Source organism: Drosophila grimshawi, unplaced genomic scaffold (assembly GCF_018153295.1).
Source record: "Drosophila grimshawi isolate 15287-2541.00 unplaced genomic scaffold, ASM1815329v1 contig_44, whole genome shotgun sequence".
Classification (NCBI taxonomy): domain Eukaryota; kingdom Metazoa; phylum Arthropoda; class Insecta; order Diptera; family Drosophilidae; genus Drosophila; species Drosophila grimshawi.
This window is the reverse complement of record NW_025063240.1, coordinates 18,885,282-19,365,907: the sequence shown is the minus strand read 5'-3', so window position 1 is coordinate 19,365,907 and position 480,626 is coordinate 18,885,282. Positions and strand designations below refer to the sequence as shown.

At 40.6% G+C, this 480,626-nt stretch overlaps 60 protein-coding genes, 1 long non-coding RNA gene and 5 other non-coding genes across 135 annotated transcripts; 37 read left to right on the top strand and 29 right to left on the bottom strand.

Moving 5' to 3' along the window:
* Window positions 1–16,176: 16,176 nt before the first annotated feature.
* LOC6556795 (5'-nucleotidase domain-containing protein 1) lies at window positions 16,177–18,068 on the top strand. Its single transcript, XM_001983618.3, has one exon. The coding sequence runs from the start codon at window positions 16,264–16,266 to the stop codon at window positions 17,803–17,805; it is 1,542 nt and encodes a 513-aa protein (XP_001983654.2). The 5' UTR covers window positions 16,177–16,263; the 3' UTR covers window positions 17,806–18,068.
* An 875-nt stretch (window positions 18,069–18,943) lies between these two features.
* Window positions 18,944–21,396, bottom strand: LOC6556883 (acetyl-CoA acetyltransferase). The gene is made up of 5 exons (XM_001983619.2): window positions 21,186–21,396; window positions 20,987–21,108; window positions 20,267–20,379; window positions 19,592–20,207; window positions 18,944–19,526 (listed from the first exon to the last, which is right to left on the bottom strand). Exons 1-5 carry the CDS (start codon window positions 21,226–21,228, stop codon window positions 19,242–19,244), a joined length of 1,179 nt encoding a protein of 392 aa, XP_001983655.1. The 5' UTR covers window positions 21,229–21,396; the 3' UTR covers window positions 18,944–19,241.
* Window positions 21,397–21,864: 468 nt separating this feature from the next.
* On the top strand, window positions 21,865–22,902 carry LOC6556711 (ras-related protein Rac1). The gene has a single exon (XM_001983620.3). The coding sequence runs from the start codon at window positions 22,129–22,131 to the stop codon at window positions 22,705–22,707; it is 579 nt and encodes a 192-aa protein (XP_001983656.1). The 5' UTR covers window positions 21,865–22,128; the 3' UTR covers window positions 22,708–22,902.
* Window positions 22,903–25,384: 2,482 nt separating this feature from the next.
* On the bottom strand, window positions 25,385–26,703 carry LOC6556785 (calumenin). Its single transcript, XM_001983621.3, has 2 exons — window positions 26,126–26,703; window positions 25,385–26,064 (listed from the first exon to the last, which is right to left on the bottom strand). Exons 1-2 carry the CDS (start codon window positions 26,595–26,597, stop codon window positions 25,550–25,552), a joined length of 987 nt encoding a protein of 328 aa, XP_001983657.1. The 5' UTR covers window positions 26,598–26,703; the 3' UTR covers window positions 25,385–25,549.
* A 193-nt stretch (window positions 26,704–26,896) lies between these two features.
* LOC6556856 (rab5 GDP/GTP exchange factor) lies at window positions 26,897–29,476 on the bottom strand. Its single transcript, XM_001983622.3, has 3 exons — window positions 29,180–29,476; window positions 28,554–29,103; window positions 26,897–28,493 (listed from the first exon to the last, which is right to left on the bottom strand). The coding sequence occupies exons 1-3, from the start codon at window positions 29,319–29,321 to the stop codon at window positions 27,047–27,049; spliced, it is 2,139 nt and encodes a 712-aa protein (XP_001983658.1). The 5' UTR covers window positions 29,322–29,476; the 3' UTR covers window positions 26,897–27,046.
* A 124-nt stretch (window positions 29,477–29,600) lies between these two features.
* LOC6556670 lies at window positions 29,601–54,557 on the bottom strand. 2 transcript variants are annotated; one of them, XM_043215464.1, is made up of 12 exons: window positions 54,218–54,557; window positions 45,265–45,453; window positions 43,685–44,052; window positions 38,256–38,502; window positions 36,281–36,310; window positions 35,764–36,091; window positions 34,351–35,446; window positions 32,008–33,898; window positions 31,709–31,920; window positions 31,410–31,650; window positions 31,228–31,354; window positions 29,601–31,070 (listed from the first exon to the last, which is right to left on the bottom strand). In XM_043215464.1, exons 2-12 carry the CDS (start codon window positions 45,339–45,341, stop codon window positions 31,005–31,007), a joined length of 4,683 nt encoding a protein of 1,560 aa, XP_043071399.1. In that variant the 5' UTR covers window positions 45,342–45,453; window positions 54,218–54,557; the 3' UTR covers window positions 29,601–31,004. The 2 variants fall into 2 exon arrangements, with proteins under 2 accessions (XP_043071399.1, XP_001983659.1); XM_001983623.3 differs by lacking the exon at window positions 36,281–36,310 and having other exon boundaries at window positions 54,218–54,556.
* Window positions 54,558–56,318: 1,761 nt separating this feature from the next.
* On the bottom strand, window positions 56,319–77,790 carry LOC6556837 (C-type lectin 37Db). Of its 2 annotated transcripts, XM_001983625.3 has the most exons (5): window positions 76,810–77,790; window positions 70,674–71,180; window positions 62,733–62,836; window positions 57,056–57,164; window positions 56,319–56,684 (listed from the first exon to the last, which is right to left on the bottom strand). In XM_001983625.3, the coding sequence occupies exons 1-5, from the start codon at window positions 77,066–77,068 to the stop codon at window positions 56,434–56,436; spliced, it is 1,230 nt and encodes a 409-aa protein (XP_001983661.2). In that variant the 5' UTR covers window positions 77,069–77,790; the 3' UTR covers window positions 56,319–56,433. The 2 variants fall into 2 exon arrangements, with proteins under 2 accessions (XP_001983661.2, XP_032598932.1); XM_032743041.2 differs by lacking the exons at window positions 70,674–71,180; window positions 76,810–77,790 and adding an exon at window positions 65,998–66,494.
* A 787-nt stretch (window positions 77,791–78,577) lies between these two features.
* LOC6556941 lies at window positions 78,578–79,246 on the top strand. The gene has a single exon (XM_001983626.1). It carries the CDS (start codon window positions 78,578–78,580, stop codon window positions 79,244–79,246), a length of 669 nt encoding a protein of 222 aa, XP_001983662.1.
* Window positions 79,247–79,747: 501 nt separating this feature from the next.
* Window positions 79,748–81,828, top strand: LOC6556725. The gene is made up of 4 exons (XM_001983627.2): window positions 79,748–79,898; window positions 80,032–80,235; window positions 80,295–80,980; window positions 81,349–81,828. The coding sequence occupies exons 2-4, from the start codon at window positions 80,133–80,135 to the stop codon at window positions 81,613–81,615; spliced, it is 1,056 nt and encodes a 351-aa protein (XP_001983663.1). The 5' UTR covers window positions 79,748–79,898; window positions 80,032–80,132; the 3' UTR covers window positions 81,616–81,828.
* Window positions 81,829–81,999: 171 nt separating this feature from the next.
* On the bottom strand, window positions 82,000–84,039 carry LOC6556788. Its single transcript, XM_001983628.2, has 4 exons — window positions 82,929–84,039; window positions 82,543–82,869; window positions 82,356–82,488; window positions 82,000–82,284 (listed from the first exon to the last, which is right to left on the bottom strand). The coding sequence occupies exons 1-3, from the start codon at window positions 83,920–83,922 to the stop codon at window positions 82,427–82,429; spliced, it is 1,383 nt and encodes a 460-aa protein (XP_001983664.2). The 5' UTR covers window positions 83,923–84,039; the 3' UTR covers window positions 82,000–82,284; window positions 82,356–82,426.
* Window positions 84,040–84,620: 581 nt separating this feature from the next.
* On the bottom strand, window positions 84,621–85,494 carry LOC6556652. Of its 2 annotated transcripts, none has more exons than XM_001983629.3 (3): window positions 85,206–85,494; window positions 84,812–85,162; window positions 84,621–84,754 (listed from the first exon to the last, which is right to left on the bottom strand). In XM_001983629.3, exons 1-3 carry the CDS (start codon window positions 85,381–85,383, stop codon window positions 84,699–84,701), a joined length of 585 nt encoding a protein of 194 aa, XP_001983665.2. In that variant the 5' UTR covers window positions 85,384–85,494; the 3' UTR covers window positions 84,621–84,698. The 2 variants fall into 2 exon arrangements, with proteins under 2 accessions (XP_001983665.2, XP_032595776.1); XM_032739885.2 differs by having other exon boundaries at window positions 84,812–85,139; window positions 85,206–85,267.
* A 350-nt stretch (window positions 85,495–85,844) lies between these two features.
* Window positions 85,845–88,473, bottom strand: LOC6556679 (phosphatidylinositol-3-phosphatase SAC1). 2 transcript variants are annotated; one of them, XM_032737018.1, is made up of 2 exons: window positions 88,310–88,473; window positions 85,845–88,079 (listed from the first exon to the last, which is right to left on the bottom strand). In XM_032737018.1, the coding sequence occupies exon 2, from the start codon at window positions 88,064–88,066 to the stop codon at window positions 86,288–86,290; it is 1,779 nt and encodes a 592-aa protein (XP_032592909.1). In that variant the 5' UTR covers window positions 88,067–88,079; window positions 88,310–88,473; the 3' UTR covers window positions 85,845–86,287. The 2 variants fall into 2 exon arrangements, with proteins under 2 accessions (XP_032592909.1, XP_001983666.1); XM_001983630.2 differs by having other exon boundaries at window positions 88,159–88,472.
* A 319-nt stretch (window positions 88,474–88,792) lies between these two features.
* On the top strand, window positions 88,793–93,073 carry LOC6556987 (kinesin-like protein Klp61F). Of its 2 annotated transcripts, none has more exons than XM_032734299.2 (6): window positions 88,793–89,094; window positions 89,170–89,470; window positions 89,913–91,245; window positions 91,307–92,505; window positions 92,568–92,852; window positions 92,926–93,073. In XM_032734299.2, exons 1-6 carry the CDS (start codon window positions 89,003–89,005, stop codon window positions 92,950–92,952), a joined length of 3,237 nt encoding a protein of 1,078 aa, XP_032590190.1. In that variant the 5' UTR covers window positions 88,793–89,002; the 3' UTR covers window positions 92,953–93,073. The 2 variants fall into 2 exon arrangements, with proteins under 2 accessions (XP_032590190.1, XP_032590194.1); XM_032734303.2 differs by having other exon boundaries at window positions 88,794–89,094; window positions 92,929–93,073.
* Window positions 93,074–93,492: 419 nt separating this feature from the next.
* On the bottom strand, window positions 93,493–100,035 carry LOC6556672 (serine/arginine repetitive matrix protein 1). Its single transcript, XM_001983632.3, has 5 exons — window positions 99,829–100,035; window positions 99,525–99,771; window positions 95,466–95,592; window positions 93,882–95,398; window positions 93,493–93,815 (listed from the first exon to the last, which is right to left on the bottom strand). The coding sequence occupies exons 1-5, from the start codon at window positions 100,033–100,035 to the stop codon at window positions 93,613–93,615; spliced, it is 2,301 nt and encodes a 766-aa protein (XP_001983668.1). The 3' UTR covers window positions 93,493–93,612.
* Window positions 98,354–99,474, top strand: LOC6556860 (glycine-rich protein DOT1). Its single transcript, XM_001983633.2, has one exon. It carries the CDS (start codon window positions 98,432–98,434, stop codon window positions 99,398–99,400), a length of 969 nt encoding a protein of 322 aa, XP_001983669.1. The 5' UTR covers window positions 98,354–98,431; the 3' UTR covers window positions 99,401–99,474.
* Window positions 100,036–101,864: 1,829 nt separating the features above from the next.
* LOC6556823 (alpha-tocopherol transfer protein) lies at window positions 101,865–102,947 on the bottom strand. The gene is made up of 3 exons (XM_001983634.3): window positions 102,619–102,947; window positions 102,183–102,555; window positions 101,865–102,122 (listed from the first exon to the last, which is right to left on the bottom strand). Exons 1-3 carry the CDS (start codon window positions 102,918–102,920, stop codon window positions 101,865–101,867), a joined length of 933 nt encoding a protein of 310 aa, XP_001983670.2. The 5' UTR covers window positions 102,921–102,947.
* A 128-nt stretch (window positions 102,948–103,075) lies between these two features.
* On the bottom strand, window positions 103,076–104,214 carry LOC6556889 (alpha-tocopherol transfer protein). The gene is made up of 3 exons (XM_001983635.2): window positions 103,869–104,214; window positions 103,441–103,813; window positions 103,076–103,390 (listed from the first exon to the last, which is right to left on the bottom strand). The coding sequence occupies exons 1-3, from the start codon at window positions 104,189–104,191 to the stop codon at window positions 103,130–103,132; spliced, it is 957 nt and encodes a 318-aa protein (XP_001983671.1). The 5' UTR covers window positions 104,192–104,214; the 3' UTR covers window positions 103,076–103,129.
* Window positions 104,215–104,799: 585 nt separating this feature from the next.
* Window positions 104,800–107,189, top strand: LOC6556854 (protein phosphatase inhibitor 2). Its single transcript, XM_001983636.3, has 5 exons — window positions 104,800–105,125; window positions 105,560–105,660; window positions 105,746–105,910; window positions 105,984–106,078; window positions 106,136–107,189. Exons 2-5 carry the CDS (start codon window positions 105,581–105,583, stop codon window positions 106,417–106,419), a joined length of 624 nt encoding a protein of 207 aa, XP_001983672.1. The 5' UTR covers window positions 104,800–105,125; window positions 105,560–105,580; the 3' UTR covers window positions 106,420–107,189.
* A 20-nt stretch (window positions 107,190–107,209) lies between these two features.
* LOC6556919 (mediator of RNA polymerase II transcription subunit 15) lies at window positions 107,210–133,368 on the bottom strand. Of its 24 annotated transcripts, none has more exons than XM_032734313.1 (9): window positions 130,550–131,094; window positions 125,761–126,244; window positions 120,689–120,783; window positions 116,779–120,450; window positions 112,465–112,643; window positions 111,541–112,128; window positions 109,331–109,769; window positions 109,143–109,270; window positions 107,210–108,773 (listed from the first exon to the last, which is right to left on the bottom strand). In XM_032734313.1, exons 2-9 carry the CDS (start codon window positions 125,877–125,879, stop codon window positions 108,684–108,686), a joined length of 5,310 nt encoding a protein of 1,769 aa, XP_032590204.1. In that variant the 5' UTR covers window positions 125,880–126,244; window positions 130,550–131,094; the 3' UTR covers window positions 107,210–108,683. The 24 variants fall into 24 exon arrangements, with proteins under 24 accessions (XP_032590204.1, XP_032590215.1, XP_032590229.1 ...); XM_032734324.1 differs by having other exon boundaries at window positions 111,541–111,900; XM_032734338.1 differs by lacking the exon at window positions 111,541–112,128.
* Trnar-ucg lies at window positions 121,582–121,654 on the top strand. The gene has a single exon. It is a non-coding gene; the product is annotated as a tRNA-Arg (tRNA).
* On the top strand, window positions 121,861–122,536 carry LOC6557001 (probable insulin-like peptide 5). The gene is made up of 2 exons (XM_001983639.3): window positions 121,861–122,202; window positions 122,268–122,536. The coding sequence occupies exons 1-2, from the start codon at window positions 122,007–122,009 to the stop codon at window positions 122,456–122,458; spliced, it is 387 nt and encodes a 128-aa protein (XP_001983675.2). The 5' UTR covers window positions 121,861–122,006; the 3' UTR covers window positions 122,459–122,536.
* A 4,615-nt stretch (window positions 133,369–137,983) lies between the features above and the next one.
* LOC6557056 (acid sphingomyelinase-like phosphodiesterase 3b) lies at window positions 137,984–159,028 on the bottom strand. Of its 3 annotated transcripts, none has more exons than XM_043215364.1 (6): window positions 158,730–159,028; window positions 147,135–147,473; window positions 139,385–140,085; window positions 138,885–139,080; window positions 138,532–138,823; window positions 137,984–138,459 (listed from the first exon to the last, which is right to left on the bottom strand). In XM_043215364.1, exons 2-6 carry the CDS (start codon window positions 147,232–147,234, stop codon window positions 138,189–138,191), a joined length of 1,560 nt encoding a protein of 519 aa, XP_043071299.1. In that variant the 5' UTR covers window positions 147,235–147,473; window positions 158,730–159,028; the 3' UTR covers window positions 137,984–138,188. The 3 variants fall into 3 exon arrangements, with proteins under 3 accessions (XP_043071299.1, XP_032590580.1, XP_043071300.1); XM_032734689.1 differs by lacking the exon at window positions 158,730–159,028 and adding an exon at window positions 158,681–158,728; XM_043215365.1 differs by lacking the exon at window positions 158,730–159,028 and adding an exon at window positions 156,217–156,555.
* Window positions 140,492–141,070, top strand: LOC6556940 (probable insulin-like peptide 4). The gene is given in 2 exon segments (XM_032734704.1): window positions 140,492–140,764; window positions 140,817–141,070. Coding segments are annotated over 2 exon segments (375 nt in total). The 3' UTR covers window positions 140,919–141,070.
* LOC6556947 (probable insulin-like peptide 3) lies at window positions 142,131–142,935 on the top strand. The gene is made up of 2 exons (XM_001983643.2): window positions 142,131–142,368; window positions 142,427–142,935. The coding sequence occupies exons 1-2, from the start codon at window positions 142,212–142,214 to the stop codon at window positions 142,651–142,653; spliced, it is 384 nt and encodes a 127-aa protein (XP_001983679.1). The 5' UTR covers window positions 142,131–142,211; the 3' UTR covers window positions 142,654–142,935.
* LOC6556893 (probable insulin-like peptide 2) lies at window positions 143,105–143,735 on the bottom strand. The gene is made up of 2 exons (XM_001983644.2): window positions 143,562–143,735; window positions 143,105–143,499 (listed from the first exon to the last, which is right to left on the bottom strand). The coding sequence occupies exons 1-2, from the start codon at window positions 143,728–143,730 to the stop codon at window positions 143,267–143,269; spliced, it is 402 nt and encodes a 133-aa protein (XP_001983680.1). The 5' UTR covers window positions 143,731–143,735; the 3' UTR covers window positions 143,105–143,266.
* Window positions 145,374–145,966, bottom strand: LOC6556922 (probable insulin-like peptide 2). The gene is made up of 2 exons (XM_001983645.2): window positions 145,788–145,966; window positions 145,374–145,725 (listed from the first exon to the last, which is right to left on the bottom strand). Exons 1-2 carry the CDS (start codon window positions 145,954–145,956, stop codon window positions 145,493–145,495), a joined length of 402 nt encoding a protein of 133 aa, XP_001983681.1. The 5' UTR covers window positions 145,957–145,966; the 3' UTR covers window positions 145,374–145,492.
* Window positions 147,481–148,308, bottom strand: LOC6556876 (probable insulin-like peptide 1). Its single transcript, XM_001983646.3, has one exon. The coding sequence runs from the start codon at window positions 148,091–148,093 to the stop codon at window positions 147,623–147,625; it is 471 nt and encodes a 156-aa protein (XP_001983682.1). The 5' UTR covers window positions 148,094–148,308; the 3' UTR covers window positions 147,481–147,622.
* On the top strand, window positions 148,618–158,013 carry LOC6556918 (inner centromere protein A). 8 transcript variants are annotated; one of them, XM_001983647.3, is made up of 8 exons: window positions 148,636–148,868; window positions 150,700–150,851; window positions 150,932–151,417; window positions 151,540–151,774; window positions 151,869–152,457; window positions 152,582–152,793; window positions 155,256–155,473; window positions 157,806–158,013. In XM_001983647.3, the coding sequence occupies exons 1-8, from the start codon at window positions 148,770–148,772 to the stop codon at window positions 157,972–157,974; spliced, it is 2,160 nt and encodes a 719-aa protein (XP_001983683.1). In that variant the 5' UTR covers window positions 148,636–148,769; the 3' UTR covers window positions 157,975–158,013. The 8 variants fall into 8 exon arrangements, with proteins under 8 accessions (XP_032590575.1, XP_001983683.1, XP_032590553.1 ...); XM_032734662.2 differs by having other exon boundaries at window positions 148,664–148,868; window positions 151,525–151,774; XM_032734657.2 differs by having other exon boundaries at window positions 148,679–148,868; window positions 151,525–151,774; window positions 151,869–152,469.
* Window positions 159,029–160,224: 1,196 nt separating the features above from the next.
* On the bottom strand, window positions 160,225–190,010 carry LOC6556946 (anion exchange protein 3). 12 transcript variants are annotated; one of them, XM_032743460.2, is made up of 16 exons: window positions 187,906–190,010; window positions 180,179–180,472; window positions 169,123–169,267; window positions 168,251–168,521; window positions 168,041–168,170; window positions 167,855–167,881; window positions 167,561–167,722; window positions 167,251–167,493; window positions 167,023–167,163; window positions 166,643–166,660; window positions 165,660–165,881; window positions 164,105–164,299; window positions 162,315–164,041; window positions 162,062–162,256; window positions 161,752–161,980; window positions 160,225–161,690 (listed from the first exon to the last, which is right to left on the bottom strand). In XM_032743460.2, exons 2-16 carry the CDS (start codon window positions 180,254–180,256, stop codon window positions 161,616–161,618), a joined length of 3,858 nt encoding a protein of 1,285 aa, XP_032599351.1. In that variant the 5' UTR covers window positions 180,257–180,472; window positions 187,906–190,010; the 3' UTR covers window positions 160,225–161,615. The 12 variants fall into 12 exon arrangements, with proteins under 12 accessions (XP_032599351.1, XP_032599352.1, XP_032599350.1 ...); XM_032743461.2 differs by having other exon boundaries at window positions 180,179–180,469; XM_032743459.2 differs by lacking the exon at window positions 187,906–190,010 and adding an exon at window positions 181,506–181,740.
* A 12,602-nt stretch (window positions 190,011–202,612) lies between these two features.
* On the top strand, window positions 202,613–226,227 carry LOC6556913 (serine-rich adhesin for platelets). Of its 13 annotated transcripts, none has more exons than XM_032737492.2 (13): window positions 202,613–203,465; window positions 206,235–206,463; window positions 206,657–206,944; window positions 207,716–207,965; window positions 208,605–209,554; window positions 210,220–211,204; window positions 220,622–221,012; window positions 221,810–221,977; window positions 222,941–223,093; window positions 223,193–223,230; window positions 223,839–223,860; window positions 224,157–224,165; window positions 224,748–224,778. In XM_032737492.2, exons 1-13 carry the CDS (start codon window positions 202,812–202,814, stop codon window positions 224,751–224,753), a joined length of 4,143 nt encoding a protein of 1,380 aa, XP_032593383.2. In that variant the 5' UTR covers window positions 202,613–202,811; the 3' UTR covers window positions 224,754–224,778. The 13 variants fall into 13 exon arrangements, 12 of the variants coding, with proteins under 12 accessions (XP_032593383.2, XP_032593489.2, XP_032593436.2 ...); XR_006246703.1 differs by lacking the exon at window positions 202,613–203,465 and adding exons at window positions 204,466–204,705; window positions 204,819–205,300 and having other exon boundaries at window positions 221,810–221,962; window positions 223,839–224,165; window positions 224,748–224,773; XM_032737598.2 differs by lacking the exon at window positions 224,157–224,165 and having other exon boundaries at window positions 224,751–224,792.
* A 1,040-nt stretch (window positions 226,228–227,267) lies between these two features.
* Window positions 227,268–230,228, top strand: LOC6556992 (insulin-like growth factor-binding protein complex acid labile subunit). Its single transcript, XM_001983651.3, has 3 exons — window positions 227,268–227,514; window positions 227,572–227,978; window positions 229,063–230,228. The coding sequence occupies exons 1-3, from the start codon at window positions 227,283–227,285 to the stop codon at window positions 230,089–230,091; spliced, it is 1,668 nt and encodes a 555-aa protein (XP_001983687.2). The 5' UTR covers window positions 227,268–227,282; the 3' UTR covers window positions 230,092–230,228.
* Window positions 230,202–231,503, bottom strand: LOC6556989 (ATP synthase subunit b, mitochondrial). The gene is made up of 3 exons (XM_001983652.3): window positions 231,378–231,503; window positions 230,792–231,129; window positions 230,202–230,731 (listed from the first exon to the last, which is right to left on the bottom strand). Exons 1-3 carry the CDS (start codon window positions 231,403–231,405, stop codon window positions 230,357–230,359), a joined length of 741 nt encoding a protein of 246 aa, XP_001983688.1. The 5' UTR covers window positions 231,406–231,503; the 3' UTR covers window positions 230,202–230,356.
* Window positions 231,504–232,108: 605 nt separating this feature from the next.
* LOC6556871 (N-alpha-acetyltransferase 60) lies at window positions 232,109–234,485 on the bottom strand. 2 transcript variants are annotated; one of them, XM_001983653.3, is made up of 6 exons: window positions 234,118–234,485; window positions 233,438–233,567; window positions 233,202–233,366; window positions 232,918–233,138; window positions 232,702–232,812; window positions 232,109–232,606 (listed from the first exon to the last, which is right to left on the bottom strand). In XM_001983653.3, the coding sequence occupies exons 1-6, from the start codon at window positions 234,132–234,134 to the stop codon at window positions 232,474–232,476; spliced, it is 777 nt and encodes a 258-aa protein (XP_001983689.1). In that variant the 5' UTR covers window positions 234,135–234,485; the 3' UTR covers window positions 232,109–232,473. The 2 variants fall into 2 exon arrangements, with proteins under 2 accessions (XP_001983689.1, XP_032598766.1); XM_032742875.2 differs by having other exon boundaries at window positions 232,918–233,366.
* Window positions 234,486–234,714: 229 nt separating this feature from the next.
* Window positions 234,715–238,015, bottom strand: LOC6556911 (integrator complex subunit 7). Its single transcript, XM_001983654.3, has 2 exons — window positions 236,406–238,015; window positions 234,715–236,344 (listed from the first exon to the last, which is right to left on the bottom strand). The coding sequence occupies exons 1-2, from the start codon at window positions 237,864–237,866 to the stop codon at window positions 234,809–234,811; spliced, it is 2,997 nt and encodes a 998-aa protein (XP_001983690.3). The 5' UTR covers window positions 237,867–238,015; the 3' UTR covers window positions 234,715–234,808.
* A 192-nt stretch (window positions 238,016–238,207) lies between these two features.
* LOC6556923 (nibrin) lies at window positions 238,208–241,077 on the top strand. Its single transcript, XM_001983655.2, has 4 exons — window positions 238,208–238,303; window positions 238,363–239,172; window positions 239,240–240,849; window positions 240,915–241,077. Exons 1-4 carry the CDS (start codon window positions 238,276–238,278, stop codon window positions 240,993–240,995), a joined length of 2,529 nt encoding a protein of 842 aa, XP_001983691.1. The 5' UTR covers window positions 238,208–238,275; the 3' UTR covers window positions 240,996–241,077.
* LOC6556924 lies at window positions 241,016–242,157 on the bottom strand. Its single transcript, XM_001983656.2, has 2 exons — window positions 242,057–242,157; window positions 241,016–241,996 (listed from the first exon to the last, which is right to left on the bottom strand). Exons 1-2 carry the CDS (start codon window positions 242,136–242,138, stop codon window positions 241,038–241,040), a joined length of 1,041 nt encoding a protein of 346 aa, XP_001983692.1. The 5' UTR covers window positions 242,139–242,157; the 3' UTR covers window positions 241,016–241,037.
* Window positions 242,158–242,513: 356 nt separating this feature from the next.
* Window positions 242,514–243,651, top strand: LOC6556927 (adrenodoxin-like protein 2, mitochondrial). Its single transcript, XM_001983657.3, has 2 exons — window positions 242,514–242,892; window positions 242,954–243,651. The coding sequence occupies exons 1-2, from the start codon at window positions 242,741–242,743 to the stop codon at window positions 243,291–243,293; spliced, it is 492 nt and encodes a 163-aa protein (XP_001983693.1). The 5' UTR covers window positions 242,514–242,740; the 3' UTR covers window positions 243,294–243,651.
* Window positions 243,652–244,220: 569 nt separating this feature from the next.
* Window positions 244,221–259,369, bottom strand: LOC6556878. 2 transcript variants are annotated; one of them, XM_043215566.1, is made up of 3 exons: window positions 259,351–259,369; window positions 249,030–249,263; window positions 244,221–246,345 (listed from the first exon to the last, which is right to left on the bottom strand). In XM_043215566.1, the coding sequence occupies exons 2-3, from the start codon at window positions 249,093–249,095 to the stop codon at window positions 244,576–244,578; spliced, it is 1,836 nt and encodes a 611-aa protein (XP_043071501.1). In that variant the 5' UTR covers window positions 249,096–249,263; window positions 259,351–259,369; the 3' UTR covers window positions 244,221–244,575. The 2 variants fall into 2 exon arrangements, with proteins under 2 accessions (XP_043071501.1, XP_001983694.1); XM_001983658.2 differs by lacking the exon at window positions 259,351–259,369 and adding an exon at window positions 249,929–250,004.
* A 5,281-nt stretch (window positions 259,370–264,650) lies between these two features.
* LOC6556920 (claspin) lies at window positions 264,651–268,818 on the top strand. Its single transcript, XM_001983659.3, has 7 exons — window positions 264,651–265,420; window positions 265,495–265,745; window positions 265,797–266,342; window positions 266,399–267,676; window positions 267,727–267,988; window positions 268,043–268,390; window positions 268,453–268,818. Exons 1-7 carry the CDS (start codon window positions 264,674–264,676, stop codon window positions 268,570–268,572), a joined length of 3,552 nt encoding a protein of 1,183 aa, XP_001983695.1. The 5' UTR covers window positions 264,651–264,673; the 3' UTR covers window positions 268,573–268,818.
* Window positions 268,819–269,032: 214 nt separating this feature from the next.
* Window positions 269,033–270,861, top strand: LOC6556943 (peroxisomal membrane protein PMP34). The gene is made up of 3 exons (XM_001983660.2): window positions 269,033–269,401; window positions 269,464–269,524; window positions 269,878–270,861. The coding sequence occupies exons 1-3, from the start codon at window positions 269,330–269,332 to the stop codon at window positions 270,699–270,701; spliced, it is 957 nt and encodes a 318-aa protein (XP_001983696.1). The 5' UTR covers window positions 269,033–269,329; the 3' UTR covers window positions 270,702–270,861.
* LOC6556908 (THUMP domain-containing protein 1 homolog) lies at window positions 270,857–271,792 on the bottom strand. Its single transcript, XM_001983661.2, has one exon. It carries the CDS (start codon window positions 271,736–271,738, stop codon window positions 270,878–270,880), a length of 861 nt encoding a protein of 286 aa, XP_001983697.1. The 5' UTR covers window positions 271,739–271,792; the 3' UTR covers window positions 270,857–270,877.
* A 97-nt stretch (window positions 271,793–271,889) lies between these two features.
* LOC6556951 (lysine-specific demethylase 8) lies at window positions 271,890–273,530 on the top strand. Of its 3 annotated transcripts, XM_032736571.2 has the most exons (3): window positions 271,890–272,185; window positions 272,247–272,640; window positions 272,705–273,015. In XM_032736571.2, exons 1-3 carry the CDS (start codon window positions 271,904–271,906, stop codon window positions 272,956–272,958), a joined length of 930 nt encoding a protein of 309 aa, XP_032592462.1. In that variant the 5' UTR covers window positions 271,890–271,903; the 3' UTR covers window positions 272,959–273,015. The 3 variants fall into 3 exon arrangements, with proteins under 3 accessions (XP_032592462.1, XP_001983698.1, XP_043071228.1); XM_001983662.3 differs by having other exon boundaries at window positions 272,247–273,530; XM_043215293.1 differs by having other exon boundaries at window positions 272,132–272,185; window positions 272,244–273,530.
* On the bottom strand, window positions 273,519–275,126 carry LOC6556939 (B-cell receptor-associated protein 31). Of its 2 annotated transcripts, XM_032736774.1 has the most exons (3): window positions 275,045–275,126; window positions 274,359–274,945; window positions 273,519–273,950 (listed from the first exon to the last, which is right to left on the bottom strand). In XM_032736774.1, exons 2-3 carry the CDS (start codon window positions 274,857–274,859, stop codon window positions 273,762–273,764), a joined length of 690 nt encoding a protein of 229 aa, XP_032592665.1. In that variant the 5' UTR covers window positions 274,860–274,945; window positions 275,045–275,126; the 3' UTR covers window positions 273,519–273,761. The 2 variants fall into 2 exon arrangements, with proteins under 2 accessions (XP_032592665.1, XP_001983699.1); XM_001983663.3 differs by having other exon boundaries at window positions 274,359–275,069.
* Window positions 275,127–275,244: 118 nt separating this feature from the next.
* LOC6556964 (protein DPCD) lies at window positions 275,245–276,033 on the top strand. Its single transcript, XM_001983664.3, has one exon. It carries the CDS (start codon window positions 275,312–275,314, stop codon window positions 275,987–275,989), a length of 678 nt encoding a protein of 225 aa, XP_001983700.1. The 5' UTR covers window positions 275,245–275,311; the 3' UTR covers window positions 275,990–276,033.
* Window positions 276,034–276,036: 3 nt separating this feature from the next.
* On the bottom strand, window positions 276,037–276,784 carry LOC6556967. The gene is made up of 2 exons (XM_001983665.3): window positions 276,727–276,784; window positions 276,037–276,662 (listed from the first exon to the last, which is right to left on the bottom strand). The coding sequence occupies exons 1-2, from the start codon at window positions 276,748–276,750 to the stop codon at window positions 276,063–276,065; spliced, it is 624 nt and encodes a 207-aa protein (XP_001983701.1). The 5' UTR covers window positions 276,751–276,784; the 3' UTR covers window positions 276,037–276,062.
* A 122-nt stretch (window positions 276,785–276,906) lies between these two features.
* LOC116805640 lies at window positions 276,907–278,199 on the top strand. Its single transcript, XM_032738850.2, has 2 exons — window positions 276,907–277,765; window positions 277,862–278,199. Exons 1-2 carry the CDS (start codon window positions 276,943–276,945, stop codon window positions 278,197–278,199), a joined length of 1,161 nt encoding a protein of 386 aa, XP_032594741.1. The 5' UTR covers window positions 276,907–276,942.
* Window positions 278,130–279,556, bottom strand: LOC6556969 (UPF0415 protein C7orf25 homolog). Its single transcript, XM_001983666.2, has 4 exons — window positions 279,394–279,556; window positions 279,005–279,331; window positions 278,396–278,947; window positions 278,130–278,333 (listed from the first exon to the last, which is right to left on the bottom strand). The coding sequence occupies exons 1-4, from the start codon at window positions 279,535–279,537 to the stop codon at window positions 278,256–278,258; spliced, it is 1,101 nt and encodes a 366-aa protein (XP_001983702.1). The 5' UTR covers window positions 279,538–279,556; the 3' UTR covers window positions 278,130–278,255.
* Window positions 279,557–279,722: 166 nt separating this feature from the next.
* On the top strand, window positions 279,723–286,580 carry LOC6556963 (splicing factor 3B subunit 3). 3 transcript variants are annotated; one of them, XM_001983667.3, is made up of 11 exons: window positions 279,723–279,847; window positions 280,132–280,394; window positions 280,670–281,035; window positions 281,292–281,766; window positions 281,832–282,166; window positions 282,983–283,290; window positions 283,581–285,561; window positions 285,754–285,809; window positions 285,990–286,054; window positions 286,238–286,292; window positions 286,361–286,580. In XM_001983667.3, exons 2-7 carry the CDS (start codon window positions 280,169–280,171, stop codon window positions 285,555–285,557), a joined length of 3,687 nt encoding a protein of 1,228 aa, XP_001983703.1. In that variant the 5' UTR covers window positions 279,723–279,847; window positions 280,132–280,168; the 3' UTR covers window positions 285,558–285,561; window positions 285,754–285,809; window positions 285,990–286,054; window positions 286,238–286,292; window positions 286,361–286,580. The 3 variants fall into 3 exon arrangements, with proteins under 3 accessions (XP_001983703.1, XP_032598632.1, XP_032598618.1); XM_032742727.2 differs by having other exon boundaries at window positions 279,753–279,847; window positions 280,129–280,394; XM_032742741.2 differs by lacking the exons at window positions 283,581–285,561; window positions 285,754–285,809; window positions 285,990–286,054; window positions 286,238–286,292; window positions 286,361–286,580 and adding an exon at window positions 282,585–282,716 and having other exon boundaries at window positions 279,749–279,847; window positions 280,129–280,394; window positions 282,983–283,049.
* LOC6556985 lies at window positions 285,603–285,685 on the top strand. Its single transcript, XR_047011.2, has one exon. It is a non-coding gene; the product is annotated as a small nucleolar RNA Me28S-Gm3113 (small nucleolar RNA).
* On the top strand, window positions 285,840–285,925 carry LOC6557024. The gene has a single exon (XR_047012.2). It is a non-coding gene; the product is annotated as a small nucleolar RNA Me28S-Gm3113 (small nucleolar RNA).
* On the top strand, window positions 286,091–286,164 carry LOC116806546. Its single transcript, XR_004365682.1, has one exon. It is a non-coding gene; the product is annotated as a small nucleolar RNA Me28S-Cm788 (small nucleolar RNA).
* A 14,982-nt stretch (window positions 286,581–301,562) lies between the features above and the next one.
* LOC6557051 lies at window positions 301,563–310,003 on the top strand. The gene is made up of 2 exons (XM_001983669.3): window positions 301,563–302,416; window positions 309,371–310,003. Exons 1-2 carry the CDS (start codon window positions 302,125–302,127, stop codon window positions 309,952–309,954), a joined length of 876 nt encoding a protein of 291 aa, XP_001983705.2. The 5' UTR covers window positions 301,563–302,124; the 3' UTR covers window positions 309,955–310,003.
* A 45,659-nt stretch (window positions 310,004–355,662) lies between these two features.
* Trnai-uau lies at window positions 355,663–355,758 on the bottom strand. The gene is made up of 2 exons: window positions 355,721–355,758; window positions 355,663–355,698 (listed from the first exon to the last, which is right to left on the bottom strand). It is a non-coding gene; the product is annotated as a tRNA-Ile (tRNA).
* A 20,567-nt stretch (window positions 355,759–376,325) lies between these two features.
* Window positions 376,326–380,050, bottom strand: LOC6557011 (protein extra-macrochaetae). Its single transcript, XM_001983670.2, has 2 exons — window positions 379,296–380,050; window positions 376,326–377,156 (listed from the first exon to the last, which is right to left on the bottom strand). Exons 1-2 carry the CDS (start codon window positions 379,917–379,919, stop codon window positions 377,121–377,123), a joined length of 660 nt encoding a protein of 219 aa, XP_001983706.1. The 5' UTR covers window positions 379,920–380,050; the 3' UTR covers window positions 376,326–377,120.
* Window positions 380,051–393,739: 13,689 nt separating this feature from the next.
* LOC6556983 (mediator of RNA polymerase II transcription subunit 15) lies at window positions 393,740–395,232 on the top strand. The gene is made up of 2 exons (XM_001983672.3): window positions 393,740–393,901; window positions 394,014–395,232. Exons 1-2 carry the CDS (start codon window positions 393,769–393,771, stop codon window positions 394,907–394,909), a joined length of 1,029 nt encoding a protein of 342 aa, XP_001983708.1. The 5' UTR covers window positions 393,740–393,768; the 3' UTR covers window positions 394,910–395,232.
* An 18,484-nt stretch (window positions 395,233–413,716) lies between these two features.
* Window positions 413,717–414,179, top strand: LOC116806215. The gene is made up of 2 exons (XR_004365639.2): window positions 413,717–413,977; window positions 414,084–414,179. It is a non-coding gene; the product is annotated as an uncharacterized LOC116806215 (long non-coding RNA).
* An 11,407-nt stretch (window positions 414,180–425,586) lies between these two features.
* On the top strand, window positions 425,587–426,801 carry LOC6557020. Its single transcript, XM_032738433.2, has 4 exons — window positions 425,587–425,942; window positions 426,007–426,075; window positions 426,132–426,176; window positions 426,241–426,801. The coding sequence occupies exons 1-4, from the start codon at window positions 425,670–425,672 to the stop codon at window positions 426,670–426,672; spliced, it is 819 nt and encodes a 272-aa protein (XP_032594324.1). The 5' UTR covers window positions 425,587–425,669; the 3' UTR covers window positions 426,673–426,801.
* Window positions 426,802–427,174: 373 nt separating this feature from the next.
* On the top strand, window positions 427,175–434,036 carry LOC6557383 (probable histone-lysine N-methyltransferase CG1716). The gene is made up of 5 exons (XM_001983674.2): window positions 427,175–427,215; window positions 427,277–432,316; window positions 432,387–433,306; window positions 433,384–433,525; window positions 433,588–434,036. The coding sequence occupies exons 2-5, from the start codon at window positions 427,361–427,363 to the stop codon at window positions 433,747–433,749; spliced, it is 6,180 nt and encodes a 2,059-aa protein (XP_001983710.1). The 5' UTR covers window positions 427,175–427,215; window positions 427,277–427,360; the 3' UTR covers window positions 433,750–434,036.
* A 624-nt stretch (window positions 434,037–434,660) lies between these two features.
* Window positions 434,661–437,864, top strand: LOC6556898 (probable myosin light chain kinase DDB_G0279831). The gene is made up of 4 exons (XM_001983675.2): window positions 434,661–434,783; window positions 434,886–435,050; window positions 435,610–436,014; window positions 436,280–437,864. Exons 2-4 carry the CDS (start codon window positions 435,042–435,044, stop codon window positions 437,519–437,521), a joined length of 1,656 nt encoding a protein of 551 aa, XP_001983711.1. The 5' UTR covers window positions 434,661–434,783; window positions 434,886–435,041; the 3' UTR covers window positions 437,522–437,864.
* Window positions 437,865–450,823: 12,959 nt separating this feature from the next.
* On the top strand, window positions 450,824–452,767 carry LOC6556914 (TPR-containing protein DDB_G0280363). The gene has a single exon (XM_001983676.3). It carries the CDS (start codon window positions 450,926–450,928, stop codon window positions 452,579–452,581), a length of 1,656 nt encoding a protein of 551 aa, XP_001983712.2. The 5' UTR covers window positions 450,824–450,925; the 3' UTR covers window positions 452,582–452,767.
* Window positions 452,768–453,296: 529 nt separating this feature from the next.
* On the top strand, window positions 453,297–454,582 carry LOC6556784 (vesicle transport through interaction with t-SNAREs homolog 1A). The gene is made up of 3 exons (XM_001983677.3): window positions 453,297–453,478; window positions 453,544–453,930; window positions 453,989–454,582. Exons 1-3 carry the CDS (start codon window positions 453,391–453,393, stop codon window positions 454,204–454,206), a joined length of 693 nt encoding a protein of 230 aa, XP_001983713.1. The 5' UTR covers window positions 453,297–453,390; the 3' UTR covers window positions 454,207–454,582.
* Window positions 454,583–454,814: 232 nt separating this feature from the next.
* LOC6556965 (ras-related protein YPTC6) lies at window positions 454,815–455,892 on the bottom strand. Its single transcript, XM_001983678.3, has 2 exons — window positions 455,612–455,892; window positions 454,815–455,546 (listed from the first exon to the last, which is right to left on the bottom strand). Exons 1-2 carry the CDS (start codon window positions 455,789–455,791, stop codon window positions 455,091–455,093), a joined length of 636 nt encoding a protein of 211 aa, XP_001983714.1. The 5' UTR covers window positions 455,792–455,892; the 3' UTR covers window positions 454,815–455,090.
* Window positions 455,893–456,498: 606 nt separating this feature from the next.
* Window positions 456,499–458,094, top strand: LOC6556888 (retinoid-inducible serine carboxypeptidase). Its single transcript, XM_001983679.3, has 4 exons — window positions 456,499–456,583; window positions 456,642–457,427; window positions 457,488–457,673; window positions 457,739–458,094. The coding sequence occupies exons 1-4, from the start codon at window positions 456,523–456,525 to the stop codon at window positions 458,032–458,034; spliced, it is 1,329 nt and encodes a 442-aa protein (XP_001983715.1). The 5' UTR covers window positions 456,499–456,522; the 3' UTR covers window positions 458,035–458,094.
* Window positions 458,095–458,332: 238 nt separating this feature from the next.
* LOC6556847 (retinoid-inducible serine carboxypeptidase) lies at window positions 458,333–460,790 on the top strand. Its single transcript, XM_001983680.2, has 4 exons — window positions 458,333–458,492; window positions 459,290–460,078; window positions 460,137–460,322; window positions 460,441–460,790. Exons 1-4 carry the CDS (start codon window positions 458,423–458,425, stop codon window positions 460,734–460,736), a joined length of 1,341 nt encoding a protein of 446 aa, XP_001983716.1. The 5' UTR covers window positions 458,333–458,422; the 3' UTR covers window positions 460,737–460,790.
* A 458-nt stretch (window positions 460,791–461,248) lies between these two features.
* On the top strand, window positions 461,249–463,791 carry LOC6557010. 2 transcript variants are annotated; one of them, XM_001983681.2, is made up of 3 exons: window positions 461,249–461,611; window positions 461,684–461,798; window positions 461,870–463,791. In XM_001983681.2, the coding sequence occupies exons 2-3, from the start codon at window positions 461,730–461,732 to the stop codon at window positions 463,613–463,615; spliced, it is 1,815 nt and encodes a 604-aa protein (XP_001983717.1). In that variant the 5' UTR covers window positions 461,249–461,611; window positions 461,684–461,729; the 3' UTR covers window positions 463,616–463,791. The 2 variants fall into 2 exon arrangements, with proteins under 2 accessions (XP_001983717.1, XP_032597793.1); XM_032741902.1 differs by having other exon boundaries at window positions 461,675–461,798.
* A 937-nt stretch (window positions 463,792–464,728) lies between these two features.
* On the top strand, window positions 464,729–466,124 carry LOC6557032. Of its 2 annotated transcripts, none has more exons than XM_032738159.2 (3): window positions 464,729–464,930; window positions 465,000–465,498; window positions 465,566–466,124. In XM_032738159.2, the coding sequence occupies exons 2-3, from the start codon at window positions 465,076–465,078 to the stop codon at window positions 466,061–466,063; spliced, it is 921 nt and encodes a 306-aa protein (XP_032594050.1). In that variant the 5' UTR covers window positions 464,729–464,930; window positions 465,000–465,075; the 3' UTR covers window positions 466,064–466,124. The 2 variants fall into 2 exon arrangements, with proteins under 2 accessions (XP_032594050.1, XP_001983718.1); XM_001983682.3 differs by having other exon boundaries at window positions 464,730–464,930; window positions 465,560–466,124.
* Window positions 466,125–480,626: the final 14,502 nt, after the last annotated feature.

Below are 480,626 nucleotides of genomic sequence, written 5' to 3'. Positions count from 1 at the left end.
CAGTGGCTCCAATTGTAAATATATTTAAGTGATCGATGTTAAATTGTTTAACTGTTTTGTCAGTATACATACACAACATATACATAGCATAGCCGAGAACATGAAAACTCATTAAAACATGCTGTAGATAAGCGCAAAAAAACAACAAAAAACGAAACAACTTAAACACAAAACAGCAACAAGCCATAACAACAAACAGGCAATAAGACTTGGCTATAATTCAGTTGCCAGCAACAGCCACTCACAAATACACTCAAAGCCTGACACAGTCAACAATTTATTGACACTTTACAAACAAAAACACTTGGCCAATTTGTATACTCTACTGCTAAAAAGGGGTTAAGTGAGTATATATTTAATTTACACGATGCAAATAAAAAATACTTATTAAACTTTGCCACTTACAATAATCAATCTTTTAAAGCTCTCTAAAAATAAAAGTCGGCTGTATATCTGATTAATTGAGGCAGATATCTATCAGATATGTCAAAATAACATTCGATTGACTCATTCAGTTTAAAAATAAATTAAAGTAGCATATATCTATTACCTGTAGTTGTCAAACTATAATATATATTGTACTTGTACTTGTCAGCAATATGATCAAATCGTTAATCTTAGAAATTGTATGGAAAATTAATTAAGGTGCTTCTGCCAAAGAACTGAATTTAGTGAGCCTATCTTATCAGTGGAAACGATATAATTTATTTACTTTGAGTAACACACAGTACTTTGATAATGTTTAGTATAGAATATATATCTTTCAACATATTGAATTATTCATGGCATGAATTCATTTCTATTTCTACAGTTCAAGCAAGGGTAAGCAAGTTGCTGCATACTTTTTTTTTGTCAAGTTGTTTTCGCCTTTTTGCGACTGCTTTTAGCTTGTGGCAAGCGGTCGACACGTTCTCAAAAGTCGGCTGACGGATTGATGTGGCTTCGCGAGGCTTACGACAGCAACACTTTATGAGACCATGTGTGAACGGCAAATGGCAAATGTTCTGCGAAAGTGAGTCACCACCAATGTTTGTCACTTATCAGCGACGCACACACCCCGCTTCCGCCTGCCGCCCCACCCCCTCTTACCAGCTGCAGCCAGTCCAACCCCTGCCACCATCGCTGATGACCAATACGCGCTCAATGGCCGAATGAGCACAAAATTGAGCCGCATGCAACACGCAGCGAAACTGAAACCAAAAACAGAACAAAAAAAGCAGCAACTGCAATTGTAAGAGTACTTAAGCAAATAGTGACCGACTATCAGATACCCTAACAGCTCTCTTTCATTGTGAAGTGACACGAGAAGTTAACTTGAATCGATATTTTACTATTTAAGTTGACAAAAGAATTAACTAATTAATATCATTCCATTGCTCAATTTTATCAATAATAGTTTACAGGGTATCTAAAAGCAGTTCCCCATACGAGAGCAGATCAGCGCAGAGGTGGCAAAAAAAATAAAACCACGAAGACTGACAGACTGACAGAGAAGCTTTGTCGTCCCTGAAACAATATCGATTTCGCTGTTGGACTTTGGCTGCCTGCTGCTGACTTCTGTCTCTTCTTCTTCTTGTTTTTCTTCTTGATTGTTGTTGTTGTTGCTGTGCTTGTTCCGATTGCCACTTTGAGCGCTAAGAAGGCATTCACCTCATTTCCTGGACATGCGATAAAGTGGACAGGCAGGCAGCTGCTGTTGCTGCTGCTGCTGCTGCTGACCAGACTCACTCTTCTCCATACTGCCCATACACATTTCCAATTCCAATTCCAATAGCCGGCCTCACCTAACTGCAGATAGCCCGAGGGCGTTGCCAGACCACAGCGAGAAGAGTGTAGAGTAATAGCGTGTGTGTGCGAGAGAGAGAGAGAGAGAGAGAGAGAGAGAGAGAGAGAGAGAGACAGTCAGTCAGTCAGTCAGCTGCGGTTACAGATCATTGCATAATCAAGCGTCATTGTGCGGCGACTGCAATGCTTATCTTAATATCAATCTGACTGATGACTGATGATGCTAGGATGCCTTTTTACTTTCCTTCTTTGCACACTTTTTCACGAAGCGAATCTTTTCAATTGATCACTCGCCATCGTCATCGTCGTCGGGAGTGTGGAGTGGGTAGCGGGTAGCGTGAAGATTGATCTCATTACATGCGATTCATGATAAATGAAAGTTCCTTCATGGCGAAATATAATTATCAATTTCAGTAAGGAATTTAAAAGGAGTATATTACGCTGCTAGGATCATTAATATTTAACTATTTTTTTATGGCTTAGCATCAGAGATTTAAGTATCGAAATAAAACGATTAAAATAAACCATAAATCAACTGACTAGTATAATAATCTTCGCTTTAGAATGCTGTTATGAATTGGAAACTCTACTCAATTTAGCTGACATCATATTCGACTCAGGTCGCAGAAAAAACTTGCACAGCTAAAACTCAGAACTTCTGGAAGTGATTTAAGTACTCTTTTCTTTCTACTGTATTATTTTGAAAATGCATTATTCAAGCACAGCTTATATAAATCACTTAAGATTGTTGATCTTCACTTGTAATTGAAGATTAAAAGAGGGATTGCCTGAGAAAAAGAAGCTACAAATTACTAAACATCCTTCATCAACACTAAATGAAGAATGATTAAGGGTTTGCACAAAATTGCTAATTATTTGCTAAATATATCAATATTTAAGTATATATCATAAATTTAACTAAAAACTAAAGTGTTCTACAGAACTATAAATTACTAAAGATCATTAATCAACACTTTATAAACAATTATTCATTGATTGCTTGCCCTAAATATGCCACACTATATCATTATTTACATGTACTTCATTTTAGCAACCTTTTCTAACTAAACTCACTTATTACGAGTCTTAAAACTATGAATTACTTAAGATCGTTAATCAAGAATTTAACATTAGTCATCTTTCATAGATTGCTTGTGCCAGATTTGCTGAACTTTCAGCATATCATTATTGAGCAACATTTTCTAACTAATTTCACCAATTGTGAATCTAGAAACTAAACTTCTGCTCAAGTGGGAACCATTTTATTTTAATTTATGCGCAACTCTCGCACATTTCAAAGATTCTGCTACCGCCTTTTACTTGTTAAGAAAAAAATGGAAAAATGAACCCACCTTTCTTTTCTCTTCTCATTCCTGATAAGTGTCTATAATCAACTTGTCTATAGCTAGCCTTATCGACGATCTAATCCCCCAATGCCACTCAATTATGTGTGTGTGTGTGTGTGTGTAACAGATGTGGCCAGGCCAACAGGATAATCAAAATCAGTTAACACATAATAACTGCAAAGTGCTCAAACTTAAGCAAGCAACTGAAGACTCATCCTCCGGGGGCATGATGTCGATGATGATTAGCGGCATCATAAATTGTGCGCTTTATCTATGCGGCATAATCACAAGTCGCAGTCAGTAGACAGCAGTCATTGTTGTTGTCGTAGAAGTCTTTGCTTGTTTTCAATGGCAACATAAAAATTTGTTGCGTAACGGTTCTTAAGCCACCCAGTGAAGAGTTTTTCCCATTTTTCAGCCAGTTTGGTCGTAAATGGAGAGCGCTAATTGCTTTGCTCAGCAGCTCCTTTGGCTGTAGTTTTTCTCCTTTTTTTTGTGCTTTTCATGCTGCACTTGGCCACATTTTATTTTATGGCAAAAAGCGCTGGCCAAATGCAAATATCAAGTCTTTGGAATATGCGATAATTCCAGTGATTCCTGTTTACCCCACAGCGTGAAGAGGGATGGGCAATCGCCGATTTATCGATTGCTTCGATTGCTGGCTCGTTAAATGACCTGGGCAGGCCCTGCGCCTGCGGCCAACACTTTTCTGTTGATTTTTTTTGGAAAGTCAGTGGGGGATTGCATAAGTAGGACACAAAACGAGGCATGCAACCTGCCTTCCTTTTGAATTGGGTTACACTTTCTCGCGCTGCTCCTCAGCACATAATTTAGGCTAAAGAACTTTTGATTTTTAGTTCACAATTCTGTTGTTGACCCAATTTACACGCTTCATTGGCACCCCATAAGACAGTGGGCGGTGTTTCTTCCCCTCTTAAGTCAAAAATGTTCACTTTAAATGTCAGAAAATGTCACACGAATCCAAGTTAACGGCTGTTTTATGTGTCCCCTTTGCCCCACCTGGGTGCATATGCACCTCCATCTCCCCCCACCCTTTTGCTGCAACTTGGCTTGATTTAGTGCTGGCCAAAAATGTGTGAACAAATGTGTCGAGTTGCTTTTTTGGAGCTGCTAAAAGCAACACGTTGAAAAAATGTCATGAAATTCTTTTGACTTGGTGTTCGATTTTTTGGGTGTGGTGTTCTTATTTTTTCATTGCTATTGAGACATTATTAAGCTCTTGAAATTGAATTTGAAAATAAAGTGCTGAGTAATTGCAAATGTTGCGCATAGGGCAAGAGGTCAGACAGCATTAGCAATTCGAGTGTTGATGTGCTAACAAATAATTAGGAAACACATAAAAACTGATTTCAATGCCATTTGTAGGCAGTTGTGTAATATAATAATGAGATCATAGACATTATAGACGCCATTAGATGACGTCATTGAAAATGGGTACAAGGACTATAATGAAGTTGTGCAAATGTGTGCAACTGGCAAGAGGAAACATCTCCGATCTGAGCAATCATATATACTCTTGATCAGCATCAACAGTCGAGTCGTTAAAACTAGCAACTTCAAATGTGGAATACAGTTTATGGCACCTTATCGATAAGTTCCTTTTTCTCAATTAACTCTTAACTCAATTTTTGAGTGATCAGTTAACTGCTAGCTTTATATATATATTTATATATACCATATGTAATCTGAGATATCTCCTTAAAAACTTTACACACTTTGCCAACATTATACCAAACCCCGCCAGGCTTCAGCTGTATTTTCGCCCAGATTTATGACTTTGCCATTAAGCTTTCCATATTTGCATATCAGAATTAAAAGTGCAATTTTTATCCTTGTTTTTCCATGTCTGAACCAGTTGCAATCTATTTTGAAGAGCCAAAGTTTGGTCACGATGATTGAATGCCTCATTTAGATGATTTATGGGCTGTGAATGGTGGGTGAAAATTGTTATTTTGTTTGGTGCTCTGGACAAACCATGGTTAAAAGGATAATCACCGTATAAAAAATGAATGTTAAACCCTCGCAGCGGACACACACACTCACACACATTGTCTACACCTGTACCCCTGCCACATTTGTGCAATTTGTGGCATGACATGCTAACTTTCACATGCCGCGCACAGCCAAATTAACAGGCAACATAAAGAGCTCCAAAAAAACAAAACACCCACTAACAAAATATATATATATATAGTTATATGCAACGTAATAATATATGGATAAATGTTGGCCTCTAAACGAAAGTGAAGTGAAGAATTGATGGACACCGTCGTGTGGCAAATGCGATCAGCGACAGTTTTAGTTTCAGTTCGCAGAGCTTGCAGCTTGCAGCTCAAAACGGTAGTTGCACTTAGGAGGAGGCGTGTTGCACGCTCACATGCCACACGAGCGGCAGGCATACAAATGCGGCGCGCTTTTAATTTATGTTTCTCTCAGCTGCCGAAGGAGCTCCAAATGCGAATCGCCCCGAAAATCGATGATTACAATGCTTGCTCCAGCGATAACCAGCCAAGCGTAACGCCCTGTTGCAAAAAAAACAACAAACGCCAAGGCATATTCTCCAGAGACAGCCCCCTGTCCTGCCCCCTGTACGATAACTCGATAAGGAGCATAGCTAGACATGAGTTTATTTATTTTGTTTTACTTTTTGGCTAGGATCTGGCGTTCATTTGTTATCGCTTTGGTGGCGTCTCTCGTCGTCGACGTCGTCTGATTTGCTTAATTGCATAAATTTTTATTTGCTCCGATGGCCGATGGTGCATGCGATATGCAAATGACTCCAAAGCTTGCACAGCCCACGGGCAGCTGCCGAAAAAAAACGACAAAAAAATGGGAAAAAAAAGAGCGAAACCCAAACTAGCGAAAAGTCGCGCATTAAATCACACACAGAAACTGTAGCAGCAGCAGCAGCAGACTCCTTGGCCAGGTCCAAACCCAGAGCAAGACCAAGACCAAAACCCAGACGTCGTCTATGAGTCGTTGCCAAACTAGCGACTTTCGCTGCCTTTGAAATGCCAGCAAAACTACAACAATAACAACAACGAAAATGTAGGAGTATAAGCTAGAAAATAGTTTAGGCTAACAAAACTATGAGCGATAATACACTAGAAAATCGATAAAAACAGGCTCGATTTGTAGGATATTGTTATGACCCTAGAAAATTGTTTAAAAAAACCACTCGATTTATTGAAAATAGTCTAAGACTCTAGAAATATTGGGATATATATTAGGTAGACAATTGTGGATAGAGAACAAAGTTGCTATTGCGTTTCCTGTTTCAGTTTGATGCCATCAAACTCTACAAAACTTGCACTCTCAATTCATTTAAAGCAATCTTAAAATACCTAGAAAATAACATCTGCCGCATGTTGCATAAGTGTTAACCACTTGTTTATATTACCCACAAAGACAGTGTATGAAAAACTGTGCAAAATTATGGCGAAATGGAAATCTGAACCAGGCACACAAAGAAATTCTTCATAGCTGCTGCGGCTGCGTGTGAATAGCAACAACAATTGTCTTGTTAGCCCGGCTAACTTACGCTTTGCTTTTGTTAACAAAATTTGACATTCAACATTTTGGATATTCGAGTTGCATCCAATGCCAAGCAAACAAAACAAAAGCATTTCTGGTTGCAAGTTGGACACGGGTCAGTGGCAATATTAAGATTCACATTCGCATTCATAAACGTCTCTCTGCCTCTGTTTTCAAAACCTCGCAAAGGTCATTTTGGCGGCGACTTTTACTTTTTTTTATTTTTTTGGGCTATCCATTTTGGCGAGGATTTCATTTTGTGGCCAACACTTGAGTCCGCGTTATGTAAAAGAAATGGAAAGTTATTGTTTGCCGCAGCAGCAATTTGTGCAAATTGCTAAATTATAAATTTTACTTGATTATCCCTTAATGTGTGTAAACCATTTCAATATTCGCAGATTCCTTGCGTTATCTGCTTGGTAAATGAGGAAAGGTTTTGAATCATGGTTTGACCTGCAGAATAATCCTGCATTTAAAATTGGCAAGTTGATAAAAATGATTCCCCAAAAAATGCCATTTTAAGATGGATGTAAACTTCTCACAGCCATAACTCTGTCAAAAGTGAGCCGATTTTGAAAAACTAGAGTTTCCTAGTCATGAGTTGGGACATAGAATAATACTGCATTCAAAGTTGGAAACGAGATTCCGACTCGAAATTCTATCGCATAACTTTATCAAAAATTCAATTCTATTCTATCTGTGTTTTTCTTTCCCCTTTAAAGATTTGATCACTTTCTTATCCACTTATAACAAACTCACACTTAAAGCGTCATAAGTAATGAAAACTTGTTTAATTAGTTGGCTCATAGCAAAGAATTCTCTACAGAAATATTCTCAACTTTTTTTTGTTAATGTCATTGACGGGGTCGGTTGCCCTGTGAATAAATTCCGAGCCCGTCCGCTATGCATTTTATCTTGAGGAATGCGCCGTAAATCAAAAATGAGGCAAAAGACTTGACTCGCTGACTTTACGAAAAAAAATATTGTGGGGAGATCTCTCCCCCCCCCCCCCACTCCACACTCAATGTAAACCTAAATATTATGCTCATCTTTATCTGCAATTTTCTGTGGCGCACTCGAACTATTTTTAAAACACCCAAGTGGAAGAAGAACAAGAATAAGAATAATAGGCGGCAACTTTATATAAAAGATTTCAAGTTGAGTTGTAGAAGAAATAAACGAAAAAAAGAAAGCTGCCTCAGGCCTTATCGCTTGTGGTTGCAGCAGAGAAACAGAGAGCAAAGAGCAGGCAGCAATTAAAAAGGCGCGCGGATAAAGATGAGGCCAAGAACAAGAATAAAAAATTTCTCGACGATTATGAACGAGAAGAAGAAGCAGATGCAGCAGCGAACTAGGCGCATAAAATGAGCAACGGCGAGTTGATAATAAAAATGGAACACTCCATGCTGGCCCCCCCAACAACCCCCTTTTCACTACACACCATTACTATTACACTTGGAGAAATTATATATGTGCTAGAATTGAAAAATGAGTTAGGAAGCTCTAATCCAGCATATACATTCTAGACTCTCTGATTTTAGTTGAATTGTTCAATATGAAAAAAGGTTTTTGGTTAAAAGCTGTGTTTCTTGATAAATAATGTGTCTGAGTATGTTATACAGCAAATTGAACGCTACATCTTTACAAGTGCGTACTTTGTTGCAATCGGTAATCGATTTGTATCGAGCAGTTATCGATAAACTGAGCTAAACTTGATATTCACGTGATATGTGACAACTATATCACAGCATTGATATATACTAAATAAAATATCTTTTGGAAATATGCATTAGGAAAGCTGCACATTTTCTCCGAGTGTAGTTGTTGCTGCAACTACTGCTGGCTGTTTGCTGATGGAAGGGCTTTTGGTTTATTTTTAGACCAACATGCGCTGCAGTTTGCTTCGAAATGTATCCACAAGATGCAGCAAGCCTTCAGCTAGGTTAGCTAGCCAAATAATGCCAGGCCCAGACCCAGCAGCAGCAACGGGAGCCGCAGCAACAGCAGCAAAAGCAATGTGACAGCGTGCCTAATTCAGAAACAAATACAGACAGACAAATGCATACACACAGCACTTAAAGAGATGTATGTTATATCCCAGCTAGACATTCCCAGATAGAAGATAGAAGACACACCAAAAATAGTTGCACATTCTAAAGATAAGCAATGAAAAATGCAAGTGTCGCCATTGGCTTGGCTCATTTCCAGCCACATTCAAGTGGATGTGGATGTGGATGCCACGCGAGTATCTCACAGATGCACAAACACACACACACACACTGCAAATGTATCTGATATATACACACAAAAATACTCGCAGCTGCTATTTGGAATTTTATTAATGATGCCGATTAATGTTTCGAATACTCCGCAAAAAGTTAAGGACTTGTTTTCAATGCTTCTCCTCCTCCCCAGGGGAAGGCTACATTTTTTTTGGGGACACAACTGCAAACATTTCAGACACTAATTGCAACTATTTTTATACAAAAAGTCTCTTTATTTTTTATGGCAACAACAAATTCGCGTGTCCCAAATAGTTTTGCTTGCATTTCACAATGGATAAGTTTGTGTGTTGCTTGGGTTTATATAAATTCCCGACCTCAATATGCAGTGTTGGTAAACTTCTAGAGTTGGGGTTATTTCTGCCATATTGTTATATTAATAGGAGGCAGATTAGAAAAATGAATTTTGAATATATTAAATTATGAAATAAATTATATATGATATATAGCGATTTTAATCTAAATCAACCTCGAATAAAGGCCTTACAAAATCTTCAGAAACTTAGTTCAAATTAGTCAACTAATTTGGGTATTAAATATTCAGCTTACTTCATTTCGCAAAAAATCAAATCTAAATCTTTTATAAATGTTTCATTTTGCAGAAGAGGAAAAAAAAACAAACACGTATCAAATGTTTAGCTTATAAAAGATATTTCATTTATAAAAACAAAATTATAATAATTCTAAAGCCGCTTATTGAATAAACCATTCAGAAATGAAAACAAATTGAGCCGCTCCCCTCCCCACAACACTTAAGAATGCGTCGCCAACTTTTTGTATAAAATTATGCGAAACTATTCGAACAACAACAGAAAAGCAAGCAAAACGTGGTTAAAAAGAGACGGAAAAGTATTTGTTAACCGGTTTGAAATTAATTTGAGTTTTATACATTTCAAGGTTAATTTTGTATGCACAACAAAAGGCTGGCAGCAAACAACAAACGTTGACAGCAGCATTATAAATAGGGTCTATTTCGACTCAACTCCATTTGATTCAATTCAATTCGATTCGAACCACATTCAAGATGAGCTCAATTAATTCCAGCTGCTGGTTGACTTTAGCAGCCGGCAGCATTCATTCAATATATATTGGCTTAAAGATCGTTTAGCGAAGTGCTTTGCAACATTTGACACAATTTGTAGGCGTGCTTGTTTGTTGCACCCCCTTCACTGTGCCCCTCCCTCAACAACACCAACTGTGCAAACACGCAAGCGGTGAAATTTACAAGAAAAGTCACAAGTGCAGCAGTGAGAAAAAAGTGCAACTATGCAAAGCCAACACCTGATTGCTCTTTGGAGAGAAAAATGTAAATCTTCTTTGGGGATTTATTTACTTATTTATGCTGACGGAGAGACTGATTTTTAAGAGTTTAAAACGTAAACATAGAAAGCTACAAAATGTATAATAATCTCTAATAAATTTGATATATAAGTTCTCAAAACTACCACAAAGAAACTAAAGTTTGTAAAGTCCCATGAGGAACACAGACATTCTAAACTAAACTAAAACGAATTTTCATTTGAACCAACTATTACTCACTCACTCGACTAACTCATTTTACCTAGTTATTAGTCGAAAAATGTGTAGTTAAAACTTCAAGAAAAATACTTAAACCAATCAATCAACTCCAGCTGAGGATGCTTAGTATGCACAACACGTGATTCCAAATGCATGACAAATCAAATGCAACTGGCCACAAAAACAAGGGTATTCCCAACACAACAACCATAACAACAACAACAATAACAAGAAACAGTTGCATGTGCGTGCAAGGCAAAGCATAAGAAAAACGAAAAGAAAAACCGATACGGAAATGCAGATAAAAATACAAAATAAAACCTTTGGGAAATTAATGAGCTGCAAACAATGCGGACATTATTAGGCGAGATGAGGATGCGGACAGGGAGATGCAGGGCGGGAGCTGGGCGGGTTCAATATTTTGACACAAAATGCCAAAGGAGCAGAAGCAATTCCAATAATAAAAACGAAAATATACGCAAAAATGCAATAATAAAAAAAATCCCTCAAGTAAAATAATGTCGACAAACAGGCAAATAAAAGTAAAAGTGAAGACCACAAAATTCATTTGGGTAATGAAGATAATACAAATAATTTTTTGATGGTAATTATCATGATGGGAAAATGATAATGATATAGCAGACATCGATCAAACCCAAAAGCCAAACGCATTACAAGTATAATCAAAACAAAACGGAAAATGTGTGAAAAAATACGAGTGAGATAAAACAAAGAGAGTGAAAGAGAGGAGGAGGGTTAGAGGGAGTCTAAGACTGGTTCACAGTTTCTAGTCAAAAGCTGGGTCAAATATTGCGCCACAAAACAAAGCAGCAGCAGCAGCAGCAACAACAACAGAAACGGCAGCTAAACGGTTCGCTATTCATTTTACACCTTCCACGAAATCAACTACACCAGCACCCCCTCTTAATCCCCTCCCGTTTTCCAACGAAACGTTGTAAACAAATCAAAAGGAGGTCAAACAATAATCGCACACAACAAATCGGGACTGCAGTCAAAGCAAAGAGCAAAAACAACAATAACAACAAATATCAAGTACAGTTTGAATCTGCGCAACGGGGGAGCTGCCAACTTGTCGATAATTGCAAACAATTCTTAAGTGCTGCCATTTGCCAAAGGAAGGGAAGAGAGGAAAGCACTTAACAAAAATGTACTCAAACTGATTTTTCGTTTGATGCTTTCAAATGTAAACAAAATGTTATTTTTAACGCAATTGCAAGAAGCAAACAAATATGGGGGGAAGAGTGAGAAGGGAGCGAGAAGGGGGGCTGCTGATTGCTGAGTTTATGCTTATGCAAAGTAAATGTTGCGGAATTGATTGCTGGACTTAAACAGTTAAGCGAATGTGTAAATTATCAAGAATTGCCCAAGCACAATTCTTAATGAGTCATGCATCGCTAAGATCGCCAGCCAGCCATCCAAGCAATATATAAAAGAAATCTCAAATCAAGAATAGTAGAAATGAAGGGTTAAGTGTGAATATAGTTGAAGTTTTATAGGCACTATGAGATTCAGCAAAAAGAAGCTTTAAAAAAGATTTTTGATTATAAAGAGGGTCAATTCAAAATGAAGATTTAAGTAACTGTGGTGTAGCTACGGACCTGTATACAGATTGTGTAAGAATCTTTACTATAGATACAAATTTAGATATTGTGTAGATATATATAGTTATAGATATGAAAAGGATTTTATTCCCCTAAGAAATCGATTGATTGCATAGATATATATATATATATAGATTTAGTAAACAAATGGAATTTAGGTATTAATATACATAGACATAGAGATAGTTTAGATTCTATTTGTCTAGATTGCAAGTTTATTTAGATATAGTAAACACCTACTCTATACATATATATTTTATTATACATATACTGTAAATATAAATACATTACAGATTGCATTCCCCTAAGAAATCAATTCATTGCATGCTCACCTACATTTATTATATACATTACTCTATATAGTAAACTTTCATTCATTTAACCCGCACACATTTTCGATTGAAATCCACTTGTAATGCTTATCTGGAGATACTTTGACCCACATTAATACGTCTCAGCTTGTTTTCGTCGAGTGTTTTTGTTTTTCTTTTTCAAACTCATCGATTTATGGATTAAAGTCTTTCAAATTCTCACGCATCATCTTTTCTCCACACACATAATTATAGATATAAGAGATATACCAAAAATATGTATCTTAAACCCATTTCAGTTGCAATTAGTTGCCACTTCCTGTTGCCGCAAGAAACTCTCTCCAAAAATTCAATTGATGAACAAAATCGATTAACAGCTGATGAGAAATTCGATTATTCCTCTTATTTTTGTTGGTCAAAGGGTTAAAACAGGTGTCTCCGCCTACGCCCAAAAAAGTTAAGAGGTTGCCGCCGCAAAAGCTAAGAAAAAAACTCGTTAATTTCTTAGCAATTTTGTGTAATTGCCTTTTCAGCTCAACATAACGTGCCAGCAACTAATAAGCCATTAACACGTTTATCCGGCCCAAAGGCACAGCCAAGATTGTGGGAGGGGAGTGGGGGAGGGGTGAGTTCAGGCAGTTCAGCACTGAAATTTGGCCACGCACATCGAAAATATTATTGTGCATTTTATTTTTTTTTTTTCATTTTGGGTCAGTGGGAAAAAACTATGAATTTCCTCAATTAGAGTATTGCTGCAAGGCACGACGACCTCGACGAAGATAAGGAAATGCAAATAAGAAATGAAAATAAATAAAATTGCTAAAAAAAAAATAGCCAATAACAGCTAATAAAAATAAAAAACAAGAAAACTTCGTAATCTTTATTAAGCACAACAGCGAAAAAAACATGTATTTTTAACAACCAAATTTCTGGCTAATAAACATGCCGGTAAATAGCTATTAAATAGCTAAAAATTGCAACTCTGATTGCAGTCTGCAAAAGGTATTCCAGTCGCGCTCTCTCTCACTCTCCCTCGTACTCTTGCGCTTATGGTATTGTTGCAATCGCCACAAACGCTAAACGAATCTCTTGTCTGCTGGGTCAGCAGGTCAAAAGCGAGGCGCCCAAAGCGACCAACAACAACAACACACATTCAAAATACAAAGCAATAAACCATGCATTAAAAACCGTTAAAAAAAAGCGCATAACAAATTCATCTCTTTGAGATTCTTTTGGAAAGTGACTCGACACTGGAAGTGCTCTCATGCTCCCATTAGAATAGGGCCAAGAGAACAACAAGTGTTAGAAGAGTGCAGCTCACTTGCGTTGCTCAAGTGTCGCTCTCTAGCGTCTGCTGCTTAAGGCATCAATATATGTAAATATATTATGCAAAAACATAAACAAACAAAAAACTGAAGCGACGCAGCTGGAAAAACAAATAGATAGGAAATATCACAGCAGGATTGTTTATGAAGTGAAGAGATAAGTGTGAAATGATGTGGGTGAACAGAGCAGAGTGTGTGTGTGAAGAGAGCACTTAATAGTTCAATTATAACGGCATATGGTAAAACAGATAATAAATTTGAATTTTATTTACTTGTAGTGAAAATGCTTTAAATCAATTATATAAAAAAATGCATAATGTCCTTGAAACTATTGTCACATAAATAATGTAAATATTATCGTGCTGCTTCTCTTTCACTTTCTTCGATTTTTTCATGAATATTTTATTACATTAACATTTACATCAATCGCTTGCTTCAATTGCTTTGTGGCCCACGCAGTGTTTGCAGCTGATATCAATCGATAGACACACACACAACACATGCACAGATAAATAAAGCGCAGCCCACGCATAACAACAACTGCCGTTGCACAGTTATGCGCAAACATACACATACAGACACACATATAAATGCAAGTGTATGTCTGAAAGAGAGCAAGCGAATAATATTATCGCAGTCGGCGGTCGGCGGACAAATTCAAAGTTATTACGAAATCGCAATCGAACATAACGGTAGATAGCAAACGCAATACACACACATATACACACTTGCAAAGATAGACAAAACGAAATAGAAGAAAACGGCTGCGTTCAGCAGACCAAATCTGTTTGATTTGTGTGGAAAATCAACAAAAACTTCACAAAAATATAATAACTAAATATTACAGTTTAAGTAATCGCGTTATTTTTTGTGATTTTGCTGGTTGTAAAAAAATAAACAGAGTACATTTTGCCAGCTGAATGCATCCAAATATGGATTAAAATTCAATGCAATTGCACCAGAAGAAGCAGAAGCAGCAGAAGAAGCAGCAGCAAAGCGACTGCCCAAGCGAATGCTAAGACAATGGCGTAAAACACAAAACAAGCGAATAAGCGTAACTGGCAAAGTAGTCAGAACAAAAAAAGAAGAAAAAAAGAGTTGCCCGCAAGCAGCGAAATAGAAAAGAAAAGCCAAAGAACCAAATGCCAGAGAAGAGTAGCAAGCAAACTAAACATACACACACACACACACCACATATGGAGTCATTTTTTTTGCCACTGCAGTTGCTATTTATGGGAAGTGAATTATATTTGCTGTTCTCTTTTCGCAAAAAGTTCTTTTTTTAGCAAGTGTTTCAGTTTTGCTTACCTTATTTATTGCAGCAGCTGCTTCGTTGAATTACTTAATAATTTCGGCTACAAGCAACACGAGACTTTTTTTTTTCAATGCGGCGACGCATGCGCAACCAGCAAAAACACAAAACCAAATTCAAATTGGAATTTGAACCCCGCAAAATCAAATGCAAAAATAAAGCAAAGCAAAGCAAACTTCTTCTGTGCCTCTTCCTCTTCTCACTCACTCACACACACAGACACAAGCACAGAGCGAATTTGTCGCACTCACACACACGATTACACGCACTGCATTTGCAGTCGGTTTTTTTTTCGAAGTATGTGTGTGTGTTTGTGTATTTTCGATACTTTTGCTTTGGTTGTGTTGTGGATTTATGCTTTTATATTCAGCTTAATGCACACTATTTATTTAAACACAAAACACAATTTGCACAGATTTTCACATTTGTTTTACGCTTGTCGCTTGCGGCACTTTATTTCCTTCCGTGCACATGCACTTTGTCGACACTAATACACTCATAGAAACGATAACTTCAAGAGACACACGCACACACACATATATATACATATGCTTATGCAAAAGCAAAACGGCTTTTTGCATTTACTGGGATTTTAAATTCAAAATCAAGGATTTATCAAGAATTAAAATCTATACGTTGTCGAACATTTTTGCATTTAAAAAAACATTTAACACGCGTCGGCGGCCATTTGTTTGAATAGAAGACAACAACACATTTCACGCGAATTACCGTCCGCAACCGCGTCCAACCCGTTTGATGTTGTTTTTGTTTATGGTAAAAACTAGGGATGTTAACAGCGCAAGCACATCGATAACTATGCCAAGTGCATGAACTGTAAGTAAACTATCGATAGCAGCACGATCGAGACTAACTCAAGCTAAAAGCGTGTATAATGAAGTGTAAACAAAGTGAGCGACAATGTAAAGACTATAACATATTTACTCACTAAAACTAAACAGCAATAATCAATTTTTTTGTTTACCATTATTCAGTGCGATAGTCGTTAAATTGGTCAAATGTGTGACACTGAACCGTAACACAGCGTTGCTTCTGACTATCGATAATACCAACGATTGTTTTGATGTTCTTGCATTGCTTATGAACAACACACACGAAAAAGAATAATGTAGAAACATAATTAAAATTAAATAAAGTACAACGACGGACATGTTTTAAGCCACATTGTAAAGAAAACAAAACGAGAATAATGCATGGGTGCGTCTGGCGAACGGGTGTAAGTCAGCTAACATCCAGCATGCGTGCAGCTGCAGTAGCAACAACAGCACAGCGCCAAAAAGATGTTCTATCGAAATTACATAAAGCGCTCGAAGGAACACAATCGCGGCGAATTAATCAGCTGTTCGCACACACACATACGCAAAGACATTCACGTTTTTCTGCAAGCACAATTATGAATTCTTTGCGCAAGGAGTTGGATTTGATGGTCTACGATATAATTGGCTTCGATCTGGATGGGACACTGTTGCGCTACGATCTGTTTGAGATGTCAATGCTGATTTACGATGCGCTCAAACAGTATCTGGTGGAGAACAAGAACTATCCGCCGGAACTGTTGGAGCAGAAGCTGGACATGGATTTCCTGCAGAAGGGTCTGATGTTGGATGGGTCACGTGGCAACATACTCAAATTGAGCAACGAGGCGTCTATTTTGCGTGCGTCGCACGGCACTCGGCGGCTCAGCGACGAAGAAATCGTGGCCATCTATGGCAACGAGAGACGCTGGGATGTTGCCACCGCCTTCTGCAATGATCCGCTGTCGACGTGGAATGGTCCCGCTTCTAATCAGATGCGCACCCTGCTCGACTATTTTGATATGCCGTCTGCCATGGTCTTCGCCCAGGCCGTGGATATTGTGGACAAGGATGAGGGAGGCGGTGGACGCAGGGATTATAAGGTGTGGCCTGATCTGCTGGATGCCCTCATGCACAACTACACTCGGGATAACTTTGCCAATGATCAGAGCTTGTATTTCAAGGCGATGCGTGCCGAGCCGCAACGCTATGTGCTGCCCAGCAGTGGCAAGTTGCTCGAGTGGCTGCAACAGTTGCGTGCCATGGGCAAGAAGACCTTCCTCTTGACCGGCTCCAACATTGATTTTGCCAATTTGACAGCGACACATGCACTGGGCCCAGACTGGCAACATCAGTTCGACTTCATTGGGACGTACGCCAAGAAACCGGGTTTCTTTACACAGCAGCGTCCATTTCTACGCGTCGACGAGGAGGCCAAGCAGGAGTTGCCGGGCAGCGAGATCAGTCTGCAGACGGATCTGCAAGCGGGCCACATTTACTCCCAGGGCAATTGGCATCAGTTGCATCAGACGATGGCCAAACTGTTGGGCAAGGATGCCAGCAATGCTCGAGCACTCTATTTTGGTGACAATATCATCCAGGATATTTATACGCCGGTCAAGCATCGCGATTTCGATACGGTTGCCATCGCTGAGGAGTTGTTTCTGCTCGAGCAATCGGATTATCAGTTTCGCTCTGTGTTGAACTCCAAGTTCTGGGATTCGTATTTCATCAGTGGCAACACTCCAACGATTTGGTCCGGTTTCATTGCCAACTATGCCCAGCTCTGTGTCAGTTCCATGGATCAAATCGCCCAAAAGTCGCCGCAGGAACGCTTCATTTGCACCAACGTCAATGGCTTCTATCCGGCTCCGCCAGAGCAACTGGAGTACAGCAATCTCACCAGCAGCTGGCATGGCGGCAATGTCGGAGCTTAATCCAAACAACAACTACAAAAAACATTCTCAACAAAAGAAAATCTCAAAATTTGACACACAACTTTCAAAAGTACAATAATACAAAAATTAACAGTTCGAAATTCTATATATATATACATATATATAAGACCATATAGATATCTAAAACTGTATTCGATTCGAAAATCTCAGAAAACACTCTACAAAAGATGCAAATATTTAGAAAATTGTCAGTTTTCCAAATAAGACAGCAAAATTTTAAAAGTGCAATAAGCAAAAGATTCTAAATTGTTTATATATATGTATATATATATATATATATATATATATATATATGACTATACATATGTCTAAGATTGTAAATGATATCCAAAGAAAACACAACCAAAGAAAAACACAATTTAAGTTTTTCAAAATGGGATATGCAAATTTAAAAAAGATTTTCAATTTATATAAAGTATAAAGTAAACATAAATTCCAGTTGTGGTATTACTAATATTAACTAATTAACTAAACAAGCCAAAAATAAATGCGGACAAATACATTTGTAAAAATCGCTTGTTTTTCCATTTGTTGAAACTAACTCGTTAAACTAAAACCAAATTGTTAATAAGTGAAATGCATTTCAATAAACAAATAAATGCGAAACAAAACTTGTAGCTTCAACGTTTATACAATAAACAACAAATGTTTCTAATATGAGTTATTTATTCATTCTAATTGCCAAAGTCGAAACCATTTATAAACTTCACTTTAAATTTATAAATTCGATTTAATATTTTAATCAGATGCTGATCATTTATTGTTATCCATCAAGATAGCTTTAAAACTGAGAGACCAGCTTAAAGAGAAAAACAGATAGAAAGATAGACTAGTAGACCTGATCACGAATATATATATAATATATGATTATAGACATCTCGAACAGTGTCTTATAAAATTAACGACAAAATTATTATATCCTCTGCAAGTGTATTAAAAACAAATCTACTTCGAATTTAATTTAAATGACAAAAAATATTGCACAAAATAAGAATTTTTCGATTAAAAATTGCAGTTACTGCTCGACGAGTGATCACTGTACTTGAACGCACTAAACACAGTGCTAACAAGTGTAAATTAAACCAGTTCCAGTTCAAATCAAATTCATATTTTCATATAAATTTATAATACACATAAAAATTGATTTATTCATTCACATTTTAATAACCAACACCGTTTTTTACATATTTAGAAGTTGGAAAACTTTTAGATAAACTATAAAGCTGTTCATGGCGTATTATTGTCGTATATAGATGCTATTCGCTACTGAATTTGAGACATTTACAAAGAGTATAAATTAAATTAATATTTGTGACAGAGAATAATACAAGAAAGAAACCCGAATACCAAATGGAAACTTTACATCAAAGACTACGGATATATATAGAGTTATAGCTCGATGATCTTTGACTGGTTTAGAGGATGCGCTCCACGGCCAGGGCTATGCCCATGCCGCCACCAATGCAGAGGGAGGCGATGCCACGTCGTCCGCCGGTGCGCTCCAGCGCGTAGAGCAGGGTGACCAGAACACGGGCACCCGACGCACCAATGGGATGACCCAAGGCGATGGCGCCACCATTAATGTTCACCTTGTTGGCATCCAGCTGGAGGCACTGCACCACGGCCAGCGATTGAGCGGCAAATGCCTCGTTCAGCTCGTACAGATCCACATCGTCGCGTGTCCAGCCAATCTTGGTGAGCTGAGGACAAGAAAAGGTTACAGGTTAGAAGATGTTATGACTCCTCAACCTTCTACTACGCATACCAATGCCTCCACAGCGCTAACCGGACCCAGGCCCATCAAGTTGGGTTCGAGGCCCGTTTGTGTCCAGCCCACAATTTTGGCCAGCGGCTGCAGATTGCGTTGCTTGAGCTGCTCGCCGGACATGAGGAGCACGGCCGCGGCGGCATCATTAACGCCGGATGCATTGCCGGGAGTAACGGTGCCGCCATCCTTAAAAGCGGAACGCAACTTTTGCAATTGCTCGATGCTGCAGTTGGTCTTGATGTACTCGTCCTTGGCAAAGAGTTCCGTGCCCGATCGATCCCTGATCTCGACGGCGACAATCTCCCGCTCAAAGTGGCCAGCCAGCTGGGCCTGTGTCGCACGCTGTTGCGAATCCAATGCGCTGGCATCCTGCCTCGTTCGGGAGATGTCATACTTCTCGGCCAGATTCTCGGCAGTGATGCCCATGTGTATCTGCTCCATGGCATCCGTTAGGCCATCGTTGAGCATGGAATCGACCAGTGTGCCGGGACCCATCTTGACGCCCTGACGCAAATGCATCACGTGCGGCGCCAGCGACATATTCTCCTGTCCGCCAGCAATCACAATCTGTGCATCTCCAGCACGTATCGCCTGATAACCCAACACAACAGTTCTGCAACGGAGTATTTATTAATTTCCATTTCAATTAGCTGCATAGCTGGGTGTACCCACTTGAGTCCGGAGCCGCAGAGCATGTTGATGCCGTAGGCGGGCACGTCTATGGGCAGGCCAGCTTTCAGAGATGCTTGTCGCGCGGGATTCTGACCTTGCCCAGCAATCAAGGTCTGGCATAGAAAATAATAGATAAATTTATAATTTAGCTATGCAAATAATATGCAAGCGAGCGATGCGCAATAAGATCTGCCCCAATCGAACGAAGAGAACGGACAGGATACCCTGTAAATATGCATTTGCCTAGTAACAAATTTTGTGAAGGCTCAACTTTCTCATCGAAATTTATTGATAACGATAAATAATCACAAATTATACGGCATTATATGTCTATCTCAGATAATATAATGAAATGTATGCTTATAATGCTCAAATCCCGATCTAATCGATATTTATCGATAACGAAAAACTAGTGAATTGATGGAAATTAATTATTCCTAGGCGAAGTTTAAACGGAAAATAGACACTTAAAGTATATAAAGCCTCTAGCTCATTTACATATCGCCAAAAAAACAAGAAATCGATATTTATCGATTTTGAACATAACAAGAACGGGGCAATTTGTTCGATTACTCATTACTCAACTGAATAGTCATTATTCTACTCACTTCCCACACTGTCAATATACCCCATGCCACATAAGTGGCAGGGTATTAAGATACTTGACAGACAAGCGGAAAGCAACAATTGAAACTTATTGTGATAACTTTATTTGCTTACCTGGCCCATGATGACTTCGTTGACTTGTTGAGCCTCGACCTTGGCCCGTTGGAGCACCTCTTTGATGACGACGCTGCCCAGATCGGATGCCTTTAGTTTGGAAAGCGATCCATTGAAACTGCCTGCAAAGAGAAAGTTTTTAGAGCATTGTTAGATAAAATGATTACATCAGCTTTTCAATTGCTTAGCAAGTGTTTACCAATTGGAGTACGGGCCGCAGATACAATATACACGTCAGACATGGCGAAGCAATCAATTTTTCAAGCAAATGTTTATGTTTTAAGTGATAAATAAGCAATAAATATAGCGCAGCCGAAACTATGCCGTTGTTGCCTCGCTCAGCGCGCTGAAACAACTGCATTCGCCGATGCGGCGAGCATGCTGCTCACAATGATATTCGCCGCAACGATAGGTAAATACGGTGCAGCAATCACAGTGGAACATATCGATTAAATCGATTAGAAGTAATAATAGTATTTAAATTCAATGTTGTTTTAAGTTAAAGTAGAGCAGCCAGAGAAGTCTAGGGCAGCCGTAATTTTAAATATTTCAATATTTTCATATTGGATTATTGTTAGTATAATATGTTTAAGACTTTTCTTTGTGCAATATGTAATTGAAAACCGTTGCGTACTCCCATTGCTTGTTATTATTTAAAAATGGGAATACCATAGATACCAAAAACATATGTTTTCACATTTCTTTTGATTATTTAAAAATGGGAATACCACCAAGCAGTTTAAATAAACCCATATCGATGCTAGTAAATGCACACCCAACGAAATCGATACTATCGCTAAGTGGCAATGATTAATTCGCTGAAGGTATCGTTGGGTTATCGATACGATATCAGAGTACACAGAAAATTATTTTTTGCCTGACAAAAAACCAACAAAAAAACGCACAAAACGCGCTTCGCAAACGCAATAAGAACAAACGCGCGACGCCTGGGACAAATAACCAGAAGCAATAATTAGCACAAGATTAACGTTGTTTGTACAAAGGAGCCGACAGTGCAGCATCAGCAGCTCAGCAGCAGCAGCAACAGCCCTCGCCCAACAACAACAGCAACGACAACAACAACAACGCCAACACCACCACCCTAATTTACAAAAACAAGAAGCAAAGCAAACGCAACAAATATGCAGGCGATTAAATGTGTTGTTGTTGGCGACGGTGCAGTGGGTAAAACCTGCCTGCTCATCAGCTATACGACAAATGCATTTCCCGGCGAATATATACCGACCGTATTCGATAATTATTCGGCAAATGTGATGGTCGATGCGAAACCGATTAATTTGGGTCTGTGGGATACGGCCGGACAGGAGGATTATGATCGTTTGCGTCCATTGTCGTATCCACAGACGGATGTCTTCCTCATCTGCTTCTCGCTGGTGAATCCGGCCTCGTTTGAGAATGTGCGCGCCAAATGGTATCCGGAGGTGCGTCATCATTGTCCGAGCACACCGATCATCCTTGTTGGCACCAAGTTGGATTTGCGTGACGATAAGAACACGATTGAGAAGCTGCGCGACAAGAAGCTGGCACCCATCACCTATCCCCAGGGTCTGGCCATGGCCAAGGAGATCGGTGCTGTCAAATATTTGGAGTGCTCGGCACTGACGCAAAAGGGTCTGAAGACCGTTTTCGATGAGGCTATCAGATCGGTTTTGTGTCCCGTTCTGCAGCCCAAATCCAAGCGTAAATGCACATTGCTCTAATTTTAAGAAGCACACGCACAGCACACACACACCACACACATACACAGCACACACACACACACCAAACACACACACACAACACACCCACGAAGCATTGTATTTGTATTTGTCGTCAAGTCTATTTAATAACGTAATATTATTAACTAAATAACAATTATGTAACTTAAGCCAGCAGCCAGCAGGCTGAGAGAGATCGAGAGATAGAAAGAGAGAGAAAGAAAAAGAAGGAGAAGGAGAGAGGAGTCCAGTTGTATTTTTTGCTTTGTTAAAAAACTTGCCCAACTCGAAGAAAAACCCGAATTTTCGAACTCAAACATTTCTCTAGTTCTTCTGTTAAATTGTCATTAACTTTTTGATTGATTGTCGTGTTTGTCTTTTGTTCGTTACGTGTGTTTATTGTTTATCAATAATATTAATAATAATAATAATACATATTTTTGCAAACATGCTTTTCCCCCATACTAATTTCAACCATGTGCATTAATTTGAACTAAAAGTTAATTAAAAATTAATGTTGTAAAACCAAAAAAAAGAACTTGAAAAGAACTTACAGTGGTTGCTCGAAGTGGAGAACTCTATGTTCCACATGAAATTATAAAAAGTTCTCTTTCACCTTGTTTGTTATCATATATCATAATTTGAATTAAGGGATTTCCACTTTGAGAAAATGTTTAATTGTTATAATATGTATTTTTGTGTAAAAATTGGTCGATTTTCGAATTTGACAAAGTTTAAATAACTCAACACATTTTTGAGTTGAGCCAATCAACGAATCCATTTAGCGAGCGATCACTGTAATTGAATGAAAATTGTATATGTAAGGAGCCGATAAGTCGCAACTGCATAAATACACAATGTAGAGATGATTGTGGCAAGAGGAAGTCGCAAGCAACTCGAAGCAGCCAGTAAAAACGTTCCATTGCACTTACAACAAAACCAAACCGAAAGAAAAACACAGAAAAACTCAACAAAAAACAAAAAAACTTTTGTATTTAGATGTTGAATTGAATCGAAGGATGGCAAAGATTAGGTATGAATTGCAGCTAAATAAAATGAAGCAGAAGTAAACAAATACACAAACACACACACATATATATATATATAAATATATATATATTTGGCAATTTGATGTATGACATGATGCTACATTTCCTAAAAGGCATCCAAAAAACCAAAATAATTCCAATAAGAACAAAAAATACTTGCGGAACGAAAAGAACTTTTTAAAATTGCTAGTTTCAGCAGGTGCATACATACATACAAAAATACATACATACATACATATACATACATATATAAGATAAAGTCCTTCGTATACTATGTACATGTACTGATTTAAAATACACAAAGAGAAAAGAAAAATGAAAAACAAAATACAAACAACTGAAACTTTGAATACTTTTTAAATATTCAAAAACGGGCAAAACAAATTAATAACAAACATATACATAAATGTGTCAATGGAAGTCAAAATAAAGCATAAAACAATATATAATAAGTCTTTACATGTTGAGTGTTGAGTACCCCTATCAAGCAAGCTATATATATATATATATATATATAATAATTATATGTAAATTCATACTATATATATATGTATATATATATAGACATGTGCGATTTTCAGCGACCTCAACAGGTCTACGTTTTTTTCTGTATTTTTAGATGCGCTTGCTGAGAGTCTTTGAATTTTTGAATTAAAGAAAACATCGCTCGAGTAAAAATAATTTAAAATATGTATAATAATTATTATTATATATATATTAATATGAAATAATTTAATATATATATATATTTTTTTTTTTGTTTAGCGTTAATAGCTGAATTGATAAGGAGATAAGGCATATCCGACTATTCAGCTAACTATGTGAACTCAGCCACTATGCAAGATATCTTCTTGAAACTTGAAACACATACGTCTTCTACTTTTAAGTAGTACATATGTGAAAATCAGTCAAATCGGAGCACTAATTCATATAGCTGCTACAACTATCGTTCGAGAAATGAGTTCTTGTGTGAGAAACTTTATTGTTTTCATTGATATCACAAACAAACTCATTTATAATGCCTGCGACAATTAGCAAGACATCGGAAGACTACAAAAATAATTGAAAACTTTCTTTATTTTCAAAGTTAAAACTCGTATAATGCTTGGATAAATACATTATTTATTGGGTAAGTAAATGAAGCATATTTATAAAGAGTATCCGAAGTTCGTCTTGCTTTGGTTGGGTTGAATTTCTCATGTTGGTTTTCAATTTCAGCTTGGGGCTATCATTGAACAAAAATGCTTATCACAGCAAAAAAGAATTGAATACCAAAATGGAAGAGGCAGCAAATCAGTTCAGCTGCTGCTGCTGCTGCTTCTTAATGATGGAATGTTCTCGCAGCTGGAAATTAATCGGGCACACAGCCGAACCAACAACAACAACAACAACAACTTAAAGCATTTCTATGTTTATGTTCCGCCAGTCCGAACATGTGTGTAATGTATGCAAGCAAGTCTGTGTGTGTGTGTGCGAGTGTGTGTGTGGGTCGTCTACTCAGATGACGTGTCCGTTGAAGAGAACGACCCCGCATGGACCAATCATTAAAGAGTCTGCCTGTCTCTCATCTGGCGGCTGACGTGGTTGTTTTCCTACGCACATCAATTGAAATGAAATTAATACGAATTCCGTTTTAAGTTAAGTCTGTGTTTATAATGCACTTTGCTGTTGGTTTGAGTTAAGTTGAGTTGTTTGTCTGTGACTTAAATGGCTAAGAAGTATTACAATTTATTTGGCATTCGAGTTGCGATTTTGTTAACTATAGCTTAGAAAAAAGATTGGTTCGCTTTTTTTGTTTAGAACTCATCGTGGCGAGCGAGTGCCTCGCCAAAGTCCGTCACCTGGGAGCCGACGAAGACATCGTATTTGTCGAGTATTTCCTCTTTGGTTAGCTGCTCATCGTGGTCCACATCCGCCTCAAAGATCAGATGTTTGGCCTCGCTCTCCGCATGATCGAAATCATTGGGCGATATCCATTGACGGATCTCGTTCTCGGTCAGGTAGCCATCGTTGTCCAGGTCGCGATGCTTGGAGAATGACTCGCGTTCGCTGAGCACCCATTCGGGTTCCTCCTCATCGGGTTCGGAGGGACGATACATGTCTCCGATGTATTCATCCACAGAGATTTTGCCATCCTTATCCTTGTCGAGATCATCGGTGGTCTCCTGCAGCACCACATCACGCATGGTGGGATGGTCCTCGGGATGCAAAAACGCAGTGAACTCCTCGATAGTCAAACTATCATCCAGATCCCGATCGGCGACAGCCCAGCGACGACGATCGCGGGCCAACATGCTCTTGTACGAAATGCCTGGCGAGAATTCTGATTTGTTAATCGATCAATTCTATGAGAAGATGCTGCAGCTGCTTACCCTGCTCCTCGTGCTCCAATTCCTCCTTGCTTAGCGTATCCATGAAGCCGTAGATGCTCTTGCGATAGACATCCCAGCTGATGGTTTTATTGTTATCCGGATTGTGTTGACGCCAAATGCGACTCACATCCTCGTCGATGTAGCGACGTTGTGTGTACTGAATCCACGCCTTCAGCTCAGCTAGTGTTATGAATACATTCTTATCTGCATCGATACGATCCACAATCAGACCCAAGCGTCGCTTGCTCTCCTCCGGCGTCAGTTCGTCAAACTTTTTGGCTTCATCGGCGCCCAGAAATGATTCGTGATCGTATTGCGAATTGTGTTCACCGGCATCAAAATGCTTTCCATGCAGCGAATCGTGCTCCAGCGGATTATGTGGCAATTCTCCATTACTATCCGGTATGCTTGAGGCAGCAACCAGACTGATTATCGCTGCGGCAGCAACAAGTACAAATGTTCCAGTTGTCATTTTTGTGCCGGCTCAGACTTCAAGTCTATTGCCGTCCGAACGCTTTGAGTATTTGAACAAGAGTAATTTGAGCTAGAACAAAACTCATGCAATGAAGCCTCAGAGTATCGATAGCTTTTGAGTGCATTGTCCAAGAGTGCTTATATCGATACGATGTATCGATGCCATTTTAGATTTATCGAGAGATAAGCAAAATAACGTATCTTTATTTTGAATAGTGAAAAGCATTTGAAATAAATGTTTATTAGTATTATAATATTATTTATAATTGCGTAATAAGATTTATTATTTTTCATCTCTATTATTTCATATCTTCTGGCTTCGTGTGTCAACTTGTTTATTTCATTTGGATAAAATACTTAAAAGTAATTATTTTTATAATACAAATAAATATGTGCAATTAAATTCAAGCGTTATTTACAATTTGTTCTTAGGTGCAGGAAGGACATTTACTTATTATTTGTTGGCTGTCCGGGATCATTGACATCCTGATTGAGTGAACTAAAGTCACCCGTATTGCACGAGATGCTTGGAATATCGAAATTGGAGAATCCCCGATAATTGGCCACCTCCGGCTTTAAGGGGGATGGCAAAAGTACACCCGTGGCGGGCACATCGCTGTCTATCAAGCTATCCAACGTGGTATCCAGCACACTGGTCTCAGCTACAACGGGTGCTTTTGGAATTCCGCGCTGCGCAAGTGGATCAAATTCATCCAAATTCAGTTTTGGATCATCGGCAACGCTATTATCGCCACTCTGATCGGACAAATCGAAATCGTAGTTGATGTTCGTCAATCCACCTTGGAATTCGTGGCCCAGCATCAGGACATCAGCATGCTCCGAGGATTCCTCCAGCAGCGATACAGCATCGAAGGGCGTATAATTGTTGAAGAGGGGCGAGGCGAACAACTGATCCGTTTGGGCCAACTGATGATGCAGCGGCGACAGACGACCCACAGAGCTGACACTCGTATCCTTCAGCGAGAGCGTATGCGACGCCTCCAACTGGGCTTCCTCGACAGGTTTCTCCTTCTCCTTGCCCTTAGCGGCTATCAGCGAGTGCTGATTGTGTGCGCCACTCAGCAGATTGGACGAATAATGGCCAACGGCTGCCTCAACGCCATCCTGTGCCAAATGAGCACGCGCCTGGGCAATCAGATGAGGCGGCGTCTTAATGGGCAGCAGTGTTAGTGGCGCCTTGGCCATCACAGTGTCCACCTTCTCCGTCACCTCACGCTGAAACTCAAGCAATTCGCGCTCAAAGTCCTTGATCCCGTTGCTAATCGCCGTATTTCGTTTCTGCAACTGTTCCATGCACTTCATATTCTCCGAGATGAGATGCAGACTCTCGCAGGCGAGCAACGCACTCTCCCAAGGCGTGCTAAAGGCCTGGGCGCCCGACATTAAAGACTCAAACTCATCGGCACCAATGCTCAAGCTCTCATTGTTTAGATTCTCAATGAAGGCAATGGCCGAGCAGAGATTGGTGAAATAATAGCCACCCTCGCCGCTCATCACTCGCGACGCAATCGTGAAGCGATTCACAAAATTCAAATTGCTGTGCAGGCGCACCGGATTCGCTTTGAGCACCACAAAGATTAGCGCTGGCAGGAAATCATCAGCACTTGCAGGTCCGCCCTTGGAGCTCTTGAGCAGCTCGAAAATGTGGCGACAACAGCGAACGGTGCACAACAGTTTCTCCTGCGGCGAATAATACGAATCGATGCCCACCAGCTCCGAGATGGCATTGTAGACCAAATCCCTCGCCTCCGCGTTCACCTCATCAATGCTGCAATCGAGATGCTTCGATGTTATCCAGCTCAGTTGTCGTATGCGCTTCTGCACCTTAATATCGCTCTCCTCATCAGTGGTAAAATATGGACTGAAGAGCAAGCTGCAAGAGAAGAGATATCAGTTTGTCTGCAAGTTTGAGCAGAGAACTTTTGGAACTCACTTGTGATTCTGTGTCATGACGACCTTCTCAAAGAAATCGATGGCACTCTCGCGATCCTCGTTCGTTGCGATCTCGAAGCGTGCATCATTATGCACAATGTCCGCGAAGCGTGTGTAAGCATTCTGGACAAGATCGGACAGTTCATCGACATTCTTGCTGCTGTGATTGTTCATGTATTTGCGTATCTCGTGATCCAAACGCTGTATCTCGCTCTTCAGCTTGCGCTTGGCATCGTCCGGCAGACGCAATTGACGCAGCTGCAACATAAACTGCGATTCGGTGGCACTCGGAATGCGAGGCTGATGTTGTTGTTGTTGTGCAACAGCAGCAGGAAATGTATTTTTTAGTGTCTTCTGGAGCACAGCCGGCACGGTGAACTTCTTTCGGGGCATGGTGCTAGCTGTGGCAACTGGCGAGGAATCGGATTCGTGCTGCTGTTGCTGCTGCTGCTTCTTTTTGACACGGTCCAGCGAGAGCGAATGCTGCGGCGACCTGCGCTCGATCGATCCACCAGCGGAATTGGCAGCTTCATGATACTCGCTAGCTCTCTCTAAGGATAGAAAGGGGAAGCACGAGAGTGTGACTAATTGTCGTGTCTAGAGATAAATCGAGTGATCCACGCTTACGCTTTTTCCGCTGCTTATCGTTGCGTTCACGGAAACACTTCGAGCAGAGTCCATCGAACTGTGTGTTTCCATAGTAACCGCAGCCCTGGCGGCATTTCAGATCTTGCTGACCGATTCGCAGCATCGGCGCACGGTTCGCCATGATTACAATTTACAATTTACTTTTTACTTGAATTTTGTACGAATCGGATTTATTGCGAATTCTTATTTGGGGTCCAGGCTGATAGTCGATTGATGATAAACAGCTGATAGCAGCGTTATCTCAACGATGTATCGATGTCTTGCAGCTCAATGGGGCGATAGTTCGATTTACTACTCACTTCATCTTTGCAGTAGTATCGATACCTTGGCTTTTGAAAAACTGTTATAATTGATTTGAATTTGAATTTTGTTTGCGAAATAAATAAACTACACATTGTCTTCTACTAAAATTGTATTTTAGTATATTTTATTGAAATGAGAAAACATTCAAATTCGCAACTAAGAGTTATTAGACATTTTGAATACATTTTGTAAAATCGAAGTGCTTTAGGAAAAACAGCTCACATATATCTTAAATCGTATTTTAAAATCAAACATTTGCAAGCTGATATACATATAGTTTATTATAACTTTCTTTTGTTTTGATTTAGGACGGTTATACACGTAGAATGCAACTTCTGGTATGTATAGGCAAAATTGGGTAGATTTTTAAAAAGGGGTATACAAAGAATGTTGAAATTTTGTAAGCTAAATATGATTCACAACAACAATTGGAAAAAGCTCAAAGAAACATTTAAATGTTTGTATCGCTACGAATAGACTACAATTTTTCAAGTTTGACCTAACTGCTCTCCTTCTCTCTTTTCTTTTCTGTCTGTCTTTCGTCGATTCATTGTTGCTAACATTTTTTTTGTTGTTCCCATTAACAGATTCGGTTTTTTTTGCAGTCGCAAAAGAAATACCCTTCATATTCTAACCAGCTTAATTGACGCACTCCGCAAATGCATATTACATACACTATTCGAATCTCTACAAAACTTCTCTATTAACGCTAATCTATTTCATTCTAACATAGTCGCTTTATTTTTGTTTGTTTTTTGTTTTTTTAGCAGTACAAAGATTTGGAAAAACCACTTGTTCTTGTGTTTTTTTTTTATTTAATTAGTCTCACAATTGCTAATACATATTTATCGAAATGCAACCTTGTATTCGTGTGCTCAGCTACCGTTAGTTACGTATACTTCTCAGTTTTCCTACATTTTCCAATTCAACCGTTTCAATAAAGTCTCGTGAATAGTTTGTGTTTTGTTTTTGGTTTTTTTTTTTAGCTTAGTTTCTAGGCTACTTATGATGGATGTCTTTGGCTTCCGTTTTGAACTCTTATTAGCTATAAAAAGTGTAATTTATCGATAACACGTTTTCAACAGTTATTCCAATTTGGTTATAAGTTTTTGATTAAACGTTCTTTTTTTTGCTTTTGATTAAATGTTGTTGGATTGGTTGTGATTTTTCTAGTTTCAATTCGCTACAAAAGATTTGCATTTGGTAAAAAATTCAAGTCTAACAATTTGCTTCAATAAATTCCTTATTCCTTATCGGAATCTGTTGGCCTGAAGAAACTGGTTCTTGCTTGGATTTCAGTGTACCCTGTGTTTTTTTGTTTTAGTTTGTTTTTCTTCCTTTCGAACTGAATAGTTTGTGTTACACATTAAATAACATTAAAATAAACACACAAATTAGAACTTAGAAGAGCTCAACACCTCATGGAGCACTATATGAAAGGCTGTTAAAAAAGTCAGCAAAATCAGTTTTAAAAATCCTTTCCGGCTTTTTGGTTGGCTTGTTAACTGAAATATTTCAGGCCCGCAATCAACATAAACTTCTCTATGAATAGCTCAGAGTCCAGCACCTGAGGAATTAAAAATAAGCAAAACATTTATATTAATAAATGGTAAAAGAACTTGGTCCAAAGTGTGAAACAGGCAGAAGATTTTCGGCTTTGATTCTCGGATACACATTTTGAAACACAGGGTATCTACTAGTTTAGTTTTCTCTATTTCAATTACCGCAATGTGAGCTGCTCTGCCAATCAAAGTGTTGGCCGTATGGGGCAGCGCATGATGCACATCAAAGCGGGCCAAAGTCAGCTCGGGTCTGGCCAAAATCGGTGCAATCACATTGTGCACCATTTCCCTGTAAATTGTCGCTAATTAGTGGTGTAGATTAACAGATTAATCCCTAAGCCAACCTGTAGATTGTGCCCAATGAGGAGCCATCCCGCATGGCAGCCTTGCACAGCTCCAGGCGCGCCGAATGGGCGGGCACATAGCGATCCTGACTGGAACCACAGAGCAGAATATTGCTGAAATGATGCAGAGTACTCCGCTGGCTCAGCCGGTAGAGAAAGCTGTTCCTCATGTCCGTGGTGTCCCGCATGCAAAGCTGCAACAGCGAGCCAGACTTTTTCCACTTCTGCATGAACCACATGCCTAGCAGAGAAGAGACTTGAGCAAGTAATCTTTAACAACATAGGCAACTGTTACTTACCCATGTTGACCAAGCCGCTGGTGTTGTAGAGCGTGCCCAGATGTGGTCCCGAGAGCGAGAGAAACGTGTGCAGACGTGGCAGCAGTGGGCGCATCTGTGGACGCGCCAAGGCGCTGCGCACAATGATTGTGCCCAGGGAATGTGCCACAAAGGAAATGCGTGCCGGGTTCAAGCCACAGCTGTCAATGTGGTAAAGGATCTCGGCAACGAGCCTGCGAGAGTTAATGATTGATAGGGTTATAGATCAAAGGCGAATAATTTATATAATTTATATCTACTTCCAATTTGAATTCACTCACCGATCAGTCATTGTATCAAAGTCGGAGAAGGTATCGCCCTGATTGCGCTCGGACATGAGAAACTCGAGATTGACCCCGGGCAGACCCAGTTCCAGATAGGTGCGCACCAGACGCAAATCAGCCGAGTTGCCATCGAGTCCATGGACACAAATAACCAGATGCATGCCATTCGGCGAGAAGGCGCGATACTCGTCACTGATATAGAAATAGGGCAGCTCCGATGCCAGCTGCACATAGTCCGAGTAGATGCTTCCCTGGTATTTGATTTGTTTGCGAAACTCCTCGCGACACTTTTCGAATTCCAGTAGTGAAATGCTCGGAGATGCCTCCGGTGCGCTCAAAGCCTGTTGATTCTTGCGCTTGGTGTGCTTGGTCGTCGAGCCATTTGATTGCTTGCCACGTCCGAGAATTTGACCATTGGCATTCTCTTTGTTCTCATCCTGTTCCGTGGCGAGTATATTCTCCTTGCATTGGTGCTGCGATGGACGCTTCAGTTCGGCCAGACTGTGAGATTTGAGTACGGGCTTATTGCTAAAGATGGCCGGTGTGGACATGGGACGCAGTGACTCGTAGATGTGATAAACGGGATTGTCTATGGCGCCAATGGGTTGGCGTTCCTTTAGGGGCGGTGCTGTTGCATGCACCACATGGCAGGGCAAGGATTTAGACTTGGCTTTCGGAGCAACAGCAGCTGGAGTTGGTGCAGCTGCAGCTACAGCGGCGGGAGTTGGTGCTGGTGTCGCAACTGGTGCTGGTGCTGGTGCTGGTGCTGGTTCTGGTTCCGGTGGTGGTGGATCGCGAAACTCATCGGGTGGCGGCGGTGCCACCACAGCGGACACTTCCTGTTCCTGTTCCTGATCTTGGAACTGCTGTGGCGGCGGCAAACAGACTGCATCCAGCGGTTGCATATCCTTCAGACTGGTTATGTCAAAGTCGGACTTCGATTTGCTGGCGGAGGCGCCACCGCCACCCTTGTGTCGACTGCGACGCGGCGGCGGACGCTCCAAATCCTCCACCTCGGTGGATTCGCCGTTGGGCAGGTGACGCAAACGATCCAGCTGGTAGCGCGAGCGCTCCTTCTTGATGGTCAGCGTCACCGATGAGATCTTCTTGTGCAGCTCCTGCTGCTGCTGCTGCTCCTGCTGCTGTTTCGCCGGCGTTCGACTCTGACTCGAACCAGCCGATTGTCGCTTCCTGCTGGGCTTGTGTGGCAACTGCTGCTGCTGCTGCTGTTGCTCCAGCAACTTCTGGAGTCGCAGACGCAGCTGCTCGCCATTTAGACGCGTCTCCAGGCCCATGCCCATGCCCAGATTGAGTTGGGTGTGCCGCTGCTGCTGCTGCTTCGAGTGCGGACCACTGATGCTTGTTATCGTATCCGGACTGGAGATGGCCAGCGAGCTGCGACGACTGCTCACCCAGCCGCTCTCCTCGCTCAACGACGACGTCGAATTGCTGCGTTGTCGGCGCGAATCCGAATCGAACTCTGGTGGCGGTGCCAGATTGGGCAGCGATTCACTGAAACCACTTGTATTGGGATCACTGCTATTCGTATTGTTCTGACTATTCGCTGTCGTTGTGGTCGTCGCATCCAGCCGGAAGGGCACACTGCTCGAGCTGAGCATCTGCAGCTTTTGCATCATGTCGCTCTCCGAGCTGCTCGACTCTTTGCGCAGCGCGCCCGATGCCCCCTGACTGCCGTGACCCGCCTGACCGGGCTGACTTTGACCCTGTCGCAGCATCTCCTTGATGTCGGAGACGCGCACCCTTGCAATCTCCACGGCTCGTGGTATTTGGGAGCTGCTGCTTCTGGGCATCGTTGTGTATTGGCTGGGCGGTGGCGGCGGATAGGAGTTTCTTGGCGGCACCATGCTCTTGGGCAGCGAGTTGTACACTGTCAAAAAAAGATGAGGAAAGTGTTTAAGGAATTGTTGGAAAGAGGTGAACGTTTGCCCAACCAGATTTGGCCTGAGACGAAGTGAGAATGTTGCCAACAGAACAGATACGAACAAATTCTTTTTAATCGATACTTGAAGACGGTTATCGGTTTGATGGTAATTTACTTCATAGCTGTAAATATTTTCGATTTTGAATAGGCGGAGGTGGGCGTGGTCGCTGCTGATCTTTTAAGGATACCTCCAACCACCTAACTACCAAATTTGGTGCCTCTATCTTGACAATTGTGAGAGATATGCGGTTTTATCGATTGCTGCCTATCGATTTTTATCGATTTTCTAGCAGTTCACAATTGTACAGAAAGACAGAGAGCATGAGAAACCAATATACACCTCAACCTTCTCTAACAGAGTATAAAAATATGACTTTACTTAAAAATTTAAGACTTACATGTTATTTGTTTAGTTCTCTCAGTGTAGCCAGACTGCTGCTGCTGCTGCTGCTGCTGCTGTTGCTTGGGTGGATTCAGCAGCTTGATCTCGTGCAGATAATCAAATTTGCTGGCATTGCCATAGCGCTGACGGAACTCGCAGATGTTGCGCATCAGATCATCGGCTTGGAGGCGTGCCAGGCCAGCTGGCAACGTGTTGTAGCTCACCTGCCGCGGATTGCAGTTGGCCGCCAGCTGGGGAGGCGTCTCTGCCGTTGTCTGGCAACCGTCCAGCTGATCCAAAGATTTGCTGTGACGCGTTGGCAGCGTCATTGTCTCAGTGCCATCCACATCGAGATCTTCGAGAAGGCCCGTCACCGAATGCCTGGAGAGATTGTGACGCAGGACGAGCGAAGGAACTGCTGCATCCTTGATGTTGCCGTTGCTGCTGGGCGTTATGGTGAGACTGGCCTGGAGCACTTCGCCTCCCAGAGCGAAACGGGGCGTAACCACGCACTTGGCATGCGGATGAGCCGGACCAGTGCCATTGCCCTGCGGATAGTCGTAGTCAAAGTGACAGGCGAGGCAATCTTTGGTGCCATTCAAACTGCTGCTCGAGTGCGTCTTATCCGCTGGCAGCGACTTCTTCCTGCCCCCCGTTCCCGTAGTGGACGTCTCCTCCAGTTGTGGATCACTGCCCGATCGTCGTCTCGCATAGCTGGCACCTGGCACCACATACCGATCCTCAAAGATCAGCGGCAGCGATGCCGCATCGCCATCGATGGGTGTACAATGCACAGGCAGTGGTGGCAGCGATTGCAAGTAGCGACTCCTGCGCGCCAACTCTGCAATTCCCGCATAGCCCTGACAATGACCTGGACTGCTGTTCGCCTCCTGGCACCCAGCGGCTGCGTGTCTCGGCTGCTCCAGCACAAAGAAGCCCTCGGCAAAGCGACGCACGCGCAGAATGTGATGCTTGCGGGCGAGGAGCGTGTGCACCGCCGTCGAGGATCGGGAGGCGAGCAGCACGCGACGCCACCAGAAGATGCTCTCGGCGCACAGCTGCGCAATGTCCGAGTTGGCCAGCGTCGCAAAGTCATCCTCAGCCTCGAGTAGCTATGAAAGTATGGTGGATGGGTGTAATCAGTAAGCGTGGCTTGGTTTTAGTCTAGCGATCAAACCGAGTTCAAAAAGCCTCGTTGAGTTTTGAAATTGGAAAGATTCGACTCAGACTCTGGAGTCATTTTTGGGAACTAGAATTTGTATATGACTATTGAGTCCGAATCTTATTTCAAGCTTTGAGTGTAGCATTATTCTAGAGATCAAACCAGGATTTGACTTTGAAAAAGTTATGGAAAGTTTAACTTTGGCTTTCCTTCTTTATTCATGAGTGAATGAAATGGATCTTACAACCCAATTTAAGCTCAGCTTACCTTGGCCTGTTCCATCAGTTGCTGCAGCCGCTCTCCCATATCGTTTTCTCTGAGTGGCGGCGAGCCAATCTGCGAGTTGATGCTGGGTGGCAGCACTGTGCTGAACTCGTTGAGGGTCGCCTTCAGTTGCTCGATGGCGCCGAGCAGCAGGCAGCAGATATCCCGATGAATTTGCCGGGATTGCAGTAGTCGGCCATTGGGGCCACCGCTGCATTTGGTGGTGCCACCGATCTGTGGGCCAAAGAAGACCGCCTCGAGTGGACCCGGTGAGGTGTTGCCACGACAGCTCAACTTGCTGGCGCTCCACGGCTTCGAGCTGCGCGGTGCACTGGAATAGAGATCGAATGGGATCAGAGATTGAGTGAGTCAAGAGTCCTCAGCTAAACACACACAGACAGAGACACACACACACACACACAGACACAAACACGCACAGAAAGCGCTGCTAAAGTGGCGACTACAACCAACTACAACGAGTGGAATGATAAACAGACACCGAAACGGATGTTAATCTTACCATAACTTGATAAATGAGAACATGCTTTTCCTGCAATCGGGTTATTGGTGTCGATGTTGGTTTTCCATTCGAAACGATTCAATTGATTATTGTTTGATATATGGGTTTAAATTGATTAAAATGAGATTAAAATGTAATGAAATTGATTTAAGGCAAATTAAGGTTATGCTTAAATATGTTTGAATGATTTTTAAAAGGTTAACTATTATTGTTGTGGGAATAAACTAAATAAAATTGTTGTGGAAATGAGTAGGAAAAATCTTTAAAATACTCTTGCTTTTAAACTGCTTAGAAAGGGTATAGTTTAAAGAAAGAGTAAATGAAAATAACATTGAAACTAATTATTATTAATATCAAAATCTGTTGATTAAGGGCAAATTACAGATTTATTTTAATGGTCAACAAGTAATTAATAAGTCAAATTGTTTATAAAGTGAGTTCAAAGTGTGGTAATTGAGATTTCTTTGAAGAAGAAGTTAAGGTAAATAAGTAAATTCTTAGAAAGGGTAAATTAATATGGCTTAAGAAAACAATTCAAACAAATTACTCTTTAAATGAAAATCGTATAACATTCTAAACATATTTGAAACTTAAAGTTAAATCAAATAACTACATAACTACATCTAATTTAAAGTTAATATATATGCTGAAAGCAACTTGCAAGCCAAAAGCAGAGCTCATTGAATCCCTGCTCCACACTCAGTGATTCTATTTCAGTTTTTGGGGGCATGAGGCGAGATAATCAGGCAATTTACAGTTGCCTCCAGCTGATGAGGCAGAGAAATGTAATCAACATCAAAATTCGGAGACGACAAAGGGCCAAGGTCAGCAAGGAATTTCAATTCCAATGGGCCAATCTATTATTCATTTGGAGAATGTGGAAATCTTTGGCAATGAAATCCACCCACGCAATTCCGGAGTCAACTTAATATTAAGTAAGTTCTGCCCCAATATATAAATTGTTTAATATGTGTGGGGCATTTAGCGACAAGTTTTAGCGTCATAAAACAGATTAAAGAATTACAACAACCACGTTTCCTAAAGTGATTGAAGAAGGGGCAATGGTTGCGGGGGTTGGGAGGCATATACAAACTTTTGCTGATTCAAATGGCGTAAAAATTGACTGCGACATGGCTGAAGAAAGTTGTGAGTAGTTGCTGGATGTAGCAAACCAGATGCCACGCCCCCGCCCTCAATGCCGCCCAAATGTTGCAGTCTGTTGCAGTTAAAGTTGCAGTTGTGTCGCCAAAGTAAACGCGGTGCGAAGAGGAAGACAATTGAAATACGAGAGTCATTAAAATGTATGCACACACAAGAGCTACACTCAGCGAAAAAATGGGCAACTACAATTGAAGTGCCAATTTAATGAAATTCTTTATAATTTCTGGATCAAGCTGTTTAAGTTTTGTTTGAAGACGATTGGGAAATCTATTGAAAAAGTTGTGTTTTAATAACAAAAAATAAAGAGAATAATCGAAAATAAATTATAACAAAATAAACAAAATAATACTTTCCCGACAGTGCACTTGATTTAAGTACAAAATTCTCTCTCTCTTATATATATATGTATATTTCTTCAAGTGTATCGCCTGGGAAAAAAGGCCAGTTGCCGTGGCCAGAAGAGATGGGTGGGTGGCTTTTGTATAATAGAGACGGGAAGGGAGCAAGGGGATTTGTTGTCTGTGTGCAATTTTAATGAGTTGGAAATGATTTGTGCGGGTAATACTGGCCCCTAGAAACGGGAGAAACAGGAGAAGCAGGACAAGCAGGAGTGGGAGCTGGAGGAGCAGTAGCTGGAACCGGAGCTCCCAGTTCAGCACAGCAGGACAGTGACTGCAAAAAAAATATATATGACTATCAACGTTGACATTAGAGATCATGTTGTCAACTCTGCTTTGCATAATACATTTGCAACCCGAGCACCACCCAACACCACCCAACACCACCAGCAGCACCAGCAGCACAACGCACTCACTTGATGTACGGCTGATGGAGGGCCACAAGACTGGCATGAATGCCCACACTGATGGCCGCCAAGTGAAAATAGTCGAACAGCACCGGCAGATGATAGTGCAGACCACGTCCTGGATGAAAATTGAGCTGAAGATTGCGGCTGGAGGCCAACGACAAGTTGCTGGTGCCATTCTGTTCGCCAAACCACAATTCCAATTGCAATGAGAACTCGGCTCGCTCTATGGACTCCTTCAGGTGACGGCTGTCAACTGCACATGGAAAGAAAAAGAGAGAAAAACAGAGAGAGAGAGAGAGAGAGTGTGTGAGAGAGAGAGAGATACGAATGGGGTTTAGTTATAAGTTTATTCAAGCCAGTTCATGTTAGTCATACAGTCACAGTATGTTCAACTCTCGAGCGACAAATCCCCAAATACGAAAACACGTTCTCAGTTTGAGGCACTCGCAAATCTTGCGTGCAAACATATTTCAAGTGTTTTGCTTGTGTGTTGTTCATTCGTTTTTGTCCTGCGAGGACACTAGTGGTTGTTGTTGACCTTGTAGTTGTAGTTATAGGCAGTTTGCCGACTCCAACCACATTGATTATTGGTTTTCGCTTAGGCTTGATTTGTTGATGGCGGGATAAAACCATGTCGAGTCAATTCATTTAATATTGTGATAGCTAAACTTTTGTATATATTAATATTGCTTGTACACAAACAGGGTGTCAAACCAAAGCGTATTTTGGTTCCGGTTCCGGTAAAGGTCATCAAATGGTTACACATTATTTTACTGTTGTGCTGTTGAGACTGAACTGTCGGTTCATGTAGATAATGGGGTTCTTGGACAATAAAGTCGACTCACTTAGGCTATTAGACTGAGACCGATAAAGTAATATGAATAGAGAAGATAATACTTGAAGCAACAAAAATGTGCTCAAAATAACTATTCTTATTTCAGGACTTATCCTAATTTCTGTTAGTACTTCTTAACTAGTGACTACTGTACTACACCCCTATCTATTTGAGCAGTGTTGTTTATTGGTCTTGGCTTGGCAGCCAGCTCTGAAATGGGTTAACAAAGTTAGTGTTGTGACCGGCAAGGTGAGCTAATCAATATATTTCGGATAAATTCATTAGCAAATTAAGAGGAACAGAAACAAATGCTTAATCTCATTACAAATACAATTTCCTTATGTGGCATGTTGACCACCATTCACTTGCCACATATCCTTGCCTTGTCATCTGCCTGCCACCATCATTTAATCAAATTCAATTCACTTCACACGTCGATGCGCCCTGATGGCTACCCAGTCAATACACCGAAGTGTCTTGGCTGCGACTCCCCTTCTCCCCTGCTCCTCTCTCCCACTCTACTCTCTCTGCCCCCCTCTTTTCTCCCCTACCTGCTGTGCCACATAAAATTCATTTGTTTTCATAAAACGGGGATTTGCGGCGGCTAAAGCCTCGGCTGACTTTACTCTGTGGCAATCAAATAAAAAGGAACAGAACTTATCCTGCCACCAAAAAGTCTCAGATCTGCGCTGGCCCTCCTTGGGCATTACTCATACGCCTCGTGTGGCAGTTGCTTGACGGGTTTTTCTATCTCTCCTTTGTCTTGCCTTTACGATTTTTATTTTATTTCTAGTTGAATATATTTTAAATGCTGGGTCTTTTTGCGTCGCGTGCATGGCAATTCGAGTCCCTCGACATCTGCCAGAGCTCTTAGGTCTCAGCTCTCAGATCTCTCGGCTTTTCCAGTGACAATTTGCAAGACGTATCTACAACACGGTGGCAACAGCAACAGCAACAGCCACAGCAACTTCAACCTTTGAGTTTTACATGTGTAAGAAAGACAAATTGTAACCAAATAAGGTGCTGACAACAGCTATTTTGCAGCAAACAGAGTAATGTGCAAGTGCCAAAGGAATTGTCTGACAATTGAATAGAATTGGGTTATTCATGGTGTTCATTCATCAATACAGTTGCCTTGACAAAAAGTGTAACAACGTGTTGCATAGCCCGATTGGCTTAGTTAAATGAGCAGCTGGCCAAATATTAACAATTAGTTGCAGCTTCCAGAAGAGATTAAAGCTCTTGTTGATCTGCAGTAATTAAAAAGTTTTCCAAACACGATCTAATCCTTCATCTGTTGACAGTTATTCGATCTGATCGGATCGCCTGCCTTCAGTAAAAAATGGATCTAAGCCTCGTTTGGCCAAGGGAGATGGCTATATTGACTTGGCTAGTGGTACTTACATATATATATATACTTAGCGAGGTTTTGAGACATCTCCATCAAGACAATGGTTTAATAAGCTTCTCGGCATGGATATTAAAAAGGAAAAAGTTGCCTCACTCAAACGCCTCGAGTGACAGTTGCTTGACAGCGTTTTCTTTGTCTTTAGCGATTTTTATTTTATTTCTAGTTGAATATATTTTAAATGCTGCCTCGTTTTGCGTCGAGTGTGTGGCGAGTCCCTCGCCAGTTGTCAGCTCTCAGCTCTCAGCTTTGCCTAGGACAATTTGCAACACGCAGCGTTGTTGCAACAATATCAACTCACACCTTTGAGTTTGCACACGTGTAAAAGAGATAAATTGCTTAGCTACTCAAAGTAACTACTAGATAGAGGGCTGGCGGCATGGGTGAGGAGGGTGGTTGCACTTTATGGGCACCCTCGAAACATCAACAACAGCTGCACAAAAAAAGCTGTCAAGTAAAAGAAACTTTTTGTTTTGCTGCGGATTTGTGTTGCCACTTTACATGTTTGAGGTTGTTGTTGTTCTTCTGTGTGTGTGTGTGTGTGTGTAGAAGTCGAAGGACTCTCACTCACAGGCCCTGGCAAAACTTGTCCAAATGAATTAATCACTTTACCCAACAGCCAAGTGGATGATGTTGTTTTCATTGTTGTTGCTGCTGTTGTTCTTGTTGTTGTTGTTGTTGTTGCCTCTGCTGCTGTTATTGACTTGTTGTTGCGCCCCAACAACAACAGCAACAACAATGTGTCGTTGAACATGAACGGAATAACCAAACACATCGAAAAGACAGCAGCAGCTCGGATTTCTGATGAAGACTGGCAAGTGCTCATCAGCAGCAGGCTATACTTATATGTTGTAGTTCAAGGAGGGGGTTGGGGGGATTGGAGGAGGATTGGAACTAAGTCAGACAATAAGATTGAAATATAGAGTAATCACTCAGCCGCACCTTGTTAATGCGTACAGATTGCTGTGCACCAACAACAACCAGCTTATGAAAATAGTAGTTATAATGCTGAGTGTTTAATTATAACCAGACGAATTTGTTTTATATTTGTGTGTGTGTCTTGTAGTATGTAGATATGATTGCATATGCTTTGAGCATATGAGACATGCTTTACACTAAACTCACAAACAGTTGCTTCAATTCACATTGAGGTTAACTAGGTTTGGTTAGGGAATGCTCTCTAATAAAGTCTGAGAATTTGTCGGCAGGGTAAGGAAGCAGAGCATTATGATTTTTGGCTCATTGTTCTACTGCACAGAATTTGTGTCCCTTTGGCAATTTTACTCTTGCAGTAACAAAGCATCACTAATTTGAGGCCATGCCGTAGTTTGAATGAACATGGCCAGATGATTGGATACCGGATAGGTTTGTTATGTCTGCAAGGAAGTGAGAAGCCCATATTTTGATTCATTTCCTACAGTAATAAGGAAAATGATGAATCAATTCGACTGTCGAGCACTGGACAAGTGATAAAGAAATCGATGAATCGATTCTGCTGCTTCTGCTTCTGCTTCTGCCAGTTTTCAGTGATAAATGTTGTCACTGCAGTGTTTGCTTGGTGCTCGACTTTTGGTGCATGGACATTTTCCCATGCTCCTCTCTTTCCTGAATGACAGATGAGATGGTGTTTTGCAGAGTTTATTTAAGGCAGAGCCAAGTGATTTTACGGCAGGTTGATTTTTTCGTTTAAAACTAACTACATTAAAATCTATATGTCAAATTCAGCTGTTTGGCTTCCCCAGTTGACCTTGACTGAATACATAAATGCTTTTCCTTGAGAGTAAAATAATAATAAAATAATAACAACAAAGAATTTGTTTCGAAATGTGCCTAAAAGCTTTTCCAACTAAATTTCAATCAAATGCCAAGTATTTTATATTAAAATCCCACAGGTCGTATTTATTTATTACTGTTTTCAATATTCAACAAATTTAGCTATTGCTATTTTTATGCTTAATAAATTTGAATGCTAAACAAAATATTTATATTAATATATAGAACTTTGGCTATGCCAAGTTCAAATTTAGGTTTCATTTTATTACACAATAAATAGAAAAATGTGTGTATATATATATAAATAAATAAATACATATATATTTGGCGCGTGGAAATTTTTTATCTTTTCTTGTGACGATTGCAAACAAAATATTTTGCCAACATTTCGCTTTTTTTTATTTTTTTATTATTGTCATGCTCCCATTTAGATGCGCCTAAGGGCACGCCCCGTCGCCCCTTTGCCCGCACCGAACCCTGAAAATTGACTTTCAATTTGTTTTGCATTTTTGCGCCTGGTTAACTTTTTATGCCATTTTCATATTGTCTGTTTTTTTTCTGCTTTTATTTCTCATTGAGCTGAGCTGTTTTTCCTACTTCTTCTTCTGCTTTTATCTCTTTGAAGTAGTAACAATTGTTGTTGGGCGGAAGATGCCTTCAAATAGGGTCATTGCAACTGCTTTCTGTCCTTATTCGTAAATTGAATTTTGAGGCAAGAAATGGGCAAAAGGCGAAGGGGAAACTATTTTCAAAAGAGCTGCCAAGTTGGCTAACTAATTGCCTTTGTCTGTGTGTGTGAGTGTCTTCAAAAAAATGGGCGTGGCTATGTAGTAAATGCAATTAGCGCAATCGAAGCCAAATTGAAGTTGCCTCTATATACTTGTGGCATCTATATATATCTATATCTATATCTATATCTATATCTATATCTACAGATTGCTACTCTGACAACGGTCAACAACATTTTGAACACTTTGGACAGTCGCATTTCCCAAATGCCCCAAGCTCAGTAAAACTTTTGCGCCTGTTGACACGCGACCAAAGCCATAAAGTTCGTGCAGCGTCAGGCTTTTGATTTATATATATCCAATTGAGGACCAAACTTTATCTTTGTGTTCGCACAAAACTTTGACGCCCACTGAAACTCTTTTGGCTACTGTCAGCAATGCGACAGTTGATGCGGCAGCACTGCAAAAAATCTCTACATACATACTGAAAACAACAAAAGTCATTCGTTTTTGTAATTTTTTAAAAAGTTCGCTTGCCCATCCATGAAGATAGTATAATAATAATAAACAATTTGGTTTGCTCTTCCAAAAGCATATTTTTAAAATGCGCACATTTTAGAGACAGAAAATGTAAATTGAATTATAATATTTATATTGAAAAATATATATATTTTCGTAATATTTTACTCACCCAGCAGATGACTGCGAAAGTGGATGACATCGCGCAGTGGCACCTCCTCGTTCCGGTAGAGTATCTGAAATATGCGTGAGGCGCCACTGCCATTTATAATGGATGCGGATGTACAACTGCCGCTGCCCAGCGTTACATGCACATCATCCGGCGAGCCCAGCTCTCGTTCCCGTTCCCGTTCACGTTCACGTTCACGTTCGCTATCGCTGGCCGTGTCGATTCCGGCACCAATTCCGACTCCGATTCCGACTCCGACTCCGATGCCGTGTCCGTTGCCAATCGGTTTGCCATTGGCCTCGGGTATGCTGGTCTCCACCTGGACGGGCAGGCGGGGCGACACACGCAGTCCGCAGCGCACCTGGTAGAGTCTGCCCAAGGGGGAGACAAAAAAGATGGTGGCAAATTAATCATCCATTCATAAATAACGCATACGCAGCGTGATGCGCATAATAAATATTATGTGTTGATTGGAAAAGTTCATGAAAAGTTTCATTTGAAAAACGTTGTGTTTCATGAAATGTTTGTACAAAGTATTTAAAATCTATTTTATTGCTATGATAAATTTCCCAATTTGCTTGGCAATTGCGCTTGCCAAAAATATTGAAATATATTTGCAAAGATCAAATGTGATTTTCTTTTTTTCCCACACAAAAAACAATTGTTTTCATTTTCAGTGTTTTTTTTTGTTGCTTTTTATTTCGTACTTTTTGTCTTGGTCTCTGTAGGATTGTGTTGTTTATATTTGTGCACAATTTTCATGCGAGTTTCTTTTGTTGCTTTTTTGTTGTTGTTGTTGTTTCATGTATTTTTAACACACGAGCTGTCCGGCAACCACTGCAGCCCCCACTCCGCCCCTCTGCTAGGCCTCTTTGCGTATTGCGTCGACTGTCGAAATAAAAAAAAAAAACGACTGTTTGAAATTGAAATCCAATAAACGCTTGGCTGACAATTAGTGAGTTCTACGGTTACTGTATGAAATGCCACGCCCCCTCGCTTGATTGCCCCCTGCACACACACATACACAGAGTCTGTGTGTGTGTCTGTGTTGCTTTATTGCATTTCGTTTCCGTTTGTTTGCCCAACACTTGCACGGCTCGCACAATGCCTTTAAATATTTCAACAAAAGCTAACAAATTTTCCGTACAGGTGTGGAATAAATTTCATATGGCGTTGGCGTATTGAGCAAGTGCCAGGCACTTGAAAGTTCACTCAAGTGAAATGGTTAATAGATATCAAAGTTTTGACCCAGTTTCTCGGTATTTAACATTTTTGCCAACATGTGTGAAACATGTGTAATAAGCATATTGCAAAAGCATTTGCATTTGTATTAGCTATTTTAAAACGTTTACAACGAAACGTGTTGCATGCTACACATGTTGCATGAGTTTATGATCAATTGCCATGAACAACCCGAGGCACACAATATGAGCAGAGATAAAAACAAAAGTTAATTGACTGCTTTGAAGTCGCTTATTAAATTTGAGGTATATAAACCATAGAAAGCTTTTTATTGCCATCCGTTTATATTAAGGTTTGATATTTATAAACATAATTTTCTTGAATTGAGTTGCTTAACTTACCCGCGCTGAAAGAGATCCACATTAAAGAATTTGTGCAGCTCAACGGAAAACTCAATGGTTGCCTGTAGGTCGCCCATGGCAACTGTCGCAGTTTCGCCTGCTCTGCTCCTGCTTCCTGGCTCCTGGCTCCTGGACAACGGCTGCTCAAGCTGTCATTCAGAGTCACTTGGCTGTTGCGGGGCTGTGCGGCTGCAAGAGAGAGAGAGAGAGAGAGAGGATGATGGAGACAGCTATGAGAATGAGAGAGTGGCTCGGTGGGTTGGTAAGTAGCAAATGTTTAAATATGTGGCGCACAAAGTTGGCACTGGACTTGTGGGCCACTTGAGAGCCAAGTTCGATTAGTTTTGAGCACAAACCGCGCTCTCAATATTTATTGCACACTATTGGCAGCTTTGGGGCCAATTGATTGCTTCGTAATTGTGCAGAAACTGTGCCAAGTGGGACTTGGTCGGAAGGGTTTGCTGCAATGGGGACAGTTGTGGGATTTTTGGGGGTGGTTAGCTAACTGCAAGTCAGCAAGCGACTGAGGTTAGCAGGTCAGCCGCGAATGAGGCCAACAGCGAGGGTAGACAATGACAACAGCAGAAAAAGAAGAAAAAAGAAAAAACTGTCCACCTCGATGGATACAACTTTTAATCGCCCCCAAACAACAAAAGCATCTTTCCCTGTTGTTGTTCTTGTTCTTGTTGTTGTTCTTGTTAATGTTGTTGTTTTGCTTGTTGTTGCCAGTCAAGCGTTAAACCCACGCAGCGACGCCCACAATAACATTAATGTGCTGCAGTTAATGCCACAGTCAGCTCTTGTTCTTCTTCTACCCCTCCACTCTGCTTGCCCCGTAGCAGCAGTGGGTCACAGGCTGCCCTCGCTCGTTGACACAATGGTAACGGCAAAAGTAAAAGACGTTGATGAAAGAGGCGCCGTGTCTCACTCTCTGCCACTCTCCCTCTCTATCTACCTCTCTCCAGCTGTGGTTGGGTTTGTGCCAGCTCCATTGTCAATGTGGGTTAACCAGACTGCGCCATTTTCAAAACAAGCAAAAGAGTGCTCTAGTCGAGAGTGCTCGACTAGGCGTTGCCGTGTAAGCAGCTATGATTGAGAATAAGTTGAGTTAATCGCGATTTTTGCACTTCAATTTCGTGTTGAAATCAGGTTTTCAACTTAAAATGTGGTGTTATTTTAGAGATCAAACGGATCACTATTGATGAAGTTATGGCTCTGTTCAATTTTGACCCATCTCCATCACTTTTGACAAAGTAATCGCATTGGAAAGTTTAGACCTGTCTTTGGGGTATAATTATAACATGAAAATTAAGTCGGAATCACGTTGCCAACTTTAAATGTAATAATATTCTAGAGGCCAAAGCATGGTGAAGAAGCCCTGGGCTAAGGCGCATTGCTTTTGAAAATCAATTGAGTTTTAAGAAAATTGTAGCATTAAAAAGTTAAAACCCTTCCCTGCATGCACTTTTCTAGGGTAGAACTTAACATGACTTCGGATGTGTCTTCCTCAGCATGTTACATGCATTAACACAGCCTCGTGATGAGCTTCAAACCCCTTCTAATGGTTACAGGGTATAATGAAGTACATTAAAAACAGAGTAAGAAGAAGGAGAAGCAACTGTGGCAGTGGCACCTGCCTGAGTGAAAGTGATGACAGCATTTGTTAGCAGATCCTTAGACACAATTGCACCCCTAGTTGCCACATGTTTTTGGTTTGGGCTGCCATTAAGTGAGAGCCGCCTTCATCTTTGTACCCCTTTTCACATACAAATGAGTACTGCGTACATATTTGTTCAGCATGAATTTGAAATTTTGATGTGACGAATGTGAAATTTTGTGGAATTTCGCAGTGTTGCCATATTAAAAGCAAATTTGTTGCAAGTTAAAAGTTGTGCAAATCGTTGAAACTTGCCTTGCACTTGCGAAAATGACGCTTTTAACTCTTGCAACGAGCACAAAGCAAACATTACCCATACGCAGTGTTGTCTGCTGTCGGATGTGAAATGTGCATAAAGTTTGTAACTGGGTCAACTAAAGTTACCAGATTGAAATGAGTATAAAAAATAAAAAATAAAATAGAAGAAAGGAAAACAGGGAAAAGCATAACAAAGGCCAAGCCGAAATAAACTTTTTAAAAGCATATCCTGCTTTTTGTAATGGGCAGCGCCAGTTTTCGAGTTGAGTGGGGCCCTTTTTTTCTTTTCTTTTCTTTTTTTTTTTGGGGCAACAATTGAATACTTTTTTGAGGCTTATTATGGTGGATTTTGTGGGGTAAATAAGTAGGTAATCCCTCGAAAGCCTATAATGTTGATAGTTTCAAGTGATTTACGCAAACTTTTTAATTGCTCATTGAGTTTAAAGCTTAGAAAGCAGATAAAAATTGTCATCTTTTTTGGGGGTTGCTATATTTGAAGAGTGATTGAAGAAAACTCTTTATTTGTAATGAAATTTGATTGAGATCGGTTATTTGGATAACAACTTCAATGGGATTTTCATTGACTACATAAATCTTAGCTACCTTTTAAAATCGTTAAACTACCTTCATTTTTATCTTCAATCATATTAAAGGACTCTAAAGCATTTTGGCTATCCGATTACCTAAAAACTCGCTAATTGCAAGTATTTTAATGGTTTCTGCAGCCCAAACACTTAGTGCAGAAAAAGGCAACTTGTGTCAACGAAAGGAAACAAAACAAAACACTTGCCACAACAGAGGCAACAGATACAAGAACAACAACAACAACAACTGAAATCAAATGGGACACAAAAGCGTCAGCACTCGATGGCAATGAACAATGATAATGATTAAGATAAGGATAATGGCTAACGGTAATGATGTTGCTAATCATGACAAAGACATTGACTTCAATAAGGATAAGATAAAAATGAACCTCTCCAAAGGTTTCTCAAAAAGTCCTGTGCCGTCCTGTCCTGTCCTGTCGATGACAACGAACCCATAAACGGCAGAAATCAAACCGTTCGTGCTTATCATCATAATGATAATGATGCCTAAAATGGCCATGGCCCATCATCATCATTATCATCATCTTCAGGATGCTACCCACCCATTCAGTCACTGTCTCGACTTTCATTCCAAGCTCTCCTTCTCCAGCCCCGTTTCCTCAATCGTTTCACGTTTCGTACACCCCAAATTATCGCCCTTTTCTTTCTTCATTCTTCGTTGTTCTTTTGTTTTTGTTTTTGTTTTCGTTTTTTATTTTTATTTTTGCCGTCTGGCAGCCGTTTTGAGTGAGAGTCTTACGTGGGTGATTTGGGCGCTGAGATATTTGTCTACGTATGTCCCCCGTCAATGGCAGAGGCTCTCGCATGTCTGCCCCTAGATGCCGATAACTTGTGTCCTGCTCCGCTGCCCTGTTTTTTGGTGTGGCACGTTTATTTGCTTTATTTCTCGGCCATGTTGTATTTTTGATAAATAGTGTCGTGAAGCAACCTTAATGCCTACACTTGCAGAAAATTTGCTGAAAATGTCCTTGAATGAAGCAATTTAGGTATGCTTTTCACTTGATTTGTGTATAAAAAGTGTTTTTCTCTTTTTCCGAGTGCACCTCAAACACACACACCCACACACACACACACATATAGCGATCTGTAGGGACAATGTGTGAATGTGTTAATGTCTAAGGTCATCGTCATCATCGTCCTTGCTGATGATGGGCTCTTGATAAATGGAAAAAGCTTTTATGTTCATATTTTCAATTGAATTCGGTGTGTCGGCTCAACTGTCCTAACAGGATTCAGCAGCAGGCTTTTCCATTTCAGCTGACCAAAAAGCATGGGGCTATAAATTCAATTAAATTTCCACTTTTTACATTTTTATTGTGAATTTTAATTAAAATTTTGGCCATAGCTGGTGCATCAAAATCTAATCAATTTGATGGAAAATTGTTTGGATTGCACGAAGATCGGCCACATGAGAGGTAGACCTATCAATAAAAGAGTCAAATTGTTGCCTATGAGGTAGTATTCAATTTCACAGGCTGCTGATTTGGGCCACGTTAAGTTCCTAGAATTTCGTTAGATTCGTGGTTGTCTTTGTCAAGGCAACATTCAAATGACTTTTATTTTTATTGTGTCTTTTGATGTAATTTGAAACACGTTTGTTAACATTTGCTTATTTTTTTTTTTTTTCTTTTTTTTCTTTTGAAAAGAAGCCCTCTTTTTTCGATTGCCCCGCAGCGTTTGTTATGACAACGGTCGCAAGCCAGACAAAACAGGAAATTGACAATTTGTGTATGGAAAGCGGCGACAAACATTTAAAACGGGGCACATCTCCAATAAGCAGATATGGCTTTTATGGCTGTAGCCAAAACGATCAAACTGGATTCATTTTAAATAATTTAAAAAGCCAAAAAGTTTTGTGCATTTTTCTGTTTCCCAGGCATGTCATAAAGAATGCCCTCAAGTGCTCGCCCGTCCGTGAGCATGAAAATAATTTCCTCTTTTAGCCACTTCAACAACCCCGATACTCCCCCAACCACGCCCCACAAAACAGCACAATGAAAATTGCCAACAGTTGCAGCTGTCGGCGGCGGCGGCGGCGGCAAAAAAGGGTTGCTGGCGTCTTGGCCAAGTGCATCGCGTGCTTCTAGCCATGCCAAAGGGCGCAAAGCTCACGTGCCAGCTAGCCAAAGAGGCCAAAGCCAGCAAGAACAACAAAACAGCAATCAACTCAAGTGTGGCGGCAGAAAAAACAACAAAACAGCTGAAGGAAACAAGAGAGCTGAATGCAATTTGGTACGAGAACGTATCAGAGCAGAATTGCAGACGTGGATTGGGCCAAAAAACTTTTGACGGCTGTGTCGCATTACATGGTGAGAAAATGTTTACTCTGGTCACGTGGTCAGGAGCGGCTGGCAGTAGAACTGGAGCTGGAGGGCTGGAAGCGCAGTTTACGAGCTTAATACGAGACGGAAATAGTTACTTATTTATGAAATGAATGCCCAAGTATATATTACACAGCAAACGGAGCTCTTTTAGGCCAGTCGTAGACTAAATAAAAGTTGCTCGATACTTGTAGTCTGGTCTCACAAGTACCGACATATTCAATTTGTGTCTGCTTAAGCTAAAAGCAAAAAATCGTGGCTTGGTGAATTTCAAATCAACAAGAGATCTGATAGAAAATTTATAAGATTTAGAAATTGGTTGAGTTGTTTGTCCTTCAAGAAGCGTATAGAAAATATGAAGAGAATGATCCAATTAACAACTCTTCTAAATAATCTCCACCTTCTTTTTGAAGAGTTCTTTAATGCAACTAATTTATTTTATTAATAACAATGGGAGTAATCCACAACTGACCTATCATTATCATAGTATTATTATTATTTTTACTACTACTTTTATTATTAACTCATCAACTCAGTCCATTCCTGCCTATTCTACTTTATACAGCCCTATCGTGTGCAGGACTGCAATGATTATTCCCTGAACACATTTCGCTCATATCTTTAGCGTTGTGCTTGCAATTGAATCATGGTAAGTAATAAAATACGTTTAAAACGACCTTACCCAAGGGGAAGCTCTGCGCAAGCAGCTTTATCCATTAAATGTGTAAAAATTGCGACATGGCATGGATTTAATTATACTTAGACATCGCAGAGCTTAAAGGGTTGCAGCTACTTACTCAGTGACACTGCAGTCAGCCAGTCAGCAGCTACTCTTTAAGCCCATCAGGACTCGAGTGTAACAATGCAAGACATCTTGGCATTGTGCGGGGCATGCACCTGAGCTGACGCTGAAGCTGAAGTTGATGTGAGGTGGGTGCAACTTGAATTGGCAGCAGACCGAAAGAGCGGAACGGGACACAAAATTGAATTGCGACTTTTTATGCTAGCTGACATCTACATGTTAGAGTAACAGGCGGAAGCAGGGATGGGAGATGCGGCATGGGGCATGGGGCACGAGGGAAAGGCTCATAATGGCAACGGGATATTTCATTACATTTGTGCATGCATGACTGCTGAGTGCTGCTGCCTGCCTGCCTGCATGCCTCGTTAGGTAAGGGAAGGGGGGTGGTTTGGAACACGCCCATAAGCACACACACACACACACACACACATACACATACATATACTTATGCAAAAAAAAAGGCAACATTGTTGAAATGTGCAAATATTGGCTCAAGTGGCGGCAATAAAAGAGTCCTGACTACTGCTCCTGCTCCCGTGTCTGACTGTGTGTCTGTGTGTGTGTCTGTGTGTGTCTATGCGCGTCTGTGTGTGTGTCTGTGTGTGTGTCTGTGTGTGTACGTTTGCTCGTGTTCTTGTTTCTATTATGTGATGCCCTCCAGTCTAATTGAGCTACACTTGGAGAAAGGCATGCCCTATATCACTTGTAATTTTGAATACATTTTTCTGAATTTTTAGAAATTATTTTTGAATTTGGGAAAAACATCCTGAAAATGGGATAATTGCGGTTTTTAGAGGCTATAAGATCTAGAGACTTCCAATATGGAATATTAAGCTACTGAAAAAATTGCATTAAGATCGGAAACTTTTTACTTAACAGCTGTTTTTAGGGTATCTTCTAGTCGAGTTCTCTCTACTCTTGCGCATGCCAACATATTTTTTTTGTATCCAAGTGTACCTCGGAGGACTCTTCAGTTTCAATAGCAAGGACAGTTGGCTTTTGAGGTGCTCACAATTTAACATTAAATTAATCATGAATGCCGCCGCAGCAAATTTCCATTGATTGACAGTTGAATTCGGGGACTCGAACTTGGGTAACCTTTTTGACTGTCACGCCCACAACGCCCATTTTCGGGGTACGCCTCCCTTTTGCATAATTGCATGCTGGCAAATATGTCGATGCCATATCTCACTGGACTGTCATGGATTTTGAATGGATGCGCATAAAAATACAACATAATATATACCCTGCTTAACCCATGTCTGCGGCCCCAAACATGTTTTGCTGCGTTGCGCTTGAGGGGGTGGTTGTGGGTTGTGGGTTGGTGTGTTTGTTGGGTTGTTCTTGTGGTTTCGTGTGGCAGTTAACTTTGCCGTGACATGTGGCAAGCATAAAAGAACCGTAGAACGTCATGTTTGCTGTGGGCCGAACATGACGTCGAGTGGACAACGAAACTCAACGATGATGATGATGATGACGATGACGATGACGACGACGACGACGACAACGCCGACGATGGCGGCTATGACAGCTACATGTGACTCACGCGGTTGGCTGTGGCAGCATAGCCAGCAGGAGCAGGAGCAGGAGCAATGGCAGGCGGACAGATGGACAGGCAGTGTGGGAGGTGCCTGTGTCAACACATTGGTAAGCTACACTATGCAACATGGATTCGAGCTGTGACTTCGTTTTGAGTTGGGCAAGGTTAGGCTGGGGTGTGGCTCCTTTGCCTTGCGTCTTGACTGCTAAACGAAGGGCTTTCACTTTTCCTTTTGACTGATAAGCTTAAATTTCCCTTTAGGCTGTTTGAGAGCTGACAGCAGACAAACGAGATAACAGCTATTAGACAGCTATTAAAAGGCTTTCAAAATATGAAATATAAGAGTGAACTAAATTGTGGGTTTCCAAGCGAATATAATAATATATATAATATAATAATATTTTTTTGATTCCGGTTGGGGTTCGTAAAACTTAAGGGTTTCTGTAAGCTTCATAAACTGATTTCAAATTATTTCCGATCAGTTCCTGCATCAAGCTCTATAACAAAAGATTTCTATGGTTAAAATAGTGTTTCCGGTTCCTGTTCTTGGTTTGCCTATTTCAATTAGTTTATAATATAAATAATTGTCTCAAAGCAAGCCACGTTTCATGCAACATTAAACATTAAAATCTTCCATTTTGCTGTTTAGTGTTTTCATTGTTTGGGGTGGGCTTAACAGCTTGACCGGCAACAAATTTTGCTAATGACGGTCAGTTTGACAGTTCGGTTGACCTTTAAGTAATATGCTCAACTGTTTCACCATTAAATTTGCCAACTTTTAATTAAAAGTTTACGATTCGTTTTTTAATCTGAGAAACGCACTTCACCAACACATTTCACATAACGTCACATTTTTCATTAATTTTTGTGCATTTACATTTTCACTCAGCATGTTCGCATTTACAATTTGGTTTTCTTTTCTTTTCATTTATTTTATTTTATTTTTTTTTTTGAATTGCGTCCCTACGTATTTTATTTGCGACGATGCTTTTGCTTTGGCAATGAAAAGTGTGGAAAATGTATTTTTAAAATGTCACAAAAGCAACAGCAACAGCAACAGCAACAGCAAGAGCAACAAACACTGCCCGGATTATCTGTTTCTGCTTTCTTCTCGGTCCACTCATTTTGAGCTTGCTGCGTACTTTAAATTTAATATTCTATTAAATTTTCGGTGTATATTTGGTATGCGTCGATTTAAAAATAATTGTAGCTGCCGCACACATTTTTAATGATTTATTTGTGTGCTGTTGATAAATGTAATTTAATGTTGTATTTAAATTTGGCACGCGTAGCTGCTGCTGCTGTTGCTGCTGTTGCTGCTGATGTTTTTTTTATTGTGAGCGGGCTACTCGAGTACTCGACTGAATTAATTAGGCTGTGTTGAGGAGGATACTTTAAGCGCGGGCGTATCACACACTCACACACACACACACACACACACACACACACACACACACATACACACACACACTAACCTTACACACTCAGACTAACACACGTCCTCTCGCAACGATTGACTCGCTGCTGCAGAAGTATTTTGCCCTAATTTTACTTTCTGCGATGTTATCAGGACACGCCACACAGACACAGAAACAGACACACACACAGACACAGAGACACAGGCGACAAAATCCCACACAAAAGCGCACGAGCAACGAAGCGATTTCCTTTTCCTTTTCCATTTTTTGTTATTTTTTTTTTTGAAATATTCCCTTTGCTTCCCTCACCCAATCAGCGACCCAAAAAACCATGTCATAATTTACGCACTTTTTTCATTTATTTGGTCGTTGCTAAAATGCGAGCCATGGTTAACATTTTGTTTGCTGGCCGCGTCCTGTTTTGCGGTCGCCCTAATGAAATTCGAGTGCCAACCTCAACCGAATTTTGTGGCCAGTGTCCAAAAAAGAAGAACCGAAAAACTCCGTTCACCGACTCGACTCGACTCGATTCGATTCGACTATTCTCAAAACGGCTGCCTTTTGGGAGCGCGCGTCCGTGCCGGGAAAATGTCTACAATGAACTGATGACAGCGTCGCTGCTCGGCTAATGGCCAACGGACTAACGGGCTGCCTGCCTTGCGCCGGACACGGAGCACGTCGAGCACGGAGCACGCAACACGCAGCACGGAATGCGTTGTCGTCTTCATCGTCGTCGTTGTCGTCGTCGTTGGTGAGTTCATTCGGGTGCCGTGCGTTGCTGTCTCTATCGATGGCTGTGGCTATGTTTTGGTTAGCTCGCTGCCTCTTACAAATTGTTATGGCCAAAGAGATCCAAGTGTAGCAGAGAGAGAGAGAGAGAAGGTTGAGGGTTCTCTTTGGAATTGCACAGTGGGCTGTAGACTAACTATTTTGCACACTTTTTCTCTTTACATAGTTATGAGTTAGTTTAGTAAAACTTGAAATGTTATCTTTTTCCAAGAGATTACAAGAGTATGAAATATTCTCAATAAATCAGTCGCACGAGGCTTGTTTCTTAAAATCGCAGCAATTGTTCAAAGGATATGACTATATCGAATCATCTAGAATCTATATACTTCAAGGAGTCGGAAATCTCTCCTTTAATGCATTGCATTGCTGTCAGTACTTAAAAATATCTGTGGATAAAATATCTTAAACATTACCTTCTTCAATCAAATGCCATTCAAAATTCAGAGTAGGTCTGCTTATAAAATTTAGTTGTCCTTCTTAGGATAATTCATATTTCCTTCTCCTCTACTTAAATAACTTTTACCTGTCTAAATTTTGGAAGCGTTTAACTTTCGACATCTGCCATTTAATTTCTCTTAGCTTTACTCTTTGGCCAGCGCATGCGTTGCTCTCTCTTCTCTCTTCTCTCTCTCTCCCTCGCTCTCTCTCTTTCTGGCTGCCTTGTTGTCTCTGGCTTTTTTGAGCGCATAAACAACAAACAGTCTGAACACTTTTTTTAAAGGCACGTTTTGCCATTTATCTGTCTGTTTGTCCCAAAGGGGGTGGGTTCGTGGGACTAGCCCTTGCCGGCGGCGGCAACGGCGGCAACGGGCAGGTGGGCAGCAGCTCAACAGCTGGACAAATGGAGAGATAAACAGACCGTTGCACGACTGCCTGCTCTCTCTCTATCCCTCTCTCTCTCCCTCGCTCTCTCTCTCTCCTCTCTTTTAATCATTCTCTCTGCCTACCTCTGCTTCCGTGTGCAGCTTGACATATATTAAAACTTGGCGGATTGTCAAGTTAGCCTCAGTTGATTATTACTTTTAGCGGCATTGGTTTATTTATTTTCTGTTAGTTTCGCTGACAAACGACAGGTGGCTGCAATCTTAGCAGGATTAAGAAAAGGCGATGAAGCGAGTGGCAGGCAGTGCATGAGAGTCTCCACTTGCCAGAGAGTGCCCAAAAAGAGAGTGCCACCGCACTTGTAGGGGGAGAGGAGAGGAGGGAGTGGCCAGCTTAAAAGTTTGTCGACAGGCACTTTCAATTTTATTTGCGCGCATTATGGCCCAATATGATTATTGAGCGCATTGCTCATACGCATCGTTACCTCATCTTTGCAGTCAAGTAAATAAACCATCTGAAAATGGCCAACGATTTAAGTTTATAACGTTTTTTGCGTTTGAATTTTGTAATGATTTATTTTATTTTTACATGAGTAAATACAAATGCCTACGATTTATAATTTAATTTGTTTCCCTAAGCTAAGCATTCAACATGAACTTAATCAGATTTTGTTGTTTAATTTTTTTCTTCTCGCAATTTTGGATTCGTATGAAACTTGAATTTAAAAAAAAACACAAACATACGAAACACAGCAAGGCAAAATGTAATTGCCATTTTCACACACATACTTTTATCACCTTAGTCAACTAAACACATTAAAAACTAAATTTATTTCATGCAATGCTAAACTACTATTTTTTCTTTGTGTGTGTGCCGCAATGTCGCATATGCCTGATATATATCCTATATCTCGAATATATCTACATATTTAATGGGGGGGCGGGTTTAACTTCTTCAGACGGGCTGCACCTCGCAGACAAAGTATGTCTCGAAGCTGCAGGGTGAATCGTTCCATTTGAGTCCTTTGCCATCGCGATTCCACAGCTCCAGACAGTTCTCCTCCTCACCGTTCTCGTAGCGGAAATTGTTGGGCTCGCCAGCATTCCAGTTGGTGAACGTGATTGGTCGTCCGGTGGCCATCCAAAAGTAATTTCCCTCATCGGCCAAATCTGTGCCCGAAATCCAGAAATGCTCGTGGCCCAGGCCTGTTAATGTATGAATGAATGATAATCAGTGGGTGTGAGGGTTATAAATGCATATTTCAAACAGCTTAGGGCATTGTGGGCGTGGCAAGGCAGTCCAACTGCCCTCTTGCATTCATCGCACATTCACTTTTTGTTGCGGCTGCCGCTGCGGCTGCGGCTGCTGCTGTGGGAAAGTGCATCGAAATTGAATGCTTGGCCGCAATTCAAGTCGACCGTTGGCCAACAAAAGCCGTTGCCAACTAGTCCCCCCCTTTGTCTTTTGTTAGTTTTGGGTTACCAACAACTTCCGCGTATTATGCACGACTCGCAAGTCAAAGCTGCCCCCCAACTCGGGGCAACTGCTTATCGAGTTCAATCGTACATTCACTTACCAAAGTCGCGTATGTGTTTCTCCAGTCTATCGTTCTCTTCCTGTGATGAAATGCTAGCCAAGTGCATACCATGGTAGCGACAATATTGCGTGGCTTTGAACCAATTCGCCTGTAAAGTTGAAGAACAAATACAAAAAATATATGAGTAAAGTGGCAAGTTTTCAAAGCTAAAAAGTAAACTTTAAATAGCTATGCAACGAAGTACAAGTGCTCTTCGTAATTTGTTTATTTGATTTAATAGATATATAGTATATAGATATGTACTACAAAGTAATTAGGGTAATAGTGAAGGTTCTATAAATAATTTACATGTTTATAATGCAGATAAAAATATTAAAAATCTTTTGATTATTATTTAAAATGTATAAGCAGCTATGTGACAAATTTTTATTACAGAGGTGTTTTTCTCTAAGCAGTTGAAAAATAAAGAAAACTTTACTTTAGAGAATCATAATTATGCAATTTAAATTCTTCAACCCACATCAATGGTTCAAAAATATCTAACTAACAAGTTCCATTTGAGTTTCTTTATATCTGTGTAAGTCAAACCACACAAAGCCAAGCCGCAGTAAGATTTTATGGAGCATCTAAGTTCATAAAAGTTTTTGGCCAAGCACAAAAGAATTTGGCTATATCTTGGCATGTTTGCATGAAATGCACGACAGGTAAACATGAACCGTAAGCATGTCGCTTGCCATTAAGGCTGGCCCCCAGACCTTGGGATGGGGAATGGAGAATGGAGAGCGGTACTTTTCTTACATCATGTATGGCAAACTAATTGACTTCTTGGCGTCAGTGGTGCGTCCTTTTACAGCCCAATAAACACTTTCAGTGAGCGTGCCACAAACACAATCAAAACAACAATAGCAATAAGAAAAGCAGCAGGAGCTCGCATTAAACACTTTCTCCACGTCATTGGGATGCCGCAGACAGGATGCCCGGATAGCCAGCCAGCTAGCATGGATGCTATCGGCAGGATGCTGCGTCAGTTTGCGCTTTATTCGCGCACAATTACGGCTAATACAATTAAAGCAAAGTTAATGACGATGCCGATGCTGTTGAGTTGGGCGGCAGACCGCAGAGCCAAAAGCATGACGAGAGCTCCACGAACAGACAAAGTATGTGGAACAGGAGTCGGAGAAAAGGTAGCATCGGCTGAGAGGAGTTGCGCCATATGTTACACTAAAAAAAAATCTAGTTTCTTTTGAATATATAATTGTTTATAAATTTGCAATTAATTTCTTGAAAGTAGCAAATCAAATTCCAATTTTTATTTCTTTTCTGTTTTCGCTGCAAAGTCTCTGCGTTTCTTTCTCTAAGTGTAATTGCGTAATCGATTTAGATGCGCATCACCTGCTAGTTGAAAAGCACTCACATGGCAGCGAGGACTGCCAGAAATTGTGGTAAAGATACAAAAAATATTTCTACAGCCACATGATAGAGAATCAACAGGCAGACAACGGGCTTGTAGCCCGGGGAAATTCAATGGTTTGGCTAATTACATACAGGTTGATGCATGGGCTTAGCTGGTGTTAACCAGAAGCCATTAGTGCTAATTGAATATCAAATTACACTTATTGATAAACCGATAAATAGACCAAATTTTGAAAAGTGTTGACAAACTAAATTCAGCAAATGGTCGGCTGCGATTGGCATCATTAAAAGGTTTTTGGCCAACTTCAGGCATTCGCTAATTGGCAATCATCAAAATGAGAAATTCCAATTGCGTCGCTAAGGACACTGGCACACTCAACTATGCCACCAACCAAGCAACACCCACTCTCAACTGCTGAATAATTCAAAATAAAATATAAAATGCTGTCGACTTTTATTGACATTTCTCACAGATTTTTTACAGCCAGCTAGGTAAAAGATTGAGAGGGAGACGGGGAATAGAGAGAGAGAGAGGGGGCAGGGTAGGGCACACATATGAATGTGGCAGCTGTGACATGCCGTTTAAGATCTGGATCAGTAATGCACTCGAACTGTGGATTGTCGAGTTGAGTCGAGTGCAACATCGTGACATGTATGCCACATGTGGGCAGCAACAACAGAAGTAGCAGCAGCAGCAGCAGTCGATGTAAGGATTGGCGCAGAATGAGATTGAGTTGGGAGAGTTCGATGGATATTACACAATTATTATGTATTACGTAAGAGAAAGAGCGAGAGTGTGTGTAAATATAAAATGGTTTAACTTCAGGCTTTAAAATGAATTAAAGATGAGGAAAACTAGGCAGAAAAATGTTCAAGAAATGTTTAAGAAATTATGCGCATACAAATTATAGAAATGGGAAGCAAAATGTGTGATTTTTACAGTCTGGACTTAATATAAATATATATATACACTTTGACAAAATATTGTAGTAATTTAAATTCGTTCAAATTATTTTTTTATTCACTTAATTGAAATCCAGTTTGTAGTGTCAATATATATTTGGACAGAGTAGGCTAAAAGCAGCTACTGATTAACGACCAACAGCTCAATATTCTTGTTTCCACAAATGTCATGCAAATAGAATTTATAGCAACTCAATTAGGGGGGGACAACATAATATTTGACAATTTTGTAAGTGTTATTAACACAACGAATACTACTATGAACATAATATATACATATATATGTATATATATGAATCGAATGAGTTGCTCAATCGTTAGCCTCTCCTCGCATAATCAACAGCAATTAGTGTCGCATTAAAAACAACATCGACAGAGTCCACATCAATTTGGCTGACTGGCCAAGTAAACTGCCTGCCCGCCTGCCTGCCAGTCTACTGCCTACTGTATGATTTTTCTCTGGTTATTCGTGCCGCTGGCAATTTAAGTTAAGAGGGTAATTTTCAGATACCCTTGAAGAGACAATTATATATTTAGTCGATGAACTCGTAACGCATAAGATATTTACCAGCTGAATTGATATAGCCAGGTGTCTTCAGCTTTGAAGCTATCTTGATAATGCTAAGTATATCTTCGATTTTTTGCTGCAGGCAGTATATGAAGTCAGCCGGATCGGTTCTCTATACCATATAGCTGCTTTAGATCTTTTGAAGATGTGTTCTTGTTTGGAACAAGATGAACAAGCTATCCAATTAAAACTCTCCTCATATTTGGTACAAAACTCATCCAGATTCAATTACGAATGATCAGTCGAGAACTGAGTTCTTGTGTAAAATCTCCTTTCTTTTTTTTAAGCTATCTTAATCAAACATTCTCAATAAGTATATTTTAATGAGCATTACATTTGTACATCAAATCACTTAGCAGCAATTCGGTCTGCCAGGGTATCTAGTATTCGTAGTACCCAAGATGGCAGTTCTTTCCAGGTCGTTTTTATTTTGAATTTGGCCAACCGCATTTGCATTTTGCCACACGACTGCAACGCGATTGTTTACAGTCAAGATTTCGCAATGCGTAAAACACGAAACACAAACTTTAAGTTGATGCTTATTTATTCATGGATTCTTGCAGTGATTCTTAATTTTGCGGAGGAGGAGAATTTGGGGAGGGTCTTAAATAAATAAATAAAATGGCAAATTTCTAAAGAAGTGACCAAAAGTTATGAATTTCTATTATACAAAAAGACAGATGTTCAAAAATGTATTCATGAACTGAAATGTCAACGTTCGACTTGGATGGCTACAGAGATGGCTACAGAGTTGTTTTTACCGTTATGTTCTCTTTTTTGGTTAACATGTTTTTTTTTTTTTGTTTTTTGGTTTTTTTGATATCATCGCAAATTGTTTACTAATCAGTTGTGGCTGCCGCTCTTTAATTAATGTTCTAATAATGAATTCAATTCACAATATCAAGCTGTCGGCATGCTCACAATAGAATTGTTTTATGTACCACATGTGTGTGTGTGTGCCACCGACTACCCCTGCCACTAGCCCAACCCTCTTGACTCAACACTGGCACTGTGTGTACATAAAACAATAAAACATGTAATTACTTTTTTCGTTAGCTTTGTTGTTTGTTGGGCATTATTTGGAATTGGGGGTTACAAATACCACATAAGTCAAGCATCGATTTAACGAGCAACGTTAAAACTTTTGAAGTTTATAATCGATGGGCACACTGATTACTGCAAACAGATTAAAGAGTTGCTGTCAATTTGCATGGCTAACTTGTTCAAAAGACATCAAAATACGTTTCCAACTAATTGAAATTTCGGGCTTAGCTCATTCTAATCACTTTCCATAGCTTACACTAAACTATTCGGCATTCAAATGAGTAATTAATCGCTTAGCAGTTAATTTGCTAATTGAAACATCAAGCTAACCGCATCACTTTTCACTTTCCACAGCTAATATTGAGTATGCTGCACTTAAGCGAGCAATTTATCGTTTAGTATTTCAATTCACTCGTTTTGCTTTATCTAAGCACCTGTTGCTGAAATTAATTGACAGCCCTTTGCAGTGATAAATCTTTTGCAGCACATGAGAAATAAGTTGCAGCTGAATTGGCTATAAATCTTTTCACCCTCTCGACATGTCAAAATTTTAATTTAAATTGTAACTTCAAATACATGAAATTAAAAACAAAACAACTTCCTCTACAAGCTCACTTATGTTGCTCCGTTTCGAATTCAATGAATATTTGTTTCACTCATTTACATCGATTAGTTTTCAGTGGCTGTCCGTTAAATTGTTTTTTATTAAATGAGCTTTTGGCGTGGTTTTAAAATTCAAGGAGAATGCTAAACACGGCATCGCAGAAATTTATAGATATTATTATGTGAATACAGCAAACCGTTGTAAAACATTTGCATACTCGTCTCTCAGCGAATCGCTTTGGCGCCGCATCGTAGTCGCTAGCGTTTTGGGCGCGTTTTTTGTGGGTTTTCTTCACTAATATGATTTTAATATGAATGAATAGCTGCATAAATTATGAAAAATCTCGACAAATAACAATGCCGCAACGTCACCATATTAACCAAATGTTCGATGCGTGTCCAAGCACGTTGCCCGCTGCCATTATTCAACTTTGCTACAATTTTGGCATTGATATCAATTCTGAGGCTAAAGATATTAAATAATTAATGATATCAAGAAGGTTGATGGTATCGCAGGTGTGTCTAACTTAAAAGAAATAGAGTTTATGAATCGAATTCTTTACATTTTGTTATTTGTTTATTATAATTTTAAATGTCGATACTTGGAATTTAGCAGGTTGTTGGACTTTGTTGCAGATGTTTGCAGTTTTTTGGTTAAATTGTTGCCAAAGTAGAAATCTTGCATTGCATTAAAAGTAATTGCATTGTCTATTGTCGGCCATTAATTTTTATTTATACTTATACTATATAACTAAAATTTTAAATTTTTATAGTTGCAATTTATTTAATAACTCCATAAGACGATTTTTATTGGTGGTGGTTGGTTTTTGAGAATTTTAACTATACATTATATGAAATCCGGCTTAGCATCTTGGTTAAGTTTGTGCTAAAGTACACATCTTGCATATTAACGCCATATTTATTATATTGTCTTAAATGTTGTCGGCATTTAAGTATCATATATGGTTGCATATGTGCAATCTGCCGTTCAATTTAATGGCAAGTAACCGAACCGGACTTGCAGAGGGACGGACTTGGAGGGGCGGACGAGACAATTGAACCGTTGAGCGGCTTAAATGTATTTTTTCTTCTTCTTTTTTTTATGGTTGGCAGAATGCCGCTTACCTTGAAGAAGATGCCGAGGTAGTAGCGCTTCTCGCCCAGCTTCAGCAGCGGCATCGTCCACTTATTCGGCGTGTACTGTGACTCGTCCACGCAGTTGGGGCAGTCTAAAAATAAAAAATAAAATCAAAAAATACATATCAATAATTATACTTATCTCCCGCAGAAAGGTAAACAACACAATAAAATACTTAAGTCCATTATTGCAGAAATTTAAACAGGGCAACAAAAATACCAAGGTCGATTTTTGAAATTTGCATATAAAAAAACAGCTAATAAAAAAACCGATCTTAAAATATACAGTTTGTATTTAAAAACTCGCATCCCGTTATGAAAGCTATACTTAAAAAATCCATAAAGTTTAATTTTCACAGAATTATAAAAACGCGTAAGTTGAATTTTGAACAACTGCTCTTTGCTGGATTCTCAGCTTATTATGTGCCTTAATTGATTAATTATCCATTGCGAATATCGACCATAAAAACCATATTTAAATTAAATAAATTGGTATTTGAATTGAATTATGAGTGTTCATCTCTATAGTCTGGGAATTCCAAATAAAGTGAATTGGATTGTCTACAAAACAAGTTCAACCAGTCGATGGACTAGAATTGTTGACAATAGTTTTATGATAAAACCATGGTGGGGGAATTTACAAATGATAAAAATAACCAAATCAAGGTCAATGCCTTTTATGCTAACTTGTTCAGACAATGGGTTCTGAGTGTGTGAAGGTTCCTTACAACATCTTAACAAACATACGTGTGTTGGCCAAGTTAACGGCGATTTCTATTGTTATATAAGTCACAACGAACAAACACAAAAGGCAATAAAAGCGACACCCAAACAAATATATGGCAAATATTTCACGAATGCTGTTAATTAATCATCCCAAATGGACGTCATTATGGCAGACCCAAGGTCTGCAGAAGGCGGCACTAATAGTAATTATGAATGTTGCTTTTTTTAAGGTTAGCATTGTTTCTTATGACGGTTTTTTTTTTTTTTTTGGTTTATTGCGTCTTCAGTGCTGGCGTTGAAGCGAGCCATTCAAGTAGTATTTACATGAGTTAACACTGAAAAGCTGGTAAACATTTTGACTGCATCATAAAACGTGTAATTTATTAAGAAATAATGCGAAATGCCGCCATTTGTGTAATGAAATGAATGCCCTGAATTGGCCACACAAAATGTCAAGATTTACATAAAAGAGATATATATATATGCGAAAATACAATATACAAGAGAATCAGATCTTTCCTTCTAAATATAAAAATAAAAATTATAGATAGCTGAAGAGTTAGATAAATAGATGGACAGACAGATAAATAGATAAATAGATGGATAGATAGATAGATATATAAATAGATAGATATATATTCATATACATAGATATATAATTAGATATGTATATGTGGATAAAAAGATAGAATCGTTGCTATGTCAGATATATGACAAAGTGTTCATCTCAGAAATATGTACTGCCTGCAGCAAGAAGACCGATAAATGCGAAGTTTCAAAAAAATAGCAGCAAAGTTGACCGACTAGTTTGCATAGAAACAGATAGACCAGCTCAGCTGGTGATGCAAATTAAAAAAAAAATATATATATATATATATATATATATGTATATATATACTTTATGGGGCTGTGGATGTTACGGCATTTTTCACAGTTTTCTATGCAATGCACCATACGAATTAAGCACGCATTGTTAATTTCTTAACTTATCTATATATATATTGCCAGCCAGTCGACTGACAAATTAAATGTGCAAATTGATTAATTTGCAGCTAAGTTTATTCATTTAGCTATAGTTTCGGTCTGTTTATTAAACAAAAGTTTGCCACAAACAATAACTGCTATTTATTAATAAATAAAGTCAATTTGAATGAACGACTTCTTTTCGCTTTAATATTTATTACTTGTTTATAGTTCAGTTTTTTTTTTTTTCTGGCAGTCAATTAATCAGCAGCAAAGTAAACCAGTTTGAATTTAAGTTTTCAGCTTACAAAAGCGGGCGGGGCAGTCTCAAAGTCAATGTCAATGCTTGAAAATTTCTTGGGATAAGTGACTCCAATTAAAAGTTGAATTGTGCAAGGCTAGCAGCGATTTTTACGTGACCTTCTGTAGGAGTTGAGAGATATTTTTTGCCAAGAGGTGCTGACAGCTGACAGCGTTCATTATCATTTTCTTAACATTGAAATAAACTGGCAGCCAGCAACAAGTCGTTTAGAAACTCAACTCCGAAAGCATATTTGCAGACTTTATGCGACAAGTTTCCTGTGCAATAAAAAATAGTTCTGAATTTAAATTTTAGCCAGAACACGTATTCGTTTCTAACAAAAGAATCGTTTGAGATATAAATGTGAATGACGTTACTTTTTTTTTTTATTACTTCAACCAGTTTAAACGTCTTTTATGTTTGGCAACATTTATTTATTTGCTAATACTTTAACCTTTATTTTGACGTTCGTTTAGAATAATGTTTTGGTGCTAAGCATTTTATTCAAGTTTATTGGCTTTAGTTTTGTGTTTAGCGTGAAGAAAGTAATTCATTTAAATTTAAAAAAATTCCATTTGCTTCATAAAAGAAACCACATTTGATAGCCTGTTTGCAAGTCAACATTGATTATTACGCATACGCCATGTTGTTGAATTTGCTTGTGACTTTTGCTTAACCATGTTGTGTAGCTGATTTTATTGCACACCACTTGCCCTACTTGCTCATCCATAAACTTTAAATCTTCCACAGATTTTTTTTATTATTATTGATATTATATGAACAAATTGACCCCGGCCTTCAATTCTATTTTATTTGAAAATTTATGCGCTTCTTTTAAGTGATTTGTGTGCTTTTTGTTGTAGATCCAATTTGCTTATGTTACAAATCTATAAACAGACAAAAACCAGAAGAAAAAAGAGCAACAACATCTGTACACACAAATTGGAGCGAGGTACGCTAATCAAAGAGTGATAAATCAATTCGATAGCTGGCCAACTTATGGCATCATATGTAAACAACTCCTTAATTAAATGCTAAAAGTAAATATCAATACCAGATACCAAAGAGAAAAAACTAAATTGTATAAATTTGAACTCTTTTTCGTTGTTGGCGCTGCGCTGCTGCCTTATTTGGAAAGTGAAAGTGAATTTTTGATAAGTTGCCCACTGTCCGGAAGGATGCGCCGTGAAGTGTTGCGTAATGGCCTGGCTGCCAGCTGGCTCAAAAAGTGGGCTAAATTTAATTGGGTTAACATCAACATACCAGCTATGGGTCCAGCTGTTTTACTCGGTGTCGCCAGTGTCCTATCCACGCTGCACAACAGCTGCACGGCAATTATCACAGACAAAACTATATATTTTTCCATGTTGTGGCTGTTGTTGGTTGTTTTTGTTTCAAATTTAGTTTATCTCTTTGTTATGATGATTTTGGAATATTTTATGTATATTTATTTTGTGTTGGAATTTTTTATTTTACAGTTATGCAAATTGGCACTTCCGTAAAGCTAGCAAACAAAACAACGCATTTTTTTGTCGATTACAAATTTATGATATTCCGCCGAGATGCACAGATATGATAAATTATAAATGCCGCGTTCCGCTTTTTGTATTGTAATCGTACGTTGTCGTTTAGCGAGATCTTGAAACGAAATCGAAAGTTGGCGAAAAAAAAACAAGACTCAACTGATTTGGAGAGTCGACTAACAATATTAATATGAATACCTCAAATCTCGAATACGTCGTGCGCATGCGCGCCCAAACTGACCGTCGGTTGTCGAAGAACTAACAATTTTGGTCCGCTTGAGCACCAACTAATGCTGAATCCCCTGCAGAGAGAAAACACAGCTGCCAGAGAGTTGCAGCAACTGCGAGAGAGAGGGCGACTCAGGAGATAGAGAGAGAGAGAGAGACTGAGCCGGTCGAACTGGTTGCAACCAACTTGTTTGGTCGGCGAGTTTTTTATCTACGAATTTTTTTTTTTTTTGTATATTTGGTGTGAAACGCTCTGCAAGATTAGCATCCGTTGAGATGCGACTGATGAGGAGCGAGGGGTACCGTGTGCAGCTGACTGACGGCTGGCTTGTCAAACACTTGCCGCAGCCTTTGGCAGCTGGCAAATGCTGACCAAGGTAACATCAGTGAAGCGTGTGTTGATTTGCAGACATGCCCACCGCAAAACAAGCCGAAATCGAGCTCAAACTCGAGCCTGAGTGAAACAAACACCCCAAAGTCGGGCATTTCAAAATTCTGGTTTCGCATTGCAAGTTCTAAGATTTTGCAATTTCACAAAAAAGAACAAGAAAAAAATTTATAACGAAACCGAATTCATAGCTTACTCATTGAATGCTGATGCTTTTGACTTCTATTCAAATTGCTTCACAGCTGTTGCTAGCTGACATTTGCAGCTGACCTTGAACAGGTGATACACTGCGTATACGTTATATGTTTATGAAGTTATCATTTGTTACGTTAACAGAGCCAGCAAAACAGACTGCAGTCAACGAATGTTCATAACTTTAGCAGATTTTCTCAAAGTGTACTCAAAGCTATTGAAAAATACTTCAGCACTCGCACATTCTGATCATATCTAGCAACTATACTCAATTCATTCATCTGCTGTCAACATTTTTACTAGGCAGTCATTAAAATTCGTTGCCCAAAACTTGTCATAAAACAAGCTTACTATAAAATAAAGAACTTGTACAGCAAAAAGCCGCCTTCAAAATGGATGCACAACCATCACGACTTTTGGACTCTGAAATCCGCACAATAAATGAAGTGAAAAAGTGGACACCTTTTATGGAGCTACTTGGAATTGCTGTACTCATATGTAGTATATTTCGCATAATCTTTGGAGTCATAGATGAGAGACACATAGATTGTAATGCGTATCAAAATCGTAGACTTTGAGCAGATCTCATTGATACTCTTGAGACTTCAAAATAAAAACTAAAATGTCAGCCGACGGACTAAACAAGTTGGAAGTTGTACTACGCTTTGAATTTTGTGCTGCGATTAGCATTTGCCATTGGAGTCGCTTCTAAACAAATACAGATCGAGCATAATAGCCGATACGTGAGTTCATTGCTACTTGGCCAGGGCTATGTTTTATTCAGTGTAATAAAACAGTCAAGTTTCGTGCATAACTTTAGGGCTAGCTCAACCGTTGTAGTTGCCGCTAGCCTAATCTTGATTTATAATTGGGCACTTCAAACGGTCCCAGTTGAACTAATTTCTTACAATTGATCAAATCATTACACAAATATTCTACAAGTTCTACAAGTTATTTATTGATTAGTTATCTATAAATTATTAATGGGCAGTTATAAGACAATATTTTACGATTGCCATAGGGCAATATTTATACTTAAGAATTTTAATTGTTTTCTTTGTACAAACGTGTTTTTGAATTGAATTTTGAAATGCATAAGTAAAAGAGTGGGCAGTTTCGCAAACGTGTCGCAATCGTTAAAAAATGTTTGCTGAATTTATTGATGGACTACAGCTAATGGATCAGACAAAGATACCATAAACAGCTGGTTCGACGGCTAAATGCCAAGTTGTGTTAATTTGATAGTTTGTTAATATGTTGTTGTTATGTTTCTTATTTAAATCATTCGATTTTTCTTCTACTTGGTAAATTTCGGGGATTTTTTTTAAAGTGCCCTTGATGAAGATTATTTTTTTTATAAATGTTTCGGTTCTTCCCCCGATGAATTTATGGATTTGCCTTTGAAAGATGGTCTAGAGCAAATGGATCAGACAAAACTACCTTAAACAGCTACTATTATTTTTGAATGCAAATTGGCGAATAATTGGCGGGTTTGGCTAATTTTATAGTTTATTAATTTGTTGCTATGCTATTTTTTTATTTCAAAAATTAGATTTTTTTCTACACGGCAAACATTTTGTGCTTTGATTGGCTTTGCCCTTGATGAAGATTATTAGTTTCGGTATTTTAATAATTCGGTTCTTCCCCCGAAGAATCATAAATTTTGTCGATGGTTAAGATTTCTCAGAAAAATATTATCTAGCAATTTCAATTTGTACTTAGTGCAGATTTTAATTATTTTGATTATTTTAATTGATTAAATAATGTCAATTAACTTGGCTTTTATATGCAAATGGCTTTTAAGATTTAACAATAAAATATTCATAAAATATTTATTAGTCTACATTATATCAATATTAAGGTAAATTTGCAAACGATTTAATAAAATCAAATCGAACGATTTATGGCAGAAACGTGTGAATTCAAAGTTGCAAATCTTTCGACTGAAAAGTACCCATCATTGAAAAGTTATTTCAGCAATTTTCTGTTTCTGTTGACTATTTAAATAAGATATAAGATAGAGATCAATCAAAAGTTAAATGTTAAATATTGATTGTACAATTATAATTCATGGCCCTGCAAATACAGTTGGCGAATAAAGCTTAAATTGCGTAAATGGGCTGAAATAGCAACGCATAAATTAAGTAAAATACACACAACTTTGGATGCTGGAAATGACGTTGAAATAAAAAAACTTCCATCCATCATACGCCTCGTGGGCCATGAACCGAATCGGCGTGAAAATGACATTTACTACAACAGACCCCCCAAGCAAATAATGGCCCAAACTTTGGTGGCAGATAATAACAAGAATAAACAGGTGGAGATATAATACCCTCTCTTTATCTGTGTCTAATGTGCGGGCTGATGTTCAACTAGGTAGCTGCATCATCAGCCAAAACTACTTAAAAGCAAGACCTGTAATATGAATAATACGCTTATGGGAGAATTATCTTTGGACTCCAAAAAAATCAAGTTTACAGCGCATCAAAGTCGCATGTTGTGAGCATGTATCGCTTTTTTACTGATTCCCCTCAGACTTCAAAATAAAATCGAAAATCTCGCCAGTAAACAAGCCGGAAGCTATTCAACTTTACTTTGCATCCAGCATTTGCCATTGAAAGTAGATCAGAGACGCTTCTAATCAAATTCACATCGAACTAATTGCTCAGGGCTATTCTTTATTCATTGTAATAAGAAACAAATAAATTCCGTGCGTTACTAACTCAAAAAAAAAAAATAAATAAATAAATAAAAATGCAGTAGGAAGCAGCTATTTGTGAAATGAAAAATTATTATTATTTTTTGATTATTATTATGATTGATGGAGATTACAATCTTTATATTTTAAAATTGCGGTTCTTCCCCAGACTAATCATATTTGTTCTTTGTCAGATTTCTTAGAAATCTTCTATCTAGCAATTTATTTAATTGTGTACTTATAGCTGATTTTAAATATTTAATTCGTTTAATTAGTTGAATAATGTTCTAACATGCAAATTGTTTTGTTTTTTTGCTATTTCCAAAATCAATTCCTTACTGCTGACTCGTCTATTTGTTGACGTTATCCCAGGCGATTGTCAAAAGTCATAAATTAAATAAAGACATTCGCTGATGCTGCAAATGATGTTGAAAAAAATACTCTCATCCATCATACGCCTCGTGGGCCATAAACCGAAACGGCGTGCAAATTACATTTACTACAACAGACCCTAAAATGTGGCATTTGCATGCAAATAAATGGCTCAAAAACAAGTGGAAAATAGCAAGAATAAACAGGGCGGAATTTAATAGCCTTACGGGGTATACAAATGTTACCATCAATACCCTCTCTCTCTCTCTCTCTGTGTGTGTGGGATGCTGTTAAACTAATAGCGATAGCATCAGCTGAAACTACTTAAAAGCAAGGTCATTAGCTGTAATATTGATGATAGTCTTATGGGAGCTGCAGCTACTTCAAATTTGTAGTTTGATTGATGGACAAGCTTCATTAAATAGAGCTGCCCCAAGCAGCAATTTCCGTGATCCATTAAATTGTACGCTTGATAACTTTATCGCTCTATGATTTGAAGACTTAATTAATAGTTTCTTTTTTCCCCCAAACTTACCGCTATCGATTTCGTTCTCACTGGGATCACGATGAAATATGTTGCCATAGTATTGATCGTGTTGCTCGGATTCAACACTCTGCAGCGACTCTTGCACATCCTCATCGAATTCATCCTGTGGATTACTGTTTGCCTGCAACTGCTGATCCGTCAGATCATCATCCTCCTGCTCATCCTCATAGCGAACACGCGCCCGATCCGAGCTCGTCGCCGTTGTTCGCTTTGCAGCTGCAGCTGCCAAACGATTCCGTTGCGCTCCGCCGCCGCTCCTCTTGAAGCCATCGCTGCTGGCGGAGAAGCCCCGGGGATGTGGACGACGACCCGTGGCGGGCTTTGGCTTGGGCAATATATCAGCGATGGTGGGTGCCTTCTGGCTGACGGTGCGATTGGGAAACAAGCGACGCTCCAGAAAATTGGCAAATATCTGTTGCGTTATCTGATTCTGGCGCGCCAACTCGCTTTGATCCAATTGAAAGTGATTGTTTGCACTGTTGTTGTTGTTGGTGCCTGCAATTACAATTGGGATGAAAATTGGATGCACGATTAATCACTGTAATCACATGTGGGCCGTCGCTCAATTGTGAAATCCCAACACACAGGTGGCTGCCACTTTGGGGCAATTACATAAACGCTGCCGTGCTGCGGCCCACACTCAACTCGATTTGGAGCCACATGATGAGGTGCAAAAAGAGCATCAGCAGAAGTAATTAAAAAACGTGTACAACCTGTACAGGCTGACGAGTTTTTAATGCTTCTACTCAGGGACAGAGTATTTATTGAGGGTCAAGTGTTTATCAAGTTTTCTTTTTAAGCTTAATTAAAATGCTTGAAATTATTGCGATTAAAATGATTAAATTAAACTGACAGCCCATCTACAAACTGGCACTTTTGGACAGTCGCAGAAGGATTCGATTTCATAGTGTAATTCCTCATTTTGTAAATGATTCTAAAAATAAGTTCAATGGCATTTTAAATGAGATTAATTGGAGAATCACTTTTAATATGAATTTAATGTTTAAAACGAGCTCCTGACTTGAAATTGATCTAAGAAGTGATTTCTCAAATAATCTCATGTAGGAATGGGGGTAAACCTTACACATCCATAACTTTGTCAGAAGCGATCACATTTCTAAACTCAAGGGCTATTTGATCATTGCTTGACCTTTAGATTAATATAACATTTAAAGTTTAAAATACGACTTCGCTTCGGAATTCATGTAAATATGAAACACAGAGCTTTGTCGAAACTAAACCGATTTTCAACAATCAAGTCTGGTCAATCATAGTTTGACCTCTAGAATAATACAATACTTAAAGTCTGACTCGAAAATCATGTTGAAATGATACCACAAAAAAGTGTTAGTAATGATTGGATTTTCAAAAGCCAGTGCTTATTAATAATGGTTTAACCTCTAGAAATTGTATACAAAAACTGCATTCCAAAAAAGGTCTAGATTTGCAACTATAAATGAGAAACTAAAAAACTGGCAATTCTATCTGAAACACACCTCTTTAATTACATTCTGTCTTGGCATTATTTTGGATTGACATCTGTCATCATACTGGCTGGCTTCTCAAATGACACACATCAATCAAATCTGTGACCCACAAAGACTGACTCACTGAGAGCGAGAGAGAGAGAGTATACCGTCTGCGTGTGTCTAGCCTCAGGGTCGCATTTCTGCGAAGCACTCAAGATCATTAGCTGGAGCTCCAGCGGGTTACGTTTATTTTTTGTTCAAAATTTGCATATTTTTCGTTTTTTTGTGACTCTTCCCGCTTCTTGTGCTTCATTTTTAATGAGAGATTAATCGATTGCCATTTGGCTAAAGTTGGAACCCCCTGCTTCAACTGCAACTGTGTCAAGGTTGTATAAAAGCATTTTACTGCTTAACATTAAAGCACATTCCAGTTTGCGTTACAGTTCCCGTTCCAATTGCCATCTTCCCCTTCCCCGCATCCCTCATTCCAGTTAATGAGTTGAAATTGCCAAATAATTGATATAAATGCTGCTGTAAAATGCGCAAACAAAACGACATTAAAGATTTTACTGCTCTTAAACAGCTCGCTAGATGTATTAAGGAAAGGTACACACACAAAATGTAATAAAACCTAAAGACAAAAAAGAAGCAAACCAAAAAAACAAAACCACAAAAGATGTCGCACACCCACCAAAAATTGTTGATTACCCCGTCGTTTTGGGGTTTGTTTCGCATTTTGAGTGCGTGTTTTTGCAACGCCTTTACAAATATGTTTTTTACCTTCATCAGTGTCCGTAAATTGAATTAAAATTGATTACACAATTTCGAATTATGCCAGCGGCAATTATATATTTTTAAAATTATTTTTGAAATGTTGGCTCATTATGGTTCAAGAGACATCATTTTTGTTTTCTAGGGCATCCCCCTTGACATTTGTGTGTGCGCTGAAGCAAATCCAATTTCAGTTATGGACACTCAAAGTGGGATACATTTAAAATTGGGTGTGTTCAGTGCGCTATAAATCATTGCACTGCTAAATTTGTACAATTTAAAGTCAGTGCAAAGTTTACTTTGTCCAAAAGAGTCATGATTTGATTAAAATTACATTAAAATTAACTCGTAATAAAACGATTATTGCCTTGTGTTAGTTAAACAAGATTCGTTACAAAGCTTTCCTCAGCCATAACTAAAAATCAGTTAGTTCTGAAAAGTGAAAGGGAAAGTATATTTTTCATTTTGATACAAACAAACAATGTTTTTTTTTCAACTAAAATAAATTTACAGAGTCTGCAGCATTTTAACACACAATCTCTAAGTGCAATCTAAGTGCAGCACTCAAAAACTAATTGAGAGCTGAATTTTTTTCGAGTCATTCATATTTATATTTTGACTTATTTCCGTGGCATTAATTATCGATTTCAAACCCAATTGCCGGGCATCCTTCAGTGAATTGTTGTGGTTTTTGGTCTGCTGAGGTCAGCCAGTTGCTACCATTAAACCGACAAAGAAATACAATGGGCTCTAATAGCCGTCACATTATTGGGCCCCTATTGTTAACAGGCCTAATTGTTCTCAACGAGCCAACAAATTCAAAACTAAATAATCCTTGAGATACTATTATGACCATTTGTCGCTCATTATGAGCCACATTTCAATTGCTGTTCGCCCAATTTACATGCCATTGTTGGTCGAATTGTTGTCCAATTGACCATTTGAAAGTCGGGCCAGCCTGTCGTGATGGCCCCAAAAGGCACAATCTATAATCTAGTTGCCCGATCACCGATCGATTTACACGCACCGTTTTTGTCGTATTGGATTTGAAGTTTATTAATTTCACGAGCGTGCAACGTTCAACGTGCAACCATGCAACGTAACCCAGTTCTGTCTCAAAATGTGATGTGTATCTCTCTATCCAGCAGTTACTACAACGGCATGACCACATTGGCTAATTGTCGTCTTGGCTGGCAGTTACATAAATCATGTAGACTCGACGAGGATGTCGACTGCAAGCTGCCTTGAACGACAACAACTGCAAATAACAACAAATAGTAAATCATTTTGACTTGCATCTGTTGCAGATAGCCGCCAGTTTCAACTACAACGCTTAATGTATTTGGATCTGTATCTGTATCTGTATCTGTAATTGTGGCTCAAAAAAAAAAAAAAAAACTTGCAGCAACTTCTGCAAAGAATTGAGGGCCGCTTAATTGCCGCTTGGCTGGAAAGAGGTCAATTAGCTCAGCACAGCATCTGCAAGTAGACTCCGCAACCTACTCTTACTCCTTCCCTCCCCCCTTACATCTCTCTCAACACTGCCCCAGTACTTACCCAATACAAGCGTTTGTTTTTGCAGCGTTGCGCAAACAGAAAAAACAAACGCGATGTGCGAAAAATATGTATCCAAAAATGTTTGCGATTTCAGCTTGAAACAAGACCAGATTTCGCACATTTCCTAAATAAATTAGAGTCTTAAAACTAAAATGTGCATTTATTTGGCACACAAAAAGTTTTTAATTCGTTTTTTAATTTTACAATTGTGCAATCAATGCGCTCGTAATTAAACCACAAAACGTTTGTCATACTTGGCGTATGCGCAATGCAATCGTAAAGCGCATACGACCCGTTGGACGTTTAGAAACTGCGCTTGTTTTTTATGCCCTGGCAATGGGTAAAAATGTGTATCATAAAGTTGTGCAAAAGTATGTAAAAGGCGGAAGATAGCCATAAGGCATATATATTCCTAATCAGGACTAATCGAAGTTTCGATCTAACCAAGTCTATCTGTGTGTTGGTCTGTTTGAACAAGTCTATCTCAGAGACTTCCAATTTGGAATGAGAGTTATCGCTTACCTCACACAAATCAAGTCTGATTCTTTATCGATATCGAAAACTTTCTATGTTTCGAGAATACCAATTATCGATCGCAATGAAATCTTCAATTTTAAATATACATCAAGATTGTAAATACCTTCATATTATATTGATTATCTGTAATAATTTCACTAAGATCGGTTGGGAAATCTATAGGTAAATATATGGATTTTAGAGTATCTTCTAGTTGAGCTCTCTCGCCAGAGTATTCTTATTTAGTTTTTACAGTTTGATTGACGTTTGGCAATTTGTAATATTTGGCAGATAACACGCATGTTGCAAATGTCTTTTAATGTCAAACGAGATTTTATACGAAAATCAAACAGCTTATTAATGATTTTTAATTGTTGATTAAGCTCTGTCGATTATTAACATCTTAATTATGCCATCGTTTTATTCTAGACTTTGCATATAAAGTGCGTAGTTTCTGTGACTATAAATTATTAATCAACATTTACATAATGTGCTGTAAATTTTCAGCCTAAGAACTGTCATTTAAAAAGTTTTAGCTATAGTTTTTGAGCCTATAAATTATTGATTATATTATATAAGAACTGGTATTTAAATGCTATTTTTAATTTGATAAATTTGCATCTATTATCGATGATTACATAAGAGGTGCTTGAACTTGTGAGGAAAAGAAAAATATATTAAGTATTTAAATAAATGCCATCATCATCTTAAGCCATTCAAGTTAGTGGCCATTAATCTTTAAGCCGACTTTGGAAATTTGTTTCATGCACGCGCTAAATATTTGCTTTGTATTCGATTCAAAAAATCAAAAAAAAATGTAGCAAAACGAGCAAAAGCAGAAATCAACTTTAAAGTAGCTATAAAAGGTGCTGGGACAAGTTTCACAACGCATTCAATTAGAATTTGTGCATATCTGTTAATTGTTAATTAGTTTAACGGTAATTTGTGAGCTCATCCACCATTCCAGAATTACCTAAATAAAAAATCAACTGTGTCTATATGCTGCTGTTGAATATTTAATTAGCTTGCCTATAAAGATGCCAATGACATTTAGAACAAGAAATTTGCTAGCTTTGCTCCTTAAACAATGGCCTCAAATGGGATAAAAACCCAGTTTTCGATTATGGATATTGATCTTAATACGATATATTTCGAAGAAAAACAAAGTGATCAAAATATTTGTTTTAATTTGTGCACTTAACTTTTGCGTTTTGTATATAGTCACTAATTAGATGAAGTCTGCTTGAGATGAAGATCTTATGCAATCAACTAATCAAAAGTTGGAGTACTGGATATGATTAGCATAAGCACTTAAAAAATAATATTCTGATATTAAGAGATCAGCAAAAAGTGATCAAAAACGGAATATTTAATAAGACTGTCTCAACTAACACCGTTATGCATAAACAAATAAAAGTCACCAGATCTGGTTTTTACATAAACAATTTAGCATTGTTTGACTGCCATCGCAAATTCATTAAAATGTTATGCATAGGTTAACCTTAAGGTCAGTTTGATTAAATGCTACTTTGACGCCTCAACAGCTCAATAGTTTGCCAAAGCATTTCCCATTGATGCATAATGAATAAAAACTATATAACGAATCTCGCTCTAAGTGCAATCTTAAATATTTGCACAACTATTGACGCGCAGCAGCCTCATTAACGTATATATCGATGGGATGACTACGATGCCGGCGACCTTGGCATGGATTTAGGTATTCAATTGCCACTCGAGCTATCACTTGTGGCTGGTTGTCTGGCGGGGGAGGTGGTGGGGTTAAAGAGAGCTCAAGAGCTTCAAGTACTAACCTCTTTTATCGCGGCCATTTGTGGCAGCTGCCTCCTTCTGTTGCTCAGCTGTGGCTGCAACTGGAACATTTCCTCGTCTGATGACTGTGCTGCTGCTGCTGCCGCTGCTGCCAATGCTGCTGTTCAAACTTCGTGGCACATTGCGAACGGTGACGATGTGTGGCACGTGCACATTTTGTGGCGTATTGTTACCGGAATCGACACTAGCCAAAAACGTAACGAGCACGGTGAATAATAGCGTTAAACGTAGCATTTTCATTGCGCGGAATTTGGTTTGTTAAGCTTCAAGTGGCAGCTGAAACTGAAACTATAGCCGAAGTTCACGACAGCGACACAGACACACGACTGAGCCGGAGACACGCCTCAGAGAAAGCCAGATGCAGGCTGCAATCCCCAACTCCCCCAAAATGTTGATATCGTTGACGCTGATGTTGATGATGGTGTTTTGTTTAGATATAGCAATAGTAGCTGCAAATTGTTTGTCACAATCCGGCCCAGGCAATGTTATGCAGTTCGGGGCGCTTTCTAAATTAGCAATGCGACAGATCTACATAAATGTTATGGAATATGAAAAGAGTTCACAATGGGTCGATCGAAATGTTGTTGTTGCTTTCTTGTTTTTGGTTTTTGGTTTTTATATCAGTGCTTCGGTTTTCTCCTCCTCGATGTTGGAATAGAGAGCGCCTGGCCATTAATCTGTGCCTCCGACATTCGATTAGATAATCGCACGAACTCGTCTTGTTTACTTTCTTTCCTCGATTCGGCAGCAACTGCTGCTGCTGCTGCTTCGAGAGAGAACTCGTATCAATTTACTCTCACTTTTTTGTGTGGTTGCTGGCACTCGTGAGCTGACCGACCTCAGAAGTGGTTCGCATTTATCGCTGGACTGTCGCAGCGTCCAGAGCCTCGGCTGGTTGCTCCGTGAACGTGTTTTTAATGTTTTTGCTGCAGTTGCGTTAGCTTTCGGCTTGCTTACTTACAGACTAAAGCGTTTGAACGCAACTAAAACACGTTGAGCGCTCGATTCCTCTCTGGAGCCGACGATCGGTCTTTGGATATTGACTCGGTCAGCTGCTTGCGCTTACCGCTTCTCTCTCTCTCTCTCTCTCTCTCTCTGTCCCGCTCTCAATCTCTTGGTCAGGTACTTCCCAGTTTTTCTCCACTCTCGCTCTTGGTATTCCAATCTCTCGCAACTTGTTTCGATTGACCAAGCCAAGCCTAAGCCAGTCTCGGTTGCATCGATATCTTCTCCTTCTTCGTTAACTGGCGTGAAAATAACCTTTTGCATCGAAGTCATCTTCTTTGAGCATGTGCAAGAAGCGGTTTCTAATTACATCTCTGATCAGGTGTGTGTTGGGTGCGGCTGTTAAGCGGCTGCTGGTTTTTAGTTGTCATCTGATTTAACCAGCTTGTGAGGCCAACAAGCGTTGATCGTTTGCCCTTTGCCAGGGTTGCTGTTGGGCCATAAATAAGTGGATTATCCAACCGATGTGTGCTGATTGAGTTAGCATATTCATATTTATGGTTTAATTATAGATTATGCACATTCCTTTCATTTTGTTATCGAGACTGCATAGAAAGCGATGTGCGGAATGGCATTAATATATATATATTAATGTCTCATATTTTGTGACAAATTTATAAATACTATTTACTACGACATCTCATTCATAGCCCCAAAATTAAATTCAACACAACAAAACAAATCAAAACTAAATTTCCAGTTTCCGGATTTTAATTTAAATTTGGCTAGAAAACATTTTAGATAATGGCTCGTGCTGCGAATTTTTTATACATGTTTCATTTTGCTGTGGATGATCTGGTTATCACACGCATCAATCGATGTGCACCGGTTGAGTATGCGACCTGTGTGGAGATCACGTTCCGCAACAGCGTCTATGTGGAGATTTGCACGCCACAGCCACAGTGTGGCAAGTGTTGCATCTTCGCACTAGAGTCCCCAGTGACACCGGATGATCGCCTGCAGATACATGTCTATAAGAAACGTTCCAATAAATGCAAATTTCTGCTTGGCTTAAGTGAACTGGAAATATATTCACGATTTGAGAAGGTTAATAGAGACTTTGATATAGAAAATGCGAACTGGTCGCTTAACCTACAGATGAATAAGTTGGAAATTCCCACATTGAAGGATTCCAATCATGGTGTGTTGGACAGATGCGATTGCTTCAATTCAAGATATCCACGCTTCGAGCAGCTGTCTCCCACATCGACAATGTTCAAAACAATGTTGCCATTGTTCAATCTCTGCAGGCAACAGACCGGAAATCTGGTGTTAATAACCCGTCTAGTCGCCCAAGGACCCACCATAGTATCCAGTTTCTGTAAACTTGGAAACAAGTATGTGCCTTCCGAAAGTTCTCCAGATCAGAATACCTGTTTCATAAGGTCGAATGATGTTCACAACCAAAAGTGATATTGCTGCTTTGCCTGCCTTGCGGCTAAGTTGAGTTACTGTACACATTTGCGAGGACACAGATACATAGATGAGTTCATTACAGATACATAGATTGTCCCACTGTGCCGTGTAAATAATATTTTAGCTTGAGCATGTGTATTCTTCCGGGTTCTCTGGTGATCTTTTCCTATTCCCCAAAATAGGAATAGGAAGTAGATTGTACTCAAATTTTATTGTGAAATATTGCTCGATATTCTACTACAGAAATCCAATAGAACTGTTTACCTTAACAAATATAAAAATAAATGATGTATTTATAAATTCTGATTAACTTTTGTATAATGGGAATGAAGGGCTTTCTATGAGCCCTAAAATTAACCTTAAACCATTTGGTAGTTGCTGAAAACGAAATAAGTCGTCTTCAATTTGAATATATTTTCTAAATGTCCGATTTTAGCAATCGTTGAACATTATGTTTAATTTGGAGTACATCAAAATTGGATCAACGCTTCAAAAGTCAAAGCAAAATTATTAAGGTTAACAAATTTCATTTTAGTTTCAACTACCGATTCGGCATTTTCTATTTTGTCTAAAAAGGAGAAAAATTCAATCGTAATTTTTTTTTGTACATATATATAGCCTTAATATATACTTGAATTGGATACAAAAGGTAATCTTATTAATTGCACTTTAAGCGGACTCGCTTCTCTAAAAGACGGATGCAAATAGCAATTCTTTTGTTTGTCCGCAATTTATATTCTATAGACTATTTTATATATTTTGAGCATGTTATTTAATTTTAGCGTACAGAAGAACTGTTGGGGGAAATTTGCGCCATTTACTGGTCAAGTGCAATATCCAAATTGAGTCATTAAATCTATTCATCTAAATTTAGCTAAGCGACATGGCCAAAAAGGGGAAGAAGGGCAAGAAGGGCAAAAAGGGTAAGAAGGTCAGCTGTCCAATCAAGATCACCGATCAAATGATAAAACCATCAATGCCGCGACGTAAGTACTACTTGTTAACAACTTTTGATTGATCAATCATCAATCATCGTGAACGACAGCGATTTGCGATGAGTGCTGTGATGATTGTTGTCAATGCCAATACGATTGCGATTGCAGTCCAGAGATCCAGCCATGCTTTATACAACCCACACGTCCGGATGCGGGTCCCGAGGCCTATGATGAGTTCGAGGCCTGTTTGAATGGAAGTGGTCTGACTATACGTGTCCTCAAGAATACGCACAAGGTGCAAAGTGTGAATGATGGCGCCGCTTCGAATTTGGGTGCCGACGATGATCCCTGCTACAGGCAGGACATTGATGATTGTCCCTCGAACGAGTGCCTCAACGATATACTGCAACGCAGCAATTTTGCCCGGAAGCACATACAGCGTCGCACCTGCGGACGGATCGTCAATCATCCCAGCATACCAAAAGTGCGTGCAAATATCAAATACTCTGGCAACGATACCTGCGAGACGGACAACTTTTATGTGCCCTTCTCCAAGATCAAGGAGGCGTGCGAGCAGGAGGAGGCCAAGGTCGACTGTTATCGATCGCGTGTCTGCGATAAGCACGAAGCCAAACTCGATTGCTATCGTCGACGCTTGTGCGGTGGCGGAGTTCCTTGCATTCCTGCCATACCGCCAAATAGGAATCAACGCAGCTGCTCCATGCAGGTTCAGGCCAAGGATATCAAGGACACCATGAAGGGCGTCAATCTGGATACACGCAAAAAGGGCATTGAGGTAAGCAAAAACAGCAGCAACAACCACAACAGCAACAGAAGTAGCAGAAGCAGCGTAAGCAGCAGCAGCAGCAGATAATAGCGCCTGGTTGCATGCCACATTCGGAACGTGTTGCAATGCGGAATTGTAAGCACCGCAAATCATGTCGAATGCTTCAATTGTTCCGTGACTTGCTCTGGCTAAACGCTTATAACAGCTGCAAGCTGCACATGCTGCAGCATGTGTATCTGTTGCATAACCACAAACTAACTGCTCCAAATATGTGGCAACCACAGTTTGAATTCGAATTTGATGTGGCTGTAAATCTGTCAGTAGTCGCTTTCTAAATAACCAATTTTTGTTTTGTTGTTTTCCCACTTCTTATTTAGGTCTGTTACAAAACGTGCGAGGAGACCGATAGCGATGTGTTCCTCGTCAAGCTGGGCAGCAAGTCCAAGTCGCAGCACAAGAAGAGCACCATCGAGATCGAGTTACGCACGCCCAAACAGCCAGTCACATTGCCCGTGAGCAAGGTGACCACCGAAACGTATGTGACGGAAGCATTGCTCGATGCCACCAAGGGCAAGAAGGGCAAAAAGGGTAAGAAAGGCAAAAAGGGTAAGAAGGGCAAGGGGAAGAAGAAGAAGGGAAAATAGTTGGCCAATATCGAAGGATATGAGAGATACCAGCGCCAGAGACAGCCTGCCGCCCATCGATAAATCCTGGCAAAAGAAATCTGCTTAACCCACTGCTGCCATTGCCTCTCCATTACCCTGACACACACTGAGCAAAAATATCAAAACAAATCTCTGTATCTCAGTGGGTTGATAAATCAAATTATAAAATATTACATTTTGGCGAAACCTTAATTGCCTATTAATTGACATTATATACTAAGTAACATATATTGTAGTTGGGTACCTTTTTCCTCCTTGTTGCATACCTTCAGCATATCTAATTGATGCTAGTTCATTCTGAAATAGGTAATCGTATAGAATATATTGAATAAAGAACCCTTTGATTATTAAAAACAAGTCAAATCGCGAAAAAGTTTCGAAAATCATTTAATGGACCAAGCTGCTGTGCTGCAGCATGTCAGGAATGAACTTATTGAAATCACAAGATCAGTTCGACGGCAGCCTTGATGCACACCTTTCAAAACTTCACAGTTTGCTGTTCCTTGTTGAAACCGGCACATTCGGTTGGCTATCATTACGGATGGATCTTTTGGGCAAGCTCTTTGGAGACGAGTCGCACAGCTTTGGCTTTGTTAAACACGAATTGTATTCGCTTTGGCATTGACAACACTCTTTACACTTGACTTGCTAAAAATAAAACCGTAGCGGATTTACGGAAAGATATAAAATAATTAATGCCAAAGTAAAGTCGAATTTACCTTAAGGTTTAAATATTTGATTTGATTGTACGATCGGCCTTCCTTGATGACTTTCAAAATGTTTTGACCTACTAAACCTGGATGTTGTATTTGACCAACAAGTGTCGCAATTGTCTTATTGCTCGATTGCGCGCTGTAAGCCAAATTGTGGTTATTATTTTATTGTCAAGTATAAGTTTAAACTCACCCAAGTCACAGCAACTTGTATAATCCGAACAGCAGTGGCCGCAAGGATCATTGGATCCGGCGCCATGAGCTGGTACCGAATTGCCACCAAAGATATCTTTCCCGTTTGGCAGCCAATCGTCATCGCAACCACCGGTCTGGCGACCCTTGCTCTTCTTCTTTTCCTTGTCCTGCGTCTGCTTGTCCTTGCGCACAGTCTCCATGTCCTTCTGTTTTTGCACCTGTATGTAACGAGGATGGGCAGGAACGCCGCTGCATGGACCACAAGGCTCCAAACGCTGCTCAATCTCCGACTTGCAACGACGCTTAGACGGCACAGTGGGACATTCTATGAATACACGAGAAATGAGATGGACAGCTGGACATACATGGATCAGTCAAGCTTACCGCGATCGAACTCATCCTCACAGTATTCGCAGGGACACATTTTGTCCAAATTGCAGGCAAAATAGCGCAGACATTTCTGCTTCATGGATGCTGGCGAGGGTAAGTAGCAAGGATCGGGCTGCACGCACTGTGGCGGTGGGCAGGGCGGACACCTGCCCTTACAGCACTTCTTGCTGGTGTCCATGGGACCACCGGTTGCATTAGTGTTACCAGTGGCATTGCAGCAGGGATCGCATGGATCTTCGGGACAGCATGGCGGGGGATCGCAACACACCTTTATCTTGCCACATGATGGACACGATGGAGTTGGACACGGTTTCGGTGGACATGGCTCACAGCATGGCGGCGGACATACGGGATTCCTTGAGCAGATCGAATGATTCAATGAAAACTGAGACACGATTACTGGACCATTGCACAGGAGCCGCATGATCAGCACCATGTTGCCCGTCTGCTGCTTGCAGAGATTAAAGAGTGGCAACAGTCGCTTCGTTAGCTCCGATGTGGGACAGAGTTGTTCGCGTCGCTCATAACCGGTATCATAGCAGGAGCAATTATCCAACGCATCCTTGTTGGGACCCTTCATTTTGGGCAAATCCTGCAGCTGTTCCACCCAATTCTTGTCCCAGTTAATGTTCTCCGCATCAAAGGATTCCTTTACACGATCGAATATTGGCTTCATCGGCAACTCAGTCAATCCGATGAGGAACTTGCAGCGATTCGTTTTCTTCTTATACACATGTATCAGCAGGCGATCCTTGTCGGTGATCGGCGAATCGAGCGCAAAGATTACACACTTGCCGCACTTGCACTGCTTGGGATTCACACAGGTTCCAAACTCGCGATCGCAGATGCTGAGGAAGACATTCGAACGGAACGTGATCTCCACACAAGTGGGATACTCCTCGGGCGCGCACAGATTCTGTTTCGTTATCAGCAGATCATCAATCACAAATTCAAACATATAAATCAAGCTGCGCGGCAAGGCCATCATGCGAAATGTGTTTCCCAATTAGATGATTTGCGATTTTGACTGATTTGGGGAAAAATTTTTCCAAAATTTTGTAACTAAAAAATATTGATGTTGTAATTTGGGCCGAGGCAAGAAACTGAACTGTTTCAGTTGAGCTTTCACAACAAATGCCTGCTGAGATGAGGCGACTGCTACAAATTATTAATTTGTGTCAAATTTTTGTATGTGTAAAAATTTATCCAATAGAAGATGATGATAATATCGGCAGATGCATATATATGCAACTTTTGTTTAGCACAAGATAATAAATGCAGCATTTATTAAGCTGATTATTTGTTTAAGAAATTAGTCACTCTAACGCTAATAATTCTAATTACTTTAATCAAGTGAAATACTGCTGCTTACTTCATCATTTTTGGATGCATGGCTTTAAAAATTACCAACTTAGTTTATATTTTTATCTATATCCCTTGACAGAATAGGAAGCAAGACAGGCTATCCCTTGACAGAATAGGAAGCAAGACAGGCTAAGTCATTTGTGAAGTACACCAGTAAAATTAGCCAGAAGAATTCATGTCCAATAATCCGCATTTCTTATTCCATTTATTTTTTTATTATTAAACCTTTAATAAATTGTTCAAACTTGTTCTACAAACTTTGATTGAGATACTTGTAATTTTAATTTTAATTATAATATGCCGTCGGTTAAGCTTAAGGTTTAAATATTTGATTTAATTATGCGATCAGCTTGCTGTGATTTGATATTTTTGAGCTGACTTTAAAAGTGCTTTGATCCACTAAACTTCAATGTTGTATTTGGCCAACAGGAATCGCAATTGTCTTATAGCTCGCGCTGTTAGGCAAAACAGTTGTAATAATTCATATATTGTGAAATATAGTTAAAGCTCACTCAAGTCACAGCAACTGGCAGATTCGGCACAGCTGTGGCTGCAAGGATCATCAGATGCTCCGTCATCAGATGGTAGCGAAATGTCACCAAAGAGATCTTGCCCGGTTATCAGGCGTTCGTCTTCGCAACCGATGCCTCCACCCCTCCGGCGACCCTTCTTCTTCTTCTTCTTCTTTTTCTTCTTCTTTTTCTTACCCTTTCCCTTCTTGTCTTTTGGCGCCACCTCCACGATCTCCTGCTTCTTCTGTACGTAACAAGGATGGGCTGGATCGCTGCCGCAGCATCTACACGGCTCCAAACGCCGCTCAATCCACGACTTGCTACAACGCTTACAGGGCACAGGAGGACATTCTATGAATTAGAATTAGATGGCTCAACTGATATCCAAACTTACCGCTATCGGACTCATCCTCACGGCATTCGCAGGGGCACATTTTGTCCAGATTGCAGGAGAAATAGCGCAGACATTTGATGGTCGGGGATGAATGGGGTACATAGCACGGATCTGGTTGCACGCACCGTGGCAGGCAGGGCAGACATCTGCCCTTGCAGCACCTCTTGCACTTGGACATGGTGCCACCGGTGGCACTAGTGGCACCAATGTGTATCCCAATTAACTATTTGCGATTTTGGTTGAATTATGGAATAAAATTCCAAAATTTTGTAACTAACAAACATTGATGTTGTTATTTGGGCCGAGGCAACAAACTGAACTGTTTTAGTTGAGCTGAGACGAGGCGACTGCTCGAAATTTTTCATTTTTGTCAAATATTTGTTGTATGCTGTGAAAATTGGTATGTACAAAGTCAGTAGAAAATGTTTACAATTGAAGATAATGTTGATGTCTGAAGATGGTCATATCTATACATATTTTGTTTAAACTATTTTCATAAGCATAAAATAATAAACAAAGAAAATACAATTCAAGTCAAGTCACCATTGGTTAACAGTTAACATCTTGGGCTTCCTCAGACAGAACCCCCATTATCTTAACCACAAAATTCGCATATCGTCTTCCACATTAAAAAACACGTTTTAGGTTTTTTGGAGGGTTTCTTCTTTGTTCTAGTAATGCATAAAACGCTTTATTCAATTTTTCGAAATTGTACTACAAACTTTGATTGAGCTACTCGTAATTGTAATTTTAATTAATTGTAATATGCCTCCTTGTTGCCCCCTTACAAATCTGCGCTGCAGCGGGAAGCTTATGCATTAAAAACGATGTCAACTATAAATAAAATATGATGTCCTGGAAGGGGAAAGGAGGTAGGGCTTGGGAAGGAAGAAGGTCTAAAAGATCACGTGTTGAACACAAAAATACACAATTGAGGGGAGTTGGGAGCATTGTAAACAGGAATTTTGTTAAGTATTTATTTATGACTGCGTGCACGATGATGTCTTTAAATATTGGCCAAGCATGATGAAGACTTTGAGGCTATCCATGGTAATCCTTGTGATTATTAGACGACACTAACGTCAGGCGGAATGAAACGACATGAGCGGAAAAAGCCGTGGCCATTGAACGAACTCCACGCCGTAATGCATAATGCCCGTGGCGCTAACCGCAATCATTGCGCCCCAGAAGAGCATAAAGAGCAGATTCTCTGTGCTAAACTCCGCCGGATATGTCATGGTGATAACGAACATGGCCACAGCAACGAGCAGCACCGAGGGGAAGGCGAAATAGCGCCAGCCATGTGGCGCCATCAGTGGCGATGGCAATACACTGCCCTCGTTCTCATTGATCAGATAGTGGCCCAGGAAGAGATCGATGCCATCCTGACGTATGCCATCAGCAAAATTGTTCAAATAATAACGGACTAACGAGTTCTTGCCATCCTGCATGGCGCCCGATTTTGTTCGTTTGCCAGTGCGGGTAAAGTCCGTTTTGAGGGCACCCGTTCCACTGTATTGCAGCGAGACCAGATCCGCATTGTCCGCCCAGACGCCCTTGAACAGCTTCTCAAAGTTACTCGAGGCATGCTCGACCCGCTGACCCACATGCAGAACGCCCAGCTTTTGCAGGACAACGGTCAGCGAGCGACGAGCGAGCATGCTCTGAACCACATTTGTTCGATCCAGACAATCGATGCAATTGGTGCGAAAGACGCCCGTCTGCGTGGACACCAGATTGCCATTGTCGAAGGCATGATAGTAACCAAAATCTTCTAGTTCATGGGCCAGACGATCAATGAGTATATTCAGACGATCCCATCGCATCTTCCGGCACTCGTGATGGAAATCGAAGGCCTCATATCGCACATTGGTATTGCCCAGTTCACGCACCAGTCGCGCAAATGTGGATGCCAGTTCACCCTCGGCACCCTTTTGATCGACCAAATTGACGGCCACCTGCTGTCCATAGATCTTCAGCTGTGCATTGAAATGCGCCGCACACGCAGCCAAATGATCTTTGCCCGGGATAAGTCGTGGACGTGGCTTGTAGCGTAGATTGGGCAACTGCTGCCAGAGGAATGGCATACTGCCACGCGTCTGGACGAAGCTCGTGTGCTGGCCATTGAATTCGACAATCTGTTCCGTTTCCACAAAGTTCGCCACGTGTCCCTGTTCGTTGCTGCCGCGACAGAAGAGTCGCGTGCCCGCCCGCTCCACCGATCGCCGGGTGACAATGCTCCAGAAGAACGTTTGTCCATTGATCTGCACCTGATTGATGGAGACAAAGCCGAGGATTAGCGGCAGCTGAAATCGTTGCATTTTATCGCATTTGAATTGCTCCAGCACATGTGCGTTCCACACAAAACGTCGATCCGCACGCTGCAGCAGACCCTGATCGCCATGATAGGGTCCCAGTAGCTCGCGCTGCCGCTGAAGCGTGTGTGTCAGATCGTAACGATACGAGAAATAATAAAATTTTGTGTCCAGCGTTTTGCGCAACATGTTCAAATACGATTGATTCTCGGAGCGTTGGATGGCATTCGGAATGTAGGGAATAATATCGTAGCCGGCCAGGCGCCAAACAATGGCATTGTTGAGGACGCCCACGAAGAGACGATGCGTGGCAACCAGCAGATAATCGCAGCTCAGCAAATGGATGGTGCCCAGCACACCGCAGATGCGTCGCGTGGGACGCAGATTCGTCAGCTGAGTTGTTTTGGCCTGTACACGGGTTACCTTATCGAGGCGGCCAATTAATAATAGCTCATCCTGGCCATTTGGTTCCACAATGAAACTCTCCTGTGTTATGTACAGATTCATGTCATTGTAGACACTATTGCCTCCCATTTCGACGTCCATATTTTGCAGACACCTGGAATATAATAAAACGCATTAAATTATCGGCTGATTATAAATAATTCACATTATTGTTTCCGTTTTTTTGGGCTTACTGCGCTTTATCTCAAGTATTGCACACTGTGCAAACACAGACACGCGCACACACACACGGAAACTCGAGCACCGGCAGTGTCAAAGGAACAACAACGTTGATAAACGGCTCTGTCTGATTATGTCGTCACCGCTGTCAAGCTATCGAGTCACCTTATGTGCGATGTGGTCGTCCTGGCGGTGGCAGCTATTCGTCGGCTATTTTTTTCTTATTAATAATACTTAAGCGCTGCTGCGAACATAACAAATTTTTATAAAACCAAAATTTTAGAACGAGGTGACGAAGGCACAACCACACATACAACAATGCTGCAAAACAATCGATGCCTTATCGATAATTGCACTGGCGCCAACTGGCGGACTTTTTTGGCAGCTTCGTTGCGCGCGATACTTGCGCTCATAAAATCAAATAAATAAAATATATGACTTAAAATGTGCTGTAACTTAAATGTTAATAATATTTTCGTAGTAATTCAGTGATATATTCACTATAAAGCGAGCATTTTTATTTAGGGCCACATTAACCCTGCCAGTGTATGCACACTTAACATTCAGCGTTGCCAGTGTGTGCACACCCGTAAAGTGCAAGAACACTTTTTCGCAGCATTCAAAAACGAACGGACGACGCGATCAGCAGCGGCTTTCAATAATTTGTCATATATACGTAGAAAAAGACTGCGCCCAATTTATTAATTAATAGAAAGTAACTTAATAAGATTGGCCAACTCGTGATCAGTGTGCAGTGCTTGAGAGTCACGCAATAACTGCACACACACACATACACACGTGTAAATAAGGAGACTACAGTTATTTGTAAAAAGTGTTTGGCGTCATTTTATTGTAGAAATGGATTTAACATCGGGTGCGAATGGCTCGCGAAACCAGCAGCAGCAGCCTCGCAAATCCAACCAAAACATTCAGGTCTATGTGCGAGTCAGGTGAGTTGATCCCTCCCCCACCTCTCTTTTAATCCTTTGGTGATCTTGTGCTGCTATTTACTGTTCCCTTTGCAGACCTCTAAATTCGCGGGAACGTTGCATTCGCTCCGCGGAAGTGGTGGATGTGATGCCGCCACGTGAGATCGTCACCAGACACACCCTCGAATCGAAGCTAACGAAGAAGTTTACATTTGATCGCACCTTTGGACCGGAATCGCGTCAATGCGATGTCTACTCAACGGTTGTGGCGCCCCTCATCGAGGAAGTGCTCTCCGGCTACAACTGCACGGTGTTCGCCTACGGCCAGACGGGCACGGGCAAAACCCACACGATGGTGGGCAATGAGTGTGCCGAACTGAAGTCCTCCTGGGAAGATGTAAGTGTGATCCAAATTAGAAAGTCTTATTTAGGTCTGCCTGCCTGCGTGGTACAGTTGCGTTTTATTAGACCGATAATTTTTTAATGTTGACCTGCGAGGATCGCAACTAAAACAAGTAGCTCAGAAACACAAGATAACCGCTAACAAATACCCTGTAGAAATGTATATAATAGGTTTGACCTGCGGATGGCAAGGAAATAAAAAACAGTAGAGCAGGTATCATATAAAAACAATATGACCGACTAACAAATACCCTACATATATATATATAGTACAGCTTCATGCCTCTGCCTAAAACACACACCACAAAACTAATATACCCCTTTATCCATTTGTAAAGAGTAGAAGGGCTTAACATGTTTGACAGCATATCTGAATTTCTAAGAATTTCAAAATCTAAACCTTTATCTAATTTTGAAAACACGCCCCTTCTGTTTAGGATTCTGATATTGGCATCATACCGCGAGCGCTGAGCCATTTGTTTGATGAGCTGCGCTTGATGGAGCTGGAGTACACGATGCGCATCTCCTATCTGGAGCTGTACAACGAGGAGCTGTGCGATCTGCTCTCCACGGATGACAACACCAAGATACGCATCTTTGATGACAGCACGAAAAAGGGTTCGGTGATCATTCAGGGGCTGGAGGAGATACCCGTTCACAGCAAAGATGATGTGTACAAACTGCTGGAGAAGGGCAAGGAGCGTCGTAAGACGGCCACCACACTGATGAATGCACAATCCTCACGCTCCCACACGGTCTTCTCGATTGTGGTGCACATACGTGAGAATGGCATCGATGGCGAGGAAATGCTCAAGATTGGCAAACTAAATCTGGTCGATTTGGCGGGCAGCGAGAACGTCTCCAAGGCGGGCAATGAGAAGGGCATTCGAGTGCGCGAAACGGTCAACATTAATCAGAGTCTCTTAACTCTCGGACGTGTGATAACTGCCCTAGTTGATCGTGCCCCTCATGTACCCTATCGTGAGTCCAAATTGACGCGGCTGCTTCAGGAGTCGTTGGGTGGACGCACCAAGACATCGATTATAGCCACCATATCGCCGGGGCACAAGGATATTGAGGAGACTCTGAGTACGCTGGAGTATGCGCATCGTGCCAAGAATATACAAAACAGGCCGGAGGTCAATCAGAAGCTAACGAAGAAGACGGTACTCAAGGAGTACACCGAGGAGATCGATAAACTGAAACGAGATCTGATGGCGGCACGCGACAAGAATGGCATCTATCTCGCCGAGGAAACGTACAATGAGCTAACCCTCAAGATGGACTCGCAAAAGCGCGAGTTGAACGAAAAGATGATGCTGCTCAAGGCACTAAAGGATGAGCTGCAGAACAAGGAGAAGATCTTCAACGAGGTCAGCATGAATCTGGTGAAGAAGACCCAAAAGCTAACACGTACCGAACAGCATCTAACCGACACCAAAGGCACCCTACTGCTCACCAAGAAGGTGCTTAACAAGACCAAGCGACGCTACAAGGAAAAGAAACAGATCGTAGAATCTCACGTAAAAACCGAGGAGCAGTTGACCACCCAGGCGCATCAAATACTCGAGGCAGCTGACTTGGCTGCCGGTGATACGTATCAGTTGCATGGATCCATCGAGCGACGTCGTCATGTCGACGAGAAGATTCGCAGCACATGTGCCCAATTTACGGAACGCATGCGTGATAATCTGGAGTTGCTCGATGGCAGCCTCAATCAGTATCAGGAACAACAGGCAGGCTCCACCCAACAGCTGACAGAGGAGCTGGGTAAGCTAAAGAATTATCATACTCTACATGGTCATCTAAACTACTTCCTTCCCCCTTCTAGCCAATTGTACCACTGTGCATCAGCGTCTGGTGGCGAATGCCAGCAAAAGCATTGACAACTTGCGTTCCATTTGCACGGAGGCTTTGACGGCCCAGGGGCAGCTGCAGGCGCAGTTTGCAACAGCTGTGGCGGGTAGTATGGATGCACATTGCCAGGCGCTAGTGGCGCAGCTCTTAGAACACATGCAGCAGTGGAAGGTGCATCTGTCCGAAGAGATCATGGCTAATCTGCAGGAGTTACAGGAGAATAATCAACGCCACCAGTCAGCGTTGGATAGCATGCGTGATGGCTTCTCGCCGATCATTGAGCGCAATGCCAAGGCGCTGCAGCAGCACGTTGAGCAGGTGCAGCAACAATTGCAGCAGTTGACAGCGATGCGGGCACCCGATGCGGAGCAACTGCAGCAGCTACAGGCTGAGCTGGCCTACGAGGAGGAGTTGGCACAGCAGGAGCAGGCACTGCTGCAGCAACTGGAGCAGCTGCAGCAGCAGCGTGCCAAGAATACGATCAGTATGGGCACACATGTCGGCCAACTGAAGCGCAGCCATGCAACGGTCATCGAGCAGATCCAGCTAACCGACAACACTATGCAGGCCTATGCCATGGAGGGATCGGTTACGGCTCAAGCAGCCCGCGATGAGCTTTGCAACCAGCTGCACACTGCTGTGCTCTGTGTGGATCAGGGTGTGGCCAAGTGTTCGACGCTGCAGGTGCAGCTCGAGAATCTCACCAAGGAGAGTGCCAAACAGGCTGAGCTCAGCACGCAAACAGTTCGAAACCATGAGATGCAACTGCGTCAGATGTGCGGCGCCAGCGAGGAGCGTGCCCAACAGTTGCGTCACGAGCAGCAGAAGCAGCTAATCGCTGCTGGCGAACAGATCCATCAGATCCTCACCGATGATGTGCAGCTGGGCAGTGGTCATGCGGCCATCACTGCCGATCTCATTGCTAAGCTCGCGGAGCAGACGAAGCAGCATGCCTTGGTGCAGCGACATCAGTTTCAGACTTGCCATCAGGAGCTCTCCAATTTCCATCAGAGTGAACTGAAAACTTATGCGCCCACAGGTACAACGCCTTCGAAGCGTGACTTCATCTATCCACGCAGCCTGGTCGCCACGTCGCCACATCAGGATATAGTGCGACGCTATCGACAGGAGCAGGACTGGTCTGATCTCGACACGACGGCCACCATTGATGAGGTAAGTCGGGTACTGATTGTATATTCTCCCTTACCATTTCTAATATCCGTTTGGATTCGCAGTGCAGCGAGGGTGAACTGGAACCAGACTCGCTGGTCTCCGTGGAGGAGCTGTCGGAGACTGAAACCATTATGAATTCGACGCCCATTGAGGCCGTCGAAGGTGCTAATTTTAAGCAACGTGGCTCTAACAAAGCCGCCCCGCCCATCTCACGCAGTTCTAACACGCTGAAGCCGCAGGTTGTCAAGCAGCGCAGCAGATCCTTGTCCCGTTCGCTGACGCCCAGTAAAGGATCGCCATACAATTCGCCACGGAATTCACCGCTCAGTTCACCAGCCTTTAATAGGGTGAGTTAAAAATACATCTGTTAAATATTATTGCAATCAATAAATCGTATTTTCTTTTCTCTTCCGGCCGCAACAGCATAACAAAGAGAATGTGGCCTGAATTACATTTCATACGGCATCCCAGTAATAAATATTATTATTAAGTCGCTAATTTGAGCATTTCTTCTCTATTTGCTTGTTCCTTTTTATTATTATTTTTATTTGTATTTTGTATTCACAATTCAATTCTCGAAATACTTATTATTATTTCAATTTGCACATATTTCTTGTTTCTATAATTAATAAACACATCTGTATTACAGAGAAACTTTCATCAGAGATAAATTAAATCAATACAAAAATTTATTTTTCAATTTTTGCCTCTTGAGAATATTGTGTGCACGCACCAGTTACATAAATTGGGTTGTGATATTGACTAAATTGCGCTCGAGTTAAGAAATTAAGGCATACTTTCAGCAGTACGCAAGCGAAAAGGAAAAGGCCTCTAACTCGACCAAATCTTTGGAAATATTCAAAGGATAAGGCGCATTACAATAGAAAGGACTTCCTCTTTCGAACTGAATTCAGGGATTTAGGTTTCTGCTCACAATCGAAAAGATCGGGCATACTTTTAGGGGCATACTGAGAAAAGAAGATAGGATAAGTATTTCCTGTATTTTATTTATAATATTCAAACCCTAATCTATTTAGCCAATCATTTTAAATACTTAAGATACGTAAATATAAAATGGTTAATTGTTTTAAACATTTGAGGACGCCATCAGTCGTCTTGGTCCTCCTCATCATCCTTGAGTATGCCCAGGCGTCTTGCCACCTCTTTCACATTGGCTATGAACTCCTCCTGCACTAGATTGAAACTCATAGCGAGCAAGGCAATGCCAAAGAGCAGATACAAGGAACAGTAGGCAATAGACTGCTCCGATTCGTCCTTGACACCCTTGGCGGGCACAAAATCGCCAAAGCCTGAAGAGAACGAGAGAGAGAGGTAGAGTTAGACTGAAAGAAGTGCGGCATCTAAAAGATACTCACCAATTGTGGTTAGCGTGATGAAGCAGAAGTAGGCGGAGTCCAGGAAGGACCAGTTCTCCCAGAAGGCAAAGAGCGCCGCACCGCCCAGAATATAGCTGACAACGAGAAAGACACACAGCCAAATAGGCACTGGTCGATCCTTGGGCATCAGTTCATATCTGTCGCCATACTCATCCCCATACATGGAATCGTCATCATCATAATCATAACTGGGCCGCCGACGAATCTGTCGCTGCACCGGAAAACCCATTGGCGACATAATACGAGGTGAGGGTGGTAGGCGACGTGGTTCCCGTCTCCGCTCGCGTTTTGGCTCCCGATTGCGTGAACTTCGACGCACTGGATAATCCTCGTAGTGATCGTTGTCCTCGCAGAGGGACAACTCATCGAAGCTCTCCTCCACGTAGTCATCATAGCGTGGCGAACGTCCGCGTCGATTCCGTTGCGGCTGCGGTGCTCCATCATAGTCCGGTGGCTCCAGATGATTGCCATAGCGCGAGGATTGACGTCCCAGGCTGCCAGCACGTCGTACATTGGGGCGTTGCTGACGATGCTGCTGCTGCAGCTGTTGATGCTGCTGCTGATGAGGGTGATGGTGATGATGATGATTCTGCTGTGGCTGCGGGGAACGCTCGCGTTCCAGTTCCCTTTGACGCTGACGCTGACGATGCGCTGATCTTGGCATAGATTGGCTACGCGGAGCATTCCGTGCCTTGTGCCCACTGCTGGCGAAATCCTCATCATCATCCAGTACATAACGATTGGGTATAATGGGCGTCTTGCGCACCACATCCTCATCCACATCCTCGTAGTGCGAGGACTGCGGACCATGCCGTGGATCCACAGACTTGGCGCGCCCACGACCAGGATGGGACTGCAGACGAAGTAATTCGCGTGAGGCACGCGTCTCCTGACGCTGCGGGGATCGCACCGATCTCACGCTGGCTGCCCGCTTGGCCGGTGGCTGCATATCACTGAAATCATCAATGGAGCCATGCATGTGTGACTTGGAGTGACCCACGTAACGTTCGCGCTCCACCGTATGACGATCTCGCATTCTGTCCCGCTGTCGCTGTCGACTGCTGTAGCGATTGGCGCGATTCATCGTTTGGCCCTCATACTCCGAATCACCATAGACAGTGTGACGCTGGCGAGGCTCATGCTGCAGCGGCACATGATACGGCTGTTGGTGACGCGAGCGTCCGCCATCTGCTCCTCTTCCTCCTCCCTTACCCCTATGCCCACCGAATTCACGATCGCGTTCGCGATCGTCATAACCACGACCATAGGTGCGCAGCTCTGGATCAGAGTAGGCGTGACCCATCGACGGACCCAATCCGGAATCATTGTTCGAACGCTGCGTCACCTTCATGGAGCGGCGGAACGAAGGAGGTGGTTGCGAACGTGACGTCACCCGCTGCGGACGCATGCGCATCGATCTCTGGCGGGAGCGGGTATTCCGCGGACGCTTCGCGGATCGGGTGCACACATAGCAGCAGATGCGCCAGTACAGGAAACTGCATGACAATTTAATAATTTAATAATGCGCAATGATTAAATACATATATATGTATGTGTACCCACCGAAACGATGTGGCCATCACATCTCCAATGTTTGATAGACAGAGCAGCATCAGCGGAATGCCAACGATAGCATAAAAGATCGTTGTCACCTTGCCCCAGTCCGTGCGCGGTGATATGTGGCCATAGCCTGTCCACAGTTCAAGTTGCAGTTGCATCGCCAGGTCATATGCAAATAAATAATGGAGGTAGAACCACTTAAGTTAGTATACCTAGGAATGAGCAAAATTTAACACAGCAGTTCACATAAATCACAAGAATCAGAGTTTAAGATTGGATTGGTGTTGAAGATTTCAGTGATGTTACTCGCTTTAATGATACACAAAATTTCACAAATATCGATCAATCTCAATCTGCTTTAGTATTCAAAGACAAAATTGTCAGTATATAGCCAATTTAATTGATATGTATAATATACCCAGATTTATTGCTGATCAACTGTAAAAATTACAAACAAATCGGAAAGGAAAAACAGAATTTTGTTAAACAAAGCGTATTTTGATGTCTTTAAACAATTGATTTGTGTTGAAATATACATATTGCATGGCCCCCCAATGGTCCCCATAATCTAGCAATGTAATATTCTCTAGATTTCTGTTCTGTTCTAGAAATACTCTTCGCATACACTTTGTAGCTGCTGTTAGATAATTTTGTTTGACTTAAGAACTGCCTTGAACCTTATCGAACTGTGTTAGCTAGCAAATAGCCAAAAGTTTCATGAAATGCTAATGGGCGCAACGTGTCTAATCGCTCCGGTTTGGGAAGTCCGCTAATCTATTATCGCCACCTACGCCAAGCAATGAACAACTACCAAAAACAAAACAGACGTTTCAAGTTTTGCCGCCTGAAGGCATTTGCGGAAATGCGGAAGTATTTCGCATAGACTCCATGATTGTTAATGGGGAATGGGTGTGTGGTGTTTGGTATTAGCACAGACCAAACAAGCGTCGGTCATTAAACTCACAGAAACTGAGCAACTAAAGCCAAACTAGACAAGTCAAGTCGAACTAATAACCAAATACAACCAAATGGGGAAATTGTGCAAAAAGTTCGCATCATCAATCTAAAATCTGGCAACTAAACACAACTCATCTGTGGTCAGTCGCATTTGACCTTGCGTTTGTTTTTTATTTTCAAATATAATTCAAATTTTTGATTTCGTTTCTAAGCCCGATATCCAAACCTCAAATCCGTATCCATTTTAGAGGTCATGCACGTGGTGCCCGTCCAGTGGGCCAATCAACCTGTGTGCAACAAAGTGTGTCCAAAAAAACAACACAAAACTATAACTGACCTATGACTGCACGATCTGAAGAATGATAAGCCAAAAAAATATATATAATATGCAATATCTGCACTTAATCAGTTAATGGACATTCATTTGGAACAATTAAGTGGTGGTGTGTAAAAATCAGTTAACTCATTAAAATTTCCAGGAAAGTTTTTTGAAATCAGAATGCGTCGGAGTCTAACGTGCAATTACAAAACGATCGTGCGGCTTTTTCATATTTATGCGTTTCGAACGTGACCATTGTCCAGCTGTCCATTTTGTCCAATCATCGATTGCAGCAAGTTCCTGGGCGGCACTGCATGAATCCGTTCAGTGAACACAGAACATGGGCCTTTCAATTTGCGGTTTGGTTTGGAAATTTCTTTGACATGGATGAATCAATGCTAAGTACGTGGACTGCCTGCCCGGCGATCAAACAGATCGCTGATCGCAGATCGCTGATTGCCGATTTCTGATTGCTGTTAAATCTGGCGTGTCTTGTCTGCGACTGCGTCTCCGTCTGCCACGACCGTCAATCTGTCTCCCTCACCCACTATCTCTCTCTCTCTCTCTATCTCCCTTCGACTGTGTTCCACTGTTGTTGTCTGTTTGTTTGTTTAGCTTGTTTTCGTTGATTCATTAGCTGTTTACACTGGGGCACAGTGGAGCAAAGGCTCATCTGGGTGTGTTCAGCACAACAATTTCTTTCCTAAACAAAAATGCAAAGTAGAAGGCTTTCGATTAAGTCATTAAATCAACCCATTAATTTATTATGGAAGAGCAAACAGCAACACATATTCAATTTTGTTATGATAAAAAGAAAAGAAAATAGATGATTAATGATTAAAACGTGCATACTTTAAATCCCACAGGTGTTATCGCTAGACAGTCTAGCACTCGATGCTGCCCTGCATAAATCTACAAGCTGAGTAAAAATCATATGCGCTTATAGAAAATGTTCTCAGATGGAATATAGTTTCTAGGATCTATGCTCAAGTGGAATGTATAGAACACAATATTATTGATATCTTCCATTTTCAACTGGGATCAAAGCAATTCCCTATAAAATCGTAGTTGACTTTATATATTTCATTTGAGCAGCGATCATAGAAACTAAATTTTATGGAGATCATTGAGGTATTAACAACAATACACTTCATATTTTTAGCCATCGCATTTAGAATATTTTCTTCTTTTGAACATTAAATTATTTTTTATGCATACATTAACCCCCTAACCACATTTGAATCTTTTTCTCGGAAGCATTTAGTATTAAATTGATAGGCATAATAAAGTAAAGATTGAGATTAGGGAGCAGAAGCACTTGCATGTTCTTCTGACTAAAGCAATGCGTCACTTTCAGCTGGTTCCACTGTGCCCATTGACGCACCTGCCTCACCTTTCGCATCTGCCTCTGCCTCACCCTCACCCTCCGCGACCCCGAGGTCTCTCAGTGGGCTCTGCCTCTGCCGCTGCTTCAGCCACAGTCGAGTGATTTTGTGCGTTGTTGTCGTTTTAGGCCATTGTTATATAAGTAGCGTGTGCCGCTCGCATTGCCGAATTATTCTCTTACCAACGCTAAACACGAGTGCAAGTCGCGACCAAGCGAGAAATACGGGTCAGTGTGTGAACCACTCACAGCAACAACAACTAAAACTAAAATAGGAAGAAAGGCCAATCTCGGCAAGACTGCGAAATCATGCGAAAAGATTGCCTCATCGCATTGCTGGCACTCGTCTGTCAACTGGCCCTGGCGACAGCGGACAGATCGGATGACGATCATTGGGTCTGGCGCACCTACAGCCGAAGACAGCGTGCATTCAAGGATGACGATATCGATCGCATTGCCAGCACATCCTCGAGAAAGACACACGAGCAGCAGCTGAGGCGAGAGCCCACGACGAGGAGACCGCTACCTGGGGAGCCGGAGAACGATGAGATCGAGGACTATGTGGATGTGCAGCCCACAGTGTCGCCTAATGTGGGCACACGCCAATACAGCCCGTATCCCAGTGGCAATCCCTATGGTGGCTTCGGTGGTGCACAGCCCAATGGTGGTCAGTTTGCAGGCGGCTTTGGTGGCAGTCCGGGAGTGCTCGTAGGTCCAGGTGGACCCACAGGTGTCATCGGTAGACAACCTCTCTATCCCAATGTCTATCAAAATGGTTTTGGTGGTGGACAAAATGGACTCGGATTCGGACAGGGACAGGGACACGGATTGGGTGGCTATCCCGGCAGCTTTGGCAGCTTTGGTGGCGCAACTTTCCCTGGAGTGGGTGGTGGTTACCCGGGCGCGCAGCAGGGTCAGTTTGCCGGCGCTGGCAGTCAGTATCCATTTGGTGGCTTTGCCGGAGCGGGCACCAATTACAACAGCAATCAGTTCGCAACGCCTGGAGGACAGTATGCGGGTGTCGGACAGTATCCGGTAGCCCAGTACGGTGGACCACAGTACACGGAGGGCTATGGCCTCGCAAGCTTTGGCCAAGGTCAGCCAGGTGTGCCAGTCTCTGGATTTGGTGGCAACTATGGAGCGGGCGGCAATTTCGGATCCAATCTATTTGGCTTCGACGAGAAGTCGCCAGCCGTAGCGGAGGGCAAGAGTGCAAAGTCTGTCGCCATTGCACCAGCGACTGTCAATGATAAGCTCAGCATGGATAAGAAGGCTTAGCTGCCGCTATCCCACACCTATCTACCCACCACCCTGTAGTATTCATTAGTGATCTAGGCTTAGCTATATGTTTAGTGCGAATAAAAAACTCCTATTGATTATTGTATTTATATTTTATATTTACCGATTGTGGTTATCACGATGATCGAGTAGAATAGTGAGCCGGCAAAGGTCCACTGGGATTTGCGAACATCCTCGTCGCCATCCCAGCCATCGGCCTTGATGGCAGTCAATATTTGCTTCTCAAAGTTGGCCAAATGTTTGCTCACATTCGCCATCCAATCGTTCTCCCGCAGCACCAGAGCATCATCGGAGAGCAGCCAAATGCGTTCGGTCAGATTGAAGCGCAGATTTTGAATGTCTCGCTTGACCTGCATGGGATGCTTTTAGCGGATTGACTTCCCTTCGGATGTTGGCTGCGAACTCACCTCAATCTCGTGGGGTCGCTCGAGATGTTGGAACAAGTAGGCACCGCCCACACAATAGGAGACCACAAGCGCCACGAGCAACACATGCGAAACGATGCAGGTGAGCACCTTCCACGAGAAACAGATGGCAGCCACACAGCGTCCTCGCTGCGGCTTCGCTGGCTCCACCATGTGTGCCGGCATCGATTGTGCGCGCCTCGTCGACATCCCAGCTCACCTCGCCGGCTACGTTTCGGGCGTCTTTCCTCGTTTGGCCAATTTCACGTTTCGCTGCACACAAATTATGAAAAGGCTTTTGAAATGGCTAAATGGGAGATGAAACTGCAACTGCAAACACCCTGTCTGCAGTAAAATTTCTAGGTCGTGTTTCTACAAGTCTAAACAGACAGAATAGAGTCGAACCAAACTAAAGTTCTACAGAGCAATCTTAGAAAACCCTCAAACAAATATTATAATTAAAGCACAGAATCTTAAAGTTAGTAATTCTATCGAAAAATTTATAATTGACACGAGAATATTCAATTGAAAACACACTTTCAATGAAGCTTGGAAATATCCACATTTTTGCTGATGGCAGTACATAGTTTGGATCGGAACACAATATTATATATGTAGCTGCCCTGGGGACAAGCAGTTATAAGATAAGTCTTAAGGTTGAAAGGGTTTCAATCCCATATCCTTTCCGATACAATATAACTACACAAATGTGGAATATTCAGCTCAAAGCCAGTTGTGAAACAGAAATCATATAAATAAGATTTGTGTGAAACGCACAAGAGCTGAACAATATTTTGAATTTGGGAAAAAATGCACATGTCAGCAGAAAAACTCTTGGTAATTAATCTTCGGCGTGCCTAGGACACAAGTTCTTTCTTGTCTCTTATATATGAATATGCTATATTTTAATTAATTTATGACCTGGTTCTTGAAGACCACACACTTTCCATCGCTAACAGAGTACTGACAGAAGGTCCGCAAATTACACGTGGAATGTGCAGGTGGCTGAATTTGGAGTGGGAAACCCTCTAGCCCCTATCTCCTATCCCCAATACCCCGATTCCCAAACCACAGACAAACATGTACATTAATTTTTGTCTAAATATTTATTTAGTCGACGCGCTGTGCTGGCAAGGTCGGGGGTAAGTGGCTAGGGAGGGGGGGAGAGTAGCTCACAGTATTCGCCTTATGCAAACTATTTTTGGGGGAACATCCATCCATCTCATCATCACCGCAAACAGACAGACAAACACACAAGGAGACACACAGACAGACAGACAACTAGATAGACAGACACAACAGAGAATGGACCGAGCAACAGAACTTTTTACTTTTCATAGTCTAAATACTAGCCAAGAAATAACAGATAAAACTATATACATATATAGATATAGAGACAAGCGTGTTCGATTTAAGAGCAGCACCAGCTATATAACATGCCAAAATAATTAGTTTCTTTGATTTCATTTGATTTTCCCTGATGGGCAATTAACTATGGACAGTTTATGAACTGATTGGATTCTTTATGGCAACTCATTTACATTTATGTTCACCGATCTTTCACTATAAAACTGTTTCTAATTTTTATTTTTTTTGTTAATATTTCCAAATTCGTTTCATGCTGTGCGTGTGTGTAGATTTTCCGAATATTTTCCGATAGCGGGTACACATGGACCGATCCCGACGACTCTCCAAAGATTACTGAAACATTTCTCGGATCGGCAAACGGTGCTCGAGTGTTTTATTTTTGTTTTCTTCTATGTTGAATATTTTGGAATACTTTTTTTTTGTTTACTTTTTGCATTTCACGTGTTCTCCCGTAAAAAGAACAATCCGAGCAGCTGATTTTGTGCACCTCTTCTCTCTCTCTCTCTCTCTTCAGTCCGATTATATCTGTAGTTGTATGCAATAAGTTTTTACTGCACATTTCTTAAAGAAAATTGCTGTATTTCGAATACGCTACAATTTAGCATTATCAAAATATGATAGGCATTATCTTAAGTTATAGATATAGATAAGAAATATATATATATTGCATATTAGTCGACATTTAGTTGCCTGAAGGAACCCTCGAATCCACATAGACTCTCGAAATCGATGGGTTTGCCCAATCGCAATCGCTCATCCGTCCCATAATTAGCCTCATCCACCCAGTAATTTCTGTTTGCATTGATGCGTTCCTCCCACTCCTTGATTAGCTCTGGCACAGAACCATTTTCGCCACCGTACTCAACGGGCAAATACTTTTGTGGTATCTGCTTGTACAGTGACTCCAAATTGTTGCCGTGCACATAAAGCTATGGGAAAGTATTGTAGAAAGTGTTAAGGATTTATTTCTACTTGGACTGCTTTCTTACCCTGCTCTGTTGTTTCTTGGACAACATCGGCTTGAACATATTGAAGATCTTGTCAAAGCCTCCGGGTGTATTTATGAAATGTGTTCCCACCGTGCGCATGGGTAAAGCCTGCTCCTGGAACACAGTCATTCTTTTAGATAACGTGGGCGTCATCTGTAGATAGTGTCCTGTTTTGAGGTTAGTCAAATCTAACAGGTGTATGCAGCCATTGACAATGGCATCGTCATCCTCATTGAGCATTATCTGATGCATTAGAGATCCAGCTCGATTGATGTCTAGGAAGTGATACATATCCGGATTATGGGCTCCCATGCGCAGAAGGATTATACGAGGACCATTGTCATTTAGTGGGCGTGGCAGCGCTATGGCGTTGCTTTATCAAGTTTATCAAATTCCGCATTACCAAATTCAACAATAGTCTAGGATAATAACTTACCCAATCCGAAACAGAACGAGCAACTTATCCACATCCACATTATGACCCAAGAAGTAATCCGGATATTTGGTGCGCAGCGTATAAAATCGATCCATTTTGGATTTGGTCTTCTCCAAACTGAACTTGCAGCCACGCAGAAAGTTAACCAAGGTCTGATCATCTGTGCGTGCCTTTAAATGTGGCTGCTGCTCGATCCACAGACGCAGTGCAGCAATATCCTGATCAAGGCGCTCCGGCACCTCATTCAGCTGCTCGATGGCATTTTTCTGTAGCTCTGCGCGAAGCGGACGAATCGAAGGCATGTTGACCAGATCTCGCTGTCGATTCACGAATGAAGTTTTCATTTTGGTGGTCGAGCAACACTAATATATAATCAAAAATTAAGATTAGATAAGTAGTCTAGACGGAGAGCGTAAGAAATTGCTAGCCGGAGAGTAAGTAGAGAGAGTCAAGCCAGTTAACAATGCATTCAATTTATTGCTTGCTTATAGTTTTAAATAGTTTGCTGAGTTCAGTCGATATCTAGCTTGCGGAATGAACCATCCAGGCCAAAGTAACTCTGGCAGTTGATATTCTCAGCATTATGTTCTCTCAGTTTTTCATTGGTGCCAAAGTGACGTGACTGCTCGAAGTAATCGCGATAGCTGAACAACTTGAGCTCCATCTCATCGATAATGTCCTGCATGGTGCCCTTGCTGCCACCATATTCCTGCGGCAAATTCTCCCGACGAACCCGCTCAAAAATTGCTTTCGGATCGGAGCTAACGGAGACCTATAAAAGGATTATTTTTGCAGACGATTCCTGGCTAATTATTTACTTACGCGCTGCTTGATCTTGTCGGGAAAGAAGGATCGCAGCGACTTGAAGCCACTCTCGAATGATTCCGGCGCATTTATGAAATGTATACCCTTTTGCCTGGTGGGCATTGCCTCATCCGCAAAGGCGGAAAACTTGCTCAGCAACATCGGTTGCAGGGCAAACAAATTGGCCGCAGTTACTCCGGCCATATCCAATATCTCGATATAGCCACTGACATTCGCATTGTCATCTTCCATCATCATAATCTCGCCGAACATGGAGCCCACTCGAATGATGTCCTGGAACTTGAATTTGTTGGTGTCATAAGAACCAGCTCGTATAATAGTTACCGCTGGACCGAGATCCTTCTCATCCAAGGGTATGCGTAGTATAATACTAAAAAAGAGCGGAAACTTGACTTGGGAAGGATTGAAAGATGAAGTCTTAGTACCCCATGCGTACGATCTCCAGTACCTGAGGATCGTCGGCGAGACGATGCTCGTTGAAAACTTCGGGTATAGCCACCTGGAGCGTGTAATATCGATCAATCTTGTGTTTGGCCTTCTCCAAACTAAATTTACTGCCACGCAGAAAGCTGAGCAGAAACTGATCCGTGAGGCAGGAGCAGAGATGCGGTTGCCTTTGGAGCCATTCACGCAGAGTGGCAATATCAGAGGATATACGAGATGGGACCTCATTCAACTCCTCAATGGCAATGCGCTGAAGACCCTCCTGGAGTGGTCGTATATCCGAGGAAAGATTGCTGTTGCTCATTGTGGTTTTCAGATCCAGACTAACATAAAATTATGCAGTTCGAGCAGGTAAATTGTACATTTTCAATGCGATAAGATACAAGCTCAATTGTTAATCCTAATCTGTCAAGCGATTAGTTCTTGCTAAATGCGTTACTTATCTTTAAAGATAACTGCTCATTAATAATAAATCAATCATTTATCAAAATTTACTTAGCGTGCATAATCTAAGTGTGATGCAATTATAACAAGTGGGCAATAATTTCGCACATTATTTAATTTTTCATATACATAACAAAATTGCGCTTAACTAAAGTTACCGATCAACCCATTGGGACCATTTAAGGGTTAACAATGCTTTGCCTTTCGAATGTTAACTAACAGGAGCAGTAAATTGCGTTAATTTCTGTTCGGCGAATGCTGTGAATGAATAATTCTTAAATCTAAATAGAAAATATATACGAGAAGCACCTAAGCTAAAAATTATATATATTATTTATATGCTTTATATATAAAATAAAAACAAGCCACGTTTTCTGTTAGATTTTCGCAGACGTGACTTGATATACACGATATAATTGTATCGCCATCATAATTTACCGATGAATTAATATCGCACATCTCTAGCGTATAGCAACAACATTGTGAGCTAACAGCACACACAGTGTAAGTTAACAGCATCACACTGTGAGTTAACAGCGCCTCTAAGCAGACGCACTCTTAACAATAATACATATAAATAGATAAATATCAAAATTAAAAGCGCTAATTCGTTAAAACTCTTAGCGCACGTTATAAACTATATCAAATATAATCAAATTAAGTACACCGCAAAGGTCAGCTCGAAACGCACTCGTGATTTACTTGTGAGACGCAAAATTGCACATTGCAATAACCCCACTCCAAAAATAGGAAAACAGCTGCAGCATTTTGGTTTCTAAAACCCTAAAAACAAAGTAAGTTGTGCATAAAAGTCAACGAAAACAATAGATAAAGAGAAAGTCAGCCATGCCAGGTCATGTCATGTTCAGTAAAGGCCAAAGTAAAGGGCGTTGCAAATGCCACATGCTAAGGCGGCGTCGGCAACAGCCCCGGTGGGTGGCAGCCGCCCTCCCCAGTGGGTGGCTGGCTGGTCATGCGGCCCCCCTCAAGGGCAGCATTTAACTACTGCAAGGTGTCGTAAGTGCCGCGAATTTATCCGAATTGCCATTCTCAACAATGTTGCCGCACTTTAAGCCCATAATGCCATTTGTTTACTGTTATACGCCGTGATTCATCCGCTAACAAATTACTGTATTGACGTAATTGTGCAAATATTCAAATTAACTTTTTATAGGTGTGTGTGTGTGGTTGCTTGTGTGTGTTAATCTATATACGTATATATTTGCAGCTAGTGTGAGATCAAATCAAGATGCAAAACAATCCCAGTCCACAGTTGCCCTGCAAGGGCATTTTAAAGACTTCGCGCAGCTTTGACAAGTCGGGCGCCAGGTAAAAACAAAACCCTTGATTAACTTTGACCTTTCCTAATAACAACAAAGACTAAAACAGTTTCTCTTTCCAATTTTTTGTGCAGTTTTCGCAAAAGTGCCAAGTTTGATGAGCTGAATGTGCTGCAAACGTTTCATCCGGCCGATAAGGATTATGGCCATATGAAAATCGATGAGCCAAAAACACCATACAACTACACGGAACAGGGGCCGAACAGGGACGAACTGGACACCGAGCTGCTGGTGGAGAAGTATTTAATTACACTATATAAGCATTCAGTTGAGCATTCACTCAAAGTGTCCTCTTTTATATGCCATTTGTAGACTACGCATTGCGGCCACCTCACAACAGTCTTCCCAAAGCATTGACGACGAAGGTTCTTCCGGCGATGACCAGCCCCTCAGCGAAGAGGAGCGACGTAAGCTTCAATTGAACATCAATTAAATATACATTTAACTCGTTTATTCTCTTTCAGAACGACGTCGTGAATTCGAGCGGCGTCGCAAGGCGCATTATCGTGAATTCGAGGCTGTGAAATTGGCGCGCAAGCTGATACAGGAGGAGGATGACTTTGATGTTGATAATGATGCAGCTCCTTCGGCTTCTGGGTCAGCTCAGGGCACCGCCTCCACTTCCAGCAGCTCGAAACAAGAGTCGAGTCCAAAAGCCACAACATCCGCGTCCGCCAGTGCCATTGCCCGTGCAAATGCCCCGAGCAGCAGCATCAGCAATATGGATCTGGAGCCAACTCAGAATTAAAAGCAATATGCAACTCAAGATGTACACGGGGCTCGGCTCTTAACTGACTTTGTTTGTTGATGTTAATGTTGTGCGCGAAACTTAATTGAATTCTACTGTCGTGATGAATTGAATTTAAACTTATCAGGCCAAGGTTCAATCGTATATATATATATTTCAATTTAGCAGCCTTCGCTAAAATGTGCTTTCCATCAAAGAATACGAAGAAAAACAAAATTCGAGCAACTTGTAGCTATATTTTACAACAATGATTGCACATGATAATTAATACATATGTATGAGTAAATATGAAAATTTGTAGTGTTATATTATGTAGTTAATGTCTATAGATCTGATTTTTTCCAATTGAATAACATTATAACTAAACTATTTGTCCGACCTCCTCCAACGCATAACGCATTCATTTGCATTTAATTTTCAATAAGTGGAAATTTAATTTCTAAACACCTACACACAAAAGTGCCACAAACATAAAAATAATAACAATAACAATAATAATACGAAACAGAAGAATATGGAGAAGTAAGCGTAACGAGAAAAACTACAAGGTGGAAAACTTGTTGGTAAAATTGTGAATGAGATGAAATGAAAATTGATTTGGCCTTACTTTTAGTTATTTATTAAACCAATATGTGCGATTTACTATTACTATTATAATTACGAATACGATTATTATTGTGAATATAATAGTTTTTAGCGATGCAAAAACGAAAGTTTCAATAAAGAGCAATGTGAAATCCTTTGTAAAAACCCAATAACCCAAAAACCAAGATAGAAAACACACTTATCCTTCTCTCGTCGTGAGTATTCAGAAACTTGCCATTTATTTTGATTTATCAGTGTTCATAGTTTTCATTTGTTATTGTCGCACGATTGTGTATACATAACGTAAATCCATTTCATTGTATAGTCAGTGTTATTTTGTTTTGTTTTTTTGTTTTAAGTAAGTCTGGGAGTCATCTGAGTGGACGCCTTAGAAACCGCACAAAACTCAAGTCCCCGCTAGAACCAACAGGCAAAGGCATCCTCATACTTTATATTGCCTGCCGGCGAGAAACTGGTTGATATGCGATCCTAAGGATATCCCCCAGAGATAGGAACATGTTGGGACATGTCTGTATGCGTGTATCTATGCTTGTAGTATGTACGATAAACTCACGATAGTATCTGCCGTGATTCTGTGTTTGCATATTGATATAGCTTACTTAACGGTTCATTGACATTTTTTTTTCATATGCTCGTTAACAATAAAAATAATCGTAAATATATATAGACAAAAAATCAAGCAAACTCAAACTAGTTTAACAAATGAGACACGATTCAAAGGCAGCGCCTAGAAATCTAACCAGAGGTCGAGAGTTAATATGATATGAGGGCATTTTTAATTTACTTTTATCGATTCAATTTACAGTTAATTAAACCACAGCATACCATACTAAATCGAGGCCTATGGGGCGTGATTCTAGGCGTGAATGCCCGATCGGTCTATATAGCAAAACATTGCGAATAAATATATAATAATAGTTTTGATAGATATGTTAGTTCGTTTTTTTTTTTTTTGTTTTTTGGTTTTTACGAATAATATAATTATAACAAAGTTTCATTTTCCATATCATATCCGTTTTTCATTTGCTAGGTCTCGTTTCTTGCTAGTATCATTCTAGTACAATTTTCAACTTAAAAATACATTTATTTATTTATAAATTTGGCAAAAACATAAAGGCATACTTTTCAAGTATTTGTGTATTTATGTTATGCATATGCTCCAATATCTATGCAGCATACAAAATAATATCTTTATATTATATTTCACACACATATAGCGCTCATATAAAACCGATTTCATTTGTCTAATCTGTGATATATGAGCTCTAAAGTGCTTGTAGAAGTACTGGGTGTACTTCGTACCCTGATAATCGTTTCGTTTGGCATAATTATATAAATAATAAGAGATAGATAGATTGATTGACAGAGTGATAGATAAATAGATAGATAGATAGATACGTATATAAAGTTGCTTTGTTAGTTGCGTTTTAAAATTAGTATAACAATATACATATTTAGTTTTGTATAGTATAAAGTTTCATTTCGTTAGTTTTCGTTTTAGTAACATATACATGATCGTTTCTTTTTTAGTATTATATGAAGTGGGTTCCATTGATATAAATTTTCTTTCTTTCTTCTTCAATTTTTTTTGTTTCTGATTCTCCTTCTTTGCGCAGCTATATATTGGGTTATAGCTGCAATTCCATTCAGACGCCAACTTAACCGAACATATGTTGAGTGCCTGGTGGCACCTTGTAGCTGGGATAACCGTTATTCAGTTGGTGCCTGGCAAAGAAGGTAGTGTAGTCCTGTGAAAGACAAAAGGAGTGGTTGGCAATTATAACAGTTATAGACATTTTAATGTGTTATAATAGGTCTGAGTTTATAGGACGTAACTGTAAACAAACAACAAATAAATAATGTATATTATATGAAAATTACTTAAATTATACGAATATTTAGCTAGTCTGATTCCAAAAGTCAGATGTAAAATGAGAGTTTTTTACTTAACTCTCGGAGGAGAAGACGGGAACTATATGAATAAAAAAATTTAACTTTTTTTAAACTATTTTGAGCTTAGCTGAGATAGTTGTGAATTATCAGAGTTCCACAAATATTGAACAGTTAGTATTATATAATTAAAAGTGTTATACCTCTCCATAGCGTGCCGTACTTACACGATTGACCCTTCGGGGACGGCAGACGGGGCCCAAAGCCAACAAGCGACGCTCCTCGTTTTCCTTAACAGCAGCCTCCTTGTACTCCGGCGGTGGCCATTTCAAATCTCCGCGCAATTTGCTGCCTCCTGCAAGGCATCAACTTGGTTATTAAGCTGCCACATTCAATATGGACAACTGCAACATACCCTGATAGCTGACGGCGGCTGGCTGCGAAGTGTAGACAGGCTGGGGTGTCTGTGAGACGGGTGCCTCCTTGCGCAGCGTGATGATGCCAGGACTGGCGCCACGATAGCCTTGCTGCTGATCTGTCTGATCCTGCGAGTAGGGCAACTGTTGCTGCTGCTGCTGGTGCAGCTGTTGTTGTTGTTGTGGTTGTTGTTGTGGCTGCGAATAAGAATTGTATTGCGGTTGAGCATAGTTAGCGCCACCATTTTGCTGTGGATAGGATGGTTGTTGTTGCTGTTGTTGTGGCTGATATGGCGACGTCTGATAGGGAGCCTGATATTGTTGCATCTGTGGTGGCAACTGTTGTTGTGGTTGCTGTTGCTGTTGTTGCTGTTGCCATTGCTGTTGCTGCTGTTGATGGCTATCGTTGGATGGTGCACGATATTGCTGCTGCTGCGGCTGTTGTTGTTGTAGTTGTTGTGGTACAAAAACATGCGAGTCATGGATTTCAGGTGCCAAGGTTATGGATGTATTTGTTGGTTGGTTGGTGGTTGGTTTGGGTGCAGGTGCAACAGATAAGCACAGACAGTTACAGTTACAGTTTGAGTAACAGTAACAGTAACAGTTTCAGTTAACAGAAATCACAGATGTCCAAGTAAAGAGAGAAAGAAGACAGTTGTACAGTTAAAGGTATAATGACTAGAAATGGAATAGTTAGTTAGCTAGGCAGTTGGGGATTAGGGCTTTATTTCTGTAAACATTCAATAAGCATTAGCGGCGTGTGGCGCAGTTTACAGCTAAAATTTATGCATAGAAGAAGCAGAGCAGAATATAGAGAGAGAGAGAGAGAAAGAGTGATATTTTTGGTTAATGGCAACTACAATGGATAAGTAATATTTACATTTGTATGAATATATCTATAAGCAAGGATATAATAAGGATGTAGCCTACGAAGAGTACACAACTATTTATTATAGTGTAAGGTTGTGCACTAAATAAAATGTTAAGGTTTACATGTGGCGTATTTAACGTGAATTGACAATCAAGTTGTAATGAGTCAGAATAAACCAGAAGAATCTAAATGAGAGAGCTCGACTAGAAGATACCCGGAACAAAAGTCGTTAGCTATCAAACCAACCAAAACTAATGATTTGGCTCTTGATGCTGTTCAAGAATATATACTTTATGAGGTCGGAGCTGCATCCTTCAGCCTGTTACATACTTTTGCATAGATTCATAATACCATTTTTACTCATTTTTAATTGGTACAGTGTATAAGAATGGTATCAGGTGTAAAGCAAGAGCTAACAAATTCCCGTTTAATTGTTAATGCTGTGTGTAACATAACGAAGGATCATCCAACTGCTGAGAGCAAGTAAAGAGAGCGAGAGAGAGAGAGAGAGAGAGCACAATACGAATACCAATAATCGTCAGCTGTCAGAATGCACTTTTCAGTCGCTGATTTTAACAAATAAAGCTAAGTCGCGCAATTAAAATAATTAAATTGTGTTCATTTTGTGCAATGATTGTTCGTAAAGTGTTTGAAATGTGTGTAATTGCCGTGTAATTGTTTTTTAAGTGTTTGCTAGGCAAGTGCAGCCAGCTGCATTAAAATTAAAAGGGAGAGAGAAAGAGAGACAGAGAGAGAGAGAGAGAGAGAGAGAGAGAGAGGGAAGAGAGAGATAAGCTCCCTTTAAAGTTGTTTTTACTGCTGCTTTTCTTTCTTATTTTTTGTGTGTTCGCCAAGTGAATGAAAATTGATTTGCTGCTGCTGCATAGAAAGTGCCAAAACTAAAGAGAGGATTACATGTAACATTGTTGAGTGAATTATTTCGCATTCTGCTTTGAATACATTTTAAATGCGATTAAGAATGCAATACGATTATTGCATTGATTGCATTTCTACTCTACACTTAATTGAATAAGTAAAAAGTATCATAAAGTTGTGTAAGAGAAGCAGCTCCTACCCCATATAGCATATATATGTATGTTCTTCATCAGCCACTCACTGTTTTTTTTAGTACTTTACTCAATTGCTTTTGTCAATTCGCGTATTGTGCACCACGCATAAACGAGTTTATCAACTAATTGTTAGTCGGTTAGATGGCGTGGGAAAAGGGGATTTTCAACTTTATGTGGAAAGTAGAGACAGCAGCAGCAAAAGTTTTTGTTGCATCGGGGCCAATGCCAGGCAAAGCCAGACAATAAATCCATACAGCCAAACTTGTACCTGCTGTTGATATTGTTGATGTTGCTGATGTTGTTGTTGCTGTTGTGGATATTGTTGTTGCGGTTGTTGCTGTTGCTGATAGTTCGGATATGCATTGGTTGCGGGTGCAACGCCGCCAGCAGTGAAATCATTGTGAGCCTTCGGCGCCGGTGCGCCTATATGCTTCCAGCCACCACCCACATTATGGGGGGGATGAGTGGGTTGATGTTGCTGCTGTTGATAAGATGGTTGATATTGCTGCTGGTGTGGTTGTTGCTGTTGCTGCTGCTGCTGCTGCTGTGGGTAGTGGGCGTATTGTTGGTTATCAGCAGTTGCAGTTGCAGGTGCAGGCTCCCTCGAGGGCTGTCTATTGAACTGAGCCTGTGTATATTGGATGGGTTGTTGTTGTTGTTGTTGTTGGGGATAGTTATAGTTATTAGATGGGTAGGTATTTTGGGTGGGTGCAACTGTTGCTGGTGCGTAACCATTTGTCGCATAGTTAGTAGTCTCTTGGCCATATACATTCTGAGTGGGTTGTTGCTGGTGTTGTTGCTGTTGTTGTATTGGTTGTTGTTGGTTGCGAGGCTGAACGTTGTTATAAATGGGACCCTGCAATGTTCGCAGTGAGTTTTCTCTGTTAGGTGGACTATGTGCATGTGTCTATGTGTGTGTGAGTGTGTGTGAGTGTGTTGTGTGTGTGTGTGTGTATGCGTGTGTGTGTGTGTGTTTTAAATATATATATACAGATGTGCGCCTCACCAGTTTACCCAAATGACAGTTGCAGTTACAGTTACAATTATATTTACAATATACACAATATTTACAAACTTGATAAATTCAACTAAAATAGATTGGTGTTTATTTGTGTGTGTGTGTGTGTGTGTATGTGTGTTTGTATATATACAAAATATCAAGTATCTGTTTGAGGCAGGCATCACAATTTACCTGTGGTGCAGCAGCATTCGATGGCTGATGCGAGGGAACGGGGGCTGTGGGGGCAGTTGCAGCTGACTGTGGATAGTAGCCACCGGTGCCTGGAGCCGGACTCTGCATTTGCGGCTGTGGCGTAAATTCACGCACGATTCGCTCCTCCGATGCTGGCGGCCAGGCGACACGCTTGTACCCTAAATAGAGAGCAAGAAAGACAGAAAGGGGGGGGAGAGAGAGAGAGGGAGAGAGATGCATTAGCAACTGTTTGTTGTTGCGTATATGGTGATGAATTATGTATATACACATATGTATATATACACGTCGAACTGTACATAGAGCTCTGGTAGACAGAGACATTCAACAAAATGCGGCCAAAAGAACACACGCGCACAGACGTGGGCGTTCTTCTTTTTTTTTTGTTGGCCTTGGTATGCAAAGAGACTCACACACACAAATACATAGAGAAGAAAAAGAAATATTAAAGATTGAGTGCAAGACATATAATTTTAAAATGATTTAAGCCAATTAAAAGTGTACAATTTGCAAATAAAACACACAAAGAAATTACATATTAAAGACAACTGAATAAGAAGAAGATGAAAAGTGCGAGAAATTTGATTTAATTTCGAATTGCAAATCATTCGCTGTTCTTGTTTTTTTGTTTGTTTCTTGGCTGTAGTCATTGCCTCTAAATTTAGACGAGCCGATTCAAAAACGAACTATTTGCAGCAACAGCAGCAGCAGCAACAATTAAAGCTAGAGAAACAACAACAAACCCCATCTTTGATGACAGCATTGCTTATTGGCAAAATACCTTGACAATTGTGGGGTTTGTGTCAGCAACATGTTGCAAAACTGCATGTTGCTACTGCATTGAGAGTGGTGTAAGGATTGCGTGGGTGCAGCTTGAGCAACATGTTGCCAAGCTGTTGTATAGGAGAGCTGATACTGTTCTGCAAGCAACATGTTGCCAAGCGGTTGCTGTTAAATGAGAGTGCTCTTTAAGCAACATGTTGTCAAGCTGTTGAATAGGAGAAATGCTATTGCTATTGAATCGACATGCCGTTTAATAAGGGAATTTCGCAGTCAAAGCAACAAGTTGAAAAGTTTGATTTTGTTGCATTAACATGCTGCCAATGTATGTTGCCAAGCTGATACTGTTCTGGATGTTGCCAAACTGTTAACTAAGGGCTGCTGCCCTTGAATAGAGCAGTTGGTTGCTGTTCTAGCAACATGATGACAAACACAGTTTGCCAACTGGTCAACAATGTTGCTAGTAAATGAAATTTGCACAAAATCCAGCACAATTATTAGTATTATTGTTGCTTGCTACAGTTAAATGTAAGGAAAATAAGTATTAAAGTAATTGGAATAAATTTAAAATGTTTACCCTCCATATTCTTGTAGTTTTGGTTAATAAGTCTCCACTGAGCGCCCATTTTGTGTGTGTTGGGTTGGAGTGTGCTGTGTTGTGTTGGGTTGTATTTTCTTTAAATTCTATTTAATAGCTGCTAGCTATATAAGCTGGCTACTTTATTTATGATCGAGCGCCGCGAGTAAAAATAAATTTTATTTTTCGTTCTGCTTATTTTTGTGATTTGAATTTTTTTTTTTTTTGTTTTTGGTATAAAATAACAACAAATATATAGGTGTGTGTGTGAAAAATTATAGATGCTGCTTGGATACACACACACACACACAGAAGAGACACAGAACGTGAAGAAACGCAAAGCGTTATGTAATGCAAATGCAAATTAATTAATTGATGCGTTTGTTTATCGAAGGTTGTTGGTTTGGAACACCACACGAAACTCAATTCGATATATATTTATATTCGTTAATTAATTGGCAACAAGAATTTGTTCAGCTGGCGCGCGTTTCGTTTCAATTTCTCGAATATATTTGATTTCTATTTATTTATAAGCTTCCCTTTCTTTTTTGACTTGTCGAATTTCGTATATTGATCGTTGCAAAAAACCAAAAAAAAATTGGGAAAGAAATGTTGATGAAAATCAATTTGAATTTAATTTGCTAAGTTCTAAGTTCTATGTCGAATGTTCGTTCTTCGTTCGCGTTGGCCGCGCCGATATCTTTGTGCCTTCGATGTATGCTACTAAGTGAGCCAGCCCCCCAAAAATGCTAAGGAGAATTATTCGACACGCCAACAAATCACACAATCCGAAAGCTAATCCTCACTAGTATGGGTGTCTCTATTTCTGCGTCTCTATAGAGAGTGCGAGAATAAAAACAAGTGTGTGTGTGTGTCTATGTGTGTGTGTGTGTGTGTGTATGAGTGTGTTTTTCGCAAAAAGAAAATTACTTGTGGTGTATGGTGAAAATCGCTGTGCGCTAAATACATGCAATTTAAATTGTTGTTAATGATGCTTCAGTATCTATCCAAGGCAGCTGTTTCTCTGATTCAGTCTGCCTCTGCTTCTGCTTTGTTTACACCATCGATTTGTGCCGCACCTTGAAATGCTGCACAAGGGTGTGGATCACGCAGAGACACCTACACCCACAAAAATACTTATTCTGTGTAGATGATGTTTTTCATTGCTTTTGTTCTGCTTTTCAATTATATAAATCGCTTATAGATTGCCGATTGTAAATCGGATCGTATACAAAGTACCATTCGGCATTATGGTTAATGTTCCCTCAAAGTGCAAATCAAGTGGGCGGTCAACAAATTCAAACTTGTCGCCAAAAGAGTCATGAGTCAAGTGTGTGTATATAGCTCACAAGATATATAGTCGATCCATAGCCATCTATCTATCCCGACTAGTTGGTGTGTCTAAAATTAAACGAGAAACTGTCTCTAACAATAATATGTTAAATAAATCTGTTTTTAAACGTATTCTCACAGGTGTACGACAAATGTTGGCTCATTAAAATAATTAGCAATCCTGTAAGAATACACACATTATGTACTATATACATATTTATCTACTGTATATGCCAAACAAATAAATGTCTAATGCGCTTGTTAAACAACATATTTATGTTCATGAATTACGTTCCTCTGGCTGCCAACGATCAGAGATAAGTGTAAGTCTGAGGAATGAGACTCATTAGCATGGATTTAACTTAAAAGATAAAACAAAAGGATTATAAAAAATAGAATTAATGAATGTATACAAATATATTAGCTGTGACTAATAGTTAAATGCGGGGAAACGGGAACAATACTCATCAGCTTCGATTTGTGTTCATATATAATACTTATAGATCACAGAATATATACATACATTGATTTAGAATGAACTTTTACAGCAAAACTACTTGTGACAAATATTTCAATGAGTTTTCCGAGTGGAATTCAAGATTTAGATTCTTTATAAACATTATTTGTCAGATTCCCTTTGATGTGAATGACTAACAATGCTATAAATGTATCTAGAGAAATACAAGGTGTTAAATTTGCATCAATTGAATACCTGCCAACGCTTTATTTATTATTGTATTTAGAATTGCAAAAGAAAAGAAAAAATGTAGAATTCGATGCACATTTGATAGCTCTAAAAAGTATTCTGTGCAACTCTAATAATATATCATACGGAATAACCTTTAATAACTATGTATATATAAATAGTTCGATCTTCGCATTTGAAATTCTTCAATCTGTGCGAGACCTAGTCTGTGCCTTGAAACCACCTGGCTATCATTGAAATTTGTCGTTTTTCTTTCAATATTTTTGTCTTAGTTTCTTTCTTTCTGTCAATTTCTCAGCCATACTATAAATAACAGAAAGAATAATTAGTTATCGCTCTGACAATTGGGTATATAACAAAGAATTTTGCAAAATATGCTCAGGTTTTCGAATATAAATCTTTTGAATTGAATTTAGTTAGTTATTTGTTGTTATTATAGAGAATTTTCTTATTTGACACGTGAACAAAAAGTTATTCAACATTAGAAATGCTCTTTAATTAAGGAAAAATGTCTAACTGATTTCAGATGAGCTTTAAATCTATTGAGGATAGTTAGTAACTTGAAGATATTGGTAGGGTTGCATCTTAAACAAAATTAGAATTTTGCCCATGGTGCATGAATAAAAAGTTAATTAAATATTAAATCTCAATTAAGTCACCAAGGAAATCCAATTAATACCTATAGAATCTAAAATAAATGGCAAATGAAATCTAATCAAGTCTTAAAAGATCTCGACTAAGATCTCAAATATCCTCATGGAATAATTCACTGTTTCATTCCTTAAAGTTAAACACTGTTCACAGTAACACTTTCACTGACAGAGGGAAACACATTGCGGGAAGTACTTCTCAGCATGCCACATAGAAAGTTACACATCACCTGGGGCTTTTTCAGACGCACCTTCGATGCCCAAATAGGGGCGTGGCGAAGCATTATCAAAGCAACGATTAACGCTGAAATCGCGAGTGGATTGCGGCAAATCTTCGGCACCTGCGAGCGGTTTGAAACCGCTCAGATCCACGTGGGAGCTGCTGTAACTGGGTGCTTCGGGTTGCATTCCGAGACCATGTTGCATGAGGAACTCAAAGGGTGGCGGCTGTGAGTTGCAGCGTGGCGTGGCAGGCGGGGTGGCAGCCAGCAAGGACGATGAATTGGACATGCACAGCTGCAACGGTTCGGTGGCGGTGCGCACGAGTAAACCAATATTATGCCCCTCCAGCTGTGGCACATGACTATACTTGGCCTCCACTGGAGCTGGAGTTGGAGTTGGAGAGGATCTCAGCTGCACGGCATTCAGTCCAAAAGGAGAACTGCAACGTTGCGCAGTGTCAATCAGCGGTGCAGGATATTTGCGCAACGGACAAGGACTCGGCGAGCGACTCAGTTGCCAATCTTTGGCATCTGGTGGAGCAAGTGCAGCAACTGTGACAGCTGCTGCCGGTGTGGTCACAATCTCAATTTCGCTGCGCTGACGTTGCAACGTCTTCTTTGAATCCTTTGACTGCAGCTCCTGCTCCTGCTCCGGCTGCTGCTGCTGCTGCTGTGCATCCTCCCAGAATATCTGGCGAGAGATGTAAGGACTCCGTATCTCATACGTCGATTTGTAATTGGCCAACGGCTCATTTTGTAGATTATCGAAGCGCCACTGATCTGCCTTGGTCAGCTTGCCCCAGCCGTGCGGCGAATCGCGACACTCGCCACAAATCGAGCAGTGACTGCTCCGACTAAAATCCGCACCGGCAACTGTCTCGTGTGCACAGCCAGGACTGCCCGTCTGGGTAGCTTGTGTTGCTCTTACTTGCTCCGGTTCCTTTTCCAGATTTCTCTCAATTTCCAGTTGTTGCTTGAGCTGCTCCCTTTCCTGCTCCTCCAGCTGCTCCTTGGCTGCCTTTTCTTGCTCTTCTTTCTTACCCTTTTGCTCCTTTCTTTGCTGCTCCTCCGACTGCTTCTCTCTGGCCTGCTCCTGCTCTTCCTTTTGCTGCTCTTCCAACTCTCGCTTCCTTTTATCATTCTCCTCATTTTTCTCGTTTGACTTTTGCTCCTCGATTCGCTCCTGCTCCTGCTTCCTCACCAGCAATTGTGCCTGCTCCAGATACTGCTTGAATTTGCGCCTCTGTTCCTGCCTCCGCTCTAACTCCTCTTTCCTCTCCTGTTCCTCCTTTCGCTTCTGTTCCTCTTTTCGCTCCTGTTCCTCTTTTCGCTCCTGTTCCTCTTTTCGCTCCTGCTCGTGTCCTAACTGTTCCTCCTTCTGTTCACATTCGACGCCAATTTCAGTTGCATTTATGACCAACCGTTGCTCGCTTTCCCTGTCTTTAAACAGCGATAATTCCTCGTGGCTATTTTGCTGCAGATTTTGCTGATTTGTGGCTTTCATTTTGTCTGCAGTCAGCAGCATCAGGTCCTGGCGATTTGGTGCACTTGTCTTGCCTAGCGTGGACAGCTGTTCATAGTTGGCAATTACATCCGACACATGTCTGTAGTCCAAACTGAAATCCTCGACTGCCTGCTCCGCCTCTTTCTCCGCCTCCTTCTCGTTCTCCTCTTTGACACTCACGTGCGAGGCTTGCTCACCATCCTCCCCCTCGTGCTCCTCCTCATCGATGAGTACGTGCTGTGCCCGTGCTGCAATTGGCGTTGTCTGATGCTCGACATGGAGCAGCGCGTGTTCATCGCCATCCAAAGCCACGGCAATCTTGTGCAGGTCCTCCAAAGCACGCTCTACAATCGGCACGTTCTCGGCGGGCACTTCAACCGCTTCGAGTGGCGTTTTCGCCTCCTCCTGATCCTTGGTCGACACTTGTATGCCAGCGGCGCGGCAATAAATCTGCCGTAGTATAGCCTGCAAGGGACTCTCCACGGCCAGGATTGGAGATTGGCGCGAGGCAAACATATCCCAGGACTCATTGTTGCTGTTAGTGCTGAGTGGTGCTTTGATTGGCTTTGCCGGCGCCGTTTCTATTGGTGTGGCCTGCACTGTCCGCTGCAGCGCCGTCTTTGCATTCTCCATGTACTCATCAATCTGACGCAGATGCTCCGTTATCGATTGCTGGATGTGCACATATTTCGCCTCCAGTTGAGCTATCTCCACATGCGCCTCATGCTGCAGATCCTGACCAAAGATGCCGCCCTGGCGTCGCTTATCCTGTGCAGCCCTCGCCTCCTTCGCATCCTCGCGTGACTTGGCGCGCAGTAGTAGAGATGGAGGTGGCAGGGGTGGAGGTGTGGGTATGCTTGGAGTATTACTGGTTGGTTTGGGTGCTTGGGGTGCACTCTCCTGCCGCTGCAGCTTGATGCCACTGGTGGCACTCACATATGTGGCAGGCTGATTGCCCTCATCTGAGCTGGTGTTGCTAGTTGTCGTCGTGATGGGTGGCGGCATCTTGCTCTGCTGCTGATCCTGTTGCAGATAACTGCAGGCGTCGTTGTACATCTGCCGAGCAGTTTCAACATGAACTGTTATGGGTATAATGTGCTCACAGCTTGCAGCTTGCTGTTGCAACGTTGCATTACCAATTGTGGCCAGCGCTAGAGCCATCTGCTGCTGCTGTTTAAGTGCCAGGCTGCTGTCAATTACCGTTGCTGGCTTTCTTGGCAAGCTCATCGACTTGGTGGCAGCTGTGCCAAATGCGGCAACTGTGGCAACTGTCTTCTTTGCTTTAGGTGTCTCGGGCAGCGGCAACGCTTCCAAATCGATGTCATCTGTGCATTTGGTACTCTCGCTGACCTTGGGCTCCTCCTCGCTGTCGCCGTCATAACAGATTTTCAGCTCGGTGGCCAATTTAATGCTGCGTCGTTGCACTTTGGGTGTACCACTTCCACTTCCACTTCCACTTCCATTTGCACTTCGATTTTGCCTTCCATTTTCCCCTCCATTCGCACTGCCTTTGCCAGTAGCACTTCCATTTCGTGGTTTGGGCGGTGGCAGCTCTGTGGCACCACTCAAGATCATGCCACGTTTGCGTGCCCGTCCACGCTCCAGTGAATACGATTGCCGTTTGAGTCGTGGGCGTGTGGGCGTGGCTGTTTTTGGGCGCTGTTGCATCAACTGTTCGTAGTACTCGCATTTGGGCGCCACCAAACCTAGATCAGCATCAGCTGCTTTCGTCTCAGGTGCAGAGAAACCTTTCGCTTGTGGTGTGGGATTGGCCTGCTCCTCCTGCAGCTGCAGCTGTTCCTCCATTTTGGGTGTTCTGGGTCGCTGCTGGCGCTGCTCTCGCGGGGAGAGCTCCACAATGCGTGTGGGACTATTGAATTTCTCGCGCAGCACATCGATGCTGTGCGAGGGTGATGCAATGACACCTGCTCCTGCTCCAGCTGCTACTGCCAGCTGTTCCACTGGTGGCCAGCTGTGATCCCGCCTGAGCAGATGACGTCGTGACGTTGACAAGCGATTGATGCGCAACACGGTGTCCCGATCTATGACAATATCATGCTGATGACTCAGATACTGTGTCTTGATCTGGTCCAGCAGCTGCTGATGCAGCGCAGGATGTGGCGCCTCCAACTGATTGCCACAATCCGTGTGCCGCTGACGCGAGCGACTCTGACGCACATTAGCGAAAAACTCATGTGCTTAAGGGTTATGGTTTAATTAAAGCGGTTAATATTTATACTAAGTCTAGACGGCAAACACTTGACGAAGGCGTCTGTGTGTGTGCGCGTGTGTGTGGGCGTGGGCGTGGCATAATTTTGTTGAATGTCTAAAACAAGGTTTCTCTATGTTGTTGTTGTTGTTTGTCGTGTTGGTTCATACACTGTAACAAAAATACAAACACCAATTGAGAAGTGGTTGTTGTTGTTGTTGACCTACCACATTTGACTTGCTGCTCCTCCTCCTCGACGGCACGCAGAACAGCCGAGTTGGCCAGATTCAATGGTTTTGTGATCTGATCGTCGATTTCAATCCTATGAATAAAAACAACAACATGTTTAGAAATGAGTTATTAATCAGCTTAAGTACACAAAATTCCATCAAGATAATGCCTCACAACAATTTCCACATGTGTCAACAAATAATTATGATAACCTTTTAAGAGCGACCCATTTCGAGGTTGACGTTGCCAGAGATAAGCCAATTAAGAATGCTTAAATTGAATTTCAGTACATTTTTGATTGAAAAACAAGCTTGCATTTTCTAAAATTCAATTTAGTAAATTGTAATCATTTTAATGTTATGCACAAATTGCAGACAACGTTGATGATTTTATATTCATTTTGTACATTTTCTACACTACAAAAAGTACAGGTTAAATTTATAAACTAAAAACTAGATGCTAGAATCTAAACCATAACAAAATATAACATAAATCATGAAAATCGCATGATTTTTGACCAAGTTCTGGCATAAAAGCAAAACAAATTTGCGCTTCTTCACTGTCCAAATTATAGCCATAGGCCAACCAAATTTATTTAAATTTAAACATAAACACTTTCCAGCTGCGGAGTACTCAGAGAGAGAGAGGCAGATACTTGAGTTTTAAAAGTGGATCTCAATTTATGAAAAAGATATTCGTGTCAACTTTCTAAAAATAGAAATTCTGCCGTCATTACAGTTGTGTGAGCACTGCCTGACAGTTTGAGTGTGACTGTTGTACTGCTTGCTGCGTTGTGTGCGCACTGCTTGCGCCAGCTGTGTATATAAATAAAACATTTTGGCGCGCTGTGAACCGCTTAAGTGCGCAACCAGACGAATCAATCCAACAAGACCGTGTGGCCTAATGGATAAGGCGTCGGACTTCGGATCCGAAGATTGCAGGTTCGAGTCCTGTCACGGTCGAAGAGAATTACTTTTTTTTCATATTTTTTTTGCTCATTCCCATACATTTCCATATTTATTTTGTTGCGTTTATTCCAAGGTAATTTGATGTTGTTGTTATTTTTGCATTTTTTGTTCGAGTCTTGTTTACTTCTACTTATATAAATAATTAATTAGCATAACTTAGTACGACCCACGTATGATTGACCCAAAACACGTGCGCCACAGGTAAAACTAATCGAGTCTGACAAGCGGCGGCAACAGCCAGCAAACTTGGATATAAAAGCGATTGCTGCTCTAGGAGAATATACCACATCCTGTGCAGCATTTAACCAGGCAACAATATCTCAACAATATCCAACAAGCAAAGATAATGTCGAAAATGAGCAAACAAACACAGCTGCAACAGTTGGCGGTGCTAATGATGCTACTACTGGTGCTGCCGGTGGCATTCAACAGTGTGTCGGCTGTGTACACGATTCAGGCTTGCGGCTCCCAGCTATCGGATGTACTCTTCGGTGTCTGCCAGGGTCGCTTCGAAACTTTTCGGTACCAAAAACGTGGCTCATGTGAGTAACAGCAGCATCAGCAGCTGAGGATTGAGATTAACCCAGTTTTTTATTCGAATTTGCAGTGGATCTCTTTGACTATGTGGAGCATCAGCAACAGGACGAGATTAGCAATGGCATTGATGGAGATGAGATTGGCTTGGGCTGGCCACAGAACTCCATAATGGCCACCAGGCGTTTGCCGCGTGGCGTTGTCGACGAATGTTGCCGCAAGCCCTGCGTCTATATGACAATACGCAAGTATTGCTCAAACTAAACGTTACAACACACTTATTCTCTGTATTCTAATTCATATTTTCTATATATATCTCTCTATATATATCTGGATATGTGTATGTTTATGTATGTAGTCCTATTAAAGCAAATGTTCAACAAAAAAGAATCTCTTCTTTCCACTCATGCAACGAAATCTAGGCACAAAAAAAATTGAAATTAGATACAGCTGAAGTGAGAGAAAGACTGGCTTTCAGAGATAGAGAGTGAGACAGAGAGAGAGATAGAGAGAAAAAGAGAGGAAGAGGGACAGGGGGAGAAAGAGATAGAACAGTAGAACAGCTTTGACTTTGTTTATATTAAAAGGTTTTTGATTTCGGCACAATAAAATAAAAGGAAACCAGATACAGCAAATTCTTGGCTGAAGAATTGGTCTGCGATTTAACATCGAAAGAAAATGAGAAATATATATATAGAGCGAGAGAGAGAGATAGCTAGAGAGAGAGAGGGAGAGAGAGATAGCTAGAGAGAGAGAGTTGTGATATCCTTGGAGTTTTCAGTTTGAATTCAGCTCAAATACTCTAAATTCGTATAGGGAACGAGAGAGATTGTGTAAGAGAGAGAGAGAGAGAGAGAGAGAGAGAGAGAGAGAGAGAGAGAGAGAGAGAGAGAGTGACAGAGTTCAACGTAGCTGAGATAGCCTATAGAAGTATAGAGTATCTTTTAGTTTACTTATTTTAAAGGAAATCAAATACAGCTCAAGTCGCACAACAAATGCTTAACTAAAGAATTGGTCTTTAATTTAACTTTGATGGAGAAAGAGAGAGAGAGAGAGAGCTGAGATACCCTGTAGAACTAAATAGAGAATACTCTGAACTCGCAGTAAATATGAAGTTCGTTCAATTCATTATGTTCTCTGCGGTATTTTAAAAGGTTCGTTTAATTTTTCACAACGCGCTTCGATTTGATTGATTTGACAAGAGCACTTCACTTCTTTGAAGCACTTGGATTGAAAATCAAGTTTGGCAGCTGGTATTTTATTTTATAGCCCATTTCCGCACTTGTTAAGTGTTGATATTTAAAACTTCCCCCTCAAAACAAGTTTTTATTTATTTTCTGGTCTTTCAAGTGGTTTATGGACATAATATCTGCTAGATTTTTGCCCTGATGTGAACTTTTTGAGTTTAATTACAAATACTTTGCGCACTTCGTATGCTTTCTATACGCTGTAGCGATGCTTCACTGTCCATTTTAGAGCAGCTACTATGAGTCACTTGCGCAATGGCAGCCAGTCAAAAGATGCATCACAACTTTTTTGGCTAGGCGCCTGCATTGTTGTGTTTGTTGACAATGTTGTTGCTGTTGTTGCTGTTGTTGTTGTTGCTAATGATATATCCCCCGCCAACCCCACCCCCAGCACTCTATCGAGTGAGTCATCGATCGTTAAAGTATTGTTCAACACTTATATAAAATGCTTAACCAAGTATCTTTTTAGCAGATACATATTAACATACATTGTGAAAGGCGGCGCTGGAGTTTTGTAGTTGTTGCTGTTGTTGTTTAATATTGTTGCTGTTGCTGTTGTTATTTTTGTTGGCCCAAAGAGCTAGCAGCTAAAGACTTGATAAGTTGTGTGCACACGCGAACGCGTTTAAAGTCTGTTTGCGTTTCGCGGGACGATTATTTTCACTTGCGCTCTGTAATTAAATTGTTAAGATACTTTTGCTGCGGCTGTTTGCTGCCACTGCTGCTGCTGCTGCTGCTACTTGCTGCTGCTGCTGCTTGCTGTTGCTACTCGCTGTTGCTGCTTGCTGTTGCTGCTTGTTGCACACGTTTTGTCGCACGCATAGACACCGTATAACTGAAAAGCTACTTGGCGCAGTTTAGGCCGGTTTATTCAAACAACACTAAAACTTTTGCTAACAACACAAAATGCCAGAGATAATAATGGGCGCTTGTTGTTGCCCATTTTGGCGGCGACAGCAACAACTACACACTCACACACACATACATATACAAATTTCAAGTACACAGCATCTTTGAGATAGACGTAGTTGTTGTTGTTGTTGTTGCTACTTATGTCTACCTCTTGATAATCACAATTAAAAGTCAAGCGAATTAAATTGTACGCTCTCAGTGTGTATCTATGTGTGTGTGTGTGTGTGTGTGTGTGTGCGTGAGATACAAATTGAAAAGCAACTGCAACTACAAATCGCCAACAGTTGTCGTTTTCGCTGCTCGCCTCGCTGCTGCCGTCGCTGCTTGCGCTACGCTGCAGTGCACAAAATACGCTTCACAGTTGCGCTATATCATTCACCAGATATATATATATATATATATATAGGTATATATATATATCTGTGTGTAGCATATTCTATATACTCGACACATTAATGTCTTTTCATGTGCACCTGTGCAGGCAGCCAGCTAGAAGGCAGTTTCAGCTTCAGCTTCACCTTCAGCTTCAGCTATAGCTATGGCTAATAGATACAAGATGTAATAGCTACCTAGGATGTCGAAAGAATTTTTTCCTTTTTTTTTATTTATGTGGTGGGTGGGGGGCAGCTAACTAAGGTTATGACTTGTGTCTTAGAGTCTTGGCACCCTTTTTATACCCCGCATCTATTCAAAATGGGTGAGCGGGTCTGCTGAAGTTGGAAAAAAGTATATAGCGACCATATAAAATATATATATATATTCTTGATCGAGTCAGTATCTGGTTGGGAATGTAAGTTGTAGTATGATGAATGCAGATCGAGTATATTCTTTTAACGATAACTGCTGTCATTCTGTGAATAGATTGTCAATAGCAATCACAAAGATAAAGTCTTCCAAATGATATATAAATATATTGATAAACTCTAAAAATGTCATTAGTAGCAAAAGCGAAATATATTTAATTTAGCATAAACAGAAAGACTACTCTCAGTAAGCCTATTATGGATTTAATAGCTGTTGAGCTCAGCGAAAGCATTCTAGCTATATTATTATACCCTGCAGGATTTTCAAAGCAATAATGAGGCTGTCATCCAATTGTGTAAAGGCAGAAGTAGTCATTATCGACTGTATATCTGCCAGCTAAAGATACTTAATATTCTTGGTTAACACTGCTGATATCTTACAGGATACAGGATAACTCTTAGTTGAGCACTCTCTCTCTTGGTCTATCTCTGGCCAGGAGCAGCTTTAGTTATTATCTTGACGGTTACTACTAGCGGCCTTTCATCTTTCACTTTCGTTTTCGCTTACGCTTTGGCTTTGACTTTGGCTATGGCTTTGGCTTTGGACCGTATTCTATGAAATTATGCATTTAAATGTATATGGGAATCATTAAGCTGAACTTACCCGTCGGCCCCGAAGGCCTTCAGTTCGCGATTCAACGTTGCCTTCACGTTCTCCTGGGAGTACAGGCCCATGGGTGAGTTGAATTGCTTGTGCACAAGTTTGCGTTGTACGGCAGCCATTTTTTGTTGTTGTTGCTGTTGTTGTTGTTGTTGTTGTTTAAGTTGTTGTTTCAGTTGTTGTTGTTGTTTGGCTTTTCTTCAGTTGAGTCTCTGCTGCTTTTCTGTTCAGCTGTTTATTCCCTTTTAGCTTTTGCTGTTTGTTGTCCGGCTTGTGTTCGAAAAACTTTTAAATTATTGTTGATAAAAATATTTTAAGATTTCAACTTTGGCGCGTGCAAGTTACTAAAACAGAGACTAGACCACTTATCGACTACTTAACAATTGACTTTCAATTTGTTGTTGCTGTTCTACTTCGACTTCTACTTCTAAAGTATTTCCCCAGCTTCTGCTTAATTTAAATCGTTAATCGTAGTTCGTTGTTCGTTCTGCAAATAAGAGAAAATTAAATATAACTTATTAGTCAAATGATTTGGTAAAATGAATTTGGTAATCATTTGAGAGTTTTGTGTTTTGTGTTTTGTGTTGAATTACTTATGACTTAGGGTTCATTGTGCGTTCACAGTGCGTACAGTGAATGTCGAAAGACTCATTTCCGGCTCATCAAGTTCCGTTTTACAATACACATATATATATATTTTAAATATTCATGTCATCGGCAATGTGCAACACACACAAACACAGAAACACACAAGGTTAAATATCGAAGCCCCTGTTGACAATTTAATCCCCACATTACGCTGAAAATTTATTGTCATGCCTTCAGGAGTTGAGAATTCAGAATTGAGCGACTTTTTTTTTTGGATATTAATAACAATAAGATAAGTCAATTTATTTAAGCTGATGGCCCATTTAATTGGTATTTGCATCTTCAATTATTAATGGCTTAAATCAGCGCAGAATAGTTATAATATTTATTCATAATTCCATTTATAAATTTGCTGCAAAATGCGCCCAAAATCTAATTGAGCACAAAAACAAACAACAATTTCGAATTGGTTAAATAAAATAAATGCATGCAATCAAAAATTCATTGTTTAAAACAGTTTGCTTAAAAAAAGACAATTTGGTATGCCAAATATATATATTCAAAATTAAATATGTGAAATATTTATTATTTCAAATGGTTCCCATGGTTCGGCAGCAAACAGCTTCAATGTCAGTTTTTTTTTAGCCGAATAGTTATATATAAAACATATATAATTCCACACATATATAATTATATGTATACAACATATATTCACTGGAAGCATTCTCAATCAGATATAGTCCACACTATGTGCATTTTATGTGTATTTTTCGAGTAGTTTTCTTTATTTTTGGGTGACATAAATCTTTTGTAATTATGATTCTCATTATTTGTGCTGGCTTACAGCAGCTGCAAGCAAATTACAAAATATTTCTGTCGTTTGTTTTTCAAATTTCTTATAGAGAACACTCACTACTGTCACATTTAAAAATGTATCTTAAACTAATTTGAAAAGCACTTTTTGGCCAGCTGAAATATTATTATTTTATATGTTAAATATTTGTGCTTGCTGTCTTTTTTCCTTTTTTTTTTGTTGGCTATAAATAGAGGCAACAACGTCTTCGCATTGAGATATGCTCACTTTTTTGCTATTCTAATATTTTCCACACACACACACATGGACTTAAATACTCATTCGAGTTGTGCTTTTCCTCTCCCGCTCTCTCCTCTCGTGCACAAACAAATTCCCGCCTCGTGTGTCACCTCAAATAAAATTAGCAACGTTGAGCGAATGGCATTATATAGATTTGCGTCATTTCTGTCTGTCCATATGGCTATATGTCTATAGTTTATGTCTAGCTGTGTTTGTCAGTTCTTCTTTTGTAGATATATAGAAATATAAATATGTGTATATATATATATATATGTGTATATATAGTGTGTGGACTGTTTACGTACATAATTCCAATTTTAAGTCTCGTTGCGTTTATTGCAATGCAGCTCAAATAAAATTATACAAAATATATGTATTTCGCAACAGCAAAATGGCCAGATTGTGATGCATTGGAAAATACCATTGAGTTGCTGAGAGAAATATATTGGAATTTGCATTCACACATTTTAGTATAAAATCAACAAAATTACAAAATGCATATACAATTCAGCTTTTGTATGTGAGTCAAAAAGTCCTTTAACACACAAAGGTGCAGACAACATTGCTCTCAATGTTACGTCAAGATCTCTGTATGTTACTCAACAGAATCGTATATTTCACTCTCCAGCCATGTTAATGGCATTTAACAGTGTGAAAAATTGTGGGTGGCATTATGTTAATGCGATTACTTATTTGATTGTCAATAAAATGTTCATTCTTTGCATATGTGTCTCTAAAATGTTTACATACAATACAACTTTTATACAGAAGTATGTAAGAAATCCTTTTGCCTACAACTGTGCTGCCAAAATTGCTCTCAATATTAAGTGATGATCTCTTTATGTTAGTTAACAGAAATGCTATCACTGTCGTATACTTGACTCTCCAATCATGCTAATGGCACTTTAAAGTGATAAATTGTGGGTGCTATTATGTTAACGTGTCCCTACAATATTTATATACAATTAAAATTTCTATATTTGTTTATGTTACTAAACGGAACTGTTTGCTCTCTCATAAATTGTACTTTTCAGGAATGCTAATGGCTTTTGACAGTGACACAATGTGGATGGCATTATGTTAATGCGATTAATTATTGATTGGATGCTCTGTAAATGTAATAAAATGTACATTTTATGCAGATGTGCACAAATAACATGCGTCAGACTTCACCAAATAGCAATTAAGTGGACAACTCGCCCAAAAGCCATTTGTCCGAAAAGAATTCAATAAATGTGCAAAATTCTTACAGCCGTATATATATATATATATATATATATATATATATATATATATATTGTGTGCGCATTGGATGTAGGGCAGACAAAATGTGGCAGCAAAATGCAATAAAATGCTTAGCTCGTATACTTGAAAATACCTAAAAACATATGCATACACACATGTGTGTCTGTGTGTGTGTGTGTGTGTGTGTGTTCGTTGATTCGTAATTTGTGCGTTTTAATTGAGCTGATCGCAAGCGTTGCCGGCAGCTGTTCGTTCAAATTGCGAACTTATGAGCCACAATTTTGCATATGTATGGATGCACCCAAAAGCACGCAACACTCTTTTCCTCTCACTCTCTCTCTCTCTCTCTCTCTCTCTGTGTGTGTGTGTGTGTGCGAGAAAATTAATCAGAATTTAATAAAATATTATGCAAATCACACACACACGCACACATTGTGCGAGGTAGCCCATATAATACATTTGTGCTGGCCACTTGATGTCCCAATTAAAGTTTTACATTCGCCCACACACACACACACACGCACACGCACACACACGTAAGGCAGGTGTACTTTGCATGGTATTAAAAGTGCACATGCATTGTGCGAGAAAACTCGCATAAAAATTGCAGGCGCAACATAAAAAAAAAATAACGTTTCCAAAAAGTAGCTGCTGCTGCTGCGTGCCTTGTGGGCGTGGCCACCCACTGAGCAAATACACACAAAAATACACACGCACACACAGAGAGAGAGAGAGAGAGAGAGTGAGAGAGAGAGAGAGAGAGAGGGGCTACAAGCTGCAGCTGGCATATGCAGTTATTATTCCCCGGAACCCATTAAAAATGTTTAAAAGGGTATAATGAAGTTGTGGAGTGGTGTGTAACAGGCAAAAATGCAGAAGAAGCAGAATCAGAAGCTGCGAGTCCATCAGGTATATTATATATTCCTGATCAGCAACAACAGACGAGCGTCGATTAGTTCTGTTGTCTAAATAAGTCGAACTCAGATAGAGTTAGAGACTTCAAATTCTGAATGGAAGTTCTTGTTCATAATAATTATATATATTATTGTCTATATATCTATTTATTATTTATTATATATACTTATTATTGTTATTATTATTTATTGATATTATTTTGTTAGTATTTAAGGCAATAGTCTCTAAATCTAACTAAATCTGATATTAATAATCTAAAGATTTTACAATTACTTTTAATCATTTTCCTATTTCCGATCTGATATTCATATTCTAAAGACATTAAAATCAGTTTCTATCATTTTTCCACTTAATTTTAGATATGTTAAATTCAATATTCCTTTATTTCAATTAATTTGTTTTTCCAATTTGTTTTTCATTGATAGATTTTCCTACATAGCCTACTAATATACCCTGACATGTTGTGCATCAACTGTAGAAATTTCTCATTAACTTATTTCAATATTTAACAAACAGTTACTGGCATAATGGTATATACACCGTCGAGCTCATCTCTGCATCGAGTGGGGAGCCTTCTAACTTGTTTTTTGCATGGCGCGTGTAGAAACAATAAAGACGAGCATTGCATTAAAATCAGGTGCAAATATTGTTGCTTTTGCACCGGAGCGCATAAATTGCACACATATATCCTATGTATCTATGCATTGTATCTGTGTCTCTATTTATGCAGCAGCCTGTGGTATGACAGACAGAGACAGTGATGTGGAGAGTAGTGCATATTGTTTGATTTAATTATTAGCCGAGAGTGTTTTGTTTGCGTTTTACTTTCGGTTGAATTGTTGAAATATTTCATCTAATTTGCTTAGCTCGCCGCGGGCGCTTTCAAATTCTAATTAAAACATATCATTAAATTGTTGCGATTGTTGCGTTTTCTGTTTTCTGCTTACTTACCGTCTTTTCCAATTGCGCTCCGCTTAATCCAATAATAATGCGCACAACAAAAAAGAGTGGACGGAGAAGAAGAAGAAGTTCGCCTGGTGTCCTTGCGCCTGGTTTGCCTTTTCGCCTTTTACATTGCTGGCGCCTCTGCAATTTTGGCTCGCGATTCGCAATTGCATTTCAATTGCAAATATGAACACGACGCAGCAAGTGGCACAAAAAACTTAAATCCCGGACACGTTTCATTTTTTTTTTTTGTAGGGAGGTGAAGCGGAGGTGGGATGGGTTGGGTTGGGATGGGGATTTGGGGCGCCACACGATTCTGGCGCGGCCAACACGGCCAACCGGCGTTTTATGAGCGCACCATAAGCGAACTGAACTAAACTGAACTGAACAGAACTGAACAGAATTGAACTTAATTGAATTGAATATAACACGGCGTCGTCGAACTCGACCGCAACTCAATTCAACTGGTCGCATGCGGCTGCCACTGCCACTGCCACTGGTGCTGTGGCAGCCACTGCGGCTACAATGGCGATATTGTTGGACGATTCCGAACACTAGACTCAAATTCAAATTCTAAATGAAAACGAAAATGAAAATGAAAATGAACATGAAAATAAAAATGAAGAAAAACTTTACGCAATGATCATGCGTTTTGAGTGCGAGTCGCTTTCCAACATATCACACATCCTCAACTATCTATATGCAGAAGCGTATGTGTGCATGTGTGCATGTGTGTGGCTGTGTGTGTGTGTGATGCTCGCACAGTGGTGTCCACAAATAAAGTGCCAGGTAAATCTATCAAAACTGTTGCCATTTGCAAGTACTTAAAATGTACAAATATATTACACATTATGTTTTTAGAATTCATTTCAGTCTAAAACTATCGATTCTAAGTAGTCTGCAATACATTTAGAAAAACGAATTATATTTTGCTTGCAGTGCATTCAAATCCCAGTTAATCCCCATTTAATTAAAAGCTGTACAATCGTTTAAAAAGAAGCTTGCCTCTGCAATGCTTAAAGAGAAACATTAAATAATGAACAGTGGCGTCCATAATTAATGTACCTGCTCATCACTCAAAAGCAAGCACATCTATCAAAGAACTGTGTCCATTTGCGAGTACTTTTTAAAAGTAAAATGATTGAAGATTTCGCTTCTAAAACTTGGCAGCTGTTTCTCTATTATAAACATGGCGCTTCTAAGAAATCTAAAAGCGCCCAAAAATATGCTCAATAGATTTTTTTTATTGCATTTAAAAGCTCATCTAATCCCAATTTAATATACAAGAACCATGTTTATGCGATCATAAAAAATAAACATGACGCTCTCAAAATTAGCGTTGATCAAATAGATATAGAAATATTTTGGCAAGGTGTCAAGAAGCATCTGATTAATGTTAGCAGATAGACGTATCCATGTATCGGTCTGCCACCTATGAGAAATGACTCAATGCTCAATTCTTTATAGCTGATTGTCAGCTTAATGCAGTGCACCCTCATCCCCAACGGACTGACTGATTCATATGTGATACATACATTTGTATCTTGGCCCAGTGCAACTTGTGGCGTACACCACTGTAGCCCTGTCAAAAGCACGCACACAGATAAATTAAATTTATATATATATATGTGTGTGTGTGTTTTTGCCACACTTCGACAGCAGCAAAAGCCGAAACAACATGAAGAACAACAACACAATTTCAGACACTTGAAAGTAGTTTTGGGAATATAGTTCACAAATGCGATGAAAAAAGCACAAATGAAATATGAAAAGGAAAATATGTTTTGCAGCAGAAGAATTGCGGTTCGTCAATGGACTTGTGGCAGGCAGATACAAATGCATTCAAAAGACACATCTATATGTATGTATATATCCATCTATCTAGCTATGCGTGCTCTGTATCTGTGTGTGTGTGTGTGTGTGTGTGTGTGTGTGTGTATCTTTTCTGTGGCCTCGTGGTCGATTACAGCAGTTTTTACTTGTGGGCAGCTCCACAAAAAAAAATAAAACAAACAACAAAAACACGTCTCTAATATTCTATTTTTGAGTTCAATTCGTTATTTTTGTTCTTTTCTTTTTCTGTCTTTCTGGTCCACGTCGCAACATTTTTTATTTTTATTTTATTTTATTTTTTTTGTTGCTTTTCTTCCACGTCCAACAAAAAACAAACACCATTTTGAAGCATTTTAGTTTTCTTCACAGTTTTTCTTCCACGTAAATAGAAATGAAAATCGTAAAATGTCGTTTTGCAGTTGCAGTTTACATATATTATATATGTATATATATATATTTAATATTTTTCTGTATCTTTGCTGCTAAATGGTGCCTTAAATGCTAATTAGCTATTTGGTTCATATTATGACTGTGCAAGTCTTATTTCTTTTCTTGCGCTTTTCTTATTATTATTCATTTTTTGTATATTTTCTTTTAATGTTGGTTTTCAGTTAATTTAATTAAATTTTGATTTCGGCACTTTTCAACAATGCTCGACTTGTTGGCAACGTCTGCTTTTGCTGCTTCGCACAGTAACACAATGCACAATGCATTTACACACACACACACACGCACACACACACACGCATAAGGAGTTGATTGACACACACATCACACACACACACAGACACACACCTGCGTTGTCAGTACGAGTTCGAATGCGAAACTACGAGATATTCTTCACAGCCTGCTGAGTTGATTCTCTGTGTGTGTGTGGTTCTGTGCAGGTGGTGCAAGGTGCAAGGTGTGTGGTGCTGTGTGGTGACCACGTTCGCGTTGCGTTGCGAATTATTATTCTTACTCGCCGTTCACCGTTCACCGTTCGTTATTCGTGTGGCAGTGTTCTCAAGCAGCATTCAACACTTTTGCCCCCAAGTCATTTCCATCCACAAAAAAAAGTTCGCAAAAGCAGCGAAAAAAAGTCGCTGCTGACTGCTGACTGCTGCTGCTGCGGCTTGCTCTTTTCTTCATGGAAAATGGAAAATGATGACACACACACATCTACACTGGCGAAATACACATGCTGAGACAACACCTACTTAGTACTTATACTACCTACCAAGAACATCATCCCCCGCCCACACACACACTTGCTTATAAATTAGTCCGAACGACTGAGGCTAATCGCGTATTTTGATATAGCCTCCAAACTAAAGAGCCTCCTGCACAAACGCAATAAATATTAGCCATTCACACATACTTACACACACTCACACACTCGCACACACAGTCATAAGTTTTCTATAGCACATACCTAATTAAGTACACTATAAAGCAGCGATATATGTACGATACATGTTTCTAGTTGTACACATGTATTTATATGCGTGCTTTTTTAAACATTCAATATTTATTTTTGGCCTTTGGAAAGCCATTTTAAAACTGATTCGCATACACTGCAAGGCGTAGGGTTTTATGGCTTACCTGAAACAGTTTGTGTTCCAGTTGGCAATTGCTATTCGATTTGATTTGTAGTTAATTAAATTAGGTTTACTTATTTGTAAATGTTGTCGAATTTATGATTACATTTATTATGAAGAAGTGCCACCTGAGCATAAGATTCTTTACTTAAGCATCACTGCTAGATGCTCTTTTAGAAACATTAATTTTTATTGATCAGATTTAATGTTCAAACGGAGCAAACTGAGAATGTTCAAGTAATTTTCAAGGTTGTCTTCCAGGATTATTTATTGATATCATATATACTACAAGGCTGGGCAAAGTGAGCTGGGAAAGTATCTTCTTGTAACAGGCGCTAAGAGTTCTATCAGATACTAAACTCAAAATTCCTTTAAAAGATTATGTATAAATATATATAGCATATAGAATGGATGAGGACCTACCAATAATAGTCAAAGTATAATCATAGTCATAGTGTATAATAAGCTAATTTCAACTTAATGAACTAGTCAACTGCTCTCTTTGCCAGGGCATCTGTCAGTCGTACCATGTCATCCACCCCCACTCATTGGGTTGTCTTGTTTTTCTATTAACACCCCGCTCCTGCCGCATGCCTGTCATATATTTAAGTTTTATGTCTTTATATATATGTTTTCTGGAAATATATTTTGGTTAAGGTGGAGCAAGTATAACCAAGACTTGTTGTTATGCTCAAATGAAGCACATTTCACACAAATAAACAAACAAACGCGCAAACACACAGACACACACACACAGATACACACACACATACACACACACACACACACACACACACACACACACATAGACATACATTTCAGTTTATTATGTGGTTTTGTGGGCAGCAGCTGAATATGCAGTGCGGTCAAGCGCATCAATTAGTGCATTCGAAATGTCTGCTATGCCTGTGTGTTGAGTGTGTAGAGGAACACACACACACATACACACACTGAAATTCATCGGTGGCACTCAATCGGCAGTCAGGTGATCAATCCCACCAGCCAAAGACCGAAAGAGCCACAGAGCACCTGACAGCCAACTAAGCTGCTCGAATTTTCATTTTAGTATTTCACGCTACAAGGCAAACGAAAAATACATATGCAAAAAATATATATATATTAAAAAAAAACACATACATATATGCTTAATGTTTGTGAATGATTAATGGGACATTAGAATTGAAATTGTTTTGCTCATGTGGCAGCAACGGGTGGCAGTGGAGCGGGGCACATTGCAGAGAGAGAGCAACTCTTTGCCAAGCGCAGCAGCAGCAGCTAAAACAACAACAGAATATACTACATTTCCCATAATATACAAATATTTATTTGCCATTTTTTTCTCCGCTTGCCCAGCCGCAGTATTTTCTTCTTCTTTTTTCTTTTTTTTATCCCCCTTTATGGCCAGCACTCCCCTTGGCCATGGCAAGCCGTTCCCAGGCAGTGCCAAATGGATGTGGCCTTCTATGAGCATGCTGAGCAGCTGGCGGCCAACAGGCAACCTGCTACCTGCTACCTGCTGGCAAGAGGCAAGAGGCAAGAGGCACAGAGCCAAACAGGTGAGTGTTTATAATATGCATGCCAAAGTGTGCAAGCTGAAAAAAATGCTGGTGAGAATACTAACGCCGAACACACATATAGCAAATAACACACACTTCCACACACCTTTCACTATTATGGTTAGTAGAGCATGTGCTTAGGGTATATCTGTAGTTATAGTTATTGTTTTGTGGTTGCCGAGAGTTGAAAGGTTTCTTATTGTTGTGCAAAACTTGCTAACAAGCTGCCTGCTCGGCTGCTTTTAAACTATAATCCTTATATATATATATATTCTTGATCAGTTTAAGCCACATGTCCACATATCCTAGGCATTGCTGGCTTTCTGTGTAAGAGGCTATCAGAAAAGTTTGCAAAACTGCAGTCAAACTTCAACTTTTGTTTTAATTGAGCTATAATGAAAAATTCACAAGATTCAAATTTATATTTATTAGCTGAATTTATAAGTTTTTTATTTCTCAATTTCAACTTTAATTTAATTTAAAATATATAATGGGAAATGCACAAAAATATATGATTTAATTATAAGTATTTTTATCAATGAAAATGGCAACATTTCTGGTGATTAAGATAAATCTGCAACAGAGATCTAACTTAGTAAGTAGCTTTAATTAATCAATTGCAATTTTGTACAAACATTCGCCACAATAATCTTAATATTCACAGTTTATTCACAGTGCCTTATCAAGAGCACATCTGCAGCTAAATCGAGCAATCATTTCTAATTCACATATGTATGCAATGATTGTGGAGCAGCTCATTAAAATACACTTAGCAAAGAGAACACTGTAATTAATATACGATTCAATTGTTGAGCGAAACTCATAATGTGGCATTTGAGCAAACAAACTTGCTGATTGAATTACTCTAATTAATATTTGGCATGCGAATTTAGTCGAATTTTGTTTGCACTCCAAGTTGAAACGAACTTGCTTTAATTCAAATGAATATGAATTAATAATTACAATTGAAAGTGTATATTAAGCCACAAATGAAATCTGCATAGTTTTGGCTACTTGCTTACAGGGTGTCAACAAGTCGGGCAGTCGCAATAACCACATCCTTAATAGTTGTTTATGCTTATGTGCGAGCATTTGCAAAAGTTGTCTGCGCTGTTGCATTACAAGTATTTGCTTAGTTAGGTGTTGTAGGTGTTGTTCCTGCCATTGCTGTTGCTGTTGCTGTTGTTGCCTGTGGAGGACCAAGAACTGTGCGCAGAAGCCAAATGAATGGGTAAATACGATGTGATGGGAAACCAAGATGGTTCTCAACCGAAAACCCCAAATCCAATCTCAGATGGACTATGGCAGGGGTCAGGGGAGAGGCGTTGGGGAATAGCAGAGAACTTTTGCCAAATTGCAGAAGCCGCAAAAGCCAGCAAACAGTTTTGTCCTCGACTTCTACAGCGAATTCGGATGAACAAGTGATTGGGATGAAGGACAGCTGGTGGAAGGATAGGAAGGGAAGTTTGCAATCTAAGATTGACTAAGAGTTGTTAGAAATTTCTTAATAAACTTTAATGACTGCGGGTTGTGTTGCAGTGACAGTTGTTGTTGCTGTTGTTGCTGCTGCTGTTGTTGCAAGTGCAACTTTGATAGACCTGATAAAATGAAGCGCCTGAAAGTATGCAATAAGGAGCCCAACATATATCAGGTGTGCTGTGGAAAGAGGTTGGTGGTTGCTGCTTGATGGTTGATGGCCGATGGTTGGTGGTTGGTAGTTGGTGGTTGGGGATTGGGGGCTATAAAAGCAGGCTGTCTAACAAATACGCCAATATCAAATGCTAGCGTAGATTTCGCCAATAATTTACTTGGACAGCACGTAGCACCGAGTGTCACGCATGCAGCGGGAGCAGCAACGGCAGCAGCAGCAGCAGCAGCAGCGGTAGTGGTTGGGCAAATTGGAGACAGGCAGTCGAATCGTTCGTTTGTGAACGGGGCATGCAACAAGCTGCGGCAGGGTCGGTTGGTTGGTTACAACATGCTCATGCATTACTCATGATGTGTACGTCAACGGACTGAAGCCCAAAGCTGGCCCCAAATTGTCTTTGCCACAGCCGAAACACACACACACACTTGCCACACACACACACACACAAACACACAGTTGCTGCTTTAATATGTACGCTGCGGTTTTTGCCAGTTTAATGGAGTTGGCCATAAAAAACAGGCATGCAGGCAGAACGAATGTTTATTTGACTGGCTGACTTGTTTGCGCAAATTAATGCATTTGTTTACAACATCGGAAAGCTTAAATATTTATCGAAAAATAAGCCCAAAATTTAACATTAAAAATTGTTTGCGTTTATTTTCATATGTTTAGTATATAATACATTTAATTATAATAATTATAGCAATAATAATAGACGAATTTTATCACACACACATATGATATGGCTGTACCACACAGGCGCACACAAGCACCCAGCACACACACACACACAGAAGCACACACATACACACACACACACACACAGAAGCACACACACACAGAAGCACACACACACACACACACAGAGAGACATGCACAAGTACAGCATAAGTTGAGTTTTGATTAGCGCATTATTTATTTGACATTAGGAAAAGTGCGCGCCTGCATGCAGCTTAAGATGGGAGTTGAGGAAACTTTCCCAAGTCGTCCTCTGTACTTTCTTTAAACTCATCGTTTCGTTAATTCACTTATAAATTCGTGATCGTTGTCGTCTCCAGCTGCTGCTGCACCAGTGAACAGCGGAGAAAGCTCAGCGTCAACAGCAGCAGCGAGATGACAGCACAGCAGCTGCTCAACCCTGCCACCGTTGCCTGGCCCTGCAACGGCAGCTGTTCCGTCTCCAGACACAGCCGGAACTCGTCGTAGTCCAGCCGAGTGATGGCGCAATAATGATTGAGCATGCAGTGACCCAAGCAGGCGGAACCCGACTGAAACCGGACAGCATTCGCACGTTGATATCTAAGTGGGTTGTGGTTAGGCGAAAGATAAGAGGGGGCATTAGAGGCGATAGAGTTCCACTTGAATACACACCTGCCAAACCAGGAGGCATCCCTGCCCGTAAAACGCTCCACAAAGTTATGCAACGCTATCGCCGAGATCTCGCCCAATCCATAATAGTGGGTCAGATTGTATTCGGGCTGCCAGAGGGGTTCGTGAACCCGGTTTGCCAACGGCAGATCCAACCAATACTGTGTGTAGTCCAACACCTGACCGCTGCCCGTATCAAACTTGTACAGTCGCAGTGCCGGATTGTTGGAGGCACCAATACCCTCCTTGCGTGGCACCACAGACGGCGCCGTCATCAGCCAAGAAATGGGTGTGCCTGTCCAAGCAAATTGTCATTAAACCACTCCAATTAATGCCAGTCTACTCTTGATCATTACCTTGCTCATCGTAGATCAGCCGAAAGGTGTCCGAGTGCAGATGACCAAAGAACTGACCCTGTATGACCGAGGCATACTTGCGCACTATATCCAAATATCGTTGGTTATTCCGCTCCGTAAAGATCAGTTGACCATGGTGTGGTGTGCCCAGGTAACGCTCATCCACTCCAGGCGGCATGTGACCCACTATATAGACCTGCAATAAGAAATGAATATATAAATGTACAAGTTAGCTACCTAAGATACTAATCTAGTATCTAAGAGAACATCCTGTAAGTATGCCTAGAAAGTGAGGGACAGGGTTAAATATGTCCATATCACTGTCAATACTTATAATTAAAGTCGGGAACGCAATTCTGGCTCGATTTCCATCTTAAAATGATGCCCTAAAAAATGCTTATGGAAAAATTTAAATTTTCCTTTGCCATAATTTAAATAAAACTGAATCGATTTTCAATTTCAAAAGCAATACAGTTTTGATAGTGGCTAAGTTTGCTTACCGTTTCTTGTTTATTCCTCGACTTGGTAAGGATCTCATCCAGCCAGAGCCACTGCTGCTCGGCCTGCAGTTGATCCTGGGCGGTGGTTGTGCGACTGGATGCCTTAGGTTCCGCATAGTATTCGACTGGCCAGCGCAGACTCTGCGCCTGCTTGGAGTCCACATCGTAGTCGTGTCGCATAAAGTTGGTGTTCAGTGCCACGATGCGCAGGCGACTCCTAGTCTGCTCGATGGAATAGTAGCCTCCCTGCTCGAAGGTGACAAGCGCCTCGGTGGGCAGCCAGTGACGCCAGAGCTCACCCATTTGTTTGTACTTGTGCAGACCGCCATCCTCGTGGCCCAGCACCGGAAAGATGAAGGGCGAGGAGAAGCTGCGTCCCAGCAGCTCGGTAATGTTGCGCAAAATCTCGTGCTGCCGCTGCTCGGAGAGCGCTTGAGCGGAATGGGAGAGGGCATCGCCTGTCCAGAGCACAAACTCCACATTGTCGCCCTGTTTGGCCTTCATGGTCTTCACCGCTGACTCGACCAGACTCCAGGGACTGTCGCAGTTGTAGTTGCCAAAGGGACCCGGTGACTCCAGATCCTGCACGGCGGCAGAGGAGGCCGGGTTGCGAGCTGCCAGCTGCCAGCAACTTTTGTAAATGTCGCCCTGTGTGGAGTAGAATGTGTCCAGATGCAGGTCACTCACGTGCCAGAAGTAGCCTACAAAAGAGAATTGAGAGTTGACAGTTGACAGCTAAAAGGTTAACAAGTCAGTCAGAGTAGGGATTAAAGGGGAAGCTCGATTTTCCAAATACGAGAAAACCGGGAAAGACCGCCACAGGCCAGCTGGCCGTGAAAACCCTGAAAAAGCCACAACACACACATTGCCCCGACAGACCTGATTTGCTACCTGGCCGGAAGGGAGAGCGTGACACAGATCAAGAAGTCACTGTGAGCCTTTGAGGCGAGTGTTGAACCGTTCCTGCAATCAGTTTGACGTTGGCATGCGCATTGATCAATTGGTTTACGAGAGTCGTCCAATCGAACGTGGAACGACAGCATATAGGATACAGGATATTCAGAGAGAGAGTGACGATCTGGGATCGGGGACTTGGTCGGGAGCAAGATGAGCTTGCGATTCAGTCTATCGCTGCTGCTGATGGTCGCCATGTGGCAGCTGGTGGAGCAGGTCGAAGGTCGCAAGAAACTGTGCGGAGATGCACTCAACGAGGCCCTTGATCTGATTTGTGTTAATGGATTCTCACGCAAAATTAAGCGCTCAATCAATTGTAAGTACAGATTGACAAGTCCACCATCCCCCACCCAACTGGTGCCTGAACTAACATGAGTTTTAAGCGGACAGAAGCCCCAGGACACCCGAGCAGGCGTTGCGCCACAAGTGGCAACTGTTGGCATTGAGGCAACAACTGGACCAGGACACCATCAATGAGGCGGGCAGTGATCGTGAGCTGCGACGTCCGCGTCGAAGGATAACCCATGAATGCTGCAATAAAGGCTGCTCCTACGACGACATCCTGGAATATTGCGCTTAAACTTGAACTTGGACGCGGACTTGGACTTGGACTTGGCCTGGCTCAAACCATTAACGGATTATACCCAAAACGGAAACTTTGAAACAAAACGCACGTTTTGCAATTCATTCAATAACACTTAGCCTCTGCCTTAAAAAAGGAAAATAACTAATTTACGCATATACATATACATATATACACATATATATATATATACATATAATTATATACATACTTTTTAATAATTCGCAATGTTTTATTGTAATATTTCAAGGAAGCAATAAAGTTACTCGATAACAATACAAAACAGCAAACAAAAGGCAACTTATAGCATCAAATGCCTTCAGCTTAGTGCTCTTCAGTGTCTCCCCCCTCGCACTGCTCCCTCCCTGCCAACCACTTTGGGCCACCAACTGGGTACTTCCCCGGCATTTTAGCCAGCCTCCCCCGCTCCCCGGTGAATGAGAAAGTGCTTGTGCCCTTGCATTCTCGCAGCAGTAATGAAAATTTTGAATTTTTAATTAGATGACGTTATGTTTTCGTGCGAAAAATAACAATGGCTTCAGTTGCAGCGAATTTTGTATACTCTCCAAATGCAATTAATAAATAAATAGAATAATTCTGAAAGAAGGAGAAATCACTTTCGTTGGCCAACAACAATTCCGCTTTGTGTGCTAGCAACGAATATTTGAGTCAAGTGGCGAGTGCTATTGATAGCAATTGATCTAAAAATAGAGATAGATAGATATCTTTTGTATACACAATTATTGAAAAAATATACAAATTGATGTTAATATTGTTTACTTGGCATCCCATATCAACTATATAGTCAGTGGCCTGATATCCAGCTGGGCATACCAGTTCGTTTTCCAGAGTATGTGTAAACAACAATAGCTGAAAGGATGAGGGGGGATAGTGGAGGAGACAGCACTTGACTTTGTTTTTCAACAGTTGTGATCTACGCGTTATTATTTTGCACGGCACAACATAAACAAAAGACGTCAGCTGATATGAGTAAACCCAAACCATCCGCACACCTCCGCTCCTCGCTCCTCGTAGTCTATGGCAATCTGGCTGTCTGGTTGGGCGCCTCAGCTAACTGACACAACACCTAACACACCCTGACAGACTCTTTGTGTGTGTGTGTTTGTGTGTATGCTCCGCTGTGTGTTCCTCTCGGCAGTGCAAACGTTATCGTATAAAGCGTTGCGTTGCCGCAGCACGGGGCACAGTTCTAGTTTGCCACGAATTCACAGTGGTTCAGTGTGTTGCGTGTGTACAGACAACAAAGGATTAGCAGCCAAAAATAGCATAATGCATTTGGAAAACGTTAAAGTGCAGTGTTTGATCTGCAGCCTGGCGTTTCTGGTGCTGCAAGTGGACGCGATTCGTCTCTGTGGCACCGAGCTGCCCGAAATGCTGGAAAGGATTTGCTCGTACGGCTACAATACGGAAATGAAGCGTGCCAATGGTAAGCACAACGAGTTCACCTTTCCCAACTGCTATAATTGAATTTCTGTGTTTGGCAGTGCCTCCTCCAGTACAATACAATGGCATCAGCAATGAGTATGCCGGCTCCTATTCGAATCTGGATTCCAATTCACAGCCAATGTTGCAGATGCTCCTGGGCGAGAGTGCCCATCGTCATCTGGTGAATAGTCGACATCGTCGTTTTGGTGTCTACGATGATTGTTGCGCCAGATCTTGCACCTATACGGAACTCGCCTCCTACTGCAGGCCGAGTCCCTTAATCTAGCCTACTCTCTGCTAGTTCTTGATTGGAAACCATTTGGATTAGCTTTAAGCCAGCTCATTTTGACTAGCTTCTAACTGTATAAATACTTATAAATAAAACATTAGCCTTAAGCATAGAAAAAGGAAATTATAAAATAAAAATATATGTACGTATTTATTTATGAATGTTATTTGTTTTATGTGATTGTTTAAATTACTTTAAGTTGCTTTAGACTTGTGAAATTTGTTTGAGAACTTAGATGAACTCATTATCTTTGGATGCGAATCAAAATAGTTCATTCTTTCAGTTCATCATATAAATATTGTTATTATAAGTTTATAGATATAATTTGTGTTTTAGATTAAGTTGCTATGGATTTTTTTGGCATTGATAATCCAATGTTCATACACCGGGTGTGGTGCTTAAATGTTAATCCCATCATAAACCCTCATCACTGTAATCTTAACAATCGTTTATGCAGCTTGGCTTTTTATTGAAAGCATCTATAATATAAATACAACACGTGGATTTTCATATAGGGGTAGGGCGTAACAATTCTAGGGTTCAATCAATTTCAAAATGTACTCTGATCACGGTGCTTCAAAAGGGATGTCTACTGTCCTATGGCTTGCACTTAGGCGGCACAGTAATTAGTCAGTTCTTCAAGTTGGCAAGACCTCCTGCAGCATTCGTCAACAATTCCCGCACGAGTGCGTCGTCGGGTGGAGGTTAGAGAGCTGAGGCCGTTATCCTGGAAAATGTTACGCAGGCGTCCGTTGCTCAAACGATAAGGAAGCAGCTCGGCAGAGGAAGCCTCCTTCTCCTCAATATATTGAATGGGATCGAGAGGGTCCATGTCCATGAGGGCTGCAGTGCATCCGAAATGGGGAAGTTTAGGATTGCCCATGAAAACTCTAAATTGGACTTACGTGAGCCGCGCTTATGGATGATTCGATTGTATCCTGTGGCACTACACAGTTTGCTCAACATATCGTTAAGATGTACGCTGCACAGGCGCATCGAGGGGGACGAGCTTGAAGATGCCACAACGCACAAGGCGAAGAGGAAGGCCACCGAGAGGGAAATTGACTTGCACATTGTATTAACTTGGATTAGATGCTTCGATGCGATGGAACTGATGCCGGCACACTCGCTGCCGCATGCTTATATACTCTGCAATGACACTTTGGGTTGAGGTGGCATGCCACATCTGTCCAAGTGGAACTACTTCGGTGTCAAATTGCGTTACAGGTTATTGGGACAAGTTGAGTGCATTTTCGAGTAGCTATAGCAGCTTGCTAAACTCATTCAATGTCAACGTTCACTTTTCGTTGGCTTATGCAAATTTCACCCATTGCCGAGGGTGGCACGTGGGCGACTACGCAGTGCCACGCCCACTACGGTTTGCGTCTTTGTCAGCCAATTAAACAATTTTGGTGTGAAAAGACAACGCAAGGTTCTGGCGTGTGCGAACCTAAGGCATTTCCTTGCCTTTCCTTGCCTTGCCTGCATTTATGAATATCAAATGAGTTGTTTCTCAAACTATACCCTGCAATCGCTGGAGGGAGAGGGGTATTTTTTTTACGAGCTTAACAATGTATTCAATTTGACTCTTCGTGATATTTAATTCTGTTTTCTGTATAGACGAAAAAGTTTCTTATTTGCTTTGCTAATCATTCTTAGATTTTCAACTAGTAACATCACCAAAAATTAAGGTTCGAGTAGAGCATGGAGTGTTTCTATATCAGGTACTACTTCAATGCTACACGACTGAACCGTACCCACTCAACACAATACAATGGCAACCATAATAAGGATATCGAAAAGGGCTTCGGCAACTACGGTTCCAACTTAGATCTGGACTGTAACAGGTTTTAATAAGTGAAAGTTGCTTTTAGATATGGGAAAGTTGTGAATGAAGAATTTCTCATTTCATTTTTTCAAAACGTTTGCGCTCGGAGATGACCCCATTATACTGGAATGCAGACCGATAAAGTAGGTTCTTGGTAAAGCTATATCCAAGTTAGAACTATTTTTCTAAATGCGTTTTTAAGCCATTACTATTGCCTGCCTAGACTTTTCCCAAAAGCTGTCATTAGTGAATCTTTTAGATTTATTGACTTAAATTGTGATGGCCTTCGGCATTTCCTATTATTGGGGGCGGTTGAAGATGGGCGTTGCCGGGCGTACTGAGCTGTAAAAACATCTCCAGCAATACAAACTTAGAATTTCATAATTCTAGCTTAAAAAGTGTGGCTTAATCGATGTGCATTTATCGATGGGCTGCTGAACTAAATGAAACAAGCATCGAAAGTCATGTTATCAACTTATATAGAAAGTATTTTTAATACAGAAAATTGCTCAAAGCTGGATCCTATGCTTTGCATATCCAGCAGAGACCAGTGTTCAAAACATTTCATTGATAGTTGCCAAGAAAATACGAATTTTCTGATTTCAATTCAGTGTTGGAGTTATTTTTCTTGAAAAGCAGTTGTGTTTGGATTGCGATTATTGATTTTCTGAGCAGAAATGTTTATGGTTTACCCTGGAAACATTGTTGTTTGATGAATATATTTAAGATCCATCAACCAATTTTTTTATGGCATCTTGCTTAGACACGAATACATTCATACCACCAGCCAGGTACTCAGATTGTAGTCCTCTTTATTTAGTTGAAGTCAATTGTTAAACATATGCAGGATGCTTCTGATTCGGTATAATTTCTTATCATAATCTTTACATTCGTGTATGCAGCTTGACTTTTATTAAAAGCATTTATAATTTAAATACAACTTGTGGGTTTGCGTCATGTAAATACAATATCAGGGGTAACAATTCGAAGGTTCTACAAATTCAGGACTTAGGCGGCACAGTAGTTGGTGAGTTCATTTATGTCGCAACTCCTTTTGCAGCATTCGTCAACAATTCCCTGGCGAGTGCGTCGTCGGGTAGAGGTTAAGGAGTTGATGATGTTGTCCTGGTAGATGTTGCGCAGGCGTCCATTTGTTAAGGGATATGGAAGCAGCTCGTCAGAGGAAGACTCCTTCTCCTCAATATATTGAATGGGATCGAGAGGGTCCATGTCCATGAGGGCTGCAGTGCATCCGAAATGGGAAAGTTTAGGATTGCCCACGAAAACTCTAAATTGGACTTACGTGAGCCGCGCTTATGGATGATTCGATTGTATCCTGTGGCACTACACAGTTTGCTCAACATATCGTTAAGATGTACGCTGCACAGGCGCATCGAAGGGGACGAGCTTGAAGATGCCACAACGCACAAGGCGAAGAGGAAGGCCACCGAGAGGGAAATTGACTTGCACATTGTATTAACTGGGATTAGATGCTTCGATGCGATGGAACTGATGCCGGCACACTCGCTGCCGCATGCTTATATACTCTGCAATGACACTTTGGGTTGAGGTGGCATGCCACATCTGTCCAAGTGGAACTACTTCGGTGTCAAATTGCGTTACAGGTTATTGGGACAAGTTGAGTGCATTTTCGAGTAGCTATAGCAGCTTGCTAAACTCATTCAATGTCAACGTTCACTTTTCGTTGGCTTATGCAAATTTCACCCATTGCCGAGGGTGGCACGTGGGCGACTACGCAGTGCCACGCCCACTACGGTTTGCGTCTTTGTCAGCCAATTAAACAATTTTGGTGTGAAAAGACAACGCAAGGTTCTGGCGTGTGCGAACCTAAGGCATTTCCTTGCCTTTCCTTGCCTTGCCTGCATTTATGAATATCAAATGAGTTGTTGCTCAAACTATACCCTGCAATCGCTGGAGGGAGAGGGGTATTCATTAACACGATTTTAAACATATATTAAATTTGACTCTTGGTCATATTTAATTCAGTTGTTTTGTAATAAATGACAAGCAGAGTTGAACAACGCATATTAAGCGATTTACATGTGTAAACATAGATTAAATGAGTATTCTTTTTAAGTAAACATTTCAGATACCCAGGCTTAGTATGTTCATTGTGTTTTGTTTTTGTAGAAATTAATGGTGGAATCTTGAAGCATTTCAGTCTCGGGGCTAGTTACATTTTTCAATCTCATTACCGTCAGTCGTCCTCACTTGGAACCTGTCTCCCTCCCCTGCCGACGACTCGTTCAAGAACATGTCGCTAGTCTTACGCACAATCCAATGATGCCATTATCGCAAAATTTAATGATTGTCCCTCGAGGGATAGATTTAAAGAATAAAATAAGAAGAAAAAATAACAAAAAACAAACGAACAGAAAGATACATTCTGGCTAACCGCCATTGCAAGGCGTAATGTTTTATTTTTATGAAGTACATTAATTTAAATTCTAAGTTTGGGAATTCCCATTTCGAGAGCACCAAGCACTTTAAAATCCCCGGGGCACAAATGTACATATGGATAAAATACTTTTGAGTATGTTTTGAGCGACATGCACATATATCTATTGAAAAAACTGGACACAGGGTAGCTGTTAGTTGGTCATTCATTGGGATCTCTCTCGATACTTACCGATGCGGGCGATGGCCTCATCTGGCATCCACAGAAATGGAAGAAGCGCGGTTAACAGCCAGCTGAAGCTGAAGCTGAAGCTGGGGCTAAAGTTAGTCATTTAGCTGCTGCTGATTTTGCTGCGTGTGGAGTATGGAAATAATGGCAGGAGTTGCTATTTGGGGTGTTGGGTGTTGGGGATTGGGGTTTGAGGGGAGAGGGTCTTTTACACTTTGTGTTCGTATGCAAATTTTCGTAGTAACTTTTGCTTTAGCTTTTGCTGAGCTGTGAAAGTTTTTTCCTTTGGTTTTTGTCTTTTGTTGCACAGTTCTACTTTTTATTCATTAGCTAAAATTTGTGCTGCATAAATAAGTGGGTACGATAACGATAACGATTACGATTACGATTAAGATTACGAGTATATGAGTACAATATCGCTTGCGAGTATGAGTATGTGTATGCGTGCGTGTGTGTGCTTGTGTGCGTGCGTTCGTGCGTGAGTATGACGATTACGAGCGGCAATAGGCCAAGAGTTCCGGATAGCTACATGAATTGACACAGCATTCATCATAAATGCCGGCACGTTGTCGCCGCAAGCGTCGTGTTTTGATGAGCACCTCCGTTCCATAAATGCTAGACAGCAATGGACTTAACGCGTAGCCATCATCACTGCCACGCGGCTGTTGTAATTGTGTTTGCTCCGCTGCCACAACACCAACGACATCGACGAGCGATGCCTGATTGGAATCCATGCGTTTTTTGGGTATCGTATTATAGCCATTCACACAGACCATTGACATGGCCTCATTGAGGGCGGGGCCGCACAGCTTATGTTTGCCCTCACGCAACGGATGGGTCATGGAAGCGGCTCTGAAGCCGCCAATGCCATCGGCGTAACATCCGCTGCCCATGATGGCTATCAGCAGAGCCAACAGCAACACCAATTGCCGGCCATATAGCGATGCGCTTTTGATAAACATTTTGCCAACTTCCAACTTCCAACTGCCAACTGCTGACTGCTTACTGCTGACTTTGCGAACGTTTGCATGCCTGCTGCAGGCAACTGGCGCTATTTATACGGCGGCAAACGAGTGCAACAACAGCAACAGCAGCAAATAACAACAAACCCTCTAGCGGCAGTTCAATGCACTTTTTGGGTGCATACATAATTACACAACACACACACACACATACATGCATATACACATATATGTAAGGATTGTCAAATGTTGTTGCTCCTTTCGTAAACATAACAACAACAACTCACACCATAAGCAGCTGTATTGCAACTTAACGCTAAAAGGCTGTGACTGCTGTCCCAAAGGATTAGCGCAAATGTGGCTTGACAACAAACACACACAGACAATGCGGGCGTGTGTATGTGTGTGCGAAAGTGACAGCTTCATTAGCATGCATGTAAGCAAAATGTATGCTTCAATTGGCTGCTAACGCGCTCTGGCGGCCGTGTGTGTAATCACACTTCGATCTGTCTGTCACTAAATCGATAAGTCGCGAACAGTTCGATTGCAGGCCGCTCGCTTATCGAGTCAACAGTTAGTCGCCAGCAGCGCAGCAAACGGTCGCAATTTCGGAGTTTCTATTGTTACTGAGAGAGGGTGTCGGAAAGAGAAAGAGAGAGACAGAGTGATAGTAATAATGGTGATCGATATTAAAATGTGTCGCTTTGATAATGTGCCGTGGGGCTTTCGGCTTGTCGGTGGCGCCGACTACGAATACCCATTGACTGTGGTTAAGGTTAGGGCCATGTTCATTACAAGAATAATAATAATAATAATATCGCTTGCAGCACACCTTTGTGGCATTTGCACCTGTGTGGTTGCCATTTGCCAACACTGACCGCAGTAGGGGCAGATGATGCAGCTGCAGCAGCAGCATTAACTTTTGCAACAAAATGTGCCGCAAATTAATTGAAAATATTTCATTGTTATGTAACACTGAGCGTATGAGTGTTTTTATTTGTTTTCCCTGTGTGTGTGTGTTTTTTGTGGGGATTATTTGCGAATTGTGTTAATTAAAATAAACTCGTAATAGAGAATGAGGGTATCGCTCGGTTATTTGTCTAATCGCCCGAATGTATTTTTCTGCTAATTGGCCGCATAATGTGAGTGCAATAAATTAATTTCAATATTAATGGTGCCTCATCTGCAATTCATCAGCAGTCGTCGACAAATTAGCAAATGTGCTGAAAGCCCAGCAGTAAAAACCAACAGCCAACAACAATATTATTGTATTTAAGCATTGGCGAAAATAGCAACAAATTGCAAAATTATAATTGGCAAACTAAGCGCAACACACTTGCACACAAACACACACACACGCACAGACACACACACATAGACACACACACACAAACACAGACACACACACACATAACACACCATGTAAAATCTAACGAGGGCTGCTGCATAATTACAGCTAGTTTCGGGCAATAAAATTCAATTTACGCAGTTCCCGTTAGTTTTGGGCTTTCAATTTGGCTAAAGTTATTAAACATGTATATCAAACTTTAAAGGCTGCAAACCGTTTCACATAATTCCGAGGTGTGCTCAAAAATACAGAAATTCGAATAAGGAAGAAAAACTGTTGCTGAAAATCGCATAAATTCTAATAAAACACGATTTTCTATCTTCCATTTTTATACAAAAATCCTAAGTAAATGAAATATGTTTTTCAAATATTAAAAGTTTCAAATCTTTTCTAAATGACATCATTTAAAAACACATTAATTCCCATAGAGAAAATTAACATTTTGAAAACCAGTTTCAAACTTGTTTCGAAATGTAATATTTCCATATTGAAAAACACAAACTCCATTAAATATTCTTCTGTTTGCTTGGAAAATTATGGAAGGAGTGGAAACTTTTGTGAACAGCAGAGTGTGTGGGTGGGGGGGAGTGGGGTAAACAACACGCGCATTAAATTGATTTCAAGAAACTTTTATTATTCCTATGATGCTGCTAGCGTGTTAATTTATGGGGCAACCCTCACGCAACGTGCCGCATTCGGTAGCATGTCTCCCTCTCCCTCTCTCTCACTCTCTCTCTCTGTCACTCACTCTTTTCTTGCTCGTTCCTGGTTTCATTTTATCTGTGTGTATTTTTTTTTTTGTTGACATTTTGCGCGCATTTTATTTATATGCACTTTGCGCGCGACGCCAGATAATTGATTTTTTATCCGCAACAGTTGCCATAGCTATGTAGCGTACACTCAGCGAAAAACTGTGTTCTTGCTTGTGTTAGTCTAGCAGAATATGTGTTCTTAAAAATCTATACTGTTATTTTAAAATGATAATTTATTGTTTTATCTTTTTTAAAAATAAGATTTGTATGCTTTTCATAGGCGCTTTTTAGCATTAAATTGATAATTGAAATATATATTTCTGCAGGCTCCAGCGAAGATCACATTTAACTTGTAATAATAATCGAAAAATGTGTATATTTTTCTGTATTCATTTTAGAGTACAGTCAAAAATATATTTCTGCTTCTCACATCGATTTTTTCAGAGTTCTAACGCAGATTTTTCTTCAAGTGCAGCAACTGATTCTTTCTATTTTTTCGCCATCAGGTCGCCGAGGGCAGCATCGCTGAGGAGGCGGGCCTGTGCGTCGAGGATGTGATTGTACGTATCAATGATACGGCTGCGATGCCGTTAACCCATGACGAGGCTCACAGCCTAATCCTGAGCAGCGGCAGCGTTTTCTACTTTGGTGTCTATCGGTAAGTTGTCGCCCACCGTTCCCCGCAGCGCTATTAATTATGGTTATAATTTCTGGTGCTGACACACATGGCGCGAGCAGCGAGCACGAGGAGCAGCTCGATGAAGAACCAAAGCGGTTTCCACTGCGGGTGGGCTCGTTGACCAAGTCCGCAACGGCATCGCCTGAACGGTCGGCAACCGCATCCGCATCCGCCTCGCCGCTGCCGTCATTAACGGAAGTAACAAAAGCGCTCATACCGGAACAGGAGCAGGTCGTGGTTGCGCAACTGGAGGAACTGGAATGTCGCAGTGCAGCAGTGACGGAAATGCATTCGCATGCCAACGACACTGAGCAGGGGCTGGCAAAGGAGGAGCAGAATGCGAATGCGAATGCGACTGCGACGGCGACGGCGACTGCGAATGCCAATGCAATTGAGAATGAGGACAACACCCAATATTTGCCCGAGCTGCCCGATCGTCCTTGCTCGGCGATGTCAGAGCGGTCGGATATGAAGCTGGTCGAGGAGGAAATTGCTGCCGTGCTGTCTGGCGAATCGGAGGTTCTCAAGGAGCACAATGTGCTTGGGTGCGTTCAGTCCAGGAGTCCAGGAGGCGACTCCTCTTCAACTAAACCATAATCTCTTTCTCTCTCACTCACTAAATCTCAAATATGTATATGTATATGTGTAATAGCGTTAATTTCTATAGAATCTTTCCCAAGCCGGGCGTCTGCATGACCAGCGATGTGCTGCGCTCCCTCAACGAGGAGGTGACCAAAACGAAACTCGAAAAGGAAAAGGAGAATCGCAAATGGTCGACCTTCCTGCAGCGACCCGATCGCCCTGTGCCCAAGAGCAAGCAACAACTGGAGGCGGAGCAGCGGGCCGCGAATGCGTACAAGGTGAAGATTGTCAAGTCTATGCCGCGGGATAAATCGCCTTTGGTGAGTAGCGTTGCATGAAACCCATCCCCACCCCAAACCCACCCCTCAAAAAAAAAAAGAACACTGAACAGGCACCAACTTAAGCCTGTGACAGCCGGAAGCCACGCCAAAGGAAGTCACCCCACCGCCCAAGGAGCCAACTCCGCCAACAAGTGAGGAGTCGGAGAAGCAGCCGCAGGAGGAGAAGGAGGTGGAGGAAGAACCGCTGCCCACGGACAGTGAAGTGCCGAATTTGGAACAATTGCCAGACAATGACAAAATCAACAGCAACAACAATGAGCTGCCCGAGGATGCGGAAGGTGAGCAGTTGGAGAAGGCTGATGCCTCCAAGGAAGAGCAGGAGGAGGAGCGACAGCAGCTGACAGAGTTGAAGGCACAACGAGAAGCAGAAGAAGAAGCAGAACAGCAAACAGGAGCAGCATCCGCAGCTGAGCCTAACGAGGCAGCCGAGCCAGTAGCAGAGAAAACTGATGAGGAACTGGCACTGGAAAAACAATTGGCCGATGTGCAAAAACAGCTAGCGGCTCTGTCGTCGCTACCCTCAACCATACAGTCAACACTGGATGCGGTGACCAAGCAGTTGGCCGAACTGCTGCCCACATTTAAGCTGCAGCAGAAAGAGGACTTGCCACAAATCGATGAGCAGCTGGAGAAGGAGCAGGAACTGGAGCAGCAGCAGCAGGGTGAGTATGAAGGTGCGCTTTGGTTGGCAAAGTTATGGCCGAGGTTACACTAATTAAATTTTTCTAATGGCACACTTTGCATATGCCTTCCCCACAACCCCCTCTCTCCCCCCTCTCGCTGCAGATACGTCCGACTCTGCGGAGAAACAGCAGCAGCAGCAGCAGCAGCCGGATGAAGTAGGAGCAGCATGTGAAAATAATGAGGATAAATGCGACGGCAATGACCTGCAAGTGCCTGAAATTTCTCTCTCAAATGGCGACAATCGCCAACGGGAGCAGAGCGGAGGCGGCCAGCCAAATGTGCCAAACGAGGAGCAATGCTTCAAGAAGCAAAAGGTAAGTCACAACAAAAAAAAAAAACTATAAAGAAAAACTATAGAAAAACTTAATGAAAAGTGTAGAAAAATGTTGCGTATTTATATTAGGCAGAGAGTAGATTGTACACCAAAATCTGACTTCTTGAAAGAGTCTCAAACAGAAGGCAATCAATTTAAATTTGTCATATGCAGTTGGGTTCCTTATCTATGCAAGATTGTCGATCTGCACAATAATTGAAGTTAACATCAACTTAAATTCCAGGCAATGCAAATTGAATTCTGTCCGAATGCCAGTCAGCTGTCTTTGCTCAAAATCGAAAGCAGAAAACATGTTTTGCCGACTTCAGTTCAAGTCTTCAGTCAAACAATGGCACAATTCTAATATCTATTCTCATTCCTTGGAGGCCAGTTCTTGCAACATGTGCTTACTCCAACTAAATGGGCATTTAGTTTGCCCCAAGTTCGATTCTCAACATTTTCAGACAGCCAAACAAATTAAATAAATCATTGAGCATTCAGCATACAGCAACGAGTGAATATGTATTTGGCCAGCTTAAAGTTGTTGGCCCTCGAAAGGGTTTTGAGTCGCTTTGCAAAACCTGAATGGTAAAATCTGTTAGTCATATAGACAAACCGCACATTTTGTGTTTGCTTAAGCCATGTAGCTTGCTGGCAATTAAAAAATAAATAACCAACTTTCTCTAAAGCCAGCCAGCTTAAAAACCTTGTAGTTGAAAACTAAAATGGCTCAAACGAAAAAAAGGGGGAAAAAAACATACAACTTGCACTTGCCACAAGCGAATACAGTTGAAGTTCACTTTTTGTGTGCAGTTTCTCTAATAATAAGCAGCGATTAGTGAAGCATTTGAAAACTGGGTCATATTTAGTTTATTATTTACGTGTCAAGCTTCTGAACGGAGCCACTAACAGAGTAGTTATTAACCATAGATTCCTCAATGTCTAAGCCAGCTCTGCTTTTGAACTTCAATCAAGTCGAGTCTAAAACAAATCAAGTCTTATGCAAACACCAGCTGGAGTTTTTTGGCAAATTATTCTGAATCAAAGACGAAACTCGACTTTTTTCCAAACCAAGACATCTTAATCATCTGCACAATTTTATGTGCATGAGCAACTTGAACCGTTGCCAAGCTGTTTACAATCCAGCTCCTTGCCAAGAATTAAACCTTTTTTTGTAGGTCTAATATTTATAGGCTTGGGCTCCACAATTTATAGGCTATCTGTTAGTCGTTCAGCATGAACCTGGTTTTGAGTTAGAGTTCAATTTATTTTTTGCTGTTTGCTGCTGGCCAGCTGAGCCCCATCTCAAGTCTCAGTCTCAGTCTCAGTTTCAGTTTCAGTTTTAGCTTCAGTCTGCTTTTTGCTGCTGCCGTCTGCTTCTCAGTTTTCTTCTGTGTATGTGTGTGTTTGCTGTGTGTGTGTGTGTGTGTCTTTTTTGGGCTCATTGCTGGCTGCAACATTTGCCGTAGCCCAAAACTCCACAAATCAAATTAACTAAAACGCCATTTGGTTTTTGTCTTTTTCTACTTGCAGCATAATGTGCGCTTTCAAGACTAGTTCGCTTAGTTAGCTTAAATCGAGTTTAAATTTTGATAAATTGCCACCAAATTCTTCTTGCTGTTGTTCACACACACACACACACTCACTCACTCTCACACACACACACACTGGCAGACTTCAATATGTGTGTGTGTTTGTGTGCCTCACTGCCAGTTAAATAAATGAGTCCAAAAAACACCAAAATCACAGTGGAGTCTTCGTGTCTTATTTAAAGTCACAGTTCCAAGCGTGGACGTTGCTTGGCGTGGAAGGCGTGTTTTGGGGGGCGGGGCAGCAAAAAGGCAGAAACCAAAAGACAATTAGTAGGCAGCAGTGACAGTCGAAAGACCAACGCATGTAAACCCGAAACCATTGCATAATTTTTACTATACACTCAGAGAAAAACAACTAAAACTGCTCTCAACAACTTTTTTTTAAGAGAACATCAATCACTTAATCCAGTTTAGCTATTTCTTAAGTTAAAAATGTTTATACTCGTTGCAAGTTATTTAAATTTGATTTCATTGCAACTAAATCAGTTTTTTCACTATGTATTTAAGTGGTTTTCATATATTTTAAGTGCTTAAAAGTCTTAAAATGAGTACATTTTCAATTTTCCATCAAGACAATTTTATATTTGGCTCAAAAAAAATTCACTCGTGATTTTTCAACAATATTTAGAAGCGAAGCAAGCACAAATAGTTACTAATTCTCAACCCTTGCTTTTTCTCTGAGTGTACCAAAACCCACATCCCTCCCTCTCTCTCTCTCTCTCTCTGCGTGTTTTTCTGACACGGTCTCTTTCTCTTAACATTTTCTCTTGTGTGTTTCTCTGGGCTCTGGTGTGTTTCGCTTGCGTTTACTTTGCGTCGATTGGAATGGGATGGGATGGCTATGGTGCTTGCGACGATGATGACATGCCAGAAACACAATGTCATTGAGGAGCTCGAGGAGCATTTGGTGCGCAAAAACAATCCGAGGCGTTCGAAGCGCGCCTTTGGTCCCCTGACGCCATCATCGGAGCGTCCTCTGGTGCTGCCCGGCGGCAGGCGCTGGTATCGACCCAAGGATGCCTACAATGATGAATTCATTGCCGAAACACTCAGCGCCCAGGCGGAGCTTATAACCGGCAGCACTCTGGGGTGCGTATCTATCTATCCATCTATCCATTTATATCTACCCATCTCTATCTATCTATCTATCTATCCATCTAGCCACTCAAAAAAAAAAACAAAACAAAAATCTCTGTGTTGAAATTGCCTTATGAACCGCCTCCCTTCCCCAGTTGATAGCACCTCCGCCCTGACAGCTCATCAACAGCATCGCAATTGACATTGCTAAAAACCATATTGTGTCTGTGTGTGTGTGTCTGTGTGTGTGTCTCATAATGCCATATTGCCATGGTCACAGTCACAGGCACAGGCACAGACCCACTCAGCCATATCCCCACTTGCTCATCCCAGGCAAGCAGACCAGCTCATCATGCTCATCATTGTCATATACTCATCCGCATTTCTCATTTTCCATGGGCTTCTCATCAACGCACTGCACGAAATCAACGGGGCCAACAACAATCATTTTGCGCATTAACAGCTGTCCATATGAGAGCCCGTTGCTGGGCTACGATGCCAGGTATTATTATTGTTGCCACAATGCTGCTCCGCCAGCAAAAGGAGCAAGCACAAAAGGATGCACTTTCATTAACATGATCATATTGAGCGGACCCCATCTTGTCTCTCTCTCTCACTCTATCTCTCCTTGTCTGTCTGTATCTCTGTCTACCTGTCGCTTTGTCTGTCTCAGTTCATTTCGGTGTCTGTTGGCTTGAAGTTGATTTGACTTTACCCATTTGGCCTCACCCCCAGCACTTAATATGCATGCTTACGTTTTGGCTTTCGTTTCTCGTGTCTTCTCTCGTTTCTTTCATAGATTGCATTTTGGAATCGTTTGTTCAAACCCGCCAGCATTTCAGGTAAGTTGCCAACCACAGCTCTGGCTTTGAATGCGCCTGCAACTGCCACTGCCACTGCCACTGCAACGGCTAACAGCAGACCAGCAGCGTGCAGCATGCATTCTTTTTTGTTCGACCGCCCTTGTCTTGTAGTACTTAACAAGTGGCTACCTTGATTACATTCCCTTCGATTTTAGCAGACCTTAGCTCTTTTTGTTGCGCTCTTTATACACTGCACTTGAGCAGGGTAAAGAATTGTCTCAACTCGGTAATTTGAATTTAGTTTACATTCCCATTGGACAAAGTATTAAGGAGATCAAACAAGTTTGTCATTCAATCATATATTAATCGCTCTTAGCTGACATCTTTTGGGCATCGACTTAATCATGTTGCAGCATTCTGCTACATTGTGAATAATATAATTTTTGTCAAACATCCACTGACAAACGCAAAAACGTACAAAATCCGTGTCAGTCGCAGTGTCAAAGGTAGATTTCAGCAGAACTTATTTAAAGGTCGACGAAACAATTTCCACAAAAAAAAAACAAAAAAAAACACTGCACAACATTTTCATAACATCAAAAAAAGGAAAAAAGAAAAGAGATTGCGAGGAAATAACTTGACTGTCACTGAACAGCACATTTTTTTGTGTGCACAGTTAAGGCCCAAAAGGTCGAAACTATTTATTTTTATACATTTTTATTAAAATCAAGCAAAAAGCAAAAGAAAAAAAAAAGGCAGCTGTCACAATGTAAACAAATGCCATTCTGCTGTTTGCAGTTTTTTATTTATTTTTATTTTTTTGCCTTCGTATCGATAGACAGTTAACTTAAAGTTGAATGAAATTAAGCAGCTTAGCGCTTGCTGGGCATTGAGCAAAAATAAACTTTGCAATTGAAATGTTGCTTAGCACTTTTTGTTCTAACTGCCCTGGTGAAAAATGAGTTTTCTACTTACAGTTTTAAGCTATTTAGTGAGCGAAATTAACTTGGGGCCCCATTTAATAATGAGCAGAAAAAAAGCAAAGAAAATCTGTCAAAGTTGCACAGTGACTGGAAACTAATTTCTATCTTTAATTGTACTTCGTACAGAGTATGCCACTAACGTTCAACTGCTCAACTGAAATGTTCTTTCTTGTTTCTGTTTTTTTTTTGTGTATCTTTTTTTTATTCCTTTGGTTTGGCTCGTTTTCGGTTCAATACATCGCCCGCAGGGAGCTGCAAAGCCTCAGCGTTGCAAAGGCAATGCACAGGTTAGTTTGTCACATGGTTCATTGCATGTTTCCTTTGCCCCAGAGAGAGAGACAGAAAGACGGCGAGAAGGCGAACAGGAACAGGAGCGGCAGCGGGAGCAGGAGCAGGAGCTCCTGTATGCCCAAGAGCTTCAACGTGACCAGCAGCGCTTATTTAAATGCACTTGCATGTCCACCCTACACGATATGCCCCAATTCCCTTCAGTCTGCCACTGGCACCCTAGCTTGCTTGCCTCGTTGCTGGCTAACGTTGGCTATTCGCTTTCCGCAGGGTCAACTTTATGAAGTACCAGAAACCGGAGCGCAAACTCGACTACAATCGCAGCGAGGTGTACAAAGTCATCCATCATCTGGATCGTGCACCAATCCGTGGCATCGAGGTGCGTGCCCCCCTTGTGGCAGCCGAGTCAGATATACGCCAATCGTTGCAATCATCATAGTTTAATATATATACAATATATATAGATAAACCATCGTTATCCATCCAGCGTTATTATTCTGTGTGTTACAACAAACACTCGAAATGATATTACAATGAGCAGCTCAAGATGAAATATAAACAACAAACTATGAATATATATATGTATATCGAATAGGTCAACATCATTATGCTTATCGTCATCATTATCATTGTTAATGTTGTCGTTGTTGTTTGTAAGACGCACCCTAATGTATGTTCTTACATAATTTGTGTGTGTGTGTGTCTGTGTCTGTGTCTGTGGGGTACGTGCAACATGGCGTATGTGTTATGTGTAATGTGTGGCAAAGTGTCGAGGCGGTCTTTCGAAGTCTCCAAGTCGTGTGCATTTCACAGCCGCAGGGCTGCAATTTTCTTTTGCATAAACACGCGGCACCAGCTGTGTGTGTGTGCGTGTGTCTATGTGTGTCTCTGTTGGGTGTCTCTGTGTGTGACTTGGGTGTGTGTGTTGTGTGTAGGTTGGGTGTGTGTGCTGTGTGTGTGGTGTGTTTGTGTGCGACAAGTTCTTTTGACATTTGCATATGTTAAAGCAAATGAATTTGTCTTGTAAACGAAATGAAAACGAAAATTTGCCAAATGACAGGCGAGGCCAGCATAATGTAATGTAACAATAAACTCGATTTTAGTTATGAGCAAAAACACCACACACACAGCACACACACACTCACACAGCACACACTGGAAACACATTAAATTTAGATTGGGAATGGTTGTCACGTTATGCCGGATCGCTGGGTGTGCGCATTTCACTTGCCCCCGTATATAGATACGCTCATGTTCACGTTAACTGTTACGAAATTATTAGCCATTTTGCAAAGACCAAGTTAAAAGTCGTCGCTGGCTGGCCATAAAAACGCGCCAAGTACGCCGCGTACTGCTTTCGGCCCGAAGCGTCTTCTTTATCAGTTACGTAGTTTTTCCCGACCGTTTTAGCTTTGTGTGCTTTTGTTCGCTGAGCGAGTTTTGCGCGATGGGTGTCCTCGACGCGACGTTGATGGCGTCTCGTCCTGAACTGTCACTGTCACAATATTGTTGGCATTTTGACTTCGCATTATCATTGCTATCCCAGTCCTCACCACACTCGCACTAACACCAAGTTGGCATTGTCCTTTGAGTGGAGTTGGATTGCTGGCGAACTCTCGAGTTTTTGGGACAGCTTTCGAGCTTTTTCCACGCATCGAGCTTGAGTCAAATTTGTTCATCGAGCTTTGGTTTTGGCCAACTGATAAGCGGCGACAATGAAGTGGCAGTATTGCTGCAGCCTTACGGTAAGCAGGCTGCTTGAAAAATGGGGAATATGTATTTATAATATTTATTTACTACTCTAATATTTATATAAATTAGATATGCAATCAATCTAGCTTAAAACCGTATTAGTTTTAGGTAAATTATTATGCTTGATATTAAGTAAAAGATTAATGCAATTTGTAGAGATCGAATTTCGACAAAATATTAGGTTTTCAGATTTAAGCGAAATAATAATCTAGAGGTGAAATCATGTTCAAAAGTTAATGCTTTTGAAAATTGGTTTGGTTTTGACAAGTCTCTGATGGTTGTGGCGAATTTGACCCCATGCCCCAAGGAATCTGTCTGGCGAAAGCGGCTGTCAACTATGCGTCGGACATCTTGGACACCATCAGCATCAGATTGGGGCCGTTAACCAGAATCAGCAGCTGTTGCTGTGGAGTCGCGACTTTTGAAATGCCCACACCAGAATATAGCTCCCATGGACCGCATGGTCTGTGCAGGACATCGTAGCCAACAGGTCACAGTCAGCCAGGGTGGCTTTGGTAAGCCACGGACGGTTGATGGCAAACAGTCTGGCGCTTGACAACTACGTGGGTGGGACCCTGAAGTCCTGGCTGAAGCGAAATATAAATGCTTCGCTTAAATTCTGATATTAAATCCACAGCGGCAAACCAATACGATTAAGTTGTACAAATAATATAATAAATGTTAAATCATTAAATGAAGCGTTTTACTCTTGGATCCCATTTGGAAATCTTTTTCTTTGGGTTGCTAATCCTTGAATGCAGCTCGATAGAAGAGGTCCTTGCGATTCTTCGAAAATTCGCGAGGATATGCCCAATTTAGAGCCTTTGATCCCTTTGATTGTCCGCCCCCAAAAGTATGCCACAATTTTTAGCCAATGCATCAACCATAATGTTGTCCTTGCTATTCGATGCAAGAAAAACACATCAAATTTGATATATTTATTTTGATATAATTTTTATTTGAATTTCAATAAAACAAACTAGACAACAACTACTTAAGTGTAAGTATCGTTCGAGTACAATTACATAGATACAAGTTACATAAAATTAGGTTAGAATTGCTCCGAACGGATTATCTAATGAAATGGATTATAACTAATACAAATATCTCGTAAGTGTACGTAATTTCAAAATAAAGGCAAAAACTTACAGCGGCTACGTCACAAAGGAGCATTCACTTTATAAGTGTGCGCGCAAACATTTTCTGTATTATTTTAAACTTTAATTATATAATTTTGTGATTTTTTTTTTTTTGATTTTCTGTTTTTGTTATTTAGGATTTTGGGATTTGTTTTGTGTGTGTTTGACACTAATTATCACTACGTCAGTTTGAAGCTAAATAGTTTTATGATTTTCTTTTGAAACATGCTTCTTCTGCTTCCCCATTTTCATTGCTCTTTCGATGAGACTAAACCGATTCAATTATTGTAAATACACATATATATATAAATATACATGTAGGTAAGATGTATGCATATGCAAAACTATTTATTTATTGCTAATAATACGCGCGAATCGAGAAAATATTCAACAACCGAACCAAATTAATATATACTCCATTTTTTGTTTTTCGTTTTTTTGTTTGTGTTTTTGTGATGCAAAGTTAGTTTGTGTCTTTGTTTAGATATATATTTTCGCTAAGCAAACATCTTGTCATAAGGCATAATGTAAGGTCCTAGGTGCTCACCCTAATGCTTAACGAATTAAGAGTCTTTTGCTTGTATATATATATTATCAGGATTAGAAACGGAATCGGTTAAGGGTAATCGCTTATCATTTAACGATAATACACGAGTAGAGTTTTGTTTATATATTTTGATCATATACAGATTCTGTATAGATATATATATATATTGCAAAACATATATATATATATATATATTTCTATTTCGTTACTTTTGCTCTACCAAACATCATGTCATGTTTCATTTTAGGTACAACGTTTTCATTCATTCATTCCTCTTAACTTTCAGCTTTAGTTTCAGCAGCTCTCTCTGTATTCAGATGACTGCTTCAAACTCTACTTTCTTTAATCTCTAATAGGTTTTCAGGTTTGTTTTGTTTGTTTGTTATATATGCTACATCTTTGTCTCTAAATACTATTGCAGGTAGTTCGTTAACACGATCACCAGAATTTTCGTCACAAACATTTTCGTTATGCGTTTCTAGATTAGTTTTTTTTAGTTTTTTGTTGCTGTTGTTGCTGCTGTTGCAGTTGTTGTATTTGTTGGGACGCGGCTACTAATACTTTCCATACGACTAAATTTATATTTAGTTTTGGCCAAAATCCGAGCCTGGCTAATTGTCGGCTCCTATTGATGGTAAGTCACTAGGCTGGTAAGTTTGTTTGTGCGTAGAAATCGGGTTCATCCTCGCCATCAGTTTTTACCTCGTTGCCATCCAACTGCAAGGGAAAAAGTCGATTATATTTAAAAGTTATATTTCGATTTATTAATTATATTTACCGCTTGCAATTCCTCTTCGTTGTAGAGAGCATTCAATTGAAACCGTATCGGCACCATCATGATCAGGAAGAAGGGGAAGGCCAACGAGAACTTGGATGACTTGACAGTCCAGAGGATGACGAGACACAACACCTGAATGGTGGTAAACACGTGCAGTTTCCACGGTCGCAAACGTTTCACATAGTTCGTGGGCGGATAATGCTTCACCGGCATAAAGTACAGTCTTATGCTATAGAGCAAGAGTTGATTAGTGATTGATTGATTAGTGATTGATTATAAAAACACTGAATGCCTATGTTTGTTTGCTTACCGTTCAAAGAACTGCACGCCACTCATCGACGCAACGCCCATGTAGAGAAAGACGCCAAAGAGCACCGCCATGGGGATGAGGCGCAACAGTGGCGACATCAGCACCGACAGCCCAATCATGACGCACACAAAGAAGCCGGACAAACGCTGCTCCTTCACATCAATGATACGCGCCGATTCACCGGGTGCATGTGTGCTGTGCACAACAAAACAAACAATTAACAAAGATAATAAATAGTTTCAAGTTGACTTACCGTGACATAATCGTGACGGAGGACACATGGGTCACCGATCGGACTGTGGCCGCACAATGCCAGGGCATTCCAAAGAGACCGCAGAAGGTGTTCAGCAGACAGAGGAGCACAATGTCCCAGTGCAGGCCAGAACCCTTCTTGAGGCCACGATCCGGCTTGTCCACGATCAACTCCGATATCTGTGACTCCATGAAGATGAGTATATAGACGAGCAGAGCGGGCACCACACAGGCGAACGGCACCCAAGTATCCAGATTTGTGTTGAAGCCAATAAACCAGCCACGTCGCGTCGGATCGCTGGGCGAGAGACCCTCTGGCACGACCAGTTTCTCGGTGTACACCGATGGCACCAGGTAATCCACAAGCACAAATATCGCTATGGAAATGGGCACACCGAAGTCACCCAGCGCTCTCCTCGCATTGCGGCCCAAAAAGTGCGAATTACGGAATAGTTTCAGATAGTAGGCCACAACAAAGGTGGCCAGGGTGAGTATGGTGCAGAAGAGAGCCGTATTTGGTTGATTGGTGGGCAGCTTGTTCGAGGACGCTGGCGGTGCAAAGGTCGACGAGATATTCGCAAAACTAAGACTCATATTAAAGTTGGTGGCATTCTCGTATTCGAGCAATGTTGGCGGCGGCAAATTATAATCGGCTCGTAGCGGATTCATTTTGTATATCGAGACGAGCTTCATCAGTGTCTCCACGATATAGATGAGGGTGATCAAAGCGGAGAAGATCTCCTGGGTGAAGCGCGTCAGGAGACGCACATAGACACTGCCCTCAAAGGCGGAGACACACAGCGCAATGATGATCAGCCAGATGCCGACATAGACACGCAACGATAGGAAATCAAAATTGTTCTCCGTACAAAAGACCATCAGAGCCTCGTCAAAGAGTAGCAGTGGACCCGTGGTGCCAATGATGACCAATGGCTGGCAGGATAAGCAATGAAAGACGATGCCGACCAGTGAGCAGGCTATCAACGTTTCCGATATGCCAATCCAGCTGTCCGTCTTCGCCGAGACCAGGCCACCAAATGTGATCGCAGTAGAGAGGCAGGCAAAATACATGAAGATGGTGGCAGCCAAGGTCTCCGTGTTGAGGCCATCGAATATATCACTCTTGTACATGGGCATGCGTCGCTTCAGATCGTTGCGAAGTCCGCCCCACAAGCGATGCGTTTTGTCCATGGGACTGGGTTTCTTTTTCTTGCCATCGGAACTATCATCGTCGCCGCCATCGTCACCCGGATCACCGCCGGGTCCCGCTCGAATGGCACGCAGCACGGCCTGCTTCTCGAGCAGTGCCTTCTCCTCGTCACGTCCGATCTTGATCATTTCGCTGTCGCGCTTCACACGCAACGCTTTAATCTTGCGCGTGCGAATCCAGTCTTTCTTGGCCTTCAGCTCGGCGAACGGCAACAGATCGTGACGATCCCAATTGCCGGGGGGCAGCACAATCGAATCATCGAGGAACTCATTGATGGCAGAGAGAAGATCGCGACGATCGTCGGCCTTGTAGGCAATCGCATGAAAGTGCTCGTTGGCCATCAGTGTGGAGATGGAACGACCCACCTCATGGTAGTCCAGATCAAAGTTACGCGGACCCAGCAGCACAAACATAAACCTCACCGGCACCGGCACCTCCGTCAGTGTCGGCATTAGCACACCCTCCGACAGACGCACAAAGGCAATCGTTGGTTGTTCCAGGAACTCAACGGCACCGACCTGTAAAAGGAAATTGATGGATTAACTTAATATAGGTACGATTGGATCAGATTGATGGCTTACCAAGACAGTGGTTGCCTCGGCGCCCGCTGGTATGCGCTTGAGTATGGTGTCATTCTGGAGCTTCTTGAGGTCCTCTTGGGACGAGGAGTACATGTCGTCCTTCATGTCAATTTTGAGCTCATTGCTGCGCTTGCTGCCACCAATGTCATTGGCTGGCATAATCCGGATCTTCTTGTCATCGGTGCCAGATAGATTCTGTGAAAACAATCCAAGCAGCTTAGCATCAAAGAGTTCCGCACAATTACCGACAGAGGTTAGATTAAAAATTAACAAAAAGCACAACATGCTCAACATTTAACGCAGGCGTGCACTTAAGGGTTAAGAAGATTTGTTTTGTTAGTGCATTTTATGTTTAAGGTTAAAGGAGACAGCATTTAAACGGGCTAACTTACGAGTAAGGTTTTTGTTTTTTTTTTCGATTTTTCTTTATCTATTTGTTTTCTATTATTTTGTTTTGTTTTTTTGGTAAATAAACACAGACAACACAATTGAGAACTTGCCAATCGTGTAGTTGGAGTTGGACAGCATTTAAAGTGGTTCTAAGAGGGAGGAGGTCTACTTGTGGTGGTGGTGGTGGTGGCTATAATGTGGACTAGGTGGGCTAAAAAGAAACGGCTTGTATTCTAAAGCGCTTTAAACCGCGACAGGGAATGAAACCGATCCACTAACTGATTAACTCAATGATGTCATTGTTGGGTTATCTATAAAATCAAAGACAATATTTTCAAATTGTTGCTGGTATAACTTATAGTAATACTTTATAGTATAAAAATAAATGCTCAGATTACCTAAACAGAACATATTTTAATTATAATAAAAAAGATTATTCAACAATAAATAAACTACTTTTATTTTATTGCACATTTTGAAGAGTTTCCTCAGCTAAACCTAACTTTAGTTGGCCATATTCTAACCATGAATTCATTGCTTGCTTAAATAAGTTTTGAAACTAGAAAAAGGTGAATTCAAATTTAATATAATCTCTCTGATTTATTCGATTAAAGTATAAACATATATTTCACTCGTTGTATGTGCTTCATAAGACACGACTAATGTGTTAGTGACAATGTTATTGGTAGTAATGAACTCTTCTCATGCTACAAATAATCAGGGTGTCAAAGGCGTATCGCATTTCGGTTACGCATCCGCAAAGTTTAAAGGTCAAGGTTACGAATTGGTTCCACATTCGAACCGTATTCGGTTTCGTTGTGCGCCAATATGGGACCAATAATACAGTTGCCTGCTGACTTTAAGCTTTTTTGAATTTCGGCTCCGTTTCAGGTTTCAAATCGATGAATCTGCGTTTCCGGTTCGACACACTGCTTTACAATCTTTAACTCATTGAACCCACATAAATATTAAACATTTTGATTACATTACGCATATTAAATATCAGATAAGGTAGATGCTCATATATATATATACATATATATCTGTATACAAAATATCATTCAGTTAACACAGTTTCATTCCCTGACTTCCAGTTTGTGGTTTGAATGGGGGGGAATTTGTTGGAATTTGTGTGTGGTCAAAACTAGGGCTATGAACTTATTACACCCAGATACGATGTGGTCGAGTGTCGCCGATGATCTGTGGCACCCACATTGAGCACTGCCGCTGGTGGCACACTGGATGTCACACAGATGCTGCGTCTCGCTTTCGAAGTTCGTTGCAGGTATTGTTGTTGTTGTTGTTGATATAGTTGTTGTTGTAGTTGTTGCTGCTGTTGTTGTTGCTGCTGCAGCTGTTGTGTCGCCTCGGTGCCCATCCAAAGAAGCTTTTTTTTTGTATTTTTGGTGTGGTGCGCAATTGTGTGAGACACATTGTGTTCAGTTATAAATATATCTCTCTCTCTATATATATATATATGTGTGTGTATATGTATATACACTCAGAAAAAATCATCACCCTAAAATGAAACTCGCCCTAAAAATGTATAAAGTTTCTCGTATTTTTAGAAATAATTTCTAAAAGAAGAAAACATTTTTCTTACCCAAAAGAAAAATATATTTTTAGAGATATTTTCTTTTATTAAGATGCTAAAAAAAATAACTGCAGACTCTAATTCTAAGAAAAGAATTCATTCGCAAATTCACAAAAAATAAAGTTGAAATAAAGTTGTGTAAAAATCTTGTATATGCAAAATCTATTTTATTTATATATTTTTTATAAAATTTAAAAAAAAAATACACCCCGAACTTAAGAAATGCAAATCCTGGTTTATAGAGAGTAATTTAATGAATTAAACAATTAATTTTCAATTTTTGTAATTTACATTCTGAGCGCTTGGCGAATTTCTGAAATTCTTGGCGATTTTTTTCTGAGTGTATTTAAACGAATGTTGAACAAATAACAAAACGATAGAAAAGAAGTGTTGAAATGAAACGCAGAACGTTTTTTTTGTTGGTGGATAATAAAAAGCAGAGCTCTGATAAGATATGCCTGTGTTATGCTAGATATGCTAGATAGTATATCTAGTATAATAGTATGTATCTATATATATATATTTATATAATTGTCTATATAGCCGTTCATTACCGATTTGGGTATTAGATGCTGTTGGTGGTGTTGTTGTTGTTGTTGTTGTTGTAGTAGTAGTAGTTGTTATTCGAGTTGTTAGAGTCGATTTGGTGTTTAACGAGAATGGTTGATGAAATGTAGCACAGTTATGGGCGCAGAAATAGACAAGAGCATAATATGAACACGATCATAAATGATTAACAAACATTATTTTTCTATTTTTCTTTTTTTTTGTTTTTGAGGGGAAAAAATAAACCACATTATATATTTAAAGCCAATTTATGTACACGCAGCACTGAAGTAATGCAAGGGGGACTGTAGACTGAATAGCGTGCCGTGAATGAATCACTGGAGATCAGATGTGGGAGCGAGTGGAGATGTGGGCGTGGCCAGCTTACCTGGAGACTGGTGTAGCTGCTGTGCTTGCGCTTGGTGAAGGGCAGCACGCCCTGATGCTCGTTCACATGGCGATGACGCAACAGCAGCGAACGCATCACCGAAGGCTTATCATTGATATCGATAAGATCATCGACGACCATCTGTGGGTAACATTAGATTAGATTAGATTAGTCATCGGAGCAGATACAGAGATAGGAGAGGAGGGGGGACAGAGAGGAGATGCAAACCTGCTCGACTACGCGATAGGCAACTGCTGGCAGATCCTTCTCGTTGAGGTCGAGGAGCACAACGCCCGTTTCCAGGCAGCGACGCAAATTGAGCAGCGAGTGGAATGAGAGAGAGGCAACATGCGGTTTGCCCCAGCGATCGGAGCCCTCCTCCACATCCTCCTCATACTTGATCCAGCGTGCCGTCTCCTTCCACTCACGATCCTCGCCAACGCCCGTAAGCTCATCCAATTGAACGAAGATCTAAAAAGCAACAAATCGGAAACTTCAGAAGCAGTTCAGAGTCAGAGAATTCTCTCTTAATACACACCTCATGTGGACTGTGATCGATCTCGGCCTTCTTGTTTAGAAACGGTGAAATTGTGATTTGCGGCAGATCGCGCAACTTGATGGATGAATGATGGATTTTGTGGCGTCGCAAGGCGCGCGGATCATCCGAACGATGTGATCTCAGCTCGTTGAGATCAGCTTCCTATGTGAGTAAAAAGATGCGCATTAGTAAAACCCAAATCCAAAACAAATTCAAAGCGGGAAGGGAAACTAAAGACTCTAAGGATTTGGGGGGAGGGGGTTTGGCGATGCTTCTGTCTTAATTCTGGTCAACCTGTGTGGCCGGCGTTTCGGCATTTCTCTACAGGATGTGAATCCGTGAGCGGCAGCAAAGAAAAGCAAAGGTATTTTTGACTGGTTTAGTTTCTTTGTTGGCTTTACGTTCAACTAAAAGCCTTGGTCAAGTTTAATTGTTTTGATTTGGTTGTGGATAGTCTAGCTAGAGTTACGGCTGGCCTACCTCCAATGCCGTGTCCTCAGGCTGCACAGAGATCCTACGCGCACCTGCATCACCATTCTCCTCGAGTGTCTTTTTGGCTTCCACGCTGTCCTGATGTGAGAATTTACGTTGTCTATAATACTGATGTCGGCTGTTAATGTAAGTAAAGGAAAAAAATCAAACAAAAATTGTAAATCGAATATTTTCAAAATAGTTTTTTTTAGGGTTAACCTTTTTCTGCGTTTGCGTTCGTGCGATTGGTCCGTCGGCTGCTCATCATAGGTCAGACTGGGCGGTGTGATGACAATCTTCTTTTTGGCATCACCGAACTGCACGTGCTTCTCATCGGCCGAGTTGTCCGAGTGATCGCCGTGTCCGGCACGCTCCGAGACTAGTGGGAAATCTTCGGGTATATCATCATAGTTTTGTGCATTATTATTTAACGGCTCTGTTTGGCTCTCGTATTCCGAGTCCTCCTCTATATTAAGATCATTTGCGCGAACTGCAAAGAAGCCGAATGTTTAATCGAAATAAGGATTGTTATCTGGGTAGAAGTGTGTCTCATAAAAGCAGCAGTTAACATAAGTTAAGATAAGAAGGCAAGTTAGTAGGGAGACTAGGAGATATTGGCTTGTGCAACATGAGAATTCTATTTGGTTATCCATTGGGAAGCTATAACTTAACAATTGTGTACTTTAATGATATCAGAAATCGATTTGTATCGATTATTTATCGTTAAAATAAAAGAAACTTTATCTATCTATAGTTTATGAGAAATTATATTTCAAATTTAAAGTCTCCGACACTTAAGCTCTCTAACGGACATGGCTAAGTCGACTCGGCGGTTGCTGCAGATCAAGAATATATATACATTATGGGGTAAAGATGCTTCCTTCTGCCTGTTACGTACTTTTGCGTAACTTCATCAAGTACTTTTTCTAATTTTTTATACACATCTAAAGAAACTAAAAGTTGGTTTGTATCTTTGTTTGATTTCTCGATTTCTTGCTTAACATCTGACAACATCCGTGATTGTTATAAGATAGTTATTATATAAGCTTTAATTTGTTTTAGTGTTATTACATAACAAATTTTGATCTTACCGCTTTTTTTACGCGAACCAATCGGCTGCTGGCTGTTGTCTTGGAAAGTGTTTACATCGAACTTCTCTTTGCGCTTACTTGAGCCGGCAAAGACCTTGTCCATTTCCGAGTCCAGCAACACTTCATCGGGATCCTCATTGCCGGACTGCAAATGCAAGTAAAAGTGAAAGATGTGCAAAGGTTACTCAATTGCTTCAATGTATCTATATACACAACACACACACAGAGAACTTTTTCTGGTCACGTTATGTGACTCAAGACAAAATACTTTTCAATTAAAAATCTATAAAAACAAAACAAATAAAATAACAACAAATAACAACAGAAAATGCAGTCATGTGACTTGGCAGCGACAACTTTCAGCATCATGCCGCTCATCATCATCAGCATCAGTGTGGTTTTTGTTGTTCTTATTGTTGTTGCATGACGTCGTCTTCATCTTGAGTTGTCTTGTCATGTGTAAATATAATTCTCAAAATATTGACATAGGCTAAACTGGGTGCGGGTTTACGTGCGGCAAACGCTGCTCAACAAATTCATCATCATCATGGAGTGGCGATCACCAAACAATCACCCTGCCCCCTACTACTGCCACTGCCACTGCCCCATGCCCCATGCCCCATGCCCGTGCCCCTATCCACATCCCCGGCCAGTCTAAATAAGTGATCATGCTGTCTACGCACCAGAAACACTTGAAACTTAAACGAGATGGGGGCCATGTCCCATCGCCATATATCAAATATCAAACAATCGTTGGATAGCGGCCAATAAGTATATATATAGTATAGTATAGTATATATATATATATATATATATATATATATATTTAATGGCGTTATTGTTGATTGCTTTTAATCGAAATCAATTGATTTCCATAGTGACGAAGGCATTGATTGCGCCATTTAACATTTGACGCTTCTTTCTTAGTTGCTGCTGTTGTTGTTGTGAAATATTCACAATTCGAAATCAGTGCGAAGGCTAAAGCCAGTTCATAGCCAGTTTGATCGAGTTACAAATATGATCTACGAGACAATATTCAAATAACGAAGGCTTTTCCTGCAGCATGATTTGAAAACAATAAACTACAAAACCAGGATGGCCAACCGGAACCGGAACCGAAACTCAACTCTTTTTTAGTTGGCCAGTTGAAGAACCCTTTATTTTTAGTTACTACAAAATTCAACTCGACTGTTGGAGCTGATTATGAATATATAGTTAATGGAAAAGTACCGTAAAAATCAAGCTATGCAAAACGAAAGCAAATACAAATTTAGTCAAATTTACACTTTGCGTACGAAACGAATTCCGATTCGTTTTGATAACCGGTACAAAATATATTATATATACATAATATATAATATTATCTCAAACTCTGAGCTAAGCCAGTTCGCATTTTAGTAAGACTATAACCAAGTGCCTCATAAGATCCAACATTTTAATTGATTTCAAGTAAGTTTTTACCTGTCAACTTTAATGTCATATAAAATGTGCTTAGTTTTCATCAGAAAAATTGTGAATTCACAAATTAATAGGTTATATAAGCATATATATATAATTAATATCACGAAAAGATATGTGTTAAATAATAAGAATAAATATTTTTGCTTCCAGCAGTGCTGTAAGGCAACTCTATTTTCTACATCAATTCAAAAATCGATTATTCTTTGTCAAAAAGCAACTTTAAATCTGTTCTTCCTCAACTTAAAGCCCAATAACAAACAACTATTAGTCAGCAAATCCTTAAACATATCTCATATATGTATATATGTTCACTCTCCAAGCAAGCTGGCTCATTTAAATAACAATTCCGTTCACTCTGTATAAATTGAGGCCCAATTGAAGCCAACATCGCACACACATCAAATACAACTCATGTGACATATGTAAATGCATTCGTCACAATTTAAGTCTACATATAATGTATTTGGGGCCATTAGCTGGCTACATCCTGTGTTGAAGCCAATGTGTTAGCCACGTGTTTAACATTTCCTCAATTTCCCCTTGACTTTCATTGTCCTACAACTTGCTGGTTGTTTGCAACTTCTCTCCACTCTCTCACTCTATATATATATTTGTATATATACACATCAGGTAACAACATGAAATCCATCTTCGACTAAGCACACACATAAATGAAAATGAGAATGAAATTAACTTTCTACCAACCACTCACCCACACTGCCCCGCCTCGTTTTGCCTTTGTGCACACAATGAGCACCTGCAAAGGGGCGAACAGTCAACCTGCCACGCCCCTCAATTTATACGCCCCCACCCCAGTTTATGCTAAATTTCCCTAATAACTTTAGAGCGTATCCTTGACAATGGCGCAGCTGATGATAAACCAGGCATGATAAGCGACCACAGACAACGCCAAATAAGCGTAAACAAAATACAAAAAAAAAAATTGAAAATATTATAAAGAAAGCAAACAATCGCCGAGGAGCCAAAACAAGAAAATATATAAAAATATTAGTTCAATTCAGTTTGCATTTATAAATAGCAATTTAATAACGCTGAGAGCAGACCACGTGGGAATATCAAATGTGTTTGCGGGCAAAAACATTGCAATTGTCCTGCCAGTGTCTACTGTGGTGTGTCTGTGATGTGTCTCTCTGTGTGTGTGTGTGTGTCTCTATCTGATAAGTCTAAAGCGTAACACGGCCCGTTACATTAATTAATCGATAAGCGCGCAGCGCATACAAAATGAAATTATAATGATGATGACATTGATGATAATCGAGTTGATGTTGTTGCCATTTCTGATTAGTATTTTTCTTTATTTTTTTTTTTATCATCTGGCCATTAGACAAGGCCATCATTATGAGTTAAATGCGTTTCCAGGTAGGTAACAAAACCACTCAGCCACCCAACCACCCGAACCACCCGAACCACCCATCCAATCAAGCAGCCATCGCTTATAGCTTATAGCTGATAGCTGATATCGTTCGTTGGAGCGGAGAACGCACTTTAACTAAATACGGTTGTTGCTGCTGCAATGTCAGCTTTGCCGTCGCTCCACTGCTCGCTTATCAAAATAATCGATGGTTTTTGCCCACCTGCAACACGCCCTACCCATGCCCGCGCCCCGACGACACTTGATTGTCGACCACGCCCACAGCTGTCTGAGCTGTCAGTTTTCATTTGTTGTATTTTGTTTGCTACGTTGCTGTCTTCCCAAAATTAATATGAAAATGCCGACAACACAAGTCATTTGCAATAAAAACAGCAACAACAGCAGCAACAACAACAATTCCAACTTGGAAAATCCCTTAAGAATTCAACTCCATAAAATATCAGTTACTTGATGGATGCCATTTTTGGGACTGCCGCTAGCCTTAAAATAGACGTGACAACGTTTTGGCCACTTCTTAAATGGCATTTGGCAGTGCAGTCCTTTCAAACTCAAAGCAAATATTTATTATTATTCTAATGTGGAATTTGCAAAGAAAACATTTTAAATTATTTATGGTAAGTAGGCATCTTTCATGTTTTATTGCTGTCTAAACAACTCTGCATATTAATAAGGAATTAACCTTGGCTCTTAATTTAAGGCGAATCAAGTTAGAATGCTCGACTAGGCGGTATACTGAGCTCAACTATTAGATATATATAGATATTATTGGGTTACAACATCTTATATAGTATAAGAAATGGATAATAGATACTTATGAATAATATGTCAGTGTAGATATATATTTATTTACATTGTAAGGCTATATGTTTGCAATTGTGTTCTTTATTGCTATCGGAAATCGAACAGTTATCGATAAAAATCAAAGTAACTTAATCTAGTCAAGGCACTCGATAACTTATATTTCTCTGGCTCCTAAAGTCTCTTAGACAGACAGACTAATCGAGAGTATACATATATATTTGATGGGTTCACAGATTATAACCTTTTATCATATTTTGTATCCCTATTTCTCTTTCCCAAGTCAAATGGCCTGTTAAAAAGTCATCTCCAAGTAATCCAAAATGGCAAACAACTTGAATTAGCTGTCGCATCGAAAACTTGAACGTACAGTTGTAAAAATGGGTACAAAATTGCAAATTGGGTATTGAGCTTTATTTGACTGCAGAGTTGAGTGTGCAACATTGCGTAAGCACACACGCTGAGAATATACGAGGCAGTCGAGACTCTTGCAGCTTTAAGAGCCAGTCATGTAGTCGTGTGTGTGGCAGTTGCCAGTTGGTTGTTGAATGTTTCTGATGCGGTTTAACAAAACATTTAACTGTTGAGATCGAGTGCCCCACGAGGGCAACGGGGAAAGGGTAATGGGAGGGGAGGGGTGTGGGATGTGGGACAACAACGGCGGCACGTGACTTATGTGTCAGCGTCAAGTTTTGTGGTCGTGGGTCTAAGCAACTTTTTGCTGCCACATTGCATGTTGTCGTCAGTCAAATTGAATCAAATTGTGGCAAACAACTTGAAGAGATTCAAGTGTCTGATGCCACCGCTGTGGCATCCAATTGCTGTTGTGTTGTTGTTCTCGTTCTGCTATTGCCACAAGTTTATATAAGCAGCTGGGGCCAATAAGTTTTCAAGTCAAGCTCGAGCCAGTTGGCTTCGAGCTTAACTTTTCATCACCTCCACAGCAATAAAAACGCCTTCGTCTCAAGTTCTTTGGCACTTTCCACGACATGGCACTGTCCGTGTCCGTGTCCATGTCAGCGTCACATTTCCAGTTGGTTTCTCACCCCCTCAACAGCTCACCGCCAACACCAACACCAACACCTGCCCCCCCGTTTGTGCCACAGCCATTTGGCTTAACTTCCGCACAAATTTTCCGCCCGAAATGGGCTTGTGTTGCAAGATAAAAGAAGAAGCATATGCAGAAGCGGCAAGCTTGACTAAAAACTCATTGAAAATTAAATATAATTTATTATTATTATTATTTTTTTTATTATTATTATTATTATTATTATTATTATTATTATTATTATTATTATTATTATTATTATTATTATTATTATTATTATTATTATTATTATTATTATTATTATTATTATTATTATTATTATTATTATTATTATTATTATTATTATTATTATTATTATTATTATTATTATTATTATTATTATTATTATTATTATTATTATTATTATTATTATTATTATTATTATTATTATTATTATTATTATTATTATTATTATTATTATTATTATTATTATTATTATTATTATTATTATTATTATTATTATTATTATTATTATTATTATTATTATTATTATTATTATTATTATTATTATTATTATTATTATTATTATTATTATTATTATTATTATTATTATTATTATTATTATTATTATTATTATTATTATTATTATTATTATTATTATTATTATTATTATTATTATTATTATTATTATTATTATTATTATTATTATTATTATTATTATTATTATTATTATTATTATTATTATTATTATTTTTATTATTATTATTATTATTATTATTATTATTATTATTATTATTATTATTATTATTATTATTTATTCTTCAGCATAATTACAAAGTTATTTCAAAGTAATTACAGAATAATTAGAAAGTAATTGCATTATTATGATCAAAATCAAAACACTTCTCACAAATATGCCACAAATAATATACCCCATTAAGCTGTCGAAAGTATCGCAGAGCATAAATAAAGGCAGAACCAAAAATTTTCCACACAATGCACCACCTCTCGTCAAACTTTACATTTCACTTTTGACTTGAAGCCATCCAACAGAAATAAACCAAATACAATAATATAAAAATAAAAATAAATAAAAAAAAAATAGGTTGCCACGCGTTGCGCATAATTTGCGACGATTTTGTTGGCTCCTTTTGGGTGCAAGGCATTTTCGTATACATATATCTTTGTTTGCACAAATTAACGATGCTTCAATTCGTTTCAAGCTACCTCTCCTCTCTCTCTCTCTCTCTCTCGCTCTCTCACTCACCCACTCACTCACCCACTCACCCTGTCCTTCTCCCTCTCTCTCTATCTATCACTGTCTGTTGTGTGTGTGTGTGTGTGTATGTCTCTCCGTTAATTTAATGGGAATTTTCGCAGCGGAAATGCTTTGCTGAAGGACAGGAAGGGCCTGAGACATTAGGAAGTGAATGTGGACTGTGGACGGACTGTGGGTGTGGGGTCTTAGGGGTTGCAGGTCAAGGGTTGCCTGTTTTTGGCGGGGAGGGGGAGTGGTACGCATCAGAACAAGTGACACGTGCAAAGGTTAAAGCGTTCATTGTGCACTTAAAGGCGTTCAAACCATAACGCCATTTGTGCTGACAGTGTTTTATTGTGGTACAGTGTCTCCTCTCTTGTTGCTCGAAAGTGTTGCATACTTCAAGGTCAACATAATGATACTAAAATCGAGCATGATTTCCACTTCGGTAGCCCGCTCTGTATCCGCATATATATATCTATATATATATATATATATGTGTGTTTGTGTGTGTGTGAAAATTATGCTGGGAATGCGAAATGTATTCAAAGTCACTTATACACACACATTTACAGCTTTTACATTTACGACCGCAGAAAGTGTGCCGCATTGATGTGCCGCATGAGGCAGCTGCGGCCCCGCTGGACGCGCCCCTTCCTTGGCTCATCTGCCCATTTATATCAGCACCAAAATAGTATGCAATAGGTGTACTTGCATGTGTGTGTATGTGTGTGCAGCTGTATGTGTATGTGTGTAAAATGGCCAGGCTGCTCACTTGTTGTATACTGGCGGCCAGCTAGAATTTTATCAAAGCTATCTACATGTGGGTGACATACACACACACCCACACACACCCACACACACACACACACACACACACCGAAATGCACACACACACATATATATATATATATATATGATCCAATATGTATCTGTATTTGTTATTTTTCAAGGCTGGGTGTTCTTGAAAAACTTTTCAGGTGTGTGTGTGTGAGTGTGTTTGTGTGTGTGTGTTGGGAATTTTTAATATGTGCAAGTTTTTGGTAGATCAAACATTTGCGCTGAAGGCTTCTTTATATTACCTGTATTATTTAATTGATGGCTGAAAGTTTTCACATCTAATTTTTTCTTTTTCTTTCTTTTTTTTTTGGTACAAGTTTTGGCAACTTTTTTGGCCAGGCACACAAGCTTTGGTGTTTTGTGGAGGCTTTCGTAACAGTTGCTGCCTGTTGCACTTTGACCCGTTGGCTATTTAACAGTTCAGTGCAGACAGATTCATACAAACACACACACTCACTCACACTCACACTCATAAGAATGCAAAACGCGTGCGAAAACGGTAAAATGCGAGCTTTTCGAGCCCTAGCAAAATGTTCGGTGTGGCTTCTGGGAAGGCTTCCCAGCAAATGTCGCTGCTGCTGCTGCTGCTTTTGCTTCTGCTGCGGCACACACGGGCCGCGTGTTATTTGCGCCGGCGCACAATTGAGAGACGCTTGGGGTATAACTGTAGCATAGTTAACAGCTGCTGCCGGCTGCGCTGTCCGCGCCACTCACAGCTGTTCTTTCTCTCTCTCTCTCTCACTCTCTCTCTCTTTCACCTCTCTCTCTCTGTCGCTGTCATGGTCAAAGCGAAAGACTATTTTACTATTGCTGACGTAAATCAAAATGCAGACAAACGAACAAAAAGCTTTCATGAAAGCTCTCGCGTAACTGCATCTACGCACCGCTGCTGCAGTCCACAAGCGCAGGCTATACTCAAAAGCACAGATGTAGAGTGAGAAGTGTGGAGGGGGTTGGGGGGGGGGGGAGCCTTGCACACGGTCAAGGTCAGCACGTTTGCTTGTGTGGGTTGTGTAACTCTGAGTGGTTGAGAGAGGGAGGCAGAAGCAGAGGCGACGGCGATGGCCCTGCACAAAAAGCTGTTGCCAAAAAAAGCTTCAGACTTTTTTGTGTGCTAAAAATATTCACATTATAAACTCTTCGCTGCACACAGCATAAAAACCAGGCTCGAAGCTAAGACCAACAGATTTAACTGCTTAATTAAAAAATAATATTTAGGCAATGCAAATGAGCAAAATCATTAAGTGATTAATATTGTTGGTTGTGTTTCAATTAAATTTGATTTAATGTGAATACCTGAAACTTGAATCGAAATAAATAAGTAGATGATTGACTGCTTGCAAATGAAAGTAAATATAATTGAAGCATGATTATTGAAATTAAATTCCAATTATTATTCAATATGATAAATACACATTTAATTAGATATTTGATAATCTCTCAAAAGTCTCTCATGTATTTTGGTAACTTTCCAAATATGAACTGCTCAACATTGTACAGTCTTTAAGAATAACTTCGAATTATCAAGGGCTCTTAATCAAGACAGTTATTAATCACCTAGGCGACAACAACGCAGAACCTTGTTAGCTGCTAAGGAGTTTAACTGTGTTGGCCACACTGTGTCTCGCTTGGTGGCACTCGCAACAATGTGCGTGTTTGGGGCATCAACGGCAATTACGAACAACGATAACAGGTTCCTTGCTAAGTGCTCAACACATACACACGTATACACATAGATATATTTATATATATATAAACGATAGTAGGTGTAGCTAGCGGAATAATTGAAATGTAGCAAACCTAAATCATTGCCTACTTACTTGCCAGAGAACGGTGAGAGGTGGGAGGGCGTGAGAAAGATGCCGCATTGACAATTAAGTTAATGGCCAGGCTAAATTGTTGCGCTAGTTTTGCTTTCACTTCAGGTGTCAACGATTTCATTACGAGCTCACACTTTCTGACCAATGTCAATGCCAACACGATTGTTTGTTGCCTTTATTATTATTGCAGTTGCAGGTTGCAACCTTGACCACGAATATTGATTTCCTGTTGTGTTGTCGACTGTGTGTCGCTGTCTGTGTGAGTTACTGCACGTGTATATCCACAGATATATATATATATATATATATGTGTGTGTATGTGTGTGTGTCAGTGTGTGACACTGTGTCTGTGTCTCTGTCTGTGTCGTCCGCATGTTTTGAATGTCTAACTAGCTTCCGGAGCTGGCAGTTAACTGCTTCTCGACGCATAATTAAAAGTGCGTTTTTGCTTTTGTTGTTGCCCTGTTACATTTGTTGTTGTTGCTGTTACATTTGTTGTTGCTGTTTTACCCATTTGGCTTTGGCCTTAAAGCCGCCCTCTCTCAGCTGTGTGCCAAAGCGGCGTATACGTAATGTTCTCGCTTTCTGTCCGGTCTAGCTTATAGATGCATACACTCGGAAAAAATACTTATTATAAACCATTTCATTCTTAAAATAAGTCTAGAAAGTAGTTGATTTTATCTTAAAACCTTTAAATCTTGATGAATCTGTTTTAGTTTAGTTTTTAAGATTACAATTGGTGTAAAAACTCATAGCAAGCCTTTTTGTACTTCAAATATGACTAGAAGAAGTAAACTTGAGTAGTAGTAAGCTTGACTTTCGAACTATGTGGACTTGTTTTAAGAAGAAAACTACTTTAAAAGAAGATTAAACTTTATTTTATTATTGCTTGATCTATTTTTGCCCCTAAATTTTGCTCAATATTTTTTTCGAGTGTACAATATCCGAGTGAACGTCTAACGGGTCTATCTGTAAATGTGCCTCTGTCGTAGCTGGCGTGTGCGACGTTTTGAATGAATGAGTGCGTGATTATGCGAAACCCCCCATAAAACGACCTCACACCACCACCACCTCCCTCCCCTTCCCCCAAACACACACACACACACACACACACATATCCCGTAATCAGCCTCGCCCTCTACACAGTCCCCGTCAGAGACAAGGGTATTTTGGCACACGATATTCGCCAACTGTAAATGAAATCGAAACCAAGTCGAATCCAAATACGAAACTGGTTTCTAAATTGTGTCACTGACTGGCTGGCGGGCATGGCCAGGCCAACTATCTGGCTAACACAAGTATCCGGCTATCACACACACACACACACACACACACGTCAGCCACAACAACAACAGTAAGTGCGGAAATGTATAGAAAAAAAAAACAAAATAAAATTTGTGATAGCAACAACAAAAAATCAATAACAATTACTTGACATTACTGGCGCGTAAATAAAACACAAACAAAAAAAAGTCATAAAAAAAAGTAATAAAAAATAACAAAACCAAAAATGTAAGCGAATTATCGAATTCGCAAAAATAAATGCATGAAAAAAACATTGTCGAAAGTCAACGCATTTTGTAAACGCTATTTTTTACAGTTCACGAGTTAATATACGATATATTGTATATATAAATTGAATAACTGAACATTAGAGAGCATTTTCAAAGCCATTTACACGATGACCACATTTGACAAATCGATTTCGTAAGATTAAGCATAGAATCTGATGTGTCCCCGGGCTAATTACTATTTTTTTCGAAAGATCAATTGCGAAAATTGATTACAAAAAATTAAATATTTAAATTGGCTGATTTTTTTTACATCTCAATGATATGCACATTTTTCAAAATCGGTTTTTAATTTGTAATGCTAATTTCAACTTTTTTTATATTAAAAAAAAAAAGAATTTAATTATGAATGTCTGCTAAAAAATAAAATTAATCTTGTTGACATAAAAAACTCAAAATGAAATGAAATTTTTGTATCGATTAAAAATTAATTATTTGACAAAGTTAATTATATTAATATCCCTAATTACGGCTTTTGTTACACTCGAAACACATTTTTTAATCAATATTATTTGACAAAATATGTGAGCAATAAATATGCCAAGATTCTTTCACATAATTTATGAATATTCATAATTATTTCTTATAATTTCAAATAAGTTTTGAAAGTTTTATTTTATAACTTTGTGCATTGCAAACTTTTCTAGTGGAGAACATTGAGTATATTAAAAAGAAATCACAAAACACAAAATTATTAATTGAAAACTTTTTGTGTTAAGCTGATTTAAAATTTAAAAGACTTTAGGGTTACAAGAAATTCGTCTTTTTTTAAATTATATCCTGCGTTACTTGTTTCGTTCTCTTTACCTAACATTTCCGTTCAAGTTCAAAGTCTCATCCAAGATTACTTAATTAAATTACGTGTTACTTTTTTTTTGGGGTACTGACCTTTTTCTTGGTATTGAAGCCCAAAAAGGACAATTTGCGAACATTGTTCTCACGGCCACTGGCCGAACTGAAGCTCATTTTGGCGCCGTTGTCGTCGTCTCCTTAACGGTTCAAAGTATTATTGGATCCTGATTGGGGAGATGGTTTAGATGCCTCCAGGCTGCTCCTGCTATTTATTTGATAATTTCCAGACGGCTGGACCCGGGCACTTGCATTGGGCTCTGTTTGAATTTACGCTCCAAATATCTCGGCATTCGGTGGTCAAAGGTGCCGGGGCAGGGAGAGGAGGCGCTGCTGAGAGTAGAAGAAGAAGAATGCTCAATTAGAACGCTATTTCATTAATAAACAATAAAGTTATGAGAGCTCACAATTGAGAAACAAAAACACACACACAAATACATAATTCGAGCAATAAAATTGCGCGATGCGACTTTATTAAAGCCGACTGACAGCAACACGCACATCCAAGGGGGTGAAGAAGGCGGGGAAGGGGACAGGGGCAGGGTGCGGGGTGCGGGGGTTTTTCGATTTGAGCACGCGACTTTCAGTAGCGGTTTGTCACTTGATCAATTCTGGCGTCGAAGAGAGATAATGATGATGCTGTTGCTGATGAGGGCGGCGTCTCTCTGATCGTTATTTAATGGGGCAGCAACATTAGCCACTTCCATTTTCGGTGGCAGTTTCTGTTCTCAGTTATTTTATATGTATATATATATATATTTTTTTTTTTTGTACTTTAATTGCAAATTATGTAATTATCAATGACACAAGCCAAAGTGTCTGACGACTGGCGACTGACTCACTGGAACTCAAGCGCGTAACTGAACTGCTGATAGACAGGCCACAGAATATGCAAAGTGCCTACAGTGAACGCTCGATAATTAGTAATAGAGATTATTCACAAGTATAGGCTTTCTTACGATTCTTTTTATTTTCGTAGGAGTTGGGAATTCTACTATATTTTTCTTTCACTTTGTGCATAAGAAGAAAATCTCAATTAGAAATTTTGATTATTTGCAATTGAAGAATATTTATTAGTTTCTTATTATGGATAAAATGTAATCAATGAATTCTACAAAACTCGTCTCTCACTTTCTGCATAAAAACCATTTCGCAGTTATTTTTTACTAAAACTTTATTCAAGTAAAACACAATTTCTCGTATTAATTTTCTGCATTAAAAGAAAATCGCGGTAATCAACAATTTTTCGAATTTCAGGAAGGTTTTCTCTCGAACTTCCGAACCTAAAGTATCTTCCTTAATGTCTTTCTCACTAAACAGACTTTATTTTATTAATATATATATATATATTTTTTTTTGTGATCACCTTTCCCAATTATCGAAGGTTCGCTGTACTCGAGAGCTGCGTGTCGATGGCTCCTTTAAAAGAGACGCGTGCATAAATGTATTAGGTACCTTTTTTTGGTATTTGATATTCTATATCCAGCCAATTGGCAAATTGAATTATTGAAAGAGACGCAAGCTAAACGGATACGTATCCGTAGTAGGACAGTAGTAACCGTAGAAAGACAGAAACGGCGCGGGCGGGAAATGATGGCGGCAAATGCCAAAATCGCGAAACGTGCTCAATGACAAACGAAAGCCGTGTGAACCTGTTGCGGCAACGATGGCTCTGATTTATGCCAGCCACGAGAACATTGACAGCCGAAAGCGTCAGACCCAAAGCCGAAGTGCACTTCGGGTCACAAAACGAACCACACGAAACGAAGCGAAACGAAAGTGTTGTTGGCAGGGTGTTAATCAAAGAGTCGCGTCGAGTAACGGAAACCGAGTGTGGCGACTTTTTACACTGAATCCGACATGAGTCTCGTGATTAAATTGGGCTTCCAATACAGCTATAGTTATTTCCAGCGATTTCAGCCAAGAAAAATGATTATGCAAGCGAAATGTGTGTGAAATGTTTAAATAGTTTTTTTTTGTTTTTTGATTTTGGGTTTTCTGTGTTTACCTAAGCAACCTGTGATAAAATTGATGTGTGTTTGTTGTATTTGTATTTATCTAGAGTTTTAGCAATGGGATTACACTTGAGCTACTGAACACACACACACACATACACACACACACACATACACACACAGAGAACATGTTATATATAATATTTGGCACCAGTTATTAACTAATAAACGCGTCTGATATATTGAGCAAATAAAGAAAAGTGGAAAAGCGTTCATAATAACATGCGATCGATCATGTGGCAAGTTGTAGAACTTATTTTTTAAAAATATTGGTAATGATATACGTATAAGAAATTTAACAGTGGTTTATATAACAATGCTTAGACTTTGTACAGTATACGAAAATATTTCTTAGATTCTTACCTACGTTTGCCTAATGAGTTGATTATTTGTTAACTAAAAGATTCTTTTAATAGGTTGGGCAAATAGTCATCGCTTTTATGTTGCTTAAGAATTGGCATTGGCAGTGAAATGTTTGGCCTTCAGCCAACATGCCATTTTTATGGACGAGATTTTCAGACAGGAATTTCGACCAAGTATCGAGTGTTCAGATTTTACAGCTGTATTAATCTAGAGGGATTGGAAACTTAAGGTAATTTTTTGGAACGATCTTTTGCGAGTTAAAATCTTATTTCCTACTTTGAATGCCCTGGTTATCGTAGATATTTTGAACTGACAGACGACCAAGGGCTTATCGTGGGATACGATTCCTCTATTCTCTGTCTAATCCCAATTTAATAAAAATGATTAGCTTTGCCATATACAAAACTCAATTATCAGTAGAATTCACATTATTTACACAACTGTGCTGAAATGGAAAGAGCGTGTTGTGTGTGCAAACATTGAATACATTCTTCTTTCATTTCTTTTATATTTCGATCAGCCGAAATAGTAACGGCGTATCTAGGCAATTCACTAATTTGATTTAATGTTTAATCTAATCGTAAGTCAATTTCTAAATTTAGAATAGGCTGCACTTCATCAATCTTAAAATACACCGACAAACATTTGGAGGAGTTGAGGGTTATTTATAAATTCGCTCAACTGATCGAATCGATCGCGTGACGCTTTCTCGGCCAGTTTCAAACGACGCACGACGGACGACGACGAAATAACGTTTTATGCTATCAACAAAAAAAATTAGAGAGACAACAAATATTAGGCGGAATCTGGGGGGCGGTGGCCTGGGGTGGTCGGGCGAAAAACAAATAAACGAACAAATTTCTGACGTTAAGTGTCGGCCATAAAGCAGAAGGTGCTCTAAGCCAACGGCAAATAAATTCACACCACACAAAAATGGACTGGTAGCAGACTGGAAGAGCTCTCGTAAATTAGCGTGGTGATCAATTTTATGGGTTCATTATCAAACGGTGAACGATCGATCGATCGTTCGAGGGTCTCGACTTAGTTGTGATTTAAATTATTGTTTATATACGAATTGTGTCGGCATTAAAAAACTGTCTGCACTGTCTGCTCTTATCGGAACAGTACAGTAAACATCCATTAGGCCGGTCAACTGTCAAGTGATCGCTTACAAATGATTTAGCAACAATTGACATTAATGTATGGCTCTGCTGACCCATCATAAATAATACCCACATAATTGTCTATCAAGTGTCGTCCACAACAAATTGATTTCTATATAAAGAATAATGTATATTTTAGCTAGCAGGTTTGATAAAATCACTAAGCACATAATACATTATGTGTATGCAGTATTAGTGATAAAACACGCGACTAAATTGCATCGTAATCATTGTTTAAATAATCGACTTATCAGCTAACATTCCTGGGCGGAGTTTTCAAGTGGAAATCTTTATCTTTAAAATGTATCACATGCTCGAATGCTGGTTGCCTTATCGACGACCGAATGATGAACAACTCGAGCTCAAGCCGGTTCTACACTCAAAAAAATATATGCCTCTTTTTACTACAACTATCGAAAAAGAGTGTTTGAGAAGAGCTTCCTAAGGCATGCTCAAGATAATATACCCCTGAAGATACCTAAATGTATGTATATGTAGCGGTCCACTTTTATTTTGTTCAGTGTACAGATTATTTCATAATAATGCTCGGCGAAAAACAGCTGCCACTCGTAGCGGTAGCTGCTGATCATGACCGACTACGAGTACAATTTCAGCTGAAAAAGAACCGGTTTAGGCAATTGCAACAGTTAAGAGGCAGCTGCCACTGTTAGTGCCACAAACTGCAACTGAAAACTGCAACTGACATTGAACTTGAAGTACTTCAGAGCAACGAACAAGAAAGAGAGAGGGAGACTTAGAGAGAGAGAGAGACAGCGCATTTCCTGTTTCACTGAACGGTATAAAAAAAAAACACTTGAATATGTAAACGTCAGTTGTAGAACACTATGAAGTATAACTGGACAATCATATATATATTTGGTATTGAAGTGCATTCCATATATTCACTATGTATATATACTCAAAAGTAAAATAAAATAAAGAAATTTTGAGTTCAGCAAATAAATGATTGGCAGTTTTCAAAAATGAGGAAACAAAAGTTCGCTCTTAACGAGGGTGGTTTAATGAGCTTTAACAAATTCTAGATAGGCGTTAGTAGATTGAAAGATAGATCATCCTTGATACGGTTTTAGAAATGAGTAATATATCTAAACTTCTGTAAGAATTTTACTGCTCTATTATAAGTCTAGAATATTAAGTATTTGTATACCCAACTTAAGCATCTTCATTATAATTTATTTATAATCTTAATGAATAGATTTGTATTTCTGTGTTGTTCTCATATCAAAAGAAGGTTTCGATGCAGTGTGGTCAGTTTAATGAGTAACGAGTAGTCCATGATTAGTGCATATGAGTAATCAAAATGGGGTTAACTTTATAATCTTAACAATTCGTCATTGCATTTTGTCATTACTCATATATTATATTTATATCATATCATATTTAAAGATCACATAAAGTCTTTTACAACGCAGACAATCACTCAAACCACCCTCGCATTGTTCGTTCTCATTTCATAAAATATCGCAATAGACTTTTATAGAATTGTTGACCTAGCTCGGGGGGCAGTAGTCGAAAGTAGTTTCCATTTCCACTTGAATGAGTGCAACTGGAACTCGTTGCACTTGGCGAAGGATTTATGGTGAGCTAGGCTAATACTTATGGGTGCAAGGGTTCACAGCGCACTTGAAAAGTAACTGCACTTGAAGTGATCTAATGCCAGCAAGCATTTATGGCAATCGTACGCTTCAACGGTTCTCAAACATATGGTTATCGGAACTCAAAGTGCCATGAAAACCAATCGCGACTCGACAACCCAACTGTAAATACCAAAAACAAAACAAATAAAACCAAACCAAACACTGTGAAACAGCGAGTTCTAATTGAACTACCAACTGACCAAGTAAACGTGCAACTGATACGACTAACGAACAATCAACAAGCGTTGGTACACGGCACAAAAGGAAAGTTCGTACTTCAAATTTGAGTCAAGGCTTACAAGGAGTGTAAAATGTTAAATAATGAAATAGAAAGCATCAGGTAAACTGAAATTAATTATTGTACAGAAATATATATATGTATATACGAACAGCATTAAGATCACTCGTGCGCTCTCAATTTAAGCTTTCTACCTGCTGTTTTTTCTCTGTGTACGTCTCACTGAGTCACGCCCATTTGTGTTGGGGACGTAATCAATACGTATATAAGAAGAACCAGAAGCAGAAGCAGAGTTCATTTATTTTAGTTTACTTCCTTTTCAATTCTGCTTTCTTCCTATTAGATAAGCAAACAAGCATTCACAAATATCAGCTGTTCCCTTATATATGAATAATTAGTGGGGGGTATTTCTTTCCATTATTTTTTTATAGAACTTTGGGGTTTTGCTTTAAAAGAAAAGTTCACCGCACACACATACACACACACACACACACACAGAGCAAGTCCAATGAACCAAATGACTAATTGCTTTTTTGATGAGTCCGATTGCTGTTGCTATTGCTATTCTGAGTCTCATTCTCACTGATTACGCAGCAAAAAAGAAAAGAAAAGAAAAAACAATAATAATAATAATAAATGTTTACTTGACAGTCCCCATATCGAGTTATCTAAAGGGCAACTGAATACATGAGTAAATTTTAGGAACTACAAATGATTAATAATTGGCCAGCGTTTTGTATACGGATGTGCAGCTGCAAGTATTTGTTATTTGTGTATTTATATAACTCTGATTAATCACTAATAAATCTTGAGGTGTACGCATGAGAGTTGAGAGAGATTGCACATTGCTTTACACTCAGAGAAATTGAGGCCGCATTCAAAATTCAACTTTTTTTCAATTACTTAAAGCACATTCGCACCAAACACCGCCCAACCACCCATTGCCACCCATTCCCACCCACTCGTAGGGCAACCATTTGTTATTACATACTCGGCTACATACTTTAAATTGCAGTCGTTGCAAATTCTGTGAACCGTGCACAGGAACAATAAATACAGCTAAACTGGAAAACAAAACACGAGTGCTTCACTTCCCCCGCAACTTGTGTAAACAAAAACCGCTAAAAACCAACCAACAACAATGCCAAACAATAACAACAAAAACAGGAACAACAACAACCATCAACTTTAGGCGTCATGATACATTTCGGTTAAATATCAAAAGAGAGAGAGAGAAAGGGACAGAGAGAAAAGAAGAATAAAAATATAAAAAAAAAACTGCACACAAGTCAAGATAAACAAATTCTGGTTACCATTGTACAACAACGCTTAACGGAGGGGGCATAGAGCGAGAAACACAGACTTGGCGACTTAAGTTAGAACGGTAGCCAAATTATTGAGCCATTACTCAACACACACACACACACACACACACACTAAGAGACTGTCCAAATACTGTCAAATAAATTGCAATGCAAGTCGCGAATATTCACGTGCAGCTTAAAGAGCAACTTTAACGGTGCTGATAACGTTCCAAGTCGAAATCGCTGTCAGCGCAAGCAAGACACAAAAGCATTTTGCTATTGTTACAATAGTTTTGCATAAGAACAGCAGATACAGGGAGAGAGAGCGAGAGTAACAAAGTGAGAGAAACGTAAACTATGTTTGCTTTGGTGAAACAAAAAAAATGAAATGAAATGAAAGACATGTAAGAAAAGGTGAATGGAGAATGGGCAGGCAGGAGGCAAACAAGCAAGCAGCAAGCCAAAAACTATGTGGAACCAGTTTCAAACAGAAAGAACCGCAGAAGAGTGAGATGGAAGTCACATGCTGCATTTTCGATTCTTGACTTGTTTTTTTTTCTTCTTTTTTTCGATGTGCTTCAAAATACACTTGTGTGTTGACGGCAGCAAATCAACCACAAAATACACTTGGGAAAAAAGTTGGGCATCGAAATATTTAGAAAATCTCGTATTTTTCTCCGAGTGTAGCTGTGTACTTTTCTGGTTATTTTCAAGTACAGAATACATAAATTACTGCTTCGCTGCTTTGACGACACTTTTGTTTTCCCGAATTGTACTCGAAATAAATGCCAGAAGAAGAAAGAAGAAGAACATATCAGCGTCATAGCTGAATAGGAGAAAAAGTCAAAGACGTTGAAAATATTCCAATTTTTAAAAATTGGCACACAAATGGCCCAAATGTAACAATACCAACAACAATAAATATAATAATACATTCATTTTGGCCCAGACACAGACGCAAGTCGTTAAAAGTATATAATAATTGACACGTACTTAAAAAGAGCTCTTTATTTTATTTTACCCACCGGACTATGTTTTTTTTTCTTTCTTTCTTTCGTTTTTTTTTTCCGTTGAGAGGTTACTGTAAAATTTCACATCTGCTTTTACGAAAATTTTCCACTGTGTGCGATGTGATCTCAGGCAAAAGTATCGCGCGGATTGTGACGTGTCGGCGGGGTGTGTGTTTGTAACAGAAAACAAATCGCTTTTGCGACGAACCAATTAATATTTGAAAGAAACGCGTCGATAACACAAACAACACCAAAAACAGATAGACACGATCAAAAACCGATGACGATCGGAGATGTCCGCAACGGGAACGGACGAAAGAAAATCACAAACACACTAGCTCTCTACATACACACAAAATGGCAATAACAACCGCAAGACAAACGTTTCTTGCGTTTTATTTATGTACTTATGTCCATTTTATCGTTTTTAACTTGTTTCTTTCTTTTATTTTTTTATGATTCTTTTAGGACTTTGATAGCCAAACGACGACAGAATTCGTCGTTGTTGTTTGATAAAAGTTGAACTTATGCGATCGAATATAATCCGCGATCGCAGTGTCTTTCCGGTCGCACGCTTCTGGACGTAATAATTTACTGTTCCTGTCGCAGCACGTTTTTAAACGGAGAGCAATCGAAAGCAGCACACCAGCAGCGACAGCAGCAGAGCACAACAATAACAACCAACACATTTTGACACAGCGAGAGCGTTGTTTCAAGAGAATATCATGTTAACTTAGGAGTTACCCTATAGCAGGTTTTGAATAAACAAATTTTAATGATTATACATAAATTATAAAACTTAAGCATAGCAATTGCTGTCATCACGAAAAGTATATGTATGTATATATAAATATTTATTTAGTTTAGCTATTGCTTGCAAAATTCATTATACACCCCACACGTGTGCATTGTAAATATAGGGTATTTGCAAAGCATAAAACGAGTCTTTTGTGAAGAGCACGTGAGCACTGATGAGCGAGCATTTTTACAGAGAGCCCACCCTCATTGCACGATCGGTTCGCGGTCTCTCTCTTTCTCTCTCACCGCACTGAAGCAGTCTCAGGCGCAATCTGCTTATTTGACGGTCTGAGGATATTGGGTGTGAATTGTGGCCGTCCACTGCACAAATGCGCTCATCTATTAATAGTTATCGAGAAGTAGGTTTAATGAGGATGAAACCGTTAAATGGCAGCAGACAGATGCAGGGCAGGAATCGGGAATTGTTTGTTCAGTAATTGACACATGTAAATTAGCCGATTTGGTTCTAATTGATCGACTACTGTTTTCCTCACACACACACTTACACAAAGAGAAAAGGTGTGAAGATGTGTTTGTTTTTTTATGTATTTCATCATATTTTACCAGCGTATAAATGTCAAATTATTTCGAAGAAACTTTTCAATTATTAAACGCTTGTAAAATGTCACTTGAAGGTGAGAAATTTTTTTATTATTTGCTGATAAATATGGAAAAAATTCCAGACAATAAATTTAATTTATTTTTTTTTCGTATTAATTTTTTGTAGTCTTTACTCATGTATACATTTTCATTTTCCGATTAGTGACGTCAGCATTAGGTTTGTCGACCAAATTGACAAATCTATCAATATTACAGTTGCTGCTGCTGTTGATGGTTAAAATTTGTGGCATATCGTTAATTGCTGATAAATTGGCACTTGAATTGACTGCGAAATATTTTCTGATATTTCTGATCTATTTTGATCAAGTGCTAATTTGTGTGTGATTCGTGATCAATGGGAATGCGAATGGGAAAATTTTTAGCCTCGAGCGATTAGCATGTGTTGAAACTTAATGCAGAATGAAATGGGCGACACACGTATTGAGCCAATTAAAATTCAGTTAATTGATAAGCACAAATAAAAAAGTCAATTAGTCATGCAAAAGTTCGGCAAGTGCTAATTAGGCGGGCCAGCGCAAGGGTTAATTAGCCAGCCTCAACCTAGAAGCATGCAACGATTTTCGCAACTTCAGCTGCCTGAAAGTATGTGTGCAAAAAATATGCAACAACAGCCACAACAACTCTCACTAAAGTTTTTGCTCCCAAGAATCACTCAAACTGTTGAGCGCTTTTCTGTCTCTCTGTGTGTGTGAGTGCAAGCAGCTCGTCGCTGCTGTGGTGAAAAGCTCTACGTTGTCCCAAGGCTGTTGTGCTGGCAAAACTCAGTCGCAGTCGCAGTCGCAGTCGCCACTGCTCCTGTTGCTGTTGTCCTGATTTTGTTACTGATACAGTTGTTGTTGTTGAAAGCGGACCAAAAGAGGACTACAACTTCATTTTTTATCATTTGATTTACCTTTGCTCAGTTGTACAATGCGCACTTCCGCCAAACCGAAAACTGAATTTTTCTTACCTTTGACGCGTATTTATGTTGTCCTTTTTCCCCCGTTTCCCGCACGTGTGTTGGGGAGGAGGGTATGGGTAATAGGTACGTAGGTTTTGCCATTTGCTTCATCTAACTATGTGCAACTATCTATTTTCAATTTCCCCGCATGGTTGCCAACCTTGCCACTGGCAGTTACACTTAAAAAAAAGAGGTATCACTTGGGAGCAAAAATTTTGACATTGAAATTATGTGTCCTAAAAATATTAATTACATTAATAAACAAGATAATTCAGGAATTGTCACTTAAGAAATATAGGAGAATTTTAAATTTGTCGTTTAAGTTGAACTGTTTATGCATTTAAATTATATATTCTACTTTTAGTATTCATATCGAATAAGGCAAGCAATTTCGCTGCTTTTCAGTACTGTTCTGTATATTATAGTTTTTTTTGTTATGTGTCACTTTTTTTTAAGTGCACCCAGCGAGCCCATACAAAACGGAAATAGAAGTTTTGTAAATGTTTTCCTTTGTGTGTTTCTTTTCCCAGTTCTTCCCTCTCTGACGCCCTCTCTCTATCTCTGTCTATCTCTGTCACACACACACACACATATATAAACCAGCATACACATGTATGTGTATATGTGTGTATATTGTATCTGTGCTGCAATAACAGGCAAGACTAACACTAACGCAATTCGATGCCTTTGAAAGATGAGCGCGTAACACACCAAAATGGGTGCCAACACAACGGTACACAGAACAAGAACAATAAAAGCAAGAAACAAGAAACAAGAAAAACACCAGCAGCCGAAGCGCAGCAGCAGCAAACAGCAGCAGCAGCAGCAGCTGTAGCAGCATATGGGCAAAAGGACCTGCACTTTAGTTTTTGCTACTTGCAAGTGTTATTCCCGTTGCTGTTCTTGTTGTTGTTTTTGTTGTTTTTATAGGGCACTTGACGCTCTGCCAAACTCAAACTCAAACTCACGCCAAAGTCGGGTGAAGAAGAAAAAGAAGGAGAAGAAGAAGAAGAAGGAAAAGACCGAAGCCATTTGTAACAGAAGAGGAAGAAGCAGAAGCAGCAGACCAAAGCCATTTGGCGGGCAAGTAGTTCCATGCAGGTGGACGGTTGAGGGAGAGACGAGGGGCGGGGGCAGGGTCTCTTTCACACTAACTACGAACTATCTGCTCCATCTTCTTGTTTGTTTGTCCTTATTTTACACACATTTTGGGGTTGGGGTTGGGGCATTTGACGTTTTAGCACCTTTTTTTGTCGTGTGGAATTTCACTTTAGGTTTTCCTCTCCATTTTTTTAGCTTGCTTGCTCGACATAAGAGATAAGAAAATTCCGTTTTAATAGCTGCAACAGTTATGCGTATTGGTAAATTGTGCGACAATGTGTGCGTTCAATTTTCATAGACACTGTGGGAGCAATTAAAAAAGCTATACAGATCCAGATAACAATGGGATGTAGCACAAATAGTCTATGTCTGCGTGAGACAGAGAGAGAGAGAGAGAGAGGGAGAGGTAGAGTGCTCTTGAGATCCAAGTTATCGGAAAATTATTAAGTGCAAATTTGACTCTAGAAAAACTATATTTGTTTGATTATATTTGCTAGCGGAAATTGGTAAATCGAATTGCGACTTGCTGCTTGTGAAAGGTTGGGAGCGAGAGAGAAAGAATGAAAAGAAAGACAGAGAGAGAGAGGAGGAGAGTCGTAGATTCAAAGAGTGAAGTATGAAGGCAGAGGGAAAGTCAAAGCGAGAGAGTGAGAGTGTGAGAGACTGAAAAAGAGATTTAAGAAAGAGAGTGGCAGAGAGAAAGCGAGAGAATGAGAGTGTGAGTTAGAGACAGGGTTAGTGAGATGGAGTTGGAGAGAGAAAGAAAGATAAAGTGCCATATAGAAATATGGAGATAGAGAAAGCCATATGCAGAGACACACAGAGAGAAAGAGAGAGAGAGAAAGAGAGAGAGAGAGAGAGAGAGAGAGAGAGAGAGGAATTTGAGTTATCTGAAAACTACAGTTCTGAAATAACTGTTTTTTGATGAAATTGGAAAATTGAATTGTGTCTTTTCTCTTTTATGATAGGCAGAAAAAGTAGAGACTGGGAGAGATAAAGAGAAAGAGAGACGATACTACCAATATTAAATATTAATAACCACTTTACTGTCTGCTGCCTCAACAACAAATATAAACAAATATTTAAGTGCAGATCAAAGTCTAAATTAAAACTCGAAAATCAAATATTTTCACTGCCAGCCACGCATTCTTCTGCTTTTCAATTATTACGCTACTCACTTTAAAATTTAAACAATATCAAAGGCAATTAAAATTTCTCTCTGTGCAGTGGCCGTGTGATTATCAGTTAAGCAAACAGCGAAAAGCACAACGCTCGCAAGCTTTACGCTCAGCTGGTCAGCTGATCGGCTGCTCACCTGTTGTCTTTGAAGCTTTCGCTTTCGAGCTTTGCTCACTTGGCTTTGACGATCTCAATTCTAAAAATGCTCGCTCCAAATGCGTAGCTGCTTCCCAGTCAGTTGTTGTTGACACTCTTGGCTAATAATAATAACAAATATGACGCCAGCGTTTGCCAACTAATGTTATAAAAATTTAAAGCCAATACAAAAAAAAAAAAAAAACTACAAATTTGACATGTGAGCGAAGGCTTTAATCAAGGTCAGAGTCATTTCATAAAGCATTAAGGAAAAAAGTAAAAAGTAGTGAAAAATGTTGAAGCACAAAGTTAATGACACAAAGTGCAGTTGGCGGAAGTGCAGTGCTTTTTAACTTGGCCAACAGTCTGTAAGTGCATTGCTCGACAATTGCACAAAGTGCTCGACAAAACTCAAAAGAGAGCTCGAAAATCGCAAATTTAATTACGTGACGTAAAAAACACAACAAATACACAAGCAAAAATATCAAATAAAAAGTAAACCCAAATGCCAAGTGATAAGATAAGCGAACGGAACAGAAACCGAAACCGAAACCGAAAGAGAAACGGAAAGCAAACAACAACAAAATAGAGGTGGGTTCATTTCATAGAAGTTTTGCATCTCATCATTTACAAAACTGATACCACAAGTTGGCAGCGAGACAACGACTCGGATTCGCGATCTCGAGCGAATGCACATAAATATACACATACACTGAGAGAAATCATCGTTATTCAATCAACTAACGCTGAAATACAATTCCTTCCTGAACATTCTTAGTTCGAAAGAAATTTCTAAAGTTTGCTGCTTCAAATCTCAATTTCAGTTCGTTGCTCAATATTCATTCTTGAGTTCAAAAAGTTTCTTGAACCGGATATGGAAAAATGCACAAACTTTTCTCTCAGTGCACACATAAATAATACTTGCATTAATAGCAAGTGTCGATTTTCAAGTTTTTATTGTTGTTGCTACATTTTATAGGGCAAAGGGGGGTTGGCGGGGGATTCGCGCTTGAGTTGACGCGTGCACATACAATTCGCATACACTGTTACATATAACGTCTATATATATATTCATATATATCGCACAGTTATGCATATTAAATATCTGGGTTCGTAATACCCAAACAATAACGGGCCAACACCGGCTGACGGCATTTGCATGCCAAGGCGTTAAAATGCCCGCAAAGCCACTTACCAAAACAACACATGGCCCGAACCACTGGGCCACGTTAACGAACCGCGTTTCTAATTGAGCAAAGTAAGAATGCGAGCAAAATGGCCCGCGGGCATACAAATTGGCTAGAAAGGGGCATACATATATTAAGCATACGACGTGTTTGCCGCAAACCAAAACTAGGAAATTAGCAAGGAATTCAGCTGCGCTATGTACTCAATATATATATATATGAATATATATGTATGTACATGAAAACACTCGGAAAGTGTGTACTTATTTGTTTTAAGTGCATGTCGATGCCAATTTATTATGCCATTACAACTAATTGTTATTTTGATGCAATCATTTCATAATTAATGCCCAACTCATTCATTATGATTCATGTGAATAGATTTAAGTTGTTCCCAAAAATGACAGATTTATGATGCATATTGATTTCTATCGCTTTGCCAATAAATTGACAAAGCCCATCCATAATTGAATACTTGATGAAGGATTTCATTTGCCAGAAAAAGCCGACGTTGAAATTTAGAATTGAATAATTACAATTCCAAGCAGGCATTAAAGACAAATATCATGAATATAAAAAGGGCTGTGCAAGTAAATACACACACTCACACACACACACACACACACACACATAAAAGCTGAGCTTTAAAGTGGGCGTGTAAAGAGCAGGGGCGGTTAGCATTGACAGAAGCTGTCAATTGCGTAATTACTAGGTGCACATGCATATCCCATATGGTTGCTGCTGCTGTTTACACACACACACACACACACACCACACACACACACAGACACACACAGATACACACACACACACACACACACCACACACATATATATATATACATATTCAAAGTACGCAAATTGGCAAACAAGCGTCAGGAGTTTTCAGCTTCAAAAAGGCCAAGTGACAACAACAGCAACAACAACAGCAACACCAGCAACACCAGCAACAACAACAGCAACAACAACAACAACAATTTGCAATTATGCGACTTCATTATGGAGCTTGTCAATTGCGTGTAGTTTGCACGCTCGACTGCTAAAAAGAGTCGTCACAAAAAAGACCAGCTTTAACTTAAACTTTAATTTAAAACTGATTGCCAAAGACCAACAGCAGCAGCCACAGCAGCAGCCACAGCAGCAATAATTACAGCCCAAAACTTATAATTAAAGTAAATTGAAATATATAAAGGTCTACCCATTGCCTTGAAAATACACTCACACATGTATTCATATGCATTCACATGTTGCCATTGGGTGATTCACTCGAGTATTCAAGGCATGCCGCTGCGAAAGAAGTCGCTTGTTAATTTCAGGCAAGAGTTTAACTTGTCTGTTACTATTGCTATCATTAAGTGCACTCAACTAAACAAATTCATTTCTTCCTTAAAACTCAACTTAATTTGCAAGTCACACAATTCTTAAGCTCAATTAGCTTACAGCCCAACTTCAAACAAGACTATTAAATTATTACGCAAATTTCAATAATTTGTATGACATCATTATTTGTTGGTTGTTTAGGAAAATTGCTAATAAATTGTAGAAGTTATTTTTGGCAAACATATTTAATGACTGGCAGTGAATAAGTTGAGGAACAACTTCTCTCTAAGTTGTAGCAAGAAACAAATACAAAAGAGTTTTATATAAATGTGGAAAATAAACATGCCAAACTACGTTCAAGAAATAACTGGTATAAAAGTTGAAGAAAGGGCATATCTAACTATGGAATACTCTGTTACCAGATGATAACAGTTACAAAACATCTTCTTGAGTTAGGGATTTGTTTGGACTATTAAGTAATACATCGATCTTTAAAAGAGTTCACCAGAATTGTAGCTGCAAAGTTCTTTTTACTTTACTTTAAGAATTCTGGTAGAAATGTGGATTAGTAGTAGAAAAGTAGATACAAATTTTAATTGGGCTTACTCGACTAGTAATGCTGATCACGAATATATATATAAATAAGCTCGAGTTGTCCTTCGTCCTTCAATGCGTTGCACTGCAAGTCTATATAAATACAGTACTTAATTAAATGCTGGCAGTCTGACATTCTCAAGCGTATTTCATTTCCACAAATATCTACAAATATAAAACGAAATTATTTTCCTGTCGAAATAGAAAGAAAACATGAAAATTCATTAAGCAAACTGAAAATGAAAAAAATGTATGCAACTCATTTGAAGCTTGAATGCAATAATTGCTTTTGCTTAAAGTTATTTTGCTTATGCATTTCATACACAACATTTTTGCTTGCTGCATGCTTCTATATAGATATATATATAGATGTATATATATATATATATGGATACATATGTATTTATAAGGATATTCATGTGCTTGAAAAAAACTCTTAGCAGCATTCAATTCGCTTCAAAATACAACATTCAAATTCCTATCAAGTATTCTCTCTCTGTCTCCCTCCCTCTGCCCCAGTCTCTCTCTCTCTCTCCCTCTCTCTCTCTCGCTCTCTCTCACTGACTCATTCTCATTGACATGCATTCGTTTTGGCATTTGCAGATGCAATTTTTGGATTTTAGTTTCGGCATCCGTTCGCATCCTGTCGCTTCCTGGCTGACAACGCCTTCAACTATTAACGTGCTCTTTTTCACATTTTACTTTGAATACATTGTCCGAAAAAGGATGCTAAAATACACAAACAAGCTCTGATGAGGCAATAGATACAGCTCGACTGGCAGATACTCTGTTGCAAGCTGTTAAATATGAAAATTTGATACATTTTGGTTGATAATATCTGTGCTTAATCTTACTTATGTCTGGGTCTGCTCTATTTCAATTGTGTCTTTTATTGATATCGTTAATCGATTAGTATCGATTATCGATTATCGATAACGGGAGCAATGCTCTGCATATGGTATACCAAAACTTATATGACAAAATTTAATGCTTGCTCGTGCAGATGAACTATTATTAATGCTGATCAAAAATATATATATGTATATATATATGCTTTATGGCATTGCCGGCATTTGCCTGTTACCGCTTCGTGAGATATTTTTAAGCCATTTGCATTGGCTTTTAGGGCATAAAAATGGGTGATGACAAAAGTTTCGACGGCAGCTGCAAAAGATTTGCAGGCCAAAATACAAGTAAAAATTTATACATTTTTTTATGTGCGTCGATGAGTTTATCACAGTTCTCGCTGGATCTCTGCAAGCCAGCATATGTGTGTGTGTCTGTGTGTGTGTCCGATGAGAGGCTGGGCACAGTTTTGAGCTTACTTTTTCCATTTCCCAGTGTCAGATTTTCAAAAATTGATTTATGGCCAATAGTGCGCGGCTGTTGTTGCTTTTCTTCCTCTGCTCGTTGTTATTGTCATTGTTGTTGTTGCTGTTGTTGTTGCTTCAATCCGGAAAACGGCACAAAAACCTATCAAGTGTCCAGGACTGATGTTGCTCTTGTTTCTGTTCTGTGTGTGGAAAAATATTTTGGTTGAGGCTTTGCAGCGTCCGCTGTTTAAACCGAAACTTCCACAATAACTCAAACAGATCAGTTTTTTAACCAGTGGCACTGGAAAAACCCTTTAAGCACATTGCTTTAAGTAACATATATGCATATATATATATATATATATATATATTTATTTATATATATATATAAATATTGCATCGATTTGTGTGGCTCTGCGGCAGACAGATTGAGTCGTCAATTAAAATGCAGCAGCAAAAGCGAAGCAATTGCAATTGAAGAGACTTCCACGACTTGCAGATATGCTGTGGCATCGCTCACAGTGCCTGTTAAAAGTTTTTGCTTTTTAAATTTCTCGAATTTTGTATATATATATATGTAAAGTTGCAAGCAAGCAGTGAGAGAAATTGACTGACCCACAGATAGCCTGTGAAGTATGTGCATCTTTTTGTGAAACTAAGTGTTAAGCCGGAACGTAGTACGGTTTCGGTTCCGGTTACGATACACTTTGTGTAGAACAGCTTAGCTTGGCTCTACAATATTCTTGTCATTCTACTTTACTATATGAACTCATTGCATTCGGTTCCTGTAATTGGTGCCTAAAACAAAGATAAATTGCGCTGACAGTTCCGGAATTTCAATGGGTTATTTTGCGGTTCCGGTTCTGTTTTTTTTAGATGACATTCAATTGCAAATACTTTTACTTTTCTGTATATCTTTTTAAAGACTCAGTTTGAATAGTTTTCAGGAAATTTAATTGTAAAACGAGTCTGTTTGCTGACTAAACGTTTATCGATTATCAATATTGACTTTTATAGTATTAGCAATCGAGTCTGTTTGTTTGTTGACTAAACATTTATTTGTTTTATATGCCAAGCTTTATTTTAGTGTTGGCTACAGTTGGATTCACCGTCAACAAATCAGTTTAATTTCGGCAAAATTCAAGATTCAATTGCTTAATTTCTATTAACGGCTTCGATTCCAATTCCTGGCCAAAACTTTATGTTAAAGTATCTATTTCAAGTCGTATTCAAGCAAACAACTCTGAAACCAAGTCAAAAAGCATTGATTTAAATACAGCTTTCATATGCCCTATACAGACAAGTAGATAATAAAGGGTATAATGACAGCCACAACATGTTCGGTGCAACAAAAGCGACAACAGCAACAGCAACAACAGCAACAGCAACAACAACAACAACAACAACAGTTAAGGCAAAAAGAACAACAAACGTTTACAAAAGCCATTGCTCATTTTTGCACATTTTCCGCGTGGCATCGAAATGCATTTGCCAACCTTCTGGCCTCCCCCAGCTCAACCCATCACCTGTCCCATTCGTGAATAAAACAGAAGTTTTTTTCGACACGCCCCCTCGCCCGCCCCGTCCCTGCTGCCGCCCATTAAACGTTGAACTGTGTTTGTGGCAGTGCAGCCAGACTGTTTGTCTGGCTGTGTCTTTTTCGTTTTGTGCAGTGTACAACAATAATTAAGCGTTGACTTGTCCAATTACCAAAATGCAATTGCTTTTAACCACGCAACTCGTTGGACACCCCGAACTTCTTGGCACCTTAAGCGCATTTCTGCGCCAATGAGTATTTACTGTAGTTGCGGTAACTTTATTGCAATACCCTAAACACATTAAAAACAAATCTTTGCAACGGGTATAATGAACTGGTGCAAAAGTGTGCAACAGCTGCAAGTATGTCGAACTCCATTAAATATATATATTCTCGATCAGCATAGGAAATGGACTCGACTCGAGCTGATCTCAGAGGTTGTATATCTTGCGCAGATCCAGTTTCAATATCGATAACTGCTCCCGTTATATATCATATATCGATACACATCGATTTTCGATAGCAGTAAAAGATACATCATTAAAGATACATTCTTCAAATAAATATACTATATACTCAGATATATTATTAATCAACTGTAAAACTTTCATTACGATCAGCTGATAAACACAAATTTTGTTAAACAAAATCAATTTTCATATTGAACAATAATCAGTATTTAATAGGATATCTCCTAGTCGAGCTGTATAAATGTCGACTTGGCGTCAATTTGAATGCGAAATGCAAAAAGTTGGGAGCCAAACTTTTGTTTTGAAGCCTTGTATTAAAACTGTCAGCGACTCATTCATTTTTTGGGCGCGTATTTTAATCATGGCTGGCGCAAAACTTTTGTTGGCCAACAGCTAAGTTGTTTTCTTTGTGGCCCGGACTCGTTGCATTCATTTAGGGCCACAATTGTAGCCGTGCAGCTGTTGCATGCCACATCGATTTGCCACGTAATGGTAATGGCAATGGGCATTGTTATGCTTATGCATAAGCTACGTGCCACAAACTCACACAGACAGACACACAGACAAATAGGTGTCCTTGTAGCCAGTTGTTGCTATCTGTGGCATCCTCGTCGATTAAGCCATGTTGCAAGCAGGACGCTTACAACGCTTATTTATGCGCATAATTGCTCAAATGCTGAATTTACATATGCGTCGCATCGAAGCCAAAAAGGATTTGTTCGCATACAAACTGGCCGCATTAAAGATGGCTTAAATTGTAACCTGGAAACCTGGCAACCTGACAACCCTGGCAAACACTTGGCGAACCCTGCTAACTGTGTGCGCTGTGCAACTGTGTGTGTGTTGCAATTGCCACTGCGAGGCGAACAGAATTGCCTCATTATGTTGAATAGTAGAAGAACGCACCAAATAAAAACGCGGCACTTAACACAAAAGGGACACGTACTCGTTGGGGATGTGTAAAGGCGGTGCGGTGTGAGGCGGTGAGGGGGCGTGGCAGTGTGGCAGTGCATCAGCTATGCAGTGGTGCAGCGGGTCAGTCATTAAAGCAGCGCACAAACAACTAAAGTCGGAGCGAGACGACAATGCACGACTAACAGATGCCCTAAGTAACTGTCAATATTCGACAATAATTAAAGAGTTTTTGAAATATAAAATGTGTTATTCTCATAAAGAGATCTAAACGTGATCAAAAAGGTATAGCTTTTCAAAATCGGTTCAGTTTTGACAAAGTTAGAGATGTGAGAAATAAATAAACAAATATTTGATATTTGCAATTAATAATTAATTGATTTTTGAAAAGCTTTAAATGAATAAAATGTGTATAATGAAATGATCATCTATGACTCTAGTATATATATTCTTGATCAGCATGAACAGTCAAGTCAATTTAGACAGATGATTTCAGAGACTAAAAGAGTTAGCGACTTGAAATTTGGAATATAAGTTCAGATAAAATTTATTTAATGGTATTTTAAATCGAACAAAAATCGTGGAATATATTTTATTATATTCTTATTCTTATTATTAACATTATTATTCTCGTAGCACTATTATTATTCTAGTAGCACAAAGTGTAGTCCATAAAGCAAACTCTATGAAATATTAGTAAAACAAAGTTAAGTTTTAAACGTGACCAAACTGCCAAAGCAAAACTTGCCAGTTTTGTTTTATTTTTTACTGCTCTTTAAAGGTGACAAAAGACACGTTCACTTGTATATATATATATATATACATATATAAAGACTATGATATAATCTTGGTAATCATATATAGACATGCAAAAAGATATGTTAATTGGACTATCGAAGACATGTTTGACTTATGATAAGTAAAGATTTGACTTTTGGTCTCAGTCTCTCAGTCGAGTTATTTTGGAATTAAATTAAATTAAAATCGTATTCACAGAATTAAATCTGTTATTAATCTAAAACTGAAACCATGTACATAAAGTTGTAAACTATTTAAAATCAGTTTCAGTTCAGTTTTGACAAATGTCTGTTTAATATTTAAGCCCAACTTTTTTTTAGCCTGTTGCCTAAATACGCAGAACTGCAGCATGCCCCCGTTTTTAGTGATGGGTGCAGGGTATGCAAGGGGTGTGCCACTGAAATTTATGCAGCACAAAGCCGCGTGGCAAATGTGAGTAAGCCAAACGACATAAGCAGGCATAAATAGTGCAACTGCAACAGCACCAATAGACACACACACACACATAGAGCGAGTGTTGTGGGTGTAAATTTTGTTATGCGGCAAATGCGCCATAAAGCTAGCAGCCGGGATCAGGATGCGTTCTCCCAAAGGCATCTGCTTGCATTTGCCAAATGCCCCTAACCCTAACACAATCTCTCCATCTCTCTGTGTGTGTGTGTGTATTTCTCTGTGTGTATTTTGTGCTGTTGCTGTTTTTGTGGCGCGCTTCTGGGAGCTGCTTGCTGCTTGCTGCACGCTGCATGCGCCACTCTAATAAAATTTAATAAAAAACGTGTTGCCTCGCTTTCTGCATCGACAAAGAGCAGCTCGCTTTTTGCATTACGCAAAAAAATAGGAAATAGAAAATAGAAAAAAGAAAAAGAAAAAGGAAAAAGGAAAAACAGCAGCACATTTGGCAAAAACATCGAGCGCAGCTCAATATTGATTACAGTTTGAGAGTGTTCCGCACTTTTTGAACAAATTTTGTATAGATTCCAGTTTTGTTTTCGGGTTCAGCTTTAACACAGATCGCTGATTGTAGCATATCCTTCGTAAGACCTTTCTAGAGCATATTATAATGTTGTGGGAAAGTTTTTAACGCATTGAAGAAAAGGTCCTTGGCCCGTTATATCCGATCTCTTATGAGATGCTTTAGATACATCCGTTCTCTTATCAGATACTTTAGATATACCCGTTCTCTTATGAGATGCTTTAGATATATTCGTTCTCTTATGAGATACTTTAGATATATCCGTGCTCTATTTTGTTTACAAGCTTATCTTAATTGACTTTATCAAAATCTCTGAAATCATTGGCGTTCTTTAGATCAGCTACAGAAGCACCACAATATCCCTTAATGAATTCCACTATATATCTATCTATCTAAGTCAGCTGATTCGTGTGTTGTTTTTGCTGCCAGTTCTAGATTTCAATGTATGAATTTCGATTGCAGTTTCAGTTCTGGTTTGATCAGGTTGTCAAACTGCTTCCGATAATAGTTATAAATTAAATGCGATTTCTAATCTGACACCAATAATCTGACTTCAATGAACCCAATTGAAACTTCAAATTACTATTAAATATTGTTCAGCGTAAATTATTTGTTATTTATGTTATTTATGCCATAAACTTTTTGCAATTTGTGCTAGTCTTTTATTGACTTTCATTAGCTGCCTCGCAATTTCTGCAAGTGTAGACAGCTGTTGGCGGTTAACAGCAGTGTCAGCAACGTTGCCAGCATATCAATATGCTGCATTGGCTGTCAAGCCGCCTAACACTAATATGATAAGCCAGTCACTCATGCGCTTATAACTAATTTTCAGCCGGCAAGTGTGTGGCAAGGGTGGCAAGTGTGTGGCAAGTGCTGCGAGCGGAGCAACTGCAGCAGACAAACAGATCAAAGGCGAGCAGTCAGGAGCGGATTACGTGCAAAGTATCTCTGGGTGGGTGTAGAGCAATAAGGAAACTGCAAATGGATATCAAAATGTAGAAACGAATCGAAATCGGCTAATGCAGACGGCATCGAGACGCCTCCATGGGCAAGTGTGTGTCCCGGCAGTCGGCGGCACTGGGTAGCTGCAACAGTTTGGCGGCGGAACATCATCAATCTGTGCTGACATTGGCGCTGTCCCACCAAGATTTGGCCCAGGCCCACAAAATATGGCAACGGCTGACAGCGAGTAATGAATATATAGCCGCAACAGCAGAGCAGCCATTTTATTACCACATAAGCCGCAGCCACGCAAAGGACACAGACACAGACACAGAGGAGCACGAGGAGGCGAGGCAAGCAACTGCTGTGTTGCACATTGAGTCTGTCTATAATCATTTGGATGCCCATGTGGATGCGGATGTGAATGTGGATGATATTATTGGCAATACGTTGACAGGCAACAACAACAGCAGCAAGAACATCAATAACAACAACGACTACGACGACAAAGCCACTTTTGCCACTTGCCAGGACTTTTTGCTGCAGGAACTTGCCCAGACACTGGCCGAGTATCATCAAGTGCCACTCGTAACTCCTTCACAGGGCCAGCAGAGCAACTGGAGTGGCTTCATCACACATGACACATCCATCTGGCAGCCGATTAATAGCTTCAGCGATAACGATTCCGACTATGAACATGAAAATGAACACTTCCAACAGCAGCAGCAACAACAGCAGCAGGAACAACTCCTCCAGGTGAGTGCTCCTCCTTCGTTTACGATTATGACTCGATCTGTAATACCAATCTCATATAATAATCATAGCCATCATAAAGTTAGGAGTAGCCTGCGTGCAAAAAGTGGTACCAAAAATTCCTTTCGTTTTCCTTTCGAAATGTTCTAATCAACTAACCTCTGCCAAACTCACCCATTTAACTTTTTTGCACAGCTTTGTTTGTTCCTCTAGTACAAATTAACTTCAATTTTTGCGAAATTTCACATTTTTCAGAAATTTTAATGGTTATTTTTTATGAAGATAAATGAATAAATGCTTCAGGATTTTCTTATCATTGCCCTTATGAAAAAATCACAATAATTTAATCATTCATCATTCAGAATGAAAGAACTTTTACTTACAATTACTTCTGATTTTTCATGACTTGGGAATCTAAAATATAGAATTTCTGCAATAGTCAGAAAAACCTGGAATATAAAATTCATATAATAAGAAACACATTTCAAATTTAATAAATGCTTTGAATGATTTGTAAAGTAAAATGCATACTTTTGAGTAACATATTTAAAAGATAAAAATAAATTTCTTTCAATTATTTAGAATATAAAATGCATAAATTCTTAGAGTTTGAATTAAAACTGACTTTTATTTCCTTTATATTGCTTGATATATGTATATCTGAATATATTCAATCTGAATACAGAGTATCTGCTAGTCACGCACACCCTTTCTTTGCATACTTCCTTGCTTTAAGTCTCCTCTGCACCCATTTCAAAAAACCGTTAATAAACCGTTCACAAGCACAGACCTAGTTATTAAACCAAGCACACCCTGTGCACAAGCACACACGAACGCTAGATGGCGCCACATGGGAAACCACCCTCAATTTTAACTGCGGCAAAACACTTGTTCCGGCGTTTGGTGGTTGTGCGCATGTTCGCTGCCACTCTCAAGGCATACACTCAATCGAGCAATCCACAGCTTGCCAGAATTTTCAGCAAACGCATTCAATTTTCCGTGTGCTGATGTTTCACAAGTGAAAAAATCTCCCAACAAAAGCAAAACATAAAAAAGAAAATTTGCCAAAGAAACAGAAGAAAAGAAAAGCAAGAAAAACTCGAATCAGAATAGTGAATTGCATACTTTGAGGCAGTGTGTGGCAGCTGTGGCAATTGAATAGTGCAGCAATTGTGAAATTTATTTTCCGCATCGAATACTTTTCCAAGGACCTTCAAAAAAGTCGGCGTACTCACGGCTTTGGGTGGGTGGCAATACATATATATATATATATTACAGAGTGTGTGTGTGTGTATTCGAGTGTGTGTGTGTGTGTGAGCTTTTTCTATAGGTATAACTATATTTGCTTGCCTCCAGATTCAGTGGCAGGCAGCAGACGCAGTTTAAATGTCGTAATTTGTGCGCAGCTGTGTAATGAAAATTGCATTAAACTCAACGCAGTTGAAGAAACAATCGCAAATTGCAACGGATTATTTTTTGGTGGCATTCAACAAAACGGCGACCGTGCAGATTACAAATAGCGCTGCCCCATACGTCAACGGAGGAGACTCGCGAACAGAGCGAGTGCCTCCACGCAGCCGACGTGCAACATGGATGAATGCGACAACCTCGTCGTCGTCACATTAGCCGCACACGAGGAGGCCAACGCAGCCGAAGTTGAAGCCATCGAGCACGAGTTGCAACAATCGCACAAGCAATCGCAGGAGCAACACCAGCAGCAACAACAGCAGCAACAACAGCAGCAACAACAGCAACAGCAGCAACAGCAACACAACAGCGACAGATCCACAGTTGAGGAGGACGCAGCAGTTGACGCGGAAGTTGAGGCAGTCATTATGGTAAAGATAGTGCCACAAAGGATACACATGCTGCTATATAGAGTACACTGTGCGAAAATGTTACGTTCCAAGTCGCCATTTATTTCTGTCTTTTGTTATTGCTCTTAAAACAAGAAGAAATCAATTAGAAATTTCTGTTCTTGAAAAAAAGATTATTCTCGATTTATTCAGAAAAAACTTCACGAAAAAACAGTGCTGTCAAAGCTGAAAAATTTGTGCCAAGATAAAACGAAGTCCGAAAAGTTATAAATAAACGAAAGAGCTTTAATTAAAAATAAGATCAACTTAAGAAAAAGATTGCTTAGCATAGAATTAAAGACAAATCTTTCATAAATTAAAAAACTAAATCTACTCAAAAAAGCACAATTAAAAAAGGGAAGTCAAAATAAAGTCCAAAGCAAGTGCTTGAAATAAGAACAACTTTCTTGATTTAAGACAAAAATTAAATAACAAAAATGAACATAAATCTTCAACAAATTGAAGAATAAAATCTTATCAAATACAAAAACTAAATTGGGCCTCAAAATAGGCCCAGCTTTCTGCTTGTCCGACTTGTCTCGAGGAAGAACGTGTGTTTTTCGCACAGTGTAGTTACATGTATCTGTTGGATAGTTTTGTGCAGCAGCCGCGTTGACTAATTTGTATTTGTAGTAGTTTTTCGTTTTAGTTTTGATGCTTTTGTGGTAGATATCTAGATTTGCATATGAATAAACACTGCACCCAATAACCACCCACCCACCTACCCACTGCACCCACCACCCACTATGCAGCATGTATTTGTTCTGTATTGTTCGAGTGAGGCTCAGGCTCATTTGTGCTCATCCAGCTCATCGCATTGTGCGCTCATCTGTTGACCCATTTTTCGCTATCACATTTTAATCGTTTGCCTAACCCGCTACTGCAACTACCCAACCAACCAACCACTCAACCACAGGGTCAGACGGAGAGCAAGAAGCATGGTGGGAAGTCGCATCGACGTCACAATGGCAATGGTCCGCCACAGGAGCTGACCGAGCGGGAGCAGCAGGAGCAGCTCCATACCAAAGGCACAGCGATGTCCTTTGGCTTTCGCAAGAAGCTCAACGGTACGCCCAAAAAGTTCAAGAAACTGCTGGAAGGAGGCAAGACCCAAACAGACACAAAGGACGACAATGGCAATGCGGGTAAGTCTAATGATTATGAGCAGTAAAGAAAGCACAAGGAGCAAAAGGAACACAAGGAGCAAAAGGAGCTCTCTCTAATTGGTTATCGTTATGGCTTTTTAATTTGTGGCAATTTGCCCTTGTCTTCAATAACGACTCAAAATGACACCCACGCCTCACTCCCACTTCTCTTTCTCTCTCTCCTCCTCCCTAGCGCCCCCCATACACTTTGAGAAAGTGGGCGTTGCCGCTACCAAGACAACAACAACAACAACAACAAATACGAGCAACAATCGTACAGGTGCGGCTGGCAAGCGTTTTGGCTATCGTGGCGCGCTCGTGCCACGCCCCGCATCCACAAGCCTAACAACAACAACCACAACCAGTGGCAGCGAAGACTCCGAGGAGTCGGCAGCAAATGCTCAGAACAACAACCCCAACAACAACAACAACAATGGCAACAATGGCACCACAACAACTGGTCAGGGACTGGTGAGCAATTGTAAGTAGCCGGAAAGCGAATGACAAAAACGCAATTAAATGTGGAGTGCCGAAGGTTAAATACCCTTTGCAGACAAAGAATCTTATTTACTTGCTCTTAGTCATAGATAAAGTAACCCAACGGGAGCCATGAAGGGAACAGAATTTACTCACTTAGTAATCCAATCTTGCCTAGAAGCAGATAGACAGACGAATATAGATATATCGACTCGATCAAGAATATAAATATATATACTCTGTGCAGTCTTAGACGTCTTAGGGTATTCAAAAGTACCTCTGAGAGCTATTAGATAATGTGGTCAGATAATGTTAGCTGGTTAATGTGATAGCTGCTTTATATTGTATCATCGAAAAGAAGTGCAATAGTTATTATATAAGCTATGAATTATAGTAGATCTATAATAATAAATAATAATATATTATTGCTCAAGTGTTAAGAACAGATTGAAGCTAATAATTGCTGAGATTAGACAAGATTCGATGCGAGTTCGAGTGCCAACTAAAAAGATGAATAGATAAACAGACAGTGGTATATATATTTATATATATATATATAATAACTCGATTCATTCAATCAACAATGCATACATATTTATTTTATGAGGTTGTAGAAGTCTCTTTCACACATTGCCAGAAGTTTATTATGCCCAAGGGCATTGAAGAAATGCCAGCAACTCTTTGACACATCTCTCAATGACATCTCTCACTCTGACTTCTGCCCCTCTGCCACCGCTGCCCCGCTGCTTTCTGCTCCATTTCGCTGCACGTACAGTGAAGCGTCGCTCGAAGAGCGCACACACAGGTCGCACAATTGATGGGGAGCCGAAAATAGCGCAGCCAAAGCAGCTGACGTTCAATCTGAACCAGAACACAACCATCGAGTATCAGCGCCGCCAGTTCTTTGGCGAGATTGCCGATGAGGCGAACACGGCGGCAACAGCAACAGCAACAGCAACGGCAACGATTGCCAACCGACACCGCTACAACTACAACAATCTGGCCAACATGCATGCGAATGTCATGTGAGTAAACCAAAACAAAAATATACCCATCCATTGGAGAAGACTGCTCTTAAATCATTCAAACTTCTTTTAAGTATAACTTTCATGTTAATCTGCTTAAGCATATTATAAATTTGAGTGCTTGATCTGTTGTCTAGAATCTAAACTTAAATTATCTTGAAACCAATCTGTCCTTCAACTTTATCTTCAATCTATCCTTCAACTTTATCTTCAATCTATTCCTAAACTTTATCTTCAATCTATTCCCAAACTTTATCTTCAATCTCTTCCTAAAGTAAAATAAAGTTAAAGATAAAGTTTGAAAATAGATTAAAGTTAAAGTTCAAAGATTGATTGAAGATTTAGAATACCTTAAAATTGAATGCTTTTTTCTGGAACTCTAAATATAGACTCTAGACTTAATCTGCAATCTATATCTAAACTTGAAGACTCAAATTAAGAGTATCCAGAAACCCTATTCTACTTGACAGGGAAAGAAAGAAGCCTTGAGAAGTTTCTTCCAGTTGTACTTAAATTTAGAACAGCATTTCTCTCCGAATATACTATATATACCATATCTGTATATATATATATATATATATATATATATATATATATACCTAATTAATAACTGTTTGCCTGCTTGTTCTTCTCCTCCAGCGTTCGTCCCACGCCGCGTGCTGCGCCCGCCAGCTTTGCCAAGTTTACGTTGCAAACGGTTAGTCTGCCTCGGCCGGAGTATCCGGTGGCCATTAGTCTTACGGCGACAACACCCACAACTCCCAGCAGCAGCGTACAATCGCCAGTTCCGGCACACAACAACACCGGTGCTCGGGCCAAGGATATTCCGACTGCTGCAAGGCCACATCCGTTGACCTCGATCCATGTGCAACCCAGTCGACAGTTGGATCAGAAGAGCGTCAAGCAGATCACAAACAATTCGACACGTCGGGGTTTCTCGGGCAGTCGGGAGATTAGCGCCGATTCGGGCATTGCCAGCATGGATATGGCTGTGGATTCGGGCAGCAGCTCGGGAGGCAGTGCGTCCAGCTCAAAACGCAGTCGCAGTCGCCCGAGGAATCTGCAGATGGTGATGAGTGGACGGCATACATTCGAGGTGCGCGACGTGGATGATCCACTGTCCAGTGAGTCGAACTCTTTTGTGGAGACACTGGCGCTGCCCAAGTTGCCCACGGATAACAGCCAGACGGCTCAGTTGCCGCTGCTGGGATTAGTGCGTTCCAATACGGTGCTCAGCCGGGAGAGCTACGAGCGACGACAGGCGACGGCTGGACACGATCAGGAAACACCGGAGACTCCACCCAAGCCCAGTGGCTCCGATGATAGCGAGAGTGTGGACGAGGAGAAGTTGTATCTGGACTCGTCCACCTCCGAGAAGAGTGCCAAACAGCAGAGTCACAGCCAATCGTCGTCCATGTCCTGGCGCTGCCAGGCGGGCGAATCCTTGGCCGCCAAGGATTGCAGTAGCATGAGCATCACCAGCAGCGACACTCAAGCGACTACCAAAGCGGAGGACAAGGAGGAGGACATGTCCCTGGGCATGGATGACATCAGCTTGATCAACACGGAAATGCAATTTAGCACAATTTGTAAGTAAAGCTGGAAGATTTAAGAGAAGCGAATTGTGGAGAGAGGTGGGAGATGAAGGTAGTAAAGGGTATACTTATAGGATAAACGTAAGCTTTGAGAGAACAGCAACAGGAGGAGCAGATAGTGAGGAGTATACTCCAACTCCCGACTTAAATATGGTTATTCTTCGTCTATGATTAGAGAAGAATAGAAAGTCGTCCTTTTTCTAAGATTGCTCTCAGCAAGAGGACATCTCTTCAATCTAACTCGAACAGACTCGGCTTAGACTATTATATCTTGATTAGAAAGAACTAGAGGATCAATTAACAAGACTAATTGTAATTAAGGAAGCTATCCGAATAGATTAATTCATTGATTATGGTATATAAAACATATTAAAGCCAAGATCACAAAGTAGTTAGAAGATCGAACTACAAATATTACTGAATACCCTCGACTTAGAGCTAAGCTCAAACAAAATTTAACAGATAATTTTCTTGTAACTATCAAAAGGATGAAGTCAAATATTCCGCCGCAAAGCAACTGATCCTAGTCTACAATAACTCACTCAACTTTAGACTAAACCATTCTTCACCAAAACAGGAAGTCCTTTCAAAACCTCTGCAATTGCAAACCCTATTTTATCGCACCATTCTAACTACAATCTCATCTCTCTTCCACGCAGCTTCAATGACGGAAGCGACACCAAAGCCGAGCAGCAGCAGCAGCAGCGGCTATGTGGCCACCGATCCGGAACACTTGCTCAACATGCACATTGTGGACAATCGAGAGGCTGTCGTCGATCAATTGCCCTTGGAGCGTCCCCGCTCCTTCAACAATGCGCTCAACGAATCAAAGTTTGCCGAATTGGCGCTGGCAAACAGCAGCTGTCTGCTCTTGGATGACGAGACCTCGCCAACAGACAGCTTGGTCAGCAGCACCGAGGAGATGGAGTCCGAGGAGGCGGGTGGCAAGCTCAAGAAGCACAAGTTGAATGCGGAGTTGCAGCAGAAGGATAACAATGAGGTGGACATTGATGATATATCGCCGTTGCTGGAACTGGAACTCGATATGGCCAGTCACAGTCCCCATTCCCCCGGTACGCCCACACACGCCTCCCACTCGCTTTCGCTCGGCTCGGATTATGGCAATCTGATCGATGACGAGATTGCCGATCAGCCGGCGTTGCTGTGCAACAGTGAGGCACCCGATCTTGCCACCGATACGCCCACCCTAATGGAGACACACACTCACAACACCCAGACCGGATCACTGCGATCCCTGAAGAGTCAGTCCAAGGCACGCACAGCCCTACAGCAGGCCATCGAGTTGAGCCTGCGAACGCCGGCTGCAGTGCGACGAGCTGTCCTCGAGAGTGCCGAGTCCTTGGACACGCTCTCGCCCTGTGAGTCCATCTGCTCCGATGATCTCATGATGGACTTTGATATGAATAGCAGTGTGGATTCCATCGATCGTACGCTGTCCGTGCGCAGTCGCAGTGGCTCCGATCTGCACAAGTTGGGCGCCGACCTGGAAGCGGATCAGGCCGAGACCGAAGCGGAGCTGCTCGCCCAGCTGGAGTGCAAGGGCAGCGACGTGATGAAGGAGCTCAACAGTCTGCTTCGCGTGCGAATGCAACGCTCTGCACCCAGTCCCAGGGAGCGCATCAGGTGAGTTGTCTCCCAAATTGGATGTGGCCACACCTCGACTTTTCCATTTTTTTTCCATTACCAAAACTAATTGAATTGGCTGGCTGAAATCGGGCAACTTGCCAATATGCCCAAATGCAGCGGCCTGCTTTTGACTTTTCCTTTGATATTCGCCTTATTTTCTTTGGTTTTGGTTTTTTATTAAGTCAACTGGCACATGGCCAGCAATTGGCAGTTGCAATCTTGGCGCAGTCCCTGCAACACACCCAGCACCACTCGAAAGTAATACAACAACTTCTGCCTAATCAATCAGCAATGCAACCATTTGCTCTCTCTTTCACTCTCCACCAGTCTCTCTCTTTCTCGCTCTTTTTGCCGGTTTCTTTACTTTTATTTAACACCCGAAAGACCCTTGGATTTCTTTGCCCAAACTAATGTTTTCTCAAGAGTTCAAGTCTCGAGTGCTTGAGCCAAAAATAAACTGATATCATTCAAAATTGAATTTTTGCTGTTCAAAAAACTAATCGCAGCAAATACTTTAAATATTTATACACATTTACCAAGGCTGATCGATTTGAATAGGCTGTTTTTTGGATATATCTGTCGTGCTTAGGATTGCTATATCTTTAGAGCGGATTACATGTTGCCCCAGCATACAACATCTTCTACTGGCTAAGGTATACATTCTGCCATGTTCAAAGTTTCTTTTGTTCTATTCAAAAACTTGCTCATCTTAATTATATATTTCCTCTCCCCTATAAATACCTCAACTATCAACTATGTAAATAGCTACATGCTTTATGGGCAGTGCAATCTAAGATGCAGTTGCAGCTGGGCACAGCTAAGTATCTAGATACAAATCTTATCACTTTTATCTTATTTACTTGTCATAAAATTTAAACTGAACCACAATGTTGCAACAGAGATACGATTTATTGCTAGATATTTAGATTAGCCGTTTTTTATTGTGATAAGATTTGTATCTAGATACAATTTGTTTACTGGAAATCTTAGATATTTCTTTATCATCAGCTTATTTTCTCACAACTCTCGGCACTTGTAGTGTTAAGCAATTGGCATTTGCCAGCTCAGAGATTTGGAATTGGATGGACGCCTTTGCCACATCCACGCTGTGGATTGCAAATTGAAATTAGCCCAAAATTAGACAGACAGCCAGACAGCCAGATAGAGAGATAGAGAGACAGACAGGTTGAAACTTAAAAGTATTTTGTTGTTTATTGGCTTTTTCTCTCTCTCCATCTATCCATCCATCTATCTGTCTGTCTGGTCTGGTCTGGTCGTTTTGTTTTAGCCAAAAGGTCGTTCCATTTGGCATGGCCAACAGAAATTCCCATTGCCGTTACCAATTGCAATGTTTAAGCGCCTGTTACCACGAAACCATGTTCAAGGGTTTGTCCAAAAGGGGGGAGGCAGAGTGGGGGATGTGGTTGGCAACTGCTGAGGTTTTATAGCCAAAATGGCAACGGCACTTGGCATTTGCAAAGCGAGCCTGATCGGGTACGGGTCTGGGGTCTAGTTGGGGGTCTAGTTGACTTGGTCTGGCCAAATCGTGGTCGTAGTTAAGATAACATTTTGACTTTGCACTGAGACTTGATGGCGAGTGCCGCATTCTTTTGTCATGGCAACCACGACAACAACAGCAACAACAACCGGCAACAGCACGACATCAGCAGCAGCAGCAGCAGCAACAACAGCAACAGCAACAACCACAATGTTGTCGTTGCGAAAAAAGCCGTTTCTTGTTCCAGCCAAAAGTTGAAAACAGTGTTTTTTTTTTACCATTTTGTTTTTATTGCATTGGCAAGGAAAAATCAATTGTCTGCCCATGTGAACCTGTTCCGGACCTGCTGCTAGCTGGAAAAGCCAGCAACAACAACAGCAACGAGGCATATAAAATAACTGCAAAATGCCGCTGGCCTCCGCGAACTGCATTTAGTCGTGGTTTTATACGCATGCTCCACGGGATTGCCTTTCATAAACCAACATATGTATGTACACACTTATGCATTTTTGTACACACGTCGAATTGGTCAATGTACCCATAAATTGTGTCCAACAAACTGCGTCTATAACTACACGCAGCAAAAAACATGCTACATGTTGCAGCCCACCTAGAATCAGAAAGTAGAAGATTTAAACGAACTCATAAAAATTTAATGCTCTGCTTTGAGGATTTTGCTAATTGAAAATGGCTCAAGAGAAGTTTTAGAACCGTGTGCAACAGGCAGAGTGAAGCATAAAGTATATCTATATTATTATTATTAGGGGGAAGCTGATTGATCTATTGTGCCCCCTTCTGAGCCTATAGCTCTTCCATCAGCCCCAACTCCCGCAAGAATGTGAGGATCTTTGTTGGGTTCAGGTCTTCTATGTCTTTGCAATTCAAAACATGCGACCCTAGGATGCTGCTTCTTCTTCTAGTTAAGGCAAGTATATCTATATAAACAAGCTGATCTTAAAGATCATAAAGAACTAAAGACTTCAAATTGGAAATATAAGCTCTAGTTTAGCAGACGCTGCTGATCAACTGTAAACAGTTCATTAAGATTGGAGAAGAGAAACAGATATTGTTAGTCTAGTAGAATTCCAACTGGTTTTCTCTCAGTGCAGGCAGCAGCAGCCCACAGTGTCTGTCACACAACTGCGGACAATCGGCAAATCTTTTAATCGTTTGAGAAACCATACTCATATGCAACATTTGCACAATGAGGCCTACATGATTGTGCTTCAACCTTGGGGCAGCAGCCACAAGTGCCTATTTATGGGCCACAATGACTCACTGAGGCAGACAAGTCTGCAAAAAAAATGTAAGTGCTGAGTCAGCTGTGGGCCAACATCTTGGGGCATTTGCGATCTTCATTAATCTGGGCTCAAATGTGATGGCTCAATAAACTATCGCCTATCAGTGGCGACTCGAAAGCTTTCTATTCTAACGGCAGTGCCACACACAAAGCTCCAAAACAACAACAACAATAACATCAATAACAACTCCATTCCATAACATTCTTATCGCTGTTTGGTTTTTATTGTTGCTGTGGCTGCAACATTTTTGGAATCGAAACACTTGCACATTGGAACAAAATCAATAGCGTGGAGCGTGGTGCAAGGCACCCATAAAAAGATACTTGGAATACTGCATGAATATGAATATGAATGAATGTCGTAATGAGTATTGATTATGCTATGATTATGATTGTGAATGACAACAAATACATATTTGTGATGAATGCTTAATGCAGGATAATCAACTAAACGAAATAGGAACTATTTATATTAGACACTTAGCGAGCCTCAAACTATTTGCAACTCTAAAAATAAATCTATTCACAGTTGGTGAAAATAAATAAATTGAAGTAAGAAAATAAATTGAATAAGAAAATAAATAATTCATTGCTCTGAGAACTTTATATAATTTGAGAATAGACCTGGGAATAAATTGCTTATACGAAAACTTTAAGAGTTAAAGAGAAGTTTGAATTTATAAATAAATAGATACTGCTAAAAATATATATATACACAGCAATATATAGAAAATTATTATATTCTCGGAGAATATTTAAGAAGAAATACTTGAATTTAAATCACAATTGATCTTTAAGTTTCCCGAAAACTGAACAGAAAGTTTACCGACTGAACAGACCTAAATTAGAACGAAAACCTATATAGATATATACAGTTTTTGGTATACATATAAATTAGTTTTTTTTAAACTTTTGCCTTTACTGGACTGCTGCTGTACCTTAAAAGTCAAAGCACCAATTTACACTTTCCGTAACCAAATTATTATCATATCGATTTGACAACAGATATAAATTGAATCGCTTGCTAATAGTTTTTGGCCCACTGTGCGCTGTTTCATTCCCAGTTCGTTGTGCACAGCCTTGACTTGCTGCTCGCTGCCAACTTCAGCGGCAACTTTAGTATTAAACAAGATCTCAAAGCGTTCGCCTCGCTTTAAAACGAGTTGTTTCAGTTGTTGCGTGGGTAACTGATTGACTTACTCTGCGAGCATTAGTTTAATAGAATATTCGTATAATAATACTGCCTGACTGGCTAATCAACACGCCGTGTTGTGTTCAGTGTTGAGTGTTGAGTGTGTTGCAAGTGTTTGAGTTGCTTAACCCCACCGAGCCAAGTTAATTGCGCTTGTTAATAATCAAAAGCCACCCACAAAAAAAAGAGTAAAAAAAAAGAGTAAAAATAGAAACAAAAAGTTAAACAAAAGCCAGTGACCGAATAGACCGCCCTCGCTAACGCCGTCGCCGTCGATACGCACTGTTGCCTTTTCCATGCCACAAATACCAGCAACAAACACAACAACAGCAACAACAACAGCAACATCAATAGCAACAGCAACAGCAACACTAACAACAAACAGGCAACGTTTATTATAAAGACGCGCCGCAGGCACAAGTGTCAATGCTTTTTGTGTGAACTTTGTTGTGCAGAAAATATATTAAATAACATTCCAAAAAAGCCGAAAGCAAGAAAAAAAAATCCAAAAAGAAAGGGAAGAGTCGACAACAACAACAACAAAAAGTAAACTCTCAACTGGTTTGGTCAAAATGTGAGTTTAACAACAAAAAACCCGAAAACCGAAAAACGAAAAATATTTAAATATTACCAAAAATTGCGGAATGCTCAGACATAAGCCCGAAATCTCAAGTGGGTGCCGATTTCCGCCACTGCCACACCTCCCCTCCCTCCCCCTAATCTCATTTGCGTCACTTGATATGCAACGGAAGACAATAGAAGAAGAAATAAAAGTGTGTCACATGCAAATGCATTCTTCTTCTTTTTTGTGTTGTTGCCATGAAAATCGCTTGGAATTTGATGCCCATAAACGTAACAACAATTGCAACAACAACAGCAACAACAACAGCAACAACAGCGGCAACAACAGCGGCAACAAAATGAGCTGCCATGTAAACTGAGCTCCATTTATGGCCTGAAGCTGAAGCCAGTTGACGCTTCAAGTTCAGCCTTGCTTCAGTGGTGCTGAGCTGAGTTGCTCGAGCAATCCATCTGTGGCCACTGAAATGGGCCTCTAAGTGCCTGTCAGTACTTAGAGAGGTCTCCGCTCTAGACATGCATAATTCAACAGAATGCCCGACCGTTGACCACAAGCTACACTGACAAAAACTGGGAGTGTATTTTTTACAAATTCCTCTTCCAGAAACAAGCTAAAATGATATAGTTGGGTGAGCTCGACTAGCAGATACCCAGCTGTTAAATACATAGTTGGCTTGCTGATTTTATATATATAAATACTTTTTGCTCAATATATAAATACTTTTTGATGATAAAATATTTAGAGCTGATCAATACTGAGCCCTAACTTCATCTGGATATGACATAAAAGAACATTTATTTTAAGGTACAAGTGCCTAACTCTTATAGTCTCTGAGATCAGCTCGGAGTTGGATATATCGACTCGGCTGTTTATACTGATTAAGAATAAATATACCTGATGGGATTGAAGATTCGTCCTTTTAAGTCTCACATTCGTTTGCCCAACTTCATTCGACAAACTCTTTTAGCATCTCAACATTTAAATGAAGAAGAACTCTACTTAAAGAAATGTTCAATGCAATATATTTTCAATAAACCATAAAACACATTCTAAAGTTTTTTTTTCAGACTGTCTAAATTCCGAACATATTTGCTCCGATTGTAAAATATTTCTTAGAATTGCTATGCTGACTTGTAAGACAATTCCACAAATATTTATTATGTTTAAAATATGTTGGATATGCTAAGAAATGTCGAATGTGGCTAAAGGAATTCCATATTTCTGTGTTCTGTTATAAACTAAACTATTTCTTTGAGTGTGTGGCATTGAGTGCAAATACGACTAAGGCTAAAGCTACAGATACAGATACGTAGCTACCAATCTAGCTATCTACCTGCCTGCCAGTCTGTCTCCCCGTCTGTCTGTCTGTCTGTCTCCCCGTCTGTCTGTCTGTCTGTCGTCATTGCCGCCTCTTCCTCTGTCTGGCAGGCAACGTTGATCTTCGTCATCATCATCTTTAGCTGCGCAGACAAAACTTTGCTGGCATGCCACAAGTTATATGCACAAGCCACACGCTACACGATACACACAACAACAACAACAGCACACCGGATTCCGATTCTCAGCGCAGATTTGTGTGTGTGTTGTGTGTGTGTGTGTGTATGTGTGTGTGTGTGAGTTTGTTGTGTATGCTTTATCTTACCTTTATGGTTATTACTATTACCATCATCACCTTTTGCCAGTCTCCCAATCATCGCAGCGTCTCTAATGAAGCGCCCTTTGCTACCTGTTCCGCCTCCCCCCGCCTTCCGTCTCGATCTTGGAGTTTGCCCCTGTTTTGTGTGCACTTCCGTTTGGCTATGACAAATGAGGTTTCACCATACAAAATTGATAAGTGCCGTTAGACTCGGCTCGAGCTTGTCGTCGCCTCTGCAACTGATTGTAAATTGTGATTGCTTGTCATCATCAGTTAACTGTTGCAGGTTGCGGTTGCTGTTGCTGTTGCTGTTGCCGTTTGCAGGCTGTATGCAGGTTGCAATAGCCCACTGGCGACAGATAGACAGGCAGGGAGACAACACTCGACCCGCTGGCATTGGAGCTGCCACAATGTTGGCTCCACAATCATCAGCAGCAACAAACAAATAGTTGAGCCTAAGCCACTCTTCAACTCCACGATAATTCCAGCAAGTCCATTAGCTGTTTTAATGCTGCAACTGTTGCAATAATGAACGTTTTGTCGTCCACACACACATATATATATATACATATATATATCAGCTCTTTTATGTGGATGCCCATAAATAAATGCATACATATCTTACATATGTATCTATGTTTGTACAGGTTTCAAGTTTCCGGTGCTGTTTGCAGTTGTGCAAAGTGCTCGGCATTGTTTTGATTTCAGCGCGTCTCTTTCACAGTTGATTTCTGCATACTCAAGTACCATATAAGGCAGATATATATACATATATATATATACGCTATATCCACATACTGCAATCCAACCCAGCGTGCGAATTATGAGTGTTTGTCTTTGGTTTGGCCAAGATTTGCATATGAAAGCCAAGTTAACTAAATGTGCTGCTGCAAAACTTGCAGGCCTTCAACACCAGCTGCAACCATATTTCCTATAATTATAGAGAGAGAGTATGCCTTATATAGTCGAGTCTAGTTGGTAGTCAGACAGAACATGCCATTTTTATGGCTTACATTTGCGCCGATATCATGTTTCTAGATTTATAAGTAGCATTCTTCTGGAGGTCAAACCATGAATAAAAAGACCTTGCTTTTGAAAATGAGCTGAATTTTGAAAGAATTGTTGGATTGGTAAGTTTAGATCCGTCTTAATCTAAATCTCAATCCATGAGTCTTGTTTTGGCAAAGTTAAAGCTGTGAATTTGACCCTTCCCCCGAATACTTATTCTGGCTATAGTTCTTACATGGAAATCGAGCTCGAATCGCGCTTTTAACATTAAATGCAGTGTTATTCAAGAGGTCTTAACTTGACTTGCTTTTGAAAATTGGTTGAAGTTTGATCAAATTATGACATTTGACAGCTTAGACCACTCCACAAACTCCATTTTTGAGTAGAACTCACTTACATGAATTTTGAGTTGAAATCTTGTTTCCCACATTAAATAAAGCATAATTCTAGAGTTCAAACAATGAAGGAAACACCCTTAAATCGATTCATTTTTGGCAGTCTGTAAGTGGTTATTCCTCGGGTCTTTGGGAACTTTTCATATTAAAATAATCACATCTTCATCAGCCTAACTCAAGTTAGACTAGTTCTCAGACTTTCTACAGCACCCAAAGTGACCAAGTTCTTGTCATTAAAATGTGAAATGATAAAGATCATAATAGAGTTGAAAGTATGTTTATTGTATGCTTCTATGCATGCTTACAGGTCTGTCATACTTAACCGCCAATGGAAAACCATTAAACGCAATTTTCGCTTGGCTTCGAGCATGTGTTTGCTCCAGTTTTCTGAAGCAATTACGTAGCACTTTTGCTTTTCGTTTTGTTTCTTAAACTCAAACTAATTAAGTGTGATGTGAAAGTCAAATAAAATGTTAACAATTTGCGACTATTGCTCTCTGCATACTGCGAATTGTGTTTAGCGTGCCAATTGGCCATAAGACTTCAGCTATTTACCTGTGATGCGACCTGGAACCTAACATATAAGTTCAAAAAATAAAAATAACAATAACAATAAAAAGCAATTATTATTATGCCCAAAGACAAAATCTACGAGTGTGGTTTACATTTGTGTTGCTGCAAGCTACCTTTTAATACCCTGCAGCGATTTAAACTGTTCAAAATTGGTATCATGAAGTGACTCATATAATATCGTATCATAATGTGTAACAGCCGCTCAGCTTAAAAATTATTAATCCCATAATTATATATCAACAAATTTTGATAAATTTGACAGTAAATAAATTAACAAACAGGGTATGTTTAAATCGGGATTTGTTGTTTGTTACTGCTCGCGTTTTGTTTGACTAAATTATTTATTGGGCATTTGGTTGCTTTGTGTCTTACGAATATTCAATACTTTGTTTGTATAAATTATACCGTGAAATGCTTAACAACGCGCATGTCTAAGACTTGTTGTTGCTCCACACACACACAACACATGCCCCACCCCCATGCCTCCCCCCAGTGGCTATGGCATCCCTTGTCTGCTGCAACACGCAACAGTTGACTTTCACCAAGCGAACAGTATATATATATATATATATCCATGCCATTGTGGATTTATTTCCACCACGTAACCGACTTTTAAGACGCTGAGTGGAGCAGCTTCCCAGCATGCAACTAATTGCCCCTTATTGTGAGCTAGACGGGGGGCAAGGTTAGGCAGCCAATCAATGGATGCCATTTCACTTTCATACGACGCACCTGGTTAATTAATGGCGTTAAATAATTGAAAAGAAAATAAATGAAAAGCAAAAAAAAATGCCGCTTTGGGGAAAAAGTCTACAAATTCTCCACTCAGCTGTTTGTCGTTTAGTGCGCATGTCCCGATTGTGTCATCGTCATCGTCCTCGCAGTTTCACTTCAGTTCAGAGTTTTCGATGGCTGCAGTCGCCACAACAACATGTCCACCAGTGCAGCTAACTCCTCGGCCGGAGTGGCTGCCTCATCGCCCAGTTGTGCGCGTCGCGTTCGCACAGATCTCAAGACCTCACAGAATGTATTTCTAACCGGACAGCAAGCGCGTCCCAGGAACAGTTCTCCTCAGGGCGTTACCCAGCCTCATTACCACTATGTGCCCGGTTTTATGGCGAGCAGTGCGCCTGCTGCCAATGCCACATATCTCAGGTTGCAGCTGACTGCTTGCAGCAAGCCAGTAATGCAGTAATGCTAATATCTCTGTCTCTATTCTTGCCTCCGTTTAGCGCCAAGCTGCCTGCACGCGCCACACGCCTGCTGAATCGCTCTCGGTTGCAGGATCAGGCTGGCAACGAGTCCGACAACAGTTTGCGTTCGACACACAGCGGCGCCTCCTCCAGTCGCAAGCGCAGCACAGCCGCCTCGCGTGCTTCAACCGCCTCCTCCACATCGAGTCTGCAGCGACGCCAACAGCAGCAGCAACAGCAGAAGCACCAATCAGCCACGTCGTCCGGTTCGAGGCGCACAACTGGTCAGCGTCCGGGTGGCAGCAACGCAGAGCTGCACAGCTCATCGGACGATCTGATGTTGTATGACAAGTCCTTCAGGAATGCCATGATTCAGGATGTGCTGCAGTTCAAGAAGCAGCTGTTGCGACTACGTCGCATCCTTCAGGAGGTACGTAAGGACATTATTAGGTTTATAATCGTTTAATTAAATTGTGTAACAGGCAAAAGGAAGTGACTCTGAACCCATTAACTATATATGTTTTATAGATTATCTCAGAGACTTTTCGAGATGACTTTAATTATGAATCTACGTTTTCGTAGCCAGATCAAGTGTAAATCATTTTATCGATAATTGCTCCTGTTTTGCGAATATCGATACAAATCGATAGCAACAAAAGACACAATTGTAAAGTTATATAAAGTTATAATACAATTGATATATAATAATATAACCAGACATATTATTAATAAATAGAATCAGATTAGACAAACTATGTCTTTAGCAGCTGAGTGCAGGGTATATCCCAGTCGAACTACCTCGACTAGCAATTTCTAACTCTGATTCCGTTGTAATACTGTTGCCTCAGTTTATTTACCAATTGTTTTTATTTTGTATTTAACTGGGCTCAGAGTATAAAGCAGTCGGTTGAGTCCGACTTGCAACATTCTTCAACATGTTTTTTATTTCTTTATTTTGCTTATTCGATTTTCTTTTGCACATGCCACATGCCACATGCCATTTGCCACACACGCCATACACTCACTCATACGCAACTCATACTCAATCTAAACTCACATCACAATCGCACGGCACAGGAGGCTGATTTTGATACAAAGCGGGTAGGTTTTTATTTCCTTTGATTTTCCACCATGCCCCCAAACAAAACTCCAACTGATAAATGATAAATGATGCAGTGGCAACGTCGTCTCATTCATTATTCTCGCCTCGTCCTTTCATCCTTGCAGACGGAGACGCTGAATCCCTTCGAGAATGATAATATGCAGTTGTTTGCCGCCTGTGGCCTGGATAGCAAGCAGTTGAATGACATCGATTTGGCCAGCCTGACATCATCGACAACGGAGGATCCCTTGCAGGAGCTATCCGATCTACGTAGACAGGTTGTTTACCTTCAGGTATTTGCACGTTTTTTTGCATTTCGTTTGCTCGTTTAGAGGCGTATCAAAAACTCAGTCTGAGAGTACCCAAAAAAACAAAACAACAAAATTCAACTCACTTTCGCTTTCTTATCAAAACAGTTACAATATATACAAAGCAGTCACTGAACAGGATAAATGATTTCAAAAGAGTTTTCTTCTTATCAATATAATACTATTTGCTGTTGTTTGCCACTAGTTGTAAATTAAAGATACTTTCCACTAAGCATGCAACATACAAAAAACAGACCATTTTTATGCTTACTATAAACAGTATACACTTTTTTCCTCTCTCTCTCTATATACATATATAAATATATATAATTGTTGTATTCTCTGAGAATCTAAATTCAAACACGCACTTTAACTTTATCTTAATCTTTTTTAGCTAGAACACAAAAAAACACACTCAAAGCAAAAACAAATATTTAGCTGTTGTTTGTGAAAATCAAGCTCTAAATTCCGAAAGGGTCATCAATATTTTTATATGCGAAGTATTTATATAAAAATATATATATTCATTTATTTATGGTTTCTATTTTTGGTTTAATCATCAGTTGTTTATTTGAATGTTTCAGTAAGAACAAACCCAAGATCATTTATTTATTATATTTCGATTTTGATCGCAACTTTACTAATCCAAAAACAAAATCAAACAATGCAAATACATGAAAATATTCAAAATATTGTCAGCAATTGACTTCGGACTTTAGAGCTTGATGGTGTACGTTGTTGATTGATAGCCTAGCTACATATATATATATTTATGCAACTTTTTTTAGTGTCTATAACTTAATAAAAAAACAAAAACAATGCTCTCTGGCTTAGTTTGTGAACATATGAATATATCATTTAGCTAGCCTTTTTTTGCAAAAAGCTGCTCGAAAAACAATTTGGTCATTTTGGTTTTTGTGTGTGTGTGTTTTTATTTTTGGCAATCAGGGTCAAGTGGATGATCGTGATCGCACCATACGCCTGCAGCGAGATCTTATCGAGCAGCTCGAGGCGGAGAAGCGCCAAGCGATGCCAGCTGACGGCAACGTGGCAAACCTTGTCAACAAGGAGTGCATCAGCATGGCCACCCAAACGGAGCGAGTAAGTTGCCATAAACCAAAACTATATATGAAGATATAGTATAGATATATATATATATTTGATATGTGTGACTAACTGAGCGCGATTCCACTTTCACAGACACGTCCACTTGCCATTGGTGCGGAGGGTTTGTCCAGGTAGGCAAACGTTCATCTTCAATGCAAATTTGTTGTTATGATTATTTTTTTTTTCTAACCATGTACAAAACTAATACAAAACGCCGTTTGTGGCTTGTTGCTGCTGCTGCTGCCGCTGATATTGCTGTTGATTTGTGGCAGCTACAGCTGTCAGCTGGTTTCATGCGCCGCTGGCTTTATTGGCCAACGGCGGCATGCAAATCAGTTGGCCACTTTTTCAACTTGACGTTAATGGCCGCAAATTGTAATAGCTGCGGCCTAATTTGGCCAACTTGCAACAACAAGTAGCAGCCACAAAAGCAGCAGCAGCAGCAGCAGCACCAACACCAGTTGCAGCACTCACCTACACTTGGAGAAAACCCTAAGCAGAAACTAAACTCGCAGTTTAAAGACACTGCATATTCTAGTTGAACTACAGCAACAATTTTCAAGTTGAACTGCGTTTTTCTCCAAGTGCAGTTTGTGTCCGTTGGTTAACTATTTGTAGCTGTGTTTTTTCGCTTTAATTTAATCACTTTTCTATATATATATATATATATCACCCACTCACACACACACACACACACACAATCTAAATAACCCATACATATACATGCTGCCTTATATAGACTACAGTTTGGGGAGCAACAGGTACTATTTTGTGATTTCATATTGGCCATTATAGTGCTGTGTGCGATCAATCTCTTATGTATACTACACCTAAGTTATAATAACTGTTTGGATAACTGTAACTACTGCACCTGAATTCGTTTAAACTCGAACCAAAGCTTTAACTGTATCAAATAACTAACAAAAATATTTAAATACAACTAAAAAGAAAAAAATAAAAAACAAATTAAGACTCTTAGCTGTAAGCATTAGAAACTTATTGCCTGACAATTAACACTGTTTGTGAACTGTTTTAATTGCATGCGGCAATTAAATAGAGTCTCCAGGTAACAATTATACTAACCACAATCATGGGCGTAGTCAGGCGGGGGAGCAAAAGGGAACAAGTCTAAACTTTTGACTTACAAAGATATTTAGCAGAAATCAGCAAAATGACGAAAATAACTTATTTTAAATCATATTTTTCGACTAATCAGCAAAGCTTTCATTTGAAAACCTCTCGAATATTATATTAATTAAATATCATAGGACTGAAATATATATAGAGATATTCATAGCATGTCAAGTCTTAACCGGAACTGGAACTTTAACGATTGATAAACGCAACTGGAAATGAAATTTAATTTTTTTTTAATAACGAAAAAAAAGTGTAACAAATTCGTAAACTTTACATTAAACTTATCAGAGTTGGAAGCGGAATTTTCTCAACTTTTTTTCAAGATATCTAACTACTACTAATACTTGGCAATGGGTAAATTGCCCCCTCAACGTGACTACGCCCATGTTGCACAATCAATAAGTAGCCACTAATCAAAAGAAACACTAATCAACAAACTCACACACAAAACTGACTTCAAATTGAATGTGTTTTAATCTGTTATTTGCATTTTTCTCACCTGGCCGGACAGAAGTAAGCCTGAATATACCAGTTATACCACGCACTTTCCGACGCTCCACTTGCATCATTGCAACGATTCCACCGTGGCGGCAACAACAATAATACACCACCAGCAGCAGCCACAGCAGCCATGTAATGGCAACCACAACAACAACAATAATCACAACAACAACAACAACAATTGTCGTGCTTTGAGTCAGACACGTCGTCACACAATTATTTCGACCACGCTGACCAACTACAATCAACAGTTGGCTGCCGCGGCATATCCGCGTCGCGCCTCCATCGGTTGGGAGGCGGCTGTCGAGACGGCCACGCCCACAACTGCCCCAGCTGGTGCTGCTGCTGCCCCTGCTGCTGTTGTGGTACGCAAGCCCGTGCGAATAACACTTATTGGAGAAGCGTTGCCATTGTCACAAAATGGCGTCAAGGCGCGTTTCCTCAATGGCGGCAGCAGCAGCAACAACAACAGTAACAACAACAGCATCAACAGCAACAGCAATGGCAGCAGCAACGGTAGCTTGGCGGGTGTTGCACATCATTATCAGCCGTTGTATAACAGCAACAAGATGACAAACCCAACCGTAACTATAGTCTGATTTAGATACCCACACTTTTTAACCCATTTTCGCAACAAGAAATGCGCACAATTGTCAACAGGCGCTTAACAAATACAACTATTCTAGCTGAGTTTAATATACTATATCTATATATATACCACATAACTATATATGTATATATATATACACTGATGTACTCTCAAACTATTTGCAGTCTTACCAAAACCAGTGAAAATATAAGCAGCTCTAAACTAAAGCTAAAACTGGCTAATAACAGCTGTGGTTCAATATTACACTAGCTTACAAAACTGTGTAGATCTTTGTATACCCTGCATCTGCGACACATAAAGCATATATATTCTTGATCAGCATCAACACCCGAGTCGATCTTGCCATCTGTCTGTCCGACAAGTTCAGCAATTAAAACCATAATTCTCAATTTATAACACTCTTATACTGAATGACTATATGTCTACACATAATATTGATCAGGTGTAAAAATTGCATTCATTTAGAATAACAAACCCAGAAGTTATTTGTATTATGTCAGTTGGGTGCAGGGTATATTCCAGTCGAGCATTCTTACTTGTTTAGACTTCTATCCATCGTTGTGTAGAAAACTTATAGTTGAACATATTAAAGGAAATCATCAAAATCGAGATACAGTTTTAAGTGTAAGCTGGTGTAAAATAGCCACTAGAAATTCAAGAAGCGTAGCTTTAAGAGCTCTCTGAGAATTCAACGGAAAATAAAATAGTTTAGAAGTGCTCCATGTACAATAATACAATAAATATGCAAAATGTGCAACGCAAGTTAATTAAATTAAAAATATCGTGTAATTTAGTGGAATATTCTTCATACAATTATAAATAAAAGCTCTTTAGACAGCTTATCAATCAACAACTATATCTATATCTATTTATATATATATATATATATATGTATTCAACTAAAGTAATTATTGTTAATTATGTTATTTAATTTGTAGCGTAAGTTTTAGTACATTCTGTAATTATTTCTATTTAGTTAACTGTATTATAGTATACGATCTTTCATAATGCTACAACAATTATAAACTCTAAAATATTGTAATACTTTAAATGGTAATCATATTTTTTTCTTCTCCAAGAGCACAACAATATCTAAACGTAATTATCCCAAAATACTTCAAAACTATTGTAAACAAAATGCTAAGCTTATTAAAAGCGTTCTAGCCAGATGCTATTTATCTATAGAATTAACTGGGCGAAAGCTCTGTGGTTTTTTTTTTATTATAGTTGGGATATATAAGGGATATCGTGAAGTTGTGCGAATAATGTGAAAGTAAGTAATCGATATAGATGTGATGTTTGAGACTACAGCAAATCTAATCAATTTTAAATTATATTATCAACAAGAAGAATGAAAGGATAATTGAGGATTTTCTGATTGCATGAAAGCCACAATCGTTGAGATATCGCCTGTTGATTATATGGCATAAACAAATCTGAAATACTTATTTGTTTAACAAGATATCTGAGCCAAACTTACCCAATATGCTTGTTATTATGATCCAAATATTTAAACAGAAAATGATAAACGTGGGACTACAATATCATATAGGTTTCATGAGAACAATCGACTGGTTTTTCAAATTTGTAGTCAATTTTAGATGTCTGCAATGTGTCTCCGGCCTACCAGGGTATATCATCTTATATAGACAATGTTTATTCTTTCCGCATTAAATTGAAGTGCAGCACTACGAATTTATTCGAGACATTGACATTGATAGAGGACTTCCCCTGGTCGCAGTGAGTTCTATTCTGGTTTTGATATTGTGGAATTTGCTTTGTTTACTGCTGTCACTCAACGGTCACTCAGCTGTTGAAGCTCTTGGGCCGGGCTTGAAGCGCATTGAGAACCGGCTTTTAACACAAACTTGATTTCTTATCAAAGCTGAAGAGAGAGAGAGAGAGTCGAGACTCGAGTTTTGCAGTCAGTTGCCGATGAGCATTCGAGCTGGAATGTTGCTGTTCTACACTTGGCCAATTCTTTGCCTGCTCTGCTTTGGGTTTTCCCCTGGATTGGCTGTGGTCTGTGAGGCTCAAGGCTGGCGTAGTTTTGAGTGCCGCGAATTGAGCAGCCTGCAGGAGCTGATCGATGTGAAGGCATTTCCCACCGACAACTGGCATCGGTTGAGCATTCGCAATGAGCAAACTGAACTGGCAATCGGCACAGGTAAGCTAGGAAACAGCTAAGTCAACCGTTGGAATCGTGCCTTAATGTCAGTCACAGCTTTTAGTGCACAGAATTTATCCAGCCTGATGGAATTGGATTTATCGCATGTACAGCAATTGCAGCTAAAGAAGAGAGGCTTCTCCATTCTGCCCCAACTCAAGCAGCTGAATATCAGCGGCTGCTCATTGGAACAACTGCTTGAGACTCACTTTGCCACTGAATCTGCGCTGCGGTTGCTCGACTCGAGTCACAACGAACTCACTAATCTGACCAAGGATGTCTTTGTCCATTTACCCAAATTGATGTTTGCAAATTTCACGAATAACTCATTGCAGCAAATCGAGTTGCCCCATCTGCAGCTGCTGCAGCATTTGGATCTCAGTCACAATCAGTTGACTAATATCAGTTTCGGCAACTGTCCCCATTTGGAGCAGCTTAAACTAAATGACAATCAGCTGAGTCAGGTGAGTCATCAACTTCTTCTTCTTCTACGTGCCTCTTACGCAACAGTCTCAATCAAATGTGAATTTAAATATCATCATGCATTGTACACAATTCCCAGTGCGAAATGGGGCATATTAGTTTGCGGTAAAATCGATAAATGAGTTGGCAAATTTAGGAGAAGCTTTACCTCTGGGTTTTTCTGTTGCTTGCGCAACACAGAAATATTCATCTTTTTTGCAATTTTTTAAGGTCAGAGGTTTAGTCTTTTAACAACTGTATTTAATTCTTACTACAGATCTAGATAAACCTTTAAGTGATATATAATTTTGACAGACAGGCAGAATTTTGCTGTAAATCTGCGATTGATCAAGAATTTTGCTGTAAATCTGCGATTGATCAAGAATTAATTAACTATATCGGATCGGAGATGCTCAGCTCTGTCTGTTACATACAATTTGTATACTTTGTATACACCTTTTACCCGTTTGATTGATTACAGAGTAAAGATGCAACTGATGGGATTCCCTTCTTGGTATTTTCTCATTGCATATTCTTATTGGACGCTGCTTACACACAAACGTGCTTATTTGCATGTAGCATCAATGTAAAAATTCACTCAGCATCAGCACCAACATAATCCTCTCTTTTGTTGTCTAACTTTCCTCTCTTAAGAACGCTGCGCATTTGGAGAGTGTCGCAGCGAGCATAATCCAACAAAAACAATCAAAGGGAAATGCAGCTCTCTTTCAACGTTTCTGCAGCTTGCTGAACACTACAAAAATAACACAGCTACTCCATATAAAAATCCTTCGTTACATAATATTAATACTATTTAAGATAATTGCGACTAAAAAGTTTTGCGGTGTACTGCAGACGCTTACTGACTTTGACACCCAAACCAAAATATTAATTGGGGTTTTTATTTTCGAAGTCGAAGTCACTCTCTCTCTCTCGCTCTCTTTAGTCTGCTTTTTAGTTTTGCTGGAGGGATTTGTTAACAGATAAATTGAGTCTGGGGATTATTAGGTAAATTAAATAGCCCTGTTGATTAACAGAATCTTCAGCTGTTAAGATTCAAAATAACTGAAAAACTTAACATTCCAGTTAAATTCAACAACATTTCATGGCCTGCAAGGACTGCTTCACTTGCAGCTGGGTGAAAATCAACTGGTATCAGTTGAAAAGGACACGTTTCAGTCGCTGATGCAGCTGCGCACGTTGAACTTGTCGCACAATCAACTGGATGCACTGCGTCCCCAAGCCTTTGGATCATCGGGCCAGGTGGTGTCGCTGCAACAATTGGATTTGTCTGGGAATAATATACGCCTGCTCTTTGATAATCAATTCCGGCGATTGGGTCGTCTCCAAGTGCTGGACATCTCCCAGAACAACATTGCCAGTCTGAGTGCGCCACATTTTGCGGGTCTGCAGGCGCTCAGGAAGCTTTACCTGCAATCCAACGATATACTCGAGATTAAGGCGCACACCTTTGCGGGTCTCGAGGATCTGGACTCACTGGACTTGTCACACAACAGCATTGAGTCGCTGGACGCGAAGGCTTTTGGCAGCAGCACCTTGTCCAGAATGAAGAAACTCAATCTCAATGGGAATAATCTGAAGAGTCTGCATGCCTTGGCCTTCTCCTCGCTGCCCTTTCTGGACTACCTGTCGCTGGGCAACAATGAGCTGAGCAGCCTGGATGTGAGAATGTTTGCCCCAATGAGGCATCTGCAAAAACTGCATTTGGGAAACAATGAATTGAGTGAGATCAAATCCGATGTGCTGGATAGTTGGAGCAGTGTTAGGGATCTCCTAATTGACAACAATAAGCTGACTTTTCTGCCCGATCTGAATGGGACATTGTTGCAACTGAGGCGCATGGCCATCGAGGGTAATCCCTGGCAGTGCGCCTGCTTCGCTCAGCTGGAACGCTGGCTGCAATCCAAGAGGATTACATATGTGCGTGGCAACACCGGTTTCTACAGCGGAGAGAAGCCATTGTGCGTGGTGACTGCTTCGGATGATTGTGTGCAAACATTTCACGAGGATCGGCACCAGCAAGTTGTCGATGACTTTGAGGATCATCTGAGCGGAACACCATCCTCATTGGAGATTGGTTCAGCTGAAGACTGAGAAGTGTGTGTGAGATGTGAAATAAATAAAGCTTAGCTAATGATGATGATGATTCCATTTGGTATCTCGCTTCCCTTTAGGAGATGCCTCGAGGTTAGAAGAGAGCCTCGTGAGAATTTTATCCGATTGGACATACATTTGTATTGATTTTAAACATTTTGTGGTACATTTTGCCCGTTTTTGTTTTTTGCTACTTCGCACAGATTTTTGTGTGTTTGTGTGTGTGTTGTATTTTTACAAATTAACAATTAAGAACTCGAGTCGTTTATGTGGCCTTAACACGCAGAGCCAAGGCGCTCAAATCGCCGATGCACTTGTTCAGCGTCTCCTTCTCCTGCTGGGGCGAGATGCTCGACAGCACATTGGCCACAATCCAGTTGGCCATGTGCTTCTGGCTGAGACGACGCTCGACGTGACGGCACTCCACCTGGTAGTCCAAGCGACGCTTAACCTCCGAGTAAACGTTCATGGCACGCTCGCGGAACGCTGCCTCCAATTGAAGGGCAATGTTCTCCTTCTTGGCTTCCATCAGCATCAGGGCACCATCGGCGCGCCACTGCTCCTTCTTCTCGTCCTCAATGGCATCGGCGAGAACCTTCAGCTCTGCCTCGCGACCCTCCTTCCACTCACCTTCAATTTTCTACAGATAAAAGGTATCTTTAATGTGTCCATTCAAGATGTGTTTGTTTTAGTTACTTACATCGATCTCACCATCAGCCCAGCGAGCGACGGCTGGACCCAGTTTCTTGACCGCAATGATGGCCATAATACCAAGCGACAAACCGCTGTAATATTCATGCTCCATGACATAAATTTCCTTGGAGCACAGATAGGTGATCAGACCCACGCCGAATGTGTAGGGGCCGGTGACGCCAGTCTTCTTGTAGAAGAACTGGAACCACTCCTCTGGCAGAAAGCCCAAGCGCACCTTGCCGGGATGCTCGGGACGCTGGCGGCGCTCGACGGCACCGCCACCGGATGGGGAAGCAGCGGCGGCAGCTGCCGAACGGCTGGCCACCAGGGTCAATGGGCGCTGAGCTGCACGAAAAACAGTAAAACCAAATTAGTATTTTCTTTCAGTAGTTCAGTTCAATACAAAAAAAGATATCAAATTTTGACGTTTGATTTGCGAATGTTCATCGTGATTACATAAACCACGATGGCAAACTTTGCGGTGCCGTAACCAATTTTCACGGTCGACGTTCGCAGTTACATATACACGCTTAGCTGACGAGTTGCGAGTTAATGCATAATCGACGCTTTTATTTCACTATTTTTGCATTTACCTGTAAGGAGTGCGGCTCTGGAGAACATTTTTGCAATGATGTTTCGACGAATTTATGCCACTAAATTGACGTTCTGTTCCTCACCTACTACGTAGATCACAATAGACCAACAAAAAAATTATCGTTTATATCGATATAATTCTAAACTTCGTTCACAGTAGTGCGCGTGTCGCGTTGCCAGATACTTTTTGGTAAGCCTTGTTGCATACGGTCACACTGTGTAATATGTTTTTGAAAGATGGCGCTTAAATTTTCCGTGTGCAACAACAGGTGATTAATTGTAAATAATAAACTTTTACAATTATTCTTTGGAAAGTAGAAAACACACTGTATACTTAGAATGTTTATGTTTATAACTTTACAAGTTTTTTTTAATTTAAAAATATTACAATTCGCTAAGTAAATTGTGTCTAAAATGAAACATTTTGCATTAAAATACTTTTACAAAATACTATAAAGACAGTGAACATAAATTATAAAAGAAAAAATGAAATATATGGGATTGTGGGATCTCACTAATGCAAACTATATTTTACATGTATTGTTTTAAATCAGTTCTCAAAGCTATTGTGTGCATTTTGTGTTTAATAAATTAGAAATTAGATAAAGCATGAGCATCTTTGTTGGGTTTTGTTTCTTTTCGCTAAACTAACTAAAATGACTGTCTTGTGCGTAGAGGATAATCATTAAATAGATGCAAATTATAAAAGTAAGGAATCGTAAAAAAGAACGTATACAAATCACTTGCGCTATAGTTAATTGTACAGCATTTTTTTTTTAAATAAAAGATGATACGACTATTTACAGCAGGTGAACATATACATATGTAAAAACGTAATAATACATGTATTAGACTATTTTACAACTTTTAACATTTTTCTTATTGTTTTGCTTAAATCTGTGTGTGTGTGTATACAAAACGAAATGATTTGGCTCGCCTAACACTTAAAATGGATGGTGTTTTTTTGTTGTTGTTCTTCGTGTATCTATTGATGATTATTACAGATGGCAGTCGCCGGTTGCCAGTTGTTGGTGTCTCCTCAGTTCTCAGTAAAAAGGCTGATGGTGTTTTGGGGTGGGTTGCAGTCCGTTCGGCTCATTCGATGACATTGAAGCGTGTTAACAGCTTGTGGTAGAACCAACGCACCACACGCTGGACACGAGCAGCAGCCCAAACGCACAGGCTGCCCGTGTGTCGCAACTTGGAGGCATAGTGCTTGATGTGATCTGTGTGACCGAGAGTTAAGGTAACCAAAATATAGCATATACAAAGCATATAAACATAAACACAATGAAAGCATGAGCAATTTTATGTAAAGGATATAATAATGTCCAAGGTGGATGGCCGCCATTTATGTAGGTCACGTACGTAAAACCGTCCTTGCCCTTGCCCCGTATATTGTAGTAATAGGGCAGAAACGAATGTAACGTAAATCTGCAATAAGGTAAACAAGAACAGAAACAGAAATACAAATATAAAGCAGTTAATTAGCTAAAGACACGCAACTGATGGACATTATCGATAATGGAGTTGTGCTACCTTCTCTTCTCGTAGAAAAATATGGCAGGTTGATTTGTTGTCAGCGTGTGCAGAAATATCGCCTTAACCGCATGTCTTTCAATTGTCGTCAAATGATTCATCAGTGCGTCCAACAGCAGCGAACCGATGCCATTCCGACGATGCGTGCGATGAACGCCCAGCGATAATATGTAGCCAACGTCTGCGGTGCGACCCATCGAGTCGGGCAATATGCCTTTGTCCTGCATGGGAAAACCGCTCAGCCTGGTGTAAAACTCATCACTATCACTGTAATTGGCTATTACCTCCTTATTAACATTTCGATACGGTTTGATTTCGGCAACAATTAAACCAATTATGGCCAGATTATAAACAGCAGCTAACGCAAAGAATCGCGTACTTGAGGTAATATCCTCGTACCATGACAGTGGATAGTCGATTGGAAACCATTCTTGGCACAGTGTCCGCACCTGTCAAATCCAAAATATATTGATTACGATTACTATACATTGTGTGGATTGACAATTGGCAGCATACTTACCTCGGTCAGATCGTCGGGCACAAGGAACCTTAACTGAACATCGTTGACGGAGCAAAGCCGGACATGTTCGCAATCGCAGTCGACGCGTGTAATGATATCGTTGTTGGGCGGTGCATTGTGTTTGTTGTAGCTATGGGAAAGACACACAGGCCCCAAATAACCCCAAAAAAGACATATATATATATATACATATCTATATAGGTACTTAATAAATTTAACCAAGCGCGGGGATATCAACTACTGTAAACATACTTAAATATAAATCAAGCTAGATACGTGTGTAGTAGGCGACGGCGCCGATTTCACTTGCATAATTTTACGAGGCGATAAACATGTTAGAACAGTTAGCTTGGCCACGCCGTTGACTAGATACCCTATATACCCTATATACTCTGCTAAAAATCGTTGACTAATTCAGCGTTTGTCATGTATTCCAAAGTTCAAAAAGTTAACTTTTAAGATATATTCAGATAAGCGGACATGGCAACAACAGCTGTATGCGCTCCGCACGACTAGCACATAATACCCGGCTGCAAGTGTTCAACAGGGTAGTCGTAATTTAACACGCACCCCGGCAACACATAGCACAATCGGCGTCGCCTACTCATTGTTAAAGTACAACAGAAAAAAAAAGAAAGAAAGAAGGAGAAATAAAGCGACCCCAGCGCTTTTGTACTCACAGCGTAAATTGTGCCATGCTACCGAAGCTGCTGCTCTGCTGCCGTTGTTTCCAATTAGGGCAATTATGTCCATGGGTTGTGGTTGTGCACCACAGGTTAAGCGCGGAATTTGGTCAACTATTTATATGTTGTTGTTGTAATTATGTGTGATTTGAAATTATACGAAATTTGTATGCGCTCAGTTGTGCTGTGTTATGTTTGTTTTTTGATTTATGTGTGTGTGTGTGAATGTTGCGCCTAATTGATTTTAATTAAAAATCCACATTCGCAACATAGATAAACCCACTTGCTAGCGCTGGCTGCGGGCTTAAGTGCTCCAATCATATATCAAAGATAAAGCGGTCAATAAACCCCATTTAGTGTGAGCCTGTTTGATTCGGGTGTTGAAACACGTCCGCATTTCTTGGTTAAATGAACAACACACAAAATGTCTTTTCTAGATTTCTTTACATTGTTTATTACAACGACAAACGGGAAAACTTCACGGTGAAGAAGAGCACGATTGCAAGTGTGAATCAGCTGCTGCGGCTGCCGCTCACTTGCCATTCACACAAAATGAGGCCAGTGCTGCCACCTAAGCACAAAATGTAGTGTTGCTTGACTGTGTGCTGAACCGGGCACTTCAAATCAGCATTCAAAATTCGACTTTATTTAATATACCTATAAAAATATATAGACAAACTTCGTCTGCTTAGAAGCGCCTGGCTTGGCTGACGGCCTGCGAAGTACTCGGGACTGGTGGCGCTGCTGGTTTCGTTGGATCATCTAGGACGCGTACTACCATCGAGCTGGTGGGACCCGTGCACCAGGTGATTCCGTGCTCGTCAACAACGAACGTTTCCAGCGTCACCTGAAATTGGCCACCACTCGATATGGGCAACAAAAAGCTGCCCGAGAGGAAATCCCGTTGCGGCTTAACAATCTGATTGAGGGTCACCGTGTCGGGATTGGGCAGCTTCACCAACTCGTTAACTGGCCGCGGCGTCATCAGTTGCGACGTGAGACTCAGTTGCACAGAATCCACCCGTCGAAAGTGTTTCTGCTGCTTGCTAATGTGTTGGAGTACACCCTCCACCTTGATCACCAGATTACTGCCCGACTGCACAATGACAGGCTCTGTGGCGCTGCGAGGCTGTGGACTGACCGACAGCTTGATCTGGGTGGACTGCAGTATCTGGAAGAAGTAGCGCGGCAGGCAGAGTGGCGTCTTTGTTATGATCTCAATCAACGCAAAGATCACATCCAAATGGCGATTGCTGATCGTTTTGGCATTCGGTGGCTCTTGCGGTAGATTTTTCTGCATCTGCTCCATGCGCTGGCAGCTGGCGGCAAAATAGCGCGTCTCCGGATGATTGCCGGTGGTCAGAAATATGGGTGGCTCCGGCGGCGTCGCATAACAAATCGATTCAATAATGTGCGCAAAGTGAGCGCATTGAAATTCAGCCACTTCGAGAAACTCCAGGGTGACATTGTCCGCATCGAAGGAGGATTTGTAGAGGCGTGCGTAGGTCTCCTCGCATACCTTTAGCGCCTTGACCAGTTTGCGCAGCTGATTCGTAACGTGGCCAAACTTTTGCAGATAATCCCGCGAATTCTGGGCCAAGCTGCCCGCAATTGCCGGCGGTGGCACAATCACTTGGGCATTCTTCACCGTCACGGCGAGATGAAGAGTCTGCAGAAATTGTGCACGTATCTTCAGATACTCCAGCTGAAAGCTGCACGGATGCTGGGGCGAGGAACAGGCACGCATGCTGGCCAGCGCCTGCTGGTAGAGATTGCTGGCCGCCTCCAGCCGCCTCATCAGTGGTATCAATGGCTCCGGTGCCTCGCTAGGCGCATAATTATCCCGCATGTAAGTGTACTCCAAGCCATAGTTGAGTATGCATTCCGCCTGCGAGATCTGAGCGAGTGCCACAAGGAAGTAGTGCATGTGGTCACTAATCACAATCTGCGACACCTTCGTGTAGATGTGCGCCGCCACATAGTGATGGCCGTAGCGACTGGCTGTGCGTGCAATCCGATAGAGAGTCCAGCAATTGACACGCTCGATGCACTTCTCAAAGCACTGCACCACCGGCTGTGGCAGATAGCAACCCATTGTCGTCTGACAGACCAAGGCACAGAGTATTTCCACGGTGCGCAGCAGCTGCTCCGGCTGTTCCTCCCTGTCCACCAGTTTGTTCAGCTTGTACAGAATGAGCGGCAGTCGCGACATCATCGGATTGGGCTGCAGTGTGGAGATTTCCATTAAGGTTTATAGCAATCGAAAGATCTGCAGAAAAACTTACCTTTGCCGGCTCTGGTTCATCCGTTTCCATTGCCGCCTCATCTTCCAGACCCACGGACGTGGAGAAGGCATATTTGCGCAGCTGAAAGTGCTCGCAGAGTCCAACGGATGCCTCGCAAATGACTTGCAAATTCGCCGGCGGATAGATGACATTGTCGCCCAGCGTATTGGTGACCATCACAATGAAATCGGCGCCAAATTCTGCATTCGCTTGCGTTATGCGTATGCCATAGGCAAGGAGGCGACGCAAATCCTTGGTGAACTCCGCGCGACGTGCTGTGCAGAGCAGCAGACCCTCCATGTGCAAGTTGACCATGTCGAGTATGACGTCCACCTGGCTAAACTGTCGCTGCAGCCCAAAGGAGAGAAGGGCGGCGAGTACAGCCATGGCCTGCGTGGCGGCCGTGTAGTCATCCAATTTGCTGATGCACTCGTTGCACAGACGGAGCAGGGCGTCGCGATGCTCGCACAGCAGATGCTGACAGGTGAGTGGACACTCACTGAGCTTGAGTAGAATGGAGAGGAAGAGGAACTGCTCGGAGCCATTTGTGCAGAGATTAAATTTACTGATGAGTGCGCCAATTGCTGACTTTGGCCAAGCGTTGACACTCTGCTTGCCGGCGAGCTCGTTGAAGGAGCGCAGCACCTGGATGCGAACCGGCATACGCAGATCCTGCATAAAGTCTAGCAGAACATTCAGCTGGCCAGGCACCCCAACGAGCGTACGTGAGGATAACTGTGTCAGCGTATTGATGATGGCCACCACGAAACTCTGTGCCGGATATTTGGGCAGCAGCTCCAGGCACAGTTTGCTGACCAGCGCCGCCGTATTGGCATCATGATGCATGTGCCGCAGCACTGGGATCAGCAGCAGTTTCATCGGCACCGGTACCTGCAGTGATTCAATCATGTCGGAGATCTTGGCACACATGCTGATTGCAAATGAGCTCGACTGGGCCGCAAAGCAGCTGCTCGCATAGATGGCCGCTTCCACCTCGACGGTATCGTGGCTATCCAGTGCACGACGAATCGCATGATGCACTTGCGGCTTCTCTGGTATCACTCGAGACACGGCGCCCAGTGTGCGCAAGAGCAGAGCACGCGCCACTGGATCATTCGAGTGCATCACCATAAAAATGCGACGCACAAAGTTGTCAATATTGAGAATCTTATCGAGATGATTCTCGCTCTGCTGGCAAACGCGCAACACCCAGAAACGCAACAGATTCGAACCGCTCACAAAGAACTCGGCCAGTTTGATGAACGATGAGTTAATCAGTATAGGAAACGGATATTTCTCAAAGAGACGCGGAAATCGAACAATTGCCTCACATTGGATGCCCTGCTTGGCGCTGCGGAGTCCCTTGTCCAGTTCCATGAGCACCGCATTCGAGTCGTGCTCGTTGTCGTTGAGGAACGACTCGTTGAACATGCTGACACGCGTCCCCGTTGAATGTGCCATTTTAACAATGTTTATGCACTTACATTTAATTAAAAAACAAAATGAGCAAACAATAAACAGAAACCTGTGGCGAAAACAAATGCAATCGACCGGTTGCCATTCACCTGTTAACGTACGGGACAGTACGCAGCTCAAGCCGACATGCTTCAACATATATATTTGCACATTAATGTAAATTAAATTGAACAATAAAAGTAATTTAGAGTAAAAAAATATAGCTAAAATTACTTTTAACAGTTTGGCTAAGATGTTATTACAATACTTTTATTAAAATACTTTAATTTGCGTACAAGCAAAATCTTAACAGACCTGCTGAGCACTTAACATAATTTTGACAGTTCTGTAACTGGTTCTGTTAGATGTTTTGTGCTTGTGAAATTGCGCTCTTTGTTTTTAATTTATTAAAACTATGTTTGTGTTAAATAAAGTGGATAATGGTTTGTTAATAGTCAAAAATACATTTATGTTTTGCATAGTTAACCGTATCTATTTGCAGAGAGTGTAAAATTCATTTTGCTGCCGGTTAAGGCGACATACACCGTCGGACGCTTGTCGACGGATTTGATATTATCCGAGGATCTGAGCATTAGTCGCACCCATGTCAGCCTCTGTTTGTCTAGCAATGAGCTCACCGTGGAGGATCTGGGCTCCAGGTACGGTACTTTCATCAACAGTGGCATCGAAAAGAACAAGAAGATGCCGGCAAAGACACCAACGCCTCTGCAAATTGGCGATAAAGTGCGCTTTGGGGCCCTCAAGAACATCTGGCAGGTGTCACAGCTGAAGCTGACAACAACTGGATCTGCCCTAGAGGGCATGGGACTACGTGAATTGGATCAGCTGATGAGGCCACTCGGTGGCGTTACATTGCAAAGCTGGACAGATGAGTGCTCGCATCTGACCATGGACACGGTGTCGATTACAGCCAAACTGCTGCATGCGCTGCTCGAGAATAAACCGATTGTTCGCGTTGACTTCTGGCGCGAGATGTTGAAATTCGCGCGGCGTATTAATGTCACCGAGGATTGGCCACAATCCGAAGACTTTGCGCCCGCCCAGCCATCGGATATGCCCAGCATCAGGTGGCGTTCCGAGCGCACCAAACTCTTTGTCGGCATCACATTTGTGTTCATGAATCGCAAGCATCTCGAGATGTACGGCTCGGTGGTCCAGAAGGCTGGCGGCCTGTGCAAGGATCTCAATTTGGGTGTATCCAAGCGATTTCTGACGAAAAAAAATGTCGTCGTCATACAATATGTGAGCTCAACTCAATCGCAAGCCACCGAAACTATTTCCAGTGTACAAGGTCTGCTTACCCCACAAATTTCCATCTAAGTTTGCTTCTTTTTAAACTTAAAAATATATATTTTTAGCTATTTTGGAGCAGGCTGGACTGCGTTTGATACCCGACTACGAGATTGGACTTGCCATCTTGAATTGTTCGTTGGACAAGTTCTGTAATCCATCGCATGTGGCAATAGAGCACTCTGTGACCACAACGGAATCAATGAATTCATCGATCTTGGTACCCAATACGGAGCGCACTCAAACCGAACATTGTAATAAAAATAGTGCAACCGAGTTTGTTGTCCCTGAATCCCACAAATCGCAAATCTATGGACTGAGTGTGGGTAGCGAGAAGCACGAAAAATCGGAATCAGCACCCAAGGAAATGTCATGCACCACAAGGCGGCGAAGCAAACGTAATAATCCCATATATGTGGATGACTCCTCGGATGACGATGACACAAAGGACGAGCAGCCCACAAAGAAAGTTAAAAAAGCACCTGAAAGTATTGTCGTGGAGTCCTCAGACGAAGAACCAATTGCACGACGATCAAAGCGTAGAGTTGCTAATGTTGTCGACTCTGACGAAGATCTGCCGCTGGAAAAGAAAACCAAACAAAATGCCAATGTAGACATCGGCTTGAGTCTGGAAGATGAAGCAGCGCTAGAGAGTATAGCCAACTCAGTGGAAACGCCTATTGATGAGAATTTGGTTAAGAATAAATCAAAAGTCGAACGACAGAAAAAGACTCCAGTTATTTCAGCCAGACGCTCAACTCGTGGCAATCCACAGCCGCCGCAGGAGGACGAGCCGGCGGTAATTTCGCCACGTCGTTCAATGCGTGGTAAACCAACAGCAGCGAATGTTATGCGTAATGATAAAGATGATAGTTCACAGGACGAGGAACTGTTTCAATTCGAGGCACATACTTCAGCTGCAGTTGTCCCGGATCGTGCAGTCTTCAAGCCAACTGAAGCTGACATTGCATCCAATGACAAATCAGCTGATAAATCGGTCAGCAAGCCAACTAAAATTAGTGTGCGTAATTTCCTAGAAAAGTCCCAAAAACATGTTGCAACCCAAAAAGTTGTTGAGACTCCAGCTACAACGCAGCCTCGCAAGCGTCTGTGTCTGGAGGTGCTCAAGGATAATGACGGCGTCGATCTTGATAATCTGTTCCAGTTTGGCAACAGCAAGAAGCCAAAGACAGCATTTGGAGCAGATAACAATGATGAGGACTTATTCAACTTCAAGGAACGTGCTCAACAGGAGCAGAGCAAATTGGAGCACAGCGATGCCGATCAAGATTCGGTCTGCACAGAGCCATTCAGACCGGAAACTAAAACGAAATCAAGGTATATAGTGCCTAAGCCAAAGGAACTACCTCGAAAAATAGATACCAGTGGCTGGCTATCGTGTAGCGGGCTACACGTGGATGTCAAGCCGGAGCCCAAATCAGAGCCGGATACAATGAATGCTGAGACAGCTCAGCCAACCAATATTAAAGTGGAACTCGATGATGATGCTTATGATGAGAAGCTGAACCATGACAAATGGCTAGCAGGCATTAGGAATGGCATACAAGTGCGCATGTACAACTTGAATATCAGTGTTCGCAGCCAGGACGAAACGGATGCGGCGAATATAACTGCCAGCAAATACATTGGCCGCAAGAACTTTAAAAAGTTCATCAAGGTAAATTAAAAAAGATGATGCCATGCCAGATTTATCGATCCATCTCATTAATCCTTCTCTTACAGACAAACAATGCGCACCCACAGCAGCAAATTCTGGGCCTGAAGCGAATGCAGCTGGCCGACGGAATCGTTGTGAATTTGTAAGTGATAAGTATAAGCATATGTTCCGTATTTATCCTACTCTTGTTATATTTTGCTGCCAATAAATTTGCGAAATATGTTCAAAGCTTTTGCGCTCTCCCTTGACTTGAGTTTGCGCTCGAAGAGCGTCTTTGCCGCCAGCCATTCGTGATTTTGTATTGCGTTCGTCAGGCAGCCGTTGGGCGTCTCTTTGCGAGCTTTGGATTCGCGCTGAATGAAATGTTTAACATCCTCTACGGTTATCAATGAGTCCAGCTGAAATGTAATCTCTTTTGTTGTTTTTGTCTGGCGTGCAATCACCGTGCCCACATCCGCTTTGGCCAGCTGTTTGGCCTTCTCTACTTTCGTCACCAGCGGAGGTGCCTGTGGTGCTTGCAGTTGGATTGCTGCAGACATCACTTCATTGGTTTGATCTGGCTGAGTTAATTCAATCTGACGCAGTTTCGCTGGCAGTTCGTAATTCTCGGGCAGAAAATTATGCTTTTCCACGTGTGGAAATCTGAAGCGATGTGGCAGCAACTTGTCATACAGCGTTGCACAACTGTTGGCCTGCAGTTGACTCAATTTATTGATTTTTGCGATGGCTGCAATCAGCAGTGTGAGAATCTCCATGAAGAAATTGTTGCGCAGCATTTGACCAAAGTATTTGGCAGCCGCCACACAGCAGTCGTGGATGCGCTCGTGCAGTCGATGGAAGGCAATCAGCCGCACTAAGATGAACTCTAAGCTGTTACGGGTGGGCATCTCGCCGGACACTTCGTCATCGCAGGCATCTGGCAAAGCACCGCGAAAATGCTCCAATTCACGAGGTAAATCGAGTCGCAGCAGCCGACAGAGTGTCGCATTTAGTTTGCAGACCGCACGGAATCCTGGCATGGAGCGGAAGGAGTTCTTTCGGCGTGCCATCAGACGCCCAATTAAGGCGGCAGTTTGATTGAATTCCTGCCCATTTGGCGAGGACAACTGTTGCAGATAGCGATTGATGACCACAAACACATCCTTCGCTGGAGGAGGAAGTGAACACTTACGGCATCATTTTAACTGAGAATCATAATCGAACTTACCAAATCTTGTTTCGCTAACATGCAAAGTGACAAGCGGTGGCTTTTTTAATTCAAAATCGTTCCAAAAACATGAACTCGCCATGCTCTTGCAAAAGGTAAACAAGTTAAATAATTTATCGATATGTTCGATTGCTCTGTGCGGCATGAGGCTGCCAGATCGGGTTAATATATGCGGTCTGCTTTGAATTGTGAATGCATCAATTTACAGTTGTCTTCTGCATTTTGAGAAAATATTGTTTCAAGTTATAAATACATGCATTTCTCATTCGTGTCTGTGCATCCAATATTAAAGACAGTCGAGATCTAAGTAAATTCCGACAACACCAATAAATTTAGCTTGCATCGTTATCAATGCCGTCGGTTTGTTCAAAAGTTTTTGTTTCGCGGCTCATCGTCATCTTGCTGGGCAGCACTATAAAAGAGCATCAGTCTGGCAGCACCACACTGCCCATATGGCTTTGGCTCCACCTGTCAGCTTTTCCAGTTTCTCAATTGTTAATTGTAGAGAGCTGTTGCGTAGTGCAGTTCATTAAACACATGCGCTGTTAATTGCCGTTTTTGTATAATATTTTAAAATCATAAGCCATCGGGCGGGGCAGAGCGCGGTGTGTCTGTCGCGTGTGTCTATTTAGAGATTAGATAGAAGTTAAATGATTACATGGTTATAAAACCTATAATAGAAATATGCTTGTCATCAACACAATCAAAAATTCAGCGCGCATTACGCTGCGTAATAATTGGCTTCGAAATAGTTTAGCAAACTTCAATGCTGCACCAACAAATTTCACGCGCACTTTCTCGCTGGGCCTGGCGCTGAGGCAACAACAACCAGATCTGTAAGTAGTCGATTCAACATATATCGCATGTCGAGATTACTAACATATTCGTTTGTCGCAGTGTAAGCGTGATCTTTGTGAGGGCAAATGGCGAGCGAATCAAGGCATCTGGAAAAGTGGGCGATTCCCTGCTCGATGTTGTGGTGAACAACAATGTTGACCTTGACGGGTTTGGCGCCTGCGAGGGCACGCTGACCTGCTCCACCTGCCATCTGATCTTCAAAACGGCCGACTACGAGCGGCTGCCCGACAAGCCCGGCGACGAGGAGCTGGATATGCTGGATCTGGCCTACGATCTGACGGATACCTCCCGCTTAGGTTGCCAAATCACGCTGAGCAAGGACTTGGACGGACTGGAGGTGCATGTGCCCGCCTCCATAAACGATGCACGCGCTGCATAAAAGATGCACTTGCTCCAAAAAAGAAAGAAAGAAAACCGTTGTTACCTTGTCTAAATTGAGTGCTAATAATTCCTTAGAGTCAACGCGTATGCATAGTCGATTATTATCCAATGAAATCTTTTGTATTGCATGTCCCCGAAAAGCGGGACACTCAACGAGCTCATGCTATATATATACACACACATCTGTTATAGATTCAGACATAAATCAATTTCAATTGTACGCAAGTTGTTTTTTGTGCAGTGCATAAGCAAAGGGTTTTAAGATAAATGTAAATATTGATGTTTTCGTAAATAAATAGGCAGCGTACAGTTTTATTTTTCATAAAATATACAATTTGAAAATGTCGTCATTTGAATATGGTAATTTTAAAATTTAAAGTTTACTTGTGGTTAGGAATTGATGGTGCTACCTGATGGAACCCTGCTGAGATGTATCTTTCTTGTTTGGAGCCATTCGAAAATGTAGTTCTCATATTCGTTAATAGTGAATCTAAGAATGCAGTTGGCTAAATCTTATCTGCACAATCGATAATTATATTTGATTACATTATTCAATTGTTGAAAGTCGACAATTTCATTACGTCATCGTGACAACCAAGATAACAATATTCCGTAATCAATTTTGAACACCCATGAAAAAAAGAAACAAACAAAAGCACCGTTTATATTTTTAATAAAAGTAAACTTTTTATTATTTCGCAGCTATCAGATAAAGTAATAAATAAATAATTTAATATATACATCTGCTATATTAACTTATTGTAAACGATTTTCAGCTTTTCCATTTTTCATCTTTTTTTGCTTGTTTTTTTCTTTTTCTTTTTTTGTTGCCGCTGTGCCATTTTACGAGATAACATATTTAAACGCGTAATTTCGATAGCATTTTTAATTTAAATGAATTATGTATAACTGAAACTTAACAAAACTGACAAAATGAGAGTGTGAGAACACGATGACGTCACAATTATTTTTTTCGTTTATTTCGTTTCGAGCGCTTTTTTCAATTATTAACTAAAAAGAAATTATGCAGAACAAGGCGACCCATTTGGATACAAATAAAAACAAAAACAATAAATAGTCGAAGCAGGGAAGAGCAAATAAATAGATAAATAGTAAATGAAGGATAGGCAGGAAGTTAGGATTTGGGGAGAACAGGTGCACATAAAACTGATTTGGTTTACTGATGGTGCAGTTGGATATATACCACTCTATATATATAAATATATATATATGTGTGTGTGTGTGTGTGTGTGTAGTACGAGTAGTAGATTGGTAGTAGTTTAGTTGACGTAGGACATGCCCGCACCCTTGCGATCGAAGTGACGCACACGGACAAAGAGGAAGGCGGCGACTAGAGAGGCCACGGCCAGAACGAGCAGCAGCATGACGAGACCACCCACAAAACTGGGCACAGACATGCAAATGGTTTCCGCATCCGCCGAGCGAGCCGATTGGATGACAACCGTCTCATTGCTGGCATTGCTGTTCAGTGCGAAATTGACATCGCCAGGTGCGACGACCTGAATGATGCGACTCGTGTTCACGTCGGTCATCTCCTGGGCGTTGCGCTTGTAGATGCGTTGTGGCTGTGGCTTCATCACAATCTCCATGGTGTCGCGACGCCGGCGCACACCCCTCAAATCATCGAGTCCCTCAACGGAGCGTGGCCGTCCGCCCAGCGATACCAGATTGCCGCCAGCGCTCAGCTCATCCTTGCGCTTAACGGTGCTATATTGGCCCGATTGTCCGGGCAGTGGTGGTGGCGGCAGACCCAGTTCGTTGCTGTTGCCACCCTGCTGGAGTTGTGGCGCCTGTGAGCTGGCCGGTCCGCTGGCTGCCGACTCGGCGCTGGTCACCGCTGAGGTCTGGGCCTGGGGTGAGGGCACCACATCTGGTTGATTCTCGGAATAGGCGCCACTGGCATCGGCAGCTGGATGACGTGGATCGGGATAAGCTGCCGGAGGTAGACCACCAAGAGCAAAGTCATTCCTCTCATAGGCCTCGGGTGGTCCATATTCCTCGGAGAGCGCATTGCCACCCAACTGGGGCAATCCGTATTCACCGCCAGGCAGTCCAGGTCCGCACTTGGGTTCGGGACAGTTGTAGCGACACACTTGGATCACGCACTGGAAGTGCACATTCATCGAGTCGGGGAACTTGAAGGCCTGGAAGTAAGCGAAACTAACGACCGAAGCGGATGGTCCAAAGTTCTTGATCTTCTGGAATTTGCTCATGATCTTGGGCCGGACAACGCAACCGTTCTGATCCACCAGCTGAATGGGAGCACGCTTGCCATCGTGGGCAACACAATTGCGCACCAGCATATCGAATTTATTCTCATCATCCTTGATCGCCAACACCATCGTCATCGTTTGTCCGATCTTCACAATGCCCGAGACCTCCGATGCCCAGGGACCCTTGCCGACCTGGATTTGCATCCAGCACTGGAGATTATCGCCGAGGAAATTGGCCGTAACCGCATGCAACATGTCCACCTGGAAAGGTCTGAAGGTGACGGCCTTCTCATAGAAATCGTACCAGGTGCAGCGTAGTTTGCGTGCCTGATCCCAAACCTCCTGCACATAGGGATCGTATTGGATGATGATCGTGTTCTCCACATAGCTGCCCGATGGCGTAGGTGCTCCATAGCCCGCCGCATTGTGGTTGGCCGAGCTGCTCATGCCGCAACTGTTCAGGAAGATCTCAAAGGTGGCACTCAGATGGCCAGTGCCCGGCTGCATGTGCACACAATGGGATTCGCTGTAGAAGCCCTTGGAGAAGATCATGCCGTAGAAGGGACGATCGAACTCAATGTTGACCCGCATGTGCGTCTTCTCGCACTGCACCTGCAGATGCTTAATCTGTGGACTGTCATTGGTGCTGGCCAGTGGCCAGGCCTCCTCGGACAGTCCGTTCGTGGCGCCAGTGCTCAGCGGACCCTGTGGTGCCCCATAAATCGGTGATTGCGCTGGCGGTCCATAGCCAGCTCTGTGTTCCAGTGGCAACGCAGCCGATTCAATGTGTGAGGCATCGCCGTGCACCGAAAGATGCTGCAAGTACACAGGCAACAGATTTATTAGTAACTCCAGAAAACCATAAATATTTTAAGTGGTAATGAACTGATTTGAAATCCTCTCTTGATAAGTTACTTCTTAGACAATGACCGCAATTTCCGATCTACAAGTGCATGTTTGTCGTGATTAAGAAAGCTTTTATTTCTTGTTTTATCTTTGAAAATACCTGGTGAAATATTGCAAATTGTAAAACATGCTAAAATTTTGTGAGCTATGACAATGTTGCCCAAGAAACACATGGATATTATTGCCAAGGATGAGTGCTCTTAACTATCCAATGACTTAACTCTTGCTGAAAACATGGAAGACATGCGGAAAATTGTTTAAGTCATATGCATCGTTGACTATTTTGGCATTTAATTTGGCACTGGGCTTATGCAATTGAAAGTCAGCAAAGGTTTTTATTTTTATTTTGTTTCATTTTCAAAAGAAGAAGAAGAAGAAGCGTGACGTTGCGTTGAAAATTACTCAGCAGATTATTTATTTTGAAATTAAATGGCTGGCGGAGCGAAGCATGTTTGCCTAAGTTGTAAGCAGGGCCCATTGCATAAGACACCCAGATATATACCCAACCCTATCCCGCACCCCTCTCTCTCTCACACACACTCTCTTTGTCTCCCTCTGTCTGTCTCTTATGCTGCCACCCGTTGAAGTCAGTTGCGTCGCTTTCTTTTCAATCCCGTTTCACAACTGGCTCATAATTTGATGGCTTTTTGGCTCTTGTTGTTGTCGTGCACGGGAAGCGGATGTAACGCTGTATAAAGAAATATATATGTATGTAAATATATATACATATATATATATGTATAAATATGTATGTCGTATGTATCTCAAGTCAACGAAAATCGAAAGTTCACAATGACGCTTAAGTTTTTTTTTATATCTTTCGGGAATCTTTTGTTGTTACCCGTGAGATGTCGTGTGTTGGTTTTGAAAGTGAAATGACCAAAAAGATAAACACGAAAAGAGACGCTAACAAAGAAGAGTCGTGCTCTCGTATATCAGCATATACGACAAAAAGTTTATTCTGGCTGAAATTACCAGTAAGCTGAACATGAAAAAGAGACAGTGACAAAAGTAGCTTTGCATATATTATGATCAGCCCCAAAACGTATTTTCTGTTTGATTGAGATGGATTGGTTGGTGGCACTTGTATTGCAGTCTGGGCGCTGATGCATTTCACTTGAAGCAGATGAAGAAAACCTGACTATAAATAAATAATATAGCAATCTGAATGTATTAATGCGCTATAAACAAGAAAGTCAAAACTGGTACAAATCAGAGCATAACTGCATTTTCGCTGCCCCAATGCGGCAGACACGCAGCTGCCGCTGTGGCAGCTTTAAGCGCCATTTGCAGTTGGCCAGTTAGCTTTGCGCTTTGCGCTTGGCGCTTTTTCCGTGATGCGATTGCATCTCGCTTTTACGAGCAGCCTCTCTCTCTCTCCCACTCTCCCTCTATCTCCATCTCTTTCGCTGCTTGATTGATGCAGCTTAAGTAGGCTTCACACTTATATTTTAATTAAATCCATTAGAAAATCAATGTTATTCGTAATTTTGATTGATGTGCTTTTATTTTGCTAAAATGCAATAAGTTTTTAGCTGCCTGACAGCGTCCCTGTTAAGCACAATTTAAAATTCAATTGAAACTTGAAAACTTCAAAATCTATGCTCTTTTGTTATTTTGATTGACGACCTTTCCATTTTTGTAACATTTTCTTAAGCTCAATTTGATTAGCTCATTGGAGCTTAACATTTCAAATGAAAGTTTGTTAAAGGTAAAAAAAAAAAGCATTAAAAATTATGGGTATTTGATTGACGACCTAACGAATGTACTTTTGATTGACGACCTCTCGTTTAGTTAACATTTTGCAAGCTGTTAAGTTGCTAAAAGTGTCACTGTTGAGCACAATGTTATTGTCTTGCTTAACATTTCGAATGGAAATGGCGAAAAAATTAACACAAATTTTCATTCACAATTACAGTTGTCAGACGACCTTTCGTTTAGCTGTTAAACGTCTAACAGCGGCACTGTTAAGCTCAAGTTCAAGTTCCTTCTCTTTCTCTCTCTCGCACTCTTTCTCTTTCTCTCTGCAGCTGTCAGCATTAGCCGTCTTCTAATTACATTGATCAGCAAAGTGCCGTTTAATGCGGCTGCAGCTCACTTACTGCACTTATATTTTTTTCTTCATTTTTATTTTTTTGCTCTTTTGCTTTGGCTACGCATCCGCCTCTGCAGATCGGATTGCTTTGATTCGGCTCGCATATTGATCTGAGTTGAGTTGATACCGCTAGCCTCGCACATAGCTCATCTGCATGTGATGTGTCCGATCAAGCCATCAATATGGCAATACGGCGGACAATGGACACTCGCCGCAAGTGATTTGCATTCGAATTGATTTCGTTATTGTATCGATAAACGGTAATCGATTGAATCGCGACGCATCGCGTCGAAAGTGATCAAATCCGCTATAAGCTATAGTTTGGTTAGTTGCCATACGAAATGTTGTCAACTCTGAAGTGGGCCACAACTAACTGTATTTAGTTTGGCGTTTGGCTTTTCGTGATTCCTAATTGAAATGGTCTCAAATTCAATCAGCATTCATCTTCAACACTTTCTTATTTGATTTATGTATGTATGTATGTGTGTGTTGAACTCACCTGTGTGTTGAATACCAGGCACAAAACTAGGGCCAACAGGCAACTGTGTCGCGTATAGTGTCCCATTTTATATATCTATATAAATTTGGCCGATGTCTGTTGAATTGGCGCCTTATACACCAGTAAATAGTTTTTTTTTTCTGTTTTTGGCCTTAGCTGTTTCGTCGCTGCTTTCTTCTCGGGTTTGTTGATCTTTTGGCGTCTCTCTTTCTCTCTACCTCTCTCTCGCGCTCTCTGTAAATAGCAGAAAAGAAAGGGGCACAGGGGTAAACAATGCAGTCAGTCAAACGGTTAAAGTTTTGCATAGGCCGTTGATCTTAATATGCAGACTAAGCATAACATTTAGCACTAACATGATAAGAGGATGTAAAATATATTACACTGTTATGATTACATTACAATGACCCTGCCTTCGGATTACTTAATTTGATTTAAAATTAACTTTGAAATATTCTATAACATTTTTTTCAAATGTTTATATTTTGCATGTGTAATAAATTGCAAACATTTAAATTGGTAAAATGTTTCGTTTTAGTTTGATGGCTACTTAAATGTCACTATAAACACATACACACACACACTCACACACACACACAAATTTCGAGGCACCGAAACTGCATTTTATGTAAAGCAAATGAAAACTCGCGCTCAACAAACAGGAACCACTTTCTATTTTCACTATAACAGTACAACGAGGAGCTGCACTCAACAGCAACAACAATAACGGCAACAACAACAGCATCAACAACAACAACACCACCAACAAGAACAGCAACAACAACAAGCAGTCAAAACGCCAACGCAGTTGCAAGTTTTCTTCACAGTGGCAGCACCGTACTTTATGGTCTCCATTAATTTGTATTTGTTGTGTCTGTTTTTCGTATTCCGTTTGTGCTTACTTTACAGTTCGGCCTAGCATAACATTAACATTGCGTTAACATTCGCAAAACATTTCACGTGACGCGCATCGACTTCGACTTCGAATTGGAGACGTTGCCGTTGCGCCTGCCGTCTTCGTCTGCTTGCCGAATGAGACTGAGGCTGAGGCGGCGACTGACTGACTGAGCGCAGCTTTCACACGAGCTCCCCAAGTGAAGCTGCTGCTGCTGCTGCTGTTGCTGTTGCTGTAGCATAAAAAAAGTAAACGGCGTCTGTGTCGCATTTCACTTGACTGAGTGTTGAGTGTTTTTTTTTCTTCTTTTATTTTTTGTTTTGGGCTGCCTTTGGTGAATGTTGTAGCGGGCAGTTTTACTTTTACAGATGGTAACAGCGACCCATCATATAGCACCGCCAACAACAACATCGAGTAGCTAAAGCGAGAGAGAGAGAGAGAGAAAGAGAGAGAGAGGGAGAGAAAGAGCACACCTCATGTAAATAGGTTTTTAACAAGCTTTGGCCATAAATCGACGCAAACCGGCTGCGAGCCTCCAACAGCATTGAGCAAGTGTACCATTAACCCACTGAGACAGTAACGGACGCTGCTGCCGCCGCTGCTGCTGCTGCTGACTGCGATGTTGGCGTCAACTGCTGGACTGCTGCTGCTTACTGCTGTCGACAGCCTGCTTGACCCTAAGCACAACCGACTGTCTTTGGCTCGTTACGCAATGTTCCCAAAAGAACTTCAATGAATGAGCCAGCAACTTGTGCTGTGTGCTATGTCAGTGTCTGTGTGTGTGTGCTTGAGTGGGCTGCTGCTCGTTTAACGGTGTTTTTTCTGCTGCTGCTTCACTTTCTTCCTACGTTTATTTTCACCCGTGCAAAATTATCTGCCATTTGCATAGCAAAAGACTTAAGACACAAACTTGGCAATTAACAAGCAGCGAAATTTTTGTTTTTAGCTAATTGCTGCCCATCTGAGAGATGCCTTATCAAATCGTTTCTTTATTCGTAACATTAGAGCAGATATCTGGGTAGAAGACACAACGAATTTGGATACACTTTTGGGAATCTGAGTTTGCGTTATTAATAATAATGTCAACGTGAAAATCCTGGAAATCTACTTTGACCATATGATGAAATTTGTGATTGGGCTTTAGAATCTAAATATTTCATTTCGTTTTTTAATTTACAGGTAAATTTTGTTATTTTTAGAGATGCCGACATATTTGTAATCACCTCCTGATTTACCGGGAATACCAGCGAAAAATATATTGTTTATATATATTTAACTGCTGCTTTATCAGTAAAATCCATTGCTAGATTGTATGATAATGACCTCTTACTAAAATTTGCATGTAAAATATAACTCTTAAGTTGTTAAATAATATTAATAAGAAACTCTTTAATACCCATACATCCTTTGATTTATTATTTTTCAATTTTAAAATGAAATTTAGTTAAGCACTTTCAATTTTAAATCATTCAATTTGTAACTTTCTTTTTAATTTTTTGAGTTAAAAAACTTTTGATAAATGTGAACGGCTTTTAGTACACATTAAATAAATAAATAAAAATATAAAAAATCATATAAATTTATGGGAAATTTTAGGAGTGATGATAAACCTATTTTACAAACTTTATGAGTACACTTATAGCACCCGCTGTTAGAGTATGCAAATTTCTAGCGCTGTTAAAAGTCTTAAGCATCTAGAGCTTCAGAGGGTTGGCTTCCAGCTGATGAGGCTGCCTCATCTTAATGCGCATTGTTATGGCTGATACTTGATGCTTGTAGTTATGTGTAACTGCTGCTTATTGTTGCCTGTGGTTGTTGCTGTTTTGGCATAAGGCAAGTGAAAGTTGCCCGTTTGCCATGCGCTCAACTCCCAGTGAGCTTTCGTCTGGCATCTCTTTCTCATATAAGGGCATAACTGATGTTTGTCGTTGTCGTTGTTGTTGTTCAAGTTGTTCAAGTTGTTGCAGCAGCTTGGCTTTTGTTTTCTTTTTTAATTAACACAATCAAATTACTGTTTACTGGCATTTCTACATATCGTTATCGTTATCGCTTTGCCCGTCAAGCAGAATTTCGAAGCCGAAGCTGACGCTGACGCTGCAACCAAAACAAAACAAAAGACTTAAGGTGCGAACGTGCAACTTTTGTTTTCAGGCCTTCCTGCCTCGTGCCTAATTAGCTTACAAAAACTCGGCGAGAGAGCTGCCAGCTATTTCCAGCTCTTTTGTTGTACGATTTATTCTCAGCTCACAAATTTGTTGCTGGCAAACATTAAATAATGTGAAAAGTGCCAGCAAGTGAAAATGCAATGAAAAGTTGTTGTCTTCGCTGTTCTTGTTGTTGCTGCTGCTGTTGCTGCTGCGGTTGTTTGTTATTAGCTTGTTTGTGGGTTGTTTGTTTGCTTTTGGAGCGGGAGCAGCACATCGTCCGTTCGTCCATTGATTGAAATGACAATCGAAGCGGCGGCTGACGGCTGCTGTCTCCTTGCACTGGTCGTTGTCGGAAACTAGGTGAACCACTGTGCTCCACCGCAGTGACACACACACACACAAACACACTCGTACAGTTAACTCTAGCGCTCAGTTTGTTCTAATTCTGGATAATTTACGTTGTTGCTCTGATGACCGACAGTTTGGGCTAGATGAGCCGGATATTGAATTGAATGACTGTCTATTCTGCCAAATGAAAATCGCATGCCATGTGACACAAGTGGCAGCCACAAGAAATCATTGTCAAATAGTAGCCTTGAGCTCATCTACTAATTATACTTTAGCTGCTGTGGAAGCTCACTAATTAAAGAGAACGAGTTGCATTCTATTGAAAAGAAAGTAAATTATCGAAGACAAATCTTGGTTTTGGTTTATCAACAAATAAAATCAAATTATATATAGCTGAATACTAATCAAACAAGTCTATCAAAGACTAAGAAAAAGTAAATAATAAACATAATTCGAGTTCAGCTGATTTTACATATGGCTTCATTTTTCTTATAGTCAAAGCTAAAGTTTCATGAATAAAAATCTCTCTCTTTCTATTCTTAGTCATAGCTAAGCCAAAAATCTGTCAAATCACAGATTTATTAATTAAGCTCCCCCGCTGAAATCCTTGTCCAAATCCTTGCTGTCAATTAAGCCGCTTTACAAGCATTAATAAAATGCATTTAATGTTGCATTAAATTAAACTTTTTATATGGCAACGGTTGACTTAGTGGCTGACAGCTGCTTGGTTAGTTCCATTAATATAATTGTACGCTTTCACAAATCCACCGCCCCAAAAGCAAATAGACAACACTTTTTGGCAGCGCCTCGAGCGACACAAAATTGTGTGGCTAATAAAGATATGGAGGCTGGCAGGGGGAGGAGTATCAAAACGTTTGCTTAATTGAACAAGCCAAATGATGGACAACATCAAATAGCATAGCTGACAAATTTTTGCGTATGAGAGATGAGACGAGATGAGAGTGGCGACCAAACCCAAAATCCAAGATTCGAAAACTCCAAAGCTATGCAAACAATGGGCTTTTGCTTAGCATGTCAAAAAAAAAAATATGGAAAAATAGACAAACAGAACTTGAAAAAGAGTTTTTTGGGACTCTTTGTGGGTTTTTATGTGTTGGAATGTTTTTGTTTACCACTTCGATTGCCACTTTGATGTGGTTGTTGTTGTTGCTGTTGCTGTTGTCGCTTTGCGGGTAAAAGTTTCACTGTCTTGCAGATGCTGTGTGTTAAGTTGCGGTTGTTGCCGCCTTGAAAATGTAACGGTGCCTGCAACAACAACAATTTGTTGTTGCTGCTGTAAATGATCGATATTATTTGGCGCATTGTGGCATAGAAATTGGTAGCATGCGTAATTAACTGACTAACAAATGTCTCCTTTATATATATATATACCTATCTCTATCTATATCTATATCGAATCGGCAGCCGCCAAGTCGGATGCTGTGAAAGTGAAATTGTTAACGGCAAAGAAAAGCAAACAGCAAAAGCGCAAAAAAAATGGTTAACCGCCAAGGTTTACATGTTTTTGTTGTTGTTGCTGTTGTAGCTGGCAGTGAAGGGGCAATTTACGTTTCATTTCATTTTGTGGTATGTGCCTCAGTTCACTATTTTTTTCTTTGTATTTTGTTTATAGTTATTAAGTAACTTTTTTTGTTAGATCTGACAGATGATTTGTTCGCGGCTCGAGAAACGTGTTTGTATGCCCAAAGGTATTTCGCTGCCGCAGTGTGTCAAACTGGGCCAGTTTCGATTTCAATTTATTTTAATGCGACTCTTAGCCTGGCCAACACAATTGATAAAGGTCTTAAGTTAAATGCTCAAAAATAGTTTTCAAATTACTCAAATTACTTTTAGCTATAGCTTGTTAAACTTTATTAGAAGGACTTATGCAATCTGTCTGGTAAGTTCGTTTAATACCATATAAATGATTTTTTTTCCAAAAAAAAAAGAGAAGAAAGACTTAGGCAACAAACTTGAGCTAACAAATGACTTAGGCAACGAACTTGGTGGCATTTTCACACACCACAAAAGAAAAACGCCCGCAGCTATGAGTCTTGGTTTCTGGCAGTTGTCGTTGTAGGCATTATGTAAAATAGAGCACACAATTAGTTTTCTATGCTCCAGTTTTGTGGCGCCGCCGGCCGTGCGGCATGCAACGCGACAGTTGGCGACAATTAAAAAGTGATAAGGCGCCCGCAGCACCAGTATATGGCAAAAAAAAAAGACAAGTAGCTGTCGCAAGTGCACACATTCCCCCTCCCCTTTACGGCAAATGAAAGTAAATTGTTGCATGCGACGGCGCCTGGCGGCATTCCATTCACTCATTTATCCAGCGCTTTTCGTGAAATTTTCGCATATGCGTAGCGCACAAAATAGACGAGAAAAAAAAAATAAAATAAAATAGCAAAAAGATGATAACGCATTTATCGCAAAATATAGGGAAAGTGAAAAGTGAAGCTACAACTTTGTACATATATCTCTGATAGGGGGCATGTGTGTGTTAAATGGAGCGTCAAATGCTGGGCAGGCATCGTTTTAACTACCAATTACAATGGGTGTTGCCAGCTATCCATGTAGTGCGCTAAATTGGTAAAAATATGTTGTTAGCGATTAAATGGGATTATTAGAGGAATGCAATTATCAACCTCTTCAGATTGTTTAATAAATAGATTTAGAGATTGGTAGTGATTAAAAGTGGTTGTTGTAGCATTACAACTGAAAGCATGTGCATATGTTTTGACTGGAATATTTTATTAAACGATTGTTGATTTTTTGACGACAGATCTTAAGATTTCATTTGTTTTTCTATTTTTACATTAAATCTATTCATGTCCAAAACATGAAATCAATTTAGGAGTCTAAAGTCCATATTAAAATCTAATAAATTCATGGTTAGACTGCCGATTAATATATCATTGATTTGATTTGTGAATTTGAAGCGTGAATTTATCTTAACTATCAATATCACATTGTTATTTTTCCTAAACTGCCTCTCAGTATCACATTGTGCGCTAGATCAGTGGCATATAAGTTTTAGCTGTGCCTCTGCTAGATTTCTCCCCATTTGCTGATGGCTGATTGAAGATAGCCTGCTGTCAACTTGGACAATAACGGGCAGGAGAAGAAAACAACAAAAAACGTGAAGCAATGACGCCGCTAAACATGCCAAATGAGTGACCAAAGTGCCGTTAGTCAGGATCAGAGATAAGCAACCGCTAACGATTGGCCAGCGCTGCAATTGCAACTGCAACACAAAACCCAGCTGAAACGAGACAATTAACATAATTTACAACAACCCCCATCGTCCACTGGGCCAGGCCGGCGAAGCCATTTACTTTCCATTTCTACTTAACGGTAAACCAAACGAAGCAGCGAAATTGCATCGCAGGCATAGCCATGACATGGACATGCATTTTGAGTTTGGTCACTTGGAACTTGGACGGGAACTTGCAACCGGTTTGAGTCGTTGTTGTTGCAGCGAATGTGAACCCCCCAATGAAAGTAAAAACTCAAGGGCTTGCACTTTCTGCAAAACGGGGGAAAGAAGAAAGCCAAGAGACAAGAGACAGACCGACAGACAGACAGACGGGCATATCCTCAATGTGGCCTCGCAACGCATCGTTAGCTGTGGCTGCAAAATGGCGAACGAAGTCGACGACAACAGCGACGACAACGACTCGCGAGTCGAGGCCAGTTGCATTTTGCTCTGAAATAATTAGTGACCCAATTTCATTGCTGCCGAAGTCGACGCCGACGTCGACGTTGGCGTCGGTGTGTTCCGCTTGCCTGCCTCTCTGTGCCCCAAAACGCATGCAATTTGCTTTTGCTTGACTTGGGTTGCAGTTGCAACCTCTCTCGAGTGGCTGCTGTTGGTGTTGGCGTATTTTGTGGCATGCATGCACAGAAAGTGGTTTTCATTTCTTTACAATTGCTTGTCAGCGGCTGCCTCACTTGCCACAGTTGCAAGTGGATGCGCACTCACACACACACACACACATCTACTCATAAGTAGTACTCATACTCACACTCTTACACGTATTCGTATTCGTATTCGTACTGCATTTGGACTGTGAGCGAGAGCTGCACTCAAATTGCAGGCCCAATTGATTTGCATGATTTTCAACAATTTCTTACCAAATCAAAAATTGATTGTGGGTTATTGAAAGCCTTGGCTTTCAGCTGGTGGGGGCGGTGCAGGGGGCAAATGGTGTCAAAGATTTGATTGAATGCTGCGGCATGTTATTTGATGTTTGTTAAAGATGCAAATGACGGGGAAGTAAATATGAATTAGAGCTGAATAAATTTATACAAATTAGATGTGTAAGAAAATAGGAAAAAAAATATTCAAATTCATTGGTGAAAGATAATTGTTAAATCTTCAAAATTCAAAGAAAACCCAATGTGAAAAATTCAACTGAAAAATACTCTTTCTTGTGGCACACTTTAAGTTTAAAAATGTATGTTATGATTTTTGTTGAGAATCAGAAAAATGGAAAAGAAAAATGCAGCAGAAAATTAGTTTTTAAAACTTTAGAAATGAATAAGCTGCAGAAATGTAATCTCACTTTTAATAGCATAATTTTCAAATGATATCCTATTATATTCTTAATGAACTTTTTTTTTAGTATAGTAATCAAAACTAACTATATAATAACTGGTAAGAAAGAGGAGAAAATCTCATAGACTGATAGCAAATAGCTGCGTAATTGTTGTTTGTCATTGGTTTTGGCCATGTCTGTGGCATTCTGAACATTTGTTGCACCAGCCAGTTGCAACAGTTGCCCAAGTCTGTTGCAATGAAAGTTTTTTTCTTTTATTTTTCTGTGTTTTGTGTTCACGCTGTGTTGGAAAAACTGCGTGAAAATTGCACAGGCGGCAAAGACAATTGCCGTTAATTTTAAAAATTGTCGCCAGGGCAGACGGGGGGAGAGAAAGATACAGAGAGAGAGAGAGAGAGAGAGAGAGAGAGAGAGCGAAAGAGAGAGATAGACTGAAACTGAGACTGAGTAACAAGCTTGCCAGCCAGGTAAACCAGTAATTATATCTACTGCAAGTGGCGCAGCTTCTTTCACCAGAGACTAGGCATGAGTGAGTGTGTATGTGTTTGTAGCTCTGTATGTGTATTTGTGTGTGTTTGGAATCAATTAAAAGTATTGCCAGCGCTATGTTTGGGCAGATGACAAGTGCCACAAGACACAAATACAGGCAACACTGCGTATGCACAACCCACTTGACGACAAGTGCACAATGCACGGAGCTAACAGATACAAACACGAAAGTAGCTTCGAATTGTATCTGTGTCTCTGTATCTATATCTATATCTGTGTGTGTGTGTGTTCGTAAAGCGAAATTGTTTTCATGTGCGCCAAAGTGGAGCAGTTTTTGAACAAAGCAATTCGCAAGATTAATCAAACACACACAGCAGACACACACATGTGAGTGTGTATGGAAAACTACAGATTTATAGCAGTTGTATTTGTATCTGTAGCTGTTTGCTTGTTTGGCTGGCGCATAAACCACCACAGTGCAACAACTGCAACAAGCAGCGGCAAGCAGCAGCAAATGAGAAGCGGCACAAGTCAATTTCAGACTTTCATTCGCGCGAAACGCGATGAAATTTCACCAAACAGCAACGAGAACTCTACGCGCACCGGCGAAAAAAAATATAAATAAAAAAAACTGCAGCCAGTTTCAGTTCCAGTTAAAGATAAGCTACAGCTATGCGGGTGCAGGGTGGTGGGTGGGTGGCTTGGGTGGCTGGGTGGCTGCCTGCCAAATTGGTAAGATTTATGCAAATTAAACTAATGAACAAAAAGTCTCTGAAATGCCGCTTGCTTCACGCCTCGGCAACCATTTAACTACACACACACAGTTGCACCCCTTTTGTTATTATTAATTTCCGCGTACTGCACGCCAAGTTGTCGAAAGTTTAACTGTCTGCTTTCTTTTGCTCTCCTCAATAATAGGCAAATCTACACACTCAAACACACACACACACACACATTTATCATGTGTTACTGTTGGAAATATAAACCGAAAACACTTTGCTTTTCTTTCCCAAATGTTGCAACGCTTTTGTGCGCAAATGGAGCTTCATTTATAATTATTTTTTATTATTCTTATTATTATTATTATTATTATTATTGTAACCAGCCTGGTTATAAATTTGAGGCTGACTTGGCTGACAGGTGCATAGCACTAACTGGCTCTTGTTTGCCGACTGACGGGTTTTCCAAGTGGCTATCGAAAACAGTTGTAAATAGTATGCAGCTAACAATTTCAATTGGTTTACTTTTTGCAGCCAATTAGTGACAATCGATCTTAGCAGCATTTATAAGTAGTGTTTTGTCAAATGATGTGTCAAAAAATTATGCCATGCTTAAGATACGAAAACTGAAATAGACTTCATTTTAAAATAGATACTATGCTACACGAAAAATGAAATCAGTATTATTTTGAAACTCATTCTATGTTTCTTCAATTAATCTCAAAACATTTGGTTTGTCTAGAACTGATTTTGAATTATTATATTGCATATTTTTTAAAAATCTTTTAGAAAAATACAAATGGCTAGATATTTTTTAATCTTTCAAAAACTTTAAAGTCTAAAGCGCCTTCAGCTTATATGTTTTCTTAGATTGCTGATATTCACACAAGTATTCCATCAAAATTTGTTGAAACACTTCATATAAAGCTTACCAACTGTTTTTAGAAAACAATTTACTTAAAAAACTTGGTCATATCTGATAGGAACCAACAATTCGTTGAGTATTTACAATGTTTCCCTAAACCCAATTAATTGTTGTTTACATTCACTTATCACTCGGAGTATATGAAAACTTCTTCAATTATTTTCACTATATATTCAAAAATATTTTTGAAAACATTTTAAACCATTTTTTTGTTTGCTTTGCAGCCTTGCACAAAATCTTACCTTTTAATTTTTGATAGTCCCTAGCGTTTTGTAATCCCTTTTTTTTGAGAAGTGGTTTATTTTGAGATAGAATGGCACAGCGGCTGCCGTTGAGCGTTGCCTATAAGGCTTGCCCTACGATAACTGGATCTGTTCGATTGTTGCACACAAAATTTATGTATAGCAAGAGCTAAAAGCGCTGCTCGTTTGTGTTTTTTTTTCTCTCTCGGATATTACACTATTCAGAATATATATCGTATATATATGCACTACACAAGGCGCGCGGAACGAACGCGTAGGGTTTGGTTTTTGGTATTGTTCAGGACGAGTCGGGTGTCTCGTACTCGAAATCGAATTCGGTAACGGTATACGGTACTCGGTATCGATCGCAGCGTCGTTGCAGACACTGACTCGTCGCACACAATGTTGAAATGAAAATGCGGCCCGGCCGTATTGCTAACCAAGATTTTATATCGCGTGAAAGTTTTGACCCCTTTCTGTTCGTTGCTCGAGCGTTGAGACGGCGGCTGAGACTGAGAGCTGCCAGCTGCCAGAGAGTCGCACGCTTGAGAGAGAGAGAGAGAGAGAGAGAGAGGGAGAGCGAGAGAGTAAGAGCACAGGCAAGTGCGAGAGTGTGTGCGAATACTGAGATGAGAGAGCGAACATGCAAAACATGCAAGTTTTCGGCAATTCTTTTTTGGGCGACACGAACCCACAAAAACCCGAAACTGGCTTTTGCAACTTTTCATTTCAGGCCGCTTTCTGCGGGCGCTTTTGTTTTGGCCAAGGTAACTGATGACGTCGAGTGTTGCCTAATGGCCATTGTTATTCACAAAGGGATATACAGCGGCTGATTCACCAAATAACTGTGTCTTTGGATTGACGTCGCTTATTATTATTCTGGCCAATGCATTGGAAAATTAAATTATGGATCCGTGTTATGCAATGCACTTAATTATATAATGCTTTGAATAAATAACTGCTGTGTTTTGGATGTGTTAATTGTGTTGACTAAATCATCATTAGGCGTTGACCTTTGTCTTGCGTGTAGCGGAATTAAATGAATAGTTTAATTCGTTTTATGTAGTGCTTTAAAAAAGATAAAATTAACCGTACGAAAATGAGCAAGTTCGTTGTCTAAGTCTTTTGTATGTTTTGTAATTATATTATTAAATCTTAACATGTTAAACAAATTGTCTTAAGACAAACATAAGTATGAAACGGTATAATTTCCAAGAATTGATAGCGTTATTTTGTATACAACAATATTCAATTGATTATATGATAATTTGATATTTATTTATGTATTGTGCTGTGCTCAATTTGTCAGTCTTAAGTTGTGCCAAAAATTCGCTAAGTACTCCACTTATTTCAACAATCAACGCAATTTTCGATGATGAAATGGCGCAAATATTTTTGGGCCACAAGCAAGAGTGAAATGGAAATGCGAAGAAGACGAAACGCAAAATCACCAAAAGGGGGATAAATATGTATAGCGCTGTCAATTGGCTACACCTAAGTAGCCTGGGCCAAATAAACAGCCACGATCCGTGAACTTTCATTTACGGTCGAGCATTCGCCAAATTCATGCGCCTTGGCTGCCCAAGCGATGACAGCATTCGAAAATACCCAAAGAGACAGCAAGTAGATGAAGACGAGCATGGGACACACCCGTCTAATCGAAAGAAATCGAAAGTTCCGGCTCAGTCAGCGACTTGGTTTCGATTTCGTTCAAAGGCATTGGTCACATTTGGATTGTTATTGTAATTATTGTTGTCGCTGTTGATGTTGTTGTTGTTTTAGCTGTCGCACGCCGGATCTGGTGTGATTCATTTGCCGTTACTTTTGTGTGACGTTTATCCTACCTACCTGCGTATCATTTATGGTACGGAGTCGTCAGTTGACGATCATCAGTTACGCCGGCGTTGAAACTCAAAATTGGGAATTGGGTCAGGGACGTGCACGGCATGCTAATCAAATTATGCCCACACTTTGCATATGACGCACTAGAAACTGTAATTCGTTGAGATGTGTCGCAACTTGCAAGTCAATGCGGGCATTTTCCACAGAACGGTTGAAGGTCGAGCCAAAGAAATTATGCAGGTATGTAATGTATGGGAAGTTGAAGAGTTATCTTTATGGTACTGATAAGATTGTCCTAAGTTATAAAATATTGAACCTATGGACCATTTTGAGTAAGAGGACCCTTGCCTAACGTGAAAACTAAAGTGAAGTGTGATTTAATCGTATCACAAATATGCATTAGTGATCCATAATTTGTAAGTATCTATTTATATTTATTTCTATCGATTCATAATCAGTGAGATATAATCACCACTCTAAAATAGTCGTTTTGATAAATTAACAATAAAATATTCAAAGCAGTCACAATCGAAGTCATTTTTCACACATTATTTGTTCAGTATGTTTTTGTTTGAAATGGTTAAAATCGCTGATAAACAAAACCAACACCAAATCATTTCTAACTCTTGGACGCATTACTTTGCCAGATTCATTCAGTTATAGTTTTATGGTAAGTAACCAGTTATATGACAACGTTTTGCACAATTACTTGGCCTTTTCTTTACGTTGAATGCAGTTACGAGAATAACGGTGACCAGATTTAAGGTCTTATTGTTGATTAAACACAACTCTATTGTGACCGGCGCCGATCCCATTGAAGTCGATGTCAATCATTATGCAAGTCCCGCTCTGAACTTCGGTCAATGTGCTTAACTCTCTCAATGGAGTTGCTGGGCTCCCAATTTGCTCTCAAACCTTCCACTTCACTTTCCATTTCTTTTGTTTGTATGTCTTTTCTTTCATTACATTACTTTTTATGTGTTTTTGGTTTTTCTTTATTGCTGTCGTCGGCCCTTAATTGCATACTATACTTATATGAAAAGTATAATAATATAAGTATAGATATAATTTTGCATATAGACAATGAACCTCGGTCACCTGCTGCAGTTAAATTTTGTTTTGACTTAGGCATTGGGTCAGTTTACTTTACAAATATTAGTATTATTTTTGCATATGTAATATGTAGAGCATCTATAGGCTGCTGCACAATCGAATTAGTTGCACATTTTCGCTTTCAATACCCACCCATTTTCTTACTGTGCATATTTTATTATAATCGATTTCTCGCTCTTGAGTTTTGTTTTTATTTCGGCTGCTGTGCCCTTTTGCTGTTTTTTGTCTAGTGCTGCATAAAAATGCGGCTTAATTATTGTTTTATGCATATGAAGGGGTGTGTGTGCTAAACTCAAGTTTGTGTGTGTGTGTGACTGAGTCATGAGCCATATATCACTTTCACTCGCCAAAAGACAACAAATAGCAATGGGGCAAAAATCTCAATCAGCCGGACCAAAAAAACCAAATGGCAAATAGGCGACTCTCAGTCCGAAAGGAACAACTACAACAGTAAAAAAAAAACTGCATTTATTTGTGAAAAATGCTCTCAAATTTATACCCCACTTAAATCCAAAAGGCTCTTTTCTTGGTTTATGATTGCGTAAGCCCCTAACTTTTGCCAAAAAAAATAAAATATATAAATAAAATAAACCATCTGGCGAGCACAATAGTTTTCTAAAAGTCTTAAGAAATCGGCATCCATCACGTTTTGTTTGCCTTTGCGATTGAATTCCAATTTCCAATTCCAGCTCGAAGACAAATAGCCAAAAGCGAATAGTATTTATCTAACTCATTGTGAAAGACGTTTTCAAACGGATAGTATTGTCGATATTGTGTATCTTACAGTTTAGTCGCAAGATTTTCACTTTCGTTCGCTTACCAAAAAAAAAAGATACCCAAAAGATATTTACACACAGACACACACGCACATAAACACCTCTTATTGATAGCCAAATATCCATGCGTATGCAAATTAGCTCAATGCCGACAACAAGGCGCAGAAACTACCGTAAGTGGCCAAAAGCAAAATCTGTGATATAGAGACGTGAGAAGAGATGAACGCTAAGAGTTGTTCCAGCTACAACAACAAGTAGTCGTATATATATATATATATATATACATATATATAGATATTACAACTACGCACGGCCGACAACAGTTAACAGTTTTTAGTTGTTTTTTTTTTTTTTGGCAAATGAAAGAGAAATTGTGTGCGGCCGGCCGACAAAAGTTTTATATGCTAATTGGTGCGTTCGAGTCTTAAGAAAATCAGCAACCAAAATGATATGATGGCTGCGTCTGCGCTTTTTGAGGGAGTTGTGCAGCTGTTAATTAATCTAATAGATAACGGTATTCCAATAAACATTAAACATTTTTATAAATTTATGAAACTGTAGTTGAATGAAGATAGGTACAGTCCATGCATTGAAGTATTTCTTTTCTTTATTATTTTATTTATAGAAACTATTACGAATTTTGCCATAAACATTTGTGGCTTGCATAAATGGTCAATGCTGGCGCTTTCTATGTATCTTGGGTTTTGCATTGGATTAGTCAAAGGTTATGCAACATGGTCGAATTTTGTTAATGTGTATCATTATGTATCCGAGAATGGGGCACAAAGTGAAATGCTAAAAATGGAATTTGACAGGCAGCCTAAGCGATTTGGATATCGCTTTGGTTTTCAGCTTCGCTAAAAATAATGTTAATTAAATCTTATACTTCAGAAAATAGCTCGTGCGTCGAGGGTGAGTAAAGCCAGTGTTCAATTAAATTTTAATTATTATTTTGTGTGTGTACGCTTAAAATGGATAAATATCGGCCGGGGCAACGGACCGGGGTTACTTAATGACCCTCTGCCAAAAACAACTTTTAGCTGTAAACTGTGAAAGAAATGAAAAGAGATGCGGAGAAAGCATCGACAGGCAAAATCAAACCAACTGCAACAATTCGCCAACAACAAAAAGCATAACAGGTGAAATATCTTTATCTTTATATTTTGACTTTAATTTGAAAGTTAAATTATGATAGATCGCATATCCATCGTTCGCAAGATTTAATGTGTTTTTTTTGTGTGTGTGTGTGTGTTTTTCAATTCTGCTGCCTATTGACCTTCCTGCGGAATTTCTTGAGACACTCGAGAAACTGGATGGGATGATCGTCAATATGGATGCAAAGATTCGTGATCTAAACGAATACATTAAACGGGTGTGCCATAGATCACTTCATTATAGTAATTTAAATAATGATCGGTAAATATAAGTGCTGCCACCTCACTGCTAAATAAATTGTCTCGTTAGAGCTGCCAACTGCTCTCAAATTAATCAGCTGTTTGCCTTCGCGCCAAATTGAGCTGTTGAGCGTACCTTAGTGTGCGTGTTCAACTGCAATATTGTTTTATTTGATTGGAAAAAAGTAACCCAGAATTATGAGTGAATCAGCTCGAAAATCTGCGACTGCAGCAGAATGTGGCGAGAAAGAAGACGATGAATCTATGGAAAAGCTGCACATTGACGATGAAGACGAAAAGAACGTTTCGGCTGAAGATATTTTGGGTGGCAAAACTTTGATAATGTCGGATAGCGAAAATGAAGAAGAGATGCCTGCTGAGTCAGCATCAGCAGGTAAACAAATAGCACCCAAAAACAGAACACAAACTCTGCTGGACAGCGATCAGGAGGATGAAGACGATGATCAGCAGGCCAAGACGGAGGTGAAAATGGCAGTGGCTTCAAAACCTAGGAAAAAAATATCGGCAATTATTGACTCGGACAGTGAGCAAGAGGAGGAGCAAGATGAGAAGACAGGTCGGGAGGAGGAGAAAAAGGAATATAGCGAGACTGAAGAGGAAGAATATAAGTCCAAGCCAAAGAAAAAAATATCGGCTATTATTGACACAGACAGCGAGGACGATGAAGAGAAGAAACAAGAGATGGAGGCTAATCTAAAGAAAAAGGTGAAGAAGCAGGAAAAGAAGATGAAGAAGACACAACGTTTGGAAAGCAGTAGTGAGGAAAGTAGTGAAGATGAAAAACCCAACGATACAGGTAGAGAGCAAAATAAGCTCAAAGGCATCGTCGATTCTGAATCCGAGTCCGAGGAGCACAGCTTAACTGTCGACAAAGGGACAACTGACCCCTCTACAGACAAGCCAAACATATCGGTACCCAAGCGTGTGAGTATGGAAATCCGCTTAAATATTTATTTTCCAGTGAAAACTCCTTACAAATGTTTTCTTTTCTATTGCAGGCCTCAGCTAAGAAAGCTCTGGACGGAATTCAGGCCTTACAAAGCGAGCAGCAGCGACTGCATCGGGAGGCACACATTAGTGTACCCTATCATCAGCCTAAGCCGCGCACGCTGAAGGAGTTCCTTGGTCGACGCACGATAAATAGGCCGCTGGCCATGGCTCTGGCCGGTGGTAGTCCGATGCCCAACAAGAAAGAGTCGCAAAGATCGTTGGGTCTTCGAATGACCAGCGAAGAGCTGCAGGCATACGCGTAAGTGAATTCCCAATTAATCAGAGAGTTTACTCAACCTTGTTTATGCAGCAAGCTGATGGATGAGCGTGCCAAAGAGGCCACAGAGTTTTTCAAATCTGAATCCGAGCATGATGAAGACAGCGGTGAAGAGAATACAACAGAAGAGCCAGAGGAACCAAGAGAGCCAACAAAAGTGATGCAAGAAGTTGTAGAGGACTCTTTAGACCTGCCAGAAGCAGAGCCAACAATTGAGATTGACATGGCATCTACTAAAGATGAATCTGCACAAGAGATTGAACCCATAACTGAGCTGGTTTCGCCCTCAAAAGCAATGCTTGTCACTGAAGTTGTGGAGCTGCCCAAATTAGATTTGAGTGCATTAAACATTACGCCACCTTCGAAGCCAACAACACCACGCATTAGCGAAGCTATTCGACGCCTAAGGGACGAGAAGAGCAGCGATATGAGTCCGTCGTTGAAGGGAGATGCTAACATGGTCATTGATCTGGAAACCGGTGACATGTTTGCCAAAAAAACAACTGGCGTCGATGATCTACTGCAACGCTTGATGAAGACCCGCGAGGCCAAGAAACACAAGACGACGGACACTGTGAAGTGAGTAAAGAAAAGATTTAGCTAGCTACCATATCTAAATGTGAAATCTCCTCTAGCATTTTATCCACTGCACATGGCAAGTTAGAGCTGTCCAAGGTGAGCATACATCTGCACGAGGATGAGCCCGTTAACAAGGAACAGAAGCCAGGCGCTGCCTTCATCAAAATGCAGGAGGATCTCAAAACGTTGATCAATAAAAAACGTATGGATGAGCTGCGTAAGAAGCAAGCTGATGAAATGGAAGCTGAAGCAGCTGAAGACGAGGACATGGATGTCGATGAAGAATATGAACCAGATGATAAGCCATGCAAAAGTCAAGTTATCATTAACGAGGATGAGGAAATAGTGGATAGAGAGATTGATGAGAATGCCGGAGAGGATAATGAATCAGAGGGAGAAATAAACGAAGCTTGTGAAGCAGAGCTGGAAGCAGATTCAGCAGGAGAGGCAGAGGAAGCAGAGGCAGACAGCAGCAGCGACAGTGAGCAGGAGAGCGAACCCGAACCCGACAATACACAGACGGGCAAGCGTAAGAACCGCATTATACGCGCCTTCCAGGACGACAATTCCGATGAGGATGACGATGTCGACTTGCTGCAGACACCCAAGCCAAGCAAAGTGGCGCCAATGACGGCCACCCAACTGCAATTATCCGCCCACAAGTTATTCGATACGGAGATGGAACGCACGGCGAGCGATGAGGAGAACGAACTGCTCGGCTTGTGCTCCGGCAGGTTTACGCAATCGGAGGTGTCATCAATAGCACCAACCACGATTGGAGCACTCATAAGTCAAATACCTATAACACAAGCAACACCCCAAACTCAGGCACCCGATGAATTGGAGGCGTTGTGTTCGGGCAAATTTGAAACGCAGCCGGAGCCGGAAACAAATAAAATATTGTCCAGCGATGAAGAGCCGCCGGCAGAAGAACTGGAGACGGAGAAGCCGCGAAAGAAAAAGTTGACCAAGAAACGACAGAAGAAGAAAGCCAAATTGGGTTTCTCTGATGATGAAGAAAGTGATGAAGATGCAGATGACCTTGAGGATGAGGAGCAATTAGAGGGTAGCGAACTGGAAGAGCCAGCAGTCGAAGTACCCGAAGCATTCGTTGACTATGACTCCGAGGAGAATGAAATCGTTGTCGAAATGACAAAAAAAGATCGCAAGTTGCGTGCAGCGAACTTTGTAGAGAAAGAAGCCGAACTATCTGAATCCGAATGGGGTTCGGCGGATGAGGATGAAAAGAATATGGACGCATACGACTTTGAACTGGGCGACGAGGATCAATTTGATCGCGAGAAATTGCGTCACGAACTGGGACAGATTCATGCGTAAGTAATTTGTCATTTTCACAGCAATTGGTTAATTAAATTTCTTACAGCCGTAAAATGCTTGATCAGGATATAAGAGAGGTGCGCAAGATTAAGGATATGCTCTTCGAGGATGATGAAGGTGCAGTGCGTCAGCGTCAGTTTCGATGGAAAAATGCTGAAAATGATTTGGGTTTTAGCCTGGATGATTCTCGACTTGAGAAGGGCGATGGCGAAGCCAACGAGGGCAGCGGCGACGAGGAGAACGAGCATCTCTGGCGCAAAGTTCGCTACGAGCGAGAGCAATTGCTGCTGGAGAAGGGTCTAAAGAGGGTAAATGATATAGTACCTAATATGATATTATTTACTAATCATTTCTACTTACAGGAAACAACTGGCACCGCTTCTCCTCTCTCACCAGCTGTGGCAAATAGCAACACGACTGGTGGCACAGTGCGCAAGCTGACCATTATAACGGCCAAGAAGACAACGATGGAGATGAAAAAGAATTCGCCATTTTTGATCTCAAAGAGCGTAAACTCCGCCCAACAGCAGCAACAGCAACGAGCTGTGCGTGGCTCATTCTTAGTGCGGGACAAGGAGACACTCAATAAACTTGCAGGCATGACAAAAGGCGCTGCTGGCGACGTGGACGGAACAGCGGGCACTGTTTCCGTTAATACGGCCCGGGCCAAAAACTTTGTGTTCGCCACGCTAACGGAGGAGGAGCATGAGGTGTGTAGCTATATTATTTGAAACTCAACCTATGTATTTATTTTTCATATTTGCTTTTGCAGACTCAAAAACGCAAAGCTGCTGATTTGTTAAACAGCAGCAGCGAGACTGGCGTCAATTTGATGAAAAAACCACGTTTGGAGCCACGACGGGATAAGTGCCTTATAGATCAGTTGCTTTAGTTGCTGTGTGCGCAATCCATTTTATTTTTAAAATACATTTTTTAAGTTAAGCATAAGTATTTTTTAAAAAAGATTAACCTACTAATTGCTGTTTAATTTTAATAAAAATTTAAGTTAGGCACATTTTGCTTCTATTCGAATTATTTCTAAAAAGATTTAATATTTGTTTATAATTGTTAATATTATGAAAGTTGCCATTTTAAATGCGAATAGATAATTTTGATGGACGTTTTGCCATTATCAGAATATTTGACATACATGCAAAATTATTTAATCTGCGACTTTCTAAAACACAAAAAAAAAAACTACTTTTATAATTATTAATTTTATTACGTGCTAAAATGAAAGTCAAATATTTAAATATGAATAGCCGACAGCCGACAGCCGGCGTTAACAGCACTGTAACAGACAATCCCCGCGGCCGCTTTGCAACACTGACGCCGCAACAGAAAAGGAAATTGCAAAAAGCGTTTGTTCAATGCAAGTATCTTGTTATATTAGTCACTGGCTGAATTAACGCTAATGCAATTACCGATCGCAGCAGCTGGGAAGCTAACGAAGTAACCGACGACGACGGTAACGACGTCGCACGAACCCCGGAGCTGCTCTAATCTAATCTGGCCAATCAAGCTAGAAGCAAATTCGTCGTCTTTTCGAGTTCACCTTTAGCCGGCGTCGTTGGTCAAGTCAGTCAGTCGCTGGACGCCGCACAAATATTAATTAACTGCTGGAAAAAAAACGCAGATACAATTCCAAAATGGTCGCTCAATCGAAACTTGGCCAGGTTTTTAGCTATCAAAACTGGGTGCATGCCGTCTCCGGCGCAGCGGTAAATAAATTAATATTAACACGAAAACTAAGCTTCAATTTCCGTTTATCAATTTTAATTAGGGTGGCTGCATTGCGATGAGCACCTTCTATCCGCTGGACACAGTGCGCTCGCGCCTCCAATGTAAGTAAAAAGTATTCCGGATTATCTTCCGTTGAACTGATAAGCATATTGCGGCGGCTAGATAAACATTGAACGCATTCCCAAAGTCCACTCAGAATTTAAATTAATTAATGCTTTCCGTAAATGGGGTTTTGTACAACATTGAAAAGGGTATTATGATTATGGAGTGTAGTTTGTAACACCCTAAAATATATATATTCTCGATCAGCAGCAGCAGACGAGAAGATAAATAATAACATATATATTTATAAAAAACAACAAATAATTTCTTAGATTTAAACCAATCCTAAAGAAACATGTAAATCTTTCCACAAGAGTATCTTATCTTCGGTGTGTTCTCCTTTTCGTTGCAGTGGAGGAGAGCGGCGAGGTGCGCAGCACCAAGCAGGTCATCAAGGAGATTGTGCTGGGCGAGGGCTTCCAGGCGCTGTATCGTGGACTGGGTCCAGTGCTGCAGAGCTTGTGCATCTCGAATTTTGTCTATTTCTACACATTCCATGCCCTCAAAATGCTTACGTCGAATGGCTCGCGTGGACAGCAGAGTGCGCTGAAGGATCTGGTGCTCGGCAGCATCGCTGGCATCATCAATGTATTTACGACAACACCCTTTTGGGTGGTCAACACGCGCCTGCGCATGCGTAACGTGGCCGGCACATCGGACGAGGTCAATAAGCACTACAAGAGTCTGCTGCAGGGTCTGCGGTATGTGGCCAAGACCGAGGGCATCTTGGGCTTGTGGTCGGGCACGATTCCATCGCTGATGCTTGTCTCGAATCCGGCGCTGCAGTTCATGATGTACGAGCTGCTTAAGCGCAACATTCAGATCTTCACAGGCGATCAGATGGGCAGTCTGAGTTTCTTTTTGATTGGCGCCATTGCCAAGGCATTTGCCACGGTGCTCACCTATCCGCTGCAGTTGGTCCAAACCAAACAGCGGCATCGCACCAATGATGCGGCCAATATTGCCTCCACATCGCAAGACGCGGCGGCTGGCAAGCTAAAGCAACAATCGATGCTTGAACTGATGGTTAGCATCCTGCAGCATCAGGGCATTGCTGGATTATTCCGTGGCCTGGAGGCCAAGATCCTGCAGACTGTGCTGACGGCGGCGCTGATGTTTATGGCCTACGAAAAGATCGCTGGTTTGGTGAAGATGCTGCTCAAGCGCAACGCTTGAGAGGGTCTAGTCTTAGTTTAACTACTACATATATAGTTTTAGATGTAAACTGATAAACATGACAAAGGATATGGACATGGATATGGAAAAGGATACAAATGCATACACTCCAAAGTTAGCCAATAATATTAATAATACAATTCAAATGACAAAAATTTGATTTTAGTGTACATATTTTATTCGTTGTCAACAGTCTCATTCGATTTCTCGTCTTGTTGTGGCAGTTGCCCAGTGGGATGCGTCAGCTCGGATAGATTGTACTTCTTGTTATCCAGGTAGTTGTCAATGACGCTGAGCAGACACCAGCCACGCAGCACCTCGACAATGATTGATTTCTTGGCACTCTTCAGCGCCACTTTGTTGCCCATATTCTTGGAGTTAACCAGATCGGCCAACTCCTTAATGATATGATCACGTTTGATTTGCTGATTGTAGCGATGATTAAAGATGATGCCATACGTGGTAGCCTCCTTGAGGAAGTGTTTGTCAAAGAGTGCTCCAGCGGCATTAATAATATCCGGCATATTGGCACGACACACCGCCTCGATGGGCACCAGGCGCATCACAAAGCGTGACATGGCCTTGCCAGTGGCAATGATATCCTCGACTATATGCCTGCCCAGAGCCAGTGGATCCTCCAGTTTGGTGCGTATAAATAAACAGTTTGTGGTGCCGGTGTCAACATTTTGGAAACGCATTTTGCGCTGGGCGAATGATTCACGACACTTGGCCACAGCCGCATCCAAGTCATCGGAACTATCCGAGTAATCACTGCCATCCTTGTCCTTGTCCTTATCCTTAGCCTTGGTCTGCACTTCCGTTTCCTCTTTCACCTCGGGTCCGTACAATTTATCCGCGTAGTGATTCAACAGATTGTAGCATTCCCGCACGCAGGCCTTCTCGTTCATGTTGCAGGTGACGAGGAAGCCCCGTTGTCCCGGCTGCAGCACCTGCTTTTTATGCTGCTGGTAGTACTTTTTCTTGTTATGCTTGAATTTGTCGTTGACCATTTTCGATTTTTTTATGGCTGGTTCCATTTCACATTTAACACAATGATGGAATTAGAATGTGACCAGCTCACAAAGCACAAACTGATTAAATACCAACAGTGTGAAGTGCGGCGTTGTCAAACACTGAAGTATGATCAGCTGATTTAATTATCAAAATACAGATCGAATTTATGTATATATTTTGAATTGCCAATGTTTGCAGCAGCGGCACCTTTGTTGGAGCTCATCAAATTACTGCCTCGCTTTGCGGACATAGAAGCGCTGCTCGAACATGAAATCGAAGCTCGTTATATACTCAAACGCGCCGCAGATCACTTGGAATTGGGCAAGCTGGAAGGTTCGTCGTCGTCGGAGGAAATTTCATATCTGATTGGAGCATTGGTGGACAAGCATTGGGAGCGCATCCACAGCGGACACTTTAGCAGCGTGCCGCTGGTCATACGCAAGGTCTATGCTCTCGGCTGCTACTTCAAGGTTTGTGTTGGGATAACATTATGTGTGTATGGAGGATAACTTCAACTTTTACCCTCAGTAGATAATTTTTATGCTTTTGGAGAGCACAAGCCATGAGCAACGTGAGAAATGCGGCGCTATTCTGGACGAGGCTCAATTGCTTGGCTGCACAGATAAGCTATATGCAAAGTCTAAAGATCTACAAGCTGCCCTAATGAGCTACCTCGATGAAGATGTTATAGGGAACAACTCAAAGCCTCTACCGATTCTGGCGCCTCTGGAGCGGATCAGCTCACGCTGCGATATACCTCAACTGAATGCACCTAGCATACTGGAATTTCGCAACAGCTGTTATCAGGCAGAGCAGCCAACGCTGCTGCTAAACACAATTAATCACTGGCCGGCAATTAGCAAATGGCGCGATTTAAATTATCTTTTAAAAGTCGCCGGCAATCGAACTGTTCCCATCGAAATTGGTTCGAATTACGTCAGCGATGAGTGGTCCCAGCAGCTGGTAAAAATACGTGACTTTCTTTACAGACAATTTGGCCGGGAAACAAGCAGCGATGATAACCAGGAAGTGGAGTATCTGGCGCAACACGAACTCTTTGCCCAGATCCCAACACTCAAGTCGGACATCTGTGTGCCGGACTATTGCACCGTCTCCGGCGACACTCCAAGCAATGTGGACATCAAAGCCTGGCTGGGACCACGTCACACCATATCACCCATGCATAACGATCCCAAACACAATCTGCTCTGTCAAGTGTTTGGCAGCAAGATCATCATTCTAGCCTCGCCAGCGGACACACCAAATCTCTATCCACACGAGAGCGAGTTTCTAAATAACACATCGCAAATCGATGCAGCCATACCGGACTTTGAGCGTTTTCCATTGTTGCGAAGAACACGTTTCTATGAGTTGCTCTTACAGCCCGGCGATTGTTTATATTTACCGCCCAAGTGGTGGCATTACGTGCGCTCCGAGACGCCCAGTTTCTCAGTTAGCTTTTGGTGGGAATAGAATACCTTGTATTCCGTTGACGTATATATTCTAATTGATTTGATATGCGATTATAATGAAATACCTAAATTATCAATGTCCAAAGGTATGTCAGAAACATGACGTCATCTGCCATCGATAAATAGTCTGATGTTGATCTTGAATCGGAAAATATGATTCATAATAAACCTGCTCGTTGTTTGTTTAATAAGTTATAAATGTTATTTATTGAGTGTAGCCAAGAAATAAGTTTGGCTGCGGCAAACAAAAATAAAAAAGAATTAAGACATTTACGTTATAATACGAAACATTACAAATATAGCTTAAAAACATGAGATAATAAATCCAGTATTTCGTTATCTAACTTGTTGTATTTTATACATATTAATGCGTTAAGCTTTAGGCTTCTACTTGTTGTGTGTAGGCGTATGTAGTTTGTGTAGGTGTGCATTGTTTGCTCAATTTATAATCTTCAATAATCTTTAAGTAATTTCATTTTGATGCCTTTGCCCCCACCGCCGTTTTCTTTTCTTTTTTTTTGTTTTTCATTTTGAAGTCTTATCATTCTTTAAATATTATTGATGTAGCGTTCGCTTATTCATCTTTATCGGCTTTGCCAACGGCTCCAATGGTGATCTGTTTCTGCAGTTTGCTGTACTCCTCGGTCAACCGATCGTATTCGCGATTAAGACTCTCCGCCTGCGACTTGACTGCCTCCTTGTCCTTCTTCTCGCGATTCAAGTCGGATGTCAGCTCCTGGACGCGTTCCTTCAGCTTGTTGAGCTGTAAAATGGGTCGTGATTTCAATTTTGAAGCGTGGCTTTTTTTTGTGTGTGTGTGGATGTGTATTTGAGGAATGTGTTCGAAAGATTTAGGAAAATTTGGCGGTGAGTCCTTGCACACGTTTCCGCAGGCTTTTCAACTGTTTAAAGAGTGTTGACGAGAATGTTTTTTACTTGGTATATTTCTTTGGTTTTTATGGCCCAACATTTTAACCATGTGGGTGTATTAAATAACATATCGCGTGGATTTTGTACAGCTGGTGGTGAGTAGCGAATGGAACGCTCTAAAGGTGTTAGGAGGATATCTCTGTGTAAAGCTCTTTAAACATGCCTTGGAGAATCGTCAGGTGGACGGTGTGCAAAAACTCAACTTTCCAAAAATATATATACAAATAAATCTAAAACTTACCTCATTCAGTGTGGTGTCCTCGGTGGCCTCCTTAGCCTTGTCGGCCTTGTCCGTCATCAGGGAGCGTGCGGCGGCCGTGGCGCTCTGAGCCTGCTTCATCGATGCCTCGCTTTGAGCCAGAAGATTGGCCTGTGATGAGATCAGTGTGACCAAACGGCGGATGACAAGCACAAGGAAGACAGCAAAACCGCATATGTAGAAATTACGTTGGGCACGGAACAAACGCATGCTGTGCTGCATCTCCACATTGAGGTGAACCTCACCGACATTGTCAGTGCTGGAATATTTGCGCATCTCACGTATGGCGTCCAGCAGGAGCAGAACCAGCACACTCATTATAACAAAGAAATAGATGTGCGACTGCTTGCCAATCATGGCCAGAAATTTGGATTTGAAGAAACGATTCCATTTGTACGGACTGGCCACGGGCAGCACCAGCAGCAATACAACCGCAATTTCGGCGTACAAAAATCCGGCGATCAAAGTCCACACCAAACTCATTTTTGCAACTTTTTCCCTTTTCTTTTTTTTTTTTGTGGTAAAGTTAAAGGTTTGTTCGATTTTTCTTTTGCTCTCACTTTCGTATGCTGAAAAGAATTTGTTTTTTCTTCCTTAATTAGTATGAAATGCACACGTCTAGTTAGGCTATCCGTCTATTTATAAATGAGTACCGTGAATTGGCTTACTTTAAATAGGTATAGAAACTATAAAAAAGCGAATGATGAAATATATGTGTATTTGTATGCGGTCATTTGCGGCCACGTCAACTCTGCCGTCGAAATTTATGACAGAAATTGCGACGAGTTGGCAGCTCGGCTTGTAAACAAATGAGAAACAGCTGACAGCCCTGGTTGCCAGGCAAAAGCAAAATCGAACGAAAAACAAAATGTGCTTTTGCGCCATCGATCAAATTTAGTTTGTAGATTTCTTTCCATTCCATTCACAGAGACAAAATGTCCTACCAAAACTGGTTGAATTACTTGCAATCCGCCGAAAAGAACTCAATGATTAGCGGTCGGCTGCGCAAAGTGCTCTACAAGTTTCCGGATGGACGTCAAATGGCCGAGGAATACAATATGGACACGGGCGTAGTCCAACGACGAGCCTGGCGTAAGTGCAAGCAACTGATGGGTGAGCCTCAGTGGGAGATTGAGCTTGGCGAGGAGCCACGACAACTCAATTGGAGTGCCGCCAATAAGACAAATGCAGCTGCCGGTGGTGGTGGTGATGCTGACACCTTGTCTGCCGGCGAATTTACGCTGCGCGAAAGCAACTCAGCTCCGCTGCTAACCAAACGGGTGACGAAGAAGAACATTGAGTGGCGTATACGCAATCTGTCCTATCCGCTAAGCGTCTACAATGTTAGTGCCGATGCCGAGAAGCGTGCGATTATTGTGCGTACCAGCAATAAAAAATACTTCAAGGTGATACCTGTACCAGATCTGGATAGATGCAGTGTTCCCCCGCTGCAGGCCAACATTAGCACACATCATCAGTTCAATACTCTCATCATCACCTACACTAAGCCGGATATTCTGTGCGAGATGGAGGCCCAAGTGCTGCTGTTGCTGAAGAATGTGGAGACTGAAACCGATATGGATGATCTGCTCAAGGGTTTGATGGCCAAATAAAAAACGCATAGCATATAAAATACATAGATACATAGAAACTAAAAGTGTTACATTTTTTTGACTTGATCACGATTTACTTTTGAAAACTTTCGGCCATGCCGATATAGCTGGCCAGCGAGGGCGCCGATGAACTGATGAACATGGTGTAATCGAACGATGGCAACTCCAACGGTGTCAGTGATGGCATATCATGCTCTGAGCTGCGCTCCAATACTGAACAACTGTGGAACTCTTGACTTTCTGCCTGCGCATCGTTTTTTATCATTGCGTCCACTTTGAGCTCAACTAATGCTGGCGTTGTTTTAGGTATTCGATCCACAGTCGATGTAAACTTGGCATCGAAATCCTGCACGGTCTTATCGATGGCCTTGGCAACGGATTGCGCTGATCCGACGCCATGCTCGGGTCGCAGTGGCAGCATCGCACTAGTTTCCTTGAGTTGCACAAAATCCTTCATCTTGGTGAGGCCATGTTGCGTCTTACGCATCTCGATCTGACGCAGTTTGCGCTGAAAGTCAAGCGTTAATGTGTCCAACACCTCCTTCGATTTGGCCAATTGTACATTTTTATATGCATCTTGTAAATATATTAGCGAAGTCTCCAGCGCTTTGATTGCCTCCTCGTAGCGATGGTGACGCATAAACCGCTCGGAGCGACGTTCATGGAAATGCGCCTACGTGTTAATAACACGAATGAATTTTTACAAATTAAACGCAATTATTATGTTTTCTGTTTACCAAATTCAGCGGTGCACAATCCATGTTTTCTCTTTTGTTTATCTCTATTAAACTGCGCAGTATGTCAGCTGCTTGGTAACCCTGAAAGACAGCTGCTGATATATCGATAACTTCAGATAACAAATTTTTGACAATTAAATTGGAAAGTAAACAATCGTTTGTGTTCAAGCACATTTATATTTATTATTTCACTATTTCGTTTCATTAGACGGGAATATGGACATCGGTAAAGCTGAGGGATTCGAGCCTCCTGAAACTTCACCTTACCTAACTAAGCTTTATCCGTCGTGTAAAGAGTTTACGCAGAGTAAAGTGGCGTTAAAGTTGATTCGTGATGATATCAAAGAGTATCGAGTTAATGAGAAAGCAAAGAGACCAGTCGACCCACTTTTAGATGAAGCCATACGACGCACAGCAATCGCGTTTCGACTCCCACAACGTGAAGCGATCATTCATTTGAATGACGTCTTTGGCCAAGATCTACCAATTTGGTCATCTTCACCTGGGATTCCATGGAGTCAGATTGGCTACAAGACGAAGGATGACATCCGCAAAGACCCCGAAGCAGTACAGCGAGTACGGTATTTCTGGCACCAAGTCAAGGCTCGGAAGGACATCAGCTTGCCAGATTGCTGTGCGTACATGCGATTCCACTTGTGTAAAGTTGGAGATACAAAGGTGCGTGCAGTTTGGGGCTACCCAGCAACTGTCACTTTTGCTGAAGCCATGTTCGCTCTACCACTGATTAGAGCTTATCAGAAGAGACGAACTCCATTAGCATATGGATACGAAACTGGAACTGGAAGCATGCGGAAAATATTCCAGCAGTTTCAAGGCTCGCACTTCCTTGGTATTGATTTCTCAAACTTCGACAAAACTCTTCCGGCATGGCTAATTAAATTGGCCTTTGATGTAATGGCAATTAATTTGGATTTCACAAAATATCATGATCATGGCGTCCCCTGTACACGTTCAATAATACGCGTCTTTGAAACCTTGGAGGATTACTGTATTAACACCAAAATCAGAATGTGTAATGGTGAGAGATACTTAAAGCGATCCGGCTTAGCTAGTGGAAGTTATTTCACACAGCTTGTTGGAAGTATAAGTAACCATATCCTACTCCAATACGCAGCACTTGTCAAGAAAGTAGAAATCCAGGATATAGTGGTGTTCGGTGATGATTCACTGATGGGTACAAGATCGATACTCACACCTGACGACGTACAAGAAGTTCTTCGATCACTGGGAATGGTCGTGAATGTGGAAAAGTCAGGGTTTTCTAGAAGTGTGACAAACTTGACGTTCCTTGGGTACGGGGTAAACGGCGGTTTTCCATTAAAACACCACAAAAGATTTGTCGCTAGTCTGGTCTGGCCGGAGAGGAATGACAAATGTTGGGATGATGTCGCTTCTAGAGCACTAGGTATCATATATGCCAATTTAGGCGTTGATGATAGAATCGATTTATGATAAAAAAAAAAAATTAAACACTTATTGCTAAACAAAAATAAAAATAAAATGTCATTTTAGATCGGTTTAGCGTTTGCCTGTTTGCCCTCAGTCAGCGCTCGTGATGCATGCACAAAAACGGGAACGTTGATTCCCTGAAAATATGAATATTTGTAACGGAAATAATATTTACCATGGTCTAAAAAAAAGTACGCACCTGCATCTTAGCTGATCTGACAAATGCCTTATTGGAAGTAACTGTAAATATTTTACGTTCCATGCCAAAACTAAATATCTTTAGGCTACGTTCATTCACCTTAGCCGTAAATCGTATATTGGAAAACTCCTCGGGCAATTTCTCAACATCTGGATAAACCGTAACGCGTTTCATAAACTCAACAGCAAGTTCCCGTTCCTTGACGCCGCCGAGCACTGAGAGTATATTTTGAAATGCGTCGTTTGCCAATTGGCAGCACACCAAACGCTTGCCTTCAAATATCTTCTCAAGTATCGGTTTCACAGGACATTCACGCTCCTTCTCCGCCTGTTCGGTTAAAAGTGGTTCCTTGAACACAAAATTGCAGCCGCCGTTGGTGAGAGAACTGGTATAGGCCAGCATTGTGGTGACATCAATATTCAGCTCATCGGACATGGTGGCATATTGATCCACATCCATGTCGGGCTTCTCCAACGATGCCGTTTGCACTCCCATCTCCTTGAGTTCATCATGCAATGATGTCTCAATTTTGTTCGAGAAATAAAATACAATCTGAAAGAGATCTCTGTGAGAAAGAAAAAAAAGAAAATCTCGAATTGTTATGTTTACTTTGGGTCGATGAAACATGCAGAAATGCAACTCGCTGGCCTCCAAATAATCATTAGCTTGATCCAGAACGCTACGTGCCCCAAAACTGACACAACCACGGGCCGCCTCCTCGATGGATTTCGAGTTGCGCGCAATGACCTTAATCCATTTTAGACCGTTATTGGCCACAATATCAACTCGTAGCGGACTGTCCCGGGATTCGAGTGGAAATACAGCATTAATATCGACGACTCCTTGCTGCAGGCTCAGTGTTTTTATCAGAAATTCATAATTGACAAAGTTGCTGCTCGTGATGTGATTCTCTTTCAAGGTTTTTGTGCGTGTAACCTGATTGAAAGTGCATCTTAGATATATATGTATATACACTTGTTTAATTGAACTGAACAGACCTTTTCCAAGAATTTCAATTCCTGTTGTATTTTTCGTTGCACTTTGGCAACACCAGGAATGTCCTCGAACTCGACCAGCGCTTTTTTCAGCTCTTCTCCCAGCCTTATTTTATCATTTGCATCCTCATACAGACTTTCTTCCATCTCAATGGCCACCTGCTGGACTACTAAGGTAAAATATATTGTATTACAATATTATTGTCATCTGACAGCTGTTCATTCAGGGCTACCAAACTGAAAATATCGATATATCGTTATCGAAGCGCCTGCAACTATGTGCTTCTGCATGAATGCTGTCAAATGCCCACCGCGTTTTCCACTATCCACTTTTTCTTCACCGGTCAAGCCAAGCGGCGGCTCTGAAAAATGACGCCATTGGAGTGATTGTGAAAAAATTTAAATCCGAACGCATCATTATTAAAATGTGTCAATTCATTGAATAAGATAGCAAAAGGTAATTATCTAAGCCCTCAACTAATTGAATTAGTTAATATTTTAGTAATTATATGCGCACAAAGTATCTCCAGAAAGCAGAAATGTCTGCGATTTGGTCGCAATTGAAGAGTGCAAAATTAAAAAATCAAATGCTGCTTACTAGCATCGTTAGGCGACACGACTTATCCTTACTGTGGCCATGGTTTTCAAAGTAGTACAAACCCGTTTAAACAGCTATTTACTGCAAATTTATATTCACAATACGTTGGACGTTTCTAACCTAAAAATTTTTTTTTTCAGCAGTGCAATAATTTCGACCTGAAATAGCACAGCTTCAAAGATGTACTTGTATAATTTGACGCTCCAAAAGGGCACCGGCGTCACGCACGCCGTGCACGGCAACTTCTCGGGCGGCAAGCAGCAGGAGGTGCTCTTGTCACGTGGCAAGTCGCTGGAATTGCTGCGACCCGATCCCAACACCGGCAAAGTCCACACGCTGATGTCAACGGAAATATTTGGCTGCATTCGAGCGCTGATGGCCTTTCGCTTAACTGGCGGCACAAAAGGTTAGTTTCTCATTTTGTAATAAATTATTATATTTTATTCGACGCACAAAACCCAATTGAGGCAACTCCTTTTTGTGGTTGTCCCAGTTTGACCTTTTTGAATGTGTCTAGGTGCGATATGAATTAAACTTGGCGTCGCATTTGCCATAACCTCATTTAAATGGTATGGTGAACTGAAACTTCGAGTTACAAAAAAATCTAACCTCAAAATATTATTCTTTTTTAAAATAAGCATAATTTATATTTAATAAGTTTTTCAATCATTCTTTTCATAGATTACATTGTGATTGGCTCTGATTCTGGTCGCATTGTCATTCTGGAGTACATTCCCAGCAAGAATTCGCTGGAGAAAGTGCATCAGGAGACATTTGGAAAGTCAGGCTGTCGTCGCATTGTGCCGGGCCAATACTTTGCCATCGATCCCAAGGGACGTGCCGTGATGATTGGTGCCGTTGAGAAACAAAAGTTGGCCTACATCATGAATCGTGACACACAGGCGCGTCTAACCATATCCTCGCCCCTGGAGGCACACAAATCCAACACGCTGACTTATCACATGGTTGGCGTGGATGTTGGCTTTGATAATCCCATGTTTGCGTGTCTGGAAATCGACTATGAGGAGGCCGACTTGGATCCATCAGGTAAGAGAAATAAATACAAAGCGATCTATATTTTTCACTTGGCGCTTTAATTCCAGTGTCTGTGGCTAATAAATCCATGGACACTGCTTGTACTTAGCGCTAGATAAATGTGACCACTGAACCATTGGTGTTGCTGTAACTCACCTAGCAGCACTTCACTGATTTGTGGCCCACATTCTTCAATCTTCAGTTCAATCTCCTATATTATATTTCCTATATCTGTGAATTACAACAATTCCTATTTCTTAATTTGCAGGTGACGCCGCACAGCGCACACAGCAAACGCTAACATTTTACGAGCTTGACTTAGGCTTGAATCATGTGGTGCGGAAATACTCTGAACCACTGGAGGAGCATGCCAATTTTTTGGTATCTGTGCCCGGCGGCAATGACGGACCCTCGGGTGTGCTCATCTGCTCGGAGAATTATCTGACGTACAAGAATCTGGGCGATCAGCATGACATTCGCTGTCCCATTCCGCGTCGTCGTAATGATCTCGATGATCCGGAACGTGGCATGATCTTTATATGCTCGGCCACACATCGCACCAAGAGCATGTATTTCTTTCTGCTGCAAACCGAGCAGGGCGACATTTTCAAAATCACCCTCGAGACAGATGACGATGTGGTGTCTGAGATCAAGCTCAAGTACTTTGACACGGTACCGCCAGCAACGGCAATGTGTGTGCTGAAGACGGGTTTCTTGTTTGTGGCCAGCGAATTTGGCAACCAGTAAGTAAACTTGATCGATTTATGTGATGTTAAGCTTGGCTAACTTGCTGTTTGTCTCTTTGTAGTTATCTGTATCAGATTGCACATCTGGGTGATGACGATGATGAGCCCGAATTCAGCTCTGCCATGCCATTGGAGGAGGGTGAAACTTTCTTCTTCGCTCCACGTGCATTGAAGAATCTCGTTCTGGTCGATGAGTTGCCCTCGTTTGCGCCAATCATCACCTCACAGGTGGCTGATTTGGCCAACGAAGATACACCGCAGCTGTATGTGCTCTGCGGGCGTGGTCCACGCTCAACTTTGCGCGTTTTGCGTCACGGTCTCGAGGTATCCGAGATGGCTGTCTCGGAGCTACCCGGTAATCCAAATGCCGTGTGGACTGTCAAAAAACGCATAGATGGTGAGTCCAACAAAAGACTTTTTATCCATCAGCTTATTTACTAGAACTAAGTTTAGAATCTTAAGTTTGATAGCTGTGAAATGTTTCTAATAATTCAACTGGTGCATTGATGATACAGAACACGATACCCACGATAAACAATTTATGATTAATTGCTCTATATATATAAATATAGACTGTACTAGGATTGTTGATTTCGATATTTCTAACTGTCAATCTTGAGATCCTCAAAACATGAAAACATACATTCATATATGGCAAAATATTCTAAAAATAAAACAAAAAAAAATGAGATGAAAACCCTTCCTATAAAATGCGTTTGGCATTAAAATGCCAACAATCCTAGTCTGTATAAACTATATATAAACACGATCCCAAAAGCCACAAGTTATCAACCACCAGTTCTCTCTTATTTCAGGCGCTTAAACACAGACGTCAACAACTGTTTGTTGAGTGTGACTATCGAACAGATATAAAATTGCGAGTGTTATCCAATACTCCTCTCGTCTGTAATACTTATAATTTATATTTGTCTTTTGTGAAGCGATAGGTAAGGCAACATTACTGCAGCTCTTAAGTCAACAGATACTACAACAAATTGATACAAAAAACCTTTATTGAATTATATTTAAGCTTAAGACCTCTTGAGACATTGAACATGATGCGATATTTATCAACCGTGTTTCACCTGAATATCCATTGATTACAATTGATAAACTGATTATTCAATGTCGCCAAATTGACTTTACAATTTTGTTGTTGCTTTCAAGCATTTTTTTTATTGATGGCTGTTTGTGTTGTGCTCCTTATTTCTAGACGAGTTTGATGCCTATATCATCGTATCCTTCGTGAATGCCACGCTCGTGCTCAGCATTGGTGAGACCGTCGAGGAAGTGACGGACAGCGGGTTTCTGGGCACAACGCCAACATTGTGTTGTGCTGCTCTCGGTGACGATGCTCTAGTGCAGGTTTATCCCGATGGCATTCGTCACATACGCTCCGATAAGCGTGTGAACGAGTGGAAAGCGCCCGGCAAGAAGTCCATTACCAAATGCGCCGTCAATCAACGCCAGGTGGTCATTACGCTCTCCGGTCGTGAATTGGTCTACTTTGAAATGGATCCGGTAAGCATATAATTTTCATTTATCGAATCGATTAAGGAAATCTAAGTACAGTTGCCACTAGAGACTTTATTTTCTATACAACAAATAGATTAATTAACGAGAGTAGTTGCTGATCATATTTTCTGTGCTTAGTTTTCCTTTTTCCGCCCCACATTGCGCTGATGACAAAAACACGAAAAAGAACAATCATGTTGAGACACTCTGTGTCCTGCAGTGCTGAGCTTTAATTAGATAATGACTTTTATCTCTTAAGCCTGCTGAGCTGAATACTAATCTCCTTCTCTCCGCAGACTGGCGAGCTAAACGAGTACACAGAACGCTCGGAGATGCCGGCAGAGATCATGTGCATGGCTCTGGGCACTGTGCCTGAGGGCGAGCAGCGTTCCTGGTTCTTGGCTGTTGGCCTCGCTGACAACACTGTGCGCATACTCTCGTTGGATCCGAACAACTGTTTGTCGCCTTGCTCCATGCAGGCGCTGCCCTCGCCAGCCGAGTCGCTGTGTTTGGTCGAGATGGGGCACACGGAGAGCACCACAAACGCAAGCGGTGCGGATGAGGATGTACCTGCCCAGCGCAGTGGCAGCAATAAGGGTACAATCTATCTGAACATTGGCTTGAGCAACGGTGTCTTGTTGCGCACTGTGCTGGATCCCGTGTCTGGAGATTTGGCCGATACGCGCACCAGATATTTGGGCTCGCGACCAGTGAAGCTATTTCGCATTAAGATGCAGGGCTCCGAAGCCGTCTTGGCAATGTCCAGTCGCACTTGGCTGTCGTATTACCATCAGAATCGTTTCCATTTAACCCCACTGTCGTATGAGACACTGGAGTACGCCTCAGGCTTCTCCAGCGAGCAGTGTAGCGAGGGCATTGTGGCCATATCGACGAATACGCTGCGCATTCTGGCGCTGGAAAAACTGGGCGCAGTCTTCAATCAGGTGGCATTTCCACTGCAGTTTACGCCACGCGCCTTTGTCATCCATCCGGATACAGGACGCATGCTAATTGCGGAGACGGATCACAATGCCTACACCGAGGAGACTAAGAACGAGCGTAAGGAGCAAATGGCCGAAGAAATGCGCAGCGCTGCCGGCGACGAGGAGCGTGACTTGGCCAGAGAGATGGCGAACGCGTTCATCAATGAAGTGCTGCCCGAGGATATGTTCTCCGCTCCCAAGGCGGGACTCGGTCTGTGGGCTTCGCAGATCCGTTGCCTGGACGCCATGCATGGCCAGACGATGTTCAGTGTGCCGCTGGCACAGAACGAGGCCATCATGGCCATGGCGATGCTGAAGTTTTCAATTGCGGCCGATGGACGTTACTATCTGGCCGTGGGCATTGCCAAAGATCTGCAGCTGAATCCACGCATCTCGCAGGGCGGTTGTATTGATGTCTATAAAATTGATCCGACCTGCTCGGCTCTGGAGTTTCTGCATCGCACGGAGATTGAGGAAATACCTGGCGCCTTGTGTGGCTTCCAGGGACGCTTGCTGGCTGGTTGTGGCCGCATGCTGCGCATCTATGATCTGGGCAAGAAGAAGATGCTGCGCAAGTGCGAGAACAAACACATTCCCTACCAAATTGTCAACATCCAGGCGATGGGTCATCGCGTCTACGTCTCCGATGTGCAGGAGTCTGTCTTCTTTATACGCTATCGTCGCGCCGAGAATCAGCTCATTATATTCGCGGATGATACGCATCCACGTTGGGTGACTGCGACAACGCTCTTGGATTACGATACGATTGCCATTGCGGATAAGTTTGGCAATCTGAGCATTCAACGACTGCCGCATTCGGTCACTGACGATGTGGACGAGGATCCAACTGGCACCAAGTCGCTCTGGGATCGTGGTTTGTTGTCGGGCGCCTCACAGAAATCGGAGAACATCTGCTCGTTCCATGTGGGCGAGATAATCATGTCGCTGCAGAAGGCCACCCTCATTCCTGGTGGCTCAGAGGCCCTAATCTATTCCACGCTGAGTGGCACGGTTGGCGCCTTTGTGCCGTTCACCAGTCGCGAGGACTATGACTTCTTCCAGCATCTGGAGATGCATATGCGCAACGAGAATCCGCCGTTGTGTGGTCGGGACCATCTCAGCTACCGCAGCTCCTACTACCCGGTGAAGAATGTTCTCGATGGTGATCTGTGCGAACAGTATTTATCGGTTGATGCATCCAAGCAGAAGAGCATTGCGGGCGACATGTTTCGCACTCCGAATCAGATCTGCAAGAAACTGGAGGACATTCGCACCCGCTATGCGTTCTAAATAGGTAAGCCAGAACTTTGGGAATATTATCTGGGTAGGGGGAATTGCTTTCTATGATGATATATATATATTACCTTGGGACACCTATGAAATATGCCTTGATTAGTGTAAATTTTAAACTGACAAACATTGAGGAACTAAATTTGCTTGTTTTTTTAAAGTTATTCTTACTAAATAACTTGTATTTTATTTGCAGTTTATACTTGGATACACAGAAGCAAGAACACATAATTTTATATATTTGTCTATAAGGTGAGTTGTGCTTAATTTTACTTAAATATAATTAACGTAATGATGAGCTACGTTTTTACCTTGGGACACCTATGAAATGCCTTGATTAGTGTAAATTTATTATCGCTGAAATTTAATTGAACTTATCTTTAGTTTAAATGTAGTTAAACAGTTGATCTAATGTTTTTCTTACATTTGCAGTCGTATCCTTTACCCAGGATTGCGGATCTCTCAAGCGGCGGAACCCATTTGAGAAAACTTAAAAGGTGAGAATTGTTTTAAGGGACATACAAACATTTTATATTATACAATGATGAATTATCATATGTTAGACTAATGAAAAATTTTGAATAAAATTCGATTCACTGAGCTCAATATTTGAAAGAATTTTATATATAAAACACGACCTACCGAATTTTAATGCAGATTTTGTTTTCTATATTTTACAGGTCTTGCGCCTTTGGGAGTCCTTTGGGTTTCTGTCTTAAATTTTTTAAATACTAGGTAAATATTAAAACTTGAATCGATATTATTTAATGTACGCTAACTTATTGCTTCTCTGTCTATTGCAGTTTAAATATGTAGTTGGTAATACTACTTAGCCATTAATAATACACAACATACACAACCACTAAATGACTGCCTATTTATATTAGATGTAATTGTTGCACAAATTGAAATATTTGTGCAGCTTATTTCATAGCCACACTGTAATTTAAGCATGATACAAACAAAATAATAATAGAAAACACACTAAAAGCATGTTTTAATAAAACTTACATTTATATGAAACTTTGTGTTGGATTTTGTATTCATAGATGACCCGATAATCCTTGAACACAGCACCATGTCCTCCCATAATCTGAGCGATGTGTGCGACGCCAATGGCCCATATAAGTATGCAGCATAATTTATAGTCTCCAATTGTCTTACAGCATCACGTCCATTTTGCAGCCTAAAAGCATGCTTTGTATGTTGTGCGCGTTGTGGAATGGAAACAATGCGATCCGCCCCAAGAGTATGCAGTGGTTTTATGTCACCATTAAACCATGTATAATTGACTGATACACCCAATTAAAAGCATGTTAATCACAGTAAAACGCAATTTTACTTTTTAATTTTTCATTAGAATATATGCATTTAAATATGTATTTCCTAAGCGCCATTCAATTAAATAAATAATCGTAAAAAATACAACAAAAAGAGTATTGAGAAAAAATATATATAAAGAAATGCCTAAGCTAGTTTATAGTAGCTTAAAAGCCATACTGTAATTTAAGCCTTATATGACCATAATAATATATAAATACAGATACAGCATAAATAAAAATACAAACATCCAAAGTGGCTTGTAATCTGCTTGTGTTCTTGTTAGTAACATGATTGTTGTTGGCTTGTTCTTGGCCTTGTTTACGAGCCACTCTTTACCGTTATGGCATCTGCTAAACGTCTCGTGTTCGCTTCTCTCTTCTATCTCCTATCGTACTTCTCTATTGGTATGTGAGCGAAACCAAATTGTTGTAATTTGTTATGTACGGAGTTATAAGCACAGTGTAGTTATGCAAATTGCGTGCATTCTGCTGCTGACTTGGCCCGGTGGTCGCGATCGACAAACAGGCCATCATACAGCATCCGCAAAGTGTTCTACTTTACAGCGGGAGATACAAAGAGGAAGAAAGGAGGGGCAAGAGGGGGTTTGTCTGCGAGCCTGGCGTTGAGCCATCTGGTTAAACGATTTATTAACTTCATTTCTAGATCATTAGATCGCATAACACGGACATTCATCACTTGTTTGCTCTGTTTATTTTATTTTGTCTTCTTTTTTTTCGCGAACGTGAGGCAACACGCAAGCGTGCAACAGCAAGAACAGCAACAACAGTATATCTAAGCTGCATCTACGCATGCAATTCACGCCACTTGTTGCAGCTGCGGCAGCAGTTGCAGCAGCTTGGCTGCGATCGCGCCAGAGATAAGAACAATCAACGCTTGGCGCACAACACTTGCCACTTGTTGCATGCTGCCTGCCCTACCATATGACGCCCACTTTTTGTTTGTCTTGCGCCTGGAAGCTGTTTTCCATTGCGATTTGAAATGCGTTCAGAAAAAGCAGCCTCGCCGTAGTAGATGATTACACGGAAAAAAATCAGTACAATACAACAACATTTTTGAGAAAGTAAATTTCAAAGAAAAATTTATAGCTGGATCTTTTAAATATTCATACTTTGAGATGGAAGTATCCAAAACAATTCGATAGGGCATTGCATATGTACTCTTCAGTAGCTGTAAGGTTAGTTTTTCTTTGAGTGCAGTTGCTGATATAAACGCCAACTGCCTCGGATGTCCTGCCTGGGCTTTTGTATTGTGTGGTTATGTGGGGCGTCGTCTATATTATCAGCTCCCGGCAATCACCGATCTGTGCATCTGAGAATCAGCGTTCAACTTGGCTTCATGCTGCACACAGATGCTTATCACACAAAAATGCCTCGCGTGATAAAAAATTCGCATGAAACGCGCTTGTGACTTGGAGGCGACTCGAATGGAAATGGGTGTTAACGCAGCAACTTTTCAGCTGTCCTCTCTTCGGGCTCGCGTGTAAGAATTTTCTGCGAATTCGCGCTGAGATTTTAATCAGATAGATGTCTGGAGCCTGACATGGACTTAGACTTGGCGCTGTTGCTGTTGCTGGTCATGGAACATGGACATGGCGCTGGCTGGCTAACTTGTAGTTGTGGATGTAGACACTTTCGCTGCAAATTAAATGCTCATTTTCCGGGCACATTTTCCAGTCACGTCGTTTCACAGTTAGCAACTTTATTAAAACTAACGGCAAGCCACAAATAATTAAAACGCAACACACAAAAAATGAAAGAGAAAAAAAGGAATTGCAAATTGCGGACCATGTAATAAATAGAATCATCAGCTTTGCCAGCGCGGTCAGCCAGACAAGCTAAAGTCAGGGTCTGGGTCTGGGTCTATTTCACCATCACCATATCATCATCATCATCATCATCATCATCACCATCATTTTCATCATCATCAGGCAGGCATCAAGCAGCGGTAGCAGCAGCCTGCAGCAGACGCGAATACTCCGAGAAGTATTATTTTAATTCACTTAGCAGCTTTGGACGTTGATTTTTAAGGCATTCGAGCAAGTGAGGCACAGCTGTGAGCCGCTTAATCTGCACCTGACAAACCAATTATAAAGCCGTGATTTCGATGTGTATGTGGTAGTATAGATATATATTTATATATACATATAGACTCTTTACGCTACGCTGTTAATGTTTTGGGTTAAAGCACAGGAGTTCTTATCTACATTTTCTTAATATCCTTAGCCAGTTGAGTTGAGACAATTGTGAACAGAAAATTAGAAATAATTAAAAAATTGTTTATGTTTATAAGTCATAATAAAAATAATAACATTGCATAATCAAAGGATTAAAATAAGGATTCGATTAAAGAAAACGATTAAGAAAATGTAAATTTCATTAGAAACTGAAGATCAGAGATGATGAGTAGTAAATGTCACTCGAGAAAACACGAAGATTACGCCAAACACTTGAGTCTCATTTTGCAACAGTCTGCTGTCTCGAATGTGGACCAGCTGTGGGTTCTTACCAACAACCAGAAGAAGACATTTTGCAACCGCAAATTGCTGATGCTTGGCCCACAGAGTGGGAGAAAGAGATAGACAGGCAGGGAGGGGGGAATAAGAATGACACTGGGCGTCTACATCCAATTCCCGGCTGAAGTTCTGCTGTCAGCAATCTCTCGTGGCCAGTTTATATATATAAATACATATGTGTATATATCGCATGCTTGGCTTTGGTTCACTTCTGCGCTGCGCTGACCCCATTCAATGTCATTAACTTGGCCCAAGGTTTGTTTGTTTTGTCTCGCAATCTTCACATAATTGCCTGCAAAATTATGAAATGCGAGAAAGACTTCTTCTCTTTTGTCCGTTGCTTCTCTCTGTTAATCACCCACGAAACTTATTTGAATTTGCCCAGGTTGTCAGCAACTGTTGCCAATTTGGAATTCGTCCTCATGCGATCCTTGCAACGAACACAACGACAAAAAACTTCAAACTGCAAACAGTAAACGTTTCAGTCATTTAGTCAACAATCTGTTGCATCTAATTGTCTTTGGAACAAATTACTCAATTCCGTGATGTCTGGTGTCTGATGTCCGATTCAGATGCTCTCAGATAGCAGATGGAGATCAGTCTTCTGATTTGATCTTGCCCTCTTTTTTCCTCAGCCCCTGCTGCTTTTCTCTCAACAGGTTTGACATAATTCACTTTTCAGTTTACTTTGTTTTGAAGAGCACAAATTTGCACGCAGCTGAAGCTGAAGCTGACTTGATGATGACGATGATGCGTTGAGTAGAGTAACTCAATTCGCAGTCTTTCTTTCGTCCTCCGTTTATTTCAGCCTCTTTAGAAACATACACTTTTGTGGGCGTGGGGCACTTCCGCAAGCAATTTACTGCAGTTCTTGGGCGGCGGGCAAAATGAAGCATTTTAATGCTGAAGTCGACGATTAAAATCAAAGCCATAAAAACACGGCAAAACAACTAAATATATTCTAGTTGAGAGTTTGAGAGACTATCAAATACTTTAGGAAAATATATAAAAATAGAGAACTTATCAATTACAACTTTACTTCTTTGTATCAATTTTTAATAATAATAATTTTTAAATTTGTATTAAGAAATACTTGAAATTTATATTTGCAAGCCAGATTTTAAGCTCTCCAGCTGCGATAAATGTTGAGATCAGGCTAGATCGTCTCGACTCTTGATCAGGAACATGAATAATTTATGATGTTATAAGTATTAAGCAACTTTCTTTATTAGTGTTACAGAGTATACATAAAAACAAAGAGCTGCAACACTTGGTAGATGTCGAGAACGCAGTTGCAGTTACAGCCGCAATTGTAGTTGCAGTTGCAAGTTGCCCGATAAATACGTTGATCAGTCGCACAGCAGATCATCAACACGAACATGCCGCAGCAACAACAACAACAACGAACTGTGGAGACACGTCAGCAACGAGCCATAAAAACGGGAGCAGCGTGCAACATAATTGAAAGCAATTTGCGGCTGACTCTCGTGAGGTAAAGTGTTGCTGAGGAGGGGGAACGGGTGGGGCCAAGGCGATGAGCAGCCGGCAAGCTGGCGAACGTCGGCATAAACATTACATTGATTGCCATTGCCTGCCTCACAGCATATATAACACACACACACACACACGCACACACACACACACACACTCAATAATCACACGTGTTGTTTGTCAATGCAGTTGGCGCTTTTGCTGCCGCCCCTCTTCTTCTTGTCCACAAATCGAAGGGGGTTCTCGGTTCGAGCGGAAGTCGCTTAGTTCCGGCAATCTGGGCAGCTGCTGATCATCTGCACCTGAAACACATTTGTTGCCGCCGCAGTTTCCCCCCGTCCTCCTCCCCCTCCCCATCCTGCTGGCTGTCAGCCCATTTTAATTTCAGTTCTTACGCAATTGTGCATTGAACGCCTTTTGATTTTCAGATCTCTTTGGCCCGGCAATTTGGTTTTCTTTTCGTTTTTCTTTTTTTTTTACCACTCAACCGTAATTGCAAACAGCTGAGCAACATGTGCAGCCAGTTTTATTTCAAATCGATCGAAATACACACTAACAAATATTGGGCAAGATTGGGGCAGCATTTTCAGCGATAGTGGGGAGTGACCAAAGTCAAAGATCATTAACATAGCTTAAGAGCACATTCCAAAAATGGGTGACAGTATTTGGGCGAGTGCATTAATAAGTATTAGAAATTGGGGTCAGCCTGAGGAAGACAATCCGATTAGGCAGTCGCTGAAGGGTTAAACAACAGCTGAGGCATATGCAGCATTTAGAGTTGTGTCTGAGGTCGAAAACCAACGGAAAGTTGAGCTAAATTGATTGGGTTTTAAGTTCGAGTTCTATAAATATTAAGTGTATAATTATTTCATTATGTTTTAGAATTGTGATTAGAAGCGAGAAATATCAAGGAAAAATATATATATTAAATATTCAATTAAAAATGAGTTTAATATATCTTAGAGCTGTGCGTAGAATCTTGAAATATCAATTAAAATATATAAACAAATCTTTCTGTTGCGTATAAAATATCTCAACGTTTGAGTATTCTTATCAATCTATAAAAATGTAGAGTCTCTTGATTGATTCTCTCCTGTTTTCAATCAACAACTACAACTCTTAAGCTAACAAGCTAATCAAACATGAAATTCTTCAAGAATAACTTTCTGGCTGCATTTGGTTTATGTCTGGTTTGCAATCTTTTATCCACAGCATTTTGAAGGTTGACTCCCCGGGGTCGATTCGCTTGAGCCAAGCTTCGTTGGGCAGCGTCGGCGCAGTGGAGCAATTGCGTCTGATATATACAGATATATATACATATATATATTTATATAAACACACACAGAGCTAAATCATATAATGTGCGATATAAAGCGACTTCCTACAGCTGTTGAAACTCAGACACAGCCGGCCAAGTGCGTTGTAGCTTTTTTCTTTTTTTTTTCTTTTTTTTTCTTCTTGTTGCAGTTGTTGTTGTTGTGCACAAACAATGAATGAATCGCGTTGCTGTTGTTGGAGTTTATCAAGTTGAAATTGCACAGTTGGTTGACTGCTGCCACAACAAAACTGAAAGAGCAATGAAAATCTTTCCACATACATATATATATATATATATATGTATATATATATATACTTATATGGTGTGTTGTTGGGCTTTGATCTCTGAGGCACTGGAACTTAACCTATTTGGCATAGGAAACTTGAGAACAAACTCCAACAAACTGTTGCCAAGTTCAGTAAACCCCCTTTTGCGGACTGTGAATCTTCGATTAGTGTTGTGTGCTTATTTAAGTGTGAATTAGTCGCTTGTTCGATTTTCCATGAAATACAATAAATTTGGAAGCAATATATAAACAGCTGATAGACTATTTAATCATTTTTGTGTACATTTAAATAATATTTGTAAGATCGTCAAAGTTCAGCTGTACTTCGGTTGACTGTCTTTATTTTTTTTTAATTTCAGTGTTGTTATTTTTTACTTCCAGTTTTTGCTCACACTCCTTTTTGTTGGGCTGATGCGTCACTCCGCCAAGAGGAGGCTCCCAAGCAACGTTTCCCCCAACCCTGAGGGGCACGTTTCACTGTCAGGCAAACAAAGAAAAAAGAAAAAAAAAGACAACGCGCACAAGGCAAACAACAACAGCAATAGCAACAGCAAGCGGGGCAACAGTTGGGCAGCTGTTGTTTATTGCAAATCGCTCATACGCCTCGTTGTGCGGCGAAGCGTTGCAAATAGTTTGTCATGTGTGCGTGTGTGTGTGTGTCTGTGTGTGTGTGTGTGTGTGTGTGTGTTTGTGAGAATGTGATCACTCAGCTCACTCACCCACACAGCGACAAATTCAAGTGCAGCGCTCATCAATAAAGTGAAATTTGTTCGTTGGCGGCTGCTTTTGGGGCGTGCAGCCTTCTGATTGTTGTTGTGCTTTGATGGACACATGCATGCGGCATATGCTACACATATACATATAAAATGTACATATATATAAAGATAGATATGTGTGTGTGTGTGTGTGTATACAAGCAGCTGAGGCAGCAACCGGACGCACGTGTTCATTTTCATTTGGCGCAGAGAACCCAAACGTTAAACAGCCGCAGTGGCAGTCACAGCAACAACAACAGCAACGGCAACGGCAACAATAATAACAATAGCAACAACTATACAGCAGAATCTTTGTAGACGATGTTGATGATGACGACCAACTGCGGAAATTATTCATTCAAGCGCTGCTGTTGCTGCTGTTGTTGGAGCTACTGCTCGACTCGGCTCGGCTCGGCTTGGCTTGGCTTGGTTGTTTCTGCTGCTTTCAATGCTGATGAACAGCAAACAGTAATAAAACAAAAATGCGAGTAAGTGCGGTGTAGTCGAGCATGTATGGCTGAGAGATACCCTGTGGCCAATTTTAGTTATTTCTTTGCCACACTTTAAGCAAAAGCTGTTAATTTACTTTCTTCTAAGTAACTTTTAACTTCTGTGAGTTCAGTTTTTGCAAAGCAACAGCTGTGGTTAATTTGATGCTATGACTTTTAAATGAATTTTTAAACTCGAGAACTTCTTCTACATAATTCGCATAAATTCGAGAGACCCTTTTACGCAGCACCTTTTAATGGGTACAAAAACAGCGAAGCAGAAGCGTAGCCTATAAAAAGAAACAATTTGAAATTCATACAAATTGCAAGCGGGCAGCGGAACAAGACAATAGCCAAAGTCAAAGCTGAAGCCAAAGCTGAAGCGGAAGCCGAAGCCACAGTCGCTTGCCACACATGCGGGGGCAGTGTTTGGAGCCACCCAAGCAGCGCCAACATGTCCGGCAACAGCAGCAGCAGCAGCAGCAACAACAACAGCAACAGCAACTGTCCATCAAAATGTCAGCGAAGCGGCACAAAATCTAAAGCAACAAATGTTTTCATTTTTCTTTTTGGGTTTATTTCATTTGCCAAATAATTGTCTCACAATTGCATAACAACGAACAAAATAAAAACAAGGCCCAGCAAACAATGGCTCAAAATGAAAGCTCAGCTTTCACCCCAGCATTTTGGCTTTAAGTTCAAAGCGAAAACAATCCATCAGCAACTGCGGATCAGAGACAATAAAAAAAAAGACGCAACAACGAAACAGACGAAAAACCAAATCCCGAAACTCGACAAAAAACAAAAAAAAAAAAAGCAAAAAAGCATAGCAAACCTAAATCGACATCAGCTCGAACAGCTCACAGAGCTCACAGGTGTGCACAATCAATCAACATGAGATCCCATTAAAGCGGCTGTAACAATGACCACGATAATCACCCCGCAGATCGCTGTACATATGTATTTTGTATTTTGTATTTTGTATTTTATATTTTGTGGTCTGTGCTCCAAGTCCAACGCACAAACGCGTTGATAGACTCGATAGCTTGATAGCCAACAAGCCAACATGAACAGGTCAGACTCAGACTTGTCTGTGGAGACCACCACATGACTGAAGCCGGCTGGTGGTGGGGGTGCTGCTGTGGTTGGAGGGGGTTTTTTTCTTCTTTTTTTTTTTGTATAGAGCCCAGCTGATTGCTGTAACATTCCACACTTAATTAGCTGGCAGCCAAAGGCTTCAAAAATACTTTTGTAATTTCATATTTTATAATTTGTTACCATTCATTCATTTTAAGAAATATTTATGGACTTTCTGTTATAAACGAGTATTTGAATTGGGGGGAGGTCGGTGGGAAACTAACGCTTAACAGGGAATAATTTGGTTTTTTTTTCAAAGCGATACAATAGAATTTGATCGATAATTTTAGACATCAAAGATCGTATGTAAAGACGAGTCATAACTTTGGCGATTTCTAAAAGCAAACGCTTTTCTATCATTATTTTAATCATCATAATACAAAGAATAACTGGCTTAGGCAAACTCTAACGAAATTAGCAATATTTAGCTCTAACCATTTGTGACAAATTGGTTTTGGGCATTCCCGAAACTGAGTTGGTCGCAGCCAAAGTTTTCCCATAACCCCTTTTGCCATATGAGCGCAATTTGTTTTACTGGGCGGTGCCCTCATACCCAATCCACAGGCTCTGCCCGTTCATATATATTGTCGCAACGTTGAACAATTTTAATTGGATATTTGTCGCCGGCTCCAACAAACAAAAAGGCCACAACTCAACGGTGCCAACAAGTGCGACCGACAAAAGTCTTGACTGCCAGCATGGTCATATTTTCTTAACGCTAAGCGAAATTAGCATATGAATAAGTTTTGGGTGTTACATTAACTATGTGCATGTGTCTGTGACTCAGTGTGTGTGTGTTTGTGTGTGTTTTTGTGTTTGAGTGGTGCGTGTGGCTTTCTGCGTCTTGAAAGAAGGCGGCGGTACGCATCAAACGACCACACGAACAGTCGAGGCAAGTCGCAGCAGTCGCAACATGTGCACTTTAGGCACATGAAACCGAAACTGAAACCGAGAGCTAAAATTGGAGGTCACGTAGTTGTCCGGGGCACCACGCAACGCCTTCATTTGGTCAGCGCTGCACCGCCGCTGCACCGCTGTGGCGCATATAAATTACACAATGCAACAGCCGCCTTGCCGCAAATCCCAAAGAAACAGCCACAAATCGAATTGAGCGCAAAAAAAAAGCAAAAAACAAAACAAAACACACACAACAACCGAGAGGCAAGTGAAACCCTCTAAATGCAATGAAATGGTTTTTAACTTTTGCAATTTTTCAACAAAACCAACCAAAAAATAAAGAATTACAAGGCAGATGAGCCAAGTGGGAATAGCCGATCCTTAAATACCCTATGAAGTAAGAAGACTTTCATTCGAATCTGTAAACAAATTGAAAGTAGAAAATTGTAGTTAAAGTTTGATTATTCTTAAGCATTTAATGAAATAATAATTGCAAAAATATAATTACAAAGCTGACGAGCTAAGTTTAAATAGTTGACTTGTCAAATAAACCATGGAAGTATCCAGTTAGCTGACTTTGGATCGCATCTTTCCATATGTAATCAAATCGAAAGCATGCTAATAAATTATTTATGAAATAAACACTTGACTTACAAACACAGCTAATATAAATTAATGTATTGGTTTCAAGTATGTTTTTAGCTGAAGTTTTCGACTATAGTTTTAACCTAGAGCATAATCCATTGAGCAATCAACTGCTAATACCCCTCTGCTAGGGTATATGGAGCTAAACGTAAAAAGCAAGGCGGTCGGCATGGCAATAATATGTTTTTTGATGTTTAAACAAGGTCAGCTCTGTTGGCTCTGTTGGGCACTGTGATGGGCAGTACGGCGCTGCCTTCAAAGGTCTTGGTCTGGGAGCGATGAGCAAACAAAGCGCTGTCCGTAACCAGAGATGGAGTTGGCCCCTGCCCCCAAAAAGCCAACGTTGTCGAACACCGGCATCGACATCGACATCGACATCAGCAAGTCGACCATTCGAGCATTCAACATCCAAGTAATAACCATAATGCGCCGCTTCACGCAATTTTTGAAGCTTGAATCCGCTGTTAAAGTTCGAAAGGTTTTCAGCCAATCGAATATGGAATGTTTTGTTTTTTTTTTTTTATTTTTTATTCGGGCTTATTTGCTTTACCTGGCTGTGTTGAGTCTTGAATATTGGTTTCGTTCTGCTCCGCATCATTCACTCATTCATTCATTTACTCCCTCGCTGACTGTCTTGGCCCGGTCGGGGTCCGCGGCCTTTGATTGCTTTTTTGGCGCTGGGGCAATAAGCGATTTGTGATGCTTGGATTTGCATGCACCAAAAGCGAGTACCAGCTTCGACATGAGCAGTATGATCGGAGGATCGGCATGCCTCAGAGAAGCACCTCCAAGTTGCTTTAGGTTCGAGAGTTGCAGCGAAAGTTTTGAAGAGATGTCTTGTGTGGATGCAGCGAAGTCTTATAATTGATTTTTAAGAAACTAAAATGCTTACGATAAATAAATTGGGAAAGCAGGGAAATGTTCAAGATATGGTTAACTATATATTATATATATATTTAGGAATAAATAAGTTGAAAATCGAAATCAAAGTTATAGCAACACTTTTGTACAACAACATATTGATCGATTTTGAAATATGTGTGCAGAGACATTTGTTTATTTAATTAATTATATTATTAATTTGTTTAAGAACAAGATTTTGAGCCTACAAAAAGAAAAATACGAAATAATTCTCATTAAATAACATTTCTTTCAAATGAAATTGATCAAAGGCTGTTTGTATATCATTGTAGATCATCGCATATTCTAGTTTGTACAAGCTTATATGAATGGATGGTCGGCAGTGTATCAAAAAGTATAAGTTTTATTGACTGCGGATGCAGTTCATAAACAATGCTGTTGCCACACCCCGCAGCAGCCCCTCATCATCGTCATCCTCCTCATCATCCTCATCGGAAGCTGTAGGCCACAATGTGGAGCGCATCTGTTACATGTTAATGCGCACCAGGGCGAAATATCGCAGCAGTGAACAGATATACAGATATATAGATATATCGTATATGGTATATAGTATATAGTATATATGGAATACAATTTTGTTTGCGATCGCTGGCTGTATTTGTATTTATGAAATCAAACATAAGGTACGCTATTCGATCGTCTGCTGCACATTTGGCACACATGACAGCCGCATGCTTCAACAAAAGCGGAATATGTATTTTTCCTTTTCGGAAAATAACTAAGTGGAGGAGAAAAGGGGGAAGCACAACCAAACACACATGCTTAGTGAGAGTGAGAGTGAGAGTGAGATAGAGTTCCAGTTAAATCGGAAGTGGAAATCACGACGACCCCGGGACAAAAGAGCGTGCCACGATTATCACGCTATTTCTGTCAACCCAACAGAAAAAAATCGTAAAAGAGGGAACCAGTGTAGGGGAAAGGAGGTGGGAGTGGCACGGGGTAGGGGCTAGGGAGCTGCTGTTAAGTATGGCAGTTGCCCACATGTCAGCCTCAGCTGTTGCCAGATGAGCTGCTAATGATGCCAACGGGTTAAATGGTCTGCGATCTATTTCGAGTCTCGTCTCTTTTCTATTTCGAATTCTTTTTTTATATTTTTCCAAGTGTTGCCCAATAATTTAGCTTTGTTTATGGCATTTTGATATTACCCACGTGTCATATTTTATGGTCGCACTGGGTGCTCTTCAATTCTAAAACTGGCAAACGAAAATATTTTGATAGCTCTTTGAGCGATCTGCCCCCGTTCTCGACTTTTTAACCAGTCGTTCTCCTTTTTTTTTCTAGCAGTCAAATGCATTTTGACACAAAACTGACATTTAACAAAGTTGCCAGCCATGTTAAGGCAACAACAGCAACAGCCACAACGACAACAAACAGCATTTAAGGCAAGTGCATTTAAAAAACACGCCCAGCTGACAACAAGTGCGTCAATATTGTGCATATATATATATATATATTTTGTGGATGCTACACACAGCGACGACCAAAGTGGTCAACCACTTTTGGGTGCACAGTTGCCAAGTTGCCAGCTTGGCGGTGGCATTTTTGGCAACACAATCTTACCATATTTGTAAGCGGCAGCGGCGTTCTCTCTATATTCGGCCATTCGACCGATATTTGCCATTTATTTTTGGTTGGCCACTACCAAAAATCGACAGCTGTTGTTGCGTCGAGCATCGATTGCAATGCCAGCTCATAATTCCTGAGCCTTGTCGCACCTTTCACTCAACCAATCAGTTACTAAACGCTTTGTGCCAATAACAATAAATCGCATAAAATATAGATTAAAATTGAAGCTTTTCAATAATTTGTATACATTTTTAATGTAGAATCGATCGAATTGAGCAACGATTATCAATTAATGAATTGCGCTCGATATGAATATTAGTTTTGACAAATTGAAGCCGTTTGCTGTTAATTTATAGCAACTTTGGCAACTTGTTCTAATACAGATTGTACTTGAACTTGGTTGGCAAGTCAAAATGGAGCTCAAAGCATGATCAAAATTGTGATAAGTACAAAAATCAGTCCAACTTTGATAGATTTATGTGTGCTTGAAGATAAGCAGCGGCTTTTGTTCGATTTTGGAGATTAAGAAGTCAAAATGTTTGCAATGGCATTAAACTAAGAATCTGAATAATGCCAGGGTATTAAAAGTTCAGCCGAGTCTGGCTAGTGATTGGCTAGCTATTGGTGGGTTTTGTGTTGCTGCTGCTGTGCAGTTTATCTGGGTGTTGCAATGGATTGCATTGGCATTGCAGGTGTTTGTGTTGTTTGTTGTTTCTGAATTGGCTAACCAAGATTTGTCACCTGCATTGTGTACTCTGAACGCTGCTGAGCTCGCTGCTGGCATCGACACGACGACGGCGACGCAACGTTGCCAGGTTAGCTACCTCGACTGCTGTCTGCTGCCTGCTGCCTGCTGCTATGCTGCATGCTGTTTTTGTTATCTTCATTTTGGCATCGACTAAATCATAATTTTACACCTTCTTTCACGACAGCAACACCACAAACAGTCAAAAGAGGCCGTCGAAGGGGCTGGCTGGTGGGCAAGGGAGGGGAGGAGAGGGGCATGCTAGTTGGTCATGTCATGAAAACAACGTGCCAAATTTATCACACAGTTCTCATCGCATTGTGTGGGTCACACCCACCAGTTCCAGCAGTGCTGTTTGTCACTTTAGCCTTTTTTCTGGGTAGATTTGCCCTTTTTGTAACCAGTAGTGAACTTGAATGGCTAAAATGAGTATATTGATATTGGCCAAATGTCTGCAAGAGGCAGAAAATGGGAGCTTGAGCAACAAACAAAACAATCTAGCCATGTCCGCTTGTCTGTCTGATCTCGGAGACTATCAAGATCATAAATTTGACCTCTTTTCTAGACATGTTGCAAATATGTCTGTCATTCCATAGTCGGTAGTCGTTTTTCTAATCAATTTATAGCTACACATACCAAAGCTAAACTAAATTATCAATTAGGCGTCTCCAATTCAAGAATATGGCTGGGCAATTTCCTGTTGCTGCCACTAATTATAACTGTCAGCTATTTTTAGAGTCATTGTTAAGGTTGTCGCCTCTGATATTGTCACAGTTGTCTCCATTGTGTTGTGGGGCGGTAATTGCGCGACGATTTGTTTATGAGCCGCCAATCAAATTGGACAACAAGCTTTACTTACGACCACAAAACACAAAACACAATATACACAACAACACACATACACAACATACAACAAAAATGGTGAGCGAAACCAAATGCGCATTCAAATCAGGCCCAAAACCGAAACTCAGTCGCCAGACACAACAGCGAGAAGCCTCTGGACATTGTTGTAGGCAGCGACAAGCTAACAAGCCACCGATCAGACCACATTGGGGATTTGGCTACAAGGCACGCACAACTCCGGCAGCCAACATAGACGACAATAACAACAACTACAACAATTACAACAACGACGACGACTACTTTGACATCCGGCGCTGTCTCTCGCATGACAATTAGAAAAGTATATTGTGTATATTGTGGCTTAGACACACACACACGCACACCACTCCCACTGAGCCTAGCCTGAGTGAGCCAATACTTTCTTTGGGCCTCGACTAGACATTGTTTCTATTTATAAAACCAGCTAATTTAAAGTGCAGACAGTTCTTTGTTTACCTGCTTATCAATGTATTTGCTGACCATTCAGGATTTGCCTTCGTATTTGCTTTGCTTACTGATTAGCTGCTGTGCATTTTAAAGCTGAAATTGCCAAAATACATCATATTTAATAGCCAGAACTATTCATGATTTATGCTCGTTGCATAACTAATGTCTGAATGAGCAAATTATAAAAGAAACTTGCTTGGACAATGTTTACTGATAATAAGTCAATTTTAAAAAATATATGTTGATTAATGATAGTAAATAATCGAATTGTTTTTCTCATAAAAATTAATAAAAACTTAATAAAAATCTCTTTATAATAAAGAGTAAAGTTGCATAAGTCAACTTTTACAAGTGTTAAACATCTTGACTAGAAACACCCACAAACCACTTTCCTTCTCCGGAATTTTCTTTGACAAAAATATCCCAATACATTTTCACAATTTTCACAATTTACATACACTGTTTGAACAACCTGACGAACTGCTTTGCTACTTTGCTACTTTTGGCAATTAGGCAGGCCGGCAGACATCCTTCTGACGCTTGACAGCCCTTCATAGTGAAAATATTTGTTTAGTCAAGAGTCGGCAGTCTGGGAAAACACACTTAAAATGTCAGAATTTTGACAGCAACGCCCCCACTCCAATAACTAACTGCCTGCCACTTGCCGCAGGTCGCCACTTGCCACGCCCACACACGCATTAACAAGAGCGCCAAATTAAGCCATAAATTTAGACGGCGCAGACCACCAGCCATGAGAGAGCAGGACAGGATAGGGGTAACAGCAGGAGCCCCAGTCTAAACTTGGCTATAAGTGAAAACGCCTCTGCGCTGTTTTTTTTGTTGTTGTTGCCTGCAGCTGTTGCCCCCTCAAGTTGCAGCTGAGCTGCTCAGCTCGTTTAATGCAAAACAAAAATGCAAAAGAAAAACAAAATTCAAATTTAATTAGTCTTCAAGTGAAGAAGTAATATTTGTACAATCTGGTAAATTTCGCAGCTGCATGCAAAACCGGGCAGGAAGAGAGCCAGGAAGCCCGGGCAAGGAAGTGGGTTGTATGAATCTCTTTCAGGGGGGGACAGACAACATCCAGTTGTTGTTGTTGCATTTGCTGTTGCTGTTGTTGATGATATGAAAATATGAGCAGCAAGTGGGCTGCGATGTCAGCGGTGTCAGCATCCAGTCCGCTCTCCTCTGTCCGTTGTCCGACTGCACACATCTGCATTCCAGACGAGTCAACAGCTATACAGCAATACATATCCAAGTGCAGACGCAGACGCAGTTGCAGATGCAGATGCAGATGCAGACGCAGACCATGTGGGATTCAGACGCGACGGCACTTAACGCTCTCTACACTCAGCAAAATACTCATGCAAAACTGTGTGTATTTGTTCAGAAGAAGATGCATTTTGGGAACCAGGGCTATCTTTTGTAAGTATATATAATAATATAATATATAATAATATAATAAACTACTAAGAGATAGAGAACTCTATAAAGTATATATATATAATTGATCGTAAATTGAGTTGTTGTTCGAAAAACTTAGTTTGTTTTCCAAATGTATATTTTGTGTAAAGGCAATGAAATATTCAATTTATAAACTGACTTATTCAACCAATCTACCAAATGTTTGTTAGGATAAAATTATAGTTGAATTGTGAGTTGCATACTAAGAAACATATACTTTCAGAACTTATAAAATAAAGGAGTTTTTATCTTAAATTATCAGTAATTTTAGAGAAATAAGCCTCTCAAATATCTTTGAAAAATTGCAATAAATAAAATTCTTTTTGGGTTTGTTGATTCATTTAGTGTTTATATCTCGAATAATTTAGTAAATGTTTCGCTGAGTGTAGACAAGTCAGGCTGCATTTGCTGCCCAGTCAATTGCCGAGTTGATGCTGCTGCCGATGTGGCAGAGTATCTCGAGACCTGCGTCGGCGTTCACATGATGTGTTCTTGATTGGCTTTTGACTTTTGGCTGTTGAATGCTGAATGTTGAATGCGCGACGCCTCCGTTATTGTGACCCCCAGTGGCATCAATGGCATCGCGTGTGACATTGCAGCCACATTGCACATCTATGCGGACTGCACCACATTCATTAGCAGCCGTTAAATGTTCACTTAATCATTGCGCCTCACACTCTATGTGTGCGCCTGTCTGTGCATGTCTCTGTGTGTGTGTGTCTGCCACATGACACATGCTTTCAGCTGGCTGGCTGACTAACTGGTGGGGCCAGCTTAGAACTCAAAACTCAAGACCCCGGCAAAGATACAGTGGCATGCCACTGTTGTCGTTGCTGCTGTTGGTGCTGCTGTTGCTGCTGCTGCTGCTGCTTTCTGCCAACATTTGTTGCAATCTTAAGTGAATTTGTGTTGCAATCTGGTAAAGTTTTAGATGCTGCTGCTGACGACTACGGCAACGACTGCGGATGCCCGTTTCCTTTGGCTGCCTGCCACAACTTATGATGACTTCAATTAATCAGCTTTATGTGCGTTGCATGTCGCTGCGGCACTGAGATTGCTGGCACTCAAATCCTGAATTGCAATCGAAGTAATGCGAAATTTACAGAGGTCACATATGCTACAAATGGCAAATTTAAGTGCTCAATGGGCATGTTTTATTTTATATTTATGACAGCCTCGAAAGAGCTCATCTATAAATTTCTTTCTTCGATTTTATGGATAGTTTTAGTTCAAAAGATCTTAGAGATATTTGCCCTACTAAATGAAGTATGCAGTCGCATGCTAAACCTACGATTAAGTAAATGAGCTCATCATTATATATATATATATATATAAATATATATTTATACAGTTGACTGCCCTTTGAGGCAATTTCATCTTGTTCACATTCCCAAGCTGCCAACAGTGTTTCTCTCACGCCCAGCAGCTTGTTTGTTGTTAATGTATTTCATTTTGTTGCCAATTTGCGAGCAATTCAGAAGAGCTAAACTAATTTAGTAAATTGAGTAGAGCCAACCCCTCCCAGGGGACAGCAGCAGCATAATTAAACTGGCCCAGTTCGCAGACAGAAAGCATTCACATACAAATCAAACAAATGCTGCAATTAAATTTTCATATGCGTGCCTCAAGTTCTCGGCACACGACCAGGACACAAACTGTGGCAAGAGGACGTGCGTCAATTAGGAGCTGGCTCAGCTCGTTTGGTGGTTGCTCAGCGACACACGCCTAGAAATACAATAAACAAAACAGAAAAAAAAAAGGAAGCGGCCACGTGGCCAAGCGCATTGTGCACCATTGTGTGGCAATATAGAGGTCTCCAGTGGAACGCTGGGCTCGGTTCTCGCGACTCGGGTCTCATTAGCGTGGAAACAGGTAAGAGGCGTGCTTGTTGCCCAGCTGCACGTGTCACAAATGCCTCGAAATGCAAAATATGAGCACTCTTTTCTTTTTAAGTGCATTTTTTCCCTATTTTGTATTTATTTTTTTTTTTGTTCTCCCAAATGTTTTTCGTGTTGTGTCACCCGGACAAATGCTGACCCAATTGCCACGCTGGGGTCATGATAATTTCAGGAGCTTTGGCTTGGTTGTATTTCGTGCGGTCGTCGATCGTGCACTGAAAGCTGGCCGCTCCTTTGGGCCCCAGCGGCTATAAGCGACTTCAGCTGCACGTGGCCCGTCGCTGGTGGTGGCGCCACAGACAGCGTCGCTTCTGACATATGCAAAACGGCTGCCATAACTGGCAACTAACTGACTATGCCACAATGCAATTTAGCGACGATTTTTGTTGCTTGTTGTTGGCCTTTTTCCCATGATTTGACTGCGATTTGCATAGAAATCAAAGCAGTTGAGGCAACCGGCAACGGAAAAGTCAAGATTCAACTAATCGCAATTGTCACACAACGAGATACCCTGTAAACAGCCATACCAAAAGGTATGGACTACATTTCTAAGAGATATTCAAATGTTTAATTAAGTCTCATCTATGTATGCTAAAAGAATATATCGATTTTTATCGATAACTACAACCTCCAACTACCAACTCAGATCTCTCCAGCTCCTATATAGACTCTGCTTACAACAGATGAAGAATATTTAGCTACTTGATGGAGTTGTTTCTACATACCACTTGATGATACCCTCTTGACACATTTTTAACAGGTATTTTGTATAGAAAAGAGCCATGAAAGTCTGTCAGCAGCCGGCAGATTTATGGCAACGGTTTCAGTTTGCCCCAATGTGGGCGTCACATTTTGTTTGCCACAAGAAACTGTGTGGCTTCCCAAAAAGTGAAGAAAATCGATACTTGAGCGAGCAGCTTTTTGCGGAAAAGTCTACAAAGCGTCTGCGTTGCAGTACCCCCTCCCCCCACACCTCATGGAATGAACCCCAGTTTGGAGCGCGGGGTGCATATATTAATTTCTGCAAATTAATTCAAAATGGCTGCCTTCAAAAAGTGAGCGTTGCGCAGAGAGAGAAAGGGAAACTGTCTGAGAGAGAGAGAGAGTCTCCAAAATGCGCTGGTTGCCAGGCAACGTAAATGCTCTAATAGCTGGGGGTTGCTTGGCGCTCAGGGGGTTGGCAACCCAGTCTTATCTGTGGTCGCATATATATTTTAAATGCTGGGAATCGATTGCAGTGGACACCAGATGCAAGCTGTTTCGTTGGCTCAAGCGATTTGGTACGGTTTGATTGGGTCCCACTATCAAGCATACTGCCTGACTGTTAAGGCATACAGAAAACTCAGTTTAACCACCTAAGAATGGTCTGGCTAATTCCACTTGACAGCTGCGCTTTGTATACCCAGTCAACTCGGGGCGGTTGTTGCAACAATCAGTGCACGTGACCGACACAAAAAGCGCCACGAGGCGATGTTCTGCTCATTAAGAAAGGCTGACAAGCGATTTCAGTTGCGATACGATCATCAAAATGCCAAAATCTCAGACAACAACCCTCCTTCTCGAGCAACAACAACAACAGCAGCCAACAACTAACAACCAACCCACTGTGATTAAGTCCACTAAGCTGTTGTTGCACAGTGGGAAAGTCACGCCAGTGGCATGTCCCAGACTCTTTCCTACCTTCCATCTCAACACAGCCAACAGTTTCCAGCTCATTGCATTTCATCACGCTCAGGGTTTCTTTTTTTTTGTATGTGGTCTTATAACATTTCTATCCATTCTGTCGAGGTTTCCATTTTCAACTGCCAAAACTTAATATATTTTCAAAATTAGGTATTTTTAAATATGCTTTAAAACGAAATTCTTGTTGGATTATTAAAAATTGCATCTAGGGATAGGTTAAATCTTTCTCAGCCATAACTTTGTCATCACATCTAGTCTAAAACTAACAATAAAGTTCAAATCGCTATTCTGACTCGAAATTCATGTAAAATGGTACTTTGCCAAAACTCAACCATTTTTCAAATGCTTGATCCTTTCGATAATGGTTTGACTTCTATAACAAAACTACATTTGAAGTTAGAAATGGAATGGATTTGTATTGCATTTGAAAGTCAACTTTTCGGTCAAAGTTCGGGTTGCAATTGTTCTATTTCATTATTATAAATAAATAATTTATACTATATAATTAAAGCAAAATTTCAGTAAAAGAAAAATTGTGGCTTAAATTTGAAATCTTTTTTGCAAAGGGTATTCAAGTTTTGTTTAGACTTTCTGTTGGTCAGCTCACTTTTGTTTTGCATGTCGCAGTTGCATGGACCACTCGCAGTTGCAGTCGCCGTTGCAGTTGCAGTCGCAGTCGTATCCTCGGACCCACGTAATCATGTTACGACACACAACTGACATCACAGTTTCAGCAAAAGCGATTAATATCGCACACGACACGGAGCACTGGGCAGGAGCAAAAGACGCCAAAAGACGCCAAAAGACGCCAAAAGACGCCAAAATGCAACTTCAAACAGAGCTCCCACTTTTGAGTATCATTTGAACTGGCGTTGACTGTGCTGTGGAGCACATGCTGAAGCTAACTTGGATTTCTTATATGTTTATATGTATGTATATATGATGCTATCCATTGTTGTTTGTGGTTGGTGGTGGTTGTGGTGGTGGTGCTGGCTGCTGCAGGCGGACCAAAAAGATTCGTTTAAAATGACTTAATGGCGAACAGCTCATAAATTCACGAATTTGCATAAACTGACTGACTATTTGGGCAACATTGCAATAACAAAAGGCGAGCAGAAGCTGGCAAGGGGGGCAGATGGGGAAGCGCCCCTTGGGGCACATCACAGAGTCAACGTCGAGTGAGTGAGTCAGCAACAGCAGCTGAAACACAAGCTGAAGCTGGAGCTGATGCTGGAGCTGGGGCTGGAGCTGCGGAGCCTAGAGTTGGAGCAACTCTTGTGACTGGCAGCCTAATAAACACAATTAACTTCATCATTTTGAACTCAAATTATTTCATTTCAATGCGATAAAATCGCAAATCACGAAGCGGCAGCCAAAAGCTGCGGACAAGCCAAAGCGAAAGCGGCTCTGAGCCACAAAAGCCACAGACAATAGACCAAGACCAAGACCAATACCAACTGCCAGCCAGCCAGCCACCAAGAAGCCAAGAGAGCCAGGCCAAAAAAAAGCAGAAAAAAAACTGAGGACGGTGAAAATTAAGTCAAACTCCGGCTGCAAACGTTTTACCAATCGGGGCGGCCAATCGAGCTGATCGGGACTCTGTGGGCCTTTGTTGCCTGTTGCAGTCCCACCTCCGCCTCCACACTCGCCTGCACAGCCACTTTCAATTGATACACTCAGAGAAAAACACTGTTGATAATGCCAGCATGCAAACATGTTGGAATTCCAGCAATTTCTTCTTCAATTTTCAAGCAGAAATTGGATTTGAAAACTGTCAAATCCATGAGGAATCAATCCATAAGGAAAAATTGTACTTCAAGATTGTAATTGCATCTTCTCATTTATTCTCATTCATGCTTCATTCATGCTCTTCTTCTAAGGTTACATAGCCCTAATGAAACATTCTATTTGAAGATTGGTTTGGGAACTTGAGATATTAGTTGCACCATTTATCCTACGCCAAGTACTTAATTTGTCAATGAAGGAAATTTATATAACTTTTCCAATAAAATAGTTTTCCTTTTCAGAATTTCGAAGCTACAAAAGACGTCCTTGAAATATGAATAGCCAGTTAAGGATCTGGTCTAACAATTTAAGTTTGACTGAATTTTGACAGGGTTTGCCTTTGATTTAAGTAGTTTTTAGAGTTTTTTGAGAGTGTAGACGCTGTATGCAGCTGCATTGGGAATGGGCATAGGGATGGCAATGCGCAATGGGATTTGGTATTGGGATTGGGTTAGGGTCTCTTAAGGCAAAGAATAATGTTGCATGTCGCGCCAATTGTGTACACGATTTGACTTTGGCAGCCGCCTGACAGTGCTGCCCACTCTGCAGTTGACTTGTTGCTGCTGTTGTTGTTGCTGGTGCTGTTGTTGCTGTTGTTGCTGCTGTTGTTGTTTGTGTGTCAGCTAATCAGCTGGCAAGTATCTCATCTTCGAGGACTACTAGCAACTGCCAAAACAACGGCGAAGCAGCCAAAACAACGAAAACAGGCAACATGCACACGAAAAACTACCAAGTCATGTTGCCTGCTGATTTGTTGCTGTTGTTGTTGTTGCTGTTGCTGGTTGCTCCTGCTGCAGTTGTTATTGTTATTGTTGTTATTGTTGCTGGTTGCAAATAAATCTCTTGGCCATTGGCTGCTGTTGGCTGCTTTTCGCCACGGCACCCAAAAAAAAACAAAAAAAATAAAGAAAAAAATTGTTGGACACAACACAATCAGCCAGCAGCCAGGCTTTTATTGTTGTTGCTGTTGTTGTTGGTGTTTCCTGGAAAGCGTTTCCTGCATTTAGTTATGTTAGTTTGCTTTATAACTATGTTGGCGCTCCAGCCAGCTTGCAGTGCATTTATTTTTTGTCTTGTTGTGCTGTGCTGATTTAGATTGTGTCTCCAACAGCAACAACAACACAACAAAATCCGCTGGCAGTTGACTTTATGAGGGTCAATCAGGCTAACCAGAGTAGTGGCAACCAAGTGTCCCCCCAGTAATAGTCACAGGAATGCGATCGTATCATAAACAGCAGACAGCAGGTCGAATATTTATAAACAAAGAATATTTAATGTCCTGCAGAGCGTCAAATAAATTGTTGTGGCTTAGTAAATATATTTATAAAATAAATAGAAATATTTAATAAATAAATAGAAATCTTTGAAAGGCAGTAAACTAATTTGCTTGGCTTTAGAAGTAAAACCTACTCAGCTGCAAAGTGTCAAACATGGATAAAATCCTCAATTTTTCCAGCTATTCATTTTAAACTTTCACGTCAAGTCAAACACACAAAAATTATTTGTTTCGTCAAAAATTTTGTAAGTTTCTTTTTGTTTTATGTTTTAGTATATTTCGCAGAAATAATGTTCGCTGAGGCTGTGTCCTATTTGGTTTTGGTCGGTGCCAGTTTTTATGGACTTTACGCATTGACTCCGGCTGATCAACCTTATGGTTATTTGGCAGCCGCATTTTGTTTTATCCATGGACTGATTTCGCTTGTGCGCACCATCCAGGGCAGCGAGGATTGTGCTCGATCCTATTTCGTATCAATGGCCATTGTGGAGGTCCTTCCGCTGCCGTTGGCCAACATTGAGTTCTATCGGCAAACCTCTCAATGTGGCTTGGCCTTCATTCATGGCATCTCACTAATACTGCTGCTCTATGATGTGATGGGCAGCCTGGGTGATGATGGGGATCGTGCCACGGATACGGTTAAGGATCTGACGCTGGTGGGTAACATTATCTCCGGAACGTATCTGGGCATCCAGGAGGAGAAATATTTCCATGTAGGTGCGGCAGCATCCGCTGGCATTGCCCGATTTGGATCTCATCTGGTTGGCTATTTTCTGCCGTCCGCAGAATCCCATGTGGATACACTGAGCCGGGCTGCTATTATTGGACTCATGACATATTCGCTGACAAGTAAATAAACCAAAAGTACTTTCCTTAATAAAACTGGCAACGCACTCTTTGAAAGAACATCGTAATAATTTTAATATGTGAACATTTGTAGAAATTTGAGGGATTTGCGAAGTTCTCATGACTGAAAGCCGTATTATTATCTACATTGAAACCTTTTACTTTGTCAGCCGATATATTTAGAGCTTAGTTTCTTAGTACAATTGAACACATAAGTCTAAGATTTATTTATCGAACAATCTAGTCTTCATTCCAGCTCGGAAAATGTGTGCATAATTTTAGTTCGAGCAGCTTTCAACTCATTCTTGAAGATCTACATTAATAGCTAATTACCCAGTGTTTTACACTTCTTAAACACAGACAAAAAATGTGTAATTAAATGTTATGTTCAACCTTCCATTTGGTTCAACCAAATCGTATTTGAAAATCTATATAAAAAAACGTGTTGTGCTAGTTTTAAGAAAAATTACATTCCATTTGCAGTTAAAAATTATAAGTAAAACGGTTAATGGCTGCTAGTCTTCGGCACTTGGTGCAACGATTCCTCATTAATATTGATTATTTTAGCTTAAAGTTCAGCTCTTTCCAGCCAGGCTTACCAGATCGCTTAAAGGTTATAGCCAAGTTGCCATGGACTCCATTGCACTGATTACGCTAAATGACTGTCGAGATAAGCGTCCCAACTCTGACTCTGGCTCTGGCATTCCGCAGGCTTTCCAAATGTGCAGCACCACCCCCAACCACACGGCACCACTGCACCACTGTATAGATGTATAGATGAAAAAAAACAGTAAAAAGACAAAAGGCAAGCTGGAAAACTGGGAAACTTGGCAGCCGCTGCGCAGGCGCGTGTTTGGCAAGAGTTCAAGTCACAGCTGGAGACTGCACTGCTTTTGGCGCATAACTGGACAACTGGCAGCTGTAGACTGTGAGACTGGGAGAGACTGGCTGTCTGGCTGTCCATCTGTCCATCTGTCGTTACAGCCGTGTTGGATAACAGGCAGCTGAGCTGGGAGCTCTCTTGCCCATAAAAATGGTCAAAATGTTGCGTTAATGCGACGTTTGTTCGAACACAGTTTTCAAACAGATCGACGCAGGCAATTGTTTGGACAGCCAGCTGGTGCTGGGGGAGCTTGGGGAGGCGCCTCCAATCTGTTGTACATGATTTTGGTGTAGACATTTTTCAGGGCGTTCATTTTGCGACTCCAAAACTGCTATGCGCAGTTCATTTTTGTGCCCACTTTTTGAATGGGGCATGTCTACAAAAACGGGAGCGGCGTTCTCTCAAAAAATAAAAAGAGAAAACTCAACTGTGGCATTTTACTGCGCAGCAATGGCGTCCTGGCGAGGCGCCTCCCATCGCCAGCGCTGCCCCCCCTTTGTCTGATGTAAAAATCGATTTTCCCAAAGCGATAAGGTTTCCGACTGCGGCTGTTTTATGGCCATCCGGCCAGCCGCCGTCGACGAATCCTTTCAAGCCACACGTGCACATTACGCACACATAACGGTAAATGAAGGGTAGATCCGTGGAACATATACAAGCAACGAAACACGTGTCACGCGTGGCATCAATTGAATGCCGCCGACTGCTGCACATCCATCAAGGCACGTCCGGAAATCGGAAGTGCGTCCGCTGTCGACGTCGCTGCTTGCTGCGAGGGTGGCTACGCCAATGTTGATGATGTCAGCATGCGGGCAAATACAAAAATACAAAAAAGGACAATCGATTGTTGTGACAGTGCATTGTGTGGCAAGCAGCAGCAGCAGCAGCCAGCCCCCTGTACCCCGCCACCGTTGCCTTGCCACATCTCTGGAGCAATTTATCCAATTTCATGGCGTTGCCAGGCTGCTTGCCTCAATTAACGCTGTCCAGTGGAACGTAGACGTACTCTCTCTCTCTCTCTCTCTCTCTCTCTCTGTGTCTCTGTCTCCCACGGCGTCTCACTGCGTGCTCCGTGTTGCACGTGCAGCGCAGGACATTTATTGGATTTTTGCCATGTTTTTATTTGTTTCTATATTTGTTCAAAATTCCAATTAAACGCCAATGCCAATGTCTGGCATTGGGTACGGCACTTCGACCGGGATGGAACTTTAGCTGTCAATATTATTATACAGGGTGTCGATATAAGTCTATACATAAATCTTGAATATATGAATCTTCATAGAAATCAATTGATATTTAAAGATTATGCTTTTTAAAAGTAGATACAAAGACAACAACTTTCCCTATGCAGACTGTTCTTTGATTGTAGAATAATTGTTTAAGTCTAGGATTTTGATTATTCGAATTAAGAAATTTCACTGAGATATTCTTCTGGTCTTGGGACATTCTGACTGCCAACTCATTTTCAAACAATGGAAATTTAAATTGCAAGCCCGAAACTCAAATTCATCTACAAACGATAACTTCTACAGCTTTCCTTACAACTGCCAAACAAACAAACTGTGAGGAATTTTGGGTCAGTTATTTCTATGGCATCTGAAGACGTAGTAAAGAAAGAAGAGGCAAGACTTTAAGGCTTCGCTCGCATCGAAAGGGGCATGCAAAACAGCACCCTGTACTCAATTAAAGTTCTACAATTTCAAGTTAAACGGCAAATAGCGCAAACGGCAATTGAATGAGGCGATTCCAACCCCAATCAGGCGAACGAGGAGGAGCAACTTGGGCATATATGTGTAGAGTAAGATACACAAAGTGGCAGGGGGGCATCAGTTTGAGGCACACGCTGCGGATTAGACGTGTAATCAGCATAAAATGTTGCCAGCAACAGGGGGGAGGGGGAGGGCGGTGTGCTGTGGGTTAAGCGCAACGTCGAAAGATGTACACAAAAGTGGCAAACATGAAATCCAATATGCGATACGCCAAACGGCAAACGGCGGCCACATGAAATTGTAATAGCGGCCAGCGGCCATGTCGATGATGATGATGATGACGATGACGACGCTGGTGATGCCAGCGATGCCAACGATGCCATCGATGCCAACGTCGACGCTCGTACGCATGTCCCTATCCAAACACTCAGCTGCAGACTGCTTAAGGATACACTCAGCGAAAAATATGCTTTTGAAGAAAGCTTAGCAGGTTTTATTTCGAAAAAGAATGACTTTTTGCAAACCTAGATAAATATATTAAAAATATGTAAGTAATTAATATAATTAAAATATATTAAAGAGTTGAAAGGAGGCTTTATTTCGACGCCTTTCTGAAAATACATAAATTATAGAAATATTTGTAATTATTGTTGCCAGCTTTAAGGCTGATTTGTTAAGTTTCAATACAAGTTTGTCCCTGAACTATATTTTTAAGTGCTTTTCTTTTTCTCCTCTCTCTAATCATATAAAAATAAATCAATCTTTTCCCGTTGTTCTTTTTGTGCTTTACATTTTCCGTTGTTCTTTTTGTGCTTTACATTTTCTCAAAATTGCAGATCACGTATTTTGCTGAGTGTACTTCAATTGCGAGTGCGAGTGCAAGGAGTAAGGAGTAAGGAGTACAGAATTGAGAGCGTGGAACACGTGCAAAGCCGCGGGGGACTTGCACGACTTTAGTGACGAGGCGAGGCGAGGCCTGTGAGTTGTGGACTCCGAGCTGTAGCTGTGGCTGTAGCTGGGAGTAGGAGTCGTAGCTGGAGCTGGAACTGTGGCTGGACTTTGGGCTGGGCCACGCACCCAGAAAACGAGAGAAAAAAAAGAGAAACAGAATCTGCAATGCGCGTTGCCTGTCGCATTTAATAACTGTTTTTAATAAGTGTCCCTTGCGGCCATGCGTTGTGCCCGTCGTCGTCGTCGTTTCATTTGCATGAGCGCCTTGCCACCCCACCACATGCCGCATGCCGCATGCGGCATGTCCAATTCCCGGCTAACAATTCCAGTCCGCAGTTCGCAATCGCAGCCCGAAAAATGTGTTTTACTCGTACTCTAATTGCACGCCCCGTTTTTGACTCACGCGCTCTCCTCTCAGGTGCTGGCTGGACCGACTCGGTTGCCGCGTGCAGCATGCAACATGTTGGCTGCAATTTATTAGTGCTGCCATTATCGTTTTTCTTCAGACTTAGCTGCTATAAGCCCCCCCTCTTTAAGCTGCGTGTCGTCTGCTTCGACTTCTCGGTCTCCTCAGCAATTCTCTCAATTCTCAGTCTGCAAATATTTATTAATATAATTTTCCATATGTTTTCCGTGCGTTGTTGTTGCTGCATTTTTTGTGTTTTGTTTGGTTTTTTTTTTTTCTTTTTTGTTTTTGGCAAATTGCGCCTTGGAAATTGCAGCCATAATTTGTTGCACACTAAATATGAAGATCAACCAGTTGCCCGCTCTCAATCCCCCAAGCCACTCGAGTCGTGTTCTTCCCTCTGTTTTCTGTTGCCCCGCACAATTTATGAACTTGTGCAAAATTAGTCGTTTTGGTCGTTTAGTTGTTGCAATTTGATTTTTATTGCAGCTTGTAAATTGTAGCGCCATGCCATGCTCCCCCTTCCCCTTCTACATCTGTGTATCTAGGAGATACATTTTGGCTGACTCTCGCCCGCATCCTGCAATTAGACGACGTCTCTCTTGCCACTGAGTGGTAGTTAGTCGGTTTCGTTGCACTAATCAGCTGATAATTTATGAGACATTTGTATTTGGTTAACGAAACACAAAAAAAAACAGCGGCAAAAATGTTGCCATGTACATAAAAATGGTCTGCACACAGGGCCGGGCCGGGCAGGTAGTATTCGTACGCATGGCCAAGATACAGAATTAGTCAGTGCAAAGTATGCAAAGCATGTGGCGTCTATAAAGCAGCGCAAGAACTTTGATTAGTTGTAATCTTAGGCAGCTGCATCGTAAAACCAACCCGGAATGCATGCACAGATTGTGAGAGACGAACAAGATACCCTGCAAATAACTAATCACATTTGCAATTGCTAAATGCTGTTCATCAACTTGAACTGGAAACAGAAACTATGAGAAATTCAGTAAGTATAAACTTCAGTTCTGTGAATCTGTTGCTTAGTTATGGACGAGTCGACAACATCCACTTTACATATTTAACGAGCATAGGGTATACAAAAGCTGCTTGAACAATTTTAATTACATGTGTTATGTGTGGGCCCAGTGACAAGCCCTTTTTATAGCCCGGGTTCAAAGACTTTTAGCTTCTCTATAAATTGGCTTACAGCGGCGTTTAATGTCGCCAGAGTAGGTAGCTTTTGTAGTTGGTAAAATACCAAATTCTAAAAGACGTAACTTTTATTTTGTGTTCTATGAATTGAAACCGAAACTTTAATGAACTCTAAGAACTACAGCTAAGATCAACAAAGTTACATATAGAGCTGATCTGGCTAGCAAGTACCATTTAAGGCACTTGATTAAACTACAAATATTGTTTATAAAGTAAAGTAAATCATAATATTGATATAGCGTATCTAAATGAGAGGTTTTAAATAGCTCAAGCGTAACCCAATAAATACTTGTAATTTCTCTCTTGAATTAACATAAAGGTATGCTATTTAAGCCAGATAAAATATGGTGAGCTATAAAAAACGCTGCAAATCAAGTAATTCAATACAATTTGTTTACGGTTGGCAGTCGGAACGGTTAACACTTAAGCAGCGGACCATTAAAGCCAACATTAACTATGCCCCAACTATTTATTTCGATGTCTGCTTGGGTTCAGTTGTTGCTACTGAATCAGCTCCCAATGCAAATGTCAAAGCAAATCTGCATTCAGATATTCATAAAAATTCAAATGGCTGCCATAAATCTGTCGCTGCTAACAGTGCACAGTGCACAGTGCAGACATGGAGCTACCGATGGGGGGAGGAGGGAAGCACTTGCAACAAGCAGCAGCTGTGGCAGCTGTGACTTTCCATGCATTGGCATCTTCATTTCTGACAAATAATTTAGCATAAAATCAACGACAACTGCCAATTTTTTAGTAATTAGCCAGGCCGCCAGGCAGCGCCTCCCCATGAGGCAAGTCCATCTCCGTGCTCCGATCCGCTCCGCAATTAATAAAACATAAACTTCGGGCATGCAGACATTGCCTGCTGTTGCTGCTGCTGCTGCTGCCTACTGGACCCGAGGGGGCACAACTTGCAACCCGACCGTCGCCGCCTGTCTCATTGTTAGTCCAAAAATGCGTCGTCTCCAAGCATTTGCAGAAAATTAATTGTGCTCCACGCAGATTAACACATGCGTGGCGCAGACATGGCTGGGGGTAGGTGGTAGGGGCACATACACATATGACAACGTTACGGATGAGGCACGGTTTGACTGTTGCGGCATGCATTTGGGAATGCTGTGCGTTTTACAAATTTGAAAATTTCTTGCTGCATTTTTATGACTCGCTGCCTGCTTCTGACTGCCGAGTGCTGACTGCTGACTGCTGCCTGCTGACTGCTGCCTGCTGCTGATGTTGCATGTGGCACGCGCGTCGCATAATTAATTAAAAGTGCATTTAAACGAAGCTTCACGACAGTCAATCGCTCGTGTACATTTACATACACACAACACACACACACTCAGAGAAAAAAGCTGTTCTACCGGAATAGAATTTCTAACGTTTTATTCTTAAAATATTATTATTCTTATAAATGATGCTTGATAAATTCTTAAAACGAGTACAAAACACTCGTTACAAGCATTTTTCTACTAAAACCGTCTGAGATGATGGAATTTTTAAAGCTACAAAAACATTCTTAAAATAAGAACTTCGTTTTTTTTGTTGTTTAGAATTTTTGAACTTGACCAGATCTCGATTCTTTTCTGAGTGCAAAAACACACACGCACGCCCCTAACAACAGCCAGCTGCTTTTGTGGCACGCCTCCAACTTCAACTTCAACCTCAACTCCTACTCCAACTTGCCCCCTTCCTGCATTTGATTTTAAGAAGCCTTTCGTCGCCGTGGCATGTCTGCAATAAATATATATATCTTTGGGTACCTACATCGAATAAGAGAATGGAGAATTATTTGGTTGTTAGAATTTGGTGTGTTGCAACATGGCCGCAAACAGGCAGGCAACATGTGTCGCTCTTGTGTTTTTAGTGTCTTTCTGTCTTTCCAGAGGCATTCGTCAAATACTTCGTGATGACAACTCGCATCTGAAGGGAACACAAATGGCAGACAACAGTATTTGACAACAGCATATGAATTGACGGATATATCCGAAAATCAACTGGTTAGGAACTCTTTGAGTAACATAACCATAACCTTTTACCTCTTACTTTTTGGCTGACTGACTGACTGACTGACTGACTAGCATTGTGAACCCTGACCTCAGCGCACAGACTTTCAAATTCTGAATACAACCAGCTTCAAGGCTTTACATAATTTGTTTATAATAAAGAGAAGAATGTAAGCTAAAAACCTATTTATGCTTTACAAAAATTATGACTTGAAATCAAGGTGCTTAACTTTTGACTACGACTGTATTTGCAGCAGAAATATATATCCAATCTGACCGAAAAACTATTGGTTCAAGTCGATTCACTTTCCCAAAAAGGCCTTGTTATAAATCAGTTTGTTTAATACTTTTGGATACTTTATATTTCCTTTTTTACTTTTCTCGATTTATTTACTATTATTTTCAATATAATCGAACGCTTTTCGGAGAATCATCTTTTGACAGCTGCATAAACATAATGATATTCAAACATTGAAAGTACGCATCAATTTTATTTTATGATCGCACTTCGATTCATTGGAATCAGTAAATAAAATATATATATACATATATATGTGTGTGTAAATAAATATTAGACGATGGATCAGTCAGTTTGATTTTGTGAAAACAGCCAAATATTTAACGTGAATATTTATGAAAATAAAATTTGGTAATTATTTGCTTAGCTCTTTTTTTGGTGTTGGAAAATTAAATAGCTCACTGAAAGCCACTTACCAGTTGATTTCATTTGAATTTAATGCAACATTAGCTATTTTTTATGCCACTGCCACAAGAAATCCGGCCACAAACTTGAGGTGATACAAATCTATAGACAAACCCACCGCCCCAAGGCAGTCCACACCCCTCCAACCCGACAGAAAAAACACAGAACTCTTGTGCGGACCACCGACGGTTTCTCGAGATCCCGAGATATGTTTGGTTGTGGCTTCTTGGTTAGCAGGCGCCGTTGATGGGAAACAGCTGACCAAAATGTACAAAAATATTTTATTTATGCACCAGATAAATAAAGTGAAATATCCACACAAAAAAAAACAACACAAGGAAAAAAGAATTTCAGCCTCACCTTTCGTTGGCCCAAACTTTGATTGGCAGCACACATGAATGGGCTCCATTCATGTTGGACGGGTTCCGGATGAAGAGCAGATGCCAAGAGCAGGTGAGCTACGAGATAATTCGGACAAACTTTTCATTCACATCAACTATAATGTCTTAATTTAAGCGGAATTCTCTAGTTGAAAGTGATTGAAATAAACCCTAATATGAAGATGAATACAACGTTAAGTTAATCATTACTAAGAAACAAGACAAGATGTACACAAAGATTATTGCTTTAATAATGGGAATACACCATTAAAGTATACTCGCACTAATAATTGAACAAATTGTGCAAAGCTCATCCACTAAGTTAATAGCTTAACTACGACTACATCTATTAGCCCAGCTCCTGTGTAATATTTTACAACCATAAAAAATGCTAATAAAATATAGAATAACGTCTATTGAATTATGTTGTTAAAAAAAAAGAAGAGTGAGAGAGACTAACCAGTCTAGTTTAATTTATGTATTTAAGCAGACTGCAGGCACTTCTGCCGTCATCCATATTCGTGCAGCTAAGCGAATCTTTGGCTATGGCAGAGTCTTAGTGCTTATGGCCGCTTCATTAAAGCCCAGTTGCGCAGCGGCCGATTCGCCACACTTAACACTTAACACCTTAGCTGCTGTTGCTGTTTTGCTGCTGACGGGCCACCTAACACATAACATAACACACACACAACAGACACACAACACACACACACACACACACACACAACAGACACACTCAACAGACACACACATGACGACTATTTTCAGTGGCACGATCGTCAAGCACAGCGGGCAGTCCCGGTGCTAACATGGCTCGCATAGCGTTTAACTACTGTACTGAATGGCATATTTACAATTTGCACTCACATTTTGGGTGCACATAATAAATTCGCATAAATTCACATAATAATAATAAATGCATGTTTGTCTGTATATGTAAAATGGCCAATAAGTGCGCGATTTGTGCGCCTAATGAAGCCGATTTGTTGCGGCAGCAAACTGCCCACTAAATTTACCACATTGATAATTGATGTATCCACAAGATACACACGAGCTACGAGATACGAGAAGAGGCAACTCTAGGTGGCAGACAGCTGAAGTACACATTTGGGGAGAGAATATTACGAAACACTTGCTTGAAATATGAATTTCGACTGTTTTAGGACTCTCGATCTTCTTTCAGAAAACCATTTTTTTCAAGTGTTTTTTTTTTCTGTATCTTTTTTTTTTTTTTTTGCTATGTTGGAGCATTTAATGAGCTGCCGCTGATATTCTCAATACAGCGGAAAATCTATGTGGAAATATTTGATTTTATATAGTTCGCTCAACTGATCGCTGATCGGTGGGGGCATCTGTGGTTCTTGAAGAGTTCTGCACAGCATCATTGGACAGCAGATACTTAACACTTGCGTTATTCTTCTGTCTATTTTGTCTGTGTGCTGCTGTTATCACCTCATTGGCGGTGAAATGTTTGTTTTTGGATCAATGCCTACGCACTTTTCACACAACAAACACACACAAACACACACACACAGATACACACAGATAGATGTATGTGTATAAAATATCTACAGATGCGCATTTGAACACCTGCAAATTGCACAACATAAAAAGATTCGTCACACAACAAGAGAAACAACTGTTAAAGTCTGGCAACCCAAAGCGACCGCATGTCGAAATGGTATGCAAGGCAATAAGTCAGAGGCAGCTGGCCAACCCCCAAGGACAAAGCAAAAACAGCTGACAGGAAGCCGTATAATGCGGCCAACCCCTCGACCAACACTCTAACCTCCCCAATCCCAGCCCAACCCCAACCCCAACCCGAATCCCCAACCACGCCTGCTGGTAAGAGCCAGCTCATGAATACATTTGAACTCGTTAACTCTCCGACATTTTGTGGGGGTAGTTTCAGTCAGCCCTGTGGCATGTCCTGGCAAGGATATATATATATATATATACACATTTATATATGTATACAGGCTTTGGCTTTGCACGTGCGCAATTTCGAGTTCATCAAAAGGAATTTGCTTTGGGGAGCGTCTGACATTTATTAGAATTCTTGCTGTTGCTCCCCTAACCGAGGGGGGTTTTCGGGTGGCGGGTGGCTGTTGGCTGTTGCGGGTTGGCGTAATAAATTTGCCTTGAAAGCTTTTAGCTGTGAGCACAAAACAGGAAGTTTGAGTTGCTGCCATGGCAGGCGCTTCGGTTTCGGTTTGTTGATTCCCAGTTCAGTTTAGGTTCAGTTCCATTAAAGTTGGCTTGTTCGCTTGGGGGTATCTCTGTGGCCGATTTTGCCAGCCTTAAAGCTATTTGTTAGCCATTGAAATCTGAGCGGGTAAATAACATGCCACGCATATTGACTTTTGCAGCTGCATAAATTCGTGCTGCTCTCTACACGTGCTGGCAGGGGAGGGGCTGCTGAGCATACTCAACGATGAATAGCACAAATGGAAATGTCAGTGCATAGGTATTCATTCAGAGAGCAATTTACCACATTTTTAAAGAGTCGAACAGTTGAAGGCAAGGCAAGGTTGAGCAAAGGAATTCTGTTTGAGAGAAAATGCAATACACACAAAATGTCTACAAATTAATTAACTTTAAACAAATGACTACATTTCTAAAAAATGCTCTTAACATATGAATGATTGAGATAATTTGTATTTATAGAACTACTAGTAATTAATCAGTCATTTATTTTTTAATAATCTCGACAGGTTGTACAACAAAACCACAAATGATTTATCTAGCAGCTTAAAGTGCATATCTTCCCAGTTAGATGTATAACATTTCAATTACATTCAGCACACACAGCAAACAACCACAATAAATATTGTTGAGTTTCATCTATACTCAAGGCCCCCATTTTTAATTAGTCAACCAAATCAAACAGACCAAATAAACTTGCCCATATTTGTCAAACAATTTCAGTTTTAGTGCATGTACAAATTAAAATACTTTACTTTACTTTACTTTACTTTATTATCTCATACGCAAAGTAAACACAACTCGACAAACATTCGAGTAGAAGGAAATGAGAAAAAGGTTGACATTTGTTCGAGCACAAAGGCAAACAAGTTGGTAACTGGTAACAGAGGAGGGTGAGGAAGGGACTACCAGGCTTAGAAGCAACATTTGGCGATTGCTGAGCACTTGTTATTCCATTTTAATTAAGTTAATTGCACAGATTTCGTGTCATTGGACAATTTCCATCAGCATAAGCAGCAGCAACAAAACTCGAGGGTTGGTTGGAATTGGTTGGCAACGTAATCGATTGATGGCACCTCTAATGCCCACTCATATACGCACTCAGTCACGCACCCAAAACACTCACATTCAAGCATTTGCACTATTGTTTCGATGCCCTGTATTTAGCTTATAAGAGGGGTGTGTTAAACTTGTCTAAATGTGAAGTTAAATTTAAAATTTAAATGTTTTGGCTAAATTGTTGATATTATAATAAAGCAAGAAGAGTAGAAAATCTACGAAATTTAAGATAGGATTTCATAAATCAATCAAAAATGTTTTGTAGAATTATGCAAAATTATTTCGAATATAGCAACAAGTAAATATTCACACATTCATTCATGCTTATTATTTTAATATTCATTTCATATTTCTCCTGACAATATTTGCCAGGATAACTCAAAGTCTCTCAACCATTTGAGTTCTTTGCGCTTATTTTTTCAACCCTCCAAGAATGCAATGCAGCAAAAGAAAAAATAAATAAATAAAATAAAAAAAATGTGCACAGACTTACGTGCGAATTATTGGCAAATGTTGTGAAAATCCGAAAGCAAATAAAAACCCAAGCAAAAACACGGTTTTCGGACATTTGTTTTATAATTTCGGTGGCGTTTCGCAATGCATTATTTGTCTCAGCGCAAATATTTGCCATTCAAATGAGAAATCTGTTCAAATTGTCAGTGCGATATACGCGATATATGCGATATATGCATATATGTGTATTATAAGTCGCTTCGACAGTTGTTTAATTGCCAACTGGCAGCTGTGCTCAAGTGCTTTACTAATTATTATTTTACAAGGGCCTTAGAACACTTTGCGTATTAAATGAGAAACTGAGAAAGTGAACGCATTTTTTAAGGGGAGTATAAAAAGAACTTCAAAATGTGAAAGGTTTTGCAAATAAGTTCATTTTGTATACCAAAAACGAAGGTTCTAAACCTGAAGCTGGATGAGTCTTACGAATAGTGATGAGTGCTTATTTCTACTTTATAAGCACTGCAAAAAAAAAGCAGTCTTTGTAGTATTTTGCAATGAGCATTTAATAGAGTCTGGTAAATGGAGGAAATTGCATTTTATAACTTAATCAACGCAGCCGTCGCTAATGGCTCATGTGGGCTTTGAGTTTGAGTTTTGGTTTTTGGTTTTTGGTTATTTGGGATGTTCCAAATGTCGCCCTTGTGGAACTTGCGGCGTAAACATTTGACCAACAAATGCGCAAATGTGGCAAGCATGTAGCATTCCTATTTTTGGGGTTGCAACCCGCCTCAAACATTTGTTGGGGGTTGCAAAGAGTGTGGACGGTGTCGAAAGTCAGACATAAATGCGTTACGCGCTATCAATCTTGATTAGATGTGATTTCTGCTCTTCCCAGGCACAAAAACATAAAAATTAACAAGCCAAGGGAGAAGAAGCACTCTCAAGCACTCCAATGACAAACAAAAGAGCTGCACGTGCCACCGTAATAAAGATAGAGATATATATAGAGAGAGAGAGAGTGAGAATTGGAGAACCGAGATTTAAATGGTAAGGCTTAGATTTAATGACGTCTACGGTTACATGACTCAAATTGCTACAAAATGCAAACAAGTTTTGAAATGAAAACATAAAACTGTCCAACTGCAGCGATTTTCTCATTATTTTGCACCGTTTTGTGGCAATTTCAATAAACAATAAATCCCTAGACCAACAAAGCAAAAATAAAACATCAAAGAGAAGCAAAAAAAAAAAATTGCTGCTGCAAATTTATAGCAATTTTCACATGAATTGAAGGAGCGAGCGGAGCAAAGCAGGCGCCCGCAACAACAGCAGCAAGCCAAGAAGTCGACTCTGCTGTTGGCCCGAATCCATTTGGCCAGCTGGACACGGTTGCCACAAAGTCTGTGGATCGTTGCTGCTGCTGTTGCTGCTGCTGCTGCTGTCGTCGGGGCGTATGAGTGACGCGACTGAGATCGCTTGTTCGCCTGTGTTTGGGCAGCGAACATAATCGTAAACAAATAAAATTATTGCTGCCGATCATGCACACAAATTTATGCACACCAATGCACACACACACACACAAACACATATAGACCGCAAACGTTGCCTATTTTGCACTAATTTTCTAGCCAAGTCAGTTAGTAGGAAGGGGCTGGGGGGTCCTGCTGCTGCTGCTGCACGAGGTGTTGCCGCAAGCTGTGTGTGAAATATGCAACAACAGCGTGAAAAACATGAAGGCAACGGCTCGACGAGACTCACCTCGACTCAGCTCTTGGCTCGCAGCTCTCCGCTCAGCTAGCCAACTGCGGCGTCTTGGCCACGCCACACAGCGGGAAATGTGCCTGCATTTTCGCGTGCGCAGGCTGGCCAAAAAAAAAGAAAAACGTTTTTAGCCCAGACTATGCATGTGAATGTGGATATGGATGTGTTTAGCTGGAACACAGGCGAGACTACAGCTGGAGCTGGAGCTGGAGCAGCTAATACCGGTAGTCAAGCCAGACAGCGGACGAGGCGTTTGTCTAAGCGCACAGTGGCCACGAAGCTGCTGAATGTAAACGGATTTGAGCAGTGTAATTGTGTAAGGCATAGTTCAAATATAAAATAAAGTAAGCCTTATTATGGTATATAAACTTAATTAATTAACTTCATAACACAACACACAAATCATGATTGATATCAAAAATAATATCTATGTAAGACTCCCCATTGATTCAAAGTCTTTGACATTTAACAAGGTGTCAACTAATAAATCAGTTTAATGTTTGAATTTAGAATTGTAGATTTATATTCTCACAAAAATGCAGTTTAAATGTTTTATTTGTAGTATTAGTTTACAGAGTATGCAAATAAGAAACAAAAGCTTTAATTGCAATTTAAACGTTGTCGAAACAATTTCCAATTGGCTTAAATTGCCTGACATAAAAAGGAATGCTTTAGTTAAGTTAGCAGAAAATATACTGGGCTGTCATCATATTTTGCAGTATTTAGCACCACAGTGGCTTCTAGGTGTACACTGTCATTGAGAGACCTCGACGACGACGACTCCAACTATGAGTATGACTATGACTGCGACTACGACTTGGACTTGGTTTGGAAGTCCGCGTGCTGTTTGGCAGTTAGACACGTTAGCGCGCGTCTGGGCAATTTTCGCTTTAGCTGCATGTTGATGATCATTATGTTGGCTAAAAGTGCCTGGCTTTGTCTGCCGTTGTGTGGCTGTGGCTCTAGCTGTGGCTGGCTCTGGCTCTGACTCTGTGTCGGCCACTCGAAGACGTCGCTAATGAAGACTTAAGCATGACGTGTTGATAAAGATCTCTCGCACATGAGCATTTGGTGAGGCCATCGCGCGACCATTGGTCACTCATCGTCATCGTCATCGTCATCGTCATCCTCGTCGTCATCATCTTGGTATTTATGCCGCATATTAGCAAAGAGGAGTAATTTTTTCATTAACCGACTGGGCTGTTTGTTGTTGCTGTTGGTTGTGCGGCTCTGTGAAATGGGCTGATAAACGCGTCAGTGGGCACATTTGAACAGTTGTCTGTCAGTCAGCTGTCCGAATGAATTTCCCAAAGGGCACGTCTACTTTCTGCTCTAGATATAGACAAAGGGGTTGCTGTTGTTGTTGTGCTTTGCACCCTCTTCAGGGTGTATCAATGACCATCCCAAAAACAACAGCAGTTGTTGCTGTTGTTGCTATTGTTGCTCTGCAAGGCATTTGTTTGACTTGTGTTTTGTTGTTAGCTTTTAGCATAATTAAACGACACATGCCACAAAATGCACTTCAATGTCCTCCCGTATATCCTGAATATCCTGCATTTCAACAACGACAACAGCAGCTCCCCAACAACATCATTCGACACGGCATCCATATGTTCTATTATATAGTTCGACTCCCTTTCTCTCTCTCTGTTTTCTATCCGTATGTCTCAAAAATTTGTACCGAACATAAGGTTTCATTTTATTTCATTATATGGATTTTAATTTTACTGGTCACCCTGCCTACCTCCTCACCCCTCTCTCTCTAATGCTATGCAAATGAGCATTTTGTGCCTGATGGATTAGTTTTCTCTATCGGCTTTCGCCTGGTTTTTTTTTCAACTTCTGTCTTATTTTGCGGCTTTGGCACTTTGGTTATAATAATTTCCATGTTGATTGATTGCCAGCCACAGTGTAAATTTAATTTCGTACTGCAACTGCCATGGTATTTAATTAAAAAAAATAATATACACACAGATAGACAGACACGTCGCACAGGTGTGCTAAGGTCTTGTTGCCTCAGGGCACCCCTGTCTGCCTCGCTTACCCCTTGCAAACTAATATGAAAGAAACTGGTCGCTGTTAAGCGGATCTGAGGGGGGGCGTGGCTCAGCTCGATTCATAATGAATGATATTTTGTTTGAGTTTTGATTGATTTTCGTGTAAAGTCTTGAATGAAATATATATTTTAATGAATGGCTTCAGGCATATTCTTATTCTTTGTATGTGCTTCGATTCTTGTTTACTTATAATGAGTTTGTTGTGCAGCTCAAAAATTGCTGATGAATATTTGCTTATAGCTTAGCTTAAAAGGTTTTGTAAATTCCGTTTTATGATTTAACCGAAATAAAGCCTCAAATCTACAAGATAAGAAATGCATTAGTTGGAATTAAATGTGGGAATTTGTATAATGTGTAACTTTATGTTTAACTACAATAAATGTTTTGTTTACTTCCGTTTAGCTGCATTAATTTCAATATATCAAAAAGATATATCAATTTTAAATAAATTCTAGAGAGTCCATTCGGAACTAGTATTGAAAATAGGGTTTTGGGGAAGATAAATATAAATTGTCAACTCTAATTTAATTTAGCTCGGAAAACCCTTTTAAAGCTACAGATTCTTCAACGTCGTGGAGAAAATCTCATTGTGATCAATACTTTTCGAGCCATCAACTTTTAGATCAAAGGCTGTATATTAGATCCTTAAGGGCATGAAAAAATCAACGCCTAATATCAAATCATAAAAAATGCGGACATATTTAGCGGAATATAAATTGAAACTGAAAAACAATTAAAATATTTGCAGAGCATGTTACAACGCCTCTGATTTTTTTAATGATGTTTTATTGTCTGCTTCGACGGCTAGACAAAAACACAAGCAAAGAAACCAACACAGATACACACACACACACAAAGGCATATTGAAATCGAGAGTAATATATACTCATAGCAATGTGAAGTGATGATGTTGATGATGTTGATGATGATGACGATTTGCGACTAAATAATTGAATGCAGCTGGTTGACGGTTGTCGCATTAAATTTAGGTGTCTGTCTTGGCGCACTCACGATAGCAATGGCTATGCCTGTGGCTGTGGCAGTGGCGTTTGCAATTGGGAGACACTGTGACTGAGCCAACGACCGCGACAACTGACTGACTTACAGACTGAGAGCTGAATGATGGACTCTATGCGAGGAGACGGGGAGGGATGCGGAGAGGGGGGAGAGTCGCGACAATAATAAATGAAGCGATTGCAAGTGTAACAGAACAATGACAGCAACAATTGCAGCGTTTGGCATTTGCCAACAGCAGCAGCAGCAACAGCAACAGCAGCAACAACAACAACAGCAGACAAAGGTCTATTAATAATTTTTTGGTGCAACACACGACGATCGACGATCAGCAGTGGCAGTGGCAGCAAACAGACGACAGCGCTGGCAACTAACGATCGACAACTGCAACGACAACGACAACAGCAACAACAGCAACAGCAACAACAGCAACAACAGCAACAGCAACTGATTTTTTGAGGCACAGACAGTCGGCCGGCAAATGCGTCGCGTTGGCTTTTCCAAAAATAAAAGCCAAACTAATGAGCCGGCAACATGCAATGCGGCAGTCGCTGCGACGCACGTGCAACAAAGAAACAACACAACACAACATTCATACAAATAATTGATGGCCGTTTGCAATTGTTGCCGTTGTTGCCGTTGTTGATGTTGTTGCCATTGCTGATTGACGGCAAACGGCGACAAAAATCAGCGTCTGATTGACAACTCAATTGCAACTGTATTGGTGCGTGTCTGTGTCTATTTTTTTGTTTTTTGTTTTGTTATTTTGTTTTACTTTTCCTTATTACTAAACTTAATTGATTTTTTTCATTTTTGCTTTTTCGATGCGGCAGCATTTCTTCCAAAAATGTGGCAGCACAGCTGGCGGATGATTAATGGCAACAAATGTTGCAATGGGAAAAAAATAAAACATTCAAAGTCCAAAATAGACAAACATGCATCTTCAACTTAATTTCCAATTGGAATTTCACTTCACGTTGAACGTCAACACCAAAACAAAAAACGAGCGCTGCTCTTGTCTCTAAAACTGCTCATTTGTCACTTGGCCTCAGCTTCGACAGACTGTTCGGAGCGGTTCGGTTTTGGTTCGGTTCGGTTCGATTCGATTCGGAGGCCAAATTGCCAGCGTCGTCGCGTGTCTATTTTGATTGTAAAAAAAAAAAGAAAAAAATATTGTTTTGCGGCTTCTGTTTGTGTCTGTTGACAGTTTATTATGTTTGACTGTTTGTCTGCGCCTATTTGACTTTGGAACATTGTCCGCATCCCTCTTCTGTTTGTTTGTCTATTTATTATTGCTAGGGATTCACTTTAAGCAGCCAGACAAATCGTTCCACAACGCCCGATGACCTTTAAACTGCAGCTGAAGATCAATGCGAATGCGCGGCAAGACTTTCGAAAGAAATCCACAAAAGTCATCAATCTCAAACAGCTCTCAGTTGTAGAACTGTTAACTGTTTTGAGCATTGTATCTTATCATATATCCTAAGTCATATTCTGAGCAAATTACGAGTTATACTTGGCAAGCGGTGCCATATTTGTAATGGAGTTAAAAACATTTGCCCAGCTTATTGTTAATCTTTCACTGCTGGGCAACTTTATGTCCAGTGTGTGTGTGTGTGTGTGTGTGTGTAGGCAAACAATTGCAACATTGTGTTATCTGTGGCCAAGAAGGTAAACAAGACAATAGCCAAACAGCGCAGAGCACACAGTCGAGCCACTTGCTAATAAATAAACATAATTTCTGACAAAACGCTTTGGTAACAACAGCAACAGCGAGGAGCATCTTCAGATTGCTGGCCAACTTTCCAAGCTGCTTGCTCCATAATAACCCCCCCAACTTATCTGCCCAGAAACCTATTTAGCCATTCGTTTGATCAAATGAATTACAAGTGCAGCAGCCATAGTAAAATTTGTTTTGTTGTTTTGCATGCTGCAGCTGCAATGTTGCTGTTGCTGTTGCTGTTGCAGTTGCTGCTGGGCAAATGTTGCTGTTGCTGTGGGCCATGTTGATAGCTGGCTAACTGACTAGCTGGCTGGCTGGCTTGCTGGCTGGCTGGCTTGCTGGCTGGCTGGCAGGTGTTGCTTGCTGACTGGCTGCATAATGAATTCATAGAGCTACCTTCCCTCCAACGACCCCATCCCTGCTCTTACCCACCATTTAGAGGCCCCCCCTCAACCTGGGGTCTACTAAGCACCCCACAGCACAGCATTTATATGTTCATTCATACCACAGTACTCGAGTACTCACATTCACATTCGCATTCGCATTCACATTTACATTACATTCAGATTCGCATTCACATTCGCATTCGGATTCGCATATTCAATCAGCGCCTCGTCTCGACTCGACTCGACTCGACTTTGTTGGCCATATGAAAACAGGTGCAATTTTCTTGCCATTTTCTAATTAGTTTTAGTCGGGGCGCTTTTATCGCTTTTCTCTGGCACTAAAGCGCGCCATTTGCTATCTCAGCTTGATCATAAATTTCATTTCATTCCTTCGCGTTTTTATTGCACAATTCGCTTGTTTATAAACAAATGCATTCATTCGCTCAGCTCTCTTGGGGTGTAGGAGTGTGGCTGGCTGGCGGGTCTGCATAACGGCAATGCATACAAACTTAATAAGCAAAATGTTATAAAAATTCGCCATAGTAGATAGCACACCTGCAGCGCAACCACAACAACAACAACTTTAGCTGCAACAATAGCTAAATAGCAATACAAACTTACATCTGCCTCAATCAACAAAAAAAAGTTAATATCATTATTCAAACTATTAAACGCATTAAGCGCATTTCTGGCGCCATCCTCTGTAAATGTTGTTTCCTCTAAATATGTGTGAAATGTTTTATGCGTTCTTTTGAAGATATCAAGATTCATGAATATGATTTTTGATATTCATAGGTTTGCAGCTATAATGGAGTATATGAAATATATATATATGCTAGTCAAGTGGCGATCACATATAAGACTGTTTATTGTTCGGTTAAAAATGCAGCTGATGGGTTAAGTTGAATGTGGTTAGGAAAGGTTAGGTTAGCTTAGATTAGATTATAATAGTATAAAAAGTGAAGAGTAAATGACAAAAGTTAGAAACGTATTCGTATTTTGCTCAACTGCTTTTGGCACTGAACTACAGAAAAATGTAATCAAATTCAAATTTAATCAATATTCAATATATTATTCATGTTTTTTATGTTTCTGTTAAGATGATTTATTAACATGCATGAAAATCGATCCCTCATTTAGGTCTTGAGCATATTACTTTCTCATTTCTATTTCAAGCCAAGCAAAGCAATATTCAAACCCAATATTCCCTTAGGGCTTCGCGTGTGTCTAAGCCAGGTTGTTGTTGCTCGTGAGAACTGGTCACGCACAATTGCACAATGCAGCGAAAGATGCACCTTTCTCTTTGGGGCCCCACTGTGTCCAGCACCTGCCCAGTAGAATGGCATTTCACATGGGTGAAAGTGTGCGATGCCATTGTCTGCTTCTTCTCTCCCTCGGTGCTCTCAGGCCATTTGTGGGGCGTTAGTCTTACAATTAGTTAGTGTCATTTAGACAAATTGCAGCCAAAGCTGTAGCAAAATAAAAAAAAAAAAATGAAACAACAGCAACAACTATGTAAAAACAAAACCAAAAACTGAACAACTGAAAAACAACGCCCCGCAATTAGACGTCAAAAGGAAAGGCCATTAGATGTGCATGCAGATGCCAATGCAGATGCAGATGCAGATGCAAAGCTGCCAATAGACAGCGACTATGAGTATAGACTATGGACTAAGCCGTTGTAAGCAGTCCATTGCAAGTGTGCTGCCTGCTTACTACTTGCTGCTGGTTGCTGTTGCTAGCATGCTCTTATCGCAGCCAATCTGCATGCAACTCTGCCTGCAACTGCAGCAGTGCAACATGAGGCCACTGGCCGCGTTGTAACTGTAACAAACTGGCGACGAGGCGGCGAGGCGACGGCCCACGGCGTCTGCGCAACACTTCAACCAGCAACCAACAGCAAGCAGCCACCAACTACACTGAGAAAAATATAAGATTGCCCTAGTCGAGAGTGTTTGACCAGCAGCTACCCTGCACTTTGCTGTTAATGTTCGTTTGTGCAATATGAAAATACTTTTTAGTTAACAAAATTAAGCAACTTTATGAAATTTTTATAGTATAAGAGTAAAGAGTAAAGAGTAAAGTGTATTAAGCAATAGTAAAGGGACTTCAACTTATAAAAGTTGCTCAACATAATCAATCTTTCACTTATACATTATTATTATATTATTTATCGATTTATATCGATAGTTGCGAAATTGGGACAGTTATCGATGCATATGAAGGAAATCAGAAATAAAGCATTTTATCTTCGAGTGTAGCAAGCAGCAACAACTTGCGCCCAGTTAACTGGTATTTCCCAGCGGCTGACTAACCAAAAGCCAAAGTATTGCCAATGCAGCCGGCAACAGGTGGCCAGGTTGGCTGTTGGTTGGCTGTAGGTTGGCTTGTTGGCTACCTGCTGCTGGCTGTCGAAAACGTGCACCGGCTTAAACTGGAGCAGTTTTCCAATTGGCAGCGACGAGTTTTCCAACCAAACCAAACCAAACCGAACTGAAGTGAAGTGAAATGCCAAGCGGCCAAACTCCAAACTCCAATTGCAACTCCAAGTTGCACGTTCCACGTTTGAGCGATGATGTATTTATGCTAAATTGCAAGTTAATTAATGTTGGCGTTTAATTCAAACGTTAAAGTGGCAAAATGCTCGTTGTTTTTGTTGCCGTTAATGTTGTCTGTGCAGCTGGCTACTGGCAAACTGCAGCTGGAAAATTGCCAGGAAATTCAGACTGATGGAAAGGAGAGCAGCTGCCATTAGCCAAATGTATGTAAAGGTCTCTCACTGTTTGTGCTGCAAACGCAAACGAAAGTTAATTTTATAGATTGCTGCAATTTTTGTCAAATTATCCATGTAATACTTTTAATTCAATAATTGTGAACATTTCATTAGTTCCCAATTTGCTGCAGCATTCATCAATAAGTGTCGAAAATTCCCAACTAATTGAGTTTGCTAATTGACAACAAAAAATTTTGACAAATACTATCAGCAAATAAACATTCCTCTATCAGTTTTATATAGCTGCCATATATCTGTGTGGCATAAAGCATGGCTGCAAACTAATCTATTGTTAAAAAAAGCTAATTATTTATTTTTATGATGAGTAAAAACCCAAAATTGAGTTGTGAAAAGTGCAAGAATATTTACAAAAGCTATTCATTTAAATAAATGTGTCTAAGATAATGCTTGAGCATAAAAAGCAAACACAAATGATGTTTATTACCGATGGTAACATAAATTTAGCCAAACTACAATTGCCTTTTAACATTTGTTACCATAAATTATAATGGCCAGAAGGCATTGTTTGAGCAACAGGCAGAAGGAAGGGATTTCTCACCTGATCATGGATATATATTCATCAAGATCAGTTGATAGGGTATCTGCTAGTCGAGTTTTCTCGACTGGAGCACTCTAACTTGTTCATTAAAAATAATATATTTGAGTCTTTCTTTAATTAATTTCATGTGCTTAACTCTTTTGACCTTTTGCAAATTAAATATTTTCCGCGCAGTAAATGAATAAAAAAAGAATTAAAGAATTTTTTGCATAGCTATCATAAATTTTAACCTTTACAAAATATCATTCACTATCAGCTACATTATATATACATATATAGTCCCAAATGTATATTTAATTTCCTAAAAATAATTAATTTTGTTGTAATTTTAATGAATTTTTCTGAAACAGCGACTGTATTTCATGGCTAACAATATTCGTAATTAAATTATTTTAATGAGCAAATAGATCTTTGGCTTAGTCACAGTTGATTAGCATTTTTAACATTTGTTTTCTAAGTGTTATTAAATTATTTTTATGTTTCTATAGAATTTATTGTCTTATCTACCTTGAGTTTGGTGACTGTTCTTTGGCTTGATATGTTTTCAGTTTTTGTTCGTTTTTTTTTTTTTTGATTTTTGGTTTTTATGAATGCCATAAATTAATGCAAGAAATATTTGTGAAATTGTTGGTTTTAAATACGAGACATAATTTTTACTTTGCCTTCATCGGGGGGCACATTTCGAATTTCGAATTTCAAATTTCAAATTTTTGTTAATTTGGCGCGCAGCTGCTGTCGATGTGTCTTTCAGTGGTTGCCACAAACAGCAGCCGTTGCCAATTGCACAGCAACAGCAACAGCAGCAGCAACAGCAGCAGCGGCAGCGGCAGCCACATTTGAGGCATGTATTTAAAAACTTTAAGTGTCAATTGTTGTGACAACTCAAGCAGCGTGAAAATATTGCAAATGAATGTCACAGATAGACTGACAGACGGGCGGACAGACGACGGCCACAGGTGCGTATGAGTAGCATTGAAAGGCGGCCAAGCAAACTAGTTGAATACATACATATATATAGATATATATATATATTTATATAGAAAGATATCTGAATAGTTGCTACACTTGCAGGCGTCGTTGCTCATAAATCTGTTGGCCATTTAGCGTCCATCAATTCGTCCGCTGTTGGCCATCATCGGGGGCAGACAGACGGACAGGACGGCCTGAAGGCACTCAAATGAATTGCTGTCGGCCATTTTAGAGCGGATCGCTCTCTAGCTGTAAATTTGTCAACTTTTTGGGTATAGACGCACCTGCAGCTGCTGTGCTCATTTCACGCAGCCTGTCCACTAATGGGCGCCAAAACAACAACAACAACAACAGCAGCAGCAGCCGTAGCAGCAGCAGCAGACCCCGCCCTAAACAAAAAAAAAAAAAAAAAAAACAGCAACAACAGCAACTACAACAGACCGCCAGCAACATGTGGCGCACAGCTGCAACACATCATTGACAGCTTTCAGGCCAGAGTTGCCACCCACTGCTGCGGGCCATATTCACTGCGGCGAATGGTGTCATCAGGAGGCAGCCAGTTTCCCTCAAGTTTCCCTTCACCTGCAGCATGCCCTGTCATTTGCTGCTGCTGCTGTTGCTGCCTCCTCGTCTCTGTTGCACCTGTTGCAATGCATTGCGCTTTATTGATTGCGCTCTGTATCTGTATCTTTAGTTGTAGTCGCTGCTGCTGCTGTTGTGATTGTACACTCACAAAAAAATGATGCTAATTTGTAAACTTCATATTAAAGTAGGCAGTCGGAAAGTTTAAGTATATTAAATATAATGAAAACTACAAAAATAAAACTATTAAATAATATAATAGAAAATTGATTGAATGGAAGAACTTTTGCCTTTGAAAAGTTTTGCTTAAATTGAAGCAAGGCTGATTATTTTCTAAATTTTATACACAATTGTTATATGCTAAGCTAGTTGCTCAGTCTCAGAGCGATCTGGATAAGACTTGGATCATATCCGTCCTTTTGCTTTAGTGAGTACAAATATCAGATGACTACATCATATAGCTTTAATAGCAATAAGCAGTCAGCAGATTGTCTCCAGGCTGCTAGGGTGTGAAATATGCGGCATGCCTCAGATGGCGATTCTTTCCTGTTGCAATCACTTTCTAAAAAAAAACAAATGTGGCAAACTATTTTTGCGAGTGCAGCTGTATCCGTAGCTGTTGCAATTGCATTCGCGGTCATTGAGCCGCTGATTTGTGGCGTTTCAAAATTGTTTTTCATGTTCGACGGCAGCAGCTGCATAATCTGTGCACTTTACGAGCCACATTTGAGCGAAAATTGTGAGGCCCATATTCATTTGCATGGGTGTGTGTGGAGTGCGTGGAGTCGCATTAAAATATTAAACTACAAAATCACAGACGATGACGTGGGCAACTCTCTAGAAATGGCAAACATAACCCCAGGGACAGCCTTAGGCAGCCAACAGCAACAGCCACACAGCGATAGGGGCTGAAAGCGGGCACGTCATCGAGCAGATAACATTTAGCGAGTACACACAGTACTCATAGTAGTACTATAAATACCACAATTCCAAGTGCAAACAAATGAAACAACTTCGCTTTATCAGTGGGAAAAGAAAAAAAAAGAAATAAAAATAAAACGGAACCAAGCAGCAACAAAAAAAAACTGAATTTTACCCAATGCGGCGGCGGAAGCAGTTGGCTGATAAGCGTCAGAGTTGCCGTCGCCGTCGCCGTCGCCATCGTCGTTGTCGTTGTCGTCTCTCGGCCAAAATGCCGAGTGCAATTGACTGAAATGAAGGCGTTTGGCCGACTTCTGGAATGGGCGTGACAATGACACCTGTTCGAAAATGCCAATGACGAGCGATCTCGCAACGATGAAATCGTTAATAAAAAAAAATAAAAATAAAAAGCATTGTTAGGCATTCATTCCATTTGCTCAGGTGTTATGCACTTGATTCTCGCTAGCTGCTACTGACTCGCTATCAGCCAACGGCCGTTGCCCGCTCACATATCAACCCACCGCATATACTATACTATACTATATAGATAGACCCACATTTATATATATATATATATGTATATTCCAGCTTTGGGGGGGTCCCAGTGCACTGAGCCGCGTAATTACTCAATTCAAATGTGTGTCTGCTACGTAGATAGTTCTATTTGTCTGTACTTACCTATTTGCGCTTCAATTACGAAGGCTTATTGCACAGGTGACTCGTCAGCAGGGGGAGGGGTTGGATGTGGGTGATTTAGTTTAACTGATACAAAATGGCGTTCAACTGCACAAGTGTTGCACTTGCGTTGATTCATAGCCGCATCTGAAATGACATTAATCGGAAAATTCATATCAGTATTTATCAATTGGGTTAAACCCCATTTTTTCTTTAAATAATTTATTTAGTTAAAGTTATCGTTATTTCTCAACACAAATTGGGTCTTATCTATATTGAATTTGAATGTTCAGCAAATAAATTTGATAATAAATCAATTAGTTTTGCACTCGAGTCGGAAGTGCGACAAATATTTTTCATAAATTTATTTATATACATAAATAAAATATTTAATATCAATTTTGTTTGTACGTTAATAGATAAATTGAAATTAGGTCATATCGGAAAAGGAAGTGATAAAATTTGTATTAAAAAAGGAAATCACTTTAATTTTATATTGGGTGGAAAGTTATAGATTAGCTCCATCAATATCAGCAACTAAATGTGTCAAAGGAAATGGTAACAGAATCGATACCAAATCGATTAGTTTTGCACCCAAATCGGAAGTGTTCTGATAATACAATTAACACCAAATTTTAGGCAGAACAGATAGGAAACAATTGTGATTAAGAAAACAATTATTCGTTGGAAGCAAATATGAAATAAAATATTTGATATGAAAGTTCTATTTTCTTTCAAAACTTTTTCAGTTGATCAACATTATGTCTGATTAAAAAGATACATTTTAAAGATTGGGGTTTTCAAGTTATCAATTAAATTAAATAAACATGAGCTGATGAGAGTTTATATTCCAAATTCGAAGTCTCTGGTTCTAATAGTCTCTGAGATCCACTTGTTCTGGCAGATGCCTCCTGACATACTTGATGAGGTCGGAGATGCCTGCTGCCTGTTACCCTGTTTTGGCCAACTGCCTTATACCATTTCTATCCATTCTCAAGGAATGCTTTAACAATGACAGCGATCTGGCAACACTTTTCCACTGTGTCACACATTTTCTCTATGACATTACAAATCAGATGATTAAGTTGCTGCTTTTGCAGCTGCCAAAAATGCCATTTCGAATATTTCGACATTATTTAAAGCTCAACGAGATTAACATCTGCCACCTGCGTGAAACAACCATACAAAAATAGAAAATATCAAAAGCCATTATTTTTATAAAAAAAACACAACAAAAAAATTTAAATAAAAATAAAAATAACAATAAAAACAAAAATGCGTATCAAACAATTGATCATAGGCTGTAGCAGGTGTGCTGATGACAAATGTGAAATGTGTAAATAGCAGGTGGCTGCAGGGGGCTGCCTTGCGGTGTGGGCGTGGCACATCTAATTGTGCTGGCGCAGATTTTGCTATAAACTCATATATAGCCGGGCAATTTATGCGCCAATCGGCGTCGCGACAAATGGGCTAAACAAACGTAATAATAACATCAGACGAGGCCAGCAAAAAACAAAAAACACTTAACAAAAGGGGAACAAAGTTGTCAAAGACAAGGGAAGGCTGTGGTAAGCGGTAAGGGGTAAGGGGTAAGGGGTGGAGTGTCCAAGCAGAAATTCACAGCACTCGAGCACTCAAGCACTCAGCAGCAACAAAACACCCCTTCGGAGTTGGCACAGAGGGTTGCTCTTTGGCTGGTATGCTGGAGTCAAGAGGTTTTGAATAAATTTAACACGAGACTCATGAGGCAGATGACAGGGTGTTAAGGTCTAACACTGTGTGATGACGTCGACTGAGGGGTGAGGGGTGAGTGGATTGTGTTGGGCGTTGAGCCGCCAAATGTTGTGTTTTTGTGTGTGTGTTTCTCGCTTTTGTTTTGCTATTTCCAATTGGGTTTGCTGTTTGCACTGCCCTAATTTGTGCCATTCATAGGCCATTTGTTCCATTTTATGTCATCATCAGCGTTTCTCACACACAAAACAAAACAAACCAAAATGTTGTCAGCTGCCGGCAAATATCAGAAAAAAAAAAAAATACAGAAAAAAAAAAGCAAAAAACAAAAAACATAACAAGACTCACAAATGTGCAAATTTGAATGCTGGCATAGAAAACCGTATGAGCAACGTTTTTGGCCATGGCCAACACAGCGTGCCCAACAGGTGTGCGAATGGGCCAAGATCCAACAAAGCGGACAGCCAACAGCAACTGTCTTTAAAACTTCCCCCGCCCCTCCCAAAAAAAAAAACCAAAAACAAAAAAAATCAAAAAAACAATCATCATCAAAAAGAGTCAAAAAGCAACATTCATTTGGCCATTTGGCATTGTCATAACGCATACGGTATGTGTAGTCGATGTCTACGTTTTGGCCATAATGGCCAAGACGTGTTTAACACATTAGCGTTAACGCAAAACCTTAAAACTGTCTGTGTATTATTTATACCTATAACAATTTTATATTAATATTCCAACATTTTGCCAGCTGTGCCAGCGCACAGATGAAAATGAAAATGTAACTACAAATATATGCACAACATTGTAACACAAGCAAACAATAAAAGTAACAACAATTGTTAACAGTTAACAGCATGTTGTTAACTCGTTTATACGGATTAATTGATGCCTGTCGCTCTCAAATTGCCAATGGACTTGAAATTACCAGCCGAGAGTCCCAATCGAAACATTCTTCAGATATTTATTGTGGTCTGCTTAATGAATAATAAAATAATAAATTTATTTATTTCGTATGCAGACATTGCCAATTGTTTGTAGATTGAAAAGTATATTCCCATAAAAAATAATGTATATATAATTGTTGACAAGCCATGTCTATATTAGATAGAATATTCTGCGTATTTTTCTTTTAGATAGTTATTAAATGACTGTAAATATAATTATCATGAAGAGGGATCAACTCGATTTAATCAAGTTTGCTTATGCAATGCAGTGTTATATTTTATGGCGTAAAATAAACCAATATTTGATAACTGCCAATTAAAACAGCGTACAAAGTTGCATCCATATACAATGTTTGCAATCATTTAGCACTTCTACTAAACTTAATAATACAATACAAATATACACATATATATATACAAATATATACATTTTACCATCTTATCTGCATATTTATGTGATTATATTGTGTTGATGCTTTGATTTTTTAATGGTTTATTGTTTGGTGACCTCATCTAAATATATCCGAGTAAATAAAGAAAAAAAAAGCCAACGAAAAATAATAAAGTTAATAAAATTAATAACAATTTACATGCGTTCTTTAAACTTGTAAATTAAATAATGAATTTAGAAACTAGTCCAAGCTCTATAATTACACCAGTTAAAGCACTCGGGAAGCATCTTAAAAATCACTTAAATCCATTAAATATTTAAATAAAAATCCAAGTTATTTAAGTACACTTTAAGATAGTACAAATATTGATTAATCTACTGGAGCTAAACTATCCAACTACTCAAGGAACGCTATCCAAAAAAACACTCAAGTAAACATCTTCAAAATACAAACACAAATCTATAAAAATCAAAAACTTCCGGCTCACCCACGCCAAGAAATGCAGATTTCAATGAACGGCAAATGCCATAAATTAATTAGAGCAACTATCAGAAAAAAAAAACCAAAATAAATAAATAAAAATAAAATCCAAATTGTATTTGATTAGTGCAAAACACCTGTTGACAAAACCGGCCGCGCTCAAAAAGCCAGTTTGGAAGACGCAGACAGAAACGTACCCAAAATACCAAAAAAAAAAAAACAACTAGCGAATCCAGATAAAAAACAGATTAGAAATTCAAATGTTTCAGCAAAGGAAAAACAAACGATCCGCTTGTAGCAGTTGTACCTGTACCTGTACCTGTACCAGTATCTCTATATAACTGTAGCTGTATCTGTATCTGTTTATTTGCACCCGTAGATACGGCGATATCACTAATTTCTATATATATATATATGTAGTTCGGCAAATGAGTTGACACCTGTGCCCACTTGGGCTTATGGCCATAAAGCACCCCATCTTGCACCTGGCCAAGTGCCAACCACCGGCCACCTTCAACGTCCCGCTAAACGGCCAACTTTGAGTGCAAAGCAATTCCAAATTTTTCAAAATGACGACGTATAAACAAATAACTTTTTCCGTCTTTTTGGCCTTATCAGTTTTAGTTGGCACTGCACGAGTTGAGGTGACATAAAACTTGATTCATAGTCCGCAACATATTTTTCATTTCGAGTGCACGCTGAGTGCCCAAGCACTGCCAATGGCTCGTCTCTCTCTCTCTCTCTCTCTGTCTGTCTCTCTCTGTCTCTCTCTCTGTCTCTCTCTCTGTCTCTCTCTGTCTCTGTCAGTTAGTGTTATCGGTGGCAGCTACGCATTACGCCCGCACAGCTCTTGCGCTTTGGCTTATCAGTGCCAGATGGCCAAAGCGAAAACTCGGTGCGAAGCTCAACTTGCATAAGTGTGTGTGTGTGTGTGTGTGTGGTTGGGTGTGTTTGGGTGTGTGTGTGTGTGGGTGTGTGTGTGGGTGTGTGTGCCATAAGCAGACACACGAGTGTAGCAGACATGCTCTTATCAGTTCTCGTCTTCGTCGTCCTCGTCGTCGTCGTCGTCGTCGACGTTGTCGCGTTTTGTTACAATTCTGTGTATGAGTTGCCTTGTTGTTTTTACCACCACCCGCACACCCCCCTCGCTACACAGGCATTTACCATAAAACAGGTGGTTGCACCTACAATGCCTACAATGGGCTCCAAGGCCCAAGGTTTGCCATTAGTGATCGTAGGTTTCTTATCTGGCGCACGCTTTTAGCATTATATATTTTGTTGTTGTTGTTGTTGTTGTTGTTTTTTTCTCGTGCCGCTTTTGTTTTTTACGTGTGCTGCTTGTATTTTGTTGCCTTTTTTTTCTGTGTGTATTTTTTTTTTATTTTTTGTTTGCACTTGTAATTAAGGTGATGAATTTATTGCTGGGTCCTCGTTTGTTGTTTTTGCTTTTTCTTTTTTTTTTATTTGCCCTGATATGGGGAGCATACAAGTTTCAAGTGCTTTGCGCTTAATTTTGTGCTTTGGTTTTTATTGCACGTGTATATATGCTTATGCCCTGGAATGTGTGACACTCCTTTTGGGTAGCTTGGAAGCTTTAGCTTCCATTCTCAACTTTGTAGAGAGTGCTTTCCTAGCACTATTTAAACACATAAATCCATTTAAATCTTTAATAAAAATAAGTCTTTTCAGCTATATGAATTATATATCCAAGTTAAATTGGTTGATTTAAGTTCTCAATGCCTGCTTAGCGCATCGATGCCTTGTTGAATACAGAGCAACTCGAAGTTGTTCATTAATTTATTTATTAATTTGTTGCATATGTTTTTCTTGACTTTTTTTTGGCAAGATTGCGCAAAGTAAAAATTAATTGAGTTTTGCACGAATTTCAGTTTGGAGTTGTTTTCATGTACTTATATATTTTTTTTTTATTTTCCCTTTTTTATATATATATATATTTAGCTGTGGAGCCAGTGCTCAGTCAGGCTCTCAGCGCCCGTCAGCCTGTCCAAATTGATAAAGTGAGAACAAGGCACTTAAACAATTTATAGGGCCTTTAAATTGATATCGAAGTGCGCCTGAACTTTTATCAATGAGAAATGTGCACTTGAATTTCCGACAGCCGAGCACAATTCGAAAACTGTCCCATCTCCAAAATGCATTTACCTGTTTAGCATCATTTGGCAATTGTTGCGATTGATCTGCCGCAATGTGTAGCGGATGTGCTTGGGGCATGTCCCATGTCAGCCCCAAAAATTAGTGTGTCTCTTGATTAATCAGAATGCCCAGCAAATTGAGTCATATTGTCTTATGTTATTCGATTTTTCGCAGTGTATGGCAAGTTATTTTAAATATATACATAACTTAAAATAAGTATTAATTTAATCTCTTATTGATCATAAATTTTTTAACGAATTTAATCTAAAATTTGTGCGCTTTTTGCATACCAAAAACTTGTAAAAATGTTTATGAAGCTTGTTTTATAACTAATTTTTCGCTCAACAGCTAATTTATGGTAACTTAACAGGCACTTAAATCATAGCCGCCAAGTTGAGTGTTGGTAAGCAATTAATTTCTCAGCAATAATATTAAAATTGCAGCTGTATCTTTAAGAGAAATATCTGCAAACTCATTTAGTTACCAACCAAGTTACATAAGATTACATGCACATATATATCCATATATATATATATATATATCTTTAAGCAGTGTTGTTAAGTCCGCACAGCAAATCTATCAATTACAAAACACTGAACGCATTTAAAAAAACAAAAAAAAAAAAAACAATTTAAAATAAGTAATTAGCAACGATTGCATAACAGATAACAGCGGCTAAATGAGACGCTTAAAAGACAAGTGGCAGCAGAGCAGAGCAGGCCAGGGCAGGGCAGAGCAGGGCAGGGTATTCAATTCGGCTTTGGGGTGTATAGCTATCCATAGAGTAAATAACTCAATTGAAATGCCAACGAAACTTGACACGCAGGCGACAAGAAATTGAAAATTAAAATTAAAATTGAAATTGCGCAAAGGCAAACAGATCAGCGGAGGGGGGCGGGAAGAGGAGGAGGAGGGGGGCGGGAAGCTGGTAGCAGAGCCATAAAGTGGGCAGACAAAGCAGTCAAAAGAAACAATTGAAAAGGTTAGCCTGGCAGCAAACTCGTAAACTAATTAGAAAAACGACGTCGACAGCGGCTAATTGCCAGCAAAACAACAAAAAAAAACAGAAAAAAAAAAGCTAAAAACAAAACTAAAGCTAAATTTAAAGTTGAGGCTTCGTGCGAGAAAGAGAGGCGCTAGAATGCGAGCGAGAATGGAAGGGAGACAGAGAGGGAGACAGAGAGAGAGAGAGACGCAACGATTGGCAGCTGGCTAGCGATTGGCGCAGGTGCAGGCCAAGTCAAGTCAAGTCAAGCTAAGCCAAGCCAAGCCAAGCCAAGCCAGGCCGTTAGCTTGAAGACCGGCGCTTAGCCGAGCCGAGCTGACGTCGCTGCTGGGCGCACAGGTGGCTTACAAGCTGAGGCTATGCATAGAGTAAGGTGACTCAACAACAAACAGCAACAACAAACAGCAACAACAACAACAACAAGCTCAGCAATTATCGCTGTTGCTGTTGCTGTTGCTGTTGCGGCTGTTGTATTGATATTTGTTTGCTGTTGCCGCTTTGCATTAGCCGACATTTAAGCACGGCTATCGATTTAATTTTAGCCCGTCGCATAAATTTCAAACGATTTTTGTTAGCTTTTTTGTCTGTCAGCATCCCGCCCGCCTGCACAAGCCACGTTGCAAGCTACACTTGACGAAATGTGACCTGCCCTTGCCACAAAAATATATACAAATCAACTTATTTTATGCAACACTTAACTTAAACATCTTTAATTGAGTTGTTGGCCATTCATTTTGATTGGTGTCTGTCAGTGTTGAAAACGCTTTTTTAGCCATAAAAAAAATGTATTTGGATATACTCAAATACATATTAGCCTCTTTGTTTAATTCTCCAAAACAAGATGTTATTTTAAACATTAATTATTAACAGTTATTTTCCAAATGCATATTAAGATATATTTGTATATAAATAAATAAATTTCATTTGATTTATTTTTGTATAATTAAATACAACTTTATGCAAGACACTAAAATGGGATGTTGCCCCATCAATTTCGAACAGCGTAAATCGTGCAACTGCAAACAATATCTAACACTACTTTTTTGTCAGTGTATGCCACAGCTAGGAGTCCATATTTAAACAATTTGTTAACTGCACCTAGCCGCAAATGCGGCGAGCAGCGTCTCGTAAATCTTGGCCCAGTCGGCAGGTTGACAGATTCGTTAAATTTTATACATAGGCGGCTGCGCCTCTAACTACCCCTCCACTCCCTCCCCCTCCCCCTCCTCCGCCTCACCCGCCCCCCAACGACCCTCCTCCTGCTGCCTGCCTGACGCTAATTTGCACTTTTTGTTGCGTTAAATGTCGCAGAATTGGCCAAAAACTCGTTGTTGCAGTTTGTTTTATTGTTGTTATTATTATTGTTGTTGTTATTATTATTGTTGTCTTTGTTGTTGCTGTTGTTGTTGTCATGAGCCATTTTTTGAAGTTTTTATGAGCGCAACGGTCAAAGTTCAGCATCCCAAATTATTTGACGGCGCTTGCCATTTTTTATGAAGGCGTTTACAACGCGTGGCACGTAGACTGCCAATCCATTCCAATCCACGCCACTCCACTCCAATCCGATCCGATGCGATGCGATGCGATCCGATAGATCTTTGTATCTGCAATGGGCGGGCAGCCAATTAAGCAATACACTTGCCACGCAAAACCTTTGATAGTAATTCAATTTTGATATGTGGGCGGCCAACTTGGATAAATTGCTTAAAGGAAATTGTTTAATTTGATGCATGAGTAAATCTAGCCGAATCCATGCATAAAGTGGCTTTTTTTCAGCTAAAGTTTGAACATGAATTCTAATTTAAATCTGGGAATTATTCTTGTATTTGAACAAATATTAATTGTGCAAAGTTTTGACCACTTTTTGAAAGCATAATTTGAACACGCGTGTCCACTTTGAATATGGCTTTAATCCGGAGTTTAAGCCATAATAAAAATTCTAATTTGACCACATACAAAAATCGCTTTCCGAGTTTAAATCGAGTTTGAGTTGCTTTTAAGACTTTGAATGTAGTTTTAAACTAAAAGTCAAATTAAACACCCAAAAATGGGTTCAGTTTTGACCAATTTACGATAGCTGAAAGTCAGCAAAGACTTTTCTCTGTAAATTGGAAATCTATTGTGATGAAAATGAAAGAAGAGATCAAAGCTTGGTCAAGGTTCTTGGGTAGTTACTAAATCTTCCGCTGACCGCTGTCAAAGACGAATTGTACACATAAATAAATAAAAGCTGAAAGCCAACAAACAAACAAATAAACAGCTGAAATGAAACGCGATGTTTCATGAAGGCAACCTTCAAAAAAACAACATAAATACAAAACGCGAACGTGCGATGCAGTTTTCCGCAATGTGATGCCGCCGCTAAATCAAGCAGCTGGCAGAGAGAGACAGAAAGAGAGAGAAAGATAGAGAGAGATGGAGAGGGAAGATCGAGACGAGTCTCGTAGTAGTTTTGGGGCGTGGGTTGATGCAATGAAACAACAAACGAGAAGCGACAACAACAACAATGAGAACAACAAAGCCGACTGGCGGCAGGTGTGTGCCACAATTATTGACTGACTGGCGGAGTGACTGCCTGACTGACTGGCAGACTGATTGACTGACTGACAGTTAGACAGACAAACAGAGATGACATTGCAATGCCGTTTGCCGTTTGCCGTTTGCCGAGACTTGCACAACAACAAGTCGAAATGGATTTTTAATTTTTTTGTTTTGCTAAGCTACTTAAAGAAAAGCAACAATGAAAAGCAACAACAACAACAACAACAGCAACAATCACTATGAATAAAAAATACTTAAGCAAAATATGGAAAATTTTCTTTGATTTGATTGATAAACAAAACAATTAAGACACGTGCAAAAGCAATCAGGCAGAGTTTAAGGGTGAACAGGGAACCAAAAAAAAAAAATAAATAAACTCTAACAACTTTATCAGTCTTTTATCTATTATTCAACCCCTCAAAATATATTAGAACACTCGGTTAGAGCAATCACTCCCAGGTCCTTAACTGATGGCAAACACGTTTCAGCATTCAAAAGTCCGCGGGGAAATCTCTTCATGCACTCAACTCGCCCAACGCACTTCTTGGCCATGATGCATAATTCATAAATGAGGCGCAATTTTTCTTTTAGGGGTTGATCGTTTTTCGGCAGACAGCCTGCTACCCCACCCCCCTCCCCAAATCCTCTCCAACGTGCTCTGAACATGTCTGCCATATGTCGCATTGTGTTGCGAGTGTTGCACACGCGGCGTATGCGTAATTTAAGACATGCACTAATTGAGTTGCCGACGCAACAGTGCAACAGGCAACAGGCAACAACAGTGGCAACCAGGGCAACATCTGGGCGGCCATGGGGAATTATTAGGTTACAATTTGATGCGAGTCCGCCTGACGATTATGACAGATGGCTGCTGCTTGCCGCTTGCTTATTATACCAAATACCCATTAAATATTGATCGAATTGGGTATGATAAAGTTGCTGCAGAGAGAAAGTTGTGTTTTAAGCTTAAAAAACATTTTTTAAGTATTGCTGATCAGCTCAGACTTTATAGATATGCTTAACTGTCTAAGTTACTAATTTTTTGATTTACAGATTTGACTTACAAAATATTTTGTTAGGTTTAAACATTATTTGAAGTATATTGAATTTGTAGACATGTTGGTTTGTCTAACTAAGATATTTTTTGGAAATTTTAACTCAACTTTTAAGCAACTTTTGCGTAACTTGGACATATTTTCAAGTAAACCAAGAATTTATTTTTGTTTTTCAGGTTAACTTAAGCTTTTAAGCGACTTTTAAAGATATATCAAGCTATATTTTTTGCTGGCTGTATAAAATCAGCAGCTTTTAAGAAACTTATTGTTAAGTTTAGAAATTATAGAAATTTCAGGTTGAGCATTTTTGCACATCAAGTTTAAAAGTTAGTTTTATTATTTTTCAGCTTTTCGTGCTGACTTTGATTGTAAATCGACTAGTTAAGTTCTGTGCTACATTTTCTTCTTCTTTTGTTGGTATATATAATCTGAAGACTTGCATATTTAAATGTTATATACAAACTATTATTTATTATACATTTTATATATTTTTTCAAATATTTCTATGCTTTGAGCTGAGCACAGGGTATCTCTTCGTCTGTATACCTGTTGGCCAACGCCATTGCTGCTGGACTGGCAGTTTCTCAAGTGCTTGGCTGCGCTTTTGGCATGTGGCCTGTGTGCCCCGAACAGGCGCGGCACAAGCACAGCCACAGCCACAGTCTCAGTCTCAGACTCAGTCTCAGCCTTCGTCTCTGCCAGAAGCGTATCCACGACTCCGTTTCCGTCTCCTGCTCAGCATCAGCTTCGCTTTTCTGCAGTCTCAGCCACATGTCATGATTGCTTTCGTGGGTGTATCTGTGTGTGTGAGTGTGTATATCTGTGTGTGTGTGAGTCATGCATGGTACGTGCTACTGGGCAAAAAAGTTATTAAATTTTTCATACGGCATGTGCGCATTTTTGAGCCGCTCCTTAATGGCTCTTAGAGTGCTCAAGGGGAAGGGGTACGTGTGGCATGGGGCAAGGGGTAGGAGTGCAGAGGCAGAGGTGCATGGAGTGCAAAAGGGTTGACGTCAAAAGTTAACACGTGTCGTTTGTATACGCCGTACGTGTCTGCGATTAGCGTAAACATTCACGGATGCGTTCTTGAGTGCCTGCCAAATTGCCAAATTGCCAAATTGTTCGCTGCTGTATTATAAATTTACTCAATGGGTCAACTAAATGAGATGCATTGCATCAGTAAGCTGGGTGGGCATCCAAAACAAATACATTTTTTGTATATTTTTGAGTTAAACGCTTTCAAAACGCAACTTGTCCAAGGTGATGTGTACAATGGGTTCATATGGAATTACTTAGGGGATTTGCTGGGCTTAGATGGGTTGCACTTTTGGTAAGGGAAAGATTGGGCAGGGCTTAGAAATGGTGTGAGTTTTGTGGGAGTTGAAATTGTGGTAACAAAACTTGGGCAAATATATCCATGGAGAATAGAGATGTAGATGGAGATTGGTTTGGTTTGGTAAATGGTATTTAAAAAGACTTTAGAACAGGGTCACAACAATGAGGAATATAACTATGCGCTTGAGTTAGGAGGGTGTCAAACCAATTCGTACCTCGGTTCAGGTTCCAGTTTGTAAAGTGAGTAAAGTTTTGTATTAGTTCATCATCTTTTGCAGTTCTTAGTTAATTCTGATTCTATTTGAACCTAAGAAAGATTATTTTACTTTAGTTCTAGCTAATATGAACTAACAATAGCAATTTCTGTAACTGACTCTAAAAACTTTTCTTAAAGTTGTGTTTTCGGTTCCGGTTTACACTCAGCCCTTAGATTAGATCAGAATAGATAAATCTGATAAGAGAATCCTGTTGAATTACAATGATTTTAAAATTTAAACTAAGCTTTCATTGAGATCTTTGCATTAGCTTTTTATTATAAAAACATCAACCTTCAATTTGTATTACTCAAATCTCGTCTGCGTCTCACTTGACCCATGGGGTTTATGACCCAGTAAAGTATCTGGCTCACCGAGTTTGTTATTTATTTTTTGATTTCGTTTTGTGTTTATGTGCACTAATTGCCCGAGTGACGCCCATGGTGGCTGGGCTGTCAAGTGACCCAGTGGCCGGTGCCAAAGCAAACAGCCGCTGCCGACGACGACGAATGCCGAGCGGACCGAACACCCAGCGATATGATCAAAGTGAACTGTGTGGCAAGCAGCAGTAGCAGCAGTAGCAGCAATGGAATCCATAGATCCATCCATATGTTGACCAGCCGACAGAAAACTGCAGTTAATAGCCAGCCAAGACTGGCGGCTGACTGTCAGTTTTTGGGTTGCAGGGGGAACAACTGTGACGGTGACTGTGACTGTGACGGTGACTGTGACGGTGACTGCGACGGTGACTGCGGTGCATCAACATCAACAGCAACAACAATAACAACAACAACATCATCATCATAAACGACAGTGGGGCAACCTACTTACTGTTGCACAGTTGCACAGCTGCAGCTAAAAAGCATCAATCAATGTTTAAGCTTTCTGTGTGTGTGTGAGTGTGTGTGTGTTCAGCAGCGCCACCTACTGGCAGCAAACTGCAACTGCAACTGCAACAGGCAAGCAACAATTATGATCTTGTGCAGAGATCTCTGTTCTTGCCACTCGACACTCAATGAAATTTCCATTCAATGAATTTCAATGAAAATAACATTTCAGTTTGTCAAATTTTTATGTAACGTTCAATTTTGTATTTCTTTTGCTTTTTCTATTTTTTTTTTTTGTATAATGAACATCTGTGCAAACAGAGCGCTCTCAAATGTAAAAGTCTATCATAATAAATGCCACAAATGGTCAGTGAGCTGGCTGCACGGTCAATTGTGCAGGGGATCAGATCCGACTCGGGTTGGGGTTTGGATTGGGGTTGGGGTTGGGTGTGTGTGGGAAGAGGTGGGGTGGCTTTGGTATGCGCTTCCACAGCAGCCACATCCGCATCTCATCTCAATTATCATCATCTGTAAACATGATCATCATCATGATGATCATCATCATCATCATCGTCAGACATTTGCTGTGCTCCAATTTTCACAGCTGGCCGTTTTTGGCGTGCTAATGAAATCGAGCGCGTTTTATTTGTTTATATATGGCATTTGTCAGCTGTGGTCTCGAGCACTAAATTCACGTACATCAATGTCTATATGTATGTGCACTATATATGCACACATGTACACTGAGAGAAAAGTGTCATACGAAAGTGAATGCAGAATAGTTTCAAGTAAATGAAAACTTAATATGTCTTTTTAGCTATTAAAATAAGCAAAATAATTGAATCTAATTGATGAAGCAACGGTTCAAATAGTTCCCTGAAGACTAAACTGGTCAGAATTCCAAAAATAAAAGAAATATAAAAACTTCTAAAGACAGCAAAAGATATATTTATATTAACAATTAATTAGCAAACTAAGCAAACAATTTCTTGTCTTCAAATATATCAAATATGTAAATGTTTAAAGATAAGAAAGATAGTAATATTCAAATAGAAATTCCTTTAAAATCATATAATTAAGCACTAAAGATTTAGTATTGATTTAGCTTCCAATAAGATACAAATGTATTTCTTCCATTTTAAGCAGTTTTCAAATATTAGTTTACTGTAAGCAATTAATTGATTGACTTAAGAAATATTTACACCTGTTCTAAGAACTGTTTTAAAATGAGAAACTAGTCATATATTTATTTAAAGTTGAGTATAACCAAAAGAAACCTGGTTGAAATGAGAATTTGCTGCTTTGATCTGGTTTTGTCAAACTTGATTGAATTTTGACATGATTCAAGTACGACATTTGTCTATATAACATTTCTGAGTGTATAAATACATATATATATATAAATAAATACATACATATAAATATGAATATTGTGGCTTGCTAGCTACTCGTAATTGAAACGCGGCGTGTGGCTAAATTGAGACCAAGACAAAGATACAACTGCAGCAATAATGAAAAAGAAACGGAGAAAAAAGAAACAAATAAATAATAAAAAAAAAACAGAGGAAACAGCAACCCACTGACAAAGTTGTCTGTCAAACGTCCCTCGAGCATTCGTCGAGTGTCCAGTTGGCCAGCAGTCGCCAAGTCGCCACCAATTGGCCACCAGCGTTGCCAGCGCTGCCAGCGCGGCCAGCGTTGTTGATCGCCACTCACAGATCCAGATCCAGATCGAGATCGAGATCGAGATCCAGTTCGAGCTTGAGTCGCGAATACGCGAGTCACTCAAATTAGCCGATTGTGGTCGCTATCTCTCGATCTGGACACAGATCTTGATCTGACGATCTGTTTCGAGCAGCGCCTCGGGCATTCAAATGCAAATTTTCTAATTGTTATTAACAATTGGCCGCTGGGCATAGTTAAGCAATTAAAAGACACCAGACATAAATGCAGACAGCTATAAAAGATCGACTATTTCTTGTAGTTGTTGTTGTTGCTGTTTTTTTTTATTTGGTTTTGGCCACTTACCACAATTTGTCGGCTTTGATTTTTTATGCGCAGTGTATGACGAGCGGTATCTGAGAGATTGTCATCCAACTTGCAACGGGATGAAAAGTAAAGTTATGTGAAATTATATTATAATATTGAATCAGTTGAAATACATATATATATATAAATATATTAAATTAACTATTTAAACCACTTTCTTATTCGATCTTAATGAAATTTTCACAGCTTATAAATCATATATCAGGGTTTATTATATGCCAATTTTTAGATTATATCTTTACAAATGTGTCTTTTGTTTCTACGGGAAATTATTATAAAATTATAGGAATCATATTAATAACTGTGTTTATATATAATTTAGTAAATCTATTCACAAAGCTATAAATAATTAAGACTGTAAATAAGAATTCATATATTGAAACAACTCAAATATTTGCATATTAAATCTTAACAGCCCAAAAAAAGAGCATTCAATCGTCGATGTTTTTGTAATTTTATTTTTGTTTTCTTTCTAGTTGCTGTGCTTTTGCTTTGCTTTTCGATTGAGTTTTCGTTTTTGAATTAACTGTGGATTATGTCATGCAATTAACAATGGCACATTGCGCTCTGTTGTTGTTGTTGTTGTTGTAGCTACCGCATTTCGGCTTTGTCAGCGGCACGTTTTGCACTACGTTACAAAACAAACGCAACGATCACTCTGTCTCCCTCTCTCAAACGCTCTCTCTCGCTCTCTATCTCGCTCGCACTCGTGCACGTATTCGAATTGGTTTTCGCACTCGTTCTCAAAATTTAGTTTCGGAATTGCAGTCGACGACGTGTTGCGTGCACTTTGTGAACTTTTGTGGTTTGCCGTCTTTTTTTTAGTGTGTGTGTGTGTGTGTGTGAGTATGTGTGTGCAGCTACCGTAATCAGCAACAGTTGTTGTTGTTGTTGTTGTCTTTTGTTAGCTGGTGTTGCCGTTGCATGTAATTAAGCAGCATTGACATGTCTAGTTCGAGTTCGAGTTCGAATTCGACAACGTCGTCTAGCAAATTGACGTAAGCGCATGCGTCAATCGCTGATTGATGCCGACTTTTGCAGGGGGAACGTAGCAGAGAGAGAGGTAGAGCGAGAGAGGGGGGAGACAAAGGTGTTACATGCGGTTCGGCAATCTGTGATCTCCAGTCGAGCAGCAAAGTGAGATCGAGATCTACCTGGGCGTGACTTTGGCATTGTCGCCGTCGACAGCTAAATGCTAATGCTGTGTGACAATACATATATATGCATATATATACATATATATTTGTGTGTGTGTGTGTGTAGTATATGCTTGCATGTGTATTTAGTTATGTAGACAGATTCGTCAAGGCTATTTTGGGCAGGGTTATCATCCACATCATCATCAACAGCGTTGCCAGCATTGCCAGACACGTCTGCTCAGAGCGACACCTGTTGCCCAAAACTGTTAAAAGAGTTGGGAAAGTTGTTGCCCAACTAAAATAATGATTTAAACAGTTTCTTTTAAAAGATAGTTCTACATTGACAGTGGAATATGAATATATCGACTACAATTATTATATTGATCAAGAATATATATAAAATTACAAAACACCATCTTCTAGGTAAGTTTGTCAACTTGAAATACTAGTTTTTTGAACAGTAAAAATGTTTATTGTTATAGCAAGAAAAATCACAATTAAAAATCATTTAAAGTAAGTGCTTAATATGTACTTAAAAAAATATATACAATATACTAAATTAAATTCTTTAACTGTGAGCTGAAGTGAGAATATTTTTAACTATTTGTGTAATAAAAATTGCATAAATACAAAGCAAACTTTCTTATAGAAATTTTACGTTTAAATTACATTTTTTATTATTGATTATTTGCAAGAAAAAAATGTAAATTATAAAAAACGATAAATGAGTCGACAGACATTTAAAATGTCATTTTATTTTAGCTTGTTATCGCTCGGAAATAAAATTTATTCATGAAATTCCCATGTCTAATTAAAATGAGTACAAAATTTAAATTAAAAGCGTATTCAGAACGAGAATGCAGTTGAAAATCAAGTGTTTTTTTTTGCTTTGAATGTGTTGAGCAATTAAAATACGAATTAAGTGAAAATCAAAAAAGAAATATTTTTGTATAAAGTGTCATAATAAAGTCATTCGGCTGATAAACCTTTATCAGTTTTATGTGTTGCCAGTTTTCACACTTTTACAGAGACCACAAGAGAAGAAATAAAAAAAAACACTTCAGTTCATTTGTGGTGGCACCACTTGAAAATGTTGCACCAAACCACATTGCAATTAGTGTTAAAAGACACAAACACGCCGCCGATCTTGGCCAGAAACCCACTGAGCGAATGGGAGGGGGGAGGGGGGAGGGAGCGAGTGAGGAAGAACTAATACTACTAATTGGCCTAATTCTCACTTCACTTCTTCGACTTCGTCTTCTTCTGCTTCTTCTTCGTTTTTTTGGTGAGCCCACGCAGCAATCGAGCTGGAAACGGGACGGACAGCTCATAAATAAACATAACAACAACAACAACAACAACAAAAACGAAGAAGAAAAAACCCGTGCAACATAAGGAACAAGAAACAGAAACAGAACAAGCTGGCAACATGAGTGTCAGACAGGCAAAACTTTGATTATACAGTACACTGAGCACAACAAATGTTGATTTGGAATTTCTCAAAAATAGCAGCGTAGAAAATAAATATAAAAAACCTTGATCAACCCACTAAAAGTCTATAAGTCATTAACGAAAAGATTTCTCAAAATTAGTATTATTTATGTTGTAGGAAAATCAGTTAAGATAAAAAAATTATTTAAAAAAAAATATATTAAAAAAAAGTTTTTTCTATTTGCTAAATATTATTAAAATGGAGTATTTTTTGTCAGTGTAGATGAGTTCGCGGCGGGGCGAAGATCATGTTGCGAGCAGGAGGAGGTGTTTCAGCTGCAAGTTGCGAGGGGAGGGTTGGGGCAGCTACAGCTCGTTCCGGTACGTGTGAGCTGATATGTTGGGTGGTCTGTTCCAAATCAATTGCGGCCCTCGAAGCACAGCATAACGAAAGCTTGCAACGGCGGAGAGCGGGGAGTGGGCAATGGGGAGGCAGAAGCTGTAGGAGTTGGGCAAACAGGATGAGCGTGGCAACAGAGAGTGGAAGAGAGAGGGGAGAGAGAGAGACAGAGAGGGGAGCAGCAGAGCTGTGTTGTTTATTTTGCATAAATGTTGCCCCAAATATTGCAGCTGTAAACACATAATGAATGCCAATCGCAGCAGCAGCATGATGATGATGATGATGATGATGTTGATGATCAGCAATGATGAAGATGATGATGATGATGTTGATGGGTCTGCTGATGATGCCCTGCAACTTTTTGCTTGGCTAAATATTTGTTTAAAATTCCGCACGCCACTGCCCATCACGTTGCCGGCCAGCTTGCCCCCTTGGGGCAAGATTGAAGCTGGCATCGCATGCGCGCCCACACGCCCATATATACACATATACACGCAGACATCTGTGTGGACCACCATCAAAGATCGATCGATGATGTTGCAGCAGCTGCTGTTGCTGCCACAGCGCAAAATATGCCAAGTGTTGAGAGTTCGTCTTTGCTCTGTAAACAATAATTTTTGAGTTGAATGTGTCTGCAAACATTTTATTGGCCATGCTTGTTGTTTTTTCTGTTCTTTTCTCTCTCTCTCTCGCTCTCTTGCCTCATTTTTATTGAGTTTAGACTTCAAACACCAATTCAGTGGGAGGCAGCAGCAGCAGCAGCAGCAGCAACAGCCGCCACTCCACCATGCCACAACGCCCACAGCTGTGGCAACTCCCCAACTCAACAAGTCTGCATCATTTTCAACACCTTCTTCTTGTGGCAAAACGCATCTGTTTGGCGTTTCGATTTGTTGTATTTGTATTTCCATCGATTGCCTGGCAACTGACTAACTCTTCAGCACCACGATCTATTCATAATTTCTACACTCGCAGAAAAGTTGGTGTTGAATTCGTTCCAAAATTTGTAAGTACAGCTTGTGCTTGAATAAGCTCAAATAGTTTTAAAAAATCAATCTTTAATATTTAGTAAGAACATAAAAGTACTTGAATCAAGCATTGAATATTTATTTCCATCAATTTTGTACTTAAAATTCTTGTAAAATTTATTTTAAAATATAAATGCCCGATTTATGTTGATTTAATTCTTCTTTTTTTTTGGTTTATATCAGTATTGATTTCAGAACTTATGTACTTTAATTAAGTCACCAAGAAAAGCCTACATTTATTTTATTTAATTTCAATTTGTATTTAAAAACTAACTTAAAAACTAATAGATTACTTTAACAAAATCTGATTTTGGAACTTGGCTGTTTTTTATAACATAATCAGTGTTAATTTTACTCATTAAATATCTTTCGATCTACGAAGAAGTGTATACATATTTTCTCTGAGTGAAGTGAAGCGGATATGGTTGAATTTTGCGTATTGATTAATGGGAGATTTTTACGCTTCAGCGCCCGCACCTCAAAACTTTATTGAGAATTCATATTTGGTTTTGAAATGAACTGAGCTGAAAGTGTGCTGGTTGCTTGTTGCTGGTTGCTTGTTGCCTCTTGCTGCTTGCCGGTTGCTGGTTGGCTCCATCGTCATATGATGATTAACTTGTTGTTTGAGTTGCCTGTTGCCGGTTGCCCACCTCGGCACTTGCCTCCTGAGTGAGCCCTGTGTGTGTTGATGTTGTTGTAGAATTTTTAAACATACTTTGCCCACTCTGCCACTCGATTTGTTTGGGTGGCATGTTCAGCCTCAAGCACAGCTGCTTGAAGCTGCCACCAGGGAATCATCGGGAACGATTCGGGAGAAATCTGGGCATCGTTCGTTGTCGGCACACATCTCCCCATCATCTGGCCATGTGCATCAATTGGATTTCCATGTTGATTTGTGTTTGCCTTCACGTTTTTTGTTTCTTCTTTCTTCTCTTCTACTTTGGGTGTATCAATTTTTGACAGATATGTGAAATGTTTATAAGCAAATTTCCCGGCACAAGATGTGTGTGTGCACAATGTCAGAATCTCACTGTATTCCTTATTAAAACAAAAAGTTGCCCTCAACACTGATTGCTGAAGTGCTTAGAGCTCTTTGGACTTATAAGTGTCTAAAACGAAAAGGGGTAAAAAATAATGAGCATTCCGATTTAATTGTTGACGCATCTTCGTTTAAGATTCTTTCCGAACTTAAAATATAGGATTAATCTAGAGTTCATACAATGGTTTTCCAAAATCGGTTAAGTTTTGAAAAAGTTATGGCTATAGAAACTCTTAATGCCCAACGTACAAGTACAAAATATTATAATTGTGTTTAAAAACAAATTTCAATTTATAATTAATAACATTTCAAAGCAAACCTGTAAATAAATAACAAAGTATCCACTGCTAAACTAAAGAAAAATTCAATCAAAATAAAAAAAATGCAGAAACAATTATTTCTTGCAATATTCAAACCTTTCTACAGATCGCAATTTTCAAGCTAGAAACGTGAAAATTGCTGAAATAGGCAAAGCAATGGAAAATTAATTGAAAAAAAATATGAAAAAATTGTCGACAAAGACCTGCTCCAGGTGAGGCTCGAACTCACAACCCCGGCATAGCTCATACACAGAGTACTGATTATAAGTACCGTGCGCTAACCAATTGCGCCACTGGAGCTGTTGTTCGAGGGCTGCCAAATGCGCATGTAAAGCTGGCCGACGTTGAGAACTAGAATATTCGCACACATACTGAGAATATTTTTGTGCTTGCGCTCTCACGAAACGCTCCCTCTCTCTCGCGCGCGCTCTCTCTCACTTTTCGCTTCTCTCTCTCTCTGAATTTTCGTTCGTTACGTGCGCTTGTGTGTGTTGTGTGTGACATTTGAAATATATTTCGGCTGCTGCTAATTCGGCTGGTCAGTAAATAATCTGATAAGAAAAGTAATGTTGAAATTAAGAAGCTTTATTGAATATAAAATTGAGCGTTTAAACAGCGTTTAAATACACATAGTGGCATATTAAATGAAAATATGCATTATTATTAATATGTATTAGGCAATAAAAGTGAAATTTGCTTAGCAGCTTAACAGTTTTACTTTCAATGGCCCACAGAGCAAAGTGTTTGTAGTCAATGTGTAAACAATGTAAATTTTATGCTTTTCACTTTCGTTGCGAGAACAGGTGCAATCGAATCGTGTGGCGATTACGAAAAGCCCGTTAAAATTGCAACGACAGCTTTAACGTTAACGTAACAATCAGATCCCAGCTCCAATTGGCACGGTGCTGACCCGCCTTAAACATAACAAAACGGCAAAACAAAAGAAAACAGCAACAGACAGAAAAAGAAGAAGAAAAAATTAAAACAGTTACAATTCGATTTCAAATGAATTGCAAAATGCAGCAGCGAAACAATGGGGGAAAAAACACATAGCAATAAGTAAAGCTCAAATTCTCGCGTACCGAGTACCGGTAAACAGTAAAGAGTAAAGAGTAAAGAGTTACGAGTACTCAGTATTTACTGCGATTACCGAGAAATCAACCTCGGCGGGAGTCAGTCAGGAAATGCAAATTGCGCTAATTACGTTGGGCATAAAGCGTTGCGACTATTTACTGCTATTGTTGGTGTTGTTGTTGCTAGTGCTGTTAGTGCAATCGTAATTGATGTTGTTGTTATTGTTGTTTTTGTTATTGCCATAATCGTTTCTAACTGAATAAAAATAAAATGCATTGCAATGGCCATAAGGCACAGCAACTAAAACAACAACAACAACAACAACCGTGACAAATGACCATTGTATGACATTAATAATAATAACTTAATGTTGGAAAAATGATTTTTGCAATTGGCAAAAAGCTTAGCGAAGCGAACAAGGCAAATCCACATGTCATGTCATGTTGTACAATAATTATAAATTATGAAAAGCGACGATAGACACGGACAGACTGAATAAACAGTAAATATTTCCAGCTTTAAATTAATGGTGTAATTATGTTAAGCAATCGAGATGAGCACTTGTCGTGCCGACCTTAAGCACTTTACAAGCTAAAAAACTAATCAAAATAAACAACAATTTTATGCGTTTAGTGTTCCACATAGAGAGAGAGAGAGCGAGAGAGAGACAGTGATAGAGTCCAGTGTCAACTGTAACTGCAAATCAGATTACAGACTTTGAGAGCTGCCCAGACGCCAAAGCTTGGCGCCAATAACAAAAAAAAAAAGATGGAAAATAAAAAAAATCAAGCAAATTAACGTTATTCGAGGAAATACTTAATATAGTACAAAAATGAACTATTTTTATTAATATTAAATACAAGCAAAACTAACAAGTCGCTTTAGAGTGGCTCAAGAGCGTGTCGCTCAAATTGTAATACGCCCAAAAGTTACTTCTGTTGTTTACAGAATAAATAAATCCCCGCAAGCGCCACAATAGGCTGAATAATTTCGTAATAAAAATCAAAATGAATAATAGGAAGAAGACTCATTGACCATATAAAAAAAGAACTTAAGCTTTCAGCTGTTGAAGAACATAAATTATAATATAAATTCAAGACTGAACTTTGAAAATGCCCGGTGACCAAACCTTATCTTTAAATCTTATTTATGCAAACACCTGGCTTTAAAATTCAAATATCCAGAATTTATAATTTTTGGGTAAAGACAATTTATATACTTTTTTATTATTTATTTCTGCACGACTAAGAATATCATTTTCAGCTTATGACTCATTTACCCCAAAAATTAAGTCTTCAATTTTTATCAATGAAATCAAGTTTGAGCAAAAAACGCATGCAAATGCTAAAGCGCATTAAGTCTGAGCTTTCTCCATCTTTGTGCTTATCTTCCTCGGTTTGCTTATGAAGATAAAACGTGCCGATGAGCTTGCAAGTTGAGTGCAGCCAGACCAACCCGAGACCACGCCTGAAGAAACCCAGCGATAAGCGCTGCTTGAGTCATACAACACACACATGCACACACACATAATTGCAAGGGCCACCCAAAAAGCTTCCGATCACTCACGCACACACACAGATACACATGGACGCAGACACCGCAATCTGGCTCAGTCGCTGCATTAAGATTACTGTTTGATGTTGTTGTTGCTGTTTTTCTGGTACTGCTCTTGTTTATCAGCAGCAGTCGCCGTCGCTGCACTTGTAAGCGCCACTTTCGGTTTCAGTTTGCCCAGACGCTGTTCAATAATAATAACAGCAGCGACGCTTCAACTTCGACTGCGCCTTCGAAATCGAATTCGACTTCGACTTTAGCTGTTGTTGATATTGAAGATTCGTTATTGACACAGCTGCAGCAGTTTGCTTTTCAGCTGTTGAACTTTGCAATGTTTGTTGCAATGTTGCCAGCGACTTTTACAGCAGGGCCAGGGCAGCCAGGCCACTTATGCAGCCTCTCTGCCTCTGCTTCTGCTTCTGCCCACTTAATCATCATGTGTTGAACATCGCTTCTATGAAAGCAGTTGTTGTTGTGCGCAAAAAGCTTTACAGAATACGCAGGCGCAGCTGGCTCTCTTTCTTGCCGTCGCCCCCGCAATAGTGCTTTATCTCTTACTCTCACGCACAAACACACTTACAGCCAGGCACTTTGCATGTTATTTGTTTCGTTTATTTGACTTTCTCATTAACTTTTGCTTGCTCTGTCGTCGTCGTTTTCTTCTTCTTCTTCGTTGTTGTTTTGCTTAACTGAAAGTTGCCGCAAGATTTGTATGCGCACCTGATCAAACTTAACGTTAACGTCATTTTCATTTTGCTGGCTGCTTTTCGGTTGCTCGGTCAGCATGGGAATTTTTTGTTGTTTATTTGTTGATCTTGTGATTTGCCAAGTTTACACACCATTTTTAGTATACGGTGCTCGTTCGCTAAATATAAATAATATAATATAATATATATAACTAAAAATAATATAATAAAATAAATAAATCATAGATGTTCTATTTTCGCCCATAAAAATATAATAGAATACTCGCTCGCTAAATAAAATTTGCATAAAACTTTTAAATGCTTGTTAGATATTTATTTTATTTTATTAAGCTTAAATACAATTCCTACGAAAACGAATGGTTTCACATATCTAGCGCATACTGTATATTCCAAGCTGATGCCTTCCAAGCTTAGGCCTAGACTTTGCATGTTGGACTGGAAGGGGGCGCTGATGCTGACGCAGGCACAGGTGCCGCTGCTGATGTTGACGCTGACATCGCCAGCCTGTTGGCTGTTGGCAATTAAAGTCTATTAAGTTAAATTTATAACCTGCAACCGCAATGGTTATAAATTAAAAAATTTACTCAAATTAGCGCAACGTTCGCTGCATAAAAAAATAAATGCAAGCCAAACTCTGACTGCGAGCGGGTGTGCGAGAGAGAGCGAGAGAGCGAGTACATTGCAGGTGTTTGAACTCATATGTCAGCCAAAATATACGGAGGGGGGTTGGGGGAGTTCCAAATAATTGGGCGACAGACGCTGACGTTGCGTCGCTGCTGCTGAAATGAAAAATTTGCCGATCGCAAAGCGCGTGCAAAATGCGAAATGCAAAACAAACAGTTTTATTTCAACTTGCACACACACACACACAGCGAAATGTCTCAATCTGAATAATTAAATGTGTTCAGGAGTAAAAGTATGTCACACACACACACACACAAAGCACTGACATAAACACAGACACACGAGCAAGAAAGCTTTGAGGAGGTGAGACTGGAAAGCAATAAACGGGCAAACATTCCAATAGGGCGTTGACATTTTCGAGGGCAAAGCAGCAAGCAAAACATGAGCAGTGATTGTGTTCCAGTTGCAATTCAAATTCTGCTGCTGCTGCTGCTGTTCAACAAATATATATATATATATATATATATTTATTTGTTTTATTTGTGCGTCCCCCATTTGAGTTTGCAGTCATTTCGTCAACTGTTCGACGCCGGCGCTGGAAAACGAGCTGGTGACAAATCTGCACTGGAAACACACACAGAGACACACACACACCGGTAACCGTGCCGTGCCCCATTGTGTCTCCACACATTGTGTGGCAGGCAGAGAGGCAGACAGAGATAGGCAGGCATCTGCATGTGGGCGTCGTTTTGCGGACGCCAATTTTTTGAATTCGAATTTGATTTTGTGGCTGGGTTTGGGTTTGGGTTTGGGCCAGGTTTCTCTGTGTGTGTGGTGGGTCAAATGCCTGCCTGGCCAAAAGGGTGTGACGTTTGTTTCTTGGTGACTGTCGCCGTCAACGGTTTTTTTTTGCCTTTTTTTTTGTTTTTAGTTTGGCTGCATGTGGGCTTAATTTATTTTGACTTTTGGCCATTTAACTTGAGATTTATCTGGCCTAAACTATGCGCACAGGCAACAGCAACAACAAGAACAACAACAACAACAATTTTGGAGTCGCCTGTTGACGCGTGGATTAAATGTGCCAAATGATTGACTGACTGAATGACTGACTGACCGACCAAAGAGTCCAAAGCGAGCTGCCTGTTAACGGATTAGCGTCTGGGCGGGTTGGGTTCAGTCTGCGTCTGCATCTGCATCTGGTTCTATAAACCATAACAAGCAAACAGTCAAAAATTGAGTTGTCAGCTGTCCGTGTTCATGTTCTAGGGATTATAATTGCATCGTGACGCTGGCATTACTTGGAAATAAATACAGAAAAAACACCAACTTTATCTTTCCAGACGCGAGACAAGCAGCTTAAAAAAGTCAACATAATTAATAATATTTTATGACTAAATATGCTTCATTCTTTTTTTAGTCTGCGATTATATTTCATTTCGAGGTTATAGGAAAATCATTTTTAAAGGTGCGACTTTTTATGTGTCTGTGTATAAGAGAATAAAATGGATTAAGATAAATGTCAACAACAACAGCAGCAGCAATATAAGAATACTTTCTCACAGCTATAAAATAATTAATTTAGCTTAAAATTTCTTACAGAAGGAACTTAAAGAACAACTTCAAACACCAAAAAAAATACATTTAATAATCTTTTATAAGCATTTTAGTAACTATTTTAAATTTCTTTATACTTGCCGTGAAAATTCTTTGCACTCTGCGAGCTTTAAGCAACAACAGTAAAAAATGTGTATAAGAGAAAAAAGAATATAAGTAAAAAGAACAACGAGCTTATTGCGTACTACGTTAAGTAAGTATAACTATTACGCGGCTAATTGGCTGTCATCCAGCTGAACACGTGAAATGATTCACGCCAACTGACTTTGATTTGGTTGCACTGACAAGTGACAAGTGTCACTCTCTCTCTCTCTTTCTCCCCCTCGATCGATCTTGATCTCTCTCTGCGCTCTCAGCATTTGGCTTGTCCTTTATGTTACGTAAAAGCCCTCAGCTTACAGCACACATATGTGTGGGAGTGTGCGTGCGTGTGTGTGTTGGCACCATACGCATATGTATACGTGTACCATTTGCGTAATAAGTGTGTACCATTTGCGTAATAAGTGTGCACCAATTGCGTAATAAATGTGTCCCATTTATGTACAATTACAAGAAGTGTACCAGTTGCATTACAATTGTACCTCATAATTCCAATGTGCTTAGAATATGAATTTAAATTAAAATGAACTTAAATTAATAGCATAATTGCTGTATATGTGCAAAATTATGCATGAGTATATTAAATAAATTCTTTATCTTTGCTGTAAATGATAATTTCTTAACGTTCATTAATTTTAAAATTTAAGTTTCCACATTATACAAGTCATTGAAGCGTTGAACATATTTTGGGGTCAGGTTACTTAGAAACCGTTTTAAGAACGAATGTTTTTTTTTATTTGGCCCACTCAAAGGCCCCATTAGAGACGCCTCGTTCTGTTTGTCGAACTGAAGCGTGGAATATCTTTGCACTCTGCCATTAAATGTCTGTCATATTACTGTATTCGTTCCAATTCGTTGCCCATTTCCATTGCAAACATTTCAAGTGTTTGAAAGTCGTCAACTCTTCACAACAAATAAAACTGCTGACAATTTCAACATGGCCTCAAAAAAAAATTGTCATTTCCGTCTTCTGCATTTGCTTTGGCTTTTGCTTTTGCTGATGTTGTTTGTTGTCTGCTGTTGGTCTTTGTTTATGTCTGTTGAAGTCCGGGTGCGTGTAATGGTTCAATCAACGGCACATTTCCCAATCAGTTCCCACATTAATTATGGCACAATTAAAAGATGCTGCCTGAAAAGAGGCGCGGGAATTCCACTTCAATGGCCGTCAATAGGGCGAAACACACTTGAGAGAACCTCAAAATAGTAGACCCTTAACCCGCATGTGTGCTGCTGCTGCTGCTGCTTCTTCTTCAGCTGATGACCGCCGACGTGGACAAAAATCACAGTGCAGCTGGGTGTTTAACAAAGCGCTGGAAAGTGTGAGAGTGCGAGCGAGAGAGAGAGAGAGGGGCTGCAAATTTCGTGGAAATTACAGCAACTGGAAGAAGGCGAGTAGGAGTGCGAGCGAGAGAGAAGGAGAGAGCGAGAGGCAGAGAGTGAGCGTTACGCATTTCCTCTCAGGTGTGCCGATCTCGGCATTGCGGCCAAACAAAAGCGTTAAAAAGTAGGTGCAGCTGGGGCAGCCAGCCACAGCGGCTGCGCCGGGATCGGAATCGGGATTAATGAGCAACAGTCGACAGACAACAGCAACAACAGCAACAACAACAAACAAAGTGAGTGGGAAAATGGAAAGGCCGCTCATTGAGCAAACAAACAAACAAACGGCAAATAAGCAACATGTAAGAAATGTCTCCGAAGCCGACAACTAGTCGAAGTCTGAATACCCTACAAGAAAGAAGATCATCTGCATTAAATAAATGTTTTATGTATACAAATATAGAATTAAATGCTGAAAATTGTGTAAATATTTATTTAAGTAAGCTAGTGTTAAAATAAATAATTGGTAACAGTGTATTTTAATAAAATATTCTGGCGTTGAAATATATAATATAAAATAATATAATAGAATATAATAGAAAATAATAGAAAGTAATAGTATATAATAGAAAATAATATAATAGAATATAATAAAATATAGTAGAATATAAAAAAAATAAATTGTATTTCGAATCTTATGGAAAATATGAATATGAGTCAGCAAAAATGGTATAAATATCTAAGAAAATGTTCTATTGTAATAAAACTAACTAAATTATTGTAGGCAGTGAAAAATGTATAATTATTTAATACAAATACGCTGGTAAAATTAAAAAATGAACATTTTTTTCTCTTAATTTACATAATCTTAATTTAAAATATTATAACAAGCACAAGAAATATTTAATAAAATGAAAAGAAATAATTATGTAATACAAATATACCTTTCTCTCTTCTTTAGAAGTTAACTTCTTAGCTGACTTTTATATTTTATTATTATTAGTATTCTTTGTATTTATATAATATTTAAAAAGGGTCAAATAAAGTTAATAATAATATAGTTTTCTCTATTTTCTGCAAGTTATACACTTAACTTGATTTTTTCTGTAGCCTGCCAAACCGTCTCAAAGGACTGGCAATGCCATTTTGTTAGTGTATTGTGTTTAACAACAAGTTGAGGCGGTAAAGCAGTGTGTCTGTGGCCTGGGTTGCTGGTTGCTGGTTGCTGGTTGTGCCTCCGACTCCGATTCCGACTCCAGCTCCGACTCTGACTGTGACTCTGACTCTGGCTGGGCTGTTGATGGTGGCTGGTGGCTAATGATGCCACTGCTACGTGACGTTCGTTGCCAAGTGGCAACAGCAGCAGCAGCAAGAATTGTTTGTGATTTTTGTGTTGTTATTTTCCTTTTTTTTTCTTCATTTTTTTTATGAATTGTTGCATTCTTTGCAGACGATTGTTGTCGATGTGTCGTCGTTTGTCGTCATGCCACTGAGACAGCCTTATCTGCCCCGCTCCATCTCCATCTCCATCGCCAGCTCACTATCTGTATCTGTATCTGCGAAGCGACGCACCTCATTTTCCGGCTTACGTTTAAGTTTGTTAGCTTAACCAAAAAAATAAATAAAAAAAATAAAAATACGCTTAAAAAAAATACAAAATAAAAATTGAAGATAAAGATAAGTAAACGCTGATGTGGACAGGAAAGGTCCACGGTGGCTTGATGAGGCACTTTCGGGGCTACCGTTGCGGTTTGGGGCACTACAGAGTGTGGCAGGGGGGAGAGGGGTGTGGGGGAAGACTGTTGGCCAAGTTGCAGCCGCTTCTGTTTTCGCTATAAGTCATTTAATTGATGACTTCGAGGACTTTCCACAATAAATCAAAAGGCCACGATGATTTGTTTGCAATTTAAATGCAAATAACGACCACCCAACTTGGCCAAATTGAAGAGAGAAGAAGAAGAAGAAGAAGACGACGAAGATGAAGATGAAGATGAAGCAGCAGAAGCAGATGAAAAAACAGAGCATTGCAAAATTATAACTTAATTTCGAGCTAACGAAAAAAGTTGGCAATCGCCTGGAATTGCTGCAAAATGGCCCGAAGCGACAAAGACGACGATGACGATGAATGTGGCAAACAGAACCGAAACGAACCAAAAGTGGCAGCCACAGAGAACACAGAAGAGCGAGGAGAGAAGAGAGAAGAGCGAAGAGAGAAGAGCGATCAGCCAAAACAGACCACGGGGCATGATTTGTCTTCAAAAATCAACTCACAAAGAAAGACAAAAAGAACTCAAAGCTTTAAATAAATGAAATCGCATCGATTGAAGATGATCGACTAATGCAATGAGCTGCAATTGATATATATATAAATTATATATATATATATTTGCAAAATCAGTTGAGAGTTAAGAAAAATATATTTATTTATTGCTGCTTTGAGAATAGTTTGAAACTCAGTTCAAGTTTTAAGTTTGCTTCCAAACTCTATTTAGCTATGCTAATTATATTTTTAAGTATAATATTAAAGAATTCTTAACTTGTTTAATCTTTAAAATGATTGCATTATTTAGTATCATAGTATTTCATATTTTGATCATCTTAACAGACAAGTTTTTAGCAATATTAGAAAAGTTTCTTATTAAAAACTCTGTTCAACTTTTGAGCTTGCTGTCATCATTGATGTATCTTTGCTAATCGATAAATATCTTAACCAATTTTAATTTAATATTTAAAGTGATGTATTAACTTCTGTATTCTATCAGAACTTTCATAGTTTTCTAATCTTAACAGACAGGTTTTTAGCAATATTGGAAAGGTTTCGAATCTGAACGATTGCTGTCAAAAATGATTTATCTTTGATATCTTTCGATAAAAATCTTAGCTAAACCAAGTTAACTTATAATATATTTAAAATAATATTATATTATATGTATATTAACTTAAATATTCCATCACATTTTCATTGTTTCACAGAGCATTGATTGAATGTGTTCTTCAGCTAAACTTTAATTTATTTTGGAGCTTGTCTTTTAAATTTTATTTTATCAGCTGAGATTGTAATATATCTAAATAAATGTTAGGAAATATTAAGAAGGAATATTACATTTTTATACGATAATTTATTAGCAATAATAAAAAGTAATCCAACACAATTGCCACAGTTTTAAAAGTTGCAATGCCTATTTCCACAAGCCAAAAATGCCAGGCAACTCCCTCAATGCTAAGCATACCCTACGTTTTGTGGTTGTAGGGTATGCCTGGGACAAAGACTGAGTAAGCTGCGGCAGAAGGGCAATTCCAAGAAACGCATTGCTTTGTTTGACGGCTCCAAAGAAGCAAGCAACACGCCACAGCTCCAAGTCGAGCCCCAAATATTAATAAAAGTCGTCATCGTCAAAAGGAAGCGCAGTCGAACCCAAAAATACAACAGCAACAACAACAACAAGAAAAACCACAGAATACAAGAAGAAAAAAAGGTTATGCCACGCCGGTGTTCAACAAATTTCAATCTCGGCTCAAAGGCAGCCCGAAGCCCGAAGAGGAAGGGTGGCAAGCAGCGAGGGGCAAGCAACGACTTTGGTTTTTGGTTGGGCTGCACGTGCAGCATTGAAATGCGCAGCGCGTTGTGCCCCAAGGATCTTTGCCAAATAAACTGAGCGCGGGTAGGGGAGAGGAGGGGGGTAAGCAAAAGAGGAAACGAAATGAATTGAAAGAATTCCTTGCGGGGCACAAATGCCGTCGACGTCTCGAGTCGACTCCAACTCCAACTCGACTCGAGTCGACTCGTCGCAGATCAAACGCAAAGATAGCCAAAGAAGCTCTGGAATCGGGATCGGGATCGGTAACTGGGCTCGGTTTTCGTTTTGCTTTTCTTTTGGCCTTTTTTCGCGCTTTTTTCTTCTTTTTTTCGTTTTTTTTTTTGGGGAGCAACAACAAAAATTGCGCCTAAGAAACATTCTTGGCTGCATTTGTTGGCCTTTGATTTCGCGCAGTCTTCTTGCACAGTCTTCACTGTGTGAATAGTTTTTCGGTTTTCGTATGTGTTTTTTTGTATTATTTTTTTGTTCCTCTCTTTTTGTTTTTTTTTTGTATTTTGTATTTTTGGTCACTTTCAAGGTTTACCTTTGTCGTTGTTGTGGCTTTTGTTCTGAGGATCGGACTCTGGTGCGGCGCATTATATTACGATTTGAATTTCAGATTGAGTTTTAATAGCCGTACCCAGGTCGCAACCGTACCGAACCCAGGCGAACCGAACCAATACCAATACCAAAAGCAAACCACACCTGCATTTTTTTGGAGTGTGTCTGTGTTACTTTTCGCAGTTTGTGTTGCATTTGCAACCCCCTCCCCACATCCCACAGCCCACTCTCAATCTTCAGCTCAATCTTTCTCGTGTTTTCTTTTTTTTTTGGTACACCATTTTTTCTGGGGTGTGAAATTTGCGCATAAGAGTAAAGAAATTCAATTTCACGCTTCTTTATTAATTGGCCCAGTTGAGCTTCAGTTTTCATTACCACACGGCGTTAATGAGATTTTTGCACAGCGATTATAAAGACCAATCCAACGCAGACCAATCCACAAATCGAGCCACATAAAAACCAAAAAGCAACAACAAAAACAGTTCACGCAACTTGGCCACAATTTGGTGGGCTTTGTGAGTTTGCCGACTCCAAATTAATTTTGATTTTTTTTGCAGTTTTTTTTTTTTGATGCATTGATAGCCTTTGCGCTAATTAGACAGCTGACAGAGTCTGATTAACATAATAAACGAGTTTTTAAAAGCATTTTAGCTGAAGAGAAGACGAGCATTTTTGGCAAATTAATTTACAATTTGATTGATATCAACCAACTTGCCACGTTTAATACAGCCCGACAGGTTGTAAGTATATTGCTTAAATATATATTCAGCTTAACAATTTATGTAACTATTTTAATACTATTTAAATCAAGTCAATTTTCTACAAGAATCTTTGATATCTTGTCTAAAACAATCTGAATAATTTGATCATTAAAACTAAATTTATTAGATATAAATTATATATAGATATATAGATATAGATCGATATATATGTGCTGCCCTGCAGCTAATAAAATGGCGAGTGTCAAAATATAAATTAAATAGAATTGTGCATAATGCTTATCAGTGACGGCAATTGAATTGTTTTGGCCAACGGCGCTGACTAATGCGCCACCAAAGTTGCCAATGATTGATACGATATGCAGCCAAGCAATAATATTTGCAACTGCAACTGCAACTGCAACACGCAAAACAAAAGCCAGCCAAATAGCAGCTGCATAATGCCAAAGCCAGAGTCAAAGCAAAGGCGACGTTGATAAATGCCATCCCACGCCTTGGCCAGGCTAACAGCCAGCCAGCCAGCCAGCCAGCCAGCCAGCTATCTAGCCAGGTTACTTGGCTGCCCAGCCAACTTGTTAGCCATTTTGTTAGCTTGGTTTCATTCATTTTCATTTCGTTTTCCGCTAATTGATTCATTGATCTTGGGCGATAGAGCCGCTTAGCTCTCTCAGAGACACCGCCCCCAACACCTAACCCCCCGCCCCTGTCTCGCCCCTCCTCCCACTAACAACAACAACAAGAAACACGCCAGTAAAATAAATTCTTGTTTGAGCCTTCTCGCGTTGCACGAGTCATTTGCACGCCTGTCTGCAACACTGCTCACCCCAGCCCCCTTTGCTAACCCACCTTTCTAGCTGACTACACTGTGCGAAAAATGCTGTTCTTATTATGTGGATTTGAGCAATTGTTTTCTTGGGATATGTGTATATGTTATAGTGATCCGATATTGATGATTTATTTTATGAAAAGCAGAAAGTAGCAGAAGAGCCATCAAAGCTAATTTTGGTTGGGTAAATAAACTATTTTTCATAGCTGCAGCTATGGCAACTATATCCTCCTGATCCTCTTGATTTTTTGTCAAAATATGGCCAACATAATAGGCTGCATTTAAGCCTAGTTTGGTTTGAATCGGTTAATAAACAAACAAGTTTTTCATACAGGATCTTTCGATCAGTCTTTTCAATGGCAGCTTTAAGATATAGTCAGCCGATCTGGACATGTGTGCTGCCTGCAACTAAAATACAAATATATATAGCAAATATATATTTATCAAGCTAGTTTTAAGACAGAGAACTGGTATCAGATTTAGAATTAAAATATCTCTTTAATATATTTCTCTTAAGAACTTTGCACTTCAAATGAGAACTCGAAAAAAAGGAATATTTTCGACTCGATTTGATTATTTAATTAAGCCACTGATTTCTCAAAGTGTAGTTGCTAGTGTCCAGCGTGTTAACTTGGCCGTCAATTGCGCACAAAGACATTATTAGCCGTCGAGGAATTCAATTCCATTTCCATTGTGCCGCTGCTGCTGCTGTTGCTGCTGCTGCTGCGTTAAATTGACAAAAACTGTGCGATAAACTTGGCGCGTTATTAAATTCAATAAATTTTCTGCTGCAATTTTTTGTTTCATTTTTCTTTTTTTCTTTGCTTATCACAACTCGAGATCAGCAAATACAAATTCCGTTTAAGATACAATAAAATTTGATCGATAACCAAGTTAATTGCTTCCAAGCTACCAAGCAGTGTGGACTGGCATGGACTGGTAACTGCTTGCCCCACTACTCCCCGCCCCCCTTTGGGGCACCCCTTGTTTAAGGCGCGCAATCAATGAAAATCAGCGAACTTGTCAAAGACTTGAAAACTGAAAAGGATGCTCAAAGGCAGCCGCCGCATTGGCCAAGTTAAGCCACTTCCGTCGCACATTTGTCACGGCCATGTCAGCGCACAGTTTTGGGGCCCAAATGCAGAAAGATGCCCAAAAATGGCCAACTGACAGTTTTCAATTCACTTTATAATTTACGAGTATGCGCCGCCAACTGCTTTGATTTAGGTTGCCGACAAGAGAGTCGGCTCCGGGAGTCGCAGCGGTCTCTCTGCTCGCCGCAAGTACTAACTTGGCTAACTTATGAGCTGGCCAACTAACAGTCAGCTTGTCTGTCTGCCTGTCTGTCTGTCTATTTGTCTGCCTGTCTGCCTGCCTGTCTGTTTGTTTGACTCTGATGTACGCACTTATTCGCACTGTGAAATTTACGTTGACATTAACTTGCCACACACACAAATCCATATTTATTTATCAGTATATATATATATGTATATATGTATATTATTTATGCATGGCTTGGATTTCAGTTATTTTTGGGTGCCCACCTTTTGCCATTTTTTATACATGTGACTAGAGCTGCCTAATTATTTTATATGGCTGCCGCATATTCACACATATGCCACCAATGGTTGCCAATCTTTGTTGTTTGCAGCATCGTTGGCGTTGGGTGCGCCAAGAAAAAAAAACAGCTTAGACAAGTAAGAGTGTGTATGAGTCGAGAGTGGCACGACTGAACGATACCCTGTATATGAAATAACTCATATTAAAGTAGAAAAATTAACTACAAGAATTTTTTTCAAACTATGTTTTCAGTTCTGAATTTCAGCTTAAATTTCGAGTTTATCAACAGGTTTGAAATATTTTCGGTATTTAATTCATGTGTGGAGTGCTTCATTAATTTGTAATTTTTGTTGATATACCCATTCCAGGCTTATATGCCAAAAATTGAGCAGATTCTGCTTAAAATTAAAAATTGTTAAAAAATCACAAAAATCACGAATTTAAATGCAGTTTATATATAGATAGCTCAATTTATGATCAATCAGTTAATGCTTTAACAATTTCCATTACCGACTTGTGACATAAATGTTGACAAAATCAAGATACCCGCCTTAACTCATATTAAACTAGTAAAGGGTATACAGAAAAAAAAGAGGAAAAAAATGTTGCGGCGCCGTTTGCTGTCGATATGAAAATTTGTTTGCCATAAATATTATTTTTCACGCGTCGCGACAGTAGCTGCCGCATGCAGATGCAGATGCAGATGCTGTTGGAGTTGCTGTTGCAGTTGCAGTTGCAACGTTAACGTTAACATTAACGCCAACGCCAGTCGCCAAAGTCATCATCGCCTCCACCCCCTCATCAGTCGCCTCTTTGATCTGTCTCTGTGTGTGGTGTGTGTGTGTGGTGTGTGTGTGTGTGTGTGTGTGTGTGTGTGTGTGTGGAGTGCTGTGGATCTGTGCATCGGTGGATCAGCATTTTGGCAACATTGTTGTTAAAACGTCAGCGCGAAAAACGCCCGCAAAATGTCGACGGCTGCTTTTTGGCTCTTTGGCTTTTTGGCAGCACTTATAAATATTTGTGCATTTTTTCGCTGCATAATTTTCATTTTTCATTTTTCAGTTTTGATTTTTCAATTTTCAATTTTCATTTTTGCATCCTCCATTGCCAACAAGTATTTAACGCTTTTCGCAATTTATTGCGCATAGTTTCATGAATGCCGTCTTAATGAATTTGACTTTTATCTTGAAATCTACTCTGGCCAATAAGCTGCTGTTGATTTAGCACCAAAAACAACTCCTTCAATTAACTACTTGTTATTTTAGATTTACAATTGACATAAAATAAGCCGAGAATATCAATTTATTATTGACATCGAGTCAATACAGACTTAGTTGCATTAACTACACATTTTGCCACCGTTTTGGCCTTGTTGTGTTTTTTAATAGTTTTCGATTTTGATGTGCCAAATATATTTCATATATTTTTTAAGCATTTGCTAAAATTTAACGATTCTTTTTATGGCCAACTTTACATTTATAGCAGAGCCTATTATTAATTGAGTTAGTTAAAGATTATGTATCGCTTGGACTCCCATACAAAACTCTATCAAGTTATAGCAAATTCCATAAAAACTATATCAAATTGTGGCTAAGACTATTTTATAGTCAAGTTTGTGTCGCTTTAAGTATGATGGCCTTAACCAAAAGACCTTGCCACTTTCCTGGAGGAAAGAGAAGCCGTTTCCAATTCTAGAAAATAAATAAAATAATATATAAAAATATAAATAATATAATCAAATAAATATATTCTTTATAAATCTGCAATTAAGGCATTATTTAGCTGGAATATATTTTTGGTTTGAGTCAAAATATAGTAAGAAAAATAATACAAATTTGGAATATTTTCTGCCAGATTCCCCACAATAAGTAGAATTAGACTTAGATTTAGACTCAACTCAACTAGAGGCCTACAAACTTTATACTGAAGAAACAAGAACTCTTCAATCAAATAGCTAAATTTAAATGATTGCAAAGGATCAAGAACTATAATTTACTTATACAGTATACCACAATGGATCTCAAGAGTAAGAAGTATATATTATTATTATACTATTATTATTTTAATGGAGGTATTGCACCGCGACCTACTCGGATCAATTGTGCCCCCTTCTGAGCCTCCCCATTTCCCACACAAATGTGAGAATCTTTGTTGGATTGAGGTCTTCTATATCTCTGAAATTCATAGCATGCATCCCTAGGATATAGTATAGTATAGTAGGATAAGGATTCTACTATATACTATATAAATATATACTATATACTTAGTTGAGTTAGCTGACTTCTTAGTCTGCAGTGTCCTGTCAGTGGACCGGCAAGTATCCGCAGGCTGTTCCTTTCCATGGTTATAACTTGCCTAAAGAAATATATAATAAAAATGACTGCATTTGTGCAATAAATATTTTTATTAGTTTATCGCAAATAAAATCGATTTTAAGCCATTTTCTAAGCCATTTTATTGTGGCTGAAAGAACACAGAAATGCATTTTTCAACTTTTAGACACGTTTTAAACATGTGTTTTTCCAGGTATTTGCAGTTGTCTGCAATAAAGTTTTAATTTTCATGTTGCAAACTGAAGTGGTGGCAGTTAGCAGTCAGGAGCAGGCGGCAGGCGGCAGGCAGCAGGCGGCAGGCGGCAGGAGGCAGGGAGTCGAGCGTCGGGAATTGTGTGTTTTTTTTTGGCTATTTCAATCAGCGCCTTTGTTGTTAACTGTGGCAACATGTGGCACAGTCTGTGTTGTCTGGAGTATGAGCTTCCGCAGCAGCGGCTGCCTTTCGATCAAATGTCAGTTGTTGCAGTTGCAGTTGCTGTTCTTGTTGTTGTTGTTGCCGCACCTTGGAATTGTTGTTTGTCGTTGTCATTGTTTGGCTGGGAGCTGAAAGCTGGCCAGTTGAGGGCTGCTGCTGCTGCTGCTGCTGCTGGAAAAGCTGTCATTAGACAAACATGCGGCATGCGGCATGCTGCATGTTGCAGTTGCAGTTTGCAGCCGCTTGGCCCACAAAAGAAGGTGACGCAGCTGAAATCAATGCGCGACGGACAGTTGCCATATTGTAAAGATATATTTGTTTTGTTGCCGTTGCCGTTGCAGTTGCAGTTGCCGTTGCAGCTGACGGACAGCTGCTTGCTGCTTGCTGCCTGCCTGCCTGACTGCTTGCTTGCTTGCTGTTAGCCAAAAACGCTTCCGCCGTGGCTGCGGCACCGCTCGAGGTGCTTCCGATTCGCATAGAGCATATGTTTATGTATGTGCAACATGTGCAACATGTGCACTTGCACCTGATCAAACCAATAACAACAGCAACAGCAACAACAACAAATCAAAGCAACATTTCATGTGGTTTCACCTGGTCAATAACAGCCCCCCTCCACCCACCACACACTCACTCCCCTTGCAGCTCATCAAACCCCCTTTTTAGCTACGCTTCGGTTTCGATTTCCTAATTCACCATCAGAGACAAACAACAACAACAACAACAACAACGGCAAACGGAGCCAAGAAAGTCAAGACACAAAAACTCAACTCGCTGCGGCTGCTTCAATTACACAAAGTCATGCAGAGTTGCCAGCTGTAACTCGGCTGCCCGCTGCCCGCTCCCCGCAAAAAACAACCATGCACAGCCCCTCCCTCTACACTCTGGCAACCCACGAAAGTTGCCGAGCCGTGTCCGCGTTGCTGTTGTTGTTGCTATTATTGTTGTTGCTGTTGTTAATATTGCTGGCGTTGGTGTCTGACTTTGTTTTAGTTTTTTGCTGCCGCTGCTGCTTAGCGAAACAGGTGCGTTTGCGTTTTGCGTTTGCAGGTGTTTCCCAAAAGCAACCACCACAAGCAGCCAGCAGCAGCCAGCAAGCAGCAGTCGCGACTTCAACTTGGACTCAACTCAGTCAATTCACCAATTCCCCCACACACCTTTTCCCCGCTTCACTCTTCCCCCTTCCCACTTCCCACTTCCCCTGCCGTTTGCTGTTTGTCTCGCGCTGTTTAGTAGTTACGCTTTACCGCTAGTTGCACAAATTGCCGCCACCTTCGCTGTGCTCTAAGCATTCGACCCGCCCCGCCTCCCCTCCTCCGCTTATCCCCACAAACTGGCGCCACAGTTGCTCATGCGCTTTGTATTTCGTGTGAAAATCGCAATTAAATGCAATTTTTATGCGCACCTACAAAGTCGACGTCGTCGTTCGGCTCAGCTTTCATTTTAAAGCTCAGCTTCGTCTTCGTCTTGGTCTTCGGCTACGTCGTCGCCGTCGTCGGCTTAGTCGACTGCTGCCGTTTTGGTCTTCGGCTTGATCGTTTTTGGTCGCTCGGCTGCGCTCAGCTGTCAGCTGCGTTGTTGAAAATGTCAGCTTGACAATTATTATGTCAAAAATGTTTTTCGCTCTTTTGCGCCGGCTGCGCAGTCGCAGCTGTTTGCACCGTTACACGAGTTTTTATGGTAATTCAAGTTTCACTGATTTCACGTTGCCGAGTCGCACCCAAAAAAAAAACAAAAAAAAAACAAAACAAAAACTCAAAATGGGTGAAAATCGAGCTAAGCGCGTTAATTGCCAGAGAGCCGTTTATTGAAAGCCCAACAAATCCAGACAATTGCATTGGTGCTGCTGCCATTGGAAGCTGCATGCAGCTGACTGCAGCAGAATGCACAAAACAATTAGCGCATTCCACTGTGAGAACGCACCACAAAGTGCGAAGGGGGCGGTGAGGGGGAAACAACAGTAACAACAATGCATGTGAAACAATCAGTTTATGTTTTTTTGTGTTGCTTAAGTACCCTGTAAATGCAAGATTTTAAGGGGTGATTGAGATAAACAGACTAATGCTATTCCTTGCAAATATAAATAAATAAAATATATATGATAAAATAATAATTATAAATATGTATATTATAAATGTACAAATAATGAACAGTTATAACTCTGTAAAAATAAACCGATTTTCATCGATATTCATTTGTAAATATGTCAATTTCCCCACACGTCCAAATAATGCCTTTTGATCATCAAACCCCACCACAATATATTGCGTGGTAGCTGCAAGCCGCGCAATTACATGTTGAAAATTATTTGATTTCGTTAAGCGGGCAGCCAAATTGACATTTGAATGGGGCACCGACTGGCACCGACCAGCTCCACTCTCAGCCTCAGTCGCAGCCTCCGCCTCAGTCGCAGCCTCCGTCGCTGTCGCAGTCTGAGTTTCTCAGCCTCCGTACCGGGCGCAGTCGCAGCCCCCAAGGCAATTGGTCAAATGCATTGTAAGCGGCAATCATTAACGCTAATAGACGACAGCGACGGCGACAGCGACGGCGACGTCGACTGCCGCAGAAAAAGCAAACGGCAAACGGCAGACGCAGCAGCAACTGCGACGCAGCTGCAGCCTCAGCTGTGGGTTAAACCCAAAAAAGAAAATTGAAATCCCTTTTTGGCCCGCCAACTGTCAACCGAAAGTCTATAAAAATTTCTCAAGAGAATTTTGCACACGTGCAAGTTGCAGCAGAGGCTGAGAGGCTGCTACCTGCGTAGGAAAACCCTTAATGGGCAGCAACAACAACAACAACAACAACAACAAGAAGAAGCAGAAGGAGAAAGAGAGCGAAGAGAGGCAGACAATGGAAATGCGTGAGAAAACTCGTTATGACCTGCACGGGAAGGCATTATAATTCCCCTAGTTGTTGTTGCTGTTGTTGTTGTTGTTTGCCGCAATTCGTTGCACTTGTTTACATGGGAAATGATTTTTCACATTGTTAACGCTCAGTTTTCCTCATAATTTTCCATCAGCTACTGCTCAGGTAGCATTAATCACGGGCTATCTCAAGATTTCTGGAAATTCCACAGAAACCACAAGTAGCAAAAAAAAAACCCAAAGAAAATCAAAACAGTTTTTTTTTTTGTTTTTGTCATATTTGAATTGTATTTTATGTAATTTATTTTGTAATATCTATAATTTAATTTGTTTGTTTTGTTTTTTTTTTTGTTGTTTTTTGTATTTTCTTTTTTTGTTTTTGTTGTTTTTCTTGCATTCTTTTCATCATTTTATGTTACATCATGAATTAGGGGAAGAGGGAGATATACCCGAATAAACAAATGATAATTACGATTTTTCTTCATTTTCTTCTTTTCCAAATCATTAAAATATATAAAACGCATAATTATGCTAAAAAAAACACTTTGTACAAAGTATGCTACAGATCACAGAACATATACATATATATTGATATATATATATATATTTATATATTTATTAATATTATGTATTATTTAATATATTATATATTCAAGGTTAAAAGAGGAAAACTCGATGGGGGAAGGAAAAACTACGCTCAAAACTAAATGATAAAACAAATTGTTCCTTGAGGTTTGCATGTGTGTGTGTGTGAAAATTAAGCATAAATATATATAAATAAATGAATTTGTTGTTCAAATGTTTATGTGAGTTGTTTGTTTGTTTGTTGTTGTTGTTATTGTTGCTGTTTGCTGGCTGAGGCTAAACAATAATAGGAAAATTTTCTAGCGACTTTCGTTTAAAATTAATAGGAAAAATGTGCGTATTGTAATTGAAAAATAATGAGAATGAAAATTTGTTAGCATTTTTGTTGTTGTTGTTGTTTTCATGCGTTTTTATTTCAGTTTTTGTGTGTGTTTTTCTTTTTCTTTTGTTTTGTTTTCTTTTATTGCTGCTCTCTGTTCTTTTTTGCTTTGCATTCTTATCATTTTCGTAAAATTATTAACATGTTTGTGTTTTTTTTTTTGTTTTGTATTCTTCAATTAAACCAAAAACTAAACATATAAAAAACAAAAATTCATTTTTTCATTTCATTTCATCAATGCGATTAAAGGAAAAATTAAATTGTTTAAAGCTTTGCCAAGTTTTTTCATCATCATCATCTTCTTCTTCATCATCATCATCTACTTCTTCGTCGTAGTTAATCTGCTTGCTAATAGTTAAATGTTAAACGTTAAATGTTAATAATAATGTAGTATTAGTGCTTACAATGGTTTTTACTTGCTTTCATTTAATGCTATTCTTAGTTAGGTTTTATTTTGCTTTTTTTGCTGCTTTTATTTATGAACTAAAAAACTCTTTCAATGTGTTGGTGTGAAATGCTTTTACATCCATGCGCCCACATGTGGGCGTGGCTGCAGTGTCTATGTGTGTGTGTGTTTTAAATGAATTGCTGTTGCGGTTGTTGGTGTTGTTGTTGTTGCTGTGGAGATCTTCACACGAGTTGAGTTGAGTTTTGTGTGGAGTTGAGTTGAGTTGAGTTTGAGAGTGAAGTTGACTGTACTACACTGCTGCTGCTACTAACTAACATTAGTTAATATGTTTTATATATATATGTATATATTTATATGTATTTAATGTAGCTTTAAATGTTTAGTTTTAGTTGTAGTTGCCGCCGCTGATGCTGCTGCTTCTTCTTCTTCTTCCAGCTGCTCATTTTACGATTGCCTGCTGTCCTTTTCGCCGCTATTTTGCTGCAATGAGAGAAAGTGAAAAAAGCACACAATTAGTACAAATTGCATTAAGCTTAGCTTAGTAGTATAAGAGTGTCTGTGTATAAGAGTATGCATGTATGCTTGCGTGTGTGTGTCTGTGTTTGCCTGACTTGCACAACAATTGACGAATTATCAATTAATTTGCTGTTGTTTTCGCTTTTCGCTTGCTCCTCTTTACTTCTTTACTTGTCGTCGTCTTTTGTCGTCTGTCGTCTCATTTGTTTACGAGTGTATTTTATTTTATTTTTATTGCCTTGCAAATGCCAGAAAGAGAAAGAGACAGAGCCGATTGCGAACTAGGACGGGTAGGAAGAAAGGGCAGTCAAAGAAGAGGCGCCAGCGCAGAAAACTAAGAAAATCAAATGAGCTATAGCTGTTGTTGTTATTGTTGTTTTTACTGTCGCTGCCTGCCTGCCTGCCTGTTATGTTGAGTGACCGCAGAGCATTGGCGAGTGAGTGTTGGAGGGAGTGAGAGGGGTACAATATGTAGAAAGCGACCGACTGGCGACTGGCGCACAGCTGCGCGGCGCGAAAAAGTACAAAAAAAGAACAGAGCAAACAGCAACAACAAAAACAACAACAACAACGTAACGAGAACATTTTGAACACGTGCATTTCTTCTTACGATTTCTACATGTACATATGGGTATGTGTTTGTGTTTGTGTTTGCGCAGTTGTGTGAATGTTTCTGTGCCTGAACGAAAGAATTTGTGATTTTTTTTCTTCTTGCGGCCACGGTGACACATACCACATACGACAGGGGAGGGGGGAGGGACGGGCAACGCTTTGGATTGGAGAGATGTGGGCGCTGTCTCAATCTCAGTGCAGATGTTTGTTTTTGTCTTGCTTGCCTTTTGAATGACCAACTAATTGTGGGGGTTTTTAAATAACATTTAAATACACATACTTTTTCTCACGAACAAAACGAAAGAAAAAAATAAATGCAAAGCAACATTAATCAACATCTGTACAAAACAAAATAACAAAAAACTATAATTACAGAGTTGCTGACCACCAAAGAAGCTAGCGAGAGAGTAGAAAAAAATTTGTATTGAAATTGTGAAGAGCTGTGTGTAACTACAGTAATATTTATAACCTGTTCCGGGCCAAGTGTATTGATCAATTTTATTTATTTACTTTTTTTTATTTCGTCAACATCAATTTATAATCATAGCGAAAAGCCAAAAACTGCGCTAATGAAGTAAGCAACAAAATAAACAACGACAGCAGCAACAGCAACAAAATAACAGCAAAAATAACTGAAACGGAGGCTGACGGATGATTCTCCAATTTCAAATGCCGAAGTCGAGCTTAAAGCGAATGTGCGTGTGTCTGTGTATGTGTGTGTCGAGTTTCTGTATATGTGTAGAGTCTACACACACACACACACACATGAAATAAATTTAAGTATCTGCAGGTGTTCATTTAAAAACATCACAGACAGCAACAAAAATGGAAGAAGAGAGGAGGCAAAAAAAAAGGCCGCGAGAAAAAAAAACAAATACGCTGTACATATTAACAGCTACGTATGGCAACAACAAAAGAAATGAACAGAAAAAAACACGAAAAAAGAAACGACAGCAAAAATCTACAAAACAAAATGAAATTGCGTTGATTTTGTTGTGGTTGTTGTTGCAGTGGAAAAGAAAGCAAGGCGCAGCCAGAAGAAATGTAAATTTTTCTGTCACACACGCAAATGTAAAAATGAATTATAATTGAAAGAACAAACGAACGTCCTTTACTTGTCCCGCTAGGGGCAGCAACAACAAATGAGGTCATAACAACAACAACAACAATTAGTTGCTTAATTTGCTTGAATGCCTATTTTTTGTTTAACTTGAGTTTTTTTTTGGTGGCATTTCATTTGCATTGCAAAAAAAAACAGTGTTGCCGGAATTTGAAAATTGCTTGAAATATATTCAAAAATTGTTTAAATTTAAATGGCGTGTTTTATTTATAAAAACCAACAATCAAGTCTAAAAACTAATTCGAAAGGCTGTCATTATTTCAAGCCAAAAATATGTATTTTAAAGACTGCGAAATATTTCACGCTTGCAGCCAAAACAGCAACACTGAAAAAAAAGATCTCTACGAAAAAGTGGAGTAATTTTAACTTACCGTTGTTAAACTGCTGTGCAGCTGCAGCTGCTGTTGTTGTTGCTGTTGTTGCACAGGCGCCGCTGTTGACGCTAACGTCGCTGCTGCCGCCGTCGCTGGCAGAATTGTGTTTGGCGTCTGGCGATCGATGAGCGGGATGCGTGTGGCAGCAACGGGACTAGAGATTTTCTCGGCGGCCAAGCGCTGAGCGAGCACATCGCTGCCCGCCACCAACTGTTCGCTCCTCTCCTCCACCACCCCCCGCATCGCATCATCCTCCTCCTCCTCCACCACCTCTTCGTCATCGTCATCATCGTCTCCTTCCGAGTTGCCGGCAGCAACAGCTGCAGCAGCTGCGACGCCGCTGAGCGCAGCGGCTGCATCGAAATTATTAATCTCGGGATGAGTCTCCAATTCCGTTTGCAGATCGCAAATGTAATCGATCACATGCTGGATGATCTCCAATTTGGAGAGTTTGCGATTCTTGGGCATGAAGGGCACCAAATCCTTCAGCTTGGACAGATACATTTTCATCTCGGCATTCTCGCCGTCGCCGCGATGCGGCGCATGACGCGTGATGCGCCCGTTCGGATTGATGGCCGGCATTGAGGCGCCTGTTTGGCAAACGGCCGTCAATGATTTCATTTTCGAAATGATCGCTTTACGCTCCTTGAGTAGAATTTTGGCGGCTTTTTACACGGTCGTACCGGTTACTGTTTGCGAGGGTTTTCTTTTTTTCAATACGTATTTTTCTTTTTGTATTGATTATTAACTTTTTCTTTTGCTTTGTTTTGTTTTGTTTTTTTCTTTTTGGTTTCTGTTGTGGTTTTTAGCTGCGAGCTTCTGCGAGTTGGCAATTTTTTTGATTCTTTGTTTTTATTTGTTCACTTTACACGCTCACTTTAATTATTTTTTTTTCAAATTTATTATTGATCACAACACAATAAGCAAACACTTTAATCCAGCGTGTTGTTTTTTTTTCTTTTATTGCATTTTTTGTTGGCGTCGATTGTTGCTGAAAATCAATTTAAATTTTGCTGCTCAAATTTAGATTTGTTTTTGAATTTATTTTTTTGTTTTGTGTAGCGCGAACTAGCAACAACCATCAACGACCACGATATATTTGTATTTGAATGGGAGAGCGCTCGGAGTGGGCTATTTATACCCGCAGCTGAAGAGCCGAGCGACGGCAGCAAATGAAAAGACACGAATACTTCGTGCTTTCTGCCACACACACACGAGCACTCTCTCACTCTCCACGTGAGCGCGCTGCTCTCTTTCTCTCTGTTTCTCGACGGCCAGCGACCAGCCAACCAACCACCGCCAGTCAGAGCCATGGCCAAAAACTCGTTCCACGCGACACAAAAAGGGGAAATTGTTAAGTAATATATCAATATTTACTATATTTTAAATATATTTCATTTATTTATTATGAAAATGTTGTAAATACTAAAAATTAAAAGTTTGCTGTTTTTTTAGTTGCCAGCTCTGTAAGCATCCCTCTCAGAGAGAGAGAGAGAGAGCGAAACACACTAAAAACACGAACGGTTAAACAGCCGCACGAACGCAAACAAACTGGCTCCGCCTATCACAGAGCGGGAGACTAAGACTGAGAGAGATGGAAAGAGAGAGAGAGAGAGCGAGAGCAAGGGAAGCAAGCGCACTCGCAGCATTCTGAGTCTACTATTGTAGACTTAAGGGGCATTGATTTGTAGAGCTTAGCAGCAGGATCTCTAGTTTTGTCGAGTACTTGCTGCTGGTTGAAATCAAAGCAATTTGTGGTTTTCATTTCAAAAGGGGTAAATCAGTGTAGAGGTGAGAAATGTATTGCAGCAGGAATGGAACATTTGTGGAGACTGGTGAGTTTTGCCTGTGAATATGCAGCAGCAGAAAGGGGAAATACTGAGTTACTTTCTGGTGAGTAGTAAAGTTCTGCGCAGAGGATTTTATTTGAGGTGTAAAAGTGTCAGGGGCATGCTTTAAGTTCTACAATAATGAGAATAAATTCACTTGATAAAAATTAATTTTAACAAACTTTATTTATATATTTTTAAAAGAGCATAAATATTTTAAAACTTAATAATTTAAATTTTAAGCGCTGCTCAGCTCAGATTTACATAAGTATCAAAGTTGCTATCCACAAAAGGTCTTCATAACTCTCAACTCTCCGTTTTGTTTCTACAAGCTGCAACTCTCAGCTCGTTTGTAGAGTGGTACAAAGTCTCAGATCTCTTCCCCAGTTCCACACAAAACTCGGCTTTAAAGTTACGTTCCCAAATGTGTAGAGTCCACATGGCTTCCACAACGCACACTCCACAACTCTCAGCTGTGGAGAGTGTAGCCACATACGATTGAACAAACCGTAGAGTTTCCCCAGCTTCCACAACTGAGCTGCGATTGGTCGGCTGCTATAATGCGCTCTCTCTCTTGATCTATGCTCACTCTCCGCGCTCTCAATGCGTGATTTTGTGAATGAAAAAAGACTATGGGAAAATGAGAGACATTATTTTCTATCTTCTTTCTGCGTGGCTTATCTTAATTTGGCTTTATGATATCTACTCTCTTGACTCCCTCCTCTCACTCTCTCTCCCTCCCACACACTTGTAGGGTTTCTGGTGCTGGGCATCAAATCACGATCAAATTACACACGAGCAAACCACGAACCACAAGAAAGAAAAAAAACGACGACGCCAGTCGAGTGTTTTGATTTGGATTTGAGACTTGAGAAGTCATTGAGGAAATTGTAAAGGAAATTTTCATTGAAAGTGAGGCCTGAGGCTTGAGGCCTGAGGCCTGAAGGCGTTTGTTGTTTTGTGAAAAATGACACGTCTGGAAATTGTCTGCGAGCCCCCCTCGCTCTCTCTCCCGCTCTACCCCTTCTCCCTCCCACTCTCTTTCTGTGTCTGTCCGTTCGTCTGTCTGTCTGGATCGTATTCCAGCTCCATGTGCTAATTGAGGCACAGCAGCATTCATTCATTACGAAAGAGGGAGATAGATGGAAAGTGTTCTCTCCACAAACAATTTCATTGAGTCAAATTAGCGCCATTCATTTGCATTCCCATAGAGCTGACTGGAAGTGGGCTGGGGGAAAGTGGGAAGCTGAGCGTAACTGAAATCTGTATACTCTGGAATTTCGCGCCCGTTTCCAAGGAAACGCCGACGAAGGTGTTGCATAAAATACACAAGAAATCGTGTCAAAAAAACTAAACACTGCAAATAATTAACATTAAAAAAAAGTGGCCAGCAAAAAATATGAGCAAAAAATAAAAAACAAACCAAAAAAAAACAGTTCAAATTTCCAGCAAAAATACCGATCATAATTTTATGACTCTCCTCCGCCGGTGCGGAGCAGGCCGGCGAGGCGAGACTTGCAGGCCAGGACTTTACTTCACTTTACGACTCTCGAGTGTTTCGCATGAATGACAAATGAGCAGCAACGGCGACGACGCAGATGCAACAGGTTGAGCGTAGACCAAAGCGTGCTCCAGTTCAAGCTGATCGACTAACAGATACTCTCTACTCAACGTGCAGCACTGCAAAAAAAGTACAGTTCAATTTGAAATCAGCAATAAATTTAAGCTGCATTTATTATATATTTATTATTACATTTTTAATATTATTTTATTTACGCAGAGTTGCTAAAAACATAAGAAATATCTTTAAATATGTATTTTTATATTTATTATTTTAAGGAATTTGTGAATACATTTTTTGAAGTAGAATAATTTTATTCATTGCTTCAACTTATTCAAACCTTCATCAAGTAAACTATTCCCAAGAAAATATTGTTGTTTTGTTGCCATTAAATTCTTTCGCAATAATTACAGGGTATGTGTATAACAAAATAGGGATGCAAAGCAATCCGATGCGATGCGATGCGATCACATGTCAATCAGCGGGCACTTGTCTTCCAGCTTGGACCTGTAGCTGTAGCTGAGGCTGCAACGGCAGCTGGACTTGGGCGGGGGGAGATGGGAGATGGGAGAGCTGCAAGAGCTGCAAGATGGCGTTGCAGATATGCATGCCGCATGCCGCATGCCGTGTGCATGGATCACTTGGGTTGGGTTGCGTTGGGTTTGGCATGTCGAAATCCAATACGCGTCACTCATCCACTGTCCGCTGTTCACGTCTAGGCCATTAAGAGCCAAAAACCTGAAGGGTGACTGCCTGCCCCCTCCTTCCCTCCCACTCATCCCACTCCCTCCATCATTGCTGACGTTGCTTGCTGGGTGACATGTTGCATACGCGAATCTCATTAATGAATTCGGTGCGACAATTTTTCAACGCTATCCGTTTTGTTTGTTGATATTCGGTTTTTTTTTCGCTGTGTTTCTTGGCTTTTATTTTTAGCTACAACAACAGTGATTTTTGCATATGCTCCCCGCTCTGCCATCAACATTTTTTGCAATATATTTCAACGACTTTTAAACTAAATATATATTGGCTTCCAGTTCGCATCCGGCCTCCACAATTGTTATGGTAACTGAATACTAATTCATCCATCGGTCGAAGCGCTTCTCAATAAACTCGCCACTCGGCACTCGACACTCCGTTGAGCTTTTGTTTATTTTTGCAGTTGTTGTTGTTGGAAAAAAAAAGAAGAACAAAACAAAACAAGAATCAGCCGCATTGCGTGGGAATGGGAAACTGAAACAGAAATGGCGTTTTTTTCGTGTCGTTTACGCAAGTGCGTCAGAGCGAGAGAGAGTGCGCGTGAGAGTGCGCTCTGTGATCAGTCGAAAGCTCGACTTGCTAATCAGCGCATTTCGTATGCAAGGGAAAGGGACAGGTACAGAGACATATGTAATTGCAAAAGCTCACAAAAATAAACTCATTTGCAATTTCAATGCTAGTCAAGGACGCGCGACAAACTGTTATTTTCTTGTGCTCTCGCAATTGAGCTGCTTTTGTAATAAATACGATGACATCATCAAAAAACTGACTGCATAAACAGCAGCAATAAACAGTAAAAAAATTAAGAAATCTAGTAAAAAGCGTATGCAAATGAAAAGAAAAATGAACAATTTAAGATAATAATCTGATAAAGTACTCATATTAATTCAGACCTTATTTATCTGCCACAAGAAAAACAAAAACAAATTGAACATTGATATTAATAAGCTGTTCACTAAATAGCTGCTAATTTACCAAAATGTAAATGGCCATTAGTCAAGCACGTCGAACAACAATCAAAAATCCAGGACAATGCATAGCAACAACAACAACAACAACAACAAAACAACAACAGCTAAAAAATAAACATAATGAAAAAGAAATGCAGCCGCATTCATGGAACAAACGGTGAATGAAAGGAAGCCAAATAAAAGTCGACACATTTGAAAACGAAGCTACTCCAAAAGAAGCCACAGAAAGAGAAAGAGAGAGAGTGAAGGAGGGAGTAGAGAGTAGAGTGAGAGTGAGAGTGTATGACAAATGTCGCAGAAGGCAGAAGGCAAATGAACTGCTGTCAAAATAACCCCTGCCTATTATGGAAAAAAAAAACTGAGGACGGGCGACAAAAGGCGGACAAAGGACGCATTGCGCTATTTGTAAAGCTGCCAAACGATATCGATGAGAATGTGCAGCCGGCAAAAGAGTGCGAGAGAGAGATACATAGATAAGGAGAGACAGAGAGAGAGAGAGAGTGTGCGGCAAACCAGGTGAACAGATCAGATGCGATTAGGGATTATTATGCTATTACGCAGGATACGATTAACAATGCCAGCAGTGGCAGGCAACAGCCAACAAGGATAACAACTGCGCCGCACGCCGCGACATATGCTACAACATTTTTTTTGCTGCTGCAAGGGGAATGCGAATGGAAATGGGAATTTAGGCAAATGTGCGCAGCCGCCTCGCACTCAACATATTCTCACTATATTTTTGCTACCCTAATTGAGAGAGAGAGAGAGAGAGGGAGAACGAGAGTGGGAAAGCGGAGAGGGTCCTGCGACTATTGCATCTGCACTTTTTTTTGTGTTTTGTGTTTGGTTTTTGTTGTTGTTGTTGGTTTGGCCGGCTGCCGTTATTTGTATTGCATTTTTACCGTTGCAGCCGTCGAGAGCCGTGGAGGCCAATGACAAACGGTAACTGGCAATAAACTGAGCGGACAGCGGCCACCAGGCTTTTGATACCCTCTGTTCTTTTTAAGTACCTAAATGGGGTATGCTCAGTTTGTAATGGGTTGTAACAGCAATTGAAATTGAAAGATGGTTTTAATATTAATATTTTTATTACTATAATAAGGATAGACTTGTGCTTAGATATTTCCCTTAAAAATTGTGTATATTCAAAAATTGTATATATAAAACAGAACAGAAATTGAGGTTCTTTAAAGCCTTAAATAAACTAAACATATACAAAAAATTAGTTTTTTTTTATATTTAATAATAATAAATAAATTTATTTTATGTCAAATATTCGAACTATTTTTTAGTTTTAAAATGTAATTAAAATATATATTTTTTTTATATTTAAACTATGAGTAACTAAATGTGATAGGTTTTACTAAGGTTGTGATTTGATTGAATTTTAATAAAGATCATCTATAAATATTGATATATAACAATTGTCGATATATAGTCTTGAAAAAACTGACATGCTTCACCAAGTAGACTCTTCGATTGAGCTCATTTTTATATATAAATGATAGTTATTTTTACCAATTACAGGGAACTGCCTAGTCGATCATTTAGCTTCTATTCCAATTATTTTGTTTATTCGCCGACTGCTGGCGTGTTAATTGGGAGCAGCTGAGGTGGATGCCTGTGTTGAAAGTGAGGCAACTGCAGGGCGACTAATGCCACTTCAACAATATGCCCACAAAAATATGCCATGTGGGCTGATCGACCTTTGGATCAGTTTCAGTTCCAGTTGCAGTTGCAGTTGCTGTTGCAGTTGCATTTGCAGCTCATTATGCAGCCGGCGACGTTGCAGTTGCACACTGTCTAGACGAGCCTAAGCGATAACAAGAAGGATGCCAGCTAGACGACAAGCCGGGTCAAGCCATTTTGGCTTGGCAATGTGGAAAAGTGAGTCATTTGGCAGTCGCGACAAGTCGCAACAGGTAGCTGCTCAACCGGGCATAAATATTATGGCCACAATCGACGCTGGCCAATGCCAATGCCAATCACAACACAACAGCAATTTCGCACACACAGCCAACTCTCGGCAGGTGGTCACCAAAACTAGCTGCAGGATTTTCGGGGCTCGTCAATTTGTCGCCAGTTGCTAATTGCTCAGCCAGCTAACAGCAAAGAAAGATAAACTTGTCAGCCGTTGGCCACTTAAATATACACATATATATATACATATATAGATATATACATATATTTATTTATGCATTTGTATTTGTGAACTGTTGATCCCCTTTCATATTTGCCATTTTGATGGATGAGCCTGTTGAGGCTGACAGCCCACAAAATGTTGGCTGCTGTTCACCTTACAGAGTCAGAGCTGCAGATAGAGCGAGTGAGAGACAGTGAGAGAGAGATGGAGAGATGTGCACCTCTCCGTTGAGCAAAGCCGACATTTGTGATCTCTAAATGCGATTGGGTTGCTCTTTACCACATCGTGGAAATCGGAGATGTTTACCTTCGTTGTGGGCTCAAAAGTGAATCCATTAATTTAATAGCCATTTCCACACAATAATTACAATTAACAGTTGTATTTTGCATTTCATATATTATATTTATAAACGCCATCTAGAATAATTAACGACTTAATCTGATGATTAAATGAACCAATATTTGTCTATAAATTGATTGAACGCAACTTAAAAACATGGAAAAAATCTTTAAAAATTCTGTACAAAATTCTAGTCAATTTTCCAACACTTTTCTCAAACTAAATCAAGCAAATTCATAAATAATATTTTAAACAATAATTTAAGAATGGATTTTCGCATGCACCGCATAAATCTGTTATCAGTGGAATTTTCACACGATTTCCCATGACGCATCTGGAGGATAGCATTTCTCAAGCCCACATAAATCCATATGCGAGATGCTCAGAGAAACCCTCGGATGCGGGTTAGTACGGAGATTTAGTTTATCAGCAGCAGCAGCAACAGCAGCAGCAGCGGAGCAAGCTTGCAACTTGCAACGAGTGACACATGAGGCACGCAGATAAGTCAGAGACAGAGGCACACAGCTGCTGCAGGCATTCCACGCACATGTCCGCCAAGTATGTGGCATAAACGGCGTACTTTACACAACTTTAAAATAATGCATTGTTGTTGGTCGCTGTTGTTGTTGCTGTTGTTGTTGCTTCTCTTTTTTGGGGTTAAAAATATTGTGAAAATTATTCGGTGGCCATGTGCGCTTGCTGTGGCTTGGCTGGGCCATAAAAATGATGCGGCAACTGGAACTGGTTGCCTGCTGCTGCTGCTGCTGCTGTTGTTGCTGCTGCTGCTGTCTCGATTCTCAGCTCACGATCCCAATCCCGATCACATCCCATGCCCATTTCTTGCCACGGCTGTGTGGCATATGTGTGCGAGTGTGTGTGCAACTGAAACAAAAGGCACATGTGTCACGGGGGGAAGCCGTCGAGGTCGCGACTGTGGCCGAGGGTAGGCCCAATGCCAAAAGGCAGGCAAAAACCAAACGTCCTTGCCGAGCACACCACAAGCTGCTTTCAGCAGGAAGCGCCGTCATAAAAACTTGAAAAAAAAAAAACATATATATAATAATATAAATGCCACGTGTGCTAAATTTCCGCGCAAAAAGGAAAAACTGCGACACACACTCAGAAAAAAAACTAGTTTCATCTAGAAATTAAAAAAAATATATTTACTAAAAAATAATTCATTTTTGTTTATTTTAAAATGTTCTTAAATATATCTATTAAAATATGCTTATTTTTTTTGAATATATTTTCTTTTTATTTGTGTGCATTTAAGCAATAAATTTCTGAAAACTAAAATTTTATTTAAAAGTAGAAAAGATTGTTTCAAAATCGACATCCATAAAAAACTTATTTACTATTTTCTAGAAATTCTTTTGATTATTAAAAGTGCAAGTAGAAATTTGTTTGACTTCAGAAAACTTAAGGAAAAACGTAGAAATTCATATATTTTTTGTCTCTTAAAAATAATAAATTGTTTTTTGAATTTTCACAAAGAAATGCTTATTCTATTTTCTTTTATATATGAACCATAGCTTGACACTTTATAGGATATATTATGGTTACTATTATTTTTCCAAGTGTAGTGGCATAAAAATTTCAATGCTGTCGATGATGATCAGCGCCTCTGTGCCGCATATGCCGCTGCTTGCCGCCGTTTGTTGCAGCAGCAATTGCTGCAATATATACCCAGAGGCAGCTGCCGCTGCTGCTGCTGCTGCTGCGACTTCCAAAACAGTAGCTGGCTGGCAACTTTCTATGCCCATGCAATCAAATTGCAACGCACCAGCAACAACAACAACAACAGCTGCCAATGGCAAATATCGAGACGGGATCTGGATTCAGTATAGCGGGCAATTCGTCGCTTGACTTTCATTAGCATTTCTAACGGCCACGCAGCTGCCACCGGCAACAGCAGCAACAACAGCAGCAGCAGTTGCAGTTGCCACTAAGCAACTGCTCTACTTCTGTTGTGGCTGGACACACAACAAAAATACCCACACACACACACACACACAAACCCAAGTCGTCAATCTTGACTTCAATCTGGTCCTTGGCAATTTGTCGCCCTCTTCGGATTGCATTTTTGATATTTTCCTATCGATTATATTCGATTGAACCTTCACTTGAAACATCAGCTCGTCAATAGCCGCCCAACGGTCGTAGTTAAGCTCGAGGTTTGGGACTAGGTTCTGGATTATTTCCAATCGAATACTGAGCACATCTTTTATATTTATCAGTTTCTCTTTTGTGGGATTAGCCAGACAAGTGATGGCTATTTCCAGCTCCTCTCGCAGATGGACTGCATGTCTGTCCACTCGTTTTGCAAGGATGTCCATTTTCTGTGACTGTTTCTCAGCTGGCTTTGCGCGTGGCAACTTCTTGTATGCCGCAAATTGGGCAAGTGCTCTCTCGAATGCTTCGTTGCAATAATGCCTGTGATCGCTGCAGCTCAATAGCTTTGAGTTATTTGCAACAAGCTCAGTTACAATTGGCTCAATCAAATTCAGGCTTGCACCTTGCTTCATCAGTTTGAGTAACTCTTCCCTGAGTATCTCCTCTTTAAAAAGCGCTATCTCCTTTTCCGTCAACGTATTTGATTTTATATCTTTTTTAATTATAGTTCTGTTGTTAGACTCGGAAAAGTCCTTGTCTTGTTCGAATCGCCAAGCAAACTGAATATTCTGTCGAGCAGATCATCAATTTATTCGAAATTTTCAGCAACTTATCTAAAGCTGCCTTCTTCAAGCTGCCGAGGGATTTACAGATTACTGAAAAGAGAAATGGATTTAATATCTTGCAGATGCAGGTACAGTGGCTCACAGTTCATTTCGGGCAGTGTCCAGCAAAAATGTTAATGGGGTTTCCCCACCCGCTAGGTCGGGTTATGTAAAAAAGTACCTGAAATTATGGGATACATATTATTTCGTGCAGTGGCATTATGGACACCTGGGTGCCATAAAACCCGGATTTTTTACGTCAGGTTGATTATTTTCGGAATAAGTAGACCAAGCGTTCGTAGTCAGTTTAGTGATATCCTCCACCAGCCAACAAGGACTATGGACAAACGGACTACCATTGAGCAACGGAATCTCATCCTGGAACATGTATGTCTTCTTAGAGTATCTATTTGTCATAACTATTATCATAATAAACTCAAATACATATTAAACGATCCTTCATCATATCAAACAATGTAATATTGAGATTGGATGACTTTTGAAAGTTGGATTTGGCATCATCAATTGCTTTATTTGCAAAGGTTTCTTCAAATATGACTAATTAAATATTCTTTTTACTGTAAGCAATGGCCATAAGTATTATGTTTATTGCAAACAATTAAAAAACATTTAACTGCAATTAGTTGCGTCTTTAAACTAAAGATGTGTGCTTAAAAAAATGTTAATTAGTCGGTTCGAAACACATTTTATTGCCGACTACCACAATTGGTAAGATTGAGTTGTTTTACAGGGTGTTTGTTCCAACTGATGTCGATTTATATATAAGATATATAAATATATATATACAAATGCAGAATTTGGACTTTAACTAAGCAAATATTATTCAGAAAAAAATAAAGAAGTTGCAAGAATGAAAGCAAAATTCTAGCCAAGTTTCAAGCTGCAACTGCAACTTGAGTAGCACTGCAAACACTATGCGTCGCTTCGATTGCTACTGTTGCAACAACTGTTGCTGTTGCTTTCGGTTGGTGAAATCATCGCACACTTTGAGGAGGCATGGGGCAGCTGCTGAATGGATACGTCGAGCCGGCGACTCTGGTGCATCGCAGTAGATCTGTGTGGCAACTGTCTATCGGCGTTGGTCCGTTTGCATTTGCGTTGTAAATATTTTTAATTGCTTTTGGAATTTTCTTCGTGTGCGCTTCATGGACATCTTTCATTTGAAGTTGCAGTTGCAGAGATCGTGTGGGTCGGCAAACTGTAACAAGCAGCAATAGCAGTTGATGTTGTTGTTGGTCCGGTTGATCGGCCTCTAACTGAGTATCTGAGTATCGCTGGCAACATGCTGCCAAAGTTGCTCAGCTGCCTCATGCTGCTGCTGCTGCTGCTGCTGCTGTTGCTGCTGCTGTTGCATGACAAGTCATTGGGAAAATGTTCGCTGCCTGACCGTTTGACATAATAACTGGCCACATTAGCAGCAATTGGCATTAGCCAATTAACTTTGTTGTTGCTTGTTGTTGCTTCTTTGTTGCTCTGCTGGCTGCTTTCCACCACCTGTCACGCTTTTCCTTATGCAGCCGCATTCATTGACACCTGCAATTGTTGTCGGCGCAAACAGCAACCAGCAACATGGGTCGCTGTTGCTGCTGTCGTGTTCATGTTGTTGATTGGCAATCAATTTGTTGTCAGTTTTTATGATTCGTAGTGCGTCAAATGCAACTAACTGTTTTTTGAGATTTATTATGTTGTTGCCACCGACTGACGAATCTTGTTTAATGTTGCTGCTGCTGCTGCTGACAACAACAACAGCAACATGGCCTTTAGCAAGATTGTTGTCGTTGTCGTTTTGCATATCTCAGCTGAAAGTTGCTGCAAATTGCTGATGAAGATGCGAACTACAGCAACAGCAACAACGACAACAACAACAGCAATATGTGGGTGTCAGCAGCAGCCACCAAGTTGGCCTCAGCAGCAACAGCTGCTGACACAATGTCAAAGTCTTTCTGTCAGTCAGTCTGTCTGTCCGTCTGTCTGTTTGTTGTCTACTATTGAGTAGACATATGGCCAAGATAAGCGGCATAATTATGCAAATTTGTTATAATAATCAACAGCAGCAATAGCAGCAGCAACAACAACTCTGACGGCAACAGCAACATTTCATGGGTGACTTAAATGCCGACAACGCCAATCGCCATTTGACGTTAGAATTTACGATTACAACAATAAGTTCAACAGTTCTGTTATATTTATTGCCTTTGTACTCTCAACTTAAATTAAATTGAAGTTGCGGAAATTGCTGCTTGATCTATAATTAAACTGTTCAAAGTTAACTGTTGATGTCGATGAAAAAGGAGAATCAATTCAGTAATGAAAAATGTTGGCTTAGATTGTCTATTGTTCAAAAAACAACATAAGCCCTAAAAGCCATATTGCTGTTGCTGTTGCTGTTCCACTGGCAACAGTTGCTAGTTGTGTAAGCAATATGCAAAGCAAAACTGGCGATTACTGGCTGACTAAACAAAGCGTTCATAAATTGCTGGCTGGCTTTAGACAGACAACAGACTCGTAATAAATATGGCACATAAGAAGCCGACTTGCAAAAAAATTTGAATACAAACATTGACGAGAGTTGTCTGATTTTGGAGTTGCAGCAGCAGCAGTGGCAGCAGCAGCAACAAAATCAACTGGAGGCAGCTACAAATCAATTGCGGGCAGCAGTCACAACAATCACATTGAGAGGCGATCAAGTTGGCAAGGCTAGGTGCTCAGTCAGGTTGCAGTTGCAAGATCAGACAAGATCGATGGTACGCATGCATAAATGCCTCCATAATCATTTCGTTGTTCGAAATTTAGACGTCACTTAACTGTCAGCCAGAGACGAACTGGACGACGACCTGCAGACAGAACACAGCAGCAACAACAACAATAACAACAACAACAATAGTCGCTACAATACGCGGGCCAGATCATGTCCATATTTGCATTTTTGAAATGACACATGGAAATTTTTGAAAGCGGAGCAAAAACCGAAACGTTGCCAACAGATTGACAGCAGCTGCAACACGCAGACGGAATGCTAAGCGAAAGTCGTGCACAAATTCAAAAAAAAAAAACTCGCCAACATATGGATTTGGATATGCTACAAATCTATATGCTATATATGTACATGTATATGTATGTGTGTATATACAAAGAAACGTTCGCTGTTTGCCGCAAGAGATAATTGCTGTCGCATATTTTCAGCATTCAGCGTCCACTTGTCGCAAACGGCTGCAGCTAACCAACCAACCGGCTGCCAGCCATGCAACATGTGTTGCCAAGCTGCCATATTTGTGGCAACATTTTGCAATCGTCCGGCAGTGCAAATATTTGGAAATTTCGCTGATAGCCGGCTTGCTTTATGAGCCATAATACGCATATCGGCAAACGCATTTCGCATTTATTTGCGCCATTTGAGACACTGTGCGATGCCGTTACCGGTGCCGCTCAAGTTCAATGTCTGGAACGACCAGAGAGAGAGTGAGAGAGAGAGCGTAAGAGAGAGAGCAATGACGCCAACGCCAAAATAGGCCAGAGAGCGACAAGCCAGAGAGAGAGCACAACAAAATATTTACAGCAAAAAGCAATGAGACAAGAACGAAAACAAGCAAGAATAATAATAGAGATAACGGAACCGCTAAAACACCCCGTAGCCAATTCAATATTCAAATGGAAACGAGCCTAAACTGACATCTCAAATTGCCAGCAACGACTAATAAATGCACTATTGGGTATGCATTAGCTTTTAATTTTTATTCGCATACTTCTACATGTGGAATTGCCATTAAATGAATAAATGTATAAAAGCAAGAGCATTTTAATTTGTTTATTAAGAGCATAAATTACCTGTTATCTATAATATTCCAATTTAATCTTCATTCACACTTTATTCACTCACTAAAATAAATTAACTTTTTGTTTATATTGTGACATAAACGCAAAAAGACAATATTCTGTGTTGGTATTTTATGCCATCTTTGGAGAGGGTGTCTATGTGTGTGTGTGTGTGTGTGCGTTTGCGCGTCTGTGGGTGAGAGAGAGAGAGAGGCCGGTCATTTTGTGTGGCTCTCCCGCTCTGGATGATGATGGGCTGGCTGCATTGTTGCTGTTGCTGTCGTTTTCAGTCGGTTCGCTGATAAAGAAGCAGGCACATGGACATGCACAGGTTGATCGTCGAGGTTAGGCAACGTCCCGCACTGTGGGATGCCACACATCCGGAGCACGCCAATCGAGCGGAGACACAGCGACAGTGGCGCAACGTTGCCGACGCACTGGGCGCCAAAGGTGAGTCAGCCGTTAAGCAGCTAAACTGCTAAACTAAACCAAACTGTGCAGCTCTCATTCACTCTCTTTGCCTCTCTCTCTCTCGCTCTCTCTCGTTCGCTCTTTTGCACAGTGGAACTGTGTCGCAGCAAGTGGAAAAACTTACGCTGTAGCTATCGCCGTCAGCAGCATCGCAGGCAAAACACCCAACAACAACAACTACAACAACAACAAGCGCAGGCATCTCCATCCCATCAGTGGCCCTATGCGGAGGCGATGAGCTTCTTGGACGGACGTCGCCTGCGCACGGATAGCAGCAACAATGAGGATGAAGACTGTGAACAGAGCACCATCGAGCCCATGGTGTTCAAGGAGGAGGAGTCCTTGCCACCCGATCCAATGGAGGCGGACAATGATGCGTTGATGCAACAATTCCAGAGCATGGCTACGCCGCAAGCGTTGCGTCGTCTCTCGCACAGCATCTCATTGGCCTCGGCTGCTGCCGAGGAGCAAGTGGTGCCCAAAATGGAGGCGACCAGTGTTGGACAGGAACAGGCACAGACACAGGCCCAGGCACAGGCACAGGGCACGGCATTGGCTGCTGCGGCGGCAAGTAGTTGCCAGTGTGCGAAACGTGTCGATGAGCAGGTGAATTTCCTCGAGAATCTGGAGCGTGAGGAGCAGCAACTGATGCAGTCGACCAGCCAGGATTTGGCACGTTGCAAGAATATACTGCATGTGGGCGATTCGGATTACAATTTTCTCATCAGTTTCTTGCCGATGATGAAGCAAATGTCATCGCTGCAGAATGTTGCATTTCGCGCCAAGATGGGTGAGCTGCTGCTGCACACAATGCAACAATCACAAATGCAACAACAGCAGCAACAGCAGCAGCAGCAGCAACAACAACAGCAACAACAACAGGAGCCGATGCAGCAGCAACCGTCGCAAATGTTGTTGAACCAACAGCAGATGGCCTTGGACCAGGCCCAACAACAACAGCAACAACAACTCAACAACGGCAACTAACCTCCATTCTCACGTTCTCACAGACCAATTGAGAGAGGGCCACAGCAAGAGAGAGCGAGAGAGAGAGAGAGAGAGAGAGAATTGAGCGAGTTATTAGCGAATCAATGCGCCTGCTCACTGCACACTGGAAAGCAAGCAATTTATGTATTGAACATGAAAACATTCTTAACCACATCTGTTTGCCACGAATTTTATAATAATAGTCGTATCGATTTCTGTATTTAAATGTCCTTGAAATAATCCAAATATATAAATAAACTTATTGACGAGAGGATTCTATTTGAATAACAATGAATAGAAAATCCACGAACAATTTAAATGTATTTCAAAGTGACCTTCTTAAGTCCCAGATTCCTTTTTTTTTTAGGAAGTCATCGAAAGTCAATGAAAAATATTTACGATTTTTAATCTGAGAAGAAAAATCTTGGTAACCTAATCTGATCCCAAATTGTGCTTGACTTTTAGTGTTTCACTTGTCTCCATTGATGTTGTCAGTTGGGTTGGAATTGACACATCAACGCACCCTTAACTAGATATAAAGATCCCAGATCCTAGCTGAGAATAGTGTTAACCCTTAAGTACAAAAAGGGTGCGTGAGATAATTGCTGATCTGAGTAACAAAGGATAAAAAGGAGCTGGTCTTACATGTGTTTCAAATTGTTTTACTTTGATCTGTGATCTTTAGCAGATTTACAGTGAGAAAATGAATACATTTGAAAAATGCGTCAGAATTTAAATAAGAAAATTAATTATTAAATATTGAATAATCTATGCCATATGTTAGATGGGTGTGTTTGCTTCTCTACTTAACTGTAAAGCATATCTGTCATATTTATTTGAGACACAGCTGTAAGATTTCTAGCTCTGATCAATTGTATTTTCAGCTCTGATCTCACTTGGCCGCTGGCTGCTGGCTGCTGGCTGCTGGCTGCATCATTCCAGCTCGTAGAAAGGGGAGAAGATAGGCGCTTTATGTGAGTATTTATATTTATGTGGGCGTTCAGCACAGCTGCACATTGGAGCTCTGGGTTCGTTGTAATCTTGCTTCTAGGCGGCCCACACACAACCACACACACACACACACACACACATACACTTGCAACTGGCGAGCATATCAATAAATTACAGTAGAATGAACCCCATCCCAACGGCAACGGCGGTGGTCCTGCGTTAAAAGCCAAGTCCAAAACTAAACATGGCCATAAAAGCGACTACAAAACAAACAACAACAACAACAGCAACAACAACAACATTAACAACTGGCCAGATTGGAGAGGTCGCCCGAGAAATCAACGCAGCTGCGGATGACGAATCGAAATTGACATTGAACTGAAGCCGAGGCGACAACGTTGACGTCGACAGCGAAGTCGACGTCGACGTCGAAGTCGTTGCTGGATGTTGAACATTATGTGCTGAACTTGTTGCGGCCAAGTTGCCAGTTGGCCTGGTCGGGCCTGGCTTGGCTTGGCTTGGCTTGGCTTTGCCTGCCTTATTCAAAATCCACTTACAACGAAAATAATAAAAAACCAGTAAACTGTAAAGGTAAACAATACAAAAAGCGGGCCAAAAAGTTTAAGGTGTGTTCTTGAGCTTGAACGCTGCTGCTGCTGCTGCTGCTGCTGCTGTTGCTGCTGCTGCTGCTGCTGTTGCAGTGATTGGAGCACTCAACACAGCTAACTGGGCATAAAATCATAGCCGAGGGTCTCATAACAAAATATACACTTTAATAATTTCTCTATTTGAGTTAATACTTTCCCAAAACTAGAAATGCTTATCCTTAATCAATAATACCAAAAAAACATCTTCTTTCTCAAAAGTAAGTAGAAAAGTTGATCAAATATTTAAAATGTGTAGAAATGTTAAGAAAGTTACAGATTGGCTAAGAAAGTATTATTTATTATTGCTGTTTTTGGAAACTAATTTATACATTTAATTTATTATTTTATTTTTATATTTTTCCTTGGCATTGATTAGCTCTGTTTTTTATGAGAAAAGTGCTGAAGAAGATGTGCTGCATTTGTTGGCCAATTTCAAATAAGCTCATGTTTTTGCTCAGTGTATGAGCAATGGCAATTAAGCACTGCCAAACTGCACACTGGGCCAAGAATCGAATGCAAATTGACATTTGTCACTCGAACGTGCCCAGTCGGCAGCAAATTCCAGCACGAGCTGCTGTTGCTGCTGCTATTGCTGCTGCTGCTGCTGTTGCAGCAACATGTGTGCACATTCCACATGCAAATGGCCATTTCCATTTCCATGGCCAAGTCGGCAAACGGGCCACTTTCAACTGTTGCCGCGTTCGTTGCTTAAACCAAAGTTAAACATTCCTTTTAACATATTATTTTTTTGACGGATTTTCTCACCATTTTGCTAATCCCCAACAGAAAAACAAACAGATTGCGAGTGGGAGAGAGAGAGAGAGGGAGTCTGGGCCAATCAAGCAGGCTTAAATGTGTTAATGATTTTAGCCGCAACAACAAAATTGTTTATTACCTTTGCCTCATTGTTGTTGCTGCTCCTTTTTTTGTTCTCTTGCCGACAAATGCAAATTTTGGTTTCTATTCTGTTCACGGCAAATATTTGTATAGATTTTCACCGCTCATCCTGAGATGTGCCGCAAGTGCTGCATTCTGGCACACAGGTGTTAAAAATCGCAGCTCATTGTTAATGCGTGTGTTGCCATTGTTGTTGCACTTGCAGTTGCAGTTGCACTGCCATTGGTTGTTGCTGTTGCAGTTGCTGTTGCAGTTGTAGTCGCTTCATGGCTCTCTCTTTCCCGTTCGCTTTGCATATTGCGGAATTTCCAGAATCTGGTCGATTCATCGAAAGGGTTTCCGAAAAACCACCGCTGACACCTCATCTAACACCTTTTCATATGGCCCAACAACAAAAGACACGCAACAGGTGCGTTTTTGCATCTTGGCTCGAACAGATGCTTTGCATTTGAATAGATTTGAGAACACATTTGAGCTGGTGAATGTGCCACAAGTGCACTTGCTACAATTGGATGCGCTAGACATGAATTGCAATAGTTCGGCAAGTATGAAACTATGAGAAATATTTAATAGATTCACAGAGCAACTAACTAAAATGAGTGAAAATTGTTTGTGCAATTTGTTTCTCAAACAGTCAGAATTCTCAATGAGTTTATTGATCTCTGTACAGCTTTTCTAGATAGCTGAAGAGAATTACCACAATTTCTACAAAATATTCATATTCCATTTTATGCAAAACAATAATTCGAATTTCATAATTGGTGTACAACTTGCTCTTGAGGAGATCTCAATTTCCACAACATACAAATTTTCACAAAGTTTGTAAAATATTTGATTTTAAATTATTGCATCGAAGCCAAAACTTATACTTAAGCTAATCAGCAAACATATTTGCAAAACAGTCGGTGATTAATTGGATGTATTTTTAATGCGTTGCATGTTCAGTTCAGCTTATATTGGCCAACACCTCGGGAGCAATTCCCACAGCAGCAATAATGATCGGTTTCTCAACATTTCGCTAATGCAGCGCTCAATCATTGAACATAATCTCAGGGAGCACTAAAGAGCCAACCGACTCATACCAAATCCAACCGAACCAATCAAAACAGGCACTTAACATTTGGTAACCCAAAACTCAACATAAAAAAAACGTTCGGCATCGTTAACTGAAAACAAAAGAAAAACAACAACAACAACGAATTACGCTGAGTCATTTCATGTCCGAAAAATATTCTGTGTTCTGTTCTGAGCTGTGCTGTGTGTGTTGTGTGTGCTTGCAACGCCCCCGCCCGCCCCAACTCCATGCCCCCATCCTCTTAACAATCAACTGCCAACTGCTTCACGAGTCTCCACCAGCCTCACCCCTCCCCGCCCCGGCTGCACCCGCTGAGCAATCAATGCTGTATGACAGCTAGGTTAACCGTCGATCCTACGCGCTTCCTCTTGATTTCGTTAAGTAAATCTCCAACATGGCCAACATGGGCAACCTTCACGTCGTCATCGTCATCGTCGTCGCCGTCGCCATATGTGTCTGTCTGTCTGTCCGTCTGCCCAGTTTTTCATGGCGAGATCATGATCATGGCTTTAACTGGCTCTTGGCTCTTGGCTCTCAAAAGGCACAAAAGTACGTGTGTATTTTTAACTTGACTTTGTTGCTCTTGGCGTTTATTGTTGCTGTATATATGTATATATATATATATGTATATATGTGTATATATGTCTCGGGCCCAGACGACAGTCAGAGTCAGCGTTACTCTTGTTGTTGTTGCTGTTGTTGTTGGAGCTCTTTAGGGGCCACGCCGCGACTGCGTTTTGCGTCTGCGTCGGTTTTCTTTATTTTTTTCTTTTAAACGCTTTTAAACACCTGAGAAACTTGCTTTTTAATGTGCGCACATGTGTTCGGCTCACGATCATCATCATCAACAACATGATGATCATTATCATCATGTTGATGATGTGCAAGTCTAGGCTCCAACCTCTTCCACTGACTCTCGACTCAGCCTCGTTTGTGCGATGATGAAGCAAATATAACAAATCTCAAAGTTATCAACCCGACACGTCTTTGACGGCACTGAGAGAAAACGCACCCCTCTTTTAGGCTGAGCTAGACGCAATATTTATACACTAACTGAAAAACAAACAAATCTTTGAGTAAGAAGCGTAATCAGTGTAAAAACACGTAATATTATCGGAATACTACAAAACAAACTCAGAACAAAGAAGGAAAATATCTGAAAGCAAGGGCAAATGCACTTAAAACATATAATAAATAATATTGACAAATTAATAAGAAAACAATCGCAGAACAAATTTTGAAAAATTATATAGGAAATTCCATGAAGTTATTAGAAATGATCGGGAAAAATAATCAGAATAAGTTAGGAACTCGGGCTTAAGCTGAATATACATTTTAATAAGTCATGCGAAAACTTGTTTTAATATTATTAAATGCATTTAATGTGAAGACGAACTGCATTTTAGGCATTAGATATTGAGAGAAATATTAAATATAATTTAGCTGCAATTAAAAAATTAGTTCATTTAAGAAAAATAATTATGTTTCTTAAGTAATTAATTACAATAATAAATACTTGGCTTTCTGGCACACTGAAGACGCACTTTTAATAATTAAAAAATGCCCAACTTGACTCGGTTTCAATCCAAGTACTGATCCACATTTCGCTCAGTGTATGTCGTTTTGCTTTGCGCCTGCGCCACGCAGCTGAGTAAATCAATTGACGCGCACAATTCTAGGAATTTGGCTCTTGAGCTAGAGTATACCCCCAGGCCTCCTAGCCCCCGCTCCCCTGCCACCCTTCCCCTGCTTGCCACATGTGCCACGTTGACTCCTTGGGTTGGCTGCTGTTGCTCATTTGAATGCGATCGCGTTGGCCGCCGCTGCTTGCTCGTTAATGTGTTGCTGGCTGCCCCCACGGGGCATTTTGGCAGCGGCAAGCATTTGTCAGACCAACTTGCAGCAGCAGCAGCAACCGAAGCAGCCGAAGCAGCCGTCGAGATTTATACCTAAATGATTAACCATTTCTTTCTCTAGGCCGCAGAGTGGAGCGAGCGTACTAGAAAACCGGGGCTGAGAGTCGTTGTCGACTGTGGGTGCCACACTTGGTGTGAATTTGTAATGCGCCCCGCTTTACTTGGCATTGACTTTGGGTTCGTTTCGGTTTCGGTTTGGGTTTGTGTATGGGTTTGGTATGCTGCCTGAGCTGCTTCCTCTGCTGCTTGAGCTGACCAATTCTTTGCCTGCCAGCCTGCCTGCCCCGGCCTGCCCCAGCCGAGCCGATTGACACCTGCATGCATTTCTTGTTTCTCAGGTGTGCGATGGCTCACAGAGAGTGCTCAGGTGTCTTTTACTCTGTGTGTGTGTGTCTGTGTGTGCGTCTCTCGTTTCTTTATTTCATTTCTTGATCTTTGCCTCTTTTTTTTTTCTTCTTTTTAGAGTTGAGTCATCGACCATTAACAATATTGTTGTTGCTATTGGAAAGGATTTCATTGCTCATCTTTTTTCATTTATTTTGTTTTTGTGGCTCAGGTAGTTGCTGGTGGCTCTTTTTGTTGCTGTTGTTGTTGTTGTTCTTATGGCCATGTTTTGATTGTCCCAAACAGTCACATTTCACATTTGTACGTTACGACCTCTTCAGGGTTTTGATTGTTTTCTTCATATATATTTACGAACGGAACTCGCTGCAAATGCATTTTAATTAGGCAAAGTGCATTTTACAGCCCATCTCTGCATATACCCTGTAGATACAATACACACACACACACACACACACAATAGATATATTACTGGCTAATGTTTATTTTATGAGCGCAAGGAGTCATTGTTTGTACCGGAAACTGTGCAGAGAATAAACAATAAGCAGTTTGTTGTTGTTGTTGCTGTTGCTGTTGTTGTTGTTGTCGGCACAGATGAAGTAAAGGATTATTTGAGATTAGAAAATATTTATGGGTATGCTAGAAAATCATTATATATATTATAAATATGATGATCATGGTGTGAAAATAACAATGAAATAATCTATAAGCAGCTTGTTAATGTTGTTGTTAATAAGATTCATTTTTTAATATGAAAATATAATATTTAAAGGATTGTTTTAGATGAGAATATGAATTTGTTATGCTAGGAAGTAATATATATATATATATATATTAACAGATATCAGAGAAATAAACTATAGATGTAGCCAGTCTTGAATGCAGATTAGAAAATCTTAAAAAGTCCTACTAATAATCCTACAAAGTTCATTTAAAATTCATGTATTTTATGTAGTCGGATATTATCATTATATAATTATTATATCATTATTATATCAATACGAAAAATTCGAACTCGAAGAATAAATGACTATTAAGTTCAGACAAGCCTTGTCTAGCTTTTAAGACACTCTTCGCACAGTGTATTTTTGTGCATTTGCAACTGCAATTCTATTGCCACATTTAAGTTGTTGTCTCTTGTTGGGTTGTTGCGCTCTTATCTGCCGACCAGCAATTTAAGTTGCCTTACTAATTTGGTGGCAGAGAAACATTACACATTACATAAAAATAAAATCAACTGCGATTAGTTGCTGACTTCATTTCGGGAGCGTTTCACAAGCGGGTCACAGACAATTCGCCAGCAAAAGATACAACAAAAAAACACAACAACAACAACATAAAATTAAGCAGCCGCAGAAAGCTGGAAATGTTTTTTAGTTGGCAGCCCAAAAACGAGGGTACTTTACCGTTGTGTGTGCAGGTGTGCGAAAGCATTAAAATTCCGCTCGAAAAGAGTTGGAAATTTCACAAAGCAACAGCAACAACAACAGCAACAACAGCAATGGCAATCCAAGCACGCAAAAGCGCTATGCCAATGGCGCTGGCGTCTTCCAGCTCCAGCTCCAGCCACAGCAACAACAGCAACAACAAAAACGGCGAGTTTCCGACTCAAGTTCCAGCTTACAGTTAACAGCTGAAAGCAAAATTAAATGACTGCACAAAGTTCAGGCGTAAGTACGAGTGCTTAAAAAAGTCGCACGACACTCAAATCACGACTAGAAACCTGAAAAGGTTTTGGAGCAGCAACAGCAATAACAACAGCAACAACATCGAAACTTCCAAGTTGCAAGTTCAGTGAAGTTCAACGCGAAAAACGTGCGGGAGCAAAAGCATCACAAGATGTTGCAGCTGGCAGCAATCCACTCCTCATCTCAGGCTCACTGCTCCCCTCTCTCTCTCTCTCTCTCTCTCCGCCTCTGCGCTAGTAACAGCAATCATAATCACAAGCAGGCAATCAAATTTGAAATTTCTGTTGCTGTGCCCGTTAATGAGCGCCTCAATGAGCTTTATCTTGCGGAAGCTTCGCCTTCAGTTTCGTACCAGGGCCAGTTGCGCAGTCGCAGTCGCCGTCGCCGTCGCTGCCGCTGCTTGCAGGTGTTCGGTACACAACAAAAAGCTGCGTCATTGATTAGCACGCAAAGCTAAAACTAGACTGCGTCTGAGCCTGCGCCTGCAGCATCGCTGAGTGACTTTGATTGTTAACTGAGGGCGGGGCGAAAGCTCCGTTGTTGTGTACAGTAACAAAATGCAGCTATGCGATGCTCTGTGCGTAAATTGTGTAAATATCGAGAGCTTTTATTTTTGCAGGTAATAAATAGGGAGCAAAAGGAATGCACAACTATGAGTAAGCACAGTGGTCAAAAATTGGTGAAAAGTTGTCAATTCAGGATGTGCAAAACTGAAATTGAAAAAATTAGAAGATTTCTCAATCATAAGAAACATAATTAATCATTGTTCAACTCAAAAAAAAATCATTTTTAAATTAATAAAAATTATTATTGATTTATTAGAGGGAAGGAAAATACATAATCTGCTGTTAATTTACGAGCACTAGCTGGATTGCCTTTCGGCTCGTCATAAATACAATATGCCCTATATTACAAATCATTGCTGGGTATAACAACCGTAACAGTTAGCTGGACAGTGGCTCTCGGTTCGTTTGCGCCGCTTGCGACAGGCAGCTGCCAAAAACATAAGTCACGATTTTCGCTTTTGTTAATTCATCAGCGAACAATTTGCATTTTTTTCATTTTATTATGTTTTTTTGTTGTTGTTGTTGTTATTTTTGGTGGTTTGCCGCTTGTTCATTTCTTTACGATTTCTTTGGCTCGTTAATCTTTCTGGTGCGACCCTTTTGCAACAACTGCAACAACAGCTTACGGAGCCAACTGGCAACAAGCAACTTTAATTAGCATTTTTACGCCAACAGCAGCAGCAACAACAACGACAACGTTGGAGAACTGCAATTATCGAACAACAGCAGCAGAAAAAGCAAAGCCAACTAGCTAGTTGGGTTGCTCTGGTTGCGGGTGGGTTTACCAATTGGCAGCTGCAAAGCTGAAGCCAACTTGTCCAGGCTCCATTTCCCAAGCCGCCTTCTTTTTTTGTTTTTTTTTTTTGTAGTATTTGTAGTAGTTGTAGTAGTTGCAGCGAATTTCAATTAAACGGCACGTCAGCAAACGATAAGACCAAAGACGAGAAGCAACCGTTGCCGACCAGCAAGCAAGCACTGCAGCAACAGTTGCCGGTTTCTGGTTGCTGGCTGCTACCAAATGACAGCAATGTGTTAACAATTTTGCGCGCCACAGCTGCTTGCCAAGTTACTGCTGCTGCTGCTGTTGCAGAGCATCTGCAAGTAGCCTAATTACGGCTCAAACACTGACATAGATAGGCAGACGGTAGCTGTGGTAGCTCCCTGGTAGCAGTGCTAACTGTAGCTTCTGCACTTCTAGCCCAAATTGAGACCAGATGTTGCCAAGACTGTCACTCACAATCCTCAACGTTTCGCCTCGTTTTTGCCTGCTTTTTTCGTTTCGTTTCGTTTCGTGCTTAATCCCCATTCAGCACTTTGAGCACAAATCAAATTATGCGCTTGTTACCTGCCCCAAACTGTAAAAATTTCACCACTGCGTTAAGACAGCCTTTAAAAAAGAAAACACCATTTTATGTCCTGCTCAATGTGTGAAGAAAGCAAACTACCAAAAAACTGCGCATGCGTTTATGCTACCAATACATTAAGCAACATGTTGCCAATGGTGCCACCCCTCCCATTTTGGGGCAATCAGAGTTCACGTTGCAAACGTATCGCAAAAGAGGTCGCCCGAGGATCCGTCCATCGATTGCGTCGCCAGCGTCGCGGCATCGTGTAATTACACTTAAGTACTAACCAACAACCAACAGCCAACAACCGAGAACCGAGAACCCAACCAACTCTGACGACCCACTGAGCACAATGCACAACAGCCAAAATAAGAAATTGTTAAGAACTTTACTCTCGAAATCTCTCGACTGTGGTATACTCTGTTCAGCTAATGACCCAAAAACTTTGACACTAAACTAAATACTCGAAAACTATAAAACTTTATAATAGGGAATCTGGAATATTAGCTCTCTGAAATATGTTAGAAAATCTGCACTTTTGAAACAAAGGCTTCAAGTAGATTTTGATTTACTAAAATTGATTTTGATTTATTTAGATTGTGATTTTTAAAGTCTGGGTAGAGCATTGTTCCTTGCGAGTTTTTACTATCCTTAAACCAACACAGATATTCTTCGTTTTATCTATAAGGGAGATCATAAGTAGATTTAGTTAGGTTAGATGGCCAAAAGTGACAGGTTGGTTACTAAATGGAAACAATGAGATCATAATAATTTAATAATAATTTATAATTAATAATTTTGTTTGGTTCTTGAAAGGAGTTCCCTTGTTGCCCTATATTTTAAGTATCATAAGTGCACTAAACGAATTAAACTAAAGTTCCCAATTCTAAAACACTGATGAAAATAAGAATGATTAGATAATTTTAAGACCTTATCTGGCATAAGTAATTAGGAGTATATATGATAAGTTAGAAGTCTTCACTTGAAATAATGTTTATGCGCCGAGACAATATCAAATCGAATATACTCCTGTGTTGGCCAAAAAATCAGAGCAACACAACACAGAACAACACGAAGCTGCACATTAAATGCAACCGCAGCCTGACAGGCAAACAAAAAAAAAAGAAAAGAAAAAAAAAGAAAAAAAGGCGCTTTAGTCCTGCAGAATGTGAACATTGCTGGCGCAAAGTGAATAGTAATTGGGAACACGAAGCGTGAGCTGAAGTTGTTTTTATTGTTGTTGTCGTTGTTGTTGTTGCTGCTGTTGCTGCTGCTGCTGCTGTTGGTAGTGGCAGCTGTGACGGCAACACTCGAAGCGCGACTAAATGCGCAAAAATTTTGCAAAGACGGTAATTTACAATTGCAACAAAATGCGCCACCAGACTCCAGACTCCCAGTGCACAGTCTCGAGACTTGAGACTTGCACCGTATTGCCAATTGTTGAGTCAGTGAGTCTTTTGCTGACGACTTTGCCCCGACTGCTGCTGTACCCTGCCCGCAGGGCTGCTGCTGCTGCTGTTGTTGTTGTTGTTGCACGTTGAAAGTGCGTCGTTCTGAGCGTGCCTCAACTGAGCGCATTTGCAGTCAAAGTTGCTTTTAAATTGGCTGTAAGTGCGCACAAATTAATAGAAGTGTCTGGCCAATAATATGATAGTCGAGTTTATGGCTAAGCGGAGCAAACCAGTTAGCTTAATCCTCCTGGACATAAACAACGTTGTTTAGGGAAACTTGAAAACGGTTTTTAGTTCATTTATTAACTTGGTCACTTTGCATATCCATTTTCTGGCATTGAATAGAATTTTTTAGAAGTTTTTCCTCAGAATTCTATACAACAATGATCAAAGTTTATTTGTTTGTTATTAATTCTTATTAAAATTGGAAATTTAAACAAGTTCACAAAATAATATTAGAATTTTAAAGAGATTGCTGTGCTGTTAAAAATGTATATTATTAAAAAATTTATACATAAATCAATAATAAATACATACATAAAATGTATAAATGATTTACTCATTTAATTATTTGGGAAAAAATTAGTAGAAAAATACTATAAAAAAAACTGGAATATTACACATACTATATGTAATAGATAGTCAGACAAGGAAACGATATTTTCTCCATTCTGCATCAAACTTGTAGCTGAGTTTTATAGCCACTATGGTCGTATCCACCCTTTCGGGCCTAAACAAATCAGTAAAGGTTAACAAAGCGCAGCCGCAACGCAATTCAGGCCCATTGGCTACTGTGGGTAGGCAATTCGTGGCTGCTGCTCCTGTCCATGGTGAAATCGAAAAGTGTTCTGGACAGGAAATGTGGCTGCCAAGAAGCAAACAACGCCGCCACCAACACCAACAGCAACAGGAGCAGCAGCAGCAGCAACAATCAAAACAAAGGCGCAGGGAAGGAATGCAAACATGAAACACGATAATTGAGCAGCGTGGAAAAATTGCCAAAGACGCGAAATGGACAAATACGAATTACAGTATCCAAATCAGTGTCTTCCTGCCCCCGGGCAGATCCCAACAATTTTGTGGCAGCAAACAGCAGCAGCAGCAGCAGCGGCAGCAGCAGCAGCAACAGGAGCAGCTGCAAAATTCATTTGACAAAAGCCAGCGCCAAAATGTGAAACAAAACAGAAACTGGATACAAATCGAGGAAGGAACAAGAGGCAAGGTTTCTGCATCATCTTCTTCTTCTGCTGCTGCTGCTGCTGCTGCTGCTGAACAGGAATTCAAATAAGTTGGCGTTTAATTTATGGGAATGCGCGGTAGCCCTTGTTGTTGGTTGTTGCACAGCCAGCCAATGTTGCAGATGCTGCACATGCGAAACGGCGATAAAAATATTTTGGCCCAAATTGAAGACGCTTCCTTCACTCCACTCCACTGCGTCCACGTCGGCGCATTTTATTAATCATGTGCGTAATTTATTTGGTCAGCCGTCGCACAATTTCACCCAAAATGGAAATTGGCAGCTCCCTGCAAGAATTGCTTTCCACTCCATTTTGCCGCAGGCACAGACATCATTTACATATGTATGTACATGGAGATATTTTGTATCGGTCGCCAGCTAAATTGTCACAGGTGAAAGATGGGCAATCAGCGCAGCCAATCTGCACCCGGCCACGCCCACACAATTTCCGCCTCTCAATCACTTACTCGCTTATCATTACGCTGCTTGGCTGCTTGTTAACCAAAAAAACAACTCAAAAATAAATAAAAAACCAAAAGCGAGAACCAAAACCAAAACTCTCTCGCCGTGTAATTTGTCTGGCATGCTTATCAGTGGCAGAGACTGATGATATTTTCCAACTGGGCATGTGATGGGCAAACAGACATTTGTCTTCGGTGCAGCAGGAGCAGCAGTAGGATCACAGATACTGGCTGCCTGCAGGACCACCACCACCATTATGCTGTTATCCCTTATCTGCTGCACTCGCTGCTGATGAGTCGACAATTTTGTCTGACGAGCACTTGTTGCCAGACCCCGGGCGAAAAGGTGTAGATTCCACACAGCCCTTGGGTAATTGTCCAGCAAGGCCTCAACGAGGGTGGCTTCAAATGTATATATATATATATTTTTAAAAGAGCTGAGATACATTGCTAAGGATTAGATGTGGAAATTGTGAACTGGGCAGGAAGTAAGTAAGCTACGAAGTAGATTTTTGAATTGTTTAAGCTATGCCTTACTTGTTTATAGCTTCAATAGTTCGATATTTAAAAAGACTTTCAGTTGTTAGTTGATAAGCTAAAGGATTGTCTGGAGCTTAAAGGAGTTTGAAATGATTGAAGTGAACGTCTACTGATTTAGAGAACTCTGATCAAGAAGCGTTTCTTATTTACAAGTACAACAACTTTATATATTTCTAATTACTAGATTTCTATCCAGCTAAATAACTATTTAATAATATTTAAGCACATATGCATTTCAAGAACCTTGAACAACGTTTTACAAACTGCTCAATCGACCCACTCTGCAACTATCTTTTGTTGGATTTGTGTGTGTTTCTATCGTCAACACATTTGCCACTTCGCGTTGTCCTTGTTTGTTTTGGTGTGAAACAAGCAGAGACAGTCTCTGGCCGAGGCAGGTACACAAAAGATAGCAGCAAAGACATCGTCTCAACACACACACATATATTTATATCTCCTGTGTGTGTGTGTGCCTTGCCTCCACTTGAGCAGCAGCAGCAGCAGCAAGAGCGAGTTGCACGTGTGCATCGTGTGGTAATCTCTGTTGACATTCCTGGAATTGATGACCTTTGATTTTAACCGACAATTTTAAGGTTTGGTTTCGCATTACACACGTTCAACAAGATGCATGCATGTGCGTCTGTCTTGGCTTTAATAAGCGTTAAGTTTGCCAGGACTCATCGACAAATTAGTAAGGACAAGCGCAACCGCAACAGCAGCGACTCAATTTGCCTGCTGCTCCTGTGTTTTGCTGTGCCCCTTGGGGCATGCAAGCCCAAACAAGTGTTCAAATTAATGAGTCTCAGATTTGTTCAATTTTGTGGCTCATTTTGGTTTCCATTTTTCTTTCCAAATATGCAAGGCGTGGCATTTGCTGCACGCATCAGCCCCAAAATATATTAATCGTCAATCGCCGGCCTCGAATATAAAACCGCAGCAAGAAAGACCATCAATTTTTATCATAAGCCGGCTAGCCCCTGAGCATATTAATGAGTTTGAAGATTGAGGAATTTCATGAAAGAACCAAAAAGGGGCATAAATATTTTTACGTTGAATGTTGAATGTGCCGAGGAGCAAGTGCAGCACAATGCCTGACACGGGCAGGGGTAAGGGCCATGATAAGGGCACGGAGGAGTAGGAGGGCCATCATCAGCATGCAGCTCGGGGTCGTTGTCTGGCTGAGGTTTCTGAGGTTTGTTGAGGTCTCCGGTTTAGTTTGTCGCACAGGATGGGGGCGATTATCTTTCATCGGCATTGTGGCATTTAATTATTTCAATTTAAATGCAAACACTTGTTCGATCGCAACGCATTCCTGGAATATATCTCTTCGATATGTTTTTGTGTGGGCGATCATCGCTACTTGGAGTCAACTATTTAGTTCTGTTGACAGTGGAATTTTTTTCCAAAAATTACGTCACATGCACGAAATACCCATTAAATATTAATGGCTGCCATTTAGGGTTCACTTGAGGGCAGTTTAGTCCGGGCAGGCTTATCAGAAGCCCGAGTTTAGGTTCAATTAATCAGAGCAAATATTGGCGATTAGGTCAGCGAGTAGCGATAAAAAAGATAAAGACCAGCAACAACAACTACCCAAGTTGCAGCAACACTGTCTTGGGCTCAGTGCTCAGAGCTCGATGCTAAGCAAATAGAAAACTCGGCACAGGAAACGCATTCACATTTTTATGGGGGCCTTCATATTTCATTTGATAAGAAATGTAATTCATGGTAAACAAGAACAAGAACAAGGAAAAAACTGAAGAAAAACAACGAAATGCGGCGCCGTACCGATCAACAAGTGCCACAAGGCAAAAGACGCACTTGCAACTCGACTTGTGGTTGACTTATGTGTGTAGTTTATGTGTGTAAATATATATATTTACATATATATATATATATACATAGAGTGTCATGTTTGTCCATAACCAAATCCAAGTCAACGACTGACTGTATCGCATTACATACACGCAGCAAAAGTAAGGACTAAAAACTTGGAAAATCCACAAGAAAATGGAAATCGATTTTTATGTCGTTAAAACTACTTTTTTATTTAAATGTTTTTAGGAACATTTACTATTTGACTTATAAAATTTACCTGCTCCTTTTGTTCCTTTTACCTTTTTTTATCTTTACAAAATATATTTTGAAAAGTTGAAACGGTTTCTTTTTATAGATCAAGCCGGAAAAAAGTTTATAATTATTTTTGGAAGACCATTATTTTTTAGATATTTCTTCTCAGTTGGTGAATAATATATTCTTAAAACTAGAAACCTTTTCAACCCAAAAATACATATTTGTTTATATAATTCCTTCTAAAATTCAGATAAATGTATAGTTTAAGATAAGTTTTTACATAGGATTTCAAAGCGTTTTTCTTGGTACTATATCAGCATTTTCTCTGAGTGTAGTCGCCTCGAGTGCCAGTTGTTTTTCCCAGGCGCAGAACTTTCCAAATGAAAAAAGAGACTGAAAGTCACGTCTTGGAGAATGTCGTTGTGAACGACGGAGAATGAGTTGTGACCCCAACCGTGGCCGTTTGACCACTATGTTTTATGTTTTTGGTTTTGGTTTCTTATGCTTCTTCTTCTTCAAACACATATATATATAAATATATGGTATATGTATATATATATTATATATTTTTAAAGCGTCTGTGACAGTTTTATGGTGCATTTGGCTGCATTGATTTGGGTTCCATTTTTAACACTTTTGTCGAAACTTAATACAAACCGCAGCATTTCGTATGCATAATGTAATTCGAGATTTATTGTACGAGTATCAGAGTATTATCGTTGAAAATGCTCCACAATACGAGTATAATAATACAAAATGAGCCCACATCATTTTCGGTGCGATTAACGCTCGAAAAGAATGGAAATGAGAAAAAGCATCGAACTCAATGCGAACTCTGAAAATGAGAATGTTGAGAATCTAACTGAGAAATAGCCGTTGCGAACTTAATTGGATCCGCATTGTGTTCTGATGCGTATGCGTGTGTGTGTGTGTCTGTGTGAGTGTGGATAATAGGCTGGAAATTATATTTTTATTGAAATAAATTAAGTGCACGTGCGTCCATGTGGGCTGACAGACGTCATCAGGAACTTGGAACTTGTGTGTGGCACGATAATAAGTAGGCCTCTGCTTGTCAATTGCTTTATAGCCCGAGGGCAGCAGCAGCAACAACAACAACAATAAAACTGCATATATGCATGTATGTGCCCCTATAATAATGGAAAAATGTTAATCTAATCCAATTCTAATACACGATCATTAGCCAAAGTCACACCACACATTGAGTATGCAAGGCAATTTACAAACGAATGGGAAAACTTGGCATATGTCTAGCAATGGGTGCTTTGGATTCATTTATCGATTAATGAGCAAAAAGTGAAAAATATGTAAGAAATGCTATCCTAGACATGTCGAAAAAGATAAACCCTCCAGTTGCTGACATCTAAGCCTTAGATTTCTTGGTAATCAAAAGAGATTCTCGCAGAAGAACTTACATTTCGACAGATCTTTCCTATGGCAGCTATATGATATAGAAATTGGCTGAAGGCGGCTGTCAACATAATTACTTATTCCGCTTATAAATATTAGATGTTTAAGTAATCTATTTTCTAACGATTTGCCACCTCATCTTGCTATCCCTAAAATCACACTTCACATTTGAATCGAACTAAAAGTTTCGACTGCAAAGCAATTGAAAAGAGATCATTACATAAAATATGAATAGCATAATTTGGCAAGCTGTTCGCAAATAGCTGCTGAACACATATGTATATAAACTGAATACAAAAATGATAAAAAAAAAAAAACAGAACTGGGCAATAATTTATTTAGCACACTCTTTGCCCGCAGCGTCACACAACAACAATGGGTCTGTGCCATAAACATAACATGAAATTTATTTAATAATATAAACAAAATGTGCGCCAAATTGCGTATCAACAGCAGCAGCAGCAGCGACACAAACGCTGGAGTGGCCAAAATGACCAAATGGCCAAATGGCCGTCACTGTTTGCCTAGACTGGACATTAACAGGTCGTAAACCTTTTGGCGCGGCCCAAACAAAAGACAAGCGCTGAAACGAATCACAGACTACTGAAAACTGAAAACAGAAAACAGAAAACTGAACACTGAAAACTGGACGGACACTGGACACTGGACACTGGGCTGGCTCGCTTTCGAGATCTCTGCGACTGCCGTGGAAATCTGAGCCCGACTCTTGGCCGTGTACAAAACGGTGCTCTGTCAAATAAGTACCCAAAATAGCGGCGCAAATTTGACCAGAGACATAAATAAGTTTTATTGTTGTGCGGCTGGGCTGGTGTTTGTTGCCTTTCTGATACCCTGTAGTCAATTGAGTGTGTCTGGGGTAGTCCATTGCTTTGGAGTTGTCAGAACTTTCCACAGCTATAACTTTGTCAAATTTGATCATATTTTCAAAAGCAGCCCTTTTTTGGTCATGGTTTGACCTCCAAATGAATATTACATTAAAAGTTGCAAGCGCATTTCTGACTAGATTTTCATGTTCAAATGATGCTTTCAAAGTAATGTTTTGGGCCTGGTCAAAACTTTACAGAATCATAACTTTGTTAAGAATTATCGGATTTTCAAGAACAATGGCTTTATGATCATATCTTGATCTCTAGATGAAGACTATATTTAAAGTTGAAAACGCAATTCGGAATCGATTTCCATGTTAAAATTATTCCCTCAAAAAGATGTTTTGGGTCTGATCAACATTTTCCACAGATATAATGTTGAACGATATATGTTCTCAGTGATAGTTTTTGCTGAGTGTATTCAATTCCAATTCGTTTCGATTTAAACAAGTTTTGAACTTGAGATAGAAACTACATTTAACGTTGGAAGCGCGATGCTTGGTCAACATTCATCTACAAATTCAAGCCCAAAAATCTTTTTTGTCAATATTGGCAAAGGGTATTCGCTAGTCGTGCATCGCAGTTTGTTGTTATTGGCATGTGGCTTGCGGGTGGCTGGCAGGCTGCGTGGCTAGCTGGCTGGCACATACAGTTAGATAGATGGCCAACTGGGGCGGCCAAACTCGGCAGCCAAAGCTGAATCTGAATCTGAAGCTGAAGCTGAAGCTGAGCATGCCCAGCCAGCTAAATGGACAAAAGCCCATTTGTTGCTTAGCTGCTGTTTTGCTGTTAATGTTGTTGCTGTTGCTATTGTTGTTGTTGCTATTGTTGGTGTTGGCTTTATTATTAAATATTACGTCTGTACATTTGTTTATTGCCTCGCAGCGGCAGTCGTCATAATTGAATTCCAGCAGCGGGCGTTATGTTATTTCTTTGCCCAGTTACCGCTACGATCACTGATACTGAAATAGTAATACCCCGCAAACACACCCCTTTTATTATGAGACACACCCCGCCCTCCTCTCTACACTCCCACTCCCACTCTCTCTCTCTCTATCTCTGTCTTTCTCTGACTCGTTGGCCAGCTGCACTTGCGTGCGGCAGCAACTGAGAATTTGATCGATTCGTTCGATTAGTTGGCGGAACATGCAATCGACACGCAGCATTCTCTTTCAACTTGGCCTAAAGGTTGGCTGCGAGGGGGAGGGTGGGGAGGGGTGTTGGCTGTTGATTCAATTTACTCGTGCTGCGGCTACAAAAAGCAGCCGTAAAAATGAAATAGAAACAAAACGCTGCTGGGCCTCGACACTCCTGCAATTGGGAAATTGTCTCATTGCAATCCCAGACAGCTGACCGCGGCTCAAATGACAACTGGTAATACGGAGCTATTAATATCAGCAGCTACATGTGTCCACACTGCCCGGGGTCGATAGCTGTAGCTGTAGCTGTAGCTGTAGCTGTAGCTGTAGCTGTATCTGTATGCAACACTATAGCTGTGTAGGTGTGGCCTGTTACCATTTTTGGGGTCGCTATCTCGCACTTTGTGTGAGACACCCAGGAAATGTAAGTAAGAAGGTGCCACGTTAAGTGTGTGCATATATTGTTTAACAATTCGACTTAAATTACTTTGGCATATCTAATTTTTATGCACATTTACAATTTGTTTTAGTGATCAGTTAACATTATCTTCAAGTGCTTATCTAATGTGTCTGTTGATAGCATTACTGCTGCATAAATATATGAATAAATTGTGTAACGAATCGTGTTTTATGGTCTTGTGCCTTATTCTATTAGGGCTGCAGTCCTTTAAATACATTTATTGATTTATTGACTACAAAATTGGTTAGTATTTACAATTAAATTTATTACTTTTCTGATATTTATACTACGACAATCAATATTAATATAGAAAAATAGTTGCTTTTAGCATTTAAATAGTTGCAGCTTGGAATACGAAATACCAACGAGCATTTCAATTGTCTAGTTAAATTATTTAAGACTTTTTGTTAGACAAAAGCTTAGCTTGAGTTACGATTTAGGCCCACACACACACAGAGAGATGTGCAGCTTCGGCTGACAAGTGGAGCAAGTGTGGCAGCCAAAAATGGAAGAAAGGCAACTGCTGCCTGCTGCCAAGTTGACTCTTCTTAGGTAGCCAGAACGCATTGGGGGTCAGTGCTTCGTTTACAAGATATTCCAAGAGCTTTGCATATTTTAGGCGCGCTCGGCGACATTTGAATGGAAGCAGCAACAGCGGCAGCAACAACAGAAGCAACAACAGAAGCGGCAAGTGCTACGCAGCAGCTCCAAAAGACACGCAAAGACGACAAATGCCAGGCCATGGTTGGTGGCTCTACACTCAGCAAAAATATTACTAGACAGCAGAGAAAAGACAAATTTGTTATTTAATGCAGAACACTCTTTTTTTAAAGTAGAAACTCTTGCGCTTTATTCACAAACTTCATTCATATCTTATAATTACAACAACTCAATTATTAATTAATAATTAGATAAATCTTATTAAATTTATGAAATTCAATAACCATTTTTCTATTATTTTAGAAATCATAGAACTCTCTCAATTGTCAGTGATAGTTTTCGCTGAGTGTACTTGATGTGTGCGCCTGTGTGGATGGGATGGTGACTGTTGTGGGTCTGCAGGTGGTCGTCGTACAACTCTATTTTTTATTTTGTCGCGTTCGCTGAAGTCTTTGCAGCGGTGGTCGCTCGTTTTTTTATTTTTATTTTTGTTGTTAAGAGTGGCCAAGCTGGCTTTTGTCGGCTGCGCTTTTCCAGTGCGCATTTCCATTGGAAAGCCCCGGCAGGCAGGCAGGCAGGCAGCCAGAATGAATGCATCGCATACTTGCAGATATCCCCATCCCGGCGTTCTGTGTGTGTATCTGCATCTGCATCTGTATCTGTATCTGTATCTCGATCGTTGTTGTCGTGGGGCGTGTGGCGTGTGTCCACTGGGAAGGGGGAAAGGAGGGGAGGGGCACAACGACGACGTCTTTTGCATTTTATGCGGCGTTTTTGGTATGTTCATTGTGAATTTATTGAAGGTGATTTTATCGCTCAAACAAATGTTGCATTTTACAAGTGCTTCAAGTGGTTGTTGTTGCCAACATTCTGCTAAAGACGGCGCTTATTAATGAGCTGAAGCTGAAGCAGCTTCACAACATATCTGGATCTGGCGCAACGGGGAGCTTGGACCACTTGGGAGTAGTTGCCTGGTTGCCTGGCTGCCTTATTGCCTGGTTGCCTGGCTGTTTTTGGACCAGTTGGAAGTTGCGGGTGCGCCTAAGTTAGAAAACAAACGAAACTCCAAGCTAATCGCAGCCCACTCAATGCCTGAGCTTGTTCAGTCTTTGGGCCGGCTTTGTGGCTTTTGTCGATAAGCTGCCAGCTGCTGCTGCCGCCTCCATGTTGGCCAATTCTCTGTTGTTGCGGCCCAAAACAAATTGGAGTAATCATTCCTTTCAAGAGTCAAGAGTCAGTCGTCAGACTGTATACATTTTGCCACAATTAATTTCAAATTAAGCCTCCAGCTCATTGGGTGTGGAAATTTATGAAAATTGAGCACCCAAATTGCTCGCATTTAATTTGATTTGCAACTCGAAACTTATCGTTCCACTGAGTTCCCAAGCAACCCAACACATGTGAATAATGTTATTCGCTATATCATTATTTCTGTGGGGTTAAGCCAAAAGTGATCATGTTTCGTGTAACTTGAAGAACTCAACGCTGCAATAACAGTTGAGATATAGACACTAAAGAATTTTACTGACAATATTTGAATATCTCACGCAATGAGCTCAATTGAAGATAGTTTAGCAAATGAGAAAACGAGTTTGAGATATAAGAATTTAGTATGGTTTTGATAGGCATTGAGTAAGTGAAACCTATACTCTAATAGCAGATACCATTAGAGTTTTCCTTCAGTTAAATTATATATTTACTAAAATAGAACTTCTCAATAATCCAATACAACTTTGCTGATTTCTATTTAAGTGGATGTTCCATTATACTCTAGATTTTTCCAGCAATCCATTACAAGTTCAACTTAAACTCCTCTCTCACAATATTTACTCTAACAACAATTTGTGTCTGCCATATCCAATTCACATTTGACATAGTTTGACAATAGATTAACTTTTTCAAGTAGGTTTCTGTGCCCTGCTCGCTGAACTTTGAACTCTCTAACACACTGTAGCTCCTGTACATGCCACTTGTATTCCAATTACAATCATCAATCAATTTAGACACAAAGCCACAAAATCAATAGCAATTGGCTAATAAGAATTCTGTGTGTTGGTCAGTCAAAACACGCAAAGGGCCAAAAGGACGTGGACTTCGAGGCTGGCAAGCGAACACACCTGCACCTGTGCCTATTAAGGCTAATCAATGTTTAACACGCTGCGGGGCTAAACATCAATCAATCGATTGACCAGCTTCGACCTACGATTAAAAACGCAATGTTCACTTGCAGAAGGGGGTGGGTAACTGAGTGTGTGTGTGTGTGTGGGGGAGGAGGGGGTTGTTTGATTGCAGCGGCAAATTGCTGTCACATGCGGCAAATTATGCGCTCGAGGTTTAATCGAAGACAAACATCTAATTGACATAAAGCCGACATGGTAAACGAGGCAACGTCGCAACTTAGCAACTGGGAAAATAAAAACAAAAAAAACTGGCCAAACTAATGAAGACTCCACGGCAGGCAGGCATATCTACCATCTATTGGCAATATTTATGGCAAACAGTTCAAGAGTTCAGAATGCAACCAACCGCTGCCAGTTGCAGTTTAATCAAGGCTTAGGCGATGCCCATTAATTAGCGGCTTACAACATTTCTTCTGCTGCGTCTTCATTTGAGCTGAAGTTAAAGTTGAAGTTGAAGTTGGGTTGAGTTTTGACGTCAGTCTTTGCATGGGTGTGAACCTGTTGTTGCAAGTTGTTAACGTTATTGGTTTTGGGTTGCAACACACCTGCAACATTGTGCGGACAGTGAAAGGTTGGCTAGAAGAAGCTTGTCAAAGTGACGAACATCAAAAAACTCAGCAAAGCGTTGAAAATTGAGAATGAACTGACATGTTTTTGGTTTTCTTTTTTTGTGGATAACGAAGTTTGAATACCCTAAAGGATAAACTTGGACTTGCAGCTTAGTTGCACTGTTTGCTTAATTGGACCTGAAAAGGTTAAGAATATTACTTATTAAGTTTCTCTTTGTGAAGTAAATAAAATAAAGCATTTATTGTCAGTTTTATTTAAATTTAAATTTAAATTAATTAAAAAATTGTATTTTAAATTTAATTTATTTCCTTTTGTAGTTTTGTGTGTCTGATAAAAGGTAACGTTAAATAAATTAATGCTAAAATAATTTTACTCATTCAATTTTCTTAATAAATGCTAGCTTTGCTTTATGCGGTATTTTTTATAGTCAAGGGAAAACGTCATAAAAAACATCAAATTAAAAAAAAATTTATTGCTAATGTGCTAAAAATTTGCGCATATTTTTCTTTTAAGTAATTTCGTTTTTCTACATTTTCAAGGGGAAATTTATGAATTAACTTCTCTTTGCTAACTTTAAGTTTTATGAAATGCAATTAAGTTTAATTTAACTGCACATCATAACACAATTTCAATGCTCTTCTGCAAGGGTATGTGACTAAAAAAAAAAAGAAAACAAAAATCTGACAGCCAACAAAAGACAGCTTGCAAAAGGGGCAAGAAGCACAACAATTCGCATGAAAGGGGTCGACATTTGGCAACACTCGCGGTCATAAAGCAAGCAATTTAAGGTGAAAGGTGCTCAGCTGGAAGACTTGAAGTTTTTTCATCTTTTCTTCTTTTTTTTTTTTGATGAGTTGAAGACATTTGCACACACACAATTCTGTTGCTCGGCAGCAGCAAAAGAAGAGAAAAATGTCTAAAAATGGCTTGGCTATAATTAATTTGCTGCTGCTGTTGTTGTTGTTACTTTTGTTAGTGTTGTTGTTGCTGCTGGCAGCCAAAATCGAAAAGTCACTTATGACTGACACTTTGCATGCGAGGCGGCAACGTTCGCGGACGACCGCGATGAGCATCAAGTTGAAGATGAAGATGAAGATGAAGATGACGACCCAGACATGCAGTGACTTATGATTTACCTTCTTAGCTGCAACTTCAGCTTCAACTCCAACTCCAACTTCAACTCCAACTCCGACATCAACTCCAAACTTGACTTCCACTTTAGCTGCAAACTTGGCTCACGTTGATTTCGCGTGATTTAAGCCAACAACTGTTTGCAGCAAACAAAACGCAACAAAAAAAAAAAAGATTTGTTATGAGCATTTGATTTACGATGTGCTGGCCAACTGTTGCCAAGTGCCCCACACCCCTCCCACAACCCACATGGAGATGGAATGGCCCCATGATGTATTTGTCAAGTTTGTGGGTCAAGCCGGTCGAGATGGGCAGCTCAACTCTCTACACTTCTCAATTCTAGGTGTATTTCCGTGTTGAGCGATGATTACTCAAAATCACAGCTAGGTGCAACATCCCATGTCCGCATTACACTCTGTTGCAGCCGTGTGAATGCTGCACAGCCGGCAACTAATTGCGGCAGCTAAGCGACAAAGGCAGGCAAACTTTAGATTACACTAGAAAAGACAATGTATTTATTTTTCTGATTAGTTGATGACCTATGAAATATATGCAATAGTTAAGATATTTTGATTAGCAAGACAACAATATTGATGAGTCAATTTTACAAGTCTCTACAAACTACTCATCTGAATATGAATCACTATTGAAAACTCCCATGGAACCCAAAAAAAAGATAGCAAATAATCATAGCTCTTAACTGTCTGAAAGTTAAGCTCAAATCATTTGTTACAATGCTTATTACTTGTGTATTAGCAAGAAAATCCCATTCAGACACATTCAATAAGTACTCAAATAAATCACCCAAAACTAAACCAACTCACAAATCAAATAATCCGAGATCTATGCGGGCATATTCGAGGCGTTGCCCCGGCGATAAAAAGTCCTTTTGTGGCTGGGACCAAGTCAAATGGTTTAAAGAGGCGTTGAGTTGCCCTCATTATCAACAGGACAACATTTGTGAGTAATGCAAATATTTGACGCTGTGACGTCACAATGCCACAGCGTGCAGCAGCCCAACCCCTAATTGAGACCCAGCCCAAACACAATCCAATCCAACCCAACCCCTGAAAGCAGGCGCCAAGGACGCAAAAAAAAAAAAAAAAAAAAAAACAGAAATGCTGAAAAAAACTGCGCGAAAAACTGCAGCTGATTTGAGTTTAGCGGCATCGTGGGAATCTTTGCGGCACAGCAACCCTAGAGGCAGCAGCAGCAACCCTTCGACTTGGACTTGGAAGACACACACAGCTGCGTTAGACTTCGATTTGGCGTTGGATTGCTGGTCAAGAGCAGCTGCAGCATTGCAGCAACTGGGATTGATGATGGCCTAGGATGATTGGCGTCTCTCTCTCTCTCTCTCTCGCTCTCTCCTTCTGTCTCTCTATCTGGACATCGTCGCTGCATATGTCACTCTGGGGCGCATTCGCAATTCGCATTCGCTAGATACAAATGTATCTACAGCGGGAAATCAGTCCAATTAAAAATAATAAAGGCTGAAACGCAGCTTGTTAGCTTGGCTAGCTGCCAAGATGGCAGATTGCACCCAAAACAATAGGACTCCAACTCTTTAACTCTCTATGCGCGTGGGAACACCAAACAACAACAGCGTCTCCAACTTCAACAGCATCTCTCTACAACTACACTTGGCCAAATAGTTGAGAATTATGTACTCAATGTAAGTATAAACGTGGACAAGGTCGAAGGTCTTCCATTAGAGATGGAGGAATATAAATAAATACGTTTTTTGATGTTTTAAATTAGGCTTAATTTATATTATTATTATTTTTTGTTGTTATCAAAATTTTGAGTAGTTTCCAATTCAAAATCAGTCCTTATTTCATCTTAAAATAAAACTTCAATCAGCTTGAATAAAATTGAATGAAAACTAAAAAGATTTACAATTATTTTAAGTACGAAAATTCTTGTAATGAGTAATTGAAGACTGATTGAATATTTCCTGTTTTTACTTATGAAATAACTAATTAATAATGATCAGGAACTGATACTACTTGAAATCTTAAGCTTGCAACTTAAGGAATGCTTTTGCGACTTTCTCCAAGTGTAAGTGCTGCATACTTTTGAGTCTCTCATATTTTGGGGGGGGGAGCAGTGTGCACCTGCCGCGCCCCAAGCTGCAGGCTGTCCATATTTGGTTTACATATGTGGCAGCAGAACTCTGCAAAATCGTGATCAAATCAATGCGCAACCATAAAAAATTGTGTGGAATTCTAACAGCAATTTGAGCGCAACACGAACATGCAATCTACCACAACTATTACTACCACTTTATATAAGAGAGTGTTAGGGAGTGGGGAGGGGGGGATACGAGTGGGTTACATAGGCGCCTGACAATTCTATTTGGCACGAGCTCATTAAGCACCATTTATATGCAACATGAGCCATGACTGGACCAAAACTACCAGACGACTACCAACTGCCAACAAGCCGACTAACCGACTGCCGACTACCGACAATCGACAGTCGACAGTCGACAGCGAAAACCTCTCCAAAACCTCTCAATATATATATATATGTGTGTGTGTGTGTGTGTGTGTTTGAAGTCAATGGCTTTTGCTTTTGCTTTTGCCCGTTGACAAGTTGTTGACGCTGGCAAATGATTTACGGGCTACACAGTGGGCTGCCGGCCAGAATAGAACAACAACAACAACAACAAGAACAGTTACAGAACTTTAAGCCGCATGCCAAAATCAGCTAACAACGCACAACAAGTGGTAACAACACGTGGGCAATCTGCATAGTGCTGCAAGTGTTATGATTATCATGATAAATTGCAGCATTACTAAGAAAACTCGAACATGCTGAGATCTACTTTTACAAATGGTATAAATCAAGAGCGGAAACTAAGAAAAGTACTTCAATTGAAATTGATCTTAACTTGCTGATCTCATGCTTCAATTATTTGTATAAAATCTGTAAATGTTTATCACTGCGATATTAATCAAACACGATAATCAATCGCTTTCAATATTAGCATTAAATAATTAACCAGCTTCAATGCTGAAAAACTGCATAATGATTTATTGTTAGTCTCAGAAAATCAATCGATAAACCAAATCGATGCATATCCGTTCATTTTATAGATTTCGAATCAAAATCACAACTTATCCAAGGCTTTGACTAGGGATTAAAGTCATTTCAAAGCCAAGGCTTAAGGCTTAAAGTAATTTCTTATAGCTTAGCAACTTTTCAATTGCTAATTTAAATGCACTCGATCACTTTTCCACGCATATTTCCGATTAGCCAAAAAGCTTTCATCGCTGATCCAATGCAAACCATTTGGAAAAACTGTCAACGTGCTGTGAGCCAACTTGAATCAGCGGCATCAGAAGTGTGCCAAATTGAAGTTGCGGCTCAAGGATTTTGACAGCTAAGCTGACATGGCAAAAAAAAAAGAGAAAAAAGAAAAAATGGACAAAAAATAAATAATAATTGGTATGACATACGGGTTACACGACATATGCCTTGTCTGGGCGAGTGCGCCGGAGAGTCAACAAGGTGAATATATGCCAAAAAGCTCAAATGCAATGAAACAATCAATCAAACCAATGAAAAGAAGGCTTGTCGGCTGCTGCACATGTGGCATGAGTTTTGTGGCGCGTAACGGTAACTCGAAAAAGGCACAAAATCAAATTACCAGCTATGATTAATCAATCAACACTGGGCTGCCAGTTTGCCAGTCTGCCAGTCTGCCCGTTGAGCATTAAAGAAACCTCCGCTCCAATCCGATCGATAGCCAAGCACGATCAACGCCGCTGGCCTCGTCTCGCGATCTTGCGGTTTTTTTTTGGTTGTGGGTGTGTTGACGAGTGTCTTTTGTGTGTGTGTGTGACTGAGTGTGTGTGTGAGTGTGTGTGTGTATGTATGTGTTGGGGCATGTGAGCCAAGTGGGTGCGTTCTCACAGCTGGATGCCGATCTGACAATCATGATCACACACTCAATGCACACACACAGTGACAGCAGCATGCTTACACTGAGAAAAAAGTAGTTTATATAATTTATTATTTAAAATAGAGTACCCTATTGAAGTCGATTCAACTCTCAGTACTTGACAAAAACCACAATAAACTGATCAAAGTAATTAACAACTAAAATAAGTAAAATGTTCAATAAGATATTTCTGAAGAATCCACAAATATTATAGATACATATATAATTTCAATTCCGAAACCTAAATGTGCATTGTAGGACATTTAATATTATAGATTTCAAAAACAAAAGCTTTTCCAAAAATGAGAACTTTCCTAACAACGACTTGGAAAGTGATTCCAAAAAACACAAACGTTTTTCTATAAATCATCTCAGTTGTTTTTCTGAGTGTAGTGGACTCCACGTGTGCGGCTGCCTGGCGAATGCAATTGGCAATTTCAAATCAATGCACACAAAAGCTGAAGCTGAAGCTGAAGCTGAAGGAGCTGTGCCGGCTGTGGCTTCTTCCCTAAATGGCGTGGCCTGGCCTGGTCTGAGTTGGCTTGGCCCGGCCTGGCCTGGCCTGGCCTGGACGGGTCTGGTCTGTCTTGGCCAGGCCTGTTCGATCAGTGTTTTGTGAGATCGTGCCAAAAATGGGTTTGCAACTGGAATTCGCTTTTAGTCGAACCAAACACGGCGGCAGCGGCGTCGGCGGCGGCGGCTGCGGCTGCGGCTTCTCTCCATCTGCGTCTGCAACATTTTGTAGCGCAGGTGGCGATTGCCAATTGCCGAATGCAACTGCAACCAGCTGGTGTGAACAACTAGAAAGTTTCATAAACACACACAAACACACACACACACACACACACTTGGAGAGTAGCGATTTCGTGAGAATCAGTTCGACGGTAAATTTATGAGTTTTGCCAGCGCAACAATTTATGGCCAGCTAATGAAAATTTGACAAATAGCAAATGGGCAAAGCAATTGGATTCTAAGCACAGCAATAACATCTATCATTTACCCAAAAATATATTTCCGGCATTGCCAAACTGATTGACAACTCGAGCAGCAGACCCGAATCTGGTGTTCAGAGTCGAGAGTTGCAAGTCGAATCGAGAGTCGAGAGTCGAGTGTCTGTGGTTCAAGAGTCACAATCGGCAGCCGAAAGACGTCAAGTTCAGGCCTGTCGATTTATGGCCCGACTATCCAACAGATATGCCGCCAAGTCGTGATCCGTGTGCATTGAACCCTCCCATGCCCCACGCCCCTTTCGCTCTGTCGATCTTGTCTGTGGATTGCACGAAATGCAATTTTCAACCAAAGCAGCAAAAGAAAGAAAAAAAATGATATTGTGGGAGCTGCTTTTGTAATGAAGCCGTTGGTCATTTTTTGGCCCAAAAGGTTTATGCAGTCAATCATAATTTCTGGCTATATATATACATGTATATGTGTGTGTGTGTGTGTGTGTTTGTTGTGCTTTTATAAACGAACTGCATTCGTTTTCCCACATTTTATGGGCCGCTGACGCTCTGGGAAAATCACTGGCGTAACTGAAGGTGGCTTCTTTATCAGGCTATCTCTGTCTCTGTCCCGCTCGCTTGTTGCACAACAATTACTCGGTGTTGACTCTTTTGGTTTTTGGCTTGTCAACATCCGCAGTTGCAACCCCCGCATTGCCTGCCTGCAACACCTTCTGCGCTTCGCTCTGTTGCACTTGCCACGCCACAGAAGGGCTGCCGACTCCATAGAAATGTTTCACGCTTGTTTTTTTCTCTGAATATCCAGAACTATCCCGGAACTGCGCAAGATTGGCCAAAAGTGTTCGCTTCTTCGTTGACCAATTTTCACACATTATTTGCGCAGGTGCTCAATTTAAATTCAAACAAATTTGTATGTTAATTTTTATTTTCCACACAGCGGAAATTAAATGGAAAATGTTAATGTTTTGCACGCTTCATCGGTCGAGGGGGGATTCTATTTTACATTAACTGCTCTATAGAAATAAAAAGAGAATATTTGAGAGATTATAATTTTAGGCTTGTGGAATCGAAATGGGCTTAAAAGTCACTCTATCTTATACAATAACTGCACAAATCTGATCTCATTTCAAAGCCGGACTTTAAATATTATTCATCATTGAGTCAAAAACGTCAGGAATCCATCAATAGCAGTCGTGCGTGCTTATTACACAGATAATGTCGAACACATTCGACTACGTAATTCACAAATTACGCTAAAGCACGTAAGCACGTAAGAGCAGAGCAGCGACAGGCAGTGTCGCATGCTAGAATAACGTGTGCAGCTAAAAGGGACGATAGCGAAACAAGAGCAAGATAGCGTGCAGCCAATGCGTTAGAAGAGTGCGAAGAGTTTCCAGCAACTGAGCGTAAGAGAAATGCAGCAAATTGCACGATGCAATTTGAGAACTGGAACAGGCAGCGAATATATTACAACATGCGCTTCGTCGGCAAAGCGAACAGTTTAATAATTGTATAAATAATAAGCCAAACTGTAACATGTATAGAAATTTCAGATGGTTAACTCCGGTTTACAAGGGTATGTAATATTCGTTCCGTTCTATTTACTTATTACATATTCAACGAATATAATAACTTAACGAAACAACATTTTCGATTGCATACTTTAAGGCGGCGTTTGTTATTTCGATTGGCAATGGAAACTTTATTTGGAATTTGGAGTTTTGCTTCTTAATGAGCCGAGCCTTCTGCATGATTTTAGATCATAGCTTAGAATTATTTGTGTAAATCTGTTTCATAAAATCTGAACCATCATTGCTTATATCGATATAACAAATCGATAATATCGGTAATATCGCAAATATATTAAAATCGATAAGCAAATCATGTTCTCTCTATAAACCAAAGAGAGCTTAATAAGTGTAGCATGCCCTCATTTTAAGTCAATTAGCTGTACTACATAAGCTCAATTATAAGCCCAATAGTCAGGATGGCTTCGTATAGAACACCAATATCAAAGATTTCGATACTGTTCACAGCAATTCAATACGGCAACGCCACAAATACGCAATCGATATTTATCAGAATTAATCGTTCTGCCAAGTTGGCAACGCAAGCTGACTATCGAAAAAGTATCAACATTCTTGGCCAAAACAAGCGCAGATAATAAAGATTTTCACACACTCAGTTAAAATTGCTAAAGTTAATCAATGTCTGGTATAATGTATGAAATTAGAACGGCGGTCCCAAAAACGGATTGTTTTGAACTGGAAAACGTTATCGCCAATCTGCAGGGGAATTTGAAAACAATAAATGAGAAGCTTGCCAATTTGCGGAACATCACTCGAAAAGAATGCAATAACCAAAAACGCAATATTTATCTAAGTTCAATACATACCCTGGTTAAAGAGCAGCATAAAACACAAAGCATTTTAGAGAATTTCAAGGCAAAACTAGCAACTCTCAGATTTCGTGGTAAAAGGGTGAGAAATTACACTTTTACTTATCACAGATCAATACCTGATTATAATCATTTGCAATCGATAGGAAGTGATTACAAGGGAAACGCAGAAGCCCACTAAAAATGCAAAACTCTTTGAACTCTTTGAGCCAAAAGTAAGTAATAAAAACATTCTTAGTCAAATATAAACTGAATTCATGTATCATCTCAGGAAACAAAACTTGAAATTAAGTCAGTTAAGTCTATTGAAGCCTCGGTATGTATGGAATACTTAAATATACAGCAAGGAATAACTAACGCACTCTATTTTCCCATTCCAGGCTTTTGCGAAAAAACAGAAGACAGAGAACCATCAAAATCAGGCGGGTGATAAGAATATCGAATTAAATGAAAATCCCATCAGCAATCACGGCAAGGCGATGAAATGTTTAAAAGCTCACGTGGATAAGCGGAAAACGATCGTGCAACAAAGGAAAGCATTTTCCGAATGTGTCGAGGATGAACCTTTAGTTATAAATGATCCCATAATGGATGTAGAGATCGAGCAAACAGTTGTCGAAGATCATCCAGTGGGGCAACAGGTCGTTGCAACAAAATCAATTGCCATTGATAATCACAGCGATGCAATGCAATGCTTGAAAGCCCTCCAGGAATATGCAATGTTAAATGAAAATTTTCGAGCAATTGGTTTGCTAATGCAAACCGAAAAAGCATTTTCCAATCCGGCAGATGTCAAGGATTTTGAGCTGTAGCAGATTTATTTTCCACATGTTATTGTTAATATTAGGGTAATAGTATATATAAATATTTAGGCAAACATATTTTTTGCACATATAATTAGAATTATATTTTCTCGACTAACAAATAAATTGTGTTAATCAGCAGTGTGGCCAGTTGTTTGCAGAAGCGTGTATGCCGATCAGCTGTTACTTTGCAAGCCAGTTAGTTTGGCATTTTCTAGCTCGTTGTTGCTAACCTGTACAATTAAAGCAGCCGGTATTCCTTATTTCTGTTTTGTTGCAGTTAGCAGCTATAATTCTCTATCAAAGTATAAGCTAAAACTGAAAATGCTGCATTTAAAGAAGAGCACTTAAATAAGTAAACATTTCGCATTTATTCGAAGTGCAATATAAAAACACAAGTGCATCAATCGTGCATGTGAAACAGCTGACGATTTATAAAGCCAAAGTTGAAACTTTGGTATTTTTAAGTACATTTGCTGTTAACCGCAACTGGTAACCTGTGCGTCAGAAAAGTATAAACAATTGCTGAAAAATCTGCATTTCGTCCAAAATGTGAGTGTTGTTTAATAAACTAAGCAATAAAAATAATATAACTTTATTTCTGTTTGAATAGGCAGATGTTGCTGCTTTTGATTAAATCATAAGTTTGCATTCCTATTCTGGTTGGCTGAGCTAAAACTTGACATTTGATTGGAAAATGGAGAAATTAACGACCGATGCAAATGCAAATGCTGCACCCCGAAAACGGCCAGGACGCCCGCCTAAAGCAACCAGCACGGCAAACCAGGAGTCGGATGTAATTGAAGAGGTTGACTCGCCGCAGCCCGTAGAGGAACGCTCCTCATCGCCCACAAATCGGCGGCGCAGCACGCGTAAGAAAATCACCAAATTTGATGTGCTGGATGTGCTGAATAAAAGTCGGAAGACGCATAAAATTCAAATTGAGGCACGCATCGATTCCAATGCACCAATAACATCAATTGCTGGATCAGCAGCATCAGATATAAATCGTTTAGTGGTGGCACGCAGCACGTTGCCTGCTGCATCGGCGCCTCTTGTGCCCATACTTGAGTCATTTAGCAAGCCGAAGCCGACCCCGAGTTTGATTGTTGCCCAAGTGAGCAGCGATAAATCGCAACAGCAGACGACTCTCATACGCAAACGTGGACGTCCACGCAAGGCAGCCTTGATCTTGGCCAGTGATCCATCCACAAGCGTGACTGCTGGCGCTGATCTGCAACTGGAATCCAACGATTCCAATGAGACCTCAACAAGTTTTAATTTGATTGATGATGCATCCAACTCATCGGAACAAACACTGATTACACCAATCGAAATAAATGATGAGGATGTCATAACTGTTCTCACATCCGATGAGGACTCCAATTCACAGATTATCTTCGTGGACATTGAAACGGCAAAGGCAGCAGCCGAAGCAGACGAGGAGATCAATGACCAACCAAATCAAACATTTAAGCTAATCTTTCCTAATGCTCAGCAAAATCATTTGGAAACAAATACAATTGAAATAGAAGAACCACAGCAGGAAGAATTAGAGACTCAACTGATTACTGAGGAACTCAGCGAACCGCCTGAGCTGTGGTTTGAAGAAATTCACAAACCTGAGGAGCAGCAGCAGGAGGAGCACCAGCCGGAGGAGGAGCTGGTGCAAGCACAGCAGCAGCTGGAGAATAAAACTAAACAGCAAATTGACATTGAAGTTGAGGGCGAAAAGCCAAAAAGCAACTTCATTGAAGTAATGCAGCAGGTAATAGAGAAGAGAATGGCAGAGAAGAAGCAGTTGGAGATACAGAAGCTGCAGCGAGAAGAGCAGTTGCAGCGAGAAGCAAAGCTAGAGAGCGAAGCGAAGCTAGAGAGGGAAGCGTTGCTGTTGAAAGAAAGGGAAATGGAACAGGAAAAGATGCTGGAAAAAGAAAAGCTGGAGCGAGAGAAGCTGCAGCAAGAAGAGAAGTTAAAGCAAGAAGCTAAACTAGAGAGGGAAAAGCAATTGGAAAAGGAAAAGCTGGAACAAGAAAAGAAATTGGAGAGAGAAAAGCGAGAGAGAGAGAAGCTGAAACAGAAGGAGAAATTGGAGCGAGAAGCAATGCTAGAGAGAGAAAAGCAGCTGGAGAAAGAAAAGATGGAGAGAGAGAAGCTGAAGCAAGAAGAGAAGTTGGAGCAAGAAGCAAAACTAGAGAGGGATAAGCAACTAGAGAAGGAAAAGCAAATGGAGAAAGAAAAGCAACTAGAGAAAGATAAGAAGCTGGAGCTAGAAATGATGGAGCAGGAGAAGCTGGAGCTAGAAATGATGGAGCAGGAGAAGCAGCAGCAAAAAGAGAAGTTGGAGCGAGAAGCAGAGCTAGAGAAACAAAAACAGACAGAAGCGAAGCAAGAAATGGAAAGGAAGCTGGAGAGAGAAGCCAAGCTGGAACAAGAAAAGAAGCTTGAGAGAGAAAAGAAACTGGAACTGGCAGAGAAACTGAAGATTGAAGCAAAGCTGAAGCGCGAAAAGAAGGAGAAAGAAAAAAGGTTGGAGATAGAAAAGAAACTGGAGCAGGAAGAAAAGCAGAGGAGAGAAAAGAAAATGGAGCAAGCAAAGAAGCTGGAAAGAGAAGAAAAGCTGGAGAAAGACAAAAAGCTGAAGCAAGAAAGAAAACCGGAGAAAGAACAGAATATAGAAGTGCTGTCATCAGCGAATTCTCCAGCGCCGCTCTCTCCAGAGACGCTCTCAAGTCTCCTCGAGGAATCGACTGATAATACCCACATTATCGCTTCTGCAGCACAGCTGCTGGCCTTCAAAGTGGAAAGCCCAAAGCAAACGCTCAGAGAAATTGAGCTAAAGTCTCCAGTCGATTTGAAATGTGTGGTAGAGAAACCAGTGGAAGACAACACATCAAAATTAGAGTTAAGGATCGACGCAACAGAACTGAATACCACACCAGCTTCATCAGCCTGTCCAATTGCCAAGTCTAAAGCGGAGTTGGTCATGCCACAAGTGAATGAACAGCTGTTGGCTGAGGCAAAGGCAATACCACTGCCCAAATCTGAGAGTCCTGAGCCACAGGAAACAATCAGTGAACGGCTGAAGCGGGTGCTGCCCGCAATTGAAGAGAAGAAAGATGAGAAGCCCTCCAGATCCACGCCCAACATGTCCTTCAAGGAGTGCGATGCACTGTTCAAGGTCCTGGATAAAGCTCACTCCAAAATGCTGTACGAGCAGAAGGTCAAAAAGAAGCAAAGGAAGGCAAACAAAAAGCTAACAGCAGCCGAAACCTCCCTGGCCAAATTGCAGCTGCCCAAGCAGAGTCTACGTCGCAACACGATCAGCGAGGAGCATCATGAGGAGCCAACAACGCCATTTTCCAGCAGCAGCAGCAAGGCACAGAGTCTTGAAGCAGCCGCCGAATCCAAGCCAATCCACAGCAGCAGCAAGAAATCCCATGTGAAAAAACAGTCACGTAAATCTGGAGCTGGTAAACAGGAGAATAACCAGGACAACAACTACTCCAATGAGCTGGGCAATCGCAGTGTGTCCACAACTACAAACAGCGAACTGGAGTTACCCGATCAGTTCGATGACATTGCCAAGTTCATCAAAGACGGCGAAAAGCTGCTCGAACGCGACTACAAACAGGAGGATGAGCAACAGCAGCAGCAACAGGTGTCTGCAGCTGGGGAGGATGAGTTTGCGCAGCGTGTGGCCAATCTGGAGACTCCGGCAACGACTCCCTCACCCTCGCCCGCAAACAGCAGCGATGATCTCGCCTCTGGTGTGCGTCGCTCGCATCGCATCAAACAGAAGCCACAAGGCACCAAATCCAGTTTGGGTCGTGGCAGCAGCAGTTCGACTCAAACGCCTGCGATCAGCATGGAGCAACAGCTGGCCGAACTCGCCCACATCGAGGCCAGCAATGAGCAATTTCTGCGCCAGGAGGGTCTGCAGACATTCCAAATGCTGCGCGACAATTATTATCGCTGTGCGCGACAGGTGAGCCGGGAGAATGCGGAGATGCAATGCGATTGCTTTGTCACCGGCGACGAGGAGTCGCTGGGCCAGATGCGTTGCTGTGGCGATGGTTGCATCAATCGCATGCTGATGATCGAATGTGGTCCACTCTGCACCAATGGCGAACGTTGCACGAATAAGCGCTTCCAGCAACATCAGGGTTGGCCCTGTCGCGTCTTTCGCACCGAGAAGAAGGGTTGCGGCATCACCGCGGAACTGCAAATGCCATCCGGGGAGTTCATCATGGAGTATGTGGGCGAGGTCATCGATAGCGAGGAGTTTGAGCGTCGCCAGCATTTATATTCGGAGGATCGCAATCGTCACTATTATTTTATGGCGCTGCGCAGCGATTCCATCATCGATGCCACCTCCAAGGGTAACATTTCGCGTTACATCAATCACAGCTGTGATCCCAATGCGGAGACCCAAAAGTGGACGGTCAACGGGGAGCTGCGCATTGGTTTCTTTAGCCTGAAGACCATTATGCCCGGCGAGGAGATCACCTTCGATTATCAATATCAGCGCTATGGACGCGATGCCCAGCGCTGCTATTGTGAATCGGCCAATTGTCGCGGCTGGATTGGCAACGAACCGGAGTCGGATGAGGGCGAGCAGCTCGACACGGAAACGGAAAGTGAGTCCGAGGAACTGCAGCTGGTGGAGCAGGAGCAGAAAACCAAAACACCCAAAGTCGGCAAGACAAAGAAACAACAAAAGCTGCCCGCATCGCGTGGCAAGCAGCGCAAGGAACAACAGCCCAAGGCCAAGGATCGCGAGTACAAAGCAGGACGTTGGCTGCGTCCCACTGGCGGAGTGCGTGCGCCCCGCAAACCCGATCAGGAGGATCCCGATGTGCTCGAACAGCTGACGTTGCTCAGCGGCAGTGGTCTGAAGAATCAATTGGATACGTTGCGCTTCTCACGTTGCATGGTGCGTGCCAAGCTGCTGGAGACTCGCCTCCAATTGCTGGGCGTGCTCACACGCGGCGAGTTGCCCTGTCGGCGTCTCTTCCTCGATTACCATGGATTGCGTCTGCTGCACGCATGGATCAGCGAGAGTGGCAGTGATAAGCAGCTGCGTCTGGCCTTGCTAGATGCACTCGAATCCTTGCCCATACCCAACAAGACAATGCTGAACGATAGTCGTGTCTATCAGAGCGTGCAGCTGTGGAGTAATCAGTTAATGGAGACACCCCCAGAGGTAGCTGCTCCTGCTCCTGAACCCGATCCAGACTCGGAGGCAGTGCTGGCACGCATCTCGGCTTTGTTGCTCAAGTGGAATGGCCTGCCCGAAATCTTTCGCATACCCAAACGGGAACGCATCGAACAGATGAAGGAACATGAACGCGAAGCGGATCGTCAACAGCAGTTGGAGGAGAGTAATAGCGCCTCTGCGGTGCTCAACAGCGATCGCTATCGCCAGGATCGCTTCAGACGCGACACCTCGAGTCGCTACGAGAAGTCCAAGCCGCCGTCGAGGATGAGCGGCAATAATACCATCTGCACCATCACCACACAGCCCAAGGAGTGGCAGGGCGTCCAGGAGAGTGCCAGCGGCAGCAAATCCGATAGTCGTCGACGCTCCGATTTGGATCCACGTCGCGCCACCATTTCCAAGGAGCTGCGACGTTCGCTGTTCGAGCGAAAGGTGCGCATGGTTGGAATTATATATATGCATCTCAATTGTAATCTTCATCGACCATCAATTTGTATTTCAGGTTGCCCAGGATGAGGCGGAGAAGCGTGTGGGCAGCGAGGATTGGCGTGAGCATGAGCTGCGCTGCGAATACTTTGGCCTCGATCTAAATACGGATCCGAAGCTGTTGCCCTACTGCCAGAACACCGAGACAAACGAGTGGTTCAACAGTGAGAATGTGCCGGTGCCGGTGCCACCTCGCTGTGGCGACATATCCGAGCCACCATCCCCAAAATATGGTGATGATGTGGAGTATAAGTTACCACCGGGCGTGGAGCCGTTGCCGCTCTCCTGGCACTTCAGCCTGACGCCCGAGGGTGACATCTACTATTACAATTTGCGTGATCGGATTCCGCAGTGGGAGCCACCAAATGCAGAGCAGCGATTGCAGAAGCTTGTCGACGATGATGAGCCGCTCGAGCTGACCGAACCGGATGAGGCGGCCAATTTGGATGATCTTGTCAAAATTGATATTGACTATGTGGGCACCTTGAGTGAGAAGTCGCTGAGGCAGTACATCGAGGTCAAGATTAAGGAGCGTCGCGAAGCGAGACGCAATCGTCTCGTCTCGGTGCGTGTGATAAGTCCGCGTCGCGAGGAGGATCGTGTCTACAATCAGCAGGAGTCACGCAAGTACAAGGAGAACAAGGAGAAGATACGTCGACGCAAGGAGATCTATCGACGCACACGCACCGATGCGAATCCTGCCGAGCAGCCAGCTAGTCCCGCCGGCGACTCACTGCCCATTCACAGCTATCTGTACTCTTCGGATGAGGAGACTATCACGGAATCCAATCTGCCGCCCGTTGATGCATTAGTTCTAAACGTGCCGGATGTGGTGCAGCCAAGTGGTTCCACGGAAACGGAGACGCCGCCGAGTGCCAAACGCAAACATGCCAACGTCGAAGTACACAAGAAGCATCGGGATAGCAAGCGCAAAACGTAAGCAATCCCTTTCGGTTGTCCATAAAAAACATATATACACATAAAATACATATATATGTTATTCATTCTCTTAGCACAACTGTACGTGATTCCAATGAAAAGTTCCATTTCGAGATTAGCGGCCATGTGGCCGAGTTTCTGCGTCCCTTCCGCCAGGACACTTGCCATCTGGGCCGCATTACCAGTGACGAGGATTACAAGTTCCTTATTAAGCGGGTAACTAAATATATTACATAATATTCATCATTAATTCTAAATCTAATCCTAATCCTTTGCAGCTGAGCCTCCATATAACCACCAAGGAGATGCGCTATTGTGAAGTAACAGGCAATCCTTTGGCCTGTACCGAATCGGTGAAACACAAATCCTACGAGTTCATCAAACAATATATGCGCAAGAAGGGACCCGTCTACAAGAAACCGATCGATAGACCCGACTAAATGCCAACTGTGGCACATGCATTAAAAACCCCTACTGCCAAAGGGATTACAACTAACTGACTAACTATCTTAAACATAAATATAAAACTATGTTTATTTCTATTGTTTTATCGTACATGTTTAACATTTCGAATTTTAGACATCATTTTAAGACTTGTATTTAAGCAGGATTCAACAAAGAAACTTAGGAACTAACTACATAAGAAATGTATAAGAAAATTTACTAAGTTATTATTTTATTTCTTTTTTTTTTGCTATAAAAGTAAACATCCATCTAAATGGGAAAAGTTTTGTGTGATTGCTAGTCGCTAATTGATTGTGGAATTGGAAATTAATGAGTACCAAAGAGAGAATTATAATAAAGAGAAAATTCTCTGTATTATTGGATTGTGGGAAAGATAAAACATGCAGTTGAGCTGGGAACTTCAAATTTGTATTATAAGTTCTCGTTTCATGTTTATTCCATTTTATAGATACAATTGCATATATATACATATATATGTATATACATATATACTCTGACTACAGCTAAAGATTACGCAAAACTCAAAACCAATACTTGCCCCAATTAAACAATTCTATACAGAGATAGAAAAGAGGGCAACATTTAAAATTCAATTGAAATGAAAGTAAATTCAAATATTTGCTCTCTCTGCCTGCCACCCACAACAACTATCGGAACGATGCTCACCAGCTTTACTCTGCTCCGCTACCACTAAAAATAGCAACAAAGGCGCACACGCACACAGAGCGAGAGAGAGAGAGTGGCGCACAAGTGATCACACTGAGAAAGAGCGCGCGAGAGAGAGCAGAGCGCAATCTCTCACGTTCGGTAAACAAGTTTGAACAACTCGCCAAACCTGATTTTCCACCCATGTCTCGGAGAGATTGCTGACCGAGTTAGTTAGTCGTACCAAATTGCTGCTACGCTGCACACGTCACGTGCGGAACGTCATTGTATTATTTTTTTTTACTATTTACTTATTGCTGTTAGTGTGCCTAAAAAACGGCTGCACATTTGGACGAAAAAACAGGTGCGCATAAGCTTATCGAAAAATATAAGGTAAACACATCAATTATACAATTTTAATTTTAATTTGTTTTTGTTGTTTTTTTTTCTTTTTGTTTCATTAAAGGCATTGCCATATCAGCGAGCGGGAGAGCGTTAACAAAGAGCGCAAGAGTGCCGAGCGTGAGCGTGTCGGAGAGAGAGAGAGAGAGAGAGAGAGTGGGAGTGCATGTGCATGAGCGCGTGTGCGTGAGCGTGATCGTGAGCGTACGGAACTGAGCAAATGTCTGACGTAAGCAGAGAGAGCGGGGCGATGCTTTCGTATTACTCGAAACGACTTGTTGACGAATTTACATATCATTGATCAGGTCTAACTGGAATAGCGTTAGAATTGCTTGTTCTTTTTGCTCATAACTACAACAGTTGAAGAGAGTTTAAGAGACATTATATTTTAAGTGTTTGTAGTTACTGATTTGGAAACAAGTTTTGATAATGCCCAAGTTGACTTATTGTCTATTAGCTGTCATCTTACAAAGCAATAGTCTGTAGTGATAGATACATTAGTAAACAGTATTCGCTCGCTAATTACAACATTGATTTTGGGGGCAATTCTAATTTGCAAGTAATTCATATAAAGTTAGATTTGTGTACTTTACTATACTAAATATTAGAAGAAATTACTTAAGAGAATATTTAAATAGGGGTCCTAATATTCTATGTTCATAATATAACAAAAATGTAATAATAACTATTAAGATTCAAGGCACTTCATTTGCATAATTTATAATTTCTGCAAGATACTTGTTGCACATATTATGTAATTTAATTTTGACATATCCTATAACTTGCAGGACGACGGCAGTGTAAACGGTGGCAGTGGCAGCTCTTCGCAACGTATACGCAACGTGCTGACGTTGGAAGAGCGTGTGGAGGCGATTCGTCAATATGATATTGTGCCCATGTACAGTAAAATAGCGAAGAACTTTAACTGTAGCTGGGAGCAAATCAAGAGCATCGTCTCCAACCGGGAACCCATCATGGAATTCTACGAGGCACGGCGAGACAACAGCAAACAGCCAAACTCCAAGTTTGAGGAGCTGCGCAGACGTAAACTCAACTTTCTGGGCCACTGCCTCTACGAGTATATTCAGCGTGCCCAATATTATCTAAATGTGGACATCAACGAGGAGCTGATACGCACCAAGGCATTGGAGTTCCAGACCCTCATGGATATCGATAACTTTGTGCCAAACAAGGTATCCTTTTCACCCACATTAGTCATTCGATTGTTTTTTTGAGAGTACTGATTCTAGAATGCCTATAATCTAACTGCGTTCAACAATTGTTGTCCCTTATTCATCTGTAGTTTTTACAAAATTCTATAAACAAGATATCAACTTGAATAGTTTTTAAAAAATGCTGTTAAAAGCAAAAGCAAAAAAGCACAATCAGAAAACCAACCAGGTTAAGCTAGGCTTTAGTTGAAATGAAAATGTAATATATGTATATATATATTTTCAGTCGTGGATCAATCACTTCAAGGCTGCGTACAACATAACGCTCTCGAACCGGCAGATACTGATGACGCGTAAGCCACCACGATCGCTGAATCTGCGTGATATCATGTCCTTTTGTGGCAAGAACACAACCGCATCGGACAGCAGTAGTAGTCCAGAGCCAAAGGATACACCGAGTCAAGCAGTGCCACCGGCGCCGCACAAAACGAATCCCACGGAAAGTCCTTACCTAATTGTGGAGCCCGTCTCTGATGGCCGAGTGGCATTGATATCACAGCGTAAGCCTGTCGATATACGTTCGCTGTATCGCACCAAGACCCTGGTCGCGGCATCCTGTCAGAATCAAGCGACGCTGGATGAAATGCAGCTGCGGCGCAAGCGCAAGATTAACTTCCTGGAGAAGGCGCTGTTCGAGTACATTTCGCGCTCGCAATTCCATCACAAGAACAAGGGACGCCTCGATGTGGATCATTTGCGCGAGGTAGCCATCAATCTGAGGGACATACTCAAAATAGAGAACTTCTTTCCGGATCGTACGTGGTTCAATCACTTCAAGAGCCACTACAACTTTAGCTTCTCGCAGGGTGTTCAATACCGGATGACATTGAGGCGTGCACCGCTCTCCTTGGATCTGCGCGACATCGTCAGCTACTGTGGACGCAATGAGCAGCGGGAACAGCCGTTGGGCAGCATCACCCTAACGCCAAAGGAAACGGAATCCACTCGCTATGTACTTAGGCCATTGGTGCAGTCCAAGCCGGTGACACCCACCAAGGAACCAAATAATAATAACATTAATAATAACAATAATAATAACAATAATAATAATAATAATAATAATAATAATAGTAATACTCCAGTCGAGGATGACGACGATGATGATGATTGCGTGGCCATTGAGGTGCCAACGGAACTGATTGAAATCAACGATGATGACGATGAACAAGATAAAGCCAAAAGCAATGACCTCAAGCGGCCATCAACAGAAACTACTCCCGCACTCAGTTCCCCGCTCAAGATACAAAAGATTGAATCGCTGAATCCGAGTGCACACAGTCCCGGACACTATTTGGCGGATGGCGGAGATGCCGAGCTGCCGCGATCCGTCCAGTGCTACGAGGATGCGTTGCGACTACTCAAACCGCTCGAGGAGTTTGCTCTGCTGGACGAAAACTATCGAGCCATTGGATTGCTCACCCAACTCGAAAAGGTCTTCAAACGAGCTGCAGAAAATGGCAACGCCTGACAGTTACTCCACTACCAAATTAGATTCTAACCGAAAAACTTTAACTACAATTTGACCAAAAACTAAAATGCTTATGTTCTAAGCTAAGTTTCTAAGCTCATGTAAATAATGAATGATATATATAGTATATATAAGTATGATATGATTATGTTAGCTATAATAAGATATTGTATTAAAAAATTGCACACATTGAAAATGTTTGAGAGGCGTATTAAATGTCGGAAGTCAGAAAACTTGTCATATCAATAAGAGTAAGTTGCTTCTCTGTGTCGCTTGTCAAACTAATTTAACGATACATATAAAAAAGTTATATATTAAATGGAATAATTTAATTGAATACCACACATTTTGTGGCTTGTCACTAAATTGTTGACTAGTTCAGAGGTTTTTCATCCCCAACATCGAACGTTATTTAATTACGTTCGTAGGAACAAATTGTTGGTTCTTGAAATGTAAAATGAAATTTGAATATTAGGCAAGGTAATCCTCCGTGTGTCCCAATATAGTCGTTCTATCTTCGTTAATTTGCAACACACACATACATATATATAAATATATATATATAATTTCGTTCGATTATAACTGTCCTGGGTATGGTGTATGTGGCACATACTGGCTAAGGTGCACACAATGCACATACTGATGCTGATGCTCACGCTCAAGTTACATAATCCGTTGCGGCCACCACACACACACCACACACCACACACACAAACACACACATACACCGAGAACGCTTCAAAATGAAACGTAGTACAATCAGCGCTTAAACTTTACGTTCGCCCTGTAAAAGTTTACGCGTCCTGGCCATTTGTAGATGCGAGCTGAAATGACCTGCAGCACCAAGAGGGTCGGCCAAATGGCGGCCACGCGGCGGGGCAGAGGTGGTAAGTCAATGCGAAGCGTAGCGGGAACAAGCAATTGAACGTGCGTGGAGCGCTGCTGTAGGTGCTACATCAATTTCAGAATGGCTAGAATAGCCCTGGCAGGCGGGCAGCGGGCAGCGCCAATAGGGCAGCACATCCCAGCGAGGGACCTTCGCTGTGGCTAGCCACACACACACACACACATAAATGCACACACATTTATATATGGTATATATATATATATATATATATATATAGATGGTGCTACGATTACACAGCGTCCATATAGCTGGGAGCATTGCACAGAGGACGCCTTCATCGTGTCCTCAGTTGAAAGTCGAAAGTTTCATTTTACGTTGTTTTTTTCTTGCTCTTCTTGCTCTCTTTCTCTCTATTTTCTTGGCAACAGCAGTAGCAGTCGCCAACCCTCCTCAGCAGCAGCAGTAGCACTTGCTGGGAGGGGGGGAGAGTGGGGGAGGGAGTAGAAGGACTCTCATTTCAAGGATTTCCGACCGACGTCAGACGTCAACTGACGACCTGACTCCCTGACTATACTCGTTAAAGGTAAACGCAGCCAGAGAATGCATAGCTATAGAAAACCCACTAGTGTTGCAGGTTAGGTTCGTAACGGTTTTAGGTGCAAAGAGGAAGCCTCGAACGGAACAGAAGAAGCAACATCAGTGCTGAAAGCGACAACGTCTCGGACCCGACTCGAGTCAACTCAGGTTACTGCCACACGGCTGCGCTCCACAAAGAACAACAAAAAAAGTAAACGGATGACAAAAAATGACAACAACAAGGAGTATTTGAAGCCCCAGGGCGTTTAGAGTTCTGACATGAAAACCCCGTGGGCCAAAATGGACAAGGACTTGAAGGCACATAGCACAAGGGTGTAGAAACTACAAAAAAAAAAGCCATCCTATGCAAGTGTGTGTGTGTGCAGCAATACATAGTGGTAGTTGCAAATATATATATCTGCATTTTAGCCAACTGTCGGGGATTATCCTGTCAACATTTCGAAGAGGGTATTGCCAAGATAATTACTTTTCTGACTAATGATCAGCTTTGAACAGATAGCAAATCTATAACAATTATACACATCTAAAAAGATACGTTTCTATTAAGCATTCCTGTGTTATGCAAATGGCTAAGTAGTCACACTAAAAGTATATAATCGTATATGGAAAAGTGATTCATATATTCCAGATGTTATCTGTTATGAGTCAGCCATCTTTGGTGCCACGAATCTTTAAGATACATTTGAGTAGTGATACCCACACGAAAAACAATCTGACATACCAATCACTCTTATAAATATTAACTAAAATCTTTAACTGGTTTTTGGCTTATGTGCAAATGATTCATATTGCAAGCAATCCACGTTTTGAGTAATTGTTGTAAAAAAGATACTATGACTTATACAACTTAAAAAATCAACTGGTCGGGGATCAAGCTAAAGTTCCCGAAAAACACATTCCCAAAATAAATCCATGACATAATAATAACACCCAAAAAATCCCCTATAAAATGTAACTGGTTTTGCGCATCTATAAAAAACTAACTTAACATCATTAACATTTCACTTGTATTAGCTGACTTTTAAATCATTTTAACATTTCAAATCTGTTATATAGACTCAATTTATAGTTACACTTGATGCCCAAAAAAAAAAGTCAATGGCAATATTATTTCACAAGAGATCAACCAAAAAAAGCTAAAACTGGTTTTCCATATGAGGCATGTACAAATATCTATATATATATATAAATATATATGTAAAAGTTGACTCATATTTTCAACATTCCAGTTGTTATCTGATTTACTTTTAAATACATTCTATATATGCTCTAGCTGCTTTGTACACAGTACACTTTTGCTTGTTGTGTGTGTGTGTGTGTGTGTGTATATATCATATCGATTCTTTCGAAAGGCCGCCCATCTATAAACATAAATCTCTTGACGTTGCTCTCGGCTCAAGCAAGACGCAGGCCGAGCGACCCCTGCCCCCAAAAATAAATAAGTATATCAGCATTCGAAATCGTTCATGCCATGCCATAATCGATGCCATTGTATGCCATACAGAACAAAAAAAAAGAAGAAAATAAAATAAAATAAATGAATGAATGAGCTCTCGCATAGAGCCAAAAACAGTAAACCCGAAACCCGAACACCCCTTGCCCATCATGGCCAGAGCAGAGCAGAGCAGCGAGGTTATCGTGCAGAGACAACTATACGAATACGAAAACTTATAGATATAGATACAGTGCGACGTTGCTCAGATACACACAGAACGGAAGGCACACACTCATCAGACTGTCTAATTTAGCCTCATCATGATGATGTCGATTTCGATGACGACGATGATGATGATGATGATGGTGAGTGGCGGGTCGATGTCGAAACAAGTCTCAAACTGAAACTAAATCTGAATTTGAGTCGGAGTTGTAGCCTCGCAATCGACATCTTCTTGCTTTATAACTGGCACTGGCCGCCTTTTGCCAGTCGTTGTTACTTCTTAAGTATTTGGGTTGTCGGCCCAGCATAAGCCTCTTGGGTTTTGAAAAACAGCAAAAAAAAACAGCCACATACACTCAGAGAAAAACTTTGCTATCAATTAATGTACAATTAAGCATACAAAGTGCTCGTGCATATTTTAAAAAACCTTTAAAGAAGAGCTTCTCTACTTAAAATAAGTATAAAATGTTCTAGAACCATTTAAAAATGATCAAAATCGTACTTAACTTATTTTAAATCAGGTGCACACTTAGGAAAAGTGCCAAAAATTGCCCTTTACTTAATTTTGGAGAGCCTTACACAAAGGATACTGTAACAACAAAGGATTCGTGCTCTGTTCTAGTATTTTCGACCTGGACAATGTCTCGACTCGATTCGAGTATAAAATTCTATATTTTTCCCAAGTGTATATATCAATGTTGTTGTAGTTGTTGTTGTTAGCATCGCTACAATTCCATAGGCACATCGTTGAAAACCCAGACGATGATGGGCACTTGAACATCAGAGTTTTAGTTCACCAACAGCCGCAGCTCTCTCAACAACTGGCTTAGACTCTATGGGGGAACATAATGCGGCGGATTGCCATCCTCTTGTCCCTTCTGCAGCGCCACAGAGCTACAGCTACAGCTTGAGTTTTGCTGTTGCTTCAGCCTCAGCTTCAGCTGGGAATGCTGATGTCGATGCCGATGCCGGTGCCGGTGCTGTGGCCGTTGATGATGATGATGCTTTCAGTTTTCAGCTTTCAGACATGCGCCCCGAGTCCGGACCCGCATTCATTCGGATTCATTCGGTTGGTTCGTTCTGCTGGCACAGCGCTTCGATAGATGCTAATCTATCTTTATTGTACAAAGATGTCGAGAGGATGTGTATGCGAATTGTGTGGAGAATGGGCATTTGGGTATTGTGGGGATATTGAGGAGGAATGGGAACGTAAAGATGCTATGTCCGTCGCTACGGTGCGACAGTCAGAGTTGAGTTGAGTTGAGTTCAGTTCAGTTGAGTTTCTGTTCTCGACTCTTTTTCGGGGGCTGCTATAAATATAAATGGTCTTTTTGGGCATTCGTATGTATTGGATTTCACTTGGGTTCGATTTTGGTTTGTACGCTTTTGGGAAGTGTATGCCACAACAACTCACACACACACACACGCATACAACACAGATTTTGGAAAGGTATTATATATACAATGTGCAATGTGGTTGGTTGTGCGGTTGCTCAGGTTGCTCTTAACTCAGCACAGGTACAGTTGTGCATAAAACTATTGCGTTGGAGTGTATTCAAAGTATATTTTAATCAAAATTGCAATTTTAGCTTCGATTCGTATTTTTATATTATTTCTAGATGTTGTATAGTAATCAGTATTAATCATACTTTTAACTTGACTTTTGCTATTGATTTCAGTTAATTCCAAGTATTTTGCTCAAATGTCTCATTTTCCATTCTACGTATAATTCTATATTAGTATTAAAATCTCATGACCACAATATTTACATTTCTAATTGTGTATAATATGTGGAAAGATCATTTACTGGGAATTACCCATTGTTAATTTTAATAGTTATTTATTGATTTACATTAGTACCAAAGCTTTGGAAAGCCATAACTTTGTCAAAACCGAACCGATTTCCAAAGCAGACTTTCTTGTTAATAGTCTGAGCTTTAACATAATACTACATTCAAAGTTAAGAACTCGATTCTGTTCTTACTTTCAGATTTTGAAAAACCAGTGCTTTTTGATCATGGTTTAACATCCAGATTAATACCCCATTTAAAGTTCTTGCCCAATAAGACATATAACAATACCAGGGTCACTTTTTCCAATGTAGCGTATACGCAGTTCGTATATATATCTTAAGTAAACGATTTGCAGGCCTAAATTAAAGATTCAGAGAGAATCAGTTATCTATAATCTGCAGATCAAGTTTTTCAGCGATCAGACTTACAACATGTGCCTACTTCGCTTCTTTTTTTTTGTCAGTTTTCCAATTCCAGTTTTCCAGCTGAAGGCAATCCAATGGAATTAAAATGGCGAACCAAACGACGACTGGCAACAAAATTGAATGGCAAAAGAGCCAGAGAGAATACAACACGAGAGATATAAAGCCCAGATATGGAAATGGCAATAAACTCGTAGCAGCATTGAGCATATACAACATTGGAGACGGGGGGAAATTGGGATTACTAAGTGACGCGACCGGCGACGTCGACAGCGACGCGAGCAGAGCTCGAGGGCACTGGCATCAAGGCAACAAGGCGTCCCAAGCATCGAGGCATAGGAAGCAGCAAAATGGCACAAAGGAAATTACGAGGAAAAATTCAGGTCCCTATGGTGCTTTTGGGTGCGACACAGCCAAGCGAATAGAATTGCTATGCCACACACACACACACCTTGGATATATAGATGTATATATATATATATATATATATATATATGGTGTGAGCTGGAGGGCATCGCATATATAGATTATAGGGCGCACACGATGCCCTCGGCAGAAGTAGATGCCGAGATACGAGAGTCGAGATACCTTCAACTAAGTTGAACAATTTCCATTTCCAGCCAGCGAACGGACATAATCAGAAAAGGTAATGGAAAAATACTATCTCGCTGAGAGATGAAACTGAACGGGCATCCGCAGGGATATATGGCATCCGTGTAAAAAGGGACAATGTTCTTCGAGGACATAGTTGAAGAGGGTAGCGCGCAGTGCGCTTAGAGTGAGGGGCGAAGTGTTCAATATAATACATGACCATAATAAATTCCATGGCTAAATCCCTGGTCTGTAGAAAAAGGTCATAATAGATGTGTCTAGCTGTATGTGTGCGTGTTTGTGTGTTTGTGTGGGAGTCATCTACACCTATACATATATTTATATATCTATATTTATGTGTGTGTATGTTTTATCCTAGTCGGTAATCATTCGGTTTTCGTGGCAAACGCAAAGGGAAAGGTCATTTTCTTGGCTCGTTTTGCTCAGCTCGTTTTCGAAAGGTTGCCAAAGGGCTTACGATGGTGACCCTCCCTAAACCCCACAATCCCTCCCCCAACCACCACACTCCCAGCAGCAAGCAACCGAAAAGCATTTGAAAAGTTTTTGCCTGGTCAGTCAGTCAGTCGATAGCTGCAACAAAATATAATGTGTATTAATGTCGAGTCATCTTCGTCGTCGTCGTCGTCAACTCTGGAAAACTTGAAACGTAACTCGAACCCAGCATCTGAAGCCACCCGCCCAACAAATGAATGGATAAATGAATGGATGGATGCTGCTGTCTGAATGTGGTTTGGTTTTATACCTTTGCTAATACTTCTGGCCCAGCTTTTATGTGAGTACACATATATATATATAAATATATGTATATACTTTTCAACCACCAAATTCTAAGCACAATCCAATCGAATCGAACCGAGCTGGAAAAACCGAACCCAAACTGCAAGCAATACACCCAACTTGTATTTCTTCAGCCTTCAGCTCTCAGAGCTCTCTAAGATGCTCATATTAAAACTAATCCATCAAATTGCTTTAGGCGACCCACAACTACAACGATAATGGCTTCAACTACAACACGTTTATAGTTTATATTTGTTGTTGTCGTTGTTGTATCTGCTGCTTCTGCTTGCTGCTTGCTGCCCTTGTTGTTGTTGTTGTTGGTGCGAACGAACCCAAACCCGAACCCGAACCCAAACCCGGGCCAGAGCCAGAGCAAGAGCAATACTTCAAGTCAACAGATATACACACGTCGCAGTCGTATCAACTTCTCAGCATCTTTTAGATAGCTTGTACTTATAAGTAAATGTATACACACACACACAGATGCATTTGTGTGTGAATTGGAAAAGATGTTGGCGTAGAATGGATTTTTCTGTGTGCATATATATATATATACATATATACTTATAGTGTATATACATATATAGAGCTCATATTGAAGTTGCTTTTGGCAGTTGGTTAACGGATATCTTTAAAAAATAATGACCTGGGAACCAAACGCTGCTCATATACAAAGATACAAATGTATCTCTTTAGCTCACGACTTATTGAAGACGCACCATGTGGGTAGCATACCTTGATACCGAACAGAAACTTGTTTAATTTGGCGTGATGTCGAACCAAAAAATTATATATATATGTATACATATTTACTATATACATATATAATATTTATGGCACTATATTTGCCAAGCGTATTGTGGAAAATAAGGCATTGGGTTGGTCCAAAAATATGTGCTAATTACTTGAGATCTACGTTTCGTGTGTAGCGCGATACTATGTAAAAAATTTAAATTTTTAGTTGTATATCTCTTTATAAACGTAGGTAATTTTTGCTCTTTAAAAACCTAGAAGAGAAGATGAGTTACCTGAGTTGGGGGATTTAAGTATATGGAGAGTTATCTGGACAGTACTCGAAGATTTTCAAAATTTTTTCAATTCTCTAGTAGCAGATTTACCTGAGATCAGTAAAAATTTCGTGTTCTCTTTGTGGGTTTTATGAAAAATTAGCTATGGAAGTTATCTGAGATCAGTTAAACAAATAATATGTATACATAACACAGGAACTTTATCATTTTAGGATTAAACTCGGAACAGCTGAGTTACATCAGACCAGGATCTGTATGGTAGTTTTTCTATATGTATTCGACATATAATCTACTCCTAGGTTGATTACTTTTCACAATTACTTTTCGATTAAAACATTACACCTGATTTATATCAGATGAGTAAAAATGAAAGGATAGCAGTGTAACAAGTAAAGCTAATATTTGTCAGGCCACTTGTGACGTAGTTAACAGGCCATTAATGAGGCAGATATTAGACTCTGTAATCCCTGATGTAAGATAACATAACATATTGAGTCGATTAATCGATCATTAGGATTAAGAAGAAGTCAATGGCAAATAATAAAGTGAAGTGAACGGACGAATTTTGAGAAAAGAGCAAGGTAAATAATTTTGTTTGGATTAGTTACTGCGACTACATATTTTATATTAGTATTAATGTCGAACATTAAACAATGTTAGCTAAATCAATCGATGCCCTAAGTTTAATCAAGTGACGCATACTTCAATCAATCAATCGTTTGTAGAAACAACGTGCTCGCCCCCCAAAATGGCAATTGTCGATAAAAATGTGTATGTATATGGATATGCTATTAATATAAAACCATGCATTCAATATACATATACTCTCATATATAAAATACATATCAAAATAAACAGACACTCACATATACACATACAGATATATAAGCAGATATGTGTGTGTATTTATAGTATATGCAGACACACCCCATATCGTTAAAATAGAGAAAACATATACACCACGTCTGTCGGGCGCTACGTCTCTATAAATGCCATTGAAATCCCATCAGAGCAAACCGAATCCAAGCCCAAACCCGAGACCCAAACCTAAAACCCGAGCAGAGCATAGCAGCTCCAGCCCCCTTAAATAAACAGTCTTACGGTAGCGCTTTGGTTTGGGGCAAAAAACACAGCCAAAAGGGCCCAACAGTAGCAGAAGTAAAACCAACAACAACTACAACAGCAGCAGCAGCTAAAAACACCCCAAACATCGGCTAAACTTCGGGTTTTTCTCGTGCTGCTGACTGACTGACTAACCCAACACACGCGACTGTCTGACAGACAGACGAACAGACTCTTGCTGTTCTTGTTGTCTTTGCTTTGCTTTGCACATCGTTGCGCTAGCAGCGACGTCAGCGTCGACGTCAAGAGGTATTCTCTGCCCGTCCTTGCCTGGCATTCCTCGTCTCCCCCCTCCCATTCCCTGGCTGACTGGCTGGTTTTTGGTTTGGCCTGGGCTTGTTTTGGGATTAAATATTTCCTATAGATGGGAAAAACGAGTCGGTCGGGTCGGTCGTCGAGTCGCGCGCTGCCTGGCAATGCTAGCGATGTTGGCGATGTTGGTTGTCGCTAGTTTCGTATATTTCACTTTGTGCTGAACGTTCGTCCGAAGCGGTTCTCACAGCGCGACAAAGCAGCAGAAATCGTTTTTCTCGTATGATTCCACTCCGTTCTGTGGCTTTGCTTTAGTTCTACGATTTTTATATATATAATTATATATATATACTTGATTTTGGTATAAAATTTAAAGCGCGCGCAACTCTTTTAGCAAGTGAGGTTTCTTTGAGGAAACTCGCGTGCTTTTTGGATAAGTGAGTACCACTGTGCCTGTGTGCCAATGTGTAATGTGTTCTCCGATGTAAACAAACGGGGTCTTGAGATTCTGCCGCTGCCTCGGCCGCTATTGTTGTTGTTCTCTGTGTGTGTGTGCAATTAAAAAAAAAGCGGCGCGGCGTGGCGCGACGTCGCTGTCGCTGCGCTGCCATCGGCATTTGCATGGCACACGAGCAGGCGCCAGCAGCAAGTGTCCGTTATTTAAAAATGTGCCCCGCGTCTGTTTGTTTGTTTTTGTTTGACTTTTACTGTTAGACGTTGGCGAGACGGCAGCGACGTCGACTGCGTTGTGTTTTGGTTTTTTTTGGGGGGCCCGTTGGTTTTGTTTTGCTTTATACTTTCTTTTGGCTTTTCGCGCTTCTGTTTTGATGCGCCTTCGTACGTGCATCAGTATCAGTGATAACGGGACATTGACTCTGCTTAAAACTTGTAGCTGATAAGAAACAGTGTTGCAAGTGGAACAATTAAATGAAACAGTGTTTAATAAAATTCGGTTTCTTAATTGAATGCAATACAATTATGCATCAATTGTAAACACTGCCACAGGTGATTCATGTTCGAAAATCAATAAGATATGCATACAAAAAAGGACATTAAATATTAAAATGTTACATCAGCTGCGACTGATGCTCAATCAAGAATAAGTGCTCATGGTAACGAAGTTTATAGCCATCAATATATTATATATCTATAATATAATAAATATCTACACTCGCAAATATATATATGTACACACTCTTTTAAATAGTTATATTCATGGACTAGTTTCACACACACACATGTAAGCAAACGCAATTCAATGGAATCATAAAAAAAGGTCACATCCGAGTCACCTTGAACTACCGTTGATACACAAGAGAACAAGACACGAATACGAATTGAATATGGTCTTAACTTAAGTGTACAACTACCTAAGCATGACCAAAATCAATCCAATCAAAAATACCTGTTAAGAAAAATACAGAAACTGAATTTGGGTATTTAGAATGTTGAATAGTTAAGAGTACTTTGGCAGTAGGTATACAAATATAAGAAGTACTTAAACAATGGGCAAAAGATACAACGATATCCGAGATACCAAAAAGAGATACGTTGCACGTAGCACAAAAGGAAAGAACTGAGTCTGAGGCTGCCATCTCATCATAATCATCATGATGATAATGATAATGATGACGCTGCACGAATATTTCACGAAGTTCCAACAATCCCCAATCGGCAGCCAAGCAGCAAGTAAAGTAAAGTAGGCAACCATTATTTAGGGTGAGTAGAAGAAGGAGGACTTAGGGCGCGGAAGAGGGACGACGTCTCGAGGCGATTAAGATAAAGTGCCAATCGATATATACACATACATATATAAATATATATAAGGGAAAGAACGGCAGGCAAGTAGAGGCAGCAGTAGATGAGATGAGCTGAACTGAACTGAGGATAAAGCAGAGACAGTGGCTGAGACGGTGGCTGCGACAGAGGCAGAGGCAGACGCAGCAGCCAAAGCAGAGCAAGTTTTATACTGTAAGTAGTACATCAGAGGAAGGAAAAACAGTCGCAGCGACAGCTCGAGAGAGCTACACACAGTGCAGAGTATATATACATATATATATATATATATAGAAGACGACATAAAAGGAAATATAAAACCATTTATAAAGCAAGTCAGTCAGGGGAGATTTGAATTGGAATTGATGATGCTGTACTTGCACTCGACTCTTACAAGTATGCGTGTGTGCGTGTATGTGTGTGTGTCGGTGTGTGTGTCCAAATACGAAGCATAGACGAAGCTGAGCTGCGCTTGCTTCGACTCATTTCGTTTTGTGTCAAGGTGCGCTGTGAGTTGTGGCAAAAGTATTCTTGAAGACGCCTTGTGGAAGGGTTCTCTGCTTTCTGCCCCTTTTTTGTTGTTGTTGTATTTTGGGCTAGGAAACTTTTGGCTGCCAAACCAAAAAGTTTCCGGCATTCGGAAAAGTTTGATGCCGTAGGCGAAACCTGAAAACAGCTGCCAAACACTGAACAACCCCTAAGTCAAACGACGGAAAAGATAAAACCCAATTCCGTAAATCCAAAAATAAATGGAGTGAGGGGTGGACATAACCAAAAATGAGACACGGAAACCCAATTTGAATAACAAAAATGATTGCAACCGATAAAAACTAAATCGTCTTAGAAAGGCAATCAAAAATGACCGGTGACTCAGTCAGGTGGGTTCTAATCGTAGTTACACTCAGCGAAAAAAGCTGGCTGTAAATTCGTGCTCAGATGGGCACTTAAGATATCAACTAAATATCGACCTTATCTATTCCAAGTTAGAATGCTCGAGTCGACAGGTCTCGACTAGTAGATACCCTGTTAAGCACGTGGTAGGTTTGCTGATTTTAGTTTTTTTCAATATGGATATAGCTAAATCTAGGAGTTCAGATTATAACTATCCATTTTTCTCCAAGTGTACACACACACACATATATATGTGTATAGCAGAGTCAGCAGCAGTATTACAGTATTACCCTTGAATCTTGGGCAGGAGGCAAAGTCGCTCACTTTAGACATTTGCTGCTGCTGTTGCCTAGCAGCAAAGGCGATACATCATTGTATTTGTATCTTTAGCTATAGTAAACGTATATATACGAGTGTGTTTGTGTGTGTGTGTGTGTGCGTGTTAACTCTCAGATATGGGAATGGTCGCTTGGTGGCACCCATAATGGAGCGTTCGACGTCCGACTGGTTCTGGTTTTATTTTATTTTTTTGTTGTTTTGGGGAGGGGAAGTGCTGCGGAGCTGCGGACTTGGATGGGGACTAGAAAACGTATCGATTTCTGAAGGCGTACGCATCGTTCGAGCATTGCTCGAGCAGCGGCTTCAAATTTATCAACAGTCTTATAAGTGTATGTGTGTGTAAGTGTAAGTGTGTGTGTGCGTGTGTTTATATATTTGTGAGATGTTTTTATAGCTCGTATCGCTATAATTTAGCAGGGCATGCCGCTGTCGTATTGCCTTTGTATATTCAAACTTTCTGAAGTATCCACGATGTGTATGCGTATGTGTGTGTGTGTGTGTGTGTGCATATGGAATTTTCCTAAAAACCCGAAACACACACAGCGAAGTCACAGCTATTATAAATATACAGATGCAGCTGATAAATATTATAATAATGCGTCATGTGCTGAGGACCGCAATTGGAATTTGTATCTTTTTACTTTAGTTTGGTTTTACTCATCCATTTCATTTGAATTGCGGGTGCTTTTTGTCCTTAGGGTTTTTTTTTATTGTTACTGTAATTTTAAGCTGAGTCATTTGCTATGCTTATTTTACGCAAAAGTCCGCGAATCGATTTGTAATCGATTTCTTAATTGATTTTTTAAGTTTAAATATATAACATACAAATATTTATAGAAGTACATATAAATATTTTGCTTTATTAGCAGCGAGCAGCTAATCTTCTTACTTCAATCACATTATTGCTCCCTTGATTTATGGGAACGTGTTCCGAGCAGAAACTTTTTCTAGTTTTTGATGCTGATTAAGCAACAAAAAGAAACCCGAACTTTTGTCAAACAACTTTTTATTCTCGAAAGTTTTATAAACTAAAACTGTTTCTGGCATCTCAGCTTCAACTTGATTGTTCTCCTTGGCAATTGGTAGTCGTTTTTTTTTTAGAGTTTCTCATTTGTGACTATGTGTTAAAGTTAAACATAACTAATAATATTTACTTTTTGATCCCTTCTATCTTTGCAGTTGCCGATTTTTTTTTATTTATTTATGTTCTAATTGGTATTTGGCGGGCATTTTGTGCAACGCCAAAAACGACGATATTTGCAAAATTCGTGGCGCCAATAATATAAACGTTATGCCGACTATACGGCGCTGTTGCATCATCGGATGCCTCTCGAATTCGCGGCAACATCCGAGCATGCAGTTCTTCGCTTTCCCCCGACCCGACTCCCCGTTCCACAAGCTGTGGAAGGAGGCGTGCCACGCCTCGCTGCGACGCATCATTCCCTTCAAGAAACCGGTGGTTTGTGCCCTGCACTTTGATCCCAGTGTGCTGGGTGGACGACGACTCCAATCGAATGCGTTGCCCACACTGCGACTGGAGGTGCCCTCAAATCTGGAGGCGGTGGAGCAACAGGCGATGGTCGAGGAGATCGAACGGAGCAGGAAGTGTGCGTACATCAATGCTGTGGTCTACGAGTGGCTGGTGCGGGCGAATATCAATCCACAGCTGCGTGGCAGCATCACGCATGGCATGATCAAGGATAAGGCGGAGACGGCACGGCAGGTCATCGGCAGCACCTCGTTCATAGCGGACAATCGCTGGCTGAATCGGTTTCGGGAAACACATCTGCAGGGATTCGCACAGAAGTTGGCCACCAATCAGTTGAAGTCGATGGGCACATCGCTGTGGATACCGGATATTGTGCAGGATTTGCAGAATCTGTTTCCGCCAGCTAGTGCGGAGCGTGTGGCGAAGCTGGAGGAGATGCCCGAACAGTATATGAACTATATGCAACAGTATGGTGAATACGAGGAGGATGACGACAGCATGGACGTCAAGGAGCAGAGCTACCAGGAGCAGCAGCAGCAGCAACACTACGCACTCCAGCAACAACATCTCCAGCAGCAGCAACAACAGCAGCAGCAGCAGCACCAATTGAATCCCGCCTGGCCACCATTTGCCGGCCATCCACATGCTCATCCGCATGGACATGCTCATCCCCATCCCGGCTTCAATAGTTTCAATGACTTCTACTTTGAACGACATCAGCAACAGTTGCAGCAACAACTCCAGCAACAACAGCTGCAGGCCCAGTTTCCACCAGATGCGGGAGCAGGCGCAGGTGCACTGAGTCCAGCGCAGGCACAACGTGAACCCTTCCAGCCACAGCTGCCACCGAATCAGTCGCAACAACAGCAGCGCCTCAGTCCGTTTCAGCCCGTGCAGCTGGCCAAGCGACCCAAAGTGGAATCCCCCGCCGGCCATGATGATGAAGTGCAGGAGATCAATGCCTCAGCTCGCGAATCACCTCTGCCCCTCGCTGAATCCACAGTACAAGGCGCTCGCAGTCCGAGTGCCAAGGAGCAAAATAACAATGGTGGACGGGACAGTGCCAGCAGCAAGGAGAATGCCCACAAAATCAATCCGGACAGCAGCAGCGGCAAATCGACGCCGCATTCGATGCACTCGCTCAAGGGCAGCAGTTCGCCGGCGCCCGCTTCCACATCAACATCCGCACCAGCCTCACCCAAGAAGCTCGTCATCAACGGCGGCAGCAGCAGTTCCGGCAGTCAAACAAATGGACACACTTCACCCGAACCCCCAACCGATTCCAAAGCTTTAACCAATGTGCTCAAGGAACTGGATAGCTACACCCAGGCACTGGAGTATTTGAAACCTCTGGAGGATTTTGTGCTCTTCAAAGAGAACTTTCGGGCCATTGGCCTGCTCTCCCAACTGGAACTGGTGCTGCGCAAGGGCGACAAATCGACCCTTATCGAGGGTTAATTAACTCTGACACAACTTAAACACAAATGTGATGAACAGTGTACATATGTATACATAACTACTATATTCTATATATATATATATATATATATAGTCTATATGTAATATAGCCAAGTACTGTAATAGTATTATTAATTTTGTCTTTCCATCATTTGCATTAAGTAACTAATTCATTTGGGCAGACCGAATCTGTGGCCATTCAATAAGTTGAAAATAAAATTCATTAATTTATTTTAAAACCAAGAAATTTGTATGTCTTTGTTAAGCTGAAGCTAAAATATCCTCAAAGACCTTGTGGAGCTTGAATATTATTTTTATTATTGGAAGAGTTTCATGTTTCGCGATCTATTAGATCTATTGTACTGTGAATTGAGCCTATATATGAATAGAACGGACCGATCTTGAGAGGAGTTTGCTTCACTCATAGTGGGATGTCCTCAAAGATTTTAAAGTTTACCAAACAAAAACTCGAAGCTTTTGCAGCAATATAATATGTGAATACACTTCGCTTAATCTGACTCAGTTGCTCACACTGATCAAGAATAATGCCTAATGTATTTCAAGACATATTTAAAACAACCTCCACCGGACTTGACGTTTTTTTCACTTTCGATTGCGAAATAACGGTATGTTCGAATTTCCAGTAGGTCTGGCAGCGCTATCAACAACTGTCACGTTTCACAACACTGCATGCGTTTCGCTGTGACTGGCATTCTTGCTGCTGAGTAAAGTGATAAACAAAACAAGCAGCAGCTAAATAAATAAGCGATTAAACATAAAAACAAGTGAAATTAAAAGACAGGCAACAAATGTCGCTGCTCGAGCAATACGAGCAGCAATATGCGGCGCTAATTGCTGAAATAACGGCACACATTGGACGCCTGCAACAGAATGCAAGTGAGTTTGTAAAAATGAAAAAAAAACATATGTGAATAATATCAAATTTTGTAATCCCCTTCAAGCCGAACGCAGCGAGTTGTGCAACAAAATCGATGCCAGTTTGGCAGAGGCACAAGAGCTGCTCGAACAGATGGGTTTGGAGGTGCGTGAATTGAATGCCACGCAACGCAGTAGTTTCAATGGCAAGTTGCAAGTGGCACAAGCGGAACTCAAACGCTTGCAGACGGAATACAAACAGACCAAGGACAAGTTGCGGGCACAGGTAACGGGGTATACCACACTCGATCTGGCTGGAGCTGGAGATTACTATGAGGATGTGTCGATTAGCAATGATCAGCGGCAACGTTTGCTGGACAACTCGGAGCGCATTGAACGCACCGGCAATCGGCTGACGGAAGGTTATCGTGTGGCACTCGAAACGGAGGCAATGGGCGCACAGGTCTTGAATGGTATTTGATAGCCAAGTCTCTTATATAGTTATGTTTGCTAATGTTTCATCCCTGGCAGATCTGCATCATCAGCGGGAGACGTTGCACGGCGCTCGCGCTCGCTTGAGGGAAACGAATGCGGAACTGGGACGCGCTTCTCGCACCCTCAACACAATGATGCTGCGCGCCCTGCGCGAGAAGGTCGTCCTCTATGGCGTCGGGGTCTGCTTTGTGGTCGCCGTCGGTGTCAGTCTATATCTGACATTTGCGCCCAGCTCATCCGCGGCCACCTCATAGTTGGCTCTAGTTATTAACTAGGAGATTGCATTCCAATGTTGAGTTAGTTTTGTTTAAATATTTATTTGTTGTTAGCATTAGCTTCAATTTGCGTGTTAATGTTTTATGCATGTATGTAATATACATATATAATTATATATATATATGTATATATGTGTGTGGGTATTGAAATCGACTAAAATCCTTAATTTTACTATGACTTATTATGCACCTCGAAGTGTGCTAATATATATTCAGAATCGTACGTGTTCCGTTGGCGCACATTAACTATATACTATACATATATATCATAATTAATACATATTCGGACGTTTTTAGCATTAAATTCGAATCGCATATTTACAAATAATAAATAATTAACCAAAAAAGTATATTTAAAAAAATGCAAAATTTAGAAAAGCGATTTTCATTTTTTGTTTTTGTTCAGTTGTCGCTGGGAAATCTAAATTGGTATGGAAGAATTTCCCTTTGCTGGTGTGAAAGTCAACTAATTCTTTAATGCAAGTTGTTAATATGCTTAAATAGAAATAAAACGATGTTAAAGATAAATGTTAAACAGTTCTTCAAAGTTGCTAATTTAAAGGATAAAAAGTTATGTTTTGTTTTATATTACAGTTTCGAAAATCCATTTAAAAAAGCTACAATTTCAATTTTGTTAAACATTGCACCTTTAAAAAACGCAACACTCTAAAATTATTGCTTAAAATCTGTTTTTTAATTTAAGCATATTGAATTGCACTTTTAAAATAGCAAATTGAGATACTTGCATACCCTTTTCTAGTCATAACTGCTTGCAATAAATCAAAGCCAAATGAAATAAATGCATTTCTGCATTCCATTGAGGTTGGCATTTAGTATTAGCCAAACTCAATGTTCCCCAATTGCTAGCAGCTGCAAGCGGAGGCTTCCTCGTTCAGCTCCGGTTCGTTGGCCTTGTCGATTTGAAAGGATTGCCTTTCCAGTTCCTGTAGCTCCATTTTGGAACGATTTGCCTGCACCAGTTGCCGCGAGATGTCCTGAAACATTGCCTCGATGCCGTTGCCCGTGCGACAGGATGTTTTGTAGGTGGCACTAATCAGTGAATGGCATTGTTCACAGAATGCTTCGACTTCCTCATCGCTGACCTCCGGCTCCCGACCCTCGAGATCGCTCTTGTTGCCACAGATGAAAATTTTGGCATTCTCCGCATAGGTGACAATGTCCAGCAAGTGTTGTGACAATGAATGAAACGATGCCGCATTATCCAAGGCAAATACGAGTATGGCACCTTCGGCAAATTTGTAATAGGATGAGGTGACCGATGCCACACGCTCCATGCCACCAGTGTCCCACAGTTGCAGCTGCCACAAAATAACAATTTGATTATAAAATTAACTACTCATCTAACCTTAACTATCAGACGCACCTTAATCTGTTTCTCGCCCACATTGTACTCCCTGTCGATGTGATCCAATCCCAGTGTGGATTTGCGGTCTGTCTCTGTGATGAATGTGTTGTTCGTAAATCGTCGGAACAGGGAACTCTTTCCCACTCCATAATCGCCACAGAGTATAACCTTTTGCTTGGGTATGCGTACCGTTGCCATCTTTAATTAATTGGCGTTAAGTAATTTAATTTAATTCAATTAATTCCCAGACACAAAGAAAACTAACAGCACACAATGTAAACAGCTGTTATCTCAATGATGCCACCAAGTCGTTCATAATATCGATATCGATAACTAGATAAGAGTAGTCAAACGTGCAGCTAAATCGAATTTGTCATTTATAGAAATGTATTCCAATTTGAGTAAAATCCTCTGCATTACTAGGAATTTGCTTTATAGAGGGCACCAATTGGATCATAATTAATGGACACAAAAAGCAGACTTGTTAACAATTAAACGAATAATGCGGCAAAAAACAAGCGAGAACACGTCCAAGTTTATATAATCTTAATTGCCGCATTCTAAATTTCAATATAAATTTGAAATTTGTTACATACTATTGCACAACTTTCTTTTACTCTTCCCATTCTTATGTTGAGGGCATAATTTATAATATACTTTTAGCAATTAAAAAATAAATAAAAAAAAAGGGAAATGTTTTTCAAACTAATGTAACAACGCACAAACCAAAATTACAGTTAAGAAGATGTTGCCGGCAAGTCTTGCAATCGATAACATGAAATTGATGACGATAACGTTTCAATCATGGTAGTTAAGAGTGCACCAATTTTGAACGTATTACTTTAAGATAAGATAAGCAAACCCGTTAAAACCATGTTGAGCAAGTTGGCAGCAGCCAAAGTGAAATTGACTGTTGGCTTTAACGGAGAATGGAAATATTAAATCGCTCGCTGGCAATATTATTGCTATGCTTTGTAGCCTTGGCACATGGCAAGTGAAAATAGCTATAAATCAAAATATAAATCTAAAAAATCTTATCTAAATGCAGGCAAGCCCGGCTACGGACCCGGTGAACAGGATTGGGGCTACGTGGATGTCCGTCCAGGCGCTCACATGTTCTACTGGCTGTATTACACCACAGCCGATGTGGCCAGCTACAAGGAACGTCCTTTGGTCATCTGGCTACAGGGTGGACCGGGTGCCTCATCCACGGGATATGGCAACTTTGAGGAGCTGGGCCCAGTAGATTTGTATGGCGATAATCGCAATTGGACTTGGGTGAAGGACATGAATGTGCTCTTCATTGACAACCCGGTGGGCAGTGGTTACAGCTACGTGGACACTGCTGCTTATTATACGGCAACAAACAAGGAGATTTCCTTGGATCTGGTGGAACTAATGAAAGGTTTCTATGCAAAGCATCCAGAATTTGAAACTGTTCCACTGCACATCTTCTGCGAGAGTTATGGCGGCAAAATGGCACCCGAGTTCGCCCTGGAACTATACTATGCCAAGGAACGAGGTGAGATTAAGAGTAACTTGCAATCGGTGGCCTTGGGTGATCCCTGGACATCGCCCATTGACTCAGTTCTGGCTTGGGGTCCGTTTCTGCTGGAAATGGGCATTGTGGATCACGATGGCTACGATGAGATTATGAAGGCAGCCAACCTAACTGCTGAGTTAGTGGAAGCTGAACGTTGGATACAGTCCACCGCTCAGTGGGGCATGACCCAGATGGAGGTAATGAAGGCCTCCAAGGGAGTCGATTTTTACAATGTGCTGAAGCAGACGCGCGGAGATCGGTTCTCCAGGCAGCTGTTGCAGACACCCGAGGGTGAGTTTACAAGGTGTTTCCGATTGTAAAAGATAATCTATAGTAATGAGGATGTTGTAGAGCGAATATACCGCACTATGGTCAAGTTCGATATCGACGAGGATCGTGATCAGCTGCTAGAGAATCTGATGCGTGGACCTGTCGCTGAAACCTTGGGCATACCACTCAATGTCAAATGGGGTTCGCAGAGTGGCAGCACCTTTGATGTACATCGGACGGACTTTATGAAGCCCGTAATACATATTGGTAAGATCTAGAGTCTCGAATGAGATTCGAGTAGCTAATCGAGTAGTAAATCCATCCCATTATAGTAAATGAGCTGCTGGATAAGACACCGCTGAAAGTTGGCGTCTTCTCGGGTGGCTTGGATCTGATCTGTGCCACACCCGGCACCGTCAACTGGATTGACAAGTTGAACTGGAGCAAAAGAGACGAGTATTTGGCTGCAAAACGCATTGCAATCAGTGTCGATCGCATTCTGGAGGGTTATCAAAAGTCAGGCGGCAACTTTAACATGTACTGGATCAATAGATCGGGTCACATGGCGCCCGCCGATAATCCAGCTGCCATTGGTCATGTCCTGCGTGAATTTACTGGCTTTGGCTAGAGTGAAAATGCAATATAAATATAAATAAAAATGAAAGAAAAAACCGATAAGCGAACACAATCGCGACATTTAGTTATGAACTAGCTTAGTGGCTCCATCTGAAATTTATGAAAGTGATAAGTTAAGTAGTGATATCAAAATTCAAAATAAGATGGCCTCAACTGGTCACGCGTAGGCCCATCACTCTCGTTAAGACCAGCGATCTTAACTATCTATGCACATAAATAGCTACCGACTCCCACTCGAAAGATTAGAAATTCTTTACTTGCCGTGTGCGAATTGAACAAATTGATCAGACGGTCGCAACACCTTCAAGTGTACGGTCTACTTGGAGTCTACCTTCGGGAGTTTTTTTTCTATATAGTTTGTGGCAACTAGAGTGCAGAGAATGAGTCGACTTTTAATCAGCTTTGCGCTGCTGACTTTTGTGGCATTTTGCGGCTTTGCCGCTGTGAATGGTGAGTATGAAAACTGTGGCAAAAAAATGACCTCAATTTTATAGACTACCAACTGTGATGTGTGTGTGTTGTTTGGGCCAAGAAATAAGTGCCACTTTATATGCCAATCAAGTGTTAATGATAGCAAATTAGTTGCACAACAATAGATGCTATTTACCACAGTTAGAGTGAGTGTTCGAGTCTAATATACTTCACTACTCAGACTTTTCGAAAATGCTTTGCAAAGCGTGTTTTATCAATTCAATAAATAATTAAATGTAACATTATTCCCAAATAATCATTAATATAAAATAGTACTTTAAAATTAAAGTCATTCTAAATAGCTGTTCGTAAAGATTGTCCCTTATCCAATTATCTGTAGTTTGTCAAATTCAAAATCTAAATTTCTGTCAGTGTATTGAAATAGTATAATATAATTCCTTAATTATACCTTTTGAAATTACTTTGTAAAACGTGTTTTATCAATTCCACAAAACATTAAACTTAAAATAATTTACAAACAATCATTAACGAAATAAATCTTAAAGCAATTTTAACCATTCTACATTCTTATTAGTACAGATTGTAACTTAAGCAAAGAAGTCTAATAGGCTAATACAATTTCGACAGTGTCGACATTTTTGCTATCCAACAGTTATCTTATCAGACATGCTAACATCAATACTTATATATATAGATAGGTTTACTGATGCGAAGTCTATTTTCTTCAGAAATCTTTGCAAATATCTGCTTAATTAAAACTCAAGTGGTTTATTTTCAAGTGGGAGAATAAAAAATATTAAAAAATATATTCACAGCACGCACTGGTTACGGACCCGGGGAACAGGATTGGGGCTTTGTGGATGTGCGGAAGGGTGCTCATATGTTCTACTGGCTCTACTATACAACTGCCAATGTGTCCAGCTATGTGGATCGTCCGTTGGCCATTTGGTTGCAGGGTGGACCGGGTGCCTCCTCCACAGGATATGGTAATTTCGAGGAGTTGGGTCCTTTGACACTGGAAGGCAAATACCGCGAATGGACTTGGGTGAAGGACATGAATGTTATATTCATTGACAATCCCGTGGGCTCGGGCTTCAGCTATGTGGATAGCTCGTCCGAATACACAACGACCAATAAGCAAATCGCCTTGGATCTCGTTGAGTTCATGAAGGGATTCTATGCAAATCATCCCGAATTCAAAACAGTTCCTCTGCACATATTCTGTGAGAGTTATGGCGGTAAAATGGCGCCCGAGTTTGCCCTGGAACTGTACTATGCCATCGAACGCAATGAGATTAAGAGTAATTTCGCATCGGTGGGTTTGGGTGATCCGTGGACCTCACCCATAGACTCAGTGATGGCCTGGGCACCATACCTGCTGCAACTGGGCATTGTGGATCAGAGTGGACACGATAAGATCGAGGCATCGGCACTGAAGACCAAGAAATATGTCGATCAAGGCAAATGGACACAGGCCACATTGCAATGGAGCTCCACACAATCGGTGGTGCTGCGCGAATCGAAGGGTGTCGATTTCTACAATGTGGAGACACCCACACGAGGTGATCAGTACCTGAGGCGATTGCTCCAAATGAGCCCGGAGGGTGAGTCTATTCCCAAGTCTCTATTGAGAATACGTTGGTAATGTCGATAACATCTCAGAGAGCATGTATCGCACCCTGGTCCAGTTTGACATCGATGAGAATCGTGACAAAATGCTGGAGGAGCTGATGCGGGGACCAGTTACAAAGGCTCTCAATATTACGACGGGCGTCAAGTGGGGCGCCCAAAGTAGCGCCACCTTCAACAAGCTGATGGGTGACTTTATGAAGCCAGCTGTTCACATTGGTAAGCAAAAAAATAATCGTAATCTTTCAAGAATAGCATTTGTATTCCATAAAATTTAAATTTGACAAGGAACAAAGACTAAAACTTATTATTACTTTTAACTCGCATTTCTGTCTAGTTGAGGAGTTGTTGAACAAAACCACGGTTGAAGTGGGCGTCTTTTCGGGTGGTTTGGATTTGATTTGTGCCACACCCGGTGCCGTTAATTGGATTGCCGATATGCAGTGGGTCGATAAGAAAAGCTATTTGGATACTCCTCGCAGGGGTATCAATGTGGATGGCGTATTGGAGGGTTACCAAAAGACAGCCGGCAATTTCAGCATGTTTTGGGTGAATCGAGCTGGTCACATGGTTCCCGCCGATAATCCCGCTGCCATGTCGCATATCCTGCGACAGTATACCAATTTCGGTTAGAGAAATTAATGAAAAGTGTTTTTCAAAATGAATAAAAATAAATGCGTCATTTTATTGGAAAGATTTGTTTATTTCCATTTTAAGCATGTTAAAGTTCTGCAAACAAATCGTTTCAATTTGAGGGAATTGCTTTTCAATTGGAAAACAAGGAGAGCAAAAAATGTTCTCATTGCGATCAAATTGTAAGCGAACCAAATTGAGTCATGTTGAAACTCAATTTTCGCACTGCTAACTGTAAAGTTCTCGCATGCGCAGTTCAAGAAGAGAGCAGCTCGTATGAAAAATAACAACCCTCTCGCTCTCTCTCAGCCTTTACCGACATTGTCTGACGTTGTCTCGCACACAAATAGATACACACACGCACACATGCACATGCTGCTACGCTCACGTACACACGTTAAAGTTGCGCGCTGCTTGGGCTTATCACCAGCTCTCCGCCGGCGCAGAAAAGCGCTCTCAATGCGCATTCGCGCTCACAGAACACAGAAAAAAAAAAAACAGAACTACACAGAATGAAAACGGCAGTCGCTGGCAGCGGGTGGGCAGCTATTTTTATACACATTACACCGCTGCTCTAGTCGGGAACAATTCAAAGGCAATCGCACACGTGTATACGGCTATTGCGAATTGTAAATAAAATAAAAATAAATAAAAAAAACAGAGTGTAAAAATCAAAAACAGCGCAATAGAAATTGAAAAGTAAAAAAACAAAAACAACGCAGAAAAAAACGGGCGACGTTTAGTTGCTGTCAACGCGCATAATCGTAGCCATCGCACACGGACAGCACACACACAGCCAGACAGTCTGTGTATATAACTGTGTCGTGTGTACGAGAGCTAGATTGAGAGGGATTGGGCAGAGCAGCATAGACAGAGTAAGTGAGCGCAACAGACAAAAACAATAATAAACAATAACGAAACATTTAATGCAACAGTAGATTTTACAGACTTCACAAACGTCATTTAAATACAAAGAAGAAGAAATTTACAGTTATGCGTGTGCGAGATAAACGTAAACAGCACAAGGAGCACAAATCGACGAAAAGCGGCGATAAAGAAAAGGTAAACAATTTTGTTCGACAAGTCGACAATGGAATACCCTACATTTATTGACTTTTTCCTCTGTGTGGCAGGCAACGGATGCCGCAGCAAAGCAAAGCACGCCAAATAAAACAACAAGTGGAACAACAACAACAACAACAACAACAGCTGTTGGCAGACAACCACATCAACCAACTTTGGCAGCAACGGAAAAAGTTGCCTTCGACAATCGCATCAAGCGCAAAAATGTTTTGGCTTTAAATGAGAAAGTGGCTGCTTTGAGGGAATACGATCGGCAGCCGGTCTACAAACATGTTGGTCGCTTGTTCAACTGCAGTCCGGATCAGATCAAGCGCATTGTGCTGCAGAAGAAGGAGATTCTGAGTGCGTGGGAGCAGAGGACACGTCGCTGCCAGGATGCCAAGACGCAGGAGTTCAAAGTGGTGCGTGTGTCCATGTTGGGCAAGGCGGTCTACGATTGGATTAGGCGCATGATGTACTACAAGGACTTCATCATCACCGACGGCCTAATCCAGAAGATGGCATTGCAGTTCAAGAATCTGATGGGTCTGAATCACTTCTTTCCGCATCAGGAGTGGTGCGACAAGTTTCGCTCCACCTACAGCATCCATCACAATGACACTAAGCTGTTAAGCTTTGGCTACGAGGACAGTCATTCGGTGCAGATCGGTGACATTGCCAAGGATATTATGTTGGGCTGCTCTCGAGCGGAAACAGCTGCAGCGGAAGATTCTGCCGGCGATCAGGCAGAGATTGATCTCAACGAGGATGATCTCGATGGGGTTGGCGATGGCAATGTCAGCCTGACCAACACAAGCAACAGCAGCAGCAGTCAAACTGGGATTGAGGATGAGGATGATGCCGATGTGGATGTGGATGGCAGTGGGGATGTCTCTGATACCGAGCCGGATGTGAAGCCCACACTCAACGAGTTGAATGCACGCGTCTTGCAACCTCTGCCGTTGCCACAGTTGGTGCGTCTGCCACAAGTGCCGCCGGGCACCTCACGCAAGGTGCTGCTGGCCACACCAATTCTGCCGCCTGGCACGCCACCTGGCGGTGCTCAGACCATGACCATAATACCGCTGGCAACGCTAGCGCAGAGCATAACCCAAAGACCGGGGCTGCAGCCGAAGCCGCTGCCCATGCTGGACATAAAGCAGGAGATCAAAACGGAGCCAGAGGAGGAGCAGGCTGGGGAGGAGGAGCAGCGGCAGGTAGAGGAGGACGAGCAGGAGCAGCCTCAAGCACAGTTGGAGGCGACGCCGGAACAGGAGGAGCAGATGTCCAGGGAGCAACAGCCAGCTACTGTTGAGCAGCCTGCAGTGACCATTAAACAGGAGTTGGACAGCGAAGGGGAGCTTCTCGATGGGGATGATTTCGATGACGATGACAATGGCGGGCGTTCGAGTGTCACATCCCTGGCGGAGATCCTGGCCGCCAATGTGGACGATGAGAAACAGTATATCGAGCAGACGCGCGCCTTGCGCCAACTGAAACGGAGTCTCAGCCCAAGTCCGACCAATGCCACGCCCCCAACTCTGTTGCCGCCCATGCCGACGCTGACAAAGGCGCCGCAGTCGCAGCCGGTGACAGCAAAACGTCAGCGGCAACACGATGACAACAACAACAATGGTACGGGTGTGGGAGAGGGGGGAGTTGGTGGAGTCACCGGCCTGCAATCGATAATCAGCTGTGCCGAGGCACGTCAGTACCTGAAGCAACTGGAGGAGTTTGCCCTGTCTAAGGAAAACTATCGACTGATTGAATTAATAACGCGAGCCGATGAAGTCATGCGAGAACTGGCCGATGAATAGAATTGATTGCCATCTGCTATTCTTAATTAAGTTTGTAGCTAACCACCCCTCCTCCCCACTCCATCTCGAAGATGCAATCAATCATAGAATATCTATATTTTTAATTTGTACTCTAAATGTTTTTAAATATTTAATTTGTACCATGTACCAAAATACAAACCAAATTTAGTAAACTAGAAAGTGCATTTGGCTAGTCGGCAATAGATGGCGCCTTCGCTTAGTGCGCATGTCTGCCCTTAGCTGGTAGACGGCGCTGGTGTTACTGCTGCTGCTGCTGTTGTAATTGTTGTCACCGGTGTTGCCATTCTCTCGCATTCGCTCACTGCGTCACTCCACCGAAACAGGCACAATTCATTCAATTTATATGTGGGTGGGTGGCAAATGCACGCAACTGACGCACAGGGTGGCATTGTATATAATGTATATAAATTACATAGATGTCTTAATTGCCCATCTTTTCGGTTTACAAATTTAATACGTATATGTATAATTTATTTCACAAACCATATCGAAGTCCCTTGCAATGCACAATCGCATTATGCATTCTGATGAAATTGTTTTGTGTGTCAAAGTAAATACATAAATACACACACAAATACACATGCATATGTACTTAATCATGGCGTAGGAAAACGTCAGAGGAATCAATCTCGTTGAGTGCGCATGTCTGCCCTTAGCTGTAAACTTTGGCTGGGCGACGACTTTCTGCTCTCCGCGTCGCACGTTACATGCTGCACACAAACACACATGCAAAAATGCACACAAATGAGTCGGGGCCATATGGCACAGGGTGGTTATGGTAGGTTATGGCGAGCCTATGTGAAATGCAACTTATTTATTATTTACTTTAAATACTTTACTTCAACTATGTAAACGTAGGCATTTTATATATTTTACCATAGATATACACAGTCATAAATAAATGTTCATTTATATAAATGTAGTACACGCACACTAATACATTTTCATGTGCGTGTTTTGATTGATGAACACTTGAAATACAACGCACAAACATAAATACCAAAATATATACATACACACACATACACATACATACAATGCCAGACATACCAAAATAAACGGAAAGCAAAGCAACGCAAACAATCAGTCTGACGCATACACACACACACACACAGACAGCGACACACACACAGAGACTAATCAATCAATCAATCGACAACAAGCAGCGCTCGCAGTCACACAACCACCAACATCGACATCATCAGTCTGTGATTGGCGTCGCCACGGCAAGGTTGTTCAAGCATACATGTATATATACCAAGGAGACGCCTATACGCATATAGGAAGCCAATAGGTAACTAAATCAGACTAAAAAGCATTTTGAATTTCGTTATAGCATTTTAATAATATTAATTTTTAATAGTTTGCGCAAAAGTTGCCCATCTGTTAGCTAACACAGCTCTGTTATCGCCAAACAGCGTGAAGTTGGCCGCAGCACAATGGCGGCGATGCCAGATAGTTTTATTGCTGGCAAGCGACAGTTTTGGCGCGAGTTTTTAAAACTCTACCAGCAAATGCCGGAGCTGTGGGAAGTCAATCATGCGGACTACAGAAACAAGGAATTACGTAACGAATCCTACGAAATACTACAGAATAAGTTGCGTGAAATCCAGCCAAATGCAACGAAAAGCGATGTTGGTCGTCGTATCAACATTTTTCGCACGAATTACAGGCGAGAACAGATGCGGATTTGGAAACAACACGAATTGGGTCTGCATTCGGATTTGTGCAAACCGACGCTTTGGTTCTACGACAATATGAGTTTCCTGCTATCGCAAGAGTCCTTCCAGCACAGATCGAAACGGATGCGTGGCAGGCCCAGCCTCAGGGGCAGATCCTCAATGAAAGGCCTTTCAAAAGATGTAAGTTTTGCATTTGGGATTTGTGTAAAGCACTTTATCGATTGTCTCTGCTTTTCTCAAGGTTCAGGTTAAGTTGGATCAGTTAAACACGGCCACAACAATAACAGCCTTACCACCAGCAACAACAGGATCAACGACGATGCCTGCAAATGATAGTTCCGAGGCTTCTGTATCTGTGTTAAACGAAAGTTTTCTAATCAGTCCTAAGATTGAGATATTCGATAATGAGTTGCCCGAAATAGATGCGGAAAGAACTGAAATTAAGGTGGATAATGCCGATACGAGTGCATCTGAATTCAATGAGCCATCCGGCTCGAATAACTCCACGACAAATGGAACAATTGTGACTGCTATAAATGGTGCTGCCTATCAGCAATCGACGCCAATGTTGAGTGAATCCTCCGAAGCAATTGCCAAATCCTGGGCCATTCAGTACGAGGAAATGGCGCCAACGCAACGCATTTTTGCCCGTAAGGCGATCGCCGATATCCTATTCGATGGCTGCATGGGCAATTTACGCATTAATCGCATCAAAGTACGAAGTTCCAATGGCAATCAATCATAAGAAATACATTATTTGATATGCATAAGCTTAAACCTAAACTTAAACTTAAACTTAAACTATATATTAATTCAGCCTTTTATTGTATTCTGGGCAATGCTGAGTTGAAGCTGCATGGGTTAATTTTCTATATATTTAGAAATATATTGAATAGCAACAAGAGCAACAGGAAAAAATTCAAAGTACGATCTGTTTATGCAACATCTCAACTTAATTGAAGATGGACAGCTTTTTTAATTAGCATAGTTATTAATCAAATTAGTTACTGAAATTGCAGCAAATTTGTTGCGTTAAATTTCGCCTAAGCTGCAAGCCGACCCATAATAAAAAGCGAAATGAAAAATCTTAATTAGCAGCCGGCGCATGTTTGTGTTGTGTGTGTTGTATTAGCAGCTGTGTGTGTTGTGGTTGTTGTTGTTGCTGTTGGCCACCCGTTTGTGGAGCTGGGGCCACCGCCCATCCGGTGATGCACTTAACGCGTTTGCAAATGATTTGAGCAGCTGTTGCCACTGCCAGTGCACCTGTGCCTGTTGCATGCTGTATGTGGCATGTTGCCGGTTGCCTGCCGTTGAATGAATGCCGCCTGTTTTGCCATTTTAACATGTAATTTTGCTTGGCCCAACCGCATGGAAAAATTCAAATCACTGTGACTATGACGGGGGCTGAGAACTGGGTGCTCCTACGTGCTGCAAGCTGTAAGCTGGGAGCTGCGATCGGAGGAAATGTGGCTGAGAGCCTAAGCCGCTGTAGCATTTTGCACCTGTCGCCCTACGCATGTGAAAATCAAGCGCAGCTTTAATTGATACAACAACAGCTAAAAACTACAAGCCAGGGGCGTAGCCAAGCGGAGCGCATAGGGACAGGGGAATGCTCCCCTTGAGAGCTCATGCAATATCAGCTTTTTGCATGGTAAGTGATTTCACAGAAAAACTCTCGTTTTGTATTTTCTATCTTAGTTTTGTACGTGATACTCGCAGAGTTTTTAACTTAGTTTTTAACTTTAGATAATATTCACTTTGGGATAGCTGCTTGAATATATAAATGAAAGTCCCACAGAGTAAGAGAAGGATGTCTTGCCTTTGCCCCCTCGTAGCTGTTAAAACCCTGACAACACCCATGGCAGCAGCAGTAGGCGCAAGAAGGGGGCCAAAACAGGGCTGACTTCTCTCGTCTAGTTGCACGTGTTGCACTGGGAACGGGGCAGCAACTAGGACTGGGACTGGGACTAGGTCTGCGGCTGAGACTAGGTTGTAACTGCAACATAGAGTCGCGGCAAAAATGTTGTAAAAAATGCGTTGAGCTGCGCAGCTGCCAGGCTGTAGGCTGCATGGGGGAAAAGTGAGCCCTTGACAACAACAACAACACCAGCAACAGCAGCAGCAACAGCAACAGCAAAAGTTTGCAGCCTTAAATGGGCATTGAAATTAAATGCAGCTGCTTTAATGATGCTGCACTTGGTGGCAGGCAGGCAGGCAGACAGAAGGGGGTGGGTAGGGGGAGGGGTGTGCGGGTTGCGTATCAAAATGGCCTAAACAAATCTGGGAATATGGCACAAAGACGGCTGTTTGCCGGTGGGCGTTGCATGTGGCAGTTGTTGCTGGGGCGTGGCGCCACAAAATGAAATGAAATGCTGAGCGTTGCAAGAGCGACTGTGCCGGTGGCCGTAACGCTTGCAACAACCTGGTGGGCGCCAGTTAACAAAGAAAAACAACAACAACAACAACGGCAACAACAACTTTGCCTTTTTGGGACGTTTAATGGGAGTTGCCGTTGCCTTTTTTGGTGCAACGAAATCAAGCAACAAAAATCTTAAATCGCAAAAATTTTTGTTGCTGTTGTTGCAGTTGTTGCTGTTGCTGTTGCACTGATGATGATGTTGTTTGCTCAAGTTAATGCATAAAAATAAATACGTTTTATGTGCCGATTTGAAATGCAATGCAGCAAGAACCAAAAATCGCAATAAAACGAAAGACTTAGGCAACGAACTTGTTGCTGATGTTAGCAATTTGAGATGCTCCGCGCAATCCCTTCTGCCACGACTCCAAATCCGTTCAACATTCACCACAAAACTGACTGCAATTGAGCTGTACACTTTGCCCGATCTAAACGGCCAACAACTGTGTTTGGCCCGTACTGAGTTCAGTTGCCGTTGCTAGAGATTTTGATTGCCTAACTTAATGAGATAAATTTCCAATTTGTACACTCAGCAAAATGAAAGAAAAAGAAAATAGAGAAGCTTATGTGGATCAAGTACCAGCAGTGACATGGCGAGTTCCCAGATTGATTAAAGATTATTTATTTCTATCAAAATTCTCACTTGGATTTGGATATTGTGTTACAAGAACTCAAGTTCTGAAAGCAAAAATACAACCAAATCAGTTTGAATTGAAGTTCTTCAAAATTTCAAAGATAAGTAACTACAAGTATAAGAAAACAGTCATCCTTCAAGTCATTCAGTCTTCGCTAGAGCATTCTTTGTTTTGAACTTGTTCTGGCAATTTGAAAATTTCTGCACAAATTACCAGTGAACCTGAAGAAGAATAAGACGAAGTAGAATCAAAAGCAGCAGCAGCTACCTGGCTGTCTGAATGTCTGCTTTCGTTGAAGCTAATTGAACTCATTAGTTCTGAGAGCTTATTAAGAGGCAATCAGAACACAAGTTAAGAGCAGCCAAAAGCCGAACAAGTTGAAAGTTTCATCAAGACAGCTTTAAGATAGATTGATAGATATCGCATAGACTCGACTAGTGATGTACATAAAGAATACACTATATATGAGTATAGAAACGCCCTTGACTCAAACATTTACTACCAAATTTATGCAACATTTACAAACAGTTTTGCAGTATTAAGTACAACACTAAAGAATCCCATCCCACTGGCATTTAACATTCGAGTTCATTGCAGTTGAATTGGCTACAATGACAGGCTGTGTAAACAAGTCACAAATAAACAATAACAAATTGCGTTTCTCACACACATGCGGCACGCGTCTGTGGCATTGTCGACAATGAAGTCACCCCTAAAAGCGCTGCTGGCCACACTCAGGTGTTTGGCTTTGTTAAGGGTTGCAATTGCTGTTGCTGTTGCTTCACACAGAAACACAGACAAACACATAAAAATCACACGAGAACTTGCCCAGTTGTTGGCAATTGTCCCTGGGAAGCGGACAGCGACAGAGACTCAGAATCAAAAACTCATCACGGGGTGAGCCTCATGTGAACTGTCGCTGGGTACTGGCTATTGGCAGCGGGTGGACTGGGGAGGGGATTTTCAAATTGCTGGTCGTCCGCTAATAAGACTGGGAATATCAAAAAAACACGCACTCAGTCGTCCGCTCTTCGCTGCGCTCCTCTCTGGAATGTGGGCGCGCAGACGCGACGCGTTTGGCGTGACGAATAATGTGAGAGTGAGAACTTTATTAAAGCAACGCTCTGCGATTTGTATCATGCCCTGCACACAGCAGCGCGGAAGGGGTTTATTAAGCCTGAGCTATTATGCTATCATATACAATGTGGCATTTGTTTAAATCTGTTGTGCTCTTTTTGTGACAATGTGGGAATTTGGGGGGAGTAAGCGAGCTAGATAGTTTGTTTAAATTGATTAAATGGTTCTTATATGATGCAATATTCATTTTATTAGTATATCTGTTCTCAAGACTCGCTAACTATTTATTAAAATTAATATTTACATACTCAAACTAAAGAACAACATAATAATTAGTTTTCTTTACGATTAACATTTATGTTTGCAACTATAATGGATATAAACTTGTCTCTTCTCTACAGGGTATCTTGGTGTCACATATACTCCATTAAAAAGTCTTGTTATTTAGCTGGCTTTACATTGTCGAAAATTCTTCGTCTTGTTGCACATTTGGAGCATTCTGAAAATTGCTGAAATGCTTTTCACACGGACAGCCTGTGAGAAAGCGCAACGTGGGACTGTGAAAATGTGAAAACGAAATCGAAGAGCAAACGAAAAGAACTCTTGAACCGTTCACACACATACGAACACACACACACAACTACACCCACACACCTGTGACTAGCTGTGCGTGTATATGTTAATGAATTGTCCACTCAGCTTTTAGTTTTGGGGACCTGTGCTGCTAAATGGACAATACAGTTAAAAATTAAAGCATAAGACCCATAAAAGTTGACATGCTGATCGCCCAATTTAACAGCAGCTGAAAAAATTTAATCCTGCCAAAAAAAAAATAAACAAAAAAAGAGAACACAATAAAAAAAACCTATGCGTTAATTAACCACATAAAAAAGGATACGGCGCCTTTTGATTTTTTGGGCGAAACTTTAATGGGCAATTTTAAGACTGCAGCTAAGCAAGGGCAAAACTCAAAACTTGGCTCATTTTTATTATGGGCCGGCGACACCTTTTAAGAGCGCCAATCGAATCAATGTTTTAACACGAGAATACCATTTCCAAAACGGGCTCATTAAGCACTGCCGAATAACCCAAAAAACAAAAACAACACAACAAAAAAATAAATAAAAAGATCAACAAAACAACCTAAAAATATATATAAAAGGATTGCTGCAAATTCTACGAATGCTGGGCAATTTTTTGTGCGGCAGCTGCAAAAAAGGGAATTGAAAAATTGGAATTGGAATTCATATTCATTTGATTTCACAATGCTGCGAAAGTGAAACCAAGACATGCAACACACACAAACACACAGCCTGCAGGTGAATGTGGCACATCAGCAAAATGGGCTCGTTGCCCAAAAAAAAAAAAACAAAACACAAAAACAAAAAAAAAAACACTGACACACATCTCTTTTTTTATTATACCCTGTTCATTAAGAATTAGCTGGGAGTGGGTATCCATAAAGTTGGGCAATGTGCAGCAGGAGAAATCTGTAGGTTTTATATTTTATACTCACAATAAGAATATATCAGCTTAATCCATAACATCTCGATTAATATCAATGTAAGACTCTAGTTGACCTATTTACATAATCAAACATTTCAATGGCAACCTCCCATCCTCACATAGTCTAGGGCATAGTGAGGAAGAATCCCAAACAATATCACAGCCATGTCACATGCCAGAAGCGTGAAGGTTATGAATTGGTTCCAATATTTTTTGTATTCGCTTGTGTTGTGGGTGTGCGAGGATTACAAATATATGGTTCTGCAACTGGTTGATCAATCTACACTCAAGGGTTCCAGTTCCGATTTGACACCATAATCAAACTATATCTCACACCCGAAACGATAAGTATCGCCACAGGGCATCCTCATAGTCATTCACTCTCCACTAGATCAAATTTTTACTTTATTTTCGGTTCGAAACCGACATTGACAAGCAACGTTTTTGGACAAGTTTTGGCAATTTGAAAATCTCTGCGCTAATTACCAGTTAACAAGAAGAAGGCGAAGGGGCAGTAGAGGGGCAGCAAAAGCAGCAGCAGCAGCAGCAGCAACAGCAGCTGCCTGTCTTCCTGGCTGCCTGCCTAATTGAACTCATCAATTTTGGGAGCTAATGAAGAGGCATGTTTGGAGCTTGGTGCACCGCTTGGCCCAAACTGTCGTCTTGCATTTTCAGGTCCAGCAATCAAGAGTAATGCATGAGGATACGGTTTGCTCCATGCACCGTGTGCTCAGATCGTTGTGGCCTGATAAGGCCGCATAAAACACAAAACGCCAAAAGCTACCAGCAACAGCGGCAGTGATCGCTACTGGCGGCCATTTAATTAGCAGGTTAATTGCCCGTAAGGCGGCACATTTTTGCATGCTTCCAACCGGTCAGCAACTTCATTAATAACTTGGCATCCTCAACTTCAACTTCAACTTCAGCACAATCCCCTCCCCCACCCACTTGTCCGTTGCATTTGTCATAGACAAAGACCCGGTTCGGACCGGGCGCGACTATCGACTTTAGCCAAATGACAAATGATATGTTGACAGCATTGCTGCCGAACAGCAGTTGCTGAATTTTGACACTGTCTTATCGCTGACTGCCGATTGCAGTTGGAAGACACTGAGACTGAGATGGGGAGGAGTTGAAGTCAGCGTTGGAGCTGGAGCTGGAGACAGAGACGCATCTGCCAGTTGCTCAATTGCCAGATATTGTGAAATTGCTGAGGTATGATTGAGTTAAATACATTTAGTCGGTAGCAGTTGGCAATAATTCATTGTTATCTACATCTGTGAAGGTTTTAAGTAGCTGACTGTAAATGCAGCAGCAGCATCGATCATCATTGATTCCATTTATCAACACTCACATAGGCTTTTAGACGAGTCGCTTACGCACCGAAATCCTTCCACAGATAATCTGTAATGTGGAGAAAAAAAGCATATATATCATTATTGAGTTATTGGCTTGTTTTAAATTGAAGGGATTTTTATGGATCGTAATAAATAATAAAAGCGAGATATGGATTGATGTATAAAATAATTGATTTATTACAATATTAAAAAGTTAGCAAGTAATGTTAAATGTGCCTTGTCATAAGTAAAGAAGTGCATAAAAGTAACTTTAATAATATTATTAAAGTTTAAATCAACAGGTTTCATGTTATTTTTGTTTATTAATTTTTTTTAGTTACAATTCAATTTCTGAACAATATTTTGAACTACAAAAATATATATATATTAAAGGAATACAATTTATTTTTCTTTCAATAAATTCTAGAATTTCGTTTATTGTAAGAATCTATATTTTGTGAGCCACATCCTTCAGATCTTCTCCTATCAAATCGTCTTCTCAACAGTTCTTCTCCTTTCAGTTCTTCTTCTTTCAGATCTTCTCCTGTCAGATATTCTCCTTCCAGATATTCTCCTTTCAGATCTTCTCCTTTCAGATGTTCTCCTTTCACATCTTCTCCTTTTTGCTCTTCTCCTTTCATTTCCCCTGCCAAATCCCCTTCAAAGGGGTATGATTAAGGGGCACTATAGTCGCTTACCCCAGCGGAGACCAGAAATCAAACACACCACTCGCAGCATAACCCCGTCAACAACCCCGCTCAATAGATTCCACATAAAAGTCTACACACACACCCCTCAATCGCCCCTTAACTTCCCCGCCCATTGCCCCTCACACACACACACCCCTTCAAAGAGCGCATGCGCGCACAGCTCTCGCCCCTGCTCAAGTAAGACACCAAGTGGAGAGTTGCTCGCGAGAGCGCAGACGCAACTTGAGAGAACGGCAGAATGAAAATAAAAACGAATGACTTAAGACACAAACTTGAGCACGTTGCGCTTCGGCAACAGCAGCGAGAACGAAGTCGGCTTAGCTTGGTTTGGTGCTTGCTGCTTGGTGCTTAATGCTTGCTATTGCTGTTGCTGTTGCTTTTGCTGTTGGTGACTCAAGATGAAATAGTAGTAGGTAGAGGCCTCCACAGCGCATGCCACAAGCAACGAATTGCATTTGTAATCATGCGGAAATGATCGCGTTGACCTTTCAGCAAGTTGCAGTCTCAAGTCTGCATTCTGCATTCTCTGTCCGTCTCTATGTCTGTCTGCCTGTCTGTCTGTCTGACTGTCTGACTGTTTCTTCTGTTTGCTGTGTTTGCTGCATTCTGCATTCCGCGGTTGCAATCAGTGTGTCTGTGGCAAGTTATGATCGCTCGACGACTCTGCTGCTCATCCCAGCCGCATTATTTGCATGATGCTGGCGACCTTTTGATCTGATCTTCGGCGTTCAGTCAATACAATTATTGATTTGCTCAGCCTTTCGCCAGCACGATTGATGGACTGACTCTGTGCTCTGACTCTGTCCAAGTTGAACCTGACCGCAATTTGCCGGCTGACGTGTCTGCATTTATATTTTGTTAGCCTTTATTTTATATGTGGCCTCTGTGCTGAAAGATTGCCCTTCCAGTTACGTGCCCGGTTGTAAGGATCATCAGCAGCAGCAGCAGCGGCAGCCAAACAACAAACAACATTGCATGTCAGCTACAAGCTTGAACCGCTGCCATTTGGAACACAAATAGTCACTCACACGATACACTCGAACAAAAACTCAGAGATGATCAGGAGATATATTTAGAAAATCTCTTCGATATGACTTTGATTTTTATAAGTCTAGCAAGTGAATGTCTTAAGCCAAAAATTAAGTCAAGCTGCATTTGCTAGACTTTATTCCACTTATTTCTTCGAGTGTAGGGCTTAACGCCGGCTCAGTGGAATCACTTTATTAAATATCCACATATATATAGAATGGCATTTTAATCAAAGCTGTCGCCTGCGGCCATTCATAATAATTTTGGGCATGATGAGAACAAATTACACCATCAATAGCAATGAAGAACAACAAGAAGACGATGTAGAAGAAGGAGACCCGGTTAGAAATTAAAGCTGCCTAAATGTTAAGCAATTTACACCACAAGTCGTCGCATCGTTGTCATGCATTAGTCAGACCAGGGTTAAATCGCCAAGATTGCGGCCGTCTTGGTCAAGTGGTCTGGTCTAGTCTGGCTAACTGCTTGACTGGCTAGCTATCTGGCTGGCTGGCTATCTGGCTGGCTGGCTTGTTGACTTTAGCCGACTCGTCTCTAGTCTAGTTGATTTAATTTTAACGTCACGTCGTCGTCTGATTTGAATGCATCTCATCTCAAATTACTTGAACCGCCTGCCTGCTGGCCTGACTTTGAGCCTGGCCCAAAACCTGACTGCCAATTGGTAACTGGGAAACTGAGCACCGGCTTTCGAGGTCATGGGAAAAACAGCTTTGTGTTGATTCAGCGTTTTATTTATTTTGATTTTGCATGCAATTCCGAAGCTGTTGCCTGATGTATCATAACACCAGTTAAAGATCTTAAAAAACAATTGAAATAAATAACAGTTTTAATTTAAAAATGTTATTAATATTGCTTATAACATATTGAGCATAAATTAAAAAAAACCGAGCTTTATTTGTTCAATTCTTAAACTTGAGGTGAATTTACATTTTTGCTTATTGGCTGGGATTTATAATAAATAAATTATAAGGTTTATTAATTGTAAAGAAAAAGTATTTACAACAGAGAGTTATCAATTAAGATTGGGTAAATTGGCATATTCAAATGTTAAAATTGAGCAGGGAGCTCCTGAGGATTAGCCATGTTTTTGTTTAACATTGTAGTTGAAGTTTAATTGTAGCTAATCTTTAGTTTCATCAAGTTTAACAGTCTTTAACAGTTCTTAATATATTTATTTTGGGTTTAAGACGTTTCCATTTATAAAGTTTGCTTTGATAAAACTTCCTTTCATGCCCAGCCAGATAATTATACCAGAAATATCAATCAATCAATACAAGACTATAAAATTGGCTTTTTGCACAATCTGTTCGCTAATTTTGCAGTCGCAACTTTTGTCGGTGTGCTGGCCAAGCCATTCCTCAAACTCTAAACGCTAGCAAATTGAAATCCATTGAACCTTTCCAAAGCAAAAGACCAATTGAGCGCCCACAGCGGACAAGACAAATTTGGAGCTGTTAGTCGCAATTAGAGAAGTACGACTCAGACTTCGACTCCAATGGGGACCCCGATTCCAGCTGTGCGGCTGAAGCTGTCGCCAACACGCCATTGAATTTTGCTTTTCCATTCCCACACATAGCTATCGACAAGAGAGAGAGGAAAAAAAAACTAAGCTTGGACAACAAAAGACAATTTGAAAGCGTTTCCTGTTTAAAAAAGAATTGAAATATCCACAAAATTAGCTAAACAAATGCGAACGTGAGAACTTCAATTGAAGTTCTTCAAAAGTGTTAGAAGATGAACCAGCCGGCAGCCAAGTGGCAGCAAGGATTACTGTGCCTCCGTCCAGGAACGGAACAATAGAAAGCTAGACAACAAAAAATAAAAAAAAACAATGAGACAAAAAAGCTTCTGAATGAGCCACCTGAATATAATATTTGTATTGCCTTTGTCTGTGACAACAGCAGCTGTTAATAATTGAGAGTAAAAAACCATAAATACTTTTATGTTGAGTGCAATCGTAAAATTAAAAAAAAAAAACAATCAACGGGTAATTATAAAATCAAACTATTTACGGTTTACATCTGAGCAAAATTCTTGCAACGAAAATTGTCAGTCATAAATGTTTTTCTTTTTTAATTGTGCTAAAAATCAATCCATTCGTATATAATAAAATCAAGCAATTTGCAGCTGCGCGCATTTAAAATCAATAAAAAATAAATAAAAATAAAGTAAAAAATTCTCTAGTAGAAAGAGATCGACTAAGAGATACCCAAGTTTGGGTACAGACAGATAGACGGACATTACTAAATCGTTTTGGCCGATTCCTATCGAGAATATTTTTGTCTTTCTTCTGCCTGTTACATGCTGCTCCATAGCTTCATCATACCTTTTTTTCAGTGGGTGCAGTGTCTAAAAATAGAGCTGCAATATTCATAAACACTTTGGGGAGCACATAAAAAATGTATGCCAGTTACGCATGTGCATGTCAATGTGTGTGTGTGTGTGTGTGTATGTTTATGCCATTGCTGCAATTAAATATCAATTAAAAAATTGCAATGCAAATGTGCACGCACCCAAATCTGCCAAAACGTAACGAAAGACTTAAGGCACAAACTCTGCGTGCGGTTCACCTTCAGAGACCCCTCGCAGCGTGTGTGTTTCGAGCGTGCCGGTGTGTGTATGTGTGTGTGTGTGTGTGTCATACATGTAAATTATATTAATATACATACGCATAAGCACCTCAGACTCGAAAATTTATGTGCAGGCTAAAACAGACAAACCGACAAACTTTATTAAAAAATTGCATTTTCAAATTTTGATACTCTTGCTAAAAGTATTATTTAAGATTGGCGTGAAACGTGTTAAGGAATCTTTCTACATATGCTGTAAATATAAAGAATAAAGAAATTAATAATATGTATATAATAGTATAGTCTAGGAACTTATATCCATAAAATATAGAAGAACTTTATATATACATGTATATCCCTATAAAGTTATTATATTCATTAAGTATATATTCCTTGACTATTCTTTTTGACTCCGCCTAAAGCTTAAACTTATTGCAAGTGCAATAAATAGTCGTCTTCATGGAGATATATTTTCTTGTTCGGTTTTATATATGTATGATTATTTGTGTATGTTTCGGCCTACAGTCACAAGTTCAAGTCGTTTGTCAATTGCACACCCTGCGAGACTTGGACACTGTGGAGCTGGGGAGCTGGAAAGACAGCCAAAGACTGTTTTGGCATTTGCATAAGTGAATGAATGAATGCACCTTTTAAATGACTTCTGACTGCCTGGCAATTATAATCGAAACTTTCAATTATGTGTCAAATGCCAATGCGAAAGAGTTAGTCGCTTGAGCCGTCAAAGGCTGGTCGCACTAAACGGCTTTTGTAATTACCACTTAAATGTTTAATTAAATCGAATTGAGTCATTAAATTTCTGTGTGTGGCATTGCTCCCAGTAATAATCAGCTTGCATAAGTCATTTAATAACTGAAACAGCTGCATTATTGCCGTAAGTCAACAAGGCCAAGAATGCCACATGACTGTTAACATTTGCATCAATTTGATTTAGTTTGATGGAAACGATTAATATTGTTGATGACAAATTAAGTCAATGTTCAGAAATGTGGCGTGTAGTTAATTAAAAAATGAACTATGATATTATAAATATTTATATAAATACTATTAACATATATTTTTAATTTACTTTTTTAAATTGAATTTGTTCAAGTTAATAATAAAAATGATTATACGAATAATAATAAAATAATAATAACAATTACAATTAATTACATATTAAAAAATATTGCTGACATTATAAGCAAATATTTATATTCTAGGTGGTCATAAAATGCAATTTAATTTGTTGGATCCATGCAAATATATACAAAAAACTAACAAATAAAAATACAATAATTACAGATAATAAAATAAATAATCCCAAACTGATTTTTTATATTAGTGTATTTCATACGACTTTTGCAGTTTGTACAAACTATTTTGAGTACCAGCAAAATGTATCTAATTATCTTTTGCAAGTGCTTTTTGCAGCTTGTAGCACCCTCAAAGAATGGTAGTCGAATTATTTTCCTTATCTAGTTTGTCTATCTCAGCTGGAACAGCCTGTGGCCCAAATGGCTGGGCAACATTTTCAACAGGCAAAGCCAAGGATTTAGTTGCGTCTGTTTTTGTTGTTGTTTTTGTTGTTGCTGTGTCTGCATCTGGAACTGCGTCTGCGTCTGTGTTTGCGTCCCACAGCAAAGATTTGGCGCCATTGAAATTGAACAAAATGCAAAAAAGAATTGGAGCTGCAACAACTGCAACTGCAACTGCAACAACTGGCTGGCTGTTTTGTCTTACACAGCCACGCAACTGAGATACTTGAGCAACGAATTCGTTTTGCTTTTGGTTTTGGGGGCTCTATTTGGTAGTGAAAACGATTTGCCAGCTTGGTGCCAAGTTAAGCGTCGCCCGTGGTGCTCCACAAACCACAAAAATAAAAATAAAGCAAAACAGAAAAGGCGCCACAGTTCAGCCCAGCTGCACTCTGTTATGGCCAAAAAGAAATGATGGCTCATCAACAGCAGCAGCAGCAACAGCAGTATAAATGCAAAATGTTGCAGTTGTATTTATTGCAGCAGCAGCAGCTGCTGTTGCTGTTGCACTGTCAATGCCAATGCGTTTGCCATGACATAGACATTGGCCAAACGAGCCAAACAACGTCAACATTTTGGACAAACACAAAACAACAGCAGCAACAACAACAATAACAACAAGGACACATTATCAAAAGCGCCGCATTTGCTTCCGCCATCATTAATAATATGTTGCAGTTGCTGCTGCTGTTGATGCTGCCACTGCTCTTGCTGATGTTGCTCTTGTTCTAAATTGACGTCACGTTACACTCGACAAAAAGCAAATTTGACTAACAATATATGCAAATTTAGTTATTGTTTGTTCAACTTATTTGTTTAACAGTAACTGCTAACTAATTTTAGCAAATTGGGTAAGGAATTCATTGTAAATTTAAGTTTGTGATGTGGCAGAAAGACTATCTAGAATGTTACGCTAATCTCTAAGTGTCATCATTGTTGTGCTGCATTCAAAAGCAGTCTGTGCTTATATAAATATATATATATGTAAACTTTTTAAACAGGTAGTAAAGCTAATCAGAATTTTCGTTTAATTTCCGTTACGTAAGTGGAACTAATAACATCATAGTCTGTAAGTGGAACTAATGCTATTAGTCCATTAAGAACCACTTACAAGCACCGCTATTATTAGATCATAACCTTTAAACTTTACCAACCGGAAACTAGACGAAAATTCGAATCGGCTTGACTGGCTGGCTCAAGAATTTCGTCACTCTCAAGGCCAAGTCGAGCGACATTATCTGGTAAGCTTGTTATAGTTTCTTATTCTTTGCTAACCTGAGAGAAACTTCGGATAGAATCTGACGGATGGAAACCCGCACAAATAAGGGCAAACGACTAAAATGGTTCGATTGGTCTCGTATTTGAAGCAAGAAGATTTAAGTAAGGGGAAACCCTAATAGAAGATCGAAACAACTCCGACGGATAATGGGACCATATTCATATTTCAGAACTGTTTCAATCTATCTGACTTCAAATTGTCTGGAACTAAAAGAGGACACTCAATCTCTTGCTGCATTTCTACTATGTTTGAGATAGCTTGATCATAGGGCTGATACCCGTAGGTATTTAGAACACAGTGAACTTTTGTTCTCAGTGTACGTGCCAGTCTTTGCAACATGTTGCCAAACTGCTGTTGTTGCTGTCATTTTGCCGTGGACTTTTAATTTATTTATGGCCGCACGACGATGACTTGCCAACTGTGTTTGCATTGAAATGCCGCTGCCAATGTCGCTCTCTTTACCCCCCCCCCCCTTTCCCCTCTCCCCTCTCTCCCCTCTCTCCCCTCTCTCTTTTCACCTCTCTCTCACACTCGCTGAGCGTAACTACTGTGGCTCCAACGCCTAAATGGCAATTAAGCAAACAATTTATAGCTAAAATGTTGAATTTAATTAATGTTTGAATTGCACGCAGAAATTAGCAAACACATGTGCAACTCAAACTGAGGGACCCCAAGAGTAAAAAATAAACGCCTCTGCCCCCTCTCTACTCACTCTGCCACAGGTAGAGTTACAAGCCAGAAGCACGGCAAGAAATTTGGTTCGGCAGCGCCAGCAATTTAAATAAAACTTTTGCTTAATTGCATCGCATCTGGAGCTGCACAGAAAAAAAAATAAAAATAAAACAGAAACACAAAACTCGGCATCGGTTGCATGTTGCATGCTGTCGTTTCCACCTCTCGCTCTCTCAATCACGATGTAACAGACAACCCCGATGTCCCCCAACCTCCTCGATTACCCTTAAGCCCGAAATCCTCGATGCCAACTGCCGTTTGTGATTTTGCGCTGATCGTTAATTTAAATTGAACACATTTTGGACATGGACTCTCGGCCTCTGGGCCGTCTCAGTTTTGCGCTTTAATTGCGCAGCCAGTCAGTTGAATCGCCTGTAATCCCCTCTCCTCCCTCCCGCTCCCCAACACACTCGTCTTGAGCCACGTCTTAAGTTCGGGTCTAAACGATTTCGTTTAATGCAAGT

Bases quoted from the DNA above. Each gene is read 5' to 3' on its own strand.
- LOC6556795 (XM_001983618.3), top strand. From the start codon at position 16,264: ATGCATGGGTGCGTCTGGCGAACGGGTGTAAGTCAGCTAACATCCAGC.
- LOC6556883 (XM_001983619.2), bottom strand. From the start codon at position 21,228: ATGTCTGACGTGTATATTGTATCTGCGGCCCGTACTCCAATTG. The intron at 21,109-21,185 runs GTAAACACTTGC...TTCTCTTTGCAG, and splicing joins TGCGGCCCGTACTCCAATTG to GCAGTTTCAATGGATCGCTT. The intron at 20,380-20,986 runs GTAAGCAAATAA...TTTCTATGCCAG, and splicing joins ACGAAGTCATCATGGGCCAG to ACCTTGATTGCTGGGCAAGG.
- LOC6556711 (XM_001983620.3), top strand. From the start codon at position 22,129: ATGCAGGCGATTAAATGTGTTGTTGTTGGCGACGGTGCAGTGGGTAAA.
- LOC6556785 (XM_001983621.3), bottom strand. From the start codon at position 26,597: ATGACAACTGGAACATTTGTACTTGTTGCTGCCGCAGCGATAATCAGT. The intron at 26,065-26,125 runs GTAAGCAGCTGC...AATTCTCGCCAG, and splicing joins ATTGGAGCACGAGGAGCAGG to GCATTTCGTACAAGAGCATG.
- LOC6556856 (XM_001983622.3), bottom strand. From the start codon at position 29,321: ATGGCGAACCGTGCGCCGATGCTGCGAATCGGTCAGCAAGATCTGAAA. The intron at 29,104-29,179 runs GTAAGCGTGGAT...TTCTATCCTTAG, and splicing joins CGATAAGCAGCGGAAAAAGC to AGAGAGCTAGCGAGTATCAT. The intron at 28,494-28,553 runs GTGAGTTCCAAA...CTTCTCTTGCAG, and splicing joins GTCATGACACAGAATCACAA to CTTGCTCTTCAGTCCATATT.
- LOC6556670 (XM_043215464.1), bottom strand. From the start codon at position 45,341: ATGGGCGACCTACAGGCAACCATTGAGTTTTCCGTTGAGCTGCACAAA. The intron at 44,053-45,264 runs GTAAGTTAAGCA...CCCCTTGGGCAG, and splicing joins GTGGATCTCTTTCAGCGCGG to ACTCTACCAGGTGCGCTGCG. The intron at 35,447-35,763 runs GTAAGCTGAGCT...ATACTTTCATAG, and splicing joins AACTGATGGAACAGGCCAAG to CTACTCGAGGCTGAGGATGA.
- LOC6556837 (XM_001983625.3), bottom strand. From the start codon at position 77,068: ATGAAAATGCTACGTTTAACGCTATTATTCACCGTGCTCGTTACGTTT. The intron at 57,165-62,732 runs GTAAGCGGCATT...TCAACTTTACAG, and splicing joins ACCTCGGCATCTTCTTCAAG to GCGAATTGGTTCAAAGCCAC. The intron at 56,685-57,055 runs GTAAGTGAATGT...ATACATTAACAG, and splicing joins GAAACACATACGCGACTTTG to GCCTGGGCCACGAGCATTTC.
- LOC6556941 (XM_001983626.1), top strand. From the start codon at position 78,578: ATGGCTCGTGCTGCGAATTTTTTATACATGTTTCATTTTGCTGTGGAT.
- LOC6556725 (XM_001983627.2), top strand. From the start codon at position 80,133: ATGGCCAAAAAGGGGAAGAAGGGCAAGAAGGGCAAAAAGGGTAAGAAG. The intron at 80,236-80,294 runs GTAAGTACTACT...CGTGAACGACAG, and splicing joins AAAACCATCAATGCCGCGAC to CGATTTGCGATGAGTGCTGT. The intron at 80,981-81,348 runs GTAAGCAAAAAC...CTTCTTATTTAG, and splicing joins CACGCAAAAAGGGCATTGAG to GTCTGTTACAAAACGTGCGA.
- LOC6556788 (XM_001983628.2), bottom strand. From the start codon at position 83,922: ATGATGGCCTTGCCGCGCAGCTTGATTTATATGTTTGAATTTGTGATT. The intron at 82,870-82,928 runs GTAAGCTTGACT...GTGTATTCATAG, and splicing joins TGAGGATGAGTTCGATCGCG to AATGTCCCACTGTGCCGTCT. The intron at 82,489-82,542 runs GTGAGTTTAAAC...TTTGGCTTACAG, and splicing joins TACAAGTTGCTGTGACTTGG to CGCGCAATCGAGCAATAAGA.
- LOC6556652 (XM_001983629.3), bottom strand. From the start codon at position 85,383: ATGTCCAAGTGCAAGAGGTGCTGCAAGGGCAGATGTCTGCCCTGCCTG. The intron at 85,163-85,205 runs GTAAGTTTGGAT...TCTAATTCATAG, and splicing joins TGAGGATGAGTCCGATAGCG to AATGTCCTCCTGTGCCCTGT. The intron at 84,755-84,811 runs GTGAGCTTTAAC...TTTGCCTAACAG, and splicing joins TGCCAGTTGCTGTGACTTGA to CGCGAGCTATAAGACAATTG.
- LOC6556679 (XM_032737018.1), bottom strand. From the start codon at position 88,066: ATGGACGTCGAAATGGGAGGCAATAGTGTCTACAATGACATGAATCTG.
- LOC6556987 (XM_032734299.2), top strand. From the start codon at position 89,003: ATGGATTTAACATCGGGTGCGAATGGCTCGCGAAACCAGCAGCAGCAG. The intron at 89,095-89,169 runs GTGAGTTGATCC...TTCCCTTTGCAG, and splicing joins CAGGTCTATGTGCGAGTCAG to ACCTCTAAATTCGCGGGAAC. The intron at 89,471-89,912 runs GTAAGTGTGATC...CCTTCTGTTTAG, and splicing joins TGAAGTCCTCCTGGGAAGAT to GATTCTGATATTGGCATCAT.
- LOC6556860 (XM_001983633.2), top strand. From the start codon at position 98,432: ATGCGAAAAGATTGCCTCATCGCATTGCTGGCACTCGTCTGTCAACTG.
- LOC6556672 (XM_001983632.3), bottom strand. From the start codon at position 100,035: ATGTCGACGAGGCGCGCACAATCGATGCCGGCACACATGGTGGAGCCA. The intron at 95,399-95,465 runs GTGGGTACACAT...ATTGTCATGCAG, and splicing joins GTGATGGCCACATCGTTTCG to TTTCCTGTACTGGCGCATCT. The intron at 93,816-93,881 runs GTGAGTATCTTT...CGTTCTCTTCAG, and splicing joins CATCACGCTAACCACAATTG to GCTTTGGCGATTTTGTGCCC.
- LOC6556823 (XM_001983634.3), bottom strand. From the start codon at position 102,920: ATGCCTTCGATTCGTCCGCTTCGCGCAGAGCTACAGAAAAATGCCATC. The intron at 102,556-102,618 runs GTAAGTTATTAT...AACTTGATAAAG, and splicing joins CTCGTTCTGTTTCGGATTGG to CAACGCCATAGCGCTGCCAC. The intron at 102,123-102,182 runs GTAAGAAAGCAG...ACTTTCCCATAG, and splicing joins CCAAGAAACAACAGAGCAGG to CTTTATGTGCACGGCAACAA.
- LOC6556889 (XM_001983635.2), bottom strand. From the start codon at position 104,191: ATGAGCAACAGCAATCTTTCCTCGGATATACGACCACTCCAGGAGGGT. The intron at 103,814-103,868 runs GTACTAAGACTT...GCTCTTTTTTAG, and splicing joins CTGGAGATCGTACGCATGGG to TATTATACTACGCATACCCT. The intron at 103,391-103,440 runs GTAAGTAAATAA...ATCCTTTTATAG, and splicing joins CCGACAAGATCAAGCAGCGC to GTCTCCGTTAGCTCCGATCC.
- LOC6556854 (XM_001983636.3), top strand. From the start codon at position 105,581: ATGCAAAACAATCCCAGTCCACAGTTGCCCTGCAAGGGCATTTTAAAG. The intron at 105,661-105,745 runs GTAAAAACAAAA...TTTTTTGTGCAG, and splicing joins TTTGACAAGTCGGGCGCCAG to TTTTCGCAAAAGTGCCAAGT. The intron at 106,079-106,135 runs GTAAGCTTCAAT...ATTCTCTTTCAG, and splicing joins CCTCAGCGAAGAGGAGCGAC to AACGACGTCGTGAATTCGAG.
- LOC6557001 (XM_001983639.3), top strand. From the start codon at position 122,007: ATGTCGAAAATGAGCAAACAAACACAGCTGCAACAGTTGGCGGTGCTA. The intron at 122,203-122,267 runs GTGAGTAACAGC...TCGAATTTGCAG, and splicing joins GTACCAAAAACGTGGCTCAT to TGGATCTCTTTGACTATGTG.
- LOC6556919 (XM_032734313.1), bottom strand. From the start codon at position 125,879: ATGGCTGCCGTACAACGCAAACTTGTGCACAAGCAATTCAACTCACCC. The intron at 120,451-120,688 runs GTAGGTCAACAA...ATAACCCTTAAG, and splicing joins GGAGCAGCAAGTCAAATGTG to CACATGAGTTTTTCGCTAAT. The intron at 109,271-109,330 runs GTATGTTGCAGT...GATGCCTTGCAG, and splicing joins AGCCGCCGTCAGCTATCAGG to GAGGCAGCAAATTGCGCGGA.
- LOC6556947 (XM_001983643.2), top strand. From the start codon at position 142,212: ATGCATTTGGAAAACGTTAAAGTGCAGTGTTTGATCTGCAGCCTGGCG. The intron at 142,369-142,426 runs GTAAGCACAACG...TGTGTTTGGCAG, and splicing joins GGAAATGAAGCGTGCCAATG to TGCCTCCTCCAGTACAATAC.
- LOC6556893 (XM_001983644.2), bottom strand. From the start codon at position 143,730: ATGTGCAAGTCAATTTCCCTCTCGGTGGCCTTCCTCTTCGCCTTGTGC. The intron at 143,500-143,561 runs GTAAGTCCAATT...GATGCACTGCAG, and splicing joins CATCCATAAGCGCGGCTCAC to CCCTCATGGACATGGACCCT.
- LOC6556922 (XM_001983645.2), bottom strand. From the start codon at position 145,956: ATGTGCAAGTCAATTTCCCTCTCGGTGGCCTTCCTCTTCGCCTTGTGC. The intron at 145,726-145,787 runs GTAAGTCCAATT...GATGCACTGCAG, and splicing joins CATCCATAAGCGCGGCTCAC to CCCTCATGGACATGGACCCT.
- LOC6557056 (XM_043215364.1), bottom strand. From the start codon at position 147,234: ATGACTAACTTTAGCCCCAGCTTCAGCTTCAGCTTCAGCTGGCTGTTA. The intron at 139,081-139,384 runs GTAAGCAAACTT...TTCTTATTGCAG, and splicing joins CGAGGAATAAACAAGAAACG to GTCTATATAGTGGGTCACAT. The intron at 138,460-138,531 runs GTGTGTATTCAA...CAACCCACTTAG, and splicing joins GATGCCTCCTGGTTTGGCAG to ATATCAACGTGCGAATGCTG.
- LOC6556876 (XM_001983646.3), bottom strand. From the start codon at position 148,093: ATGTTTATCAAAAGCGCATCGCTATATGGCCGGCAATTGGTGTTGCTG.
- LOC6556918 (XM_032734657.2), top strand. From the start codon at position 148,770: ATGGTGATCGATATTAAAATGTGTCGCTTTGATAATGTGCCGTGGGGC. The intron at 148,869-150,699 runs GTTAGGGCCATG...TTTCGCCATCAG, and splicing joins ACCCATTGACTGTGGTTAAG to GTCGCCGAGGGCAGCATCGC. The intron at 152,470-152,581 runs GTGCGCTTTGGT...CTCTCGCTGCAG, and splicing joins GCAGCAGGGTGAGTATGAAG to ATACGTCCGACTCTGCGGAG.
- LOC6556946 (XM_032743460.2), bottom strand. From the start codon at position 180,256: ATGAGCTTCAGTTCGGCCAGTGGCCGTGAGAACAATGTTCGCAAATTG. The intron at 168,171-168,250 runs GTTAACCCTAAA...TTACATTAACAG, and splicing joins GAACGCAAACGCAGAAAAAG to CCGACATCAGTATTATAGAC. The intron at 164,300-165,659 runs GTAATAAGTTCA...TTGTTTTCACAG, and splicing joins CGACCACATCGTATCTGGGT to AATCTATCTGGCACCGATGA.
- LOC6556913 (XM_032737376.2), top strand. From the start codon at position 202,812: ATGGGCAAGTGTGTGTCCCGGCAGTCGGCGGCACTGGGTAGCTGCAAC. The intron at 203,466-206,234 runs GTGAGTGCTCCT...ACTCAACCACAG, and splicing joins AGCAGGAACAACTCCTCCAG to GGTCAGACGGAGAGCAAGAA. The intron at 209,555-210,219 runs GTAAGTAAAGCT...TCTTCCACGCAG, and splicing joins AATGCAATTTAGCACAATTT to CTTCAATGACGGAAGCGACA.
- LOC6556992 (XM_001983651.3), top strand. From the start codon at position 227,283: ATGAGCATTCGAGCTGGAATGTTGCTGTTCTACACTTGGCCAATTCTT. The intron at 227,515-227,571 runs GTAAGCTAGGAA...TGTCAGTCACAG, and splicing joins TGAACTGGCAATCGGCACAG to CTTTTAGTGCACAGAATTTA. The intron at 227,979-229,062 runs GTGAGTCATCAA...TTAACATTCCAG, and splicing joins ATGACAATCAGCTGAGTCAG to TTAAATTCAACAACATTTCA.
- LOC6556989 (XM_001983652.3), bottom strand. From the start codon at position 231,405: ATGTTCTCCAGAGCCGCACTCCTTACAG. The intron at 231,130-231,377 runs GTAAATGCAAAA...TTTTTCGTGCAG, and splicing joins CAGAGCCGCACTCCTTACAG to CTCAGCGCCCATTGACCCTG. The intron at 230,732-230,791 runs GTAAGTAACTAA...TTTTATCTGTAG, and splicing joins GGGCTGATGGTGAGATCGAT to AAAATTGAAGGTGAGTGGAA.
- LOC6556871 (XM_032742875.2), bottom strand. The intron at 233,367-233,437 runs GTAAGTATGCTG...TGGATTTGACAG, and splicing joins TGCCCGACGATCTGACCGAG to GTGCGGACACTGTGCCAAGA. The intron at 232,607-232,701 runs ATATCCTTTACA...TCTCGGTCACAC, and splicing joins CATCCACCTTGGACATTATT to AGATCACATCAAGCACTATG.
- LOC6556911 (XM_001983654.3), bottom strand. From the start codon at position 237,866: ATGGCACATTCAACGGGGACGCGTGTCAGCATGTTCAACGAGTCGTTC. The intron at 236,345-236,405 runs GTAAGTTTTTCT...TCCACACTGCAG, and splicing joins ATGAACCAGAGCCGGCAAAG to CCCAATCCGATGATGTCGCG.
- LOC6556923 (XM_001983655.2), top strand. From the start codon at position 238,276: ATGTTTGTGTTAAATAAAGTGGATAATG. The intron at 238,304-238,362 runs GTTTGTTAATAG...ATCTATTTGCAG, and splicing joins GTTAAATAAAGTGGATAATG to AGAGTGTAAAATTCATTTTG. The intron at 239,173-239,239 runs GTCTGCTTACCC...ATATATTTTTAG, and splicing joins AACTATTTCCAGTGTACAAG to CTATTTTGGAGCAGGCTGGA.
- LOC6556924 (XM_001983656.2), bottom strand. From the start codon at position 242,138: ATGGCGAGTTCATGTTTTTGGAACGATTTTGAATTAAAAAAGCCACCG. The intron at 241,997-242,056 runs GTAAGTTCGATT...TTCCTCCTCCAG, and splicing joins TGTTAGCGAAACAAGATTTG to CGAAGGATGTGTTTGTGGTC.
- LOC6556927 (XM_001983657.3), top strand. From the start codon at position 242,741: ATGCTTGTCATCAACACAATCAAAAATTCAGCGCGCATTACGCTGCGT. The intron at 242,893-242,953 runs GTAAGTAGTCGA...CGTTTGTCGCAG, and splicing joins AGGCAACAACAACCAGATCT to TGTAAGCGTGATCTTTGTGA.
- LOC6556878 (XM_043215566.1), bottom strand. From the start codon at position 249,095: ATGGGACACTATACGCGACACAGTTGCCTGTTGGCCCTAGTTTTGTGC. The intron at 246,346-249,029 runs GTGAGTTCAACA...GTGTACTTGCAG, and splicing joins GCCTGGTATTCAACACACAG to CATCTTTCGGTGCACGGCGA.
- LOC6556920 (XM_001983659.3), top strand. From the start codon at position 264,674: ATGAGTGAATCAGCTCGAAAATCTGCGACTGCAGCAGAATGTGGCGAG. The intron at 265,421-265,494 runs GTGAGTATGGAA...TTTCTATTGCAG, and splicing joins ACATATCGGTACCCAAGCGT to GCCTCAGCTAAGAAAGCTCT. The intron at 266,343-266,398 runs GTGAGTAAAGAA...AATCTCCTCTAG, and splicing joins AAGACGACGGACACTGTGAA to CATTTTATCCACTGCACATG.
- LOC6556943 (XM_001983660.2), top strand. From the start codon at position 269,330: ATGGTCGCTCAATCGAAACTTGGCCAGGTTTTTAGCTATCAAAACTGG. The intron at 269,402-269,463 runs GTAAATAAATTA...AATTTTAATTAG, and splicing joins ATGCCGTCTCCGGCGCAGCG to GGTGGCTGCATTGCGATGAG. The intron at 269,525-269,877 runs GTAAGTAAAAAG...TTTTCGTTGCAG, and splicing joins AGTGCGCTCGCGCCTCCAAT to TGGAGGAGAGCGGCGAGGTG.
- LOC6556908 (XM_001983661.2), bottom strand. From the start codon at position 271,738: ATGGAACCAGCCATAAAAAAATCGAAAATGGTCAACGACAAATTCAAG.
- LOC6556951 (XM_001983662.3), top strand. From the start codon at position 271,904: ATGTTTGCAGCAGCGGCACCTTTGTTGGAGCTCATCAAATTACTGCCT. The intron at 272,186-272,246 runs GTTTGTGTTGGG...TACCCTCAGTAG, and splicing joins CTCTCGGCTGCTACTTCAAG to ATAATTTTTATGCTTTTGGA.
- LOC6556939 (XM_032736774.1), bottom strand. From the start codon at position 274,859: ATGAGTTTGGTGTGGACTTTGATCGCCGGATTTTTGTACGCCGAAATT. The intron at 273,951-274,358 runs GTAAGTTTTAGA...CCCATTTTACAG, and splicing joins AGGACACCACACTGAATGAG to CTCAACAAGCTGAAGGAACG.
- LOC6556964 (XM_001983664.3), top strand. From the start codon at position 275,312: ATGTCCTACCAAAACTGGTTGAATTACTTGCAATCCGCCGAAAAGAAC.
- LOC6556967 (XM_001983665.3), bottom strand. From the start codon at position 276,750: ATGGATTGTGCACCGCTGAATTTG. The intron at 276,663-276,726 runs GTAAACAGAAAA...ATTAACACGTAG, and splicing joins ATTGTGCACCGCTGAATTTG to GCGCATTTCCATGAACGTCG.
- LOC116805640 (XM_032738850.2), top strand. From the start codon at position 276,943: ATGGACATCGGTAAAGCTGAGGGATTCGAGCCTCCTGAAACTTCACCT. The intron at 277,766-277,861 runs GTGAGAGATACT...TCCAATACGCAG, and splicing joins CAAAATCAGAATGTGTAATG to CACTTGTCAAGAAAGTAGAA.
- LOC6556969 (XM_001983666.2), bottom strand. From the start codon at position 279,537: ATGGAAGAAAGTCTGTATGAGGATGCAAATGATAAAATAAGGCTGGGA. The intron at 278,948-279,004 runs GTAAACATAACA...GATCTCTTTCAG, and splicing joins GCATGTTTCATCGACCCAAA to ATTGTATTTTATTTCTCGAA. The intron at 278,334-278,395 runs GTGCGTACTTTT...TCATATTTTCAG, and splicing joins TCAGATCAGCTAAGATGCAG to GGAATCAACGTTCCCGTTTT.
- LOC6556963 (XM_001983667.3), top strand. From the start codon at position 280,169: ATGTACTTGTATAATTTGACGCTCCAAAAGGGCACCGGCGTCACGCAC. The intron at 281,036-281,291 runs GTAAGAGAAATA...CTTAATTTGCAG, and splicing joins GGCCGACTTGGATCCATCAG to GTGACGCCGCACAGCGCACA. The intron at 283,291-283,580 runs GTAAGCATATAA...TTCTCTCCGCAG, and splicing joins TCTACTTTGAAATGGATCCG to ACTGGCGAGCTAAACGAGTA.
- LOC6557051 (XM_001983669.3), top strand. From the start codon at position 302,125: ATGAGCAGCAAGTGGGCTGCGATGTCAGCGGTGTCAGCATCCAGTCCG. The intron at 302,417-309,370 runs GTAAGTATATAT...TTTATGTTTTAG, and splicing joins GGGAACCAGGGCTATCTTTT to TATATTTCGCAGAAATAATG.
- LOC6557011 (XM_001983670.2), bottom strand. From the start codon at position 379,919: ATGAAATCATTGACGGCCGTTTGCCAAACAGGCGCCTCAATGCCGGCC. The intron at 377,157-379,295 runs GTAAGTTAAAAT...CTCTCATTGCAG, and splicing joins TGCACAGCAGTTTAACAACG to CAAAATAGCGGCGAAAAGGA.
- LOC6556983 (XM_001983672.3), top strand. From the start codon at position 393,769: ATGGACATGCACAGGTTGATCGTCGAGGTTAGGCAACGTCCCGCACTG. The intron at 393,902-394,013 runs GTGAGTCAGCCG...TCTTTTGCACAG, and splicing joins CGACGCACTGGGCGCCAAAG to TGGAACTGTGTCGCAGCAAG.
- LOC6557020 (XM_032738433.2), top strand. From the start codon at position 425,670: ATGTCTGGTATAATGTATGAAATTAGAACGGCGGTCCCAAAAACGGAT. The intron at 425,943-426,006 runs GTGAGAAATTAC...TGCAATCGATAG, and splicing joins TCAGATTTCGTGGTAAAAGG to GAAGTGATTACAAGGGAAAC. The intron at 426,177-426,240 runs GTATGTATGGAA...TTCCCATTCCAG, and splicing joins TTAAGTCTATTGAAGCCTCG to GCTTTTGCGAAAAAACAGAA.
- LOC6557383 (XM_001983674.2), top strand. From the start codon at position 427,361: ATGGAGAAATTAACGACCGATGCAAATGCAAATGCTGCACCCCGAAAA. The intron at 433,307-433,383 runs GTAAGCAATCCC...TCATTCTCTTAG, and splicing joins CGGGATAGCAAGCGCAAAAC to CACAACTGTACGTGATTCCA. The intron at 433,526-433,587 runs GTAACTAAATAT...AATCCTTTGCAG, and splicing joins ACAAGTTCCTTATTAAGCGG to CTGAGCCTCCATATAACCAC.
- LOC6556898 (XM_001983675.2), top strand. The intron at 436,015-436,279 runs GTATCCTTTTCA...ATATATTTTCAG, and splicing joins ATAACTTTGTGCCAAACAAG to TCGTGGATCAATCACTTCAA.
- LOC6556914 (XM_001983676.3), top strand. From the start codon at position 450,926: ATGCCGACTATACGGCGCTGTTGCATCATCGGATGCCTCTCGAATTCG.
- LOC6556784 (XM_001983677.3), top strand. From the start codon at position 453,391: ATGTCGCTGCTCGAGCAATACGAGCAGCAATATGCGGCGCTAATTGCT. The intron at 453,479-453,543 runs GTGAGTTTGTAA...ATCCCCTTCAAG, and splicing joins ACGCCTGCAACAGAATGCAA to CCGAACGCAGCGAGTTGTGC. The intron at 453,931-453,988 runs GTATTTGATAGC...CATCCCTGGCAG, and splicing joins GGGCGCACAGGTCTTGAATG to ATCTGCATCATCAGCGGGAG.
- LOC6556965 (XM_001983678.3), bottom strand. From the start codon at position 455,791: ATGGCAACGGTACGCATACCCAAGCAAAAGGTTATACTCTGTGGCGAT. The intron at 455,547-455,611 runs GTGCGTCTGATA...ATTTTGTGGCAG, and splicing joins TGGGCGAGAAACAGATTAAG to CTGCAACTGTGGGACACTGG.
- LOC6556888 (XM_001983679.3), top strand. From the start codon at position 456,523: ATGGAAATATTAAATCGCTCGCTGGCAATATTATTGCTATGCTTTGTA. The intron at 456,584-456,641 runs GCAAGTGAAAAT...ATCTAAATGCAG, and splicing joins CTTTGTAGCCTTGGCACATG to GCAAGCCCGGCTACGGACCC. The intron at 457,674-457,738 runs GTAAGATCTAGA...ATCCCATTATAG, and splicing joins GAAGCCCGTAATACATATTG to TAAATGAGCTGCTGGATAAG.
- LOC6556847 (XM_001983680.2), top strand. From the start codon at position 458,423: ATGAGTCGACTTTTAATCAGCTTTGCGCTGCTGACTTTTGTGGCATTT. The intron at 458,493-459,289 runs GTGAGTATGAAA...ATATATTCACAG, and splicing joins CGGCTTTGCCGCTGTGAATG to CACGCACTGGTTACGGACCC. The intron at 460,079-460,136 runs GTGAGTCTATTC...ATAACATCTCAG, and splicing joins GCTCCAAATGAGCCCGGAGG to AGAGCATGTATCGCACCCTG.
- LOC6557010 (XM_001983681.2), top strand. From the start codon at position 461,730: ATGCGTGTGCGAGATAAACGTAAACAGCACAAGGAGCACAAATCGACG. The intron at 461,799-461,869 runs GTAAACAATTTT...TCTGTGTGGCAG, and splicing joins AAAGCGGCGATAAAGAAAAG to GCAACGGATGCCGCAGCAAA.
- LOC6557032 (XM_001983682.3), top strand. From the start codon at position 465,076: ATGGCGGCGATGCCAGATAGTTTTATTGCTGGCAAGCGACAGTTTTGG. The intron at 465,499-465,559 runs GTAAGTTTTGCA...GCTTTTCTCAAG, and splicing joins TGAAAGGCCTTTCAAAAGAT to GTTCAGGTTAAGTTGGATCA.